Consider the following 458,635-nt stretch of genomic DNA (forward strand, 5'->3'; position numbering starts at 1 on the left):
GTGCCCTATTGGGCCTCGATAGAGTGGTCAGCAATAGGTGGAAAATGACGAAAATGTCTCGGACAGAAAGAAAAAGGGAATGTAAATGAGGCTAATCAAGGCTAACAAAGGTGCTGATAGTGGCGCCTCAAGAGATCAGAATGTGTTAATAGCAGAACAAAGTAAGCAGTGTGTCAGCGAACAATTGGCGACAGGGTTGCTCAAGTAGGATGGTATGGGCTGGGGGGAGGGGGGCAATGCTGAGGGTAAAACATACCAATGGAAGGAATGAAAATAACTTGATGGAAATAAACAGATGGTGGAGGGAGAAGAGAGATTACACAGTCTGATGTTGTTGAACTGAATAAAATGAAACATACAGAGGGCTGCCTGAATCAACTGGAATTAGTCAATAGAGGTAAGTGAATGTCATACCCCTAGACCAACGAGCCCCGGGAAAGTAACAGAAGCACGCTGTTATTGCCATCGAAAGTCGATCTAACATCTGCGGAAAATACTGGAACAACTCAGCGAGTCAGGCGGAATTTGTCGACAGGACAACAAAGCTTGTCTTTCACCATCAACTTTCATTAAAACCGGGACGGGTTAGAAATGTCGGACGTTTTAACCAAGTCAAATCCTGGTGGGAGCAAACAGAACAACAGGAAAGCGCTCTGACAGGGTGCAAGTCAGGAGAGATTAAATGAGAAAAGGCCTAGGGTTCCCTGGCCACAGAGTGAGGTGAGCATCGAATGAGAGAATAATTACACCACAGTATGAGGCCATTCCAGCCGCTGTGTCTGTGCCAGCTCTCAACAACTACCGCTCGGATACAAAGAAGAAGTGGAAACAAGATTCAAACCCAAATCTGCGATGGAAGGACACACAGAATGGGGGCAGCATTTACAGTGTGAGACTGTTGCACACACTATGAGTGTGAAAGCTGTATTGAGCCCAGTGGAAAGATGCGCTGCTGTTCCTCGAGTGTTTGTTGAGCTTCTTTGGAACATTTCAGGAGGCCGAGGTCCGGAAGGTCAGCGTTAAGATGCAACTCTCCAGTCAGTTCAATTCTCCACTTTGGCTCTGTGGATTAGATGGGTCACGTCCCTGTGAAGTTAACGCAGATCATGTTAAGTTCGACCTAATTTCTACATCTCGTGGTTTTATATGTTGAAACATCTGTTTTTGAAAGAAACAGCAGTCGTCTTGTAATAAGTGGCCTAGCCTCTCAGCCTCACCATGCGAATCTGCAGCAACACAGTGAGGTTGCACATTGTACACGTCCGTTGATTGCCAGCTGTTTCTGTAGTGTAGTGGTTATCACATTCGCCGAACTCACGAAAGGTCCCCGCTTCGAAACCGGGCAGAAACATCTCGTACTTCCAGTTTAGTCTGTTGCTGACTATTGCCGCAATCTCGTAACTGGTCTTCATCAACGAGCAATAGCAAAATGCATGCACCCGTCTGGTTGTGGTTATTTACGAAAGCCCTGCATTCTCAATTTGACTTCCACTTCAAGCAAAACATAACTTATCTTCAGGTCTGTAAAGTTCGATTCCTGATTGTTTTATAAGTTGAGACATCGGTTTTAAAGAAACGGCTGTCTTCTTGTAATAAGTGACATGGCCTCTCAGACGAACCATGAGAATCTGCAGGCACACAGTGAGGTTGAACATTGCACAAGTCCATTGATTACTGCACCGCCAGCGGTTTCTGTAGTGTAGTGGTTAGCACATTCCCCTAACATGCGAAAGGTCCCCGGGGCCATACCGGGTAGAAACATCAAGTGCTTCTCATGTTGTGTGAGGAATGTTTGCACAAAGTACTTGTGTTCCCCCATCTCGTATGTTCGAGGATTATGAGGATTAGTCTCTCATGAGCCACCAAAATAAATTCCACATTAAGTCACAAGCACTGAATTTTCGACAGGCAGTGAGAAGAAAAGGACCTTCTTATTTTGGATATGCGGAGCTAGTTCATCCACAACAGAATTTCATGCATTTACAAATGCAGATAAACCTACTTATTCACCATCTCAAACATGTCTAAATGAACGACAAATGCAACTTACTGCGGATGCTTCATTCTGAAACAAAAACAGAACATACTGGACAATCTCAGCAGGACTGACGGCCTCTCTGGAGCGAGATGGCAGCGGTCGTTCCGGGCCTGGGTGACTCTTTGTCAAAGCTGGAGAACTGGAAATGGGGTCAGATTCAGACAAATGTGGATGGGGCGGGGTTGGCGTGCCCTATTGGGCCTCGATAGAGTGGTCAGCAATAGGTGGAAAATGACGAAAATGTCTCGGACAGAAAGAAAAAGGGAATGTAAATGAGGCTAATCAAGGCTAACAAAGGTGCTGATAGTGGCGCCTCAAGAGATCAGAATGTGTTAATAGCAGAACAAAGTAAGCAGTGTGTCAGCGAACAATTGGCGACAGGGTTGCTCAAGTAGGATGGTATGGGCTGGGGGGAGGGGGCAATGCTGAGGGTAAAACATACCAATGGAAGGAATGAAAATAACTTGATGGAAATAAACAGATGGTGGAGGGAGAAGAGAGATTACACAGTCTGATGTTGTTGAACTGAATAAAATGAAACATACAGAGGGCTGCCTGAATCAACTGGAATTAGTCAATAGAGGTAAGTGAATGTCATACCCCTAGACCAACGAGCCCCGGGAAAGTAACAGAAGCACGCTGTTATTGCCATCGAAAGTCGATCTAACATCTGCGGAAAATACTGGAACAACTCAGCGAGTCAGGCGGAATTTGTCGACAGGACAACAAAGCTTGTCTTTCACCATCACCTTTCATTAAAACCGGGACGGGTTAGAAATGTCGGACGTTTTAACCAAGTCAAATCCTGGTGGGAGCAAACAGAACAACAGGAAAGCGCTCTGACAGGATGCAAGTCAGGAGAGATTAAATGAGAAAAGGCCTAGGGTTCCCTGGCCACAGAGTGAGGTGAGCATCGAATGAGAGAATAATTACACCACAGTATGAGGCCATTCCAGCCGCTGTGTCTGTGCCAGCTCTCAACAACTACCGCTCGGATACAAAGAAGAAGTGGAAACAAGATTCAAACCCAAATCTGCGATGGAAGGACACACAGAATGGGGGCAGCATTTACAGTGTGAGACTGTTGCACACACTATGAGTGTGAAAGCTGTATTGAGCCCAGTGGAAAGATGCGCTGCTGTTCCTCGAGTGTTTGTTGAGCTTCTTTGGAACATTTCAGGAGGCCGAGGTCCGGAAGGTCAGCGTTAAGATGCAACTCTCCAGTCAGTTCAATTCTCCACTTTGGCTCTGTGGATTAGATGGGTCACGTCCCTGTGAAGTTAACGCAGATCATGTTAAGTTCGACCTAATTTCTACATCTCGTGGTTTTATATGTTGAAACATCTGTTTTTGAAAGAAACAGCAGTCGTCTTGTAATAAGTGGCCTAGCCTCTCAGCCTCACCATGCGAATCTGCAGCAACACAGTGAGGTTGCACATTGTACACGTCCGTTGATTGCCAGCTGTTTCTGTAGTGTAGTGGTTATCACATTCGCCGAACTCACGAAAAGTCCCCGCTTCGAAACCGGGCAGAAACATCTCGTACTTCCAGTTTAGTCTGTTGCTGACTATTGCCGCAATCTCGTAACTGGTCTTCATTAACGAGCAATAGCAAAATGCATGCACCCGTCTGGTTGTGGTTATTTACGAAAGCCCTGCATTCTCAATTTAACTTCCACTTGAAGCAAAATATAACTTATCTTCAGGTCTGTAAAGTTCGATTTCTGATTGTTTTATAAGTTGAGACATCGGTTTTAAAGAAACGGCTGTCTTCTTGTAATAAGTGACATGGCCTCTCAGACGAACCATGAGAATCTGCAGGCACACAGTGAGGTTGAACATTGCACAAGTCCATTGATTACTGCACCGCCAGCGGTTTCTGTAGTGTAGTGGTTAGCACATTCCCCTAACACGCGAAAGGTCCCCGGGGCCATAGCGGGTAGAAACATCAAGTGCTTCTCATGTTGTGTGAGGAATGTTTGCACAAAGTACTTGTGTTCCCCCATCTCGTATGTTCGAGGATTATGAGGATTAGTCTCTCATGAGCCACCAAAATAAATTCCACATTAAGTCACAAGCACTGAATTTTCGACAGGCAGTGAGAAGAAAAGGACCTTCTTATTTTGGATATGCGGAGCTAGTTCATCCACAACAGAATTTCATGCATTTACAAATGCAGATAAACCTACTTATTCACCATCTCAAACATGTCTAAATGAACGACAAATGCAACTTACTGCGGATGCTTCATTCTGAAACAAAAACAGAACATACTGGACAATCTCAGCAGGACTGACGGCCTCTCTGGAGCGAGATGGCAGCGGTCGTTCCGGGCCTGGGTGACTCTTTGTCAAAGCTGGAGAACTGGAAATGGGGTCAGATTCAGACAAATGTGGATGGGGCGGGGTTGGCGTGCCCTATTGGGCCTCGATAGAGTGGTCAGCAATAGGTGGAAAATGACGAAAATGTCTCGGACAGAAAGAAAAAGGGAATGTAAATGAGGCTAATCAAGGCTAACAAAGGTGCTGATAGTGGCGCCTCAAGAGATCAGAATGTGTTAATAGCAGAACAAAGTAAGCAGTGTGTCAGCGAACAATTGGCGACAGGGTGGCTCAAGTAGGATGGTATGGGCTGGGGGGAGGGGGGCAATGCTGAGGGTAAAACATACCAATGGAAGGAATGAAAATAACTTGATGGAAATAAACAGATGGTGGAGGGAGAAGAGAGATTACACAGTCTGATGTTGTTGAACTGAATAAAATGAAACATACAGAGGGCTGCCTGAATCAACTGGAATTAGTCAATAGAGGTAAGTGAATGTCATACCCCTAGACCAACGAGCCCCGGGAAAGTAACAGAAGCACGCTGTTATTGCCATCGAAAGTCGATCTAACATCTGCGGAAAATACTGGAACAACTCAGCGAGTCAGGCGGAATTTGTCGACAGGACAACAAAGCTTGTCTTTCACCATCACCTTTCATTAAAACCGGGACGGGTTAGAAATGTCGGACGTTTTAACCAAGTCAAATCCTGGTGGGAGCAAACAGAACAACAGGAAAGCGCTCTGACAGGGTGCAAGTCAGGAGAGATTAAATGAGAAAAGGCCTAGGGTTCCCTGGCCACAGAGTGAGGTGAGCATCGAATGAGAGAATAATTACACCACAGTATGAGGCCATTCCAGCCGCTGTGTCTGTGCCAGCTCTCAACAACTACCGCTCGGATACAAAGAAGAAGTGGAAACAAGATTCAAACCCAAATCTGCGATGGAAGGACACACAGAATGGGGGCAGCATTTACAGTGTGAGACTGTTGCACACACTGTGAGTGTGAAAGCTGTATTGAGCCCAGTGGAAAGATGCGCTGCTGTTCCTCGAGTGTTTGTTGAGCTTCTTTGGAACATTTCAGGAGGCCGAGGTCCGGAAGGTCAGCGTTAAGATGCAACTCTCCAGTCAGTTCAATTCTCCACTTTGGCTCTGTGGATTAGATGGGTCACGTCCCTGTGAAGTTAACGCAGATCATGTTAAGTTCGACCTAATTTCTACATCTCGTGGTTTTATATGTTGAAACATCTGTTTTTGAAAGAAACAGCAGTCGTCTTGTAATAAGTGGCCTAGCCTCTCAGCCTCACCATGCGAATCTGCAGCAACACAGTGAGGTTGCACATTGTACACGTCCGTTGATTGCCAGCTGTTTCTGTAGTGTAGTGGTTATCACATTCGCCGAACTCACGAAAGGTCCCCGCTTCGAAACCGGGCAGAAACATCTCGTACTTCCAGTTTAGTCTGTTGCTGACTATTGCCGCAATCTCGTAACTGGTCTTCATCAACGAGCAATAGCAAAATGCATGCACCCGTCTGGTTGTGGTTATTTACGAAAGCCCTGCATTCTCAATTTAACTTCCACTTGAAGCAAAATATAACTTATCTTCAGGTCTGTAAAGTTCGATTTCTGATTGTTTTATAAGTTGAGACATCGGTTTTAAAGAAACGGCTGTCTTCTTGTAATAAGTGACATGGCCTCTCAGACGAACCATGAGAATCTGCAGGCACACAGTGAGGTTGAACATTGCACAAGTCCATTGATTGCTGCACCGCCAGCGGTTTCTGTAGTGTAGTGGTTAGCACATTCCCCTAACACGCGAAAGGTCCCCGGGGCCATAGCGGGTAGAAACATCAAGTGCTTCTCATGTTGTGTGAGGAATGTTTGCACAAAGTACTTGTGTTCCCCCATCTCGTATGTTCGAGGATTATGAGGATTAGTCTCTCATGAGCCACCAAAATAAATTCCACATTAAGTCACAAGCACTGAATTTTCGACAGGCAATGAGAAGAAAAGGACCTTCTTATTTTGGATATGCGGAGCTAGTTCATCCACAACAGAATTTCATGCATTTACAAATGCAGATAAACCTACTTATTCACCATCTCAAATATGTCTAAATGAACGACAAATGCAACTTACTGCGGATGCTTCATTCTGAAACAAAAACAGAACATACTGGACAATCTCAGCAGGACTGACGGCCTCTCTGGAGCGAGATGGCAGCGGTCGTTCCGGGCCTAGGTGACTCTTTGTCAAAGCTGCAGAACTGGAAATGGGGTCAGATTCAGACAAATGTGGATGGGGCGGGGTTGGCGTGCCCTATTGGGCCTCGATAGAGTGGTCAGCAATAGGTGGAAAATGACGAAAATGTCTCGGACAGAAAGAAAAAGGGAATGTATATGAGGCTAATCAAGGCTAACAAAGGTGCTGATAGTGGCGCCTCAAGAGATCAGAATGTGTTAATAGCAGAACAAAGTAAGCAGTGTGTCAGCGAACAATTGGCGACAGGGATCAGATTGCTCAAGTAGGATGGTATGGGCTGAGGGGAGGGGGGCAATGCTGAGGGTAAAACATGCCAATGGAAGGAATGAAAATAACTTGATGGAAATAAACAGATGGTGGAGGGAGAAGAGAGATTACACAGTCTGATGTTGTTGAACTGAATAAAATGAAACATACAGAGAGCTGCCTGAATCTACTGGAATAAGTCAATAAAGGTAAGCGAATGTCCACACATAGACAAGCTTTTAGACAATGTCCCGATTGTCTCGCGAACCTATTGGTTCCCTGCCGTGTGAGCTCAGCTTCTCAAAGCAAACCCAATGTGAATGAATCCCGCCGAATGAGCCGCAAAGAAATGAAGAAAACATATCGCCTGACCAACAGAAAACCTTATCAAAGGGCTCGTTCGGGATTTGAACCCGGGACCTCCCGCAAGTTTCGAAACCACGACACCCAAAGCGAGAATCATACCCCTAGACCAACGAGCCCAAAGATGTCATAGAAGCACGCTGTTATAGCCATCGAAATTTGATCCAACATCTGCGGAAGATACTGGAACAACTCAGCGAGTCAGGCGGAATTTGTCGACAGGACAACAAAGCTTGTCTTTCACCATCACCTTTCATTAAAACCGGGACGGGTTAGAAATGCCGGACGTTTTAACCAAGTCAAATCCTGGTGGGAGCAAACAGAACAACAGGAAAGCGCTCTGACAGGGTGCAAGTCAGGAGAGATTACATGAGAAAAGGCCTAGGGTTCCCTGGCCACAGAGTGAGGTGAGCATCGAATGAGAGAATAATTACACCACAGTATGAGGCCATTCCAGCCGCTGTGTCTGTGCCAGCTCTCAACAACTACCGCCCGGATACAAAGAAGAAGTGGAAACAAGATTCAAACCCAAATCTGCGATGGTAGTCCACACAGAATGGGGGCAGCATTTACAGTGTGAGACGGTTGCACACACTATGAGTGTGAAAGCTGTATTGAGCCCAGTGGAAAGATGCGCTGCTGTTCCTCGAGTGTTTGTTGAGCTTCTTTGGAACATTTCAGGAGGCCGAGGTCCGGAAGGTCAGCGTTAAGATGCAGCTCTCCAGTCAGTTCAATTCTCCACTTTGGCTCTGTGGATTAGATGGGTCACGTCCCTGTGAAGTTAACGCAGATCATGTTAAGTTCGATCTAATTTCTACATCTCGTGGTTTTATATGTTGAAACATCTGTTTTTGAAAGAAACAGCAGTCGTCTTGTAATAAGTGGCCTAGCCTCTCAGCCTCACCATGCGAATCTGCAGCAACACAGTGAGGTTGCACATTGTACACGTCCGTTGAATGCCAGCTGTTTCTGTAGTGTAGTGGTTATCACATTCGCCTAACACGCGAAAGGTCCCCGGTTCGAAACCGGGAAGTAACATCACGTACTTCCAGTTTAGTCTGTTGCTGACTATTGCCGCAGTCTCGTAACTGGTCTTCATCAACGAGGAATAGCAAAATGCATGCACCCGTCTGGTTGTGGTTATTTACGAAAGCCCTGCATTCTCAATTTGACTTCCACTTCAAGCAAAACATAACTTATCTTCAGGTCTGTAAAGTTCGATTCCTGATTGTTTTATAAGTTGAGACATCGGTTTTAAAGAAACGGCTGTCTTCTTGTAATAAGTGACATGGCCTCTCAGACGAACCATGAGAATCTGCAGGCACACAGTGAGGTTGAACATTGCACAAGTCCATTGATTACTGCACCGCCAGCGGTTTCTGTAGTGTAGTGGTTAGCACATTCCCCTAACATGCGAAAGGTCCCCGGGGCCATACCGGGTAGAAACATCAAGTGCTTCTCATGTTGTGTGAGGAATGTTTGCACAAAGTACTTGTGTTCCCCCATCTCGTATGTTCGAGGATTATGAGGATTAGTCTCTCATGAGCCACCAAAATAAATTCCACATTAAGTCACAAGCACTGAATTTTCGACAGGCAGTGAGAAGAAAAGGACCTTCTTATTTTGGATATGCGGAGCTAGTTCATCCACAACAGAATTTCATGCATTTACAAATGCAGATAAACCTACTTATTCACCATCTCAAACATGTCTAAATGAACGACAAATGCAACTTACTGCGGATGCTTCATTCTGAAACAAAAACAGAACATACTGGACAATCTCAGCAGGACTGACGGCCTCTCTGGAGCGAGATGGCAGCGGTCGTTCCGGGCCTGGGTGACTCTTTGTCAAAGCTGGAGAACTGGAAATGGGGTCAGATTCAGACAAATGTGGATGGGGCGGGGTTGGCGTGCCCTATTGGGCCTCGATAGAGTGGTCAGCAATAGGTGGAAAATGACGAAAATGTCTCGGACAGAAAGAAAAAGGGAATGTAAATGAGGCTAATCAAGGCTAACAAAGGTGCTGATAGTGGCGCCTCAAGAGATCAGAATGTGTTAATAGCAGAACAAAGTAAGCAGTGTGTCAGCGAACAATTGGCGACAGGGTTGCTCAAGTAGGATGGTATGGGCTGGGGGGAGGGGGCAATGCTGAGGGTAAAACATACCAATGGAAGGAATGAAAATAACTTGATGGAAATAAACAGATGGTGGAGGGAGAAGAGAGATTACACAGTCTGATGTTGTTGAACTGAATAAAATGAAACATACAGAGGGCTGCCTGAATCAACTGGAATTAGTCAATAGAGGTAAGTGAATGTCATACCCCTAGACCAACGAGCCCCGGGAAAGTAACAGAAGCACGCTGTTATTGCCATCGAAAGTCGATCTAACATCTGCGGAAAATACTGGAACAACTCAGCGAGTCAGGCGGAATTTGTCGACAGGACAACAAAGCTTGTCTTTCACCATCACCTTTCATTAAAACCGGGACGGGTTAGAAATGTCGGACGTTTTAACCAAGTCAAATCCTGGTGGGAGCAAACAGAACAACAGGAAAGCGCTCTGACAGGGTGCAAGTCAGGAGAGATTAAATGAGAAAAGGCCTAGGGTTCCCTGGCCACAGAGTGAGGTGAGCATCGAATGAGAGAATAATTACACCACAGTATGAGGCCATTCCAGCCGCTGTGTCTGTGCCAGCTCTCAACAACTACCGCTCGGATACAAAGAAGAAGTGGAAACAAGATTCAAACCCAAATCTGCGATGGAAGGACACACAGAATGGGGGCAGCATTGACAGTGTGAGACTGTTGCACACACTATGAGTGTGAAAGCTGTATTGAGCCCAGTGGAAAGATGCGCTGCTGTTCCTCGAGTGTTTGTTGAGCTTCTTTGGAACATTTCAGGAGGCCGAGGTCCGGAAGGTCAGCGTTAAGATGCAACTCTCCAGTCAGTTCAATTCTCCACTTTGGCTCTGTGGATTAGATGGGTCACGTCCCTGTGAAGTTAACGCAGATCATGTTAAGTTCGACCTAATTTCTACATCTCGTGGTTTTATATGTTGAAACATCTGTTTTTGAAAGAAACAGCAGTCGTCTTGTAATAAGTGGCCTAGCCTCTCAGCCTCACCATGCGAATCTGCAGCAACACAGTGAGGTTGCACATTGTACACGTCCGTTGATTGCCAGCTGTTTCTGTAGTGTAGTGGTTATCACATTCGCCGAACTCACGAAAGGTCCCCGCTTCGAAACCGGGCAGAAACATCTCGTACTTCCAGTTTAGTCTGTTGCTGACTATTGCCGCAATCTCGTAACTGGTCTTCATCAACGAGCAATAGCAAAATGCATGCACCCGTCTGGTTGTGGTTATTTACGAAAGCCCTGCATTCTCAATTTAACTTCCACTTGAAGCAAAATATAACTTATCTTCAGGTCTGTAAAGTTCGATTTCTGATTGTTTTATAAGTTGAGACATCGGTTTTAAAGAAACGGCTGTCTTCTTGTAATAAGTGACATGGCCTCTCAGACGAACCATGAGAATCTGCAGGCACACAGTGAGGTTGAACATTGCACAAGTCCATTGATTACTGCACCGCCAGCGGTTTCTGTAGTGTAGTGGTTAGCACATTCCCCTAACATGCGAAAGGTCCCCGGGGCCATACCGGGTAGAAACATCAAGTGCTTCTCATGTTGTGTGAGGAATGTTTGCACAAAGTACTTGTGTTCCCCCATCTCGTATGTTCGAGGATTATGAGGATTAGTCTCTCATGAGCCACCAAAATAAATTCCACATTAAGTCACAAGCACTGAATTTTCGACAGGCAATGAGAAGAAAAGGACCTTCTTATTTTGGATATGCGGAGCTAGTTCATCCACAACAGAATTTCATGCATTTACAAATGCAGATAAACCTACTTATTCACCATCTCAAATATGTCTAAATGAACGACAAATGCAACTTACTGCGGATGCTTCATTCTGAAACAAAAACAGAACATACTGGACAATCTCAGCAGGACTGACGGCCTCTGTGGAGCGAGATGGCAGCGGTCGTTCCGGGCCTAGGTGACTCTTTGTCAAAGCTGCAGAACTGGAAATGGGGTCAGATTCAGACAAATGTGGATGGGGCGGGGTTGGCGTGCCCTATTGGGCCTCGATAGAGTGGTCAGCAATAGGTGGAAAATGACGAAAATGTCTCGGACAGAAAGAAAAAGGGAATGTAAATGAGGCTAATCAAGGCTAACAAAGGTGCTGATAGTGGCGCCTCAAGAGATCAGAATGTGTTAATAGCAGAACAAAGTAAGCAGTGTGTCAGCGAACAATTGGCGACAGGGATCAGATTGCTCAAGTAGGATGGTATGGGCTGAGGGGAGGGGGGCAATGCTGAGGGTAAAACATGCCAATGGAAGGAATGAAAATAACTTGATGGAAATAAACAGATGGTGGAGGGAGAAGAGAGATTACACAGTCTGATGTTGTTGAACTGAATAAAATGAAACATACAGAGAGCTGCCTGAATCTACTGGAATAAGTCAATAAAGGTAAGCGAATGTCCACACATAGACAAGCTTTTAGACAATGTCCCGATTGTCTCGCGAACCTATTGGTTCCCTGCCGTGTGAGCTCAGCTTCTCAAAGCAAACCCAATGTGAATGAATCCCGCCGAATGAGCCGCAAAGAAATGAAGAAAACATATCGCCTGACCAACAGAAAACCTTATCAAAGGGCTCGTCCGGGATTTGAACCCGAGACCTCCCGCAAGTTTCGAAACCACGACACCCAAAGCGAGAATCATACCTCTAGACCAACGAACCCAAAGATGTCATCGAAGTACGCTGTTATAGCCATCGAAATTTGATCCAACATCTGCGGAAGATACTGGAACAACTCAGCGAGTCAGGCGGAATTTGTCGACAGGACAACAAAGCTTGTCTTTCACCATCACCTTTCATTAAAACCGGGACGGGTTAGAAATGTCGGACGTTTTAACCAAGTCAAATCCTGGTGGGAGCAAACAGAACAACAGGAAAGCGCTCTGACAGGGTGCAAGTCAGGAGAGATTACATGAGAAAAGGCCTAGGGTTCCCTGGCCACAGAGTGAGGTGAGCATCGAATGAGAGAATAATTACACCACAGTATGAGGCCATTCCAGCCGCTGTGTCTGTGCCAGCTCTCAACAACTACCGCCCCGAAAAAAAGAAGAAGTGGAAACAAGATTCAAACCCAAATCTGCGATGGTAGTCCACACAGAATGGGGGCAGCATTTACAGTGTGAGACGGTTGCACACACTATGAGTGTGAAAGCTGTATTGAGCCCAGTGGAAAGATGCGCTGCTGTTCCTCGAGTGTTTGTTGAGCTTCTTTGGAACATTTCAGGAGGCCGAGGTCCGGAAGGTCAGCGTTAAGATGCAGCTCTCCAGTCAGTTCAATTCTCCACTTTGGCTCTGTGGATTAGATGGGTCACGTCCCTGTGAAGTTAACGCAGATCATGTTAAGTTCGATCTAATTTCTACATCTCGTGGTTTTATATGTTGAAACATCTGTTTTTGAAAGAAACAGCAGTCGTCTTGTAATAAGTGGCCTAGCCTCTCAGCCTCACCATGCGAACCTGCAGCAACACAGTGAGGTTGCACATTGTACACGTCCGTTGATTGCCAGCTGTTTCTGTAGTGTAGTGGTTATCACATTCGCCTAACACGCGAAAAGTCCCCGGTTCGAAACCGGGCAGTAACATCTCGTACTTCCAGTTTAGTCTGTTGCTGACTATTGCCGCAGTCTCGTAACTGGTCTTCATCAACGAGGAATAGCAAAATGCATGCACCCGTCTGGTTGTGGTTATTTACGAAAGCCCTGCATTCTCAATTTAACTTCCACTTCAAGCAAAACATAACTTATCTTCAGGTCTGTAAAGTTCGATTCCTGATTGTTTTATAAGTTGAGACATCGGTTTTAAAGAAACGGCTGTCTTCTTGTAATAAGTGACATGGCCTCTCAGACGAACCATGAGAATCTGCAGGCACACAGTGAGGTTGAACATTGCACAAGTCCATTGATTACTGCACCGCCAGCGGTTTCTGTAGTGTAGTGGTTAGCACATTCCCCTAACATGCGAAAGGTCCCCGGGGCCATACCGGGTAGAAACATCAAGTGCTTCTCATGTTGTGTGAGGAATGTTTGCACAAAGTACTTGTGTTCCCCCATCTCGTATGTTCGAGGATTATGAGGATTAGTCTCTCATGAGCCACCAAAATAAATTCCACATTAAGTCACAAGCACTGAATTTTCGACAGGCAGTGAGAAGAAAAGGACCTTCTTATTTTGGATATGCGGAGCTAGTTCATCCACAACAGAATTTCATGCATTTACAAATGCAGATAAACCTACTTATTCACCATCTCAAACATGTCTAAATGAACGACAAATGCAACTTACTGCGGATGCTTCATTCTGAAACAAAAACAGAACATACTGGACAATCTCAGCAGGACTGACGGCCTCTGTGGAGCGAGATGGCAGCGGTCGTTCCGGGCCTGGGTGACTCTTTGTCAAAGCTGGAGAACTGGAAATGGGGTCAGATTCAGACAAATGTGGATGGGGCGGGGTTGGCGTGCCCTATTGGGCCTCGATAGAGTGGTCAGCAATAGATGGAAAATGACGAAAATGTCTCGGACAGAAAGAAAAAGGGAATGTAAATGAGGCTAATCAAGGCTAACAAAGGTGCTGATAGTGGCGCCTCAAGAGATCAGAATGTGATAATAGCAGAACAAAGTAAGCAGTGTGTCAGCGAACAATTGGCGACAGGGTTGCTCAAGTAGGATGGTATGGGCTGGGGGGAGGGGGGCAATGCTGAGGGTAAAACATACCAATGGAAGGAATGAAAATAACTTGATGGAAATAAACAGATGGTGGAGGGAGAAGAGAGATTACACAGTCTGATGTTGTTGAACTGAATAAAATGAAACATACAGAGGGCTGCCTGAATCAACTGGAATTAGTCAATAGAGGTAAGTGAATGTCATACCCCTAGACTAACGAGCCCCGGGAAAGTAACAGAAGCACGCTGTTATTGCCATCGAAAGTCGATCTAACATCTGCGGAAAATACTGGAACAACTCAGCGAGTCAGGCGGAATTTGACGACAGGACAACAAAGCTTGTCTTTCACCATCACCTTTCATTAAAACCGGGACGGGTTAGAAATGTCGGACGTTTTAACCAAGTCAAATCCTGGTGGGAGCAAACAGAACAACAGGAAAGCGCTCTGACAGGGTGCAAGTCAGGAGAGATTAAATGAGAAAAGGCCTAGGGTTCCCTGGCCACAGAGTGAGGTGAGCATCGAATGAGAGAATAATTACACCACAGTATGAGGCCATTCCAGCCGCTGTGTCTGTGCCAGCTCTCAACAACTACCGCTCGGATACAAAGAAGAAGTGGAAACAAGATTCAAACCCAAATCTGCGATGGAAGGACACACAGAATGGGGGCAGCATTTACAGTGTGAGACTGTTGCACACACTATGAGTGTGAAAGCTGTATTGAGCCCAGTTGAAAGATGCGCTGCTGTTCCTCGAGTGTTTGTTGAGCTTCTTTGGAACATTTCAGGAGGCCGAGGTCCGGAAGGTCAGCGTTAAGATGCAACTCTCCAGTCAGTTCAATTCTCCACTTTGGCTCTGTGGATTAGATGGGTCACGTCCCTGTGAAGTTAACGCAGATCATGTTAAGTTCGATCTAATTTCTACATCTCGTGGTTTTATATGTTGAAACATCTGTTTTTGAAAGAAACAGCAGTCGTCTTGTAATAAGTGGCCTAGCCTCTCAGCCTCACCATGCGAATCTGCAGCAACACAGTGAGGTTGCACATTGTACACGTCCGTTGATTGCCAGCTGTTTCTGTAGTGTAGTGGTTATCACATTCGCCGAAAACACGAAAGGTCTCCGCTTCGAAACCGGGCAGAAACATCTCGTACTTCCAGTTTAGTCTGTTGCTGACTATTCCCGCAATCTCGTAACTGGTCTTCATCAACGAGCAATAGCAAAATGCATGCACCCGTCTGGTTGTGGTTATTTACGAAAGCCCTGCATTCTCAATTTAACTTCCACTTGAAGCAAAATATAACTTATCTTCAGGTCTGTAAAGTTCGATTTCTGATTGTTTTATAAGTTGAGACATCGGTTTTAAAGAAACGGCTGTCTTCTTGTAATAAGTGACATGGCCTCTCAGACGAACCATGAGAATCTGCAGGCACACAGTGAGGTTGAACATTGCACAAGTCCATTGATTACTGCACCGCCAGCGGTTTCTGTAGTGTAGTGGTTAGCACATTCCCCTAACATGCGAAAGGTCCCCGGGGCCATACCGGGTAGAAACATCAAGTGCTTCTCATGTTGTGTGAGGAATGTTTGCACAAAGTACTTGTGTTCCCCCATCTCGTATGTTCGAGGATTATGAGGATTGGTCTCTCATGAGCCACCAAAATAAATTCCACATTAAGTCACAAGCACTGAATTTTCGACAGGCAATGAGAAGAAAAGGACCTTCTTATTTTGGATATGCGGAGCTAGTTCATCCACAACAGAATTTCATGCATTTACAAATGCAGATAAACCTACTTATTCACCATCTCAAACATGTCTAAATGAACGACAAATGCAACTTACTGCGGATGCTTCATTCTGAAACAAAAACAGAACATACTGGACAATCTCAGCAGGACTGACGGCCTCTGTGGAGCGAGATGGCAGCGGTCGTTCCGGGCCTGGGTGACTCTTTGTCAAAGCTGCAGAACTGGAAATGGGGTCAGATTCAGACAAATGTGGATGGGGCGGGGTTGGCGTGCCCTATTGGGCCTCGATAGAGTGGTCAGCAATCGGTGGAAAATGACGAAAATGTCTCGGACAGAAAGAAAAAGGGAATGTAAATGAGGCTAATCAAGGCTAACAAAGGTGCTGATAGTGGCGCCTCAAGAGATCAGAATGTGTTAATAGCAGAACAAAGTAAGCAGTGTGTCAGCGAACAATTGGCGACAGGGATCAGATTGCTCAAGTAGGATGGTATGGGCTGAGGGGAGGGGGGCAATGCTGAGGGTAAAACATGCCAATGGAAGGAATGAAAATAACTTGATGGAAATAAACAGATGGTGGAGGGAGAAGAGAGATTACACAGTCTGATGTTGTTGAACTGAATAAAATGAAACATACAGAGAGCTGCCTGAATCTACTGGAATAAGTCAATAAAGGTAAGCGAATGTCCACACATAGACAAGCTTTTAGACAATGTCCCGATTGTCTCGCGAACCTATTGGTTCCCTGCCGTGTGAGCTCAGCTTCTCAAAGCAAACCCAATGTGAATGAATCCCGCCGAATGAGCCGCAAAGAAATGAAGAAAACATATCGCCTGACCAACAGAAAACCTTATCAAAGGGCTCTTCCGGGATTTGAACCCGGGACCTCCCGCAAGTTTCGAAACCACGACACCCAAAGCGAGAATGATACCCCTAGACCAACGAGCCACAGAGATGTCATAGAAGCACGCTGTTATAGCCATCGAAATTTGATCCAACATCTGCGGAAGACACTGGAACAACTCAGCGAGTCAGGCGGAATTTGTCGAAAGGACAACAAAGCTTGTCTTTCACCATCACCTTTCATTAAAACCGGGACGGGTTAGAAATGTCGGACGTTTTAACCAAGTCAAATCCTGGTGGGAGCAAACAGAACAACAGGAAAGCGCTCTGACAGGGTGCAAGTCAGGAGAGATTAAATGAGAAAAGGCCTAGGGTTCCCTGGCCACAGAGTGAGGTGAGCATCGAATGAGAGAATAATTACACCACAGTATGAGGCCATTCCAGCCGCTGTGTCTGTGCCAGCTCTCAACAACTACCGCCCGGATACAAAGAAGAAGTGGAAACAAGATTCAAACCCAAATCTGCGATGGTAGTACACACAGAATGGGGGCAGCATTTACAGTGTGAGACGGTTGCACACACTATGAGTGTGAAAGCTGTATTGAGCCCAGTGGAAAGATGCGCTGCTGTTCCTCGAGTGTTTGTTGAGCTTCTTTGGAACATTTCAGGAGGCCGAGGTCCGGAAGGTCAGCGTTAAGATGCAGCTCTCCAGTCAGTTGAATTCTCCACTTTGGCTCTGTGGATTAGATGTGTCACGTCCCTGTGAAGTTAACGCAGATCATGTTAAGTTCGATCTAATTTCTACATCTCGTGGTTTTATATGTTGAAACATCTGTTTTTGAAAGAAACAGCAGTCGTCTTGTAATAAGTGGCCGAGCCTCTCAGCCTCACCATGCGAATCTGCAGCAACACAGCGAGGTTGCACATTGTACACGTCCGTTGATTGCCAGCTGTTTCTGTAGTGTAGTGGTTGTCACATTCGCCTAACACGCGAAAGGTCCCCGGTTCGAAACCGGGCAGAAACATCTCGTACTTCCAGTTTAGTCTGTTGCTGACTATTGCCGCAGTCTCGTAACTGGTCTTCATCAACGAGGAATAGCAAAAGGCATGCACCCGTCTGGTTGTGGTTATTTACGAAAGCCCTGCATTCTCAATTTAACTTCCACTTCAAGCAAAACATAACTTATCTTCAGGTCTGTAAAGTTCGATTCCTGATTGTTTTATAAGTTGAGACATCGGTTTTAAAGAAACGGCTGTCTTCTTGTAATAAGTGACATGGCCTCTCAGACGAACCATGAGAATCTGCAGGCACACAGTGAGGTTGAACATTGCACAAGTCCATTGATTACTGCACCGCCAGCGGTTTCTGTAGTGTAGTGGTTAGCACATTCCCCTAACATGCGAAAGGTCCCCGGGGCCATACCGGGTAGAAACATCAAGTGCTTCTCATGTTGTGTGAGGAATGTTTGCACAAAGTACTTGTGTTCCCCCATCTCGTATGTTCGAGGATTATGAGGATTAGTCTCTCATGAGCCACCAAAATAAATTCCACATTAAGTCACAAGCACTGAATTTTCGACAGGCAATGAGAAGAAAAGGACCTTCTTATTTTGGATATGCGGAGCTAGTTCATCCACAACAGAATTTCATGCATTTACAAATGCAGATAAACCTACTTATTCACCATCTCAAACATGTCTAAATGAACGACAAATGCAACTTACTGCGGATGCTTCATTCTGAAACAAAAACAGAACATACTGGACAATCTCAGCAGGACTGACGGCCTCTCTGGAGCGAGATGGCAGCGGTCGTTCCGGGCCTGGGTGACTCTTTGTCAAAGCTGGAGAACTGGAAATGGAGTCAGATTCAGACAAATGTGGATGGGGCGGGGTTGGCGTGCCCTATTGGGCCTCGATAGAGTGGTCAGCAATAGGTGGAAAATGACGAAAATGTCTCGGACAGAAAGGAAAAGGGAATGTAAATGAGGCAAATCAAGGCTAACAAAGGTGCTGATAGTGGCGCCTCAAGAGATCAGAATGTGTTAATAGCAGAACAAAGTAAGCAGTGTGTCAGCGAACAATTGGCGACAGGGTTGCTCAAGTAGGATGGTATGGGCTGGGGGGAGGGGGGCAATGCTGAGGGTAAAACATACCAATGGAAGGAATGAAAATAACTTGATGGAAATAAACAGATGGTGGAGGGAGAAGAGAGATTACACAGTCTGATGTTGTTGAACTGAATAAAATGAAACATACAGAGGGCTGCCTGAATCAACTGGAATTAGTCAATAGAGGTAAGTGAATGTCATACCCCTAGACTAACGAGCCCCGGGAAAGTAACAGAAGCACGCTGTTATTGCCATCGAAAGTCGATCTAACATGTGCGGAAAATACTGGAACAACTCAGCGAGTCAGGCGGAATTTGTCGACAGGACAACAAAGCTTGTCTTTCACCGTCACCTTTCATTAAAACCGGGACGGGTTAGAAATGTCGGACGTTTTAACCAAGTGAAATCCTGGTGGGAGCAAACAGAACAACAGGAAAGCGCTCTGACAGGGTGCAAATCAGGAGAGATTAAATGAGAAAAGGCCTAGGGTTCCCTGGCCACAGAGTGAGGTGAGCATCGAATGAGAGAATAATTACACCACAGTATGAGGCCATTCCAGCCGCTGTGTCTGTGCCAGCTCTCAACAACTACCGCTCGGATACAAAGAAGAAGTGGAAACAAGATTCAAACCCAAATCTGCGATGGAAGGACACACAGAATGGGGGCAGCATTTACAGTGTGAGACTGTTGCACACACTATGAGTGTGAAAGCTGTATTGAGCCCAGTGGAAAGATGCGCTGCTGTTCCTCGAGTGTTTGTTGAGCTTCTTTGGAACATTTCAGGAGGCCGAGGTCCGGAAGGTCAGCGTTAAGATGCAACTCTCCAGTCAGTTCAATTCTCCACTTTGGCTCTGTCGATTAGATGGGTCACGTCCCTGTGAAGTTAACGCAGATCATGTTAAGTTCGATCTAATTTCTACATCTCGTGGTTTTATATGTTGAAACATCTGTTTTTGAAAGAAACAGCAGTCGTCTTGTAATAAGTGGCCTAGCCTCTCAGCCTCACCATGCGAATCTGCAGCAACACAGTGAGGTTGCACATTGTACACGTCCGTTGAATGCCAGCTGTTTCTGTAGTGTAGTGGTTATCACATTCGCCTAACACACGAATGGTCCCCGGTTCGAAACCGGGCAGAAACATCTCGTACTTTCAGTTTAGTCTGTTGCTGACTATTGCCGCCATCTCGTAACTGGTCTTCATCAACGAGGAATAGCAAAATGCATGCACCCGTCTGGTTGTGGTTATTTACGAAAGCCCTGCATTCTCAATTTAACTTCCACTTGAAGCAAAATATAACTTATCTTCAGGTCTGTAAAGTTCGATTCCTGATTGTTTTATAAGTTGAGACATCGGTTTTAAAGAAACGGCTGTCTTCTTGTAATAAGTGACATGGCCTCTCAGACGAACCATGAGAATCTGCAGGCACACAGTGAGGTTGAACATTGCACAAGTCCATTGATTACTGCACCGCCAGCGGTTTCTGTAGTGTAGTGGTTAGCACATTCCCCTAACATGCGAAAGGTCCCCGGGGCCATACCGGGTAGAAACATCAAGTGCTTCTCATGTTGTGTGAGGAATGTTTGCACAAAGTACTTGTGTTCCCCCATCTCGTATGTTCGAGGATTATGAGGATTAGTCTCTCATGAGCCACCAAAATAAATTCCACATTAAGTCACAAGCACTGAATTTTCGACAGGCAATGAGAAGAAAAGGACCTTCTTATTTTGGATATGCGGAGCTAGTTCATCCACAACAGAATTTCATGCATTTACAAATGCAGATAAACCTACTTATTCACCATCTCAAACATGTCTAAATGAACGACAAATGCAACTTACTGCGGATGCTTCATTCTGAAACAAAAACAGAACATACTGGACAATCTCAGCAGGACTGACGGCCTCTCTGGAGCGAGATGGCAGCGGTCGTTCCGGGCCTGGGTGACTCTTTGTCAAAGCTGGAGAACTGGAAATGGGGTCAGATTCAGACAAATGTGGATGGGGCGGGGTTGGCGTGCCCTATTGGGCCTCGATAGAGTGGTCAGCAATAGGTGGAAAATGACGAAAATGTCTCGGACAGAAAGAAAAAGGGAATGTAAATGAGGCAAATCAAGGCTAACAAAGGTGCTGATAGTGGCGCCTCAAGAGATCAGAATGTGTTAATAGCAGAACAAAGTAAGCAGTGTGTCAGCGAACAATTGGCGACAGGGTTGCTCAAGTAGGATGGTATGGGCTGGGGGGAGGGGGGCAATGCTGAGGGTAAAACATACCAATGGAAGGAATGAAAATAACTTGATGGAAATAAACAGATGGTGGAGGGAGAAGAGAGATTACACAGTCTGATGTTGTTGAACTGAATAAAATGAAACATACAGAGGGCTGCCTGAATCAACTGGAATTAGTCAATAGAGGTAAGTGAATGTCATACCCCTAGACTAACGAGCCCCGGGAAAGTAACAGAAGCACGCTGTTATTGCCATCGAAAGTCGATCTAACATCTGCGGAAAATACTGGAACAACTCAGCGAGTCAGGCGGAATTTGTCGACAGGACAACAAAGCTTGTCTTTCACCGTCACCTTTCATTAAAACCGGGACGGGTTAGAAATGTCGGACGTTTTAACCAAGTGAAATCCTGGTGGGAGCAAACAGAACAACAGGAAAGCGCTCTGACAGGGTGCAAGTCAGGAGAGATTAAATGAGAAAAGGCCTAGGGTTCCCTGGCCACAGAGTGAGGTGAGCATCGAATGAGAGAATAATTACACCACAGTATGAGGCCATTCCAGCCGCTGTGTCTGTGCCAGCTCTCAACAACTACCGCTCGGATACAAAGAAGAAGTGGAAACAAGATTCAAACCCAAATCTGCGATGGAAGGACACACAGAATGGGGGCAGCATTTACAGTGTGAGACTGTTGCACACACTATGAGTGTGAAAGCTGTATTGAGCCCAGTGGAAAGATGCGCTGCTGTTCCTCGAGTGTTTGTTGAGCTTCTTTGGAACATTTCAGGAGGCCGAGGTCCGGAAGGTCAGCGTTAAGATGCAACTCTCCAGTCAGTTCAATTCTCCACTTTGGCTCTGTGGATTAGATGGGTCACGTCCCTGTGAAGTTAACGCAGATCATGTTAAGTTCGATCTAATTTCTACATCTCGTGGTTTTATATGTTGAAACATCTGTTTTTGAAAGAAACAGCAGTCGTCTTGTAATAAGTGGCCTAGCCTCTCAGCCTCACCATGCGAATCTGCAGCAACACAGTGAGGTTGCACATTGTACACGTCCGTTGATTGCCAGCTGTTTCTGTAGTGTAGTGGTTATCACATTCGCCTAACGCACGAAAGGTCCCCGGTTCGAAACCGGGCAGAAACATCTCGTACTTCCATTTTAGTCTGTTGCTGACTATTGCCGCAATCTCGTAACTGGTCTTCATCAACGAGAAATAGCAAAATGCATGCACCCGTCTGGTTGTGGTTATTTACGAAAGCCCTGCATTCTCAATTTAACTTCCACTTGAAGCAAAATATAACTTATCTTCAGGTCTGTAAAGTTCGATTCCTGATTGTTTTATAAGTTGAGACATCGGTTTTAAAGAAACGGCCTACTTCTTGTAATAAGTGACATGGCCTCTCAGACGAACCATGAGAATCTGCAGGCACACAGTGAGGTTGAACATTGCACAAGTCCATTGATTACTGCACCGCCAGCGGTTTCTGTAGTGTAGTGGTTAGCACATTCCCCTAACATGCGAAAGGTCCCCGGGGCCATACCGGGTAGAAACATCAAGTGCTTCTCATGTTGTGTGAGGAATGTTTGCACAAAGTACTTGTGTTCCCCCATCTCGTATGTTCGAGGATTATGAGGTTTAGTCTCTCATGAGCCACCAAAATAAATTCCACATTAAGTAACAAGCACTGAATTTTCGACAGGCAATGAGAAGAAAAGGACCTTCCTATTTTGGATATTCGGAGCTAGTTCATCCACAACAGAATTTCATGCATTTACAAATGCAGATAAACATACTTATTCACCATCTCAAACATGTCTAAATGAACGACAAATGCAACTTACTGCGGATGCTTCATTCTGAAACAAAAACGGAACATACTGGACAATCTCAGCAGGACTGACAGCCTCTGTGGAGCGAGATGGCAGCGGTCGTTCCGGGCCTGGGTGACTCTTTGTCAAAGCTGGAGAACTGGAAATGGGGTCAGATTCAGACTAATGTGGATGGGGCGGGGTTGGCGTGCCCTATTGGGCCTCGATAGAGTGGTCTGCAATAGGTGGAAAATGACGAAAATGTCTCGGACAGAAAGAAAAAGGGAATGTAAATGAGGCTAATCAAGGTGCTGATAGTGGCGCCTCAAGAGATCAGAATGTGTTAATCGCAGAAAGTAAGTAGTGTGTCAGCGAACAATTGGCGACAGGGATCAGATTGCTCAAGTAGGATGGTATGGGCTGGTGGAGGGGGGCAATGCTGAGGGTAAAACATATCAATGCAAGGATTTAAAATAAGATGATGGATACAGATGGTGGAGGGGGAAGAAGCAGATGGTGGAGGGGGAAGAGAGGTTACACAGTCTGATGTTGTTGAACTGAATAAAATGAAACATACAGAGAGCTGCCTGAATCTACTGGAATAAGTCAATAGAAGTAAGTGAATATCCACACATAGACAAGCTTTTAGAAAATGTCTTGATTGTCTCGGGAACGTATTGGTTCCCTGCTGTGTGAGCTCAGCTTCTCAAAGGAAACCCAATGTGAATGAATCCCGCCGAATGCGCCACAGAGGCTCAACAAGGAATAGCAAAATGCATTCACCCGGCTGGGCCAGTGGCGCAATGGATAACGCGTCTGACTACGAATCAGGAGATTCCAGGTTCGACTCCTGGCTGGCTCGAAATTCGAACTTTTGGCGTGCGCTTTAACTCACTGGGTGGGACAGCTGATTCTTGATGCAGAGCAAAGTGAGCAGAACGTCTTCAATTCTCGTATCGAAAGTTGATCCGACATCTGCGGAAGATACTGGAACAACTCAGCGAGTCAGGCGGCATTTGTCGACAGGACAACACAGCTCGTCTTTCACCATCACTTTTCATTAAAACCGGGACGGGTTAGAAATGTCGGACGTTTTAACCAAGTCAAATCCCGGTGGGAGCAAACAGAATAACAGGAAAGCGCTCTGACAGGGTGCAAGTCAGGAGAGATTAAATGAGAAAAGGCCTCGGGTTCCCTGGCCACAGAGTGAGGTGAGCATCGAATGAGAGAATAATTACACCACAGTATGAGGCCATTCCAGCCGCTGTGTCTGTGCCAGCTCTCAACAACTACCGCCCGGATACAAAGAAGAAGTGGAAACAAGATTCAAACCCAAATCTGCGATGGTAGTACACACAGAATGGGGGCAGCATTTACAGTGTGAGACGGTTGCACACACTATGAGTGTGAAAGCTGTATTGAGCCCAGTGGAAAGATGCGCTGCTGTTCCTCGAGTGTTTGTTGAGCTTCTTTGGAACATTTCAGGAGGCCGAGGTCCGGAAGGTCAGCGTTAAGATGCAGCTCTCCAGTCAGTTCAATTCTCCACTTTGGCTCTGTGGATTAGATGGGTCACGTCCCTGTGAAGGTAACGCAGATCATGTTAAGTTCGATCTAATTTCTACATCTCGTGGTTTTATATGTTGAAACATCTGTTTTTGAAAGAAACAGCAGTCGTCTTGTAATAAGTGGCCTAGCCTCTCAGCCTCACCATGCGAATCTTCAGCAACACAGCGAGGGTGCACATTGTACACGTCCGTTGTTTGCCAGCTGTTTCTGTAGTGTAGTGGTTATCACATTCGCCTAACACGCGAAAGGTACTTCCAGTTTAGTCTGTTGCTGACTATTGCCGCAGTCTCGTAACTGGTCTTCATCAACGAGGAATAGCAAAAGGCATGCACCCGTCTGGTTGTGGTTATTTACGAAAGCCCTGCATTCTCAATTTAACTTCCACTTCAAGCAAAACATAACTTATCTTCAGGTCTGTAAAGTTCGATTCCTGATTGTTTTATAAGTTGAGACATCGGTTTTAAAGAAACGGCTGTCTTCTTGTAATAAGTGACATGGCCTCTCAGACGAACCATGAGAATCTGCAGGCACACAGTGAGGTTGAACATTGCACAAGTCCATTGATTACTGCACCGCCAGCGGGTTCTGTAGTGTAGTGGTTAGCACATTCCCCTAACACGCGAAAGGTCCCCGGGGCCATACCGGGTAGAAACATCAAGTGCTTCTCATGTTGTGTGAGGAATGTTTGCACAAAGTACTTGTGTTCCCCCATCTCGTATGTTCGAGGATTATGAGGATTAGTCTCTCATGAGCCACCAAAATAAATTCCACATTAAGTCACAAGCACTGAATTTTCGACAGGCAATGAGAAGAAAAGGACCTTCTTATTTTGGATATGCGGAGCTAGTTCATCCACAACAGAATTTCATGCATTTACAAATGCAGATAAACCTACTTATTCACCATCTCAAACATGTCTAAATGAACGACAAATGCAACTCACTGCGGATGCTTCATTCTGAAACAAAAACAGAACATACTGGACAATCTCAGCAGGACTGACGGCCTCTCTGGAGCGAGATGGCAGCGGTCGTTCCGGGCCTGGGTGACTCTTTGTCAAAGCTGGAGAACTGGAAATGGGGTCAGATTCAGACAAATGTGGATGGGGCGGGGTTGGCGTGCCCTATTGGGCCTCGATAGAGTGGTCAGCAATAGGTGGAAAATGACGAAAATGTCTCGGACAGAAAGAAAAAGGGAATGTAAATGAGGCTAATCAAGGCTAACAAAGGTGCTGATAGTGGCGCCTCAAGAGATCAGAATGTGTTAATAGCAGAACAAAGTAAGCAGTGTGTCAGCGAACAATTGGCGACAGGGTTGCTCAAGTAGGATGGTATGGGCTGGGGGGAGGGGGGCAATGCTGAGGGTAAAACATGCCAATGGAAGGAATGAAAATAACTTGATGGAAATAAACAGATGGTGGAGGGAGAAGAGAGATTACACAGTCTGATGTTGTTGAACTGAATAAAATGAAACATACAGAGGGCTGCCTGAATCAACTGGAATTAGTTAATAGAGGTAAGTGAATGTCATACCCCTAGACCAACGAGCCCCGGGAAAGTAACAGAAGCACGCTGTTATTGCCATCGAAAGTCGATCTAACATCTGCGGAAAATACTGGAACAACTCAGCGAGTCAGGCGGAATTTGTCGACTGGACAACAAAGCTTGTCTTTCACCATCACCTTTCATTAAAACCGGGACGGGTTAGAAATGTCGGACGTTTTAACCAAGTCAAATCCTGGTGGGAGTAAACAGAACAACAGGAAAGCGCTCTGACAGAGTGCAAGTCAGGAGAGATTAAATGAGAAAAGGCCTAGGTTTCCAAGGCCACAGAGTGAGGTGAGCATCGAATGAGAGAATAATTACACCACAGTATGAGGCCATTCCAGCCGCTGTGTCTGTGCCAGCTCTCAACAACTACCGCTCGGATACAAAGAAGAAGTGGAAACAAGATTCAAACCCAAATCTGCGATGGAAGGACACACAGAATGGGGGCAGCATTTACAGTGTGAGACTGTTGCACACACTATGAGTGTGAAAGCTGTATTGAGCCCAGTGGAAAGATGCGCTGCTGTTCCTCGAGTGTTTGTTGAGCTTCTTTGGAACATTTCAGGAGGCCGAGGTCCGGAAGGTCAGCGTTAAGATGCAACTCTCCAGTCAGTTCAATTCTCCACTTTGGCTCTGTGGATTAGATGGGTCACGTCCCTGTGAAGTTAACGCAGATCATGTTAAGTTCGATCTAATTTCTACATCTCGTGGTTTTATATGTTGAAACATCTGTTTTTGAAAGAAACAGCAGTCGTCTTGCAATAAGTGGCCTAGCCTCTCAGCCTCACCATGCGAATCTGCAGCAACACAGTGAGGTTGCACATTGTACACGTCCGTTGATTGCTAGCTGTTTCTGTAGTGTAGTGGTTATCACATTCGCCTAACACACGAAAGGTCCCCGGTTCGAAACCGGGCAGAAACATCTCGTACTTCCATTTTAGTCTGTTGCTGACTATTGCCGCAATCTCGTAACTGGTCTTCATCAACGAGAAATAGCAAAATGCATGCACCCGTCTGGTTGTGGTTATTTACGAAAGCCCTGCATTCTCAATTTAACTTCCACTTGAAGCAAAATATAACTTATCTTCAGGTCTGTAAAGTTCGATTCCTGATTGTTTTATAAGTTGAGACATCGGTTTTAAAGAAACGGCCTACTTCTTGTAATAAGTGACATGGCCTCTCAGACGAACCATGAGAATCTGCAGGCACACAGTGAGGTTGAACATTGCACAAGTCCATTGATTACTGCACCGCCAGCGGTTTCTGTAGTGTAGTGGTTAGCACATTCCCCTAACATGCGAAAGGTCCCCGGGGCCATACCGGGTAGAAACATCAAGTGCTTCTCATGTTGTGTGAGGAATGTTTGCACAAAGTACTTGTGTTCCCCCATCTCGTATGTTCGAGGATTATGAGGTTTAGTCTCTCATGAGCCACTGAAATAAATTCCACATTAAGTAACAAGCACTGAATTTTCGACAGGCAATGAGAAGAAAAGGACCTTCCTATTTTGGATATTCGGAGCTAGTTCATCCACAACAGAATTTCATGCATTTACAAATGCAGATAAACATACTTATTCACCATCTCAAACATGTCTAAATGAACGACAAATGCAACTTACTGCGGATGCTTCATTCTGAAACAAAAACGGAACATACTGGACAATCTCAGCAGGACTGACAGCCTCTGTGGAGCGAGATGGCAGCGGTCGTTCCGGGCCTGGGTGACTCTTTGTCAAAGCTGGAGAACTGGAAATGGGGTCAGATTCAGACTAATGTGGATGGGGCGGGGTTGGCGTGCCCTATTGGGCCTCGATAGAGTGGTCAGCAATAGGTGGAAAATGACGAAAATGTCTCGGACAGAAAGAAAAAGGGAATGTAAATGAGGCTAATCAAGGTGCTGATAGTGGCGCCTCAAGAGATCAGAATGTGTTAATCGCAGAAAGTAAGCAGTGTGTCAGCGAACAATTGGCGACAGGGATCAGATTGCTCAAGTAGGATGGTATGGGCTGGGGGAGGGGGGCAATGCTGAGGGTAAAACATATCAATGCAAGGATTTAAAATAAGATGATGGATACAGATGGTGGAGGGGGAAGAAGCAGATGGTGGAGGGGGAAGAGAGGTTACACAGTCTGATGTTGTTGAACTGAATAAAATGAAACATACAGAGAGCTGCCTGAATCTACTGGAATAAGTCAATAGAAGTAAGTGAATATCCACACATAGACAAGCTTTTAGAAAATGTCTTGATTGTCTCGGGAACGTATTGGTTCCCTGCTGTGTGAGCTCAGCTTCTCAAAGGAAACCCAATGTGAATGAATCCCGCCGAATGCGCCACAGAGGCTCAACAAGGAATAGCAAAATGCATTCACCCGGCTGGGCCAGTGGCGCAATGGATAACGCGTCTGACTACGAATCAGGAGATTCCAGGTTCGACTCCTGGCTGGCTCGAAATTCGAACTTTTGGCGTGCGCTTTAACTCACTGGGTGGGACAGCTGATTCTTGATGCAGAGCAAAGTGAGCAGAACGTCTTCAATTCTCGTATCGAAAGTTGATCCGACATCTGCGGAAGATACTGGAACAACTCAGCGAGTCAGGCGGCATTTGTCGACAGGACAACACAGCTCGTCTTTCACCATCACTTTTCATTAAAACCGGGACGGGTTAGAAATGTCGGACGTTTTAACCAAGTCAAATCCCGGTGGGAGCAAACAGAATAACAGGAAAGCGCTCTGACAGGGTGCAAGTCAGGAGAGATTAAATGAGAAAAGGCCTAGGGTTCCCTGGCCACAGAGTGAGGTGAGCATCGAATGAGAGAATAATTACACCACAGTATGAGGCCATTCCAGCCGCTGTGTCTGGGCCAGCTCTCAGCAACTGCTGCCCGGATACAAAGACGAAGTGGAAACAAGATTCAAACCCAAATCTGCGATGGTAGTACACACAGAATGGGGGCAGCATTTACAGTGTGAGACGGTTGCACACACTATGAGTGTGAAAGCTGTATTGAGCCCAGTGGAAAGATGCGCTGCTGTTCCTCGAGTGTTTGTTGAGCTTCTTTGGAACATTTCAGGAGGCCGAGGTCCGGAAGGTCAGCGTTAAGATGCAGCTCTCCAGTCAGTTCAATTCTCCACTTTGGCTCTGTAGATTAGATGGGTCACGTCCCTGTGAAGTTAACGCAGATCATGTTAAGTTCGATCTAATTTCTACATCTCGTGGTTTTATATGTTGAAACATCTGTTTTTGAAAGAAACAGCAGTCGACTTGTAATAAGTGGCCTAGCCTCTCAGCCTCACCATGCGAATCTGCAGCAACACAGTGAGGTTGCACATTGTACACGTCCGTTGATTGCCAGCTGTTTCTGTAGTGTAGTGGTTATCACATTCGCCTAACACGCGAAAAGTCCCCGGTTCGAAACCGGGCAGAAACATCTCGTATTTCCAGTTTAGTCTGTTGCTGACTATTGCCGCAATCTCGTAACTGGTCTTCATCAACGAGAAATAGCAAAATGCATGCACCCGTCTGGTTGTGGTTATTTTCGAAAGCCCTGCCTTCTCAATTTAACTTCCACTTCAAGCAAAACATAACTTATCTTCAGTTCTGTAAAGTTCGATTCCTGATTGTTTTATAAGTTGAGACATCGGTTTTAAAGAAACGGCTGTCTTCTTGTAATAAGTGACATGGCCTCTCAGACGAACCATGAGAAGCTGCAGCAACACAGTGAGGTTGAACATTGCACAAGTCCATTGATTACTGCACCGCCAGCGGTTTCTGTAGTGTAGTGGTTGGCACATTCCCCTAACATGCGAAAGGTCCCCGGGGCCATACCGGGTAGAAACATCAAGTGCTTCTCATGTTGTGTGAGGAATGTTTGCACAAAGTACTTTTGTTCCCCCATCTCGTATGTTCGAGGATTATGAGGTTTAGTCTCTCATGAGCCACTGAAATAAATTCCACATTAAGTAACAAGCACTGAATTTTCGACAGGCAATGAGAAGAAAAGGACCTTCCTATTTTGGATATTCGGAGCTAGTTCATCCACAACAGAATTTCATGCATTTACAAATGCAGATAAACATACTTATTCACCATCTCAAACATGTCTAAATGAACGACAAATGCAACTTACTGCGGATGCTTCATTCTGAAACAAAAACAGAACATACTGGACAATCTCAGCAGGACTGACAGCCTCTGTGGAGCGAGATGGCAGCGGTCGTTCCGGGCCTGGGTGACTCTTTGTCAAAGCTGGAGAACTGGAAATGGGGTCAGATTCAGACAAATGTGGATGGGGCGGGGTTGGCGTGCCCTATTGGGCCCCGATAGAGTGGTCAGCAATAGGTGGAAAATGACGAAGATGTCTCGGACAGAAAGAAAAAGGGAATGTAAATGAGGCTAATCAAGGCTAACAAAGGTGCTGATAGTGGCGCCTCAAGAGATCAGAATGTGTTAATAGCAGAACAAAGTAAGCAGTGTGTCAGCGAACAATTGGCGACAGGGATCAGATTGCTCAAGTAGGATGGTATGGGCTGAGGGGAGGGGGGCAATGCTGAGGGTAAAACATGCCAATGGAAGGAATGAAAATAACTTGATGGAAATAAACAGATGGTGGAGGGAGAAGAGAGATTACACAGTCTGATGTTGTTGAACTGAATAAAATGAAACATACAGAGAGCTGCCTGAATCTACTGGAATAAGTCAATAAAGATAAGCGAATGTCCACACATAGACAAGCTTTTAGACAATGTCCCGATTGTCTCGCGAACCTATTGGTTCCCTGCCGTGTGAGCTCAGCTTCTCAAAGCAAATCCAATGTGAATGAATCCCGCCGAATGAGCCGCAAAGAAATGAAGAAAACATATCGCCTGACCAACAGAAAACCTTATCAAAGGGCTCGTCCGGGATTTGAACCCGGGACCTCCCGCAAGTTTCGAAACCACGACACCCAAAGCGAGAATCATACCCCTAGACCAACGAGCCCAAAGATGTCATAGAAGCACGCTGTTATAGCAATCGAAATTTGATCCAACATCTGCGGAAGATACTGGAACAACTCAGCGAGTCAGGCGGAATTTGTCGACAGGACAACAAAGCTTGTCTTTCACCATCACCTTTCATTAAAACCGGGACGGGTTAGAAATGTCGGACGTTTTAACCAAGTCAAATCCTGGTGGGAGCAAACAGAACAACAGGAAAGCGCTCTGACAGAGTGCAAGTCAGGAGAGATTAAATGAGAAAAGGCCTAGGGTTCCCTGGCCACAGAGTGAGGTGAGCATCGAATGAGAGAATAATTACACCACAGTATGAGGCCATTCCAGCCGCTGTGTCTGTGCCAGCTCTCAACAACTACCGCTCGGATACAAAGAAGAAGTGGAAACAAGATTCAAACCCAAATCTGCGATGGAAGGACACACAGAATGGGGGCAGCATTTACAGTGTGAGACTGTTGCACACACTATGAGTGTGAAAGCTGTATTGAGCCCAGTGGAAAGATGCGCTGCTGTTCCTCGAGTGTTTGTTGAGCTTCTTTGGAACATTTCAGGAGGCCGAGGTCCGGAAGGTCAGCGTTAAGATGCAACTCTCCAGTCAGTTCAATTCTCCACTTTGGCTCTGTGGATTAGATGGGTCACGTCCCTGTGAAGTTAACGCAGATCATGTTAAGTTCGATCTAATTTCTACATCTCGTGGTTTTATATGTTGAAACATCTGTTTTTGAAAGAAACAGCAGTCGTCTTGCAATAAGTGGCCTAGCCTCTCAGCCTCACCATGCGAATCTGCAGCAACACAGTGAGGTTGCACATTGTACACGTCCATTGATTGCTAGCTGTTTCTGTAGTGTAGTGGTTATCACATTCGCCTAACACACGAAAGGTCCCCGGTTCGAAACCGGGCAGAAACATCTCGTACTTCCAGTTTAGTCTGTTGCTGACTATTGCCGCAATCTCGTAACTGGTCTTCATCAACGAGGAATAGCAAAATGCATGCACCCGTCTGGTTGTGGTTATTTACGAAAGCCCTGCATTCTCAATTTAACTTCCACTTGAAGCAAAATATAACTTAACTTCAGGTCTGTAAAGTTCGATTCCTGATTGTTTTATAAGTTGAGACATCGGTTTTAAAGAAACGGCTGTCTTCTTGTAATAAGTGACATGGCCTCTCAGACGAACCATGAGAATCTGCAGGCACACAGTGAGGTTGAACATTGCACAAGTCCATTGATTACTGCACCGCCAGCGGTTTCTGTAGTGTAGTGGTTAGCACATTCCCCTAACACGCGAAAGGTCCCCGGGGCCATACCGGGTAGAAACATCAAGTGCTTCTCATGTTGTGTGAGGAATGTTTGCACAAAGTACTTGTGTTCCCCCATCTCGTATGTTCGAGGATTATGAGGATTAGTCTCTCATGAGCCACCAAAATAAATTCCACATTAAGTCACAAGCACTGAATTTTCGACAGGCAATGAGAAGAAAAGGACCTTCTTATTTTGGATATGCGGAGCTAGTTCATCCACAACAGAATTTCATGCATTTACAAATGCAGATAAACCTACTTACTCACCATCTCAAACATGTCTAAATGAACGACAAATGCAACTTACTGCGGATGCTTCATTCTGAAACAAAAACAGAACATACTGGACAATCTCAGCAGGACTGACGGCCTCTCTGGAGCGAGATGGCAGCGGTCGTTCCGGGCCTGGGTGACTCTTTGTCAAAGCTGCAGAACTGGAAATGGGGTCAGATTCAGACAAATGTGGATGGGGCGGGGTTGGCGTGCCCTATTGGGCCTCGATAGAGTGGTCAGCAATAGGTGGAAAATGACGAAAATGTCTCGGACAGAAAGAAAAAGGGAATGTAAATGAGGCTAATCAAGGCTAACAAAGGTGCTGATAGTGGCGCCTCAAGAGATCAGAATGTGTTAATAGCAGAACAAAGTAAGCAGTGTGTCAGCGAACAATTGGCGACAGGGATCAGATTGCTCAAGTAGGATGGTATGGGCTGAGGGGAGGGGGGCAATGCTGAGGGTAAAACATGCCAATGGAAGGAATGAAAATAACTTGATGGAAATAAACAGATGGTGGAGGGAGAAGAGAGATTACACAGTCTGATGTTGTTGAACTGAATAAAATGAAACATACAGAGAGCTGCCTGAATCTACTGGAATAAGTCAATAAAGATAAGCGAATGTCCACACATAGACAAGCTTTTAGACAATGTCCCGATTGTCTCGCGAACCTATTGGTTCCCTGCCGTGTGAGCTCAGCTTCTCAAAGCAAATCCAATGTGAATGAATCCCGCCGAATGAGCCGCAAAGAAATGAAGAAAACATATCGCCTGACCAACAGAAAACCTTATCAAAGGGCTCGTCCGGGATTTGAACCCGGGACCTCCCGCAAGTTTCGAAACCACGACACCCAAAGCGAGAATCATACCCCTAGACCAACGAGCCCAAAGATGTCATAGAAGCACGCTGTTATAGCAATCGAAATTTGATCCAACATCTGCGGAAGATACTGGAACAACTCAGCGAGTCAGGCGGAATTTGTCGACAGGACAACAAAGCTTGTCTTTCACCATCACCTTTCATTAAAACCGGGACGGGTTAGAAATGTCGGACGTTTTAACCAAGTCAAATCCTGGTGGGAGCAAACAGAACAACAGGAAAGCGCTCTGACAGGGTGCAAGTCAGGAGAGATTAAATGAGAAAAGGCCTAGGGTTCCCTGGCCACAGAGTGAGGTGAGCATCGAATGAGAGAATAATTACACCACAGTATGAGGCCATTCCAGCCGCTGTGTCTGTGCCAGCTCTCAACAACTACCGCCCGGATACAAAGAAGAAGTGGAAACAAGATTCAAACCCAAATCTGCGATGGTAGTACACACAGAATGGGGGCAGCATTTACAGTGTGAGACGGTTGCACACACTATGAGTGTGAAAGCTGTATTGAGCCCAGTGGAAAGATGCGCTGCTGTTCCTCGAGTGTTTGTTGAGCTTCTTTGGAACATTTCAGGAGGCCGAGGTCCGGAAGGTCAGCGTTAAGATGCAGCTCTCCAGTCAGTTCAATTCTCCACTTTGGCTCTGTGGATGAGATGGGTCACGTCCCTGTGAAGTTAACGCAGATCATGTTAAGTTCGATCTAATTTCTACATCTCGTGGTTTTATATGTTGAAACATCTGTTTTTGAAAGAAACAGCAGTCGTCTTGTAATAAGTGGCCTAGCCTCTCAGCCTCACCATGCGAATCTGCAGCAACACAGTGAGGTTGCACATTGTACACGTCCGTTGGTTGCCAGCTGTTTCTGTAGTGTAGTGGTTATCACATTCGCCTAACACGCGAAAGGTCCCCGGTTCGAAACCGGGCAGAAACATCTCGTACTTCCAGTTTAGTCTGTTGCTGACTATTGCCGCCGTCTCGTAACTGGTCTTCATCAACGAGGAATAGCAAAAGGCATGCACCCGTCTGGTTGTGGTTATTTACGAAAGCCCTGCAATCTCAATTTAACTTCCACTTCAAGCAAAACATAACTTATCTTCAGGTCTGTAAAGTTCGATTCCTGATTGTTTTATAAGTTGAGACATCGGTTTTAAAGAAACGGCTGTCTTCTTGTAATAAGTGACATGGCCTCTCAGACGAACCATGAGAATCTGCAGGCACACAGTGAGGTTGAACATTGCACAAGTCCATTGATTACTGCACCGCCAGCGGTTTCTGTAGTGTAGTGGTTAGCACATTCCCCTAACATGCGAAAGCTCCCCGGGGCCATACCGGGTAGAAACATCAAGTGCTTCTCATGTTGTGTGAGGAATGTTTGCACAAAGTACTTGTGTTCCCCCATCTCGTATGTTCGAGGATTATGAGGATTAGTCTCTCATGAGCCACCAAAATAAATTCCACATTAAGTCACAAGCACTGAATTTTCGACAGGCAATGAGAAGAAAAGGACCTTCTTATTTTGGATATGCGGAGCTAGTTCATCCACAACAGAATTTCATGCATTTACAAATGCAGATAAACCTACTTATTCACCATCTCAAACATGTCTAAATGAACGACAAATGCAACTTACTGCGGATGCTTCATTCTGAAACAAAAACAGAACATACTGGACAATCTCAGCAGGACTGACGGCCTCTGTGGAGCGAGATGGCAGCGGTCGTTCCGGGCCTGGGTGACTCTTTGTCAAAGCTGCAGAACTGGAAATGGGGTCAGATTCAGACAAATGTGGATGGGGCGGGGTTGGCGTGCCCTATTGGGCCTCGATAGAGTGGTCAGCAATAGGTGGAAAATGACGAAAATGTCTCGGACAGAAAGAAAAAGGGAATATAAATGAGGCTAATCAAGGCTAACAAAGGAGCTGACAGTGGCGCCTCAAGAGATCAGAATGTGTTAATAGCAGAAGAAAGTAAGCAGTGTGTCAGCGAACAATTGGCAACAGGGTTGCTCAAGTAGGATGGTATGGGCTGGGGGGAGGGGGGCAATGCTGAGGGTAAAACATACCAATGGAAGGAATGAAAATAACTTGATGGAAATAAACAGATGGTGGAGGGAGAAGAGAGATTACACAGTCTGATGTTGTTGAACTGAATAAAATGAAACATACAGAGGGCTGCCTGAATCAACTGGAATTAGTCAATAGCGGTAAGTGAATGTCATACCCCTAGACCAACGAGCCCCGGGAAAGTAACAGAAGCACGCTGTTATTGCCATCGAAAGTCGATCTGACATCTGCGGAAAATACTGGAACAACTCAGCGAGTCAGGCGGAATTTGTGGACAGGACAACAAAGCTTGTCCTTCACCATCACCTTTCATTAAAACCGGGACGGGTTAGAAATGTCGGACGTTTTAACCAAGTCAAATCCTGGTGGGAGCAAACAGAACAACAGGAAAGCGCTCTGACAGGGTGCAAGTCAGGAGAGATTAAATGAGAAAAGGCCTCGGGTTCCCTGGCCACAGAGTGAGGTGAGCATCGAATGAGAGAATAATTACACCACAGTATGAGGCCATTCCAGCCGCTGTGTCTGTGCCAGCTCTCAACAACTACCGCCCGGATACAAAGAAGAAGTGGAAACAAGATTCAAACCCAAATCTGCGATGGTAGTACACACAGAATGGGGGCAGCATTTACAGTGTGAGACGGTTGCACACACTATGAGTGTGAAAGCTGTATTGAGCCCAGTGGAAAGATGCGCTGCTGTTCCTCGAGTGTTTGTTGAGCTTCTTTGGAACATTTCAGGAGGCCGAGGTCCGGAAGGTCAGCGTTAAGATGCAGCTCTCCAGTCAGTTCAATTCTCCACTTTGGCTCTGTGGATTAGATGGGTCACGTCCCTGTGAAGTTAACGCAGATCATGTTAAGTTCGATCTAATTTCTACATCTCGTGGTTTTATATGTTGAAACATCTGTTTTTGAAAGAAACAGCAGTCGTCTTGTAATAAGTGGCCTAGCCTCTCAGCCTCACCATGCGAATCTGCAGCAACACAGTGAGGTTGCACATTGTACACGTCCGTTGTTTGCCAGCTGTTTCTGTAGTGTAGTGGTTATCACATTCTCCTAACACGCGAAAGGTCCCCGGTTCGAAACCGGGCAGAAACATCTCGTACTTCCAGTTTAGTCTGTTGCTGACTATTGCCGCAGTCTCGTAACTGGTCTTCATCAACGAGGAATAGCAAAATGCATGCACCCGTCTGGTTGTGGTTATTTACGAAAGCCCTGCATTCTCAATTTAACTTCCACTTCAAGCAAAACATAACTTATCTTCAGGTCTGTAAAGTTCGATTCCTGATTGTTTTATAAGTTGAGACATCGGTTTTAAAGAAACGGCTGTCTTCTTGTAATAAGTGACATGGCCTCTCAGACGAACCATGAGAATCTGCAGGCACACAGTGAGGTTGAACATTGCACAAGTCCATTGATTACTGCACCGCCAGCGGTTTCTGTAGTGTAGTGGTTAGCACATTCCCCTAACATGCGAAAGGTCCCCGGGGCCATACCGGGTAGAAACATCAAATGCTTCTCATGTTGTGTGAGGAATGTTTGCACAAAGTACTTGTGTTCCCCCATCTCGTATGTTCGAGGATTATGAGGATTAGTCTCTCATGAGCCACCAAAATAAATTCCACATTAAGTCACAAGCACTGAATTTTCGACAGGCAATGAGAAGAAAAGGACCTTCTTATTTTGGATATGCGGAGCTAGTTCATCCACAACAGAATTTCATGCATTTACAAATGCAGATAAACCTACTTATTCACCATCTCAAACATGTCTAAATGAACGACAAATGCAACTTACTGCGGATGCTTCATTCTGAAACAAAAACAGAACATACTGGACAATCTCAGCAGGACTGACGGCCTCTCTGGAGCGAGATGGCAGCGGTCGTTCCGGGCCTGGGTGACTCTTTGTCAAAGCTGCAGAACTGGAAATGGGGTCAGATTCAGACAAATGTGGATGGGGCGGGGTTGGCGTGCCCTATTGGGCCTCGATAGAGTGGTCAGCAATAGGTGGAAAATGACGAAAATGTCTCGGACAGAAAGAAAAAGGGAATGTAAATGAGGCTAATCAAGGCTAACAAAGGTGCTGATAGTGGCGCCTCAAGAGATCAGAATGTGTTAATAGCAGAACAAAGTAAGCAGTGTGTCAGCGAACAATTGGCGACAGGGTTGCTCAAGTAGGATGGTATGGGCTGGGGGGAGGGGGGCAATGCTGAGGGGAAAACATACCAATGGAAGGAATGAAAATAACTTGATGGAAATAAACAGATGGTGGAGGGAGAAGAGAGATTACACAGTCTGATGTTGTTGAACTGAATAAAATGAAACATACAGAGGGCTGCCTGAATCAACTGGAATTAGTCAATAGAGGTAAGTGAATGTCATACCCCTAGACTAACGAGCCCCCGGAAAGTAACAGAAGCACGCTGTTATTGCCATCGAAAGTCGATCTAACATCTGCGGAAAATACTGGAACAACTCAGCGAGTCAGGCGGAATTTGTCGACAGGACAACAAAGCTTGTCTTTCACCATCACCTTTCATTAAAACCGGGACGGGTTAGAAATGTCGGACGTTTTAACCAAGTCAAATCCTGGTGGGAGCAAACAGAACAACAGGAAAGCGCTCTGACAGGGTGCAAGTCAGGAGAGATTAAATGAGAAAAGGCCTAGGGTTCCCTGGCCACAGAGTGAGGTGAGCATCGAATGAGAGAATAATTACACCACAGTATGAGGCCATTCCAGCCGCTGTGTCTGTGCCAGCTCTCAACAACTACCGCTCGGATACAAAGAAGAAGTGGAAACAAGATTCAAACCCAAATCTGCGATGGAAGGACACACAGAATGGGGGCAGCATTTACAGTGTGAGACTGTTGCACACACTATGAGTGTGAAAGCTGTATTGAGCCCAGTGGAAAGATGCGCTGCTGTTCCTCGAGTGTTTGTTGAGCTTCTTTGGAACATTTCAGGAGGCCGAGGTCCGGAAGGTCAGCGTTAAGATGCAACTCTCCAGTCAGTTCAATTCTCCACTTTGGCTCTGTGGATTAGATGGGTCACGTCCCTGTGAAGTTAACGCAGATCATGTTAAGTTCGATCTAATTTCTACATCTCGTGGTTTTATATGTTGAAACATCTGTTTTTTAAAGAAACAGCAGTCGTCTTGTAATAAGTGGCCTAGCCTCTCAGCCTCACCATGCGAATCTGCAGCAACACAGTGAGGTTGCACATTGTACACGTCCGTTGATTGCCAGCTGTTTCTGTAGTGTAGTGGTTATCACATTCGCCTAACACACGAATGGTCCCCGGTTCGAAACCGGGCAGAGACATCTCGTACTTCCAGTTTAGTCTGTTGCTGACTATTGCCGCAATCTCGTAACTGGTCTTCATCAACGAGCAATAGCAAAATGCATGCACCCGTCTGGTTGTGGTTATTTACGAAAGCCCTGCATTCTCAATTTAACTTCCACTTCAAGCAAAACATAACTTATCTTCAGGTCTGTAAAGTTCGATTCCTGATTGTTTTATAAGTTGAGACATCGGTTTTAAAGAAACGGCTGTCTTCTTGTAATAAGTGACATGGCCTCTCAGACGAACCATGAGAATCTGCAGGCACACAGTGAGTTTGAACATTGCACAAGTCCATTGATTACTGCACCGCCAGCGGTTTCTGTAGTGTAGTGGTTAGCACATTCCCCTAACATGCGAAAGGTCCCCGGGTCCATACCGGGTAGAAACATCAAGTGCTTCTCATGTTGTGTGAGGAATGTTTGCACAAAGTACTTGTGTTCCCCCATCTCGTATGTTCGAGGATTATGAGGATTAGTCTCTCATGAGCCACCAAAATAAATTCCACATTAAGTCACAAGCACTGAATTTTTGACAGGCAATGAGAAGAAAAGGACCTTCTTATTTTGGATATGCGGAGCTAGTTCATCCACAACAGAATTTCATGCATTTACAAATGCAGATAAACCTACTCATTCACCATCTCAAACATGTCTAAATGAACGACAAATGCAACTTACTGCGGATGCTTCATTCTGAAACAAAAACAGAACATACTGGACAATCTCAGCAGGACTGACGGCCTCTCTGGAGCGAGATGGCAGCGGTCGTTCCGGGCCTGTGTGACTCTTTGTCAAAGCTGGAGAACTGGAAATGGGGTCAGATTCAGACAAATGTGGATGGGGCGGGGTTGGCGTGCCCTATTGGGCCTCGATAGAGTGGTCAGCAATAGGTGGAAAATGACGAAAATGTCTCGGACAGAAAGAAAAAGGGAATGTAAATGAGGCTAATCAAGGCTAACAAAGGTGCTGATAGTGGCGCCTCAAGAGATCAGAATGTGTTAATAGCAGAACAAAGTAAGCAGTGTGTCAGCGAACAATTGGCAACAGGGTTGCTCAAGTAGGATGGTATGGGCTGGGGGGAGGGGGGCAATGCTGAGGGTAAAACATACCAATGGAAGGAATGAAAATAACTTGATGGAAATAAACAGATGGTGGAGGGAGAAGAGAGATTACACAGTCTGATGTTGTTGAACTGAATAAAATGAAACATACAGAGGGCTGCCTGAATCAACTGGAATTAGTCAATAGAGGGAAGTGAATGTCATACCCCGAGACTAACGAGCCCCGGGAAAGTAACAGAAGCACGCTGTTATTGCCATCGAAAGTCGATCTAACATCTGCGGAAAATACTGGAACAACTCAGCGAGTCAGCCGGAATTTGTCGACAGGACAACAAAGCTTGTCTTTCACCATCACCTTTCATTAAAACCGGGACGGGTTAGAAATGTCGGACGTTTTAACCAAGTCAAATCCTGGTGGGAGCAAACAGAACAACAGGAAAGCGCTCTGACAGGGTGCAAGTCAGGAGAGATTAAATGAGAAAAGGCCTAGGGTTCCCTGGCCACAGAGTGAGGTGAGCATCGAATGAGAGAATAATTACACCACAGTATGAGGCCATTCCAGCCGCTGTGTCTGTGCCAGCTCTCAACAACTGCCGCTCGGATACAAAGAAGAAGTGGAAACAAGATTCAAACCCAAATCTGCGATGGAAGGACACACAGAATGGGGGCAGCATTTACAGTGTGAGACTGTTGCACACACTATGAGTGTGAAAGCTGTATTGAGCCCAGTGGAAAGATGCGCTGCTGTTCCTCGAGTGTTTGTTGAGCTTCTTTGGAACATTTCAGGAGGCCGAGGTCCGGAAGGTCAGCGTTAAGATGCAACTCTCCAGTCAGTTCAATTCTCCACTTTGGCTCTGTGGATTAGATGGGTCACGTCCCTGTGAAGTTAACGCAGATCATGTTAAGTTCGATCTAATTTCTACATCTCGTGGTTTTATATGTTGAAACATCTGTTTTTGAAAGAAACAGCAGTCGTCTTGTAATAAGTGGCCTAGCCTCTCAGCCTCACCATGCGAATCTGCAGCAACACAGTGAGGTTGCACATTGTACAAGTCCGTTCATTACCAGCTGTTTCTGTAGTGTAGTGGTTATCATATTCGCCTAACACACGAATGGTCCCCGGTTCGAAACCGGGCAGAAACATCTCGTACTTCCAGTTTAGTCTGTTGCTGACTATTGCCGCAATCTCGTAACTGGTCTTCATCAACGAGCAATAGCAAAATGCATGCACCCGTCTGGTTGTGGTTATTTACGAAAGCCCTGCATTCTCAATTTGACTTCCACTTGAAGCAAAACATAACTTATCTTCAGGTCTGTAAAGTTCGATTCCTGATTGTTTTATAAGTTGAGACATCGGTTTTAAAGAAACGGCTGTCTTCTTGTAATAAGTGACATGGCCTCTCAGACGAACCATGAGAATCTGCAGGCACACAGTGAGGTTGGACATTGCACAAGTCCATTGAATCCTTCACCGCCAGCGGTTTCTGTAGTGTAGTGGTTAGCACATTCCCCTAACATGCGAAAGGTCCCCGGGTCCATACCGGGTAGAAACATCAACTGCTTCTCATGTTGTGTGAGGAATGTTTGCACAAAGTACTTGTGTTCCCCCATCTCGTATGTTCGAGGATTATGAGGATTGGTCTCTCATGAGCCACCAAAATAAATTCCACATTAAGTCACAAGCACTGAATTTTCGACAGGCAATGAGAAGAAAAGGACCTTCTTATTTTGGATATGCGGAGCTAGTTCATCCACAACAGAATTTCATGCATTTACAAATGCAGATAAACCTACTTATTCACCATCTCAAACATGTCTAAATGAACGACAAATGCAACTTACTGCGGATGCTTCATTCTGAAACAAAAACAGAACATACTGGACAATCTCAGCAGGACTGACGGCCTCTGTGGAGCGAGATGGCAGCGGTCGTTCCGGGCCTGGGTGACTCTTTGTCAAAGCTGCAGAACTGGAAATGGGGTCAGATTCAGACAAATGTGGATGGGGCGGGGTTGGCGTGCCCTATTGGGCCTCGATAGAGTGGTCAGCAATAGGTGGAAAATGACGAAAATGTCTCGGACAGAAAGAAAAAGGGAATGTAAATGAGGCTAATCAAGGCTAACAAAGGTGCTGATAGTGGCGCCTCAAGAGATCAGAATGTGTTAATAGCAGAACAAAGTAAGCAGTGTGTCAGCGAACAATTGGCGACAGGGATCAGATTGCTCAAGTAGGATGGTATGGGCTGGGGGGAGGGGGGCAATGCTGAGGGTAAAACATGCCAATGGAAGGAATGAAAATAACTTGATGGAAATAAACAGATGGTGGAGGGAGAAGAGAGATTACACAGTCTGATGTTGTTGAACTGAATAAAATGAAACATACAGAGAGCTGCCTGAATCTACTGGAATAAGTCAATAGAGGTAAGTGAATGTCCACACATAGACAAGCTTTTAGACAGTGTCTCGATTGTCTCGCGAACCTATTGGTTCCCTGCCGTGTGAGCTCAGCTTCTCAAAGCAAACCCAATGTGAATGAATCCCGCCGAATGAGCCGCAAAGAAATGAAGAAAACATATCGCCTGACCAACAGAAAACCTTGTCAAAGGGCTCGTCCGGGATTTGAACCCGGGACCTCCCGCAAGTTTCGAAACCTCGACACCCAAATCGAGAATCATACCCCTAGACCAACGAGCCCCAGTGATGTCATAGAAGCACGCTGTTATAGCCATCGAAAGTTGATCCAACATCTGCGGAAGATACTGGAACAACTCAGCGAGTCAGGCGGGATTTGTCGACAGGACAACACAGCTCGTCTTTCACCATCACTTTTCATTAAAACCGGGACGGGTTAGAAATGTCGGACGTTTTAACCAAGTCAAATCCCGGTGGGAGCAAACAGAATAACAGGAAAGCGCTCTGACAGGGTGCAAGTCAGGAGAGATTAAATGAGAAAAGGCAGTAGTCTTGTAATCCGTGGCCGAGCCTCTCAGCCTCACCATGCGAATCTGCAGCAGCACAGTGAGGTTGCACATTGTACACGTCCGTTGCTTTCCAGTTGTTTCTGTAGTGTAGTGGTTATCACATCCGCCTCACACGCGAAAAGTCCGCGTTTCGAAACCGGGCAGAAACATCTCGTACTACCAGGTTAGTCTGTTGCTGACTATTGCCGCAATCTCATAACTGGTCTTCATCACCGAGGAATAGCAAGATGCATGCACCCGTATGGTTGTGGCTATTTTCGAAAGCCCTGCCTTCTCAATTTAACTTCCACTTAAAGCAAAACATAACTTATCTTCAGTTCTGTAAAGTTCGATTCCTGATTGTTTTATAAGTTGAGACATCGGTTTTAAAGAAACGGCTGTCTTCTTGTAATAAGTGACATGGCCTCTCAGACGAACCATGAAAATCTGCAGCAACACAGTGAGGTTGAACATTGCACAAGTCCATTGATTACTGCACCGCCAGCGGTTTCTGTAGTGTAGTAGTTAGCACATTCCCCTAACAGGCGAAAGGTCCCCGGGGCCATACCGGGTAGAAACATCAAGTGCTTCTCATGTTGTGTGAGGAATGTTTGCACAAAGTACTTGTGTTCCCCATCTCGTATGTTCGAGGATTATGAGGTTTAGTCTCTCATGAGCCACTAAAATAATTCCACATTAAGTCACAAGCACTGAATTTTCGACAGGCAATGAGAAGAAAAGGACCTTCTTATTTTGGATATGCGGAGCTAGTTCATCCACAACAGAATTTCATGCATTTACAAATGCAGATAAACCTACTTATTCACCATCTCAAACATGTCTAAATGAACGACAAATGCAACTTACTGCGGATGCTTCATTCTGAAACAAAAACAGAACATACTGGACAATCTCAGCAGGACTGACGGCCTCTGTGGAGCGAGATGGCAGCGGTCGTTCCGGGCCTGGGTGACTCTTTGTCAAAGCTGGAGAACTGGAAATGGGGTCAGATTCAGGCAAATGTGGATGGGGCGGGGTTGGCGTGCCCTATTGGGCCTCGATAGAGTGGTCAGCAATAGGTGGAAAATGACGAAAATGTCTCGGACAGAAAGAAAAAGGGAATGTAAATGAGGCTAATCAAGGCTAACAAAGTTGCTGATAGTGGTGCCTCAAGAGATCAGAATGTGTTAATAGCAGAACAAAGTAAGCAGTGTGTCAGCGAACAATTGGCGACAGGGTTGCTCAAGTAGGATGGTATGGGCTGGGGGGAGGGGGGCAATGCTGAGGGTAAAACATACCAATGGAAGGAATGAAAATAACTTGATGGAAATAAACAGATGGTGGAGGGAGAAGAGAGATTACACAGTCTGATGTTGTTGAACTGAATAAAATGAAACATACAGAGGGCTGCCTGAATCAACTGGAATTAGTCAATAGAGGTAAGTGAATGTCATACCCCTAGACCAACGAGCCCCGGGAAAGTAACAGAAGCACGCTGTTATTGCCATCGAAAGTCGATCTAACATCTGCGGAAAATACTGGAACAACTCAGCGAGTCAGGCGGAATTTGTCGACAGGACAAGAAAGCTTGTCTTTCACCATCACCTTTCATTAAAACCGGGACGGGTTAGAAATGTCGGACGTTTTAACCAAGTCAAATCCTGGTGGGAGCAAACAGAACAACAGGAAAGCGCTCTGACAGGGTGCAAGTCAGGAGAGATTAAATGAGAAAAGGCCTAGGGTTCCCTGGCCACAGAGTGAGGTGAGCATCGAATGAGAGAATAATTACACCACAGTATGAGGCCATTCCAGCCGCTGTGTCTGTGCCAGCTCTCAACAACTACCGCTCGGATACAAAGAAGAAGTGGAAACAAGATTCAAACCCAAATCTGCGATGGAAGGACACACAGAATGGGGGCAGCATTTACAGTGTGAGACGGTTGCACACACTATGAGTGTGAAAGCTGTATTGAGCCCAGTGGAATGATGCGCTGCTGTTCCTCGAGTGTTTGCTGAGCTTCTTTGGAACATTTCAGGAGGCCGAGGTCCGGAAGGTCAGCGTTAAGATGCAACTCTCCAGTCAGTTCAATTCTCCACTTTGGCTCTGTTGATTAGATGTGTCACGTCCCTGTGAAGTTAACGCAGATCATGTTAAGTTCGATCTAATTTCTACATCTCGTGGTTGTATATGTTGAAACATCTGTTTTTGAAAGAAACAGCAGTCGTCTTGTAATAAGTGGCCTAGCCTCTCAGCCTCACCATGCGAATCTGCAGCAACACAGTGAGGTTGCACATTGTACACGTCCGTTGATTCCCTGCTGTTTCTGTAGTGTAGTGGTTATCACATTCGCCTCACACGCGAAAGGTTCTCGGTTCGAAACGGGGCAGAAACATCTCGTACTACCGGGTTAGTCTGTTGCTGACTATTGCCGCAATCTAGTAACTGGTCTTCATCAACGAGGAAGAGCAAAATGCATGCACCTGTCTGGTTGTGGTTATTTACGAAAGCCCTGCCTTCTCAATTTGACTTCCACTTGAAGCAAAACATAACTTATCTTCAGGTCTGTAAAGTTCGATTCCTGATTGTTTTATAAGTTGAGACATCGGTTTTAAAGAAACGGCTGTCTTCTTGTAATAAGTGACATGGCCTCTCAGACGAACCATGAGAAGCTGCAGCAACACAGTGAGGTTGAACATTGCACAAGTCCATTGATTACTGCACCGCCAGCGGTTTCTGTAGTGTAGTGGTTAGCACATTCCCCTAACATGCGAAAGCTCCCCGGGGCCATACCGGGTAGAAACATCAAGTGCTTCTCATGTTGTGTGAGGAATGTTTGCACAAAGTACTTGTGTTCCCCCATCTCGTATGTTCGAGGATTATGAGGATTAGTCTCTCATGAGCCACCAAAATAAATTCCACATTAAGTCACAAGCACTGAATTTTCGACAGGCAATGAGAAGAAAAGGACCTTCTTATTTTGGATATGCGGAGCTAGTTCATCCACAACAGAATTTCATGCATTTACAAATGCAGATAAACCTACTTATTCACCATCTCAAACATGTCTAAATGAACGACAAATGCAACTTACTGCGGATGCTTCATTCTGAAACAAAAACAGAACATACTGGACAATCTCAGCAGGACTGACGGCCTCTGTGGAGCGAGATGGCAGCGGTCGTTCCGGGCCTGGGTGACTCTTTGTCAAAGCTGGAGAACTGGAAATGGGGTCAGATTCAGACAAATGTGGATGGGGCGGGGTTGGCCTGCCCTATTGGGCCTCGATAGAGTGGTCAGCAATAGGTGGAAAATGACGAAAATGTCTCGGACAGAAAGAAAAAGGGAATGTAAATGAGGCTAATCAAGGCTAACAAAGGTGCTGATAGTGGCGCCTCAAGAGATCAGAATGTGTTAATAGCAGAACAAAGTAAGCAGTGTGTCAGCGAACAATTGGCGACAGGGATCAGATTGCTCAAGTAGGATGGTATGGGCTGGGGGGAGGGGGGCAATGCTGAGGGTAAAACATGCCAATGGAAGGAATGAAAATAACTTGATGGAAATAAACAGATGGTGGAGGGAGAAGAGAGATTACACAGTCTGATGTTGTTGAACTGAATAAAATGAAACATACAGAGAGCTGCCTGAATCTACTGGAATAAGTCAATAGAGGTAAGTGAATGTCATACCCCGAGACCAACGAGCCCCGGGAAAGTAACAGAAGCACGCTGTTATTGCCATCGAAAGTCGATCTAACAGCTGCGGAAAATACTGCAACAACTCAGCGAGTCAGGCGGAATTTGTCGACAGGACAACAAAGCTTGTCTTTCACCATCACCTTTCATTAAAACCGGGACGGGTTAGAAATGTCGGACGTTTTAACCAAGTCAAATCCTGGTGGGAGCAAACAGAACAACAGGAAAGCGCTCTGACAGGGTGCAAGTCAGGAGAGATTAAATGAGAAAAGGCCTAGGGTTCCCTGGCCACAGAGTGAGGTGAGCATCGAATGAGAGAATAATTACACCACAGTATGAGGCCATTCCAGCCGCTGTGTCTGTGCCAGCTCTCAACAACTACCGCCCGGATACAAAGAAGAAGTGGAAACAAGATTCAAACCCAAATCTGCGATGGAAGGACACACAGAATGGGGGCAGCATTTACAGTGTGAGACTGTTGCACACACTATGAGTGTGAAAGCTGTATTGAGCCCAGTGGAAAGATGCGCTGCTGTTCCTCGAGTGTTTGTTGAGCTTCTTTGGAACATTTCAGGAGGCCGAGGTCCGGAAGGTCAGCGTTAAGATGCAACTCTCCAGTCAGTTCAATTCTCCACTTTGGCTCTGTGGATTAGATGGGTCACGTCCCTGTGAAGTTAACGCAGATCATGTTAAGTTCGATCTAATTTCTACATCTCGTGGTTTTATATGTTGAAACATCTGTTTTTGAAAGAAACAGCAGTCGTCTTGTAATAACTGGCCTAGCCTCTCAGCCTCACCATGCGAATCTGCAGCAACACAGTGAGGTTGCACATTGTACACGTCCGTTGATTGCCAGCTGTTTCTGTAGTGTAGTGGTTATCACATTCGCCTCACACGCGAAAGGTCCCCGGTTCGAAACCGGGCAGAAACATCTCGTACTTCCAGTTCAGTCTGTTGCTGACTATTGCCGCAATCTCGTAACTGCTCTTCATCAACGAGGAATAGCAAAATGCATGCACCCGTCTGGTTGTGGTTATTTACGAAAGCCCTGCATTCTCAATTTAACTTCCACTTCAAGCAAAACATAACTTATCTTCAGGTCGGTAAAGTTCGATTCCTGATTGTTTTATAAGTTGAGACATCGGTTTTAAAGAAACGGTAGTCATCTTGTAATAAGTGACATGGCCTCTTAGACGAACCATGAAAATCTGCAGCAACACAGTGAGGTTGAACATTGCACAAGTCCATTGATTACTGCACCGCCAGCGGTTTCTGTAGTGTAGTGGTTAGCACATTCCCCTAACATGCGAAAGGTCCCCGGGGCCATACCGGGTAGAAACATCAAGTGCTTCTCATGTTGTGTGAGGAATGTTTGCACAAAGTACTTGTGTTCCCCATCTCGTATGTTCGAGGATTATGAGGATTAGTCTCTCATGAGCCACTAAAATAAATTCCACATTAAGTCACAAGCACTGAATTTTCGACAGGCAATGAGAAGAAAAGGACCTTCTTATTTTGGATATGCGGAGCTAGTTCATCCACAACAGAATTTCATGCATTTACAAATGCAGATAAACCTATTTATTCACCATCTCAAACATGTCTAAATGAACGACAAATGCGGATGCTTCATTCTGAAACAAAAACAGAACATACTGGACAATCTCAGCAGGACTGACGGCCTCTGTGGAGCGAGATGGCAGCGGTCGTTCCGGGCCTGGGTGACTCTTTGTCAAAGCTGGAGAACTGGAAATGGGGTCAGATTCAGGCAAATGTGGATGGGGCGGGGTTGGCGTGCCCTATTGGGCCTCGATAGAGTGGTCAGCAATAGGTGGAAAATGACGAAAATGTCTCGGACAGAAAGAAAAAGGGAATGTAAATGGGGCTAATCAAGGCTAACAAAGGTGCTGATAGTGGCGCCTCAAGAGATCAGAATGTGTTAATAGCAGAACAAAGTAAGCAGTGTGTCAGCGAACAATTGGCGACAGGGATCAGATTGCTCAAGTAGGATGGTATGGGCTGGGGGGAGGGGGGCAATGCTGAGGGTAAAACATGCCAATGGAAGGAATGAAAATAACTTGATGGAAATAAACAGATGGTGGAGGGAGAAGAGAGATTACACAGTCTGATGTTGTTGAACTGAATAAAATGAAACATACAGAGAGCTGCCTGAATCTACTGGAATAAGTCAATAGAGGTAAGTGAATGTCATACCCCTAGACCAACGAGCCCCGGTAAAGTAACAGAAGCACGCTGTTATTGCCATCGAAAGTCGATCTAACAGCTGCGGAAAATACTGCAACAACTCAGCGAGTCAGGCGGAATTTGTCGACAGGACAACAAAGCTTGTCTTTCACCATCACCTTTCATTAAAACCGGGACGGGTTAGAAATGTCGGACGTTTTAACCAAGTCAAATCCTGGTGGGAGCAAACAGAACAACAGGAAAGCGCTCTGACAGGGTGCAAGTCAGGAGAGATTAAATGAGAAAAGGCCTAGGGTTCCCTGGCCACAGAGTGAGGTGAGCATCGAATGAGAGAATAATTACACCACAGTATGAGGCCATTCCAGCCGCTGTGTCTGTGCCAGCTCTCAACAACTACCGCCCGGATACAAAGAAGAAGTGGAAACAAGATTCAAACCCAAATCTGCGATGGAAGGACACACAGAATGGGGGCAGCATTTACAGTGTGAGACTGTTGCACACACTATGAGTGTGAAAGCTGTATTGAGCCCAGTGGAAAGATGCGCTGCTGTTCCTCGAGTGTTTGTTGAGCTTCTTTGGAACATTTCAGGAGGCCGAGGTCCGGAAGGTCAGCGTTAAGATGCAACTCTCCAGTCAGTTCAATTCTCCACTTTGGCTCTGTGGATTAGATGGGTCACGTCCCTGTGTAGTTAACGCAGATCATGTTAAGTTCGATCTAATTTCTACATCTCGTGGTTTTATATGTTGAAACATCTGTTTTTGAAAGAAACAGCAGTCGTCTTGTAATAAGTGGCCTAGCCTCTCAGCCTCACCATGCGAATCTGCAGCAACACAGTGAGGTTGCACATTGTACACGTCCGTTGATTGCCAGCTGTTTCTGTAGTGTAGTGGTTATCACATTCGCCTCACACGCGAAAGGTCCCCGGTTCGAAACCGGCAGAAACATCTCGTACTTCCAGTTTAGTCTGTTGCTGACTATTGCCGCAATCTCGTAACTGGTCTTCATCAACGAGGAATAGCAAAATGCATGCACCCGTCTGGTTGTGGTTATTTACCAAAGCCCTGCATTCTCAATTTAACTTCCACTTCAAGCAAAACATAACTTATCTTCAGGTCGGTAAAGTTCGATTCCTGATTGTTTTATAAGTTGAGACATCGGTTTTAAAGAAACGGTAGTCATCTTGTAATAAGTGACATGGCCTCTTAGACGAACCATGAAAATCTGCAGCAACACAGTGAGGTTGAACATTGCACAAGTCCATTGATTACTGCACCGCCAGCGGTTTCTGTAGTGTAGTGGTTAGCACATTCCCCTAACATGCGAAAGGTCCCCGGGGCCATACCGGGTAGAAACATCAAGTGCTTCTCATGTTGTGTGAGGAATGTTTGCACAAAGTACTTGTGTTCCCCATCTCGTATGTTCGAGGATTATGAGGATTAGTCTCTCATGAGCCACTAAAATAAATTCCACATTAAGTCACAAGCACTGAATTTTCGACAGGCAATGAGAAGAAAAGGACCTTCTTATTTTGGATATGCGGAGCTAGTTCATCCACAACAGAATTTCATGCATTTACAAATGCAGATAAACCTATTTATTCACCATCTCAAACATGTCTAAATGAACGACAAATGCAACTTACTGCGGATGCTTCATTCTGAAACAAAAACAGAACATACTGGACAATCTCAGCAGGACTGACGGCCTCTGTGGAGCGAGATGGCAGCGGTCGTTCCGGGCCTGGGTGACTCTTTGTCAAAGCTGCAGAACTGGAAATGGGGTCAGATTCAGACAAATGTGGATGGGGCGGGGTTGGCGTGCCCTATTGGGCCTCGATAGAGTGGTCAGCAATAGGTGGAAAATGACGAAAATGTCTCGGACAGAAAGAAAAAGGGAATGTAAATGAGGCTAATCAAGGCTAACAAAGGTGCTGATAGTGGCGCCTCAAGAGATCAGAATGTGTTAATAGCAGAACAAAGTAAGCAGTGTGTCAGCGAACAATTGGCGACAGGGTTGCTCAAGTAGGATGGTATGGGCTGGGGGGAGGGGGGCAATGCTGAGGGTAAAACATGCCAATGGAAGGAATGAAAATAACTTGATGGAAATAAACAGATGGTGGAGGGAGAAGAGAGATTACACAGTCTGATGTTGTTGAACTGAATAAAATGAAACATACAGAGAGCTGCCTGAATCTACTGGAATAAGTCAATAGAGGTAAGTGAATGTCATACCCCTAGACCAACGAGCCCCGGGAAAGTAACAGAAGCACGCTGTTATTGCCATCGAAAGTCGATCTAACAGCTGCGGAAAATACTGCAACAACTCAGCGAGTCAGGCGGAATTTGTCGACAGGACAACAAAGCTTGTCTTTCACCATCACCTTTCATTAAAACCGGGACGGGTTAGAAATGTCGGACGTTTTAACCAAGTCAAATCCTGGTGGGAGCAAACAGAACAACAGGAAAGCGCTCTGACAGGGTGCAAGTCAGGAGAGATTAAATGAGAAAAGGCCTAGGGTTCCCTGGCCACAGAGTGAGGTGAGCATCGAATGAGAGAATAATTACACCACAGTATGAGGCCATTCCAGCCGCTGTGTCTGTGCCAGCTCTCAACAACTACCGCCCGGATACAAAGAAGAAGTGGAAACAAGATTCAAACCCAAATCTGCGATGGAAGGACACACAGAATGGGGGCAGCATTTACAGTGTGAGACTGTTGCACACACTATGAGTGTGAAAGCTGTATTGAGCCCAGTGGAAAGATGCGCTGCTGTTCCTCGAGTGTTTGTTGAGCTTCTTTGGAACATTTCAGGAGGCCGAGGTCCGGAAGGTCAGCGTTAAGATGCAACTCTCCAGTCAGTTCAATTCTCCACTTTGGCTCTGTGGATTAGATGGGTCACGTCCCTGTGAAGTTAACGCAGATCATGTTAAGTTCGATCTAATTTCCACATCTCGTGGTTTTATATGTTGAAACATCTGTTTTTGAAAGAAACAGCAGTCGTCTTGTAATAACTGGCCTAGCCTCTCAGCCTCACCATGCGAATCTGCAGCAACACAGTGAGGTTGCACATTGTACACGTCCGTTGATTGCCAGCTGTTTCTGTAGTGTAGTGGTTATCATATACGCCTCATACGCGAAAGGTCCCCGGTTCGAAACCGGGCAGAAACATCTCGTACTTCCAGTTTAGTCTGTTGCTGACTATTGCCGCAATCTCGTAACTGCTCTTCATCAACGAGGAATAGCAAAATGCATGCACCCGTCTGGTTGTGGTTATTTACGAAAGCCCTGCATTCTCAATTTAACTTCCACTTCAAGCAAAACATAACTTATCTTCAGGTCGGTAAAGTTCGATTCCTGATTGTTTTATAAGTTGAGACATCGGTTTTAAAGAAACGGTAGTCATCTTGTAATAAGTGACATGGCCTCTTAGACGAACCATGAAAATCTGCAGCAACACAGTGAGGTTGAACATTGCACAAGTCCATTGATTACTGCACCGCCAGCGGTTTCTGTAGTGTAGTGGTTAGCACATTCCCCTAACATGCGAAAGGTCCCCGGGGCCATACCGGGTAGAAACATCAAGTGCTTCTCATGTTGTGTGAGGAATGTTTGCACAAAGTACTTGTGTTCCCCCCATCTCGTATGTTCGAGGATTATGAGGATTGGTCTCTCATGAGCCACTAAAATAAATTCCACATTAAGTCACAAGCACTGAATTTTCGACAGGCAATGAGAAGAAAAGGACCTTCTTATTTTGGATATGCGGAGCTAGTTCATCCACAACAGAATTTCATGCATTTACAAATGCAGATAAACCTACTTATTCACCATCTCAAACATGTCTAAATGAACGACAAATGCAACTTACTGCGGATGCTTCATTCTGAAACAAAAACAGAACATACTGGACAATCTCAGCAGGACTGACGGCCTCTGTGGAGCGAGATGGCAGCGGTCGTTCCGGGCCTGGGTGACTCTTTGTCAAAGCTGGAGAACTGGAAATGGGGTCAGATTCAGACAAATGTGGATGGGGCGGGGTTGGCCTGCCCTATTGGGCCTCGATAGAGTGGTCAGCAATAGGTGGAAAATGACGAAAATGTCTCGGACAGAAAGAAAAAGGGAATGTAAATGAGGCTAATCAAGGCTAACAAAGGTGCTGATAGTGGTGCCTCAAGAGATCAGAATGTGTTAATAGCAGAACAAAGTAAGCAGTGTGTCAGCGAACAATTGGCGACAGGGTTGCTCAAGTAGGATGGTATGGGCTGGGGGAGGGGGGCAATGCTGAGGGTAAAACATACCAATGGAAGGAATGAAAATAACTTGATGGAAATAAACAGATGGTGGAGGGAGAAGAGAGATTACACAGTCTGATGTTGTTGAACTGAATAAAATGAAACATACAGAGAGCTGCCTGAATCTACTGGAATAAGTCAATAGAGGTAAGTGAATGTCATACCCCTAGACCAACGAGCCCCGGGAAAGTAACAGAAGCACGCTGTTATTGCCATCGAAAGTCGATCTAACAGCTGCGGAAAATACTGGAACAACTCAGCGAGTCAGGCGGAATTTGTCGACAGGACAACAAAGCTTGTCTTTCACCATCACCTTTCATTAAAACCGGGACGGGTTAGAAATGTCGGACGTTTTAACCAAGTCAAATCCTGGTGGGAGCAAACAGAACAACAGGAAAGCGCTCTGACAGGGTGCAAGTCAGGAGAGATTAAATGAGAAAAGGCCTAGGGTTCCCTGGCCACAGAGTGAGGTGAGCATCGAATGAGAGAATAATTACACCACAGTATGAGGCCATTCCAGCCGCTGTGTCTGTGCCAGCTCTCAACAACTACCGCCCGGATACAAAGAAGAAGTGGAAACAAGATTCAAACCCAAATCTGCGATGGAAGGACACACAGAATGGGGGCAGCATTTACAGTGTGAGACTGTTGCACACACTATGAGTGTGAAAGCTGTATTGAGCCCAGTGGAAAGATGCGCTGCTGTTCCTCGAGTGTTTGTTGAGCTTCTTTGGAACATTTCAGGAGGCCGAGGTCCGGAAGGTCAGCGTTAAGATGCAACTCTCCAGACAGTTCAATTCTCCACTTTGGCTCTGTGGATTAGATGGGTCACGTCCCTGTGAAGTTAACGCAGATCATGTTAAGTTCGATCTAATTTCTACATCTCGTGGTTTTATATGTTGAAACATCTGTTTTTGAAAGAAACAGCAGTCGTCTTGTAATAACTGGCCGAGCCTCTCAGCCTCACCATGCGAATCTGCAGCAACACAGTGAGGTTGCACATTGTACACGGCCGTTGACTGCCAGCTGTTTCTGTAGTGTAGTGGTTATCACATTCGCCTAACACGCGAAAGGTCCCCGGTTCGAAACCGGGCAGAAACATCTCGTACTTCCAGTTTCGTCTGTTGCTGACTATTGCCGCAATCTCGTAACTGGTCTTCATCAACGAGGAATAGCAAAATGCATGCACCCGTCTGGTTGTAGTTATTTACGAAAGCCCTGCATTCTCCATTTGACTTCCACTTGAAGCAAAACATAACTTATCTTCAGGTCTGTAAAGTTCGATTCCTGATTGTTTTATAAGTTGAGACATCGCTTTTAAAGAAACGGCTGTCTTCTTGTAATAAGTGACATGGCCTCTCAGACGAACCATGAGAAGCTGCAGCAACACAGTGAGGTTGAACATTGCACAAGTCCATTGATTACTGCACCGCCAGCGGTTTCTGTAGTGTAGTAGTTAGCACATTCCCCTAACAGGCGAAAGGTCCCCGGGGCCATACCGGGTAGAAACATCAAGTGCTTCTCATGTTGTGTGAGGAATGTTTGCACAAAGTACTTGTGTTCCCCATCTCGTATGTTCGAGGATTATGAGGTTTAGTCTCTCATGAGCCACTAAAATAATTCCACATTAAGTCACAAGCACTGAATTTTCGACAGGCAATGAGAAGAAAAGGACCTTCTTATTTTGGATATGCGGAGCTAGTTCATCCACAACAGAATTTCATGCATTTACAAATGCAGATAAACCTACTTATTCACCATCTCAAACATGTCTAAATGAACGACAAATGCAACTTACTGCGGATGCTTCATTCTGAAACAAAAACAGAACATACTGGACAATCTCAGCAGGACTGACGGCCTCTGTGGAGCGAGATGGCAGCGGTCGTTCCGGGCCTGGGTGACTCTTTGTCAAAGCTGGAGAACTGGAAATGGGGTCAGATTCAGACAAATGTGGATGGGGCGGGGTTGGCGTGCCCTATTGGGCCTCGATAGAGTGGTCAGCAATAGGTGGAAAATGACGAAAATGTCTCGGACAGAAAGAAAAAGGGAATGTAAATGAGGCTAATCAAGGCTAACAAAGGTGCTGATAGTGGCGCCTCAAGAGATCAGAATGTGTTAATAGCAGAACAAAGTAAGCAGTGTGTCAGCGAACAATTGGCGACAGGGTTGCTCAAGTAGGATGGTATGGGCTGGGGGGAGGGGGGCAATGCTGAGGGTAAAACATACCAATGGAAGGAATGAAAATAACTTGATGGAAATAAACAGATGGTGGAGGGAGAAGAGAGATTACACAGTCTGATGCTGTTGAACTGAATAAAATGAAACATACAGAGGGCTGCCTGAATCAACTGGAATTAGTCAATAGAGGTAAGTGACTGTCATACCCCTAGACCAACGAGCCCCGGGAAAGTAACAGAAGCACGCTGTTATTGCCATCGAAAGTCGATCTAACATCTGCGGAAAATACTGGAACAACTCAGCGAATCAGGCGGAATTTGTCGACAGGACAACAAAGCTTGTCTTTCACCATCACCTTTCATTAAAACCGGGACGGGTTAGAAATGTCGGACGTTTTAACCAAGTCAAATCCTGGTGGGAGCAAACAGAACAACAGGAAAGCGCTCTGACAGGGTGCAAGTCAGGAGAGATTAAATGAGAAAAGGCCTAGGGTTCCCTGGCCACAGAGTGAGGTGATCATCGAATGAGAGAATAATTACACCACAGTATGAGGCCATTCCAGCCGCTGTGTCTGTGCCAGCTCTCAGCAACTACCGCCCGGATACAAAGACGAAGTGGAAACAAGATTCAAACCCAAATCTGCGATGGTAGTCCACACAGAATGGGGGCAGCATTTACAGTGTGAGACTGTTGCACACACTATGAGTGTGAAAGCTGTATTGAGCCCAGTGGAAAGATGCGCTGCTGTTCCTCGAGTGTTTGTTGAGCTTCTTTGGAACATTTCAGGAGGGCGAGGTCCGGGAGGTCAGCGTTAAGATGCAGCTCTCCAGTCAGTTCAATTCTCCACTTTGGCTCTGTGGATTAGATGGGTCACGTCCCTGTGAAGTTAACGCAGGTCATGTTAAGTTCGATCTAATTTCTACATCTCGTGGTTTTATATGTTGAAACATCTGTTTTTGAAAGAAACAGCAGGCGTCTTGTAATAAGTGGCCTGGCCTCTCAGCCTCACCATGCGAATCTGCAGCAACACAGTGAGGTTGCACATTGTACACGTCCGTTGATTGCCAGCTGTTTCTGTAGTGTAGTGGTTATCACATTCGCCTAACACGCGAAAAGTTCGAAACCGGGCAGAAACATCTCGTACTGCCAGTTTAGTCTGTTGCTGACTATTGCCGCAATCTCGTAACTGGTCTTCATCAACGAGGAATAGCAAAATGCATGCACCCGTATGGTTGTCGTTATTTTCGAAAGCCCTGCCTTCTCAATTTAACTTCCACTTCAAGCATAACTTATCTTCAGGTCTGTAAAGTTCGATTCCTGATTGTTTTATAAGTTGAGACATCGGTTTTAAAGAAACGGCTGTCTTCTTGTAATAAGTGACATGGCCTCTCAGACGAACCATGAGAATCTGCAGCAACACAGTGAGGTTGAACATTGCACAAGTCCATTGATTACTGCACCGCCAGCGGTTTCTGTAGTGTAGTGGTTAGCACATTCCCCTAACATGCGAAAGGTCCCCGGGGCCATACCGGGTAGAAACATCAAGTGCTTCTCATGTTGTGTGAGGAATGTTTGCACAAAGTACTTGTGTTCCCCATCTCGTATGTTCGAGGATTATGAGGATTAGTCTCTCATGAGCCACTAAAATAAATTCCACATTAAGTCACAAGCACTGAATTTTCGACAGGCAATGAGAAGAAAAGGACCTTCTTATTTTGGATATGCGGAGCTAGTTCATCCACAACAGAATTTCATGCATTTACAAATGCAGATAAACCTACTTATTCACCATCTCAAACATGTCTAAATGAACGACAAATGCAACTTACTGCGGATGCTTCATTCTGAAACAAAAACAGAACATACTGGACAATCTCAGCAGGACTGACGGCCTCTGTGGAGCGAGATGGCAGCGGTCGTTCCGGGCCTGGGTGACTCTTTGTCAAAGCTGGGGAACTGGAAATGGGGTCAGATTCAGACAAATGTGGATGGGGCGGGGTTGGCGTGCCCTATTGGGCTCGATAGAGTGGTCAGCAATAGGTGGAAAATGACGAAAATGTCTCGGACAGAAAGAAAAAGGGAATGTAAATGAGGCTAATCAAGGTGCTGATAGTGGCGCCTCAAGAGATCAGAATGTGTTAATCGCAGAAAGTAAGCAGTGTGTCAGCGAACAATTGGCGACAGGGATCAGATTGCTCAAGTAGGATGGTATGGGCTGGGGGAGGGGGGCAATGCTGAGGGTAAAACATATCAATGCAAGGAATTAAAATAAGATGATGGATACAGATGGTGGAGGGGGAAGAAGCAGATGGTGGAGGGGGAAGAGAGGTTACACAGTCTGATGTTGTTGAACTGAATAAAATGAAACATACAGAGAGCTGCCTGAATCTACTGTAATAAGTCAATAGAAGTAAGTGAATATCCACACATAGACAAGCTTTTAGAAAATGTCTTGATTGTCTCGGGAACGTATTGGTTCCCTGCTGTGTGAGCTCAGCTTCTCAAAGGAAACCCAATGTGAATGAATCCCGCCGAATGCGCCACAGAGGCTCAACAAGGAATAGCAAAATGCATGCACCCGGCTGGGCCAGTGGCGCAATGGATAACGCGTCTGACTACGAATCAGGAGATTCCAGGTTCGACTCCTGGCTGGCTCGGATTTCGAACTTTTGCCGTGCGCTTTAACTCACTGGGTGGGACAGCTGATTCTTGATGCAGAGCAAAGTGAGCAGAACGTCTTCAATTCTCGTATCGAAAGTTGATCCGACATCTGCGGAAGATACTGGAACAACTCAGCGAGTCAGGCGGGATTTGTCGACAGGACAACACAGCTCGTCTTTCACCATCACTTTTCATTAAAACCGGGACGGGTTAGAAATGTCGGACGTTTTAACCAAGTCAAATCCCGGTGGGAGCAAACAGAATAACAGGAAAGCGCTCTGACAGGGTGCAAGTCAGGAGAGATTAAATGAGAAAAGGCCTAGGGTTCCCTGGCCACAGAGTGAGGTGAGCATCGAATGAGAGAATAATTACACCACAGTATGAGGCCATTCCAGCCGCTGTGTCTGTGCCAGCTCTCAGCAACTACCGCCCGGATACAAAGACGAAGTGGAAACAAGATTCAAACCCAAATCTGCGATGGTAGTCCACACAGAATGGGGGCAGCATTTACAGTGTGAGACGGTTGCACACACCATGAGTGTGAAAGCTGTATTGAGCCCAGTGGAAAGATGCGCTGCTGTTCCTCGAGTGTTTGTTGAGCTTCTTTGGAACATTTCAGGAGGCCGAGGTCCGGAATGTCAGCGTTAAGATGCAGCTCTCCAGTCAGTTCAATTCTCCACTTTGGCTCTGTGGATTAGATGGGTCACGTCCCTGTGAAGTTAACGCAGATCATGTTAAGTTCGATCTAATTTCTACATCTCGTGGTTTTATATGTTGAAACATCTGTTTTTGAAAGAAACAGCAGTCGTCTTGTAATAAGTGGCCTCGCCTCTCAGCCTCACCATGCGAATCTGCAGCAACACAGTGAGGTTGCACATTGTACACGTCCGTTGATTGCCAGCTGTTTCTGTAGTGTAGTGGTTATCACATTCGCCTAACACGCGAAAAGTTCGAAACCGGGCAGAAACATCTCGTATTTCCAGTTTAGTCTGTTGCTGACTATTGCCGCAATCTCGTAACTGGTCTTCATCAGCGAGGAATAGCAAAATGCATGCAACCGTCTGGTTGTGGTTATTTACGAAAGCCCTGCATTCTCAATTTAACTTCCACTTCAAGCAAAACATAACTTATCTTCAGGTCTGTAAAGTTCGATTCCTGATTGTTTTATAAGTTGAGACATCGGTTTTAAAGAAACGGCTGTCTTCTTGTAATAAGTGACATGGCCTCTCAGACGAACCATGAGAATCTGCAGCAACACAGTGAGGTTGAACATTGCACAAGTCCATTGATTACTGCACCGCCAGCGGTTTCTGTAGTGTAGTGGTTAGCACATTCCTCTAACATGCGAAAGGTCCCCGGGGCCATACCGGGTAGAAACATCAAGTGCTTCTCATGTTGTGTGAGGAATGTTTGCACAAAGTACTTGTGTTCCCCATCTCGTATGTTCGAGGATTATGAGGATTAGTCTCTCATGAGCCACTAAAATAAATTCCACATTAAGTCACAAGCACTGAATTTTCGACAGGCAATGAGAAGAAAAGGACCTTCTTATTTTGGATATGCGGAGCTAGTTCATCCACAACAGAATTTCATGCATTTACTAATGCAGATAAACCTACTTATTCAACAACTCAAACATGTCTAAATGAACGACAAATGCAACTTACTGCGGATGCTTCATTCTGAAACAAAAACAGAACATACTGGACAATCTCAGCAGGACTGACGGCCTCTGTGGAGCGAGATGGCAGCGGTCGTTCCGGGCCTGGGTGACTCATTGTCAAAGCTGGGGAACTGGAAATGGGGTCAGATTCAGACAAATGTGGATGGGGCGGGGTTGGCGTGCCCTATTGGGCCTCGATAGAGTGGTCAGCAATAGGTGGAAAATGACGAAAATGTCTCGGACAGAAAGAAAAAGGGAATGTAAATGAGGCTAATCAAGGCTAACAAAGTTGCTGATAGTGGCGCCTCAAGAGATCAGAATGTGTTAATAGCAGAACAAAGTAAGCAGTGTGTCAGCGAACAATTGGCGACAGGGTTGCTCAAGTAGGATGGTATGGGCTGGGGGGAGGGGGGCAATGCTGAGGGTAAAACATACCAATGGAAGGAATGAAAATAACTTGATGGAAATAAACAGATGGTGGAGGGAGAAGAGAGATTACACAGTCTGATGCTGTTGAACTGAATAAAATGAAACATACAGAGGGCTGCCTGAATCAACTGGAATTAGTCAATAGAGGTAAGTGACTGTCATACCCCTAGACCAACGAGCCCCGGGAAAGTAACAGAAGCACGCTGTTATTGCCATCGAAAGTCGATCTAACATCTGCGGAAAATACTGGAACAACTCAGCGAATCAGGCGGAATTTGTCGACAGGACAACAAAGCTTGTCTTTCACCATCACCTTTCATTAAAACCGGGACGGGTTAGAAATGTCGGACGTTTTAACCAAGTCAAATCCTGGTGGGAGCAAACAGAACAACAGGAAAGCGCTCTGACAGGGTGCAAGTCAGGAGAGATTAAATGAGAAAAGGCCTAGGGTTCCCTGGCCACAGAGTGAGGTGATCATCGAATGAGAGAATAATTACACCACAGTATGAGGCCATTCCAGCCGCTGTGTCTGTGCCAGCTCTCAGCAACTACCGCCCGGATACAAAGACGAAGTGGAAACAAGATTCAAACCCAAATCTGCGATGGTAGTCCACACAGAATGGGGGCAGCATTTACAGTGTGAGACTGTTGCACACACTATGAGTGTGAAAGCTGTATTGAGCCCAGTGGAAAGATGCGCTGCTGTTCCTCGAGTGTTTGTTGAGCTTCTTTGGAACATTTCAGGAGGGCGAGGTCCGGGAGGTCAGCGTTAAGATGCAGCTCTCCAGTCAGTTCAATTCTCCACTTTGGCTCTGTGGATTAGATGGGTCACGTCCCTGTGAAGTTAACGCAGGTCATGTTAAGTTCGATCTAATTTCTACATCTCGTGGTTTTATATGTTGAAACATCTGTTTTTGAAAGAAACAGCAGGCGTCTTGTAATAAGTGGCCTGGCCTCTCAGCCTCACCATGCGAATCTGCAGCAACACAGTGAGGTTGCACATTGTACACGTCCGTTGATTGCCAGCTGTTTCTGTAGTGTAGTGGTTATCACATTCGCCTAACACGCGAAAAGTTCGAAACCGGGCAGAAACATCTCGTACTGCCAGTTTAGTCTGTTGCTGACTATTGCCGCAATCTCGTAACTGGTCTTCATCAACGAGGAATAGCAAAATGCATGCACCCGTATGGTTGTCGTTATTTTCGAAAGCCCTGCCTTCTCAATTTAACTTCCACTTCAAGCATAACTTATCTTCAGGTCTGTAAAGTTCGATTCCTGATTGTTTTATAAGTTGAGACATCGGTTTTAAAGAAACGGCTGTCTTCTTGTAATAAGTGACATGGCCTCTCAGACGAACCATGAGAATCTGCAGGCACACAGTGAGGTTGAACATTGCACAAGTCCATTGATTACTGCACCGCCAGCGGTTTCTGTAGTGTAGTGGTTAGCACATTCCCCTAACATGCGAAAGGTCCCCGGGGCCATACCGGGTAGAAACATCAAGTGCTTCTCATGTTGTGTGAGGAATGTTTGCACAAAGTACTTGTGTTCCCCATCTCGTATGTTCGAGGATTATGAGGATTAGTCTCTCATGAGCCACTAAAATAAATTCCACATTAAGTCACAAGCACTGAATTTTCGACAGGCAATGAGAAGAAAAGGACCTTCTTATTTTGGATATGCGGAGCTAGTTCATCCACAACAGAATTTCATGCATTTACAAATGCAGATAAACCTACTTATTCACCATCTCAAACATGTCTAAATGAACGACAAATGCAACTTACTGCGGATGCTTCATTCTGAAACAAAAACAGAACATACTGGACAATCTCAGCAGGACTGACGGCCTCTGTGGAGCGAGATGGCAGCGGTCGTTCCGGGCCTGGGTGACTCTTTGTCAAAGCTGGGGAACTGGAAATGGGGTCAGATTCAGACAAATGTGGATGGGGCGGGGTTGGCGTGCCCTATTGGGCCTCGATAGAGTGGTCAGCAATAGGTGGAAAATGACGAAAATGTCTCGGACAGAAAGAAAAAGGGAATGTAAATGAGGCTAATCAAGGTGCTGATAGTGGCGCCTCAAGAGATCAGAATGTGTTAATCGCAGAAAGTAAGCAGTGTGTCAGCGAACAATTGGCGACAGGGATCAGATTGCTCAAGTAGGATGGTATGGGCTGGGGGAGGGGGGCAATGCTGAGGGTAAAACATATCAATGCAAGGAATTAAAATAAGATGATGGATACAGATGGTGGAGGGGGAAGAAGCAGATGGTGGAGGGGGAAGAGAGGTTACACAGTCTGATGTTGTTGAACTGAATAAAATGAAACATACAGAGAGCTGCCTGAATCTACTGGAATAAGTCAATAGAAGTAAGTGAATATCCACACATAGACAAGCTTTTAGAAAATGTCTTGATTGTCTCGGGAACGTATTGGTTCCCTGCTGTGTGAGCTCAGCTTCTCAAAGGAAACCCAATGTGAATGAATCCCGCCGAATGCGCCACAGAGGCTCAACAAGGAATAGCAAAATGCATGCACCCGGCTGGGCCAGTGGCGCAATGGAGAACGCGTCTGACTACGAATCAGGAGATTCCAGGTTCGACTCCTGGCTGGCTCGGATTTCGAACTTTTGCCGTGCGCTTTAACTCACTGGGTGGGACAGCTGATTCTTGATGCAGAGCAAAGTGAGCAGAACGTCTTCAATTCTCGTATCGAAAGTTGATCCGACATCTGCGGAAGATACTGGAACAACTCAGCGAGTCAGGCGGGATTTGTCGACAGGACAACACAGCTCGTCTTTCACCATCACTTTTCATTAAAACCGGGACGGGTTAGAAATGTCGGACGTTTTAACCAAGTCAAATCCCGGTGGGAGCAAACAGAATAACAGGAAAGCGCTCTGACAGGGTGCAAGTCAGGAGAGATTAAATGAGAAAAGGCCTAGGGTTCCCTGGCCACAGAGTGAGGTGAGCATCGAATGAGAGAATAATTACACCACAGTATGAGGCCATTCTAGCCGCTGTGTCTGTGCCAGCTCTCAACAACTACCGCCCGGATACAAAGAAGAAGTGGAAACAAGATTCAAACCCAAATCTGCGATGGAAGTACACACAGAATGGGGGCAGCATTTACAGTGTGAGACTGTTGCACACACTATGAGTGTGCAAGCTGTATTGAGCCCAGTGGAAAGATGCGCTGCTGTTCCTCGAGTGTTTGTTGAGCTTCTTTGGAACATTTCAGGAGGCCGAGGTCCGGGAGGTCAGCGTTAAGATGCAGCTCTCCAGTCAGTTCAATTCTCCACTTTGGCTCTGTGGATTAGATGGGTCACGTCCCTGTGAAGTTAACGCAGATCATGTTAAGTTCGATCTAATTTCTACATCTTGTGGTTTTATATGTTGAAACATCTGCTTTTGAAAGAAACAGCAGTCGTCTTGTAATAAGTGGCCTGGCCTCTCAGCCTCACCATGCGAATCTGCAGCAACACAGTGAGGTTGCACATTGTACACGTCCGTTGATTTCCAGCTGTTTCTATAGTGTAGTGGTTATCACATTCGGCTAACACGCGAAAAGTTCGACACCGAGCAGAAACTTCTCGTACTTCCAGTTTAGTCTGTTGCTGACTATTGCCGGAATCTCGTAACTGGTCTTCATCAACGAGGAATAGCAAAATGCATGCACCCGTATGGTTGTGGTTATTTTCGAAAGCCCTGCCTTCTCAATTTAACTTCCACTTCAAGCATAACTTATCTTCAGGTCTGTAAAGTTCGATTCCTGATTGTTTTATAAGTTGAGACATCGGTTTTAAAGAAACGGCTGTCTTCTTGTAATAAGTGACATGGCCTCTCAGACGAACCATGAGAATCTGCAGCAACACAGTGAGGTTGAACATTGCACAAGTCCATTGATTACTGCACCGCCAGCGGTTTCTGTAGTGTAGTAGTTAGCACATTCCCCTAACATGGGAAAGGTCCCCGAGGCCATACCGGGTAGAAACATCCAGTGCTTCTCATGTTGTGTGAGGAATGTTTGCACAAAGTACTTTTGTTCCCCCATCTCGTATGTTCGAGGATTATGAGGTTTATTCTCTCATGAGCCACTAAAATAAATTCCACATTAAGTCACAAGCACTGAATTTTCGACAGGCAATGAGAAGAAAAGGACCTTCTTATTTTGGACATTCGGAGCTAGTTCATCCACAACAGAATTTCATGCATTTACAAATGCAGATAAACATACTTATTCACCATCTCAAACATGTCTAAATGAACGACAAATGCAACTTATGCGGATGCTTCATTCTGAAACAAAAACAGAACATACTGGACAATCTCAGCAGGACTGACAGCCTCTGTGGAGCGAGATGGCAGCGGTCGTTCCGGGCCTGGGTGACTCTTTGTCAAAGCTGGAGAACTGGAAATGGGGTCAGATTCAGACTAATGTGGATGGGGCGGGGTTGGCGTGCCCGATTGGGCCTCGATAGAGTGGTCAGCAATAGGTGGAAAATGACGAAAATGTCTCGGACAGAAAGAAAAAGGGAATGTAAATGAGGCTAATCAAGGCTAACAAAGGTGCTGATAGTGGCGCCTCAAGAGATCAGAATGTGTTAATAGCAGAACAAAGTAAGCAGTGTGTCAGCGAACAATTGGCCACAGGGATCAGATTGCTCAAGTAGGATGGTATGGGCTGGGGGGAGGGGGGCAATGCTGAGGGTAAAACATACCAATGGAAGGAATGAAAATAACTTGATGGAAATAAACAGATGGTGGAGGGAGAAGAGAGATTACACAGTCTGATGTTGTTGAACTGAATAAAATGAAACATACAGAGAGCTGCCTGAATCTACTGGAATAAGTCAATAGAGGTAAGTGAATGTCCACACATAGACAAGCTTTTAGACAATGTCGCGATTGTCTCGCGAACCGATTGGTTCCCTGCTGTGTGAGCTCAGCTTCTCAAAGCAAACCCAATGTGAATGAATCCCGCCGAATGAGCCGCATAGAAATGAAGAAAACATATCGCCTGACCAACAGAAAACGTTATCAAAGGGCTCGTCCGGGATTTGAACCCGGGACCTCCCGCAAGTTTCGCAACCGAGACACCCAAAGCGAGAATCATACTCCTAGACCAACGAGCCGCGGAACTGGCACAGAAGCACGCTGTTATAGCCATCGAAAGTTGATCCAACATCTGCGGAAGATACAGGAACAACGCAGCGAGTCAGGCGGGATTTGTCGACAGGACAACAAAGCTCGTCTTTCACCATCACCTTTCATTAAAACCGGGACGGGTTAGAAATGTCGGACGTTTTAACCAAGTCAAATCCCGGTGGGAGCAAACAGAACAACAGGAAAGCGCTCTGACAGGGTGCAAGTCAGGAGAGATTAAATGAGAAAAGGCAGTCGTCTTGTAATAAGTGGCCTAGCCTCTCAGCCTCACCATGCGAATCTGCAGCAGCACAGTGAGGTTGCACATTGTACACGTCCGTGGATTGCCAGCTGTTTCTGTTGTGTAGTGGTTATCACATTCGCCTCACACGCGTAAGGTCCCCGGTTCGAAACCGGGCAGAAACATCTCGTACTACCAGGTTAGTCGGTTGCTGACTATTGCCGCAATCTCATAACTGGTCTTCATCACCGAGGAATAACAAAATGCATGCACCCGTATGGTTGTGGTTATTTTCGAAAGCCCTGCCTTCTCAATTTAACTTCCACTTCAAGCAAAACATAACTTATCTTCAAGTCTGTAAATTTCGATTCCTGATTGTTTTCTAAGTTGAGACATCGGTTTTAAAGAAACGGCTGTCTTCTTGTCATAAGTGACATGGCCTCTCAGACGAACCATGAGAAGCTGCAGCAACACAGTGAGGTTGAACATTGCATAAGTCCATTGATTACTGCACCGCCAGCGGTTTCTGTAGTGTAGTGGTTAGCACATTCCCCTAACATGCGAAAGGTCCCCGGAGCCATACCGGGTAGAAACATCAAGTGCTTCTCATGTTGTGTGAGGAATGTTTGCACAAAGTACTTTTGTTCCCCCATCTCGTATGTTCGAGGATTATGAGGATTAGTCTCTCATGAGCCACTAAAATAAATTCCACATTAAGTCACAAGCACTGAATTTTCGACAGGCAATGAGAAGAAAAGGACCTTCTTATTTTGGATATTCGGAGCTAGTTCATCCACAACAGAATTTCATGCATTTACAAATGCAGATAAACATACTTATTCACCATCTCAAACATGTCTAAATGAACGACAAATGCAACTTACTGCGGATGCTTCATTCTGAAACAAAAACAGAACATACTGGACAATCTCAGCAGGACTGACAGCCTCTGTGGAGCGAGATGGCAGCGGTCGTTCCGGGCCTGGGTGACTCTTTGTCAAAGCTGGAGAACTGGAAATGGGGTCAGATTCAGACTAATGTGGATGGGGCGGGGTTGGCGTGCCCGATTGGGCCTCGATAGAGTGGTCAGCAATAGGTGGAAAATGACGAAAATGTCTCGGACAGAAAGAAAAAGGGAATGTAAATGAGGCTAATCAAGGCTAACAAAGGTGCTGATAGTGGCGCCTCAAGAGATCAGAATGTGTTAATAGCAGAACAAAGTAAGCAGTGTGTCAGCGAACAATTGGCGACAGGGTTGCTCAAGTAGGATGGTATGGGCTGGGGGGAGGGGGGCAATGCTGAGGGTAAAACATACCAATGGAAGGAATGAAAATAACTTGATGGAAATAAACAGATGGTGGAGGTAGAAGAGAGATTACACAGTCTGATGTTGTTGAACTGAATAAAATGAAACATACAGAGAGCTGCCTGAATCAACTGGAATTAGTCAATAGAGGTAAGTGAATGTCATACCCCTAGACCAACGAGCCCCGGGAACGTAACAGAAGCACGCTGTTATTGCCATCGAAAGTCGATCTAACATCTGCGGAAAATACTGGAACAACTCAGCGAGTCAGGCGGGATTTGTCGACAGGACAACAAAGCTCGTCTTTCACCATCACCTTTCATTAAAACCGGGACGGGTTAGAAATGTCGGACGTTTTAACCAAGTCAAATCCTGGTGGGAGCAAACAGAACAACAGGAAAGCGGTCTGACAGGATGCAAGTCAGGAGAGGTTAAATGAGAAAAGGCCTAGGGTTCCCTGGCCACAGAGTGAGGTGAGCATCGAATGAGAGAATAATTACACCACAGTATGAGGCCATTCTAGCCGCTGTGTCTGTGCCAGCTCTCAACAACTACCGCCCGGATACAAAGAAGAAGTGGAAACAAGATTCAAACCCAAATCTGCGATGGAAGTACACACAGAATGGGGGCAGCATTTGCAGTGTGAGACTGTTGCACACACTATGAGTGTGCAAGCTGTATTGAGCCCAGTGGAAAGATGCGCTGCTCTTCCTCGAGTGTTTGTTGAGCTTCTTTGGAACATTTCAGGAGGCCGAGGTCCGGGAGGTCAGCGTTAAGATGCAGCTCTCCAGTCAGTTCAATTCTCCACTTTGGCTCTTTGGATTAGATGGGTCACGTCCCTGTGAAGTTAACGCAGATCATGTTAAGTTCGATCTAATTTCTACATCTTGTGGTTTTATATGTTGAAACATCTGTTTCTGAAAGAAACAGCAGTCGTCTTGTAATAAGTGGCCTGGCCTCTCAGCCTCACCATGCGAATCTGCAGCAACACAGTGAGGTTGCACATTGTACACGTCCGTTGATTGCCAGCTGTTTCTGTAGTGTAGTGGTTATCACATTCGCCTAACACGCGAAAAGTTCGAAACCGAGCAGAAACTTCTCGTACTTCCAGTTTAGTCTGTTGCTGACTATTGCCGCAATCTCATAACTGGTTTTCATCACCGAAGAATAGCGAAATGCATGCACCCGTATGGTTGTGGTTATTTTCGAAAGCCCTGCCTTCTCAATTTAACTTCCACTTCAAGCAAAACATAACTTATCTTCAAGTCTGTAAATTTCGATTCCTGATTGTTTTCTAAGTTGAGACATCGGTTTTAAAGAAACGGCTGTCTTCTTGTCATAAGTGACATGGCCTCTCAGACGAACCATGAGAAGCTGCAGCAACACAGTGAGGTTGAACATTGCATAAGTCCATTGATTACTGCACCGCCAGCGGTTTCTGTAGTGTAGTGGTTAGCACATTCCCCTAACATGCGAAAGGTCCCCGGAGCCATACCGGGTAGAAACATCAAGTGCTTCTCATGTTGTGTGAGGAATGTTTGCACAAAGTACTTTTGTTCCCCCATCTCGTATGTTCGAGGATTATGAGGATTAGTCTCTCATGAGCCACTAAAATAAATTCCACATTAAGTCACAAGCACTGAATTTTCGACAGGCAATGAGAAGAAAAGGACCTTCTTATTTTGGATATTCGGAGCTAGTTCATCCACAACAGAATTTCATGCATTTACAAATGCAGATAAACATACTTATTCACCATCTCAAACATGTCTAAATGAACGACAAATGCAACTTACTGCGGATGCTTCATTCTGAAACAAAAACAGAACATACTGGACAATCTCAGCAGGACTGACAGCCTCTGTGGAGCGAGATGGCAGCGGTCGTTCCGGGCCTGGGTGACTCTTTGTCAAAGCTGGAGAACTGGAAATGGGGTCAGATTCAGACTAATGTGGATGGGGCGGGGTTGGCGTGCCCGATTGGGCCTCGATAGAGTGGTCAGCAATAGGTGGAAAATGACGAAAATGTCTCGGACAGAAAGAAAAAGGGAATGTAAATGAGGCTAATCAAGGCTAACAAAGGTGCTGATAGTGGCGCCTCAAGAGATCAGAATGTGTTAATAGCAGAACAAAGTAAGCAGTGTGTCAGCGAACAATTGGCGACAGGGTTGCTCAAGTAGGATGGTATGGGCTGGGGGGAGGGGGGCAATGCTGAGGGTAAAACATACCAATGGAAGGAATGAAAATAACTTGATGGAAATAAACAGATGGTGGAGGTAGAAGAGAGATTACACAGTCTGATGTTGTTGAACTGAATAAAATGAAACATACAGAGAGCTGCCTGAATCAACTGGAATTAGTCAATAGAGGTAAGTGAATGTCATACCCCTAGACCAACGAGCCCCGGGAACGTAACAGAAGCACGCTGTTATTGCCATCGAAAGTCGATCTAACATCTGCGGAAAATACTGGAACAACTCAGCGAGTCAGGCGGGATTTGTCGACAGGACAACAAAGCTCGTCTTTCACCATCACCTTTCATTTAAACCGGGGCGGGTTAGAAATGTCGGACGTTTTAACCAAGTCAAATCCTGGTGGGAGCAAACAGAACAACAGGAAAGCGGTCTGACAGGATGCAAGTCAGGAGAGATTAAATGAGAAAAGGCCTAGGGTTCCCTGGCCACAGAGTGAGGTGAGCATCGAATGAGAGAATAATTACACCACAGTATGAGGCCATTCTAGCCGCTGTGTCTGTGCCAGCTCTCAACAACTACCGCCCGGATACAAAGAAGAAGTGGAAACAAGATTCAAACCCAAATCTGCGATGGAAGTACACACAGAATGGGGGCAGCATTTGCAGTGTGAGACTGTTGCACACACTATGAGTGTGCAAGCTGTATTGAGCCCAGTGGAAAGATGCGCTGCTCTTCCTCGAGTGTTTGTTGAGCTTCTTTGGAACATTTCAGGAGGCCGAGGTCCGGGAGGTCAGCGTTAAGATGCAGCTCTCCAGTCAGTTCAATTCTCCACTTTGGCTCTTTGGATTAGATGGGTCACGTCCCTGTGAAGTTAACGCAGATCATGTTAAGTTCGATCTAATTTCTACATCTTGTGGTTTTATATGTTGAAACATCTGTTTCTGAAAGAAACAGCAGTCGTCTTGTAATAAGTGGCCTGGCCTCTCAGCCTCACCATGCGAATCTGCAGCAACACAGTGAGGTTGCACATTGTACACGTCCGTTGATTGCCAGCTGTTTCTGTAGTGTAGTGGTTATCACATTCGCCTAACACGCGAAAAGTTCGAAACCGAGCAGAAACTTCTCGTACTTCCAGTTTAGTCTGTTGCTGACTATTGCCGCAATCTCATAACTGGTCTTCATCACCGAAGAATAGCGAAATGCATGCACCCGTATGGTTGTGGTTATTTTCGAAAGCCCTGCCTTCTCAATTTAACTTCCACTTCAAGCATAACTTATCTTCAGGTCTGTAAAGTTCGATTCCTGATTGTTTTATAAGTTGAGACATCGGTTTTAAAGAAACGGCTGTCTTCTTGTAATAAGTGACATGGCCTCTCAGACGAACCATGAGAATCTGCAGCAACACAGTGAGGTTGAACATTGCACAAGTCCATTGATTACTGCACCGCCAGCGGTTTCTGTAGTGTAGTAGTTAGCACATTCCCCTAACATGGGAAAGGTCCCCGAGGCCATACCGGGTAGAAACATCCAGTGCTTCTCATGTTGTGTGAGGAATGTTTGCACAAAGTACTTTTGTTCCCCCATCTCGTATGTTCGAGGATTATGAGGTTTATTCTCTCATGAGCCACTAAAATAAATTCCACATTAAGTCACAAGCACTGAATTTTCGACAGGCAATGAGAAGAAAAGGACCTTCTTATTTTGGACATTCGGAGCTAGTTCATCCACAACAGAATTTCATGCATTTACAAATGCAGATAAACATACTTATTCACCATCTCAAACATGTCTAAATGAACGACAAATGCAACTTATGCGGATGCTTCATTCTGAAACAAAAACAGAACATACTGGACAATCTCAGCAGGACTGACAGCCTCTGTGGAGCGAGATGGCAGCGGTCGTTCCGGGCCTGGGTGACTCTTTGTCAAAGCTGGAGAACTGGAAATGGGGTCAGATTCAGACTAATGTGGATGGGGCGGGGTTGGCGTGCCCGATTGGGCCTCGATAGAGTGGTCAGCAATTGGTGGAAAATGACGAAAATGTCTCGGACAGAAAGAAAAAGGGAATGTAAATGAGGCTAATCAAGGCTAACAAAGGTGCTGATAGTGGCGCCTCAAGAGATCAGAATGTGTTAATAGCCGAACAAAGTAAGCAGTGTGTCAGCGAACAATTGGCCACAGGGATCAGATTGCTCAAGTAGGATGGTATGGGCTGGGGGGAGGGGGGCAATGCTGAGGGTAAAACATACCAATGGAAGGAATGAAAATAACTTGATGGAAATAAACAGATGGTGGAGGTAGAAGAGAGATTACACAGTCTGATGTTGTTGAACTGAATAAAATGAAACATACAGAGAGCTGCCTGAATCTACTGGAATAAGTCAATAGAGGTAAGTGAATGTCCACACATAGACAAGCTTTTAGACAATGTCGCGATTGTCTCGCGAACCGATTGGTTCCCTGCTGTGTGAGCTCAGCTTCTCAAAGCAAACCCAATGTGAATGAATCCCGACGAATGAGCCGCATAGAAATGAAGAAAACATATCGCCTGACCAACAGAAAACGTTATCAAAGGGCTCGTCCGGGATTTGAACCCGGGACCTCCCGCAAGTTTCGCAATCGAGACACCCAAAGCGAGAATCATACTCCTAGACCAACGAGCCGCGGAACTGGCACAGAAGCACGCTGTTATAGCCATCGAAAGTTGATCCAACATCTGCGGAAGATACAGGAACAACGCAGCGAGTCAGGCGGGATTTGTCGACAGGACAACAAAGCTCGTCTTTCACCATCACCTTTCATTAAAACCGGGACGGGTTAGAAATGTCGGACGTTTTAACCAAGTCAAATCCCGGTGGGAGCAAACAGAACAACAGGAAAGCGCTCTGACAGGGTGCAAGTCAGGAGAGATTAAATGAGAAAAGGCAGTCGTCTTGTAATAAGTGGCCTAGCCTCTCAGCCTCACCATGCGAATCTGCAGCAGCACAGTGAGGTTGCACATTGTACACGTCCGTGGATTGCCAGCTGTTTCTGTAGTGTAGTGGTTATCACATTCGCCTCACACGCGAAAGGTCCCCGGTTCGAAACCGGGCAGAAACATCTCGTACTACCAGGTTAGTCTGTTGCTGACTATTGCCGCAATCTCATAACTGGTCTTCATCACCGAGAATTAGCAAAATGCATGCACCCGTATGGTTGTGGTTATTTTCGAAAGCCCTGCCTTCTCGATTTAACTTCCACTTCAAGCAAAACATAACTTATCTTCAGGTCTGTAAATTTCGATTCCTGATTGTTTTCTAAGTTGAGACATCGGTTTTAAAGAAACGGCTGTCTTCTTGTCATAAGTGACATGGCCTCTCAGACGAACCATGAGAAGCTGCAGCAACACAGTGAGGTTGAACATTGCATAAGTCCATTGATTACTGCACCGCCAGCGGTTTCTGTAGTTTAGTGGTTAGCACATTCCCCTAACATGCGAAAGGTCCCCGGGGCCATACCGGGTAGAAACATCAAGTGCTTCTCATGTTGTGTGAGGAATGTTTGCACAAAGTACTTTTGTTCCCCCATCTCGTATGTTCGAGGATTATGAGGTTTAGCCTCTCATGAGCCACTAAAATAAATTCCACATTAAGTCACAAGCACTGAATTATCGACAGGCAAAGAGAAGAAAAGGACCTTCCTATTTTGGATATTCGGAGCTAGTTCATCCACAACAGAATTTCATGCATTTACAAATGCAGATAAACATACTTATTCACCATCTCAAACATGTCTAAATAAACGACAAATGCAACTTACTGCGGATGCTTCATTCTGAAACAAAAACAGAACATACTGGACACTCTCAGCAGGACTGACAGCCTCTGTGGAGCGAGATGGCAGCGGTCGTTCCGGGCCTGGGTGACTCTTTGTCAAAGCTGGAGAACTGGAAATGGGGTCAGATTCAGACTAATGTGGATGGGGCGGGGTTGGCGTGCCCTATTGGGCCTCGATAGAGTGGTCAGCAATAGGTGGAAAATGACGAAAATGTCTCGGACAGAAAGAAAAAGGGAATGTAAATGAGGCTAATCAAGGCTAACAAAGGTGCTGATAGTGGCGCCTCAAGAGATCAGAATGTGTTAATAGCAGAACAAAGTAAGCAGTGTGTCAGCGAACAATTGGCGACAGGGTTGCTCAAGTAGGATGGTATGTGCTGGGGGGAGGGGGGCAATGCTGAGGGTAAAACATACCAATGGAAGGAATGAAAATAACTTGATGGAAATAAACAGATGGTGGAGGTAGAAGAGAGATTACACAGTCTGATGTTGTTGAACTGAATAAAATGAAACATACAGAGAGCTGCCTGAATCAACTGGAATTAGTCAATAGAGGTAAGTGAATGTCATACCCCTAGACCAACGAGCCCCGGGAACGTAACAGAAGCACGCTGTTATTGCCATCGAAAGTCGATCTAACATCTGCGGAAAATACTGGAACAACTCAGCGAGTCAGGCGGGATTTGTCGACAGGACAACAAAGCTCGTCTTTCACCATCACCTTTCATTTAAACCGGGGCGGGTTAGAAATGTCGGACGTTTTAACCAAGTCAAATCCTGGTGGGAGCAAACAGAACAACAGGAAAGCGCTCTGACAGGGTGCAAGTCAGGAGAGATTAAATGAGAAAAGGCCTAGGGTTCCCTGGCCACAGAGTGAGGTGAGCATCGAATGAGAGGATAATTACACCACAGTATGAGGCCATTCTAGCCGCTGTGTCTATGCCAGCTCTCAACAACTACCGCCCGGATACAAAGAAGAAGTGGAAACAAGATTCAAACCCAAATCTGCGATGGAAGTACACACAGAATGGGGGCAGCATTTGCAGTGTGAGACTGTTGCACACACTATGAGTGTGCAAGCTGTATTGAGCCCAGTGGAAAGATGCGCTGCTGTTCCTCGAGTGTTTGTTGAGCTTCTTTGGAACATTTCAGGAGGCCGAGGTCCGGGAGGTCAGCGTTAAGATGCAGCTCTCCAGTCAGTTCAATTCTCCACTTTGGCTCTGTGGATTAGATGGGTCACGTCCCTGTGAAGTTAACGCAGATCATGTTAAGTTCGATCTAATTTCTACATCTTGTGGTTTTATATGTTGAAACATCTGTTTTTGAAAGAAACAGCAGTCGTCTTGTAATAAGTGGCCTGGCCTCTCAGCCTCACCATGCGAATCTGCAGCAACACAGTGAGGTTGCACATTGTACACGTCCGTTGATTGCCAGCTGTTTCTGTAGTGTAGTGGTTATCACATTCGCCTAACACGCGAAAAGTTCGAAACCGAGCAGAAACGTCTCGTACTTCCAGTTTAGTCTGTTGCTGACTATTGCCGCAATCTCATAACTGGTCTTCATCACCGAAGAATAGCAAAATGCATGCACCCGTATGGTTGTGGTTATTTTCGAAAGCCCTGCCTTCTCAATTTAACTTCCACTTCAAGCAAAACATAACTTATCTTCAAGTCTGTAAATTTCGATTCCTGATTGTTTTCTAAGTTGAGACATCGGTTTTAAAGAAACGGCTGTCTTCTTGTCATAAGTGACATGGCCTCTCAGACGAACCATGAGAAGCTGCAGCAACACAGTGAGGTTGAACATTGCATAAGTCCATTGATTACTGCACCGCCAGCGGTTTCTGTAGTGTAGTGGTTAGCACATTCCCCTAACATGCGAAAGGTCCCCGGAGCCATACCGGGTAGAAACATCAAGTGCTTCTCATGTTGTGTGAGGAATGTTTGCTCAAAGTACTTTTGTTCCCCCATCTCGTATGTTCGAGGATTATGAGGATTAGTCTCTCATGAGCCACTAAAATAAATTCCACATTAAGTCACAAGCACTGAATTTTCGACAGGCAATGAGAAGAAAAGGACCTTCTTATTTTGCATATTCGGAGCTAGTTCATCCACAACAGAATTTCATGCATTTACAAATGCAGATAAACATACTTATTCACCATCTCAAACATGTCTAAATGAACGACAAATGCAACTTACTGCGGATGCTTCATTCTGAAACAAAAACAGAACATACTGGACAATCTCAGCAGGACTGACAGCCTCTGTGGAGCGAGATGGCAGCGGTCGTTCCGGGCCTGGGTGACTCTTTGTCAAAGCTGGAGAACTGGAAATGGGGTCAGATTCAGACTAATGTGGATGGGGCGTGGTTGGCGTGCCCGATTGGGCCTCGATAGAGTGGTCAGCAATAGGTGGAAAATGACGAAAATGTCTCGGACAGAAAGAAAAAGGGAATGTAAATGAGGCTAATCAAGGCTAACAAAGGTGCTGATAGTGGCGCCTCAAGAGATCAGAATGTGTTAATAGCAGAACAAAGTAAGCAGTGTGTCAGCGAACAATTGGCCACAGGGATCAGATTGCTCAAGTAGGATGGTATGGGCTGGGGGGAGGGGGGCAATGCTGAGGGTAAAACATACCAATGGAAGGAATGAAAATAACTTGATGGAAATAAACAGATAGTGGAGGGAGAAGAGAGATTACACAGTCTGATGTTGTTGAACTGAATAAAATGAAACATACAGAGAGCTGCCTGAATCTACTGGAATAAGTCAATAGAGGTAAGTGAATGTCCACACATAGACAAGCTTTTAGACAATGTCGCGATTGTCTCGCGAACCGATTGGTTCCCTGCTGTGTGAGCTCAGCTTCTCAAAGCAAACCCAATGTGAATGAATCCCGCCGAATGAGCCGCATAGAAATGAAGAAAACATATCGCCTGACCAACAGAAAACGTTATCAAAGGGCTCGTCCGGGATTTGAACCCGGGACCTCCCGCAAGTTTCGCAATCGAGACACCCAAAGCGAGAATCATACTCCTAGACCAACGAGCCGCGGAACTGGCACAGAAGCACGCTGTTATAGCCATCGAAAGTTGATCCAACATCTGCGGAAGATACTGGAACAACTCAGCGAGTCAGGCGGGATTTGTCGACAGGACAACAAAGCTCGTCTTTCACCATCACCTTTCATTAAAACCGGGACGGGTTAGAAATGTCGGACGTTTTAACCAAGTCAAATCCCGGTGGGAGCAAACAGAACAACAGGAAAGCGCTCTGACAGGGTGCAAGTCAGGAGAGATTAAATGAGAAAAGGCAGTCGTCTTGTAATAAGTGGCCTAGCCTCTCAGCCTCACCATGCGAATCTGCAGCAGCACAGTGAGGTTGCACATTGTACACTTCCGTGGATTGCCAGCTGTTTCTGTAGTGTAGTGGTTATCACATTCGCCTCACACGCGAAAGGTCCCCGGTTCGAAACCGGGCAGAAACATCTCGTACTACCAGGTTAGTCTGTTGCTGACTATTGCCGCAATCTCATAACTGGTCTTCATCACCGAGGAATAGCAAAATGCATGCACCCGTATGGTTGTGGTTATTTTCGAAAGCCCTGCCTTCTCAATTTAACTTCCACTTCAAGCAAAACATAACTCATCTTCAGGTCTGTAAATTTCGATTCCTGATTGTTTTCTAAGTTGAGACATCGGTTTTAAAGAAACGGCTGTCTTCTTGTCATAAGTGACATGGCCTCTCAGACGAACCATGAGAAGCTGCAGCAACACAGTGAGGTTGAACATTGCATAAGTCCATTGATTACTGCACCGCCAGCGGTTTCTGTAGTGTAGTGGTTAGCACATTCCCCTAACATGCGAAAGGTCCCCGGGGCCATACCGGGTAGAAACATCAAGTGCTTCTCATGTTGTGTGAGGAATGTTTGCACAAAGTACTTTTGTTCCCCCATCTCGTATGTTCGAGGATTATGAGTTTTAGTCTCTCATGAGCCACTAAAATAAATTCCACATTAAGTCACAAGCACTGAATTATCGACAGGCAAAGAGAAGAAAAGGACCTTCCTATTTTGGATATTCGGAGCTAGTTCATCCACAACAGAATTTCATGCATTTACAAATGCAGATAAACATACTTATTCACCATCTCAAACATGTCTAAATAAACGACAAATGCAACTTACTGCGGATGCTTCATTCTGAAACAAAAACAGAACATACTGGACACTCTCAGCAGGACTGACAGCCTCTGTGGAGCGAGATGGCAGCGGTCGTTCCGGGCCTGGGTGACTCTTTGTCAAAGCTGGAGAACTGGAAATGGGGTCAGATTCAGACTAATGTGGATGGGGCGGGGTTGGCGTGCCCTATTGGGCCTCGATAGAGTGGTCAGCAATAGGTGGAAAATGACGAAAATGTCTCGGACAGAAAGAAAAAGGGAATGTAAATGAGGCTAATCAAGGCTAACAAAGGTGCTGATAGTGGCGCCTCAAGAGATCAGAATGTGTTAATAGCAGAACAAAGTAAGCAGTGTGTCAGCGAACAATTGGCGACAGGGTTGCTCAAGTAGGATGGTATGGGCTGGGGGGAGGGGGGCAATGCTGAGGGTAAAACATACCAATGGAAGGAATGAAAATAACTTGATGGAAATAAACAGATGGTGGAGGTAGAAGAGAGATTACACAGTCTGATGTTGTTGAACTGAATAAAATGAAACATACAGAGAGCTGCCTGAATCAACTGGAATTAGTCAATAGAGGTAAGTGAATGTCATACCCCTAGACCAACGAGCCCCGGGAACGTAACAGAAGCACGCTGTTATTGCCATCGAAAGTCGATCTAACATCTGCGGAAAATACTGGAACAACTCAGCGAGTCAGGCGGGATTTGTCGACAGGACAACAAAGCTCGTCTTTCACCATCACCTTTCATTTAAACCGGGGCGGGTTAGAAATGTCGGACGTTTTAACCAAGTCAAATCCCGGTGGGAGCAAACAGAACAACAGGAAAGCGCTCTGACAGGGTGCAAGTCAGGAGAGATTAAATGAGAAAAGGCAGTCGTCTTGTAATAAGTGGCCTAGCCTCTCAGCCTCACCATGCGAATCTGCAGCAGCACAGTGAGGTTGCACATTGTACACGTCCGTGGATTGCCAGCTGTTTCTGTAGTGTAGTGGTTATCACATTCGCCTCACACGCGAAAGGTCCCCGGTTCGAAACCGGGCAGAAACATCTCGTACTACCAGGTTAGTCTGTTGCTGACTATTGCCGCAATCTCATAACTGGTCTTCATCACCGAGGAATAGCAAAATGCATGCACCCGTATGGTTGTGGTTATTTTCGAAAGCCCTGCCTTCTCAATTTAACTTCCACTTCAAGCAAAACATAACTCATCTTCAGGTCTGTAAATTTCGATTCCTGATTGTTTTCTAAGTTGAGACATCGGTTTTAAAGAAACGGCTGTCTTCTTGTCATAAGTGACATGGCCTCTCAGACGAACCATGAGAAGCTGCAGCAACACAGTGAGGTTGAACATTGCATAAGTCCATTGATTACTGCACCGCCAGCGGTTTCTGTAGTGTAGTGGTTAGCACATTCCCCTAACATGCGAAAGGTCCCCGGGGCCATACCGGGTAGAAACATCAAGTGCTTCTCATGTTGTGTGAGGAATGTTTGCACAAAGTACTTTTGTTCCCCCATCTCGTATGTTCGAGGATTATGAGGTTTAGTCTCTCATGAGCCACTAAAATAAATTCCACATTAAGTCACAAGCACTGAATTATCGACAGGCAAAGAGAAGAAAAGGACCTTCCTATTTTGGATATTCGGAGCTAGTTCATCCACAACAGAATTTCATGCATTTACAAATGCAGATAAACATACTTATTCACCATCTCAAACATGTCTAAATAAACGACAAATGCAACTTACTGCGGATGCTTCATTCTGAAACAAAAACAGAACATACTGGACACTCTCAGCAGGACTGACAGCCTCTGTGGAGCGAGATGGCAGCGGTCGTTCCGGGCCTGGGTGACTCTTTGTCAAAGCTGGAGAACTGGAAATGGGGTCAGATTCAGACTAATCTGGATGGGGCGGGGTTGGCGTGCCCTATTGGGCCTCGATAGAGTGGTCAGCAATAGGTGGAAAATGACGAAAATGTCTCGGACAGAAAGAAAAAGGGAATGTAAATGAGGCTAATCAAGGCTAACAAAGGTGCTGATAGTGGCGCCTCAAGAGATCAGAATGTGTTAATAGCAGAACAAAGTAAGCAGTGTGTCAGCGAACAATTGGCGACAGGGTTGCTCAAGTGGGATGGTATGGGCTGGGGGGAGGGGGGCAATGCTGAGGGTAAAACATACCAATGGAAGGAATGAAAATAACTTGATGGAAATAAACAGATGGTGGAGGTAGAAGAGAGATTACACAGTCTGATGTTGTTGAACTGAATAAAATGAAACATACAGAGAGCTGCCTGAATCAACTGGAATTAGTCAATAGAGGTAAGTGAATGTCATACCCCCAGACCAACGAGCCCCGGGAACGTAACAGAAGCACGCTGTTATTGCCATCGAAAGTCGATCTAACATCTGCGGAAAATACTGGAACAACTCAGCGAGTCAGGCGGGATTTGTCGACAGGACAACAAAGCTCGTCTTTCACGATCACCTTTCATTTAAACCGGGGCGGGTTAGAAATGTCGGACGTTTTAACCAAGTCAAATCCTGGTGGGAGCAAACAGAACAACAGGAAAGCGGTCTGACAGGGTGCAAGTCAGGAGAGATTAAATGAGAAAAGGCCTAGGGTTCCCTGGCCACAGAGTGAGGTGAGCATCGAATGAGAGGATAATTACACCACAGTATGAGGCCATTCTAGCCGCTGTGTCTGTGCCAGCTCTCAACAACTACCGCCCGGATACAAAGAAGAAGTGGAAACAAGATTCAAACCCAAATCTGCGATGGTAGTACACACAGACTGGGGGCAGCATTTACAGTGTCAGACTGTTGCACACACTATGAGTGTGCAAGCTGTATTGAGCCCAGTGGAAAGATGCGCTGCTGTTCCTCGAGTGTTTGTTGAGCTTCTTTGGAACATTTCAGGAGGCCGAGGTCCGGGAGGTCAGCGTTAAGATGCAGCTCTCCAGTCAGTTCAATTCTCCACTTTGGCTCTGTGGATTAGATGGGTCACGTCCCTGTGAAGTTAACGCAGATCATGTTAAGTTCGATCTAATTTCTACATCTTGTGGTTTTATATGTTGAAACATCTGTTTTTGAAAGAAACAGCAGTCGTCTTGTAATAAGTGGCCTGGCCTCTCAGCCTCACCATGCGAATCTGCAGCAACACAGTGAGGTTGCACATTGTACACGTCCGTTGATTGCCAGCTGTTTCTGTAGTGTAGTGGTTATCACATTCGCCTAACACGCGAAAAGTTCGAAACCGAGCAGAAACTTCTCGTACTTCCAGTTTAGTCTGTTGCTGACTATTGCCGCAATCTCGTAACTGGTCTTCATCAACGAGGAATAGCAAAATGCATGCACCCGTATGGTTGTGGTTATTTTCGAAAGCCCTGCCTTCTCAATTTAACTTCCACTTCAAGCATAACTTATCTTCAGGTCTGTAAAGTTCGATTCCTGATTGTTTTATAAGTTGAGACATCGGTTTTAAAGAAACGGCTGTCTTCTTGTAATAAGTGACATGCCCTCTCAGACGAACCATGAGAATCTGCAGCAACACAGTGAGGTTGAACACTGCACAAGTCCATTGATTACTGCACCGCCAGCGGTTTCTGTAGTGTAGTGGTTAGCACATTCCCCTAACATGCGAAAGGTCCCCGAGGCCATACCGGGTAGAAACATCAAGTGCTTCTCATGTTGTGTGAGGAATGTTTGCACAAAGTACTTTTGTTCCCCCATCTCGTATGTTCGAGGATTATGAGGATTAGTCTCTCATGAGCCACTAAAATAAATTCCACATTAAGTCACAAGCACTGAATTTTCGACAGGCAATGAGAAGAAAAGGACCTTCTTATTTTGGATATTCGGAGCTAGTTCATCCACAACAGAATTTCATGCATTTACAAATGCAGATAAACATACTTATTCACCATCTCAAACATGTCTAAATGAACGACAAATGCAACTTACTGCGGATGCTTCATTCTGAAACAAAAACAGAACATACTGGACAATCTCAGCAGGACTGACAGCCTCTGTGGAGCGAGATGGCAGCGGTCGTTCCGGGCCTGGGTGACTCTTTGTCAAAGCTGGAGAACTGGAAATGGGGTCAGATTCAGACTAATGTGGATGGGGCGGGGTTGGCGTGCCCGATTGGGCCTCGATAGAGTGGTCAGCAATAGGTGGAAAATGACGAAAATGTCTCGGACAGAAAGAAAAAGGGAATGTAAATGAGGCTAATCAAGGCTAACAAAGGTGCTGATAGTGGCGCCTCAAGAGATCAGAATGTGTTAATAGCAGAACAAAGTAAGCAGTGTGTCAGCGAACAATTGGCGACAGGGTTGCTCAAGTGGGATGGTATGGGCTGGGGGGAGGGGGGCAATGCTGAGGGTAAAACATACCAATGGAAGGAATGAAAATAACTTGATGGAAATAAACAGATGGTGGAGGTAGAAGAGAGATTACACAGTCTGATGTTGTTGAACTGAATAAAATGAAACATACAGAGAGCTGCCTGAATCAACTGGAATTAGTCAATAGAGGTAAGTGAATGTCATACCCCCAGACCAACGAGCCCCGGGAACGTAACAGAAGCACGCTGTTATTGCCATCGAAAGTCGATCTAACATCTGCGGAAAATACTGGAACAACTCAGCGAGTCAGGCGGGATTTGTCGACAGGACAACAAAGCTCGTCTTTCACGATCACCTTTCATTTAAACCGGGGCGGGTTAGAAATGTCGGACGTTTTAACCAAGTCAAATCCTGGTGGGAGCAAACAGAACAACAGGAAAGCGGTCTGACAGGGTGCAAGTCAGGAGAGATTAAATGAGAAAAGGCCTAGGGTTCCCTGGCCACAGAGTGAGGTGAGCATCGAATGAGAGGATAATTACACCACAGTATGAGGCCATTCTAGCCGCTGTGTCTGTGCCAGCTCTCAACAACTACCGCCCGGATACAAAGAAGAAGTGGAAACAAGATTCAAACCCAAATCTGCGATGGTAGTACACACAGACTGGGGGCAGCATTTACAGTGTCAGACTGTTGCACACACTATGAGTGTGCAAGCTGTATTGAGCCCAGTGGAAAGATGCGCTGCTGTTCCTCGAGTGTTTGTTGAGCTTCTTTGGAACATTTCAGGAGGCCGAGGTCCGGGAGGTCAGCGTTAAGATGCAGCTCTCCAGTCAGTTCAATTCTCCACTTTGGCTCTGTGGATTAGATGGGTCACGTCCCTGTGAAGTTAACGCAGATCATGTTAAGTTCGATCTAATTTCTACATCTTGTGGTTTTATATGTTGAAACATCTGTTTTTGAAAGAAACAGCAGTCGTCTTGTAATAAGTGGCCTGGCCTCTCAGCCTCACCATGCGAATCTGCAGCAACACAGTGAGGTTGCACATTGTACACGTCCGTTGATTGCCAGCTGTTTCTGTAGTGTAGTGGTTATCACATTCGCCTAACACGCGAAAAGTTCGAAACCGAGCAGAAACTTCTCGTACTTCCAGTTTAGTCTGTTGCTGACTATTGCCGCAATCTCGTAACTGGTCTTCATCAACGAGGAATAGCAAAATGCATGCACCCGTATGGTTGTGGTTATTTTCGAAAGCCCTGCCTTCTCAATTTAACTTCCACTTCAAGCATAACTTATCTTCAGGTCTGTAAAGTTCGATTCCTGATTGTTTTATAAGTTGAGACATCGGTTTTAAAGAAACGGCTGTCTTCTTGTAATAAGTGACATGGCCTCTCAGACGAACCATGAGAATCTGCAGCAACACAGTGAGGTTGAACACTGCACAAGTCCATTGATTACTGCACCGCCAGCGGTTTCTGTAGTGTAGTGGTTAGCACATTCCCCTAACATGCGAAAGGTCCCCGAGGCCATACCGGGTAGAAACATCAAGTGCTTCTCATGTTGTGTGAGGAATGTTTGCACAAAGTACTTTTGTTCCCCCATCTCGTATGTTCGAGGATTATGAGGATTAGTCTCTCATGAGCCACTAAAATAAATTCCACATTAAGTCACAAGCACTGAATTTTCGACAGGCAATGAGAAGAAAAGGACCTTCTTATTTTGGATATTCGGAGCTAGTTCATCCACAACAGAATTTCATGCATTTACAAATGCAGATAAACATACTTATTCACCATCTCAAACATGTCTAAATGAACGACAAATGCAACTTACTGCGGATGCTTCATTCTGAAACAAAAACAGAACATACTGGACAATCTCAGCAGGACTGACAGCCTCTGTGGAGCGAGATGGCAGCGGTCGTTCCGGGCCTGGGTGACTCTTTGTCAAAGCTGGAGAACTGGAAATGGGGTCAGATTCAGACTAATGTGGATGGGGCAAGGTTGGCGTGCCCGATTGGGCCTCGATAGAGTGGTCAGCAATAGGTGGAAAATGACGAAAATGTCTCGGACAGAAAGAAAAAGGGAATGTAAATGAGGCTAATCAAGGCTAACAAAGGTGCTGATAGTGGCGCCTCAAGAGATCAGAATGTGTTAATAGCAGAACAAAGTAAGCAGTGTGTCAGCGAACAATTGGCCACAGGGATCAGATTGCTCAAGTAGGATGGTATGGGCTGGGGGGAGGGGGGCAATGCTGAGGGTAAAACATACCAATGGAAGGAATGAAAATAACTTGATGGAAATAAACAGATGGTGGAGGGAGAAGAGAGATTACACAGTCTGATGTTGTTGAACTGAATAAAATGAAACATACAGAGAGCTGCCTGAATCTACTGGAATAAGTCAATAGAGGTAAGTGAATGTCCACACATAGACAAGCTTTTAGACAATGTCGCGATTGTCTCGCGAACCGATTGGTTCCCTGCTGTGTGAGCTCAGCTTCTCAAAGCAAACCCAATGTGAATGAATCCCGCCGAATGAGCCGCATAGAAATGAAGAAAACATATCGCCTGACCAACAGAAAAAGTTATCAAAGGGCTCGTCCGGGATTTGAACCCGGGACCTCCCGCAAGTTTCGCAATCGAGACACCCAAAGCGAGAATCATACTCCTAGACCAACGAGCCGCGGAACTGGCACAGAAGCACGCTGTTATAGCCATCGAAAGTTGATCCAACATCTGCGGAAGATACTGGAACAACTCAGCGAGTCAGGCGGGATTTGTCGACAGGACAACAAAGCTCGTCTTTCACCATCACGTTTCATTAAAACCGGGACGGGTTAGAAATGTCGGACCTTTTAACCAAGTCAAATCCCGGTGGGAGCAAACAGAACAACAGGAAAGCGCTCTGACAGGGTGCAAGTCAGGAGAGATTAAATGAGAAAAGGCAGTCGTCTTGTAATAAGTGGCCTAGCCTCTCAGCCTCACCATGCGAATCTGCAGCAGCACAGTGAGGTTGCACATTGTACACGTCCGTGGATTGCCAACTGTTTCTGTAGTGTAGTGGTTATCACATTCGCCTCACACGCGAAAGGTCCCCGGTTCGAAACCGGGCAGAAACATCTCGGGCTACCAGGTTGTTCTGTTGCTGACTTTTGCCGCAATATCATAACTGGTCTTCATCACTGAAAAATAGCAAAATGCATGCACCCGTAAGGTTGTGGTTATTTTCGAAAGCCCTGCCTTCTCAATTTAACTTCCACTTCAAGCAAAACATAACTTATCTTCAGGTCTGTAAATTTCGATTCCTGATTGTTTTCTAAGTTGAGACATCGGTTTTAAAGAAACGGCTGTCTTCTTGTCATAAGTGACATGGCCTCTCAGACGAACCATGAGAAGCTGCAGCAACACAGTGAGGTTGAACATTGCATAAGTCCATTGATTACTGCACCGCCAGCGGTTTCTGTAGTGTAGTGGTTAGCACATTCCCCTAACATGCGAAAGGTCCCCGGGGCCATACCGGGTAGAAACATCAAGTGCTTCTCATGTTGTGTGAGGAATGTTTGCACAAAGTACTTTTGTTCCCCCATCTCGTATGTTCGAGGATTATGAGGTTTAGTCTCTCATGAGCCACTAAAATAAATTCCACATTAAGTCACAAGCACTGAATTATCGACAGGCAAAGAGAAGGAAAGGACCTTCCTATTTTGGATATTCGGAGCTAGTTCATCCACAACAGAATTTCATGCATTTACAAATGCAGATAAACATACTTATTCACCATCTCAAACATGTCTAAATAAACGACAAATGCAACTTACTGCGGATGCTTCATTCTGAAACAAAAACAGAACATACTGGACAATCTCAGCAGGACTGACAGCCTCTGTGGAGCGAGATGGCAGCGGTCGTTCCGGGCCTGGGTGACTCTTTGTCAAAGCTGGAGAACTGGAAATGGGGTCAGATTCAGACTAATGTGGATGGGGCGGGGTTGGCGTGCCCTATTGGGCCTCGATAGAGTGGTCAGCAATAGGTGGAAAATGACGAAAATGTCTCGGACAGAAAGAAAAAGGGAATGTAAATGAGGCTAATCAAGGCTAACAAAGGTGCTGATAGTGGCGCCTCAAGAGATCAGAATGTGTTAATAGCAGAACAAAGTAAGCAGTGTGTCAGCGAACAATTGGCGACAGGGTTGCTCAAGTAGGATGGTATGGGCTGGGGGGAGGGGGGCAATGCTGAGGGTAAAACATACCAATGAAAGGAATGAAAATAACTTGATGGAAATAAACAGATGGTGGAGGTAGAAGAGAGATTACACAGTCTGATGTTGTTGAACTGAATAAAATGAAACATACAGAGAGCTGCCTGAATCAACTGGAATTAGTCAATAGAGGTAAGTGAATGTCATACCCCTAGACCAACGAGCCCCGGGAACGTAACAGAAGCACGCTGTTATAGCCATCGAAAGTCGATCTAACATCTGCGGAAAATACTGGAACAACTCAGCGAGTCAGGCGGGATTTGTCGACAGGACAACAAAGCTCGTCTTTCACCATCACCTTTCATTTAAACCGGGGCGGGTTAGAAATGTCGGACGTTTTAACCAAGTCAAATCCTGGTGGGAGCAAACAGAACAACAGGAAAGCGGTCTGACAGGGTGCAAGTCAGGAGAGATTAAATGAGAAAAGGCCTAGGGTTCCCTGGCCACAGAGTGAGGTGAGCATCGAATGAGAGGATAATTACACCACAGTATGAGGCCATTCTAGCCGCTGTGTCTGTGCCAGCTCTCAACAACTACCGCCCGGATACAAAGAAGAAGTGGAAACAAGATTCAAACCCAAATCTGCGATGGAAGTACACACAGAATGGGGGCAGCATTTGCAGTGTGAGACTGTTGCACACACTATGAGTGTGCAAGCTGTATTGAGCCCAGTGGAAAGATGCGCTGCTGTTCCTCGAGTGTTTGTTGAGCTTCTTTGGAACATTTCAGGAGGCCGAGGTCCGGGAGGTCAGCGTTAAGATGCAGCTCTCCAGTCAGTTCAATTCTCCACTTTGGCTCTGTGGATTAGATGGGTCACGTCCCTGTGAAGTTAACGCAGATCATGTTAAGTTCGATCTAATTTCTACATCTTGTGGTTTTATATGTTGAAACATCTGTTTTTGAAAGAAACAGCAGTCGTCTTGTAATAAGTGGCCTGGCCTCTCAGCCTCACCATGCGAATCTGCAGCAACACAGAGAGGTTGCACATTGTACACGTCCGTTGATTGCCAGCTGTTTCTGTAGTGTAGTGGTTATCACATTCGCCTAACACGCGAAAAGTTCGAAACCGAGCAGAAACTTCTCGTACTTCCAGTTTAGTCTGTTGCTGACTATTGCCGCAATCTCGTAACTGGTCTTCATCAACGAGGAATAGCAAAATGCATGCACCCGTATGGTTGTGGTTATTTTCGAAAGCCCTGCCTTCTCAATTTAACTTCCACTTCAAGCATAACTTATCTTCAGGTCTGTAAAGTTCGATTCCTGATTGTTTTATAAGTTGAGACATCGGTTTTAAAGAAACGGCTGTCTTCTTGTAATAAGTGACATGGCCTCTCAGACGAACCATGAGAAGCTGCAGCAACACAGTGAGGTTGAACACTGCACAAGTCCATTGATTACTGCACCGCCAGCGGTTTCTGTAGTGTAGTGGTTAGCACATTCCCCTAACATGCGAAAGTTCCCCGAGGCCATACCGGGTAGAAACATCAAGTGCTTCTCATGTTGTGTGAGGAATGTTTGCACAAAGTACTTTTGTTCCCCCATCTCGTATGTTCGAGGATTATGAGGTTTAGTCTCTCATGAGCCACTAAAATAAATTCCACATTAAGTCACAATTTTCGACAGGCAATGAGAAGAAAAGGACCTTCTTATTTTGGATATTCGGAGCTAGTTCATCCACAACAGAATTTAATGCATTTACAAATGCAGATAAACATACTTATTCACCATCTCAAACATGTCTAAATGAACGACAAATGCAACTTACTGCGGATGCTTCATTCTGAAACAAAAACAGAACATACTGGACAATCTCAGCAGCACTGACAGCCTCTGTGGAGCGAGATGGCAGCGGTCGTTCCGGGCCTGGGTGACTCTTTGTCAAAGCTGGAGAACTGGAAATGGGGTCAGATTCAGACTAATGTGGATGGGGCGGGGTTGGCGTGCCCGATTGGGCCTCGATAGAGTGGTCAGCAATAGGTGGAAAATGACGAAAATGTCTCGGACAGAAAGAAAAAGGGAATGTAAATGAGGCTAATCAAGGCTAACAAAGGTGCAGATAGTGGCGCCTCAAGAGATCAGAATGTGTTAATAGCAGAACAAAGTAAGCAGTGTGTCAGCGAACAATTGGCGACAGGGTTGCTCAAGTAGGATGGTATGGGCTGGGGGGAGGGGGGCAATGCTGAGGGTAAAACATACCAATGGAAGGAATGAAAATAACTTGATGGAAATAAACAGATGGTGGAGGTAGAAGAGAGATTACACAGTCTGATGTTGTTGAACTGAATAAAATGAAACATACAGAGAGCTGCCTGAATCAACTGGAATTAGTCAATAGAGGTAAGTGAATGTCATACCCCTAGACCAACGAGCCCCGGGAACGTAACAGAAGCACGCTGTTATTGCCATCGAAAGTCGATATAACATCTGCGGAAAATACTGGAACAACTCAGCGAGTCAGGCGGGATTTGTCGACAGGACAACAAAGCTCGTCTTTCACCATCACCTTTCATTAAAACCGGGGAAGGTTAGAAATGTCGGACGTTTTAACCAAGCCAAATTCTGGTGGGAGCAAACAGAACAACAGGAAAGCGGTCTGACAGGGTGCAAGTCAGGAGAGATTAAATGAGAAAAGGCCTAGGGTTCCCTGGCCACAGAGTGAGGTGAGCATCGAATGAGAGAATAATTACACCACAGTATGAGGCCATTCTAGCCGCTGTGTCTGTGCCAGCTCTCAACAACTACCGCCCGGATACAAAGAAGAAGTGGAAACAAGATTCAAACCCAAATCTGCGATGGAAGTACACACAGAATGGGGGCAGCATTTGCAGTCTGAGACTGTTGCACACACTATGAGTGTGCAAGCTGTATTGAGCCCAGTGGAAAGATGCGCTGCTGTTCCTCGAGTGTTTGTTGAGCTTCTTTGGAACATTTCAGGAGGCCGAGGTCCGGGAGGTCAGCGTTAAGATGCAGCTCTCCAGTCAGTTCAATTCTCCACTTTGGCTCTGTGGATTAGATGGGTCACGTCCCTGTGAAGTTAACGCAGATCATGTTAAGTTCGATCTAATTTCTACATCTTGTGGTTTTATATGCTGAAACATCTGCTTTTGAAAGAAACAGCAGTCGTCTTGTAATAAGTGGCCTGGCCTCTCAGCCTCACCATGCGAATCTGCAGCAACACAGTGAGGTTGCACATTGTACACGTCCGTTGATTTCCAGCTGTTTCTATAGTGTAGTGGTTATCACATTCGCCTAACACGCGAAAAGTTCGAAACCGAGCAGAAACTTCTCGTACTTCCAGTTTAGTCTGTTGCTGACTATTGCCGCAATCTCGTAACTGGTCTTCATCAACGAGGAATAGCAAAATGCATGCACCCGTATGGTTGTGGTTATTTTCGAAAGCCCTGCCTTCTCAATTTAACTTCCACTTCAAGCATAACTTATCTTCAGGTCTGTAAAGTTCGATTCCTGATTGTTTTATAAGTTGAGACATCGGTTTTAAAGAAACGGCTGTCTTCTTGTAATAAGTGACATGGCCTCTCAGACGAACCATGAGAATCTGCAGCAACACAGTGAGGTTGAACATTGCACAAGTCCATTGATTACTGCACCGCCAGCGGTTTCTGTAGTGTAGTGGTTAGCACATTCCCCTAACATGGGAAAGGTCCCCGAGGCCATACCGGGTAGAAACATCAAGTGCTTCTCATGTTGTGTGAGGAATGTTTGCACAAAGTACTTTTGTTCCCCCATCTCGTATGTTCGAGGATTATGAGGTTTAGTCTCTCATGAGCCACTAAAATAAATTCCACATTAACTCACAAGCACTGAATTTTCGACAGGCAATGAGAAGAAAAGGACCTTCTTATTTTGGATATTCGGAGCTAGTTCATCCACAACAGAATTTCATGCATTTACAAATGCAGATTAACATACTTATTCACCATCTCAAACATGTCTAAATAAACGACAAATGTAACTTACTGCGGATGCTTCATTCTGAAACAAAAACAGAACATACTGGACAATCTCAGCAGGACTGACAGCCTCTGTGGAGCGAGATGGCAGCGGTCGTTCCGGGCCTGGGTGACTCTTTGTCAAAGCTGGAGAACTGGAAATGGGGTCAGATTCAGACTAATGTGGATGGGGCGGGGTTGGCGTGCCCTATTGGGCCTCGATAGAGTGGTCAGCAATAGGTGGAAAATGACGAAAATGTCTCGGACAGAAAGAAAAAGGGAATGTAAATGAGGCTAATCAAGGCTAACAAAGGTGCTGATAGTGGCGCCTCAAGAGATCAGAATGTGTTAATAGCAGAACAAAGTAAGCAGTGTGTCAGCGAACAATTGGCGACAGGGTTGCTCAAGTAGGATGGTATGGGCTGGGGGGAGGGGGGCAATGTTGAGGGTAAAACATACCAATGAAAGGAATGAAAATAACTTGATGGAAATAAACAGATGGTGGAGGTAGAAGAGAGATTACACAGTCTGATGTTGTTGAACTGAATAAAATGAAACATACAGAGAGCTGCCTGAATCAACTGGAATTAGTCAATAGAGGTAAGTGAATGTCATACCCCTAGACCAACGAGCCCCGGGAACGTAACAGAAGCACGCTGTTATTGCCATCGAAAGTCGATCTAACATCTGCGGAAAATACTGGAACAACTCAGCGAGTCAGGCGGGATTTGTCGACAGGACAACAAAGCTTGTCTTTCACCATCACCTTTCATTTAAACCGGGGCGGGTGAGAAATGTCGGACGTTTTAACCAAGTCAAATCCTGGTGGGAGCAAACAGAACAACAGGAAAGCGGTCTGACAGGGTGCAAGTCAGGAGAGATTAAATGAGAAAAGGCCTAGGGTTCCCTGGCCACAGAGTGAGGTGAGCATCGAATGAGAGGATAATTACACCACAGTATGAGGCCATTCTAGCCGCTGTGTCTGTGCCAGCTCTCAACAACTACCGCCCGGATACAAAGAAGAAGTGGAAACAAGATTCAAACCCAAATCTGCGATGGAAGTACACACAGAATGGGGGCAGCATTTGCAGTGTGAGACTGTTGCACACACTATGAGTGTGCAAGCTGTATTGAGCCCAGTGGAAAGATGCGCTGCTGTTCCTCGAGTGTTTGTTGAGCTTCTTTGGAACATTTCAGGAGGCCGAGGTCCGGGAGGTCAGCGTTAAGATGCAGCTCTCCAGTCAGTTCAATTCTCCACTTTGGCTCTGTGGATTAGATGGGTCACGTCCCTGTGAAGTTAACGCAGATCATGTTAAGTTCGATCTAATTTCTACATCTTGTGGTTTTATATGTTGAAACATCTGTTTTTGAAAGAAACAGCAGTCGTCTTGTAATAAGTGGCCTGGCCTCTCAGCCTCACCATGCGAATCTGCAGCAACACAGAGAGGTTGCACATTGTACACGTCCGTTGATTGCCAGCTGTTTCTGTAGTGTAGTGGTTATCACATTCGCCTAACACGCGAAAAGTTCGAAACCGAGCAGAAACTTCTCGTACTTCCAGTTTAGTCTGTTGCTGACTATTGCCGCAATCTCGTAACTGGTCTTCATCAACGAGGAATAGCAAAATGCATGCACCCGTATGGTTGTGGTTATTTTCGAAAGCCCTGCCTTCTCAATTTAACTTCCACTTCAAGCATAACTTATCTTCAGGTCTGTAAAGTTCGATTCCTGATTGTTTTATAAGTTGAGACATCGGTTTTAAAGAAACGGCTGTCTTCTTGTAATAAGTGACATGGCCTCTCAGACGAACCATGAGAAGCTGCAGCAACACAGTGAGGTTGAACACTGCACAAGTCCATTGATTACTGCACCGCCAGCGGTTTCTGTAGTGTAGTGGTTAGCACATTCCCCTAACATGCGAAAGGTCCCCGAGGCCATACCGGTTAGAAACATCAAGTGCTTCTCATGTTGTGTGAGGAATGTTTGCACAAAGTACTTTTGTTCCCCCATCTCGTATGTTCGAGGATTATGAGGTTTAGTCTCTCATGAGCCACTAAAATAAATTCCACATTAAGTCACAAGCACTGAATTTTCGACAGGCAATGAGAAGAAAAGGACCTTCTTATTTTGGATATTCGGAGCTAGTTCATCCACAACAGAATTTCATGCATTTACAAATGCAGATAAACATACTTATTCACCATCTCAAACATGTCTAAATGAACGACAAATGCAACTTACTGCGGATGCTTCATTCTGAAACAAAAACAGAACATACTGGACAATCTCAGCAGGACTGACAGCCTCTGCGGAGCGAGATGGCAGCGGTCGTTCCGGGCCTGGGTGACTCTTTGTCAAAGCTGGAGAACTGGAAATGGGGTCAGATTCAGACTAATGTGGATGGGGCGGGGTTGGCGTGCCCGATTGGGCCTCGATAGAGTGGTCAGCAATAGGTGGAAAATGACGAAAATGTCTCGGACAGAAAGAAAAAGGGAATGTAAATGAGGCTAATCAAGGCTAACAAAGGTGCTGATAGTGGCGCCTCAAGAGATCAGAATGTGTTAATAGCAGAACAAAGTAAGCAGTGTGTCAGCGAACAATTGGCCACAGGGATCAGATTGCTCAAGTAGGATGGTATGGGCTGGGGGGAGGGGGGCAATGCTGAGGGTAAAACATACCAATGGAAGGAATGAAAATAACTTGATGGAAATAAACAGATGGTGGAGGGAGAAGAGAGATTACACAGTCTGATGTTGTTGAACTGAATAAAATGAAACATACAAAGAGCTGCCTGAATCTACTGGAATAAGTCAATAGAGGTAAGTGAATGTCCACACATAGACAAGCTTTTAGACAATGTCGCGATTGTCTCGCGAACCTATTGGTTCCCTGCTGTGTGAGCTCAGCTTCTCAAAGCAAACCCAATGTGAATGAATCCCGCCGAATGAGCCGCATAGAAATGAAGAAAACATATCGCCTGACCAACAGAAAACGTTATCAAAGGGCTCGTCCGAGATTTGAACCCGGGACCTCCCGCAAGTTTCGCAATCGAGACACCCAAAGCGAGAATCATACTCCTAGACCAACGAGCCGCGGAACTGGCACAGAAGCACGCTGTTATAGCCATCGAAAGTTGATCCAACATCTGCGGAAGATACTGGAACAACTCAGCGAGTCAGGCGGGATTTGTCGACAGGACAACAAAGCTCGTCTTTCACCATCACCTTTCATTAAAACCGGGACGGGTTAGAAATGTCGGACGTTTTAACCAAGTCAAATCCCGGTGGGAGCAAACAGAACAACAGGAAAGCGCTCTGACAGGGTGCAAGTCAGGAGAGATTAAATGAGAAAAGGCAGTCGTCTTGTAATAAGTGGCGTAGCCTCTCAGCCTCACCATGCGAATCTGCAGCAGCACAGTGAGGTTGCACATTGTACACGTCCGTGGATTGCCAGCTGTTTCTCTAGTGTAGTGATTATCACATTCGCCTCACACGCGAAAGGTCCCCGGTTCGAAACCGGGCAGAAACATCTCGGGCTACCAGGTTGTTCTGTTGCTGACTTTTGCCGCAATCTCATAACTGGTCTTCATCACCGAAAAATAGCAAAATGCATGCACCCGTATGGTTGTGGTTATTTTCGAAAGCCCTGCCTTCTCAATTTAACTTCCACTTCAAGCAAAACATAACTTATCTTCAGGTCTGTAAATTTCGATTCCTGATTGTTTTCTAAGTTGAGACATCGGTTTTAAAGAAACGGCTGTCTTCTTGTCATAAGTGACATGGCCTCTCAGACGAACCATGAGAAGCTGCAGCAACACAGTGAGGTTGAACATTGCATAAGTCCATTGATTACTGCACCGCCAGCGGTTTCTGTAGTGTAGTGGTTAGCACATTCCCCTAACATGCGAAAGGTCCCCGGGGCCATACCGGGTAGAAACATCAAGTGCTTCTCATGTTGTGTGAGGAATGTTTGCACAAAGTACTTTTGTTCCCCCATCTCGTATGTTCGAGGATTATGAGGTTTAGTCTCTCATGAGCCACTAAAATAAATTCCACATTAAGTCACAAGCACTGAATTATCGACAGGCAAAGAGAAGGAAAGGACCTTCCTATTTTGGATATTCGGAGCTAGTTCATCCACAACAGAATTTCATGCATTTACAAATGCAGATAAACATACTTATTCACCATCTCAAACATGTCTAAATAAACGACAAATGCAACTTACTACGGATGCTTCATTCTGAAACAAAAACAGAACATACTGGACAATCTCAGCAGGACTGACAGCCTCTGTGGAGCGAGATGGCAGCGGTCGTTCCGGGCCTGGGTGACTCTTTGTCAAAGCTGGAGAACTGGAAATGGGGTCAGATTCAGACTAATGTGGATGGGGCGGGGTTGGCGTGCCCTATTGGGCCTCGATAGAGTGGTCAGCAATAGGTGGAAAATGACGAAAATGTCTCGGACAGAAAGAAAAAGGGAATGTAAATGAGGCTAATCAAGGCTAACAAAGGTGCTGATAGTGGCGCCTCAAGAGATCAGAATGTGTTAATAGCAGAACAAAGTAAGCAGTGTGTCAGCGAACAATTGGCGACAGGGTTGCTCAAGTAGGATGGTATGGGCTGGGGGGAGGGGGGCAATGCTGAGGGTAAAACATACCAATGGAAGGAATGAAAATAACTTGATGGAAATAAACAGATGGTGGAGGTAGAAGAGAGATTACACAGTCTGATGTTGTTGAACTGAATAAAATGAAACATACAGAGAGCTGCCTGAATCAACTGGAATTAGTCAATAGAGGTAAGTGAATGTCATACCCCTAGACCAACGAGCCCCGGGAACGTAACAGAAGCACGCTGTTATTGCCATCGAAAGTCGATCTAACATCTGCGGAAAATACTGGAACAACTCAGCGAGTCAGGCGGGATTTGTCGACAGGACAACAAAGCTCGTCTTTCACCATCACCTTTCATTAAAACCGGGGAAGGTTAGAAATGTCGGACGTTTTAACCAAGCCAAATCCTGGTGGGAGCAAACAGAACAACAGGAAAGCGGTCTGACAGGGTGCAAGTCAGGAGAGATTAAATGAGAAAAGGCCTAGGGTTCCCTGGCCACAGAGTGAGGTGAGCATCGAATGAGAGAATAATTACACCACAGTATGAGGCCATTCTAGCCGCTGTGTCTGTGCCAGCTCTCAACAACTACCGCCCGGATACAAAGAAGAAGTGGAAACAAGATTCAAACCAAATCTGCGATGGAAGTACACACAGAATGGGGGCAGCATTTACAGTGTGAGACTGTTGCACACACTATGAGTGTGCAAGCTGTATTGAGCCCAGTGGAAAGATGCGCTGCTGTTCCTCGAGTGTTTGTTGAGCTTCTTTGGAACATTTCAGGAGGCCGAGGTCCGGGAGGTCAGCGTTAAGATGCAGCTCTCCAGTCAGTTCAATTCTCCACTTTGGCTCTGTGGATTAGATGGGTCACGTCCCTGTGAAGTTAACGCAGATCATGTTAAGTTCGATCTAATTTCTACATCTTGTGGTTTTATATGTTGAAACATCTGCTTTTGAAAGAAACAGCAGTCGTCTTGTAATAAGTGGCCTGGCCTCTCAGCCTCACCATGCGAATCTGCAGCAACACAGTGAGGTTGCACATTGTACACGTCCGTTGATTTCCAGCTGTTTCTATAGTGTAGTGGTTATCACATTCGCCTAACACGCGAAAAGTTCGAAACCGAGCAGAAACTTCTCGTACTTCCAGTTTAGTCTGTTGCTGACTATTGCCGCAATCTCGTAACTGGTCTTCATCAACGAGGAATAGCAAAATGCATGCACCCGTATGGTTGTGGTTATTTTCGAAAGCCCTGCCTTCTCAATTTAACTTCCACTTCAAGCATAACTTATCTTCAGGTCTGTAAAGTTCGATTCCTGATTGTTTTATAAGTTGAGACATCGGTTTTAAAGAAACGGCTGTCTTATTGTAATCAGTGACATGGCCTCTCAGACGAACCATGAGAAGCTGCAGCAACACAGTGAGGTTGAACACTGCACAAGTCCATTGATTACTGCACCGCCAGCGGTTTCTGTAGTGTAGTGGTTAGCACATTCCCCTAACATGCGAAAGGTCCCCGAGGCCATACCGGTTAGAAACATCAAGTGCTTCTCATGTTGTGTGAGGAATGTTTGCACAAAGTACTTTTGTTCCCCCATCTCGTATGTTCGAGGATTATGAGGTTTAGTCTCTCATGAGCCACTAAAATAAATTCCACATTAAGTCACAAGCACTGAATTTTCGACAGGCAATGAGAAGAAAAGGACCTTCTTATTTTGGATATTCGGAGCTAGTTCATCCACAACAGAATTTCATGCATTTACAAATGCAGATAAACATACTTATTCACCATCTCAAACATGTCTAAATGAACGACAAATGCAACTTACTGCGGATGCTTCATTCTGAAACAAAAACAGAACATACTGGACAATCTCAGCAGGACTGACAGCCTCTGCGGAGCGAGATGGCAGCGGTCGTTCCGGGCCTGGGTGACTCTTTGTCAAAGCTGGAGAACTGGAAATGGGGTCAGATTCAGACTAATGTGGATGGGGCGGGGTTGGCGTGCCCGATTGGACCTCGATAGAGTGGTCAGCAATAGGTGGAAAATGACGAAAATGTCTCGGACAGAAAGAAAAAGGGAATGTAAATGAGGCTAATCAAGGCTAACAAAGGTGCTGATAGTGGCGCCTCAAGAGATCAGAATGTGTTAATAGCAGAACAAAGTAAGCAGTGTGTCAGCGAACAATTGGCCACAGGGATCAGATTGCTCAAGTAGGATGGTATGGGCTGGGGGGAGGGGGGCAATGCTGAGGGTAAAACATACCAATGGAAGGAATGAAAATAACTTGATGGAAATAAACAGATGGTGGAGGGAGAAGAGAGATTACACAGTCTGATGTTGTTGAACTGAATAAAATGAAACATACAAAGAGCTGCCTGAATCTACTGGAATAAGTCAATAGAGGTAAGTGAATGTCCACACATAGACAAGCTTTTAGACAATGTCGCGATTGTCTCGCGAACCTATTGGTTCCCTGCTGTGTGAGCTCAGCTTCTCAAAGCAAACCCAATGTGAATGAATCCCGCCGAATGAGCCGCATAGAAATGAAGAAAACATATCGCCTGACCAACAGAAAACGTTATCAAAGGGCTCGTCCGAGATTTGAACCCGGGACCTCCCGCAAGTTTCGCAATCGAGACACCCAAAGCGAGAATCATACTCCTAGACCAACGAGCCGCGGAACTGGCACAGAAGCACGCTGTTATAGCCATCGAAAGTTGATCCAACATCTGCGGAAGATACTGGAACAACTCAGCGAGTCAGGCGGGATTTGTCGACAGGACAACAAAGCTCGTCTTTCACCATCACCTTTCATTAAAACCGGGACGGGTTAGAAATGTCGGACGTTTTAACCAAGTCAAATCCCGGTGGGAGCAAACAGAACAACAGGAAAGCGCTCTGACAGGGTGCAAGTCAGGAGAGATTAAATGAGAAAAGGCAGTCGTCTTGTAATAAGTGGCGTAGCCTCTCAGCCTCACCATGCGAATCTGCAGCAGCACAGTGAGGTTGCACATTGTACACGTCCGTGGATTGCCAGCTGTTTCTCTAGTGTAGTGATTATCACATTCGCCTCACACGCGAAAGGTCCCCGGTTCGAAACCGGGCAGAAACATCTCGGGCTACCAGGTTGTTCTGTTGCTGACTTTTGCCGCAATCTCATAACTGGTCTTCATCACCGAAAAATAGCAAAATGCATGCACCCGTATGGTTGTGGTTATTTTCGAAAGCCCTGCCTTCTCAATTTAACTTCCACTTCAAGCAAAACATAACTTATCTTCAGGTCTGTAAATTTCGATTCCTGATTGTTTTCTAAGTTGAGACATCGGTTTTAAAGAAACGGCTGTCTTCTTGTCATAAGTGACATGGCCTCTCAGACGAACCATGAGAAGCTGCAGCAACACAGTGAGGTTGAACATTGCATAAGTCCATTGATTACTGCACCGCCAGCGGTTTCTGTAGTGTAGTGGTTAGCACATTCCCCTAACATGCGAAAGGTCCCCGGGGCCATACCGGGTAGAAACATCAAGTGCTTCTCATGTTGTGTGAGGAATGTTTGCACAAAGTACTTTTGTTCCCCCATCTCGTATGTTCGAGGATTATGAGGTTTAGTCTCTCATGAGCCACTAAAATAAATTCCACATTAAGTCACAAGCACTGAATTATCGACAGGCAAAGAGAAGGAAAGGACCTTCCTATTTTGGATATTCGGAGCTAGTTCATCCACAACAGAATTTCATGCATTTACAAATGCAGATAAACATACTTATTCACCATCTCAAACATGTCTAAATAAACGACAAATGCAACTTACTACGGATGCTTCATTCTGAAACAAAAACAGAACATACTGGACAATCTCAGCAGGACTGACAGCCTCTGTGGAGCGAGATGGCAGCGGTCGTTCCGGGCCTGGGTGACTCTTTGTCAAAGCTGGAGAACTGGAAATGGGGTCAGATTCAGACTAATGTGGATGGGGCGGGGTTGGCGTGCCCTATTGGGCCTCGATAGAGTGGTCAGCAATAGGTGGAAAATGACGAAAATGTCTCGGACAGAAAGAAAAAGGGAATGTAAATGAGGCTAATCAAGGCTAACAAAGGTGCTGATAGTGGCGCCTCAAGAGATCAGAATGTGTTAATAGCAGAACAAAGTAAGCAGTGTGTCAGCGAACAATTGGCGACAGGGTTGCTCAAGTAGGATGGTATGGGCTGGGGGGAGGGGGGCAATGCTGAGGGTAAAACATACCAATGGAAGGAATGAAAATAACTTGATGGAAATAAACAGATGGTGGAGGTAGAAGAGAGATTACACAGTCTGATGTTGTTGAACTGAATAAAATGAAACATACAGAGAGCTGCCTGAATCAACTGGAATTAGTCAATAGAGGTAAGTGAATGTCATACCCCTAGACCAACGAGCCCCGGGAACGTAACAGAAGCACGCTGTTATTGCCATCGAAAGTCGATCTAACATCTGCGGAAAATACTGGAACAACTCAGCGAGTCAGGCGGGATTTGTCGACAGGACAACAAAGCTCGTCTTTCACCATCACCTTTCATTAAAACCGGGGAAGGTTAGAAATGTCGGACGTTTTAACCAAGCCAAATCCTGGTGGGAGCAAACAGAACAACAGGAAAGCGGTCTGACAGGGTGCAAGTCAGGAGAGATTAAATGAGAAAAGGCCTAGGGTTCCCTGGCCACAGAGTGAGGTGAGCATCGAATGAGAGAATAATTACACCACAGTATGAGGCCATTCTAGCCGCTGTGTCTGTGCCAGCTCTCAACAACTACCGCCCGGATACAAAGAAGAAGTGGAAACAAGATTCAAACCAAATCTGCGATGGAAGTACACACAGAATGGGGGCAGCATTTACAGTGTGAGACTGTTGCACACACTATGAGTGTGCAAGCTGTATTGAGCCCAGTGGAAAGATGCGCTGCTGTTCCTCGAGTGTTTGTTGAGCTTCTTTGGAACATTTCAGGAGGCCGAGGTCCGGGAGGTCAGCGTTAAGATGCAGCTCTCCAGTCAGTTCAATTCTCCACTTTGGCTCTGTGGATTAGATGGGTCACGTCCCTGTGAAGTTAACGCAGATCATGTTAAGTTCGATCTAATTTCTACATCTTGTGGTTTTATATGTTGAAACATCTGCTTTTGAAAGAAACAGCAGTCGTCTTGTAATAAGTGGCCTGGCCTCTCAGCCTCACCATGCGAATCTGCAGCAACACAGTGAGGTTGCACATTGTACACGTCCGTTGATTTCCAGCTGTTTCTATAGTGTAGTGGTTATCACATTCGCCTAACACGCGAAAAGTTCGAAACCGAGCAGAAACTTCTCGTACTTCCAGTTTAGTCTGTTGCTGACTATTGCCGCAATCTCGTAACTGGTCTTCATCAACGAGGAATAGCAAAATGCATGCACCCGTATGGTTGTGGTTATTTTCGAAAGCCCTGCCTTCTCAATTTAACTTCCACTTCAAGCATAACTTATCTTCAGGTCTGTAAAGTTCGATTCCTGATTGTTTTATAAGTTGAGACATCGGTTTTAAAGAAACGGCTGTCTTCTTGTAATAAGTGACATGGCCTCTCAGACGAACCATGAGAATCTGCAGCAACACAGTGAGGTTGAACACTGCACAAGTCCATTGATTACTGCACCGCCAGCGGTTTCTGTAGTGTAGTGCTGAGCACATTCCCCTAACATGCGAAAGGTCCCCGAGGCCATACCGGGTAGAAACATCAAGTGCTTCTCATGTTGTGTGAGGAATGTTTGCACAAAGTACTTTTGTTCCCCCATCTCGTATGTTCGAGGATTATGAGGTTTGGCTCTCATGAGCCACTAAAATAAATTCCACATTAAGTCACAAGCACTGAATTTTCGACAGGCAATGAGAAGAAAAGGACCTTCTTATTTTGGATATTCGGAGCTAGTTCATCCACAACAGAATTTCATGCATTTACAAATGCAGATAAACATACTTATTCACCATCTCAAACATGTCTAAATGAACGACAAATGCAACTTACTGCGGATGCTTCATTCTGAAACAAAAACAGAACATACTGGACAATCTCAGCAGGACTGACAGCCTCTGTGGAGCGAGATGGCAGCGGTCGTTCCGGGCCTGGGTGACTCTTTGTCAAAGCTGGAGAACTGGAAATGGGATCAGATTCAGACTAATGTGGATGGGGCGGGGTTGGCGTGCCCGATTGGGCCTCGATAGAGTGGTCAGCAATAGGTGGAAAATGACGAAAATGTCTCGGACAGAAAGAAAAAGGGAATGTAAATGAGGCTAATCAAGGCTAACAAAGGTGCTGATAGTGGCGCCTCAAGAGATCAGAATGTGTTAATAGCAGAACAAAGTAAGCAGTGTGTCAGCGAACAATTGGCCACAGGGATCAGATTGCTCAAGTAGGATGGTATGGGCTGGGGGGAGGGGGGCAATGCTGAGGGTAAAACATACCAATGGAAGGAATGAAAATAACTTGATGGAAATAAACAGATGATGGAGGGAGAAGAGAGATTACACAGTCTGATGTTGTTGAACTGAATAAAATGAAACATACAGAGAGCTGCCTGAATCTACTGGAATAAGTCAATAGAGGTAAGTGAATGTCCACACATAGACAAGCTTTTAGACAATGTCGCGATTGTCACGCGAACCTATTGGTTCCCTGCTGTGTGAGCTCAGCTTCTCAAAGCAAACCCAATGTGAATGAATCCCGCCGAATGAGCCGCATAGAAATGAAGAAAACATATCGCCTGACCAACAGAAAACGTTATCAAAGGGCTCGTCCGGGATTTGAACCCGGGACCTCCCGCAAGTTTCGCAATCGAGACACCCAAAGCGCGAATCATACTCCTAGACCAACGAGCCGCGGAACTGGCACAGAAGCACGCTGTTATAGCCATCGAAAGTTGATCCAACATCTGCGGAAGATACTGGAACAACTCAGCGAGTCAGGCGGGATTTGTCGACAGGACAACAAAGCTCGTCTTTCACCATCACCTTTCATTAAAACCGGGACGGGTTAGAAATGTCGGACGTTTTAACCAAGTCAAATCCCGGTGGGAGCAAACAGAACAACAGGAAAGCGCTCTGACAGGGTGCAAGTCAGGAGAGATTAAATGAGAAAAGGCAGTCGTCTTGTAATAAGTGGCCTAGCCTCTCAGCCTCACCATGCGAATCTGCAGCAGCACAGTGAGGTTGCACATTGTACACGTCCGTGGATTGCCAGCTGTTTCTGTAGTGTAGTGGTTATCACATTCGCCTCACACGCGAAAAGTCCCCGGTTCGAAACCGGGCAGAAACATCTCGTACTACCAGGTTAGTCTGTTGCTGACTATTGCCGCAATCTCATAACTGGTCTTCATCACCGAGGAATAGCAAAATGCATGCACCTGTATGGTTGTGGTTATTTTCGAAAGCCCTGCCTTCTCAATTTAACTTCCACTTCAAGCAAAACATAACTTATCTTCAGGTCTGTAAATTTCGATTCCTGATTGTTTTATAAGTTGAGACATCGGTTTTAAAGAAACGGCTGTCTTCTTGTCATAAGTGACATGGCCTCTCAGACGAACCATGAGAAGCTGCAGCAACACAGTGAGGTTGAACATTGCATAAGTCCATTGATTACTGCACCGCCAGCGGTTTCTGTAGTGTAGTGGTTAGCACATTCCCCTAACATGCGAAAGGTCCCCGGGGCCATACCGGGTAGAAACATCAAGTGCTTCTCATGTTGTGTGAGGAATGTTTGCACAAAGTACTTTTGTTCCCCCATCTCGTATGTTCGAGGATTATGAGGTTTAGTCTCTCATGAGCCACTAAAATAAATTCCACATTAAGTCACAAGCACTGAATTTTCGACAGGCAATGAGAAGAAAAGGACCTTCCTATTTTGGATATTCGGAGCTAGTTCATCCACAACAGAATTTCATGCATTTACAAATGCAGATAAACATACTTATTCACCATCTCAAACATGTCTAAATAAACGACAAATGCAACTTACTGCGGATGCGTCATTCTGAAACAAAAACAGAACATACTGGACAATCTCAGCAGGACTGACAGCCTCTGTGGAGCGAGATGGCAGCGGTCGTTCCGGGCCTGGGTGACTCTTTGTCAAAGCTGGAGAACTGGAAATGGGGTCAGATTCAGACTAATGTGGATGGGGCGGGGTTGGCGTGCCCTATTGGGCCTCGATAGAGTGGTCAGCAATAGGTGGAAAATGACGAAAATGTCTCGGACAGAAAGAAAAAGGGAATGTAAATGAGGCTAATCAAGGCTAACAAAGGTGCTGATAGTGGCGCCTCAAGAGATCAGAATGTGTTAATAGCAGAACAAAGTAAGCAGTGTGTCAGCGAACAATTGGCCACAGGGATCAGATTGCTCAAGTAGGATGGTATGGGCTGGGGGGAGGGGGGCAATGCTGAGGGTAAAACATACCAATGGAAGGAATGAAAATAACTTGATGGAAATAAACAGATGGTGGAGGGAGAAGAGAGATTACACAGTCTGATGTTGTTGAACTGAATAAAATGAAACATACAGAGAGCTGCCTGAATCTACTGGAATAAGTCAATAGAGGTAAGTGAATGTCCACACATAGACAAGCTTTTAGACAATGTCGCGATTGTCTCGCGAACCTATTGGTTCCCTGCTGTGTGAGCTCAGCTTCTCAAAGCAAACCCAATGTGAATGAATCTCGCCGAATGAGCCGCATAGAAATGAAGAAAACATATCGCCTGACCAACAGAAAACGTTATCAAAGGGCTCGTCCGGGATTTGAACCCGGGACCTCCCGCAAGTTTCGCAATCGAGACACCCAAAGCGAGAATCATACTCCTAGACCAACGAGCCGCGGAACTGGCACAGAAGCACGCTGTTATAGCCATCGAAAGTTGATCCAACATCTGCGGAAGATACTGGAACAACTCAGCGAGTCAGGCGGGATTTGTCGACAGGACAACAAAGCTCGTCTTTCACCATCACCTTTCATTAAAACCGGGACGGGTTAGAAATGTCGGACGTTTTAACCAAGTCAAATCCCGGTGGGAGCAAACAGAACAACAGGAAAGCGCTCTGACAGGGTGCAACTCAGGAGTGATTAAATGAGAAAAGGCAGTCGTCTTGTAATAAGTGGCCTAGCCTCTCAGCCTCACCATGCGAATCTGCAGCAGCACAGTGAGGTTGCACATTGTACACGTCCGTGGATTGCCAGCTGTTTCTGTAGTGTAGTGGCTATCACATTCGCCTCACACGCGAAAGGTCCCCGGTTCGAAACCGGGCAGAAACATCTCGGGTTACCAGATTGTTCTGTTGCTGACTTTTGCCGCAATCTCATAACTGGTCTTCATCACCGAAAAATAGCAAAATGCATGCACCCGTATGGTTGTGGTTATTTTCGAAAGCCCTGCCTTCTCAATTTAACTTCCACTTCAAGCAAAACATAACTTATCTTCAGGTCTGTAAATTTCGATTCCTGATTGTTTTCTAAGTTGAGACATCGGTTTTAAAGAAACGGCTGTCTTCTTGTCACAAGTGACATGGCCTCTCAGACGAACCATGAGAAGCTGCAGCAACACAGTGAGGTTGAACATTGCATAAGTCCATTGATTACTGCACCGCCAGCGGTTTCTGTAGTGTAGTGGTTAGCACATTCCCCTAACATGCGAAAGGTCCCCGGGACCATACCGGGTAGAAACATCAAGTGCTTCTCATGTTGTGTGAGGAATGTTTGCACAAAGTACTTTTGTTCCCCCATCTCGTATGTTCGAGGATTATGAGGTTTAGTCTCTCATGAGCCACTAAAATAAATTCCACATTAAGTCACAAGCACTGAATTATCGACAGGCAAAGAGAAGGAAAGGACCTTCCTATTTTGGATATTCGGAGCTAGTTCATCCACAACAGAATTTCATGCATTTACAAATGCAGATAAACATACTTATTCACCATCTCAAACATGTCTAAATAAACGACAAAAGTAACTTACTGCGGATGCTTCATTCTGAAACAAAAACAGAACATACTGGACAATCTCAGCAGGACTGACAGCCTCTGTGGAGCGAGATGGCAGCGGTCGTTCCGGGCCTGGGTGACTCTTTGTCAAAGCTGGAGAACTGGAAATGGGGTCAGATTCAGACTAATGTGGATGGGGCGGGGTTGGCGTGCCCTATTGGGCCTCGATAGAGTGGTCAGCAATAGGTGGAAAATGACGAAAATGTCTCGGACAGAAAGAAAAAGGGAATGTAAATGAGGCTAATCAAGGCTAACAAAGGTGCTGATAGTGGCGCCTCAAGAGATCAGAATGTGTTAATAGCAGAACAAAGTAAGCAGTGTGTCAGCGAACAATTGGCCACAGGGATCAGATTGCTCAAGTAGGATGGTATGGGCTGGGGGGAGGGGGGCAATGCTGAGGGTAAAACATACCAATGGAAGGAATGAAAATAACTTGATGGAAATAAACAGATGGTGGAGGGAGAAGAGAGATTACACAGTCTGATGTTGTTGAACTGAATAAAATGAAACATACAGAGAGCTGCCTGAATCTACTGGAATAAGTCAATAGAGGTAAGTGAATGTCCACACATAGACAAGCTTTTAGACAATGTCGCGATTGTCTCGCGAACCTATTGGTTCCCTGCTGTATGAGCTCAGCTTCTCAAAGCAAACCCAATGTGAATGAATCCCGCCGAATGAGCCGCATAGAAATGAAGTAAACATATCGCCTGACCAACAGAAAACGTTATCAAAGGGCTCGCCCGGGATTTGAACCCGGGACCTCCCGCAAGTTTCGCAATCGAGACACCCAAAGCGAGAATCATACTCCTAGACCAACGAGCCGCGAAACTGGCACAGAAGCACGCTGTTATAGCCATCGAAAGTTGATCCAACATCTGCGGAAGATACTGGAACAACTCAGCGAGTCAGGCGGGATTTGTCGACAGGACAACAAAGCTCGTCTTTCACCATCACCTTTCATTAAAACCGGGACGGGTTAGAAATGTCGGACGTTTTAACCAAGTCAAATCCCGGTGGGAGCAAACAGAACAACAGGAAAGCGCTCTGACAGGGTGCAAGTCAGGAGAGATTAAATGAGAAAAGGCAGTCGTCTTGTAATAAGTGGCCTAGCCTCTCAGCCTCACCATGCGAATCTGCAGCAGCACAGTGAGGTTGCACATTGTACACGTCCGTGGATTGCCAGCTGTTTCTGTAGTGTAGTGGTTATCACATTCGCCTCACACGCGAAAGGTCCCCGGTTCGAAACCGGGCAGAAACATCTCGTAGTACCAGGTTAGTCTGTTGCTGACTACAGCCGCAATCTCATAACTGGTCTTCATCACCGAGGAATAGCAAAATGCATGCACCCGTATGGTTGTGGTTATTTGCGAAAGCCCTGCCTTCTCAATTTAACTTCCACTTCAAGCAAAACATAACTTATCTTCAGGTCTGTAAATTTCGATTCCTGATTGTTTTCTAAGTTGAGACATCGGTTTTAAAGAAACGGCTGTCTTCTTGTCATAAGTGACATGGCCTCTCAGACGAACCATGAGAAGCTGCAGCAACACAGTGAGGTTGAACATTGCATAAGTCCATTGATTACTGCACCGCCAGCGGTTTCTGTAGTGTAGTGGTTAGCACATTCCCCTAACATGCGAAAGGTCCCCGGGGCCATACCGGGTAGAAACATCAAGTGCTTCTCATGTTGTGTGAGGAATGTTTGCACAAAGTACTTTTGTTCCCCCATCTCGTATGTTCGAGGATTATGAGGTTTAGTCTCTCATGAGCCACTAAAATAAATTCCACATTAAGCCACAAGCACTGAATTTTCGACAGGCAATGAGAAGAAAAGGACCTTACTATTTTGGATATTCGGAGCTAGTTCATCCACAACAGAATTTCATGCATTTACAAATGCAGATAAACATACTTATTCACCATCTCAAACATGTCTAAATAAACGACAAATGCAACTTACTGCGGATGCTTCATTCTGAAACAAAAACAGAACATACTGGACAATCTCAGCAGGACTGACAGCCTCTGTGGAGCGAGATGGCAGCGGTCGTTCCGGGCCTGGGTGACTCTTTGTCAAAGCTGGAGAACTGGAAATGGGGTCAGATTCAGACTAATGTGGATGGGGCGGGGTTGGCGTGCCCTATTGGGCCTCGATAGAGTGGTCAGCAATAGGTGGAAAATGACGAAAATGTCTCGGACAGAAAGAAAAAGGGAATGTAAATGAGGCTAATCAAGGCTAACAAAGGTGCTGATAGTGGCGCCTCAAGAGATCAGAATGTGTTAATAGCAGAACAAAGTAAGCAGTGTGTCAGCGAACAATTGGCGACAGGGTTGCTCAAGTAGGATGGTATGGGCTGGGGGGAGGGGGGCAATGCTGAGGGTAAAACATACCAATGGAAGGAATGAAAATAACTTGATGGAAATAAACAGATGGTGGAGGTAGAAGAGAGATTACACAGTCTGATGTTGGTGAACTGAATAAAATGAAACATACAGAGAGCTGCCTGAATCAACTGGAATTAGTCAATAGAGGTAAGTGAATGTCATACCCCTAGACCAACGAGCCCCGGGAACGTAACAGAAGCACGCTGTTATTGCCATCGAAAGTCGATCTAACATCTGCGGAAAATACTGGAACAACTCAGCGAGTCAGGCGGGATTTGTCGACAGGACAACAAAGCTCGTCTTTCACCATCACCTTTCATTAAAACCGGGGAAGGTTAGAAATGTCGGACGTTTTAACCAAGCCAAATCCTGGTGGGAGCAAACAGAACAACAGGAAAGCGCTCTGACAGGGTGCAAGTCAGGAGAGATTAAATGAGAAAAGGCCTAGGGTTCCCTGGCCACAGAGTGAGGTGAGCATCGAATGAGAGAATAATTACACCACAGTATGAGGCCATTCTAGCCGCTGTGTCTGTGCCAGCTCTCAACAACTACCGCCCGGATACAAAGAAGAAGTGGAAACAAGATTCAAACCCAAATCTGCGATGGAAGTACACACAGAATGGGGGCAGCATTTACAGTGTGAGACTGTTGCACACACTATGAGTGTGCAAGCTGTATTGAGCCCAGTGGAAAGATGCGCTGCTGTTCCTCGAGTGTTTGTTGAGCTTCTTTGGAACATTTCAGGAGGCCGAGGTCCGGGAGGTCAGCGTTAAGATGCAGCTCTCCAGTCAGTTCAATTCTCCACTTTGGCTCTGTGGATTAGATGGGTCACGTCCCTGTGAAGTTAACGCAGATCATGTTAAGTTCGATCTAATTTCTACATCTTGTGGTTTTATATGTTGAAACATCTGCTTTGAAAGAAACAGCAGTCGTCTTGTAATAAGTGGCCTGGCCTCTCAGCCTCACCATGCGAATCTGCAGCAACACAGTGAGGTTGCACATTGTACACGTCCGTTGATTTCCATCTGTTTCTATAGTGTAGTGGTTATCACATTCGCCTAACACGCGAAAAGTTCGAAACCGAGCAGAAAGTTCTCTTACTTCCAGTTTAGTCTGTTGCTGACTATTGCCGCAATCTCGTAACTGGTCTTCATCAACGAGGAATAGCAAAATGCATGCACCCGTATGGTTGTGGTTATTTTCGAAAGCCCTGCCTTCTCAATTTAACTTCCACTTCAAGCATAACTTATCTTCAGGTCTGTAAAGTTCGATTCCTGATTGTTTTATAAGTTGAGACATCGGTTTTAAAGAAACGGCTGTCTTCTTGTCATAAGTGACATGGCCTCTCAGACGAACCATGAGAATCTGCAGCAACACAGTGAGGTTGAACATTGCACAAGTCCATTGATTACTGCACCGCCAGCGGTTTCTGTCGTGTAGTGGTTAGCACATTCCCCTAACATGGGAAAGGTCCCCGAGGCCATACCGGGTAGAAACATCAAGTGCTTCTCATGTTGTGTGAGGAATGTTTGCACAAAGTACTTTTGTTCCCCCATCTCGTATGTTCGAGGATTATGAGGTTTAGTCTCTCATGAGCCACTAAAATAAATTCCACATTAAGTCACAAGCACTGAATTATCGACAGGCAATGAGAAGAAAAGGACCTTCTTATTTTGGACATTCGGAGCTAGTTCATCCACAACAGAATTTCATGCATTTACAAATGCAGATTAACATACTTATTCACCATCTCAAACATGTCTAAATAAACGACAAATGCAACTTACTGCGGATGCTTCATTCTGAAACAAAAACAGAACATACTGGACAATCTCAGCAGGACTGACAGCCTCTGTGGAGCGAGATGGCAGCGGTCGTTCCGGGCCTGGGTGACTCTTTGTCAAAGCTGGAGAACTGGAAATGGGGTCAGATTCAGACTAATGTGGATGGGGCGGGGTTGGCGTGCCCTATTGGGCCTCGATAGAGTGGTCAGCAATAGGTGGAAAATGACGAAAATGTCTCGGACAGAAAGAAAAAGGGAATGTAAATGAGGCTAATCAAGGCTAACAAAGGTGCTGATAGTGGCGCCTCAAGAGATCAGAATGTGTTAATAGCAGAACAAAGTAAGCAGTGTGTCAGCGAACAATTGGCGACAGGGTTGCTCAAGTAGGATGGTATGGGCTGGGGGGCAATGCTGAGGGTAAAACATACCAATGAAAGGAATGAAAATAACTTGATGGAAATAAACAGATGGTGGAGGTAGAAGAGAGATTACACAGTCTGATGTTGTTGAACTGAATAAAATGAAACATACAGAGAGCTGCCTGAATCAACAGGAATTAGTCAATAGAGGTAAGTGAATGTCATATCCCTAGACCAACGAGCCCCGGGAACGTAACAGAAGCACGCTGTTATTGCCATCGAAAGTCGATCTAACATCTGCGGAAAATACTGGAACAACTCAGCGAGTCAGGCGGGATTTGTCGACAGGACAACAAAGCTCGTCTTTCACCATCACCTTTCATTTAAACCGGGGCGGGTTAGAAATGTCGGACGTTTTAACCAAGTCAAATCCTGGTGGGAGCAAACAGAACAACAGGAAAGCGCTCTGACAGGGTGCAAGTCAGGAGAGATTAAATGAGAAAAGGCCTAGGGTTCCCTGGCCACAGAGTGAGGTGAGCATCGAATGAGAGAATAATTACACCACAGTATGAGGCCATTCCAGCCGCTGTGTCTGTGCCAGCTCTCAACAACTACCGCCCGGATACAAAGAAGAAGTGGAAACAAGATTCAAACCCAAATCTGCGATGGAAGTACACACAGAGTGGGGCAGCATTTACAGTGTCAGACTGTTGCACACACTATGAGTGTGCAAGCTGTATTGAGCCCAGTGGAAAGATGCGCTGCTGTTCCTCGAGTGTTTGTTGAGCTTCTTTGGAACATTTCAGGAGGCCGAGGTCCGGGAGGTCAGCGTTAAGATGCAGCTCTCCAGTCAGTTCAATTCTCCACTTTGGCTCTGTGGATTAGATGGGTCACGTCCCTGTGAAGTTAACGCAGATCATGTTAAGTTCGATCTAATTTCTACATCTTGTGGTTTTATATGTTGAAACATCTGTTTTTGAAAGAAACAGCAGTCGTCTTGTAATAAGTGGCCTGGCCTCTCAGCCTCACCATGCGAATCTGCAGCAACACAGAGAGGTTGCACATTGTACACGTCCGTTGATTGCCAGCTGTTTCTGTAGTGTAGTGGTTATCACATTCGCCTAACACGCGAAAAGTTCGAAACCGAGCAGAAACTTCTCGTACTTCCAGTTTAGTCTGTTGCTGACTATTGCCGCAATCTCGTAACTGGTCTTCATCAACGAGGAATAGCAAAATGCATGCACCCGTATGGTTGTGGTTATTTTCGAAAGCCCTGCCTTCTCAATTTAACTTCCACTTCAAGCATAACCTATCTTCAGGTCTGTAAAGTTCGATTCCTGATTGTTTTATAAGTTGAGACATCGGTTTTAAAGAAACGGCTGTCTTCTTGTAATAAGTGACATGGCCTCTCAGACGAACCATGAGAATCTGCAGCAACACAGTGAGGTTGAACACTGCACAAGTCCATTGATTACTGCACCGCCAGCGGTTTCTGTAGTGTAGTGGTTAGCACATTCCCCTAACATGCGAAAGGTCCCCGAGGCCATACCGGGTAGAAACATCAAGTGCTTCTCATGTTGTGTGAGGAATGTTTGCACAAAGTACTTTTGTTCCCCCATCTCGTATGTTCGAGGATTATGAGGTTTAGTCTCTCATGAGCCACTAAAATAAATTCCACATTAAGTCACAAGCACTGAATTTTCGACAGGCAATGAGAAGAAAAGGACCTTCTTATTTTGGATATTCGGAGCTAGTTCATCCACAACAGAATTTCATGCATTTACAAATGCAGATAAACATACTTATTCACCATCTCAAACATGTCTAAATAAACGACAAATGCAACTTACTGCGGATGCTTCATTCTGAAACAAAAACAGAACATACTGGACAATCTCAGCAGGACTGACAGCCTCTGTGGAGCGAGATGGCAGCGGTCGTTCCGGGCCTGGGTGACTCTTTGTCAAAGCTGGAGAACTGGAAATGGGGTCAGATTCAGACTAATGTGGATGGGGCGGGGTTGGCGTGCCCGATTGGGCCTCGATAGAGTGGTCAGCAATAGGTGGAAAATGACGAAAATGTCTCGGACAGAAAGAAAAAGGGAATGTAAATGAGGCTAATCAAGGCTAACAAAGGTGCTGATAGTGGCGCCTCAAGAGATCAGAATGTGTTAATAGCAGAACAAAGTAAGCAGTGTGTCAGCGAACAATTGGCCACAGGGATCAGATTGCTCAAGTAGGATGGTATGGGCTGGGGGGAGGGGGGCAATGCTGAGGGTAAAACATACCAATGGAAGGAATGCAAATAACTTGATGGAAATAAACAGATGGTGGAGGGAGAAGAGAGATTACACAGTCTGATGTTGTTGAACTGAATAAAATGAAACATACAGAGAGCTGCCTGAATCTACTGGAATAAGTCAATAGAGGTAAGTGAATGTCCACACATAGACAAGCTTTTAGACAATGTCGCGATTGTCTCGCGAACCTATTGGTTCCCTGCTGTGTGAGCTCAGCTTCTCAAAGCAAACCCAATGTGAATGAATCCCGCCGAATGAGCCGCATAGAAATGAAGAAAACATATCGCCTGACCAACAGAAAACGTTATCAAAGGGCTCGTCCGGGATTTGAACCCGGGACCTCCCGCAAGTTTCGCAATCGAGACACCCAAAGCGCGAATCATACTCCTAGACCAACGAGCCGCGGAACTGGCACAGAAGCACGCTGTTATAGCCATCGAAAGTTGATCCAACATCTGCGGAAGATACTGGAACAACTCAGCGAGTCAGGCGGGATTTGTCGACAGGACAACAAAGCTCGTCTTTCACCATCACCTTTCATTAAAACCGGGACGGGTTAGAAATGTCGGACGTTTTAACCAAGTCAAATCCCGGTGGGAGCAAACAGAACAACAGGAAAGCGCTCTGACAGGGTGCAAGTCAGGAGAGATTAAATGAGAAAAGGCAGTCGTCTTGTAATAAGTGGCCTAGCCTCTCAGCCTCACCATGCGAATCTGCAGCAGCACAGTGAGGTTGCACATTGTACACGTCCGTGGATTGCCAGCTGTTTCTGTAGTGTAGTGGTTATCACATTCGCCTCACACGCGAAAGGTCCCCGGTTCGAAACCGGGCAGAAACATCTCGTAGTACCAGGTTAGTCTGTTGCTGACTACAGCCGCAATCTCATAACTGGTCTTCATCACCGAGGAATAGCAAAATGCATGCACCCGTATGGTTGTGGTTATTTGCGAAAGCCCTGCCTTCTCAATTTAACTTCCACTTCAAGCAAAACATAACTTATCTTCAGGTCTGTAAATTTCGATTCCTGATTGTTTTCTAAGTTGAGACATCGGTTTTAAAGAAACGGCTGTCTTCTTGTCATAAGTGACATGGCCTCTCAGACGAACCATGAGAAGCTGCAGCAACACAGTGAGGTTGAACATTGCATAAGTCCATTGATTACTGCACCGCCAGCGGTTTCTGTAGTGTAGTGGTTAGCACATTCCCCTAACATGCGAAAGGTCCCCGGGGCCATACCGGGTAGAAACATCAAGTGCTTCTCATGTTGTGTGAGGAATGTTTGCACAAAGTACTTTTGTTCCCCCATCTCGTATGTTCGAGGATTATGAGGTTTAGTCTCTCATGAGCCACTAAAATAAATTCCACATTAAGCCACAAGCACTGAATTTTCGACAGGCAATGAGAAGAAAAGGACCTTACTATTTTGGATATTCGGAGCTAGTTCATCCACAACAGAATTTCATGCATTTACAAATGCAGATAAACATACTTATTCACCATCTCAAACATGTCTAAATAAACGACAAATGCAACTTACTGCGGATGCTTCATTCTGAAACAAAAACAGAACATACTGGACAATCTCAGCAGGACTGACAGCCTCTGTGGAGCGAGATGGCAGCGGTCGTTCCGGGCCTGGGTGACTCTTTGTCAAAGCTGGAGAACTGGAAATGGGGTCAGATTCAGACTAATGTGGATGGGGCGGGGTTGGCGTGCCCTATTGGGCCTCGATAGAGTGGTCAGCAATAGGTGGAAAATGACGAAAATGTCTCGGACAGAAAGAAAAAGGGAATGTAAATGAGGCTAATCAAGGCTAACAAAGGTGCTGATAGTGGCGCCTCAAGAGATCAGAATGTGTTAATAGCAGAACAAAGTAAGCAGTGTGTCAGCGAACAATTGGCGACAGGGTTGCTCAAGTAGGATGGTATGGGCTGGGGGGAGGGGGGCAATGCTGAGGGTAAAACATACCAATGGAAGGAATGAAAATAACTTGATGGAAATAAACAGATGGTGGAGGTAGAAGAGAGATTACACAGTCTGATGTTGGTGAACTGAATAAAATGAAACATACAGAGAGCTGCCTGAATCAACTGGAATTAGTCAATAGAGGTAAGTGAATGTCATACCCCTAGACCAACGAGCCCCGGGAACGTAACAGAAGCACGCTGTTATTGCCATCGAAAGTCGATCTAACATCTGCGGAAAATACTGGAACAACTCAGCGAGTCAGGCGGGATTTGTCGACAGGACAACAAAGCTCGTCTTTCACCATCACCTTTCATTAAAACCGGGGAAGGTTAGAAATGTCGGACGTTTTAACCAAGCCAAATCCTGGTGGGAGCAAACAGAACAACAGGAAAGCGCTCTGACAGGGTGCAAGTCAGGAGAGATTAAATGAGAAAAGGCCTAGGGTTCCCTGGCCACAGAGTGAGGTGAGCATCGAATGAGAGAATAATTACACCACAGTATGAGGCCATTCTAGCCGCTGTGTCTGTGCCAGCTCTCAACAACTACCGCCCGGATACAAAGAAGAAGTGGAAACAAGATTCAAACCCAAATCTGCGATGGAAGTACACACAGAATGGGGGCAGCATTTACAGTGTGAGACTGTTGCACACACTATGAGTGTGCAAGCTGTATTGAGCCCAGTGGAAAGATGCGCTGCTGTTCCTCGAGTGTTTGTTGAGCTTCTTTGGAACATTTCAGGAGGCCGAGGTCCGGGAGGTCAGCGTTAAGATGCAGCTCTCCAGTCAGTTCAATTCTCCACTTTGGCTCTGTGGATTAGATGGGTCACGTCCCTGTGAAGTTAACGCAGATCATGTTAAGTTCGATCTAATTTCTACATCTTGTGGTTTTATATGTTGAAACATCTGCTTTGAAAGAAACAGCAGTCGTCTTGTAATAAGTGGCCTGGCCTCTCAGCCTCACCATGCGAATCTGCAGCAACACAGTGAGGTTGCACATTGTACACGTCCGTTGATTTCCATCTGTTTCTATAGTGTAGTGGTTATCACATTCGCCTAACACGCGAAAAGTTCGAAACCGAGCAGAAACTTCTCGTACTTCCAGTTTAGTCTGTTGCTGACTATTGCCGCAATCTCGTAACTGGTCTTCATCAACGAGGAATAGCAAAATGCATGCACCCGTATGGTTGTGGTTATTTTCGAAAGCCCTGCCTTCTCAATTTAACTTCCACTTCAAGCATAACCTATCTTCAGGTCTGTAAAGTTCGATTCCTGATTGTTTTATAAGTTGAGACATCGGTTTTAAAGAAACGGCTGTCTTCTTGTAATAAGTGACATGGCCTCTCAGACGAACCATGAGAATCTGCAGCAACACAGTGAGGTTGAACACTGCACAAGTCCATTGATTACTGCACCGCCAGCGGTTTCTGTAGTGTAGTGGTTAGCACATTCCCCTAACATGCGAAAGGTCCCCGAGGCCATACCGGGTAGAAACATCAAGTGCTTCTCATGTTGTGTGAGGAATGTTTGCACAAAGTACTTTTGTTCCCCCATCTCGTATGTTCGAGGATTATGAGGTTTAGTCTCTCATGAGCCACTAAAATAAATTCCACATTAAGTCACAAGCACTGAATTTTCGACAGGCAATGAGAAGAAAAGGACCTTCTTATTTTGGATATTCGGAGCTAGTTCATCCACAACAGAATTTCATGCATTTACAAATGCAGATAAACATACTTATTCACCATCTCAAACATGTCTAAATAAACGACAAATGCAACTTACTGCGGATGCTTCATTCTGAAACAAAAACAGAACATACTGGACAATCTCAGCAGGACTGACAGCCTCTGTGGAGCGAGATGGCAGCGGTCGTTCCGGGCCTGGGTGACTCTTTGTCAAAGCTGGAGAACTGGAAATGGGGTCAGATTCAGACTAATGTGGATGGGGCGGGGTTGGCGTGCCCGATTGGGCCTCGATAGAGTGGTCAGCAATAGGTGGAAAATGACGAAAATGTCTCGGACAGAAAGAAAAAGGGAATGTAAATGAGGCTAATCAAGGCTAACAAAGGTGCTGATAGTGGCGCCTCAAGAGATCAGAATGTGTTAATAGCAGAACAAAGTAAGCAGTGTGTCAGCGAACAATTGGCCACAGGGATCAGATTGCTCAAGTAGGATGGTATGGGCTGGGGGGAGGGGGGCAATGCTGAGGGTAAAACATACCAATGGAAGGAATGCAAATAACTTGATGGAAATAAACAGATGGTGGAGGGAGAAGAGAGATTACACAGTCTGATGTTGTTGAACTGAATAAAATGAAACATACAGAGAGCTGCCTGAATCTACTGGAATAAGTCAATAGAGGTAAGTGAATGTCCACACATAGACAAGCTTTTAGACAATGTCGCGATTGTCTCGCGAACCTATTGGTTCCCTGCTGTGTGAGCTCAGCTTCTCAAAGCAAACCCAATGTGAATGAATCCCGCCGAATGAGCCGCATAGAAATGAAGAAAACATATCGCCTGACCAACAGAAAACGTTATCAAAGGGCTCGTCCGGGATTTGAACCCGGGACCTCCCGCAAGTTTCGCAATCGAGACACCCAAAGCGAGAATCATACTCCTAGACCAACGAGCCGCGGAACTGGCACAGAAGCACGCTGTTATAGCCATCGAAAGTTGATCCAACATCTGCGGAAGATACTGGAACAACTCAGCGAGTCAGGCGGGATTTGTCGACAGGACAACAAAGCTCGTCTTTCACCATCACCTTTCATTAAAACCGGGACGGGTTAGAAATGTCGGACGTTTTAACCAAGTCAAATCCCGGTGGGAGCAAACAGAACAACAGGAAAGCGCTCTGACAGGGTGCAAGTCAGGAGAGATTAAATGAGAAAAGGCAGTCGTCTTGTAATAAGTGGCCTAGCCTCTCAGCCTCACCATGCGAATCTGCAGCAGCACAGTGAGGTTGCACATTGTACACGTCCGTGGATTGCCAGCTGTTTCTGTAGTGTAGTGGTTATCACATTCGCCTCACACGCGAAAGGTCCCCGGTTCGAAACCGGGCAGAAACATCTCGTAGTACCAGGTTAGTCTGTTGCTGACTACAGCCGCAATCTCATAACTGGTCTTCATCACCGAGGAATAGCAAAATGCATGCACCCGTATGGTTGTGGTTATTTGCGAAAGCCCTGCCTTCTCAATTTAACTTCCACTTCAAGCAAAACATAACTTATCTTCAGGTCTGTAAATTTCGATTCCTGATTGTTTTCTAAGTTGAGACATCGGTTTTAAAGAAACGGCTGTCTTCTTGTCATAAGTGACATGGCCTCTCAGACGAACCATGAGAAGCTGCAGCAACACAGTGAGGTTGAACATTGCATAAGTCCATTGATTACTGCACCGCCAGCGGTTTCTGTAGTGTAGTGGTTAGCACATTCCCCTAACATGCGAAAGGTCCCCGGGGCCATACCGGGTAGAAACATCAAGTGCTTCTCATGTTGTGTGAGGAATGTTTGCACAAAGTACTTTTGTTCCCCCATCTCGTATGTTCGAGGATTATGAGGTTTAGTCTCTCATGAGCCACTAAAATAAATTCCACATTAAGCCACAAGCACTGAATTTTCGACAGGCAATGAGAAGAAAAGGACCTTACTATTTTGGATATTCGGAGCTAGTTCATCCACAACAGAATTTCATGCATTTACAAATGCAGATAAACATACTTATTCACCATCTCAAACATGTCTAAATAAACGACAAATGCAACTTACTGCGGATGCTTCATTCTGAAACAAAAACAGAACATACTGGACAATCTCAGCAGGACTGACAGCCTCTGTGGAGCGAGATGGCAGCGGTCGTTCCGGGCCTGGGTGACTCTTTGTCAAAGCTGGAGAACTGGAAATGGGGTCAGATTCAGACTAATGTGGATGGGGCGGGGTTGGCGTGCCCTATTGGGCCTCGATAGAGTGGTCAGCAATAGGTGGAAAATGACGAAAATGTCTCGGACAGAAAGAAAAAGGGAATGTAAATGAGGCTAATCAAGGCTAACAAAGGTGCTGATAGTGGCGCCTCAAGAGATCAGAATGTGTTAATAGCAGAACAAAGTAAGCAGTGTGTCAGCGAACAATTGGCGACAGGGTTGCTCAAGTAGGATGGTATGGGCTGGGGGGAGGGGGGCAATGCTGAGGGTAAAACATACCAATGGAAGGAATGAAAATAACTTGATGGAAATAAACAGATGGTGGAGGTAGAAGAGAGATTACACAGTCTGATGTTGGTGAACTGAATAAAATGAAACATACAGAGAGCTGCCTGAATCAACTGGAATTAGTCAATAGAGGTAAGTGAATGTCATACCCCTAGACCAACGAGCCCCGGGAACGTAACAGAAGCACGCTGTTATTGCCATCGAAAGTCGATCTAACATCTGCGGAAAATACTGGAACAACTCAGCGAGTCAGGCGGGATTTGTCGACAGGACAACAAAGCTCGTCTTTCACCATCACCTTTCATTAAAACCGGGGAAGGTTAGAAATGTCGGACGTTTTAACCAAGCCAAATCCTGGTGGGAGCAAACAGAACAACAGGAAAGCGCTCTGACAGGGTGCAAGTCAGGAGAGATTAAATGAGAAAAGGCCTAGGGTTCCCTGGCCACAGAGTGAGGTGAGCATCGAATGAGAGAATAATTACACCACAGTATGAGGCCATTCTAGCCGCTGTGTCTGTGCCAGCTCTCAACAACTACCGCCCGGATACAAAGAAGAAGTGGAAACAAGATTCAAACCCAAATCTGCGATGGAAGTACACACAGAATGGGGGCAGCATTTACAGTGTGAGACTGTTGCACACACTATGAGTGTGCAAGCTGTATTGAGCCCAGTGGAAAGATGCGCTGCTGTTCCTCGAGTGTTTGTTGAGCTTCTTTGGAACATTTCAGGAGGCCGAGGTCCGGGAGGTCAGCGTTAAGATGCAGCTCTCCAGTCAGTTCAATTCTCCACTTTGGCTCTGTGGATTAGATGGGTCACGTCCCTGTGAAGTTAACGCAGATCATGTTAAGTTCGATCTAATTTCTACATCTTGTGGTTTTATATGTTGAAACATCTGCTTTGAAAGAAACAGCAGTCGTCTTGTAATAAGTGGCCTGGCCTCTCAGCCTCACCATGCGAATCTGCAGCAACACAGTGAGGTTGCACATTGTACACGTCCGTTGATTTCCATCTGTTTCTATAGTGTAGTGGTTATCACATTCGCCTAACACGCGAAAAGTTCGAAACCGAGCAGAAAGTTCTCTTACTTCCAGTTTAGTCTGTTGCTGACTATTGCCGCAATCTCGTAACTGGTCTTCATCAACGAGGAATAGCAAAATGCATGCACCCGTATGGTTGTGGTTATTTTCGAAAGCCCTGCCTTCTCAATTTAACTTCCACTTCAAGCATAACTTATCTTCAGGTCTGTAAAGTTCGATTCCTGATTGTTTGATAAGTTGAGACATCGGTTTTAAAGAAACGGCTGTCTTCTTGTCATAAGTGACATGGCCTCTCAGACGAACCATGAGAATCTGCAGCAACACAGTGAGGTTGAACATTGCACAAGTCCATTGATTACTGCACCGCCAGCGGTTTCTGTAGTGTAGTGGTTAGCACATTCCCCTAACATGGGAAAGGTCCCCGAGGCCATACCGGGTAGAAACATCAAGTGCTTCTCATGTTGTGTGAGGAATGTTTGCACAAAGTACTTTTGTTCCCCCATCTCGTATGTTCGAGGATTATGAGGTTTAGTCTCTCATGAGCCACTAAAATAAATTCCACATTAAGTCACAAGCACTGAATTATCGACAGGCAATGAGAAGAAAAGGACCTTCTTATTTTGGACATTCGGAGCTAGTTCATCCACAACAGAATTTCATGCATTTACAAATGCAGATTAACATACTTATTCACCATCTCAAACATGTCTAAATAAACGACAAATGCAACTTACTGCGGATGCTTCATTCTGAAACAAAAACAGAACATACTGGACAATCTCAGCAGGACTGACAGCCTCTGTGGAGCGAGATGGCAGCGGTCGTTCCGGGCCTGGGTGACTCTTTGTCAAAGCTGGAGAACTGGAAATGGGGTCAGATTCAGACTAATGTGGATGGGGCGGGGTTGGCGTGCCCTATTGGGCCTCGATAGAGTGGTCAGCAATAGGTGGAAAATGACGAAAATGTCTCGGACAGAAAGAAAAAGGGAATGTAAATGAGGCTAATCAAGGCTAACAAAGGTGCTGATAGTGGCGCCTCAAGAGATCAGAATGTGTTAATAGCAGAACAAAGTAAGCAGTGTGTCAGCGAACAATTGGCGACAGGGTTGCTCAAGTAGGATGGTATGGGCTGGGGGGCAATGCTGAGGGTAAAACATACCAATGAAAGGAATGAAAATAACTTGATGGAAATAAACAGATGGTGGAGGTAGAAGAGAGATTACACAGTCTGATGTTGTTGAACTGAATAAAATGAAACATACAGAGAGCTGCCTGAATCAACAGGAATTAGTCAATAGAGGTAAGTGAATGTCATATCCCTAGACCAACGAGCCCCGGGAACGTAACAGAAGCACGCTGTTATTGCCATCGAAAGTCGATCTAACATCTGCGGAAAATACTGGAACAACTCAGCGAGTCAGGCGGGATTTGTCGACAGGACAACAAAGCTCGTCTTTCACCATCACCTTTCATTTAAACCGGGGCGGGTTAGAAATGTCGGACGTTTTAACCAAGTCAAATCCTGGTGGGAGCAAACAGAACAACAGGAAAGCGCTCTGACAGGGTGCAAGTCAGGAGAGATTAAATGAGAAAAGGCCTAGGGTTCCCTGGCCACAGAGTGAGGTGAGCATCGAATGAGAGAATAATTACACCACAGTATGAGGCCATTCCAGCCGCTGTGTCTGTGCCAGCTCTCAACAACTACCGCCCGGATACAAAGAAGAAGTGGAAACAAGATTCAAACCCAAATCTGCGATGGAAGTACACACAGAGTGGGGCAGCATTTACAGTGTCAGACTGTTGCACACACTATGAGTGTGCAAGCTGTATTGAGCCCAGTGGAAAGATGCGCTGCTGTTCCTCGAGTGTTTGTTGAGCTTCTTTGGAACATTTCAGGAGGCCGAGGTCCGGGAGGTCAGCGTTAAGATGCAGCTCTCCAGTCAGTTCAATTCTCCACTTTGGCTCTGTGGATTAGATGGGTCACGTCCCTGTGAAGTTAACGCAGATCATGTTAAGTTCGATCTAATTTCTACATCTTGTGGTTTTATATGTTGAAACATCTGTTTTTGAAAGAAACAGCAGTCGTCTTGTAATAAGTGGCCTGGCCTCTCAGCCTCACCATGCGAATCTGCAGCAACACAGAGAGGTTGCACATTGTACACGTCCGTTGATTGCCAGCTGTTTCTGTAGTGTAGTGGTTATCACATTCGCCTAACACGCGAAAAGTTCGAAACCGAGCAGAAACTTCTCGTACTTCCAGTTTAGTCTGTTGCTGACTATTGCCGCAATCTCGTAACTGGTCTTCATCAACGAGGAATAGCAAAATGCATGCACCCGTATGGTTGTGGTTATTTTCGAAAGCCCTGCCTTCTCAATTTAACTTCCACTTCAAGCATAACTTATCTTCAGGTCTGTAAAGTTCGATTCCTGATTGTTTTATAAGTTGAGACATCGGTTTTAAAGAAACGGCTGTCTTCTTGTCATAAGTGACATGGCCTCTCAGACGAACCATGAGAAGCTGCAGCAACACAGTGAGGTTGAACATTGCATAAGTCCATTGATTACTGCACCGCCAGCGGTTTCTGTAGTGTAGTGGTTAGCACATTCCCCTAACATGCGAAAGGTCCCCGGGGCCATACCGGGTAGAAACATCAAGTGCTTCTCATGTTGTGTGAGGAATGTTTGCACAAAGTACTTTTGTTCCCCCATCTCGTATGTTCGAGGATTATGAGGTTTAGTCTCTCATGAGCCACTAAAATAAATTCCACATTAAGTCACAAGCACTGAATTTTCGACAGGCAATGAGAAGAAAAGGACCTTCCTATTTTGGATATTCGGAGCTAGTTCATCCACAACAGAATTTCATGCATTTACAAATGCAGATAAACATACTTATTCACCATCTCAAACATGTCTAAATAAACGACAAATGCAACTTACTGCGGATGCTTCATTCTGAAACAAAAACAGAACATACTGGACAATCTCAGCAGGACTGACAGCCTCTGTGGAGCGAGATGGCAGCGGTCGTTCCGGGCCTGGGTGACTCTTTGTCAAAGCTGGAGAACTGGAAATGGGGTCAGATTCAGACTAATGTGGATGGGGCGGGGTTGGCGTACCCTATTGGGCCTCGATAGAGTGGTCAGCAATAGGTGGAAAATGACGAAAATGTCTCGGACAGAAAGAAAAAGGGAATGTAAATGAGGCTAATCAAGGCTAACAAAGGTGCTGATAGTGGCGCCTCAAGAGATCAGAATGTGTTAATAGCAGAACAAAGTAAGCAGTGTGTCAGCGAACAATTGGCCACAGGGATCAGATTGCTCAAGTAGGATGGTATGGGCTGGGGGGAGGGGGGCAATGCTGAGGGTAAAACATACCAATGGAAGGAATGAAAATAACTTGATGGAAATAAACAGATGGTGGAGGGAGAAGAGAGATTACACAGTCTGATGTTGTTGAACTGAATAAAATGAAACATACAGAGAGCTGCCTGAATCTACTGGAATAAGTCAATAGAGGTAAGTGAATGTCCACACATAGACAAGCTTTTAGACAATGTCGCGATTGTCTCGCGAACCTATTGGTTCCCTGCTGTGTGAGCTCAGCTTCTCAAAGCAAACCCAATGTGAATGAATCTCGCCGAATGAGCCGCATAGAAATGAAGAAAACATATCGCCTGACGAACAGAAAACGTTATCAAAGGGCTCGTCCGGGATTTGAACCCGGGACCTCCCGCAAGTTTCGCAATCGAGACACCCAAAGCGAGAATCATACTCCTAGACCAACGAGCCGCGGATCTGGCACAGAAGCACGCTGTTATAGCCATCGAAAGTTGATCCAACATCTGCGGAAGATACTGGAACAACTCAGCGAGTCAGGCGGGATTTGTCGACAGGACAACAAAGCTCGTCTTTCACCATCACCTTTCATTAAAACCGGGACGGGTTAGAAATGTCGGACGTTTTAACCAAGTCAAATCCCGGTGGGAGCAAACAGAACAACAGGAAAGCGCTCTGACAGGGTGCAAGTCAGGAGTGATTAAATGAGAAAAGGCAGTCGTCTTGTAATAAGTGGCCTAGCCTCTCAGCCTCACCATGCGAATCTGCAGCAGCACAGTGAGGTTGCACATTGTACACGTCCGTGGATTGCCAGCTGTTTCTGTAGTGTAGTGGTTATCACATTCGCCTCACACGCGAAAAGTCCCCGGTTCGAAACCGGGCAGAAACATCTCGGGCTACCAGGTTGTTCTGTTGCTGACTTTTGCCGCAATCTCATAACTGGTCTTCATCACCGAAAAATAGCAAAATGCATGCACCCGTATGGTTGTGGTTATTTTCGAAAGCCCTGCCTTCTCAATTTAACTTCCACTTCAAGCAAAACATAACTTATCTTCAGGTCTGTAAATTTCGATTCCTGATTGTTTTCTAAGTTGAGACATCGGTTTTAAAGAAACGGCTGTCTTCTTGTCATAAGTGACATGGCCTCTCAGACGAACCATGAGAAGCTGCAGCAACACAGTGAGGTTGAACATTGCATAAGTCCATTGATTACTGCACCGCCAGCGGTTTCTGTAGTGTAGTGGTTAGCACATTCCCCTAACATGCGAAAGGTCCCCGGGGCCATACCGGGTAGAAACATCAAGTGCTTCTCATGTTGTGTGAGGAATGTTTGCACAAAGTACTTTTGTTCCCCCATCTCGTATGTTCGAGGATTATGAGGTTTAGTCTCTCATGAGCCACTAAAATAAATTCCACATTAAGTCACAAGCACTGAATTATCGACAGGCAAAGAGAAGGAAAGGACCTTCCTATTTTGGATATTCGGAGCAAGTTCATCCACAACAGAATTTCATGCATTTACAAATGCAGATAAACATACTTATTCACCATCTCAAACATGTCTAAATAAACGACAAAAGTAACTTACTGCGGATGCTTCATTCTGAAACAAAAACAGAACATACTGGACAATCTCAGCAGGACTGACAGCCTCTGTGGAGCGAGATGGCAGCGGTCGTTCCGGGCCTGGGTGACTCTTTGTCAAAGCTGGAGAACTGGAAATGGGGTCAGATTCAGACTAATGTGGATGGGGCGGGGTTGGCGTGCCCTATTGGGCCTCGATAGAGTGGTCAGCAATAGGTGGAAAATGACGAAAATGTCTCGGACAGAAAGAAAAAGGGAATGTAAATGAGGCTAATCAAGGCTAACAAAGGTGCTGATAGTGGCGCCTCAAGAGATCAGAATGTGTTAATAGCAGAACAAAGTAAGCAGTGTGTCAGCGAACAATTGGCCACAGGGATCAGATTGCTCAAGTAGGATGGTATGGGCTGGGGGGAGGGGGGCAATGCTGAGGGTAAAACATACCAATGGAAGGAATGAAAATAACTTGATGGAAATAAACAGATGGTGGAGGGAGAAGAGAGATTACACAGTCTGATGTTGTTGAACTGAATAAAATGAAACATACAGAGAGCTGCCTGAATCTACTGGAATAAGTCAATAGAGGTAAGTGAATGTCCACACATAGACAAGCTTTTAGACAATGTCGCGATTGTCTCGCGAACCTATTGGTTCCCTGCTGTATGAGCTCAGCTTCTCAAAGCAAACCCAATGTGAATGAATCCCGGCGAATGAGCCGCATAGAAATGAAGTAAACATATCGCCTGACCAACAGAAAACGTTATCAAAGGGCTCGCCCGGGATTTGAACCCGGGACCTCCCGCAAGTTTCGCAATCGATACACCCAAAGCGAGAATCATACTCCTAGACCAACGAGCCGCGGAATTGGCACAGAAGCACGCTGTTATAGCCATCGAAAGTTGATCCAACATCTGCGGAAGATACTGGAACAACTCAGCGAGTCAGGCGGGATTTGTCGACAGGACAACAAAGCTCGTCTTTCACCATCACCTTTCATTAAAACCGGGACGGGTTAGAAATGTCGGACGTTTTAACCAAGTCAAATCCCGGTGGGAGCAAACAGAACAACAGGAAAGCGCTCTGACAGGGTGCAAGTCAGGAGAGATTAAATGAGAAAAGGCAGTCGTCTTGTAATAAGTGGCCTAGCCTCTCAGCCTCACCATGCGAATCTGCAGCAGCACAGTGAGGTTGCACATTGTACACGTCCGTGGATTGCCAGCTGTTTCTGTAGTGTAGTGGTTATCACATTCGCCTCACACGCGAAAGGTCCCCGGTTGGAAACCAGGCAGAAACATCTCGTAGTACCAGGTTAGTCTGTTGCTGACTACAGCCGCAATCTCATAACTGGTCTTCATCACCGAGGAATAGCAAAATGCATGCACCCGTATGGTTGTGGTTATTTGCGAAAGCCCTGCCTTCTCAATTTAACTTCCACTTCAAGCATAACTTATCTTCAGGTCTGTAAAGTTCGATTCCTGATTGTTTTCTAAGTTGAGACATCGGTTTTAAAGAAACGGCTGTCTTCTTGTCATAAGTGACATGGCCTCTCAGACGAACCATGAGAAGCTGCAGCAACACAGTGAGGTTGAACATTGCATAAGTCCATTGATTACTGCACCGCCAGCGGTTTCTGTAGTGTAGTGGTTAGCACATTCCCCTAACATGCGAAAGGTCCCCGGGGCCATACCGGGTAGAAACATCAAGTGCTTCTCATGTTGTGTGAGGAATGTTTGCACAAAGTACTTTTGTTCCCCCATCTCGTATGTTCGAGGATTATGAGGTTTAGTCTCTCATGAGCCACTAAAATAAATTCCACATTAAGCCACAAGCACTGAATTTTCGACAGGCAATGAGAAGAAAAGGACCTTCCTATTTTGGATATTCGGAGCTAGTTCATCCACAACAGAATTTCATGCATTTACAAATGCAGATAAACATACTTATTCACCATCTCAAACATGTCTAAATAAACGACAAATGCAACTTACTGCGGATGCTTCATTCTGAAACAAAAACAGAACATACTGGACAATCTCAGCAGGACTGACAGCCTCTGTGGAGCGAGATGGCAGCGGTCGTTCCGGGCCTGGGTGACTCTTTGTCAAAGCTGGAGAACTGGAAATGGGGTCAGATTCAGACTAATGTGGATGGGGCGGGGTTGGCGTGCCCTATTGGGCCTCGATAGAGTGGTCAGCAATAGGTGGAAAATGACGAAAATGTCTCGGACAGAAAGAAAAAGGGAATGTAAATGAGGCTAATCAAGGCTAACAAAGGTGCTGATAGTGGCGCCTCAAGAGATCAGAATGTGTTAATAGCAGAACAAAGTAAGCAGTGTGTCAGCGAACAATTGGCGACAGGGTTGCTCAAGTAGGATGGTATGGGCTGGGGGGAGGGGGGCAATGCTGAGGGTAAAACATACCAATGGAAGGAATGAAAATAACTTGATGGAAATAAACAGATGGTGGAGGTAGAAGAGAGATTACACAGTCTGATGTTGTTGAACTGAATAAAATGAAACATACAGAGAGCTGCCTGAATCAACTGGAATTAGTCAATAGAGGTAAGTGAATGTCATACCCCTAGACCAACGAGCCCCGGGAACGTAACAGAAGCACGCTGTTATTGCCATCGAAAGTCGATCTAACATCTGCGGAAAATACTGGAACAACTCAGCGAGTCAGGCGGGATTTGTCGACAGGACAACAAAGCTCGTCTTTCACCATCACCTTTCATTAAAACCGGGGAAGGTTAGAAATGTCGGACGTTTTAACCAAGCCAAATCCTGGTGGGAGCAAACAGAACAACAGGAAAGCGCTCTGACAGGGTGCAAGTCAGGAGAGATTAAATGAGAAAAGGCCTAGGGTTCCCTGGCCACAGAGTGAGGTGAGCATCGAATGAGAGAATAATTACACCACAGTATGAGGCCATTCTAGCCGCTGTGTCTGTGCCAGCTCTCAACAACTACCGCCCGGATACAAAGAAGAAGTGGAAACAAGATTCAAACCCAAATCTGCGATGGAAGTACACACAGAATGGGGGCAGCATTTACAGTGTGAGACTGTTGCACACACTATGAGTGTGCAAGCTGTATTGAGCCCAGTGGAAAGATGCGCTGCTGTTCCTCGAGTGTTTGTTGAGCTTCTTTGGAACATTTCAGGAGGCCGAGGTCCGGGAGGTCAGCGTTAAGATGCAGCTCTCCAGTCAGTTCAATTCTCCACTTTGGCTCTGTGCATTAGATGGGTCACGTCCCTGTGAAGTTAACGCAGATCATGTTAAGTTCGATCTAATTTCTACATCTTGTGGTTTTATATGTTGAAACATCTGCTTTGAAAGAAACAGCAGTCGTCTTGTAATAAGTGGCCTGGCCTCTCAGCCTCACCATGCGAATCTGCAGCAACACAGTGAGGTTGCACATTGTACACGTCCGTTGATTTCCATCTGTTTCTATAGTGTAGTGGTTATCACATTCGCCTAACACGCGAAAAGTTCGAAACCGAGCAGAAAGTTCTCTTACTTCCAGTTTAGTCTGTTGCTGACTATTGCCGCAATCTCGTAACTGGTCTTCATCAACGAGGAATAGCAAAATGCATGCACCCGTATGGTTGTGGTTATTTTCGAAAGCCCTGCCTTCTCAATTTAACTTCCACTTCAAGCATAACTTATCTTCAGGTCTGTAAAGTTCGATTCCTGATTGTTTTATAAGTTGAGACATCGGTTTTAAAGAAACGGCTGTCTTCTTGTCATAAGTGACATGGCCTCTCAGACGAACCATGAGAATCTGCAGCAACACAGCGAGGTTGAACATTGCACAAGTCCATTGATTACTGCACCGCCAGCGGTTTCTGTAGTGTAGTGGTTAGCACATTCCCCTAACATGGGAAAGGTCCCCGAGGCCATACCGGGTAGAAACATCAAGTGCTTCTCATGTTGTGTGAGGAATGTTTGCACAAAGTACTTTTGTTCCCCCATCTCGTATGTTCGAGGATTATGAGGTTTAGTCTCTCATGAGCCACTAAAATAAATTCCACATTAAGTCACAAGCACTGAATTATCGACAGGCAATGAGAAGAAAAGGACCTTCTTATTTTGGACATTCGGAGCTAGTTCATCCACAACAGAATTTCATGCATTTACAAATGCAGATTAACATACTTATTCACCATCTCAAACATGTCTAAATAAACGACAAATGCAACTTACTGCGGATGCTTCATTCTGAAACAAAAACAGAACATACTGGACAATCTCAGCAGGACTGACAGCCTCTGTGGAGCGAGATGGCAGCGGTCGTTCCGGGCCTGGGTGACTCTTTGTCAAAGCTGGAGAACTGGAAATGGGGTCAGATTCAGACTAATGTGGATGGGGCGGGGTTGGCGTGCCCTATTGGGCCTCGATAGAGTGGTCAGCAATAGGTGGAAAATGACGAAAATGTCTCGGACAGAAAGAAAAAGGGAATGTAAATGAGGCTAATCAAGGCTAACAAAGGTGCTGATAGTGGCGCCTCAAGAGATCAGAATGTGTTAATAGCAGAACAAAGTAAGCAGTGTGTCAGCGAACAATTGGCGACAGGGTTGCTCAAGTAGGATGGTATGGGCTGGGGGGCAATGCTGAGGGTAAAACATACCAATGAAAGGAATGAAAATAACTTGATGGAAATAAACAGATGGTGGAGGTAGAAGAGAGATTACACAGTCTGATGTTGTTGAACTGAATAAAATGAAACATACAGAGAGCTGCCTGAATCAACTGGAATTAGTCAATAGAGGTAAGTGAATGTCATATCCCTAGACCAACGAGCCCCGGGAACGTAACAGAAGCACGCTGTTATTGCCATCGAAAGTCGATCTAACATCTGCGGAAAATACTGGAACAACTCAGCGAGTCAGGCGGGATTTGTCGACAGGACAACAAAGCTCGTCTTTCACCATCACCTTTCATTTAAACCGGGGCGGGTTAGAAATGTCGGACGTTTTAACCAAGTCAAATCCTGGTGGGAGCAAACAGAACAACAGGAAAGCGCTCTGACAGGGTGCAAGTCAGGAGAGATTAAATGAGAAAAGGCCTAGGGTTCCCTGGCCACAGAGTGAGGTGAGCATCGAATGAGAGAATAATTACACCACAGTATGAGGCCATTCCAGCCGCTGTGTCTGTGCCAGCTCTCAACAACTACCGCCCGGATACAAAGAAGAAGTGGAAACAAGATTCAAACCCAAATCTGCGATGGAAGTACACACAGAATGGGGGCAGCATTTACAGTGTGAGACTGTTGCACACACTATGTGTGTGCAAGCTGTATTGAGCCCAGTGGAAAGATGCGCTGCTGTTCCTCGAGTGTTTGTTGAGCTTCTTTGGAACATTTCAGGAGGCCGAGGTCCGGGAGGTCAGCGTTAAGATGCAGCTCTCCAGTCAGTTCAATTCTCCACTTTGGCTCTGTGGATTAGATGGGTCACGTCCCTGTGAAGTTAACGCAGATCATGTTAAGTTCGATCTAATTTCTACATCTTGTGGTTTTATATGTTGAAACATCTGCTTTGAAAGAAACAGCAGTCGTCTTGTAATAAGTGGCCTGGCCTCTCAGCCTCACCATGCGAATCTGCAGCAACACAGTGAGGTTGCACATTGTACACGTCCGTTGATTTCCATCTGTTTCTATAGTGTAGTGGTTATCACATTCGCCTAACACGCGAAAAGTTCGAAACCGAGCAGAAAGTTCTCGTACTTCCAGTTTAGTCTGTTGCTGACTATTGCCGCAATCTCGTAACTGGTCTTCATCAACGAGGAATAGCAAAATGCATGCACCCGTATGGTTGTGGTTATTTTCGAAAGCCCTGCCTTCTCAATTTAACTTCCACTTCAAGCAAAACATAACTTATCTTCAGGTCTGTAAATTTCGATTCCTGATTGTTTTCTAAGTTGAGACATCGGTTTTAAAGAAACGGATGTCTTCTTGTCATAAGTGACATGGCCTCTCAGACGAACCATGAGACGCTGCAGCAACACAGTGAGGTTGAACATTGCATAAGTCCATTGATTACTGCACCGCCAGCGGTTTCTGTAGTGTAGTGGTTAGCACATTCCCCTAACATGCGAAAGGTCCCCGGGGCCTTCTCATGTTGTGTGAGGAATGTTTGCACAAAGTACTTTTGTTCCCCCATCTCGTATGTTCGAGGATTATGAGGTTTAGTCTCTCATGAGCCACTAAAATAAATTCCACATTAAGTCACAAGCACTGAATTATCGACAGGCAATGAGAAGAAAAGGACCTTCTTATTTTGGACATTCGGAGCTCGTTCATCCACAACAGAATTTCATGCATTTACAAATGCAGATTAACATACTTATTCACCATCTCAAACATGTCTAAATAAACGACAAATGCGGATGCTTCATTCTGAAACAAAAACAGAACATACTGGACAATCTCAGCAGGACTGACAGCCTCTGTGGAGCGAGATGGCAGCGGTCGTTCCGGGCCTGGGTGACTCTTTGTCAAAGCTGGAGAACTGGAAATGGGGTCAGATTCAGACTAATGTGGATGGGGCGGGGTTGGCGTGCCCTATTGGGCCTCGAGAGAGTGGTCAGCAATAGGTGGAAAATGACGAAAATGTCTCGGACAGAAAGAAAAAGGGAATGTAAATGAGGCTAATCAAGGCTAACAAAGGTGCTGATAGTGGCGCCTCAAGAGATCAGAATGTGTTAATAGCAGAACAAAGTAAGCAGTGTGTCAGCGAACAATTGGCGACAGGGTTGCTCAAGTAGGATGGTATGGGCTGGGGGGCAATGCTGAGGGTAAAACAGACCAATGAAAGGAATGAAAATAACTTGATGGAAATAAACAGATGGTGGAGGTAGAAGAGAGATTACACAGTCTGATGTTGTTGAACTGAATAAAATGAAACATACAGAGAGCTGCCTGAATCAACTGGAATTAGTCAATAGAGGTAAGTGAATGTCATACCCCTAGACCAACGAGCCCCGGGAACGTAACAGAAGCACGCTGTTATTGCCATCGAAAGTCGATCTAACATCTGCGGAAAATACTGGAACAACTCAGCGAGTCAGGCGGGATTTGTCGACAGGACAACAAAGCTCGTCTTTCACCATCACCTTTCATTTAAACCGGGGCGGGTTAGAAATGTCGGACGTTTTAACCAAGTCAAATCCTGGTGGGAGCAAACAGAACAACAGGAAAGCGGTCTGACAGGGTGCAAGTCAGGAGAGATTAAATGAGAAAAGGCCTAGGGTTCCCTGGCCACAGAGTGAGGTGAGCATCGAATGAGAGGATAATTACACCACAGTATGAGGCCATTCTAGCCGCTGTGTCTGTGCCAGCTCTCAACAACTACCGCCCGGATACAAAGAAGAAGTGGAAACAAGATTCAAACCCAAATCTGCGATGGAAGTACACACAGAATGGGGGCAGCATTTGCAGTGTGAGACTGTTGCACACACTATGAGTGTGCAAGCTGTATTGAGCCCAGTGGAAAGATGCGCTGCTGGTCCTCGAGTGTTTGTTGAGCTTCTTTGGAACATTTCAGGAGGCCGAGGTCCGGGAGGTCAGCGTTAAGATGCAGCTCTCCAGTCAGTTCAATTCTCCACTTTGGCTCTGTGGATTAGATGGGTCACGTCCCTGTGAAGTTAACGCAGATCATGTTAAGTTCGATCTAATTTCTACATCTTGTGGTTTTATATGTTGAAACATCTGCTTTGAAAGAAACAGCAGTCGTCTTGTAATAAGTGGCCTGGCCTCTCAGCCTCACCATGCGAATCTGCAGCAACACAGAGAGGTTGCACATTGTACACGTCCGTTGATTGCCAGCTGTTTCTGTAGTGTAGTGGTTATCACATTCGCCTAACACGCGAAAAGTTCGAAACCGAGCAGAAACTTCTCGTACTTCCAGTTTAGTCTGTTGCTGACTATTGCCGCAATCTCGTAACTGGTCTTCATCAACGAGGAATAGCAAAATGCATGCACCCGTATGGTTGTGGTTATTTTCGAAAGCCCTGCCTTCTCAATTTAACTTCCACTTCAAGTATAACTTATCTTCAGGTCTGTAAAGTTCGATTCCTGATTGTTTTATAAGTTGAGACATCGGTTTTAAAGAAACGGCTGTCTTCTTGTAATAAGTGACATGGCCTCTCAGACGAACCATGAGAATCTGCAGCAACACAGTGAGGTTGAACACTGCACAAGTCCATTGATTACTGCACCGCCAGCGGTTTCTGTAGTGTAGTGCTTAGCACATTCCCCTAACATGCGAAAGGTCCCCGAGGCCATACCGGGTAGAAACATCAAGTGCTTCTCATGTTGTGTGAGGAATGTTTGCACAAAGTACTTTTGTTCCCCCATCTCGTATGTTCGAGGATTATGAGGTTTAGTCTCTCATGAGCCACTAAAATAAATTCCACATTAAGTCACAAGCACTGAATTTTCGACAGGCAATGAGAAGAAAAGGACCTTCTTATTTTGGATATTCGGAGCTAGTTCATCCACAACAGAATTTCATGCATTTACAAATGCAGATAAACATACTTATTCACCATCTCAAACATGTCTAAATGAACGACAAATGCAACTTACTGCGGATGCTTCATTCTGAAACAAAAACAGAACATACTGGACAATCTCAGCAGGACTGACAGCCTCTGTGGAGCGAGATGGCAGCGGTCGTTCCGGGCCTGGGTGACTCTTTGTCAAAGCTGGAGAACTGGAAATGGGGTCAGATTCAGACTAATGTGGATGGGGCGGGGTTGGCGTGCCCTATTGGGCCTCGATAGAGTGGTCAGCAATAGGTGGAAAATGACGAAAATGTCTCGGACAGAAAGAAAAAGGGAATGTAAATGAGGCTAATCAAGGCTAACAAAGGTGCTGATAGTGGCGCCTCAAGAGATCAGAATGTGTTAATAGCAGAACAAAGTAAGCAGTGTGTCAGCGAACAATTGGCCACAGGGATCAGATTGCTCAAGTAGGATGGTATGGGCTGGGGGGAGGGGGGCAATGCTGAGGGTAAAACATACCAATGCAAGGAATGAAAATAACTTGATGGAAATAAACAGATGGTGGAGGGAGAAGAGAGATTACATAGTCTGATGTTGTTGAACTGAATAAAATGAAACATACAGAGAGCTGCCTGAATCTACTGGAATAAGTCAATAGAGGTAAGTGAATGTCCACACATAGACAAGCTTTTAGACAATGTCGCGATTGTCTCGCGAACCTATTGGTTCCCTGCTGTGTGAGCTCAGCTTCTCAAAGCAAACCCAATGTGAATGAATCCCGCCGAATGAGCCGCATAGAAATGAAGAAAACATATCGCCTGACCAACAGAAAACGTTATCAAAGGGCTCGTCCGGGATTTGAACCCGGGACCTCCCGCAAGTTTCGCAATCGAGACACCCAAAGCGCGAATCATACTCCTAGACCAACGAACCGCGGAACTGGCACAGAAGCACGCTGTTATAGCCATCGAAAGTTGATCCAACATCTGCGGAAGATACTGGAACAACTCAGCGAGTCAGGCGGGATTTGTCGAGAGGACAACAAAGCTCGTCTTTCACCATCACCTTTCATTAAAACCGGGACGGGTTAGAAATGTCGGACGTTTTAACCAAGTCAAATCCCGGTGGGAGCAAACAGAACAACAGGAAAGCGCTCTGACAGGGTGCAAGTCAGGAGAGATTAAATGAGAAAAGGCAGTCGTCTTGTAATAAGTGGCCTAGCCTCTCAGCCTCACCATGCGAATCTGCAGCAGCACAGTGAGGTTGCACATTGTACACGTCTGTGGTTGCCAGCTGTTTCTGTAGTGTAGTGGTTATCACATTCGCCTCACACGCGAAAGGTCCCCGGTTCGAAACCGGGCAGAAACATCTCGGGCTACCAGGTTGTTCGGTTGCTGACTTTTGCCGCAATCTCATAACTGGTCTTCATCACCGAAAAATAGCAAACTGCATGCACCCGTATGGTTGTGGTTATTTTCGAAAGCCCTGCCTTCTCAATTTAACTTCCACTTCAAGCAAAACATAACTTATCTTCAGGTCTGTAAATTTCGATTCCTGATTGTTTTCTAAGTTGAGACATCGGTTTTAAAGAAACGGCTGTCTTCTTGTCATAAGTGACATGGCCTCTCAGACGAACCATGAGACGCTGCAGCAACACAGTGATGTTGAACATTGCATAAGTCCATTGATTACTGCACCGCCAGCGGTTTCTGTAGTGTAGTGGTTAGCACATTCCCCTAACATGCGAAAGGTCCCCGGGGCCATACCGGGTAGAAACATCAAGTGCTTCTCATGTTGTGTGAGGAATGTTTGCACAAAGTACTTTTGTTCCCCCATCTCGTATGTTCGAGGATTATGAGGTTTAGTCTCTCATGAGCCACTAAAATAAATTCCACATTAAGTCACAAGCACTGAATTTTCGACAGGCAATGAGAAGAAAAGGACCTTCCTATTTTGGATATTCGGAGCTAGTTCATCCACAACAGAATTTCATGCATTTACAAATGCAGATCAACATACTTATTCACCATCTCAAACATGTCTAAATAAACGACAAATGCAACTTACTGCGGATGCTTCATTCTGAAACAAAAACAGAACATACTGGACAATCTCAGCAGGACTGACAGCCTCTGTGGAGCGAGATGGCAGCGGTCGTTCCGGGCCTGGGTGACTCTTTGTCAAAGCTGGAGAACTGGAAATGGGGTCAGATTCAGACTAATGTGGATGGGGCGGGGTTGGCGTGCCCTATTGGACCTCGATAGAGTGGTCAGCAATAGGTGGAAAATGACGAAAATGTCTCGGACAGAAAGAAAAAGGGAATGTAAATGAGGCTAATCAAGGCTAACAAAGGTGCTGATAGTGGCGCCTCAAGAGATCAGAATGTGTTAATAGCAGAACAAAGTAAGCAGTGTGTCAGCGAACAATTGGCGACAGGGTTGCTCAAGTAGGATGGTATGGGCTGGGGGGAGGGGGGCAATGCTGAGGGTAAAACATACCAATGGAAGGAATGAAAATAACTTGATGGAAATAAACAGATGGTGGAGGTAGAAGAGAGATTACACAGTCTGATGTTGTTGAACTGAATAAAATGAAACATACAGAGAGCTGCCTGAATCAACTGGAATTCGTCAATAGAGGTAAGTGAATGTCATACCCCTAGACCAACGAGTCCCGGGAACGTAACAGAAGCACGCTGTTATTGCCATCGAAAGTCGATCTAACATCTGCGGAAAATACTGGAACAACTCAGCGAGTCAGGCGGGATTTGTCGACAGGACAATAAAGCTCGTCTTTCACCATCACCTTTCATTAAAACCGTGGAAGGTTAGAAATGTCGGACGTTTTAACCAAGCCAAATCCTGGTGGGAGCAAACAGAACAACAGGAAAGCGCTCTGACAGGGTGCAAGTCAGGAGAGATTAAATGAGAAAAGGCCTAGGGTTCCCTGGCCACAGAGTGAGGTGAGCATCGAATGAGAGAATAATTACACCACAGTATGAGGCCATTCTAGCCGCTGTGTCTGTGCCAGCTCTCAACAACTACCGTCCGGATACAAAGAAGAAGTGGAAACAAGATTCAAACCCAAATCTGCGATGGAAGTACACACAGAATGGGAGCAGCATTTGCAGTGTGAGACTGTTGCACACACTATGAGTGTGCAAGCTGTATTGAGCCCAGTGGAAAGATGCGCTGCTGTTCCTCGAGTGTTTGTTGAGCTTCTTTGGAACATTTCAGGAGGCCGATGTCCGGGAGGTCAGCGTTAAGATGCAGCTCTCCAGTCAGTTCAATTCTCCACTTTGGCTCTGTGGATTAGATGGGTCACGTCCCTGTGAAGTTAACGCAGATCATGTTAAGTTCGATCTAATTTCTATATCTTGTGGTTTTATATGTTGAAACATCTGTTTTTGAAAGAAACAGCAGTCGTCTTGTAATAAGTGGCCTGGCCTCTCAGCCTCACCATGCGAATCTGCAGCAACACAGAGAGGTTGCACATTGTACACGTCCGTTGATTGCCAGCTGTTTCTGTAGTGTAGTGTATTGAACTTTTCGCCTAATACGCGAAAAGTTCGAAACCGAGCAGAAACTTCTCGTACTTCCAGTTTAGTCTGTTGCTGACTATTGCCGCAATCTCGTAACTGGTCTTCATCAACGAGGAATAGCAAAATGCATGCACCCGTATGGTTGTGGTTATTTTCGAAAGCCCTGCCTTCTCAATTTAACTTCCACTTCAAGCATAACTTATCTTCAGGTCTGTAAAGTTCGATTCCTGATTGTTTTCTAAGTTGAGACATCGGTTTTAAAGAAACGGCTGTCTTCTTGTAATAAGTGACATGGCCTCTCAGACGAACCATGAGAATCTGCAGCAACACAGTGAGGTTGAACACTGCACAAGTCCATTGATTACTGCACCGCCAGCGGTTTCTGTAGTGTAGTGGTTAGCACATTCCCCTAACATGCGAAAGGTCCCCGAGGCCATACCGGGTAGAAACATCAAGTGCTTCTCATGTTGTGTGAGGAATGTTTGCACAAAGTACTTTTGTTCCCCCATCTCGTATGTTCGAGGATTATGAGGTTTAGTCTCTCATGAGCCACTAAAATAAATTCCACATTAAGTCACAAGCACTGAATTTTCGACAGGCAATGAGAAGAAAAGGACCTTCTTATTTTGGATATTCGGAGCTAGTTCATCCACAACAGAATTTCATGCATTTACAAATGCAGATAAACATACTTATTCACCATCTCAAACATGTCTAAATGAACGACAAATGCAACTTACTGCGGATGCTTCATTCTGAAACAAAAACAGAACATACTGGACAATCTCAGCAGGACTGACAGCCTCTGTGGAGCGAGATGGCAGCGGTCGTTCCGGGCCTGGGTGACTCTTTGTCAAAGCTGGAGAACTGGAAATGGGGTCAGATTTAGACTAATGTGGATGGGGCGGGGTTGGCGTGCCCGATTGGGCCTCGATAGAGTGGTCAGCAATAGGTGGAAAATGACGAAAATGTCTCGGACAGAAAGAAAAAGGGAATGTAAATGAGGCTAATCAAGGCTAACAAAGGTGCTGATAGTGGCGCCTCAAGAGATCAGAATGTGTTAATAGCAGAACAAAGTAAGCAGTGTGTCAGCGAACAATTGGCCACAGGGATCAGATTGCTCAAGTAGGATGGTATGGGCTGGGGGGAGGGGGGCAATGCTGAGGGTAAAACATACCAATGGAAGGAATGAAAATAACTTGATGGAAATAAACAGATGGTGGAGGGAGAAGAGAGATTACACAGTCTGATGTTGTTGAACTGAATAAAATGAAACATACAGAGAGCTGCCTGAATCTACTGGAATAAGTCAATAGAGGTAAGTGAATGTCCACACATAGACAAGCTTTTAGACAATGTCGCGATTGTCTCGCGAACCTATTGGTTCCCTGCTGTATGAGCTCAGCTTCTCAAAGCAAACCCAATGTGAATGAATCCCGCCGAATGAGCCGCATAGAAATGAAGTAAACATATCGCCTGACCAACAGAAAACGTTATCAAAGGGCTCGCCCGGGATTTGAACCCGGGACCTCCCGCAAGTTTAGCAATCGAGACACCCAAAGCGAGAATCATACTCCTAGACCAACGAGCCGCGGAATTGGCACAGAAGCACGCTGTTATAGCCATCGAAAGTTGATCCAACATCTGCGGAAGATACTGGAACAACTCAGCGAGTCAGGCGGGATTTGTCGACAGGACAACAAAGCTCGTCTTTCACCATCACCTTTCATTAAAACCGGGACGGGTTAGAAATGTCGGACGTTTTAACAAAGTCAAATCCCGGTGGGAGCAAACAGAACAACAGGAAAGCGCTCTGACAGGGTGCAAGTCAGGAGAGATTAAATGAGAAAAGGCAGTCGTCTTGTAATAAGTGGCCTAGCCTCTCAGCCTCACCATGCGAATCTGCAGCAGCACAGTGAGGTTGCACATTGTACACGTCCGTGGATTGCCAGCTGTTTCTGTAGTCTAGTGGTTATCACATTCGCCTCACACGCGAAAGGTCCCCGGTTCGAAACCGGGCAGAAACATCTCGTACTACCAGGTTAGTCTGTTGCTGACTACAGCCGCAATCTCATAACTGGTCTTCATCACCGAGGAATAGCAAAATGCATGCACCCGTATGGTTGTGGTTATTTTCGAAAGCCCTGCCTTCTCAATTTAACTTCCACTTCAAGCAAAACACAACTTATCTTCAGGTCTGTAAATTTCGATTCCTGATTGTTTTCTAAGTTGAGACATCGGTTTTAAAGAAACGGCTGTCTTCTTGTCATAAGTGACATGGCCTCTCAGACGAACCATGAGAAGCTGCAGCAACACAGTGAGGTTGAACATTGCATAAGTCCATTGATTACTGCACCGCCAGCGGTTTCTGTAGTGTAGTGGTTAGCACATTCCCCTAACATGCGAAAGGTCCCCGGGGCCATACCGGGTAGAAACATCAAGTGCTTCTCATGTTGTGTGAGGAATGTTTGCACAAAGTACTTTTGTTCCCCCATCTCGTATGTTCGAGGATTATGAGGTTTAGTCTCTCATGAGCCACTAAAATAAATTCCACATTAAGTCACAAGCACTGAATTTTCGACAGGCAATGAGAAGAAAAGGACCTTCCTATTTTGGATATTCGGAGCTAGTTCATCCACAACAGAATTTCATGCATTTACAAATGCAGATAAACATACTTATTCACCATCTCAAACATGTCTAAATAAACGACAAATGCAACTTACTGCGGATGCTTCATTCTGAAACAAAAACAGAACATACTGGACAATCTCAGCAGGACTGACAGCCTCTGTGGAGCGAGATGGCAGCGGTCGTTCCGGGCCTGGGTGACTCTTTGACAAAGCTGGAGAACTGGAAATGGGGTCAGATTCAGACTAATGTGGATGGGGCGGGGTTGGCGTGCCCTATTGGGCCTCGATAGAGTGATCAGCAATAGGTGGAAAATGACGAAAATGTCTCGGACAGAAAGAAAAAGGGAATGTAAATGAGGCTAATCAAGGCTAACAAAGGTGCTGATAGTGGCGCCTCAAGAGATCAGAATGTGTTAATAGCAGAACAAAGTAAGCAGTGTGTCAGCGAACAATTGGCGACAGGGTTGCTCAAGTAGGATGGTATGGGCTGGGGGGAGGGGGGCAATGCTGAGGGTAAAACATACCAATGGAAGGAATGAAAATAACTTGATGGAAATAAACAGATGGTGGAGGTAGAAGAGAGATTACACAGTCTGATGTTGTTGAACTGAATAAAATGAAACATACAGAGAGCTGCCTGAATCAACTGGAATTCGTGAATAGAGGTAAGTGAATGTCATACCCCTAGACCAACGAGTCCCGGGAACGTAACAGAAGCACGCTGTTATTGCCATCGAAAGTCGATCTAACATCTGCGGAAAATACTGGAACAACTCAGCGAGTCAGGCGGGATTTGTCGACAGGACAATAAAGCTCGTCTTTCACCATCACCTTTCATTAAAACCGTGGAAGGTTAGAAATGTCGGACGTTTTAACCAAGCCAAATCCTGGTGGGAGCAAACAGAACAACAGGAAAGCGGTCTGACAGGGTGCAAGTTAGGAGAGATTAAATGAGAAAAGGCCTAGGGTTCCCTGGCCACAGAGTGAGGTGAGCATCGAATGAGAGAATAATTACACCACAGTATGAGGCCATTCTAGCCGCTGTGTCTGTGCCAGCTCTCAACAACTACCGCCCGGAAACAAAGAAGAAGTGGAAACAAGATTCAAACCCAAATCTGCGATGGAAGTACACACAGAATGGGAGCAGCATTTGCAGTGTGAGACTGTTGCACACACTATGAGTGTGCAAGCTGTATTGAGCCCAGTGGAAAGATGCGCTGCTGTTCCTCGAGTGTTTGTTGAGCTTCTTTGGAACATTTCAGGAGGCCGATGTCCGGGAGGTCAGCGTTAAGATGCAGCTCTCCAGTCAGTTCAATTCTCCACTTTGGCTCTGTGGATTAGATGGGTCACGTCCCTGTGAAGTTAACGCAGATCATGTTAAGTTCGATCTAATTTCTATATCTTGTGGTTTTATATGTTGAAACATCTGTTTTTGAAAGAAACAGCAGTCGTCTTGTAATAAGTGGCCTGGCCTCTCAGCCTCACCATGCGAATCTGCAGCAACACAGAGAGGTTGCACATTGTACACGTCCGTTGATTGCCAGCTGTTTCTGTAGTGTAGTGTAGTGAACTTTTCGCCTAATACGCGAAAAGTTCGAAACCGAGCAGAAACTTCTCGTACTTCCAGTTTAGTCTGTTGCTGACTATTGCCGCAATCTCGTAACTGGTCTTCATCAACGAGGAATAGCAAAATGCATGCACCCGTATGGTTGTGGTTATTTTCGAAAGCCCTGCCTTCTCAATTTAACTTCCACTTCAAGCATAACTTATCTTCAGGTCTGTAAAGTTCGATTCCTGATTGTTTTATAAGTTGAGACATCGGTTTTAAAGAAACGGCTGTCTTCTTGTAATAAGTGACATGGCCTCTCAGACGAACCATGAGAATCTGCAGCAACACAGTGAGGTTGAACACTGCACAAGTCCATTGATTACTGCACCGCCAGCGGTTTCTGTAGTGTAGTGGTTAGCACATTCCCCTAACATGCGAAAGGTCCCCGAGGCCATACCGGGTAGAAACATCAAGTGCTTCTCATGTTGTGTGAGGAATGTTTGCACAAAGTACTTTTGTTCCCCCATCTCGTATGTTCGAGGATTATGAGGTTTAGTCTCTCATGAGCCACTAAAATAAATTCCACATTAAGTCACAAGCACTGAATTTTCGACAGGCAATGAGAAGAAAAGGACCTTCTTATTTTGGATATTCGGAGCTAGTTCATCCACAACAGAATTTCATGCATTTACAAATGCAGATAAACATACTTATTCACCATCTCAAACATGTCTAAATGAACGACAAATGCAACTTACTGCGGATGCTTCATTCTGAAACAAAAACAGAACATACTGGACAATCTCAGCAGGACTGACAGCCTCTGTGGAGCGAGATGGCAGCGGTCGTTCCGGGCCTGGGTGACTCTTTGTCAAAGCTGGAGAACTGGAAATGGGGTCAGATTCAGACTAATGTGGATGGGGCGGGGTTGGCGTGCCCGATTGGGCCTCGATAGAGTGGTCAGCAATAGGTGGAAAATGACGAAAATGTCTCGGACAGAAAGAAAAAGGGAATGTAAATGAGGCTAATCAAGGCTAACAAAGGTGCTGATAGTGGCGCCTCAAGAGATCAGAATGTGTTAATAGCAGAACAAAGTAAGCAGTGTGTCAGCGAAGAATTGGCCACAGGGATCAGATTGCTCAAGTAGGATGGTATGGGCTGGGGGGAGGGGGGCAATGCTGAGGGTAAAACATACCAATGGAAGGAATGAAAATAACTTGATGGAAATAAACAGATGGTGGAGGGAGAAGAGAGATTACACAGTCTGATGTTGTTGAACTGAATAAAATGAAACATACAGAGAGCTGCCTGAACCTACTGGAATAAGTCAATAGAGGTAAGTGAATGTCCACACATAGACAAGCTTTTAGACAATGTCGCGATTGTCTCGCGAACCTATTGGTTCCCTGCTGTATGAGCTCAGCTTCTCAAAGCAAACCCAATGTGAATGAATCCCGCCGAATGAGCCGCATAGAAATGAAGTAAACATATCGCCTGACCAACAGAAAACGTTATCAAAGGGCTCGCCCGGGATTTGAACCCGGGACCTCCCGCAAGTTTCGCAATCGAGACACCCAAAGCGAGAATCATACTCCTAGACCAACGAGCCGCGGAATTGGCACAGAAGCACGCTGTTATAGCCATCGAAAGTTGATCCAACATCTGCGGAAGATACTGGAACAACTCAGCGAGTCAGGCGGGATTTGTCGACAGGACAACAAAGCTCGTCTTTCACCATCACCTTTCATTAAAACCTGGACGGGTTAGAAATGTCGGACGTTTTAACAAAGTCAAATCCCGGTGGGAGCAAACAGAACAACAGGAAAGCGCTCTGACAGGGTGCAAGTCAGGAGAGATTAAATGAGAAAAGGCAGTCGTCTTGTAATAAGTGGCCTAGCCTCTCAGCCTCACCATGCGAATCTGCAGCAGCACAGTGAGGTTGCACATTGTACACGTCCGTGGATTGCCAGCTGTTTCTGTAGTGTAGTGGTTATCACATTCGCCTCACACGCGAAAGGTCCCCGGTTCGAAACCGGGCAGAAACATCTCGTACTACCAGGTTAGTCTGTTGCTGACTACAGCCGCAATCTCATAACTGGTCTTCATCACCGAGGAATAGCAAAATGCATGCACCCGTATGGTTGTGGTTATTTTCGAAAGCCCTGCCTTCTCAATTTAACTTCCACTTCAAGCAAAACATAACTTATCTTCAGGTCTGTAAATTTCGATTCCTGATTGTTTTCTAAGTTGAGACATCGGTTTTAAAGAAACGGCTGTCTTCTTGTCATAAGTGACATGGCCTCTCAGACGAACCATGAGAAGCTGCAGCAACACAGTGAGGTTGAACATTGCATAAGTCCATTGATTACTGCACCGCCAGCGGTTTCTGTAGTGTAGTGGTTAGCACATTCCCCTAACATGCGAAAGGTCCCCGGGGCCATACCGGGTAGAAACATCAAGTGCTTCTCATGTTGTGTGAGGAATGTTTGCACAAAGTACTTTTGTTCCCCCATCTCGTATGTTCGAGGATTATGAGGTTTAGTCTCTCATGAGCCACTAAAATAAATTCCACATTAAGTCACAAGCACTGAATTTTCGACAGGCAATGAGAAGAAAAGGACCTTCCTATTTTGGATATTCGGAGCTAGTTCATCCACAACAGAATTTCATGCATTTGCAAATGCAGATAAACATACTTATTCACCATCTCAAACATGTCTAAATAAACGACAAATGCAACTTACTGCGGATGCTTCATTCTGAAACAAAAACAGAACATACTGGACAATCTCAGCAGGACTGACAGCCTCTGTGGAGCGAGATGGCAGCGGTCGTTCCGGGCCTGGGTGACTCTTTGACAAAGCTGGAGAACTGGAAATGGGGTCAGATTCAGACTAATGTGGATGGGGCGGGGTTGGCGTGCCCTATTGGGCCTCGATAGAGTGGTCAGCAATAGGTGGAAAATGACGAAAATGTCTCGGACAGAAAGAAAAAGGGAATGTAAATGAGGCTAATCAAGGCTAACAAAGGTGCTGATAGTGGCGCCTCAAGAGATCAGAATGTGTTAATAGCAGAACAAAGTAAGCAGTGTGTCAGCGAACAATTGGCGACAGGGTTGCTCAAGTAGGATGGTATGGGCTGGGGGGAGGGGGGCAATGCTGAGGGTAAAACATACCAATGGAAGGAATGAAAATAACTTGATGGAAATAAACAGATGGTGGAGGTAGAAGAGAGATTACACAGTCTGATGTTGTTGAACTGAATAAAATGAAACATACAGAGAGCTGCCTGAATCAACTGGAATTAGTCAATAGAGGTAAGTGAATGTCATACCCCTAGACCAACGAGCCCCGGGAACGTAACAGAAGCACGCTGTTATTGCCATCGAAAGTCGATCTAACATCTGCGGAAAATACTGGAACAACTCAGCGAGTCAGGCGGGATTTGTCGACAGGACAACAAAGCTCGTCTTTCACCATCACCTTTCATTAAAACCGGGGAAGGTTAGAAATGTCGGACGTTTTAACCAAGCCAAATCCTGGTGGGAGCAAACAGAACAACAGGAAAGCGCTCTGACAGGGTGCAAGTCAGGAGAGATTAAATGAGAAAAGGCCTAGGGTTCCCTGGCCACAGAGTGAGGTGAGCATCGAATGAGAGAATAATTACACCACAGTATGAGGCCATTCTAGCCGCTGTGTCTGTGCCAGCTCTCAACAACTACCGCCCGGATACAAAGAAGAAGTGGAAACAAGATTCAAACCCAAATCTGCGATGGAAGTACACACAGAATGGGGGCAGCATTTACAGTGTGAGACTGTTGCACACACTATGAGTGTGCAAGCTGTATTGAGCCCAGTGGAAAGATGCGCTGCTGTTCCTCGAGTGTTTGTTGAGCTTCTTTGGAACATTTCAGGAGGCCGAGGTCCGGGAGGTCAGCGTTAAGATGCAGCTCTCCAGTCAGTTCAATTCTCCACTTTGGCTCTGTGGATTAGATGGGTCACGTCCCTGTGAAGTTAACGCAGATCATGTTAAGTTCGATCTAATTTCTACATCTTGTGGTTTTATATGTTGAAACATCTGCTTTGAAAGAAACAGCAGTCGTCTTGTAATAAGTGGCCTGGCCTCTCAGCCTCACCATGCGAATCTGCAGCAACACAGTGAGGTTGCACATTGTACACGTCCGTTGATTTCCATCTGTTTCTATAGTGTAGTGGTTATCACATTCGCCTAACACGCGAAAAGTTCGAAACATAGCAGAAAGTTCTCTTACTTCCAGTTTAGTCTGTTGCTGACTATTGCCGCAATCTCGTAACTGGTCTTCATCAACGAGGAATAGCAAAATGCATGCACCCGTATGGTTGTGGTTATTTTCGAAAGCCCTGCCTTCTCAATTTAACTTCCACTTCAAGCATAACTTATCTTCAGGTCTGTAAAGTTCGATTCCTGATTGTTTTATAAGTTGAGACATCGGTTTTAAAGAAACGGCTGTCTTCTTGTCATAAGTGACATGGCCTCTCAGACGAACCATGAGAATCTGCAGCAACACAGTGAGGTTGAACATTGCACAAGTCCATTGATTACTGCACCGCCAGCGGTTTCTGTAGTGTAGTGGTTAGCACATTCCCCTAACATGGGAAAGGTCCCCGAGGCCATACCGGGTAGAAACATCAAGTGCTTCTCATGTTGTGTGAGGAATGTTTGCACAAAGTACTTTTGTTCCCCCATCTCGTATGTTCGAGGATTATGAGGTTTAGTCTCTCATGAGCCACTAAAATAAATTCCACATTAAGTCACAAGCACTGAATTATCGACAGGCAATGAGAAGAAAAGGACCTTCTTATTTGGGACATTCGGAGCTAGTTCATCCACAACAGAATTTCATGCATTTACAAATGCAGATAAACATACTTATTCACCATCTCAAACATGTCTAAATAAACGACAAATGCAACTTACTGCGGATGCTTCATTCTGAAACAAAAACAGAACATACTGGACAATCTCAGCAGGACTGACAGCCTCTGTGGAGCGAGATGGCAGCGGTCGTTCCGGGCCTGGATGACTCTTTGTCAAAGCTGGAGAACTGGAAATGGGGTCAGATTCAGACTAATGTGGATGGGGCGGGGTTGGCGTGCCCTATTGGGCCTCGATAGAGTGGTCAGCAATAGGTGGAAAATGACGAAAATGTCTCGGACAGAAAGAAAAAGGGAATGTAAATGAGGCTAATCAAGGCTAACAAAGGTGCTGATAGTGGCGCCTCAAGAGATCAGAATGTGTTAATAGCAGAACAAAGTAAGCAGTGTGTCAGCGAACAATTGGCGACAGGGTTGCTCAAGTAGGATGGTATGGGCTGGGGGGCAATGCTGAGGGTAAAACATACCAATGAAAGGAATGAAAATAACTTGATGGAAATAAACAGATGGTGGAGGTAGAAGAGAGATTACACAGTCTGATGTTGTTGAACTGAATAAAATGAAACATACAGAGAGCTGCCTGAATCAACTGGAATTAGTCAATAGAGGTAAGTGAATGTCATACCCCTAGACCAACGAGCCCCGGGAACGTAACAGAAGCACGCTGTTATTGCCATCGAAAGTCGATCTAACATCTGCGGAAAATACTGGAACAACTCAGCGAGTCAGGCGGGATTTGTCGACAGGACAACAAAGCTCGTCTTTCACCATCACCTTTCATTTAAACCGGGGCGGGTTAGAAATGTCGGACGTTTTAACCAAGTCAAATCCTGGTGGGAGCAAACAGAACAACACGAAAGCGCTCTGACAGGGTGCAAGTCAGGAGAGATTAAATGAGAAAAGGCCTAGGGTTCCCTGGCCACAGAGTGAGGTGAGCATCGAATGAGAGAATAATTACACCACAGTATGAGGCCATTCCAGCCGCTGTGTCTGTGCCAGCTCTCAACAACTACCGCCCGGATACAAAGAAGAAGTGGAAACAAGATTCAAACCCAAATCTGCGATGGAAGTACACACAGAGTGGGGCAGCATTTACAGTGTCAGACTGTTGCACACACTATGAGTGTGCAAGCTGTATTGAGCCCAGTGGAAAGATGCGCTGCTGTTCCTCGAGTGTTTGTTGAGCTTCTTTGGAACATTTCAGGAGGCCGAGGTCCGGGAGGTCAGCGTTAAGATGCAGCTCTCCAGTCAGTTCAATTCTCCACTTTGGCTCTGTGGATTAGATGGGTCACGTCCCTGTGAAGTTAACGCAGATCATGTTAAGTTCGATCTAATTTCTACATCTTGTGGTTTTATATGTTGAAACATCTGTTTTTGAAAGAAACAGCAGTCGTCTTGTAATAAGTGGCCTGGCCTCTCAGCCTCACCATGCGAATCTGCAGCAACACAGAGAGGTTGCACATTGTACACGTCCGTTGATTGCCAGCTGTTTCTGTAGTGTAGTGGTTATCACATTCGCCTAACACGCGAAAAGTTCGAAACCGAGCAGAAACTTCTCGTACTTCCAGTTTAGTCTGTTGCTGACTATTGCCGCAATCTCGTAACTGGTCTTCATCAACGAGGAATAGCAAAATGCATGCACCCGTATGGTTGTGGTTATTTTCGAAAGCCCTGCCTTCTCAATTTAACTTCCACTTCAAGCATAACCTATCTTCAGGTCTGTAAAGTTCGATTCCTGATTGTTTTATAAGTTGAGACATCGGTTTTAAAGAAACGGCTGTCTTCTTGTAATAAGTGACATGGCCTCTCAGACGAACCATGAGAATCTGCAGCAACACAGTGAGGTTGAACACTGCACAAGTCCATTGATTACTGCACCGCCAGCGGTTTCTGTAGTGTAGTGGTTAGCACATTCCCCTAACATGCGAAAGGTCCCCGAGGCCATACCGGGTAGAAACATCAAGTGCTTCTCATGTTGTGTGAGGAATGTTTGCACAAAGTACTTTTGTTCCCCCATCTCGTATGTTCGAGGATTATGAGGTTTAGTCTCTCATGAGCCACTAAAATAAATTCCACATTAAGTCACAAGCACTGAATTTTCGACAGGCAATGAGAAGAAAAGGACCTTCTTATTTTGGATATTCGGAGCTAGTTCATCCACAACAGAATTTCATGCATTTACAAATGCAGATAAACATACTTATTCACCATCTCAAACATGTCTAAATGAACGACAAATGCAACTTACTGCGGATGCTTCATTCTGAAACAAAAACAGAACATACTGGACAATCTCAGCAGGACTGACAGCCTCTGTGGAGCGAGATGGCAGCGGTCGTTCCGGGCCTGGGTGACTCTTTGTCAAAGCTGGAGAACTGGAAATGAGGTCAGATTCAGACTAATGTGGATGGGGCGGGGTTGGCGTGCCCGATTGGGCCTCGATAGAGTGGTCAGCAATAGGTGGAAAATGACGAAAATGTCTCGGACAGAAAGAAAAAGGGAATGTAAATGAGGCTAATCAAGGCTAACAAAGGTGCTGATAGTGGCGCCTCAAGAGATCAGAATGTGTTAATAGCAGAACAAAGTAAGCAGTGTGTCAGCGAACAATTGGCCACAGGGATCAGATTGCTCAAGTAGGATGGTATGGGCTGGGGGGAGGGGGGCAATGCTGAGGGTAAAACATACCAATGGAAGGAATGCAAATAACTTGATGGAAATAAACAGATGGTGGAGGGAGAAGAGAGATTACACAGTCTGATGTTGTTGAACTGAATAAAATGAAACATACAGAGAGCTGCCTGAATCTACTGGAATAAGTCAATAGAGGTAAGTGAATGTCCACACATAGACAAGCTTTTAGACAATGTCGCGATTGTCTCGCGAACCTATTGGTTCCCTGCTGTGTGAGCTCAGCTTCTCAAAGCAAACCCAATGTGAATGAATCCCGCCGAATGAGCCGCATAGAAATGAAGAAAACATATCGCCTGACCAACAGAAAACGTTATCAAAGGGCTCGTCCGGGATTTGAACCCGGGACCTCCCGCAAGTTTCGCAATCGAGACACCCAAAGCGAGAATCATACTCCTAGACCAACGTGCCGCGGAACTGGCACAGAAGCACGCTGTTATAGCCATCGAAAGTTGATCCAACATCTGCGGAAGATACTGGAACAACTCAGCGAGTCAGGCGGGATTTGTCGACAGGACAACAAAGCTCGTCTTTCACCATCACCTTTCATTAAAACCGGGACGGGTTAGAAATGTCGGACGTTTTAACCAAGTCAAATCCCGGTGGGAGCAAACAGAACAACAGGAAAGCGCTCTGACAGGGTGCAAGTCAGGAGAGATTAAATGAGAAAAGGCAGTCGTCTTGTAATAAGTGGCCTAGCCTCTCAGCCTCACCATGCGAATCTGCAGCAGCACAGTGAGGTTGCACATTGTACACGTCCGTGGATTGCTAGCTGTTTCTGTAGTGTAGTGGTTATCACATTCGCCTCACACGCGAAAGGTCCCCGGTTCGAAACCGGGCAGAAACATCTCGTACTACCAGGTTAGTCTGTTGCTGACTACAGCCGCAATCTCATAACTGGTCTTCATCACCGAGGAATAGCAAAATGCATGCACCCGTATGGTTGTGGTTATTTTCGAAAGCCCTGCCTTCTCAATTTAACTTCCACTTCAAGCAAAACATAACTTTTCTTCAGGTCTGTAAATTTCGATTCCTGATTGTTTTCTAAGTTGAGACAACGGTTTTAAAGAAACGGCTGTCTTCTTGTCATAAGTGACATGGCCTCTCAGACGAACCTTGAGAAGCTGCAGCAACACAGTGAGGTTGAACATTGCATAAGTCCATTGATTACTGCACCGCCAGCGGTTTCTGTAGTGTAGTGGTTAGCACATTCCCGTAACATGCGAAAGGTCCCCGGGGCCATACCGGGTAGAAACATCAAGTGCTTCTCATGTTGTGTGAGGAATGTTTGCACAAAGTACTTTTGTTCCCCCATCTCGTATGTTCGAGGATTATGAGGTTTAGTCTCTCATGAGCCACTAAAATAAATTCCACATTAAGTCACAAGCACTGAATTTTCGACAGGCAATGAGAAGAAAAGGACCTTCCTATTTTGGATATTCGGAGCTAGTTCATCCACAACAGAATTTCATGCATTTACAAATGCAGATAAACATACTTATTCACCATCTCAAACATGTCTAAATAAACGACAAATGCAACTTACTGCGGATGCTTCATTCTGAAACAAAAACAGAACATACTGGACAATCTCACCAGGACTGACAGCCTCTGTGGAGCGAGATGGCAGCGGTCGTTCCGGGCCTGGGTGACTCTTTGTCAAAGCTGGAGAACTGGAAATGGGGTCAGATTCAGACTAATGTGGATGGGGCGGGGTTGGCGTGCCCTATTGGGCCTCGATAGAGTGGTCAGCAATAGGTGGAAAATGACGAAAATGTCTCGGACAGAAAGAAAAAGGGAATGTAAATGAGGCTAATCAAGGCTAACAAAGGTGCTGATAGTGGCGCCTCAAGAGATCAGAATGTGTTAATAGCAGAACAAAGTAAGCAGTGTGTCAGCGAACAATTGGCGACAGGGTTGCTCAAGTAGGATGGTATGGGCTGGGGGGAGGGGGGCAATGCTGAGGGTAAAACATACCAATGGAAGGAATGAAAATAACTTGATGGAAATAAAGAGATGGTGGAGGTAGAAGAGAGATTACACAGTCTGATGTTGTTGAACTGAATAAAATGAAACATACAGAGAGCTGCCTGAATCAACTGGAATTAGTCAATAGAGGTAAGTGAATGTCATACCCCTAGACCAACGAGCCCCGGGAACGTAACAGAAGCACGCTGTTATTGCCATCGAAAGTCGATCTAACATCTGCGGAAAATACTGGAACAACTCAGCGAGTCAGGCGGGATTTGTCGACAGGACAACAAAGCTCGTCTTTCACCATCACCTTTCATTAAAACCGGGGAAGGTTAGAAATGTCGGACGTTTTAACCAAGCCAAATCCTGGTGGGAGCAAACAGAACAACAGGAAAGCGGTCTGACAGGGTGCAAGTCAGGAGAGATTAAATGAGAAAAGGCCTAGGGTTCCCTGGCCACAGAGTGAGGTGAGCATCGAATGAGAGAATAATTACACCACAGTATGAGGCCATTCTAGCCGCTGTGTCTGTGCCAGCTCTCAACAACTACCGCCCGGATACAAAGAAGAAGTGGAAACAAGATTCAAACCCAAATCTGCGATGGAAGGACACACAGAATGGGGGCAGCATTTACAGTGTGAGACTGTTGCACACACTATGAGTGTGAAAGCTGTATTGAGCCCAGTGGAAAGATGCGCTGCTGTTCCTCGAGTGTTTGTTGAGCTTCTTTGGAACATTTCAGGAGGCCGAGGTCCGGGAGGTCAGCGTTAAGATGCAGCTCTCCAGTCAGTTCAATTCTCCACTTTGGCTCTGTGGATTAGATGGGTCACGTCCCTGTGAAGTTAACGCAGATCATGTTAAGTTCGATCTAATTTCTACATCTCGTGGTTTTATATGTTGAAACATCTGTTTTTGAAAGAAACAGCAGTCGTCTTGTAATAAGTGGCCTGGCCTCTCAGCCTCACCATGCGAATCTGCAGCAACACAGTGAGGTTGCACATTGTACACGTCCGTTGATTGCCAGCTGTTTCTGTAGTGTAGTGGTTATCACATTCGCCTAACACGCGAAAAGTTCGAAACCGAGCAGAAACATCTCGTACTTCCAGTTTAGTCTGTTGCTGACTATTGCCGCAATCTCGTAACTGGTCTTCATCAACGAGGAATAGCAAAATGCATGCACCCGTATGGTTGTGGTTATTTTCGAAAGCCCTGCTTTCTCAATTTAACTTCCACTTCAAGCATAACTTATCTTCAGGTCTGTAAAGTTCGATTCCTGATTGTTTTATAAGTTGAGACATCGGTTTTAAAGAAACGGCTGTCTTCTTGTAATAAGTGACATGGCCTCTCAGGCGAACCATGAGAATCTGCAGCAACACAGTGAGGTTGAACATTGCACAAGTCCATTGATTACTGCACCGCCAGCGGTTTCTGTAGTGTAGTGGTTAGCACATTCCCCTAACATGCGAAAGGTCCCCGGGGCCATACCGGGTAGAAACATCAAGTGCTTCTCATGTTGTGTGAGTAATGTTTGCACAAAGTACTTTTGTTCCCCCATCTCGTATGTTCGAGGATTATGAGGATTAGTCTCTCATGAGCCACTAAAATAAATTCCACATTAAGTCACAAGCACTGAATTTTCGACAGGCAATGAGAAGAAAATGACCTTCTTATTTTGGATATTCGGAGCTAGTTCATCCACAACAGAATTTCATGCATTTACAAATGCAGATAAACATACTTATTCACCATCTCAAACATGTCTAAATGAACGACAAATGCAACTTACGGCGGATGCTTCATTCTGAAACAAAAACAGAACATACTGGACAATCTCAGCAGGACTGACAGCCTCTGTGGAGCGAGATGGCAGCGGTCGTTCCGGGCCTGGGTGACTCTTTGTCAAAGCTGGAGAACTGGAAATGGGGTCAGATTCAGACTAATGTGGATGGGGCGGGGTTGGCGTGCCCTATTGGGCCTCGATAGAGTGGTCAGCAATAGGTGGAAAATGACGAAAATGTCTCGGACAGAAAGAAAAAGGGAATGTAAATGAGGCTAATCAAGGTGCTGATAGTGGCGCCTCAAGAGATCAGAATGTGTTAATCGCAGAAAGTAAGCAGTGTGTCAGCGAACAATTGGCGACAGGGATCAGATTGCTCCAGTAGGATGGTATGGGCTGGGGGAGGGGGGCAATGCTGACGGTAAAACATATCAATGCAAGGAATTAAAATAAGATGATGGATACAGATGGTGGAGAGGGAAGAAGCAGATGGTGGAGGGGGAAGAGAGGTTACACAGTCTGATGTTGTTGAACTGAATAAAATGAAACATACAGAGAGCTGCCTGAATCTACTGGAATAAGTCAATAGAAGTAAGTGAATATCCACACATAGACAAGCTTTTAGAAAATGTCTTGATTGTCTCGGGAACGTATTGGTTCCCTGCTGTGTGAGCTCAGCTTCTCAAAGGAAACCCAATGTGAATGAATCCCGCCGAATGCGCCACAGAGGCTCAACAAGGAATAGCAAAATGCATGCACCCGGCTGGGCCAGTGGCGCAATGGATAACGAGTCTGATTACGAATCATGAGATTCCAGGTTCCACTCCTGGCTGGCTCGGAATTCGAACTTTTGGCGTGCGCTTTCACTCACTGGGTGGGACAGCTGATTCTTGATGCAGTGCAAAGTGAGCAGAACGTCTTCAATTCTCGTATCGAAAGTTGATCCGACATCTGCGGAAGATACTGGAACAACTCAGCGAGTCAGGCGGGATTTGTCGACAGGACAACACAGCTCGTCTTTCACCATCACTTTTCATTAAAACCGGGACGGGTTAGAAATGTCGGACGTTTTAACCAAGTCAAATCCCGGTGGGAGCAAACAGAATAACAGGAAAGCGCTCTGACAGGGTGCAAGTCAGGAGAGATTAAATGAGAAAAGGCCTAGGGTTCCCTGGCCACAGAGTGAGGTGAGCATCGAATGAGAGAATGATTACACCACAGTATGAGGCCATTCCAGCCGCTGTGTCTGTGCCAGCTCTCAGCAACTACCGGCCGGATACAAAGACGAAGTGGAAACAAGATTCAAACCCAAATCTGCGATGGTAGTACACACAGAATGGGGGCAGCATTTACAGTGTGAGACGGTTGCACACACTATGAGTGTGAAAGCTGTATTGAGCCCAGTGGAAAGATGCGCTGCTGTTCCTCGAGTGTTTGTTGAGCTTCTTTGGAACATTTCAGGAGGCCGAGGTCCGGGAGGTCAGCGTTAAGATGCAGCTCTCCAGTCAGTTCAATTCTCCACTTTGGCTCTGTGGATTAGATGGGTCACGTCCCTGTGAAGTTAACGCAGATCATGTTCGATCTAATTTCTACATCTCGTGGTTTTATATGTTGAAACATCTGTTTTTGAAAGAAACAGCAGTCGTCTTGTAATAAGTGGCCTGGCCTCTCAGCCTCACCATGCGAATCTGCAGCAACACAGTGAGGTTGCACATTGTACACGTCCGTTGGTTGCCAGCTGTTTCTGTAGTGTAGTGGTTATCACATTCGCCTTACACGCGAAAGGTCACCGGTTCGAAACCGGGCAGAAACATCTCGTACTTCCAGTTTCGTCTGTTGCTGACTATTGCCGCAATCTCGTAACTGGTCTTCATCACCGAGGAATAGCAAAATGCATGCACCAGTATGGTTGTGGTTATTTTCGAAAGCCCTGCCTTCTCAATTTAACTTCCCCTTGAAGCAAAACATAACTTTTCTTCAGGTCTGTAAAGTTCGATTCCTGATTGTTTTATAAGTTGAGACATCGGTTTTAAAGAAACGGCTGTCTTCTTGTAATAAGTGACATGGCCTCTCAGACGAACCATGAGAATCTGCAGCAACACAGTGAGGTTTAACATTGCACAAGTCCATTGATTACTGCACCGCCAGCGGTTTCTGTCGTGTAGTGGTTAGCACATTCCCCTAACATGCGAAAGGTCCCCGAGGCCATGCCGGGTAGAAACATCAAGTGCTTCTCATGTTGTGTGAGTAATGTTTGCACAAAGTACTTTTGTTCCCCCATCTCGTATGTTCGAGGATTATGAGGATAAGTCTCTCATGAGCCACTAAAATAAATTCCACATTAAGTCACAAGCACTGAATTTTCGACAGGCAATGAGAAGAAAATGACCTTCTTATTTTGGATATTCGGAGCTAGTTCATCCACAACAGAATTTCATGCATTTACAAATGCAGATAAACATACTTATTCACCATCTCAAACATGTCTAAATGAACGACAAATGCAACTTACTGCGGATGCTTCATTCTGAAACAAAAACAGAACATACTGGACAATCTCAGCAGGACTGACAGCCTCTGTGGAGCGAGATGGCAGCGGTCGTTCCGGGCCTGGGTGACTCTTTGTCAAAGCTGGAGAACTGGAAATGGGGTCAGATTCAGACTAATGTGGATGGGGCGGGGTTGGCGTGCCCTATTGGGCCTCGATAGAGTGGTCAGCAATAGGTGGAAAATGACGAATTGTCTCGGACAGAAAGAAAAAGGGAATGTAAATGAGGCTAATCAAGGTGCTGATAGTGGCGCCTCAAGAGATCAGAATGTGTTAATCGCAGAAAGTAAGCAGTGTGTCAGCGAACAATTGGCGACAGGGATCAGATTGCTCAAGTAGGATGGTATGGGCTGGGGGAGGGGGGCAATGCTGAGGGTAAAACATATCAATGCAAGGAATTAAAATAAGATGATGGATACAGATGGTGGAGGGGGAAGAAGCAGATGGTGGAGGGGGAAGAGAGGTTACACAGTCTGATGTTGTTGAACTGAATAAAATGAAACATACAGAGAGCTGCCTGAATCTACTGGAATAAGTCAATAGAAGTAAGTGAATATCCACACATAGACAAGCTTTTAGAAAATGTCTTGATTGTCTCGGGAACGTATTGGTTCCCTGCTGTGTGAGCTCAGCTTCTCAAAGGAAACCCAATGTGAATGAATCCCGCCGAATGCGCCACAGAGGCTCAACAAGGAATAGCAAAATGCATGCACCCAGCTGTGGCAGTGGCGCAATGGATAACGCGTCTGATTACTAATCAGGAGATTTCAGGTTGGACTCCTGGCTGGCTCGAAATATGAACTTTTGGCGTGCGCTTTAACTCACTGGGTGGGACAGCTGATTCTTGATGCAGAGCAAAGTGAGCAGAACGTCTTCAATTCTCGTATCGAAAGTTGATCCGACATCTGCGGAAGATACTGGAACAACTCAGCGAGTCAGGCGGGATTTGTCGACAGGACAACACAGCTCGTCTTTCACCATCACTTTTCATTAAAACCGGGACGGGTTAGAAATGTCGGACGTTTTAACCAAGCCAAATCCTGGTGGGAGCAAACAGAACAACAGGAAAGCGCTCTGACAGGGTGCAAGTCAGGAGAGATTAAATGAGAAAAGGCCTAGGGTTCCCTGGCCACAGAGTGAGGTGAGCATCGAATGAGAGAATAATTACACCACAGTATGAGGCCATTCCAGCCGCTGTGTCTGTGCCAGCTCTCAACAACTACCGCCCGGATACAAAGACGAAGTGGAAACAAGATTCAAACCCAAATCTGCGATGGTAGTACACACAGAATGGGGGCAGCATTTACAGTGTGAGACGGTTGCACACACTATGAGTGTGAAAGCTGTATTGAGCCCAGTGGAAAGATGCGCTGCTGTTCCTCGAGTGTTTGTTGAGCTTCTTTGGAACATTTCAGGAGGCCGAGGTCCGGAAGGTCAGCGTTAAGATGCAGCTCTCCAGTCAGTTCAATTCTCCACTTTGGCTCTGTGGATTAGATGGGTCACGTCCCTGTGAAGTTAACGCAGATCATGTTAAGTTCGATCTAATTTCTACATCTCGTGGTTTTATATGTTGAAACATCTGTTTTTGAAAGAAACAGCAGTCGTCTTGTAATAAGTGGCCTAGCCTCTCAGCCTCACCATGCGAATCTGCAGCAACACAGTGAGGTTGCACATTGTACACGTCCGTTGGTTGCCAGCTGTTTCTGTAGTGTAGTGGTTATCACATTCGCCTAGCACGCGAAAAGTCCCCGGTTCGAAACCGGGCAGAAACATCTCGTATTTCCAGTTTAGTCTGTTGCTGACTATTGCCGCAATCTCGTAACTGGTCTTCATCAACGAGGAATAGCAAAATGCATGCACCCGTCTGGCTGTGGTTATTTACGAAAGCCCTGCTTTCTCAATTTAACTTCCACTTCAAGCAAAACATAACTTATCTTCAGGTCTGAAAAGTTCGATTCCTGATTGTTTTATAAGTTGAGACATCGGTTTTAAAGAAACGGCTGTCTTCTTGTAATAAGTGACATGGCCTCTCAGACGAACCATGAGAATCTGCAGCAACACAGTGAGGTTGAACATTGCACAAGTCCATTGATTACTGCACCGCCAGCGGTTTCTGTAGTGTCGTGGTTAGCACATTCCCCTAACATGCGAAAGGTCCCCGGGGCCATACCGGGTAGAAACATCAAGTGCTTCTCATGTTGTGTGAGGAATGTTTGCACAAAGTACTTGTGTTCCCCATCTCGTATGTTCGAGGATTATGAGGATTAGTCTCTCATGAGCCACTAAAATAAATTCCACATTAAGTCACAAGCACTGAACTTTCGACAGGCAATGAGAAGAAAATGACCTTCTTATTTTGGATATTCGGAGCTAGTTCATCCACAACAGAATTTCATGCATTTACTAATGCAGATAAACATACTTATTCACCATCTCAAACATGTCTAAATGAACGACAAATGCAACTTACTGCGGATGCTTCATTCTGAAACAAAAACAGAACATACTGGACAATCTCAGCAGGACTGACAGCCTCTGTGGAGCGAGATGGCAGCGGTCGTTCCGGGCCTGGGTGACTCTTTGTCAAAGCTGGAGAACTGGAAATGGGGTCAGATTCAGACTAATGTGGATGGGGCGGGGTTGGCGTGCCCTATTGGGCCTCGATAGAGTGGTCAGCAATAGGTGGAAAATGACGAAAATGTCTCGGACAGAAAGAAAAAGGGAATGTAAATGAGGCTAATCAAGGCTAACAAAGTTGCTGATAGTGGCGCCTCAAGAGATCAGAATGTGTTAATAGCAGAACAAAGTAAGCAGTGTGTCAGCGAACAATTGGCGACAGGGTTGCTCAAGTAGGATGGTATGGGCTGGGGGGAGGGGCGCAATGCTGAGGGTAAAACATACCAATGGAAGGAATGAAAATAACTTGATGGAAATAAACAGATGGTGGAGGGAGAAGAGAGATTACACAGTCTGATGCTGTTGAACTGAATAAAATGAAACATACAGAGGGCTGCCTGAATCAACTGGAATTAGTCAATAGAGGTAAGTGAATGTCATACCCCTAGACCAACGAGCCCCGGGAAAGTAACAGAAGCACGCTGTTATTGCCATCGAAAGTCGATCTAACATCTGCGGAAAATACTGGAACAACTCAGCGAGTCAGGCGGAATTTGTCGACAGGACAACAAAGCTTGTCTTTCACCATCACCTTTCATTAAAACCGGGACGGGTTAGAAATGTCGGACGTTTTAACCAAGTCAAATCCTGGTGGGAGCAAACAGAACAACAGGAAAGCGCTCTGACAGGGTGCAAGTCAGGAGAGATTAAATGAGAAAAGGTCTAGGGTTTCCTGGCCACGGAGTGAGGTGAGCATCGAATGAGAGAATAATTACACCACAGTATGAGGCCATTCCAGCCGCTGTGTCTGTGCCAGCTCTCAACAACTACCGCCCGGATACAAAGAAGAAGTGGAAACAAGATTCAAACCCAAATCTGCGATGGAAGGACACACAGAATGGGGGCAGCATTTACAGTGTGAGACTGTTGCACACACTATGAGTGTGAAAGCTGTATTGAGCCCAGTGGAAAGATGCGCTGCTGTTCCTCGAGTGTTTGTTGAGCTTCTTTGGAACATTTCAGGAGGGCGAGGTCCGGGAGGTCAGCGTTAAGATGCAGCTCTCCAGTCAGTTCAATTCTCCACTTTGGCTCTGTGGATTAGATGGGTCACGTCCCTGTGAAGTTAACGCAGATCATGTTAAGTTCGATCTAATTTCTACATCTCGTGGTTTTATATGTTGAAACATCTGTTTTTGAAAGAAACAGCAGTCGTCTTGTAATAAGTGGCCTGGCCTCTCAGCTTCACCATGCGAATCTGCAGCAACACAGTGAGGTTGCACATTGTACACGTCCGTTGATTGCCAGCTGTTTCTGTAGTGTAGTGGGTATCACATTCGCCTAACACGCGAAAAGTTCGAAACCGGGCAGAAACATCTCGTACTTCCAGTTTAGTCTGTTGCTGACTATTGCCGCAATCTCGTAACTGGTCTTCATCAACGAGGAATAGCAAAATGCATGCACCCGTCTGATTGTGGTTATTTACGAAAGCCCTGCTTTCTCAATTTAACTTCCACTTCAAGCAAAACATAACTTATCTTCAGGTCTGTAAAGTTCGATTCCTGATTGTTTTATAAGTTGAGACATCGGTTTTAAAGAAACGGCTGTCTTCTTGTAATAAGTGACATGGCCTCTCAGACGAACCATGAGAATCTGCAGCAACACAGTGAGGTTGAACATTGCACAAGTCCATTGATTACTGCACCGCCAGCGGTTTCTGTCGTGTAGTGGTTAGCACATTCCCCTAACATGCGAAAGGTCCCCGAGGCCATACCGGGTAGATACATCAAGTGTTTCTCATGTTGTGTGAGTAATGTTTGCACAAAGTACTTTTGTTCCCCCATCTCGTATGTTCGAGGATCATGAGGATTAGTCTCCCATGAGCCACTAAAATAAATTCCACATTAAGTCACAAGCACTGAATTTTCGACAGGCAATGAGAAGAAAAGGACCTTCTTATTTTGGATATTCGGAGCTAGTTCATCCACAACAGAATTTCATGCATTTACAAATGCAGATAAACATACTTATTCACCATCTCAAACATGTCTAAATGAACGACAAATGCAACTTACTGCGGATGCTTCATTCTGAAACAAAAACAGAACATACTGGACAATCTCAGCAGGACTGACAGCCTTTGTGGAGCGAGATGGCAGCGGTCGTTCCGGGCCTGGGTGACTCTTTGTCAAAGCTGGAGAACTGGAAATGGGGTCAGATTCAGACTAATGTGGATGGGGCGGGGTTGGCGTGCCCTATTGGGCCTCGATAGAGTGGTCAGCAATAGGTGGAAAATGACGAAAATGTCTCGGACAGAAAGAAAAAGGGAATGTAAATGAGGCTAATCAAGGTGCTGATAGTGGCGCCTCAAGAGATCAGAATGTGTTAATCGCAGAAAGTAAGCAGTGTGTCAGCGAACAATTGGCGACAGGGATCAGATTGCTCAAGTAGGAAGGTATGGGCTGGGGGAGGGGGGCAATGCTGAGGGTAAAACATATCAATGCAAGGAATTAAAATAAGATGATGGATACAGATGGTGGAGGGGGAAGAAGCAGATGGTGGAGGGGGAAGAGAGGTTACACAGTCTGATGTTGTTGAACTGAATAAAATGAAACATACAGAGAGCTGCCTGAATCTACTGGAATAAGTCAATATAAGTAAGTGAATATCCACACATAGACAAGCTTTTAGAAAATGTCTTGATTGTCTCGGGAACGTATTGGTTCCCTGCTGTGTGAGCTCAGCTTCTCAAAGGAATCCCAATGTGAATGAATCCCGCCGAATGCGCCACAGAGGCTCAACAAGGAATAGCAAAATGCATGCACCCGGCTGGGCCAGTGGCGCAATGGATAACGCGTCTCACTACGAATCAGGAGATTCCAGGTTCGACTCCTGGCTGGCTCGGAATTCGAACTTCTGGCGTGCGCTTTAACTCACTGGGTGGGACAGCTGATTCTTGATGCAGAGCAAAGTGAGCAGAACGTCTTCAATTCTCGTATCGAAAGTTGATCCGACATCTGCGGAAGATACTGGAACAACTCAGCGAGTCAGGCGGGATTTGTCGACAGGACAACACAGCTCGTCTTTCACCATCACTTTTCATTAAAACCGGGACGGGTTAGAAATGTCGGACGTTTTAACCAAGTCAAATCCCGGTGGGAGCAAACAGAATAACAGGAAAGCGCTCTGACAGGGTGCAAGTCAGGAGAGATTAAATGAGAAAAGGCCGAGGGTTCCCTGGCCACAGAGTGAGGTGAGCATCGAATGAAAGAATGATTACACCACAGTATGAGGCCATTCCAGCCGCTGTGTCTGTGCCAGCTCTCAGCAACTACCGCCCGGATACAAAGACGAAGTGGAAACAAGATTCAAACCCAAATCTGCGATGGTAGTACACACAGAATGGGGGCAGCATTTACAGTGTGAGTCGGTTGCACACACTATGAGTGTGAAAGCTGTATTCAGCCCAGTGGAAAGATGCGCTGCTGTTCCTCGAGTGTTTGTTGAGCTTCTTTGGAACATTTCAGGAGGCCGAGGTCCGGGAGGTCAGCGTTAAGATGCAGCTCTCCAGTCAGTTCAATTCTCCCCTTTGGCTCTGTGGATTAGATGGGTCACGTCCCTGTGAAGTTAACGCAGATCATGTTAAGTTCGATCTAATTTCTACATCTCGTGGTTTTATATGTTGAAACATCTGTTTTTGAAAGAAACAGCAGTCGTCTTGTAATAAGTGGCCTGGCCTCTCAGCCTCACCATGCGAATCTGCAGCAACACAGTGAGGTTGCACATTGTACACGTCCGTTGATTGCCAGCTGTTTCTGTAGTGTAGTGGTTATCACATTCGCTTTACACGCGAAAAGTCACCGGTTCGAAACCGGGCAGAAACATCTCGTACTTCCAGTTTAGTCTGTTGCTGACTATTGCCGCAATCTCGTAACTGGTCTTCATCACCGAGGAATAGCAAAATGCATGCACCCGTCTGGTTGTGGTTATTTTCGAAAGCCCTGCCTTCTCAGTTTAACTTCCCCTTGAAGCAAAGCATAACTTTTCTTCAGGTCTGTAAAGTTCGATTCCTGATTGTTTTATAAGTTGAGACATCGGTTTTAAAGAAACGGCTGTCTTCTTGTAATAAGTGACATGGCCTCTCAGACGAACCATGAGAATCTGCAGCAACACAGTGAGGTTTAACATTGCACAAGTCCATTGATTACTGCACCGCCAGCGGTTTCTGTCGTGTAGTGGTTAGCACATTCCCCTAACATGCGAAAGGTCCCCGAGGCCATGCCGGGTAGAAACATCAAGTGCTTCTCATGTTGTGTGAGTAATGTTTGCACAAAGTACTTTTGTTCCCCCATCTCGTATGTTCGAGGATTATGAGGATAAGTCTCTCATGAGCCACTAAAATAAATTCCACATTAAGTCACAAGCACTGAATTTTCGACAGGCAATGAGAAGAAAATGACCTTCTTATTTTGGATATTCGGAGCTAGTTCATCCACAACAGAATTTCATGCATTTACTAATGCAGATAAACATACTTATTCACCATCTCAAACATGTCTAAATGAACGACAAATGCAACTTACTGCGGATGCTTCATTCTGAAACAAAAACAGAACATACTGGACAATCTCAGCAGGACTGACAGCCTCTGTGGAGCGAGATGGCAGCGGTCGTTCCGGGCCTGGGTGACTCTTTGTCAAAGCTGGAGAACTGGAAATGGGGTCAGATTCAGACTAATGTGGATGGGGCGGGGTTGGCGTGCCCTATTGGGCCTCGATAGAGTGGTCAGCAATAGGTGGAAAATGACGAAAATGTCTCGGACAGAAAGAAAAAGGGAATGTAAATGAGGCTAATCAAGGCTAACAAAGTTGCTGATAGTGGCGCCTCAAGAGATCAGAATGTGTTAATAGCAGAACAAAGTAAGCAGTGTGTCAGCGAACAATTGGCGACAGGGTTGCTCAAGTAGGATGGTATGGGCTGGGGGGAGGGGCGCAATGCTGAGGGTAAAACATACCAATGGAAGGAATGAAAATAACTTGATGGAAATAAACAGATGGTGGAGGGAGAAGAGAGATTACACAGTCTGATGCTGTTGAACTGAATAAAATGAAACATACAGAGGGCTGCCTGAATCAACTGGAATTAGTCAATAGAGGTAAGTGAATGTCATACCCCTAGACCAACGAGCCCCGGGAAAGTAACAGAAGCACGCTGTTATTGCCATCGAAAGTCGATCTAACATCTGCGGAAAATACTGGAACAACTCAGCGAGTCAGGCGGAATTTGTCGACAGGACAACAAAGCTTGTCTTTCACCATCACCTTTCATTAAAACCGGGACGGGTTAGAAATGTCGGACGTTTTAACCAAGTCAAATCCTGGTGGGAGCAAACAGAACAACAGGAAAGCGCTCTGACAGGGTGCAAGTCAGGAGAGATTAAATGAGAAAAGGTCTAGGGTTTCCTGGCCACGGAGTGAGGTGAGCATCGAATGAGAGAATAATTACACCACAGTATGAGGCCATTCCAGCCGCTGTGTCTGTGCCAGCTCTCAACAACTACCGCCCGGATACAAAGAAGAAGTGGAAACAAGATTCAAACCCAAATCTGCGATGGAAGGACACACAGAATGGGGGCAGCATTTACAGTGTGAGACTGTTGCACACACTATGAGTGTGAAAGCTGTATTGAGCCCAGTGGAAAGATGCGCTGCTGTTCCTCGAGTGTTTGTTGAGCTTCTTTGGAACATTTCAGGAGGGCGAGGTCCGGGAGGTCAGCGTTAAGATGCAGCTCTCCAGTCAGTTCAATTCTCCACTTTGGCTCTGTGGATTAGATGGGTCACGTCCCTGTGAAGTTAACGCAGATCATGTTAAGTTCGATCTAATTTCTACATCTCGTGGTTTTATATGTTGAAACATCTGTTTTTGAAAGAAACAGCAGTCGTCTTGTAATAAGTGGCCTGGCCTCTCAGCTTCACCATGCGAATCTGCAGCAACACAGTGAGGTTGCACATTGTACACGTCCGTTGATTGCCAGCTGTTTCTGTAGTGTAGTGGGTATCACATTCGCCTAACACGCGAAAAGTTCGAAACCGGGCAGAAACATCTCGTACTTCCAGTTTAGTCTGTTGCTGACTATTGCCGCAATCTCGTAACTGGTCTTCATCAACGAGGAATAGCAAAATGCATGCACCCGTCTGGTTGTGGTTATTTACGAAAGCCCTGCTTTCTCAATTTAACTTCCACTTCAAGCAAAACATAACTTATCTTCAGGTCTGTAAAGTTCGATTCCTGATTGTTTTATAAGTTGAGACATCGGTTTTAAAGAAACGGCTGTCTTCTTGTAATAAGTGACATGGCCTCTCAGACGAACCATGAGAATCTGCAGCAACACAGTGAGGTTGAACATTGCACAAGTCCATTGATTACTGCACCGCCAGCGGTTTCTGTCGTGTAGTGGTTAGCACATTCCCCTAACATGCGAAAGGTCCCCGAGGCCATACCGGGTAGATACATCAAGTGTTTCTCATGTTGTGTGAGTAATGTTTGCACAAAGTACTTTTGTTCCCCCATCTCGTATGTTCGAGGATCATGAGGATTAGTCTCCCATGAGCCACTAAAATAAATTCCACATTAAGTCACAAGCACTGAATTTTCGACAGGCAATGAGAAGAAAAGGACCTTCTTATTTTGGATATTCGGAGCTAGTTCATCCACAACAGAATTTCATGCATTTACAAATGCAGATAAACATACTTATTCACCATCTCAAACATGTCTAAATGAACGACAAATGCAACTTACTGCGGATGCTTCATTCTGAAACAAAAACAGAACATACTGGACAATCTCAGCAGGACTGACAGCCTCTGTGGAGCGAGGTGGCAGCGGTCGTTCCGGGCCTGGGTGACTCTTTGTCAAAGCTGGAGAACTGGAAATGGGGTCAGATTCAGACTAATGTGGATGGGGCGGGGTTGGCGTGCCCTATTGGGCCTCGATAGAGTGGTCAGCAATAGGTGGAAAATGACGAAAATGTCTCGGACAGAAAGAAAAAGGGAATGTAAATGAGGCTAATCAAGGTGCTGATAGTGGCGCCTCAAGAGATCAGAATGTGTTAATCGCAGAAAGTAAGCAGTGTGTCAGCGAACAATTGGCGACAGGGATCAGATTGCTCAAGTAGGAAGGTATGGGCTGGGGGAGGGGGGCAATGCTGAGGGTAAAACATATCAATGCAAGGAATTAAAATAAGATGATGGATACAGATGGTGGAGGGGGAAGAAGCAGATGGTGGAGGGGGAAGAGAGGTTACACAGTCTGATGTTGTTGAACTGAATAAAATGAAACATACAGAGAGCTGCCTGAATCTACTGGAATAAGTCAATATAAGTAAGTGAATATCCACACATAGACAAGCTTTTAGAAAATGTCTTGATTGTCTCGGGAACGTATTGGTTCCCTGCTGTGTGAGCTCAGCTTCTCAAAGGAAACCCAATGTGAATGAATCCCGCCGAATGCGCCACAGAGGCTCAACAAGGAATAGCAAAATGCATGCACCCAGCTGGGCCAGTGGCGCAATGGATAACGCGTCTCACTACGAATCAGGAGATTCCAGGTTCGACTCCTGGCTGGCTCGGAATTCGAACTTCTGGCGTGCGCTTTAACTCACTGGGTGGGACAGCTGATTCTTGATGCAGAGCAAAGTGAGCAGAACGTCTTCAATTCTCGTATCGAAAGTTGATCCGACATCTGCGGAAGATACTGGAACAACTCAGCGAGTCAGGCGGGATTTGTCGACAGGACAACACAGCTCGTCTTTCACCATCACTTTTCATTAAAACCGGGACGGGTTAGAAATGTCGGACGTTTTAACCAAGTCAAATCCCGGTGGGAGCAAACAGAATAACAGGAAAGCGCTCTGACAGGGTGCAAGTCAGGAGAGATTAAATGAGAAAAGGCCGAGGGTTCCCTGGCCACAGAGTGAGGTGAGCATCGAATGAAAGAATGATTACACCACAGTATGAGGCCATTCCAGCCGCTGTGTCTGTGCCAGCTCTCAGCAACTACCGCCCGGATACAAAGACGAAGTGGAAACAAGATTCAAACCCAAATCTGCGATGGTAGTACACACAGAATGGGGGCAGCATTTACAGTGTGAGTCGGTTGCACACACTATGAGTGTGAAAGCTGTATTCAGCCCAGTGGAAAGATGCGCTGCTGTTCCTCGAGTGTTTGTTGAGCTTCTTTGGAACATTTCAGGAGGCCGAGGTCCGGGAGGTCAGCGTTAAGATGCAGCTCTCCAGTCAGTTCAATTCTCCACTTTGGCTCTGTGGATTAGATGGGTCACGTCCCTGTGAAGTTAACGCAGATCATGTTAAGTTCGATCTAATTTCTACATCTCGTGGTTTTATATGTTGAAACATCTGTTTTTGAAAGAAACAGCAGTCGTCTTGTAATAAGTGGCCTGGCCTCTCAGCCTCACCATGCGAATCTGCAGCAACACAGTGAGGTTGCACATTGTACACGTCCGTTGATTGCCAGCTGTTTCTGTAGTGTAGTGGTTATCACATTCGCTTTACACGCGAAAAGTCACCGGTTCGAAACCGGGCAGAAACATCTCGTACTTCCAGTTTAGTCTGTTGCTGACTATTGCCGCAATCTCGTAACTGGTCTTCATCACCGAGGAATAGCAAAATGCATGCACCCGTCTGGTTGTGGTTATTTTCGAAAGCCCTGCCTTCTCAGTTTAACTTCCCCTTGAAGCAAAACATAACTTTTCTTCAGGTCTGTAAAGTTCGATTCCTGATTGTTTTATAAGTTGAGACATCGGTTTTAAAGAAACGGCTGTCTTCTTGTAATAAGTGACATGGCCTCTCAGACGAACCATGAGAATCTGCAGCAACACAGTGAGGTTTAACATTGCACAAGTCCATTGATTACTGCACCGCCAGCGGTTTCTGTCGTGTAGTGGTTAGCACATTCCCCTAACATGCGAAAGGTCCCCGAGGCCATGCCGGGTAGAAACATCAAGTGCTTCTCATGTTGTGTGAGTAATGTTTGCACGAAGTACTTTTGTTCCCCCATCTCGTATGTTCGAGGATTATGAGGATAAGTCTCTCATGAGCCACTAAAATAAATTCCACATTAAGTCACAAGCACTGAATTTTCGACAGGCAATGAGAAGAAAATGACCTTCTTATTTTGGATATTCGGAGCTAGTTCATCCACAACAGAATTTCATGCATTTACAAATGCAGATAAACATACTTATTCACCATCTCAAACATGTTTAAATGAACGACAAATGCAACTTACTGCGGATGCTTCATTCTGAAACAAAAACAGAACATACTGGACAATCTCAGCAGGACTGACAGCCTCTGTGGAGCGAGATGGCAGCGGTCGTTCCGGGCCTGGGTGACTCTTTGTCAAAGCTGGAGAACTGGAAATGGGGTCAGATTCAGACTAATGTGGATGGGGCGGGGTTGGCGTGCCCTATTGGGCCTCGATAGAGTGGTCAGCAATAGGTGGAAAATGACGAAAATGTCTCGGACAGAAAGAAAAAGGGAATGTAAATGAGGCTAATCAAGGTGCTGATAGTGGCGCCTCAAGAGATCAGAATGTGTTAATCGCAGAAAGTAAGCAGTGTGTCAGCGAACAGTTGGCGACAGGGATCAGATTGCTCAAGTCGGATGGTATGGGCTGGGGGAGGGGGGCAATGCTGAGGGTAAAACATATCAATGCAAGGAATTAAAATAAGATGATGGATACAGATGGTGGAGGGGGAAGAAGCAGATGGTGGAGGGGGAAGAGAGGTTACACAGTCTGATGTTGTTGAACTGTATAAAATGAAACATACAGAGAGCTGCCTGAATCTACTGGAATAAGTCAATAGAAGTAAGTGAATATCCACACATAGACAAGCTTTTAGAAAACGTCTTGATTGTCTCGGGAACGTATTGGTTCCCTGCTGTGTGAGCTCAGCTTCTCAAAGGAAACCCAATGTGAATGAATCCCGCCGAATGCGCCACAGAGGCTCAACAAGGAATAGCAAAATGCATGCACCCAGCTGTGGCAGTGGCGCAATGGATAACGCGTCTGATTACGAATCAGGAGATTTCAGGTTCGACTCCTGGCTGGCTCGAAATTCGAACTTTTGGCGTGCGCTTTAACTCACTGGGTGGGACAGCTGATTCTTGATGCAGAGCAAAGTGAGCAGAACGTCTTCAATTCTCGTATCGAAAATTGATCCGACATCTGCGGAAGATACTGGAACAACTCAGCGAGTCAGGCGGGATTTGTCGACAGGACAACACAGCTCGTCTTTCAACATCACTTTTCATTAAAACCGGGACGTTTTAACCAAGTCAGACGTTAACCATGTCGGACGTTTTAACCAAGTCAAATCCCGGTGGGAGCAAACAGAATAACAGGAAAGCGCTCTGACAGGGTGCAAGTCAGGAGAGATTAAATGAGAAAAGGCCTAGGGTTCCCTGGCCACAGAGTGAGGTGAGCATCGAATGAGAGAATAATTACACCACAGTATGAGGCCATTCCAGCCGCTGTGTCTGTGCCAGCTCTCAACAACTACCGCCCGGATACAAAGAAGAAGTGGAAACAAGATTCAAACCCAAATCTGCGATGGAAGGACACACAGAATGGGGGCAGCATTTACAGTGTGAGACTGTTGCACACACTATGAGTGTGAAAGCTGTATTGAGCCCAGTGGAAAGATGCGCTGCTGTTCCTCGAGTGTTTGTTGAGCTTCTTTGGAACATTTCAGGAGGGCGAGGTCCGGGAGGTCAGCGTTAAGATGCAGCTCTCCAGTCAGTTCAATTCTCCACTTTGGCTCTGTGGATTAGATGGGTCACGTCCCTGTGAAGTTAACGCAGATCATGTTAAGTTCGATCTAATTTCTACATCTCGTGGTTTTATATGTTGAAACATCTGTTTTTGAAAGAAACAGCAGTCGTCTTGTAATAAGTGGCCTGGCCTCTCAGCCTCACCATGCGAATCTGCAGCAACACAGTGAGGTTGCACATTGTACACGTCCGTTGATTGCCAGCTGTTTCTGTAGTGTAGTGGTTATCACATTCGCCTAACACGCGAAAAGTTCGAAACCGGGCAGAAACATCTCGTACTTCCAGTTTAGTCTGTTGCTGACTATTGCCGCAATCTCGTAACTGGTCTTCATCAACGAGGAATAGCAAAATGCATGCACCCGTATGGTTGTGGTTATTTTCGAAAGCCCTGCCTTCTCAATTTAACTTCCACTTCAAGCATAACTTATCTTCAGGTCTGTAAAGTTCGATTCCTGATTGTTTTCTAAGTTGAGACATCGGTTTTAAAGAAACGGCTGTCTTCTTGTAATAAGTGACATGGCCTCTCAGACGAACCATGAGAATCTGCAGCAACACAGTGAGGTTGCACATTGTACACGTCTGTGGTTGCCAGCTGTTTCTGTAGTGTAGTGGTTATCACATTCGCCTCACACGCGAAAAGTCCCCGGTTCGAAACCGGGCAGAAACATCTCGGGCTACCAGGTTGTTCGGTTGCTGACTTTTGCCGCAATCTCATAACTGGTCTTCATCACCGAAAAATAGCAAACTGCATGCACCCGTATGGTTGTGGTTATTTTCGAAAGCCCTGCCTTCTCAATTTAACTTCCACTTCAAGCAAAACATAACTTATCTTCAGGTCTGTAAATTTCGATTCCTGATTGTTTTCTAAGTTGAGACATCGGTTTTAAAGAAACGGATGTCTTCTTGTCATAAGTGACATGGCCTCTCAGACGAACCATGAGACGCTGCAGCAACACAGTGAGGTTGAACATTGCATAAGTCCATTGATTACTGCACCGCCAGCGGTTTCTGTAGTGTAGTGGTTAGCACATTCCCCTAACATGCGAAAGGTCCCCGGGGCCATACCGGGTAGAAACATCAAGTGCTTCTCATGTTGTGTGAGGAATGTTTGCACAAAGTACTTTTGTTCCCCCATCTCGTATGTTCGAGGATTATGAGGTTTAGTCTCTCATGAGCCACTAAAATAAATTCCACATTAAGTCACAAGCACTGAATTTTCGACAGGCAATGAGAAGAAAAGGACCTTCCTATTTTGGATATTCGGAGCTAGTTCATCCACAACAGAATTTCATGCATTTACAAATGCAGATCAACATACTTATTCACCATCTCAAACATGTCTAAATAAACGACAAATGCAACTTACTGCGGATGCTTCATTCTGAAACAAAAACAGAACATACTGGACAATCTCAGCAGGACTGACAGCCTCTGTGGAGCGAGATGGCAGCGGTCGTTCCGGGCCTGGGTGACTCTTTGTCAAAGCTGGAGAACTGGAAATGGGGTCAGATTCAGACTAATGTGGATGGGGCGGGGTTGGCGTCCCCTATTGGACCTCGATAGAGTGGTCAGCAATAGGTGGAAAATGACGAAAATGTCTCGGACAGAAAGAAAAAGGGAATGTAAATGAGGCTAATCAAGGCTAACAAAGGTGCTGATAGTGGCGCCTCAAGAGATCAGAATGTGTTAATAGCAGAACAAAGTAAGCAGTGTGTCAGCGAACAATTGGCGACAGGGTTGCTCAAGTAGGATGGTATGGGCTGGGGGGAGGGGGGCAATGCTGAGGGTAAAACATACCAATGGAAGGAATGAAAATAACTTGATGGAAATAAACAGATGGTGGAGGTAGAAGAGAGATTACACAGTCTGATGTTGTTGAACTGAATAAAATGAAACATACAGAGAGCTGCCTGAATCAACTGGAATTCGTCAATAGAGGTAAGTGAATGTCATACCCCTAGACCAACGAGTCCCGGGAACGTAACAGAAGCACGCTGTTATTGCCATCGAAAGTCGATCTAACATCTGCGGAAAATACTGGAACAACTCAGCGAGTCAGGCGGGATTTGTCGACAGGACAATAAAGCTCGTCTTTCACCATCACCTTTCATTAAAACCGTGGAAGGTTAGAAATGTCGGACGTTTTAACCAAGCCAAATCCTGGTGGGAGCAAACAGAACAACAGGAAAGCGGTCTGACAGGGTGCAAGTCAGGAGAGATTAAATGAGAAAAGGCCTAGGGTTCCCTGGCCACAGAGTGAGGTGAGCATCGAATGAGAGAATAATTACACCACAGTATGAGGCCATTCTAGCCGCTGTGTCTGTGCCAGCTCTCAACAACTACCGCCCGGATACAAAGAAGAAGTGGAAACAAGATTCAAACCCAAATCTGCGATGGAAGTACACACAGAATGGGGGCAGCATTTACAGTGTGAGACTATTGCACACACTATGTGTGTGCAAGCTGTATTGAGCCCAGTGGAAAGATGCGCTGCTGTTCCTCGAGTGTTTGTTGAGCTTCTTTGGAACATTTCAGGAGGCCGAGGTCCGGGAGGTCAGCGTTAAGATGCAGCTCTCCAGTCAGTTCAATTCTCCACTTTGGCTCTGTGGATTAGATGGGTCACGTCCCTGTGAAGTTAACGCAGATCATGTTAAGTTCGATCTAATTTCTACATCTTGTGGTTTTATATGTTGAAACATCTGCTTTTGAAAGAAACAGCAGTCGTCTTGTAATAAGTGGCCTGGCCTCTCAGCCTCACCATGCGAATCTGCAGCAACACAGTGAGGTTGCACATTGTACACGTCCGTTGATTTCCAGCTGTTTCTATAGTGTAATGGTTATCACATTCGCCTAACACGCGAAAAGATCGAAACCGAGCAGAAACTTCTCGTACTTCCAGTTTAGTCTGTTGCTGACTATTGCCGCAATCTCGTAACTGGTCTTCATCAACGAGGAATAGCAAAATGCATGCACCCGTATGGTTGTGGTTATTTTCGAAAGCCCTGCCTTCTCAATTTAACTTCCACTTCAAGCATAACTTATCTTCAGGTCTGTAAAGTTCGATTCCTGATTGTTTTATAAGTTGAGACATCGGTTTTAAAGAAACGGCTGTCTTCTTGTAATAAGTGACATGGCCTCTCAGACGAACCATGAGAATCTGCAGCAACACAGTGAGGTTGAACATTGCACAAGTCCATTGATTACTGCACCGCCAGCGGTTTCTGTAGTGTAGTGGTTAGCACATTCCCCTAACATGGGAAAGGTCCCCGAGGCCATACCGGGTAGAAACATCAAGTGCTTCTCATGTTGTGTGAGGAATGTTTGCACAAAGTACTTTTGTTCCCCCATCTCGTATGTTCGAGGATTATGAGGTTTAGTCTCTCATGAGCCACTAAAATAAATTCCACATTAAGTCACAAGCACTGAATTTTCGACAGGCAATGAGAAGAAAAGGACCTTCTTATTTTGGACATTCGGAGCTAGTTCATCCACAACAGAATTTCATGCATTTACAAATGCAGATAAACATACTTATTCACCATCTCAAACATGTCTAAATGAACGACAAATGCAACTTATGCGGATGCTTCATTCTGAAACAAAAACAGAACACACTGGACAATCTCAGCAGGACTGACAGCCTCTGTGGAGCGAGATGGCAGCGGTCGTTCCGGGCCTGGGTGACTCTTTGTCAAAGCTGGAGAACTGGAAATGGGGTCAGATTCAGACTAATGTGGATGGGGCGGGGTTGGCGTGCCCGATTGGGCCTCGATAGAGTGGTCAGCAATAGGTGGAAAATGACGAAAATGTCTCGGACAGAAAGAAAAAGGGAATGTAAATGAGGCTAATCAAGGCTAACAAAGGTGCTGATAGTGGCGCCTCAAGAGATCAGAATGTGTTAATAGCAGAACAAAGTAAGCAGTGTGTCAGCGAACAATTGGCCACAGGGATCAGATTGCTCAAGTAGGATGGTATGGGCTGGGGGGAGGGGGGCAATGCTGAGGGTAAAACATACCAATGGAAGGAATGAAAATAACTTGATGGAAATAAACAGATGGTGGAGGGAGAAGAGAGATTACACAGTCTGCTGTTGTTGAACTGAATAAAATGAAACATACAGAGAGCTGCCTGAATCTACTGGAATAAGTCAATAGAGGTAAGTGAATGTCCACACATAGACAAGCTTTTAGACAATGTCGCGATTGTCTCGCGAACCTATTGGTTCCCTGCTGTGTGAGCTCAGCTTCTCAAAGCAAACCCAATGTGAATGAATCCCGCCGAATGAGCCGCATAGAAATGAAGAAAACATATCGCCTGACCAACAGAAAACGTTATCAAAGGGCTCGTCCGGGATTTGAACCCGGGACCTCCCGCAAGTTTCGCAATCGAGACACCCAAAGCGCGAATCATACTCCTAGACCAACGAACCGCGGAACTGGCACAGAAGCACGCTGTTATAGCCATCGAAAGTTGATCCAACATCTGCGGAAGATACTGGAACAACTCAGCGAGTCAGGCGGGATTTGTCGAGAGGACAACAAAGCTCGTCTTTCACCATCACCTTTCATTAAAACCGGGACGGGTTAGAAATGTCGGACGTTTTAACCAAGTCAAATCCCGGTGGGAGCAAACAGAACAACAGGAAAGCGCTCTGACAGGGTGCAAGTCAGGAGAGATTAAATGAGAAAAGGCAGTCGTCTTGTAATAAGTGGCCTAGCCTCTCAGCCTCACCATGCGAATCTGCAGCAGCACAGTGAGGTTGCACATTGTACACGTCTGTGGTTGCCAGCTGTTTCTGTAGTGTAGTGGTTATCACATTCGCCTCACACGCGAAAGGTCCCCGGTTCGAAACCGGGCAGAAACATCTCGGGCTACCAGGTTGTTCGGTTGCTGACTTTTGCCGCAATCTCATAACTGGTCTTCATCACCGAAAAATAGCAAACTGCATGCACCCGTATGGTTGTGGTTATTTTCGAAAGCCCTGCATTCTCAATTTAACTTCCACTTCAAGCAAAACATAACTTATCTTCAGGTCTGTAAATTTCGATTCCTGATTGTTTTCTAAGTTGAGACATCGGTTTTAAAGAAACGGCTGTCTTCTTGTCATAAGTGACATGGCCTCTCAGACGAACCATGAGACGCTGCAGCAACACAGTGAGGTTGAACATTGCATAAGTCCATTGATTACTGCACCGCCAGCGGTTTCTGTAGTGTAGTGGTTAGCACATTCCCCTAACATGCGAAAGGTCCCCGGGGCCATACCGGGTAGAAACATCAAGTGCTTCTCATGTTGTGTGAGGAATGTTTGCACAAAGTACTTTTGTTCCCCCATCTCGTATGTTCGAGGATTATGAGGTTTAGTCTCTCATGAGCCACTAAAATAAATTCCACATTAAGTCACAAGCACTGAATTTTCGACAGGCAATGAGAAGAAAAGGACCTTCCTATTTTGGATATTCGGAGCTAGTTCATCCACAACAGAATTTCATGCATTTACAAATGCAGATCAACATACTTATTCACCATCTCAAACATGTCTAAATAAACGACAAATGCAACTTACTGCGGATGCTTCATTCTGAAACAAAAACAGAACATACTGGACAATCTCAGCAGGACTGACAGCCTCTGTGGAGCGAGATGGCAGCGGTCGTTCCGGGCCTGGGTGACTCTTTGTCAAAGCTGGAGAACTGGAAATGGGGTCAGATTCAGACTAATGTGGATGGGGCGGGGTTGGCGTGCCCTATTGGACCTCGATAGAGTGGTCAGCAATAGGTGGAAAATGACGAAAATGTCTCGGACAGAAAGAAAAAGGGAATGTAAATGAGGCTAATCAAGGCTAACAAAGGTGCTGATAGTGGCGCCTCAAGAGATCAGAATGTGTTAATAGCAGAACAAAGTAAGCAGTGTGTCAGCGAACAATTGGCGACAGGGTTGCTCAAGTAGGATGGTATGGGCTGGGGGGAGGGGGGCAATGCTGAGGGTAAAACATACCAATGGAAGGAATGAAAATAACTTGATGGAAATAAACAGATGGTGGAGGTAGAAGAGAGATTACACAGTCTGATGTTGTTGAACTGAATAAAATGAAACATACAGAGAGCTGCCTGAATCAACTGGAATTCGTCAATAGAGGTAAGTGAATGTCATACCCCTAGACCAACGAGTCCCGGGAACGTAACAGAAGCACGCTGTTATTGCCATCGAAAGTCGATCTAACATCTGCGGAAAATACTGGAACAACTCAGCGAGTCAGGCGGGATTTGTCGACAGGACAATAAAGCTCGTCTTTCACCATCACCTTTCATTAAAACCGTGGAAGGTTAGAAATGTCGGACGTTTTAACCAAGCCAAATCCTGGTGGGAGCAAACAGAACAACAGGAAAGCGCTCTGACAGGGTGCAAGTCAGGAGAGATTAAATGAGAAAAGGCCTAGGGTTCCCTGGCCACAGAGTGAGGTGAGCATCGAATGAGAGAATAATTACACCACAGTATGAGGCCATTCTAGCCGCTGTGTCTGTGCCAGCTCTCAACAACTACCGTCCGGATACAAAGAAGAAGTGGAAACAAGATTCAAACCCAAATCTGCGATGGAAGTACACACAGAATGGGAGCAGCATTTGCAGTGTGAGACTGTTGCACACACTATGAGTGTGCAAGCTGTATTGAGCCCAGTGGAAAGATGCGCTGCTGTTCCTCGAGTGTTTGTTGAGCTTCTTTGGAACATTTCAGGAGGCCGATGTCCGGGAGGTCAGCGTTAAGATGCAGCTCTCCAGTCAGTTCAATTCTCCACTTTGGCTCTGTGGATTAGATGGGTCACGTCCCTGTGAAGTTAACGCAGATCATGTTAAGTTCGATCTAATTTCTATATCTTGTGGTTTTATATGTTGAAACATCTGTTTTTGAAAGAAACAGCAGTCGTCTTGTAATAAGTGGCCTGGCCTCTCAGCCTCACCATGCGAATCTGCAGCAACACAGAGAGGTTGCACATTGTACACGTCCGTTGATTGCCAGCTGTTTCTGTAGTGTAGTGTATTGAACTTTTCGCCTAATACGCGAAAAGTTCGAAACCGAGCAGAAACTTCTCGTACTTCCAGTTTAGTCTGTTGCTGACTATTGCCGCAATCTCGTAACTGGTCTTCATCAACGAGGAATAGCAAAATGCATGCACCCGTATGGTTGTGGTTATTTTCGAAAGCCCTGCCTTCTCAATTTAACTTCCACTTCAAGCATAACTTATCTTCAGGTCTGTAAAGTTCGATTCCTGATTGTTTTCTAAGTTGAGACATCGGTTTTAAAGAAACGGCTGTCTTCTTGTAATAAGTGACATGGCCTCTCAGACGAACCATGAGAATCTGCAGCAACACAGTGAGGTTGAACACTGCACAAGTCCATTGATTACTGCACCGCCAGCGGTTTCTGTAGTGTAGTGGTTAGCACATTCCCCTAACATGCGAAAGGTCCCCGAGGCCATACCGGGTAGAAACATCAAGTGCTTCTCATGTTGTGTGAGGAATGTTTGCACAAAGTACTTTTGTTCCCCCATCTCGTATGTTCGAGGATTATGAGGTTTAGTCTCTCATGAGCCACTAAAATAAATTCCACATTAAGTCACAAGCACTGAATTTTCGACAGGCAATGAGAAGAAAAGGACCTTCTTATTTTGGATATTCGGAGCTAGTTCATCCACAACAGAATTTCATGCATTTACAAATGCAGATAAACATACTTATTCACCATCTCAAACATGTCTAAATGAACGACAAATGCAACTTACTGCGGATGCTTCATTCTGAAACAAAAACAGAACATACTGGACAATCTCAGCAGGACTGACAGCCTCTGTGGAGCGAGATGGCAGCGGTCGTTCCGGGCCTGGGTGACTCTTTGTCAAAGCTGGAGAACTGGAAATGGGGTCAGATTCAGACTAATGTGGATGGGGCGGGGTTGGCGTGCCCGATTGGGCCTCGATAGAGTGGTCAGCAATAGGTGGAAAATGACGAAAATGTCTCGGACAGAAAGAAAAAGGGAATGTAAATGAGGCTAATCAAGGCTAACAAAGGTGCTGATAGTGGCGCCTCAAGAGATCAGAATGTGTTAATAGCAGAACAAAGTAAGCAGTGTGTCAGCGAACAATTGGCCACAGGGATCAGATTGCTCAAGTAGGATGGTATGGGCTGGGGGGAGGGGGGCAATGCTGAGGGTAAAACATACCAATGGAAGGAATGAAAATAACTTGATGGAAATAAACAGATGGTGGAGGGAGAAGAGAGATTACACAGTCTGATGTTGTTGAACTGAATAAAATGAAACATACAGAGAGCTGCCTGAATCTACTGGAATAAGTCAATAGAGGTAAGTGAATGTCCACACATAGACAAGCTTTTAGACAATGTCGCGAACCTATTGGTTCCCTGCTGTATGAGCTCAGCTTCTCAAAGCAAACCCAATGTGAATGAATCCCGCCGAATGAGCCGCATAGAAATGAAGTAAACATATCGCCTGACCAACAGAAAACGTTATCAAAGGGCTCGCCCGGGATTTGAACCCGGGACCTCCCGCAAGTTTAGCAATCGAGACACCCAAAGCGAGAATCATACTCCTAGACCAACGAGCCGCGGAATTGGCACAGAAGCACGCTGTTATAGCCATCGAAAGTTGATCCAACATCTGCGGAAGATACTGGAACAACTCAGCGAGTCAGGCGGGATTTGTCGACAGGACAACAAAGCTCGTCTTTCACCATCACCTTTCATTAAAACCGGGACGGGTTAGAAATGTCGGACGTTTTAACAAAGTCAAATCCCGGTGGGAGCAAACAGAACAACAGGAAAGCGCTCTGACAGGGTGCAAGTCAGGAGAGATTAAATGAGAAAAGGCAGTCGTCTTGTAATAAGTGGCCTAGCCTCTCAGCCTCACCATGCGAATCTGCAGCAGCACAGTGAGGTTGCACATTGTACACGTCCGTGGATTGCCAGCTGTTTCTGTAGTCTAGTGGTTATCACATTCGCCTCACACGCGAAAGGTCCCCGGTTCGAAACCGGGCAGAAACATCTCGTACTACCAGGTTAGTCTGTTGCTGACTACAGCCGCAATCTCATAACTGGTCTTCATCACCGAGGAATAGCAAAATGCATGCACCCGTATGGTTGTGGTTATTTTCGAAAGCCCTGCCTTCTCAATTTAACTTCCACTTCAAGCAAAACACAACTTATCTTCAGGTCTGTAAATTTCGATTCCTGATTGTTTTCTAAGTTGAGACATCGGTTTTAAAGAAACGGCTGTCTTCTTGTCATAAGTGACATGGCCTCTCAGACGAACCATGAGAAGCTGCAGCAACACAGTGAGGTTGAACATTGCATAAGTCCATTGATTACTGCACCGCCAGCGGTTTCTGTAGTGTAGTGGTTAGCACATTCCCCTAACATGCGAAAGGTCCCCGGGGCCATACCGGGTAGAAACATCAAGTGCTTCTCATGTTGTGTGAGGAATGTTTGCACAAAGTACTTTTGTTCCCCCATCTCGTATGTTCGAGGATTATGAGGTTTAGTCTCTCATGAGCCACTAAAATAAATTCCACATTAAGTCACAAGCACTGAATTTTCGACAGGCAATGAGAAGAAAAGGACCTTCCTATTTTGGATATTCGGAGCTAGTTCATCCACAACAGAATTTCATGCATTTACAAATGCAGATAAACATACTTATTCACCATCTCAAACATGTCTAAATAAACGACAAATGCAACTTACTGCGGATGCTTCATTCTGAAACAAAAACAGAACATACTGGACAATCTCAGCAGGACTGACAGCCTCTGTGGAGCGAGATGGCAGCGGTCGTTCCGGGCCTGGGTGACTCTTTGACAAAGCTGGAGAACTGGAAATGGGGTCAGATTCAGACTAATGTGGATGGGGCGGGGTTGGCGTGCCCTATTGGGCCTCGATAGAGTGATCAGCAATAGGTGGAAAATGACGAAAATGTCTCGGACAGAAAGAAAAAGGGAATGTAAATGAGGCTAATCAAGGCTAACAAAGGTGCTGATAGTGGCGCCTCAAGAGATCAGAATGTGTTAATAGCAGAACAAAGTAAGCAGTGTGTCAGCGAACAATTGGCGACAGGGTTGCTCAAGTAGGATGGTATAGGCTGGGGGGAGGGGGGCAATGCTGAGGGTAAAACATACCAATGGAAGGAATGAAAATAACTTGATGGAAATAAACAGATGGTGGAGGTAGAAGAGAGATTACACAGTCTGATGTTGTTGAACTGAATAAAATGAAACATACAGAGAGCTGCCTGAATCAACTGGAATTCGTGAATAGAGGTAAGTGAATGTCATACCCCTAGACCAACGAGTCCCGGGAACGTAACAGAAGCACGCTGTTATTGCCATCGAAAGTCGATCTAACATCTGCGGAAAATACTGGAACAACTCAGCGAGTCAGGCGGGATTTGTCGACAGGACAATAAAGCTCGTCTTTCACCATCACCTTTCATTAAAACCGTGGAAGGTTAGAAATGTCGGACGTTTTAACCAAGCCAAATCCTGGTGGGAGCAAACAGAACAACAGGAAAGCGGTCTGACAGGGTGCAAGTCAGGAGAGATTAAATGAGAAAAGGCCTAGGGTTCCCTGGCCACAGAGTGAGGTGAGCATCGAATGAGAGAATAATTACACCACAGTATGAGGCCATTCTAGCCGCTGTGTCTGTGCCAGCTCTCAACAACTACCGCCCGGAAACAAAGAAGAAGTGGAAACAAGATTCAAACCCAAATCTGCGATGGAAGTACACACAGAATGGGAGCAGCATTTGCAGTGTGAGACTGTTGCACACACTATGAGTGTGCAAGCTGTATTGAGCCCAGTGGAAAGATGCGCTGCTGTTCCTCGAGTGTTTGTTGAGCTTCTTTGGAACATTTCAGGAGGCCGATGTCCGGGAGGTCAGCGTTAAGATGCAGCTCTCCAGTCAGTTCAATTCTCCACTTTGGCTCTGTGGATTAGATGGGTCACGTCCCTGTGAAGTTAACGCAGATCATGTTAAGTTCGATCTAATTTCTATATCTTGTGGTTTTATATGTTGAAACATCTGTTTTTGAAAGAAACAGCAGTCGTCTTGTAATAAGTGGCCTGGCCTCTCAGCCTCACCATGCGAATCTGCAGCAACACAGAGAGGTTGCACATTGTACACGTCCGTTGATTGCCAGCTGTTTCTGTAGTGTAGTGTAGTGAACTTTTCGCCTAATACGCGAAAAGTTCGAAACCGAGCAGAAACTTCTCGTACTTCCAGTTTAGTCTGTTGCTGACTATTGCCGCAATCTCGTAACTGGTCTTCATCAACGAGGAATAGCAAAATGCATGCACCCGTATGGTTGTGGTTATTTTCGAAAGCCCTGCCTTCTCAATTTAACTTCCACTTCAAGCATAACTTATCTTCAGGTCTGTAAAGTTCGATTCCTGATTGTTTTATAAGTTGAGACATCGGTTTTAAAGAAACGGCTGTCTTCTTGTAATAAGTGACATGGCCTCTCAGACGAACCATGAGAATCTGCAGCAACACAGTGAGGTTGAACACTGCACAAGTCCATTGATTACTGCACCGCCAGCGGTTTCTGTAGTGTAGTGGTTAGCACATTCCCCTAACATGCGAAAGGTCCCCGAGGCCATACCGGGTAGAAACATCAAGTGCTTCTCATGTTGTGTGAGGAATGTTTGCACAAAGTACTTTTGTTCCCCCATCTCGTATGTTCGAGGATTATGAGGTTTAGTCTCTCATGAGCCACTAAAATAAATTCCACATTAAGTCACAAGCACTGAATTTTCGACAGGCAATGAGAAGAAAAGGACCTTCTTATTTTGGATATTCGGAGCTAGTTCATCCACAACAGAATTTCATGCATTTACAAATGCAGATAAACATACTTATTCACCATCTCAAACATGTCTAAATGAACGACAAATGCAACTTACTGCGGATGCTTCATTCTGAAACAAAAACAGAACATACTGGACAATCTCAGCAGGACTGACAGCCTCTGTGGAGCGAGATGGCAGCGGTCGTTCCGGGCCTGGGTGACTCTTTGTCAAAGCTGGAGAACTGGAAATGGGGTCAGATTCAGACTAATGTGGATGGGGCGGGGTTGGCGTGCCCGATTGGGCCTCGATAGAGTGGTCAGCAATAGGTGGAAAATGACGAAAATGTCTCGGACAGAAAGAAAAAGGGAATGTAAATGAGGCTAATCAAGGCTAACAAAGGTGCTGATAGTGGCGCCTCAAGAGATCAGAATGTGTTAATAGCAGAACAAAGTAAGCAGTGTGTCAGCGAAGAATTGGCCACAGGGATCAGATTGCTCAAGTAGGATGGTATGGGCTGGGGGGAGGGGGGCAATGCTGAGGGTAAAACATACCAATGGAAGGAATGAAAATAACTTGATGGAAATAAACAGATGGTGGAGGGAGAAGAGAGATTACACAGTCTGATGTTGTTGAACTGAATAAAATGAAACATACAGAGAGCTGCCTGAACCTACTGGAATAAGTCAATAGAGGTAAGTGAATGTCCACACATAGACAAGCTTTTAGACAATGTCGCGATTGTCTCGCGAACCTATTGGTTCCCTGCTGTATGAGCTCAGCTTCTCAAAGCAAACCCAATGTGAATGAATCCCGCCGAATGAGCCGCATAGAAATGAAGTAAACATATCGCCTGACCAACAGAAAACGTTATCAAAGGGCTCGCCCGGGATTTGAACCCGGGACCTCCCGCAAGTTTCGCAATCGAGACACCCAAAGCGAGAATCATACTCCTAGACCAACGAGCCGCGGAACTGGCACAGAAGCACGCTGTTATAGCCATCGAAAGTTGATCCAACATCTGCGGAAGATACTGGAACAACTCAGCGAGTCAGGCGGGATTTGTCGACAGGACAACAAAGCTCGTCTTTCACCATCACCTTTCATTAAAACCTGGACGGGTTAGAAATGTCGGACGTTTTAACAAAGTCAAATCCCGGTGGGAGCAAACAGAACAACAGGAAAGCGCTCTGACAGGGTGCAAGTCAGGAGAGATTAAATGAGAAAAGGCAGTCGTCTTGTAATAAGTGGCCTAGCCTCTCAGCCTCACCATGCGAATCTGCAGCAGCACAGTGAGGTTGCACATTGTACACGTCCGTGGGTTGCCAGCTGTTTCTGTAGTGTAGTGGTTATCACATTCGCTTCACACGCGAAAGGTCCCCGGTTCGAAACCGGGCAGAAACATCTCGTACTACCAGGTTAGTCTGTTGCTGACTACAGCCGCAATCTCATAACTGGTCTTCATCACCGAGGAATAGCAAAATGCATGCACCCGTATGGTTGTGGTTATTTTCGAAAGCCCTGCCTTCTCAATTTAACTTCCACTTCAAGCAAAACATAACTTATCTTCAGGTCTGTAAATTTCGATTCCTGATTGTTTTCTAAGTTGAGACATCGGTTTTAAAGAAACGGCTGTCTTCTTGTCATAAGTGACATGGCCTCTCAGACGAACCATGAGAAGCTGCAGCAACACAGTGAGGTTGAACATTGCATAAGTCCATTGATTACTGCACCGCCAGCGGTTTCTGTAGTGTAGTGGTTAGCACATTCCCCTAACATGCGAAAGGTCCCCGGGGCCATACCGGGTAGAAACATCAAGTGCTTCTCATGTTGTGTGAGGAATGTTTGCACAAAGTACTTTTGTTCCCCCATCTCGTATGTTCGAGGATTATGAGGTTTAGTCTCTCATGAGCCACTAAAATAAATTCCACATTAAGTCACAAGCACTGAATTTTCGACAGGCAATGAGAAGAAAAGGACCTTCCTATTTTGGATATTCGGAGCTAGTTCATCCACAACAGAATTTCATGCATTTGCAAATGCAGATAAACATACTTATTCACCATCTCAAACATGTCTAAATAAACGACAAATGCAACTTACTGCGGATGCTTCATTCTGAAACAAAAACAGAACATACTGGACAATCTCAGCAGGACTGACAGCCTCTGTGGAGCGAGATGGCAGCGGTCGTTCCGGGCCTGGGTGACTCTTTGACAAAGCTGGAGAACTGGAAATGGGGTCAGATTCAGACTAATGTGGATGGGGCGGGGTTGGCGTGCCCTATTGGGCCTCGATAGAGTGGTCAGCAATAGGTGGAAAATGACGAAAATGTCTCGGACAGAAAGAAAAAGGGAATGTAAATGAGGCTAATCAAGGCTAACAAAGGTGCTGATAGTGGCGCCTCAAGAGATCAGAATGTGTTAATAGCAGAACAAAGTAAGCAGTGTGTCAGCGAACAATTGGCGACAGGGTTGCTCAAGTAGGATGGTATGGGCTGGGGGGAGGGGGGCAATGCTGAGGGTAAAACATACCAATGGAAGGAATGAAAATAACTTGATGGAAATAAACAGATGGTGGAGGTAGAAGAGAGATTACACAGTCTGATGTTGTTGAACTGAATAAAATGAAACATACAGAGAGCTGCCTGAATCAACTGGAATTAGTCAATAGAGGTAAGTGAATGTCATACCCCTAGACCAACGAGCCCCGGGAACGTAACAGAAGCACGCTGTTATTGCCATCGAAAGTCGATCTAACATCTGCGGAAAATACTGGAACAACTCAGCGAGTCAGGCGGGATTTGTCGACAGGACAACAAAGCTCGTCTTTCACCATCACCTTTCATTAAAACCGGGGAAGGTTAGAAATGTCGGACGTTTTAACCAAGCCAAATCCTGGTGGGAGCAAACAGAACAACAGGAAAGCGCTCTGACAGGGTGCAAGTCAGGAGAGATTAAATGAGAAAAGGCCTAGGGTTCCCTGGCCACAGAGTGAGGTGAGCATCGAATGAGAGAATAATTACACCACAGTATGAGGCCATTCTAGCCGCTGTGTCTGTGCCAGCTCTCAACAACTACCGCCCGGATACAAAGAAGAAGTGGAAACAAGATTCAAACCCAAATCTGCGATGGAAGTACACACAGAATGGGGGCAGCATTTACAGTGTGAGACTGTTGCACACACTATGAGTGTGCAAGCTGTATTGAGCCCAGTGGAAAGATGCGCTGCTGTTCCTCGAGTGTTTGTTGAGCTTCTTTGGAACATTTCAGGAGGCCGAGGTCCGGGAGGTCAGCGTTAAGATGCAGCTCTCCAGTCAGTTCAATTCTCCACTTTGGCTCTGTGGATTAGATGGGTCACGTCCCTGTGAAGTTAACGCAGATCATGTTAAGTTCGATCTAATTTCTACATCTTGTGGTTTTATATGTTGAAACATCTGCTTTGAAAGAAACAGCAGTCGTCTTGTAATAAGTGGCCTGGCCTCTCAGCCTCACCATGCGAATCTGCAGCAACACAGTGAGGTTGCACATTGTACACGTCCGTTGATTTCCATCTGTTTCTATAGTGTAGTGGTTATCACATTCGCCTAACACGCGAAAAGTTCGAAACATAGCAGAAAGTTCTCTTACTTCCAGTTTAGTCTGTTGCTGACTATTGCCGCAATCTCGTAACTGGTCTTCATCAACGAGGAATAGCAAAATGCATGCACCCGTATGGTTGTGGTTATTTTCGAAAGCCCTGCCTTCTCAATTTAACTTCCACTTCAAGCATAACTTATCTTCAGGTCTGTAAAGTTCGATTCCTGATTGTTTTATAAGTTGAGACATCGGTTTTAAAGAAACGGCTGTCTTCTTGTCATAAGTGACATGGCCTCTCAGACGAACCATGAGAATCTGCAGCAACACAGTGAGGTTGAACATTGCACAAGTCCATTGATTACTGCACCGCCAGCGGTTTCTGTAGTGTAGTGGTTAGCACATTCCCCTAACATGGGAAAGGTCCCCGAGGCCATACCGGGTAGAAACATCAAGTGCTTCTCATGTTGTGTGAGGAATGTTTGCACAAAGTACTTTTGTTCCCCCATCTCGTATGTTCGAGGATTATGAGGTTTAGTCTCTCATGAGCCACTAAAATAAATTCCACATTAAGTCACAAGCACTGAATTATCGACAGGCAATGAGAAGAAAAGGACCTTCTTATTTGGGACATTCGGAGCTAGTTCATCCACAACAGAATTTCATGCATTTACAAATGCAGATAAACATACTTATTCACCATCTCAAACATGTCTAAATAAACGACAAATGCAACTTACTGCGGATGCTTCATTCTGAAACAAAAACAGAACATACTGGACAATCTCAGCAGGACTGACAGCCTCTGTGGAGCGAGATGGCAGCGGTCGTTCCGGGCCTGGATGACTCTTTGTCAAAGCTGGAGAACTGGAAATGGGGTCAGATTCAGACTAATGTGGATGGGGCGGGGTTGGCGTGCCCTATTGGGCCTCGATAGAGTGGTCAGCAATAGGTGGAAAATGACGAAAATGTCTCGGACAGAAAGAAAAAGGGAATGTAAATGAGGCTAATCAAGGCTAACAAAGGTGCTGATAGTGGCGCCTCAAGAGATCAGAATGTGTTAATAGCAGAACAAAGTAAGCAGTGTGTCAGCGAACAATTGGCGACAGGGTTGCTCAAGTAGGATGGTATGGGCTGGGGGGCAATGCTGAGGGTAAAACATACCAATGAAAGGAATGAAAATAACTTGATGGAAATAAACAGATGGTGGAGGTAGAAGAGAGATTACACAGTCTGATGTTGTTGAACTGAATAAAATGAAACATACAGAGAGCTGCCTGAATCAACTGGAATTAGTCAATAGAGGTAAGTGAATGTCATACCCCTAGACCAACGAGCCCCGGGAACGTAACAGAAGCACGCTGTTATTGCCATCGAAAGTCGATCTAACATCTGCGGAAAATACTGGAACAACTCAGCGAGTCAGGCGGGATTTGTCGACAGGACAACAAAGCTCGTCTTTCACCATCACCTTTCATTTAAACCGGGGCGGGTTAGAAATGTCGGACGTTTTAACCAAGTCAAATCCTGGTGGGAGCAAACAGAACAACACGAAAGCGCTCTGACAGGGTGCAAGTCAGGAGAGATTAAATGAGAAAAGGCCTAGGGTTCCCTGGCCACAGAGTGAGGTGAGCATCGAATGAGAGAATAATTACACCACAGTATGAGGCCATTCCAGCCGCTGTGTCTGTGCCAGCTCTCAACAACTACCGCCCGGATACAAAGAAGAAGTGGAAACAAGATTCAAACCCAAATCTGCGATGGAAGTACACACAGAGTGGGGCAGCATTTACAGTGTCAGACTGTTGCACACACTATGAGTGTGCAAGCTGTATTGAGCCCAGTGGAAAGATGCGCTGCTGTTCCTCGAGTGTTTGTTGAGCTTCTTTGGAACATTTCAGGAGGCCGAGGTCCGGGAGGTCAGCGTTAAGATGCAGCTCTCCAGTCAGTTCAATTCTCCACTTTGGCTCTGTGGATTAGATGGGTCACGTCCCTGTGAAGTTAACGCAGATCATGTTAAGTTCGATCTAATTTCTACATCTTGTGGTTTTATATGTTGAAACATCTGTTTTTGAAAGAAACAGCAGTCGTCTTGTAATAAGTGGCCTGGCCTCTCAGCCTCACCATGCGAATCTGCAGCAACACAGAGAGGTTGCACATTGTACACGTCCGTTGATTGCCAGCTGTTTCTGTAGTGTAGTGGTTATCACATTCGCCTAACACGCGAAAAGTTCGAAACCGAGCAGAAACTTCTCGTACTTCCAGTTTAGTCTGTTGCTGACTATTGCCGCAATCTCGTAACTGGTCTTCATCAACGAGGAATAGCAAAATGCATGCACCCGTATGGTTGTGGTTATTTTCGAAAGCCCTGCCTTCTCAATTTAACTTCCACTTCAAGCATAACTTATCTTCAGGTCTGTAAAGTTCGATTCCTGATTGTTTTATAAGTTGAGACATCGGTTTTAAAGAAACGGCTGTCTTCTTGTAATAAGTGACATGGCCTCTCAGACGAACCATGAGAATCTGCAGCAACACAGTGAGGTTGAACACTGCACAAGTCCATTGATTACTGCACCGCCAGCGGTTTCTGTAGTGTAGTGGTTAGCACATTCCCCTAACATGCGAAAGGTCCCCGAGGCCATACCGGGTAGAAACATCAAGTGCTTCTCATGTTGTGTGAGGAATGTTTGCACAAAGTACTTTTGTTCCCCCATCTCGTATGTTCGAGGATTATGAGGTTTAGTCTCTCATGAGCCACTAAAATAAATTCCACATTAAGTCACAAGCACTGAATTATCGACAGGCAATGAGAAGAAAAGGACCTTCTTATTTGGGACATTCGGAGCTAGTTCATCCACAACAGAATTTCATGCATTTACAAATGCAGATAAACATACTTATTCACCATCTCAAACATGTCTAAATAAACGACAAATGCAACTTACTGCGGATGCTTCATTCTGAAACAAAAACAGAACATACTGGACAATCTCAGCAGGACTGACAGCCTCTGTGGAGCGAGATGGCAGCGGTCGTTCCGGGCCTGGATGACTCTTTGTCAAAGCTGGAGAACTGGAAATGGGGTCAGATTCAGACTAATGTGGATGGGGCGGGGTTGGCGTGCCCTATTGGGCCTCGATAGAGTGGTCAGCAATAGGTGGAAAATGACGAAAATGTCTCGGACAGAAAGAAAAAGGGAATGTAAATGAGGCTAATCAAGGCTAACAAAGGTGCTGATAGTGGCGCCTCAAGAGATCAGAATGTGTTAATAGCAGAACAAAGTAAGCAGTGTGTCAGCGAACAATTGGCGACAGGGTTGCTCAAGTAGGATGGTATGGGCTGGGGGGCAATGCTGAGGGTAAAACATACCAATGAAAGGAATGAAAATAACTTGATGGAAATAAACAGATGGTGGAGGTAGAAGAGAGATTACACAGTCTGATGTTGTTGAACTGAATAAAATGAAACATACAGAGAGCTGCCTGAATCAACTGGAATTAGTCAATAGAGGTAAGTGAATGTCATACCCCTAGACCAACGAGCCCCGGGAACGTAACAGAAGCACGCTGTTATTGCCATCGAAAGTCGATCTAACATCTGCGGAAAATACTGGAACAACTCAGCGAGTCAGGCGGGATTTGTCGACAGGACAACAAAGCTCGTCTTTCACCATCACCTTTCATTTAAACCGGGGCGGGTTAGAAATGTCGGACGTTTTAACCAAGTCAAATCCTGGTGGGAGCAAACAGAACAACACGAAAGCGCTCTGACAGGGTGCAAGTCAGGAGAGATTAAATGAGAAAAGGCCTAGGGTTCCCTGGCCACAGAGTGAGGTGAGCATCGAATGAGAGAATAATTACACCACAGTATGAGGCCATTCCAGCCGCTGTGTCTGTGCCAGCTCTCAACAACTACCGCCCGGATACAAAGAAGAAGTGGAAACAAGATTCAAACCCAAATCTGCGATGGAAGTACACACAGAGTGGGGCAGCATTTACAGTGTCAGACTGTTGCACACACTATGAGTGTGCAAGCTGTATTGAGCCCAGTGGAAAGATGCGCTGCTGTTCCTCGAGTGTTTGTTGAGCTTCTTTGGAACATTTCAGGAGGCCGAGGTCCGGGAGGTCAGCGTTAAGATGCAGCTCTCCAGTCAGTTCAATTCTCCACTTTGGCTCTGTGGATTAGATGGGTCACGTCCCTGTGAAGTTAACGCAGATCATGTTAAGTTCGATCTAATTTCTACATCTTGTGGTTTTATATGTTGAAACATCTGTTTTTGAAAGAAACAGCAGTCGTCTTGTAATAAGTGGCCTGGCCTCTCAGCCTCACCATGCGAATCTGCAGCAACACAGAGAGGTTGCACATTGTACACGTCCGTTGATTGCCAGCTGTTTCTGTAGTGTAGTGGTTATCACATTCGCCTAACACGCGAAAAGTTCGAAACCGAGCAGAAACTTCTCGTACTTCCAGTTTAGTCTGTTGCTGACTATTGCCGCAATCTCGTAACTGGTCTTCATCAACGAGGAATAGCAAAATGCATGCACCCGTATGGTTGTGGTTATTTTCGAAAGCCCTGCCTTCTCAATTTAACTTCCACTTCAAGCATAACCTATCTTCAGGTCTGTAAAGTTCGATTCCTGATTGTTTTATAAGTTGAGACATCGGTTTTAAAGAAACGGCTGTCTTCTTGTAATAAGTGACATGGCCTCTCAGACGAACCATGAGAATCTGCAGCAACACAGTGAGGTTGAACACTGCACAAGTCCATTGATTACTGCACCGCCAGCGGTTTCTGTAGTGTAGTGGTTAGCACATTCCCCTAACATGCGAAAGGTCCCCGAGGCCATACCGGGTAGAAACATCAAGTGCTTCTCATGTTGTGTGAGGAATGTTTGCACAAAGTACTTTTGTTCCCCCATCTCGTATGTTCGAGGATTATGAGGTTTAGTCTCTCATGAGCCACTAAAATAAATTCCACATTAAGTCACAAGCACTGAATTTTCGACAGGCAATGAGAAGAAAAGGACCTTCTTATTTTGGATATTCGGAGCTAGTTCATCCACAACAGAATTTCATGCATTTACAAATGCAGATAAACATACTTATTCACCATCTCAAACATGTCTAAATGAACGACAAATGCAACTTACTGCGGATGCTTCATTCTGAAACAAAAACAGAACATACTGGACAATCTCAGCAGGACTGACAGCCTCTGTGGAGCGAGATGGCAGCGGTCGTTCCGGGCCTGGGTGACTCTTTGTCAAAGCTGGAGAACTGGAAATGAGGTCAGATTCAGACTAATGTGGATGGGGCGGGGTTGGCGTGCCCGATTGGGCCTCGATAGAGTGGTCAGCAATAGGTGGAAAATGACGAAAATGTCTCGGACAGAAAGAAAAAGGGAATGTAAATGAGGCTAATCAAGGCTAACAAAGGTGCTGATAGTGGCGCCTCAAGAGATCAGAATGTGTTAATAGCAGAACAAAGTAAGCAGTGTGTCAGCGAACAATTGGCCACAGGGATCAGATTGCTCAAGTAGGATGGTATGGGCTGGGGGGAGGGGGGCAATGCTGAGGGTAAAACATACCAATGGAAGGAATGCAAATAACTTGATGGAAATAAACAGATGGTGGAGGGAGAAGAGAGATTACACAGTCTGATGTTGTTGAACTGAATAAAATGAAACATACAGAGAGCTGCCTGAATCTACTGGAATAAGTCAATAGAGGTAAGTGAATGTCCACACATAGACAAGCTTTTAGACAATGTCGCGATTGTCTCGCGAACCTATTGGTTCCCTGCTGTGTGAGCTCAGCTTCTCAAAGCAAACCCAATGTGAATGAATCCCGCCGAATGAGCCGCATAGAAATGAAGAAAACATATCGCCTGACCAACAGAAAACGTTATCAAAGGGCTCGTCCGGGATTTGAACCCGGGACCTCCCGCAAGTTTCGCAATCGAGACACCCAAAGCGAGAATCATACTCCTAGACCAACGTGCCGCGGAACTGGCACAGAAGCACGCTGTTATAGCCATCGAAAGTTGATCCAACATCTGCGGAAGATACTGGAACAACTCAGCGAGTCAGGCGGGATTTGTCGACAGGACAACAAAGCTCGTCTTTCACCATCACCTTTCATTAAAACCGGGACGGGTTAGAAATGTCGGACGTTTTAACCAAGTCAAATCCCGGTGGGAGCAAACAGAACAACAGGAAAGCGCTCTGACAGGGTGCAAGTCAGGAGAGATTAAATGAGAAAAGGCAGTCGTCTTGTAATAAGTGGCCTAGCCTCTCAGCCTCACCATGCGAATCTGCAGCAGCACAGTGAGGTTGCACATTGTACACGTCCGTGGATTGCTAGCTGTTTCTGTAGTGTAGTGGTTATCACATTCGCCTCACACGCGAAAGGTCCCCGGTTCGAAACCGGGCAGAAACATCTCGTACTACCAGGTTAGTCTGTTGCTGACTACAGCCGCAATCTCATAACTGGTCTTCATCACCGAGGAATAGCAAAATGCATGCACCCGTATGGTTGTGGTTATTTTCGAAAGCCCTGCCTTCTCAATTTAACTTCCACTTCAAGCAAAACATAACTTTTCTTCAGGTCTGTAAATTTCGATTCCTGATTGTTTTCTAAGTTGAGACATCGGTTTTAAAGAAACGGCTGTCTTCTTGTCATAAGTGACATGGCCTCTCAGACGAACCTTGAGAAGCTGCAGCAACACAGTGAGGTTGAACATTGCATAAGTCCATTGATTACTGCACCGCCAGCGGTTTCTGTAGTGTAGTGGTTAGCACATTCCCGTAACATGCGAAAGGTCCCCGGGGCCATACCGGGTAGAAACATCAAGTGCTTCTCATGTTGTGTGAGGAATGTTTGCACAAAGTACTTTTGTTCCCCCATCTCGTATGTTCGAGGATTATGAGGTTTAGTCTCTCATGAGCCACTAAAATAAATTCCACATTAAGTCACAAGCACTGAATTTTCGACAGGCAATGAGAAGAAAAGGACCTTCCTATTTTGGATATTCGGAGCTAGTTCATCCACAACAGAATTTCATGCATTTACAAATGCAGATAAACATACTTATTCACCATCTCAAACATGTCTAAATAAACGACAAATGCAACTTACTGCGGATGCTTCATTCTGAAACAAAAACAGAACATACTGGACAATCTCACCAGGACTGACAGCCTCTGTGGAGCGAGATGGCAGCGGTCGTTCCGGGCCTGGGTGACTCTTTGTCAAAGCTGGAGAACTGGAAATGGGGTCAGATTCAGACTAATGTGGATGGGGCGGGGTTGGCGTGCCCTATTGGGCCTCGATAGAGTGGTCAGCAATAGGTGGAAAATGACGAAAATGTCTCGGACAGAAAGAAAAAGGGAATGTAAATGAGGCTAATCAAGGCTAACAAAGGTGCTGATAGTGGCGCCTCAAGAGATCAGAATGTGTTAATAGCAGAACAAAGTAAGCAGTGTGTCAGCGAACAATTGGCGACAGGGTTGCTCAAGTAGGATGGTATGGGCTGGGGGGAGGGGGGCAATGCTGAGGGTAAAACATACCAATGGAAGGAATGAAAATAACTTGATGGAAATAAAGAGATGGTGGAGGTAGAAGAGAGATTACACAGTCTGATGTTGTTGAACTGAATAAAATGAAACATACAGAGAGCTGCCTGAATCAACTGGAATTAGTCAATAGAGGTAAGTGAATGTCATACCCCTAGACCAACGAGCCCCGGGAACGTAACAGAAGCACGCTGTTATTGCCATCGAAAGTCGATCTAACATCTGCGGAAAATACTGGAACAACTCAGCGAGTCAGGCGGGATTTGTCGACAGGACAACAAAGCTCGTCTTTCACCATCACCTTTCATTAAAACCGGGGAAGGTTAGAAATGTCGGACGTTTTAACCAAGCCAAATCCTGGTGGGAGCAAACAGAACAACAGGAAAGCGGTCTGACAGGGTGCAAGTCAGGAGAGATTAAATGAGAAAAGGCCTAGGGTTCCCTGGCCACAGAGTGAGGTGAGCATCGAATGAGAGAATAATTACACCACAGTATGAGGCCATTCTAGCCGCTGTGTCTGTGCCAGCTCTCAACAACTACCGCCCGGATACAAAGAAGAAGTGGAAACAAGATTCAAACCCAAATCTGCGATGGAAGGACACACAGAATGGGGGCAGCATTTACAGTGTGAGACTGTTGCACACACTATGAGTGTGAAAGCTGTATTGAGCCCAGTGGAAAGATGCGCTGCTGTTCCTCGAGTGTTTGTTGAGCTTCTTTGGAACATTTCAGGAGGCCGAGGTCCGGGAGGTCAGCGTTAAGATGCAGCTCTCCAGTCAGTTCAATTCTCCACTTTGGCTCTGTGGATTAGATGGGTCACGTCCCTGTGAAGTTAACGCAGATCATGTTAAGTTCGATCTAATTTCTACATCTCGTGGTTTTATATGTTGAAACATCTGTTTTTGAAAGAAACAGCAGTCGTCTTGTAATAAGTGGCCTGGCCTCTCAGCCTCACCATGCGAATCTGCAGCAACACAGTGAGGTTGCACATTGTACACGTCCGTTGATTGCCAGCTGTTTCTGTAGTGTAGTGGTTATCACATTCGCCTAACACGCGAAAAGTTCGAAACCGAGCAGAAACATCTCGTACTTCCAGTTTAGTCTGTTGCTGACTATTGCCGCAATCTCGTAACTGGTCTTCATCAACGAGGAATAGCAAAATGCATGCACCCGTATGGTTGTGGTTATTTTCGAAAGCCCTGCTTTCTCAATTTAACTTCCACTTCAAGCATAACTTATCTTCAGGTCTGTAAAGTTCGATTCCTGATTGTTTTATAAGTTGAGACATCGGTTTTAAAGAAACGGCTGTCTTCTTGTAATAAGTGACATGGCCTCTCAGGCGAACCATGAGAATCTGCAGCAACACAGTGAGGTTGAACATTGCACAAGTCCATTGATTACTGCACCGCCAGCGGTTTCTGTAGTGTAGTGGTTAGCACATTCCCCTAACATGCGAAAGGTCCCCGAGGCCATACCGGGTAGAAACATCAAGTGCTTCTCATGTTGTGTGAGTAATGTTTGCACAAAGTACTTTTGTTCCCCCATCTCGTATGTTCGAGGATTATGAGGATTAGTCTCTCATGAGCCACTAAAATAAATTCCACATTAAGTCACAAGCACTGAATTTTCGACAGGCAATGAGAAGAAAATGACCTTCTTATTTTGGATATTCGGAGCTAGTTCATCCACAACAGAATTTCATGCATTTACAAATGCAGATAAACATACTTATTCACCATCTCAAACATGTCTAAATGAACGACAAATGCAACTTACGGCGGATGCTTCATTCTGAAACAAAAACAGAACATACTGGACAATCTCAGCAGGACTGACAGCCTCTGTGGAGCGAGATGGCAGCGTTCGTTCCGGGCCTGGGTGACTCTTTGTCAAAGCTGGAGAACTGGAAATGGGGTCAGATTCAGACTAATGTGGATGGGGCGGGGTTGGCGTGCCCTATTGGGCCTCGATAGAGTGGTCAGCAATAGGTGGAAAATGACGAAAATGTCTCGGACAGAAAGAAAAAGGGAATGTAAATGAGGCTAATCAAGGTGCTGATAGTGGCGCCTCAAGAGATCAGAATGTGTTAATCGCAGAAAGTAAGCAGTGTGTCAGCGAACAATTGGCGACAGGGATCAGATTGCTCCAGTAGGATGGTATGGGCTGGGGGAGGGGGGCAATGCTGACGGTAAAACATATCAATGCAAGGAATTAAAATAAGATGATGGATACAGATGGTGGAGAGGGAAGAAGCAGATGGTGGAGGGGGAAGAGAGGTTACACAGTCTGATGTTGTTGAACTGAATAAAATGAAACATACAGAGAGCTGCCTGAATCTACTGGAATAAGTCAATAGAAGTAAGTGAATATCCACACATAGACAAGCTTTTAGAAAATGTCTTGATTGTCTCGGGAACGTATTGGTTCCCTGCTGTGTGAGCTCAGCTTCTCAAAGGAAACCCAATGTGAATGAATCCCGCCGAATGCGCCACAGAGGCTCAACAAGGAATAGCAAAATGCATGCACCCGGCTGGGCCAGTGGCGCAATGGATAACGAGTCTGATTACGAATCATGAGATTCCAGGTTCCACTCCTGGCTGGCTCGGAATTCGAACTTTTGGCGTGCGCTTTCACTCACTGGGTGGGACAGCTGATTCTTGATGCAGTGCAAAGTGAGCAGAACGTCTTCAATTCTCGTATCGAAAGTTGATCCGACATCTGCGGAAGATACTGGAACAACTCAGCGAGTCAGGCGGGATTTGTCGACAGGACAACACAGCTCGTCTTTCACCATCACTTTTCATTAAAACCGGGACGGGTTAGAAATGTCGGACGTTTTAACCAAGTCAAATCCCGGTGGGAGCAAACAGAATAACAGGAAAGCGCTCTGACAGGGTGCAAGTCAGGAGAGATTAAATGAGAAAAGGCCTAGGGTTCCCTGGCCACAGAGTGAGGTGAGCATCGAATGAGAGAATGATTACACCACAGTATGAGGCCATTCCAGCCGCTGTGTCTGTGCCAGCTCTCAGCAACTACCGCCCGGATACAAAGACGAAGTGGAAACAAGATTCAAACCCAAATCTGCGATGGTAGTACACACAGAATGGGGGCAGCATTTACAGTGTGAGACGGTTGCACACACTATGAGTGTGAAAGCTGTATTGAGCCCAGTGGAAAGATGCGCTGCTGTTCCTCGAGTGTTTGTTGAGCTTCTTTGGAACATTTCAGGAGGCCGAGGTCCGGGAGGTCAGCGTTAAGATGCAGCTCTCCAGTCAGTTCAATTCTCCACTTTGGCTCTGTGGATTAGATGGGTCACGTCCCTGTGAAGTTAACGCAGATCATGTTCGATCTAATTTCTACATCTCGTGGTTTTATATGTTGAAACATCTGTTTTTGAAAGAAACAGCAGTCGTCTTGTAATAAGTGGCCTGGCCTCTCAGCCTCACCATGCGAATCTGCAGCAACACAGTGAGGTTGCACATTGTACACGTCCGTTGGTTGCCAGCTGTTTCTGTAGTGTAGTGGTTATCACATTCGCCTTACACGCGAAAGGTCACCGGTTCGAAACCGGGCAGAAACATCTCGTACTTCCAGTTTCGTCTGTTGCTGACTATTGCCGCAATCTCGTAACTGGTCTTCATCACCGAGGAATAGCAAAATGCATGCACCAGTATGGTTGTGGTTATTTTCGAAAGCCCTGCCTTCTCAATTTAACTTCCCCTTGAAGCAAAACATAACTTTTCTTCAGGTCTGTAAAGTTCGATTCCTGATTGTTTTATAAGTTGAGACATCGGTTTTAAAGAAACGGCTGTCTTCTTGTAATAAGTGACATGGCCTCTCAGACGAACCATGAGAATCTGCAGCAACACAGTGAGGTTTAACATTGCACAAGTCCATTGATTACTGCACCGCCAGCGGTTTCTGTCGTGTAGTGGTTAGCACATTCCCCTAACATGCGAAAGGTCCCCGAGGCCATGCCGGGTAGAAACATCAAGTGCTTCTCATGTTGTGTGAGTAATGTTTGCACAAAGTACTTTTGTTCCCCCATCTCGTATGTTCGAGGATTATGAGGATAAGTCTCTCATGAGCCACTAAAATAAATTCCACATTAAGTCACAAGCACTGAATTTTCGACAGGCAATGAGAAGAAAATGACCTTCTTATTTTGGATATTCGGAGCTAGTTCATCCACAACAGAATTTCATGCATTTACAAATGCAGATAAACATACTTATTCACCATCTCAAACATGTCTAAATGAACGACAAATGCAACTTACTGCGGATGCTTCATTCTGAAACAAAAACAGAACATACTGGACAATCTCAGCAGGACTGACAGCCTCTGTGGAGCGAGATGGCAGCGGTCGTTCCGGGCCTGGGTGACTCTTTGTCAAAGCTGGAGAACTGGAAATGGGGTCAGATTCAGACTAATGTGGATGGGGCGGGGTTGGCGTGCCCTATTGGGCCTCGATAGAGTGGTCAGCAATAGGTGGAAAATGACGAATTGTCTCGGACAGAAAGAAAAAGGGAATGTAAATGAGGCTAATCAAGGTGCTGATAGTGGCGCCTCAAGAGATCAGAATGTGTTAATCGCAGAAAGTAAGCAGTGTGTCAGCGAACAATTGGCGACAGGGATCAGATTGCTCAAGTAGGATGGTATGGGCTGGGGGAGGGGGGCAATGCTGAGGGTAAAACATATCAATGCAAGGAATTAAAATAAGATGATGGATACAGATGGTGGAGGGGGAAGAAGCAGATGGTGGAGGGGGAAGAGAGGTTACACAGTCTGATGTTGTTGAACTGAATAAAATGAAACATACAGAGAGCTGCCTGAATCTACTGGAATAAGTCAATAGAAGTAAGTGAATATCCACACATAGACAAGCTTTTAGAAAATGTCTTGATTGTCTCGGGAACGTATTGGTTCCCTGCTGTGTGAGCTCAGCTTCTCAAAGGAAACCCAATGTGAATGAATCCCGCCGAATGCGCCACAGAGGCTCAACAAGGAATAGCAAAATGCATGCACCCAGCTGTGGCAGTGGCGCAATGGATAACGCGTCTGACTACGAATCAGGAGATTTCAGGTTGGACTCCTGGCTGGCTCGAAATATGAACTTTTGGCGTGCGCTTTAACTCACTGGGTGGGACAGCTGATTCTTGATGCAGAGCAAAGTGAGCAGAACGTCTTCAATTCTCGTATCGAAAGTTGATCCGACATCTGCGGAAGATACTGGAACAACTCAGCGAGTCAGGCGGGATTTGTCGACAGGACAACACAGCTCGTCTTTCACCATCACTTTTCATTAAAACCGGGACGGGTTAGAAATGTCGGACGTTTTAACCAAGCCAAATCCTGGTGGGAGCAAACAGAACAACAGGAAAGCGCTCTGACAGGGTGCAAGTCAGGAGAGATTAAATGAGAAAAGGCCTAGGGTTCCCTGGCCACAGAGTGAGGTGAGCATCGAATGAGAGAATAATTACACCACAGTATGAGGCCATTCCAGCCGCTGTGTCTGTGCCAGCTCTCAACAACTACCGCCCGGATACAAAGACGAAGTGGAAACAAGATTCAAACCCAAATCTGCGATGGTAGTACACACAGAATGGGGGCAGCATTTACAGTGTGAGACGGTTGCACACACTATGAGTGTGAAAGCTGTATTGAGCCCAGTGGAAAGATGCGCTGCTGTTCCTCGAGTGTTTGTTGAGCTTCTTTGGAACATTTCAGGAGGCCGAGGTCCGGAAGGTCAGCGTTAAGATGCAGCTCTCCAGTCAGTTCAATTCTCCACTTTGGCTCTGTGGATTAGATGGGTCACGTCCCTGTGAAGTTAACGCAGATCATGTTAAGTTCGATCTAATTTCTACATCTCGTGGTTTTATATGTTGAAACATCTGTTTTTGAAAGAAACAGCAGTCGTCTTGTAATAAGTGGCCTAGCCTCTCAGCCTCACCATGCGAATCTGCAGCAACACAGTGAGGTTGCACATTGTACACGTCCGTTGATTGCCAGCTGTTTCTGTAGTGTAGTGGTTATCACATTCGCCTAGCACGCGAAAAGTCCCCGGTTCGAAACCGGGCAGAAACATCTCGTATTTCCAGTTTAGTCTGTTGCTGACTATTGCCGCAATCTCGTAACTGGTCTTCATCAACGAGGAATAGCAAAATGCATGCACCCGTCTGGCTGTGGTTATTTACGAAAGCCCTGCTTTCTCAATTTAACTTCCACTTCAAGCAAAACATAACTTATCTTCAGGTCTGAAAAGTTCGATTCCTGATTGTTTTATAAGTTGAGACATCGGTTTTAAAGAAACGGCTGTCTTCTTGTAATAAGTGACATGGCCTCTCAGACGAACCATGAGAATCTGCAGCAACACAGTGAGGTTGAACATTGCACAAGTCCATTGATTACTGCACCGCCAGCGGTTTCTGTAGTGTAGTGGTTAGCACATTCCCCTAACATGCGAAAGGTCCCCGGGGCCATACCGGGTAGAAACATCAAGTGCTTCTCATGTTGTGTGAGGAATGTTTGCACAAAGTACTTGTGTTCCCCATCTCGTATGTTCGAGGATTATGAGGATTAGTCTCTCATGAGCCACTAAAATAAATTCCACATTAAGTCACAAGCACTGAACTTTCGACAGGCAATGAGAAGAAAATAACCTTCTTATTTTGGATATTCGGAGCTAGTTCATCCACAACAGAATTTCATGCATTTACAAATGCAGATAAACATACTTATTCACCATCTGAAACATGTCTAAATGAACGACAAATGCAACTTACTGCGGATGCTTCATTCTGAAACAAAAACAGAACATACTGGACAATCTCAGCAGGACTGACGGCCTCTGTGGAGCGAGATGGCAGCGGTCGTTCCTGGCCTGGGTGACTCTTTGTGAAAGCTGCAGAACTGGAAATGGGGTCAGATTCAGACAAATATGGATGGGGCGGGGTTGGCGTGCCCTATTGGGCCTCGATAGAGTGGTCAGCAATAGGTGGAAAATGACGAAAATGTCTCGGACAGAAAGAAAAAGGGAATGTAAATGAGGCTAATCAAGGCTAACAAAGTTGCTGATAGTGGCGCCTCAAGAGATCAGAATGTGTTAATAGCAGAACAAAGTAAGCAGTGTGTCAGCGAACAATTGGCGACAGGGTTGCTCAAGTAGGATGGTATGGGCTGGGGGGAGGGGCGCAATGCTGAGGGTAAAACATACCAATGGAAGGAATGAAAATAACTTGATGGAAATAAACAGATGGTGGAGGGAGAAGAGAGATTACACAGTCTGATGCTGTTGAACTGAATAAAATGAAACATACAGAGGGCTGCCTGAATCAACTGGAATTAGTCAATAGAGGTAAGTGAATGTCATACCCCTAGACCAACGAGCCCCGGGAAAGTAACAGAAGCACGCTGTTATTGCCATCGAAAGTCGATCTAACATCTGCGGAAAATACTGGAACAACTCAGCGAGTCAGGCGGAATTTGTCGACAGGACAACAAAGCTTGTCTTTCACCATCACCTTTCATTAAAACCGGGACGGGTTAGAAATGTCGGACGTTTTAACCAAGTCAAATCCTGGTGGGAGCAAACAGAACAACAGGAAAGCGCTCTGACAGGGTGCAAGTCAGGAGAGATTAAATGAGAAAAGGTCTAGCGTTTCCTGGCCACGGAGTGAGGTGAGCATCGAATGAGAGAATAATTACACCACAGTATGAGGCCATTCCAGCCGCTGTGTCTGTGCCAGCTCTCAACAACTACCGCCCGGATACAAAGAAGAAGTGGAAACAAGATTCAAACCCAAATCTGCGATGGAAGGACACACAGAATGGGGGCAGCATTTACAGTGTGAGACTGTTGCACACACTATGAGTGTGAAAGCTGTATTGAGCCCAGTGGAAAGATGCGCTGCTGTTCCTCGAGTGTTTGTTGAGCTTCTTTGGAACATTTCAGGAGGGCGAGGTCCGGGAGGTCAGCGTTAAGATGCAGCTCTCCAGTCAGTTCAATTCTCCACTTTGGCTCTGTGGATTAGATGGGTCACGTCCCTGTGAAGTTAACGCAGATCATGTTAAGTTCGATCTAATTTCTACATCTCGTGGTTTTATATGTTGAAACATCTGTTTTTGAAAGAAACAGCAGTCGTCTTGTAATAAGTGGCCTGGCCTCTCAGCTTCACCATGCGAATCTGCAGCAACACAGTGAGGTTGCACATTGTACACGTCCGTTGATTGCCAGCTGTTTCTGTAGTGGAGTGGGTATCACATTCGCCTAACACGCGAAAAGTTCGAAACCGGGCAGAAACATCTCGTACTTCCAGTTTAGTCTGTTGCTGACTATTGCCGCAATCTCGTAACTGGTCTTCATCAACGAGGAATAGCAAAATGCATGCACCCGTCTGATTGTGGTTATTTACGAAAGCCCTGCTTTCTCAATTTAACTTCCACTTCAAGCAAAACATAACTTATCTTCAGGTCTGTAAAGTTCGATTCCTGATTGTTTTATAAGTTGAGACATCGGTTTTAAAGAAACGGCTGTCTTCTTGTAATAAGTGACATGGCCTCTCAGACGAACCATGAGAATCTGCAGCAACACAGTGAGGTTGAACATTGCACAAGTCCATTGATTACTGCACCGCCAGCGGTTTCTGTCGTGTAGTGGTTAGCACATTCCCCTAACATGCGAAAGGTCCCCGAGGCCATACCGGGTAGATACATCAAGTGTTTCTCATGTTGTGTGAGTAATGTTTGCACAAAGTACTTTTGTTCCCCCATCTCGTATGTTCGAGGATTATGAGGTTTAGTCTCTCATGAGCCACTAAAATAAATTCCACATTAAGTCACAAGCACTGAATTTTCGACAGGCAATGAGAAGAAAAGGACCTTCCTATTTTGGATATTCGGAGCTAGTTCATCCACAACAGAATTTCATGCATTTGCAAATGCAGATAAACATACTTATTCACCATCTCAAACATGTCTAAATAAACGACAAATGCAACTTACTGCGGATGCTTCATTCTGAAACAAAAACAGAACATACTGGACAATCTCAGCAGGACTGACAGCCTCTGTGGAGCGAGATGGCAGCGGTCGTTCCGGGCCTGGGTGACTCTTTGACAAAGCTGGAGAACTGGAAATGGGGTCAGATTCAGACTAATGTGGATGGGGCGGGGTTGGCGTGCCCTATTGGGCCTCGATAGAGTGGTCAGCAATAGGTGGAAAATGACGAAAATGTCTCGGACAGAAAGAAAAAGGGAATGTAAATGAGGCTAATCAAGGCTAACAAAGGTGCTGATAGTGGCGCCTCAAGAGATCAGAATGTGTTAATAGCAGAACAAAGTAAGCAGTGTGTCAGCGAACAATTGGCGACAGGGTTGCTCAAGTAGGATGGTATGGGCTGGGGGGAGGGGGGCAATGCTGAGGGTAAAACATACCAATGGAAGGAATGAAAATAACTTGATGGAAATAAACAGATGGTGGAGGTAGAAGAGAGATTACACAGTCTGATGTTGTTGAACTGAATAAAATGAAACATACAGAGAGCTGCCTGAATCAACTGGAATTAGTCAATAGAGGTAAGTGAATGTCATACCCCTAGACCAACGAGCCCCGGGAACGTAACAGAAGCACGCTGTTATTGCCATCGAAAGTCGATCTAACATCTGCGGAAAATACTGGAACAACTCAGCGAGTCAGGCGGGATTTGTCGACAGGACAACAAAGCTCGTCTTTCACCATCACCTTTCATTAAAACCGGGGAAGGTTAGAAATGTCGGACGTTTTAACCAAGCCAAATCCTGGTGGGAGCAAACAGAACAACAGGAAAGCGCTCTGACAGGGTGCAAGTCAGGAGAGATTAAATGAGAAAAGGCCTAGGGTTCCCTGGCCACAGAGTGAGGTGAGCATCGAATGAGAGAATAATTACACCACAGTATGAGGCCATTCTAGCCGCTGTGTCTGTGCCAGCTCTCAACAACTACCGCCCGGATACAAAGAAGAAGTGGAAACAAGATTCAAACCCAAATCTGCGATGGAAGTACACACAGAATGGGGGCAGCATTTACAGTGTGAGACTGTTGCACACACTATGAGTGTGCAAGCTGTATTGAGCCCAGTGGAAAGATGCGCTGCTGTTCCTCGAGTGTTTGTTGAGCTTCTTTGGAACATTTCAGGAGGCCGAGGTCCGGGAGGTCAGCGTTAAGATGCAGCTCTCCAGTCAGTTCAATTCTCCACTTTGGCTCTGTGGATTAGATGGGTCACGTCCCTGTGAAGTTAACGCAGATCATGTTAAGTTCGATCTAATTTCTACATCTTGTGGTTTTATATGTTGAAACATCTGCTTTGAAAGAAACAGCAGTCGTCTTGTAATAAGTGGCCTGGCCTCTCAGCCTCACCATGCGAATCTGCAGCAACACAGTGAGGTTGCACATTGTACACGTCCGTTGATTTCCATCTGTTTCTATAGTGTAGTGGTTATCACATTCGCCTAACACGCGAAAAGTTCGAAACATAGCAGAAAGTTCTCTTACTTCCAGTTTAGTCTGTTGCTGACTATTGCCGCAATCTCGTAACTGGTCTTCATCAACGAGGAATAGCAAAATGCATGCACCCGTATGGTTGTGGTTATTTTCGAAAGCCCTGCCTTCTCAATTTAACTTCCACTTCAAGCATAACTTATCTTCAGGTCTGTAAAGTTCGATTCCTGATTGTTTTATAAGTTGAGACATCGGTTTTAAAGAAACGGCTGTCTTCTTGTCATAAGTGACATGGCCTCTCAGACGAACCATGAGAATCTGCAGCAACACAGTGAGGTTGAACATTGCACAAGTCCATTGATTACTGCACCGCCAGCGGTTTCTGTAGTGTAGTGGTTAGCACATTCCCCTAACATGGGAAAGGTTCCCGAGGCCATACCGGGTAGAAACATCAAGTGCTTCTCATGTTGTGTGAGGAATGTTTGCACAAAGTACTTTTGTTCCCCCATCTCGTATGTTCGAGGATTATGAGGTTTAGTCTCTCATGAGCCACTAAAATAAATTCCACATTAAGTCACAAGCACTGAATTATCGACAGGCAATGAGAAGAAAAGGACCTTCTTATTTGGGACATTCGGAGCTAGTTCATCCACAACAGAATTTCATGCATTTACAAATGCAGATAAACATACTTATTCACCATCTCAAACATGTCTAAATAAACGACAAATGCAACTTACTGCGGATGCTTCATTCTGAAACAAAAACAGAACATACTGGACAATCTCAGCAGGACTGACAGCCTCTGTGGAGCGAGATGGCAGCGGTCGTTCCGGGCCTGGATGACTCTTTGTCAAAGCTGGAGAACTGGAAATGGGGTCAGATTCAGACTAATGTGGATGGGGCGGGGTTGGCGTGCCCTATTGGGCCTCGATAGAGTGGTCAGCAATAGGTGGAAAATGACGAAAATGTCTCGGACAGAAAGAAAAAGGGAATGTAAATGAGGCTAATCAAGGCTAACAAAGGTGCTGATAGTGGCGCCTCAAGAGATCAGAATGTGTTAATAGCAGAACAAAGTAAGCAGTGTGTCAGCGAACAATTGGCCACAGGGATCAGATTGCTCAAGTAGGATGGTATGGGCTGGGGGGAGGGGGGCAATGCTGAGGGTAAAACATACCAATGGAAGGAATGCAAATAACTTGATGGAAATAAACAGATGGTGGAGGGAGAAGAGAGATTACACAGTCTGATGTTGTTGAACTGAATAAAATGAAACATACAGAGAGCTGCCTGAATCTACTGGAATAAGTCAATAGAGGTAAGTGAATGTCCACACATAGACAAGCTTTTAGACAATGTCGCGATTGTCTCGCGAACCTATTGGTTCCCTGCTGTGTGAGCTCAGCTTCTCAAAGCAAACCCAATGTGAATGAATCCCGCCGAATGAGCCGCATAGAAATGAAGAAAACATATCGCCTGACCAACAGAAAACGTTATCAAAGGGCTCGTCCGGGATTTGAACCCGGGACCTCCCGCAAGTTTCGCAATCGAGACACCCAAAGCGAGAATCATACTCCTAGACCAACGTGCCGCGGAACTGGCACAGAAGCACGCTGTTATAGCCATCGAAAGTTGATCCAACATCTGCGGAAGATACTGGAACAACTCAGCGAGTCAGGCGGGATTTGTCGACAGGACAACAAAGCTCGTCTTTCACCATCACCTTTCATTAAAACCGGGACGGGTTAGAAATGTCGGACGTTTTAACCAAGTCAAATCCCGGTGGGAGCAAACAGAACAACAGGAAAGCGCTCTGACAGGGTGCAAGTCAGGAGAGATTAAATGAGAAAAGGCAGTCGTCTTGTAATAAGTGGCCTAGCCTCTCAGCCTCACCATGCGAATCTGCAGCAGCACAGTGAGGTTGCACATTGTACACGTCCGTGGATTGCTAGCTGTTTCTGTAGTGTAGTGGTTATCACATTCGCCTCACACGCGAAAGGTCCCCGGTTCGAAACCGGGCAGAAACATCTCGTACTACCAGGTTAGTCTGTTGCTGACTACAGCCGCAATCTCATAACTGGTCTTCATCACCGAGGAATAGCAAAATGCATGCACCCGTATGGTTGTGGTTATTTTCGAAAGCCCTGCCTTCTCAATTTAACTTCCACTTCAAGCAAAACATAACTTTTCTTCAGGTCTGTAAATTTCGATTCCTGATTGTTTTCTAAGTTGAGACATCGGTTTTAAAGAAACGGCTGTCTTCTTGTCATAAGTGACATGGCCTCTCAGACGAACCTTGAGAAGCTGCAGCAACACAGTGAGGTTGAACATTGCATAAGTCCATTGATTACTGCACCGCCAGCGGTTTCTGTAGTGTAGTGGTTAGCACATTCCCGTAACATGCGAAAGGTCCCCGGGGCCATACCGGGTAGAAACATCAAGTGCTTCTCATGTTGTGTGAGGAATGTTTGCACAAAGTACTTTTGTTCCCCCATCTCGTATGTTCGAGGATTATGAGGTTTAGTCTCTCATGAGCCACTAAAATAAATTCCACATTAAGTCACAAGCACTGAATTTTCGACAGGCAATGAGAAGAAAAGGACCTTCCTATTTTGGATATTCGGAGCTAGTTCATCCACAACAGAATTTCATGCATTTACAAATGCAGATAAACATACTTATTCACCATCTCAAACATGTCTAAATAAACGACAAATGCAACTTACTGCGGATGCTTCATTCTGAAACAAAAACAGAACATACTGGACAATCTCACCAGGACTGACAGCCTCTGTGGAGCGAGATGGCAGCGGTCGTTCCGGGCCTGGGTGACTCTTTGTCAAAGCTGGAGAACTGGAAATGGGGTCAGATTCAGACTAATGTGGATGGGGCGGGGTTGGCGTGCCCTATTGGGCCTCGATAGAGTGGTCAGCAATAGGTGGAAAATGACGAAAATGTCTCGGACAGAAAGAAAAAGGGAATGTAAATGAGGCTAATCAAGGCTAACAAAGGTGCTGATAGTGGCGCCTCAAGAGATCAGAATGTGTTAATAGCAGAACAAAGTAAGCAGTGTGTCAGCGAACAATTGGCGACAGGGTTGCTCAAGTAGGATGGTATGGGCTGGGGGGAGGGGGGCAATGCTGAGGGTAAAACATACCAATGGAAGGAATGAAAATAACTTGATGGAAATAAAGAGATGGTGGAGGTAGAAGAGAGATTACACAGTCTGATGTTGTTGAACTGAATAAAATGAAACATACAGAGAGCTGCCTGAATCAACTGGAATTAGTCAATAGAGGTAAGTGAATGTCATACCCCTAGACCAACGAGCCCCGGGAACGTAACAGAAGCACGCTGTTATTGCCATCGAAAGTCGATCTAACATCTGCGGAAAATACTGGAACAACTCAGCGAGTCAGGCGGGATTTGTCGACAGGACAACAAAGCTCGTCTTTCACCATCACCTTTCATTAAAACCGGGGAAGGTTAGAAATGTCGGACGTTTTAACCAAGCCAAATCCTGGTGGGAGCAAACAGAACAACAGGAAAGCGGTCTGACAGGGTGCAAGTCAGGAGAGATTAAATGAGAAAAGGCCTAGGGTTCCCTGGCCACAGAGTGAGGTGAGCATCGAATGAGAGAATAATTACACCACAGTATGAGGCCATTCTAGCCGCTGTGTCTGTGCCAGCTCTCAACAACTACCGCCCGGATACAAAGAAGAAGTGGAAACAAGATTCAAACCCAAATCTGCGATGGAAGGACACACAGAATGGGGGCAGCATTTACAGTGTGAGACTGTTGCACACACTATGAGTGTGAAAGCTGTATTGAGCCCAGTGGAAAGATGCGCTGCTGTTCCTCGAGTGTTTGTTGAGCTTCTTTGGAACATTTCAGGAGGCCGAGGTCCGGGAGGTCAGCGTTAAGATGCAGCTCTCCAGTCAGTTCAATTCTCCACTTTGGCTCTGTGGATTAGATGGGTCACGTCCCTGTGAAGTTAACGCAGATCATGTTAAGTTCGATCTAATTTCTACACCTCGTGGTTTTATATGTTGAAACATCTGTTTTTGAAAGAAACAGCAGTCGTCTTGTAATAAGTGGCCTGGCCTCTCAGCCTCACCATGCGAATCTGCAGCAACACAGTGAGGTTGCACATTGTACACGTCCGTTGATTGCCAGCTGTTTCTGTAGTGTAGTGGTTATCACATTCGCCTAACACGCGAAAAGTTCGAAACCGAGCAGAAACATCTCGTACTTCCAGTTTAGTCTGTTGCTGACTATTGCCGCAATCTCGTAACTGGTCTTCATCAACGAGGAATAGCAAAATGCATGCACCCGTATGGTTGTGGTTATTTTCGAAAGCCCTGCTTTCTCAATTTAACTTCCACTTCAAGCATAACTTATCTTCAGGTCTGTAAAGTTCGATTCCTGATTGTTTTATAAGTTGAGACATCGGTTTTAAAGAAACGGCTGTCTTCTTGTAATAAGTGACATGGCCTCTCAGGCGAACCATGAGAATCTGCAGCAACACAGTGAGGTTGAACATTGCACAAGTCCATTGATTACTGCACCGCCAGCGGTTTCTGTAGTGTAGTGGTTAGCACATTCCCCTAACATGCGAAAGGTCCCCGAGGCCATACCGGGTAGAAACATCAAGTGCTTCTCATGTTGTGTGAGTAATGTTTGCACAAAGTACTTTTGTTCCCCCATCTCGTATGTTCGAGGATTATGAGGATTAGTCTCTCATGAGCCACTAAAATAAATTCCACATTAAGTCACAAGCACTGAATTTTCGACAGGCAATGAGAAGAAAATGACCTTCTTATTTTGGATATTCGGAGCTAGTTCATCCACAACAGAATTTCATGCATTTACAAATGCAGATAAACATACTTATTCACCATCTCAAACATGTCTAAATGAACGACAAATGCAACTTACGGCGGATGCTTCATTCTGAAACAAAAACAGAACATACTGGACAATCTCAGCAGGACTGACAGCCTCTGTGGAGCGAGATGGCAGCGTTCGTTCCGGGCCTGGGTGACTCTTTGTCAAAGCTGGAGAACTGGAAATGGGGTCAGATTCAGACTAATGTGGATGGGGCGGGGTTGGCGTGCCCTATTGGGCCTCGATAGAGTGGTCAGCAATAGGTGGAAAATGACGAAAATGTCTCGGACAGAAAGAAAAAGGGAATGTAAATGAGGCTAATCAAGGTGCTGATAGTGGCGCCTCAAGAGATCAGAATGTGTTAATCGCAGAAAGTAAGCAGTGTGTCAGCGAACAATTGGCGACAGGGATCAGATTGCTCCAGTAGGATGGTATGGGCTGGGGGAGGGGGGCAATGCTGACGGTAAAACATATCAATGCAAGGAATTAAAATAAGATGATGGATACAGATGGTGGAGAGGGAAGAAGCAGATGGTGGAGGGGGAAGAGAGGTTACACAGTCTGATGTTGTTGAACTGAATAAAATGAAACATACAGAGAGCTGCCTGAATCTACTGGAATAAGTCAATAGAAGTAAGTGAATATCCACACATAGACAAGCTTTTAGAAAATGTCTTGATTGTCTCGGGAACGTATTGGTTCCCTGCTGTGTGAGCTCAGCTTCTCAAAGGAAACCCAATGTGAATGAATCCCGCCGAATGCGCCACAGAGGCTCAACAAGGAATAGCAAAATGCATGCACCCGGCTGGGCCAGTGGCGCAATGGATAACGAGTCTGATTACGAATCATGAGATTCCAGGTTCCACTCCTGGCTGGCTCGGAATTCGAACTTTTGGCGTGCGCTTTCACTCACTGGGTGGGACAGCTGATTCTTGATGCAGTGCAAAGTGAGCAGAACGTCTTCAATTCTCGTATCGAAAGTTGATCCGACATCTGCGGAAGATACTGGAACAACTCAGCGAGTCAGGCGGGATTTGTCGACAGGACAACACAGCTCGTCTTTCACCATCACTTTTCATTAAAACCGGGACGGGTTAGAAATGTCGGACGTTTTAACCAAGTCAAATCCCGGTGGGAGCAAACAGAATAACAGGAAAGCGCTCTGACAGGGTGCAAGTCAGGAGAGATTAAATGAGAAAAGGCCTAGGGTTCCCTGGCCACAGAGTGAGGTGAGCATCGAATGAGAGAATGATTACACCACAGTATGAGGCCATTCCAGCCGCTGTGTCTGTGCCAGCTCTCAGCAACTACCGCCCGGATACAAAGACGAAGTGGAAACAAGATTCAAACCCAAATCTGCGATGGTAGTACACACAGAATGGGGGCAGCATTTACAGTGTGAGACGGTTGCACACACTATGAGTGTGAAAGCTGTATTGAGCCCAGTGGAAAGATGCGCTGCTGTTCCTCGAGTGTTTGTTGAGCTTCTTTGGAACATTTCAGGAGGCCGAGGTCCGGGAGGTCAGCGTTAAGATGCAGCTCTCCAGTCAGTTCAATTCTCCACTTTGGCTCTGTGGATTAGATGGGTCACGTCCCTGTGAAGTTAACGCAGATCATGTTCGATCTAATTTCTACATCTCGTGGTTTTATATGTTGAAACATCTGTTTTTGAAAGAAACAGCAGTCGTCTTGTAATAAGTGGCCTGGCCTCTCAGCCTCACCATGCGAATCTGCAGCAACACAGTGAGGTTGCACATTGTACACGTCCGTTGGTTGCCAGCTGTTTCTGTAGTGTAGTGGTTATCACATTCGCCTTACACGCGAAAGGTCACCGGTTCGAAACCGGGCAGAAACATCTCGTACTTCCAGTTTCGTCTGTTGCTGACTATTGCCGCAATCTCGTAACTGGTCTTCATCACCGAGGAATAGCAAAATGCATGCACCAGTATGGTTGTGGTTATTTTCGAAAGCCCTGCCTTCTCAATTTAACTTCCCCTTGAAGCAAAACATAACTTTTCTTCAGGTCTGTAAAGTTCGATTCCTGATTGTTTTATAAGTTGAGACATCGGTTTTAAAGAAACGGCTGTCTTCTTGTAATAAGTGACATGGCCTCTCAGACGAACCATGAGAATCTGCAGCAACACAGTGAGGTTTAACATTGCACAAGTCCATTGATTACTGCACCGCCAGCGGTTTCTGTCGTGTAGTGGTTAGCACATTCCCCTAACATGCGAAAGGTCCCCGAGGCCATGCCGGGTAGAAACATCAAGTGCTTCTCATGTTGTGTGAGTAATGTTTGCACAAAGTACTTTTGTTCCCCCATCTCGTATGTTCGAGGATTATGAGGATAAGTCTCTCATGAGCCACTAAAATAAATTCCACATTAAGTCACAAGCACTGAATTTTCGACAGGCAATGAGAAGAAAATGACCTTCTTATTTTGGATATTCGGAGCTAGTTCATCCACAACAGAATTTCATGCATTTACAAATGCAGATAAACATACTTATTCACCATCTCAAACATGTCTAAATGAACGACAAATGCAACTTACTGCGGATGCTTCATTCTGAAACAAAAACAGAACATACTGGACAATCTCAGCAGGACTGACAGCCTCTGTGGAGCGAGATGGCAGCGGTCGTTCCGGGCCTGGGTGACTCTTTGTCAAAGCTGGAGAACTGGAAATGGGGTCAGATTCAGACTAATGTGGATGGGGCGGGGTTGGCGTGCCCTATTGGGCCTCGATAGAGTGGTCAGCAATAGGTGGAAAATGACGAATTGTCTCGGACAGAAAGAAAAAGGGAATGTAAATGAGGCTAATCAAGGTGCTGATAGTGGCGCCTCAAGAGATCAGAATGTGTTAATCGCAGAAAGTAAGCAGTGTGTCAGCGAACAATTGGCGACAGGGATCAGATTGCTCAAGTAGGATGGTATGGGCTGGGGGAGGGGGGCAATGCTGAGGGTAAAACATATCAATGCAAGGAATTAAAATAAGATGATGGATACAGATGGTGGAGGGGGAAGAAGCAGATGGTGGAGGGGGAAGAGAGGTTACACAGTCTGATGTTGTTGAACTGAATAAAATGAAACATACAGAGAGCTGCCTGAATCTACTGGAATAAGTCAATAGAAGTAAGTGAATATCCACACATAGACAAGCTTTTAGAAAATGTCTTGATTGTCTCGGGAACGTATTGGTTCCCTGCTGTGTGAGCTCAGCTTCTCAAAGGAAACCCAATGTGAATGAATCCCGCCGAATGCGCCACAGAGGCTCAACAAGGAATAGCAAAATGCATGCACCCAGCTGTGGCAGTGGCGCAATGGATAACGCGTCTGACTACGAATCAGGAGATTTCAGGTTGGACTCCTGGCTGGCTCGAAATATGAACTTTTGGCGTGCGCTTTAACTCACTGGGTGGGACAGCTGATTCTTGATGCAGAGCAAAGTGAGCAGAACGTCTTCAATTCTCGTATCGAAAGTTGATCCGACATCTGCGGAAGATACTGGAACAACTCAGCGAGTCAGGCGGGATTTGTCGACAGGACAACACAGCTCGTCTTTCACCATCACTTTTCATTAAAACCGGGACGGGTTAGAAATGTCGGACGTTTTAACCAAGCCAAATCCTGGTGGGAGCAAACAGAACAACAGGAAAGCGCTCTGACAGGGTGCAAGTCAGGAGAGATTAAATGAGAAAAGGCCTAGGGTTCCCTGGCCACAGAGTGAGGTGAGCATCGAATGAGAGAATAATTACACCACAGTATGAGGCCATTCCAGCCGCTGTGTCTGTGCCAGCTCTCAACAACTACCGCCCGGATACAAAGACGAAGTGGAAACAAGATTCAAACCCAAATCTGCGATGGTAGTACACACAGAATGGGGGCAGCATTTACAGTGTGAGACGGTTGCACACACTATGAGTGTGAAAGCTGTATTGAGCCCAGTGGAAAGATGCGCTGCTGTTCCTCGAGTGTTTGTTGAGCTTCTTTGGAACATTTCAGGAGGCCGAGGTCCGGAAGGTCAGCGTTAAGATGCAGCTCTCCAGTCAGTTCAATTCTCCACTTTGGCTCTGTGGATTAGATGGGTCACGTCCCTGTGAAGTTAACGCAGATCATGTTAAGTTCGATCTAATTTCTACATCTCGTGGTTTTATATGTTGAAACATCTGTTTTTGAAAGAAACAGCAGTCGTCTTGTAATAAGTGGCCTAGCCTCTCAGCCTCACCATGCGAATCTGCAGCAACACAGTGAGGTTGCACATTGTACACGTCCGTTGATTGCCAGCTGTTTCTGTAGTGTAGTGGTTATCACATTCGCCTAGCACGCGAAAAGTCCCCGGTTCGAAACCGGGCAGAAACATCTCGTATTTCCAGTTTAGTCTGTTGCTGACTATTGCCGCAATCTCGTAACTGGTCTTCATCAACGAGGAATAGCAAAATGCATGCACCCGTCTGGCTGTGGTTATTTACGAAAGCCCTGCTTTCTCAATTTAACTTCCACTTCAAGCAAAACATAACTTATCTTCAGGTCTGAAAAGTTCGATTCCTGATTGTTTTATAAGTTGAGACATCGGTTTTAAAGAAACGGCTGTCTTCTTGTAATAAGTGACATGGCCTCTCAGACGAACCATGAGAATCTGCAGCAACACAGTGAGGTTGAACATTGCACAAGTCCATTGATTACTGCACCGCCAGCGGTTTCTGTAGTGTAGTGGTTAGCACATTCCCCTAACATGCGAAAGGTCCCCGGGGCCATACCGGGTAGAAACATCAAGTGCTTCTCATGTTGTGTGAGGAATGTTTGCACAAAGTACTTGTGTTCCCCATCTCGTATGTTCGAGGATTATGAGGATTAGTCTCTCATGAGCCACTAAAATAAATTCCACATTAAGTCACAAGCACTGAACTTTCGACAGGCAATGAGAAGAAAATAACCTTCTTATTTTGGATATTCGGAGCTAGTTCATCCACAACAGAATTTCATGCATTTACAAATGCAGATAAACATACTTATTCACCATCTGAAACATGTCTAAATGAACGACAAATGCAACTTACTGCGGATGCTTCATTCTGAAACAAAAACAGAACATACTGGACAATCTCAGCAGGACTGACGGCCTCTGTGGAGCGAGATGGCAGCGGTCGTTCCTGGCCTGGGTGACTCTTTGTGAAAGCTGCAGAACTGGAAATGGGGTCAGATTCAGACAAATATGGATGGGGCGGGGTTGGCGTGCCCTATTGGGCCTCGATAGAGTGGTCAGCAATAGGTGGAAAATGACGAAAATGTCTCGGACAGAAAGAAAAAGGGAATGTAAATGAGGCTAATCAAGGCTAACAAAGTTGCTGATAGTGGCGCCTCAAGAGATCAGAATGTGTTAATAGCAGAACAAAGTAAGCAGTGTGTCAGCGAACAATTGGCGACAGGGTTGCTCAAGTAGGATGGTATGGGCTGGGGGGAGGGGCGCAATGCTGAGGGTAAAACATACCAATGGAAGGAATGAAAATAACTTGATGGAAATAAACAGATGGTGGAGGGAGAAGAGAGATTACACAGTCTGATGCTGTTGAACTGAATAAAATGAAACATACAGAGGGCTGCCTGAATCAACTGGAATTAGTCAATAGAGGTAAGTGAATGTCATACCCCTAGACCAACGAGCCCCGGGAAAGTAACAGAAGCACGCTGTTATTGCCATCGAAAGTCGATCTAACATCTGCGGAAAATACTGGAACAACTCAGCGAGTCAGGCGGAATTTGTCGACAGGACAACAAAGCTTGTCTTTCACCATCACCTTTCATTAAAACCGGGACGGGTTAGAAATGTCGGACGTTTTAACCAAGTCAAATCCTGGTGGGAGCAAACAGAACAACAGGAAAGCGCTCTGACAGGGTGCAAGTCAGGAGAGATTAAATGAGAAAAGGTCTAGCGTTTCCTGGCCACGGAGTGAGGTGAGCATCGAATGAGAGAATAATTACACCACAGTATGAGGCCATTCCAGCCGCTGTGTCTGTGCCAGCTCTCAACAACTACCGCCCGGATACAAAGAAGAAGTGGAAACAAGATTCAAACCCAAATCTGCGATGGAAGGACACACAGAATGGGGGCAGCATTTACAGTGTGAGACTGTTGCACACACTATGAGTGTGAAAGCTGTATTGAGCCCAGTGGAAAGATGCGCTGCTGTTCCTCGAGTGTTTGTTGAGCTTCTTTGGAACATTTCAGGAGGGCGAGGTCCGGGAGGTCAGCGTTAAGATGCAGCTCTCCAGTCAGTTCAATTCTCCACTTTGGCTCTGTGGATTAGATGGGTCACGTCCCTGTGAAGTTAACGCAGATCATGTTAAGTTCGATCTAATTTCTACATCTCGTGGTTTTATATGTTGAAACATCTGTTTTTGAAAGAAACAGCAGTCGTCTTGTAATAAGTGGCCTGGCCTCTCAGCTTCACCATGCGAATCTGCAGCAACACAGTGAGGTTGCACATTGTACACGTCCGTTGATTGCCAGCTGTTTCTGTAGTGTAGTGGGTATCACATTCGCCTAACACGCGAAAAGTTCGAAACCGGGCAGAAACATCTCGTACTTCCAGTTTAGTCTGTTGCTGACTATTGCCGCAATCTCGTAACTGGTCTTCATCAACGAGGAATAGCAAAATGCATGCACCCGTCTGATTGTGGTTATTTACGAAAGCCCTGCTTTCTCAATTTAACTTCCACTTCAAGCAAAACATAACTTATCTTCAGGTCTGTAAAGTTCGATTCCTGATTGTTTTATAAGTTGAGACATCGGTTTTAAAGAAACGGCTGTCTTCTTGTAATAAGTGACATGGCCTCTCAGACGAACCATGAGAATCTGCAGCAACACAGTGAGGTTGAACATTGCACAAGTCCATTGATTACTGCACCGCCAGCGGTTTCTGTCGTGTAGTGGTTAGCACATTCCCCTAACATGCGAAAGGTCCCCGAGGCCATACCGGGTAGATACATCAAGTGTTTCTCATGTTGTGTGAGTAATGTTTGCACAAAGTACTTTTGTTCCCCCATCTCGTATGTTCGAGGATCATGAGGATTAGTCTCCCATGAGCCACTAAAATAAATTCCACATTAAGTCACAAGCACTGAATTTTCGACAGGCAATGAGAAGAAAAGGACCTTCTTATTTTGGATATTCGGAGCTAGTTCATCCACAACAGAATTTCATGCATTTACAAATGCAGATAAACATACTTATTCACCATCTCAAACATGTCTAAATGAACGACAAATGCAACTTACTGCGGATGCTTCATTCTGAAACAAAAACAGAACATACTGGACAATCTCAGCAGGACTGACAGCCTCTGTGGAGCGAGATGGCAGCGGTCGTTCCGGGCCTGGGTGACTCTTTGTCAAAGCTGGAGAACTGGAAATGGGGTCAGATTCAGACTAATGTGGATGGGGCGGGGTTGGCGTGCCCTATTGGGCCTCGATAGAGTGGTCAGCAATAGGTGGAAAATGACGAAAATGTCTCGGACAGAAAGAAAAAGGGAATGTAAATGAGGCTAATCAAGGTGCTGATAGTGGCGCCTCAAGAGATCAGAATGTGTTAATCGCAGAAAGTAAGCAGTGTGTCAGCGAACAATTGGCGACAGGGATCAGATTGCTCAAGTAGGAAGGTATGGGCTGGGGGAGGGGGGCAATGCTGAGGGTAAAACATATCAATGCAAGGAATTAAAATAAGATGATGGATACAGATGGTGGAGGGGGAAGAAGCAGATGGTGGAGGGGGAAGAGAGGTTACACAGTCTGATGTTGTTGAACTGAATAAAATGAAACATACAGAGAGCTGCCTGAATCTACTGGAATAAGTCAATATAAGTAAGTGAATATCCACACATAGACAAGCTTTTAGAAAATGTCTTGATTGTCTCGGGAACGTATTGGTTCCCTGCTGTGTGAGCTCAGCTTCTCAAAGGAATCCCAATGTGAATGAATCCCGCCGAATGCGCCACAGAGGCTCAACAAGGAATAGCAAAATGCATGCACCCGGCTGGGCCAGTGGCGCAATGGATAACGCGTCTCACTACGAATCAGGAGATTCCAGGTTCGACTCCTGGCTGGCTCGGAATTCGAACTTCTGGCGTGCGCTTTAACTCACTGGGTGGGACAGCTGATTCTTGATGCAGAGCAAAGTGAGCAGAACGTCTTCAATTCTCGTATCGAAAGTTGATCCGACATCTGCGGAAGATACTGGAACAACTCAGCGAGTCAGGCGGGATTTGTCGACAGGACAACACAGCTCGTCTTTCACCATCACTTTTCATTAAAACCGGGACGGGTTAGAAATGTCGGACGTTTTAACCAAGTCAAATCCCGGTGGGAGCAAACAGAATAACAGGAAAGCGCTCTGACAGGGTGCAAGTCAGGAGAGATTAAATGAGAAAAGGCCGAGGGTTCCCTGGCCACAGAGTGAGGTGAGCATCGAATGAAAGAATGATTACACCACAGTATGAGGCCATTCCAGCCGCTGTGTCTGTGCCAGCTCTCAGCAACTACCGCCCGGATACAAAGACGAAGTGGAAACAAGATTCAAACCCAAATCTGCGATGGTAGTACACACAGAATGGGGGCAGCATTTACAGTGTGAGTCGGTTGCACACACTATGAGTGTGAAAGCTGTATTCAGCCCAGTGGAAAGATGCGCTGCTGTTCCTCGAGTGTTTGTTGAGCTTCTTTGGAACATTTCAGGAGGCCGAGGTCCGGGAGGTCAGCGTTAAGATGCAGCTCTCCAGTCAGTTCAATTCTCCACTTTGGCTCTGTGGATTAGATGGGTCACGTCCCTGTGAAGTTAACGCAGATCATGTTAAGTTCGATCTAATTTCTACATCTCGTGGTTTTATATGTTGAAACATCTGTTTTTGAAAGAAACAGCAGTCGTCTTGTAATAAGTGGCCTGGCCTCTCAGCCTCACCATGCGAATCTGCAGCAACACAGTGAGGTTGCACATTGTACACGTCCGTTGATTGCCAGCTGTTTCTGTAGTGTAGTGGTTATCACATTCGCTTTACACGCGAAAAGTCACCGGTTCGAAACCGGGCAGAAACATCTCGTACTTCCAGTTTAGTCTGTTGCTGACTATTGCCGCAATCTCGTAACTGGTCTTCATCACCGAGGAATAGCAAAATGCATGCACCCGTCTGGTTGTGGTTATTTTCGAAAGCCCTGCCTTCTCAGTTTAACTTCCCCTTGAAGCAAAGCATAACTTTTCTTCAGGTCTGTAAAGTTCGATTCCTGATTGTTTTATAAGTTGAGACATCGGTTTTAAAGAAACGGCTGTCTTCTTGTAATAAGTGACATGGCCTCTCAGACGAACCATGAGAATCTGCAGCAACACAGTGAGGTTTAACATTGCACAAGTCCATTGATTACTGCACCGCCAGCGGTTTCTGTCGTGTAGTGGTTAGCACATTCCCCTAACATGCGAAAGGTCCCCGAGGCCATGCCGGGTAGAAACATCAAGTGCTTCTCATGTTGTGTGAGTAATGTTTGCACAAAGTACTTTTGTTCCCCCATCTCGTATGTTCGAGGATTATGAGGATAAGTCTCTCATGAGCCACTAAAATAAATTCCACATTAAGTCACAAGCACTGAATTTTCGACAGGCAATGAGAAGAAAATGACCTTCTTATTTTGGATATTCGGAGCTAGTTCATCCACAACAGAATTTCATGCATTTACTAATGCAGATAAACATACTTATTCACCATCTCAAACATGTCTAAATGAACGACAAATGCAACTTACTGCGGATGCTTCATTCTGAAACAAAAACAGAACATACTGGACAATCTCAGCAGGACTGACAGCCTCTGTGGAGCGAGATGGCAGCGGTCGTTCCGGGCCTGGGTGACTCTTTGTCAAAGCTGGAGAACTGGAAATGGGGTCAGATTCAGACTAATGTGGATGGGGCGGGGTTGGCGTGCCCTATTGGGCCTCGATAGAGTGGTCAGCAATAGGTGGAAAATGACGAAAATGTCTCGGACAGAAAGAAAAAGGGAATGTAAATGAGGCTAATCAAGGTGCTGATAGTGGCGCCTCAAGAGATCAGAATGTGTTAATCGCAGAAAGTAAGCAGTGTGTCAGCGAACAATTGGCGACAGGGATCAGATTGCTCAAGTAGGAAGGTATGGGCTGGGGGAGGGGGGCAATGCTGAGGGTAAAACATATCAATGCAAGGAATTAAAATAAGATGATGGATACAGATGGTGGAGGGGGAAGAAGCAGATGGTGGAGGGGGAAGAGAGGTTACACAGTCTGATGTTGTTGAACTGAATAAAATGAAACATACAGAGAGCTGCCTGAATCTACTGGAATAAGTCAATAGAAGTAAGTGAATATCCACACATAGACAAGCTTTTAGAAAATGTCTTGATTGTCTCGGGAACGTATTGGTTCCCTGCTGTGTGAGCTCAGCTTCTCAAAGGAAACCCAATGTGAATGAATCCCGCCGAATGCGCCACAGAGGCTCAACAAGGAATAGCAAAATGCATGCACCCGGCTGGGCCAGTGGCGCAATGGATAACGCGTCTCACTACGAATCAGGAGATTCCAGGTTCGACTCCTGGCTGGCTCGGAATTCGAACTTCTGGCGTGCGCTTTAACTCACTGGGTGGGACAGCTGATTCTTGATGCAGAGCAAAGTGAGCAGAACGTCTTCAATTCTCGTATCGAAAGTTGATCCGACATCTGCGGAAGATACTGGAACAACTCAGCGAGTCAGGCGGGATTTGTCGACAGGACAACACAGCTCGTCTTTCACCATCACTTTTCATTAAAACCGGGACGGGTTAGAAATGTCGGACGTTTTAACCAAGTCAAATCCCGGTGGGAGCAAACAGAATAACAGGAAAGCGCTCTGACAGGGTGCAAGTCAGGAGAGATTAAATGAGAAAAGGCCGAGGGTTCCCTGGCCACAGAGTGAGGTGAGCATCGAATGAAAGAATGATTACACCACAGTATGAGGCCATTCCAGCCGCTGTGTCTGTGCCAGCTCTCAGCAACTACCGCCCGGATACAAAGACGAAGTGGAAACAAGATTCAAACCCAAATCTGCGATGGTAGTACACACAGAATGGGGGCAGCATTTACAGTGTGAGTCGGTTGCACACACTATGAGTGTGAAAGCTGTATTCAGCCCAGTGGAAAGATGCGCTGCTGTTCCTCGAGTGTTTGTTGAGCTTCTTTGGAACATTTCAGGAGGCCGAGGTCCGGGAGGTCAGCGTTAAGATGCAGCTCTCCAGTCAGTTCAATTCTCCACTTTGGCTCTGTGGATTAGATGGGTCACGTCCCTGTGAAGTTAACGCAGATCATGTTAAGTTCGATCTAATTTCTACATCTCGTGGTTTTATATGTTGAAACATCTGTTTTTGAAAGAAACAGCAGTCGTCTTGTAATAAGTGGCCTGGCCTCTCAGCCTCACCATGCGAATCTGCAGCAACACAGTGAGGTTGCACATTGTACACGTCCGTTGATTGCCAGCTGTTTCTGTAGTGTAGTGGTTATCACATTCGCTTTACACGCGAAAAGTCACCGGTTCGAAACCGGGCAGAAACATCTCGTACTTCCAGTTTAGTCTGTTGCTGACTATTGCCGCAATCTCGTAACTGGTCTTCATCACCGAGGAATAGCAAAATGCATGCACCCGTCTGGTTGTGGTTATTTTCGAAAGCCCTGCCTTCTCAGTTTAACTTCCCCTTGAAGCAAAACATAACTTTTCTTCAGGTCTGTAAAGTTCGATTCCTGATTGTTTTATAAGTTGAGACATCGGTTTTAAAGAAACGGCTGTCTTCTTGTAATAAGTGACATGGCCTCTCAGACGAACCATGAGAATCTGCAGCAACACAGTGAGGTTTAACATTGCACAAGTCCATTGATTACTGCACCGCCAGCGGTTTCTGTCGTGTAGTGGTTAGCACATTCCCCTAACATGCGAAAGGTCCCCGAGGCCATGCCGGGTAGAAACATCAAGTGCTTCTCATGTTGTGTGAGTAATGTTTGCACGAAGTACTTTTGTTCCCCCATCTCGTATGTTCGAGGATTATGAGGATAAGTCTCTCATGAGCCACTAAAATAAATTCCACATTAAGTCACAAGCACTGAATTTTCGACAGGCAATGAGAAGAAAATGACCTTCTTATTTTGGATATTCGGAGCTAGTTCATCCACAACAGAATTTCATGCATTTACAAATGCAGATAAACATACTTATTCACCATCTCAAACATGTTTAAATGAACGACAAATGCAACTTACTGCGGATGCTTCATTCTGAAACAAAAACAGAACATACTGGACAATCTCAGCAGGACTGACAGCCTCTGTGGAGCGAGATGGCAGCGGTCGTTCCGGGCCTGGGTGACTCTTTGTCAAAGCTGGAGAACTGGAAATGGGGTCAGATTCAGACTAATGTGGATGGGGCGGGGTTGGCGTGCCCTATTGGGCCTCGATAGAGTGGTCAGCAATAGGTGGAAAATGACGAAAATGTCTCGGACAGAAAGAAAAAGGGAATGTAAATGAGGCTAATCAAGGTGCTGATAGTGGCGCCTCAAGAGATCAGAATGTGTTAATCGCAGAAAGTAAGCAGTGTGTCAGCGAACAGTTGGCGACAGGGATCAGATTGCTCAAGTAGGATGGTATGGGCTGGGGGAGGGGGGCAATGCTGAGGGTAAAACATATCAATGCAAGGAATTAAAATAAGATGATGGATACAGATGGTGGAGGGGGAAGAAGCAGATGGTGGAGGGGGAAGAGAGGTTACACAGTCTGATGTTGTTGAACTGTATAAAATGAAACATACAGAGAGCTGCCTGAATCTACTGGAATAAGTCAATAGAAGTAAGTGAATATCCACACATAGACAAGCTTTTAGAAAACGTCTTGATTGTCTCGGGAACGTATTGGTTCCCTGCTGTGTGAGCTCAGCTTCTCAAAGGAAACCCAATGTGAATGAATCCCGCCGAATGCGCCACAGAGGCTCAACAAGGAATAGCAAAATGCATGCACCCAGCTGTGGCAGTGGCGCAATGGATAACGCGTCTGATTACGAATCAGGAGATTTCAGGTTCGACTCCTGGCTGGCTCGAAATTCGAACTTTTGGCGTGCGCTTTAACTCACTGGGTGGGACAGCTGATTCTTGATGCAGAGCAAAGTGAGCAGAACGTCTTCAATTCTCGTATCGAAAATTGATCCGACATCTGCGGAAGATACTGGAACAACTCAGCGAGTCAGGCGGGATTTGTCGACAGGACAACACAGCTCGTCTTTCAACATCACTTTTCATTAAAACCGGGACGTTTTAACCAAGTCAGACGTTAACCATGTCGGACGTTTTAACCAAGTCAAATCCCGGTGGGAGCAAACAGAATAACAGGAAAGCGCTCTGACAGGGTGCAAGTCAGGAGAGATTAAATGAGAAAAGGCCTAGGGTTCCCTGGCCACAGAGTGAGGTGAGCATCGAATGAGAGAATGATTACACCACAGTATGAGGCCATTCCAGCCGCTGTGTCTGTGCCAGCTCTCAGCAACTACCGCCCGGATACAAAGACGAAGTGGAAACAAGATTCAAACCCAAATCTGCGATGGCAGTACACACAGAATGGGGGCAGCATTTACAGTGTGAGACGGTTGCACACACTATGAGTGTGAAAGCTGTATTGAGCCCAGTGGAAAGATGCGCTGCTGTTCCTCGAGTGTTTGTTGAGCTTCTTTGGAACATTTCAGGAGGCCGAGGTCCGGGAGGTCAGCGTTAAGATGCAGCTCTCCAGTCAGTTCAATTCTCCACTTTGGCTCTGTGGATTAGATGGGTCACGTCCCTGTGAAGTTAACGCAGATCATGTTAAGTTCGATCTAATTTCTACATCTCGTGGTTTTATATGTTGAAACATCTGTTTTTGAAAGAAACAGCAGTCGTCTTGTAATAAGTGGCCTGGCCTCTCAGCCTCACCATGCGAATCTGCAGCAACACAGTGAGGTTGCACATTGTACACGTCCGTTGATTGCCAGCTGTTTCTGTAGTGTAGTGGTTATCACATTCGCTTTACACGCGAAAGGTCACCGGTTCGAAACCGGGCAGAAACATCTCGTACTTCCAGTTTAGTCTGTTGCTGACTATTGCCGCAATCTCGTAACTGGTCTTCATCACCGAGGAAGAGCAAAATGCATGCACCCGTCTGGTTGTGGTTATTTTCGAAAGCCCTGCCTTCTCAGTTTAACTTCCCCTTGAAGCAAAACATAACTTTTCTTCAGGTCTGTAAAGTTCGATTCCTGATTGTTTTATAAGTTGAGACATCGGTTTTAAAGAAACGGCTGTCTTCTTGTAATAAGTGACATGGCCTCTCAGACGAACCATGAGAATCTTCAGCAACACAGTGAGGTTGAACATTGCACAAGTCCATTGATTACTGCACCGCCAGCGGTTTCTGTAGTGTCGTGGTTAGCACATTCCCCTAACATGCGAAAGGTCCCCGGGGCCATACCGGGTAGAAACATCAAGTGCTTCTCATGTTGTGTGAGGAATGTTTGCACAAAGTACTTGTGTTCCCCATCTCGTATGTTCGAGGATTATGAGGATTAGTCTCTCATGAGCCACTAAAATAAATTCCACATTAAGTCACAAGCACTGAATTTTCGACAGGCAATGAGAAGAAAAGGACCTTCTTATTTTGGATATGCGGAGCTAGTTCATCCACAACAGAATTTCATGCATTTACTAATGCAGATAAACCTACTTATTCACCATCTCAAACATGTCTAAATGAACGACAAATGCAACTTACTGCGGATGCTTCATTCTGAAACAAAAACAGAACATACTGGACAATCTCAGCAGGACTGACGGCCTCTGTGGAGCGAGATGGCAGCGGTCGTTCCGGGCCTGGGTGACTCTTTGTGAAAGCTGGAGAACTGGAAATGGGGTCAGATTCAGACAAATATGGATGGGGCGGGGTTGGCGTGCCCTATTGGGCCTCGATAGAGTGGTCAGCAATAGGTGGAAAATGACGAAAATGTCTCGGACAGAAAGAAAAAGGGAATGTAAATGAGGCTAATCAAGGCTAACAAAGTTGCTGATAGTGGCGCCTCAAGAGATCAGAATGTGTTAATAGCAGAACAAAGTAAGCAGTGTGTCAGCGAACAATTGGCGACAGGGTTGCTCAAGTAGGATGGTATGGGCTGGGGGGAGGGGCGCAATGCTGAGGGTAAAACATACCAATGGAAGGAATGAAAATAACTTGATGGAAATAAACAGATGGTGGAGGGAGAAGAGAGATTACACAGTCTGATGCTGTTGAACTGAATAAAATGAAACATACAGAGGGCTGCCTGAATCAACTGGAATTAGTCAATAGAGGTAAGTGAATGTCATACCCCTAGACCAACGAGCCCCGGGAAAGTAACAGAAGCACGCTGTTATTGCCATCGAAAGTCGATCTAACATCTGCGGAAAATACTGGAACAACTCAGCGAGTCAGGCGGAATTTGTCGACAGGACAACAAAGCTTGTCTTTCACCATCACCTTTCATTAAAACCGGGACGGGTTAGAAATGTCGGACGTTTTAACCAAGTCAAATCCCGGTGGGAGCAAACAGAATAACAGGAAAGCGCTCTGACAGGGTGCAAGTCAGGAGAGATGAAATGAGAAAAGGCCTAGGGTTCCCTGGCCACAGAGTGAGGTGAGCATCGAATGAGAGAATAATTACACCACAGTATGAGGCCATTCCAGCCGCTGTGTCTGTGCCAGCTCTCAACAACTACCGCCCGGATACAAAGAAGAAGTGGAAACAAGATTCAAACCCAAATCTGCGATGGAAGGACACACAGAATGGGGGCAGCATTTACAGTGTGAGACTGTTGCACACACTATGAGTGTGAAAGCTGTATTGAGCCCAGTGGAAAGATGCGCTGCTGTTCCTCGAGTGTTTGTTGAGCTTCTTTGGAACATTTCAGGAGGGCGAGGTCCGGGAGGTCAGCGTTAAGATGCAGCTCTCCAGTCAGTTCAATTCTCCACTTTGGCTCTGTGGATTAGATGGGTCACGTCCCTGTGAAGTTAACGCAGATCATGTTAAGTTCGATCTAATTTCTACATCTCGTGGTTTTATATGTTGAAACATCTGTTTTTGAAAGAAACAGCAGTCGTCTTGTAATAAGTGGCCTGGCCTCTCAGCTTCACCATGCGAATCTGCAGCAACACAGTGAGGTTGCACATTGTACACGTCCGTTGATTGCCAGCTGTTTCTGTAGTGTAGTGGGTATCACATTCGCCTAACACGCGAAAAGTTCGAAACCGGGCAGAAACATCTCGTACTTCCAGTTTAGTCTGTTGCTGACTATTGCCGCAATCTCGTAACTGGTCTTCATCAACGAGGAATAGCAAAATGCATGCACCCGTCTGGTTGTGGTTATTTTCGAAAGCCCTGCCTTCTCAATTTAACTTCCACTTCAAGCATAACTTATCTTCAGGTCTGTAAAGTTCGATTCCTGATTGTTTTATAAGTTGAGACATCGGTTTTAAAGAAACGGCTGTCTTCTTGTAATAAGTGACATGGCCTCTCAGACGAACCATGAGAATCTGCAGCAACACAGTGAGGTTGAACATTGCACAAGTCCATTGATTACTGCACCGCCAGCGGTTTCTGTAGTGTAGTGGTGAGCACATTCCCCTAACATGCGAAAGGTCCCCGGGGCCATACCGGGTAGAAACATCAAGTGCTTCTCATGTTGTGTGAGGAATGTTTGCACAAAGTACTTGTGTTCCCCATCTCGTATGTTCGAGGATTATGAGGATTAGTCTCTCATGAGCCACTAAAATAAATTCCACATTAAGTCACAAGCACTGAATTTTCGACAGGCAATGAGAAGAAAAGGACCTTCTTATTTTGGATATGCGGAGCTAGTTCATCCACAACAGAATTTCATGCATTTACTAATGCAGATAAACCTACTTATTCACCATGTCAAACATGTCTAAATGAACGACAAATGCAACTTACTGCGGATGCTTCATTCTGAAACAAAAACAGAACATACTGGACAATCTCAGCAGGACTGACGGCCTCTGTGGAGCGAGATGGCAGCGGTCGTTCCGGGCCTGGGTGACTCTTTGTCAAAGCTGGAGAACTGGAAATGGGGTCAGATTCAGACAAATGTGGATGGGGCGGGGTTGGCGTGCCCTATTGGGCCTCGATAGAGTGGTCAGCAATAGGTGGAAAATGACGAAAATGTCTCGGATAGAAAGAAAAAGGGAATGTAAATGAGGCTAATCAAGGCTAACAAAGTTGCTGATAGTGGCGCCTCAAGAGATCAGAATGTGTTAATAGCAGAACAAAGTAAGCAGTGTGTCAGCGAACAATTGGCGACAGGGTTGCTCAAGTAGTATTGTTTAGGCTGGGGGGAGGGGGGCAATGCTGAGGGTAAAACATACCAATGGAAGGAATGAAAATAACTTGATGGAAATAAACAGATGGTGGAGGGAGAAGAGAGATTACACAGTCTGATGCTGTTGAACTGAATAAAATGAAACATACAGAGGGCTGCCTGAATCAACTGGAATTAGTCAATAGAGGTCAGTGAATGTCATACCCCTAGACCAACGAGACCCGGGAAAGTAACAGAAGCACGCTGTTATTGCCATCGAAAGTCGATCTAACATCTGCGGAAAATACTGGAACAACTCAGCGAGTCAGGCGGAATTTGTCGACAGGACAACAAAGCTTGTCTTTCACCATCACCTTTCATTAAAACCGGGACGGGTTAGAAATGTCGGACGTTTTAACCAAGTCAAATCCTGGTGGGAGCAAACAGAACAACAGGAAAGCGCTCTGACAGGGTGCAAGTCAGGAGAGATTAAATGAGAAAAGGCCTAGGGTTCCCTGGCCACAGAGTGAGGTGAGCATCGAATGAGAGAATAATTACACCACAGTATGAGGCCATTCCAGCCGCTGTGTCTGTGCCAGCTCTCAACAACTACCGCCCGGATACAAAGAAGAAGTGGAAACAAGATTCAAACCCAAATCTGCGATGGAAGGACACACAGAATGGGGGCAGCATTTACAGTGTGAGACTGTTGCACACACTATGAGTGTGAAAGCTGTATTGAGCCCAGTGGAAAGATGCGCTGCTGTTCCTCGAGTGTTTGTTGAGCTTCTTTGGAACATTTCAGGAGGGCGAGGTCCGGGAGGTCAGCGTTAAGATGCAGCTCTCCAGTCAGTTCAATTCTCCACTTTGGCTCTGTGGATTAGATGGGTCACGTCCCTGTGAAGTTAACGCAGATCATGTTAAGTTCGATCTAATTTCTACATCTCGTGGTTTTATATGTTGAAACATCTGTTTTTGAAAGAAACAGCAGTCGTCTTGTAATAAGTGGCCTGGCCTCTCAGCCTCACCATGCGAATCTGCAGCAACACAGTGAGGTTGCACATTGTACACGTCCGTTGATTGCCAGCTGTTTCTGTAGTGTAGTGGTTATCACATTCGCCTAACACGCGAAAAGTTCGAAACCGGGCAGAAACATCTCGTACTTCCAGTTTAGTCTGTTGCTGACTATTGCCGCAATCTCGTAACTGGTCTTCATCAACGAGGAATAGCAAAATGCATGCACCCGTATGGTTGTGGTTATTTTCGAAAGCCCTGCCTTCTCAATTTAACTTCCACTTCAAGCATAACTTATCTTCAGGTCTGTAAAGTTCGATTCCTGATTGTTTTATAAGTTGAGACATCGGTTTTAAAGAAACGGCTGTCTTCTTGTAATAAGTGACATGGCCTCTCAGACGAACCATGAGAATCTGCAGCAACACAGTGAGGTTGAACATTGCACAAGTCCATTGATTACTGCACCGCCAGCGGTTTCTGTCGTGTAGTGGTTAGCACATTCCCCTAACATGCGAAAGGTCCCCGGGGCCATACCGGGTAGAAACATCAAGTGCTTCTCATGTTGTGTGAGGAATGTTTGCACAAAGTACTTGTGTTCCCCATCTCGTATGTTCTAGGATTATGAGGATTAGTCTCTCATGAGCCACTAAAATAAATTCCACATTAAGTCACAAGCACTGAATTTTCGACAGGCAATGAGAAGAAAAGGACCTTCTTATTTTGGATATGCGGAGCTAGTTCATCCACAACAGAATTTCATGCATTTACTAATGCAGATAAACCTACTTATTCACCATCTCAAACATGTCTAAATGAACGACAAATGCAACTTACTGCGGATGCTTCATTCTGAAACAAAAACAGAACATACTGGACAATCTCAGCAGGACTGACGGCCTCTGTGGAGCGAGATGGCAGCGGTCGTTCCGTCCTGGGTGACTCTTTGTGAAAGCTGGAGAACTGGAAATGGGGTCAGATTCAGACAAATATGGATGGGGCGGGGTTGGCGTGCCCTATTGGGCCTCGATAGAGTGGTCAGCAATAGGTGGAAAATGACGAAAATGTCTCGGACAGAAAGAAAAAGGGAATGTAAATGAGGCTAATCAAGGCTAACAAAGTTGCTGATAGTGGCGCCTCAAGAGATCAGAATGTGTTAATAGCAGAACAAAGTAAGCAGTGTGTCAGCGAACAATTGGCGACAGGGTTGCTCAAGTAGGATGGTATGGGCTGGGGGAAGGGGCGCAATGCTGAGGGTAAAACATACCAATGGAAGGAATGAAAATAACTTGATGGAAATAAACAGATGGTGGAGGGAGAAGAGAGATTACACAGTCTGATGCTGTTGAACTGAATAAAATGAAACATACAGAGGGCTGCCTGAATCAACTGGAATTAGTCAATAGAGGTAAGTGAATGTCATACCCCTAGACCAACGAGCCCCGGGAAAGTAACAGAAGCACGCTGTTATTGCCATCGAAAGTCGATCTAACATCTGCGGAAAATACTGGAACAACTCAGCGAGTCAGGCGGAATTTGTCGACAGGACAACAAAGCTTGTCTTTCACCATCACCTTTCATTAAAACCGGGACGGGTTAGAAATGTCGGACGTTTTAACCAAGTCAAATCCCGGTGGGAGCAAACAGAATAACAGGAAAGCGCTCTGACAGGGTGCAAGTCAGGAGAGATGAAATGAGAAAAGGCCTAGGGTTCCCTGGCCACAGAGTGAGGTGAGCATCGAATGAGAGAATAATTACACCACAGTATGAGGCCATTCCAGCCGCTGTGTCTGTGCCAGCTCTCAACAACTACCGCCCGGATACAAAGAAGAAGTGGAAACAAGATTCAAACCCAAATCTGCGATGGAAGGACACACAGAATGGGGGCAGCATTTACAGTGTGAGACTGTTGCACACACTATGAGTGTGAAAGCTGTATTGAGCCCAGTGGAAAGATGCGCTGCTGTTCCTCGAGTGTTTGTTGAGCTTCTTTGGAACATTTCAGGAGGGCGAGGTCCGGGAGGTCAGCGTTAAGATGCAGCTCTCCAGTCAGTTCAATTCTCCACTTTGGCTCTGTGGATTAGATGGGTCACGTCCCAGTGAAGTTAACGCAGATCATGTTAAGTTCGATCTAATTTCTACATCTCGTGGTTTTATATGTTGAAACATCTGTTTTTGAAAGAAACAGCAGTCGTCTTGTAATAAGTGGCCTGGCCTCTCAGCTTCACCATGCGAATCTGCAGCAACACAGTGAGGTTGCACATTGTACACGTCCGTTGATTGCCAGCTGTTTCTGTAGTGTAGTGGGTATCACATTCGCCTAACACGCGAAAAGTTCGAAACCGGGCAGAAACATCTCGTACTTCCAGTTTAGTCTGTTGCTGACTATTGCCGCAATCTCGTAACTGGTCTTCATCAACGAGGAATAGCAAAATGCATGCACCCGTCTGGTTGTGGTTATTTTCGAAAGCCCTGCCTTCTCAATTTAACTTCCACTTCAAGCATAACTTATCTTCAGGTCTGTAAAGTTCGATTCCTGATTGTTTTATAAGTTGAGACATCGGTTTTAAAGAAACGGCTGTCTTCTTGTAATAAGTGACATGGCCTCTCAGACGAACCATGAGAATCTGCAGCAACACAGTGAGGTTGAACATTGCACAAGTCCATTGATTACTGCACCGCCAGCGGTTTCTGTAGTGTAGTGGTGAGCACATTCCCCTAACATGCGAAAGGTCCCCGGGACCATACCGGGTAGAAACATCAAGTGCTTCTCATGTTGTGTGAGGAATGTTTGCACAAAGTACTTGTGTTCCCCATCTCGTATGTTCGAGGATTATGAGGATTAGTCTCTCATGAGCCACTAAAATAAATTCCACATTAAGTCACAAGCACTGAATTTTCGACAGGCAATGAGAAGAAAAGGACCTTCTTATTTTGGATATGCGGAGCTAGTTCATCCACAACAGAATTTCATGCATTTACTAATGCAGATAAACCTACTTATTCACCATGTCAAACATGTCTAAATGAACGACAAATGCAACTTACTGCGGATGCTTCATTCTGAAACAAAAACAGAACATACTGGACAATCTCAGCAGGACTGACGGCCTCTGTGGAGCGAGATGGCAGCGGTCGTTCCGGGCCTGGGTGACTCTTTGTCAAAGCTGGAGAACTGGAAATGGGGTCAGATTCAGACAAATGTGGATGGGGCGGGGTTGGCGTGCCCTATTGGGCCTCGATAGAGTGGTCAGCAATAGGTGGAAAATGACGAAAATGTCTCGGACAGAAAGAAAAAGGGAATGTAAATGAGGCTAATCAAGGCTAACAAAGTTGCTGATAGTGGCGCCTCAAGAGATCAGAATGTGTTAATAGCAGAACAAAGTAAGCAGTGTGTCAGCGAACAATTGGCGACAGGGTTGCTCAAGTAGTATTGTTTAGGCTGGGGGGAGGGGGGCAATGCTGAGGGTAAAACATACCAATGGAAGGAATGAAAATAACTTGATGGAAATAAACAGATGGTGGAGGGAGAAGAGAGATTACACAGTCTGATGCTGTTGAACTGAATAAAATGAAACATACAGAGGGCTGCCTGAATCAACTGGAATTAGTCAATAGAGGTAAGTGAATGTCATACCCCTAGACCAACGAGCCCCGGGAAAGTAACAGAAGCACGCTGTTATTGCCATCGAAAGTCGATCTAACATCTGCGGAAAATACTGGAACAACTCAGCGAGTCAGGCGGAATTTGTCGACAGGACAACAAAGCTTGTCTTTCACCATCACCTTTCATTAAAACCGGGACGGGTTAGAAATGTCGGACGTTTTAACCAAGTCAAATCCCGGTGGGAGCAAACAGAATAACAGGAAAGCGCTCTGACAGGGTGCAAGTCAGGAGAGATGAAATGAGAAAAGGCCTAGGGTTCCCTGGCCACAGAGTGAGGTGAGCATCGAATGAGAGAATAATTACACCACAGTATGAGGCCATTCCAGCCGCTGTGTCTGTGCCAGCTCTCAACAACTACCGCCCGGATACAAAGAAGAAGTGGAAACAAGATTCAAACCCAAATCTGCGATGGAAGGACACACAGAATGGGGGCAGCATTTACAGTGTGAGACTGTTGCACACACTATGAGTGTGAAAGCTGTATTGAGCCCAGTGGAAAGATGCGCTGCTGTTCCTCGAGTGTTTGTTGAGCTTCTTTGGAACATTTCAGGAGGGCGAGGTCCGGGAGGTCAGCGTTAAGATGCAGCTCTCCAGTCAGTTCAATTCTCCACTTTGGCTCTGTGGATTAGATGGGTCACGTCCCTGTGAAGTTAACGCAGATCATGTTAAGTTCGATCTAATTTCTACATCTCGTGGTTTTATATGTTGAAACATCTGTTTTTGAAAGAAACAGCAGTCGTCTTGTAATAAGTGGCCTGGCCTCTCAGCTTCACCATGCGAATCTGCAGCAACACAGTGAGGTTGCACATTGTACACGTCCGTTGATTGCCAGCTGTTTCTGTAGTGTAGTGGGTATCACATTCGCCTAACACGCGAAAAGTTCGAAACCGGGCAGAAACATCTCGTACTTCCAGTTTAGTCTGTTGCTGACTATTGCCGCAATCTCGTAACTGGTCTTCATCAACGAGGAATAGCAAAATGCATGCACCCGTCTGGTTGTGGTTATTTTCGAAAGCCCTGCCTTCTCAATTTAACTTCCACTTCAAGCATAACTTATCTTCAGGTCTGTAAAGTTCGATTCCTGATTGTTTTATAAGTTGAGACATCGGTTTTAAAGAAACGGCTGTCTTCTTGTAATAAGTGACATGGCCTCTCAGACGAACCATGAGAATCTGCAGCAACACAGTGAGGTTGAACATTGCACAAGTCCATTGATTACTGCACCGCCAGCGGTTTCTGTAGTGTAGTGGTGAGCACATTCCCCTAACATGCGAAAGGTCCCCGGGGCCATACCGGGTAGAAACATCAAGTGCTTCTCATGTTGTGTGAGGAATGTTTGCACAAAGTACTTGTGTTCCCCATCTCGTATGTTCGAGGATTATGAGGATTAGTCTCTCATGAGCCACTAAAATAAATTCCACATTAAGTCACAAGCACTGAATTTTCGACAGGCAATGAGAAGAAAAGGACCTTCTTATTTTGGATATGCGGAGCTAGTTCATCCACAACAGAATTTCATGCATTTACTAATGCAGATAAACCTACTTATTCACCATGTCAAACATGTCTAAATGAACGACAAATGCAACTTACTGCGGATGCTTCATTCTGAAACAAAAACAGAACATACTGGACAATCTCAGCAGGACTGACGGCCTCTGTGGAGCGAGATGGCAGCGGTCGTTCCGGGCCTGGGTGACTCTTTGTCAAAGCTGGAGAACTGGAAATGGGGTCAGATTCAGACAAATGTGGATGGGGCGGGGTTGGCGTGCCCTATTGGGCCTCGATAGAGTGGTCAGCAATAGGTGGAAAATGACGAAAATGTCTCGGACAGAAAGAAAAAGGGAATGTAAATGAGGCTAATCAAGGCTAACAAAGTTGCTGATAGTGGCGCCTCAAGAGATCAGAATGTGTTAATAGCAGAACAAAGTAAGCAGTGTGTCAGCGAACAATTGGCGACAGGGTTGCTCAAGTAGTATTGTTTAGGCTGGGGGGAGGGGGGCAATGCTGAGGGTAAAACATACCAATGGAAGGAATGAAAATAACTTGATGGAAATAAACAGATGGTGGAGGGAGAAGAGAGATTACACAGTCTGATGCTGTTGAACTGAATAAAATGAAACATACAGAGGGCTGCCTGAATCAACTGGAATTAGTCAATAGAGGTCAGTGAATGTCATACCCCTAGACCAACGAGCCCCGGGAAAGTAACAGAAGCACGCTGTTATTGCCATCGAAAGTCGATCTAACATCTGCGGAAAATACTGGAACAACTCAGCGAGTCAGGCGGAATTTGTCGACAGGACAACAAAGCTTGTCTTTCACCATCACCTTTCATTAAAACCGGGACGGGTTAGAAATGTCGGACGTTTTAACCAAGTCAAATCCTGGTGGGAGCAAACAGAACAACAGGAAAGCGCTCTGACAGGGTGCAAGTCAGGAGAGATTAAATGAGAAAAGGCCTAGGGTTCCCTGGCCACAGAGTGAGGTGAGCATCGAATGAGAGAATAATTACACCACAGTATGAGGCCATTCCAGCCGCTGTGTCTGTGCCAGCTCTCAACAACTACCGCCCGGATACAAAGAAGAAGTGGAAACAAGATTCAAACCCAAATCTGCGATGGAAGGACACACAGAATGGGGGCAGCATTTACAGTGTGAGACTGTTGCACACACTATGAGTGTGAAAGCTGTATTGAGCCCAGTGGAAAGATGCGCTGCTGTTCCTCGAGTGTTTGTTGAGCTTTTTTGGAACATTTCAGGAGGGCGAGGTCCGGGAGGTCAGCGTTAAGATGCAGCTCTCCAGTCAGTTCAATTCTCCACTTTGGCTCTGTGGATTAGATGGGTCACGTCCCTGTGAAGTTAACGCAGATCATGTTAAGTTCGATCTAATTTCTACATCTCGTGGTTTTATATGTTGAAACATCTGTTTTTGAAAGAAACAGCAGTCGTCTTGTAATAAGTGGCCTGGCCTCTCAGCCTCACCATGCGAATCTGCAGCAACACAGTGAGGTTGCACATTGTACACGTCCGTTGATTGCCAGCTGTTTCTGTAGTGTAGTGGTTATCACATTCGCCTAACACGCGAAAAGTTCGAAACCGGGCAGAAACATCTCGTACTTCCAGTTTAGTCTGTTGCTGACTATTGCCGCAATCTCGTAACTGGTCTTCATCAACGAGGAATAGCAAAATGCATGCACCCGTATGGTTGTGGTTATTTTCGAAAGCCCTGCCTTCTCAATTTAACTTCCACTTCAAGCATAACTTATCTTCAGGTCTGTAAAGTTCGATTCCTGATTGTTTTATAAGTTGAGACATCGGTTTTAAAGAAACGGCTGTCTTCTTGTAATAAGTGACATGGCCTCTCAGACGAACCATGAGAATCTGCAGCAACACAGTGAGGTTGAACATTGCACAAGTCCATTGATTACTGCACCGCCAGCGGTTTCTGTCGTGTAGTGGTTAGCACATTCCCCTAACATGCGAAAGGTCCCCGAGGCCATACCGGGTAGATACATCAAGTGTTTCTCATGTTGTGTGAGTAATGTTTGCACAAAGTACTTTTGTTCCCCCATCTCGTATGTTCGAGGATCATGAGGATTAGTCTCTCATGAGCCACTAAAATAAATTCCACATTAAGTCACAAGCACTGAATTTTCGACAGGCAATGAGAAGAAAAGGACCTTCTTATTTTGGATATTCGGAGCTAGTTCATCCACAACAGAATTTCATGCATTTACAAATGCAGATAAACATACTTATTCACCATCTCAAACATGTCTAAATGAACGACAAATGCAACTTACTGCGGATGCTTCATTCTGAAACAAAAACAGAACATACTGGACAATCTCAGCAGGACTGACAGCCTCTGTGGAGCGAGATGGCAGCGGTCGTTCCGGGCCTGGGTGACTCTTTGTCAAAGCTGGAGAACTGGAAATGGGGTCAGATTCAGACTAATGTGGATGGGGCGGGGTTGGCGTGCCCTATTGGGCCTCGATAGAGTGGTCAGCAATAGGTGGAAAATGACGAAAATGTCTCGGACAGAAAGAAAAAGGGAATGTAAATGAGGCTAATCAAGGTGCTGATAGTGGCGCCTCAAGAGATCAGAATGTGTTAATCGCAGAAAGTAAGCAGTGTGTCAGCGAACAATTGGCGACAGGGATCAGATTGCTCAAGTAGGATGGTATGGGCTGGGGGAGGGGGGCAATGCTGAGGGTAAAACATATCAATGCAAGGAATTAAAATAAGATGATGGATACAGATGGTGGAGGGGGAAGAAGCAGATGGTGGAGGGGGAAGAGAGGTTACGCAGTCTGATGTTGTTGAACTGAATAAAATGAAACATACAGAGAGCTGCCTGAATCTACTGGAATAAGTCAATATAAGTAAGTGAATATCCACACATAGACAAGCTTTTAGAAAATGTCTTGATTGTCTCGGGAACGTATTGGTTCCCTGCTGTGTGAGCTCAGCTTCTCAAAGGAAACCCAATGTGAATGAATCCCGCCGAATGCGCCACAGAGGCTCAACAAGGAATAGCAAAATGCATGTACCCGGCTGGGCCAGTGGCGCAATGGATAACGCGTCTGACTACGAATCAGGAGATTCCAGATTCGACTCCTGGCTGGCTCGGAATTCGAACTTTTGGCGTGCGCTTTAACTCACTGGGTGGGACAGCTGATTCTTGATGCAGAGCAAAGTGAGCAGAACGTCTTCAATTCTCGTATCGAAAGTTGATCCGACATCTGCGGAAGATACTGGAACAACTCAGCGAGTCAGGCGGGATTTGTCGACAGGACAACACAGCTCGTCTTTCACCATCACTTTTCATTAAAACCGGGACGGGTTAGAAATGTCGGACGTTTTAACCAAGTCAAATCCCGGTGGGAGCAAACAGAATAACAGGAAAGCGCTCTGACAGGGTGCAAGTCAGGAGAGATTAAATGAGAAAAGGCCTAGGGTTCCCTGGCCACAGAGTGAGGTGAGCATCGAATGAGAGAATGATTACACCACAGTATGAGGCCATTCCAGCCGCTGTGTCTGTGCCAGCTCTCAGCAACTACCGCCCGGATACAAAGACGAAGTGGAAACAAGATTCAAACCCAAATCTGCGATGGTAGTACACACAGAATGGGGGCAGCATTTACAGTGTGAGACGGTTGCACACACTATGAGTGTGAAAGCTGTATTGAGCCCAGTGGAAAGATGCGCTGCTGTTCCTCGAGTGTTTGTTGAGCTTCTTTGGAACATTTCAGGAGGCCGAGGTCCGGGAGGTCAGCGTTAAGATGCAGCTCTCCAGTCAGTTCAATTCTCCACTTTGGCTCTGTGGATTAGATGGGTCACGTCCCTGTGAAGTTAACGCAGATCATGTTAAGTTCGATCTAATTTCTACATCTCGTGGTTTTATATGTTGAAACATCTGTTTTTGAAAGAAACAGCAGTCGTCTTGTAATAAGTGGCCTGGCCTCTCAGCCTCACAATGCGAATCTGCAGCAACACAGTGAGGTTGCACATTGTACACGTCCGTTGATTGCCAGCTGTTTCTGTAGTGTAGTGGTTATCACATTCGCTTTACACGCGAATGGTCACCGGTTCGAAACCGGGCAGAAACATCTCGTACTTCCAGTTGAGTCTGTTGCTGACTATTGCCGCAATATCGTAACTGGTCTTCATCACCGAGGAATAGCAAAATGCATGCACCCGTATGGTTGTTGTTATTTTCGAAAGCCCTGCCTTCTCAATTTAACTTCCCCTTGAAGCAAAACATAACTTTTCTTCAGGTCTGTAAAGTTCGATTCCTGATTGTTTTATAAGTTGAGACATCGGTTTTAAAGAAACGGCTGTCTTCTTGTAATAAGTGACATGGCCTCTCAGACGAACCATGAGAATCTGCAGCAACACAGTGAGGTTTAACATTGCACAAGTCCATTGATTACTGCACCGCCAGCGGTTTCTGTCGTGTAGTGGTTAGCAAATTCCCCTAACATGCGAAAGGTCCCCGAGGCCATGCCGGGTAGAAACATCAAGTGCTTCTCATGTTGTGTGAGTAATGTTTGCACAAAGTACTTTTGTTCCCCCATCTCGTATGTTCGAGGATTATGAGGATAAGTCTCTCATGAGCCACTAAAATAAATTCCACATTAAGTCACAAGCACTGAATTTTCGACAGGCAATGAGAAGAAAATGACCTTCTTATTTTGGATATTCGGAGCTAGTTCATCCACAACAGAATTTCATGCATTTACAAATGCAGATAAACATACTTATTCACCATCTCAAACATGTCTAAATGAACGACAAATGCAACTTACTGCGGATGCTTCATTCTGAAACAAAAACAGAACATACTGGACAATCTCAGCAGGACTGACAGCCTCTGTGGAGCGAGATGGCAGCGGTCGTTCCGGGCCTGGGTGATTCTTTGTCAAAGCTGGAGATCTGGAAATGGGGTCAGATTCAGACTAATGTGGATGGGGCGGGGTTGGCGTGCCCTATTGGGCCTCGATAGAGTGGTCAGCAATAGGTGGAAAATGACGGAAATGTCTCGGACAGAAAGAAAAAGGGAATGTAAATGAGGCTAATCAAGGTGCTGATAGTGGCGCCTCAAGAGATCAGAATGTGTTAATCGCAGAAAGTAAGCAGTGTGTCAGCGAACAATTGGCGACAGGGATCGGATTGCTCAAGTAGGATGGTATGGGCTGGGGGAGGGGGGCAATGCTGAGGGTAAAACATATCAATGCAAGGAATTAAAATAAGATGATGGATACAGATGGTGGAGGGGGAAGAAGCAGATGGTGGAGGGGGAAGACAGGTTACACAGTCTGATGTTGTTGAACTGTATAAAATGAAACATACAGAGAGCTGCCTGAATCTACTGGAATAAGTCAATAGAAGTAAGTGAATATCCACACATAGACAAGCTTTTAGAAAATGTCTTGATTGTCTCGGGAACGTATTGGTTCCCTGCTGTGTGAGCTCAGCTTCTCAAAGGAAACCCAATGTGAATGAATCCCGCCGAATGCGCCACAGAGGCTCAACAAGGAATAGCAAAATGCATGCACCCAGCTGTGGCAGTGGCGCAATGGATAACGCGTCTGACTACGAATCAGGAGATTTCAGGTTCGACTCCTGGCTGGCTCGGAATTCGAACTTTTGGCGTGCGCTTTAACTCACTGGGTGGGACAGCTGATTCTTGATGCAGAGCAAAGTGAGCAGAACGTCTTCAATTCTCGTATCGAAAGTTGATCCGACATCTGCGGAAAATACTGGAACAACTCAGCGAGTCAGGCGGAATTTGTCGACAGGACAACAAAGCTTGTGTTTCACCATCACCTTTCATTAAAACCGGGACGGGTTAGAAATGTCGGACGTTTTAACCAAGTCAAATCCTGGTGGGAGCAAACAGAACAACAGGAAAGCGCTCTGACAGGGTGCAAGTCAGGAGAGATTAAATGAGAAAAGGCCTAGGGTTCCCTGGCCACAGAGTGAGGTGAGCATCGAATGAGAGAATAATTACACCACAGTATGAGGCCATTCCAGCCGCTGTGTCTGTGCCAGCTCTCAACAACTACCGCCCGGATACAAAGAAGAAGTGGAAACAAGATTCAAACCCAAATCTGCGATGGAAGGACACACAGAATGGGGGCAGCATTTACAGTGTGAGACTGTTGCACACACTATGAGTGTGAAAGCTGTATTGAGCCCAGTGGAAAGATGCGCTGCTGTTCCTCGAGTGTTTGTTGAGCTTCTTTGGAACATTTCAGGAGGGCGAGGTCCGGGAGGTCAGCGTTAAGATGCAGCTCTCCAGTCAGTTCAATTCTCCACTTTGGCTCTGTGGATTAGATGGGTCACGTCCCTGTGAAGTTAACGCAGATCATGTTAAGTTCGATCTAATTTCTACATCTCGTGGTTTTATATGTTGAGACATCTGTTTTTGAAAGAAACAGCAGTCGTCTTGTAATAAGTGGCCTGGCCTCTCAGCTTCACCATGCGAATCTGCAGCAACACAGTGAGGTTGCACATTGTACACGTCCGTTGATTGCCAGCTGTTTCTGTAGTGTAGTGGGTATCACATTCGCCTAACACGCGAAAAGTTCGAAACCGGGCAGAAACATCTCGTACTTCCAGTTTAGTCTGTTGCTGACTATTGCCGCAATCTCGTAACTGGTCTTCATCAACGAGGAATAGCAAAATGCATGCACCCGTCTGGTTGTGGTTATTTACGAAAGCCCTGCTTTCTCAATTTAACTTCCACTTCAAGCAAAACATAACTTATCTTCAGGTCTGTAAAGTTCGATTCCTGATTGTTTTATAAGTTGAGACATCGGTTTTAAAGAAACGGCTGTCTTCTTGTAATAAGTGACATGGCCTCTCAGACGAACCATGAGAATCTGCAGCAACACAGTGAGGTTGAACATTGCACAAGTCCATTGATTACTGCACCGCCAGCGGTTTCTGTCGTGTAGTGGTTAGCACATTCCCCTAACATGCGAAAGGTCCCCGAGGCCATACCGGGTAGATACATCAAGTGTTTCTCATGTTGTGTGAGTAATGTTTGCACAAAGTACTTTTGTTCCCCCATCTCGTATGTTCGAGGATCATGAGGATTAGTCTCTCATGAGCCACTAAAATAAATTCCACATTAAGTCACAAGCACTGAATTTTCGACAGGCAATGAGAAGAAAAGGACCTTCTTATTTTGGATATGCGGAGCTAGTTCATCCACAACAGAATTTCATGCATTTACAAATGCAGATCAACATACTTATTCACCATCTCAAACATGTCTAAATGAACGACAAATGCAACTTACTGCGGATGCTTCATTCTGAAACAAAAACAGAACATACTGGACAATCTCAGCAGGACTGACAGCCTCTGTGGAGCGAGATGGCAGCGGTCGTTCCGGGCCTGGGTGACTCTTTGTCAAAGCTGGAGAACTGGAAATGGGGTCAGATTCAGACTAATGTGGATGGGGCGGGGTTGGCGTGCCCTATTGGGCCTCGATAGAGTGGTCAGCAATAGGTGGAAAATGACGAAAATGTCTCGGACAGAAAGAAAAAGGGAATGTAAATGAGGCTAATCAAGGTGCTGATAGTGGCGCCTCAAGAGATCAGAATGTGTTAATCGCAGAAAGTAAGCAGTGTGTCAGCGAACAATTGGCGACAGGGATCAGATTGCTCAAGTAGGATGGTATGGGCTGGGGGAGGGGGGCAATGCTGAGGGTAAAACATATCAATGCAAGGAATTAAAATAAGATGATGGATACAGATGGTGGAGGGGGAAGAAGCAGATGGTGGAGGGGGAAGAGAGGTTACGCAGTCTGATGTTGTTGAACTGAATAAAATGAAACATACAGAGAGCTGCCTGTATCTACTGGAATAAGTCAATATAAGTAAGTGAATATCCACACATAGACAAGCTTTTAGAAAATGTCTTGATTGTCTCGGGAACGTATTGGTTCCCTGCTGTGTGAGCTCAGCTTCTCAAAGGAAACCCAATGTGAATGAATCCCGCCGAATGCGCCACAGAGGCTCAACAAGGAATAGCAAAACGCATGTACCCGGCTGGGCCAGTGGCGCAATGGATAACGCGTCTGACTACGAATCAGGAGATTCCAGGTTCGACTCCTGGCTGGCTCGGAATTCGAACTTTTGGCGTGCGCTTTAACTCACTGGGTGGGACAGCTGATTCTTGATGCAGAGCAAAGTGAGCAGAACGTCTTCAATTCTCGTATCGAAAGTTGATCCGACATCTGCGGAAGATACTGGAACAACTCAGCGAGTCAGGCGGGATTTGTCGACAGGACAACACAGCTCGTCTTTCACCATCACTTTTCATTAAAACCGGGACGGGTTAGAAATGTCGGACGTTTTAACCAAGTCAAATCCCAGTGGGAGCAAACAGAATAACAGGAAAGCGCTCTGACAGGGTGCAAGTCAGGAGAGATTAAATGAGAAAAGGCCTAGGGTTCCCTGGCCACAGAGTGAGGTGAGCATCGAATGAGAGAATGATTACACCACAGTATGAGGCCATTCCAGCCGCTGTGTCTGTGCCAGCTCTCAGCAACTACCGCCCGGATACAAAGACGAAGTGGAAACAAGATTCAAACCCAAATCTGCGATGGTAGTACACACAGAATGGGGGCAGCATTTACAGTGTGAGACGGTTGCACACACTATGAGTGTGAAAGCTGTATTGAGCCCAGTGGAAAGATGCGCTGCTGTTCCTCGAGTGTTTGTTGAGCTTCTTTGGAACATTTCAGGAGGCCGAGGTCCGGGAGGTCAGCGTTAAGATGCAGCTCTCCAGTCAGTTCAATTCTCCACTTTGTCTCTGTGGATTAGATGGGTCACGTCCCTGTGAAGTTAACGCAGATCATGTTAAGTTCGATCTAATTTCTACATCTCGTGGTTTTATATGTTGAAACATCTGTTTTTGAAAGAAACAGCAGTCGTCTTGTAATAAGTGGCCTGGCCTCTCAGCCTCACCATGCGAATCTGCAGCAACACAGTGAGGTTGCACATTGTACACGTCAGTTGATTGCCAGCTGTTTCTGTAGTGTAGTGGTTATCACATTCGCTTTACACGCGAAAAGTCACCGGTTCGAAACCGGGCAGAAACATCTCGTGCTTCCAGTTTAGTCTGTTGCTGACTATTGCCGCAATCTCGTAACTGGTCTTCATCACCGAGGAATAGCAAAATGCATGCACCCGTATGGTTTTGGTTATTTACCAAAGCCCTGCATTCTCAATTTAACTTCCACTTCAAGCAAAACATAACTTATCTTCAGGTCTGTAAAGTTCGATTCCTGATTGCTTTATAAGTTGAGACATCGGTTTTAAAGAAACGGCTGTCTTCTTGTAATAAGTGACATGGCCTCTCAGACGAACCATGAGAATCTGCAGCAACACAGTGAGGTTGAACATTGCACAAGTCCATTGATTACTGCACCGCCAGCGGTTTCTGTAGTGTAGTGGTTAGCGCATTCCCCTAACATGCGAAAGGTCCCCGGGGCCATACCGGGTAGAAACATCAAGTGCTTCTCATGTTGTGTGAGGAATGTTTGCACAAAGTACTTTTGTTCCCCCGTCTCGTATGTTCTAGGATTATGAGGATTAGTCTCTCATGAGCCACTAAAATAAATTCCACATTAAGTCACAAGCACTGAATTTTCGACAGGCAATGAGAAGAAAAGGACCTTCTTATTTTGGATATGCGGAGCTAGTTCATCCACAACAGAATTTCATGCATTTACTAATGCAGATAAACCTACTTATTCACCATGTCAAACATGTCTAAATGATCGACAAATGCAACTTACTGCGGATGCTTCATTCTGAAACAAAAACAGAACATACTGGACAATCTCAGCAGGACTGACGGCCTCTGTGGAGCGAGATGGCAGCGGTCGTTCCGGGCCTGGGTGACTCTTTGTCAAAGCTGGACAACTGGAAATGGGGTCAGATTCAGACAAATGTGGATGGGGCGGGGTTGGCGTGCCCTATTGGGCCTCGATAGAGTGGTCAGCAATAGGTGGAAAATGACGAAAATGTCTCGGACAGAAAGAAAAAGGGAATGTAAATGAGGCTAATCAAGGCTAACAAAGTTGCTGATAGTGGCGCCTCAAGAGATCAGAATGTGTTAATAGCAGAACAAAGTAAGCAGTGTGTCAGCGAACAATTGGCGACAGGGTTGCTCAAGTAGGATGGTATGGGCTGGGTGGAGGGGCGCAATGCTGAGGGTAAAACATACCAATGGAAGGAATGAAAATAACTTGATGGAAATAAACAGATGGTGGAGGGAGAAGAGAGATTACACAGTCTGATGCTGTTGAACTGAATAAAATGAAACATACAGAGGGCTGCCTGAATCAACTGGAATTAGTCAATAGAGGTAAGTGAATGTCATACCCCTCGACCAACGAGCCCCGGGAAAGTAACAGAAGCACGCTGTTATTGCCATCGAAAGTCGATCTAACATCTGCGGAAAATACTGGAACAACTCAGCGAGTCAGGCGGAATTTGTCGACAGGACAACAAAGCTTGTCTTTCACCATCACCTTTCATTAAAACCGGGACGGGTTAGAAATGTCGGACGTTTTAACCAAGTCAAATCCTGGTGGGAGCAAACAGAACAACAGGAAAGCGCTCTGACAGGGTGCAAGTCAGGAGAGATTAAATGAGAAAAGGCCTAGGGTTCCCTGGCCACAGAGTGAGGTGAGCATCGAATCAGAGAATAATTACACCACAGTATGAGGCCATTCCAGCCGCTGTGTCTGTGCCAGCTCTCAACAACTACCGCCCGGATACAAAGAAGAAGTGGAAACAAGATTCAAACCCAAATCTGCGATGGAAGGACACACAGAATGGGGGCAGCATTTACAGTGTGAGACTGTTGCACACACTATGAGTGTGAAAGCTGTATTGAGCCCAGTGGAAAGATGCGCTGCTGTTCCTCGAGTGTTTGTTGAGCTTCTTTGGAACATTTCAGGAGGGCGAGGTCCGGGAGGTCAGCGTTAAGATGCAGCTCTCCAGTCAGTTCAATTCTCCACTTTGGCTCTGTGGATTAGATGGGTCACGTCCCTGTGAAGTTAACGCAGATCATGTTAAGTTCGATCTAATTTCTACATCTCGTGGTTTTATATGTTGAAACATCTGTTTTTGAAAGAAACAGCAGTCGTCTTGTAATAAGTGGCCTGGCCTCTCAGCCTCACCATGCGAATCTGCAGCAACACAGTGAGGTTGCACATTGTACACGTCCGTTGATTGCCAGCTGTTTCTGTAGTGTAGTGGTTATCACATTCGCCTAACACGCGAAAAGTTCGAAACCGGGCAGAAACATCTCGTACTTCCAGTTTAGTCTGTTGCTGACTATTGCCGCAATCTCGTAACTGGTCTTCATCAACGAGGAATAGCAAAATGCATGCACCCGTATGGTTGTGGTTATTTTCGAAAGCCCTGCCTTCTCAATTGAACTTCCACTTCAAGCATAACTTATCTTCAGGTCTGTAAAGTTCGATTCCTGATTGTTTTATAAGTTGAGACATCGGTTTTAAAGAAACGGCTGTCTTCTTGTAATAAGTGACATGGCCTCTCAGACGAACCATGAGAATCTGCAGCCACACAGTGAGGTTGAACATTGCACAAGTCCATTGATTACTGCACCGCCAGCGGTTTCTGTCGTGTAGTGGTTAGCACATTCCCCTAACATGCGAAAGGTCCCCGAGGCCATACCGGGTAGAAACATCAAGTGCTTCTCATGTTGTGTGAGTAATGTTTGCACAAAGTACTTTTGTTCCCCCATCTCGTATGTTCGAGGATTATGAGGATTAGTCTCTCATGAGCCACTAAAATAAATTCCACATTAAGTCATAAGCACTGAATTTTCGACAGGCAATGAGAAGAAAATGACCTTCTTATTTTGGATATTCGGAGCTAGTTCATCCACAACAGAATTTCATGCATTTACAAATGCAGATAAACATACTTATTCACCATCTCAAACATGTCTAAATGAACGACAAATGCAACTTACTGCGGATGCTTCATTCTGAAACAAAACCAGAACATACTGGACAATCTCAGCAGGACTGACAGCCTCTGTGGAGCGAGATGGCAGCGGTCGTTCCGGGCCTGGGTGACTCTTTGTCAAAGCTGGAGAACTGGAAATGGGGTCAGGTTCAGACTAATGTGGATGGGGCGGGGTTGGCGTGCCCTATTGGGCCTCGATAGAGTGGTCAGCAATAGGTGGAAAATGACGAAAATGTCTCGGACAGAAAGAAAAAGGGAATGTAAATGAGGCTAATCAAGGTGCTGATAGTGGCGCCTCAAGAGATCAGAATGTGTTAATCGCAGAAAGTAAGCAGTGTGTCAGCGAACAATTGGCGACAGGGATCGGATTGCTCAAGTAGGATGGTATGGGCTGGGGGAGGGGGGCAATGCTGAGGGTAAAACATATCAATGCAAGGAATTAAAATAAGATGATGGATACAGATGGTGGAGGGGGAAGAAGCAGATGGTGGAGGGGGAAGAGAGGTTACACAGTCTGATGTTGTTGAACTGAATAAAATGAAACATACAGAGAGCTGCCTGAATCTACTGGAATAAGTCAATAGAAGTAAGTGAATATCCACACATAGACAAGCTTTTAGAAAATGTCTTGATTGTCTCGGGAACGTATTGGTTCCCTGCTGTGTGAGCTCAGCTTCTCAAAGGAAACCCAATGTGAATGAATCCCGCCGAATGCGCCACAGAGGCTCAACAAGGAATAGCAAAATGCATGCACCCGGCTGGGCCAGTGGCGCAATGGATAACGCGTCTGACTACGAATCAGGAGATTCCAGGTTCGATTTCTGGCTGGCTCGGAATTCGAACTTTTGGCGTGCGCTTTAACTCACTGGGTGGGACAGCTGATTCTTGATGCAGAGCAAAGTGAGCAGAACGTCTTCAATTCTCGTATCGAAAGTTGATCCGACATCTGCGGAACATACTGGAACAACTCAGCGAGTCAGGCGGGATTTGTCGACAGGACAACAAAGCTCGTCTTTCACCATCACTTTTCATTAAAACCGGGACGGGTTAGAAATGTCGGACGTTTTAACCAAGTCAAATCCCGGTGGGAGCAAACAGAATAACAGGAAAGCGCTCTGACAGGGTGCAAGTCAGGAGAGATGAAATGAGAAAAGGCCTAGGGTTCCCTGGCCACAGAGTGAGGTGAGCATCGAATGAGAGAATAATTACACCACAGTATGAGGCCATTCCAGCCGCTGTGTCTGTGCCAGCTCTCAGCAACTACCGCCCGGATACAAAGACGAAGTGGAAACAAGATTCAAACCCAAATCTGCGATGGTAGTACACAGAATGGGGGCAGCATTTACAGTGTGAGACGGTTGCACACACTATGAGTGTGAAAGCTGTATTGAGCCCAGTGGAAAGATGCGCTGCTGTTCCTCGAGTGTTTGTTGAGCTTCTTTGGAACATTTCAGGAGGCCGAGGTCCGGAAGGTCAGCGTTAAGATGCAGCTCTCCAGTCAGTTCAAATCTCCACTTTGGCTCTGTGGATTAGATGGGTCACGTCCCTGTGAAGTTAACGCAGATCATGTTAAGTTCGATCTAATTTCTACATCTCGTGGTTTTATATGTTGAAACATCTGTTTTTGAAAGAAACAGCAGTCGTCTTGTAATAAGTGGCCTAGCCTCTCAGCCTCACCATGCGAATCTGCAGCAACACAGTGAGGTTGCACATTGTACACGTCCGTTGATTGCCAGCTGTTTCTGTAGTGTAGTGGTTATCACATTCGCCGAACACGCGAAAGGTCCCCGGTTCGAAACCTGGCAGAAACATCTCGTATTTCCAGTTTAGTCTGTTGCTGACTATTGCCGCAATCTCGTAACTGGTCTTCATCAACGAGGAATAGCAAAATGCATGCACCCGTCTGGTTGTGGTTATTTACGAAAGCCCTGCATTCTCATTTTAACTTCCACTTCAAGCAAAACATAACTTATCTTCAGGTCTGTAAAGTTCGATTCCTGATTGTTTTATAAGTTGAGACATCGGTTTTAAAGAAACGGCTGTCTTCTTGTAATAAGTGACATGGCCTCTCAGACGAACCATGAGAATCTGCAGCAACACAGTGAGGTTGAACATTGCACAAGTCCATTGATTACTGCACCGCCAGCGGTTTCTGTAGTGTAGTGGTGAGCACATTCCCCTAACATGCGAAAGGTCCCCGGGGCCATACCGGGTAGAAACATCAAGTGCTTCTCATGTTGTGTGAGGAATGTTTGCACAAAGTACTTGTGTTCCCCATCTCGTATGTTCGAGGATTATGAGGATTAGTCTCTCATGAGCCACTAAAATAAATTCCACATTAAGTCACAAGCACTGAATTTTCGACAGGCAATGAGAAGAAAAGGACCTTCTTATTTTGGATATGCGGAGCTAGTTCATCCACAACAGAATTTCATGCATTTACTAATGCAGATAAACCTACTTATTCACCATCTCAAACATGTCTAAATGAACGACAAATGCAACTTACTGCGGATGCTTCATTCTGAAACAAAAACAGAACATACTGGACAATCTCAGCAGGACTGACGGCCTCTGTGGAGCGAGATGGCAGCGGTCGTTCCGGGCCTGGGTGACTCTTTGTCAAAGCTGGAGAACTGGAAATGGGGTCAGATTCAGACAAATGTGGATGGGGCGGGGTTGGCGTGCCCTATTGGGCCTCGATAGAGTGGTCAGCAATAGGTGGAAAATGACGAAAATGTCTCGGACAGAAAGAAAAAGGGAATGTAAATGAGGCTAATCAAGGCTACCAAAGTTGCTGATAGTGGCGCCTCAAGAGATCAGAATGTGTTAATAGCAGAACAAAGTAAGCAGTGTGTCAGCGAACAATTGGCGACAGGGTTGCTCAAGTAGGATGGTATGGCTGGGGGGAGGGGGGCAATGCTGAGGGTAAAACATACCAATGGAAGGAATGAAAATAAGTTGATGGAAATAAACAGATGGTGGAGGGAGAAGAGAGATTACACAGTCTGATGTTGTAGAACTGAATAAAATGAAACATACAGAGGGCTGCCTGAATCAACTGGAATTAGTCAATAGAGGTAAGTGAATGTCATACCCCTAGACCAACGAGCCCCGGGAAAGTAACAGAAGCACGCTGTTATTGCCATCGAAAGTCGATCTAACATCTGCGGAAAATACTGGAACAACTCAGCGAGTCAGGCGGAATTTGTCGACAGGACAACAAAGCTTGTCTTTCACCATCACCTTTCATTAAAACCGGGACGGGTTAGAAATGTCGGACGTTTTAACCAAGTCAAATCCTGGTGGGAGCAAACAGAACAACAGGAAAGCGCTCTGACAGGGTGCAAGTCAGGAGAGATTAAATGAGAAAAGGCCTAGGGTTCCCTGGCCACAGAGTGAGGTGAGCATCGAATGAGAGAATAATTACACCACAGTATGAGGCCATTCCAGCCGCTGTGTCTGTGCCAGCTCTCAACAACTACCGCCCGGATACAAAGAAGAAGTGGAAACAAGATTCAAACCCAAATCTGCGATGGAAGGACACACAGAATGGGGGCAGCATTTACAGTGTGAGACTGTTGCACACACTATGAGTGTGAAAGCTGTATTGAGCCCAGTGGAAAGATGCGCTGCTGTCCCTCGAGTGTTTGTTGAGCTTCTTTGGAACATTTCAGGAGGGCGAGGTCCGGGAGGTCAGCGTTAAGATGCAGCTCTCCAGTCAGTTCAATTCTCCACTTTGGCTCTGTGGATTAGATGGGTCACGTCCCTGTGAAGTTAACGCAGATCATGTTAAGTTCGATCTAATTTCTACATCTCGTGGTTTTATATGTTGAAACATCTGTTTTTGAAAGAAACAGCAGTCGTCTTGTAATAAGTGGCCTGGCCTCTCAGCCTCACCATGCGAATCTGCAGCAACACAGTGAGGTTGCACATTGTACACGTCCGTTGATTGCCAGCTGTTTCTGTAGTGTAGTGGTTATCACATTCGCCTAACACGCGAAAAGTTCGAAACCGGGCAGAAACATCTCGTACTTCCAGTTTAGTCTGTTGTTGACTATTGCCGCAATCTCGTAGCTGGTCTTCATCAACGAGGAATAGCAAAATGCATGCACCCGTATGGTTGTGGTTATTTTCGAAAGCCCTGCCTTCTCAATTTAACTTCCACTTCAAGCATAACTTATCTTCAGGTCTGTAAAGTTCGATTCCTGATTGTTTTATAAGTTGAGACATCGGTTTTAAAGAAACGGCTGTCTTCTTGTAATAAGTGACATGGCCTCTCAGACGAACCATGAGAATCTGCAGCAACACAGTGAGGTTGAACATTGCACAAGTCCATTGATTACTGCACCGCCAGCGGTTTCTGTCGTGTAGTGGTTAGCACATTCCCCTAACATGCGAAAGGTCCCCGAGGCCATACCGGGTAGAAACATCAAGTGCTTCTCATGTTGTGTGAGTAATGTTTGCACAAAGTACTTTTGTTCCCCCATCTCGTATGTTCGAGGATTATGAGGATTAGTCTCTCATGAGCCACTAAAATAAATTCCACATTAAGTCACAAGCACTGAATTTTCGACAGGCAATGAGAAGAAAATGACCTTCTTATTTTGGATATTCGGAGCTAGTTCGTCCACAACAGAATTTCATGCATTTACAAATGCAGATAAACATACTTATTCACCATCTCAAACATGTCTAAATGAACGACAAATGCAACTTACTGCGGATGCTTCATTCTGAAACAAAAACAGAACATACTGGACAATCTCAGCAGGACTGACAGCCTCTGTGGAGCGAGATGGCAGCGGTCGTTCCGGGCCTGGGTGACTCTTTGTCAAAGCTGGAGAACTGGAAATGGGGTCAGATTCAGACTAATGTGGATGGGGCGGGGTTGGCGTGCCCTATTGGGCCTCGATAGAGTGGTCAGCAATAGGTGGAAAATGACGAAAATGTCTCGGACAGAAAGAAAAAGGGAATGTAAATGAGGCTAATCAAGGTGCTGATAGTGGCGCCTCAAGAGATCAGAATGTGTTAATCGCAGAAAGTAAGCAGTGTGTCAGCGAACAATTGGCGACAGGGATCAGATTGCTCAAGTAGGATGGTATGGGCTGGGGGAGGGGGGCAATGCTGAGGGTAAAACATATCAATGCAAGGAATTAAAATAAGATGATGGATACAGATGGTGGAGGGGGAAGAAGCAGATGGTGGAGGGGGAAGAGAGGTTACACAGTCTGATGTTGTTGAACTGAATAAAATGAAACATACAGAGAGCTGCCTGAATCTACTGGAATAAGTCAATAGAAGTAAGTGAATATCCACACATAGACAAGCTTTTAGAAAATGTCTTGATTGTCTCGGGAACGTATTGGTTCCCTGCTGTGTGAGCTCAGCTTCTCAAAGGAAACCCAATGTGAATGAATCCCGCCGAATGCGCCACAGAGGCTCAACAAGGAATAGCAAAATGCATGCACCCGGCTGGGCCAGTGGCGCAATGGATCACGCGTCTGACTACGAATCAGGAGATTCCAGGTTCGACTCCTGGCTGGCTCGGAATTCGAACTTTTGGCGTGCGTTTTAACTCACTGGGTGGGACAGCTGATTCTTGATGCAGAGCAAAGTGAGCAGAACGTCTTCAATTCTCGTATCGAAAGTTGATCCGACATCTGCGGAAGATACTGGAACAACTCAGCGAGTCAGGCGGGATTTGTCGACAGGACAACACAGCTCGTCTTTCACCATCACTTTTCATTAAAACCGGGACGGGTTAGAAATGTCGGACGTTTTAACCAAGTCAAATCCCGGTGGGAGCAAACAGAATAACAGGAAAGCGCTCTGACAGGGTGCAAGTCAGGAGAGATGAAATGAGAAAAGGCCTAGGGTTCCCTGGCCACAGAGTGAGGTGAGCATCGAATGAGAGAATAATTACACCACAGTATGAGGCCATTCCAGCCGCTGTGTCTGTGCCAGCTCTCAGCAACTACCGCCCGGATACAAAGACGAAGTGGAAACAAGATTCAAACCCAAATCTGCGATGGTAGTACACACAGAATGGGGGCAGCATTTACAGTGTGAGACGGTTGCACACACTATGAGTGTGAAAGCTGTATTGAGCCCAGTGGAAAGATGCGCTGCTGTTCCTCGAGTGTTTGTTGAGCTTCTTTGGAACATTTCAGGAGGCCGAGGTCCGGAAGGTCAGCGTTAAGGTGCAGCTCTCCAGTCAGTTCAATTCTCCACTTTGGCTCTGTGGATTAGATGGGTCACGTCCCTGTGAAGTTAACGCAGATCATGTTAAGTTCGATCTAATTTCTACATCTCGTGGTTTTATATGTTGAAACATCTGTTTTTGAAAGAAACAGCAGTCGTCTTGTAATAAGTGGCCTAGCCTCTCAGCCTCACCATGCGAATCTGCAGCAACACAGTGAGGTTGCACATTGTACACGTCCGTTGATTGCCAGCTGTTTCTGTAGTGTAGTGGTTAGCACATTCCCCTAACATGCGAAAGGTCCCCGGGGCCATACCGGGTAGAAACATCAAGTGCTTCTCATGTTGTGTGAGGAATGTTTGCACAAAGTACTTGTGTTCCCCATCTCGTATGTTCGAGGATTATGAGGATTAGTCTCTCATGAGCCACTAAAATAAATTCCACATTAAGTCACAAGCACTGAATTTTCGACAGGCAATGAGAAGAAAAGGACCTTCTTATTTTGGATATGCGGAGCTAGTTCATCCACAACAGAATTTCATGCATTGACTAATGCAGATAAACCTACTTATTCACCATCTCAAACATGTCTAAATGAACGACAAATGCAACTTACTGCGGATGCTTCATTCTGAAACAAAAACAGAACATACTGGACAATCTCAGCAGGACTGACGGCCTCTGTGGAGCGAGATGGCAGCGGTCGTTCCGGGCCTGGGTGACTCTTTGTCAAAGCTGGAGAACTGGAAATGGGGTCAGATTCAGACAAATGTGGATGGGGCGGGGTTGGCGTGCCCTATTGGGCCTCGATAGAGTGGTCAGCAATAGGTGGAAAATGACGAAAATGTCTCGGACAGAAAGAAAAAGGGAATGTAAATGAGGCTAATCAAGGCTAACAAAGTTGCTGATAGTGGCGCCTCAAGACATCAGAATGTGTTAATAGCAGAACAAAGTAAGCAGTGTGTCAGCGAACAATTGGCGACAGGGTTGCTCAAGTAGTATTGTTTAGGCTGGGGGGAGGGGGGCAATGCTGAGGGTAAAACATACCAATGGAAGGAATGAAAATAACTTGATAGAAATAAACAGATGGTGGAGGGAGAAGAGAGATTACACAGTCTGATGCTGTTGAACTGAATAAAATGAAACATACAGAGGGCTGCCTGAATCAACTGGAATTAGTCAATAGAGGTAAGTGAATGTCATACCCCTAGACCAACGAGCCCCGGGAAAGTAACAGAAGCACGCTGTTATTGCCATCGAAAGTCGATCTAACATCTGCGGAAAATACTGGAACAACTCAGCGAGTCAGGCGGAATTTGTCGACAGGACAACAAAGCTTGTCTTTCACCATCACCTTTCATTAAAACCGGGACGGGTTAGAAATGTCGGACGTTTTAACCAAGTCAAATCCTGGTGGGAGCAAACAGAACAACAGGAAAGCGCTCTGACAGGGTGCAAGTCAGGAGAGAATAAATGAGAAAAGGCCTAGGGTTCCCTGGCCACAGAGTGAGGTGAGCATCGAATGAGAGAATAATTACACCACAGTATGAGGCCATTCCAGCCGCTGTGTCTGTGCCAGCTCTCAACAACTACCGCCCGGATACAAAGAAGAAGTGGAAACAAGATTCAAACCCAAATCTGCGATGGAAGGACACACAGAATGGGGGCAGCATTTACAGTGTGAGACTGTTGCACACACTATGAGTGTGAAAGCTGTATTGAGCCCAGTGGAAAGATGCGCTGCTGTTCCTCGAGTGTTTGTTGAGCTTCTTTGGAACATTTCAGGAGGGCGAGGTCCGGGAGGTCAGCGTTAAGATGCAGCTCTCCAGTCAGTTCAATTCTCCACTTTGGCTCTGTGGATTAGATGGGTCACGTCCCTGTGAAGTTAACGCAGATCATGTTAAGTTCGATCTAATTTCTACATCTCGTGGTTTTATATGTTGAAACATCTGTTTTTGAAAGAAACAGCAGTCGTCTTGTAATAAGTGGCCTGGCCTCTCAGCCTCACCATGCGAATCTGCAGCAACACAGTGAGGTTGCACATTGTACACGTCCGTTGATTGCCAGCTGTTTCTGTAGTGTAGTGGTTATCACATTCGCCTAACACGCGAAAAGTTCGAAACCGGGCAGAAACATCTCGTACTTCCAGTTTAGTCTGTTGCTGACTATTGCCGCAATCTCGTAACTGGTCTTCATCAACGAGGAATAGCAAAATGCATGCACCCGTATGGTTGTGGTTATTTTCGAAAGCCCTGCCTTCTCAATTTAACTTCCACTTCAAGCATAACTTATCTTCAGGTCTGTAAAGTTCGATTCCTGATTGTTTTATAAGTTGAGACATCGGTTTTAAAGAAACGGCTGTCTTCTTGTAATAAGTGACATGGCCTCTCAGACGAACCATGAGAATCTGCAGCAACACAGTGAGGTTGAACATTGCACAAGTCCATTGATTACTGCACCGCCAGCGGTTTCTGTCGTGTAGTGGTTAGCACATTCCCCTAACATGCGAAAGGTCCCCGAGGCCATACCGGGTAGAAACATCAAGTGCTTCTCATGTTGTGTGAGTAATGTTTGCACAAAGTACTTTTGTTCCCCAATCTCGTATGTTCGAGGATTATGAGGATTAGTCTCTCATGAGCCATTAAAATAAATTCCACATTAAGTCACAAGCACTGAATTTTCGACAGGCAATGAGAAGAAAATGACCTTCTTATTTTGGATATTCGGAGCTAGTTCATCCACAACAGAATTTCATGCATTTACAAATGCAGATAAACATACTTATTCACCATCTCAAACATTTCTAAATGAACGACAAATGCAACTTACTGCGGATGCTTCATTCTGAAACAAAACCAGAACATACTGGACAATCTCAGCAGGACTGACAGCCTCTGTGGAGCGAGATGGCAGCGGTCGTTCCGGGCCTGGGTGACTCTTTGTCAAAGCTGGAGAACTGGAAATGGGGTCAGATTCAGACTAATGTGGATGGGGCGGGGTTGGCGTGCCCTATTGGGCCTCGATAGAGTGGTCAGCAATAGGTGGAAAATGACGAAAATGTCTCGGACAGAAAGAAAAAGGGAATGTAAATGAGGCTAATCAAGGTGCTGATAGTGGCGCCTCAAGAGATCTGAATGTGTTAATCGCAGAAAGTAAGCAGTGTGTCAGCGAACAATTGGCGACAGGGATCAGATTGCTCAAGTAGGATGGTATGGGCTGGGGGAGGGGGGCAATGCTGAGGGTAAAACATATCAATGCAAGGAATTAAAATAAGATGATGGATACAGATGGTGGAGGGGGAAGAAGCAGATGGTGGAGGGGGAAGAGAGGTTACACAGTCTGATGTTGTTGAACTGAATAAAATGAAACATACAGAGAGCTGCCTGAATCTACTGGAATAAGTCAATAGAAGTAAGTGAATATCCACACATAGACAAGCTTTTAGAAAATGTCTTGATTGTCTCGGGAACGTATTGGTTCCCTGCTGTGTGAGCTCAGCTTCTCAAAGGAAACCCAATGTGAATGAATCCCGCCGAGTGCGCCACAGAGGCTCAACAAGGAATAGCAAAATGCCTGCACCCGGCTGGGCAATTGGCGCAATGGATAACGCGTCTGACTACGAATCAGGAGATTCCAGGTTCGACTCCTGGCTGGCTCGGAATTCGAACTTTTGGCGTGCGCTTTAACTCACTGGGTGGGACAGCTGATTCTTGATGCAGAGCAAGTGAGCAGAACGTCTTCAATTCTCGTATCGAAAGTTGATCCGACATCTGCGGAAGATACTGGAACAACTCAGCGAGTCAGGCGGGATTTGTCGACAGGACAACACAGCTCGTCTTTCACCATCACTTTTCGTTAAAACCGGGACGGGTTAGAAATGTCGGACGTTTTAACCAAGTCAAATCCCGGTGGGAGCAAACAGAATAACAGGAAAGCGCTCTGACAGGGTGCAAGTCAGGAGAGATGAAATGAGAAAAGGCCTAGGGTTCCCTGGCCACAGAGTGAGGTGAGCATCGAATGAGAGAATAATTACACCACAGTATGAGGCCATTCCAGCCGCTGTGTCTGTGCCAGCTCTCAGCAACTACCGCCCGGATACAAAGACGAAGTGGAAACAAGATTCAAACCCAAATCTGCGATGGTAGTACACACAGAATGGGGGCAGCATTTACAGTGTGAGACGGTTGCACACACTATGAGTGTGAAAGCTGTATTGAGCCCAGTGGAAAGATGCGCTGCTGTTCCTCGAGTGTTTGTTGAGCTTCTTTGGAACATTTCAGGAGGCCGAGGTCCGGAAGGTCAGCGTTAAGATGCAGCTCTCCAGTCAGTTCAATTCTCCACTTTGGCTCTGTGGATTAGATGGGTCACGTCCCTGTGAAGTTAACGCAGATCATGTTAAGTTCGATCTAATTTCTACATCTCGTGGTTTTATATGTTGAAACATCTGTTTTTGAAAGAAACAGCAGTCGTCTTGTAATAAGTGGCCTAGCCTCTCAGCCTCACCATGCGAATCTGCAGCAACACAGTGAGGTTGCACATTGTACACGTCCGTTGATTGCCAGCTGTTTCTGTAGTGTATTGGTTATCACATTCGCCTAACACGCGAAAGGTCCCCGGTTCGAAACCGGGCAGAAACATCTCGTATTTCCAGTTTAGTCTGTTGCTGACTATTGCCGCAATCTCGTAACTGGTCTTCATCAACGAGGAATAGCAAAATGCATGCACCCGTCTGGTTGTGGTTATTTACGAAAGCCCTGCATTCTCAATTTAACTTCCACTTCAAGCAAAACATAACTTATCTTCAGGTCTGTAAAGTTCGATTCCTGATTGTTTTATAAGTTGAGACATCGGTTTTAAAGAAACGGCTGTCTTCTTGTAATAAGTGACATGGCCTCTCAGACGAACCATGAGAATCTGCAGCAACACAGTGAGGTTGAACATTGCACAAGTCCATTGATTACTGCACCGCCAGCGGTTTCTGTAGTGTAGTGGTTAGCACATTCCCCTAACATGCGAAAGGTCCCCGGGGCCATACCGGGTAGAAACATCAAGTGCTTCTCATGTTGTGTGAGGAATGTTTGCACAAAGTACTTGTGTTCCCCATCTCGTATGTTCGAGGATTATGAGGATTAGTCTCTCATGAGCCACTAAAATAAATTCCACATTAAGTCACAAGCACTGAATTTTCGACAGGCAATGAGAAGGAAAGGACCTTCTTATTTTGGATATGCGGAGCTAGTTCATCCACAACAGAATTTCATGCATTTACTAATGCAGATAAACCTACTTATTCACCATCTCAAACATGTCTAAATGAACGACAAATGCAACTTACTGCGGATGCTTCATTCTGAAACAAAAACAGAACATACTGGACAATCTCAGCAGGACTGACGGCCTCTGTGGAGCGAGATGGCAGCGGTCGTTCCGGGCCTGGGTGACTCTTTGTCAAAGCTGGAGAACTGGAAATGGGGTCAGATTCAGACAAATGTGGATGGGGCGGGGTTGGCGTGCCCTATTGGGCCTCGATAGAGTGGTCAGCAATAGGTGGAAAATGACGAAAAAGTCTCGGACAGAAAGAAAAAGGGAATGTAAATGAGGCTAATCAAGGCTAACAAAGTTGCTGATAGTGGCGCCTCAAGAGATCAGAATGTGTTAATAGCAGAACAAAGTAAGCAGTGTGTCAGCGACCAATTGGCGACAGGGTTGCTCAAGTAGGATGGTATGGGCTGGGGGGAGGGGCGCAATGCTGAGGGTAAAACATACCAATGGAAGGAATGAAAATAACTTGATGGAAATAAACAGATGGTGGAGGGAGAAGAGAGATTACACAGTCTGATGCTGTTGAACTGAATAAAATGAAACATACAGAGGGCTGCCTGAATCAACTGGAATTAGTCAATAGAGGTAAGTGAATGTCATACCCCTAGACCAACGAGCCCCGGGAAAGTAACAGAAGCACGCTGTTATTGCCATCGAAAGTCGATCTAACATCTGCGGAAAACACTGGAACAACTCAGCGAGTCAGGCGGAATTTGTCGACAGGACAACAAAGCTTGTCTTTCACCATCACCTTTCATTAAAACCGGGACGGGTTAGAAATGTCGGACGTTTTAACCAAGTCAAATCCTGGTGGGAGCAAACAGAACAACAGGAAAGCGCTCTGACAGGGTGCAAGTCAGGAGAGATTAAATGAGAAAAGGCCTAGGGTTCCCTGGCCACAGAGTGAGGTGAGCATCGAATGAGAGAATAATTACACCACAGTATGAGGCCATTCCAGCCGCTGTGTCTGTGCCAGCTCTCAACAACTACCGCCCGGATACAAAGAAGAAGTGGAAACAAGATTCAAACCCAAATCTGCGATGGAAGGACACACAGAATGGGGGCAGCATTTACAGTGTGAGACTGTTGCACACACTATGAGTGTGAAAGCTGTATTGAGCCCAGTGGAAAGATGCGCTGCTGTTCCTCGAGTGTTTGTTGAGCTTCTTTGGAACATTTCAGGAGGGCGAGGTCCGGGAGGTCAGCGTTAAGATGCAGCTCTCCAGTCAGTTCAATTCTCCACTTTGGCTCTGTGGATTAGATGGGTCACGTCCCTGTGAAGTTAACGCAGATCATGTTAAGTTCGATCTAATTTCTACATCTCGTGGTTTTATATGTTGAAACATCTGTTTTTGAAAGAAACAGCAGTCGTCTTGTAATAAGTGGCCTAGCCTCTCAGCCTCACCATGCGAATCTGCAGCAACACAGTGAGGTTGCACATTGTACACGTCCGTTGATTGCCAGCTGTTTCTGTAGTGTAGTGGGTATCACATTCGCCTAACACGCGAAAAGTTCGAAACCGGGCAGAAACATCTCGTACTTCCAGTTTAGTCTGTTGCTGACTATTGCCGCAATCTCGTAACTGGTCTTCATCAACGAGGATTGGCAAAATGCATGCACCCGTATGGTTGTGGTTATTTTCGAAAGCCCTGCCTTCTCAATTTAACTTCCACTTCAAGCATAACTTATCTTCAGGTCTGTAAAGTTCGATTCCTAATTGTTTCATAAGTTGAGACATCGGTTTTAAAGAAACGGCTGTCTTCTTGTAATAAGTGACATGGCCTCTCAGACGAACCATGAGAATCTGCAGCAACACAGTGAGGTTGAACATTGCACAAGTGCATTGATTACTGCACCGCCAGCGGTTTCTGTCGTGTAGTGGTTAGCACATTCCCCTAACATGCGAAAGGTCCCCGAGGCCATACCGGGTAGAAACATCAAGTGCTTCTCATGTTGTGTGAGTAATGTTTGCACAAAGTACTTTTGTTCCCCCATCTCGTATGTTCGAGGATTATGAGGATTAGTCTCTCATGAGCCACTAAAATAAATTCCACATTAAGTCACAAGCACTGAACTTTCGACAGGCAATGAGAAGAAAATGACCTTCTTATTTTGGATATTCGGAGCTAGTTCATCCACAACAGAATTTCATGCATTTACAAATGCAAATAAACATAGTTATTCACCATCTCAAACATGTCTAAATGAACGACAAACGCAACTTACTGCGGATGCTTCATTCTGAAACAAAAACAGAACATACTGGACAATCTCAGCAGGACTGACAGCCTCTGTGGAGCGAGATGGCAGCGGTCGTTCCGGGCCTGGGTGACTCTTTGTCAAAGCTGGAGAACTGGAAATGGGGTCAGATTCAGACTAATGTGGATGGGGCGGGGTTGGCGTGCCCTATTGGGCCTCGATAGAGTGGTCAGCAATAGGTGGAAAATGACGAAAATGTCTCGGACAGAAAGAAAAAGGGAATGTAAATGAGGCTAATCAAGGTGCTGATAGTGGCGCCTCAAGAGATCAGAATGTGTTAATCGCAGAAAGTAAGCAGTGTGTCAGCGAACAATTGGCGACAGGGATCAGATTGCTCAAGTAGGATGGTATGGGCTGGGGGAGGGGGGCAATGCTGAGGGTAAAACATATCAATGCAAGGAATTAAAATAAGATGATGGATACAGATGGTGGAGGGGGAAGAAGCAGATGGTGGAGGGGGAAGAGAGGTTACACAGTCTGATGTTGTTGAACTGAATAAAATGAAACATACAGAGAGCTGCCTGAATCTACTGGAATAAGTCAATAGAAGTAAGTGAATATCCACACATAGACAAGCTTTTAGAAAATGTCTTGATTGTCTCGGGAACGTATTGGTTCCCTGCTGTGTGAGCTCAGCTTCTCAAAGGAAACCCAATGTGAATGAATCCCGCCGAATGCGCCACAGAGGCTCAATAAGGAATAGCAAAATGCATGCACCCGGCTGGGCCAGTGGCGCAATGGATAACGCGTCTGACTACGAATCAGGAGATTCCAGGTTCGACTCCTGGCTGGCTCGGAATTCGAACTTTTGGCGTGCGCTTTAACTCACTGGGTGGGACAGCTGATTCTTGATGCAGAGCAAAGTGAGCAGAACGTCTTCAATTCTCGTATCGAAAGTTGATCCGACATCTGCGGAAGATACTGGAACAACTCAGCGAGTCAGGCGGGATTTGTCGACAGGACAACACAGCTCGTCTTTCACCATCACTTTTCATTAAAACCGGGACGGGTTAGAAATGTCGGACGTTTTAACCAAGTCAAATCCCGGTGGGAGCAAACAGAATAACAGGAAAGCGCTCTGACAGGGTGCAAGTCAGGAGAGATGAAATGAGAAAAGGCCTAGGGTTCCCTGGCCACAGAGTGAGGTGAGCATCGAATGAGAGAATAATTACACCACAGTATGAGGCCATTCCAGCCGCTGTGTCTGTGCCAGCTCTCAGCAACTACCGCCCGGATACAAAGACGAAGTGGAAACAAGATTCAAACCCAAATCTGCGATGGTAGTACACACAGAATGGGGGCAGCATTTACAGTGTGAGACGGTTGCACACACTATGAGTGTGAAAGCTGTATTGAGCCCAGTGGAAAGATGCGCTGCTGTTCCTCGAGTGTTTGTTGAGCTTCTTTGGAACATTTCAGGAGGCCGAGGTCCGGAAGGTCAGCGTTAAGATGCAGCTCTCCAGTCAGTTCAATTCTCCACTTTGGCTCTGTGGATTAGATGGGTCACGACCCTGTGAAGTTAACGCAGATCATGTTAAGTTCGATCTAATTTCTACATCTCGTGGTTTTATATGTTGAAACATCTGTTTTTGAAAGAAACAGCAGTCGTCTTGTAATAAGTGGCCTAGCCTCTCAGCCTCACCATGCGAATCTGCAGCAACACAGTGAGGTTGCACATTGTACACGTCCGTTGATTGCCAGCTGTTTCTGTAGTGTAGTGGTTAGCACATTCCCCTAACATGCGAAAGGTCCCCGGGGCCATACCGGGTAGAAACATCAAGTGCTTCTCATGTTGTGTGAGGAATGTTTGCACAAAGTACTTGTGTTCCCCATCTCGTATGTTCGAGGATTATGAGGATTAGTCTCTCATGAGCCACTAAAATAAATTCCACATTAAGTCACAAGCACTGAATTTTCGACAGGCAATGAGAAGAAAAGGACCTTCTTATTTTGGATATGCGGAGCTAGTTCATCCACAACAGAATTTCATGCATTGACTAATGCAGATAAACATACTTATTCACCATCTCAAACATGTCTAAATGAACGACAAATGCAACTTACTGCGGATGCTTCATTCTGAAACAAAAACAGAACTTACTGGACAATCTCAGCAGGACTGACGGCCTCTGTGGAGCGAGATGGCAGCGGTCGTTCCGGGCCTGGGTGACTCTTTGTCAAAGCTGGAGAACTGGAAATGGGGTCAGATTCAGACAAATGTGGATGGGGCGGGGTTGGCGTGCCCTATTGGGCCTCGATAGAGTGGTCAGCAATAGGTGGAAAATGACGAAAAAGTCTCGGACAGAAAGAAAAAGGGAATGTAAATGAGGCTAATCAAGGCTAACAAAGTTGCTGATAGTGGCGCCTCAAGAGATCAGAATGTGTTAATAGCAGAACAAAGTAAGCAGTGTGTCAGCGAACAATTGGCGACAGGGTTGCTCAAGTAGGATGGTATGGGCTGGGGGGAGGGGCGCAATGCTGAGGGTAAAACATACCAATGGAAGGAATGAAAATAACTTGATGGAAATAAACAGATGGTGGAGGGAGAAGAGAGATTACACAGTCTGATGCTGTTGAACTGAATAAAATGAAACATACAGAGGGCTGCCTGAATCAACTGGAATTAGTCAATAGAGGTAAGTGAATGTCATACCCCTAGACCAACGAGCCCCGGGAAAGTAACAGAAGCACGCTGTTATTGCCATCGAAAGTCGATCTAACATCTGCGGAAAACACTGGAACAACTCAGCGAGTCAGGCGGAATTTGTCGACAGGACAACAAAGCTTGTCTTTCACCATCACCTTTCATTAAAACCGGGACGGGTTAGAAATGTCGGACGTTTTAACCAAGTCAAATCCTGGTGGGAGCAAACAGAACAACAGGAAAGCGCTCTGACAGGGTGCAAGTCAGGAGAGATTAAATGAGAAAAGGCCTAGGGTTCCCTGGCCACAGAGTGAGGTGAGCATCGAATGAGAGAATAATTACACCACAGTATGAGGCCATTCCAGCCGCTGTGTCTGTGCCAGCTCTCAACAACTACCGCCCGGATACAAAGAAGAAGTGGAAACAAGATTCAAACCCAAATCTGCGATGGAAGGACACACAGAATGGGGGCAGCATTTACAGTGTGAGACTGTTGCACACACTATGAGTGTGAAAGCTGTATTGAGCCCAGTGGAAAGATGCGCTGCTGTTCCTCGAGTGTTTGTTGAGCTTCTTTGGAACATTTCAGGAGGGCGAGGTCCGGGAGGTCAGCGTTAAGATGCAGCTCTCCAGTCAGTTCAATTCTCCACTTTGGCTCTGTGGATTAGATGGGTCACGTCCCTGTGAAGTTAACGCAGATCATGTTAAGTTCGATCTAATTTCTACATCTCGTGGTTTTATATGTTGAAACACCTGTTTTTGAAAGAAACAGCAGTCGTCTTGTAATAAGTGGCCTAGCCTCTCAGCCTCACCATGCGAATCTGCAGCAACACAGTGAGGTTGCACATTGTACACGTCCGTTGATTGCCAGCTGTTTCTGTAGTGTAGTGGGTATCACATTCGCCTAACACGCGAAAAGTTCGAAACCGGGCAGAAACATCTCGTACTTCCAGTTTAGTCTGTTGCTGACTATTGCCGCAATCTCGTAACTGGTCTTCATCAACGAGGATTGGCAAAATGCATGCACCCGTATGGTTGTGGTTATTTTCGAAAGCCCTGCCTTCTCAATTTAACTTCCACTTCAAGCATAACTTATCTTCAGGTCTGTAAAGTTCGATTCCTGATTGTTTTATAAGTTGAGACATCGGTTTTAAAGAAACGGCTGTCTTCTTGTAATAAGTGACATGGCCTCTCAGACGAACCATGAGAATCTGCAGCAACACAGTGAGGTTGAACATTGCACAAGTGCATTGATTACTGCACCGCCAGCGGTTTCTGTCGTGTAGTGGTTAGCACATTCCCCTAACATGCGAAAGGTCCCCGAGGCCATACCGGGTAGAAACATCAAGTGCTTCTCATGTTGTGTGAGTAATGTTTGCACAAAGTACTTTTGTTCCCCCATCTCGTATGTTCGAGGATTATGAGGATTAGTCTCTCATGAGCCACTAAAATAAATTCCACATTAAGTCACAAGCACTGAACTTTCGACAGGCAATGAGAAGAAAATGACCTTCTTATTTTGGATATTCGGAGCTAGTTCATCCACAACAGAATTTCATGCATTTACAAATGCAGATAAACATACTTATTCACCATCTCAAACATGTCTAAATGAACGACAAACGCAACTTACTGCGGATGCTTCATTCTGAAACAAAAACAGAACATACTGGACAATCTCAGCAGGACTGACAGCCTCTGTGGAGCGAGATGGCAGCGGTCGTTCCGGGCCTGGGTGACTCTTTGTCAAAGCTGGAGAACTGGAAATGGGGTCAGATTCAGACTAATGTGGATGGGGCGGGGTTGGCGTGCCCTATTGGGCCTCGATAGAGTGGTCAGCAATAGGTGGAAAATGACGAAAATGTCTCGGACAGAAAGAAAAAGGGAATGTAAATGAGGCTAATCAAGGTGCTGATAGTGGCGCCTCAAGAGATCAGAATGTGTTAATCGCAGAAAGTAAGCAGCGTGTCAGCGAACAATTGGCGACAGGGATCAGATTGCTCAAGTAGGATGGTATGGGCTGGGGGAGGGGGGCAATGCTGAGGGTAAAACATATCAATGCAAGGAATTAAAATAAGATGATGGATACAGATGGTGGAGGGGGAAGAAGCAGATGGTGGAGGGGGAAGAGAGGTTACACAGTCTGATGTTGTTGAACTGAATAAAATGAAACATACAGAGAGCTGCCTGAATCTACTGGAATAAGTCAATAGAAGTAAGTGAATATCCACACATAGACAAGCTTTTAGAAAATGTCTTGATTGTCTCGGGAACGTATTGGTTCCCTGCTGTGTGAGCTCAGCTTCTCAAAGGAAACCCAATGTGAATGAATCCCGCCGAATGCGCCACAGAGGCTCAATAAGGAATAGCAAAATGCATGCACCCGGCTGGGCCAGTGGCGCAATGGATAACGCGTCTGACTACGAATCAGGAGATTCCAGGTTCGACTCCTGGCTGGCTCGGAATTCGAACTTTTGGCGTGCGCTTTAACTCACTGGGTGGGACAGCTGATTCTTGATGCAGAGCAAAGTGAGCAGAACGTCTTCAATTCTCGTATCGAAAGTTGATCCGACATCTGCGGAAGATACTGGAACAACTCAGCGAGTCAGGCGGGATTTGTCGACAGGACAACACAGCTCGTCTTTCACCATCACTTTTCATTAAAACCGGGACGGGTTAGAAATGTCGGACGTTTTAACCAAGTCAAATCCCGGTGGGAGCAAACAGAATAACAGGAAAGCGCTCTGACAGGGTGCAAGTCAGGAGAGATGAAATGAGAAAAGGCCTAGGGTTCCCTGGCCACAGAGTGAGGTGAGCATCGAATGAGAGAATAATTACACCACAGTATGAGGCCATTCCAGCCGCTGTGTCTGTGCCAGCTCTCAGCAACTACCGCCCGGATACAAAGACGAAGTGGAAACAAGATTCAAACCCAAATCTGCGATGGTAGTACACACAGAATGGGGGCAGCATTTACAGTGTGAGACGGTTGCACACACTATGAGTGTGAAAGCTGTATTGAGCCCAGTGGAAAGATGCGCTGCTGTTCCTCGAGTGTTTGTTGAGCTTCTTTGGAACATTTCAGGAGGCCGAGGTCCGGAAGGTCAGCGTTAAGATGCAGCTCTCCAGTCAGTTCAATTCTCCACTTTGGCTCTGTGGATTAGATGGGTCACGTCCCTGTGAAGTTAACGCAGATCATGTTAAGTTCGATCTAATTTCTACATCTCGTGGTTTTATATGTTGAAACATCTGTTTTTGAAAGAAACAGCAGTCGTCTTGTAATAAGTGGCCTAGCCTCTCAGCCTCACCATGCGAATCTGCAGCAACACAGTGAGGTTGCACATTGTACACGTCCGTTGATTGCCAGCTGTTTCTGTAGTGTAGTGGTTAGCACATTCCCCTAACATGCGAAAGGTCCCCGGGGCCATACCGGGTAGAAACATCAAGTGCTTCTCATGTTGTGTGAGGAATGTTTGCACAAAGTACTTGTGTTCCCCATCTCGTATGTTCTAGGATTATGAGGATTAGTCTCTCATTAGCCACTAAAATAAATTCCACATTAAGTCACAAGCACTGAATTTTCGACAGGCAATGAGAAGAAAAGGACCTTCTTATTTTGGATATGCGGAGCTAGTTCATCCACAACAGAATTTCATGCATTTACTAATGCAGATAAACCTACTTATTCACCATGTCAAACATGTCTAAATGAACGACAAATGCAACTTACTGCGGATGCTTCATTCTGAAACAAAAACAGAACATACTGGACAATCTCAGCAGGACTGACGGCCTCTGTGGAGCGAGATGGCAGCGGTCGTTCCGGGCCTGGGTGACTCTTTGTCAAAGCTGGAGAACTGGAAATGGGGTCAGATTCAGACAAATGTGGACGGGGCGGGGTTGGCGTGCCCTATTGGGCCTCGATAGCGTGGTCAGCAATAGGTGGAAAATGACGAAAAGGTCTCGGACAGAAAGAAAAAGGGAATGTAAATGAGGCTAATCAAGGCTAACAAAGTTGCTGATAGTGGCGCCTCAAGAGATCAGAATGTGTTAATAGCAGAACAAAGTAAGCAGTGTGTCAGCGAACAATTGGCGACAGGGTTGCTCAAGTAGGATGGTATGTGCTGGGGGGAGGGGCGCAATGCTGAGGGTAAAACATACCAATGGAAGGAATGAAAATAACTTGATGGAAATAAACAGATGGTGGAGGGAGAAGAGAGATTACACAGTCTGATGCTGTTGAACTGAATAAAATGAAACATACAGAGGGCTGCCTGAATCAACTGGAATTAGTCAATAGAGGTAAGTGAATGTCATACCCCTAGACCAACGAGCCCCGGGAAAGTAACAGAAGCACGCTGTTATTGCCATCGAAAGTCGATCTAACATCTGCGGAAAACACTGGGACAACTCAGCGAGTCAGGCGGAATTTGTCGACAGGACAACAAAGCTTGTCTTTCACCATCACCTTTCATTAAAACCGGGACGGGTTAGAAATGTCGGACGTTTTAACCAAGTCAAATCCTGGTGGGAGCAAACAGAACAACAGGAAAGCGCTCTGACAGGGTGCAAGTCAGGAGAGATTAAATGAGAAAAGGCCTAGGGTTCCCTGGCCACAGAGTAAGGTGAGCATCGAATGAGAGAATAATTACACCACAGTATGAGGCCATTCCAGCCGCTGTGTCTGTGCCAGCTCTCAACAACTACCGCCCGGATACAAAGAAGAAGTGGAAACAAGATTCAAACCCAAATCTGCGATGGAAGGACACACAGAATGGGGGCAGCATTTACAGTGTGAGACTGTTGCACACACTATGAGTGTGAAAGCTGTATTGAGCCCAGTGGAAAGATGCGCTGCTGTTCCTCGAGTGTTTGTTGAGCTTCTTTGGAACATTTCAGGAGGGCGAGGTCCGGGAGGTCAGCGTTAAGATGCAGCTCTCCAGTCAGTTCAATTCTCCACTTTGGCTCTGTGGATTAGATGGGTCACGTCCCTGTGAAGTTAACGCAGATCATGTTAAGTTCGATCTAATTTCTACATCTCGTGGTTTTATATGTTGAAACATCTGTTTTTGAAAGAAACAGCAGTCGTCTTGTAATAAGTGGCCTAGCCTCTCAGCCTCACCATGCGAATCTGCAGCAACACAGTGAGGTTGCACATTGTACACGTCCGTTGATTGCCAGCTGTTTCTGTAGTGTAGTGGGTATCACATTCGCCTAACACGCGAAAAGTTCGAAACCGGGCAGAAACATCTCGTACTTCCAGTTTAGTCTGTTGCTGACTATTGCCGCAATCTCGTAACTGGTCTTCATCAACGAGGAATAGCAAAATGCATGCACCCGTCTGGTTGTGGTTATTTACGAAAGCCCTGCATTCTCAATTTAACTTCCACTTCAAGCAAAACATAACTTATCTTCAGGTCTGTAAAGTTCGATTCCTGATTGTTTTATAAGTTGAGACATCGGTTTTAAAGAAACGGCTGTCTTCTTGTAATAAGTGACATGGCCTCTCAGACGAACCATGAGAATCTGCAGCAACACAGTGAGGTTGAACATTGCACAAGTCCATTGATTACTGCACCGCCAGCGGTTTCTGTAGTGTAGTGGTTAGCACATTCCCCTAACATGCGAAAGGTCCCCGGGGCCATACCGGGTAGAAACATCAAGTGCTTCTCATGTTGTGTGAGGAATGTTTGCACAAAGTACTTGTGTTCCCCATCTCGTATGTTCTAGGATTATGAGGATTAGTCTCTCATTAGCCACTAAAATAAATTCCACATTAAGTCACAAGCACTGAATTTTCGACAGGCAATGAGAAGAAAAGGACCTTCTTATTTTGGATATGCGGAGCTAGTTCATCCACAACAGAATTTCATGCATTTACTAATGCAGATAAACCTACTTATTCACCATGTCAAACATGTCTAAATGAACGACAAATGCAACTTACTGCGGATGCTTCATTCTGAAACAAAAACAGAACATACTGGACAATCTCAGCAGGACTGACGGCCTCTGTGGAGCGAGATGGCAGCGGTCGTTCCGGGCCTGGGTGACTCTTTGTCAAAGCTGGAGAACTGGAAATGGGGTCAGATTCAGACAAATGTGGACGGGGCGGGGTTGGCGTGCCCTATTGGGCCTCGATAGCGTGGTCAGCAATAGGTGGAAAATGACGAAAAGGTCTCGGACAGAAAGAAAAAGGGAATGTAAATGAGGCTAATCAAGGCTAACAAAGTTGCTGATAGTGGCGCCTCAAGAGATCAGAATGTGTTAATAGCAGAACAAAGTAAGCAGTGTGTCAGCGAACAATTGGCGACAGGGTTGCTCAAGTAGGATGGTATGTGCTGGGGGGAGGGGCGCAATGCTGAGGGTAAAACATACCAATGGAAGGAATGAAAATAACTTGATGGAAATAAACAGATGGTGGAGGGAGAAGAGAGATTACACAGTCTGATGCTGTTGAACTGAATAAAATGAAACATACAGAGGGCTGCCTGAATCAACTGGAATTAGTCAATAGAGGTAAGTGAATGTCATACCCCTAGACCAACGAGCCCCGGGAAAGTAACAGAAGCACGCTGTTATTGCCATCGAAAGTCGATCTAACATCTGCGGAAAACACTGGGACAACTCAGCGAGTCAGGCGGAATTTGTCGACAGGACAACAAAGCTTGTCTTTCACCATCACCTTTCATTAAAACCGGGACGGGTTAGAAATGTCGGACGTTTTAACCAAGTCAAATCCTGGTGGGAGCAAACAGAACAACAGGAAAGCGCTCTGACAGGGTGCAAGTCAGGAGAGATTAAATGAGAAAAGGCCTAGGGTTCCCTGGCCACAGAGTAAGGTGAGCATCGAATGAGAGAATAATTACACCACAGTATGAGGCCATTCCAGCCGCTGTGTCTGTGCCAGCTCTCAACAACTACCGCCCGGATACAAAGAAGAAGTGGAAACAAGATTCAAACCCAAATCTGCGATGGAAGGACACACAGAATGGGGGCAGCATTTACAGTGTGAGACTGTTGCACACACTATGAGTGTGAAAGCTGTATTGAGCCCAGTGGAAAGATGCGCTGCTGTTCCTCGAGTGTTTGTTGAGCTTCTTTGGAACATTTCAGGAGGGCGAGGTCCGGGAGGTCAGCGTTAAGATGCAGCTCTCCAGTCAGTTCAATTCTCCACTTTGGCTCTGTGGATTAGATGGGTCACGTCCCTGTGAAGTTAACGCAGATCATGTTAAGTTCGATCTAATTTCTACATCTCGTGGTTTTATATGTTGAAACATCTGTTTTTGAAAGAAACAGCAGTCGTCTTGTAATAAGTGGCCTAGCCTCTCAGCCTCACCATGCGAATCTGCAGCAACACAGTGAGGTTGCACATTGTACACGTCCGTTGATTGCCAGCTGTTTCTGTAGTGTAGTGGGTATCACATTCGCCTAACACGCGAAAAGTTCGAAACCGGGCAGAAACATCTCGTACTTCCAGTTTAGTCTGTTGCTGACTATTGCCGCAATCTCGTAACTGGTCTTCATCAACGAGGAATAGCAAAATGCATGCACCCGTCTGGTTGTGGTTATTTACGAAAGCCCTGCATTCTCAATTTAACTTCCACTTCAAGCAAAACATAACTTATCTTCAGGTCTGTAAAGTTCGATTCCTGATTGTTTTATAAGTTGAGACATCGGTTTTAAAGAAACGGCTGTCTTCTTGTAATAAGTGACATGGCCTCTCAGACGAACCATGAGAATCTGCAGCAACACAGTGAGGTTGAACATTGCACAAGTCCATTGATTACTGCACCGCCAGCGGTTTCTGTAGTGTAGTGGTTAGCACATTCCCCTAACATGCGAAAGGTCCCCGGGGCCATACCGGGTAGAAACATCAAGTGCTTCTCATGTTGTGTGAGGAATGTTTGCACAAAGTACTTGTGTTCCCCATCTCGTATGTTCTAGGATTATGAGGATTAGTCTCTCATGAGCCACTAAAATAAATTCCACATTAAGTCACAAGCACTGAATTTTCGACAGGCAATGAGAAGAAAAGGACCTTCTTATTTTGGATATGCGGAGCTAGTTCATCCACAACAGAATTTCATGCATTTACTAATGCAGATAAACCTACTTATTCACCATGTCAAACATGTCTAAATGAACGACAAATGCAACTTACTGCGGATGCTTCATTCTGAAACAAAAACAGAACATACTGGACAATCTCAGCAGGACTGACGGCCTCTGTGGAGCGAGATGGCAGCGGTCGTTCCGGGCCTGGGTGACTCTTTGTCAAAGCTGGAGAACTGGAAATGGGGTCAGATTCAGACAAATGTGGACGGGGCGGGGTTGGCGTGCCCTATTGGGCCTCGATAGCGTGGTCAGCAATAGGTGGAAAATGACGAAAAGGTCTCGGACAGAAAGAAAAAGGGAATGTAAATGAGGCTAATCAAGGCTAACAAAGTTGCTGATAGTGGCGCCTCAAGAGATCAGAATGTGTTAATAGCAGAACAAAGTAAGCAGTGTGTCAGCGAACAATTGGCGACAGGGTTGCTCAAGTAGGATGGTATGGGCTGGGGGGAGGGGCGCAATGCTGAGGGTAAAACATACCAATGGAAGGAATGAAAATAACTTGATGGAAATAAACAGATGGTGGAGGGAGAAGAGAGATTACACAGTCTGATGCTGTTGAACTGAATAAAATGAAACATACAGAGGGCTGCCTGAATCAACTGGAATTAGTCAATAGAGGTAAGTGAATGTCATACCCCTAGACCAACGAGCCCCGGGAAAGTAACAGAAGCACGCTGTTATTGCCATCGAAAGTCGATCTAACATCTGCGGAAAACACTGGGACAACTCAGCGAGTCAGGCGGAATTTGTCGACAGGACAACAAAGCTTGTCTTTCACCATCACCTTTCATTAAAACCGGGACGGGTTAGAAATGTCGGACGTTTTAACCAAGTCAAATCCTGGTGGGAGCAAACAGAACAACAGGAAAGCGCTCTGACAGGGTGCAAGTCAGGAGAGATTAAATGAGAAAAGGCCTAGGGTTCCCTGGCCACAGAGTAAGGTGAGCATCGAATGAGAGAATAATTACACCACAGTATGAGGCCATTCCAGCCGCTGTGTCTGTGCCAGCTCTCAACAACTACCGCCCGGATACAAAGAAGAAGTGGAAACAAGATTCAAACCCAAATCTGCGATGGAAGGACACACAGAATGGGGGCAGCATTTACAGTGTGAGACTGTTGCACACACTATGAGTGTGAAAGCTGTATTGAGCCCAGTGGAAAGATGCGCTGCTGTTCCTCGAGTGTTTGTTGAGCTTCTTTGGAACATTTCAGGAGGGCGAGGTCCGGGAGGTCAGCGTTAAGATGCAGCTCTCCAGTCAGTTCAATTCTCCACTTTGGCTCTGTGGATTAGGTGGGTCACGTCCCTGTGAAGTTAACGCAGATCATGTTAAGTTCGATCTAATTTCTACATCTCGTGGTTTTATATGTTGAAACATCTGTTTTTGAAAGAAACAGCAGTCGTCTTGTAATAAGTGGCCTAGCCTCTCAGCCTCACCATGCGAATCTGCAGCAACACAGTGAGGTTGCACATTGTACACGTCCGTTGATTGCCAGCTGTTTCTGTAGTGTAGTGGGTATCACATTCGCCTAACACGCGAAAAGTTCGAAACCGGGCAGAAACATCTCGTACTTCCAGTTTAGTCTGTTGCTGACTATTGCCGCAATCTCGTAACTGGTCTTCATCAACGAGGAATAGCAAAATGCATGCACCCGTCTGGTTGTGGTTATTTACGAAAGCCCTGCATTCTCAATTTAACTTCCACTTCAAGCAAAACATAACTTATCTTCAGGTCTGTAAAGTTCGATTCCTGATTGTTTTATAAGTTGAGACATCGGTTTTAAAGAAACGGCTGTCTTCTTGTAATAAGTGACATGGCCTCTCAGACGAACCATGAGAATCTGCAGCAACACAGTGAGGTTGAACATTGCACAAGTCCATTGATTACTGCACCGCCAGCGGTTTCTGTAGTGTAGTGGTTAGCACATTCCCCTAACATGCGAAAGGTCCCCGGGGCCATACCGGGTAGAAACATCAAGTGCTTCTCATGTTGTGTGAGGAATGTTTGCACAAAGTACTTGTGTTCCCCATCTCGTATGTTCTAGGATTATGAGGATTAGTCTCTCATGAGCCACTAAAATAAATTCCACATTAAGTCACAAGCACTGAACTTTCGACAGGCAATGAGAAGAAAAGGACCTTCTTATTTTGGATATGCGGAGCTAGTTCATCCACAACAGAATTTCATGCATTTACTAATGCAGATAAACCTACTTATTCACCATGTCAAACATGTCTAAATGAACGACAAATGCAACTTACTGCGGATGCTTCATTCTGAAACAAAAACAGAACATACTGGACAATCTCAGCAGGACTGACGGCCTCTGTGGAGCGAGATGGCAGCGGTCGTTCCGGGCCTGGGTGACTCTTTGTCAAAGCTGGAGAACTGGAAATGGGGTCAGATTCAGACAAATGTGGATGGGGCGGGGTTGGCGTGCCCTATTGGGCCTCGATAGAGTGGTCAGCAATAGGTGGAAAATGACGAAAAGGTCTCGGACAGAAAGAAAAAGGGAATGTAAATGAGGCTAATCAAGGCTAACAAAGTTGCTGATAGTGGCGCCTCAAGAGATCAGAATGTGTTAATAGCAGAACAAAGTAAGCAGTGTGTCAGCGAACAATTGGCGACAGGGTTGCTCAAGTAGGATGGTATGGGCTGGGGGGAGGGGCGCAATGCTGAGGGTAAAACATACCAATGGAAGGAATGAAAATAACTTGATGGAAATAAACAGATGGTGGAGGGAGAAGAGAGATTACACAGTCTGATGCTGTTGAACTGAATAAAATGAAACATACAGAGGGCTGCCTGAATCAACTGGAATTAGTCAATAGAGGTAAGTGAATGTCATACCCCTAGACCAACGAGCCCCGGGAAAGTAACAGAAGCACGCTGTTATTGCCATCGAAAGTCGATCTAACATCTGCGGAAAACACTGGAACAACTCAGCGAGTCAGGCGGAATTTGTCGACAGGACAACAAAGCTTGTCTTTCACCATCACCTTTCATTAAAACCGGGACGGGTTAGAAATGTCGGACGTTTTAACCAAGTCAAATCCTGGTGGGAGCAAACAGAACAACAGGAAAGCGCTCTGACAGGGTGCAAGTCAGGAGAGATTAAATGAGAAAAGGCCTAGGGTTCCCTGGCCACAGAGTGAGGTGAGCATCGAATGAGAGAATAATTACACCACAGTATGAGGCCATTCCAGCCGCTGTGTCTGTGCCAGCTCTCAACAACTACCGCCCGGATACAAAGAAGAAGTGGAAACAAGATTCAAACCCAAATCTGCGATGGAAGGACACACAGAATGGGGGCAGCATTTACAGTGTGAGACTGTTGCACACACTATGAGTGTGAAAGCTGTATTGAGCCCAGTGGAAAGATGCGCTGCTGTTCCTCGAGTGTTTGTTGAGCTTCTTTGGAACATTTCAGGAGGGCGAGGTCCGGGAGGTCAGCGTTAAGATGCAGCTCTCCAGTCAGTTCAATTCTCCACTTTGGCTCTGTGGATTAGATGGGTCACGTCCCTGTGAAGTTAACGCAGATCTTGTTAAGTTCGATCTAATTTCTACATCTCGTGGTTTTATATGTTGAAACATCTGTTTTTGAAAGAAACAGCAGTCGTCTTGTAATAAGTGGCCTAGCCTCTCAGCCTCACCATGCGAATCTGCAGCAACACAGTGAGGTTGCACATTGTACACGTCCGTTGATTGCCAGCTGTTTCTGTAGTGTAGTGGGTATCACATTCGCCTAACACGCGAAAAGTTCGAAACCGGGCAGAAACATCTCGTACTTCCAGTTTAGTCTGTTGCTGACTATTGCCGCAATCTCGTAACTGGTCTTCATCAACGAGGAATAGCAAAATGCATGCACCCGTATGGTTGTGGTTATTTTCGAAAGCCCTGCCTTCTCAATTTAACTTCCACTTCAAGCATAACTTATCTTCAGGTCTGTAAAGTTCGATTCCTGATTGTTTTATAAGTTGAGACATCGGTTTTAAAGAAACGGCTGTCTTCTTGTAATAAGTGACATGGCCTCTCAGACGAACCATGAGAATCTGCAGCAACACAGTGAGGTTGAACATTGCACAAGTGCATTGTTTACTGCACCGCCAGCGGTTTCTGTCGTGTAGTGGTTAGCACATTCCCCTAACATGCGAAAGGTCCCCGAGGCCATACCGGGTAGAAACATCAAGTGCTTCTCATGTTGTGTGAGTAATGTTTGCACAAAGTACTTTTGTTCCCCCATCTCGTATGTTCGAGGATTATGAGGATTAGTCTCTCATGAGCCACTAAAATAAATTCCACATTAAGTCACAAGCACTGAACTTTCGACAGGCAATGAGAAGAAAATGACCTTCTTATTTTGGATATTCGGAGCTAGTTCATCCACAACAGAATTTCATGCATTTACAAATGCAGATAAACATACTTATTCACCATCTCAAACATGTCTAAATGAACGACAAACGCAACTTACTGCGGATGCTTCATTCTGAAACAAAAACAGAACATACTGGACAATCTCAGCAGGACTGACAGCCTCTGTGGAGCGAGATGGCAGCGGTCGTTCCGGGCCTGGGTGACTCTTTGTCAAAGCTGGAGAACTGGAAATGGGGTCAGATTCAGACTAATGTGGATGGGGCGGGGTTGGCGTGCCCTATTGGGCCTCGATAGAGTGGTCAGCAATAGGTGGAAAATGACGAAAATGTCTCGGACAGAAAGAAAAAGGGAATGTAAATGAGGCTAATCAAGGTGCTGATAGTGGCGCCTCAAGAGATCAGAATGTGTTAATCGCAGAAAGTAAGCAGTGTGTCAGCGAACAATTGGCGACAGGGATCAGATTGCTCAAGTAGGATGGTATGGGCTGGGGGAGGGGGGCAATGCTGAGGGTAAAACATATCAATGCAAGGAATTAAAATAAGATGATGGATACAGATGGTGGAGGGGGAAGAAGCAGATGGTGGAGGGGGAAGAGAGGTTACACAGTCTGATGTTGTTGAACTGAATAAAATGAAACATACAGAGAGCTGCCTGAATCTACTGGAATAAGTCAATAGAAGTAAGTGAATATCCACACATAGACAAGCTTTTAGAAAATGTCTTGATTGTCTCGGGAACGTATTGGTTCCCTGCTGTGTGAGCTCAGCTTCTCAAAGGAAACCCAATGTGAATGAATCCCGCCGAATGCGCCACAGAGGCTCAATAAGGAATAGCAAAATGCATGCACCCGGCTGGGCCAGTGGCGCAATGGATAACGCGTCTGACTACGAATCAGGAGATTCCAGGTTCGACTCCTGGCTGGCTCGGAATTCGAACTTTTGGCGTGCGCTTTAACTTACTGTGTGGGACAGCTGATTCTTGCTGCAGAGCAAAGTGAGCAGAACGTCTTCAATTCTCGTATCGAAAGTTGATCCGACATCTGCGGAAGATACTGGAACAACTCAGCGAGTCAGGCGGGATTTGTCGACAGGACAACACAGCTCGTCTTTCACCATCACTTTTCATTAAAACCGGGACGGGTTAGAAATGTCGGACGTTTTAACCAAGTCAAATCCCGGTGGGAGCAAACAGAATAACAGGAAAGCGCTCTGACAGGGTGCAAGTCAGGAGAGATGAAATGAGAAAAGGCCTAGGGTTCCCTGGCCACAGAGTGAGGTGAGCATCGAATGAGAGAATAATTACACCGCAGTATGAGGCCATTCCAGCCGCTGTGTCTGTGCCAGCTCTCAGCAACTACCGCCCGGATACAAAGACGAAGTGGAAACAAGATTCAAACCCAAATCTGCGATGGTACTACACACAGAATGGGGGCAGCATTTACAGTGTGAGACGGTTGCACACACTATGAGTGTGAAAGCTGTATTGAGCCCAGTGGAAAGATGCGCTGCTGTTCCTCGAGTGTTTGTTGAGCTTCTTTGGAACATTTCAGGAGGGCGAGGTCCGGAAGGTCAGCGTTAAGATGCAGCTCTCCAGTCAGTTCAATTCTCCACTTTGGCTCTGTGGATTAGATGGGTCACGTCCCTGTGAAGTTAACGCAGATCATGTTAAGTTCGATCTAATTTCTACATCTCGTGGTTTTATATGTTGAAACATCTGTTTTTGAAAGAAACAGCAGTCGTCTTGTAATAAGTGGCCTAGCCTCTCAGCCTCACCATGCGAATCTGCAGCAACACAGTGAGGTTGCACATTGTACACGTCCGTTGATTGCCAGCTGTTTTTGTAGTGTAGTGGTTATCACATTCGCCTAACGCGCGAAAAGTCCCCGGTTCGAAACCGGTCAGAAACATTTCGTATTTCCAGTTTAGTCTGTTGCTGACTATTGCCGCAATCTCGTAACTGGTCTTCATCAACGAGGAATAGCAAAATCCATGCACCCGTCTGGTTGTGGTTATTTACGAAAGCCCTGCGTTCTCAATTTAACTTCCACTTCAAGCAAAACATAACTTATCTTCAGGTCTGTAAAGTTCGATTCCTGATTGTTTTATAAGTTGAGACATCGGTTTTAAAGAAACGGCTGTCTTCTTGTAATAAGTGACATGGCCTCTCAGACGAACCATGAGAATCTGCAGCAACACAGTGAGGTTGAACATTGCACAAGTCCATTGATTACTGCACCGCCAGCGGTTTCTGTAGTGTAGTGGTTAGCACATTCCCCTAACATGCGAAAGGTCCCCGGGGCCATACCGGGTAGAAACATCAAGTGCTTCTCATGTTGTGTGAGGAATGTTTGCACAAAGTACTTGTGTTCCCCATCTCGTATGTTCTAGGATTATGAGGATTAGTCTCTCATGAGCCACTAAAATAAATTCCACATTAAGTCACAAGCACTGAATTTTCGACAGGCAATGAGAAGAAAAGGACCTTCTTATTTTGGATATGCGGAGCTAGTTCATCCACAACAGAATTTCATGCATTTACTAATGCAGATAAACCTACTTATTCACCATGTCAAACATGTCTAAATGAACGACAAATGCAACTTACTGCGGATGCTTCATTCTGAAACAAAAACAGAACATACTGGACAATCTCAGCAGGACTGACGGCCTCTGTGGAGCGAGATGGCAGCGGTCGTTCCGGGCCTGGGTGACTCTTTGTCAAAGCTGGAGAACTGGAAATGGGGTCAGATTCAGACAAATGTGGATGGGGCGGGGTTGGCGTGCCCTATTGGGCCTCGATAGAGTGGTCAGCAATAGGTGGAAAATGACGAAAAAGTCTCGGACAGAAAGAAAAAGGGAATGTAAATGAGGCTAATCAAGGCTAACAAAGTTGCTGATAGTGGCGCCTCAAGAGATCAGAATGTGTTAATAGCAGAACAAAGTAAGCAGTGTGTCAGCGAACAATTGGCGACAGGGTTGCTCAAGTAGGATGGTATGGGCTGGGGGGAGGGGCGCAATGCTGAGGGTAAAACATACCAATGGAAGGAATGAAAATAACTTGATGGAAATAAACAGATGGTGGAGGGAGAAGAGAGATTACACAGTCTGATGCTGTTGAACTGAATAAAATGAAACATACAGAGGGCTGCCTGAATCAACTGGAATTAGTCAATAGAGGTAAGTGAATGTCATACCCCTAGACCAACGAGCCCCGGGAAAGTAACAGAAGCACGCTGTTATTGCCATCGAAAGTCGATCTAACATCTGCGGAAAACACTGGAACAACTCAGCGAGTCAGGCGGAATTTGTCGACAGGACAACAAAGCTTGTCTTTCACCATCACCTTTCATTAAAACCGGGACGGGTTAGAAATGTCGGACGTTTTAACCAAGTCAAATCCTGGTGGGAGCAAACAGAACAACAGGAAAGCGCTCTGACAGGGTGCAAGTCAGGAGAGATTAAATGAGAAAAGGCCTAGGGTTCCCTGGCCACAGAGTGAGGTGAGCATCGAATGAGAGAATAATTACACCACAGTATGAGGCCATTCCAGCCGCTGTGTCTGTGCCAGCTCTCAACAACTACCGCCCGGATACAAAGAAGAAGTGGAAACAAGATTCAAACCCAAATCTGCGATGGAAGGACACACAGAATGGGGGCAGCATTTACAGTGTGAGACTGTTGCACACACTATGAGTGTGAAAGCTGTATTGAGCCCAGTGGAAAGATGCGCTGCTGTTCCTCGAGTGTTTGTTGAGCTTCTTTGGAACATTTCAGGAGGGCGAGGTCCGGGAGGTCAGCGTTATGATGGAGCTCTCCAGTCAGTTCAATTCTCCACTTTGGCTCTGTGGATTAGATGGGTCACGTCCCTGTGAAGTTAACGCAGATCATGTTAAGTTCGATCTAATTTCTACATCTCGTGGTTTTATATGTTGAAACATCTGTTTTTGAAAGAAACAGCAGTCGTCTTGTAATAAGTGGCCTAGCCTCTCAGCCTCACCATGCGAATCTGCAGCAACACAGTGAGGTTGCACATTGTACACGTCCGTTGATTGCCAGCTGTTTCTGTAGTGTAGTGGGTATCACATTCGCCTAACACGCGAAAAGTTCGAAACCGGGCAGAAACATCTCGTACTTCCAGTTTAGTCTGTTGCTGACTATTGCCGCAATCTCGTAACTGGTCTTCATCAACGAGGAATAGCAAAAATGCATGCACCCGTATGGTTGTGGTTATTTTCGAAAGCCCTGCCTTCTCAATTTAACTTCCACTTCAAGCATAACTTATCTTCAGGTCTGTAAAGTTCGATTCCTGATTGTTTTATAAGTTGAGACATCGGTTTTAAAGAAACGGCTGTCTTCTTGTAATAAGTGACATGGCCTCTCAGACGAACCATGAGAATCTGCAGCAACACAGTGAGGTTGAACATTGCACAAGTCCATTGATTACTGCACCGCCAGCGGTTTCTGTCGTGTAGTGGTTAGCACATTCCCCTAACATACGAAAGGTCCCCGAGGCCATACCGGGTAGAAACATCAAGTGCTTCTCATGTTGTGTGAGTAATGTTTGCACAAAGTACTTTTGTTCCCCCATCTCGTATGTTCGAGGATTATGAGGATTAGTCTCTCATGAGCCACTAAAATAAATTCCACATTAAGTCACAAGCACTGAACTTTCGACAGGCAATGAGAAGAAAATGACCTTCTTATTTTGGATATTCGGAGCTAGTTCATCCACAACAGAATTTCATGCATTTACAAATGCAGATAAACATACTTATTCACCATCTCAAACATGTCTAAATGAACGACAAACGCAACTTACTGCGGATGCTTCATTCTGAAACAAAAACAGAACATACTGGACAATCTCAGCAGGCCTGACAGCCTCTGTGGAGCGAGATGGCAGCGGTCGTTCCGGGCCTGGGTGACTCTTTGTCAAAGCTGGAGAACTGGAAATGGGGTCAGATTCAGACTAATGTGGATGGGGCGGGGTTGGCGTGCCCTATTGGGCCTCGATAGAGTGGTCAGCAATAGGTGGAAAATGACGAAAATGTCTCGGACAGAAAGAAAAAGGGAATGTAAATGAGGCTAATCAAGGTGCTGATAGTGGCGCCTCAAGAGATCAGAATGTGTTAATCGCAGAAAGTAAGCAGTGTGTCAGCGAACAATTGGCGACAGGGATCAGATTGCTCAAGTAGGATGGTATGGGCTGGGGGAGGGGGGCAATGCTGAGGGTAAAACATATCAATGCAAGGAATTAAAATAAGATGATGGATACAGATGATGGAGGGGGAAGAAGCAGATGGTGGAGGGGGAAGAGAGGTTACACAGTCTGATGTTGTTGAACTGAATAAAATGAAACATACAGAGAGCTGCCTGAATCTACTGGAATAAGTCAATAGAAGTAAGTGAATATCCACACATAGACAAGCTTTTAGAAAATGTCTTGATTGTCTCGGGAACGTATTGGTTCCCTGCTGTGTGAGCTCAGCTTCTCAAAGGAAACCCAATGTGAATGAATCCCGCCGAATGCGCCACAGAGGCTCAATAAGGAATAGCAAAATGCATGCACCCGGCTGGGCCAGTGGCGCAATGGATAACGCGTCTGACTACGAATCAGGAGATTCCAGGTTCGACTCCTGGCTGGCTCGGAATTCGAATTTTTGGCGTGCGCTTTAACTCACTGGGTGGGACGGCTGATTCTTGATGCAGAGCAAAGTGAGCAGAACGTCTTCAATTCTCGTATCGAAAGTTGATCCGACATCTGCGGAAGATACTGGAACAACTCAGCGAGTCAGGCGGGATTTGTCGACAGGACAACACAGCTCGTCTTTCACCATCGCTTTTCATTAAAACCGGGACGGGTTAGAAATGTCGGACGTTTTAACCAAGTCAAATCCCGGTGGGAGCAAACAGAATAACAGGAAAGCGCGCTGACAGGGTGCAAGTCAGGAGAGATGAAATGAGAAAAGGCCTTGGGTTCCCTGGCCACAGAGTGAGGTGAGCATCGAATGAGAGAATAATTACACCACAGAATGAAGCCATTCCAGCCGCTGTGTCTGTGCCAGCTCTCAGCAACTACCGCCCGGATACAAAGACGAAGTGGAAACAAGATTCAAACCCAAATCTGCGATGGTACTACACACAGAATGGGGGCAGCATTTACAGTGTGAGACGGTTGCACACACTATGAGTGTGAAAGCTGTATTGAGCCCAGTGGAAAGATGCGCTGCTGTTCCTCGAGTGTTTGTTGAGCTTCTTTGGAACATTTCAGGAGGCCGAGGTCCGGAAGGTCAGCGTTAAGATGCAGCTCTCCAGTCAGTTCAATTCTCCACTTTGGCTCTGTGGATTAGATGGGTCACGTTCCTGTGAAGTTAACGCAGATCATGTTAAGTTCGATCTAATTTCTACATCTCGTGGTTTTATATGTTGAAACATCTGTTTTTGAAAGAAACAGCAGTCGTCTTGTAATAAGTGGCCGAGCCTCTCAGCCTCACCATGCGAATCTGCAGCAACACAGTGAGGTTGCACATTGTACACGTCCGTTGATTGCCAGCTGTTTCTGTAGTGTAGTGGTTATCACATTCGCCTAACACGCGAAAGGTCCCCGGTTCGAAACCGGGCAGAAACATCTCGTATTTCCAGTTTAGTCTGTTGCTGACTCTTGCCGCAATCTCGTAACTGGTCTTCATCAACGAGGAATAGCAAAATGCATGCACCCGTATGGTTGTGGTTATTTACGAAAGCCCTGCATTCTCAATTTAACTTCCACTTCAAGGAAAACATAACTTATCTTCAGGTCTGTAAAGTTCGATTCCTGATTGTTTTATAAGTTGAGACATCGGTTTTAAAGAAACGGCTGTCTTCTTGTAATAAGTGACATGGCCTCTCAGACGAACCATGAGAATCTGCAGCAACACAGTGAGGTTGAACATTGCACAAGTCCATTGATTACTGCACCGCCAGCGGTTTCTGTAGTGTAGTGGTTAGCACATTCCCCTAACATGCGAAAGGTCCCCGGGGCCATACCGGGTAGAAACATCAAGTGCTTCTCATGTTGTGTGAGGAATGTTTGCACAAAGTACTTGTGTTCCCCATCTCGTATGTTCTAGGATTATGAGGATTAGTCTCTCATGAGCCACTAAAATAAATTCCACATTAAGTCACAAGCACTGAATTTTCGACAGGCAATGAGAAGAAAAGGACCTTCTTATTTTGGATATGCGGAGCTAGTTCATCCACAACAGAATTTCATGCATTTACTAATGCAGATAAACCTACTTATTCACCATCTCAAACATGTCTAAATGAACGACAAATGCAACTTACTGCGGATGCTTCATTCTGAAACAAAAACAGAACATACTGGACAATCTCAGCAGGACTGACGGCCTCTGTGGAGCGAGATGGCAGCGGTCGTTCCGGGCCTGGGTGACTCTTTGTCAAAGCTGGAGAACTGGAAATGGGGTCAGATTCAGACAAATGTGGATGGGGCGGGGTTGGCGTGCCCTATTGGGCCTCGATAGAGTGGTCAGCAATAGGTGGAAAATGACGAAAAAGTCTCGGACAGAAAGAAAAAGGGAATGTAAATGAGGCTAATCAAGGCGAACAATGGTGCTGATAGTGGCGCCGCAATAGATCAGAATGTGTTAATAGCAGAACAAAGTAAGCAGTGTGTCAGCGAACAATTGGCGACAGGGTTGCTCAAGTAGGATGGTATGGGCTGGGGGAGGGGCGCAATGCTGAGGGTAAAACATACCAATGGAAGGAATGAAAATAACTTGATGGAAATAAACAGATGGTGGAGGGAGAAGAGAGATTACACAGTCTGATGCTGTTGAACTGAATAAAATGAAACATACAGAGGGCTGCCTGAATCAACTGGAATTAGTCAATAGAGGTAAGTGAATGTCATACCCCTAGACCAACGAGCCCCGGGAAAGTAACAGAAGCACGCTGTTATTGCCATCGAAAGTCGATCTAACATCTGCGGAAAACACTGGAACAACTCAGCGAGTCAGGCGGAATTTGTCGACAGGACAACAAAGCTTGTCTTTCACCATCACCTTTCATTAAAACCGGGACGGGTTAGAAATGTCGGACGTTTTAACCAAGTCAAATCCTGGTGGGAGCAAACAGAACAACAGGAAAGCTCTCTGACAGGGTGCAAGTCAGGAGAGATTAAATGAGAAAAGGCCTAGGGTTCCCTGGCCACAGAGTGAGGTGAGCATCGAATGAGAGAATAATTACACCACAGTATGAGGCCATTCCAGCCGCTGTGTCTGTGCCAGCTCTCAACAACTACCGCCCGGATACAAAGAAGAAGTGGAAACAAGATTCAAACCCAAATCTGCGATGGAAGGACACACAGAATGGGGGCAGCATTTACAGTGTGAGACTGTTGCACACACTATGAGTGTGAAAGCTGTATTGAGCCCAGTGGAAAGATGCGCTGCTGTTCCTCGAGTGTTTGTTGAGCTTCTTTGGAACATTTCAGGAGGGCGAGGTCCGGGAGGTCAGCGTTAAGATGCAGCTCTCCAGTCAGTTCAATTCTCCACTTTGTTCTGTGGATTAGATGGGTCACGTCCCTATGAAGTTAACGCAGATCATGTTAAGTTCGATCTAATTTCTACATCTCGTGGTTTTATATGTTGAAACATCTGTTTTTGAAAGAAACAGCAGTCGTCTTGTAATAAGTGGCCTGGCCTCTCAGCCTCACCATGCGAATCTGCAGCAACACAGTGAGGTTGCACATTGTACACGTCCGTTGATTGCCAGCTGTTTCTGTAGTGTAGTGGTTATCACATTCGCCTAACACGCGAAAAGTTCGAAACCGAGCAGAAACATCTCGTACTTCCAGTTTAGGCTGTTGCTGACTATTGCCGCAATCTCGTAACTGGTCTTCATCAACGAGGAATAGCAAAATGCATGCACCCGTATGGTTGTGGTTATTTTCGAAAGCCCTGCCTTCTCAATTTAACTTCCACTTCAAGCATAACTTATCTTCAGGTCTGTAAAGTTCGATTCCTGATTGTTTTATAAGTTGAGACATCGGTTTTAAAGAAACGGCTGTCTTCTTGTAATAAGTGACATGGCCTCTCAGACGAACCATGAGAATCTGCAGCAACACAGTGAGGTTGAACATTGCACAAGTCCATTGATTACTGCACCGCCAGCGGTTTCTGTCGTGTAGTGGTTAGCACATTCCCCTAACATGCGAAAGGTCCCCGAGGCCATACCGGGTAGAAACATCAAGTGCTTCTCATGTTGTGTGAGTAATGTTTGCACAAAGTACTTTTGTTCCCCCATCTCGTATGTTCGAGGATTATGAGGATTAGTCTCTCATGAGCCACTAAAATAAATTCCACATTAAGTCACAAGCACTGAACTTTCGACAGGCAATGAGAAGAAAATGACCTTCTTATTTTGGATATTCGGAGCTAGTTCATCCACAACAGAATTTCATGCATTTACAAATGCAGATAAACATACTTATTCACCATCTCAAACATGTCTAAATGAACGACAAACGCAACTTACTGCGGATGCTTCATTCTGAAACAAAAACAGAACATACTGGACAATCTCAGCAGGACTGACAGCCTCTGTGGAGCGAGATGGCAGCGGTCGTTCCGGGCCTGGGTGACTCTTTGTCAAAGCTGGAGAACTGGAAATGGGGTCAGATTCTGACTAATGTGGATGGGGCGGGGTTGGCGTGCCCTATTGGGCCTCGATAGAGTGGTCAGCAATAGGTGGAAAATGACGAAAATGTCTCGGACAGAAAGAAAAAGGGAATGTAAATGAGGCTAATCAAGGTGCTGATAGTGGCGCCTCAAGAGATCAGAATGTGTTAATCGCAGAAAGTAAGCAGTGTGTCAGCGAACAATTGGCGACAGGGATCAGATTGCTCAAGTAGGATGGTATGGGCTGGGGGAGGGGGGCAATGCTGAGGGTAAAACATATCAATGCAAGGAATTAAAATAAGATGATGGATACAGATGGTGGAGGGGGAAGAAGCAGATGGTGGAGGGGGAAGAGAGGTTACACAGTCTGATGTTGTTGAACTGAATAAAATGAAACATACAGAGAGCTGCCTGAATCTACTGGAATAAGTCAATAGAAGTAAGTGAATATCCACACATAGACAAGCTTTTAGAAAATGTCTTGATTGTCTCGGGAACGTATTGGTTCCCTGCTGTGTGAGCTCAGCTTCTCAAAGGAAACCCAATGTGAATGAATCCCGCCGAATGCGCCACAGAGGCTCAATAAGGAATAGCAAAATGCATGCACCCGGCTGGGCCAGTGGCGCAATGGATAACGCGTCTGACTACGAATCAGGAGATTCCAGGTTCGACTCCTGGCTGGCTCGGAATTCGAACTTTTGGCGTGCGCTTTAACTCACTGGGTGGGACAGCTGATTCTTGATGCAGAGCAAAGTGAGCAGAACGTCTTCAATTCTCGTATCGAAAGTTGATCCGACATCTGCGGAAGATACTGGAACAACTCAGCGAGTCAGGCGGGATTTGTCGACAGGACAACACAGCTCGTCTTTCACCATCACTTTTCATTAAAACCGGGACGGGTTACAAATGTCGGACGTTTTAACCAAGTCAAATCCCGGTGGGAGCAAACAGAATAACAGGAAAGCGCTCTGACAGGGTGCAAGTCAGGAGAGATGAAATGAGAAAAGGCCTAGGGTTCCCTGGCCACAGAGTGAGGTGAGCATCGAATGAGAGAATAATTACACCACAGTATGAGGCCATTCCAGCCGCTGTGTCTGTGCCAGCTCTCAGCAACTACCGCCCGGATACAAAGACGAAGTGGAAACAAGATTCAAACCCAAATCTGCGATGGTAGTACACACAGAATGGGGGCAGCATTTACAGTGTGAGACGGTTGCAAACACTATGAGTGTGAAAGCTGTATTGAGCCCAGTGGAAAGATGCGCTGCTGTTCCTCGAGTGTTTGTTGAGCTTCTTTGGAACATTTCAGGAGGCCGAGGTCCGGAAGGTCAGCGTTAAGATGCAGCTCTCCAGTCAGTTCAATTCTCCACTTTGGCTCTGTGGATTAGATGGGTCACGTCCCTGTGAAGTTAACGCAGATCATGTTAAGTTCGATCTAATTTCTACATCTCGTGGTTTTATATGTTGAAACATCTGTTTTTGAAAGAAACAGCAGTCGTCTTGTAATAAGTGGCCTAGCCTCTCAGCCTCACCATGCGAATCTGCAGCAACACAGTGAGGTTGCACATTGTACACGTCCGTTGATTGCCAGCTGTTTCTGTAGTGTAGTGGTTATCACATTCGCCTAACACGCGAAAGGTCCCCGGTTCGAAACCGGGCAGAAACATCTCGTATTTCCAGTTTAGTCTGTTGCTGACTATTGCCGCAATCTCGTAACTGGTCTTCATCAACGAGGAATAACAAAATGCATGTACCCGTCTGGTTGTGGTTATTTACGAAAGCCCTGCATTCTCAATTTAACTTCCACTTCAAGCAAAACATAACTTATCTTCAGGTCTGTAAAGTTCGATTCCTGATTGTTTTATAAGTTGAGACATCGGTTTTAAAGAAACGGCTGTCTTCTTGTAATAAGTGACATGGCCTCTCAGACGAACCATGAGAATCTGCAGCAACACAGTGAGGTTGAACATTGCACAAGTCCATTGATTACTGCACCGCCAGCGGTTTCTGTAGTGTAGTGGTTAGCACATTCCCCTAACATGCGAAAGGTCCCCGGGGCCATACCGGGTAGAAACATCAAGTGCTTCTCATGTTGTGTGAGGAATGTTTGCACAAAGTACTTGTGTTCCCCATCTCGTATGTTCTAGGATTATGAGGATTAGTCTCTCATGAGCCACCAAAATAAATTCCACATTAAGTCACAAGCACTGAATTTTCGACAGGCAATGAGAAGAAAAGGACCTTCTTATTTTGGATATGCGGAGCTAGTTCATCCACAACAGAATTGCATGCATTTACTAATGCAGATAAACCTACTTATGCACCATGTCAAACATGTCTAAATGAACGACAAATGCAACTTACTGCGGATGCTTCATTCTGAAACAAAAACAGAACATACTGGACAATCTCAGCAGGACTGACGGCCTCTGTGGAGCGAGATGGCAGCGGTCGTTCCGGGCCTGGGTGACTCTTTGTCAAAGCTGGAGAACTGGAAATGGGGTCAGATTCAGACAAATGTGGATGGGGCGGGGTTGGCGTGCCCTATTGGGCCTCGATAGAGTGGTCAGCAATAGGTGGAAAATGACGAAAAAGTCTCGGACAGAAAGAAAAAGGGAATGTAAATGAGGCTAATCAAGGCTAACAAAGTTGCTGATAGTGGCGCCTCAAGAGATCAGAATGTGTTAATAGCAGAACAAAGTAAGCAGTGTGTCAGCGAACAATTGGCGACAGGGTTGCTCAAGTAGGATGGTATGGGCTGGGGGGAGGGGCGCAATGCTGAGCGTAAAACATACCAATGGAAGGAATGAAAATAACTTGATGGAAATAAACAGATGGTGGAGGGAGAAGAGAGATTACACAGTCTGATGCTGTTGAACTGAATAAAATGAAACATACAGAGGGCTGCCTGAATCAACTGGAATTAGTCAATAGAGGTAAGTGAATGTCATACCCCTAGACCAACGAGCCCCGGGAAAGTAACAGAAGCACGCTGTTATTGCCATCGAAAGTCGATCTAACATCTGCGGAAAACACTGGAACAACTCAGCGAGTCAGGCGGAATTTGTCGACAGGACAACAAAGCTTGTCTTTCACCATCACCTTTCATTAAAACCGGGACGGGTTAGAAATGTCGGACGTTTTAACCAAGTGAAATCCTGGTGGGAGCAAACAGAACAACAGGAAAGCGCTCTGACAGGGTGCAAGTCAGGAGAGATTAAATGAGAAAAGGCCTAGGGTTCCCTGGCCACAGAGTGAGGTGAGCATCGAATGAGAGAATAATTACACCACAGTATGAGGCCATTCCAGCCGCTGTGTCTGTGCCAGCTCTCAACAACTACCGCCCGGATACAAAGAAGAAGTGGAAACAAGATTCAAACCCAAATCTGCGATGGAAGGACACACAGAATGGGGGCAGCATTTACAGTGTGAGACTGTTGCACACACTATGAGTGTGAAAGCTGTATTGAGCCCAGTGGAAAGATGCGCTGCTGTTCCTCGAGTGTTTGTTGAGCTTCTTTGGAACATTTCAGGAGGGCGAGGTCCGGGAGGTCAGCGTTAAGATGCAGCTCTCCAGTCAGTTCAATTCTCCACTTTGGCTCTGTGGATTAGATGGGTCACGTCCCTGTGAAGTTAACGCAGATCATGTTAAGTTCCATCTAATTTCTACATCTCGTGGTTTTATATGTTGAAACATCTGTTTTTGAAAGAAACAGCAGTCGTCTTGTAATAAGTGGCCTAGCCTCTCAGCCTCACCATGCGAATCTGCAGCAACACAGTGAGGTTGCACATTGTACACGTCCGTTGATTGCCAGCTGTTTCTGTAGTGTAGTGGGTATCACATTCGCCTAACACGCGAAAAGTTCGAAACCGGGCAGAAACATCTCGTACTTCCAGTTTAGTCTGTTGCTGACTATTGCCGCAATCTCGTAACTGGTCTTCATCAACGAGGAATAGCAAAATGCATGCACCCGTATGGTTGTGGTTATTTTCGAAAGCCCTGTCTTCTCAATTTAACTTCCACTTCAAGCATAACTTATCTTCAGGTCTGTAAAGTTCGATTCCTGATTGTTTCATAAGTTGAGACATCGGTTTTAAAGAAACGGCTGTCTTCTTGTAATAAGTGACATGGCCTCTCAGACGAACCATGAGAATCTGCAGCAACACAGTGAGGTTGAACATTGCACAAGTGCATTGTTTACTGCACCGCCAGCGGTTTCTGTCGTGTAGTGGTTAGCACATTCCCCTAACATGCGAAAGGTCCCCGAGGCCATACCGGGTAGAAACATCAAGTGCTTCTCATGTTGTGTGAGTAATGTTTGCACAAAGTACTTTTGTTCCCCCATCTCGTATGTTCGAGGATTATGAGGATTAGTCTCTCATGAGCCACTAAAATAAATTCCACATTAAGTCACAAGCACTGAACTTTCGACAGGCAATGAGAAGAAAATGACCTTCTTATTTTGGATATTCGGAGCTAGTTCATCCACAACAGAATTTCATGCATTTACAAATGCAGATAAACATACTTATTCACCATCTCAAACATGTCTAAATGAACGACAAACGCAACTTACTGCGGATGCTTCATTCTGAAACAAAAACAGAACATACTGGACAATCTCAGCAGGACTGACAGCCTCTGTGGAGCGAGATGGCAGCGGTCGTTCCGGGCCTGGGTGACTCTTTGTCAAAGCTGGAGAACTGGAAATGGGGTCAGATTCTGACTAATGTGGATGGGGCGGGGTTGGCGTGCCCTATTGGGCCTCGATAGAGTGGTCAGCAATAGGTGGAAAATGACGAAAATGTCTCGGACAGAAAGAAAAAGGGAATGTAAATGAGGCTAATCAAGGTGCTGATAGTGGCGCCTCAAGAGATCAGAATGTGTTAATCGCAGAAAGTAAGCAGTGTGTCAGCGAACAATTGGCGACAGGGATCAGATTGCTCAAGTAGGATGGTATGGGCTGGGGGAGGGGGGCAATGCTGAGGGTAAAACATATCAATGCAAGGAATTAAAATAAGATGATGGATACAGATGGTGGAGGGGGAAGAAGCAGATGGTGGAGGGGGAAGAGAGGTTACACAGTCTGATGTTGTTGAACTGAATAAAATGAAACATACAGAGAGCTGCCTGAATCTACTGGAATAAGTCAATAGAAGTAAGTGAATATCCACACATAGACAAGCTTTTAGAAAATGTCTTGATTGTCTCGGGAGCGTATTGCTTCCCTGCTGTGTGAGCTCAGCTTCTCAAAGGAAACCCAATGTGAATGAATCCCGCCGAATGCGCCACAGAGGCTCAATAAGGAATAGCAAAATGCATGCACCCGGCTGGGCCAGTGGCGCAATGGATAACGCGTCTGACTACGAATCAGGAGATTCCAGGTTCGACTCCTGGCTGGCTCGGGATTCGAACTTTTGGCGTGCACTTTAACTCACTGGGTGGGACAGCTGATTCTTGATGCAGAGCAAAGTGAGCAGAACGTCTTCAATTCTCGTATCGAAAGTTGATCCGACATCTGCGAAAGATACTGGAACAACTCAGCGAGTCAGGCGGGATTTGTCGACAGGACAACACAGCTCGTCTTTCACCATCACTTTTCGTTAAAACCGGGACGGGTTAGAAATGTCGGACGTTTTAACCAAGTCAAATCCCGGTGGGAGCAAACAGAATAACAGGAAAGCGCTCTGACAGGGTGCAAGTCAGGAGAGATGAAATGAGAAAAGGCCTAGGGTTCCCTGGCCACAGAGTGAGGTGAGCATCGAATGAGAGAATAATTACACCACAGTATGAGGCCATTCCAGCCGCTGTGTCTGTGCCAGCTCTCAGCAACTACCGCCCGGATACAAAGACGAAGTGGAAACAAGATTCAAACCCAAATCTGCGATGGCAGTACACACAGAATGGGGGCAGCATTTACAGTGTGAGACGGTTGCACACACTATGAGTGTGAAAGCTGTATTGAGCCCAGTGGAAAGATACGCTGCTGTTCCTCGAGTGTTTGTTGAGCTTCTTTGGAACATTTCAGGAGGCCGAGGTCCGGAAGGTCAGCGTTAAGATGCAGCTCTCCAGTCAGTTCAATTCTCCACTTTGGCTCTGTGGATTAGATGGGTCACGTCCCTGTGAAGTTAACGCAGATCATGTTAAGTTCGATCTAATTTCTACATCTCGTGGTTTTATATGTTGAAACATCTGTTTTTGAAAGAAACAGCAGTCGTCTTGTAATAAGTGGCCTAGCCTCTCAGCCTCACCATGCGAATCTGCAGCAACACAGTGAGGTTGCACATTGTACACGTCCGTTGATTGCTAGCTGTTTCTGTAGTGTAGTGGTTATCACATTCGCCTAACACGCGAAAGGTCCCCGGTTCGAAACCGGGCAGAAACGTCTCGTATTTCCAGTTTAGTCTGTTGCTGACTATTGCCGCAATCTCGTAACTAGTCTTCATCAACGAGGAATAGCAAAATGCATGCACCCGTCTGGTTGTGGTTATTTACGAAAGCCCTGCATTCTCAATTTAACTTCCACTTCAAGCAAAACATAACTTATCTTCAGGTCTGTAAAGTTCGATTCCTGATTGTTTTATAAGTTGAGACATCGGGTTTAAAGAAACGGCTGTCTTCTTGTAATAAGTGACATGGCCTCTCAGACGAACCATGAGAATCTGCAGCAACACAGTGAGGTTGAACATTGCACAAGTCCATTGATTACTGCACCGCCAGCGGTTTCTGTAGTGTAGTGGTTAGCACATTCCCCTAACATGCGAAAGGTCCCCGGGGCCATACCGGGTAGAAACATCAAGTGCTTCTCATGTTGTGTGAGGAATGTTTGCACAAAGTACTTGTGTTCCCCATCTCGTATGTTCTAGGATTATGAGGATTAGTCTCTCATGAGCCACTAAAATAAATTCCACATTAAGTCACAAGCACTGAATTTTCGACAGGCAATGAGAAGAAAAGGACCTTCTTATTTTGGATATGCGGAGCTAGTTCATCCACAACAGAATTTCATGCATTTACTAATGCAGATACACCTACTTATTCACCATGTCAAACATGTCTAAATGAACGACAAATGCAACTTACTGCGGATGCTTCATTCTGAAACAAAAACAGAACATACTGGACAATCTCAGCAGGACTGACGGCCTCTGTGAGGCGAGATGGCAGCGGTCGTTCCGGGCCTGGGTGACTCTTTGTCAAAGCTGGAGAACTGGAAATGGGGTCAGATTCAGACAAATGTGGATGGGGCGGGGTTGGCGTGCCCTATTGGGCCTCGATAGAGTGGTCAGCAATAGGTGGAAAATGACGAAAAAGTCTCGGACAGAAAGAAAAAGGGAATGTAAATGAGGCTAATCAAGGCTAACAAAGTTGCTGATAGTGGCGCCTCAAGAGATCAGAATGTGTTAATAGCAGAACAAAGTAAGCAGTGTGTCAGCGAACAATTGGCGACAGGGTTGCTCAAGTAGGATGGTATGGGCTGGGGGGAGGGGCGCAATGCTGAGGGTAAAACATACCAATGGAAGGAATGAAAATAACTTGATGGAAATAAACAGATGGTGGAGGGAGAAGAGAGATTACACAGTCTGATGCTGTTGAACTGAATAAAATGAAACATACAGAGGGCTGCCTGAATCAACTGGAATTAGTAAATAGAGGTAAGTGAATGTCATACCCCTAGACCAACGAGCCCCGGGAAAGTAACAGAAGCACGCTGTTATTGCCATCGAAAGTCGATCTAACATCTGCGGAAAACACTGGAACAACTCAGCGAGTCAGGCGGAATTTGTCGACAGGACAACAAAGCTTGTCTTTCACCATCACCTTTCATTAAAACCGGGACGGGTTAGAAATGTCGGACGTTTTAACCAAGTCAAATCCTGGTGGGAGCAAACAGAACAACAGGAAAGCGCTCTGACAGGGTGCAAGTCAGGAGAGATTAAATGAGAAAAGGCCTAGGGTTCCCTGGCCACAGAGTAAGGTGAGCATCGAATGAGAGAATAATTACACCACAGTATGAGGCCATTCCAGCCGCTGTGTCTGTGCCAGCTCTCAACAACTACCGCCCGGATACAAAGAAGAAGTGGAAACAAGATTCAAACCCAAATCTGCGATGGAAGGACACACAGAATGGGGGCAGCATTTACAGTGTGAGACTGTTGCACACACTATGAGTGTGAAAGCTGTATTGAGCCCAGTGGAAAGATGCGCTGCTGTTCCTCGAGTGTTTGTTGAGCTTCTTTGGAACATTTCAGGAGGGCGAGGTCCGGGAGGTCAGCGTTAAGATGCAGCTCTCCAGTCAGTTCAATTCTCCACTTTGGCTCTGTGGATTAGATGGGTCACGTCCCTGTGAAGTTAACGCAGATCATGTTAAGTTCGATCTAATTTCTACATCTCGTGGTTTTATATGTTGAAACATCTGTTTTTGAAAGAAACAGCAGTCGTCTTGTAATAAGTGGCCTAGCCTCTCAGCCTCACCATGCGAATCTGCAGCAACACAGTGAGGTTGCACATTGTACACGTCCGTTGATTGCCAGCTGTTTCTGTAGTGTAGTGGTTATCACATTCGCCTAACACGCGAAAAGTTCGAAACCGGGCAGAAACATCTCGTACTTCCAGTTTAGTCTGTTGCTGACTATTGCCGCAATCTCGTAACTGGTCTTCATCAACGAGGAATAGCAAAATGCATGCACCCGTATGGTTGTGGTTATTTTCGAAAGCCCTGCCTTCTCAATTTAACTTCCACTTCAAGCATAACTTATCTTCAGGTCTGTAAAGTTCGATTCCTGATTGTTTTATAAGTTGAGACATCGGTTTTAAAGAAACGGCTGTCTTCTTGTAATAAGTGACATGGCCTCTCAGACGAACCATGAGAATCTGCAGCAACACAGTGAGGTTGAACATTGCACAAGTGCATTGTTTACTGCACCGCCAGCGGTTTCTGTCGTGTAGTGGTTAGCACATTCCCCTAACATGCGAAAGGTCCCCGAGGCCATACCGGGTAGAAACATCAAGTGCTTCTCATGTTGTGTGAGTAATGTTTGCACAAAGTACTTTTGTTCCCCCATCTCGTATGTTCGAGGATTATGAGGATTAGTCTCTCATGAGCCACTAAAATAAATTCCACATTAAGTCACAAGCACTGAACTTTCGACAGGCAATGAGAAGAAAATGACCTTCTTATTTTGGATATTCGGAGCTAGTTCATCCACAACAGAATTTCATGCATTTACAAATGCAGATAAACATACTTATTCACCATCTCAAACATGTCTAAATGAACGACAAACGCAACTTACTGCGGATGCTTCATTCTGAAACAAAAACAGAACATACTGGACAATCTCAGCAGGACTGACAGCCTCTGTGGAGCGAGATGGCAGCGGTCGTTCCGGGCCTGGGTGACTCTTTGTCAAAGCTGGAGAACTGGAAATGGGGTCAGATTCAGACTAATGTGGATGGGGCGGGGTTGGCGTGCCCTATTGGGCCTCGATAGAGTGGTCAGCAATAGGTGGAAAATGACGAAAATGTCTCGGACAGAAAGAAAAAGGGAATGTAAATGAGGCTAATCAAGGTGCTGATAGTGGCGCCTCAAGAGATCAGAATGTGTTAATCGCAGAAAGTAAGCAGTGTGTCAGCGAACAATTGGCGACAGGGATCAGATTGCTCAAGTAGGATGGTATGGGCTGGGGGAGGGGGGCAATGCTGAGGGTAAAACATATCAATGCAAGGAATTAAAATAAGATGATGGATACAGATGGTGGAGGGGGAAGAAGCAGATGGTGGAGGGGGAAGAGAGGTTACACAGTCTGATGTTGTTGAACTGAATAAAATGAAACATACAGAGAGCTGCCTGAATCTACTGGAATAAGTCAATAGAAGTAAGTGAATATCCACACATAGACAAGCTTTTAGAAAATGTCTTGATTGTCTCGGGAACGTATTGGTTCCCTGCTGTGTGAGCTCAGCTTCTCAAAGGAAACCCAATGTGAATGAATCCCGCCGAATGCGCCACAGAGGCTCAATAAGGAATAGCAAAATGCATGCACCCGGCTGGGCCAGTGGCGCAATGGATAACGCGTCTGACTACGAATCAGGAGATTCCAGGTTCGACTCCTGGCTGGCTCGGAATTCGAACTTTTGGCGTGCGCTTTAACTCACTGGGTGGGACAGCTGATTCTTGATGCAGAGCAAAGTGAGCAGAACGTCTTCAATTCTCGTATCGAAAGTTGATCCGACATCTGCGGAAGATACTGGAACAACTCAGCGAGTCAGGCGGGATTTGTCGACAGGACAACACAGCTCGTCTTTCACCATCACTTTTCATTAAAACCGGGACGGGTTAGAAATGTCGGACGTTTTAACCAAGTCAAATCCCGGTGGGAGCAAACAGAATAACAGGAAAGCGCTCTGACAGGGTGCAAGTCAGGAGAGATGAAATGAGAAAAGGCCGAGGGTTCCCTGGCCACAGAGTGAGGTGAGCATCGAATGAGAGAATAATTACACCACAGTATGAGGCCATTCCAGCCGCTGTGTCTGTGCCAGCTCTCAGCAACTACCGCCCGGATACAAAGACGAAGTGGAAACAAGATTCAAACCCAAATCTGCGATGGCAGTACACACAGAATGGGGGCAGCATTTACAGTGTGAGACGGTTGCACACACTATGAGTGTGAAAGCTGTATTGAGCCCAGTGGAAAGATGCGCTGCTGTTCCTCGAGTGTTTGTTGAGCTTCTTTGGAGCATTTCAGGAGGCCGAGGTCCGGAAGGTCAGCGTTAAGATGCAGCTCTCCAGTCAGTTCAATTCTCCACTTTGGCTCTGTGGATTAGATGGGTCACGTCCCTGTGAAGTTAACGCAGATCATGTTAAGTTCGATCTAATTTCTACATCTCGTGGTTTTATATGTTGAAACATCTGTTTTTGAAAGAAACAGCAGTCGTCTTGTAATAAGTGGCCTAGCCTCTCAGCCTCACCATGCGAATCTGCAGCAACACAGTGAGGTTGCACATTGTACACGCCCGTTGATTGCCAGCTGTTTCTGTAGTGTAGTGGTTATCACATTCGCCTAACACGCGAAAGGTCCCCGGTTCGAAACCGGGCAGAAACATCTCGTATTTCCAGTTTAGTCTGTTGCTGACTATTGCCGCAATCTCGTAACTGGTCTTCATCAACGAGGAATAGCAAAATGCATGCACCCGTCTGGTTGTGGTTATTTACGAAAGCCCTGCATTCTCAATTTAACTTCCACTTCAAGCAAAACATAACTTATCTTCAGGTCTGTAAAGTTCAATTCCTGATTGTTTTATAAGTTGAGACATCGGGTTTAAAGAAACGGCTGTCTTCTTGTAATAAGTGACATGGCCTCTCAGACGAACCATGAGAATCTGCAGCAACACAGTGAGGTTGAACATTGCACAAGTCCATTGATTACTGCACCGCCAGCGGTTTCTGTAGTGTAGTGGTTAGCACATTCCCCTAACATGCGAAAGGTCCCCGGGGCCATACCGGGTAGAAACATCAAGTGCTTCTCATGTTGTGTGAGGAATGTTTGCACAAAGTACTTGTGTTCCCCATCTCGTATGTTCTAGGATTATGAGGATTAGTCTCTCATGAGCCACTAAAATAAATTCCACATTAAGTCACAAGCACTGAATTTTCGACAGGCAATGAGAAGAAAAGGACCTTCTTATTTTGGATATGCGGAGCTAGTTCATCCACAACAGAATTTCATGCATTTACTAATGCAGATAAACCTACTTATTCACCATGTCAAACATGTCTAAATGAACGACAAATGCAACTTACTGCGGATGCTTCATTCTGAAACAAAAACAGAACATACTGGACAATCTCAGCAGGACTGACGGCCTCTGTGGAGCGAGATGGCAGCGGTCGTTCCGGGCCTGGGTGACTCTTTGTCAAAGCTGGAGAACTGGAAATGGGGTCAGATTCAGACAAATGTGGATGGGGCGGGGTTGGCGTGCCCTATTGGGCCTCGATAGAGTGGTCAGCAATAGGTGGAAAATGACGAAAAAGTCTCGGACAGAAAGAAAAAGGGAATGTAAATGAGGCTAATCAAGGCTAACAAAGTTGCTGAGAGTGGCGCCTCAAGAGATCAGAATGTGTTAATAGCAGAACAAAGTAAGCAGTGTGTCAGCGAACAATTGGCGACAGGGTTGCTCAAGTAGGATGGTATGGGCTGGGGGGAGGGGCGCAATGCTGAGGGTAAAACATACCAATGGAAGGAATGAAAATAACTTGATGGAAATAAACAGATGGTGGAGGGAGAAGAGAGATTACACAGTCTGATGCTGTTGAACTGAATAAAATGAAACATACAGAGGGCTGCCTGAATCAACTGGAATTAGTCAATAGAGGTAAGTGAATGTCATACCCCTAGACCAACGAGCCCCGGGAAAGTAACAGAAGCACGCTGTTATTGCCATCGAAAGTCGATCTAACATCTGCGGAAAACACTGGAACAACTCAGCGAGTCAGGCGGAATTTGTCGACAGGACAACAAAGCTTGTCTTTCACCATCACCTTTCATTAAAACCGGGACGGGTTAGAAATGGCGGACGTTTTAACCAAGTCAAATCCTGCTGGGAGCAAACAGAACAACAGGAAAGCGCTCTGACAGGGTGCAAGTCAGGAGAGATTAAATGAGAAAAGGCCTAGGGTTCCCTGGCCACAGAGTGAGGTGAGCATCGAATGAGAGAATAATTACACCACAGTATGAGGCCATTCCAGCCGCTGTGTCTGTGCCAGCTCTCAACAACTACCGCCCGGATACAAAGAAGAAGTGGAAACAAGATTCAAACCCAAATCTGCGATGGAAGGACACACAGAATGGGGGCAGCATTTACAGTGTGAGACTGTTGCACACACTATGAGTGTGAAAGCTGTATTGAGCCCAGTGGAAAGATGCGCTGCTGTTCCTCGAGTGTTTGTTGAGCTTCTTTGGAACATTTCAGGAGGGCGAGGTCCGGGAGGTCAGCGTTAAGATGCAGCTCTCCAGTCAGTTCAATTCTCCACTTTGGCTCTGTGGATTAGATGGGTCACGTCCCTGTGAAGTTAACGCAGATCATGTTAAGTTCGATCTAATTTCTACATCTCGTGGTTTTATATGTTGAAACATCTGTTTTTGAAAGAAACAGCAGTCGTCTTGTAATAAGTGGCCTAGCCTCTCAGCCTCACCATGCGAATCTGCAGCAACACAGTGAGGTTGCACATTGTACACGTCCGTTGATTGCCAGCTGTTTCTGTAGTGTAGTGGGTATCACATTCGCCTAACACGCGAAAAGTTCGAAACCGGGCAGAAACATCTCGTACTTCCAGTTTAGTCTGTTGCTGACTATTGTCGCAATCTCGTAACTGGTCTTCATCAACGAGGAATAGCAAAATGCATGCACCCGTATGGTTGTGGTTATTTTCGAAAGCCCTGCCTTCTCAATTTAACTTCCACTTCAAGCATAACTTATCTTCAGGTCTGTAAAGTTCGATTCCTGATTGTTTTATAAGTTGAGACATCGGTTTTAAAGAAACTGCTGTCTTCTTGTAATAAGTGACATGGCCTCTCAGACGAACCATGAGAATCTGCAGCAACACAGTGAGGTTGAACATTGCACAAGTGCATTGATTACTGCACCGCCAGCGGTTTCTGTCGTGTAGTGGTTAGCACATTCCCCTAACATGCGAAAGGTCCCCGAGGCCATACCGGGTAGAAACATCAAGTGCTTCTCATGTTGTGTGAGTAATGTTTGCACAAAGTACTTTTGTTCCCCCATCTCGTATGTTCGAGGATTATGAGGATTAGTCTCTCATGAGCCACTAAAATAAATTCCACATTAAGTCACAAGCACTGAACTTTCGACAGGCAAAGAGAAGAAAATGACCTTCTTATTTTGGATATTCGGAGCTAGTTCATCCACAACAGAATTTCATGCATTTACAAATGCAGATAAACATACTTATTCACCATCTCAAACATGTCTAAATGAACGACAAACGCAACTTACTGCGGATGCTTCATTCTGAAACAAAAACAGAACATACTGGACAATCTCAGCAGGACTGACAGCCTCTGTGGAGCGAGATGGCAGCGGTCGTTCCGGGCCTGGGTGACTCTTTGTCAAAGCTGGAGAACTGGAAATGGGGTCAGATTCAGACTAATGTGGATGGGGCGGGGTTGGCGTGCCCTATTGGGCCTCGATAGAGTGGTCAGCAATAGGTGGAAAATGACGAAAATGTCTCGGACAGAAAGAAAAAGGGAATGTAAATGAGGCTAATCAAGGTGCTGATAGTGGCGCCTCAAGAGATCAGAATGTGTTAATCGCAGAAAGTAAGCAGTGTGTCAGCGAACAATTGGCGACAGGGATCAGATTGCTCAAGTAGGATGGTATGGGCTGGGGGAGGGGGGCAATGCTGAGGGTAAAACATATCAATGCAAGGAATTAAAATAAGATGATGGATACAGATGGTGGAGGGGGAAGAAGCAGATGGTGGAGGGGGAAGAGAGGTTACACAGTCTGATGTTGTTGAACTGAATAAAATGAAACATACAGAGAGCTGCCTGAATCTACTGGAATAAGTCAATAGAAGTAAGTGAATATCCACACATAGACAAGCTTTTAGAAAATGTCTTGATTGTCTCGGGAACGTATTGGTTCCCTGCTGTGTGAGCTCAGCTTCTCAAAGGAAACCCAATGTGAATGAATCCCGCCGAATGCGCCACAGAGGCTCAATAAGGAATAGCAAAATGCATGCACCCGGCTGGGCCAGTGGCGCAATGGATAACGCGTCTGACTACGAATCAGGAGATTCCAGGTTCGACTCCTGGCTGGCTCGGAATTCGAACTTTTGGCGTGCGCTTTAACTCACTGGGTGGGACAGCTGATTCTTGATGCAGAGCAAAGTGAGCAGAACGTCTTCAATTCTCGTGTCGAAAGTTGATCCGACATCTGCGGAAGATACTGGAACAACTCAGCGAGTCAGGCGGCATTTGTCGACAGGACAACACAGCTCGTCTTTCACCATCACTTTTCATTAAAACCGGGACGGGTTAGAAATGTCGGACGTTTTAACCAAGTCAAATCCCGGTGGGAGCAAACAGAATAACAGGAAAGCGCTCTGACAGGGTGCAAGTCAGGAGAGATGAAATGAGAAAAGGCCTAGGGTTCCCTGGCCACAGAGTGAGGTGAGCATCGAATGAGAGAATAATTACACCACAGTATGAGGCCATTCCAGCCGCTGTGTCTGTGCCAGCTCTCAGCAACTACCGCCCGGATACAAAGACGAAGTGGAAACAAGATTCAAACCCAAATCTGCGATGGTAGTACACACAGAATGGGGGCAGCATTTACAGTGTGAGACGGTTGCACACACTATGAGTGTGAAAGCTGTATTGAACCCAGTGGAAAGATGCGCTGCTGTTCCTCGAGTGTTTGTTGAGCTTCTTTGGAACATTTCAGGAGGCCGAGGTCCGGAAGGTCAGCGTTAAGATGCAGCTCTCCAGTCAGTTCAATTCTCCACTTTGGCTCTGTGGATTAGATGGGTCACGTCCCTGTGAAGTTAACGCAGATCATGTTAAGTTCGATCTAATTTCTACATCTCGTGGTTTTATATGTTGAAACATCTGTTTTTGAAAGAAACAGCAGTCGTCTTGTAATAAGTGGCTTAGCCTCTCAGCCTCACCATGCGAATCTGCAGCAACACAGTGAGGTTGCACATTGTACACGTCCGTTGATTGCCAGCTGTTTCTGTAGTGTAGTGGTTATCACATTCGCCTAACATGCGAAAAGTCCCCGGTTCGAAACCGGGCAGAAACATCTCGTATTTCCAGTTTAGTCTGTTGCTGACTATTGCCGCAATCTCGTAACTGGTCTTCATCAACGAGGAATAGCAAAATGCATGCACCCGTCTGGTTGTGGTTATTTACGAAAGCCCTGCATTCTCAATTTAAATTCCACTTCAAGCAAAACATAACTTATCTTCAGGTCTGTAAAGTTCGATTCCTGATTGTTTTATAAGTTGAGACATCGGTTTTAAAGAAACGGCTGTCTTCTTGTAATAAGTGACATGGCCTCTCAGACGAACCATGAGAATCTGCAGCAACACAGTGAGGTTGAACATTGCACAAGTCCATTGATTACTGCACCGCCAGCGGTTTCTGTAGTGTAGTGGTTAGCACATTCCCCTAACATGCGAAAGGTCCCCGGGGCCATACCGGGTAGAAACATCAAGTGCTTCTCATTTTGTGTGAGGAATGTTTGCACAAAGTACTTGTGTTCCCCATCTCGTATGTTCTAGGATTATGAGGATTAGTCTCTCATGAGCCACTAAAATAAATTCCACATTAAGTCACAAGCACTGAATTTTCGACAGGCAATGAGAAGAAAAGGACCTTCTTATTTTGGATATGCGGAGCTAGTTCATCCACAACAGAATTTCATGCATTTACTAATGCAGATAAACCTACTTATTCACCATGTCAAACATGTCTAAATGAACGACAAATGCAACTTACTGCGGATGCTTCATTCTGAAACAAAAACAGAACATACTGGACAATCTCAGCAGGACTGACGGCCTCTGTGGAGCGAGATGGCAGCGGTCGTTCCGGGCCTGGGTGACTCTTTGTCAAAGCTGGAGAACTGGAAATGGGGTCAGATTCAGACAAATGTGGATGGGGCGGGGTTGGAGTGCCCTATTGGGCCTCGATAGAGTGGTCAGCAATAGGTGGAAAATGACGAAAAAGTCTCGGACAGAAAGAAAAAGGGAATGTAAATGAGGCTAATCAAGGCTAACAAAGTTGCTGATAGTGGCGCCTCAAGAGATCAGAATGTGTTAGTAGCAGAACAAAGTAAGCAGTGTGTCAGCGAACAATTGGCGACAGGGTTGCTCAAGTAGGATGGTATGGGCTGGGGGGAGGGGCGCAATGCTGAGGGTAAAACATACCAATGGAAGGAATGAAAATAACTTGATGGAAATAAACAGATGGTGGAGGGAGAAGAGAGATTACACAGTCTGATGCTGTTGAACTGAATAAAATGAAACATACAGAGGGCTGCCTGAATCAACTGGAATTAGTCAATAGAGGTAAGTGAATGTCATACCCCTAGACCAACGAGCCCCGGGAAAGTAACAGAAGCACGCTGTTATTGCCATCGAAAGTCGATCTAACATCTGCGGAAAACACTGGAACAACTCAGCGAGTCAGGCGGAATTTGTCGACAGGACAACAAAGCTTGTCTTTCACCATCACCTTTCATTAAAACCGGGACGGGTTAGAAATGTCGGACGTTTTAACCAAGTCAAATCCTGGTGGGAGCAAACAGAACAACAGGAAAGCGCTCTGACAGGGTGCAAGTCAGGAGAGATTAAATGAGAAAAGGCCTAGGGTTCCCTGGCCACAGAGTAAGGTGAGCATCGAATGAGAGAATAATTACACCAGAGTATGAGGCCATTCCAGCCGCTGTGTCTGTGCCAGCTCTCAACAACTACCGCCCGGATACAAAGAAGAAGTGGAAACAAGATTCAAACCCAAATCTGCGATGGAAGGACACACAGAATGAGGGCAGCATTTACAGTGTGAGACTGTTGCACACACTATGAATGTGAAAGCTGTATTGAGCCCAGTGGAAAGATGCGCTGCTGTTCCTCGAGTGTTTGTTGAGCTTCTTTGGAACATTTCAGGAGGGCGAGGTCCGGGAGGTCAGCGTTAAGATGCAGCTCTCCAGTCAGTTCAATTCTCCACTTTGGCTCTGTGGATTAGATGGGTCACGTCCCTGTGAAGTTAACGCAGATCATGTTAAGTTCGATCTAATTTCTACATCTCATGGTTTTATATGTTGAAACATCTGTTTTTGAAAGAAACAGCAGTCGTCTTGTAATAAGTGGCCTAGCCTCTCAGCCTCACCATGCGAATCTGCAGCAACACAGTGAGGTTGCACATTGTACACGTCCGTTGATTGCCAGCTGTTTCTGTAGTGTAGTGGGTATCACATTCGCCTAACACGCGAAAAGTTCGAAACCGGGCAGAAACATCTCGTACTTCCAGTTTAGTCTGTTGCTGACTATTGCCGCAATCTCGTAACTGGTCTTCATCAACGAGGAATAGCAAAATGCATGCACCCGTATGGTTGTGGTTATTTTCGAAAGCCCTGCCTTCTCAATTTAACTTCCACTTCAAGCATAACTTATCTTCCGGTCTGTAAAGTTCGATTCCTGATTGTTTTATAAGTTGAGACATCGGTTTTAAAGAAACGGCTGTCTTCTTGTAATAAGTGACATGGCCTCTCAGACGAACCATGAGAATCTGCAGCAACACAGTGAGGTTGAACATTGCACAAGTGCATTGTTTACTGCACCGCCAGCGGTTTCTGTCGTGTAGTGGTTAGCACATTCCCCTAACATGCGAAAGGTCCCCGAGGCCATACCGGGTAGAAACAGCAAGTGCTTCTCATGTTGTGTGAGTAATGTTTGCACAAAGTACTTTTGTTCCCCCATCTCGTATGTTCGAGGATTATGAGGATTAGTCTCTCATGAGCCACTAAAATAAATTCCACATTAAGTCACAAGCACTGAACTTTCGACAGGCAATGAGAAGAAAAGGACCTTCTTATTTTGGATATGCGGAGCTAGTTCATCCACAACAGAATTTCATGCATTTACTAATGCAGATAAACCTACTTATTCACCATGTCAAACATGTCTAAATGAACGACAAATGCAACTTACTGCGGATGCTTCATTCTGAAACAAAAACAGAACATACTGGACAATCTCAGCAGGACTGACGGCCTCTGTGGAGCGAGATGGCAGCGGTCGTTCCGGGCCTGGGTGACTCTTTGTCAAAGCTGGAGAACTGGAAATGGGGTCAGATTCAGACAAATGTGGATGGGGCGGGGTTGGCGTGCCCTATTGGGCCTCGATAGAGTGGTCAGCAATAGGTGGAAAATGACGAAAAAGTCTCGGACAGAAAGAAAAAGGTAATGTAAATGAGGCTAATCAAGGCTAACAAAGTTGCTGATAGTGGCGCCTCAAGAGATCAGAATGTGTTAATAGCAGAACAAAGTAAGCAGTGTGTCAGCGAACAATTGGCGACAGGGTTGCTCAAGTAGGATGGTATGGGCTGGGGGGAGGGGCGCAATGCTGAGGGTAAAACATACCAATGGAAGGAATGAAAATAACTTGATGGAAATAAACAGATGGTGGAGGGAGAAGAGAGATTACACAGTCTGATGCTGTTGAACTGAATAAAATGAAACATACAGAGGGCTGCCTGAATCAACTGGAATTAGTCAATAGAGGTAAGTGAATGTCATACCCCTAGACCAACGAGCCCCGGGAAAGTAACAGAAGCACGCTGTTATTGCCATCGAAAGTCGATCTAACATCTGCGGAAAACACTGGAACAACTCAGCGAGTCAGGCGGAATTTGTCGACAGGACAACAAAGCTTGTCTTTCACCATCACCTTTCATTAAAACCGGGACGGGTTAGAAATGTCGGACGTTTTAACCAAGTCAAATCCTGGTGGGAGCAAACAGAACAACAGGAAAGCGCTCTGACAGGGTGCAAGTCAGGAGAGATTAAATGAGAAAAGGCCTAGGGTTCCCTGGCCACAGAGTAAGGTGAGCATCGAATGAGAGAATAATTACACCAGAGTATGAGGCCATTCCAGCCGCTGTGTCTGTGCCAGCTCTCAACAACTACCGCCCGGATACAAAGAAGAAGTGGAAACAAGATTCAAACCCAAATCTGCGATGGAAGGACACACAGAATGAGGGCAGCATTTACAGTGTGAGACTGTTGCACACACTATGAATGTGAAAGCTGTATTGAGCCCAGTGGAAAGATGCGCTGCTGTTCCTCGAGTGTTTGTTGAGCTTCTTTGGAACATTTCAGGAGGGCGAGGTCCGGGAGGTCAGCGTTAAGATGCAGCTCTCCAGTCAGTTCAATTCTCCACTTTGGCTCTGTGGATTAGATGGGTCACGTCCCTGTGAAGTTAACGCAGATCATGTTAAGTTCGATCTAATTTCTACATCTCATGGTTTTATATGTTGAAACATCTGTTTTTGAAAGAAACAGCAGTCGTCTTGTAATAAGTGGCCTAGCCTCTCAGCCTCACCATGCGAATCTGCAGCAACACAGTGAGGTTGCACATTGTACACGTCCGTTGATTGCCAGCTGTTTCTGTAGTGTAGTGGGTATCACATTCGCCTAACACGCGAAAAGTTCGAAACCGGGCAGAAACATCTCGTACTTCCAGTTTAGTCTGTTGCTGACTATTGCCGCAATCTCGTAACTGGTCTTCATCAACGAGGAATAGCAAAATGCATGCACCCGTATGGTTGTGGTTATTTTCGAAAGCCCTGCCTTCTCAATTTAACTTCCACTTCAAGCATAACTTATCTTCCGGTCTGTAAAGTTCGATTCCTGATTGTTTTATAAGTTGAGACATCGGTTTTAAAGAAACGGCTGTCTTCTTGTAATAAGTGACATGGCCTCTCAGACGAACCATGAGAATCTGCAGCAACACAGTGAGGTTGAACATTGCACAAGTGCATTGTTTACTGCACCGCCAGCGGTTTCTGTCGTGTAGTGGTTAGCACATTCCCCTAACATGCGAAAGGTCCCCGAGGCCATACCGGGTAGAAACAGCAAGTGCTTCTCATGTTGTGTGAGTAATGTTTGCACAAAGTACTTTTGTTCCCCCATCTCGTATGTTCGAGGATTATGAGGATTAGTCTCTCATGAGCCACTAAAATAAATTCCACATTAAGTCACAAGCACTGAACTTTCGACAGGCAATGAGAAGAAAAGGACCTTCTTATTTTGGATATGCGGAGCTAGTTCATCCACAACAGAATTTCATGCATTTACTAATGCAGATAAACCTACTTATTCACCATGTCAAACATGTCTAAATGAACGACAAATGCAACTTACTGCGGATGCTTCATTCTGAAACAAAAACAGAACATACTGGACAATCTCAGCAGGACTGACGGCCTCTGTGGAGCGAGATGGCAGCGGTCGTTCCGGGCCTGGGTGACTCTTTGTCAAAGCTGGAGAACTGGAAATGGGGTCAGATTCAGACAAATGTGGATGGGGCGGGGTTGGCGTGCCCTATTGGGCCTCGATAGAGTGGTCAGCAATAGGTGGAAAATGACGAAAAAGTCTCGGACAGAAAGAAAAAGGTAATGTAAATGAGGCTAATCAAGGCTAACAAAGTTGCTGATAGTGGCGCCTCAAGAGATCAGAATGTGTTAATAGCAGAACAAAGTAAGCAGTGTGTCAGCGAACAATTGGCGACAGGGTTGCTCAAGTAGGATGGTATGGGCTGGGGGGAGGGGCGCAATGCTGAGGGTAAAACATACCAATGGAAGGAATGAAAATAACTTGATGGAAATAAACAGATGGTGGAGGGAGAAGAGAGATTACACAGTCTGATGCTGTTGAACTGAATAAAATGAAACATACAGAGGGCTGCCTGAATCAACTGGAATTAGTCAATAGAGGTAAGTGAATGTCATACCCCTAGACCAACGAGCCCCGGGAAAGTAACAGAAGCACGCTGTTATTGCCATCGAAAGTCGATCTAACATCTGCGGAAAACACTGGAACAACTCAGCGAGTCAGGCGGAATTTGTCGACAGGACAACAAAGCTTGTCTTTCACCATCACCTTTCATTAAAACCGGGACGGGTTAGAAATGTCGGACGTTTTAACCAAGTCAAATCCTGGTGGGAGCAAACAGAACAACAGGAAAGCGCTCTGACAGGGTGCAAGTCAGGAGAGATTAAATGAGAAAAGGCCTAGGGTTCCCTGGCCACAGAGTGAGGTGAGCATCGAATGAGAGAATAATTACACCACAGTATGAGGCCATTCCAGCCGCTGTGTCTGTGCCAGCTCTCAACAACTACCGCCCGGATACAAAGAAGAAGTGGAAACAAGATTCAAACCCAAATCTGCGATGGAAGGACACACAGAATGGGGGCAGCATTTACAGTGTGAGACTGTTGCACACACTATGAGTGTGAAAGCTGTATTGAGCCCAGTGGAAAGATGCGCTGCTGTTCCTCGAGTGTTTGTTGAGCTTCTTTGGAACATTTCAGGAGGGCGAGGTCCGGGAGGTCAGCGTTAAGATGCAGCTCTCCAGTCAGTTCAATTCTCCACTTTGGCTCTGTGGATTAGATGGGTCACGTCCCTGTGAAGTTAACGCAGATCATGTTAAGTTCGATCTAATTTCTACATCTCGTGGTTTTATATGTTGAAACATCTGTTTTTGAAAGAAACAGCAGTCGTCTTGTAATAAGTGGCCTAGCCTCTCAGCCTCACCATGCGAATCTGCAGCAACACAGTGAGGTTGCACATTGTACACGTCCGTTGATTGCCAGCTGTTTCTGTAGTGTAGTGGGTATCACATTCGCCTAACACGCGAAAAGTTCGAAACCGGGCAGAAACATCTCGTACTTCCAGTTTAGTCTGTTGCTGACTATTGCCGCAATCTCGTAACTGGTCTTCATCAACGAGGAATAGCAAAATGCATGCACCCGTATGGTTGTGGTTATTTTCGAAAGCCCTGCCTTCTCAATTTAACTTCCACTTCAAGCATAACTTATCTTCAGGTCTGTAAAGTTCGATTCCTGATTGTTTTATAAGTTGAGACATCGGTTTTAAAGAAACGGCTGTCTTCTTGTAATAAGTGACATGGCCTCTCAGACGAACCATGAGAATCTGCAGCAACACAGTGAGGTTGAACATTGCACAAGTCCATTGATTACTGCACCGCCAGCGGTTTCTGTCGTGTAGTGGTTAGCACATTCCCCTAACATGCGAAAGGTCCCCGAGGCCATACCGGGTAGAAACATCAAGTGCTTCTCATGTTGTGTGAGTAATGTTTGCACAAAGTACTTTTGTTCCCCCATCTCGTATGTTCGAGGATTATGAGGATTAGTCTCTCATGAGCCATTAAAATAAATTCCACATTAAGTCACAAGCACTGAATTTTCGACAGGCAATGAGAAGAAAATGACCTTCTTATTTTGGATATTCGGAGCTAGTTCATCCACAACAGAATTTCATGCATTTACAAATGCAGATAAACATACTTATTCACCATCTCAAACATGTCTAAATGAATGCCAAATGCAACTTACTGCGGATGCTTCATTCTGAAACAAAACCAGAACATACTGGACAATCTCAGCAGGACTGACAGCCTCTGTGGAGCGAGATGGCAGCGGTCGTTCCGGGCCTGGGTGACTCTTTGTCAAAGCTGGAGAACTGGAAATGGGGTCAGATTCAGACTAATGTGGATGGGGCGGGGTTGGCGTGCCCTATTGGGCCTCGATAGAGTGGTCAGCAATAGGTGGAAAATGACGAAAATGTCACGGACAGAAAGAAAAAGGGAATGTAAATGAGGCTAATCAAGGTGCTGATAGTGGCGCCTCAAGAGATCAGAATGTGTTAATCGCAGAAAGTAAGCAGTGTGTCAGCGAACAATTGGCGACAGGGATCAGATTGCTCAAGTAGGATGGTATGGGCTGGGGGAGGGGGGCAATGCTGAGGGTAAAACATATCAATGCAAGGAATTAAAATAAGATGATGGATACAGATGGTGGAGGGGGAAGAAGCAGATGGTGGAGGGGGAAGAGAGGTTACACAGTCTGATGTTGTTGAACTGAATAAAATGAAACATACAGAGAGCTGCCTGAATCTACTGGAATAAGTCAATAGAAGTAAGTGAATATCCACACATAGACAAGCTTTTAGAAAATGTCTTGATTGTCTCGGGAACGTATTGGTTCCCTGCTGTGTGAGCTCAGCTTCTCAAAGGAAACCCAATGTGAATGAATCCCGCCGAATGCGCCACAGAGGCTCAACAAGGAATAGCAAAATGCATGCACCCGGCTGGGCAAGTGGCGCAATGGATAACGCGTCTGACTACGAATCAGGACATTCCAGGTTCGACTCCTGGCTGGCTCGGAATTCGAACTTTTGGCGTGCGCTTTAACTCACTGGGTGGGACAGCTGATTCTTGATGCAGAGCAAGTGAGCAGAACGTCTTCAATTCTCGTATCGAAAGTTGATCCGACATCTGCGGAAGATACTGGAACAACTCAGCGAGTCAGGCGGGATTTGTCGACAGGACAACACAGCTCGCCTTTCACCATCACTTTTCGTTAAAACCGGGACGGGTTAGAAATGTCGGACGTTTTAACCAAGTCAAATCCCGGTGGGAGCAAACAGAATAACAGGAAAGCGCTCTGACAGGGTGCAAGTCAGGAGAGATGAAATGAGAAAAGGCCTAGGGTTCCCTGGCCACAGAGTGAGGTGAGCATCGAATGAGAGAATAATTACACCACAGTATGAGGCCATTCCAGCCGCTGTGTCTGTGCCAGCTCTCAGCAACTACCGCCCGGATACAAAGACGAAGTGGAAACAAGATTCAAACCCAAATCTGCGATGGTAGTACACACAGAATGGGGGCAGCATTTACAGTGTGAGACGGTTGCACACACTATGAGTGTGAAAGCTGTATTGAGCCCAGTGGAAAGATGCGCTGCTGTTCCTCGAGTGTTTGTTGAGCTTCTTTGGAACATTTCAGGAGGCCGAGGTCCGGAAGGTCAGCGTTAAGATGCAGCTCTCCAGTCAGTTCAATTCTCCACTTTGGCTCTGTGGATTAGATGGGTCACGTCCCTGTGAAGTTAACGCAGATCATGTTAAGTTCGATCTAATTTCTACATCTCGTGGTTTTATATGTTGAAACATCTGTTTTTGAAAGAAACAGCAGTCGTCTTGTAATAAGTGGCCTAGCCTCTCAGCCTCACCATGCGAATCTGCAGCAACACAGTGAGGTTGCACATTGTACACGTCCGTTGATTGCCAGCTGTTTCTGTAGTGTAGTGGTTATCACATTCGCCTAACACACGAAAAGTCCCCGGTTCGAAACCGGGCAGAAACATCTCGTATTTCCAGTTTAGTCTGTTGCTGACTATTGCCGCAATCTCGTAACTGGTCTTCATCAACGAGGAATAGCAAAATGCATGCACCCATCTGGTTGTGGTTATTTACGAAAGCCCTGCATTCTCAATTTAAATTCCACTTCAAGCAAAACATAACTTATCTTCAGGTCTGTAAAGTTCGATTCCTGATTGTTTTATAAGTTGAGACATCGGTTTTAAAGAAACGGCTGTCTTCTTGTAATAAGTGACATGGCCTCTCAGACGAACCATGAGAATCTGCAGCAACACAGTGAGGTTGAACATTGCACAAGTCCATTGATTACTGCACCGCCAGCGGTTTCTGTAGTGTAGTGGTTAGCACATTCCCCTAACATGCGAAAGGTCCCCGGGGCCATACCGGGTAGAAACATCAAGTGCTTCTCATGTTGTGTGAGGAATGTTTGCACAAAGTACTTGTGTTCCCCATCTCGTATGTTCTAGGATTATGAGGATTAGTCTCTCATGAGCCACTAAAATAAATTCCACATTAAGTCACAAGCACTGAATTTTCGACAGGCAATGAGAAGAAAAGGACCTTCTTATTTTGGATATGCGGAGCTAGTTCATCCACAACAGAATTTCATGCATTTACTAATGCAGATAAACCTACTTATTCACCATGTCAAACATGTCTAAATGAACGACAAATGCAACTTACTGCGGATGCTTCATTCTGAAACAAAAACAGAACATACTGGACAATCTCAGCAGGACTGACGGCCTCTGTGGAGCGAGATGGCAGCGGTCGTTCCGGGCCTGGGTGACTCTTTGTCAAAGCTGGAGAACTGGAAATGGGGTCAGATTCAGACAAATGTGGATGGGGCGGGGTTGGAGTGCCCTATTGGGCCTCGATAGAGTGGTCAGCAATAGGTGGAAAATGACGAAAAAGTCTCGGACAGAAAGAAAAAGGGAATGTAAATGAGGCTAATCAAGGCTAACAAAGTTGCTGATAGTGGCGCCTCAAGAGATCAGAATGTGTTAATAGCAGAACAAAGTAAGCAGTGTGTCAGCGAACAATTGGCGACAGGGTTGCTCAAGTAGGATGGTATGGGCTGGGGGGAGGGGCGCAATGCTGAGGGTAAAACATACCAATGGAAGGAATGAAAATAACTTGATGGAAATAAACAGATGGTGGAGGGAGAAGAGAGATTACACAGTCTGATGCTGTTGAACTGAATAAAATGAAACATACAGAGGGCTGCCTGAATCAACTGGAATTAGTCAATAGAGGTAAGTGAATGTCATACCCCTAGACCAACGAGCCCCGGGAAAGTAACAGAAGCACGCTGTTATTGCCATCGAAAGTCGATCTAACATCTGCGGAAAACACTGGAACAACTCAGCGAGTCAGGCGGAATTTGTCGACAGGACAACAAAGCTTGTCTTTCACCATCACCTTTCATTAAAACCGGGACGGGTTAGAAATGTCGGACGTTTTAACCAAGTCAAATCCTGGTGGGAGCAAACAGAACAACAGGAAAGCGCTCTGACAGGGTGCAAGTCAGGAGAGATTAAATGAGAAAAGGCCTAGGGTTCCCTGGCCACAGAGTAAGGTGAGCATCGAATGAGAGAATAATTACACCACAGTATGAGGCCATTCCAGCCGCTGTGTCTGTGCCAGCTCTCAACAACTACCGCCCGGATACAAAGAAGAAGTGGAAACAAGATTCAAACCCAAATCTGCGATGGAAGGACACACAGAATGGGGGCAGCATTTACAGTGTGAGACTGTTGCACACACTATGAGTGTGAAAGCTGTATTGAGCCCAGTGGAAAGATGCGCTGCTGTTCCTCGAGTGTTTGTTGAGCTTCTTTGGAACATTTCAGGAGGGCGAGGTCCGGGAGGTCAGCGTTAAGATGCAGCTCTCCAGTCAGTTCAATTCTCCACTTTGGCTCTGTGGATTAGATGGGTCACGTCCCTGTGAAGTTAACGCAGATCATGTTAAGTTCGATCTAATTTCTACATCTCGTGGTTTTATATGTTGAAACATCTGTTTTTGAAAGAAACAGCAGTCGTCTTGTAATAAGTGGCCTAGCCTCTCAGCCTCACCATGCGAATCTGCAGCAACACAGTGAGGTTGCACATTGTACACGTCCGTTGATTGCCAGCTGTTTCTGTAGTGTAGTGGGTATCACATTCGCCTAACACGCGAAAAGTTCGAAACCGGGCAGAAACATCTCGTACTTCCAGTTTAGTCTGTTGCTGACTATTGCCGCAATCTCGTAACTGGTCTTCATCAACGAGGAATAGCAAAATGCATGCACCCGTATGGTTGTGGTTATTTTCGAAAGCCCTGCCTTCTCAATTTAACTTCCACTTCAAGCATAACTTATCTTCAGGTCTGTAAAGTTCGATTCCTGATTGTTTTATAAGTTGAGACATCGGTTTTAAAGAAACGGCTGTCTTCTTGTAATAAGTGACATGGCCTCTCAGACGAACCATGAGAATCTGCAGCAACACAGTGAGGTTGAACATTGCACAAGTGCATTGTTTACTGCACCGCCAGCGGTTTCTGTCGTGTAGTGGTTAGCACATTCCCCTAACATGCGAAAGGTCCCCGAGGCCATACCGGGTAGAAACATCAAGTGCTTCTCATGTTGTGTGAGTAATGTTTGCACAAAGTACTTTTGTTCCCCCATCTCGTATGTTCGAGGATTATGAGGATTAGTCTCTCATGAGCCACTAAAATAAATTCCACATTAAGTCACAAGCACTGAACTTTCGACAGGCAATGAGAAGAAAATGACCTTCTTATTTTGGATATTCGGAGCTAGTTCATCCACAACAGAATTTCATGCATTTACAAATGCAGATAAACATACTTATTCACCATCTCAAACATGTCTAAATGAACGACAAACGCAACTTACTGCGGATGCTTCATTCTGAAACAAAAACAGAACATACTGGACAATCTCAGCAGGACTGACAGCCTCTGTGGAGCGAGATGGCAGCGGTCGTTCCGGGCCTGGGTGACTCTTTGTCAAAGCTGGAGAACTGGAAATGGGGTCAGATTCAGACTAATGTGGATGGGGCGGGGTTGGCGTGCCCTATTGGGCCTCGATAGAGTGGTCAGCAATAGGTGGAAAATGACGAAAATGTCTCGGACAGAAAGAAAAAGGGAATGTAAATGAGGCTAATCAAGGTGCTGATAGTGGCGCCTCAAGAGATCAGAATGTGTTAATCGCAGAAAGTAAGCAGTGTGTCAGCGAACAATTGGCGACAGGGATCAGATTGCTCAAGTAGGATGGTATGGGCTGGGGGAGGGGGGCAATGCTGAGGGTAAAACATATCAATGCAAGGAATTAAAATAAGATGATGGATACAGATGGTGGAGGGGGAAGAAGCAGATGGTGGAGGGGGAAGAGAGGTTACACAGTCTGATGTTGTTGAACTGAATAAAATGAAACATACAGAGAGCTGCCTGAATCTACTGGAATAAGTCAATAGAAGTAAGTGAATATCCACACATAGACAAGCTTTTAGAAAATGTCTTGATTGTCTCGGGAACGTATTGCTTCCCTGCTGTGTGAGCTCAGCTTCTCAAAGGAAACCCAATGTGAATGAATCCCGCCGAATGCGCCACAGAGGCTCAATAAGGAATAGCAAAATGCATTCACCCGGCTGGGCCAGTGGCGCAATGGATAACGCGTCTGACTACGAATCAGGAGATTCCAGGTTCGACTCCTGGCTGGCTCGGAATTCCAACTTTTGGCGTGCGCTTTAATTCACTGGGTGGGACAGCTGATTCTTGATGCAGAGCAAAGTGAGCAGAACGTCTTCAATTCTCGTATCGAAAGTTGATCCGACATCTGCGGAAGATACTGGAACAACTCAGCGAGTCAGGCGGGATTTGTCGACAGGACAACACAGCTCGTCTTTCACCATCACTTTTCGTTAAAACCGGGACGGGTTAGAAATGTCGGACGTTTTAACCAAGTCAAATCCCGGTGGGAGCAAACAGAATAACAGGAAAGCGCTCTGACAGGGTGCAAGTCAGGAGAGATGAAATGAGAAAAGGCCTAGGGTTCCCTGGCAACAGAGTGAGGTGAGCATCGAATGAGAGAATAATTACACCACAGTATGAGGCCATTCCAGCCGCTGTGTCTGTGCCAGCTCTCAGCAACTACCGCCCGGATACAAAGACGAAGTGGAAACAAGATTCAAACCCAAATCTGCGATGGCAGTACACACAGAATGGGGGCAGCATTTACAGTGTGAGACGGTTGCACACACTATGAGTGTGAAAGCTGTATTGAGCCCAGTGGAAAGATACGCTGCTGTTCCTCGAGTGTTTGTTGAGCTTCTTTGGAACATTTCAGGAGGCCGAGGTCCGGAAGGTCAGCGTTAAGATGCAGCTCTCCAGTCAGTTCAATTCTCCACTTTGGCTCTGTGGATTAGATGGGTCACGTCCCTGTGAAGTTAACGCAGATCATGTTAAGTTAGATCTAATTTCTACATCTCGTGGTTTTATATGTTGAAACATCTGTTTTTGAAAGAAACAGCAGTCGTCTTGTAATAAGTGGCCTAGCCTCTCAGCCTCACCATGCGAATCTGCAGCAACACAGTGAGGTTGCACATTGTACACGTCCGTTGATTGCCAGCTGTTTCTGTAGTGTAGTGGTTATCACATTCGCCTAACACACGAAAGGTCCCCGGTTCGAAACCGGGCAGAAACGTCTCGTATTTCCAGTTTAGTCTGTTGCTGACTATTGCCGCAATCTCGTAACTAGTCTTCATCAACGAGGAATAGCAAAATGCATGCACCCGTCTGGTTGTGGTTATTTACGAAAGCCCTGCATCCTCAATTTAACTTCCACTTCAAGCAAAACATAACTTATCTTCAGGTCTGTAAAGTTCGATTCCTGATTGTTTTATAAGTTGAGACATCGGGTTTAAAGAAACGGCTGTCTTCTTGTAATAAGTGACATGGCCTCTCAGACGAACCATGAGAATCTGCAGCAACACAGTGAGGTTGAACATTGCACAAGTCCATTGATTACTGCACCGCCAGCGGTTTCTGTAGTGTAGTGGTTAGCACATTCCCCTAACATGCGAAAGGTCCCCGGGGCCATACCGGGTAGAAACATCAAGTGCTTCTCATGTTGTGTGAGGAATGTTTGCACAAAGTACTTGTGTTCCCCATCTCGTATGTTCTAGGATTATGAGGATTAGTCTCTCATGAGCCACTAAAATAAATTCCACATTAAGTCACAAGCACTGAATTTTCGACAGGCAATGAGAAGAAAAGGACCTTCTTATTTTGGATATGCGGAGCTAGTTCATCCACAACAGAATTTCATGCATTTACTAATGCAGATAAACCTACTTATTCACCATGTCAAACATGTCTAAATGAACGACAAATGCAACTTACTGCGGATGCTTCATTCTGAAACAAAAACAGAACATACTGGACAATCTCAGCAGGACTGACGGCCTCTGTGGAGCGAGATGGCAGCGGTCGTTCCGGGCCTGGGTGACTCTTTGTCAAAGCTGGAGAACTGGAAATGGGGTCAGTTTCAGACAAATGTGGATGGGGCGGGGTTGGCGTGCCCTATTGGGCCTCGATAGAGTGGTCAGCAATAGGTGGAAAATGACGAAAAAGTCTCGGACAGAAAGAAAAAGGGAATGTAAATGAGGCTAATCAAGGCTAACAAAGTTGCTGATAGTGGCGCCTCAAGAGATCAGAATGTGTTAATAGCAGAACAAAGTAAGCAGTGTGTCAGCGAACAATTGGCGACAGGGTTGCTCAAGTAGGATGGTATGGGCTGGGGGGAGGGGCGCAATGCTGAGGGTAAAACATACCAATGGAAGGAATGAAAATAACTTGATGGAAATAAACAGATGGTGGAGGGAGAAGAGAGATTACACAGTCTGATGCTGTTGAACTGAATAAAATGAAACATACAGAGGGCTGCCTGAATCAACTGGAATTAGTCAATAGAGGTAAGTGAATGTCATACCCCTAGACCAACGAGCCCCGGGAAAGTAACAGAAGCACGCTGTTATTGCCATCGAAAGTCGATCTAACATCTGCGGAAAACACTGGAACAACTCAGCGAGTCAGGCGGAATTTGTCGACAGGACAACAAAGCTTGTCTTTCACCATCACCTTTCATTAAAACCGGGACGGGTTAGAAATGTCGGACGTTTTAACCAAGTCAAATCCTGGTGGGAGCAAACAGAACAACAGGAAAGCGCTCTGACAGGGTGCAAGTCAGGAGAGATTAAATGAGAAAAGGCCTAGGGTTCCCTGGCCACAGAGTAAGGTGAGCATCGAATGAGAGAATAATTACACCACAGTATGAGGCCATTCCAGCCGCTGTGTCTGTGCCAGCTCTCAACAACTACCGCCCGGATACAAAGAAGAAGTGGAAACAAGATTCAAACCCAAATCTGCGATGGAAGGACACACAGAATGGGGGCAGCATTTACAGTGTGAGACTGTTGCACACACTATGAGTGTGAAAGCTGTATTGAGCCCAGTGGAAAGATGCGCTGCTGTTCCTCGAGTGTTTGTTGAGCTTCTTTGGAACATTTCAGGAGGGCGAGGTCCGGGAGGTCAGCGTTAAGATGCAGCTCTCCAGTCAGTTCAATTCTCCACTTTGGCTCTGTGGATTAGATGGGTCACGTCCCTGTGAAGTTAACGCAGATCATGTTAAGTTCGATCTAATTTCTACATCTCGTGGTTTTATATGTTGAAACATCTGTTTTTGAAAGAAACAGCAGTCGTCTTGTAATAAGTGGCCTAGCCTCTCAGCCTCACCATGCGAATCTGCAGCAACACAGTGAGGTTGCACATTGTACACGTCCGTTGATTGCCAGCTGTTTCTGTAGTGTAGTGGTTATCACATTCGCCTAACACGCGAAAAGTTCGAAACCGGGCAGAAACATCTCGTACTTCCAGTTTAGTCTGTTGCTGACTATTGCCGCAATCTCGTAACTGGTCTTCATCAACGAGGAATAGCAAAATGCATGCACCCGTATGGTTGTGGTTATTTTCGAAAGCCCTGCCTTCTCAATTTAACTTCCACTTCAAGCATAACTTATCTTCAGGTCTGTAAAGTTCGATTCCTGATTGTTTTATAAGTTGAGACATCGGTTTTAAAGAAACGGCTGTCTTCTTGTAATAAGTGACATGGCCTCTCAGACGAACCATGAGAATCTGCAGCAACACAGTGAGGTTGAACATTGCACAAGTGCATTGTTTACTGCACCGCCAGCGGTTTCTGTCGTGTAGTGGTTAGCACATTCCCCTAACATGCGAAAGGTCCCCGAGGCCATACCGGGTAGAAACATCAAGTGCTTCTCATGTTGTGTGAGTAATGTTTGCACAAAGTACTTTTGTTCCCCCATCTCGTATGTTCGAGGATTATGAGGATTAGTCTCTCATGAGCCACTAAAATAAATTCCACATTAAGTCACAAGCACTGAACTTTCGACAGGCAATGAGAAGAAAATGACCTTCTTATTTTGGATATTCGGAGCTAGTTCATCCACAACAGAATTTCATGCATTTACAAATGCAGATAAACATACTTATTCACCATCTCAAACATGTCTAAATGAACGACAAACGCAACTTACTGCGGATGCTTCATTCTGAAACAAAAACAGAACATACTGGACAATCTCAGCAGGACTGACAGCCTCTGTGGAGCGAGATGGCAGCGGTCGTTCCGGGCCTGGGTGACTCTTTGTCAAAGCTGGAGAACTGGAAATGGGGTCAGATTCAGACTAATGTGGATGGGGCGGGGTTGGCGTGCCCTATTGGGCCTCGATAGAGTGGTCAGCAATAGGTGGAAAATGACGAAAATGTCTCGGACAGAAAGAAAAAGGGAATGTAAATGAGGCTAATCAAGGTGCTGATAGTGGCGCCTCAAGAGATCAGAATGTGTTAATCGCAGAAAGTAAGCAGTGTGTCAGCGAACAATTGGCGACAGGGATCAGATTGCTCAAGTAGGATGGTATGGGCTGGGGGAGGGGGGCAATGCTGAGGGTAAAACATATCAATGCAAGGAATTAAAATAAGATGATGGATACAGATGGTGGAGGGGGAAGAAGCAGATGGTGGAGGGGGAAGAGAGGTTACACAGTCTGATGTTGTTGAACTGAATAAAATGAAACATACAGAGAGCTGCCTGAATCTACTGGAATAAGTCAATAGAAGTAAGTGAATAACCACACATAGACAAGCTTTTAGAAAATGTCTTGATTGTCTCAGGAACGTATTGCTTCCCTGCTGTGTGAGCTCAGCTTCTCAAAGGAAACCCAATGTGAATGAATCCCGCCGAATGCGCCACAGAGGCTCAATAAGGAATAGCAAAATGCATGCACCCGGCTGGGCCAGTGGCGCAATGGATAACGCGTCTGACTACGAATCAGGAGATTCCAGGTTCGACTCCTGGCTGGCTCGGAATTCGAACTTTTGGCGTGCGCTTTAACTCACTGGGTGGGACAGCTGATTCTTGATGCAGAGCAAAGTGAGCAGAACGTCTTCAATTCTCGTATCGAAAGTTGATCCGACATCTGCGGAAGATACTGGAACAACTCAGCGAGTCAGGCGGGATTTGTCGACAGGACAACACAGCTCGTCTTTCACCATCACTTTTCATTAAAACCGGGACGGGTTAGAAATGTCGGACGTTTTAACCAAGTCAAATCCCGGTGGGAGCAAACAGAATAACAGGAAAGCGCTCTGACAGGGTGCAAGTCAGGAGAGATGAAATGAGAAAAGGCCGAGGGTTCCCTGGCCACAGAGTGAGGTGAGCATCGAATGAGAGAATAATTACACCACAGTATGAGGCCATTCCAGCCGCTGTGTCTGTGCCAGCTCTCAGCAACTACCGCCCGGATACAAAGACGAAGTGGAAACAAGATTCAAACCCAAATCTGCGATGGCAGTACACACAGAATGGGGGCAGCATTTACAGTGTGAGACGGTTGCACACACTATGAGTGTGAAAGCTGTATTGAGCCCAGTGGAAAGATGCGCTGCTGTTCCTCGAGTGTTTGTTGAGCTTCTTTGGAACATTTCAGGAGGCCGAGGTCCGGAAGGTCAGCGTTAAGATGCAGCTCTCCAGTCAGTTCAATTCTCCACTTTGGCTCTGTGGATTAGATGGGTCACGTCCCTGTGAAGTTAACGCAGATCATGTTAAGTTCGATCTAATTTCTACATCTCGTGGTTTTATATGTTGAAACATCTGTTTTTGAAAGAAACAGCAGTCGTCTTGTAATAAGTGGCTTAGCCTCTCAGCCTCACCATGCGAATCTGCAGCAACACAGTGAGGTTGCACATTGTACACGTCCGTTGATTGCCAGCTGTTTCTGTAGTGTAGTGGTTATCACATTCGCCTAACGCGCGAAAAGTCCCCGGTTCGAAACAGGTCAGAAACATCTCGTATTTCCAGTTTAGTCTGTTGCAGACTATTGCAGCAATCTCGTAACTGGTCTTCATCAACGAGGAATAGCAAAATCCATGGACCCGTCTGGTTGTGGTTATTTACGAAAGCCCTGCGTTCTCAATTTAACTTCCACTTCAAGCAAAACATAACTTATCTTCAGGTCTGTAAATTTCGATTCTTGATTGTTTTATAAGTTGAGACATCGGTTTTAAAGAAACGGCTGTCTTCTTGTAATAAGTGACATGGCCTCTCAGACGAACCATGAGAATCTGCAGCAACACAGTGAGGTTGAACATTGCACAAGTCCATTGATTACTGCACCGCCAGCGGTTTCTGTAGTGTAGTGGTTAGCACATTCCCCTAACATGCGAAAGGTCCCCGGGGCCATACCGGGTAGAAACATCAAGTGCTTCTCATGTTGTGTGAGGGATGTTTGCACAAAGTACTTGTGTTCCCCATCTCGTATGTTCTAGGATTATGAGGATTAGTCTCTCATGAGCCACTAAAATAAATTCCACATTAAGTCACAAGCACTGAATTTTCGACAGGCAATGAGAAGAAAAGGACCTTCTTATTTTGGATATGCGGAGCTAGTTCATCCACAACAGAATTTCATGCATTTACTAATGCAGATAAACCTACTTATTCACCATGTCAAACATGTCTAAATGAACGACAAATGCAACTTACTGCGGATGCTTCATTCTGAAACAAAAACAGAACATACTGGACAATCTCAGCAGGACTGACGGCCTCTGTGGAGCGAGATGGCAGCGGTCGTTCCGGGCCTGGGTGACTCTTTGTCAAAGCTGCAGAACTGGAAATGGGGTCAGATTCAGACAAATGTGGATGGGGCGGGGTTGGCGTGCCCTATTGGGCCTCGATAGAGTGGTCAGCAATAGGTGGAAAATGACGAAAAAGTCTCGGACAGAAAGAAAAAGGGAATGTAAATGAGGCTAATCAAGGCTAACAAAGTTGCTGATAGTGGCGCCTCAAGAGATCAGAATGTGTTAATAGCAGAACAAAGTAAGCAGTGTGTCAGCGAACAATTGGCGACAGGGTTGCTCAAGTAGGATGGTATGGGCTGGGGGGAGGGGCGCAATGCTGAGGGTAAAACATACCAATGGAAGGAATGAAAATAACTTGATGGAAATAAACAGATGGTGGAGGGAGAAGAGAGATTACACAGTCTGATGCTGTTGAACTGAATAAAATGAAACATACAGAGGGCTGCCTGAATCAACTGGAATTAGTCAATAGAGGTAAGTGAATGTCATACCCCGAGACCAACGAGCCACGGGAAAGTAACAGAAGCACGCTGTTATTGCCATCGAAAGTCGATCTAACATCTGCGGAAAACACTGGAACAACTCAGCGAGTCAGGCGGAATTTGTCGACAGGACAACAAAGCTTGTCTTTCACCATCACCTTTCATTAAAACCGGGACGGGTTAGAAATGTCGGACGTTTTAACCAAGTCAAATCCTGGTGGGAGCAAACAGAACAACAGGAAAGCGCTCTGACAGGGTGCAAGTCAGGAGAGATTAAATGAGAAAAGGCCTAGGGTTCCCTGGCCACAGAGTGAGGTGAGCATCGAATGAGAGAATAATTACACCACAGTATGAGGCCATTCCAGCCGCTGTGTCTGTGCCAGCTCTCAACAACTACCGCCCGGATACAAAGAAGAAGTGGAAACAAGATTCAAACCCAAATCTGCGATGGAAGGACACACAGAATGGGGGCAGCATTTACAGTGTGAGACTGTTGCACACACTATGAGTGTGAAAGCTGTATTGAGCCCAGTGGAAAGATGCGCTGCTGTTCCTCGAGTGTTTGTTGAGCTTCTTTGGAACATTTCAGGAGGGCGAGGTCCGGGAGGTCAGCGTTAAGATGCAGCTCTCCAGTCAGTTCAATTCTCCACTTTGGCTCTGTGGATTAGATGGGTCACGTCCCAGTGAAGTTAACGCAGATCATGTTAAGTTCGATCTAATTTCTACATCTCGTGGTTTTATATGTTGAAACATCTGTTTTTGAAAGAAACAGCAGTCGTCTTGTAATAAGTGGCCTAGCCTCTCAGCCTCACCATGCGAATCTGCAGCAACACAGTGAGGTTGCACATTGTACACGTCCGTTGATTGCCAGCTGTTTCTGTAGTGTAGTGGTTATCACATTCGCCTAACACGCGAAAAGTTCGAAACCGGGCAGAAACATCTCGTACTTCCAGTTTAGTCTGTTGCTGACTATTGCCGCAATCTCGTAACTGGTCTTCATCAACGAGGAATAGCAAAAATGCATGCACCCGTATGGTTGTGGTTATTTTCGAAAGCCCTGCCTTCTCAATTTAACTTCCACTTCAAGCATAACTTATCTTCAGGTCTGTAAAGTTCGATTCCTGATTGTTTTATAAGTTGAGACATCGGTTTTAAAGAAACGGCTGTCTTCTTGTAATAAGTGACATGGCCTCTCAGACGAACCATGAGAATCTGCAGCAACACAGTGAGGTTGAACATTGCACAAGTCCATTGATTACTGCACCGCCAGCGGTTTCTGTCGTGTAGTGGTTAGCACATTCCCCTAACATGCGAAAGGTCCCCGAGGCCATACCGGGTAGAAACATCAAGTGCTTCTCATGTTGTGTGAGTAATGTTTGCACAAAGTACTTTTGTTCCCCCATCTCGTATGTTCGAGGATTATGAGGATTAGTCTCTCATGAGCCACTAAAATAAATTCCACATTAAGTCACAAGCACTGAACTTTCGACAGGCAATGAGAAGAAAATGACCTTCTTATTTTGGATATTCGGAGCTAGTTCATCCACAACAGAATTTCATGCATTTTGAAATGCAGATAAACATACTTATTCACCATCTCAAACATGTCTAAATGAACGACAAACGCAACTTGCTGCGGATGCTTCATTCTGAAACAAAAACAGAACATACTGGACAATCTCAGCAGGCCTGACAGCCTCTGTGGAGCGAGATGGCAGCGGTCGTTCCGGGCCTGGGTGACTCTTTGTCAAAGCTGGAGAACTGGAAATGGGGTCAGATTCAGACTAATGTGGATGGGGCGGGGTTGGCGTGCCCTATTGGGCCTCGATAGAGTGGTCAGCAATAGGTGGAAAGTGACGAAAATGTCTCGGACAGAAAGAAAAAGGGAATGTAAATGAGGCTAATCAAGGTGCTGATAGTGGCGCCTCAAGAGATCAGAATGTGTTAATCGCAGAAAGTAAGCAGTGTGTCAGCGAACAATTGGCGACAGGGATCAGATTGCTCAAGTAGGATGGTATGGGCTGGGGGAGGGGGGCAATGCTGAGGGTAAAACATATCAATGCAAGGAATTAAAATAAGATGATGGATACAGATGATGGAGGGGGAAGAAGCAGATGGTGGAGGGGGAAGAGAGGTTACACAGTCTGATGTTGTTGAACTGAATAAAATGAAACATACAGAGAGCTGCCTGAATCTACTGGAATAAGTCAATAGAAGTAAGTGAATATCCACACATAGACAAGCTTTTAGAAAATGTCTTGATTGTCTCGGGAACGTATTGCTTCCCTGCTGTGTGAGCTCAGCTTCTCAAAGGAAACCCAATGTGAATGAATCCCGCCGAATGCGCCACAGAGGCTCAATAAGGAATAGCAAAATGCATGCTTCCGGCTGGGCCAGTGGCGCAATGGATAACGCGTCTGACTACGAATCAGGAGATTCTAGGTTCGACTCCTGGCTGGCTCGGAATTCGAACTTTTGGCGTGCGCTTTAACTCACTGGGTGGGACGGCTGATTCTTGATGCAGAGCAAAGTGAGCAGAACGTCTTCAATTCTCGTATCGAAAGTTGATCCGACATCTGCGGAAGATACTGGAACAACTCAGCGAGTCAGGCGGGATTTGTCGACAGGACAACACAGCTCGTCTTTCACCATCACTTTTCATTAAAACCGGGACGGGTTAGGAATGTCGGACGTTTTAACCAAGTCAAATCCCGGTGGGAGCAAACAGAATAACAGGAAAGCACTCTGACAGGGTGCAAGTCAGGAGAGATTAAATGAGAAAAGGCCTTGGGTTCCCTGGCCACAGAGTGAGGTGAGCATCGAATGAGAGAATAATTACACCACAGTATGAGGCCATTCCAGCCGCTGTGTCTGTGCCAGCTCTCAGCAACTACCGCCCGGATACAAAGACGAAGTGGAAACAAGATTCAAACCCAAATCTGCGATGGTAATACACACAGAATGGGGGCAGCATTTACAGTGTGAGACGGTTGCACACACTATGAGTGTGAAAGCTGTATTGAGCCCAGTGGAAAGATGCGCTGCTGTTCCTCGAGTGTTTGTTGAGCTTCTTTGGAACATTTCAGGAGGCCGAGGTCCGGAAGGTCAGCGTTAAGATGCAGCTCTCCAGTCAGTTCAATTCTCCACTTTGGCTCTGTGGATTAGATGGGTCACGTCCCTGTGAAGTTAACGCAGATCATGTTAAGTTCGATCTAATTTCTACATCTCGTGGTTTTATATGTTGAAACATCTGTTTTTGAAAGAAACAGCAGTCGTCTTGTAATAAGTGGCCTAGCCTCTCAGCCTCACCATGCGAATCTGCAGCAACACAGTGAGGTTGCACATTGTACACGTCCGTTGATTGCCAGCTGTTTCTGTAGTGTAGTGGTTATCACATTCGCCTAACACGCGAAAGGTCCCCGGTTCGAAACCGGGCAGAAACATCTCGTATTTCCAGTTTAGTCTGTTGCTGACTATTGCCGCAATCTCGTAACTGGTCTTCATCAACGAGGAATAGCAAAATGCATGCACCCGTCTGGTTGTGGTTATTTACGAAAGCCCTGCATTCTCAATTTAACTTCCACTTCAAGCAAAACATAACTTATCTTCAGGTCTGTAAAGTTCGATTCCTGATTGTTTTATAAGTTGAGACATCGGTTTTAAAGAAACGGCTGTCTTCTTGTAATAAGTGACATGGCCTCTCAGACGAACCATGAGAATCTGCAGCAACACAGTGAGGTTGAACATTGCACAAGTCCATTGATTACTGCACCGCCAGCGGTTTCTGTAGTGTAGTGGTTAGCACATTCCCCTAACATGCGAAAGGTCCCCGGGGCCATACCGGGTAGAAACATCAAGTGCTTCTCATGTTGTGTGAGGAATGTTTGCACAAAGTACTTGTGTTCCCCATCTCGTATGTTCTAGGATTATGAGGATTAGTCTCTCATGAGCCACTAAAATAAATTCCACATTAAGTCACAAGCACTGAATTTTCGACAGGCAATGAGAAGAAAAGGACCTTCTTATTTTGGATATGCGGAGCTAGTTCATCCACAACAGAATTGCATGCATTTACTAATGCAGATAAACCTACTTATTCACCATGTCAAACATGTCTAAATGAACGACAAATGCAACTTACTGCGGATGCTTCATTCTGAAACAAAAACAGAACATACTGGACAATCTCAGCAGGACTGACGGCCTCTGTGGAGCGAGATGGCAGCGGTCGTTCCGGGCCTGGGTGACTCTTTGTCAAAGCTGGAGAACTGGAAATGGGGTCAGATTCAGACAAATGTGGATGGGGCGGGGTTGGCGTGCCCTATTGGGCCTCGATAGAGTGGTCAGCAATAGGTGGAAAATGACGAAAATGTCTCGGACAGAAAGAAAAAGGGAATGTAAATGAGGCTAATCAAGGTGCTGATAGTGGCGCCTCAAGAGATCAGAATGTGTTAATCGCAGAAAGTAAGCAGTGTGTCAGCGAACAATTGGCGACAGGGATCAGATTGCTCAAGTAGGATGGTATGGGCTGGGGGAGGGGGGCAATGCTGAGGGTAAAACATATCAATGCAAGGAATTAAAATAAGATGATGGATACAGATGGTGGAGGGGGAAGAAGCAGATGGTGGAAGGGGAAGAGAGGTTACACAGTCTGATGTTGTTGAACTGAATAAAATGAAACATACAGAGAGCTGCCTGAATCTACTGGAATAAGTCAATAGAAGTAAGTGAATATCCACACATAGACAAGCTTTTAGAAAATGTCTTGATTGTCTCGGGAACGTATTGGTTCCCTGCTGTGTGAGCTCAGCTTCTCAAAGGAAACACAATGTGAATGAATCCCGCCGAATGCGCCACAGAGGCTCAATAAGGAATAGCAAAATGCATGCTCCTGGCTGGGCCAGTGGCGCAATGGATAACGCGTCTGACTACGAATCAGGAGATTCCAGGTTCGACTCCTGGCTGGCTCGGAATTCGAACTTTTGGCGTGCGCTTTAACTCACTGGGTGGGACGGCTGATTCTTGATGCAGAGCAAAGTGAGCAGAACGTCTTCAATTCTCGTATCGAAAGTTGATCCGACATCTGCGGAAGATACTGGAACAACTCAGCGAGTCAGGCGGGATTTGTCGACAGGACAACACAGCTCGTCTTTCACCATCACTTTTCATTAAAACCGGGACGGGTTAGAAATGTCGGACGTTTTAACCAAGTCAAATCCCGGTGGGAGCAAACAGAATAACAGGAAAGCGCTCTGACAGGGTGCAAGTCAGGAGAGATTAAATGAGAAAAGGCCTAGGGTTCCCTGGCCACAGAGTGAGGTGAGCATCGAATGAGAGAATAATTACACCACAGTATGAGGCCATTCCAGCCGCTGTGTCTGTGCCAGCTCTCAACAACTACCGCCCGGATACAAAGAAGAAGTGGAAACAAGATTCAAACCCAAATCTGCGATGGAAGGACACACAGAATGGGGGCAGCATTTACAGTGTGAGACGGTTGCACACACTATGAGTGTGAAAGCTGTATTGAGCCCAGTGGAAAGATGCGCTGCTGTTCCTCGAGTGTTTGTTGAGCTTCTTTGGAACATTTCAGGAGGCCGAGGTCCGGAAGGTCAGCGTTAAGATGCAGCTCTCCAGTCAGTTCAATTCTCCACTTTGGCTCTGTGGATTAGATGGGTCACGTCCCTGTGAAGTTAACGCAGATCATGTTAAGTTCGATCTAATTTCTACATCTCGTGGTTTTATATGTTGAAACATCTGTTTTTGAAAGAAACAGCAGTCGTCTTGTAATAAGTGGCCTAGCCTCTCAGCCTCACCATGCGAATCTGCAGCAACACAGTGAGGTTGCACATTGTACACGTCCGTTGATTGCCAGCTGTTTCTGTAGTGTAGTGGTTATCACATTCGCCTAACACGCGAAAGGTCCCCGGTTCGAAACCGGGCAGAAACATCTCGTATTTCCAGTTTAGTCTGTTGCTGACTATTGCCGCACTCTCGTAACTGGTCTTCATCAACGAGGAATAGCAAAATGCATGCACCCGTCTGGTTGTGGTTATTTACGAAAGCCCTGCATTCTCAATTTAACTTCCACTTCAAGCAAAACATAACTTATCTTCAGGTCTGTAAAGTTCGATTCCTGATTGTTTTATAAGTTGAGACATCGGTTTTAAAGAAACGGCTGTCTTCTTGTAATAAGTGACATGGCCTCTCAGACGAACCATGAGAATCTGCAGCAACACAGTGAGGTTGAACATTGCACAAGTCCATTGATTACTGCACCGCCAGCGGTTTCTGTAGTGTAGTGGTTAGCACATTCCCCTAACATGCGAAAGGTCCCCGGGGCCATACCGGGTAGAAACATCAAGTGCTTCTCATGTTGTGTGAGGAATGTTTGCACAAAGTACTTGTGTTCCCCATCTCGTATGTTCTAGGATTATGAGGATTAGTCTCTCATGAGCCACTAAAATAAGTTCCACATTAAGTCACAAGCACTGAATTTTCGACAGGCAATGAGAAGAAAAGGACCTTCTTATTTTGGATATGCGGAGCTAGTTCATCCACAACAGAATTTCATGCATTTACTAATGCAGATAAACATACTTATTCACCATCTCAAACATGTCTAAATGAACGACAAATGCAACTTACTGCGGATGCTTCATTCTGAAACAAAAACAGAACATACTGGACAATCTCAGCAGGACTGACGGCCTCTGTGGAGCGAGATGGCAGCGGTCGTTCCGGGCCTGGGTGACTCTTTGTCAAAGCTGGAGAACTGGAAATGGGGTCAGATTCAGACAAATGTGGATGGGGCGGGGTTGGCGTGCCCTATTGGGCCTCGATAGAGTGGTCAGCAATAGGTGGAAAATGACGAAAAAGTCTCGGACAGAAAGAAAAAGGGAATGTAAATGAGGCTAATCAAGGCTAACAAAGTTGCTGATAGTGGCGCCTCAAGAGATCAGAATGTGTTAATAGCAGAACAAAGTAAGCAGTGTGTCAGCGAACAATTGGCGACAGGGTTGCTCAAGTAGGATGGTATGGGCTGGGGGGAGGGGCGCAATGCTGAGGGTAAAACATACCAATGGAAGGAATGAAAATAACTTGATGGAAATAAACAGATGGTGGAGGGAGAAGAGAGATTACACAGTCTGATGCTGTTGAACTGAATAAAATGAAACATACAGAGGGCTGCCTGAATCAACTGGAATTAGTCAATAGAGGTAAGTGAATGTCATACCCCTAGACCAACGAGCCCCGGGAAAGTAACAGAAGCACGCTGTTATTGCCATCGAAAGTCGATCTAACATCTGCGGAAAACACTGGAACAACTCAGCGAGTCAGGCGGAATTTGTCGACAGGACAACAAAGCTTGTCTTTCACCATCACCTTTCATTAAAACCGGGACGGGTTAGAAATGGCGGACGTTTTAACCAAGTCAAATCCTGGTGGGAGCAAACAGAACAACAGGAAAGCGCTCTGACAGGGTGCAAGTCAGGAGAGATTAAATGAGAAAAGGCCTAGGGTTCCCTGGCCACAGAGTGAGGTGAGCATCGAATGAGAGAATAATTACACCACAGTATGAGGCCATTCCAGCCGCTGTGTCTGTGCCAGCTCTCAACAACTACCGCCCGGATACAAAGAAGAAGTGGAAACAAGATTCAAACCCAAATCTGCGATGGAAGGACACACAGAATGGGGGCAGCATTTACAGTGTGAGACTGTTGCACACACTATGAGTGTGAAAGCTGTATTGAGCCCAGTGGAAAGATGCGCTGCTGTTCCTCGAGTGTTTGTTGAGCTTCTTTGGAACATTTCAGGAGGGCGAGGTCCGGGAGGTCAGCGTTAAGATGCAGCTCTCCAGTCAGTTCAATTCTCCACTTTGGCTCTGTGGATTAGATGGGTCACGTCCCTGTGAAGTTAACGCAGATCATGTTAAGTTCGATCTAATTTCTACATCTCGTGGTTTTATATGTTGAAACATCTGTTTTTGAAAGAAACAGCAGTCGTCTTGTAATAAGTGGCCTAGCCTCTCAGCCTCACCATGCGAATCTGCAGCAACACAGTGAGGTTGCACATTGTACACGTCCGTTGATTGCCAGCTGTTTCTGTAGTGTAGTGGTTATCACATTCGCCTAACACGCGAAAGGTCCCCGGTTCGAAACCGGGCAGAAACATCTCGTATTTCCAGTTTACTCTGTTGCTGACTATTGCCGCAATCTCGTAACTGGTCTTCATCAACGAGGAATAGCAAAATGCATGCACCCGTCTGGTTGTGGTTATTTACGAAAGCCCTGCATTCTCAATTTAACTTCCACTTCAAGCAAAACATAACTTATCTTCAGGTCTGTAAAGTTCGATTCCTGATTGTTTTATAAGTTGAGACATCGGTTTTAAAGAAACGGCTGTCTTCTTGTAATAAGTGACATGGCCTCTCAGACGAACCATGAGAATCTGCAGCAACACAGTGAGGTTGAACATTGCACAAGTCCATTGATTACTGCACCGCCAGCGGTTTCTGTAGTGTAGTGGTTAGCACATTCCCCTAACATGCGAAAGGTCCCCGGGGCCATACCGGGTAGAAACATCAAGTGCTTCTCATGTTGTGTGAGGAATGTTTGCACAAAGTACTTGTGTTCCCCATCTCGTATGTTCTAGGATTATGAGGATTAGTCTCTCATGAGCCACTAAAATAAATTCCACATTAAGTCACAAGCACTGAACTTTCGACAGGCAATGAGAAGAAAATGACCTTCTTATTTTGGATATTCGGAGCTAGTTCATCCACAACAGAATTTCATGCATTTACAAAAGCAGATAAACATACTTATTCACCATCTCAAACATGTCTAAATGAACGACAAACGCAACTTACTGCGGATGCTTCATTCTGAAACAAAAACAGAACATACTGGACAATCTCAGCAGGACTGACAGCCTCTGTGGAGCGAGATGGCAGCGGTCGTTCCGGGCCTGGGTGACTCTTTGTCAAAGCTGGAGAACTGGAAATGGGGTCAGATTCTGACTAATGTGGATGGGGCGGGGTTGGCGTGCCCTATTGGGCCTCGATAGAGTGGTCAGCAATAGGTGGAAAATGACGAAAATGTCTCGGACAGAAAGAAAAAGGGAATGTAAATGAGGCTAATCAAGGTGCTGATAGTGGCGCCTCAAGAGATCAGAATGTGTTAATCGCAGAAAGTAAGCAGTGTGTCAGCGAACAATTGGCGACAGGGATCAGATTGCTCAAGGAGGATGGTATGGGCTGGGGGAGGGGGGCAATGCTGAGGGTAAAACATATCAATGCAAGGAATTAAAATAAGATGATGGATACAGATGGTGGAGGGGGAAGAAGCAGATGGTGGAGGGGGAAGAGAGGTTACACAGTCTGATGTTGTTGAACTGAATAAAATGAAACATACAGAGAGCTGCCTGAATCTACTGGAATAAGTCAATAGAAGTAAGTGAATATCCACACATAGACAAGCTTTTAGAAAATGTCTTGATTGTCTCGGGAACGTATTGGTTCCCTGCTGTGTGAGCTCAGCTTCTCAAAGGAAACACAATGTGAATGAATCCCGCCGAATGCGCCACAGAGGCTCAATAAGGAATAGCAAAATGCATGCTCCTGGCTGGGCCAGTGGCGCAATGGATAACGCGTCTGACTACGAATCAGGAGATTCCAGGTTCGACTCCTGGCTGGCTCGGAATTCGAACTTTTGGCGTGCGCTTTAACTCACTGGGTGGGACGGCTGATTCTTGATGCAGAGCAAAATGAGCAGAACGTCTTCAATTCTCGTATCGAAAGTTGATCCGACATCTGCGGAAGATACTGGAACAACTCAGCGAGTCAGGCGGGATTTGTCGACAGGACAACACAGCTCGTCTTTCACCATCACTTTTCATTAAAACCGGGACGGGTTAGAAATGTCGGACGTTTTAACCAAGTCAAATCCCGGTGGGAGCAAACAGAATAACAGGAAAGCGCTCTGACAGGGTGCAAGTCAGGAGAGATTAAATGAGAAAAGGCCTAGGGTTCCCTGGCCACAGAGTGAGGTGAGCATCGAATGAGAGAATAATTACACCACAGTATGAGGCCATTCCAGCCGCTGTGTCTGTGCCAGCTCTCAGCAACTACCGCCCGGATACAAAGACGAAGTGGAAACAAGATTCAAACCCAAATCTGCGATGGTAATACACACAGAATGGGGGCAGCATTTACAGTGTGAGACGGTTGCACACACTATGAGTGTGAAAGCTGTATTGAGCCCAGTGGAAAGATGCGCTGCTGTTCCTCGAGTGTTTGTTGAGCTTCTTTGGAACATTTCAGGAGGCCGAGGTCCGGAAGGTCAGCGTTAAGATGCAGCTCTCCAGTCAGTTCAATTCTCCACTTTGGCTCTGTGGATTAGATGGGTCACGTCCCTGTGAAGTTAACGCAGATCATGTTAAGTTCGATCTAATTTCTACATCTCGTGGTTTTATATGTTGAAACATCTGTTTTTGAAAGAAACAGCAGTCGTCTTGTAATAAGTGGCCTAGCCTCTCAGCCTCACCATGCGAATCTGCAGCAACACAGTGAGGTAGCACATTGTACACGTCCGTAGATTGCCAGCTGTTTATGTAGTGTAGTGGTTATCACATTCGCCTAACACGCGAAAGGTCCCCGCTTCGAAACCGGGCAGAAACATCTCGTATTTCCAGTTTAGTCTGTTGCTGACTATTGCCGCAATCTCGTAACTGGTCTTCATCAACGAGGAATAGCAAAATGCATGCACCCGTCTGGTTGTGGTTATTTACGAAAGCCCTGCATTCTCAATTTAACTTCCACTTCAAGCAAAACATAACTTATCTTCAGGTCTGTAAAGTTCGATTCCTGATTGTTTTATAAGTTGAGACATCGGTTTTAAAGAAACGGCTGTCTTCTTGTAATAAGTGACATGGCCTCTCAGACGAACCATGAGAATCTGCAGCAACACAGTGAGGTTGAACATTGCACAAGTCCATTGATTACTGCACCGCCAGCGGTTTCTGTAGTGTAGTGGTTAGCACATTCCCCTAACATGCGAAAGGTCCCCGGGGCCATACCGGGTAGAAACATCAAGTGCTTCTCATGTTGTGTGAGGAATGTTTGCACAAAGTACTTGTGTTCCCCATCTCGTATGTTCTAGGATTATGAGGATTAGTCTCTCATGAGCCACTAAAATAAGTTCCACATTAAGTCACAAGCACTGAATTTTCGACAGGCAATGAGAAGAAAAGGACCTTCTTATTTTGGATATGCGGAGCTAGTTCATCCACAACAGAATTTCATGCATTTACTAATGCAGATAAACCTACTTATTCACCATGTCAAACATGTCTAAATGAACGACAAATGCAACTTACTGCGGATGCTTCATTCTGAAACAAAAACAGAACATACTGGACAATCTCAGCAGGACTGACGGCCTCTGTGGAGCGAGATGGCAGCGGTCGTTCCGGGCCTGGGTGACTCTTTGTCAAAGCTGGAGAACTGGAAATGGGGTCAGATTCAGACAAATGTGGATGGGGCGGGGTTGGCGTGCCCTATTGGGCCTCGATAGAGTGGTCAGCAATAGGTGGAAAATGACGAAAATGTCTCGGACAGAAAGAAAAAGGGAATGTAAATGAGGCTAATCAAGGCTAACAAAGTTGCTGATAGTGGCGCCTCAAGAGATCAGAATGTGTTAATAGCAGAACAAAGTAAGCAGTGTGTCAGCGAACAATTGGCGACAGGGTTGCTCAAGTAGGATGGTATGGGCTGGGGGGAGGGGCGCAATGCTGAGGGTAAAACATACCAATGGAAGGAATGAAAATAACTTGATGGAAATAAACAGATGGTGGAGGGAGAAGAGAGATTACACAGTCTGATGCTGTTGAACTGAATAAAATGAAACATACAGAGGGCTGCCTGAATCAACTGGAATTAGTCAATAGAGGTAAGTGAATGTCATACCCCTAGACCAACGAGCCCCGGGAAAGTAACAGAAGCACGCTGTTATTGCCATCGAAAGTCGATCTAACATCTGCGGAAAACACTGGAACAACTCAGCGAGTCAGGCGGAATTTGTCGACAGGACAACAAAGCTTGTCTTTCACCATCACCTTTCATTAAAACCGGGACGGGTTAGAAATGTCGGACGTTTTAACCAAGTGAAATCCTGGTGGGAGCAAACAGAACAACAGGAAAGCGCTCTGACAGGGTGCAAGTCAGGAGAGATTAAATGAGAAAAGGCCTAGGGTTCCCTGGCCACAGAGTGAGGTCAGCATCGAATGAGAGAATAATTACACCACAGTATGAGGCCATTCCAGCCGCTGTGTCTGTGCCAGCTCTCAACAACTACCGCCCGGATACAAAGAAGAAGTGGAAACAAGATTCAAACCCAAATCTGCGATGGAAGGACACACAGAATGGGGGCAGCATTTACAGTGTGAGACTGTTGCACACACTATGAGTGTGAAAGCTGTATTGAGCCCAGTGGAAAGATGCGCTGCTGTTCCTCGAGTGTTTGTTGAGCTTCTTTGGAACATTTCAGGAGGGCGAGGTCCGGGAGGTCAGCGTTAAGATGCAGCTCTCCAGTCAGTTCAATTCTCCACTTTGGCTCTGTGGATTAGATGGGTCACGTCCCTGTGAAGTTAACGCAGATCATGTTAAGTTCGATCTAATTTCTACATCTCGTGGTTTTATATGTTGAAACATCTGTTTTTGAAAGAAACAGCAGTCGTCTTGTAATAAGTGGCCTAGCCTCTCAGCCTCACCATGCGAATCTGCAGCAACACAGTGAGGTTGCACATTGTACACGTCCGTTGATTGCCAGCTGTTTCTGTAGTGTAGTGGGTATCACATTCGCCTAACACGCGAAAAGTTCGAAACCGGGCAGAAACATCTCGTACTTCCAGTTTAGTCTGTTGCTGACTATTGTCGCAATCTCGTAACTGGTCTTCATCAACGAGGAATAGCAAAATGCATGCACCCGTATGGTTGTGGTTATTTTCGAAAGCCCTGCCTTCTCAATTTAACTTCCACTTCAAGCATAACTTATCTTCAGGTCTGTAAAGTTCGATTCCTGATTGTTTTATAAGTTGAGACATCGGTTTTAAAGAAACGGCTGTCTTCTTGTAATAAGTGACATGGCCTCTCAGACGAACCATGAGAATCTGCAGCAACACAGTGAGGTTGAACATTGCACAAGTGCATTGATTACTGCACCGCCAGCGGTTTCTGTCGTGTAGTGGTTAGCACATTCCCCTAACATGCGAAAGGTCCCCGAGGCCATACCGGGTAGAAACATCAAGTGCTTCTCATGTTGTGTGAGTAATGTTTGCACAAAGTACTTTTGTTCCCCCATCTCGTATGTTCGAGGATTATGAGGATTAGTCTCTCATGAGCCACTAAAATAAATTCCACATTAAGTCACAAGCACTGAACTTTCGACAGGCAATGAGAAGAAAATGACCTTCTTATTTTGGATATTCGGAGCTAGTTCATCCACAACAGAATTTCATGCATTTACAAATGCAGATAAACATACTTATTCACCATCTCAAACATGTCTAAATGAACGACAAACGCAACTTACTGCGGATGCTTCATTCTGAAACAAAAACAGAACATACTGGACAATCTCAGCAGGACTGACAGCCTCTGTGGAGCGAGATGGCAGCGGTCGTTCCGGGCCTGGGTGACTCTTTGTCAAAGCTGGAGAACTGGAAATGGGGTCAGATTCAGACTAATGTGGATGGGGCGGGGTTGGCGTGCCCTATTGGGCCTCGATAGAGTGGTCAGCAATAGGTGGAAAATGACGAAAATGTCTCGGACAGAAAGAAAAAGGGAATGTAAATGAGGCTAATCAAGGTGCTGATAGTGGCGCCTCAAGAGATCAGAACGTGTTAATCGCAGAAAGTAAGCAGTGTGTCAGCGAACAATTGGCGACAGGGATCAGATTGCTCAAGTAGGATGGTATGGGCTGGGGGAGGGGGGCAATGCTGAGGGTAAAACATATCAATGCAAGGAATTAAAATAAGATGATGGATACAGATGGTGGAGGGGGAAGAAGCAGATGGTGGAGGGGGAAGAGAGGTTACACAGTCTGATGTTGTTGAACTGAATAAAATGAAACATACAGAGAGCTGCCTGAATCTACTGGAATAAGTCAATAGAAGTAAGTGAATATCCACACATAGACAAGCTTTTAGAAAATGTCTTGATTGTCTCGGGAACGTATTGGTTCCCTGCTGTGTGAGCTCAGCTTCTCAAAGGAAACACAATGTGAATGAATCCCGCCGAATGCGCCACAGAGGCTCAATAAGGAATAGCAAAATGCATGCACCCGGCTGGGCCAGTGGCGCAATGGATAACGCGTCTGACTACGAATCAGGAGATTCCAGGTTCGACTCCTGGCTGGCTCGGAATTCGAACTTTTGGCGTGCGCTTTAACTCACTGGGTGGGACAGCTGATTCTTGATGCAGAGCAAAGTGAGCAGAACGTCTTCAATTCTCGTATCGAAAGTTGATCCGACATCTGCGGAAGATACTGGAACAACTCAGCGAGTCAGGCGGGATTTGTCGACAGGACAACACAGCTCGTCTTTCACCATCACTTTTCATTAAAACCGGGACGGGTTAGAAATGTCGGACGTTTTAACCAAGTCAAATCCCGGTGGGAGCAAACAGAATAACAGGAAAGCGCTCTGACAGGGTGCAAGTCAGGAGAGATGAAATGAGAAAAGGCCGAGGGTTCCTGGCCACAGAGTGAGGTGAGCATCGAATGAGAGAATAATTACACCACAGTATGAGGCCATTCCAGCCGCTGTGTCTGTGCCAGCTCTCAGCAACTACCGCCCGGATACAAAGACGAAGTGGAAACAAGATTCAAACCCAAATCTGCGATGGTAGTACACACAGAATGGGGGCAGCATTTACAGTGTGAGACGGTTGCACACACTATGAGTGTGAAAGCTGTATTGAGCCCAGTGGAAAGATGCGCTGCTGTTCCTCGAGTGTTTGTTGAGCTTCTTTGGAACATTTCAGGAGGCCGAGGTCCGGAAGGTCAGCGTTAAGATGCAGCTCTCCAGTCAGTTCAATTCTCCACTTTGGCTCTGTGGATTAGATGGGGCACGTCCCTGTGAAGTTAATGCAGATCATGTTAAGTTCGATCTAATTTCTACATCTCGTGGTTTTATATGTTGAAACATCTGTTTTTGAAAGAAACAGCAGTCGTCTTGTAATAAGTGGCCTAGCCTCTCAGCCTCACCATGCGAATCTGCAGCAACACAGTGAGGTTGCACATTGTACACGTCCGTTGATTGCCAGCTGTTTCTGTAGTGTAGTGGTTATCACATTCGCCTAACACGCGAAAGGTCCCCGGTTCGAAACCGGGCAGAAACATCTCGTATTTCCAGTTTAGTCTGTTGCTGACTATTGCCGCAATCTCGTAACTGGTCTTTATCAACGAGGAATAGCAAAATGCATGCACCCGTCTGGTTGTGGTTATTTACGAAAGCCCTGCATTCTCAATTTAACTTCCACTTCAAGCAAAACATAACTTATCTTCAGGTCTGTAAAGTTCGATTCCTGATTGTTTTATAAGTTCAGACATCGGGTTTAAAGAAACGGCTGTCTTCTTGTAATAAGTGACATGGCCTCTCAGACGAACCATGAGAATCTGCAGCAACACAGTGAGGTTGAACATTGCACAAGTCCATTGATTACTGCACCGCCAGCGGTTTCTGTAGTGTAGTGGTTAGCACATTCCCCTAACATGCGAAAGGTCCCCGGGGCCATACCGGGTAGAAACATCAAGTGCTTCTCATGTTGTGTGAGGAATGTTTGCACAAAGTACTTGTGTTCCCCATCTCGTATGTTCTAGGATTATGAGGATTAGTCTCTCATGAGCCACTAAAATAAATTCCACATTAAGTCACAAGCACTGAATTTTCGACAGGCAATGAGAAGAAAAGGACCTTCTTATTTTGGATATGCGGAGCTAGTTCATCCACAACAGAATTTCATGCATTTACAAATGCAGATAAACATACTTATTCACCATCTCAAACATGTCTAAATGAACGACAAACGCAACTTACTGCGGATGCTTCATTCTGAAACAAAAACAGAACATACTGGACAATCTCAGCAGGACTGACAGCCTCTGTGGAGCGAGATGGCAGCGGTCGTTCCGGGCCTGGGTGACTCTTTGTCAAAGCTGGAGAACTGGAAATGGGGTCAGATTCAGACTAATGTGGATGGGGCGGGGTTGGCGTGCCCTATTGGGCCTCGATAGAGTGGTCAGCAATAGGTGGAAAATGACGAAAATGTCTCGGACAGAAAGAAAAAGGGAATGTAAATGAGGCTAATCAAGGTGCTGATAGTGGCGCCTCAAGAGATCAGAATGTGTTAATCGCAGAAAGTAAGCAGTGTGTCAGCGAACAATTGGCGACAGGGATCAGATTGCTCAAGTAGGATGGTATGGGCTGGGGGAGGGGGGCAATGCTGAGGGTAAAACATATCAATGCAAGGAATTAAAATAAGATGATGGATACAGATGGTGGAGGGGGAAGAAGCAGATGGTGGAGGGGGAAGAGAGGTTACACAGTCTGATGTTGTTGAACTGAATAAAATGAAACATACAGAGAGCTGCCTGAATCTACTGGAATAAGTCAATAGAAGTAAGTGAATATCCACACATAGACAAGCTTTTAGAAAATGTCTTGATTGTCTCGGGAACGTATTGGTTCCCTGCTGTGTGAGCTCAGCTTCTCAAAGGAAACCCAATGTGAATGAATCCCGCCGAATGCGCCACAGAGGCTCAATAAGGAATAGCAAAATGCATGCACCCGGCTGGGCCAGTGGCGCAATGGATAACGCGTCTGACTACGAATCAGGAGATTCCAGGTTCGACTCCTGGCTGGCTCGGAATTCGAACTTTTGGCGTGCGCTTTAACTCACTGGGTGGGACAGCTGATTCTTGATGCAGAGCAAAGTGAGCAGAACGTCTTCAATTCTCGTATCGAAAGTTGATCCGACATCTGCGGAAGATACTGGAACAACTCAGCGAGTCAGGCGGGATTTGTCGACAGGACAACACAGCTCGTCTTTCACCATCACTTTTCATTAAAACCGGGACGGGTTAGAAATGTCGGACGTTTTAACCAAGTCAAATCCCGGTGGGAGCAAACAGAATAACAGGAAAGCGCTCTGACAGGGTGCAAGTCAGGAGAGATGAAATGAGAAAAGGCCGAGGGTTCCCTTGCCACAGAGTGAGGTGAGCATCGAATGAGAGAATAATTACACCACAGTATGAGGCCATTCCAGCCGCTGTGTCTGTGCCAGCTCTCAACAACTACCGCCCGGATACAAAGAAGAAGTGGAAACAAGATTCAAACCCAAATCTGCGATGGAAGGACACACAGAATGGGGGCAGCATTTACAGTGTGAGACTGTTGCACACACTATGAGTGTGAAAGCTGTATTGAGCCCAGTGGAAAGATGCGCTGCTGTTCCTCGAGTGTTTGTTGAGCTTCTTTGGAACATTTCAGGAGGCCGAGGTCCGGAAGGTCAGCGTTAAGATGCAGCTCTCCAGTCAGTTCAATTCTCCACTTTGGCTCTGTGGATTAGATGGGTCACGTCCCTGTGAAGTTAATGCAGATCATGTTAAGTTCGATCTAATTTCTACATCTCGTGGTTTTATATGTTGAAACATCTGTTTTTGAAAGAAACAGCAGTCGTCTTGTAATAAGTGGCCTAGCCTCTCAGCCTCACCATGCGAATCTGCAGCAACACAGTGAGGTTGCACATTGTACACGTCCGTTGATTGCCAGCTGTTTCTGTAGTGTAGTGGTTATCACATTCGCCTAACACGCGAAAGGTCCCCGGTTCGAAACCGGGCAGAAACATCTCGTATTTCCAGTTTAGTCTGTTGCTGACTATTGCCGCAATCTCGTAACTGGTCTTCATCAACGAGGAATAGCAAAATGCATGCACCCGTCTGGTTGTGGTTATTTACGAAAGCCCTGCATTCTCAATTTAACTTCCACTTCAAGCAAAACATAACTTATCTTCAGGTCTGTAAAGTTCGATTCCTGATTGTTTTATAAGTTGAGACATCGGTTTTAAAGAAACGGCTGTCTTCTTGTAATAAGTGACATGGCCTCTCAGACGAACCATGAGAATCTGCAGCAACACAGTGAGGTTGAACATTGCACAAGTCCATTGATTACTGCACCGCCAGCGGTTTCTGTAGTGTAGTGGTTAGCACATTCCCCGAACATGCGAAAGGTCCCCGGGGCCATACCGGGTAGAAACATCAAGTGCTTCTCATGTTGTGTGAGGAATGTTTGCACAAAGTACTTGTGTTCCCCATCTCGTATGTTCTATGATTATGAGGATTAGTCTCTCATGAGCCACTAAAATAAATTCCACATTAAGTCACAAGCACTGAATTTTCGACAGGCAATGAGAAGAAAAGGACCTTCTTATTTTGGATATGCGGAGCTAGTTCATCCACAACAGAATTTCATGCATTTACTAATGCAGATAAACCTACTTATTCACCATGTCAAACATGTCTAAATGAACGACAAATGCAACTTACTGCGGATGCTTCATTCTGAAACAAAAACAGAACATACTGGACAATCTCAGCAGGACTGACGGCCTCTGTGGAGCGAGATGGCAGCGGTCGTTCCGGGCCTGGGTGACTCTTTGTCAAAGCTGGAGAACTGGAAATGGGGTCAGATTCAGACAAATGTGGATGGGGCGGGGTTGGCGTGCCCTATTGGGCCTCGATAGAGTGGTCAGCAATAGGTGGAAAATGACGAAAAAGTCTCGGACAGAAAGAAAAAGGGAATGTAAATGAGGCTAATCAAGGCTAACAAAGTTGCTGATAGTGGCGCCTCAAGAGATCAGAATGTGTTAATAGCAGAACAAAGTAAGCAGTGTGTCAGCGAACAATTGGCGACAGGGTTGCTCAAGTAGGATGGTATGGGCTGGGGGGAGGGGCGCAATGCTGAGGGTAAAACATACCAATGGAAGGAATGAAAATAACTTGATGGAAATAAACAGATGGTGGAGGGAGAAGAGAGATTACACAGTCTGATGCTGTTGAACTGAATAAAATGAAACATACAGAGGGCTGCCTGAATCAACTGGAATTAGTCAATAGAGGTAAGTGAATGTCATACCCCTAGACCAACGAGCCCCGGGAAAGTAACAGAAGCACGCTGTTATTGCCATCGAAAGTCGATCTAACATCTGCGGAAAACACTGGAACAACTCAGCGAGTCAGGCGGAATTTGTCGACAGGACAACAAAGCTTGTCTTTCACCATCACCTTTCATTAAAACCGGGACGGGTTAGAAATGTCGGACGTTTTAACCAAGTGAAATCCTGGTGGGAGCAAACAGAACAACAGGAAAGCGCTCTGACAGGGTGCAAGTCAGGAGAGATTAAATGAGAAAAGGCCTAGGGTTCCCTGGCCACAGAGTAAGGTGAGCATCGAATGAGAGAATAATTACACCACAGTATGAGGCCATTCCAGCCGCTGTGTCTGTGCCAGCTCTCAACAACTACCGCCCGGATACAAAGAAGAAGTGGAAACAAGATTCAAACCCAAATCTGCGATGGAAGGACACACAGAATGGGGGCAGCATTTACAGTGTGAGACTGTTGCACACACTATGAGTGTGAAAGCTGTATTGAGCCCAGTGGAAAGATGCGCTGCTGTTCCTCGAGTGTTTGTTGAGCTTCTTTGGAACATTTCAGGAGGGCGAGGTCCGGGAGGTCAGCGTTAAGATGCAGCTCTCCAGTCAGTTCAATTCTCCACTTTGGCTCTGTGGATTAGATGGGTCACGTCCCTGTGAAGTTAACGCAGATCATGTTAAGTTCGATCTAATTTCTACATCTCGTGGTTTTATATGTTGAAACATCTGTTTTTGAAAGAAACAGCAGTCGTCTTGTAATAAGTGGCCTAGCCTCTCAGCCTCACCATGCGAATCTGCAGCAACACAGTGAGGTTGCACATTGTACACGTCCGTTGATTGCCAGCTGTTTCTGTAGTGTAGTGGTTATCACATTCGCCTAACACGCGAAAGGTCCCCGGTTCGAAACCGGGCAGAAACATCTCCTATTTCCAGTTTAGTCTGTTGCTGACCATTGCCGCAATCTCGTAACTGGTCTTTATCAACGAGGAATAGCAAAATGCATGCACCCGTCTGGTTGTGGTTATTTACGAAAGCCCTGCATTCTCAATTTAACTTCCACTTCAAGCAAAACATAACTTATCTTCAGGTCTGTAAAGTTCGATTCCTGATTGTTTTATAAGTTCAGACATCGGGTTTAAAGAAACGGCTGTCTTCTTGTAATAAGTGACATGGCCTCTCAGACGAACCATGAGAATCTGCAGCAACACAGTGAGGTTGAACATTGCACAAGTCCATTGATTACTGCACCGCCAGCGGTTTCTGTAGTGTAGTGGTTAGCACATTCCCCTAACATGCGAAAGGTCCCCGGGGCCATACCGGGTAGAAACATCAAGTGCTTCTCATGTTGTGTGAGGAATGTTTGCACAAAGTACTTGTGTTCCCCATCTCGTATGTTCTAGGATTATGAGGATTAGTCTCTCATGAGCCACTAAAATAAATTCCACATTAAGTCACAAGCACTGAATTTTCGACAGGCAATGAGAAGAAAAGGACCTTCTTATTTTGGATATGCGGAGCTAGTTCATCCACAACAGAATTTCATGCATTTACAAATGCAGATAAACATACTTATTCACCATCTCAAACATGTCTAAATGAACGACAAACGCAACTTACTGCGGATGCTTCATTCTGAAACAAAAACAGAACATACTGGACAATCTCAGCAGGACTGACAGCCTCTGTGGAGCGAGATGGCAGCGGTCGTTCCGGGCCTGGGTGACTCTTTGTCAAAGCTGGAGAACTGGAAATGGGGTCAGATTCAGACTAATGTGGATGGGGCGGGGTTGGCGTGCCCTATTGGGCCTCGATAGAGTGGTCAGCAATAGGTGGAAAATGACGAAAATGTCTCGGACAGAAAGAAAAAGGGAATGTAAATGAGGCTAATCAAGGTGCTGATAGTGGCGCCTCAAGAGATCAGAATGTGTTAATCGCAGAAAGTAAGCAGTGTGTCAGCGAACAATTGGCGACAGGGATCAGATTGCTCAAGTAGGATGGTATGGGCTGGGGGAGGGGGGCAATGCTGAGGGTAAAACATATCAATGCAAGGAATTAAAATAAGATGATGGATACAGATGGTGGAGGGGGAAGAAGCAGATGGTGGAGGGGGAAGAGAGGTTACACAGTCTGATGTTGTTGAACTGAATAAAATGAAACATACAGAGAGCTGCCTGAATCTACTGGAATAAGTCAATAGAAGTAAGTGAATATCCACACATAGACAAGCTTTTAGAAAATGTCTTGATTGTCTCGGGAACGTATTGGTTCCCTGCTGTGTGAGCTCAGCTTCTCAAAGGAAACACAATGTGAATGAATCCCGCCGAATGCGCCACAGAGGCTCAATAAGGAATAGCAAAATGCATGCACCCGGCTGGGCCAGTGGCGCAATGGATAACGCGTCTGACTACGAATCAGGAGATTCCAGGTTCGACTCCTGGCTGGCTCGGAATTCGAACTTTTGGCGTGCGCTTTAACTCACTGGGTGGGACAGCTGATTCTTGATGCAGAGCAAAGTGAGCAGAACGTCTTCAATTCTCGTATCGAAAGTTGATCCGACATCTGCGGAAGATACTGGAACAACTCAGCGAGTCAGGCGGGATTTGTCGACAGGACAACACAGCTCGTCTTTCACCATCACTTTTCATTAAAACCGGGACGGGTTAGAAATGTCGGACGTTTTAACCAAGTCAAATCCCGGTGGGAGCAAACAGAATAACAGGAAAGCGCTCTGACAGGGTGCAAGTCAGGAGAGATGAAATGAGAAAAGGCCGAGGGTTCCCTTGCCACAGAGTGAGGTGAGCATCGAATGAGAGAATAATTACACCACAGTATGAGGCCATTCCAGCCGCTGTGTCTGTGCCAGCTCTCAACAACTACCGCCCGGATACAAAGAAGAAGTGGAAACAAGATTCAAACCCAAATCTGCGATGGAAGGACACACAGAATGGGGGCAGCATTTACAGTGTGAGACTGTTGCACACACTATGAGTGTGAAAGCTGTATTGAGCCCAGTGGAAAGATGCGCTGCTGTTCCTCGAGTGTTTGTTGAGCTTCTTTGGAACATTTCAGGAGGCCGAGGTCCGGAAGGTCAGCGTTAAGATGCAGCTCTCCAGTCAGTTCAATTCTCCACTTTGGCTCTGTGGATTAGATGGGTCACGTCCCTGTGAAGTTAATGCAGATCATGTTAAGTTCGATCTAATTTCTACATCTCGTGGTTTTATATGTTGAAACATCTGTTTTTGAAAGAAACAGCAGTCGTCTTGTAATAAGTGGCCTAGCCTCTCAGCCTCACCATGCGAATCTGCAGCAGCACAGTGAGGTTGCACATCGTACACGTCCGTGAATTGCCAGCTGTTTCTGTAGTGTAGTGGTTATCACATTCGCCTAACACGCGAAAGGTCCCCGGTTCGAAACCGGGCAGAAACATCTCGTATTTCTAGTTTAGTCTGTTGCTGACTATTGCCGCAATCTCGTAACTGGTCTTCATCAACGAGGAATAGCAAAATGCATGCACCCGTCTGGTTGTGGTTATTTACGAAAGCCCTGCATTCTCAATTTAACTTCCACTTCAAGCAAAACATAACTTATCTTCAGGTCTGTAAAGTTCGATTCCTGATTGTTTTATAAGTTGAGACATCGGTTTTAAAGAAACGGCTGTCTTCTTGTAATAAGTGACATGGCCTCTCAGACGAACCATGAGAATCTGCAGCAACACAGTGAGGTTGAACATTGCACAAGTCCATTGATTACTGCACCGCCAGCGGTTTCTGTAGTGTAGTGGTTAGCACATTCCCCGAACATGCGAAAGGTCCCCGGGGCCATACCGGGTAGAAACATCAAGTGCTTCTCATGTTGTGTGAGGAATGTTTGCACAAAGTACTTGTGTTCCCCATCTTGTATGTTCTATGATTATGAGGATTAGTCTCTCATGAGCCACTAAAATAAATTCCACATTAAGTCACAAGCACTGAATTTTCGACAGGCAATGAGAAGAAAAGGACCTTCTTATTTTGGATATGCGGAGCTAGTTCATCCACAACAGAATTTCATGCATTTACTAATGCAGATAAACCTACTTATTCACCATGTCAAACATGTCTAAATGAACGACAAATGCAACTTACTGCGGATGCTTCATTCTGAAACAAAAACAGAACATACTGGACAATCTCAGCAGGACTGACGGCCTCTGTGGAGCGAGATGGCAGCGGTCGTTCCGGGCCTGGGTGACTCTTTGTCAAAGCTGGAGAACTGGAAATGGGGTCAGATTCAGACAAATGTGGATGGGGCGGGGTTGGCGTGCCCTATTGGGCCTCGATAGAGTGGTCAGCAATAGGTGGAAAATGACGAAAAAGTCTCGGACAGAAAGAAAAAGGGAATGTAAATGAGGCTAATCAAGGCTAACAAAGTTGCTGATAGTGGCGCCTCAAGAGATCAGAATGTGTTAATAGCAGAACAAAGTAAGCAGTGTGTCAGCGAACAATTGGCGACAGGGTTGCTCAAGTAGGATGGTATGGGCTGGGGGGAGGGGCGCAATGCTGAGGGTAAAACATACCAATGGAAGGAATGAAAATAACTTGATGGAAATAAACAGATGGTGGAGGGAGAAGAGAGATTACACAGTCTGATGCTGTTGAACTGAATAAAATGAAACATACAGAGGGCTGCCTGAATCAACTGGAATTAGTCAATAGAGGTAAGTGAATGTCATACCCCTAGACCAACGAGCCCCGGGAAAGTAACAGAAGCACGCTGTTATTGCCATCGAAAGTCGATCTAACATCTGCGGAAAACACTGGAACAACTCAGCGAGTCAGGCGGAATTTGTCGACAGGACAACAAAGCTTGTCTTTCACCATCACCTTTCATTAAAACCGGGACGGGTTAGAAATGTCGGACGTTTTAACCAAGTGAAATCCTGGTGGGAGCAAACAGAACAACAGGAAAGCGCTCTGACAGGGTGCAAGTCAGGAGAGATTAAATGAGAAAAGGCCTAGGGTTCCCTGGCCACAGAGTAAGGTGAGCATCGAATGAGAGAATAATTACACCACAGTATGAGGCCATTCCAGCCGCTGTGTCTGTGCCAGCTCTCAACAACTACCGCCCGGATACAAAGAAGAAGTGGAAACAAGATTCAAACCCAAATCTGCGATGGAAGGACACACAGAATGGGGGCAGCATTTACAGTGTGAGACTGTTGCACACACTATGAGTGTGAAAGCTGTATTGAGCCCAGTGGAAAGATGCGCTGCTGTTCCTCGAGTGTTTGTTGAGCTTCTTTGGAACATTTCAGGAGGGCGAGGTCCGGGAGGTCAGCGTTAAGATGCAGCTCTCCAGTCAGTTCAATTCTCCACTTTGGCTCTGTGGATTAGATGGGTCACGTCCCTGTGAAGTTAACGCAGATCATGTTAAGTTCGATCTAATTTCTACATCTCGTGGTTTTATATGTTGAAACATCTGTTTTTGAAAGAAACAGCAGTCGTCTTGTAATAAGTGGCCTAGCCTCTCAGCCTCACCATGCGAATCTGCAGCAACACAGTGAGGTTGCACATTGTACACGTCCGTTGATTGCCAGCTGTTTCTGTAGTGTAGTGGGTATCACATTCGCCTAACACGCGAAAAGTTCGAAACCGGGCAGAAACATCTCGTACTTCCAGTTAAGTCTGTTGCTGACTATTGCCGCAATCTCGTAACTGGTCTTCATCAACGAGGAATAGCAAAATGCATGCACCCGTATGGTTGTGGTTATTTTCGAAAGCCCTGCCTTCTCAATTTAACTTCCACTTCAAGCATAACTTATCTTCAGGTCTGTAAAGTTCGATTCCTGATTGTTTTATAAGTTGAGACATCGGTTTTAAAGAAACGGCTGTCTTCTTGTAATAAGTGACATGGCCTCTCAGACGAACCATGAGAATCTGCAGCAACACAGTGAGGTTGAACATTGCACAAGTGCATTGTTTACTGCACCGCCAGCGGTTTCTGTCGTGTAGTGGTTAGCACATTCCCCTAACATGCGAAAGGTCCCCGAGGCCATACCGGGTAGAAACATCAAGTGCTTCTCATGTTGTGTGAGTAATGTTTGCACAAAGTACTTTTGTTCCCCCATCTCGTATGTTCGAGGATTATGAGGATTAGTCTCTCATGAGCCACTAAAATAAATTCCACATTAAGTCACAAGCACTGAACTTTCGACAGGCAATGAGAAGAAAATGACCTTCTTATTTTGGATATTCGGAGCTAGTTCATCCACAACAGAATTTCATGCATTTACAAATGCAGATAAACATACTTATTCACCATCTCAAACATGTCTAAATGAACGACAAACGCAACTTACTGCGGATGCTTCATTCTGAAACAAAAACAGAACATACTGGACAATCTCAGCAGGACTGACAGCCTCTGTGGAGCGAGATGGCAGCGGTCGTTCCGGGCCTGGGTGACTCTTTGTCAAAGCTGGAGAACTGGAAATGGGGTCAGATTCAGACTAATGTGGATGGGGCGGGGTTGGCGTGCCCTATTGGGCCTCGATAGAGTGGTCAGCAATAGGTGGAAAATGACGAAAATGTCTCGGACAGAAAGAAAAAGGGAATGTAAATGAGGCTAATCAAGGTGCTGATAGTGGCGCCTCAAGAGATCAGAATGTGTTAATCGCAGAAAGTAAGCAGTGTGTCAGCGAACAATTGGCGACAGGGATCAGATTGCTCAAGTAGGATGGTATGGGCTGGGGGAGGGGGGCAATGCTGAGGGTAAAACATATCAATGCAAGGAATTAAAATAAGATGATGGATACAGATGGTGGAGGGGGAAGAAGCAGATGGTGGAGGGGGAAGAGAGGTTACACAGTCTGATGTTGTTGAACTGAATAAAATGAAACATACAGAGAGCTGCCTGAATCTACTGGAATAAGTCAATAGAAGTAAGTGAATATCCACACATAGACAAGCTTTTAGAAAATGTCTTGATTGTCTCGGGAACGTATTGCTTCCCTGCTGTGTGAGCTCAGCTTCTCAAAGGAAACCCAATGTGAATGAATCCCGCCGAATGCGCCACAGAGGCTCAATAAGGAATAGCAAAATGCATGCTCTCGGCTGGGCCAGTGGCGCAATGGATAACGCGTCTGACTACGAATCAGGAGATTTCAGGTTCGACTCCTGGCTGGCTCGGAATTCGAACTTTTGGCGTGCGCTTTAACTCACTGGGTGGGACGGCTGATTCTTGATGCAGAGCAAAGTGAGCAGAACGTCTTCAATTCTCGTATCGAAAGTTGATCCGACATCTGCGGAAGATACTGGAACAACTCAGCGAGTCAGGCGGGATTTGTCGACAGGACAACACAGCTCGTCTTTCACCATCACTTTTCATTAAAACCGGGACGGGTTAGAAATGTCGGACGTTTTAACCAAGTCAAATCCCGGTGGGAGCAAACAGAATAACAGGAAAGCGCTCTGACAGGGTGCAAGTCAGGAGAGATTAAATGAGAAAAGGCCTTGGGTTCCCTGGCCACAGAGTGAGGTGAGCATCGAATGAGAGAATAATTACACCACAGTATGAGGCCATTCCAGCCGCTGTGTCTGTGCCAGCTCTCAGCAACTACCGCCCGGATACAAAGACGAAGTGGAAACAAGATTCAAACCCAAATCTGCGATGGTAATACACACAGAATGGGGGCAGCATTTGCAGTGTGAGACTGTTGCACACACTATGAGTGTGCAAGCTGTATTGAGCCCAGTGGAAAGATGCGCTGCTGTTCCTCGAGTGTTTGTTGAGCTTCTTTGGAACATTTCAGGAGGCCGAGGTCCGGGAGGTCAGCGTTAAGATGCAGCTCTCCAGTCAGTTCAATTCTCCACTTTGGCTCTGTGGATTAGATGGGTCACGTCCCTGTGAAGTTAACGCAGATCATGTTAAGTTCGATCTAATTTCTACATCTCGTGGTTTTATATGTTGAAACATCTGTTTTTGAAAGAAACAGCAGTCGTCTTGTAATAAGTGGCCTAGCCTCTCAGCCTCACCATGCGAATCTGCAGCAACACAGTGAGGTTGCACATTGTACACGTCCGTTGATTGCCAGCTGTTTCTGTAGTGTAGTGGTTATCACATTCGCCTAACACGCGAAAGGTCCCCGGTTCGAAACCGGGCAGAAACATCTCGTATTTCCAGTTTAGTCTGTTGCTGACTATTGCCGCAATCTCGTAACTGGTCTTCATCAACGAGGAATAGCAAAATGCATGCACCCGTCTGGTTGTGGTTATTTACGAAAGCCCTGCATTCTCAATTTAACTTCCACTTCAAGCAAAACATAACTTATCTTCAGGTCTGTAAAGTTCGATTCCTGATTGTTTTATAAGTTGAGACATCGGTTTTAAAGAAACGGCTGTCTTCTTGTAATAAGTGACATGGCCTCTCAGACGAACCATGAGAATTTGCAGCAACACAGTGAGGTTGAACATTGCACAAGTCCATTGATTACTGCACCGCCAGCGGTTTCTGTAGTGTAGTGGTTAGCACATTCCCCTAACATGCGAAAGGTCCCCGGGGCCATACCGGGTAGAAACATCAAGTGCTTCTCATGTTGTGTGAGGAATGTTTGCACAAAGTACTTGTGTTCCCCATCTCGTATGTTCTAGGATTATGAGGATTAGTCTCTCATGAGCCACTAAAATAAATTCCACATTAAGTCACAAGCACTGAATTTTCGACAGGCAATGAGAAGAAAAGGACCTTCTTATTTTGGATATGCGGAGCTAGTTCATCCACAACAGAATTTCATGCATTTACTAATGCAGATAAACCTACTTATTCACCATGTCAAACATGTCTAAATGAACGACAAATGCAACTTACTGCGGATGCTTCATTCTGAAACAAAAACAGAACATACTGGACAATCTCAGCAGGACTGACGGCCTCTGTGGAGCGAGATGGCAGCGGTCGTTCCGGGCCTGGGTGACTCTTTGTCAAAGCTGGAGAACTGGAAATGGGGTCAGATTCAGACAAATGTGGATGGGGCGGGGTTGGCGTGCCCTATTGGGCCTCGATAGAGTGGTCAGCAATAGGTGGAAAATGACGAAAAAGTCTCGGTCAGAAAGAAAAAGGGAATGTAAATGAGGCTAATCAAGGCTAACAAAGTTGCTGATAGTGGCGCCTCAAGAGATCAGAATGTGTTAATAGCAGAACAAAGTAAGCAGTGTGTCAGCGAACAATTGGCGACAGGGTTGCTCAAGTAGGATGGTATGGGCTGGGGGGAGGGGCGCAATGCTGAGGGTAAAACATACCAATGGAAGGAATGAAAATAACTTGATGGAAATAAACAGATGGTGGAGGGAGAAGAGAGATTACACAGTCTGATGCTGTTGAACTGAATAAAATGAAACATACAGAGGGCTGCCTGAATCAACTGGAATTAGTCAATAGAGGTAAGTGAATGTCATACCCCTAGACCAACGAGCTCCGGGAAAGTAACAGAAGCACGCTGTTATTGCCATCGAAAGTCGATCTAACATCTGCGGAAAACACTGGAACAACTCAGCGAGTCAGGCGGAATTTGTCGACAGGACAACAAAGCTTGTCTTTCACCATCACCTTTCATTAAAACCGGGACGGGTTAGAAATGTCGGACGTTTTAACCAAGTCAAATCCTGGTGGGAGCAAACAGAACAACAGGAAAGCGCTCTGACAGGGTGCAAGTCAGGAGAGATTAAATGAGAAAAGGCCTAGGGTTCCCTGGCCACAGAGTGAGGTGAGCATCGAATGAGAGAATAATTACACCACAGTATGAGGCCATTCCAGCCGCTGTGTCTGTGCCAGCTCTCAACAACTACCGCCCGGATACAAAGAAGAAGTGGAAACAAGATTCAAACCCAAATCTGCGATGGAAGGACACACAGAATGAGGGCAGCATTTACAGTGTGAGACTGTTGCACACACTATGAATGTGAAAGCTGTATTGAGCCCAGTGGAAAGATGCGCTGCTGTTCCTCGAGTGTTTGTTGAGCTTCTTTGGAACATTTCAGGAGGGCGAGGTCCGGGAGGTCAGCGTTAAGATGCAGCTCTCCAGTCAGTTCAATTCTCCACTTTGGCTCTGTGGATTAGATGGGTCACGTCCCTGTGAAGTTAACGCAGATCATGTTAAGTTCGATCTAATTTCTACATCTCGTGGTTTTATATGTTGAAACATCTGTTTTTGAAAGAAACAGCAGTCGTCTTGTAATAAGTGGCCTAGCCTCTCAGCCTCACCATGCGAATCTGCAGCAACACAGTGAGGTTGCACATTGTACACGTCCGTTGATTGCCAGCTGTTTCTGTAGTGTAGTGGGTATCACATTCGCCTAACACGCGAAAAGTTCGAAACCGGGCAGAAACATCTCGTACTTCCAGTTTAGTCTGTTGCTGACTATTGCCGCAATCTCGTAACTGGTCTTCATCAACGAGGAATAGCAAAATGCATGCACCCGTATGGTTGTGGTTATTTTCGAAAGCCCTGCCTTCTCAATTTAACTTCCACTTCAAGCATAACTTATCTTCAGGTCTGTAAAGTTCGATTCCTGATTGTTTTATAAGTTGAGACATCGGTTTTAAAGAAACGGCTGTCTTCTTGTAATAAGTGACATGGCCTCTCAGACGAACCATGAGAATCTGCAGCAACACAGTGAGGTTGAACATTGCACAAGTGCATTGATTACTGCACCGCCAGCGGTTTCTGTCGTGTAGTGGTTAGCACATTCCCCTAACATGCGAAAGGTCCCCGAGGCCATACCGGGTAGAAACATCAAGTGCTTCTCATGTTGTGTGAGTAATGTTTGCACAAAGTACTTTTGTTCCCCCATCTCGTATGTTCGAGGATTATGAGGATTAGTCTCTCATGAGCCACTAAAATAAATTCCACATTAAGTCACAAGCACTGAACTTTCGACAGGCAATGAGAAGAAAATGACCTTCTTATTTTGGATATTCGGAGCTAGTTCATCCACAACAGAATTTCATGCATTTACAAATGCAGATAAACATACTTATTCACCATCTCAAACATGTCTAAATGAACGACAAACGCAACTTACTGCGGATGCTTCATTCTGAAACAAAAACAGAACATACTGGACAATCTCAGCAGGACTGACAGCCTCTGTGGAGCGAGATGGCAGCGGTCGTTCCGGGCCTGGGTGACTCTTTGTCAAAGCTGGAGAACTGGAAATGGGGTCAGATTCAGACTAATGTGGATGGGGCGGGGTTGGCGTGCCCTATTGGGCCTCGATAGAGTGGTCAGCAATAGGTGGAAAATGACGAAAATGTCTCGGACAGAAAGAAAAAGGGAATGTAAATGAGGCTAATCAAGGCTAACAAAGGTGCTGATAGTGGCGCCTCAAGAGATCAGAATGTGTTAATAGCAGAACAAAGTAAGCAGTGTGTCAGCGCACAATTGGCGACAGGGTTGCTCAAGTAGGATGGTATGGGCTGGGGGGAGGGGGGCAATGCTGAGGGTAAAACATACCAATGGAAGGAATGAAAATAACTTGATGGAAATAAACAGATGGTGGAGGTAGAAGAGAGATTACACAGTCTGATGTTGTTGAACTGAATAAAATGAAACATACAGAGAGCTGCCTGAATCTACTGGAATAAGTCAATAGAGGTAAGTGAATGTCCACACATAGACAAGCTTTTAGACAATGTCGCGATTGTCACGCGAACCTATTGGTTCCCTGCTGTGTGAGCTCAGCTTCTCAAAGCAAACCCAATGTGAATGAATCCCGCCGAATGAGCCGCATAGAAATGAAGAAAACATATCGCCTGACCAACAGAAAACGTTATCAAAGGGCTCGTCCGGGATTTGAACCCGGGACCTCCCGCAAGTTTAGCAATCGAGACACCCAAAGCGAGAATCATACTCCTAGACCAACGAGCCGCGGAACTGGCACAGAAGCACGCTGTTATAGCCATCGAAAGTTGATCCAACATCTGCGGAAGATACTGGAACAACTCAGCGAGTCAGGCGGGATTTGTCGACAGGACAACAAAGCTCGTCTTTCACCATCACCTTTCATTAAAACCGGGACGGGTTAGAAATGTCGGACGTTTTAACCAAGTCAAATCCCGGTGGGAGCAAACAGAACAACAGGAAAGCGCTCTGACAGGGTGCAAGTCAGGAGAGATTAAATGAGAAAAGGCAGTCGTCTTGTAATAAGTGGCCGAGCCTCTCAGCCTCACCATGCGAATCTGCAGCAGCACAGTGAGGTTGCACATTGTACACGTCCGTGGATTGCCAGCTGTTTCTGTAGTGCAGTGGTTATCACATTCGCCTCACACGCGAAAGGTCCCCGGTTCGAAACCGGGCAGAAACATCTCGTACTACCAGGTTAGTCTGTTGCTGACTATTGCCGCAATCTCATAACTGGTCTTCATCACCGAGGAATAGCAAAATGCATGCACCCGTATGGTTGTGTTTGTTTCCGAAAGACCTGCCTTCTCAATTTAACTTCCACTTCAAGCAACACATAACTTATCTCCAGGTCTGTAAATTTCGATTCCTGGTTGTTATCTAAGTTGAGACATCGGTTTTAAAGAAACGGCTGTCTTCTTGTCATAAGTGACATGGCCTCTCAGACGAACCATGAGAAGCTGCAGCAACACAGTGAGGTTGAACATTGCATAAGTCCATTGATTACTGCACCGCAAGCGGTTTCTGCAGTGTAGTGGTTAGCACATTCCCCTAACATGCGAAAGGTCCCCGGGGCCATACCGGGTAGAAACATCAAGTGCTTCTCATGTTGTGTGAGGAATGTTTGCACAAAGTACTTTTGTTCCCCCATCTCGTATGTTCGAGGATTATGAGGTTTAGTCTCTCATGAGCCACTAAAATAAATTCCACATTAAGTCACAAGCACTGAATTATCGACAGGCAAAGAGAAGAAAAGGACCTTCCTATTTTGGATATTCGGAGCTAGTTCATCCACAACAGAATTTCATGCATTTACAAATGCAGATAAACATACTTATTCACCATCTCAAACATGTCTAAATAAACGACAAATGCAACTTACTGCGGATGCTTCATTCTGAAACAAAAACAGAACATACTGGACAATCTCAGCAGGACTGACAGCCTCTGTGGAGCGAGATGGCAGCGGTCGTTCCGGGCCTGGGTGACTCTTTGTCAAAGCTAGAGAACTGGAAATGGGGTCAGATTCAGACTAATGTGGATGGGGCGGGGTTGGCGTGCCCTATTGGGCCTCGATAGAGTGGTCAGCAATAGGTGGAAAATGACGAAAATGTCTCGGACAGAAAGAAAAAGGGAATGTAAATGAGGCTAATCAAGGCTAACAAAGGTGCTGATAGTGGCGCCTCAAGAGATCAGAATGTGTGAATAGCAGAACAAAGTAAGCAGTGTGTCAGCGCACAATTGGCGACAGGGTTGCTCAAGTAGGATGGTATGGGCTGGGGGGAGGGGGGCAATGCTGAGGGTAAAACATACCAATGGAAGGAATGAAAATAACTTGATGGAAATAAACAGATGGTGGAGGTAGAAGAGAGATTACACAGTCTGATGTTGTTGAACTGAATAAAATGAAACATACAGAGAGCTGCCTGAATCAACTGGAATTAGTCAATAGAGGTAAGTGAATGTCATACCCCTAGACCAACGAGCCCCGGGAACGTAACAGAAGCACGCTGTTATTGCCATCGAAAGTCGATCTAACATCTGCGGAAAATACTGGAACAACTCAGCGAGTAGGCGGGATTTGTCGACAGGACAACAAAGCTCGTCTTTCACCATCACCTTTCATTTAAACCGGGGCGGGTTAGAAATGTCGGACGTTTTAACCAAGTCAAATCCTGGTGGGAGCAAACAGAACAACAGGAAAGCGCTCTGACAGGGTGCAAGTCAGGAGAGATTAAATGAGAAAAGGCCTAGGGTTCCCTGGCCACAGAGTGAGGTGAGCATCGAATGAGAGGATAATTACACCACAGTATGAGGCCATTCTAGCCGCTGTGTCTGTGCCAGCTCTCAACAACTACCGCCCGGATACAAAGAAGAAGTGGAAACAAGATTCAAACCCAAATCTGCGATGGAAGTACACACAGAATGGGGGCAGCATTTACAGTGTGAGACTGTTGCACACACTATGAGTGTGCAAGCTGTATTGAGCCCAGTGGAAAGATGCGCTGCTGTTCCTCGAGTGTTTGTTGAGCTTCTTTGGAACATTTCAGGAGGCCGAGGTCCGCGAGGTCAGCGTTAAGATGCAGCTCTCCAGTCAGTTCAATTCTCCACTTTGGCTCTTTGGATTAGATGGGTCACGTCCCTGTGAAGTTAACGCAGATCATGTTAAGTTCGATCTAATTTCTACATCTTGTGGTTTTATATGTTGAAACATCTGTTTTTGAAAGAAACAGCAGTCGTCTTGTAATAAGTGGCCTGGCCTCTCAGCCTCACCATGCGAATCTGCAGCAACACAGTGAGGTTGCACATTGTACACGTCCGTTGATTGCCAGCTGTTTCTGTAGTGTAGTGGTTATCACATTCGCCTAACACGCGAAAAGTTCGAAACCGAGCAGAAACTTCTCGTACTTCCAGTTTAGTCTGTTGCTGACTATTGCCGCAATCTCGTAACTGGTCTTCATCAACGAGGAATAGCAAAATGCATGCACCCGTATGGTTGTGGTTATTTTCGAAAGCCCTGCCTTCTCAATTTAACTTCCACTTCAAGCATAACTTATCTTCAGGTCTGTAAAGTTCGATTCCTGATTGTTTTATAAGTTGAGACATCGGTTTTAAAGAAACGGCTGTCTTCTTGTAATAAGTGACATGGCCTCTCAGACGAACCATGAGAATCTGCAGCAACACAGTGAGGTTGAACACTGCACAAGTCCATTGATTACTGCACCGCCAGCGGTTTCTGTAGTGTAGTGGTTAGCACATTCCCCTAACATGCGAAAGGTCCCCGAGGCCATACCGGGTAGAAACATCAAGTGCTTCTCATGTTGTGTGAGGAATGTTTGCACAAAGTACTTTTGTTCCCCCATCTCGTATGTTCGAGGATTATGAGGTTTAGTCGCTCATGAGCCACTAAAATAAATTCCACATTAAGTCACAAGCACTGAATTTTCGACAGGCAATGAGAAGAAAAGGACCTTCTTATTTTGGATATTCGGAGCTAGTTCATCCACAACAGAATTTCATGCATTTACAAATGCAGATAAACATACTTATTCACCATCTCAAACATGTCTAAATGAACGACAAATGCAACTTACTGCGGATGCTTCATTCTGAAACAAAAACAGAACATACTGGACAATCTCAGCAGGACTGACAGCCTCTGTGGAGCGAGATGGCAGCGGTCGTTCCGGGCCTGGGTGACTCTTTGTCAAAGCTGGAGAACTGGAAATGGGGTCAGATTCAGACTAATGTGGATGGGGCGGGGTTGGCGTGCCCGATTGGGCCTCGATAGAGTGGTCAGCAATAGGTGGAAAATGACGAAAATGTCTCGGACAGAAAGAAAAACGGAATGTAAATGAGGCTAATCAAGGCTAACAAAGGTGCTGATAGTGGCGCCTCAAGAGATCAGAATGTGTTAATAGCAGAACAAAGTAAGCAGTGTGTCAGCGAACAATTGGCGACAGGGTTGCTCAAGTAGGATGGTATGGGCTGGGGGGAGGGGGGCAATGCTGAGGGTAAAACATACCAATGCAAGGAATGAAAATAACTTGATGGAAATAAACAGATGGTGGAGGGAGAAGAGAGATTACACAGTCTGATGTTGTTGAACTGAATAAAATGAAACATACAGAGAGCTGCCTGAATCTACTGGAATAAGTCAATAGAGGTAAGTGAATGTCCACACATAGACAAGCTTTTAGACAATGTCGCGATTGTCTCGCGAACCTATTGGTTCCCTGCTGTGTGAGCTCAGCTTCTCAAAGCAAACCCAATGTGAATGAATCCCGCCGAATGAACCGCATAGAAATGAAGAAAACATATCGCCTGACCAACAGAAAACGTTATCAAAGGGCTCGTCGGGGATTTGAACCCGGGACCTCCCGCAAGTTTAGCAATCGAGACACCCAAAGCGAGAATCATACTCCTAGACCAACGAGCCGCGGAACTGGCACAGAAGCACGCTGTTATAGCCATCGAAAGTTGATCCAACATCTGCGGAAGATACTGGAACAACTCAGCGAGTCAGGCGGGATTTGTCGACAGGACAACAAAGCTCGTCTTTCAGCATCACCTTTCATTAAAACCGGGACGGGTTAGAAATGTCGGACGTTTTAACCAAGTCAAATCCCGGTGGGAGCAAACAGAACAACAGGAAAGCGCTCTGACAGGGTGCAAGTCAGGAGAGATTAAATGAGAAAAGGCAGTCGTCTTGTAATAAGTGGCCTAGCCTCTCAGCCTCACCATGCGAATCTGCAGCAGCGCAGTGAGGTTGCACATTGTACACGTCCGTGGATTGCCAGCTGTTTCTGTAGTGTAGTGGTTATCACATTCGCCTCACACGCGAAAGGTCCCCGGTTCGAAACCGGGCAGAAACATCTCGTACTACCAGGTTAGTATGTTGCTGACTGTTGCCGCAATCTCATAACTGGTCTTCATCACCGAGGAATAGCAAAATGCATGCACCCGTATGGTTGTGGTTATTTTCGAAAGCCCTGCCTTCTCAATTTAACTTCCACTTCAAGCAAAACATAACTTATCTTCAGGTCTGTAAATTTCGATTCCTGATTGTTTTCTAAGTTGAGACATCGGTTTTAAAGAAACGGCTGTCTTCTTGTCATAAGTGACATGGCCTCTCAGACGAACCATGAGAAGCTGCAGCAACACAGTGAGGTTGAACATTGCATAAGTCCATTGATTACTGCACCGCCAGCGGTTTCTGTAGTGTAGTGGTTCGCACATTCCCCTAACATGCGAAAGGTCCCCGGGGCCATACCGGGTAGAAACATCAAGTGCTTCTCATGTTGTGTGAGGAATGTTTGCACAAAGTACTTTTGTTCCCCCATCTCGTATGTTCGAGGATTATGAGGTTTAGTCTCTCATGAGCCACTAAAATAAATTCCACATTAAGTCACAAGCACTGAATTATCGACAGGCAATGAGAAGAAAAGGACCTTCCTATTTTGGATATTCGGAGCTAGTTCATCCACAACAGAATTTCATGCATTTACAAATGCAGATAAACATACTTATTCACCATCTCAAACATGTCTAAATAAACGACAAATGCAACTTACTGCGGATGCTTCATTCTGAAACAAAAACAGAACATACTGGACAATCTCAGCAGGACTGACAGCCTCTGTGGAGCGAGATGGCAGCGGTCGTTCCGGGCCTGGGTGACTCTTTGTCAAAGCTGGAGAACTGGAAATGGGGTCAGATTCAGACTAATGTGGATGGGGCGGGGTTGGCGTGCCCTATTGGGCCTCGATAGAGTGGTCAGCAATAGGTGGAAAATGACGAAAATGTCTCGGACAGAAAGAAAAAGGGAATGTAAATGAGGCTAATCAAGGCTAACAAAGGTGCTGATAGTGGCGCCTCAAGAGATCAGAATGTGTTAATAGCAGAACAAAGTAAGGAGTGTGTCAGCGAACAATTGGCGACAGGGTTGCTCAAGTAGGATGGTATGGGCTGGGGGGAGGGGGGCAATGCTGAGGGTAAAACATACCAATGGAAGGAATGAAAATAACTTGATGGAAATAAACAGATGGTGGAGGTAGAAGAGAGATTGCACAGTCTGATGTTGTTGAACTGAATAAAATGAAACATACAGAGAGCTGCCTGAATCAACTGGAATTAGTCAATAGAGGTAAGTGAATGTCATATCCCTAGACCAACGAGCCCCGGGAACGTAACAGAAGCACGCTGTTATTGCCATCGAAAGTCGATCTAACATCTGCGGAAAATACTGGAACAACTCAGCGAGTCAGGCGGGATTTGTCGACAGGACAACAAAGCTCGTCTTTCACCATCACCTTTCATTAAAACCGGGGAAGGTTAGAAATGTCGGACGTTTTAACCAAGCCAAATCCTGGTGGGAGCAAACAGAACAACAGGAAAGCGGTCTGACAGGGTGCAAGTCAGGAGAGATTAAATGAGAAAAGGCCTAGGGTTCCCTGGCCACAGAGTGAGGTGAGCATCGAATGAGAGAATAATTACACCACAGTATGAGGCCATTCTAGCCGCTGTGTCTGTGCCAGCTCTCAACAACTACCGCCCGGATACAAAGAAGAAGTGGAAACAAGATTCAAACCCAAATCTGCGATGGAAGTACACACAGAATGGGGGCAGCATTTACAGTGTGAGACTGTTGCACACACTATGAGTGTGCAAGCTGTATTGAGCCCAGTGGAAAGATGCGCTGCTGTTCCTCGAGTGTTTGTTGAGCTTCTTTGGAACATTTCAGGAGGCCGAGGTCCGGGAGGTCAGCGTTAAGATGCAGCTCTCCAGTCAGTTCAATTCTCCACTTTGGCTCTGTGGATTAGATGGGTCACGTCCCTGTGAAGTTAACGCAGATCATGTTAAGTTCGATCTAATTTCTACATCTTGTGGTTTTATATGTTGAAACATCTGCTTTTGAAAGAAACAGCAGTCGTCTTGTAATAAGTGGCCTGGCCTCTCAGCCTCACCATGCGAATCTGCAGCAACACAGTGAGGTTGCACATTGTACACGTCCGTTGATTTCCAGCTGTTTCTATAGTGTAGTGGTTATCACATTCGCCTAACACGCGAAAAGTTCGAAACCGAGCAGAAACATCTCGTACTTCCAGTTTAGTCTGTTGCTGACTATTGCCGCAATCTCGTAACTGGTCTTCATCAACGAGGAATAGCAAAATGCATACACCCGTATGGTTGTGGTTATTTTCGAAAGCCCTGCCTTCTCAATTTAATTTCCACTTCAAGCATAACTTATCTTCAGGTCTGTAAAGTTCGATTCCTGATTGTTTTATAAGTTGAGACATCGGTTTTAAAGAAACGGCTGTCTTCTTGTAATAAGTGACATGGCCTCTCAGACGAACCATGAGAATCTGCAGCAACACAGTGAGGTTGAACATTGCACAAGTCCATTGATTACTGCACCGCCAGCGGTTTCTGTAGTGTAGTGGTTAGCACATTCCCCTAACATGGGACAGGTCCCCGAGGCCATACCGGGTAGAAACATCAAGTGCTTCTCATGTTGTGTGAGGAATGTTTGCACAAAGTACTTTTGTTCCCCCATCTCGTATGTTCGAGGATTATGAGGTTTAGTCTCTCATGAGCCACTAAAATAAATTCCACATTAAGTCACAAGCACTGAATTTTCGACAGGCAATGAGAAGAAAAGGACCTTCTTATTTTGGACATTCGGAGCTAGTTCATCCACAACAGAATTTCATGCATTTACAAATGCAGATAAACATACTTATTCACCATCTCAAACATGTCTAAATGAACGACAAATGCAACTTATGCGGATGCTTCATTCTGAAACAAAAACAGAACATACTGGACAATCTCAGCAGGACTGACAGCCTCTGTGGAGCGAGATGGCAGCGGTCGTTCCGGGCCTGGGTGACTCTTTGTCAAAGCTGGAGAACTGGAAATGGGGTCAGATTCAGACTAATGTGGATGGGGCGGGGTTGGCGTGCCCTATTGGGCCTCGATAGAGTGGTCAGCAATAGGTGGAAAATGACGAAAATGTCTCGGACAGAAAGAAAAAGGGAATGTAAATGAGGCTAATCAAGGCTAACAAAGGTGCTGATAGTGGCGCCTCAAGAGATCAGAATGTGTTAATAGCAGAACAAAGTAAGCAGTGTGTCAGCGAACAATTGGCCACAGCGATCAGATTGCTCAAGTAGGATGGTATGGGCTGGGGGGAGGGGGGCAATGCTGAGGGTAAAACATACCAATGGAAGGAATGAAAATAACTTGATGGAAATAAACAGATGGTGGAGGGAGAAGAGAGATTACACAGTCTGATGTTGTTGATCTGAATAAAATGAAACATACAGAGAGCTGCCTGAATCTACTGGAATAAGTCAATAGAGGTAAGTGAATGTCCACACATAGACAAGCTTTTAGACAATGTCGCGATTGTCTCGCGAACCTATTGGTTCCCTGCTGTGTGAGCTCAGCTTCTCAAAGCAAACCCAATGTGAATGAATCCCGCCGAATGAGCCGCATAGAAATGAAGAAAACATATCGCCTGACCAACAGAAAACGTTATCAAAGGGCTCGTCCGGGATTTGAACCCGGGACCTCCCGCAAGTTTCGCAATCGAGACACCCAAAGCGAGAATCATACTCCTCGACCAACGAGCCGCGGAACTGGCACAGAAGCACGCTGTTATAGCCATCGAAAGTTGATCCAACATCTGCGGAAGATACTGGAACAACTCAGCGAGTCAGGCGGGATTTGTCGACAGGACAACAAAGCTCGTCTTTCACCATCACCTTTCATTAAAACCGGGACGGGTTAGAAATGTCGGACGTTTTAACCAAGTCAAATCCCGGTGGGAGCAAACAGAACAACAGGAAAGCGCTCTGACAGGGTGCAAGTCAGGAGAGATTAAATGAGAAAAGGCAGTCATTACATTACATAGATTACATAGAACATACAGTGCAGAAGGAGGCCATTCGGCCCATCGAGTCTGCACCGACCCACATTAATCCCTCACTTCCACCTTATCCCCGCAACCCAATAACCCCTCCCAACCCTTATGGACACTACGGGTAATTTAGCATGGCCAATCCACCTAACCTGCACGTCTTTGGACTGTGGGAGGAAACCGGAGCACCCGGAGGAAACCCACGCAGACACGGGGAGAACGTGCAAACTCCGCACAGACAGTGACCCAGCGGGGAATCGAACCTGGGACCCTGGCGCTGTGAAGCCACAGTGCTAATCACTTGTGCTACCGTGCTGCCCACAAATCACAGTCGTCTTGTAATAAGTGGCCTAGCCTTTCAGCCTCACCATGCGAATCTGCAGCAGCACAGTGAGGTTGCACATTGTACACGTCCGTGGATTGCCAGTTGTTTCTGTAGTGTAGTGGTTATCATATTCGCCTCACACGCGAAAGGTCCCCGGTTCGAAACCGCGCAGAAACATCTCGTACTATCAGGTTAGTCTGTTGCTGACTATTGCCGCAATCTCATAACTGGTCTTCATCACCGAGGAATAGCAAAATGCATGCACCCGTATGGTTGTGGTTATTTTCGAAAGCCCTGCCTTCTCAATTTAACTTCCACTTCAAGCAAAACATAACTTATCTTCAGGTCTGTAAATTTCGATTCCTGATTGTTTTCTAAGTTGAGACATCGGTTTTAAAGAAACGGCTGTCTTCTTGTCATAAGTGACATGGCCTCTCAGACGAACCATGAGAAGCTGCAGCAACACAGTGAGGTTGAACATTGCATAAGTCCATTGATTACTGCACCGCCAGCGGTTTCTGTAGTGTAGTGGTTAGCACATTCCCCTAACATGCGAAAGGTCCCCGGGGCCATACCGGGGAGAAACATCAAGTGCTTCTCATGTTGTGTGAGGAATGTTTGCACAAAGTACTTTTGTTCCCCCATCTCGTATGTTCGAGGATTATGAGGTTTAGTCTCTCATGAGCCACGAAAATAAATTCCACATTAAGTCACAAGCACTGAATTTTCGACAGGCAATGAGAAGAAAAGGACCTTCTTATTTTGGATATTCGGAGCTAGTTCATCCACAACAGAATTTCATGCATTTACAAATGCAGATAAACATACTTATTCACCATCTCAAACATGTCTAAATAAACGACAAATGCAACTTACTGCGGATGCTTCATTCTGAAACAAAAACAGAACATACTGGACAATCTCAGCAGGACTGACAGCCTCTGTGGAGCGAGATGGCAGCGGTCGTTCCGGGCCTGGGTGACTCTTTGTCAAAGCTGGAGAACTGGAAATGGGGTCAGATTCAGACTAATGTGGATGGGGCGGGGTTGTCGTGCCCTATTGGGCCTCGATAGAGTGGTTAGCAATAGGTGGAAAATGACGAAAATGTCTCGGACAGAAAGAAAAAGGGAATGTAAATGAGGCTAATCAAGGCTAACAAAGGTGCTGATAGTGGCGCCTCAAGAGATCAGAATGTGTTAATAGCAGAACAAAGTAAGCAGTGTGTCAGCGAACAATTGGCGACAGGGTTGCTCAAGTAGGATGGTATGGGCTGGGGGGAGGGGGGCAATGCTGAGGGTAAAACATACCAATGGAAGGAATGAAAGTAACTTGATGGAAATAAACAGATGGTGGAGGTAGAAGAGAGATTACACAGTCTGATGTTGTTGAACTGAATAAAATGAAACATACAGAGAGCTGCCTGAATCTACTGGAATAAGTCAATAGAGGTAAGTGAATGTCCACACATAGACAAGCTTTTAGACAATGTCGCGATTGTCTCGCGAACCTATTGGTTCCCTGCTGTGTGAGCTCAGCTTCTCAAAGCAAACCCAATGTGAATGAATCCCGCCGAATGAACCGCAGAGAAATGAAGAAAACATATCGCCTGACCAACAGAAAACGTTATCAAAGGGCTCGTCCGGGATTTGAACCCGGGACCTCCCGCAAGTTTAGCAATCGAGACACCCAAAGCGAGAATCATACTCCTAGACCAACGAGCCGCGGAACTAGCACAGAAGCACGCTGTTATAGCCATCGAAAGTTGATCCAACATCTGCGGAAGATACTGGAACAACTCAGCGAGTCAGGCGGGATTTGTCGACAGGACAACAAAGCTCGTCTTTCAGCATCACCTTTCATTAAAACCGGGACGGGTTAGAAATGTCGGACGTTTTAACCAAGTCAAATCCCGGTGGGAGCAAACAGAACAACAGGAAAGCGCTCTGACAGGGTGCAAGTCAGGAGAGATTAAATGAGAAAAGGCAGTCGTCTTGTAATAAGTGGCCTAGCCTCTCAGCCTCACCATGCGAATCTGCAGCAGCACAGTGAGGTTGCACATTGTACACGTCCGTGGATTGCCAGCTGTTTCTGTAGTGTAGTGGTTATCACATTCGCCTCACACGCGAAAGGTCCCCGTTTCGAAACCGGGCAGAAACATCTCGTCCTACCAGGTTAGTCTGTTGCTGACTATTGCCGCAATCTCATAACTGGTCTTCATCACCGAGGAATAGCAAAATGCATGCACCCGTATGGTTGTGGTTATTTTCGAAAGCCCTGCCTTCTCAATTTAACTTCCACTTCAAGCAAAACATAACTTATCTTCAGGTCTGTAAATTTCGATTCCTGATTGTTTTCTAAGTTGAGACATCGGTTTTAAAGAAACGGCTGTCTTCTTGTCGTAAGTGACATGGCCTCTCAGACGAACCATGAGAAGCTGCAGCAACACAGTGAGGTTGAACATTGCATAAGTCCATTGATTACTGCACCGCCAGCGGTTTCTGTAGTGTAGTGGTTAGCACATTCCCCTAACATGCGAAAGGTCCCCGGGGCCATACCGGGTAGAAACATCAAGTGCTTCTCATGTTGTGTGAGGAATGTTTGCACAAAGTACTTTTGTTCCCCCATCTCGTATGTTCGAGGATTATGAGGTTTAGTCTCTCATGAGCCACTAAAATAAATTCCACATTAAGTCACAAGCACTGAATTTTCGACAGGCAATGAGAAGAAAAGGACCTTCCTATTTTGGATATTCGGAGCTAGTTCATCCACAACAGAATTTCATGCATTTACAAATGCAGATAAACATACTTATTCACCATCTCAAACATGTCTAAATAAACGACAAATGCAACTTACTGCGGATGCTTCATTCTGAAACAAAAACAGAACATACTGGACAATCTCAGCAGGACTGACAGCCTCTGTGGAGCGAGATGGCAGCGGTCGTTCCGGGCCTGGGTGACTCTTTGTCAAAGCTGGAGAACTGGAAATGGGGTCAGATTCAGACTAATGTGGATGGGGCGGGGTTGGCGTGCCCTATTGGGCCTCGATAGAGTAGTCAGCAACAGGTGGAAAATGACGAAAATGTCTCGGACAGAAAGAAAAAGGGAATGTAAATGAGGCTAATCAAGGCTAACAAAGGTGCTGATAGTGGCGCCTCAAGAGATCAGAATGTGTTAATAGCAGAACAAAGTAAGCAGTGTGTCAGCGAAAATTGGCGACAGGGTTGCTCAAGTAGGATGGTATGGGCTGGGGGGAGGGGGGCAATGCTGAGGGTAAAACATACCAATGGAAGGAATGAAAATAACTTGATGGAAATAAACAGATGGTTGAGGTAGAAGAGAGATTACACAGTCTGATGTTGTTGAACTGAATAAAATGAAACATACAGAGAGCTGCCTGAATCAACTGGAATTAGTCAATAGAGGTAAGTGAATGTCATACCCCTAGACCAACGAGCCCCGGGAACGTAACAGAAGCACGCTGTTATTGCCATCGAAAGTCGATCTAACATCTGCGGAAAATACTGGAACAACTCAGCGAGTCAGGCGGGATTTGTCGACAGGACAACAAAGCTCGTCTTTCACCATCACCTTTCATTTAAACCGGGGCGGGGTAGAAATGTCGGACGTTTTAACCAAGTCAAATCCTGGTGGGAGCAAACAGAACAACAGGAAAGCGGTCTGACAGGGTGCAAGTCAGGAGAGATTAAATGAGAAAAGGCCTAGGGTTCCCTGGCCACAGAGTGAGGTGAGCATCGAATGAGAGGATAATTACACCACAGTATGAGGCCATTCTAGCCGCTGTGGCTGTGCCAGCTCTCAACAACTACCGCCCGGATACAAAGAAGAAGTGGAAACAAGATTCAAACCCAAATCTGCGATGGAAGTACACACAGAATGGGGGCAGCATTTGCAGTGTGAGACTGTTGCACACACTATGAGTGTGCAAGCTGTATTGAGCCCAGTGGAAAGATGCGCTGCTGTTCCTCGAGTGTTTGTTGAGCTTCTTTGGAACATTTCAGGAGGCCGAGGTCCGGGAGGTCAGCGTTAAGATGCAGCTCTCCAGTCAGTTCAATTCTCCACTTTGGCTCTGTGGATTAGATGGGTCACGTCCCTGTGAAGTTAACGCAGATCATGTTAAGTTCGATCTAATTTCTACATCTTGTGGTTTTATATGTTGAAACATCTGTTTTTGAAAGAAACAGCAGTCGTCTTGTAATAAGTGGCCTGGCCTCTCAGCCTCACCATGCGAATCTGCAGCAACACAGTGAGGTTGCACATTGTACACGTCCGTTGATTGCCAGCTGTTTCTGTAGTGTAGTGGTTATCACATTCAGCTAACACGCGAAAAGTTCGAAACCGAGCAGAAACTTCTCGTACTTCCAGTTTAGTCTGTTGCTGACTATTGCCGCAATCTCGTAACTGGTCTTCATCAACGAGGAATAGCAAAATGCATGCACCCGTATGGTTGTGGTTATTTTCGAAAGCCCTGCCTTCTCAATTTAACTTCCACTTCAAGCATAACTTAACTTCAGGTCTGTAAAGTTCGATTCCTGATTGTTTTAAAAGTTGAGACATCGGTTTTAAAGAAACGGCTGTCTTCTTGTAATAAGTGACATGGCCTCTCAGACGAACCATGAGAATCTGCAGCAACACAGTGAGGTTGAACACTGCACAAGTCCATTGATTACTGCACCGCCAGCGGTTTCTGTAGTGTAGTGGTTAGCACATTCCCCTAACATGCGAAAGGTCCCCGAGGCCATACCGGGTAGAAACATCAAGTGCTTCTCATGTTGTGTGAGGAATGTTTGCACAAAGTACTTTTGTTCCCCCATCTCGTATGTTCGAGGATTATGAGGTTTAGTCTCTCATGAGCCACTAAAATAAATTCCACATTAAGTCACAAGCACTGAATTTTCGACAGGCAATGAGAAGAAAAGGACCTTCTTATTTTGGATATTCGGAGCTAGTTCATCCACAACAGAATTTCATGCATTTACAAATGCAGATAAACATACTTATTCACCATCTCAAACATGTCTAAATGAACGACAAATGCAACTTACTGCGGATGCTTCATTCTGAAACAAAAACAGAACATACTGGACAATCTCAGCAGGACTGACAGCCTCTGTGGAGCGAGATGGCAGCGGTCGTTCCGGGCTTGGGTGACTCTTTGTCAAAGCTGGAGAACTGGAAATGGGGTCAGATTCAGACTAATGTGGATGGGGCGGGGTTGGCGTGCCCGATTGGGCCTCGATAGAGTGGTCAGCAATAGGTGGAAAATGACGAAAATGTCTCGGACAGAAAGAAAAAGGGAATGTAAATGAGGCTAATCAAGGCTAACAAAGGTGCTGATAGTGGCGCCTCAAGAGATCAGAATGTGTTAATAGCAGAACAAAGTAAGCAGTGTGTCAGCGAACAATTGGCCACAGGGATCAGATTGCTCAAGTAGGATGGTATGGGCTGGGGGGAGGGGGGCAATGCTGAGGGTAAAACATACCAATGGAAGGAATGAAAATAACTTGATGGAAATAAACAGATGGTGGAGGGAGAAGAGAGATTACACAGTCTGATGTTGTTGAACTGAATAAAATGAAACATACAGAGAGCTGCCTGAATCTACTGGAATAAGTCAATAGAGGTAAGTGAATGTCCACACATAGACAAGCTTTTAGACAATGTCGCGATTGTCTCGCGAACCGATTGGTTCCCTGCTGTGTGAGCTCAGCTTCTCAAAGCAAACCCAATGTGAATGAATCCCGCCGAATGAGCCGCATAGAAATGAAGAAAACATATCGCCTGACCATCAGAAAACGTTATCAAAGGGCTCGTCCGGGATTTGAACCCGGGACCTCCCGCAAGTTTCGCAATCGAGACACCCAAAGCGAGAATCATACTCCTAGACCAACGAGCCGCGGAACTGGCACAGAAGCACGCTGTTATAGCCATCGAAAGTTGATCCAACATCTGCGGAAGATACTGGAACAACTCAGCGAGTCAGGCGGGATTTGTCGACAGGACAACAAAGCTCGTCTTTCACCATCACCTTTCATTAAAACCGGGACGGGTTAGAAATGTCGGACGTTTTAACCAAGTCAAATCCCGGTGGGAGCAAACAGAACAACAGGAAAGCGCTCTGACAGGGTGCAAGTCAGGAGAGATTAAATGAGAAAAGGCAGTCGTCTTGTAATAAGTGGCCTAGCCTCTCAGCCTCACCATGCGAATCTGCAGCAGCACAGTGAGGTTGCACATTGTACACGTCCGTGGGTTGCCAGCTGTTTCTGTAGTGTAGTGGTTATCACATTCGCCTCACACGCGAAAGGTCCCCGGTTCGAAACCGGGCAGAAACATCTCGTGCTACCAGGTTAGTCTGTTGCTGACTATTGCCGCAATCTCATAACTGGTCTTCATCACCGAGGAATAGCAAAATGCATGCACCCGTATGGTTGTGGTTATTTTCGAAAGCCCTGCCTTCTCAATTTAACTTCCACTTCAAGCAAAACATAACTTATCTTCAGGTCTGTAAATTTCGATTCCTGATTGTTTTCTAAGTTGAGACATCGGTTTTAAAGAAACGGCTGTCTTCTTGTCATAAGTGACATGGCCTCTCAGACGAACCATGAGAAGCTGCAGCAACACAGTGAGGTTGAACATTGCATAAGTCCATTGATTACTGCACCGCCAGCGGTTTCTGTAGTGTAGTGGTTAGCACATTCCCCTAACATGCGAAAGGTCCCCGGGGCCATACCGGGTAGAAACATCAAGTGCTTCTCATGTTGTGTGAGGAATGTTTGCACAAAGTACTTTTGTTCCCCCATCTCGTATGTTCGAGGATTATGAGGTTTAGTCTCTCATGAGCCACGAAAATAAATTCCACATTAAGTCACAAGCACTGAATTATCGACAGGCAAAGAGAAGAAAAGGACCTTCCTATTTTGGATATTCGGAGCTAGTTCATCCACAACAGAATTTCATGCATTTACAAATGCAGATAAACATACTTATTCACCATCTCAAACATGTCTAAATAAACGACAAATGCAACTTACTGCGGATGCTTCATTCTGAAACAAAAACAGAACATACTGGACACTCTCAGCAGGACTGACAGCCTCTGTGGAGCGAGATGGCAGCGGTCGTTCCGGGCCTGGGTGACTCTTTGTCAAAGCTGGAGAACTGGAAATGGGGTCAGATTCAGACTAATGTGGATGGGGCGGGGTTGGCGTGCCCTATTGGGCCTCGATAGAGTGGTCAGCAATAGGTGGAAAATGACGAAAATGTCTCGGACAGAAAGAAAAAGGGAATGTAAATGAGGCTAATCAAGGCTAACAAAGGTGCTGATAGTGGCGCCTCAAGAGATCAGAATGTGTTAATAGCAGAACAAAGTAAGCAGTGTGTCAGCGAACAATTGGCGACAGGGTTGCTCAAGTAGGATGGTATGGGCTGGGGGGAGGGGGGCAATGCTGAGGGTAAAACATACCAATGGAAGGAATGAAAATAACTTGATGGAAATAAACAGATGGTGGAGGTAGAAGAGAGATTACACAGTCTGATGTTGTTGAACTGAATAAAATGAAACATACAGAGAGCTGCCTGAATCAACTGGAATTAGTCAATAGAGGTAAGTGAATGTCATACCCCTAGACCAACGAGCCCCGGGAACGTAACAGAAGCACGCTGTTATTGCCATCGAAAGTCGATCTAACATCTGCGGAAAATACTGGAACAACTCAGCGAGTCAGGCGGGATTTGTCGACAGGACAACAAAGCTCGTCTTTCACCATCACCTTTCATTTAAACCGGGGCGGGTTAGAAATGTCGGACGTTTTAACCAAGTCAAATCCTGGTGGGAGCAAACAGAACAACAGGAAAGCGGTCTGACAGGGTGCAAGTCAGGAGAGATTAAATGAGAAAAGGCCTAGGGTTCCCAGGCCACAGAGTGAGGTGAGCATCGAATGAGAGAATAATTACACCACAGTATGAGGCCATTCTAGCCGCTGTGTCTGTGCCAGCTCTCAACAACTACCGCCCGGATACAAAGAAGTGGAAACAAGATTCAAACCCAAATCTGCGATGGAAGTACACACAGAATGGGGGCAGCATTTGCAGTGTGAGACTGTTGCACACACTATGAGTGTGCAAGCTGTATTGAGCCCAGTGGAAAGATGCGCTGCTGTTCCTCGAGTGTTTGTTGAGCTTCTTTGGAACATTTCAGGAGGCCGAGGTCCGGGAGGTCAGCGTTAAGATGCAGCTCTCCAGTCAGTTCAATTCTCCACTTTGGCTCTGTGGATTAGATGGGTCACGTCCCTGTGAAGTTAACGCAGATCATGTTAAGTTCGATCTAATTTCTACATCTTGTGGTTTTATATGTTGAAACGTCTGTTTTTGAAAGAAACAGCAGTCGTCTTGTAATAAGTGGCCTGGCCTCTCAGCCTCACCATGCGAATCTGCAGCAACACAGTGAGGTTGCACATTGTACACGTCCGTTGATTGCCAGCTGTTTCTGTAGTGTAGTGGTTATCACATTCGCCTAACACGCGAAAAGTTCGAAACCGAGCAGAAACTTCTCGTACTTCCAGTTTAGTCTGTTGCTGACTATTGCCGCAATCTCATAACTGGTCTTTATCACCGAAGAATAGCAAAATGCATGCACCCGTATGGTTGTGGTTATTTTCGAAAGCCCTGCCTTCTCAATTTAACTTCCACTTCAAGCAAAACATAACTTATCTACAAGTCTGTAAATTTCGATTCCTGATTGTTTTCTAAGTTGAGACATCGGTTTTAAAGAAACGGCTGTCTTCTTGTCATAAGTGACATGGCCTCTCAGACGAACCATGAGAAGCTGCAGCAACACAGTGAGGTTGAACATTGCATAAGTCCATTGATTACTGCACCGCCAGCGGTTTCTGTAGTGTAGTGGTTAGCACATTCCCCTAACATGCGAAAGGTCCCCGGAGCCATACCGGGTAGAAACATCAAGTGCTTCTCATGTTGTGTGAGGAATGTTTGCTCAAAGTACTTTTGTTCCCCCATCTCGTATGTTCGAGGATTATGAGGATTAGTCTCTCATGAGCCACTAAAATAAATTCCACATTAAGTCACAAGCACTGAATTTTCGACAGGCAATGAGAAGAAAAGGACCTTCTTATTTTGGATATTCGGAGCTAGTTCATCCACAACAGAATTTCATGCATTTACAAATGCAGATAAACATACTTATTCACCATCTCAAACATGTCTAAATGAACGACAAATGCAACTTACTGCGGATGCTTCATTCTGAAACAAAAACAGAACATACTGGACAATCTCAGCAGGACTGACAGCCTCTGTGGAGCGAGATGGCAGCGGTCGTTCCGGGCCTGGGTGACTCTTTGTCAAAGCTGGAGAACTGGAAATGGGGTCAGATTCAGACTAATGTGGATGGGGCGGGGTTGGCGTGCCCGATTGGGCCTCGATAGAGTGGTCAGCAATAGGTGGAAAATGACGGAAATGTCTCGGACAGAAAGAAAAAGGGAATGTAAATGAGGCTAATCAAGGCTAACAAAGGTGCTGATAGTGGCGCCTCAAGAGATCAGAATGTGTTAATAGCAGAACAAAGTAAGCAGTGTGTCAGCGAACAATTGGCGACAGGGTTGCTCAAGTAGGATGGTATGGGCTGGGGGGAGGGGGGCAATGCTGAGGGTAAAACATACCAATGGAAGGAATGAAAATAACTTGATGGAAATAAACAGATGGTGGATGTAGAAGAGAGATTACACAGTCTGATGTTGTTGAACTGAATAAAATGAAACATACAGAGAGCTGCCTGAATCAACTGGAATTAGTCAATAGAGGTCAGTGAATGTCATACCCCTAGACCAACGAGCCCCGGGAACGTAACAGAAGCACGCTGTTATTGCCATCGAAAGTCGATCTGCGGAAAATACTGGAACAACTCAGCGAGTCAGGCGGGATTTGTCGACAGGACAACAAAGCTCGTCTTTCACCATCACCTTTCATTAAAACCGGGGAAGGTTAGAAATGTCGGACGTTTTAACCAAGCCAAATCCTGGTGGGAGCAAACAGAACAACAGGAAAGCGGTCTGACAGGGTGCAAGTCAGGAGAGATTAAATGAGAAAAGGCCTAGGGTTCCCTGGCCACAGAGTGAGGTGAGCATCGAATGAGAGGATAATTACACCACAGTATGAGGCCATTCTAGCCGCTGTGTCTGTGCCAGCTCTCAACAACTACCGCCCGGATACAAAGAAGAAGTGGAAACAAGATTCAAACCCAAATCTGCGATGGAAGTACACACAGAATGGGGGCAGCATTTACAGTGTGAGACTGTTGCACACACTATGAGTGTACAAGCTGTATTGAGCCCAGTGGAAAGATGCGCTGCTGTTCCTCGAGTGTTTGTTGAGCTTCTTTGGAACATTTCAGGAGGCCGAGGTCCGGGAGGTCAGCGTTAAGATGCAGCTCTCCAGTCAGTTCAATTCTCCACTTTGGCTCTGTGGATTAGATGGGTCACGTCCCTGTGAAGTTAACGCAGATCATGTTAAGTTCGATCTAATTTCTACATCTTGTGGTTTTATATGTTGAAACATCTGCTTTTGAAAGAAACAGCAGTCGTCTTGTAATAAGTGGCCTGGCCTCTCAGCCTCACCATGCGAATCTGCAGCAACACAGTGAGGTTGCACATTGTACACGTCCGTTGATTTCCAGCTGTTTCTATAGTGTAGTGGTTATCACATTCGCCTAACACGCGAAAAGTTCGAAACCGAGCAGAAACTTCTCGTACTTCCAGTTTAGTCTGTTGCTGACTATTGCCGCAAACTCGTAACTGGTCATCATCAACGAGGAATAGCAAAATGCATGCACCCGTATGGTTGTGGTTATTTTCGAAAGCCCTGCCTTCTCAATTTAACTTCCACTTCAAGCATAACTTATCTTCAGGTCTGTAAAGTTCGATTCCTGATTGTTTTATAAGTTGGGACATCGGTTTTAAAGAAACGGCTGTCTTCTTGTAATAAGTGACATGGCCTCTCAGACGAACCATGAGAATCTGCAGCAACACAGTGAGGTTGAACATTGCACAAGTCCATTGATTACTGCACCGCCAGCGGTTTCTGTAGTGTAGTGGTTAGCACATTCCCCTAACATGGGAAAGGTCCCCGAGGCCATACCGGGTAGAAACATCAAGTGCTTCTCATGTTGTGTGAGGAATGTTTGCACAAAGTACTTTTGTTCCCCCATCTCGTATGTTCGAGGATTATGAGGTTTAGTCTCTCATGAGCCACTAAAATAAATTCCACATTAAGTCACAAGCACTGAATTTTCGACAGGCAATGAGAAGAAAAGGACCTTCTTATTTTGGATATTCGGAGCTAGTTCATCCACAACAGAATTTCATGCATTTACAAATGCAGATAAACATACTTATTCACCATCTCAAACATGTCTAAATGAACGACAAATGCAACTTACTGCGGATGCTTCATTCTGAAACAAAAACAGAACATACTGGACAATCTCAGCAGGACTGACAGCCTCTGTGGAGCGAGATGGCAGCGGTCGTTCCGGGCCTGGGTGACTCTTTGTCAAAGCTGGAGAACTGGAAATGGGGTCAGATTCAGACTAATGTGGATGGGGCGGGGTTGGCGTGCCCGATTGGGCCTCGATAGAGTGGTCAGCAATAGGTGGAAAATGACGAAAATGTCTCGGACAGAAAGAAAAAGGGAATGTAAATGAGGCTAATCAAGGCTAACAAAGGTGCTGATAGTGGCGCCTCAAGAGATCAGAATGTGTTAATAGCAGAACAAAGTAAGCAGTGTGTCAGCGAACAATTGGCCACAGGGATCAGATTGCTCAAGTAGGATGGTATGGGCTGGGGGGAGGGGGGCAATGCTGAGGGTAAAACATACCAATGGAAGGAATGAAAATAACTTGATGGAAATAAACAGATGGTGGAGGGAGAAGAGAGATTACACAGTCTGATGTTGTTGAACTGAATAAAATGAAACATACAGAGAGCTGCCTGAATCTACTGGAATAAGTCAATAGAGGTAAGTGAATGTCCACACATAGACAAGCTTTTAGACAATGTCGCGATTGTCTCGCGAACCTATTGGTTCCCTGCTGTGTGAGCTCAGCTTCTCAAAGCAAACCCAATGTGAATGAATCCCGCCGAATGAGCCGCATAGAAATGAAGAAAACATATCGCCTGACCAACAGAAAACGTTATCAAAGGGCTCGTCCGGGATTTGAACCCGGGACCTCTCGCAAGTTTCGCAATCGAGACACCCAAAGCGAGAATCATACTCCTAGACCAACGAGCCGCGGAACTGGCACAGAAGCACGCTGTTATAGCCATCGAAAGTTGATCCAACATCTGCGGAAGATACTGGAACAACTCAGCGAGTCAGGCGGGATTTGTCGACAGGACAACAAAGCTCGTCTTTCACCATCACCTTTCATTAAAACCGGGACGGGTTAGAAATGTCGGACGTTTTAACCAAGTCAAATCCCGGTGGGAGCAAACAGAACAACAGGAAAGCGCTCTGACAGGGTGCAAGTCAGGAGAGATTAAATGAGAAAAGGCAGTCGTCTTGTAATAAGTGGCCTAGCCTCTCAGCCTCACCATGCGAATCTGCAGCAGCACAGTGAGGTTGCACATTGTACACGTCCGTGGATTGCCAGCTGTTTCTGTAGTGTAGTGGTTATCACATTCGCCTCACACGCGAAAGGTCCCCGGTTCGAAACCGGGCAGAAACATCTCGTACTACCAGGTTAGTCTGTTGCTGACTATTGCCGCAATGTCATAACTGGTCTTCATCACCGAGGAATAGCAAAATGCATGCACCCGTATGGTTGTGGTTATTTTCGAAAGCCCTGCCTTCTCAATTTAACTTCCACTTCAAGCAAAACATAACTTATCTTCAGGTTTGTAAATTTCGATTCCTGATTGTTTTCTAAGTTGAGACATCGGTTTTAAAGAAACGGCTGTCTTCTTGTCATAAGTGACATGGCCTCTCAGACGAACCATGAGAAGCTGCAGCAACACAGTGAGGTTGAACATTGCATAAGTCCATTGATTACTGCACCGCCAGCGGTTTCTGTAGTGTAGTGGTTAGCACATTCCCCTAACATGCGAAAGGTCCCCGGGGCCATACCGGGTAGAAACATCAAGTGCTTCTCATGTTGTGTGAGGAATGTTTGCACAAAGTACTTTTGTTCCCCCATCTCGTATGTTCGAGGATTATGAGGTTTAGTCTCTCATGAGCCACTAAAATAAATTCCACATTAAGTCACAAGCACTGAATTATCGACAGGCAAAGAGAAGAAAAGGACCTTCCTATTTAGGATATTCGGAGCTAGTTCATCCACAACAGAATTTCATGCATTTACAAATGCAGATAAACATACTTATTCACCATCTCAAACATGTCTAAATAAACGACAAATGCAACTTACTGCGGATGCTTCATTCTGAAACAAAAACAGAACATACTGGACACTCTCAGCAGGACTGACAGCCTCTGTGGAGCGAGATGGCAGCGGTCGTTCCGGGCCTGGGTGACTCTTTGTCAAAGCTGGAGAACTGGAAATGGGGTCAGATTCAGACTAATGTGGATGGGGCGGGGTTGGCGTGCCCTATTGGGCCTCGATAGAGTGGTCAGCAATAGGTGGAAAATGACGAAAATGTCTCGGACAGAAAGAAAAAGGGAATGTAAATGAGGCTAATCAAGGCTAACAAAGGTGCTGATAGTGGCGCCTCAAGAGATCAGAATGTGTTAATAGCAGAACAAAGTAAGCAGTGTGTCAGCGAACAATTGGCGACAGGGTTGCTCAAGTAGGATGGTATGGGCTGGGGGGAGGGGGGCAATGCTGAGGGTAAAACATACCAATGGAAGGAATGAAAATAACTTGATGGAAATAAACAGATGGTGGAGGTAGAAGAGAGATTACACAGTCTGATGTTGTTGAACTGAATAAAATGAAACATACAGAGAGCTGCCTGAATCAACTGGAATTAGTCAATAGAGGTAAGTGAATGTCATACCCCTAGACCAACGAGCCCCGGGAACGTAACAGAAGCACGCTGTTATTGCCATCGAAAGTCGATCTAACATCTGCGGAAAATACTGGAACAACTCAGCGAGTCAGGCGGGATTTGTCGACAGGACAACAAAGCTCGTCTTTCACCATCACCTTTCATTTAAACCGGGGCGGGTTAGAAATGTCGGACGTTTTAACCAAGTCAAATCCTGGTGGGAGCAAACAGAACAACAGGAAAGCGCTCTGACAGGGTGCAAGTCAGGAGAGATTAAATGAGAAAAGGCCTAGGGTTCCCTGGCCACAGAGAGAGGTGAGCATCGAATGAGAGGATAATTACACCACAGTATGAGGCCATTCTAGCCGCTGTGTCTGTGCCAGCTCTCAACATCTACCGCCCGGATACAAAGAAGAAGTGGAAACAAGATTCAAACCCAAATCTGCGATGGAAGTACACACAGAATGGGGGCAGCATTTGCAGTGTGAGACTGTTGCACACACTATGAGTGTGCAAGCTGTATTGAGCCCAGTGGAAAGATGCGCTGCTGTTCCTCGAGTGTTTGTTGAGCTTCTTTGGAACATTTCAGGAGGCCGAGGTCCGGGAGGTCAGCGTTAAGATGCAGCTCTCCAGTCAGTTCAATTCTCCACTTTGGCTCTGTGGATTAGATGGGTCACGTCCCTGTGAAGGTAACGCAGATCATGTTAAGTTCGATCTAATTTCTACATCTTGTGGTTTTATATGTTGAAACATCTGTTTTTGAAAGAAACAGCAGTCGTCTTGTAATAAGTGGCCTGGCCTCTCAGCCTCACCATGCGAATCTGCAGCAACACAGTGAGGTTGCACATTGTACACGTCCGTTGATTGCCAGCTGTTTCTGTAGTGTAGTGGTTATCACATTCGCCTAACACGCGAAAAGTTCGAAAACGAGCAGAAACTTCTCGTACTTCCAGTTTAGTCTGTTGCTGACTATTGCCGCAATCTCGTAACTGGTCTTCATCAACGAGGAATAGCAAAATGCATGCACCCGTATGGTTGTGGTTATTTTCGAAAGCCCTGCCTTCTCATTTTAACTTCCACTTCAAGCATAACTTATCTTCAGGTCTGTAAAGTTCGATTCCTGATTGTTTTATAAGTTGAGACATCGGTTTTAAAGAAACGGCTGTCTTCTTGTAATAAGTGACATGGCCTCTCAGACGAACCATGAGAATCTGCAGCAACACAGTGAGGTTGAACACTGCACAAGTCCATTGATTACTGCACCGCCAGCGGTTTCTGTAGTGTAGTGGTTAGCACATTCCCCTAACATGCGAAAGGTCCCCGAGGCCATACCGGGTAGAAACATCAAGTGCTTCTCATGTTGTGTGAGGAATGTTTGCACAAAGTACTTTTGTTCCCCCATCTCGTATGTTCGAGGATTATGAGGTTTAGTCTTTCATGAGCCACTAAAATAAATTCCACATGAAGTCACAAGCACTGAATTTTCGACAGGCAATGAGAAGAAAAGGACCTTCTTATTTTGGATATGCGGAGCTAGTTCATCCACAACAGAATTTCATGCATTTACTAATGCAGATAAACCTACTTATTCACCATGTCAAACATGTCTAAATGAACGACAAATGCAACTTACTGCGGATGCTTCATTCTGAAACAAAAACAGAACATACTGGACAATCTCAGCAGGACTGACGGCCTCTGTGGAGCGAGATGGCAGCGGTCGTTCCGGGCCTGGGTGACTCTTTGTCAAAGCTGGAGAACTGGAAATGGGGTCAGATTCAGACAAATGTGGATGGGGCGGGGTTGGCGTGCCCTATTGGGCCTCGATAGAGTGGTCAGCAATAGGTGGAAAATGACGAAAAAGTCTCGGACAGAAAGAAAAAGGGAATGTAAATGAGGCTAATCAAGGCTAACAAAGGTGCTGATAGTGGCGCCTCAAGAGATCAGAATGTGTTAATAGCAGAACAAAGTAAGCAGTGTGTCAGCGAACAATTGGCGACAGGGTTGCTCAAGTAGGATGGTATGGGCTGGGGGGAGGGGGGCAATGCTGAGGGTAAAACATACCAATGGAAGGAATGAAAATAACTTGATGGAAATAAACAGATGGTGGAGGTAGAAGAGAGATTACACAGTCTGATGTTGTTGAACTGAATAAAATGAAACATACAGAGAGCTGCCTGAATCAACTGGAATTAGTCAATAGAGGTCAGTGAATGTCATACCCCTAGACCAACGAGCCCCGGGAACGTAACAGAAGCACGCTGTTATTGCCATCGAAAGTCGATCTAACATCTGCGGAAAATACTGGAACAACTCAGCGAGTCAGGCGGGATTTGTCGACAGGACAACAAAGCTCGTCTTTCACCATCACCTTTCATTAAAACCGGGGCGGGTTAGAAATGTCGGACGTTTTAACCAAGTCAAATCCCGGTGGGAGCAAACAGAACAACAGGAAAGCGGTCTGACAGGGTGCAAGTCAGGAGAGATTAAATGAGAAAAGGCAGTCGTCTTGTAATAAGTGGCCTAGCCTCTCAGCCTCACCATGCGAATCTGCAGCAGCACAGTGAGGTTGCACATTGTACACGTCCGTGGATTGCCAGCTGTTTCTGTAGTGTAGTGGTTATCACATTCGCCTCACACGCGAAAGGTCCCCGGTTCGAAACCGGGCAGAAACATCTCGTACTACCAGGTTAGTCTGTTGCTGACTATTGCCGCAATCTCATAACTGGTCTTCATCACCGAGGAATAGCAAAATGCATGCACCCGTATGGTTGTGGTTATTTTCGAAAGCCCTGCCTTCTCAATTTAACTTCCACTTCAAGCAAAACATAACTCATCTTCAGGTCTGTAAATTTCGATTCCTGATTGTTTTCTAAGTTGAGACATCGGTTTTAAAGAAACGGCTGTCTTCTTGTCATAAGTGACATGGCCTCTCAGACGAACCATGAGAAGCTGCAGCAACACAGTGAGGTTGAACATTGCATAAGTCCATTGATTACTGCACCGCCAGCGGTTTCTGTAGTGTAGTGGTTAGCACATTCCCCTAACATGCGAAAGGTCCCCGGGGCCATACCGGGTAGAAACATCAAGTGCTTCTCATGTTGTGTGAGGAATGTTTGCACAAAGTACTTTTGTTCCCCCATCTCGTATGTTCGAGGATTATGAGGTTTAGTCTCTCATGAGCCACTAAAATAAATTCCACATTAAGTCACAAGCACTGAATTATCGACAGGCAAAGAGAAGAAAAGGACCTTCCTATTTTGGATATTCGGAGCTAGTTCATCCACAACAGAATTTCATGCATTTACAAATGCAGATAAACATACTTATTCACCATCTCAAACATGTCTAAATAAACGACAAATGCAACTTACTGCGGATGCTTCATTCTGAAACAAAAACAGAACATACTGGACACTCTCAGCAGGACTGACAGCCTCTGTGGAGCGAGATGGCAGCGGTCGTTCCGGGCCTGGGTGACTCTTTGTCAAAGCTGGAGAACTGGAAATGGGGTCAGATTCAGACTAATCTGGATGGGGCGGGGTTGGCGTGCCCTATTGGGCCTCGATAGAGTGGTCAGCAATAGGTGGAAAATGACGAAAATGTCTCGGACAGAAAGAAAAAGGGAATGTAAATGAGGCTAATCAAGGCTAACAAAGGTGCTGATAGTGGCGCCTCAAGAGATCAGAATGTGTTAATAGCAGAACAAAGTAAGCAGTGTGTCAGCGAACAATTGGCGACAGGGTTGCTCAAGTAGGATGGTATGGGCTGGGGGGAGGGGGGCAATGCTGAGGGTAAAACATACCAATGGAAGGAATGAAAATAACTTGATGGAAATAAACAGATGGTGGAGGTAGAAGAGAGATTACACAGTCTGATGTTGTTGAACTGAATAAAATGAAACATACAGAGAGCTGCCTGAATCAACTGGAATTAGTCAATAGAGGTAAGTGAATGTCATACCCCTAGACCAACGAGCCCCGGGAACGTAACAGAAGCACGCTGTTATTGCCATCGAAAGTCGATCTAACATCTGCGGAAAATACTGGAACAACTCAGCGAGTCAGGCGGGATTTGTCGACAGGACAACAAAGCTCGTCTTTCACCATCACCTTTCATTTAAACCGGGGCGGGTTAGAAATGTCGGACGTTTTAACCAAGTCAAATCCTGGTGGGAGCAAACAGAACAACAGGAAAGCGCTCTGACAGGGTGCAAGTCAGGAGAGATTAAATGAGAAAAGGCCTAGGGTTCCCTGGCCACAGAGAGAGGTGAGCATCGAATGAGAGGATAATCACACCACAGTATGAGGCCATTCTAGCCGCTGTGTCTGTGCCAGCTCTCAACATCTACCGCCCGGATACAAAGAAGAAGTGGAAACAAGATTCAAACCCAAATCTGCGATGGAAGTACACACAGAATGGGGGCAGCATTTGCAGTGTGAGACTGTTGCACACACTATGAGTGTGCAAGCTGTATTGAGCCCAGTGGAAAGATGCGCTGCTGTTCCTCGAGTGTTTGTTGAGCTTCTTTGGAACATTTCAGGAGGCCGAGGTCCGGGAGGTCAGCGTTAAGATGCAGCTCTCCAGTCAGTTCAATTCTCCACTTTGGCTCTGTGGATTAGATGGGTCACGTCCCTGTGAAGGTAACGCAGATCATGTTAAGTTCGATCTAATTTCTACATCTTGTGGTTTTATATGTTGAAACATCTGTTTTTGAAAGAAACAGCAGTCGTCTTGTAATAAGTGGCCTGGCCTCTCAGCCTCACCATGCGAATCTGCAGCAACACAGTGAGGTTGCACATTGTACACGTCCGTTGATTGCCAGCTGTTTCTGTAGTGTAGTGGTTATCACATTCGCCTAACACGCGAAAAGTTCGAAACCGAGCAGAAACTTCTCGTACTTCCAGTTTAGTCTGTTGCTGACTATTGCCGCAATCTCGTAACTGGTCTTCATCAACGAGGAATAGCAAAATGCATGCACCCGTATGGTTGTGGTTATTTTCGAAAGCCCTGCCTTCTCATTTTAACTTCCACTTCAAGCATAACTTATCTTCAGGTCTGTAAAGTTCGATTCCTGATTGTTTTATAAGTTGAGACATCGGTTTTAAAGAAACGGCTGTCTTCTTGTAATAAGTGACATGGCCTCTCAGACGAACCATGAGAATCTGCAGCAACACAGTGAGGTTGAACACTGCACAAGTCCATTGATTACTGCACCGCCAGCGGTTTCTGTAGTGTAGTGGTTAGCACATTCCCCTAACATGCGAAAGGTCCCCGAGGCCATACCGGGTAGAAACATCAAGTGCTTCTCATGTTGTGTGAGGAATGTTTGCACAAAGTACTTTTGTTCCCCCATCTCGTATGTTCGAGGATTATGAGGTTTAGTCTCTCATGAGCCACTAAAATAAATTCCACATTAAGTCACAAGCACTGAATTTTCGACAGGCAATGAGAAGAAAAGGACCTTCTTATTTTGGATATTCGGAGCTAGTTCATCCACAACAGAATTTCATGCATTTACAAATGCAGATAAACATACTTATTCACCATCTCAAACATGTCTAAATGAACGACAAATGCAACTTACTGCGGATGCTTCATTCTGAAACAAAATCGGAACATACTGGACAATCTCAGCAGGACTGACAGCCTCTGTGGAGCGAGTTGGCAGCGGTCGTTCCGGGCCTGGGTGACTCTTTGTCAAAGCTGGAGAACTGGAAATGGGGTCAGATTCAGACTAATGTGGATGGGGCGGGGTTGGCGTGCCCGATTGGGCCTCGATAGAGTGGTCAGCAATAGGTGGAAAATGACGAAAATGTCTCGGACAGAAAGAAAAAGGGAATGTAAATGAGGCTAATCAAGGCTAACAAAGGTGCTGATAGTGGCGCCTCAAGAGATCAGAATGTGTTAATAGCAGAACAAAGTAAGCAGTGTGTCAGCGAACAATTGGCCACAGGGATCAGATTGCTCAAGTAGGATGGTATGGGCTGGGGGGAGGGGGGCAATGCTGAGGGTAAAACATACCAATGGAAGGAATGAAAATAACTTGATGGAAATAAACAGGTGGTGGAGGGAGAAGAGAGATTACACAGTCTGATGTTGTTGAACTGAATAAAATGAAACATACAGAGAGCTGCCTGAATCTACTGGAATAAGTCAATAGAGGTAAGTGAATGTCCACACATAGACAAGCTTTTAGACAATGTCGCGATTGTCTCGCGAACCTATTGGTTCCCTGCTGTGTGAGCTCAGCTTCTCAAAGCAAACCCAATGTGAATGAATCCCGCCGAATGAGCCGCATAGAAATGAAGAAAACATATCGCCAGACCAACAGAAAACGTTATCAAAGGGCTCGTCCGGGATTTGAACCCGGGACCTCCCGCAAGTTTCGCAATCGAGACACCCAAAGCGAGAATCATACTCCTAGACCAACGAGCCGCGGAACTGGCACAGAAGCACGCTGTTATAGCCATCGAAAGTTGATCCAACATCTGCGGAAGATACTGGAACAACTCAGCGAGTCAGGCGGGATTTGTCGACAGGACAACAAAGCTCGTCTTTCACCATCACCTTTCATTAAAACCGGGACGGGTTAGAAATGTCGGACGTTTTAACCAAGTCAAATCCCGGTGGGAGCAAACAGAACAACAGGAAAGCGCTCTGACAGGGTGCAAGTCAGGAGAGATTAAATGAGAAAAGGCAGTCGTCTTGTAATAAGTGGCCTAGCCTCTCAGCCTCACCATGCGAATCTGCAGCAGCACAGTGAGGTTGCACATTGTACACGTCCGTGGATTGCCAGCTGTTTCTGTAGTGTAGTGGTTATCACATTCGCCTCACACGCGAAAGGTCCCCGGTTCGAAACCGGGCAGAAACATCTCGTACTACCAGGTTAGTCTGTTGCTGACTATTGCCGCAATGTCATAACTGGTCTTCATCACCGAGGAATAGCAAAATGCATGCACCCGTATGGTTGTGGTTATTTTCGAAAGCCCTGCCTTCTCAATTTAACTTCCACTTCAAGCAAAACATAACTTATCTTCAGGTCTGTAAATTTCGATTCCTGATTGTTTTCTAAGTTGAGACATCGGTTTTAAAGAAACGGCTGTCTTCTTGTCATAAGTGACATGGCCTCTCAGACGAACCATGAGAAGCTGCAGCAACACAGTGAGGTTGAACATTGCATAAGTCCATTGATTACTGCACCGCCAGCGGTTTCTGTAGTGTAGTGGTTAGCACATTCCCCTAACATGCGAAAGGTCCCCGGGGCCATACCGGGTAGAAACATCAAGTGCTTCTCATGTTGTGTGAGGAATGTTTGCACAAAGTACTTTTGTTCCCCCATCTCGTATGTTCGAGGATTATGAGGTTTAGTCTCTCATGAGCCACTAAAATAAATTCCACATTAAGTCACAAGCACTGAATTATCGACAGGCAAAGAGAAGAAAAGGACCTTCCTATTTTGGATATTCGGAGCTAGTTCATCCACAACAGAATTTCATGAATTTACAAATGCAGATAAACATACTTATTCACCATCTCAAACATGTCTAAATAAACGACAAATGCAACTTACTGCGGATGCTTCATTCTGAAACAAAAACAGAACATACTGGACACTCTCAGCAGGACTGACAGCCTCTGTGGAGCGAGATGGCAGCGGTCGTTCCGGGCCTGGGTGACTCTTTGTCAAAGCTGGAGAACTGGAAATGGGGTCAGATTCAGACTAATGTGGATGGGGCGGGGTTGGCGTGCCCTATTGGGCCTCGATAGAGTGGTCAGCAATAGGTGGAAAATGACGAAAATGTCTCGGACAGAAAGAAAAAGGGAATGTAAATGAGGCTAATCAAGGCTAACAAAGGTGCTGATAGTGGCGCCTCAAGAGATCAGAATGTGTTAATAGCAGAACAAAGTAAGCAGTGTGTCAGCGAACAATTGGCGACAGTGTTGCTCAAGTAGGATGGTATGGGCTGGGGGGAGGGGGGCAATGCTGAGGGTAAAACATACCAATGGAAGGAATGAAAATAACTTGATGGAAATAAACAGATGGTGGAGGTAGAAGAGAGATTACACAGTCTGATGTTGTTGAACTGAATAAAATGAAACATACAGAGAGCTGCCTGAATCAACTGGAATTAGTCAATAGAGGTAAGTGAATGTCATACCCCCAGACCAACGAGCCCCGGGAACGTAACAGAAGCACGCTGTTATTGCCATCGAAAGTCGATCTAACATCTGCGGAAAATACTGGAACAACTCAGCGAGTCAGGCGGGATTTGTCGACAGGACAACAAAGCTCGTCTTTCACCATCACCTTTCATTTAAACCGGGGCGGGTTAGAAATGTCGGACGTTTTAACCAAGTCAAATCCTGGTGGGAGCAAACAGAACAACAGGAAAGCGGTCTGACAGGGTGCAAGTCAGGAGAGATTAAATGAGAAAAGGCCTAGGGTTCCCTGGCCACAGAGTGAGGTGAGCATCGAATGAGAGGATAATTACACCACAGTATGAGGCCATTCTAGCCGCTGTGTCTGTGCCAGCTCTCAACAACTACCGCCCGGATACAAAGAAGAAGTGGAAACAAGATTCAAACCCAAATCTGCGATGGAAGTACACACAGAATGGGGGCAGCATTTGCAGTGTGAGACTGTTGCACACACTATGAGTGTGCAAGCTGTATTGAGCCCAGTGGAAAGATGCGCTGCTGTTCCTCGAGTGTTTGTTGAGCTTCTTTGGAACATTTCAGGAGGCCGAGGTCCGGGAGGTCAGCGTTAAGATGCAGCTCTCCAGTCAGTTCAATTCTCCACTTTGGCTCTGTGGATTAGATGGGTCACGTCCCTGTGAAGTTAACGCAGATCATGTTAAGTTCGATCTAATTTCTACATCTTGTGGTTTTATATGTTGAAACATCTGTTTTTGAAAGAAACAGCAGTCGTCTTGTAATAAGTGGCCTGGCCTCTCAGCCTCACCATGCGAATCTGCAGCAACACAGTGAGGTTGCACATTGTACACGTCCGTTGATTGCCAGCTGTTTCTGTAGTGTAGTGGTTATCACATTCGCCTAACACGCGAAAAGTATGAAACCGAGCAGAAACTTCTCGTACTTCCAGTTTAGTCTGTTGCTGACTATTGCCGCAATCTCGTAACTGGTCTTCATCAACGAGGAATAGCAAAATGCATGCACCCGTATGGTTGTGGTTATTTTCGAAAGCCCTGCCTTCTCAATTTAACTTCCACTTCAAGCATAACTTATCTTCAGGTCTGTAAAGTTCGATTCCTGATTGTTTTATAAGTTGAGACATCGGTTTTAAAGAAACGGCTGTCTTCTTGTAATAAGTGACATGGCCTCTCAGACGAACCATGAGAATCTGCAGCAACACAGTGAGGTTGAACACTGCACAAGTCCATTGATTACTGCACCGCCAGCGGTTTCTGTAGTGTAGTAGTTAGCACATTCCCCTAACATGCGAAAGGTCCCCGAGGCCATACCGGGTAGAAACATCAAGTGCTTCTCATGTTGTGTGAGGAATGTTTGCACAAAGTACTTTTGTTCCCCCATCTCGTATGTTCGAGGATTATGAGGATTAGTCTCTCATGAGCCACTAAAATAAATTCCACATTAAGTCACAAGCACTGAATTTTCGACAGGCAATGAGAAGAAAAGGACCTTCTTATTTTGGATATTCGGAGCTAGTTCATCCACAACAGAATTTCATGCATTTACAAATGCAGATAAACATACTTTTTCACCATCTCAAACATGTCTAAATGAACGACAAATGCAACTTACTGCGGATGCTTCATTCTGAAACAAAAACAGAACATACTGGACAATCTCAGCAGGACTGACAGCCTCTGTGGAGCGAGATGGCAGCGGTCGTTCCGGGCCTGGGTGACTCTTTGTCAAAGCTGGAGAACTGGAAATGGGGTCAGATTCAGACTAATGTGGATGGGGCGGGGTTGGCGTGCCCGATTGGGCCTCGATAGAGTGGTCAGCAATAGGTGGAAAATGACGAAAATGTCTCGGACAGAAAGAAAAAGGGAATGTAAATGAGGCTAATCAAGGCTAACAAAGGTGCTGATAGTGGCGCCTCAAGAGATCAGAATGTGTTAATAGCAGAACAAAGTAAGCAGTGTGTCAGCGAACAATTGGCCACAGGGATCAGATTGCTCAAGTAGGATGGTATGGGCTGGGGGGAGGGGGGCAATGCTGAGGGTAAAACATACCAATGGAAGGAATGAAAATAACTTGATGGAAATAAACAGATGGTGGAGGGAGAAGAGAGATTACACAGTCTGATGTTGTTGAACTGAATAAAATGAAACATACAGAGAGCTGCCTGAATCTACTGGAATAAGTCAATAGAGGTAAGTGAATGTCCACACATAGACACGCTTTTAGACAATGTCGCGATTGTCTCGCGAACCGATTGGTTCCCTGCTGTGTGAGCTCAGCTTCTCAAAGCAAACCCAATGTGAATGAATCCCGCCGAATGAGCCGCATAGAAATGAAGAAAACATATCGCCTGACCAACAGAAAACGTTATCAAAGGGCTCGTCCGGGATTTGAACCCGGGACCTCCCGCAAGTTTCGCAATCGAGACACCCAAAGCGAGAATCATACTCCTAGACCAACGAGCAGCGGAACTGGCACAGAAGCACGCTGTTATAGCCATCGAAAGTTGATCCAACATCTGCGGAAGATACTGGAACAACTCAGCGAGTCAGGCGGGATTTGTCGACAGGACAACAAAGCTCGTCTTTCACCATCACCTTTCATTAAAACCGGGACGGGTTAGAAATGTCGGACGTTTTAACCAAGTCAAATCCCGGTGGGAGCAAACAGAACAACAGGAAAGCGCTCTGACAGGGTGCAAGTCAGGAGAGATTAAATGAGAAAAGGCAGTCGTCTTGTAATAAGTGGCCTAGCCTCTCAGCCTCACCATGCGAATCTGCAGCAGCACAGTGAGGTTGCACATTGTACACGTCCGTGGATTGCCAGCTGTTTCTGTAGTGTAGTGGTTATCACATTCGCCTCACACGCGAAAGGTCCCCGGTTCGAAACCGGGCAGAAACATCTCGTACTACCAGGTTAGTTTGTTGCTGACTATTGCCGCAATCTCATAACTGGTCTTCATCACCGAGGAATAGCAAAATGCATGCACCCGTATGGTTGTGGTTATTTTCGAAAGCCCTGCCTTCTCAATTTAACTTCCACTACAAGCAAAACATAACTTATCTTCAGGTCTGTAAATTTCGATTCCTGATTGTTTTCTAAGTTGAGACATCGGTTTTAAAGAAACGGCTGTCTTCTTGTCATAAGTGACATGGCCTCTCAGACGAACCATGAGAAGCTGCAGCAACACAGTGAGGTTGAACATTGCATAAGTCCATTGATTACTGCACCGCCAGCGGTTTCTGTAGTGTAGTGGTTAGCACATTCCCCTAAAATGCGAAAGGTCCCCGGGGCCATACCGGGTAGAAACATCAAGTGCTTCTCATGTTGTGTGAGGAATGTTTGCACAAAGTACTTTTGTTCCCCCATCTCGTATGTTCGAGGATTATGAGGTTTAGTCTCTCATGAGCCACTAAAATAAATTCCACATTAAGTCACAAGCACTGAATTATCGACAGGCAAAGAGAAGAAAAGGACCTTCCTATTTTGGATATTCGGAGCTAGTTCATCCACAACAGACTTTCATGCATTTACAAATGCAGATAAACATACTTATTCACCATCTCAAACATGTCTAAATAAACGACAAATGCAACTTACTGCGGATGCTTCATTCTGAAACAAAAACAGAACATACTGGACACTCTCAGCAGGACTGACAGCCTCTGTGGAGCGAGATGGCAGCGGTCGTTCCGGGCCTGGGTGACTCTTTGTCAAAGCTGGAGAACTGGAAATGGGGTCAGATTCAGACTAATCTGGATGGGGCGGGGTTGGCGTGCCCTATTGGGCCTCGATAGAGTGGTCAGCAATAGGTGGAAAATGACGAAAATGTCTCGGACAGAAAGAAAAAGGGAATGTAAATGAGGCTAATCAAGGCTAACAAAGGTGCTGATAGTGGCGCCTCAAGAGATCAGAATGTGTTAATAGCAGAACAAAGTAAGCAGTGTGTCAGCGAACAATTGGCGACAGGGTTGCTCAAGTAGGATGGTATGGGCTGGGGGGAGGGGGGCAATGCTGAGGGTAAAACATACCAATGGAAGGAATGAAAATAACTTGATGGAAATAAACAGATGGTGGAGGTAGAAGAGAGATTACACAGTCTGATGTTGTTGAACTGAATAAAATGAAACATACAGAGAGCTGCCTGAATCAACTGGAATTAGTCAATAGAGGTAAGTGAATGTCATATCCCTAGACCAACGAGCCCCGGGAACGTAACAGAAGCACGCTGTTATTGCCATCGAAAGTCGATCTAACATCTGCGGAAAATACTGGAACAACTCAGCGAGTCAGGCGGGATTTGTCGACAGGACAACAAAGCTCGTCTTTCACCATCACCTTTCATTAAAACCGTGGAAGGTTAGAAATGTCGGACGTTTTAACCAAGCCAAATCCTGGTGGGAGCAAACAGAACAACAGGAAAGCGGTCTGACAGGGTGCAAGTCAGGAGAGATTAAATGAGAAAAGGCCTAGGGTTCCCTGGCCACAGAGTGAGGTGAGCATCGAATGAGAGAATAATTACACCACAGTATGAGGCCATTCTAGCCGCTGTGTCTGTGCCAGCTCTCAACAACTACCGCCCGGATACAAAGAAGAAGTGGAAACAAGATTCAAACCCAAATCTGCGATTGAAGTACACACAGAATGGGGGCAGCATTTACAGTGTGAGACTGTTGCACACACTATGTGTGTGCAAGCTGTATTGAGCCCAGTGGAAAGATGCGCTGCTGTTCCTCGAGTGTTTGTTGAGCTTCTTTGGAACATTTCAGGAGGCCGAGGTCCGGGAGGTCAGCGTTAAGATGCAGCTCTCCAGTCAGTTCAATTCTCCACTTTGGCTCTGTGGATTAGATGGGTCACGTCCCTGTGAAGTTAACGCAGATCATGTTAAGTTCGATCTAATTTCTACATCTTGTGGTTTTATATATTGAAACATCTGCTTTTGAAAGAAACAGCAGTCGTCTTGTAATAAGTGGCCTGGCCTCTCAGCCTCACCATGCGAATCTGCAGCAACACAGTGAGGTTGCACATTGTACACGTCCGTTGATTTCCAGCTGTTTCTGTAGTGTAGTGGTTATCACATTCGCCTAACACGCGAAAAGTTCGAAACCGAGCAGAAACTTCTCGTACTTCCAGTTTAGTCTGTTGCTGACTATTGCCGCAATCTCGTAACTGGTCTTCATCAACGAGGAATAGCAAAATGCATGCACCCGTATGGTTGTGGTTATTTTCGAAAGCCCTGCCTTCTCAATTTAACTTCCACTTCAAGCATAACTTATCTTCAGGTCTGTAAAGTTCGATTCCTGATTGTTTTATAAGTTGAGACATCGGTTTTAAAGAAACGGCTGTCTTCTTGTAATAAGTGACATGGCCTCTCAGACGAACCATGAGAATCTGCAGCAACACAGTGAGGTTGAACACTGCACAAGTCCATTGATTACTGCACCGCCAGCGGTTTCTGTAGTGTAGTAGTTAGCACATTCCCCTAACATGCGAAAGGTCCCCGAGGCCATACCGGGTAGAAACATCAAGTGCTTCTCATGTTGTGTGAGGAATGTTTGCACAAAGTACTTTTGTTCCCCCATCTCGTATGTTCGAGGATTATGAGGATTAGTCTCTCATGAGCCACTAAAATAAATTCCACATTAAGTCACAAGCACTGAATTTTCGACAGGCAATGAGAAGAAAAGGACCTTCTTATTTTGGATATTCGGAGCTAGTTCATCCACAACAGAATTTCATGCATTTACAAATGCAGATAAACATACTTATTCACCATCTCAAACATGTCTAAATGAACGACAAATGCAACTTACTGCGGATGCTTCATTCTGAAACAAAAACAGAACATACTGGACAATCTCAGCAGGACTGACAGCCTCTGTGGAGCGAGATGGCAACGGTCGTTCCGGGCCTGGGCGACTCTTTGTCAAAGCTGGAGAACTGGAAATGGGGTCAGATTCAGACTAATGTGGATGGGGCGGGGTTGGCGTGCCCGATTGGGCCTCGATAGAGTGGTCAGCAATAGGTGGAAAATGACGAAAATGTCTCGGACAGAAAGAAAAAGGGAATGTAAATGAGGCTAATCAAGGCTAACAAAGGTGCTGATAGTGGCGCCTCAAGAGATCAGAATGTGTTAATAGCAGAACAAAGTAAGCAGTGTGTCAGCGAACAATTGGCCACAGGGATCAGATTGCTCAAGTAGGATGGTATGGGCTGGGGGGAGGGGGGCAATGCTGAGGGTAAAACATACCAATGGAAGGAATGAAAATAACTTGATGGAAATAAACAGATGGTGGAGGGAGAAGAGAGATTACACAGTCTGATGTTGTTGAACTGAATAAAATGAAACATACAGAGAGCTGCCTGAATCTACTGGAATAAGTCAATAGAGGTAAGTGAATGTCCACACATAGACACGCTTTTAGACAATGTCGCGATTGTCTCGCGAACCGATTGGTTCCCTGCTGTGTGAGCTCAGCTTCTCAAAGCAAACCCAATGTGAATGAATCCCGCCGAATGAGCCGCATAGAAATGAAGAAAACATATCGCCTGACCAACAGAAAACGTTATCAAAGGGCTCGTCCGGGATTTGAACCCGGGACCTCCCGCAAGTTTCGCAATCGAGACACCCAAAGCGAGAATCATACTCCTAGACCAACGAGCAGCGGAACTGGCACAGAAGCACGCTGTTATAGCCATCGAAAGTTGATCCAACATCTGCGGAAGATACTGGAACAACTCAGCGAGTCAGGCGGGATTTGTCGACAGGACAACAAAGCTCGTCTTTCACCATCACCTTTCATTAAAACCGGGACGGGTTAGAAATGTCGGACGTTTTAACCAAGTCAAATCCCGGTGGGAGCAAACAGAACAACAGGAAAGCGCTCTGACAGGGTGCAAGTCAGGAGAGATTAAATGAGAAAAGGCAGTCGTCTTGTAATAAGTGGCCTAGCCTCTCAGCCTCACCATGCGAATCTGCAGCAGCACAGTGAGGTTGCACATTGTACACGTCCGTGGATTGCCAGCTGTTTCTGTAGTGTAGTGGTTATCACATTCGCCTCACACGCGAAAGGTCCCCGGTTCGAAACCGGGCAGAAACATCTCGTACTACCAGGTTAGTTTGTTGCTGACTATTGCCGCAATCTCATAACTGGTCTTCATCACCGAGGAATAGCAAAATGCATGCACCCGTATGGTTGTGGTTATTTTCGAAAGCCCTGCCTTCTCAATTTAACTTCCACTTCAAGCAAAACATAACTTATCTTCAGGTCTGTAAATTTCGATTCCTGATTGTTTTCTAAGTTGAGACATCGGTTTTAAAGAAACGGCTGTCTTCTTGTCATAAGTGACATGGCCTCTCAGACGAACCATGAGAAGCTGCAGCAACACAGTGAGGTTGAACATTGCATAAGTCCATTGATTACTGCACCGCCAGCGGTTTCTGTAGTGTAGTGGTTAGCACATTCCCCTAACATGCGAAAGGTCCCCGGGGCCATACCGGGTAGAAACATCAAGTGCTTCTCATGTTGTGTGAGGAATGTTTGCACAAAGTACTTTTGTTCCCCCATCTCGTATGTTCGAGGATTATGAGGTTTAGTCTCTCATGAGCCACTAAAATAAATTCCACATTAAGTCACAAGCACTGAATTATCGACAGGCAAAGAGAAGAAAAGGACCTTCCTATTTTGGATATTCGGAGCTAGTTCATCCACAACAGAATTTCATGCATTTACAAATGCAGATAAACATACTTATTCACCATCTCAAACATGTCTAAATAGACGACAAATGCAACTTACTGCGGATGCTTCATTCTGAAACAAAAACAGAACATACTGGACACTCTCAGCAGGACTGACAGCCTCTGTGGAGCGAGATGGCAGCGGTCGTTCCGGGCCTGGGTGTCTCTTTGTCAAAGCTGGAGAACTGGAAATGGGGTCAGATTCAGACTAATCTGGATGGGGCGGGGTTGGCGTGCCCTATTGGGCCTCGATAGAGTGGTCAGCAATAGGTGGAAAATGACGAAAATGTCTCGGACAGAAAGAAAAAGGGAATGTAAATGAGGCTAATCAAGGCTAACAAAGGTGCTGATAGTGGCGCCTCAAGAGATCAGAATGTGTTAATAGCAGAACAAAGTAAGCAGTGTGTCAGCGAACAATTGGCGACAGGGTTGCTCAAGTAGGATGGTATGGGCTGGGGGGAGGGGGGCAATGCTGAGGGTAAAACATACCAATGGAAGGAATGAAAATAACTTGATGGAAATAAACAGATGGTGGAGGTAGAAGAGAGATTACACAGTCTGATGTTGTTGAACTGAATAAAATGAAACATACAGAGAGCTGCCTGAATCAACTGGAATTAGTCAATAGAGGTAAGTGAATGTCATATCCCTAGACCAACGAGCCCCGGGAACGTAACAGAAGCACGCTGTTATTGCCATCGAAAGTCGATCTAACATCTGCGGAAAATACTGGAACAACTCAGCGAGTCAGGCGGGATTTGTCGACAGGACAACAAAGCTCGTCTTTCACCATCACCTTTCATTAAAACCATGGAAGGTTAGAAATGTCGGACGTTTTAACCAAGCCAAATCCTGGTGGGAGCAAACAGAACAACAGGAAAGCGGTCTGACAGGGTGCAAGTCAGGAGAGATTAAATGAGAAAAGGCCTAGGGTTCCCTGGCCACAGAGTGAGGTGAGCATCGAATGAGAGAATAATTACACCACAGTATGAGGCCATTCTAGCCGCTGTGTCTGTGCCAGCTCTCAACAACTACCGCCCGGATACAAAGAAGAAGTGGAAACAAGATTCAAACCCAAATCTGCGATTGAAGTACACACAGAATGGGGGCAGCATTTACAGTGTGAGACTGTTGCACACACTATGTGTGTGCAAGCTGTATTGAGCCCAGTGGAAAGATGCGCTGCTGTTCCTCGAGTGTTTGTTGAGCTTCTTTGGAACATTTCAGGAGGCCGAGGTCCGGGAGGTCAGCGTTAAGATGCAGCTCTCCAGTCAGTTCAATTCTCCACTTTGGCTCTGTGGATTAGATGGGTCACGTCCCTGTGAAGTTAACGCAGATCATGTTAAGTTCGATCTAATTTCTACATCTTGTGGTTTTATATGTTGAAACATCTGCTTTTGAAAGAAACAGCAGTCGTCTTGTAATAAGTGGCCTGGCCTCTCAGCCTCACCATGCGAATCTGCAGCAACACAGTGAGGTTGCACATTGTACACGTCCGTTGATTTCCAGCTGTTTCTGTAGTGTAGTGGTTATCACATTCGCCTAACACGCGAAAAGTTCGAAACCGAGCAGAAACTTCTCGTACTTCCAGTTTAGTCTGTTGCTGACTATTGCCGCAATCTCGTAACTGGTCTTCATCAACGAGGAATAGCAAAATGCATGCACCCGTATGGTTGTGGTTATTTTCGAAAGCCCTGCCTTCTCAATTTAACTTCCACTTCAAGCATAACTTATCTTCAGGTCTGTAAAGTTCGATTCCTGACTGTTTTATAAGTTGAGACATCGGTTTTAAAGAAACGGCTGTCTTCTTGTAATAAGTGACATGGCCTCTCAAACGAACCATGAGAATCTGCAGCAACACAGTGAGGTTGAACACTGCACAAGTCCATTGATTACTGCACCGCCAGCGGTTTCTGTAGTGTAGTGGTTAGCACATTCCCCTAACATGGGAAAGGTCCCCGAGGCCATACCGGGTAGAAACATCAAGTGCTTCTCATGTTGTGTGAGGAATGTTTGCACAAAGTACTTTTGTTCCCCCATCTCGTATGTTCGAGGATTATGAGGTTTAGTCTCTCATGAGCCACTAAAATAAATTCCACATTAAGTCACAAGCACTGAATTTTCGACAGGCAATGAGAAGAAAAGGACCTTCTTATTTTGGATATTCGGAGCTAGTTCATCCACAACAGAATTTCATGCATTTACAAATGCAGATAAACATACTTATTCACCATCTCAAACATGTCTAAATGAACGACAAATGCAACTTACTGCGGATGCTTCATTCTGAAACAAAAACAGAACATACTGGACAATCTCAGCAGGACTGACAGCCTCTGTGGAGCGAGATGGCAGCGGTCGTTCCGGGCCTGGGTGACTCTTTGTCAAAGCTGGAGAACTGGAAATGGGGTCAGATTCAGACTAATGTGGATGGGGCGGGGTTGGCGTGCCCGATTGGGCCTCGATAGAGTGGTCAGCAATAGGTGGAAAATGACGAAAATGTCTCGGACAGAAAGAAAAAGGGAATGTAAATGAGGCTAATCAAGGCTAACAAAGGTGCTGATAGTGGCGCCTCAAGAGATCAGAATGTGTTAATAGCAGAACAAAGTAAGCAGTGTGTCAGCGAACAATTGGCCACAGGGATCAGATTGCTCAAGTAGGATGGTATGGGCTGGGGGGAGGGGGGCAATGCTGAGGGTAAAACATACCAATGGAAGGAATGAAAATAACTTGATGGAAATAAACAGATGGTGGAGGGAGAAGAGAGATTACACAGTCTGATGTTGTTGAACTGAATAAAATGAAACATACAGAGAGCTGCCTGAATCTACTGGAATAAGTCAATAGAGGTAAGTGAATGTCCACACATCGACAAGCTTTTAGACAATGTCGCGATTGTCTCGCGAACCTATTGGTTCCCTGCTGTGTGAGCTCAGCTTCTCAAAGCAAACCCAATGTGAATGAATCCCGCCGAATGAGCCGCATAGAAATGAAGAAAACATATCGCCTGACCAACAGAAAACGTTATCAAAGGGCTCGCCCGGGATTTGAACCCGGGACCTCCCGCAAGTCTCGCAATCGAGACACCCAAAGCGAGAATCATACTCCTAGACCAACGAGCCGCGGAACTGGCACAGAAGCACGCTGTTATAGCCATCGAAAGTTGATCCAACATCTGCGGAACATACTGGAACAACTCAGCGAGTCAGGCGGGTTTTGTCGACAGGACAACAAAGCTCGTCTTTCACCATCACCTTTCATTAAAACCGGGACGGGTTAGAAATGTCGGACGTTTTAACCAAGTCAAATCCCGGTGGGAGCAAACAGAACAACAGGAAAGCGCTCTGACAGGGTGCAAGTCAGGAGAGATTAAATGAGAAAAGGCAGTCGTCTTGTAATAAGTGGCCTAGCCTCTCAGCCTCACCATGCGAATCTGCAGCAGCACAGTGAGGTTGCACATCGTACACGTCCGTGAATTGCCAGCTGTTTCTGTAGTGTAGTGGTTATCACATTCGCCTCATCGCGAAAGGTCCCCGGTTCGAAACCGGGCAGAAACATCTCGTACTACCAGGTTAGTCTGTTGCTGACTACTGCCGCAATCTCATAACTGGTCTTCATCACCGAGGAATAGCAAAATGCATGCACCCGTATGGTTGTGGTTATTTTCGAAAGCCCTGCCTTCTCAATTTAACTTCCACTTCAAGCAAAACATAACTTATCTTCAGGTCTGTAAATTTCGATTCCTGATTGTTTTCTAAGTTGAGACATCGGTTTTAAAGAAACGGCTGTCTTCTTGTCATAAGTGACATGGCCTCTCAGACGAACCATGAGAAGCTGCAGCAACACAGTGAGGTTGAACATTGCATAAGTCCATTGATTACTGCACCGCCAGCGGTTTCTGTAGTGTAGTGGTTAGCACATTCCCCTAACATGCGAAAGGTCCCCGGGGCCATACCGGGTAGAAACATCAAGTGCTTCTCATGTTGTGTGAGGAATGTTTGCACAAAGTACTTTTGTTCCCCCATCTCGTATGTTCGAGGATTATGAGGTTTAGTCTCTCATGAGCCACTAAAATAAATTCCACATTAAGTCACAAGCACTGAATTTTCGACAGGCAATGAGAAGAAAAGGACCTTCCTATTTTGGATATTCGGAGCTAGTTCATCCACAACAGAATTTCATGCATTTACAAATGCAGATAAACATACTTATTCACCATCTCAAACATGTCTAAATAAACGACAAATGCAACTTACTGCGGATGCTTCATTCTGAAACAAAAACAGAACATACTGGACAATCTCAGCAGGACTGACAGCCTCTGTGGAGCGAGATGGCAGCGGTCGTTCCGGGCCTGGGTGACTCTTTGTCAAAGCTGGAGAACTGGAAATGGGGTCAGATTCAGACTAATGTGGATGGGGCGGGGTTGGCGTGCCCTATTGGGCCTCGATAGAGTGGTCAGCAATAGGTGGAAAATGACGAAAATGTCTCGGACAGAAAGAAAAAGGGAATGTAAATGAGGCTAATCAAGGCTAACAAAGGTGCTGATAGTGGCGCCTCAAGAGATCAGAATGTGTTAATAGCAGAACAAAGTAAGCAGTGTGTCAGCAAACAATAGGCGACAGGGTTGCTCAAGTAGGATGGTATGGGCTGGGGGGAGGGGGGCAATGCTGAGGGTAAAACATACCAATGGAAGGAATGAAAATAACTTGATGGAAATAAACAGATGGTGGAGGGAGAAGAGAGATTACACAGTCTGATGTTGTTGAACTGAATAAAATGAAACATACAGAGAGCTGCCTGAATCTACTGGAATAAGTCAATAGAGGTAAGTGAATGTCCACACATAGACAAGCTTTTAGACAATGTCGCGATTGTCTCGCAAACCTATTGGTTCCCTGCTGTGTGAGCTCAGCTTCTCAAAGCAAACCCAATGTGAATGAATCCCGCCGAATGAGCCGCATAGAAATGAAGAAAACATATCGCCTGACCAACAGAAAACGTTATCAAAGGGCTCGTCCGGGATTTGAACCCGGGACCTCCCGCAAGTTTAGCAATCGAGACACCCAAAGCGAGAATCATACTCCTAGACCAACGAGCCGCGGAACTGGCACAGAAGCACGCTGTTATAGCCATCGAAAGTTGATCCAACATCTGCGGAAGATACTGGAACAACTCAGCGAGTCAGGCGGGATTTGTCGACAGGACAACAAAGCTCGTCTTTCACCATCACCTTTCATTAAAACCGGGACGGGTTAGAAATGTCGGACGTTTTAACCAAGTCAAATCCCGGTGGGAGCAAACAGAACAACAGGAAAGCGCTCTGACAGGGTGCAAGTCAGGAGAGATTAAATGAGAAAAGGCAGTCGTCTTGTAATAAGTGGCCTAGCCTCTCAGCCTCACCATGCGAATCTGCAGCAGCACAGTGAGGTTGCACATTGTACACGTCCGTGGATTGCCAGCTGTTTCTGTAGTGTAGTGGTTATCACATTCGCCTCACACGCGAAAGGTCCCCGGTTCGAAACCGGGCAGAAACATCTCGGGCTACCAGGTTGTTCTGTTGCTGACTTTTGCCGCAATATCATAACTGGTCTTCATCACTGAAAAATAGCAAAATGCATGCACCCGTATGGTTGTGGTTATTTTCGAAAGCCCTGCCTTCTCAATTTAACTTCCACTTCAAGCAAAACATAACTTATCTTCAGGTCTGTAAATTTCGATTCCTGATTGTTTTCTAAGTTGAGACATCGGTTTTAAAGAAACGGCTGTCTTCTTGTCATAAGTGACATGGCCTCTCAGACGAACCATGAGAAGCTGCAGCAACACAGTGAGGTTGAACATTGCATAAGTCCATTGATTACTGCACCGCCAGCGGTTTCTGTAGTGTAGTGGTTAGCACATTCCCCTAACATGCGAAAGGTCCCCGGGGCCATACCGGGTAGAAACATCAAGTGCTTCTCATGTTGTGTGAGGAATGTTTGCACAAAGTACTTTTGTTCCCCCATCTCGTATGTTCGAGGATTATGAGGTTTAGTCTCTCATGAGCCACTAAAATAAATTCCACATTAAGTCACAAGCACTGAATTATCGACAGGCAAAGAGAAGGAAAGGACCTTCCTATTTTGGATATTCGAAGCTAGTTCATCCACAACAGAATTTCATGCATTTACAAATGCAGATAAACATACTTATTCACCATCTCAAACATGTCTAAATAAACGACAAATGCAACTTACTGCGGATGCTTCATTCTGAAACAAAAACAGAACATACTGGACAATCTCAGCAGGACTGACAGCCTCTGTGGAGCGAGATGGCAGCGGTCGTTCCGGGCCTGGGTGACTCTTTGTCAAAGCTGGAGAACTGGAAATGGGGTCAGATTCAGACTAATCTGGATGGGGCGGGGTTGGCGTGCCCTATTGGGCCTCGATAGAGTGGTCAGCAATAGGTGGAAAATGACGAAAATGTCTCGGACAGAAAGAAAAAGGGAATGTAAATGAGGCTAATCAAGGCTAACAAAGGTGCTGATAGTGGCGCCTCAAGAGATCAGAATGTGTTAATAGCAGAACAAAGTAAGCAGTGTGTCAGCGAACAATTGGCGACAGGGTTGCTCAAGTAGGATGGTATGGGCTGGGGGGAGGGGGGCAATGCTGAGGGCAAAACATACCAATGAAAGGAATGAAAATAACTTGATGGAAATAAACAGATGGTGGAGGTAGAAGAGAGATTACACAGTCTGATGTTGTTGAACTGAATAAAATGAAACATACAGAGAGCTGCCTGAATCAACTGGAATTAGTCAATAGAGGTAAGTGAATGTCATACCCCTAGACCAACGAGCCCCGGGAACGTAACAGAAGCACGCTGTTATTGCCATCGAAAGTCGATCTAACATCTGCGGAAAATACTGGAACAACTCAGCGAGTCAGGCGGGATTTGTCGACAGGACAACAAAGCTCGTCTTTCACCATCACCTTTCATTTAAACCGGGGCGGGTTAGAAATGTCGGACGTTTTAACCAAGTCAAATCCTGGTGGGAGCAAACAGAACAACAGGAAAGCGGTCTGACAGGGTGCAAGTCAGGAGAGATTAAATGAGAAAAGGCCTAGGGTTCCCTGGCCACAGAGTGAGGTGAGCATCGAATGAGAGGATAATTACACCACAGTATGAGGCCATTCTAGCCGCTGTGTCTGTGCCAGCTCTCAACAACTACCGCCCGGATACAAAGAAGAAGTGGAAACAAGATTCAAACCCAAATCTGCGATGGAAGTACACACAGAATGGGGGCAGCATTTGCAGTGTGAGACTGTTGCACACACTATGAGTGTGCAAGCTGTATTGAGCCCAGTGGAAAGATGCGCTGCTGTTCCTCGAGTGTTTGTTGAGCTTCTTTGGAACATTTCAGGAGGCCGAGGTCCGGGAGGTCAGCGTTAAGATGCAGCTCTCCAGTCAGTTCAATTCTCCACTTTGGCTCTGTGGATTAGATGGGTCACGTCCCTGTGAAGTTAACGCAGATCATGTTAAGTTCGATCTAATTTCTACATCTTGTGGTTTTATATGTTGAAACATCTGTTTTTGAAAGAAACAGCAGTCGTCTTGTAATAAGTGGCCTGGCCTCTCAGCCTCACCATGCGAATCTGCAGCAACACAGAGAGGTTGCACATTGTACACGTCCGTTGATTGCCAGCTGTTTCTGTAGTGTAGTGGTTATCACATTCGCCTAACACGCGAAAAGTTCGAAACCGAGCAGAAACTTCTCGTACTTCCAGTTTAGTCTGTTGCTGACTATTGCCGCAATCTCGTAACTGGTCTTCATCAACGAGGAATAGCAAAATGCATGCACCCGTATGGTTGTGGTTATTTTCGAAAGCCCTGCCTTCTCAATTTAACTTCCACTTCAAGCATAACTTATCTTCAGGTCTGTAAAGTTCGATTCCTGATTGTTTTATAAATTGAGACATCGGTTTTAAAGAAACGGCTGTCTTCTTGTAATAAGTGACATGGCCTCTCAGACGAACCATGAGAAGCTGCAGCAACACAGTGAGGTTCAACACTGCACAAGTCCATTGATTACTGCACCGCCAGCGGTTTCTGTAGTGTAGTGGTTAGCACATTCCCCTAACATGCGAAAGGTCCCCGGGGCCATACCGGGTAGAAACATCAAGTGCTTCTCATGTTGTGTGAGGAATGTTTGCACAAAGTACTTTTGTTCCCCCATCTCGTATGTTCGAGGATTATGAGGTTTAGTCTCTCATGAGCCACTAAAATAAATTCCACATTAAGTCACAATTTTCGACAGGCAATGAGAAGAAAAGGACCTTCTTATTTTGGATATTCGGAGCTAGTTCATCCACAACAGAATTTCATGCATTTACAAATGCAGATAAACATACTTATTCACCATCTCAAACATGTCTAAATGAACGACAAATGCAACTTACTGCGGATGCTTCATTCTGAAACAAAAACAGAACATACTGGACAATCTCAGCAGCACTGACAGCCTCTGTGGAACGAGATGGCAGCGGTCGTTCCGGGCCTGGGTGACTCTTTGTCAAAGCTGGAGAACTGGAAATGGGGTCAGATTCAGACTAATGTGGATGGGTCGGGGTTGGCGTGCCCGATTGGGCCTCGATAGAGTGGTCAGCAATAGGTGGAAAATGACGAAAATGTCTCGGACAGAAAGAAAAAGGGAATGTAAATGAGGCTAATCAAGGCTAACAAAGGTGCTGATAGTGGCGCCTCAAGAGATCAGAATGTGTTAATAGCAGAACAAAGTAAGCAGTGTGTCAGCGAACAATTGGCGACAGGGTTGCTCAAGTAGGATGGTATGGGCTGGGGGGAGGGAGGCAATGCTGAGGGTAAAACATACCAATGGAAGGAATGAAAATAACTTGATGGAAATAAACAGATGGTGGAGGTAGAAGAGAGATTACACAGTCTGATGTTGTTGAACTGAATAAAATGAAACATACAGAGAGCTGCCTGAATCAACTGGAATTAGTCAATAGAGGTAAGTGAATGTCATACCCCTAGACCAAGGAGCCCCGGGAACGTAACAGAAGCACGCTGTTATTGCCATCGAAAGTCGATATAACATCTGCGGAAAATACTGGAACAACTCAGCGAGTCAGGCGGGATTTGTCGACAGGACAACAAAGCTCGTCTTTCACCATCACCTTTCATTAAAACCGGGGAAGGTTAGAAATGTCGGACGTTTTAACCAAGCCAAATTCTGGTGGGAGCAAACAGAACAACAGGAAAGCGGTCTGACAGGGTGCAAGTCAGGAGAGATTAAATGAGAAAAGGCCTAGGGTTCCCTGGCCACAGAGTGAGGTGAGCATCGAATGAGAGAATAATTACACCACAGTATGAGGCCATTCTAGCCGCTGTGTCTGTGCCAGCTCTCAACAACTACCGCCCGGATACAAAGAAGAAGTGGAAACAAGATTCAAACCCAAATCTGCGATGGAAGTACACACAGAATGGGGGCAGCATTTGCAGTGTGAGACTGTTGCACACACTATGAGTGTGCAAGCTGTATTGAGCCCAGTGGAAAGATGCGCTGCTGTTCCTCGAGTGTTTGTTGAGCTTCTTTGGAACATTTCAGGAGGCCGAGGTCCGGGAGGTCAGCGTTAAGATGCAGCTCTCCAGTCAGTTCAATTCTCCACTTTGGCTCTGTGGATTAGATGGGTCACGTCCCTGTGAAGTTAACGCAGATCATGTTAAGTTCGATCTAATTTCTACATCTTGTGGTTTTATATGCTGAAACATCTGCTTTTGAAAGAAACAGCAGTCGTCTTGTAATAAGTGGCCTGGCCTCTCAGCCTCACCATGCGAATCTGCAGCAACACAGTGAGGTTGCACATTGTACACGTCCGTTGATTTCCAGCTGTTTCTATAGTGTAGTGGTTATCACATTCGCCTAACACGCGAAAAGTTCGAAACCGAGCAGAAACTTCTCGTACTTCCAGTTTAGTCTGTTGCTGACTATTGCCGCAATCTCGTAACTGGTCTTCATCAACGAGGAATAGCAAAATGCATGCACCCGTATGGTTGTGGTTATTTTCGAAAGCCCTGCCTTCTCAATTTAACTTCCACTTCAAGCATAACTTATCTTCAGGTCTGTAAAGTTCGATTCCTGATTGTTTTATAAGTTGAGACATCGGTTTTAAAGAAACGGCTGTCTTCTTGTAATAAGTGACATGGCCTCTCAGACGAACCATGAGAATCTGCAGCAACACAGTGAGGTTGAACATTGCACAAGTCCATTGATTACTGCACCGCCAGCGGTTTCTGTAGTGTAGTGGTTAGCACATTCCCCTAACATGGTAAAGGTCCCCGAGGCCATACCGGGTAGAAACATCAAGTGCTTCTCATGTTGTGTGAGGAATGTTTGCACAAAGTACTTTTGTTCCCCCATCTCGTATGTTCGAGGATTATGAGGTTTAGTCTCTCATGAGCCACTCAACTAAATTCCACATTAACTCACAAGCACTGAATTTTCGACAGGCAATGAGAAGAAAAGGACCTTCTTATTTTGGATATTCGGAGCTAGTTCATCCACAACAGAATTTCATGCATTTACAAATGCAGATTAACATACTTATTCACCATCTCAAACATGTCTAAATAAACGACAAATGTAACTTACTGCGGATGCTTCATTCTGAAACAAAAACAGAACATACTGGACAATCTCAGCAGGACTGACAGCCTCTGTGGAGCGAGATGGCAGCGGTCGTTCCGGGCCTGGGTGACTCTTTGTCAAAGCTGGAGAACTGGAAATGGGGTCAGATTCAGACTAATGTGGATGGGGCGGGGTTGGCGTGCCCTATTGGGCCTCGATAGAGTGGTCAGCAATAGGTGGAAAATGACGAAAATGTCTCGGACAGAAAGAAAAAGGGAATGTAAATGAGGCTAATCAAGGCTAACAAAGGTGCTGATAGTGGCGCCTCAAGAGATCAGAATGTGTTAATAGCAGAACAAAGTAAGCAGTGTGTCAGCGAACAATTGGCGACAGGGTTGCTCAAGTAGGATGGTATGGGCTGGGGGGAGGGGGGCAATGCTGAGGGTAAAACATACCAATGAAAGGAATGAAAATAACTTGATGGAAATAAACAGATGGTGGAGGTAGAAGAGAGATTACACAGTCTGATGTTGTTGAACTGAATAAAATGAAACATACAGAGAGCTGCCTGAATCAACTGGAATTAGTCAATAGAGGTAAGTGAATGTCATACCCCTAGACCAACGAGCCCCGGGAACGTAACAGGAGCACGCTGTTATTGCCATCGAAAGTCGATCTAACATCTGCGGAAAATACTGGAACAACTCAGCGAGTCAGGCGGGATTTGTCGACAGGACAACAAAGCTTGTCTTTCACCATCACCTTTCATTTAAACCGGGGCGGGTGAGAAATGTCGGACGTTTTAACCAAGTCAAATCCTGGTGGGAGCAAACAGAACAACAGGAAAGCGGTCTGACAGGGTGCAAGTCAGGAGAGATTAAATGAGAAAAGGCCTAGGGTTCCCTGGCCACAGAGTGAGGTGAGCATCGAATGAGAGGATAATTACACCACAGTATGAGGCCATTCTAGCCGCTGTGTCTGTGCCAGCTCTCAACAACTACCGCCCGGATACAAAGAAGAAGTGGAAACAAGATTCAAACCCAAATCTGCGATGGAAGTACACACAGAATGGGGGCAGCATTTGCAGTGTGAGACTGTTGCACACACTATGAGTGTGCAAGCTGCATTGAGCCCAGTGGAAAGATGCGCTGCTGTTCCTCGAGTGTTTGTTGAGCTTCTTTGGAACATTTCAGGAGGCCGAGGTCCGGGAGGTCAGCGTTAAGATGCAGCTCTCCAGTCAGTTCAATTCTCCACTTTGGCTCTGTGGATTAGATGGGTCACGTCCCTGTGAAGTTAACGCAGATCATGTTAAGTTCGATCTAATTTCTACATCTTGTGGTTTTATATGTTGAAACATCTGTTTTTGAAAGAAACAGCAGTCGTCTTGTAATAAGTGGCCTGGCCTCTCAGCCTCACCATGCGAATCTGCAGCAACACAGAGAGGTTGCACATTGTACACGTCCGTTGATTGCCAGCTGTTTCTGTAGTGTAGTGGTTATCACATTCGCCTAACACGCGAAAAGTTCGAAACCGAGCAGAAACTTCTCGTACTTCCAGTTTAGTCTGTTGCTGACTATTGCCGCAATCTCGTAACTGGTCTTCATCAACGAGGAATAGCAAAATGCATGCACCCGTATGGTTGTGGTTATTTTCGAAAGCCCTGCCTTCTCAATTTAACTTCCACTTCAAGCATAACTTATCTTCAGGTCTGTAAAGTTCGATTCCTGATTGTTTTATAAGTTGAGACATCGGTTTTAAAGAAACGGCTGTCTTCTTGTAATAAGTGACATGGCCTCTCAGACGAACCATGAGAATCTGCAGCAACACAGTGAGGTTGAACATTGCACAAGTCCATTGATTACTGCACCGCCAGCGGTTTCTGTAGTGTAGTGGTTAGCACATTCCCCTAACATGGGAAAGGTCCCCGAGGCCATACCGGGTAGAAACATCAAGTGCTTCTCATGTTGTGTGAGGAATGTTTGCACAAAGTACTTTTGTTCCCCCATCTCGTATGTTCCAGGATTATGAGGTTTAGTCTCTCATGAGCCACTAAAATAAATTCCACATTAAGTCACAAGCACTGAATTTTCGACAGGCAATGAGAAGAAAAGGACCTTCTTATTTTGGATATTCGGAGCTAGTTCATCCACAACAGAATTTCATGCATTTACAAATGCAGATAAACATACTTATTCACCATCTCAAACATGTCTAAATGAACGACAAATGCAACTTACTGCGGATGCTTCATTCTGAAACAAAAACAGAACATACTGGACAATCTCAGCAGGACTGACAGCCTCTGTGGAGCGAGATGGCAGCGGTCGTTCCGGGCCTGGGTGACTCTTTGTCAAAGCTGGAGAACTGGAAATGGGGTCAGATTCAGACTAATGTGGATGGGGCGGGGTTGGCGTGCCCGATTGGGCCTCGATAGAGTGGTCAGCAATAGGTGGAAAATGACGAAAATGTCTCGGACAGAAAGAAAAAGGGAATGTAAATGAGGCTAATCAAGGCTAACAAAGGTGCTGATAGTGGCGCCTCAAGAGATCAGAATGTGTTAATAGCAGAACAAAGTAAGCAGTGTGTCAGCGAACAATTGGCCACAGGGATCAGATTGCTCAAGTAGGATGGTATGGGCTGGGGGGAGGGGGGCAATGCTGAGGGTAAAACATACCAATGAAAGGAATGAAAATAACTTGATGGAAATAAACAGATGGTGGAGGGAGAAGAGAGATTACACAGTCTGATGTTGTTGAACTGAATAAAATGAAACATACAGAGAGCTGCCTGAATCAACTGGAATTAGTCAATAGAGGTAAGTGAATGTCATACCCCTAGACCAACGAGCCCCGGGAACGTAACAGAAGCACGCTGTTATTGCCATCGAAAGTCGATCTAACATCTGCGGAAAATACTGGAACAACTCAGCGAGTCAGGCGGGATTTGTCGACAGGACAACAAAGCTCGTCTTTCACCATCACCTTTCATTTAAACCGGGGCGGGTTAGAAATGTCGGACGTTTTAACCAAGTCAAATCCTGGTGGGAGCAAACAGAACAACAGGAAAGCGGTCTGACAGGGTGCAAGTCAGGAGAGATTAAATGAGAAAAGGCCTAGGGTTCCCTGGCCACAGAGTGAGGTGAGCATCGAATGAGAGGATAATTACACCACAGTATGAGGCCATTCTAGCCGCTGTGTCTGTGCCAGCTCTCAACAACTACCGCCCGGATACAAAGAAGAAGTGGAAACAAGATTCAAACCCAAATCTGCGATGGAAGTACACACAGAATGGGGGCAGCATTTGCAGTGTGAGACTGTTGCACACACTATGAGTGTGCAAGCTGTATTGAGCCCAGTGGAAAGATGCGCTGCTGGTCCTCGAGTGTTTGTTGAGCTTCTTTGGAACATTTCAGGAGGCCGAGGTCCGGGAGGTCAGCGTTAAGATGCAGCTCTCCAGTCAGTTCAATTCTCCACTTTGGCTCTGTGGATTAGATGGGTCACGTCCCTGTGAAGTTAACGCAGATCATGTTAAGTTCGATCTAATTTCGACATCTTGTGGTTTTATATGTTGAAACATCTGTTTTTGAAAGAAACAGCAGTCGTCTTGTAATAAGTGGCCTGGCCTCTCAGCCTCACCATGCGAATCTGCAGCAACACAGAGAGGTTGCACATTGTACACGTCCGTTGATTGCCAGCTGTTTCTGTAGTGTAGTGGTTATCACATTCGCCTAACACGCGAAAAGTTCGAAACCGAGCAGAAACTTCTCGTACTTCCAGTTTAGTCTGTTGCTGATTATTGCCGCAATCTCGTAACTGGTCTTCATCAACGAGGAATAGCAAAATGCATGCACCCGTATGGTTGTGGTTATTTTCGAAAGCCCTGCCTTCTCAATTTAACTTCCACTTCAAGCATAACTTAACTTCAGGTCTGTAAAGTTCGATTCCTGATTGTTTTATAAGTTGAGACATCGGTTTTAAAGAAACGGCTGTCTTCTTGTAATAAGTGACATGGCCTCTCAGACGAACCATGAGAATCTGCAGCAACACAGTGAGGTTGAACACTGCACAAGTCCATTGATTACTGCACCGCCAGCGGTTTCTGTAGTGTAGTGCTTAGCACATTCCCCTAACATGCGAAAGGTCCCCGAGGCCATACCGGGTAGAAACATCAAGTGCTTCTCATGTTGTGTGAGGAATGTTTGCACAAAGTACTTTTGTTCCCCCATCTCGTATGTTCGAGGATTATGAGGTTTAGTCTCTCATGAGCCACTAAAATAAATTCCACATTAAGTCACAAGCACTGAATTTTCGACAGGCAATGAGAAGAAAAGGACCTTCTTATTTTGGATATTCGGAGCTAGTTCATCCACAACAGAATTTCATGCATTTACAAATGCAGATAAACATACTTATTCACCATCTCAAACATGTCTAAATGAACGACAAATGCAACTTACTGCGGATGCTTCATTCTGAAACAAAAACAGAACATACTGGACAATCTCAGCAGGACTGACAGCCTCTGTGGAGCGAGATGGCAGCGGTCGTTCCGGGCCTGGGTGACTCTTTGTCAAAGCTGGAGAACTGGAAATGGGGTCAGATTCAGACTAATGTGGATGGGGCGGGGTTGGCGTGCCCGATTGGGCCTCGATAGAGTGGTCAGCAATAGGTGGAAAATGACGAAAATGTCTCGGACAGAAAGAAAAAGGGAATGTAAATGAGGCTAATCAAGGCTAACAAAGGTGCTGATAGTGGCGCCTCAAGAGATCAGAATGTGTTAATAGCAGAACAAAGTAAGCAGTGTGTCAGCGAACAATTGGCCACAGGGATCAGATTGCTCAAGTAGGATGGTATGGGCTGGGGGGAGGGGGGCAATGCTGAGGGTAAAACATACCAATGGAAGGAATGAAAATAACTTGATGGAAATAAACAGATGGTGGATGGAGAAGAGAGATTACACAGTCTGATGTTGTTGAACTGAATAAAATGAAACATACAGAGAGCTGCCTGAATCTACTGGAATAAGTCAATAGAGGTAAGTGAATGTCCACACATAGACAAGCTTTTAGACAATGTCGCGATTGTCTCGCGAACCTATTGGTTCCCTGCTGTGTGAGCTCAGCTTCTCAAAGCAAACTCAATGTGAATGAATCCCGCCGAATGAGCCGCATAGAAATGAAGAAAACATATCGCCTGACCAACAGAAAACGTTATCAAAGGGCTCGTCCGGGATTTGAACCCGGGACCTCCCGCAAGTTTCGCAATCGAGACACCCAAAGCGAGAATCATTCTCCTAGACCAACGAGCCGCGGAACTGGCACAGAAGCACGCTGTTATAGCCATCGAAAGTTGATCCAACATCTGCGGAAGATACTGGAACAACTCAGCGAGTCAGGCGGGATTTGTCGACAGGACAACAAAGCTCGTCTTTCACCATCACCTTTCATTAAAACCGGGACGGGTTAGAAATGTCGGACGTTTTAACCAAGTCAAATCCCGGTGGGAGCAAACAGAACAACAGGAAAGCGCTCTGACAGGGTGCAAGTCAGGAGAGATTAAATGAGAAAAGGCAGTCGTCTTGTAATAAGTGGCCTAGCCTCTCAGCCTCACCATGCGAATCTGCAGCAGCACAGTGAGGTTGCAGATTGTACACGTCTGTGGATTGCCAGCTGTTTCTGTAGTGTAGTGATTATCACATTCGCCTCACACGCGAAAGGTCCCCGGTTCGAAACCGGGCAGAAACATCTCGTACTACCAGGTTAGTCTGTTGCTGACTATTGCCGCAATCTCATAACTGGTCTTCATCACCGAGAAATAGCAAAATGCATGCACCTGTATGGTTGTGGTTATTTTCGAAAGCCCTGCCTTCTCAATTTAACTTCCACTTCAAGCAAAACATAACTTATCTTCAGGTCTGTAAATTTCGATTCCTGATTGTTTTCTAAGTTGAGACATCGGTTTTAAAGAAACGGCTGTCTTCTTGTCATAAGTGACATGGCCTCTCAGACGAACCATGAGAAGCTGCAGCAACACAGTGAGGTTGAACATTGCATAAGTCCATTGATTACTGCACCGCCAGCGGTTTCTGTAGTGTAGTGGTTAGCACATTCCCCTAACATGCGAAAGGTCCCCGGGGCCATACCGGGTAGAAACATCAAGTGCTTCTCATGTTGTGTGAGGAATGTTTGCGCGAAGTACTTTTGTTCCCCCATCTCGTATGTTCGAGGATTATGAGGTTTAGTCTCTCATGAGCCACTAAAATAAATTCCACATTAAGTCACAAGCACTGAATTTTCGACAGGCAATGAGAAGAAAAGGACCTTCCTATTTTGGATATTCGGAGCTAGTTCATCCACAACAGAATTTCATGCATTTACAAATGCAGATAAACATACTTATTCACCATCTCAAACATGTCTAAATAAACGACAAATGCAACTTACTGCGGATGCTTCATTCTGAAACAAAAACAGAACATACTGGACAATCTCAGCAGGACTGACAGCCTCTGTGGAGCGAGATGGCAGCGGTCGTTCCGGGCCTGGGTGACTCTTTGTCAAAGCTGGAGAACTGGAAATGGGGTCAGATTCAGTCTAATGTGGATGGGGCGGGGATGGCGTGCCCGATTGGGCCTCGATAGAGTGGTCAGCAATAGGTGGAAAATGACGAAAATGTCTCGGACAGAAAGAAAAAGGGAATGTAAATGAGGCTAATCAAGGCTAACAAAGGTGCTGATAGTGGCGCCTCAAGAGATCAGAATGTGTTAATAGCAGAACAAAGTAAGCAGTGTGTCAGCGAACAATTGGCGACAGGGTTGCTCAAGTAGGATGGTATGGGCTGGGGGGAGGGGGGCAATGCTGAGGGTAAAACATACCAATGGAAGGAATGAAAATAACTTGATGGAAATAAACAGATGGTGGAGGTAGAAGAGAGATTACACAGTCTGATGTTGTTGAACTGAATAAAATGAAACATACAGAGAGCTGCCTGAATCAACTGGAATTAGTCAATAGAGGTAAGTGAATGTCATACCCCTAGACCAACGAGCCCCGGGAACGTAACAGAAGCACGCTGTTATTGCCATCGAAAGTCGATCTAACATCTGCGGAAAATACTGGAACAACTCAGCGAGTCAGGCGGGATTTGTCGACAGGACAACAAAGCTCGTCTTTCACCATCACCTTTCATTAAAACCGGGGAAGGTTAGAAATGTCGGACGTTTTAACCAAGCCAAATCCTGGTGGGAGCAAACAGAACAACAGGAAAGCGCTCTGACAGGGTGCAAGTCAGGAGAGATTAAATGAGAAAAGGCCTAGGGTTCCCTGGCCACAGAGTGAGGTGAGCATCGAATGAGAGAATAATTACACCACAGTATGAGGCCATTCTAGCCGCTGTGTCTGTGCCAGCTCTCAACAACTACCGCCCGGATACAAAGAAGAAGTGGAAACAAGATTCAAACCCAAATCTGCGATGGAAGTACACACAGAATGGGGGCAGCATTTACAGTGTGAGACTGTTGCACACACTATGAGTGTGAAAGCTGTATTGAGCCCAGTGGAAAGATGCGCTGCTGTTCCTCGAGTGTTTGTTGAGCTTCTTTGGAACATTTCAGGAGGCCGAGGTCCGGGAGGTCAGCGTTAAGATGCAGCTCTCCAGTCAGTTCAATTCTCCACTTTGGCTCTGTGGATTAGATGGGTCACGTCCCTGTGAAGTTAACGCAGATCATGTTAAGTTCGATCTAATTTCTACATCTTGTGGTTTTATATGTTGAAACATCTGCTTTGAAAGAAACAGCAGTCGTCTTGTAATAAGTGGCCTGGCCTCTCAGCCTCACCATGCGAATCTGCAGCAACACAGTGAGGTTGCACATTGTACACGTCCGTTGATTTCCAGCTGTTTCTATAGTGTAGTGGTTATCACATTCGCCTAACACGCGAAAAGTTCGAAACCGAGCAGAAACTTCTCGTACTTCCAGTTTAGTCTGTTGCTGACTATTGCCGCAATCTCGTAACTGGTCTTCATCAACGAGGAATAGCAAAATGCATGCACCCGTATGGTTGTGGTTATTTTCGAAAGCCCTGCCTTCTCAATTTAACTTCCACTTCAAGCATAACTTATCTTCAGGTCTGTAAAGTTCGATTCCTGATTGTTTTATAAGTTGAGACATCGGTTTTAAAGAAACGGCTGTCTTCTTGTCATAAGTGACATGGCCTCTCAGACGAACCATGAGAATCTGCAGCAACACAGTGAGGTTGAACATTGCACAAGTCCATTGATTACTGCACCGCCAGCGGTTTCTGTAGTGTAGTGGTTAGCACATTCCCCTAACATGGGAAAGGTCCCCGAGGCCATACCGGGTAGAAACATCAAGTGCTTCTCATGTTGTGTGAGGAATGTTTGCACAAAGTACTTTTGTTCCCCCATCTCGTATGTTCGAGGATTATGAGGTTTAGTCTCTCATGAGCCACTAAAATAAATTCCACATTAAGTCACAAGCACTGAATTATCGACAGGCAATGAGAAGAAAAGGACCTTCTTATTTTGGACATTCGGAGCTAGTTCATCCACAACAGAATTTCATGCATTTACAAATGCAGATTAACATACTTATTCACCATCTCAAACATGTCTAAATAAACGACAAATGCAACTTACTGCGGATGCTTCATTCTGAAACAAAAACAGAACATACTGGACAATCTCAGCAGGACTGACAGCCTCTGTGGAGCGAGATGGCAGCGGTCGTTCCGGGCCTGGGTGACTCTTTGTCAAAGCTGGAGAACTGGAAATGGGGTCAGATTCAGACTAATGTGGATGGGGCGGGGTTGGCGTGCCCTATTGGGCCTCGATAGAGTGGTCAGCAATAGGTGGAAAATGACGAAAATGTCTCGGACAGAAAGAAAAAGGGAATGTAAATGAGGCTAATCAAGGCTAACAAAGGTGCTGATAGTGGCGCCTCAAGAGATCAGAATGTGTTAATAGCAGAACAAAGTAAGCAGTGTGTCAGCGAACAATTGGCCACAGGGATCAGATTGCTCAAGTAGGATGGTATGGGCTGGGGGGAGGGGGGCAATGCTGAGGGTAAAACAAAGCAATGCAAGGAATGAAAATAACTTGATGGAAATAAACAGATGGTGGAGGGAGAAGAGAGATTACATAGTCTGATGTTGTTGAACTGAATAAAATGAAACATACAGAGAGCTGCCTGAATCTACTGGAATAAGTCAATAGAGGTAAGTGAATGTCCACACATAGACAAGCTTTTAGACAATGTCGCGATTGTCTCGCGAACCTATTGGTTCCCTGCTGTGTGAGCTCAGCTTCTCAAAGCAAACCCAATGTGAATAAATCCCGCCGAATGAGCCGCATAGAAATGAAGAAAACATATCGCCTGACCAACAGAAAACGTTATCAAAGGGCTCGTCCGGGATTTGAACCCGGGACCTCCCGCAAGTTTCGCAATCGAGACACCCAAAGCGAGAATCATACTCCTAGACCAACGAGCCGCGGAACTGGCACAGAAGCACGCTGTTATAGCCATCGAAAGTTGATCCAACATCTGCGGAAGATACTGGAACAACTCAGCGAGTCAGGCGGGATTTGTCGACAGGACAACAAAGCTCGTCTTTCACCATCACCTTTCATTAAAACCGGGACGGGTTAGAAATGTCGGACGTTTTAACCAAGTCAAATCCCGGTGGGAGCAAACAGAACAACAGGAAAGCGCTCTGACAGGGTGCAAGTCAGGAGAGATTAAATGAGAAAAGGCAGTCGTCTTGTAATAAGTGGCCTAGCCTCTCAGCCTCACCATGCGAATCTGCAGCAGCACAGTGAGGTTGCACATTGTACACGTCTGTGGATTGCCAGCTGTTTCTGTAGTGTAGTGGTTATCACATTCGCCTCACACGCGAAAGGTCCCCGGTTCGAAACCGGGCAGAAACATCTCGGGCTACCAGGTTGTTCGGTTGCTGACTTTTGCCGCAATCTCATAACTGGTCTTCATCACCGAAAAATAGCAAACTGCATGCACCCGTATGGTTGTGGTTATTTTCGAAAGCCCTGCCTTCTCAATTTAACTTCCACTTCAAGCAAAACATAACTTATCTTCAGGTCTGTAAATTTCGATTCCTGATTGTTTTCTAAGTTGAGACATCGGTTTTAAAGAAACGGCTGTCTTCTTGTCATAAGTGACATGGCCTCTCAGACGAACCATGAGACGCTGCAGCAACACAGTGAGGTTGAACATTGCATAAGTCCATTGATTACTGCACCGCCAGCGGTTTCTGTAGTGTAGTGGTTAGCACATTCCCCTAACATGCGAAAGGTCCCCGGGGCCATACCGGGTAGAAACATCAAGTGCTTCTCATGTTGTGTGAGGAATGTTTGCACAAAGTACTTTTGTTCCCCCATCTCGTATGTTCGAGGATTATGAGGTTTAGTCTCTCATGAGCCACTAAAATAAATTCCACATTAAGTCACAAGCACTGAATTTTCGACAGGCAATGAGAAGAAAAGGACCTTCCTATTTTGGATATTCGGAGCTAGTTCATCCACAACAGAATTTCATGCATTTACAAATGCAGATCAACATACTTATTCACCATCTCAAACATGTCTAAATAAACGACAAATGCAACTTACTGCGGATGCTTCATTCTGAAACAAAAACAGAACATACTGGACAATCTCAGCAGGACTGACAGCCTCTGTGGAGCGAGATGGCAGCGGTCGTTCCGGGCCTGGGTGACTCTTTGTCAAAGCTGGAGAACTGGAAATGGGGTCAGATTCAGACTAATGTGGATGGGGCGGGGTTGGCGTGCCCTATTGGACCTCGATAGAGTGGTCAGCAATAGGTGGAAAATGACGAAAATGTCTCGGACAGAAAGAAAAAGGGAATGTAAATGAGGCTAATCAAGGCTAACAAAGGTGCTGATAGTGGCGCCTCAAGAGATCAGAATGTGTTAATAGCAGAACAAAGTAAGCAGTGTGTCAGCGAACAATTGGCGACAGGGTTGCTCAAGTAGGATGGTATGGGCTGGGGGGAGGGGGGCAATGCTGAGGGTAAAACATACCAATGGAAGGAATGAAAATAACTTGATGGAAATAAACAGATGGTGGAGGTAGAAGAGAGATTACACAGTCTGATGTTGTTGAACTGAATAAAATGAAACATACAGAGAGCTGCCTGAATCAACTGGAATTCGTCAATAGAGGTAAGTGAATGTCATACCCCTAGACCAACGAGTCCCGGGAACGTAACAGAAGCACGCTGTTATTGCCATCGAAAGTCGATCTAACATCTGCGGAAAATACTGGAACAACTCAGCGAGTCAGGCGGGATTTGTCGACAGGACAATAAAGCTCGTCTTTCACCATCACCTTTCATTAAAACCGTGGAAGGTTAGAAATGTCGGACGTTTTAACCAAGCCAAATCCTGGTGGGAGCAAACAGAACAACAGGAAAGCGGTCTGACAGGGTGCAAGTCAGGAGAGATTAAATGAGAAAAGGCCTAGGGTTCCCTGGCCACAGAGTGAGGTGAGCATCGAATGAGAGAATAATTACACCACAGTATGAGGCCATTCTAGCCGCTGTGCCTGTGCCAGCTCTCAACAACTACCGCCCGGATACAAAGAAGAAGTGGAAACAAGATTCAAACCCAAATCTGCGATGGAAGTACACACAGAATGGGGGCAGCATTTACAGTGTGAGACTGTTGCACACACTATGTGTGTGCAAGCTGTATTGAGCCCAGTGGAAAGATGCGCTGCTGTTCCTCGAGTGTTTGTTGAGCTTCTTTGGAACATTTCAGGAGGCCGAGGTCCGGGAGGTCAGCGTTAAGATGCAGCTCTCCAGTCAGTTCAATTCTCCACTTTGGCTCTGTGGATTAGATGGGTCACGTCCCTGTGAAGTTAACGCAGATCATGTTAAGTTCGATCTAATTTCTACATCTTGTGGTTTTATATGTTGAAACATCTGCTTTTGAAAGAAACAGCAGTCGTCTTGTAATAAGTGGCCTGGCCTCTCAGCCTCACCATGCGAATCTGCAGCAACACAGTGAGGTTGCACATTGTACACGTCCGTTGATTTCCAGCTGTTTCTATAGTGTAATGGTTATCACATTCGCCTAACACGCGAAAAGTTCGAAACCGAGCAGAAACTTCTCGTACTTCCAGTTTAGTCTGTTGCTGACTATTGCCGCAATCTCGTAACTGGTCTTCATCAACGAGGAATAGCAAAATGCATGCACCCGTATGGTTGTGGTTATTTTCGAAAGCCCTGCCTTCTCAATTTAACTTCCACTTCAAGCATAACTTATCTTCAGGTCTGTAAAGTTCGATTCCTGATTGTTTTATAAGTTGAGACATCGGTTTTAAAGAAACGGCTGTCTTCTTGTAATAAGTGACATGGCCTCTCAGACGAACCATGAGAATCTGCAGCAACACAGTGAGGTTGAACATTGCACAAGTCCATTGATTACTGCACCGCCAGCGGTTTCTGTAGTGTAGTGGTTAGCACATTCCCCTAACATGGGAAAGGTCCCCGAGGCCATACCGGGTAGAAACATCAAGTGCTTCTCATGTTGTGTGAGGAATGTTTGCACAAAGTACTTTTGTTCCCCCATCTCGTATGTTCGAGGATTATGAGGTTTAGTCTCTCATGAGCCACTAAAATAAATTCCACATTAAGTCACAAGCACTGAATTTTCGACAGGCAATGAGAAGAAAAGGACCTTCTTATTTTGGACATTCGGAGCTAGTTCATCCACAACAGAATTTCATGCATTTACAAATGCAGATAAACATACTTATTCACCATCTCAAACATGTCTAAATGAACGACAAATGCAACTTATGCGGATGCTTCATTCTGAAACAAAAACAGAACATACTGGACAATCTCAGCAGGACTGACAGCCTCTGTGGAGCGAGATGGCAGCGGTCGTTCCGGGCCTGGGTGACTCTTTGTCAAAGCTGGAGAACTGGAAATGGGGTCAGATTCAGACTAATGTGGATGGGGCGGGGTTGGCGTGCCCGATTGGGCCTCGATAGAGTGGTCAGCAATAGGTGGAAAATGACGAAAATGTCTCGGACAGAAAGAAAAAGGGAATGTAAATGAGGCTAATCAAGGCTAACAAAGGTGCTGATAGTGGCGCCTCAAGAGATCAGAATGTGTTAATAGCAGAACAAAGTAAGCAGTGTGTCAGCGAACAATTGGCCACAGGGATCAGATTGCTCAAGTAGGATGGTATGGGCTGGGGGGAGGGGGGCAATGCTGAGGGTAAAACATACCAATGGAAGGAATGAAAATAACTTGATGGAAATAAACAGATGGTGGAGGGAGAAGAGAGATTACACAGTCTGCTGTTGTTGAACTGAATAAAATGAAACATACAGAGAGCTGCCTGAATCTACTGGAATAAGTCAATAGAGGTAAGTGAATGTCCACACATAGACAAGCTTTTAGACAATGTCGCGATTGTCTCGCGAACCTATTGGTTCCCTGCTGTGTGAGCTCAGCTTCTCAAAGCAAACCCAATGTGAATGAATCCCGCCGAATGAGCCGCATAGAAATGAAGAAAACATATCGCCTGACCAACAGAAAACGTTATCAAAGGGCTCGTCCGGGATTTGAACCCGGGACCTCCCGCAAGTTTCGCAATCGAAACACCCAAAGCGCGAATCATACTCCTAGACCAACGAGCCGCGGAACTGGCACAGAAGCACGCTGTTATAGCCATCGAAAGTTGATCCAACATCTGCGGAAGATACTGGAACAACTCAGCGAGTCAGGCGGGATTTGTCGACAGGACAACAAAGCTCGTCTTTCACCATCACCTTTCATTAAAACCGGGACGGGTTAGAAATGTCGGACGTTTTAACCAAGTCAAATCCCGGTGGGAGCAAACAGAACAACAGGAAAGCGCTCTGACAGGGTGCAAGTCAGGAGAGATTAAATGAGAAAAGGCAGTCGTCTTGTAATAAGTGGCCTAGCCTCTCAGCCTCACCATGCGAATCTGCAGCAGCACAGTGAGGTTGCACATTGTACACGTCCGTGGATTGCCAGCTGTTTCTGTAGTGTAGTGGTTATCACTTTCGCCTCACACGCGAAAGGTCCCCGGTTCGAAACCGGGCAGAAACATCTCGGGCTACCAGGTTGTTCGGTTGCTGACTTTTGCCGCAATCTCATAACTGGTCTTCATCACCGAAAAATAGCAAACTGCATGCACCCGTATGGTTGTGGTTATTTTCGAAAGCCCTGCCTTCTCAATTTAACTTCCACTTCAAGCAAAACATAACTTATCTTCAGGTTTGTAAATTTCGATTCCTGATTGTTTTCTAAGTTGAGACATCGGTTTTAAAGAAACGGCTGTCTTCTTGTCATAAGTGACATGGCCTCTCAGACGAACCATGAGACGCTGCAGCAACACAGTGAGGTTGAACATTGCATAAGTCCATTGATTACTGCACCGCCAGCGGTTTCTGTAGCGTAGTGGTTAGCACATTCCCCTAACATGCGAAAGGTCCCCGGGGCCATACCGGGTAGAAACATCAAGTGCTTCTCATGTTGTGTGAGGAATGTTTGCACAAAGTACTTTTGTTCCCCCATCTCGTATGTTCGAGGATTATGAGGTTTAGTCTCTCATGAGCCACTAAAATAAATTCCACATTAAGTCACAAGCACTGAATTATCGACAGGCAAAGAGAAGGAAAGGACCTTCCTATTTTGGATATTCGGAGCTAGTTCATCCACAACAGAATTTCATGCATTTACAAATGCAGATAAACATACTTATTCACCATCTCAAACATGTCTAAATAAACGACAAAAGTAACTTACTGCGGATGCTTCATTCTGAAACAAAAACAGAACATACTGGACAATCTCAGCAGGACTGACAGCCTCTGTGGAGCGAGATGGCAGCGGTCGTTCCGGGCCTGGGTGACTCTTTGTCCAAGCTGGAGAACTGGAAATGGGGTCAGATTCAGACTAATGTGGATGGGGCGGGGTTGGCGTGCCCTATTGGGCCTCGATAGAGTGGTCAGCAATAGGTGGAAAATGACGAAAATGTCTCGGACAGAAAGAAAAAGGGAATGTAAATGAGGCTAATCAAGGCTAACAAAGGTGCTGATAGTGGCGCCTCAAGAGATCAGAATGTGTTAATAGCAGAACAAAGTAAGCAGTGTGTCAGCGAACAATTGGCGACAGGGTTGCTCAAGTAGGATGGTATGGGCTGGGGGGAGGGGGGCAATGCTGAGGGTAAAACATACCAATGAAAGGAATGAAAATAACTTGATGGAAATAAACAGATGGTGGAGGTAGAAGAGAGATTACACAGTCTGATGTTGTTGAACTGAATAAAATGAAACATACAGAGAGCTGCCTGAATCAACTGGAATTAGTCAATAGAGGTAAGTGAATGTCATACCCCTAGACTAACGAGCCCCGGGAACGTAACAGAAGCACGCTGTTATTGCCATCGAAAGTCGATCTAACATCTGCGGAAAATACTGGAACAACTCAGCGAGTCAGGCGGAATTTGTCGACAGGACAACAAAGCTCGTCTTTCACCATCACCTTTCATTTAAACCGGGGCGGGTTAGAAATGTCGGACGTTTTAACCAAGTCAAATCCTGGTGGGAGCAAACAGAACAACAGGAAAGCGCTCTGACAGGGTGCAAGTCAGGAGAGATTAAATGAGAAAAGGCCTAGGGTTCCCTGGCCACAGAGTGAGGTGAGCATCGAATGAGAGGATAATTACACCACAGTATGAGGCCATTCTAGCCGCTGTGTCTGTGCCAGCTCTCAACAACTACCGCCCGGATACAAAGAAGAAGTGGAAACAAGATTCAAACCCAAATCTGCGATGGAAGTACACACAGAATGGGAGCAGCATTTGCAGTGTGAGACTGTTGCACACACTATGAGTGTGCAAGCTGTATTGAGCCCAGTGGAAAGATGCGCTGCTGTTCCTCGAGTGTTCGTTGAGCTTCTTTGGAACATTTCAGGAGGCCGATGTCCGGGAGGTCAGCGTTAAGAAGCAGCTCTCCAGTCAGTTCAATTCTCCACTTTGGCTCTGTGGATTAGATGGGTCACGTCCCTGTGAAGTTAACGCAGATCATGTTAAGTTCGATCTAATTTCTATATCTTGTGGTTTTATATGTTGAAACATCTGTTTTTGAAAGAAACAGCAGTCGTCTTGTAATAAGTGGCCTGGCCTCTCAGCCTCACCATGCGAATCTGCAGCAACACAGAGAGGTTGCACATTGTACACGTCCGTTGATTGCCAGCTGTTTCTGTAGTGTAGTGTAGTGAACTTTTCGCCTAATACGCGAAAAGTTCGAAACCGAGCAGAAACTTCTCGTACTTCCAGTTTAGTCTGTTGCTGACTATTGCCGCAATCTCGTAACTGGTCTTCATCAACGAGGAATAGCAAAATGCATGCACCCGTATGGTTGTGGTTATTTTCGAAAGCCCTGCCTTCTCAATTTAACTTCCACTTCAAGCATAACTTATCTTCAGGTCTGTAAAGTTCGATTCCTGATTGTTTTATAAGTTGAGACATCGGTTTTAAAGAAACGGCTGTCTTCTTGTAATAAGTGACATGGCCTCTCAGACGAACCATGAGAATCTGCAGCAACACAGTGAGGTTGAACACTGCACAAGTCCATTGATTACTGCACCGCCAGCGGTTTCTGTAGTGTAGTGGTTAGCACATTCCCCTAACATGCGAAAGGTCCCCGAGGCCATACCGGGTAGAAACATCAAGTGCTTCTCATGTTGTGTGAGGAATGTTTGCACAAAGTACTTTTGTTCCCCCATCTCGTATGTTCGAGGATTATGAGGTTTAGTCTCTCATGAGCCACTAAAATAAATTCCACATTAAGTCACAAGCACTGAATTTTCGACAGGCAATGAGAAGAAAAGGACCTTCTTATTTTGGATATTCGGAGCTAGTTCATCCACAACAGAATTTCATGCATTTACAAATGCAGATAAACATACTTATTCACCATCTCAAACATGTCTAAATGAACGACAAATGCAACTTACTGCGGATGCTTCATTCTGAAACAAAAACAGAACATACTGGACAATCTCAGCAGGACTGACAGCCTCTGTGGAGCGAGATGGCAGCGGTCGTTCCGGGCCTGGGTGACTCTTTGTCAAAGCTGGAGAACTGGAAATGGGGTCAGATTCAGACTAATGTGGATGGGGCGGGGTTGGCGTGCCCGATTGGGCCTCGATAGAGTGGTCAGCAATAGGTGGAAAATGACGAAAATGTCTCGGACAGAAAGAAAAAGGGAATGTAAATGAGGCTAATCAAGGCTAACAAAGGTGCTGATAGTGGCGCCTCAAGAGATCAGAATGTGTTAATAGCAGAACAAAGTAAGCAGTGTGTCAGCGAACAATTGGCCACAGGGATCAGATTGCTCAAGTAGGATGGTATGGGCTGGGGGGAGGGGGGCAATGCTGAGGGTAAAACATACCAATGGAAGGAATGAAAATAACTTGATGGAAATAAACAGATGGTGGAGGGAGAAGAGAGATTACACAGTCTGATGTTGTTGAACTGAATAAAATGAAACATACAGAGAGCTGCCTGAATCTACTGGAATAAGTCAATAGAGGTAAGTGAATGTCCACACATAGACAAGCTTTTAGACAATGTCGCGATTGTCTCGCGAACCTATTGGTTCCCTGCTGTATGAGCTCAGCTTCTCAAAGCAAACCCAATGTGAATGAATCCCGCCGAATGAGCCGCATAGAAATGAAGTAAACATATCGCCTGACCAACAGAAAACGTTATCAAAGGGCTCGCCCGGGATTTGAACCCGGGACCTCCCGCAAGTTTCGCAATCGAGACACCCAAAGCGAGAATCATACTCCTAGACCAACGAGCCGCGGAATTGGCACAGAAGCACGCTGTTATAGCCATCGAAAGTTGATCCAACATCTGCGGAAGATACTGGAACAACTCAGCGAGTCAGGCGGGATTTGTCGACAGGACAACAAAGCTCGTCTTTCACCATCACCTTTCATTAAAACCGGGACGGGTTAGAAATGTCGGACGTTTTAACCAAGTCAAATCCCGGTGGGAGCAAACAGAACAACAGGAAAGCGCTCTGACAGGGTGCAAGTCAGGAGAGATTAAATGAGAAAAGGCAGTCGTCTTGTAATAAGTGGCCTAGCCTCTCAGCCTCACCATGCGAATCTGCAGCAGCACAGTGAGGTTGCACATTGTACACGTCCGTGGATTGCCAGCTGTTTCTGTAGTGTAGTGGTTATCACATTCGCCTCACACGCGAAAGGTCCCCGGTTCGAAACCGGGCAGAAACATCTAGTACTACCAGGTTAGTCTGTTGCTGACTACAGCCGCAATCTCATAACTGGTCTTCATCACCGAGGAATAGCAAAATGCATGCACCCGTATGGTTGTGGTTATTTTCGAAAGCCCTGCCATCTCAATTTAACTTCCACTTCAAGCAAAACATAACTTATCTTCAGGTCTGTAAATTTCGATTCCTGATTGTTTTCTAAGTTGAGACATCGGTTTTAAAGAAACGGCTGTCTTCTTGTCATAAGTGACATGGCCTCTCAGACGAACCATGAGAAGCTGCAGCAACACAGTGAGGTTGAACATTGCACAAGTCCATTGATTACTGCACCGCCAGCGGTTTCTGTAGTGTAGTGGTTAGCACATTCCCCTAACATGCGAAAGGTCCCCGGGGCCATACCGGGTAGAAACATCAAGTGCTTCTCATGTTGTGTGAGGAATGTTTGCACAAAGTACTTTTGTTCCCCCATCTCGTATGTTCGAGGATTATGAGGTTTAGTCTCTCATGAGCCACTAAAATAAATTCCACATTAAGTCACAAGCACTGAATTTTCGACAGGCAATGAGAAGAAAAGGACCTTCCTATTTTGGATATTCGGAGCTAGTTCATCCACAACAGAATTTCATGCATTTACAAATGCAGATAAACATACTTATTCACCATCTCAAACATGTCTAAATAAACGACAAATGCAACTTACTGCGGATGCTTCATTCTGAAACAAAAACAGAACATACTGGACAATCTCAGCAGGACTGACAGCCTCTGTGGAGCGAGATGGCAGCGGTCGTTCCGGGCCTGGGTGACTCTTTGTCAAAGCTGGAGAACTGGAAATGGGGTCAGATTCAGACTAATGTGGATGGGGCGGGGTTGGCGTGCCCTATTGGGCCTCGATAGAGTGGTCAGCAATAGGTGGAAAATGACGAAAATGTCTCGGACAGAAAGAAAAAGGGAATGTAAATGAGGCTAATCAAGGCTAACAAAGGTGCTGATAGTGGCGCCTCAAGAGATCAGAATGTGTTAATAGCAGAACAAAGTAAGCAGTGTGTCAGCGAACAATTGGCGACAGGGTTGCTCAAGTAGGATGGTATGGGCTGGGGGGAGGGGGGCAATGCTGAGGGTAAAACATACCAATGGAAGGAATGAAAATAACTTGATGGAAATAAACAGATGGTGGAGGTAGAAGAGAGATTACACAGTCTGATGTTGTTGAACTGAATAAAATGAAACATACAGAGAGCTGCCTGAATCAACTGGAATTAGTCAATAGAGGTAAGTGAATGTCATACCCCTAGACCAACGAGCCCCGGGAACGTAACAGAAGCACGCTGTTATTGCCATCGAAAATCGATCTAACATCTGCGGAAAATACTGGAACAACTCAGCGAGTCAGGCGGGATTTGTCGACAGGACAACAAAGCTCGTCTTTCACCATCACCTTTCATTAAAACCGGGGAAGGTTAGAAATGTCGGACGTTTTAACCAAGCCAAATCCTGGTGGGAGCAAACTGAACAACAGGAAAGCGCTCTGACAGGGTGCAAGTCAGGAGAGATTAAATGAGAAAAGGCCTAGGGTTCCCTGGCCACAGAGTGAGGTGAGCATCGAATGAGAGAATAATTACACCACAGTATGAGGCCATTCTAGCCGCTGTGTCTGTGCCAGCTCTCAACAACTACCGCCCGGATACAAAGAAGAAGTGGAAACAAGATTCAAACCCAAATCTGCGATGGAAGTACACACAGAATGGGGGCAGCATTTACAGTGTGAGACTGTTGCACACACTATGAGTGTGCAAGCTGTATTGAGCCCAGTGGAAAGATGCGCTGCTGTTCCTCGAGTGTTTGTTGAGCTTCTTTGGAACATTTCAGGAGGCCGAGGTCCGGGAGGTCAGCGTTAAGATGCAGCTCTCCAGTCAGTTCAATTCTCCACTTTGGCTCTGTGGATTAGATGGGTCACGTCCCTGTGAAGTTAACGCAGATCATGTTAAGTTCGATCTAATTTCTACATCTTGTGGTTTTATATGTTGAAACATCTGCTTTGAAAGAAACAGCAGTCGTCTTGTAATAAGTGGCCTGGCCTCTCAGCCTCACCATGCGAATCTGCAGCAACACAGTGAGGTTGCACATTGTACACGTCCGTTGATTTCCATCTGTTTCTATAGTGTAGTGGTTATCACATTCGCCTAACACGCGAAAAGTTCGAAACCGAGCAGAAAGTTCTCTTACTTCCAGTTTAGTCTGTTGCTGACTATTGCCGCAATCTCGTAACTGGTCTTCATCAACGAGGAATAGCAAAATGCATGCACCCGTATGGTTGTGGTTATTTTCGAAAGCCCTGCCTTCTCAATTTAACTTCCACTTCAAGCATAACTTATCTTCAGGTCTGTAAAGTTCGATTCCTGATTGTTTTATAAGTTGAGACATCGGTTTTAAAGAAACGGCTGTCTTCTTGTCATAAGTGACATGGCCTCTCAGACGAACCATGAGAATCTGCAGCAACACAGTGAGGTTGAACATTGCACAAGTCCATTGATTACTGCACCGCCAGCGGTTTCTGTAGTGTAGTGGTTAGCACATTCCCCTAACATGGGAAAGGTCCCCGAGGCCATACCGGGTAGAAACATCAAGTGCTTCTCATGTTGTGTGAGGAATGTTTGCACAAAGTACTTTTGTTCCCCCATCTCGTATGTTCGAGGATTATGAGGTTTAGTCTCTCATGAGCCACTAAAATAAATTCCACATTAAGTCACAAGCACTGAATTATCGACAGGCAATGAGAAGAAAAGGACCTTCTTATTTGGGACATTCGGAGCTAGTTCATCCACAACAGAATTTCATGCATTTACAAATGCAGATTAACATACTTATTCACCATCTCAAACATGTCTAAATAAACGACAAATGCAACTTACTGCGGATGCTTCATTCTGAAACAAAAACAGAACATACTGGACAATCTCAGCAGGACTGACAGCCTCTGTGGAGCGAGATGGCAGCGGTCGTTCCGGGCCTGGGTGACTCTTTGTCAAAGCTGGAGAACTGGAAATGGGGTCAGATTCAGACTAATGTGAATGGGGCGGGGTTGGCGTGCCCTATTGGGCCTCGATAGAGTGGTCAGCAATAGGTGGAAAATGACGAAAATGTCTCGGACAGAAAGAAAAAGGGAATGTAAATGAGGCTAATCAAGGCTAACAAAGGTGCTGATAGTGGCGCCTCAAGAGATCAGAATGTGTTAATAGCAGAACAAAGTAAGCAGTGTGTCAGCGAACAATTGGCGACAGGGTTGCTCAAGTAGGATGGTATGGGCTGGGGGGCAATGCTGAGGGTAAAACATACCAATGAAAGGAATGAAAATAACTTGATGGAAATAAACAGATGGTGGAGGTAGAAGAGAGATTACACAGTCTGATGTTGTTGAACTGAATAAAATGAAACATACAGAGAGCTGCCTGAATCAACTGGAATTAGTCAATAGAGGTAAGTGAATGTCATACCCCTAGACCAACGAGCCCCGGGAACGTAACAGAAGCACGCTGTTATTGCCATCGAAAGTCGATCTAACATCTGCGGAAAATACTGGAACAACTCAGCGAGTCAGGCGGGATTTGTCGACAGGACAACAAAGCTCGTCTTTCACCATCACCTTTCATTTAAACCGGGGCGGGTTAGAAATGTCGGACGTTTTAACCAAGTCAAATCCTGGTGGGAGCAAACAGAACAACAGGAAAGCGGTCTGACAGGGTGCAAGTCAGGAGAGATTAAATGAGAAAAGGCCTAGGGTTCCCTGGCCACAGAGTGAGGTGAGCATCGAATGAGAGGATAATTACACCACAGTATGAGGCCATTCTAGCCGCTGTGTCTGTGCCAGCTCTCAACAACTACCGCCCGGATACAAAGAAGAAGTGGAAACAAGATTCAAACCCAAATCTGCGATGGAAGTACACACAGAATGGGGGCAGCATTTGCAGTGTGAGACTGTTGCACACACTATGAGTGTGCAAGCTGTATTGAGCCCAGTGGAAAGATGCGCTGCTGTTCCTCGAGTGTTTGTTGAGCTTCTTTGGAACATTTCAGGAGGCCGAGGTCCGGGAGGTCAGCGTTAAGATGCAGCTCTCCAGTCAGTTCAATTCTCCACTTTGGCTCTGTGGATTAGATGGGTCACGTCCCTGTGAAGTTAACGCAGATCATGTTAAGTTCGATCTAATTTCTACATCTTGTGGTTTTATATGTTGAAACATCTGTTTTTGAAAGAAACAGCAGTCGTCTTGTAATAAGTGGCCTGGCCTCTCAGCCTCACCATGCGAATCTGCAGCAACACAGAGAGGTTGCACATTGTACACGTCCGTTGATTGCCAGCTGTTTCTGTAGTGTAGTGGTTATCACATTCGCCTAACACGCGAAAAGTTCGAAACCGAGCAGAAACTTCTCGTACTTCCAGTTTAGTCTGTTGCTGACTATTGCCGCAATCTCGTAACTGGTCTTCATCAACGAGGAATAGCAAAATGCATGCACCCGTATGGTTGTGGTTATTTTCGAAAGCCCTGCCTTCTCAATTTAACTTCCACTTCAAGCATAACTTATCTTCAGGTCTGTAAAGTTCGATTCCTGATTGTTTTATAAGTTGAGACATCGGTTTTAAAGAAACGGCTGTCTTCTTGTAATAAGTGACATGGCCTCTCAGACGAACCATGAGAATCTGCAGCAACACAGTGAGGTTCAACACTGCACAAGTCCATTGATTACTGCACCGCCAGCGGTTTCTGTAGTGTAGTGGTTAGCACATTCCCCTAACATGCGAAAGGTCCCCGAGGCCATACCGGGTAGAAACATCAAGTGCTTCTCATGTTGTGTGAGGAATGTTTGCACAAAGTACTTTTGTTCCCCCATCTCGTATGTTCGAGGATTATGAGGTTTAGTCTCTCATGAGCCACTAAAATAAATTCCACATTAAGTCACAAGCACTGAATTTTCGACAGGCAATGAGAAGAAAAGGACCTTCTTATTTTGGATATTCGGAGCTAGTTCATCCACAACAGAATTTCATGCATTTACAAATGCAGATAAACATACTTATTCACCATCTCAAACATGTCTAAATGAACGACAAATGCAACTTACTGCGGATGCTTCATTCTGAAACAAAAACAGAACATACTGGACAATCTCAGCAGGACTGACAGCCTCTGTGGAGCGAGATGGCAGCGGTCGTTCCGGGCCTGGGTGACTCTTTGTCAAAGCTGGAGAACTGGAAATGGGGTCAGATTCAGACTAATGTGGATGGGGCGGGGTTGGCGTGCCCGATTGGGCCTCGATAGAGTGGTCAGCAATAGGTGGAAAATGACGAAAATGTCTCGGACAGAAAGAAAAAGGGAATGTAAATGAGGCTGATCAAGGCTAACAAAGGTGCTGATAGTGGCGCCTCAAGAGATCAGAATGTGTTAATAGCAGAACAAAGTAAGCAGTGTGTCAGCGAACAATTGGCCACAGGGATCAGATTGCTCAAGTAGGATGGTATGGGCTGGGGGGAGGGGGGCAATGCTGAGGGTAAAACATACCAATAGAAGGAATGAAAATAACTTGATGGAAATAAACAGATGGTGGATGGAGAAGAGAGATTACACAGTCTGATGTTGTTGAACTGAATAAAATGAAACATACAGAGAGCTGCCTGAATCTACTGGAATAAGTCAATAGAGGTAAGTGAATGTCCACACATAGACAAGCTTTTAGACAATGTCGCGGTTGTCTCGCGAACCTATTGGTTCCCTGCTGTGTGAGCTCAGCTTCTCAAAGCAAACTCAATGTGAATGAATCCCGCCGAATGAGCCGCATAGAAATGAAGAAAACATATCGCCTGACCAACAGAAAACGTTAGCAAAGGGCTCGTCCGGGATTTGAACCCGGGACCTCCCGCAAGTTTCGCAATCGAGACACCCAAAGCGAGAATCATACTCCTAGACCAACGAGCCGCGGAACTGGCACAGAAGCACGCTGTTATAGCCATCGAAAGTTGATCCAACATCTGCGGAAGATACTGGAACAACTCAGCGAGTCAGGCGGGATTTGTCGACAGGACAACAAAGCTCGTCTTTCACCATCACCTTTCATTAAAACCGGGACGGGTTAGAAATGTCGGACGTTTTAACCAAGTCAAATCCCGGTGGGAGCAAACAGAACAACAGGAAAGCGCTCTGACAGGGTGCAAGTCAGGAGAGATTAAATGAGAAAAGGCAGTCGTCTTGTAATAAGTGGCCTAGCCTCTCAGCCTCACCATGCGAATCTGCAGCAGCACAGTGAGGTTGCACATTGTACACGTCTGTGGATTGCCAGCTGTTTCTGTAGTGTAGAGGTTATCACATTCGCCTCACACGCGAAAGGTCCCCGGTTCGAAACCGGGCAGAAACATCTCGTACTACCAGGTTAGTCTGTTGCTGACTATTGCCGCAATCTCATAACTGGTCTTCATCACCGAGAAATGGCAAAATGCATGCCACTGTATGGTTGTGGTTATTTTCGAAAGCCCTGCCTTCTCAATTTAACTTCCACTTCAAACAAAACATAACTTATCTTCAGGTCTGTAAATTTCGATTCCTGATTGTTTTCTAAGTTGAGACATCGGTTTTAAAGAAACGGCTGTCTTCTTGTCATAAGTGACATGGCCTCTCAGACGAACCATGAGAAGCTGCAGCAACACAGTGAGGTTGAACATTGCATAAGTCCATTGATTACTGCACCGCCAGCGGTTTCTGTAGTGTAGTGGTTAGCACATTCCCCTAACATGCGAAAGGTCCCCGGGGCCATACCGGGTAGAAACATCAAGTGCTTCTCATGTTGTGTGAGGAATGTTTGCGCGAAGTACTTTTGTTCCCCCATCTCGTATGTTCGAGGATTATGAGGTTTAGTCTCTCACGAGCCACTAAAATAAATTCCACATTAAGTCACAAGCACTGAATTTTCGACAGGCAATGAGAAGAAAAGGACCTTCCTATTTTGGATATTCGGAGCTAGTTCATCCACAACAGAATTTCATGCATTTACAAATGCAGATAAACATACTTATTCACCATCTCAAACATGTCTAAATAAACGACAAATGCAACTTACTGCGGATGCTTCATTCTGAAACAAAAACAGAACATACTGGACAATCTCAGCAGGACTGACAGCCTCTGTGGAGCGAGATGGCAGCGGTCGTTCCGGGCCTGGGTGACTCTTTGTCAAAGCTGGAGAACTGGAAATGGGGTCAGATTCAGACTAATGTGGATGGGGCGGGGTTGGCGTGCCCGATTGGGCCTCGATAGAGTGGTCAGCAATAGGTGGAAAATGACGAAAATGTCTCGGACAGAAAGAAAAAGGGAATGTAAATGAGGCTAATCAAGGCTAACAAAGGTGCTGATAGTGGCGCCTCAAGAGATCAGAATGTGTTAATAGCAGAACAAAGTAAGCAGTGTGTCAGCGAACAATTGGCGACAGGGTTGCTCAAGTAGGATGGTATGGGCTGGGGGGAGGGGGGCAATGCTGAGGGTAAAACATACCAATGGAAGGAATGAAAATAACTTGATGGAAATAAACAGATGGTGGAGGTAGAAGAGAGATTACACAGTCTGATGTTGTTGAACTGAATAAAATGAAACATACAGAGAGCTGCCTGAATCAACTGGAATTAGTCAATAGAGGTAAGTGAATGTCATACCCCTAGACCAACGAGCCCCGGGAACGTAACAGAAGCACGCTGTTATTGCCATCGAAAGTCGATCTAACATCTGCGGAAAATACTGGAACAACTCAGCGAGTCAGGCGGGATTTGTCGACAGGACAACAAAGCTCGTCTTTCACCATCACCTTTCATTAAAACCGGGGAAGGTTAGAAATGTCGGACGTTTTAACCAAGCCAAATCCTGGTGGGAGCAAACAGAACAACAGGAAAGCGCTCTGACAGGGTGCAAGTCAGGAGAGATTAAATGAGAAAAGGCCTAGGGTTCCCTGGCCACAGAGTGAGGTGAGCATCGAATGAGAGAATAATTACACCACAGTATGAGGCCATTCTAGCCGCTGTGTCTGTGCCAGCTCTCAACAACTACCGCCCGGATACAAAGAAGAAGTGGAAACAAGATTCAAACCCAAATCTGCGATGGAAGTACACACAGAATGGGGGCAGCATTTACAGTGTGAGACTGTTGCACACACTATGAGTGTGAAAGCTGTATTGAGCCCAGTGGAAAGATGCGCTGCTGTTCCTCGAGTGTTTGTTGAGCTTCTTTGGAACATTTCAGGAGGCCGAGGTCCGGGAGGTCAGCGTTAAGATGCAGCTCTCCAGTCAGTTCAATTCTCCACTTTGGCTCTGTGGATTAGATGGGTCACGTCCCTGTGAAGTTAACGCAGATCATGTTAAGTTCGATCTAATTTCTACATCTTGTGGTTTTATATGTTGAAACATCTGCTTTGAAAGAAACAGCAGTCGTCTTGTAATAAGTGGCCTGGCCTCTCAGCCTCACCATGCGAATCTGCAGCAACACAGTGAGGTTGCACATTGTACACGTCCGTTGATTTCCAGCTGTTTCTATAGTGTAGTGGTTATCACATTCGCCTAACACGCGAAAAGTTCGAAACCGAGCAGAAACTTCTCGTACTTCCAGTTTAGTCTGTTGCTGACTATTGCCGCAATCTCGTAACTGGTCTTCATCAACGAGGAATAGCAAAATGCATGCACCCGTATGGTTGTGGTTATTTTCGAAAGCCCTGCCTTCTCAATTTAACTTCCACTTCAAGCAAAACATAACTTATCTTCAGGTCTGTAAAGTTCGATTCCTGATTGTTTTATAAGTTGAGACATCGGTTTTAAAGAAACGGCTGTCTTCTTGTCATAAGTGACATGGCCTCTCAGACGAACCATGAGACGCTGCAGCAACACAGTGAGGTTGAACATTGCATAAGTCCATTGATTACTGCACCGCCAGCGGTTTCTGTAGTGTAGTGGTTAGCACATTCCCCTAACATGCGAAAGGTCCCCGGGGCCATACCGGGTAGAAACATCAAGTGCTTCTCATGTTGTGTGAGGAATGTTTGCACAAAGTACTTTTGTTCCCCCATCTCGTATGTTCGAGGATTATGAGGTTTAGTCTCTCATGAGCCACTAAAATAAATTCCACATTAAGTCACAAGCACTGAATTTTCGACAGGCAATGAGAAGAAAAGGACCTTCCTATTTTGGATATTCGGAGCTAGTTCATCCACAACAGAATTTCATGCATTTACAAATGCAGATCAACATACTTATTCACCATCTCAAACATGTCTAAATAAACGACAAATGCAACTTACTGCGGATGCTTCATTCTGAAACAAAAACAGAACATACTGGACAATCTCAGCAGGACTGACAGCCTCTGTGGAGCGAGATGGCAGCGGTCGTTCCGGGCCTGGGTGACTCTTTGTCAAAGCTGGAGAACTGGAAATGGGGTCAGATTCAGACTAATGTGGATGGGGCGGGGTTGGCGTGCCCTATTGGACCTCGATAGAGTGGTCAGCAATAGGTGGAAAATGACGAAAATGTCTCGGACAGAAAGAAAAAGGGAATGTAAATGAGGCTAATCAAGGCTAACAAAGGTGCTGATAGTGGCGCCTCAAGAGATCAGAATGTGTTAATAGCAGAACAAAGTAAGCAGTGTGTCAGCGAACAATTGGCGACAGGGTTGCTCAAGTAGGATGGTATGGGCTGGGGGGAGGGGGGCAATGCTGAGGGTAAAACATACCAATGGAAGGAATGAAAATAACTTGATGGAAATAAACAGATGGTGGAGGTAGAAGAGAGATTACACAGTCTGATGTTGTTGAACTGAATAAAATGAAACATACAGAGAGCTGCCTGAATCAACTGGAATTCGTCAATAGAGGTAAGTGAATGTCATACCCCTAGACCAACGAGTCCCGGGAACGTAACAGAAGCACGCTGTTATTGCCATCGAAAGTCGATCTAACATCTGCGGAAAACACTGGAACAACTCAGCGAGTCAGGCGGGATTTGTCGACAGGACAATAAAGCTCGTCTTTCACCATCACCTTTCATTAAAACCGTGGAAGGTTAGAAATGTCGGACGTTTTAACCAAGCCAAATCCTGGTGGGAGCAAACAGAACAACAGGAAAGCGGTCTGACAGGGTGCAAGTCAGGAGAGATTAAATGAGAAAAGGCCTAGGGTTCCCTGGCCACAGAGTGAGGTGAGCATCGAATGAGAGAATAATTACACCACAGTATGAGGCCATTCTAGCCGCTGTGTCTGTGCCAGCTCTCAACAACTACCGACCGGATACAAAGAAGAAGTGGAAACAAGATTCAAACCCAAATCTGCGATGGAAGTACACACAGAATGGGGGCAGCATTTACAGTGTGAGACTGTTGCACACACTATGTGTGTGCAAGCTGTATTGAGCCCAGTGGAAAGATGCGCTGCTGTTCCTCGAGTGTTTGTTGAGCTTCTTTGGAACATTTCAGGAGGCCGAGGTCCGGGAGGTCAGCGTTAAGATGCAGCTCTCCAGTCAGTTCAATTCTCCACTTTGGCTCTGTGGATTAGATGGGTCACGTCCCTGTGAAGTTAACGCAGATCATGTTAAGTTCGATCTAATTTCTACATCTTGTGGTTTTATATGTTGAAACATCTGCTTTTGAAAGAAACAGCAGTCGTCTTGTAATAAGTGGCCTGGCCTCTCAGCCTCACCATGCGAATCTGCAGCAACACAGTGAGGTTGCACATTGTACACGTCCGTTGATTTCCAGCTGTTTCTATAGTGTAATGGTTATCACATTCGCCTAACACGCGAAAAGTTCGAAACCGAGCAGAAACTTCTCGTACTTCCAGTTTAGTCTGTTGCTGACTATTGCCGCAATCTCGTAACTGGTCTTCATCAACGAGGAATAGCAAAATGCATGCACCCGTATGGTTGTGGTTATTTTCGAAAGCCCTGCCTTCTCAATTTAACTTCCACTTCAAGCATAACTTATCTTCAGGTCTGTAAAGTTCGATTCCTGATTGTTTTATAAGTTGAGACATCGGTTTTAAAGAAACGGCTGTCTTCTTGTAATAAGTGACATGGCCTCTCAGACGAACCATGAGAATCTGCAGCAACACAGTGAGGTTGAACACTGCACAAGTCCATTGATTACTGCACCGCCAGCGGTTTCTGTAGTGTAGTGGTTAGCACATTCCCCTAACATGCGAAAGGCCCCCGAGGCCATACCGGGTAGAAACATCAAGTGCTTCTCATGTTGTGTGAGGAATGTTTGCACAAAGTACTTTTGTTCCCCCATCTCGTATGTTCGAGGATTATGAGGTTTAGTCTCTCATGAGCCACTAAAATAAATTCCACATTAAGTCACAAGCACTGAATTTTCGACAGGCAATGAGAAGAAAAGGACCTTCTTATTTTGGACATTCGGAGCTAGTTCATCCACAACAGAATTTCATGCATTTACAAATGCAGATAAACATACTTATTCACCATCTCAAACATGTCTAAATGAACGACAAATGCAACTTATGCGGATGCTTCATTCTGAAACAAAAACAGAACATACTGGACAATCTCAGCAGGACTGACAGCCTCTGTGGAGCGAGATGGCAGCGGTCGTTCCGGGCCTGGGTGACTCTTTGTCAAAGCTGGAGAACTGGAAATGGGGTCAGATTCAGACTAATGTGGATGGGGCGGGGTTGGCGTGCCCGATTGGGCCTCGATAGAGTGGTCAGCAATAGGTGGAAAATGACGAAAATGTCTCGGACAGAAAGAAAAAGGGAATGTAAATGAGGCTAATCAAGGCTAACAAAGGTGCTGATAGTGGCGCCTCAAGAGATCAGAATGTGTTAATAGCAGAACAAAGTAAGCAGTGTGTCAGCGAACAATTGGCCACAGGGATCAGATTGCTCAAGTAGGATGGTATGGGCTGGGGGGAGGGGGGCAATGCTGAGGGTAAAACATACCAATGGAAGGAATGAAAATAACTTGATGGAAATAAACAGATGGTGGAGGGAGAAGAGAGATTACACAGTCTGCTGTTGTTGAACTGAATAAAATGAAACATACAGAGAGCTGCCTGAATCTACTGGAATAAGTCAATAGAGGTAAGTGAATGTCCACACATAGACAAGCTTTTAGACAATGTCGCGATTGTCTCGCGAACCTATTGGTTCCCTGCTGTGTGAGCTCAGCTTCTCAAAGCAAACCCAATGTGAATGAATCCCGCCGAATGAGCGGCATAGAAATGAAGAAAACATATCGCCTGACCAACAGAAAACGTTATCAAAGGGCTCGTCCGGGATTTGAACCCGGGACCTCCCGCAAGTTTCGCAATCGAGACACCCAAAGCGCGAATCATACTCCTAGACCAACGAGCCGCGTAACTGGCACAGAAGCACGCTGTTATAGCCATCGAAAGTTGATCCAACATCTGCGGAAGATACTGGAACAACTCAGCGAGTCAGGCGGGATTTGTCGACAGGACAACAAAGCTCGTCTTTCACCATCACCTTTCATTAAAACCGGGACGGGTTAGAAATGTCGGACGTTTTAACCAAGTCAAATCCCGGTGGGAGCAAACAGAACAACAGGAAAGCGCTCTGACAGGGTGCAAGTCAGGAGAGATTAAATGAGAAAAGGCAGTCGTCTTGTAATAAGTGGCCTAGCCTCTCAGCCTCACCATGCGAATCTGCAGCAGCACAGTGAGGTTGCACATTGTACATGTCCGTGGATTGCCAGCTGTTTCTGTAGTGTAGTGGTTATCACATTCGCCTCACACGCGAAAGGTCCCCGGTTCGAAACCGGGCAGAAACATCTCGGGCTACCAGGTTGTTCGGTTGCTGACTTTTGCCGCAATCTCATAACTGGTCTTCATCACCGAAAAATAGCAAACTGCATGCACCCGTATGGTTGTGGTTATTTTCGAAAGCCCTGCCTTCTCAATTTAACTTCCACTTCAAGCAAAACATAACTTATCTTCAGGTCTGTAAATTTCGATTCCTGATTGTTTTCTAAGTTGAGACATCGGTTTTAAAGAAACGGCTGTCTTCTTGTCATAAGTGACATGGCCTCTCAGACGAACCATGAGACGCTGCAGCAACACAGTGAGGTTGAACATTGCATAAGTCCATTGATTACTGCACCGCCAGCGGTTTCTGTAGTGTAGTGGTTAGCACATTCCCCTAACATGCGAAAGGTCCCCGGGGCCATACCGGGTAGAAACATCAAGTGCTTCTCATGTTGTGTGAGGAATGTTTGCACAAAGTACTTTTGTTCCCCCATCTCGTATGTTCGAGGATTATGAGGTTTAGTCTCTCATGAGCCACTAAAATAAATTCCACATTAAGTCACAAGCACTGAATTATCGACAGGCAAAGAGAAGGAAAGGACCTTCCTATTTTGGATATTCGGAGCTAGTTCATCCACAACAGAATTTCATGCATTTACAAATGCAGATAAACATACTTATTCACCATCTCAAACATGTCTAAATAAACGACAAAAGTAACTTACTGCGGATGCTTCATTCTGAAACAAAAACAGAACATACTGGACAATCTCAGCAGGACTGACAGCCTCTGTGGAGCGAGATGGCAGCGGTCGTTCCGGGCCTGGGTGACTCTTTGTCAAAGCTGGAGAACTGGAAATGGGGTCAGATTCAGACTAATGTGGATGGGGCGGGGTTGGCGTGCCCTATTGGGCCTCGATAGAGTGGTCAGCAATAGGTGGAAAATGACGAAAATGTCTCGGACAGAAAGAAAAAGGGAATGTAAATGAGGCTAATCAAGGCTAACAAAGGTGCTGATAGTGGCGCCTCAAGAGATCAGAATGTGTTAATAGCAGAACAAAGTAAGCAGTGTGTCACCGAACAATTGGCGACAGGGTTGCTCAAGTAGGATGGTATGGGCTGGGGGGAGGGGGGCAATGCTGAGGGTAAAACATACCAATGAAAGGAATGAAAATAACTTGATGGAAATAAACAGATGGTGGAGGTAGAAGAGAGATTACACAGTCTGATGTTGTTGAACTGAATAAAATGAAACATACAGAGAGCTGCCTGAATCAACTGGAATTAGTCAATAGAGGTAAGTGAATGTCATACCCCTAGACTAACGAGCCCCGGGAACGTAACAGAAGCACGCTGTTATTGCCATCGAAAGTCGATCTAACATCTGCGGAAAATACTGGAACAACTCAGCGAGTCAGGCGGAATTTGTCGACAGGACAACAAAGCTCGTCTTTCACCATCACCTTTCATTTAAACCGGGGCGGGTTAGAAATGTCGGACGTTTTAACCAAGTCAAATCCTGGTGGGAGCAAACAGAACAACAGGAAAGCGGTCTGACAGGGTGCAAGTCAGGAGAGATTAAATGAGAAAAGGCCTAGGGTTCCCTGGCCACAGAGTGAGGTGAGCATCGAATGAGAGGATAATTACACCACAGTATGAGGCCATTCTAGCCGCTGTGTCTGTGCCAGCTCTCAACAACTACCGCCCGGATACAAAGAAGAAGTGGAAACAAGATTCAAACCCAAATCTGCGATGGAAGTACACACAGAATGGGAGCAGCATTTGCAGTGTGAGACTGTTGCACACACTATGAGTGTGCAAGCTGTATTGAGCCCAGTGGAAAGATGCGCTGCTGTTCCTCGAGTGTTTGTTGAGCTTCTTTGGAACATTTCAGGAGGCCGATGTCCGGGAGGTCAGCGTTAAGATGCAGCTCTCCAGTCAGTTCAATTCTCCACTTTGGCTCTGTGGATTAGATGGGTCACGTCCCTGTGAAGTTAACGCAGATCATGTTAAGTTCGATCTAATTTCTATATCTTGTGGTTTTATATGTTGAAACATCTGTTTTTGAAAGAAACAGCAGTCGTCTTGTAATAAGTGGCCTGGCCTCTCAGCCTCACCATGCGAATCTGCAGCAACACAGAGAGGTTGCACATTGTACACGTCCGTTGATTGCCAGCTGTTTCTGTAGTGTAGTGTAGTGAACTTTTCGCCTAATACGCGAAAAGTTCGAAACCGAGCAGAAACTTCTCGTACTTCCAGTTTAGTCTGTTGCTGACTATTGCCGCAATCTCGTAACTGGTCTTCATCAACGAGGAATAGCAAAATGCATGCACCCGTATGGTTGTGGTTATTTTCGAAAGCCCTGCCTTCTCAATTTAACTTCCACTTCAAGCATAACTTATCTTCAGGTCTGTAAAGTTCGATTCCTGATTGTTTTATAAGTTGAGACATCGGTTTTAAAGAAACGGCTGTCTTCTTGTAATAAGTGACATGGCCTCTCAGACGAACCATGAGAATCTGCAGCAACACAGTGAGGTTGAACACTGCACAAGTCCATTGATTACTGCACCGCCAGCGGTTTCTGTAGTGTAGTGGTTAGCACATTCCCCTAACATGCGAAAGGCCCCCGAGGCCATACCGGGTAGAAACATCAAGTGCTTCTCATGTTGTGTGAGGAATGTTTGCACAAAGTACTTTTGTTCCCCCATCTCGTATGTTCGAGGATTATGAGGTTTAGTCTCTCATGAGCCACTAAAATAAATTCCACATTAAGTCACAAGCACTGAATTTTCGACAGGCAATGAGAAGAAAAGGACCTTCTTATTTTGGATATTCGGAGCTAGTTCATCCACAACAGAATTTCATGCATTTACAAATGCTGATAAACATACTTATTCACCATCTCAAACATGTCTAAATGAACGACAAATGCAACTTACTGCGGATGCTTCATTCTGAAACAAAAACAGAACATACTGGACAATCTCAGCAGGACTGACAGCCTCTGTGGAGCGAGATGGCAGCGGTCGTTCCGGGCCTGGGTGACTCTTTGTCAAAGCTGGAGAACTGGAAATGGGGTCAGATTCAGACTAATGTGGATGGGGCGGGGTTGGCGTGCCCGATTGGGCCTCGATAGAGTGGTCAGCAATAGGTGGAAAATGACGAAAATGTCTCGGACAGAAAGAAAAAGGGAATGTAAATGAGGCTAATCAAGGCTAACAAAGGTGCTGATAGTGGCGCCTCAAGAGATCAAAATGTGTTAATAGCAGAACAAAGTAAGCAGTGTGTCAGCGAACAATTGGCCACAGGGATCAGATTGCTCAAGTAGGATGGTATGGGCTGGGGGGAGGGGGGCAATGCTGAGGGTAAAACATACCAATGGAAGGAATGAAAATAACTTGATGGAAATAAACAGATGGTGGAGGGAGAAGAGAGATTACACAGTCTGATGTTGTTGAACTGAATAAAATGAAACATACAGAGAGCTGCCTGAATCTACTGGAATAAGTCAATAGAGGTAAGTGAATGTCCACACATAGACAAGCTTTTAGACAATGTCGCGATTGTCTCGCGAACCTATTGGTTCCCTGCTGTATGAGCTCAGCTTCTCAAAGCAAACCCAATGTGAATGAATCCCGCCGAATGAGCCGCATAGAAATGAAGTAAACATATCGCCTGACCAACAGAAAACGTTATCAAAGGGCTCGCCCGGGATTTGAACCCGGGACCTCCCGCAAGTTTCGCAATCGAGACACCCAAAGCGAGAATCATACTCCTAGACCAACGAGCCGCGGAATTGGCACAGAAGCACGCTGTTATAGCCATCGAAAGTTGATCCAACATCTGCGGAAGATACTGGAACAACTCAGCGAGTCAGGCGGGATTTGTCGACAGGACAACAAAGCTCGTCTTTCACCATCACCTTTCATTAAAACCGGGACGGGTTAGAAATGTCGGACGTTTTAACAAAGTCAAATCCCGGTGGGAGCAAACAGAACAACAGGAAAGCGCTCTGACAGGGTGCAAGTCAGGAGAGATTAAATGAGAAAAGGCAGTCGTCTTGTAATAAGTGGCCTAGCCTCTCAGCCTCACCATGCGAATCTGCAGCAGCACAGTGAGGTTGCACATTGTACACGTCCGTGGATTGCCAGCTGTTTATGTAGTGTAGTGGTTATCACATTCGCCTCACACGCGAAAAGTCCCCGGTTCGAAACCGGGCAGAAACATCTCGTACTACCAGGTTAGTCTGTTGCTGACTACAGCCGCAATCTCATAACTGGTCTTCATCACCGAGGAATAGCAAAATGCATGCACCCGTATGGTTGTGGTTATTTTCGAAAGCCCTGCCTTCTCAATTTAACTTCCACTTCAAGCAAAACATAACTTATCTTCAGGTCTGTAAATTTCGATTCCTGATTGTTTTCTAAGTTGAGACATCGGTTTTAAAGAAACGGCTGTCTTCTTGTCAGAAGTGACATGGCCTCTCAGACGAACCATGAGAAGCTGCAGCAACACAGTGAGGTTGAACATTGCATAAGTCCATTGATTACTGCACCGCCAGCGGTTTCTGTAGTGTAGTGGTTAGCACATTCCCCTAACATGCGAAAGGTCCCCGGGGCCATACCGGGTAGAAACATCAAGTGCTTCTCATGTTGTGTGAGGAATGTTTGCACAAAGTACTTTTGTTCCCCCATCTCGTATGTTCGAGGATTATGAGGTTTAGTCTCTCATGAGCCACTAAAATAAATTCCACATTAAGTCACAAGCACTGAATTTTCGACAGGCAATGAGAAGAAAAGGACCTTCCTATTTTGGATATTCGGAGCTAGTTCATCCACAACAGAATTTCATGCATTTACAAATGCAGATAAACATACTTATTCACCATCTCAAACATGTCTAAATAAACGACAAATGCAACTTACTGCGGATGCTTCATTCTGAAACAAAAACAGAACATACTGGACAATCTCAGCAGGACTGACAGCCTCTGTGGAGCGAGATGGCAGCGGTCGTTCCGGGCCTGGGTGACTCTTTGACAAAGCTGGAGAACTGGAAATGGGGTCAGATTCAGACTAATGTGGATGGGGCGGGGTTGGCGTGCCCTATTGGGCCTCGATAGAGTGGTCAGCAATAGGTAGAAAATGACGAAAATGTCTCGGACAGAAAGAAAAAGGGAATGTAAATGAGGCTAATCAAGGCTAACAAAGGTGCTGATAGTGGCGCCTCAAGAGATCAGAATGTGTTAATAGCAGAACAAAGTAAGCAGTGTGTCAGCGAACAATTGGCGACAGGGTTGCTCAAGTAGGATGGTATGGGCTGGGGGGAGGGGGGCAATGCTGAGGGTAAAACATACCAATGGAAGGAATGAAAATAACTTGATGGAAATAAACAGATGGTGGAGGTAGAAGAGAGATTACACAGTCTGATGTTGTTGAACTGAATAAAATGAAACATACAGAGAGCTGCCTGAATCAACTGGAATTCGTCAATAGAGGTAAGTGAATGTCATACCCCTAGACCAACGAGTCCCGGGAACGTAACAGAAGCACGCTGTTATTGCCATCGAAAGTCGATCTAACATCTGCGGAAAATACTGGAACAACTCAGCGAGTCAGGCGGGATTTGTCGACAGGACAATAAAGCTCGTCTTTCACCATCACCTTTCATTAAAACCGTGGAAGGTTAGAAATGTCGGACGTTTTAACCAAGCCAAATCCTGGTGGGAGCAAACAGAACAACAGGAAAGCGGTCTGACAGGGTGCAAGTCAGGAGAGATTAAATGAGAAAAGGCCTAGGGTTCCCTGGCCACAGAGTGAGGTGAGCATCGAATGAGAGAATAATTACACCACAGTATGAGGCCATTCTAGCCGCTGTGTCTGTGCCAGCTCTCAACAACTACCGCCCGGATACAAAGAAGAAGTGGAAACAAGATTCAAACCCAAATCTGCGATGGAAGTACACACAGAATGGGGGCAGCATTTACAGTGTGAGACTGTTGCACACACTATGTGTGTGCAAGCTGTATTGAGCCCAGTGGAAAGATGCGCTGCTGTTCCTCGAGTGTTTGTTGAGCTTCTTTGGAACATTTCAGGAGGCCGAGGTCCGGGAGGTCAGCGTTAAGATGCAGCTCTCCAGTCAGTTCAATTCTCCACTTTGGCTCTGTGGATTAGATGGGTCACGTCCCTGTGAAGTTAACGCAGATCATGTTAAGTTCGATCTAATTTCTACATCTTGTGGTTTTATATGTTGAAACATCTGCTTTTGAAAGAAACAGCAGTCGTCTTGTAATAAGTGGCCTGGCCTCTCAGCCTCACCATGCGAATCTGCAGCAACACAGTGAGGTTGCACATTGTACACGTCCGTTGATTTCCAGCTGTTTCTATAGTGTAATGGTTATCACATTCGCCTAACACGCGAAAAGTTCGAAACCGAGCAGAAACTTCTCGTACTTCCAGTTTAGTCTGTTGCTGACTATTGCCGCAATCTCGTAACTGGTCTTCATCAACGAGGAATAGCAAAATGCATGCACCCGTATGGTTGTGGTTATTTTCGAAAGCCCTGCCTTCTCAATTTAACTTCCACTTCAAGCATAACTTATCTTCAGGTCTGTAAAGTTCGATTCCTGATTGTTTTATAAGTTGAGACATCGGTTTTAAAGAAACGGCTGTCTTCTTGTAATAAGTGACATGGCCTCTCAGACGAACCATGAGAATCTGCAGCAACACAGTGAGGTTGAACATTGCACAAGTCCATTGATTACTGCACCGCCAGCGGTTTCTGTAGTGTAGTGGTTAGCACATTCCCCTAACATGGGAAAGGTCCCCGAGGCCATACCGGGTAGAAACATCAAGTGCTTCTCATGTTGTGTGAGGAATGTTTGCACAAAGTACTTTTGTTCCCCCATCTCGTATGTTCGAGGATTATGAGGTTTAGTCTCTCATGAGCCACTAAAATAAATTCCACATTAAGTCACAAGCACTGAATTTTCGACAGGCAATGAGAAGAAAAGGACCTTCTTATTTTGGACATTCGGAGCTAGTTCATCCACAACAGAATTTCATGCATTTACAAATGCAGATAAACATACTTATTCACCATCTCAAACATGTCTAAATGAACGACAAATGCAACTTATGCGGATGCTTCATTCTGAAACAAAAACAGAACATACTGGACAATCTCAGCAGGACTGACAGCCTCTGTGGAGCGAGATGGCAGCGGTCGTTCCGGGCCTGGGTGACTCTTTGTCAAAGCTGGAGAACTGGAAATGGGGTCAGATTCAGACTAATGTGGATGGGGCGGGGTTGGCGTGCCCGATTGGGCCTCGATAGAGTGGTCAGCAATAGGTGGAAAATGACGAAAATGTCTCGGACAGAAAGAAAAAGGGAATGTAAATGAGGCTAATCAAGGCTAACAAAGGTGCTGATAGTGGCGCCTCAAGAGATCAGAATGTGTTAATAGCAGAACAAAGTAAGCAGTGTGTCAGCGAACAATTGGCCACAGGGATCAGATTGCTCAAGTAGGATGGTATGGGCTGGGGGGAGGGGGGCAATGCTGAGGGTAAAACATACCAATGGAAGGAATGAAAATAACTTGATGGAAATAAACAGATGGTGGAGGGAGAAGAGAGATTACATAGTCTGATGTTGTTGAACTGAATAAAATGAAACATACAGAGAGCTGCCTGAATCTACTGGAATAAGTCAATAGAGGTAAGTGAATGTCCACACATAGACAAGCTTTTAGACAATGTCGCGACTGTCTCGCGAACCTATTGGTTCCCTGCTGTGTGAGCTCAGCTTCTCAAAGCAAACCCAATGTGAATGAATCCCGCCGAATGAGCCGCATAGAAATGAAGAAAACATATCGCCTGACCAACAGAAAACGTTATCAAAGGGCTCGTCCGGGATTTGAACCCGGGACCTCCCGCAAGTTTCGCAATCGAGACACCCAAAGCGCGAATCATACTCCTAGACCAACGAGCCGCGGAACTGGCACAGAAGCACGCTGTTATAGCCATCGAAAGTTGATCCAACATCTGCGGAAGATACTGGAACAACTCAGCGAGTCAGGCGGGATTTGTCGACAGGACAACAAAGCTCGTCTTTCACCATCACCTTTCATTAAAACCGGGACGGGTTAGAAATGTCGGACGTTTTAACCAAGTCAAATCCCGGTGGGAGCAAACAGAACAACAGGAAAGCGCTCTGACAGGGTGCAAGTCAGGAGAGATTAAATGAGAAAAGGCAGTCGTCTTGTAATAAGTGGCCTAGCCTCTCAGCCTCACCATGCGAATCTGCAGCAGCACAGTGAGGTTGCACATTGTACACGTCCGTGGATTGCCAGCTGTTTCTGTAGTGTAGTGGTTATCACTTTCGCCTCACACGCGAAAGGTCCCCGGTTCGAAACCGGGCAGAAACATCTCGGGCTACCAGGTTGTTCGGTTGCTGACTTTTGCCGCAATCTCATAACTGGTCTTCATCACCGAAAAATAGCAAACTGCATGCACCCGTATGGTTGTGGTTATTTTCGAAAGCCCTGCCTTCTCAATTTAACTTCCACTTCAAGCAAAACATAACTTATCTTCAGGTCTGTAAATTTCGATTCCTGATTGTTTTCTAAGTTGAGACATCGGTTTTAAAGAAACGGCTGTCTTCTTGTCATAAGTGACATGGCCTCTCAGACGAACCATGAGAAGCTGCAGCAACACAGTGAGGTTGAACATTGCATAAGTCCATTGATTACTGCACCGCCAGCGGTTTCTGTAGTGTAGTGGTTAGCACATTCCCCTAACATGCGAAAGGTCCCCGGGGCCATACCGGGTAGAAACATCAAGTGCTTCTCATGTTGTGTGAGGAATGTTTGCACAAAGTACTTTTGTTCCCCCATCTCGTATGTTCGAGGATTATGAGGTTTAGTCTCTCATGAGCCACTAAAATAAATTCCACATTAAGTCACAAGCACTGAATTATCGACAGGCAAAGAGAAGGAAAGGACCTTCCTATTTTGGATATTCGGAGCTAGTTCATCCACAACAGAATTTCATGCATTTACAAATGCAGATAAACATACTTATTCACCATCTCAAACATGTCTAAATAAACGACAAAAGTAACTTACTGCGGATGCTTCATTCTGAAACAAAAACAGAACATACTGGACAATCTCAGCAGGACTGACAGCCTCTGTGGAGCGAGATGGCAGCGGTCGTTCCGGGCCTGGGTGACTCTTTGTCAAAGCTGGAGAACTGGAAATGGGGTCAGATTCAGACTAATGTGGATGGGGCGGGGTTGGCGTGCCCTATTGGGCCTCGATAGAGTGGTCAGCAATAGGTGGAAATGACGAAAATGTCTCGGACAGAAAGAAAAAGGGAATGTAAATGAGGCTAATCAAGGCTAACAAAGGTGCTGATAGTGGCGCCTCAAGAGATCAGAATGTGTTAATAGCAGAACAAAGTAAGCAGTGTGTCAGCGAACAATTGGCGACAGGGTTGCTCAAGTAGGATGGTATGGGCTGGGGGGAGGGGGGCAATGCTGAGGGTAAAACATACCAATGAAATGAATGAAAATAACTTGATGGAAATAAACAGATGGTGGAGGTAGAAGAGAGATTACACAGTCTGATGTTGTTGAACTGAATAAAATGAAACATACAGAGAGCTGCCTGAATCAACTGGAATTAGTCAATAGAGGTAAGTGAATGTCATACCCCTAGACTAACGAGCCCCGGGAACGTAACAGAAGCACGCTGTTATTGCCATCGAAAGTCGATCTAACATCTGCGGAAAATACTGGAACAACTCAGCGAGTCAGGCGGAATTTGTCGACAGGACAACAAAGCTCGTCTTTCACCATCACCTTTCATTTAAACCGGGGCGGGTTAGAAATGTCGGACGTTTTAACCAAGTCAAATCCTGGTGGGAGCAAACAGAACAACAGGAAAGCGCTCTGACAGGGTGCAAGTCAGGAGAGATTAAATGAGAAAAGGCCTAGGGTTCCCTGGCCACAGAGTGAGGTGAGCATCGAATGAGAGGATAATTACACCACAGTATGAGGCCATTCTAGCCGCTGTGTCTGTGCCAGCTCTCAACAACTACCGCCCGGATACAAAGAAGAAGTGGAAACAAGATTCAAACCCAAATCTGCGATGGAAGTACACACAGAATGGGAGCAGCATTTGCAGTGTGAGACTGTTGCACACACTATGAGTGTGCAAGCTGTATTGAGCCCAGTGGAAAGATGCGCTGCTGTTCCTCGAGTGTTCGTTGAGCTTCTTTGGAACATTTCAGGAGGCCGATGTCCGGGAGGTCAGCGTTAAGATGCAGCTCTCCAGTCAGTTCAATTCTCCACTTTGGCTCTGTGGATTAGATGGGTCACGTCCCTGTGAAGTTAACGCAGATCATGTTAAGTTCGATCTAATTTCTATATCTTGTGGTTTTATATGTTGAAACATCTGTTTTTGAAAGAAACAGCAGTCGTCTTGTAATAAGTGGCCTGGCCTCTCAGCCTCACCATGCGAATCTGCAGCAACACAGAGAGGTTGCACATTGTACACGTCCGTTGATTGCCAGCTGTTTCTGTAGTGTAGTGTAGTGAACTTTTCGCCTAATACGCGAAAAGTTCGAAACCGAGCAGAAACTTCTCGTACTTCCAGTTTAGTCTGTTGCTGACTATTGCCGCAATCTCGTAACTGGTCTTCATCAACGAGGAATAGCAAAATGCATGCACCCGTATGGTTGTGGTTATTTTCGAAAGCCCTGCCTTCTCAATTTAACTTCCACTTCAAGCATAACTTATCTTCAGGTCTGTAAAGTTCGATTCCTGATTGTTTTATAAGTTGAGACATCGGTTTTAAAGAAACGGCTGTCTTCTTGTAATAAGTGACATGGCCTCTCAGACGAACCATGAGAATCTGCAGCAACACAGTGAGGTTGAACACTGCACAAGTCCATTGATTACTGCACCGCCAGCGGTTTCTGTAGTGTAGTGGTTAGCACATTCCCCTAACATGCGAAAGGTCCCCGAGGCCATACCGGGTAGAAACATCAAGTGCTTCTCATGTTGTGTGAGGAATGTTTGCACAAAGTACTTTTGTTCCCCCATCTCGTATGTTCGAGGATTATGAGGTTTAGTCTCTCATGAGCCACTAAAATAAATTCCACATTAAGTCACAAGCACTGAATTTTCGACAGGCAATGAGAAGAAAAGGACCTTCTTATTTTGGATATTCGGAGCTCGTTCATCCACAACAGAATTTCATGCATTTACAAATGCAGATAAACATACTTATTCACCATCTCAAACATGTCTAAATGAACGACAAATGCAACTTACTGCGGATGCTTCATTCTGAAACAAAAACAGAACATACTGGACAATCTCAGCAGGACTGACAGCCTCTGTGGAGCGAGATGGCAGCGGTCGTTCCGGGCCTGGGTGACTCTTTGTCAAAGCTGGAGAACTGGAAATGGGGTCAGATTCAGACTAATGTGGATGGGGCGGGGTTGGCGTGCCCGATTGGGCCTCGATAGAGTGGTCAGCAATAGGTGGAAAATGACGAAAATGTCTCGGACAGAAAGAAAAAGGGAATGTAAATGAGGCTAATCAAGGCTAACAAAGGTGCTGATAGTGGCGCCTCAAGAGATCAGAATGTGTTAATAGCAGAACAAAGTAAGCAGTGTGTCAGCGAACAATTGGCCACAGGGATCAGATTGCTCAAGTAGGATGGTATGGGCTGGGGGGAGGGGGGCAATGCTGAGGGTAAAACATACCAATGGAAGGAATGAAAATAACTTGATGGAAATAAACAGATGGTGGAGGGAGAAGAGAGATTACACAGTCTGATGTTGTTGAACTGAATAAAATGAAACATACAGAGAGCTGCCTGAATCTACTGGAATAAGTCAATAGAGGTAAGTGAATGTCCACACATAGACAAGCTTTTAGACAATGTCGCGATTGTCTCGCGAACCTATTGGTTCCCTGCTGTATCAGCTCAGCTTCTCAAAGCAAACCCAATGTGAATGAATCCCGCCGAATGAGCCGCATAGAAATGAAGTAAACATATCGCCTGACCAACAGAAAACGTTATCAAAGGGCTCGCCCGGGATTTGAACCCGGGACCTCCCGCAAGTTTCGCAATCGAGACACCCAAAGCGAGAATCATACTCCTAGACCAACGAGCCGCGGAATTGGCACAGAAGCACGCTGTTATAGCCATCGAAAGTTGATCCAACATCTGCGGAAGATACTGGAACAACTCAGCGAGTCAGGCGGGATTTGTCGACAGGACAACAAAGCTCGTCTTTCACCATCACCTTTCATTAAAACCGGGACGGGTTAGAAATGTCGGACGTTTTAACCAAGTCAAATCCCGGAGGGGGGGGAAACAGAACAACAGGAAAGCGCTCTGACAGGGTGCAAGTCAGGAGAGATTAAATGAGAAAAGGCAGTCGTCTTGTAATAAGTGGCCTAGCCTCTCAGCCTCACCATGCGAATCTGCAGCAGCACAGTGAGGTTGCACATTGTACACGTCCGTGGATTGCCAGCTGTTTCTGTAGTGTAGTGGTTATCACATTCGCCTCACACGCGAAAGGTACCCGGTTCGAAACCGGGCAGAAACATATCGTACTACCAGGTTAGTCTGTTGCTGACTACAGCCGCAATCTCATAACTGGTCTTCATCACCGAGGAATAGCAAAATGCATGCACCCGTATGGTTGTGGTTATTTTCGAAAGCCCTGCCTTCTCAATTTAACTTCCACTTCAAGCAAAACATAACTTATCTTCAGGTCTGTAAATTTCGATTCCTGATTGTTTTCTAAGTTGAGACATCGGTTTTAAAGAAACGGCTGTCTTCTTGTCATAAGTGACATGGCCTCTCAGACGAACCATGAGAAGCTGCAGCAACACAGTGAGGTTGAACATTGCATAAGTCCATTGATTACTGCACCGCCAGCGGTTTCTGTAGTGTAGTGGTTAGCACATTCCCCTAACATGCGAAAGGTCCCCGGGGCCATACCGGGTAGAAACATCAAGTGCTTCTCATGTTGTGTGAGGAATGTTTGCACAAAGTACTTTTGTTCCCCCATCTCGTATGTTCGAGGATTATGAGGTTTAGTCTCTCATGAGCCACTAAAATAAATTCCACATTAAGTCACAAGCACTGAATTTTCGACAGGCAATGAGAAGAAAAGGACCTTCCTATTTTGGATATTCGGAGCTAGTTCATCCACAACAGAATTTCATGCATTTACAAATGCAGATAAACATACTTATTCACCATCTCAAACATGTCTAAATAAACGACAAATGCAACTTACTGCGGATGCTTCATTCTGAAACAAAAACAGAACATACTGGACAATCTCAGCAGGACTGACAGCCTCTGTGGAGCGAGATGGCAGCGGTCGTTCCGGGCCTGGGTGACTCTTTGTCAAAGCTGGAGAACTGGAAATGGGGTCAGATTCAGACTAATGTGGATGGGGCGGGGTTGGCGTGCCCTATTGGGCCTCGATAGAGTGGTCAGCAATAGGTGGAAAATGACGAAAATGTCTCGGACAGAAAGAAAAAGGGAATGTAAATGAGGCTAATCAAGGCTAACAAAGGTGCTGATAGTGGCGCCTCAAGAGATCAGAATGTGTTAATAGCAGAACAAAGTAAGCAGTGTGTCAGCGAACAATTGGCGACAGGGTTGCTCAAGTAGGATGGTATGGGCTGGGGGGAGGGGGGCAATGCTGAGGGTAAAACATACCAATGGAAGGAATGAAAATAACTTGATGGAAATAAACAGATGGTGGAGGTAGAAGAGAGATTACACAGTCTGATGTTGTTGAACTGAATAAAATGAAACATACAGAGAGCTGCCTGAATCAACTGGAATTAGTCAATAGAGGTAAGTGAATGTCATACCCCTAGACCAACGAGCCCCGGGAACGTAACAGAAGCACGCTGTTATTGCCATCGAAAATCGATCTAACATCTGCGGAAAATACTGGAACAACTCAGCGAGTCAGGCGGGATTTGTCGACAGGACAACAAAGCTCGTCTTTCACCATCACCTTTCATTAAAACCGGGGAAGGTTAGAAATGTCGGACGTTTTAACCAAGCCAAATCCTGGTGGGAGCAAACAGAACAACAGGAAAGCGCTCTGACAGGGTGCAAGTCAGGAGAGATTAAATGAGAAAAGGCCTAGGGTTCCCTGGCCACAGAGTGAGGTGAGCATCGAATGAGAGAATAATTACACCACAGTATGAGGCCATTCTAGCCGCTGTGTCTGTGCCAGCTCTCAACAACTACCGCCCGGATACAAAGAAGAAGTGGAAACAAGATTCAAACCCAAATCTGCGATGGAAGTACACACAGAATGGGGGCAGCATTTACAGTGTGAGACTGTTGCACACACTATGAGTGTGCAAGCTGTATTGAGCCCAGTGGAAAGATGCGCTGCTGTTCCTCGAGTGTTTGTTGAGCTTCTTTGGAACATTTCAGGAGGCCGAGGTCCGGGAGGTCAGCGTTAAGATGCAGCTCTCCAGTCAGTTCAATTCTCCACTTTGGCTCTGTGGATTAGATGGGTCACGTCCCTGTGAAGTTAACGCAGATCATGTTAAGTTCGATCTAATTTCTACATCTTGTGGTTTTATATGTTGAAACATCTGCTTTGAAAGAAACAGCAGTCGTCTTGTAATAAGTGGCCTGGCCTCTCAGCCTCACCATGCGAATCTGCAGCAACACAGTGAGGTTGCACATTGTACACGTCCGTTGATTTCCATCTGTTTCTATAGTGTAGTGGTTATCACATTCGCCTAACACGCGAAAAGTTCGAAACCGAGCAGAAAGTTCTCTTACTTCCAGTTTAGTCTGTTGCTGACTATTGCCGCAATCTCGTAACTGGTCTTCATCAACGAGGAATAGCAAAATGCATGCACCCGTATGGTTGTGGTTATTTTCGAAAGCCCTGCCTTCTCAATTTAACTTCCACTTCAAGCATAACTTATCTTCAGGTCTGTAAAGTTCGATTCCTGATTATTTTATAAGTTGAGACATCGGTTTTAAAGAAACGGCTGTCTTCTTGTCATAAGTGACATGGCCTCTCAGACGAACCATGAGAATCTGCAGCAACACAGTGAGGTTGAACATTGCACAAGTCCATTGATTACTGCACCGCCAGCGGTTTCTGTAGTGTAGTGGTTAGCACATTCCCCTAACATGGGAAAGGTCCCCGAGGCCATACCGGGTAGAAACATCAAGTGCTTCTCATGTTGTGTGAGGAATGTTTGCACAAAGTACTTTTGTTCCCCCATCTCGTATGTTCGAGGATTATGAGGTTTAGTCTCTCATGAGCCACTAAAATAAATTCCACATTAAGTCACAAGCACTGAATTATCGACAGGCAATGAGAAGAAAAGGACCTTCTTATTTTGGACATTCGGAGCTAGTTCATCCACAACAGAATTTCATGCATTTACAAATGCAGATTAACATACTTATTCACCATCTCAAACATGTCTAAATAAACGACAAATGCAACTTACTGCGGATGCTTCATTCTGAAACAAAAACAGAACATACTGGACAATCTCAGCAGGACTGACAGCCTCTGTGGAGCGAGATGGCAGCGGTCGTTCCGGGCCTGGGTGACTCTTTGTCAAAGCTGGAGAACTGGAAATGGGGTCAGATTCAGACTAATGTGAATGGGGCGGGGTTGGCGTGCCCTATTGGGCCTCGATAGAGTGGTCAGCAATAGGTGGAAAATGACGAAAATGTCTCGGACAGAAAGAAAAAGGGAATGTAAATGAGGCTAATCAAGGCTAACAAAGGTGCTGATAGTGGCGCCTCAAGAGATCAGAATGTGTTAATAGCAGAACAAAGTAAGCAGTGTGTCAGCGAACAATTGGCGACAGGGTTGCTCAAGTAGGATGGTATGGGCTGGGGGGCAATGCTGAGGGTAAAACATACCAATGAAAGGAATGAAAATAACTTGATGGAAATAAACAGATGGTGGAGGTAGAAGAGAGATTACACAGTCTGATGTTGTTGAACTGAATAAAATGAAACATACAGAGAGCTGCCTGAATCAACTGGAATTAGTCAATAGAGGTAAGTGAATGTCATACCCCTAGACCAACGAGCCCCGGGAACGTAACAGAAGCACGCTGTTATTGCCATCGAAAGTCGATCTAACATCTGCGGAAAATACTGGAACAACTCAGCGAGTCAGGCGGGATTTGTCGACAGGACAACAAAGCTCGTCTTTCACCATCACCTTTCATTTAAACCGGGGCGGGTTAGAAATGTCGGACGTTTTAACCAAGTCAAATCCTGGTGGGAGCAAACAGAACAACAGGAAAGCGCTCTGACAGGGTGCAAGTCAGGAGAGATTAAATGAGAAAAGGCCTAGGGTTCCCTGGCCACAGAGTGAGGTGAGCATCGAATGAGAGGATAATTACACCACAGTATGAGGCCATTCTAGCCGCTGTGTCTGTGCCAGCTCTCAACAACTACCGCCCGGATACAAAGAAGAAGTGGAAACAAGATTCAAACCCAAATCTGCGATGGAAGTACACACAGAATGGGGGCAGCATTTGCAGTGTGAGACTGTTGCACACACTATGAGTGTGCAAGCTGTATTGAGCCCAGTGGAAAGATGCGCTGCTGGTCCTCGAGTGTTTGTTGAGCTTCTTTGGAACATTTCAGGAGGCCGAGGTCCGGGAGGTCAGCGTTAAGATGCAGCTCTCCAGTCAGTTCAATTCTCCACTTTGGCTCTGTGGATTAGATGGGTCACGTCCCTGTGAAGTTAACGCAGATCATGTTAAGTTCGATCTAATTTCTACATCTTGTGGTTTTATATGTTGAAACATCTGTTTTTGAAAGAAACAGCAGTCGTCTTGTAATAAGTGGCCTGGCCTCTCAGCCTCACCATGCGAATCTGCAGCAACACAGAGAGGTTGCACATTGTACACGTCCGTTGATTGCCAGCTGTTTCTGTAGTGTAGTGGTTATCACATTCGCCTAACACGCGAAAAGTTCGAAACCGAGCAGAAACTTCTCGTACTTCCAGTTTAGTCTGTTGCTGACTATTGCCGCAATCTCGTAACTGGTCTTCATCAACGAGGAATAGCAAAATGCATGCACCCGTATGGTTGTGGTTATTTTCGAAAGCCCTGCCTTCTCAATTTAACTTCCACTTCAAGCATAACTTATCTTCAGGTCTGTAAAGTTCGATTCCTGATTGTTTTATAAGTTGAGACATCGGTTTTAAAGAAACGGCTGTCTTCTTGTAATAAGTGACATGGCCTCTCAGACGAACCATGAGAATCTGCAGCAACACAGTGAGGTTCAACACTGCACAAGTCCATTGATTACTGCACCGCCAGCGGTTTCTGTAGTGTAGTGCTTAGCACATTCCCCTAACATGCGAAAGGTCCCCGAGGCCATACCGGGTAGAAACATCAAGTGCTTCTCATGTTGTGTGAGGAATGTTTGCACAAAGTACTTTTGTTCCCCCATCTCGTATGTTCGAGGATTATGAGGTTTAGTCTCTCATGAGCCACTAAAATAAATTCCACATTAAGTCACAAGCACTGAATTTTCGACAGGCAATGAGAAGAAAAGGACCTTCTTATTTTGGATATTCGGAGCTAGTTCATCCACAACAGAATTTCATGCATTTACAAATGCAGATAAACATACTTATTCACCATCTCAAACATGTCTAAATGAACGACAAATGCAACTTACTGCGGATGCTTCATTCTGAAACAAAAACAGAACATACTGGACAATCTCAGCAGGACTGACAGCCTCTGTGGAGCGAGATGGCAGCGGTCGTTCCGGGCCTGGGTGACTCTTTGTCAAAGCTGGAGAACTGGAAATGGGGTCAGATTCAGACTAATGTGGATGGGGCGGGGTTGGCGTGCCCGATTGGGCCTCGATAGAGTGGTCAGCAATAGGTGGAAAATGTCGAAAATGTCTCGGACAGAAAGAAAAAGGGAATGTAAATGAGGCTGATCAAGGCTAACAAAGGTGCTGATAGTGGCGCCTCAAGAGATCAGAATGTGTTAATAGCAGAACAAAGTAAGCAGTGTGTCAGCGAACAATTGGCCACAGGGATCAGATTGCTCAAGTAGGATGGTATGGGCTGGGGGGAGGGGGGCAATGCTGAGGGTAAAACATACCAATGGAAGGAATGAAAATAACTTGATGGAAATAAACAGATGGTGGAGGTAGAAGAGAGATTACACAGTCTGATGTTGTTGAACTGAATAAAATGAAACATACAGAGAGCTGCCTGAATCAACTGGAATTAGTCAATAGAGGTAAGTGAATGTCATACCCCTAGACCAACGAGCCCCGGGAACGTAACAGAAGCACGCTGTTATTGCCATCGAAAGTCGATCTAACATCTGCGGAAAATACTGGAACAACTCAGCGAGTCAGGCGGGATTTGTCGACAGGACAACAAAGCTCGTCTTTCACCATCACCTTTCATTAAAACCGGGGAAGGTTAGAAATGTCGGACGTTTTAACCAAGCCAAATCCTGGTGGGAGCAAACAGAACAACAGGAAAGCGCTCTGACAGGGTGCAAGTCAGGAGAGATTAAATGAGAAAAGGCCTAGGGTTCCCTGGCCACAGAGTGAGGTGAGCATCGAATGAGAGAATAATTACACCACAGTATGAGGCCATTCTAGCCGCTGTGTCTGTGCCAGCTCTCAACAACTACCGCCCGGATACAAAGAAGAAGTGGAAACAAGATTCAAACCCAAATCTGCGATGGAAGTACACACAGAATGGGGGCAGCATTTACAGTGTGAGACTGTTGCACACACTATGAGTGTGAAAGCTGTATTGAGCCCAGTGGAAAGATGCGCTGCTGTTCCTCGAGTGTTTGTTGAGCTTCTTTGGAACATTTCAGGAGGCCGAGGTCCGGGAGGTCAGCGTTAAGATGCAGCTCTCCAGTCAGTTCAATTCTCCACTTTGGCTCTGTGGATTAGATGGGTCACGTCCCTGTGAAGTTAACGCAGATCATGTTAAGTTCGATCTAATTTCTACATCTTGTGGTTTTATATGTTGAAACATCTGCTTTGAAAGAAACAGCAGTCGTCTTGTAATAAGTGGCCTGGCCTCTCAGCCTCACCATGCGAATCTGCAGCAACACAGTGAGGTTGCACATTGTACACGTCCGTTGATTTCCAGCTGTTTCTATAGTGTAGTGGTTATCACATTCGCCTAACACGCGAAAAGTTCGAAACCGAGCAGAAACTTCTCGTACTTCCAGTTTAGTCTGTTGCTGACTATTGCCGCAATCTCGTAACTGGTCTTCATCAACGAGGAATAGCAAAATGCATGCACCCGTATGGTTGTGGTTATTTTCGAAAGCCCTGCCTTCTCAATTTAACTTCCACTTCAAGCATAACTTATCTTCAGGTCTGTAAAGTTCGATTCCTGATTGTTTTATAAGTTGAGACATCGGTTTTAAAGAAACGGCTGTCTTCTTGTCATAAGTGACATGGCCTCTCAGACGAACCATGAGAATCTGCAGCAACACAGTGAGGTTGAACATTGCACAAGTCCATTGATTACTGCACCTCCAGCGGTTTCTGTAGTGTAGTGGTTAGCACATTCCCCTAACATGGGAAAGGTCCCCGAGGCCATACCGGGTAGAAACATCAAGTGCTTCTCATGTTGTGTGAGGAATGTTTGCACAAAGTACTTTTGTTCCCCCATCTCGTATGTTCGAGGATTATGAGGTTTAGTCTCTCATGAGCCACTAAAATAAATTCCACATTAAGTCACAAGCACTGAATTATCGACAGGCAATGAGAAGAAAAGGACCTTCTTATTTTGGACATTCGGAGCTAGTTCATCCACAACAGAATTTCATGCATTTACAAATGCAGATTAACATACTTATTCACCATCTCAAACATGTCTAAATAAACGACAAATGCAACTTACTGCGGATGCTTCATTCTGAAACAAAAACAGAACATACTGGACAATCTCAGCAGGACTGACAGCCTCTGTGGAGCGAGATGGCAGCGGTCGTTCCGGGCCTGGGTGACTCTTTGTCAAAGCTGGAGAACTGGAAATGGGGTCAGATTCAGACTAATGTGGATGGGGCGGGGTTGGCGTGCCCTATTGGGCCTCGATAGAGTGGTCAGCAATAGGTGGAAAATGACGAAAATGTCTCGGACAGAAAGAAAAAGGGAATGTAAATGAGGCTAATCAAGGCTAACAAAGGTGCTGATAGTGGCGCCTCAAGAGATCAGAATGTGTTAATAGCAGAACAAAGTAAGCAGTGTGTCAGCGAACAATTGGCCACAGGGATCAGATTGCTCAAGTAGGATGGTATGGGCTGGGGGGAGGGGGGCAATGCTGAGGGTAAAACATACCAATGCAAGGAATGAAAATAACTTGATGGAAATAAACAGATGGTGGAGGGAGAAGAGAGATTACATAGTCTGATGTTGTTGAACTGAATAAAATGAAACATACAGAGAGCTGCCTGAATCTACTGGAATAAGTCAATAGAGGTAAGTGAATGTCCACACATAGACAAGCTTTTAGACAATGTCGCGATTGTCTGGCGAACCTATTGGTTCCCTGCTGTGTGAGCTCAGCTTCTCAAAGCAAACCCAATGTGAATAAATCCCGCCGAATGAGCCGCATAGAAATGAAGAAAACATATCGCCTGACCAACAGAAAACGTTATCAAAGGGCTCGTCCGGGATTTGAACCCGGGACCTCCCGCAAGTTTCGCAATCGAGACACCCAAAGCGAGAATCATACTCCTAGACCAACGAGCCGCGGAACTGGCACAGAAGCACGCTGTTATAGCCATCGAAAGTTGATCCAACATCTGCGGAAGATACTGGAACAACTCAGCGAGTCAGGCGGGATTTGTCGACAGGACAACAAAGCTCGTCTTTCACCATCACCTTTCATTAAAACCGGGACGGGTTAGAAATGTCGGACGTTTTAACCAAGTCAAATCCCGGTGGGAGCAAACAGAACAACAGGAAAGCGCTCTGACAGGGTGCAAGTCAGGAGAGATTAAATGAGAAAAGGCAGTCGTCTTGTAATAAGTGGCCTAGCCTCTCAGCCTCACCATGCGAATCTGCAGCAGCACAGTGAGGTTGCACATTGTACAGGTCTGTGGTTGCCAGTTGTTTCTGTAGTGTAGTGGTTATCACATTCGCCTCACACGCGAAAAGTCCCCGGTTCGAAACCGGGCAGAAACATCTCGGGCTACCAGGTTGTTCGGTTGCTGACTTTTGCCGCAATCTCATAACTGGTCTTCATCACCGAAAAATAGCAAACTGCATGCACCCGTATGGTTGTGGTTATTTTCGAAAGCCCTGCCTTCTCAATTTAACTTCCACTTCAAGCAAAACATAACTTATCTTCAGGTCTGTAAATTTCGATTCCTGATTGTTTTCTAAGTTGAGACATCGGTTTTAAAGAAACGGCTGTCTTCTTGTCATAAGTGACATGGCCTCTCAGACGAACCATGAGACGCTGCAGCAACACAGTGAGGTTGAACATTGCATAAGTCCATTGATTACTGCACCGCCAGCGGTTTCTGTAGTGTAGTGGTTAGCACATTCCCCTAACATGCGAAAGGTCCCCGGGGCCATACCGGGTAGAAACATCAAGTGCTTCTCATGTTGTGTGAGGAATGTTTGCACAAAGTACTTTTGTTCCCCCATCTCGTATGTTCGAGGATTATGAGGTTTAGTCTCTCATGAGCCACTAAAATAAATTCCACATTAAGTCACAAGCACTGAATTTTCGACAGGCAATGAGAAGAAAAGGACCTTCCTATTTTGGATATTCGGAGCTAGTTCATCCACAACAGAATTTCATGCATTTACAAATGCAGATCAACATACTTATTCACCATCTCAAACATGTCTAAATAAACGACAAATGCAACTTACTGCGGATGCTTCATTCTGAAACAAAAACAGAACATACTGGACAATCTCAGCAGGACTGACAGCCTCTGTGGAGCGAGATGGCAGCGGTCGTTCCGGGCCTGGGTGACTCTTTGTCAAAGCTGGAGAACTGGAAATGGGGTCAGATTCAGACTAATGTGGATGGGGCGGGGTTGGCGTGCCCTATTGGACCTCGATAGAGTGGTCAGCAATAGGTGGAAAATGACGAAAATGTCTCGGACAGAAAGAAAAAGGGAATGTAAATGAGGCTAATCAAGGCTAACAAAGGTGCTGATAGTGGCGCCTCAAGAGATCAGAATGTGTTAATAGCAGAACAAAGTAAGCAGTGTGTCAGCGAACAATTGGCGACAGGGTTGCTCAAGTAGGATGGTATGGGCTGGGGGGAGGGGGGCAATGCTGAGGGTAAAACATACCAATGGAAGGAATGAAAATAACTTGATGGAAATAAACAGATGGTGGAGGTAGAAGAGAGATTACACAGTCTGATGTTGTTGAACTGAATAAAATGAAACATACAGAGAGCTGCCTGAATCAACTGGAATTCGTCAATAGAGGTAAGTGAATGTCATACCCCTAGACCAACGAGTCCCGGGAACGTAACAGAAGCACGCTGTTATTGCCATCGAAAGTCGATCTAACATCTGCGGAAAATACTGGAACAACTCAGCGAGTCAGGCGGGATTTGTCGACAGGACAATAAAGCTCGTCTTTCACCATCACCTTTCATTAAAACCGTGGAAGGTTAGAAATGTCGGACGTTTTAACCAAGCCAAATCCTGGTGGGAGCAAACAGAACAACAGGAAAGCGGTCTGACAGGGTGCAAGTCAGGAGAGATTAAATGAGAAAAGGCCTAGGGTTCCCTGGCCACAGAGTGAGGTGAGCATCGAATGAGAGAATAATTACACCACAGTATGAGGCCATTCTAGCCGCTGTGCCTGTGCCAGCTCTCAACAACTACCGACCGGATACAAAGAAGAAGTGGAAACAAGATTCAAACCCAAATCTGCGATGGAAGTACACACAGAATGGGGGCAGCATTTACAGTGTGAGACTGTTGCACACACTATGTGTGTGCAAGCTGTATTGAGCCCAGTGGAAAGATGCGCTGCTGTTCCTCGAGTGTTTGTTGAGCTTCTTTGGAACATTTCAGGAGGCCGAGGTCCGGGAGGTCAGCGTTAAGATGCAGCTCTCCAGTCAGTTCAATTCTCCACTTTGGCTCTGTGGATTAGATGGGTCACGTCCCTGTGAAGTTAACGCAGATCATGTTAAGTTCGATCTAATTTCTACATCTTGTGGTTTTATATGTTGAAACATCTGCTTTTGAAAGAAACAGCAGTCGTCTTGTAATAAGTGGCCTGGCCTCTCAGCCTCACCATGCGAATCTGCAGCAACACAGTGAGGTTGCACATTGTACACGTCCGTTGATTTCCAGCTGTTTCTATAGTGTAATGGTTATCACATTCGCCTAACACGCGAAAAGTTCGAAACAGAGCAGAAACTTCTCGTACTTCCAGTTTAGTCTGTTGCTGACTATTGCCGCAATCTCGTAACTGGTCTTCATCAACGAGGAATAGCAAAATGCATGCACCCGTATGGTTGTGGTTATTTTCGAAAGCCCTGCCTTCTCAATTTAACTTCCACTTCAAGCATAACTTATCTTCAGGTCTGTAAAGTTCGATTCCTGATTGTTTTATAAGTTGAGACATCGGTTTTAAAGAAACGGCTGTCTTCTTGCAATAAGTGACATGGCCTCTCAGACGAACCATGAGAATCTGCAGCAACACGGTGAGGTTGAACATTGCACAAGTCCATTGATTACTGCACCGCCAGCGGTTTCTGTAGTGTAGTGGTTAGCACATTCCCCTAACATGGGAAAGGTCCCCGAGGCCATACCGGGTAGAAACATCAAGTGCTTCTCATGTTGTGTGAGGAATGTTTGCACAAAGTACTTTTGTTCCCCCATCTCGTATGTTCGAGGATTATGAGGTTTAGTCTCTCATGAGCCACTAAAATAAATTGCACATTAAGTCACAAGCACTGAATTTTCGACAGGCAATGAGAAGAAAAGGACCTTCTTATTTTGGACATTCGGAGCTAGTTCATCCACAACAGAATTTCATGCATTTACAAATGCAGATAAACATACTTATTCACCATCTCAAACATGTCTAAATGAACGACAAATGCAACTTATGCGGATGCTTCATTCTGAAACAAAAACAGAACATACTGGACAATCTCAGCAGGACTGACAGCCTCTGTGGAGCGAGATGGCAGCGGTCGTTCCGGGCCTGGGTGACTCTTTGACAAAGCTGGAGAACTGGAAATGGGGTCAGATTCAGACTAATGTGGATGGGGCGGGGTTGGCGTGCCCGATTGGGCCTCGATAGAGTGGTCAGCAATAGGTGGAAAATGACGAAAATGTCTCGGACAGAAAGAAAAAGGGAATGTAAATGAGGCTAATCAAGGCTAACAAAGGTGCTGATAGTGGCGCCTCAAGAGATCAGAATGTGTTAATAGCAGAACAAAGTAAGCAGTGTGTCAGCGAACAATTGGCCACAGGGATCAGATTGCTCAAGTAGGATGGTATGGGCTGGGGGGAGGGGGGCAATGCTGAGGGTAAAACATACCAATGGAAGGAATGAAAATAACTTGATGGAAATAAACAGATGGTGGAGGGAGAAGAGAGATTACACAGTCTGCTGTTGTTGAACTGAATAAAATGAAACATACAGAGAGCTGCCTGAATCTACTGGAATAAGTCAATAGAGGTAAGTGAATGTCCACACATAGACAAGCTTTTAGACAATGTCGCGATTGTCTCGCGAACCTATTGGTTCCCTGCTGTGTGAGCTCAGCTTCTCAAAGCAAACCCAATGTGAATGAATCCCGCCGAATGAGCCGCATAGAAATGAAGAAAACATATCGCCTGACCAACAGAAAACGTTATCAAAGGGCTCGTCCGGGATTTGAACCCGGGACCTCCCGCAAGTTTCGCAATCGAGACACCCAAAGCGCGAATCATACTCCTAGACCAACGAGCCGCGGAACTGGCACAGAAGCACGCTGTTATAGCCATCGAAAGTTGATCCAACATCTGCGGAAGATACTGGAACAACTCAGCGAGTCAGGCGGGATTTGTCGACAGGACAACAAAGCTCGTCTTTCACCATCACCTTTCATTAAAACCGGGACGGGTTAGAAATGTCGGACGTTTTAACCAAGTCAAATCCCGGTGGGAGCAAACAGAACAACAGGAAAGCGCTCTGACAGGGTGCAAGTCAGGAGAGATTAAATGAGAAAAGGCAGTCGTCTTGTAATAAGTGGCCTAGCCTCTCAGCCTCACCATGCGAATCTGCAGCAGCACAGTGAGGTTGCACATTGTACACGTCCGTGGATTGCCAGCTGTTTCTGTAGTGTAGTGGTTATCACATTCGCCTCACACGCGAAAGGTCCCCGGTTCGAAACCGGGCAGAAACATCTCGGGCTACCAGGTTGTTCGGTTGCTGACTTTTGCCGCAATCTCATAACTGGTCTTCATCACCGAAAAATAGCAAACTGCATGCACCCGTATGGTTGTGGTTATTTTCGAAAGCCCTGCCTTCTCAATTTAACTTCCACTTCAAGCAAAACATAACTTATCTTCAGGTCTGTAAATTTCGATTCCTGATTGTTTTCTAAGTTGAGACATCGGTTTTAAAGAAACGGCTGTCTTCTTGTCATAAGTGACATGGCCTCTCAGACGAACCATGAGACGCTGCAGCAACACAGTGAGGTTGAACATTGCATAAGTCCATTGATTACTGCACCGCCAGCGGTTTCTGTAGTGTAGTGGTTAGCACATTCCCCTAACATGCGAAAGGTCCCCGGGGCCATACCGGGTAGAAACATCAAGTGCTTCTCATGTTGTGTGAGGAATGTTTGCACAAAGTACTTTTGTTCCCCCATCTCGTATGTTCGAGGATTATGAGGTTTAGTCTCTCATGAGCCACTAAAATAAATTCCACATTAAGTCACAAGCACTGAATTATCGACAGGCAAAGAGAAGGAAAGGACCTTCCTATTTTGGATATTCGGAGCTAGTTCATCCACAACAGAATTTCATGCATTTACAAATGCAGATAAACATACTTATTCACCATCTCAAACATGTCTAAATAAACGACAAAAGTAACTTACTGCGGATGCTTCATTCTGAAACAAAAACAGAACATACTGGACAATCTCAGCAGGACTGACAGCCTCTGTGGAGCGAGATGGCAGCGGTCGTTCCGGGCCTGGGTGACTCTTTGTCAAAGCTGGAGAACTGGAAATGGGGTCAGATTCAGACTAATGTGGATGGGGCGGGGTTGGCGTGCCCTATTGGGCCTCGATAGAGTGGTCAGCAATAGGTGGAAAATGACGAAAATGTCTCGGACAGAAAGAAAAAGGGAATGTAAATGAGGCTAATCAAGGCTAACAAAGGTGCTGATAGTGGCGCCTCAAGAGATCAGAATGTGTTAATAGCAGAACAAAGTAAGCAGTGTGTCACCGAACAATTGGCGACAGGGTTGCTCAAGTAGGATGGTATGGGCTGGGGGGAGGGGGGCAATGCTGAGGGTAAAACATACCAATGAAAGGAATGAAAATAACTTGATGGAAATAAACAGATGGTGGAGGTAGAAGAGAGATTACACAGTCTGATGTTGTTGAACTGAATAAAATGAAACATACAGAGAGCTGCTTGAATCAACTGGAATTAGTCAATAGAGGTAAGTGAATGTCATACCCCTAGACTAACGAGCCCCGGGAACGTAACAGAAGCACGCTGTTATTGCCATCGAAAGTCGATCTAACATCTGCGGAAAATACTGGAACAACTCAGCGAGTCAGGCGGAATTTGTCGACAGGACAACAAAGCTCGTCTTTCACCATCACCTTTCATTTAAACCGGGGCGGGTTAGAAATGTCGGACGTTTTAACCAAGTCAAATCCTGGTGGGAGCAAACAGAACAACAGGAAAGCGGTCTGACAGGGTGCAAGTCAGGAGAGATTAAATGAGAAAAGGCCTAGGGTTCCCTGGCCACAGAGTGAGGTGAGCATCGAATGAGAGGATAATTACACCACAGTATGAGGCCATTCTAGCCGCTGTGTCTGTGCCAGCTCTCAACAACTACCGCCCGGATACAAAGAAGAAGTGGAAACAAGATTCAAACCCAAATCTGCGATGGAAGTACACACAGAATGGGAGCAGCATTTGCAGTGTGAGACTGTTGCACACACTATGAGTGTGCAAGCTGTATTGAGCCCAGTGGAAAGATGCGCTGCTGTTCCTCGAGTGTTTGTTGAGCTTCTTTGGAACATTTCAGGAGGCCGATGTCCGGGAGGTCAGCGTTAAGATGCAGCTCTCCAGTCAGTTCAATTCTCCACTTTGGCTCTGTGGATTAGATGGGTCACGGCCCTGTGAAGTTAACGCAGATCATGTTAAGTTCGATCTAATTTCTATATCTTGTGGTTTTATATGTTGAAACATCTGTTTTTGAAAGAAACAGCAGTCGTCTTGTAATAAGTGGCCTGGCCTCTCAGCCTCACCATGCGAATCTGCAGCAACACAGAGAGGTTGCACATTGTACACGTCCGTTGATTGCCAGCTGTTTCTGTAGTGTAGTGTAGTGAACTTTTCGCCTAATACGCGAAAAGTTCGAAACCGAGCAGAAACTTCTCGTACTTCCAGTTTAGTCTGTTGCTGACTATTGCCGCAATCTCGTAACTGGTCTTCATCAACGAGGAATAGCAAAATGCATGCACCCGTATGGTTGTGGTTATTTTCGAAAGCCCTGCCTTCTCAATTTAACTTCCACTTCAAGCATAACTTATCTTCAGGTCTGTAAAGTTCGATTCCTGATTGTTTTATAAGTTGAGACATCGGTTTTAAAGAAACGGCTGTCTTCTTGTAATAAGTGACATGGCCTCTCAGACGAACCATGAGAATCTGCAGCAACACAGTGAGGTTGAACACTGCACAAGTCCATTGATTACTGCACCGCCAGCGGTTTCTGTAGTGTAGTGGTTAGCACATTCCCCTAACATGCGAAAGGTCCCCGAGGCCATACCGGGTAGAAACATCAAGTGCTTCTCATGTTGTGTGAGGAATGTTTGCACAAAGTACTTTTGTTCCCCCATCTCGTATGTTCGAGGATTATGAGGTTTAGTCTCTCATGAGCCACTAAAATAAATTCCACATTAAGTCACAAGCACTGAATTTTCGACAGGCAATGAGAAGAAAAGGACCTTCTTATTTTGGATATTCGGAGCTAGTTCATCCACAACAGAATTTCATGCATTTACAAATGCAGATAAACATACTTATTCAGCATCTCAAACATGTCTAAATGAACGACAAATGCAACTTACTGCGGATGCTTCATTCTGAAACAAAAACAGAACATACTGGACAATCTCAGCAGGACTGACAGCCTCTGTGGAGCGAGATGGCAGCGGTCGTTCCGGGCCTGGGTGACTCTTTGTCAAAGCTGGAGAACTGGAAATGGGGTCAGATTCAGACTAATGTGGATGGGGCGGGGTTGGCGTGCCCGATTGGGCCTCGATAGAGTGGTCAGCAATAGGTGGAAAATGACGAAAATGTCTCGGACAGAAAGAAAAAGGGAATGTAAATGAGGCTAATCAAGGCTAACAAAGGTGCTGATAGTGGCGCCTCAAGAGATCAAAATGTGTTAATAGCAGAACAAAGTAAGCAGTGTGTCAGCGAACAATTGGCCACAGGGATCAGATTGCTCAAGTAGGATGGTATGGGCTGGGGGGAGGGGGGCAATGCTGAGGGTAAAACATACCAATGGAAGGAATGAAAATAACTTGATGGAAATAAACAGATGGTGGAGGGAGAAGAGAGATTACACAGTCTGATGTTGTTGAACTGAATAAAATGAAACATACAGAGAGCTGCCTGAATCTACTGGAATAAGTCAATAGAGGTAAGTGAATGTCCACACATAGACAAGCTTTTAGACAATGTCGCGATTGTCTCGCGAACCTATTGGTTCCCTGCTGTATGAGCTCAGCTTCTCAAAGCAAACCCAATGTGAATGAATCCCGCCGAATGAGCCGCATAGAAATGAAGTAAACATATCGCCTGACCAACAGAAAACGTTATCAAAGGGCTCGCCCGGGATTTGAACCCGGGACCTCCCGCAAGTTTCGCAATCGAGACACCCAAAGCGAGAATCATACTCCTAGACCAACGAGCCGCGAAATTGGCACAGAAGCACGCTGTTATAGCCATCGAAAGTTGATCCAACATCTGCGGAAGATACTGGAACAACTCAGCGAGTCAGGCGGGATTTGTCGACAGGACAACAAAGCTCGTCTTTCACCATCACCTTTCATTAAAACCGGGACGGGTTAGAAATGTCGGACGTTTTAACCAAGTCAAATCCCGGTGGGAGCAAACAGAACAACAGGAAAGCGCTCTGACAGGGTGCAAGTCAGGAGAGATTAAATGAGAAAAGGCAGTCGTCTTGTAATAAGTGGCCTAGCCTCTCAGCCTCACCATGCGAATCTGCAGCAGCACAGTGAGGTTGCACATTGTACACGTCCGTGGATTGCCAGCTGTTTATGTAGTGTAGTGGTTATCACATTCGCCTCACACGCGAAAGGTCCCCGGTTCGAAACCGGGCAGAAACATCTCGTACTACCAGGTTAGTCTGTTGCTGACTACAGCCGCAATCTCATAACTGGTCTTCATCACCGAGGAATAGCAAAATGCATGCACCCGTATGGTTGTGGTTATTTTCGAAAGCCCTGCCTTCTCAATTTAACTTCCACTTCAAGCAAAACATAACTTATCTTCAGGTCTGTAAATTTCGATTCCTGATTGTTTTCTAAGTTGAGACATCGGTTTTAAAGAAACGGCTGTCTTCTTGTCATAAGTGACATGGCCTCTCAGACGAACCATGAGAAGCTGCAGCAACACAGTGAGGTTGAACATTGCATAAGTCCATTGATTACTGCACCGCCAGCGGTTTCTGTAGTGTAGTGGTTAGCACATTCCCCTAACATGCGAAAGGTCCCCGGGGCCATACCGGGTAGAAACATCAAGTGCTTCTCATGTTGTGTGAGGAATGTTTGCACAAAGTACTTTTGTTCCCCCATCTCGTATGTTCGAGGATTATGAGGTTTAGTCTCTCATGAGCCACTAAAATAAATTCCACATTAAGTCACAAGCACTGAATTTTCGACAGGCAATGAGAAGAAAAGGACCTTCCTATTTTGGATATTCGGAGCTAGTTCATCCACAACAGAATTTCATGCATTTACAAATGCAGATAAACATACTTATTCACCATCTCAAACATGTCTAAATAAACGACAAATGCAACTTACTGCGGATGCTTCATTCTGAAACAAAAACAGAACATACTGGACAATCTCAGCAGGACTGACAGCCTCTGTGGAGCGAGATGGCAGCGGTCGTTCCGGGCCTGGGTGACTCTTTGACAAAGCTGGAGAACTGGAAATGGGGTCAGATTCAGACTAATGTGGATGGGGCGGGGTTGGCGTGCCCTATTGGGCCTCGATAGAGTGGTCAGCAATAGGTAGAAAATGACGAAAATGTCACGGACAGAAAGAAAAAGGGAATGTAAATGAGGCTAATCAAGGCTAACAAAGGTGCTGATAGTGGCGCCTCAAGAGATCAGAATGTGTTAATAGCAGAACAAAGTAAGCAGTGTGTCAGCGAACAATTGGCGACAGGGTTGCTCAAGTAGGATGGTATGGGCTGGGGGGAGGGGGGCAATGCTGAGGGTAAAACATACCAATGGAAGGAATGAAAATAACTTGATGGAAATAAACAGATGGTGGAGGTCGAAGAGAGATTACACAGTCTGATGTTGTTGAACTGAATAAAATGAAACATACAGAGAGCTGCCTGAATCAACTGGAATTAGTCAATAGAGGTAAGTGAATGTCATACCCCTAGACCAACGAGCCCCGGGAACGTAACAGAAGCACGCTGTTATTGCCATCGAAAGTCGATCTAACATCTGCGGAAAATACTGGAACAACTCAGCGAGTCAGGCGGGATTTGTCGACAGGACAACAAAGCTCGTCTTTCACCATCACCTTTCATTAAAACCGGGGAAGGTTAGAAATGTCGGACGTTTTAACCAAGCCAAATCCTGGTGGGAGCAAACAGAACAACAGGAAAGCGCTCTGACAGGATGCAAGTCAGGAGAGATTAAATGAGAAAAGGCCTAGGGTTCCCTGGCCACAGAGTGAGGTGAGCATCGAATGAGAGAATAATTACACCACAGTATGAGGCCATTCTAGCCGCTGTGTCTGTGCCAGCTCTCAACAACTACCGCCCGGATACAAAGAAGAAGTGGAAACAAGATTCAAACCCAAATCTGCGATGGAAGTACACACAGAATGGGGGCAGCATTTACAGTGTGAGACTGTTGCACACACTATGAGTGTGCAAGCTGTATTGAGCCCAGTGGAAAGATGCGCTGCTGTTCCTCGAGTGTTTGTTGAGCTTCTTTGGAACATTTCAGGAGGCCGAGGTCCGGGAGGTCAGCGTTAAGATGCAGCTCTCCAGTCAGTTCAATTCTCCACTTTGGCTCTGTGGATTAGATGGGTCACGTCCCTGTGAAGTTAACGCAGATCATGTTAAGTTCGATCTAATTTCTACATCTTGTGGTTTTATATGTTGAAACATCTGCTTTGAAAGAAACAGCAGTCGTCTTGTAATAAGTGGCCTGGCCTCTCAGCCTCACCATGCGAATCTGCAGCAACACAGTGAGGTTGCACATTGTACACGTCCGTTGATTTCCATCTGTTTCTATAGTGTAGTGGTTATCACATTCGCCTAACACGCGAAAAGTTCGAAACCGAGCAGAAAGTTCTCTTACTTCCAGTTTAGTCTGTTGCTGACTATTGCCGCAATCTCGTAACTGGTCTTCATCAACGAGGAATAGCAAAATGCATGCACCCGTATGGTTGTGGTTATTTTCGAAAGCCCTGCCTTCTCAATTTAACTTCCACTTCAAGCATAACTTATCTTCAGGTCTGTAAAGTTCGATTCCTGATTGTTTTATAAGTTGAGACA

The 458,635-nt window shown here is 45.7% G+C and overlaps 128 non-coding genes across 128 annotated transcripts; 125 read left to right on the forward strand and 3 right to left on the reverse strand.

The window, feature by feature from the left end:
- The first annotated feature begins 8,196 nt into the window (after positions 1-8,196).
- Positions 8,197-8,269, forward strand: trnav-aac (transfer RNA valine (anticodon AAC)). Its single transcript has one exon. It is a non-coding gene; the product is annotated as a tRNA-Val (tRNA).
- Positions 8,270-12,889: 4,620 nt separating this feature from the next.
- On the forward strand, positions 12,890-12,962 carry trnav-aac (transfer RNA valine (anticodon AAC)). Its single transcript has one exon. It is a non-coding gene; the product is annotated as a tRNA-Val (tRNA).
- Positions 12,963-17,584: 4,622 nt separating this feature from the next.
- Positions 17,585-17,657, forward strand: trnav-aac (transfer RNA valine (anticodon AAC)). Its single transcript has one exon. It is a non-coding gene; the product is annotated as a tRNA-Val (tRNA).
- A 2,152-nt stretch (positions 17,658-19,809) lies between these two features.
- trnav-aac (transfer RNA valine (anticodon AAC)) lies at positions 19,810-19,882 on the forward strand. The gene has a single exon. It is a non-coding gene; the product is annotated as a tRNA-Val (tRNA).
- A 2,152-nt stretch (positions 19,883-22,034) lies between these two features.
- Positions 22,035-22,107, forward strand: trnav-aac (transfer RNA valine (anticodon AAC)). The gene has a single exon. It is a non-coding gene; the product is annotated as a tRNA-Val (tRNA).
- Positions 22,108-23,562: 1,455 nt separating this feature from the next.
- Positions 23,563-23,635, forward strand: trnar-acg (transfer RNA arginine (anticodon ACG)). The gene has a single exon. It is a non-coding gene; the product is annotated as a tRNA-Arg (tRNA).
- A 3,100-nt stretch (positions 23,636-26,735) lies between these two features.
- trnav-aac (transfer RNA valine (anticodon AAC)) lies at positions 26,736-26,808 on the forward strand. The gene has a single exon. It is a non-coding gene; the product is annotated as a tRNA-Val (tRNA).
- A 1,455-nt stretch (positions 26,809-28,263) lies between these two features.
- trnar-acg (transfer RNA arginine (anticodon ACG)) lies at positions 28,264-28,336 on the forward strand. The gene has a single exon. It is a non-coding gene; the product is annotated as a tRNA-Arg (tRNA).
- A 907-nt stretch (positions 28,337-29,243) lies between these two features.
- On the forward strand, positions 29,244-29,316 carry trnav-aac (transfer RNA valine (anticodon AAC)). The gene has a single exon. It is a non-coding gene; the product is annotated as a tRNA-Val (tRNA).
- Positions 29,317-30,776: 1,460 nt separating this feature from the next.
- Positions 30,777-30,866, reverse strand: trnap-ugg (transfer RNA proline (anticodon UGG)). Its single transcript is given in 2 exon segments — positions 30,777-30,812; positions 30,831-30,866. It is a non-coding gene; the product is annotated as a tRNA-Pro (tRNA).
- Positions 30,867-31,712: 846 nt separating this feature from the next.
- On the forward strand, positions 31,713-31,785 carry trnav-aac (transfer RNA valine (anticodon AAC)). The gene has a single exon. It is a non-coding gene; the product is annotated as a tRNA-Val (tRNA).
- A 1,460-nt stretch (positions 31,786-33,245) lies between these two features.
- trnap-ugg (transfer RNA proline (anticodon UGG)) lies at positions 33,246-33,335 on the reverse strand. The gene is given in 2 exon segments: positions 33,246-33,281; positions 33,300-33,335. It is a non-coding gene; the product is annotated as a tRNA-Pro (tRNA).
- Positions 33,336-34,181: 846 nt separating this feature from the next.
- Positions 34,182-34,254, forward strand: trnav-aac (transfer RNA valine (anticodon AAC)). Its single transcript has one exon. It is a non-coding gene; the product is annotated as a tRNA-Val (tRNA).
- A 2,152-nt stretch (positions 34,255-36,406) lies between these two features.
- On the forward strand, positions 36,407-36,479 carry trnav-aac (transfer RNA valine (anticodon AAC)). Its single transcript has one exon. It is a non-coding gene; the product is annotated as a tRNA-Val (tRNA).
- Positions 36,480-38,631: 2,152 nt separating this feature from the next.
- trnav-aac (transfer RNA valine (anticodon AAC)) lies at positions 38,632-38,704 on the forward strand. The gene has a single exon. It is a non-coding gene; the product is annotated as a tRNA-Val (tRNA).
- Positions 38,705-40,856: 2,152 nt separating this feature from the next.
- trnav-aac (transfer RNA valine (anticodon AAC)) lies at positions 40,857-40,929 on the forward strand. The gene has a single exon. It is a non-coding gene; the product is annotated as a tRNA-Val (tRNA).
- Positions 40,930-45,065: 4,136 nt separating this feature from the next.
- Positions 45,066-45,138, forward strand: trnav-cac (transfer RNA valine (anticodon CAC)). Its single transcript has one exon. It is a non-coding gene; the product is annotated as a tRNA-Val (tRNA).
- A 2,158-nt stretch (positions 45,139-47,296) lies between these two features.
- Positions 47,297-47,369, forward strand: trnav-cac (transfer RNA valine (anticodon CAC)). Its single transcript has one exon. It is a non-coding gene; the product is annotated as a tRNA-Val (tRNA).
- Positions 47,370-49,516: 2,147 nt separating this feature from the next.
- trnav-cac (transfer RNA valine (anticodon CAC)) lies at positions 49,517-49,588 on the forward strand. Its single transcript has one exon. It is a non-coding gene; the product is annotated as a tRNA-Val (tRNA).
- A 2,151-nt stretch (positions 49,589-51,739) lies between these two features.
- trnam-cau (transfer RNA methionine (anticodon CAU)) lies at positions 51,740-51,812 on the forward strand. Its single transcript has one exon. It is a non-coding gene; the product is annotated as a tRNA-Met (tRNA).
- Positions 51,813-53,964: 2,152 nt separating this feature from the next.
- Positions 53,965-54,037, forward strand: trnav-aac (transfer RNA valine (anticodon AAC)). The gene has a single exon. It is a non-coding gene; the product is annotated as a tRNA-Val (tRNA).
- A 3,664-nt stretch (positions 54,038-57,701) lies between these two features.
- On the forward strand, positions 57,702-57,774 carry trnar-acg (transfer RNA arginine (anticodon ACG)). Its single transcript has one exon. It is a non-coding gene; the product is annotated as a tRNA-Arg (tRNA).
- A 4,639-nt stretch (positions 57,775-62,413) lies between these two features.
- Positions 62,414-62,486, forward strand: trnar-acg (transfer RNA arginine (anticodon ACG)). Its single transcript has one exon. It is a non-coding gene; the product is annotated as a tRNA-Arg (tRNA).
- Positions 62,487-65,366: 2,880 nt separating this feature from the next.
- trnav-cac (transfer RNA valine (anticodon CAC)) lies at positions 65,367-65,439 on the forward strand. Its single transcript has one exon. It is a non-coding gene; the product is annotated as a tRNA-Val (tRNA).
- Positions 65,440-71,782: 6,343 nt separating this feature from the next.
- On the forward strand, positions 71,783-71,855 carry trnav-cac (transfer RNA valine (anticodon CAC)). The gene has a single exon. It is a non-coding gene; the product is annotated as a tRNA-Val (tRNA).
- A 4,131-nt stretch (positions 71,856-75,986) lies between these two features.
- Positions 75,987-76,059, forward strand: trnav-cac (transfer RNA valine (anticodon CAC)). Its single transcript has one exon. It is a non-coding gene; the product is annotated as a tRNA-Val (tRNA).
- Positions 76,060-77,727: 1,668 nt separating this feature from the next.
- trnav-cac (transfer RNA valine (anticodon CAC)) lies at positions 77,728-77,800 on the forward strand. Its single transcript has one exon. It is a non-coding gene; the product is annotated as a tRNA-Val (tRNA).
- Positions 77,801-84,139: 6,339 nt separating this feature from the next.
- Positions 84,140-84,212, forward strand: trnav-cac (transfer RNA valine (anticodon CAC)). Its single transcript has one exon. It is a non-coding gene; the product is annotated as a tRNA-Val (tRNA).
- An 8,544-nt stretch (positions 84,213-92,756) lies between these two features.
- On the forward strand, positions 92,757-92,829 carry trnav-cac (transfer RNA valine (anticodon CAC)). Its single transcript has one exon. It is a non-coding gene; the product is annotated as a tRNA-Val (tRNA).
- Positions 92,830-96,954: 4,125 nt separating this feature from the next.
- trnav-cac (transfer RNA valine (anticodon CAC)) lies at positions 96,955-97,027 on the forward strand. The gene has a single exon. It is a non-coding gene; the product is annotated as a tRNA-Val (tRNA).
- A 4,124-nt stretch (positions 97,028-101,151) lies between these two features.
- trnav-cac (transfer RNA valine (anticodon CAC)) lies at positions 101,152-101,224 on the forward strand. The gene has a single exon. It is a non-coding gene; the product is annotated as a tRNA-Val (tRNA).
- A 1,913-nt stretch (positions 101,225-103,137) lies between these two features.
- trnav-cac (transfer RNA valine (anticodon CAC)) lies at positions 103,138-103,210 on the forward strand. Its single transcript has one exon. It is a non-coding gene; the product is annotated as a tRNA-Val (tRNA).
- Positions 103,211-105,123: 1,913 nt separating this feature from the next.
- On the forward strand, positions 105,124-105,196 carry trnav-cac (transfer RNA valine (anticodon CAC)). The gene has a single exon. It is a non-coding gene; the product is annotated as a tRNA-Val (tRNA).
- Positions 105,197-111,526: 6,330 nt separating this feature from the next.
- Positions 111,527-111,599, forward strand: trnav-cac (transfer RNA valine (anticodon CAC)). Its single transcript has one exon. It is a non-coding gene; the product is annotated as a tRNA-Val (tRNA).
- A 4,125-nt stretch (positions 111,600-115,724) lies between these two features.
- trnav-cac (transfer RNA valine (anticodon CAC)) lies at positions 115,725-115,797 on the forward strand. The gene has a single exon. It is a non-coding gene; the product is annotated as a tRNA-Val (tRNA).
- Positions 115,798-122,127: 6,330 nt separating this feature from the next.
- Positions 122,128-122,200, forward strand: trnav-cac (transfer RNA valine (anticodon CAC)). The gene has a single exon. It is a non-coding gene; the product is annotated as a tRNA-Val (tRNA).
- Positions 122,201-124,113: 1,913 nt separating this feature from the next.
- Positions 124,114-124,186, forward strand: trnav-cac (transfer RNA valine (anticodon CAC)). Its single transcript has one exon. It is a non-coding gene; the product is annotated as a tRNA-Val (tRNA).
- Positions 124,187-132,686: 8,500 nt separating this feature from the next.
- trnav-cac (transfer RNA valine (anticodon CAC)) lies at positions 132,687-132,759 on the forward strand. The gene has a single exon. It is a non-coding gene; the product is annotated as a tRNA-Val (tRNA).
- A 4,127-nt stretch (positions 132,760-136,886) lies between these two features.
- Positions 136,887-136,959, forward strand: trnav-cac (transfer RNA valine (anticodon CAC)). The gene has a single exon. It is a non-coding gene; the product is annotated as a tRNA-Val (tRNA).
- Positions 136,960-141,086: 4,127 nt separating this feature from the next.
- trnav-cac (transfer RNA valine (anticodon CAC)) lies at positions 141,087-141,159 on the forward strand. Its single transcript has one exon. It is a non-coding gene; the product is annotated as a tRNA-Val (tRNA).
- A 6,330-nt stretch (positions 141,160-147,489) lies between these two features.
- On the forward strand, positions 147,490-147,562 carry trnav-cac (transfer RNA valine (anticodon CAC)). Its single transcript has one exon. It is a non-coding gene; the product is annotated as a tRNA-Val (tRNA).
- A 4,643-nt stretch (positions 147,563-152,205) lies between these two features.
- trnav-uac (transfer RNA valine (anticodon UAC)) lies at positions 152,206-152,278 on the forward strand. The gene has a single exon. It is a non-coding gene; the product is annotated as a tRNA-Val (tRNA).
- Positions 152,279-154,712: 2,434 nt separating this feature from the next.
- On the forward strand, positions 154,713-154,785 carry trnaa-agc (transfer RNA alanine (anticodon AGC)). The gene has a single exon. It is a non-coding gene; the product is annotated as a tRNA-Ala (tRNA).
- Positions 154,786-158,457: 3,672 nt separating this feature from the next.
- Positions 158,458-158,530, forward strand: trnar-acg (transfer RNA arginine (anticodon ACG)). The gene has a single exon. It is a non-coding gene; the product is annotated as a tRNA-Arg (tRNA).
- Positions 158,531-159,437: 907 nt separating this feature from the next.
- trnav-uac (transfer RNA valine (anticodon UAC)) lies at positions 159,438-159,510 on the forward strand. The gene has a single exon. It is a non-coding gene; the product is annotated as a tRNA-Val (tRNA).
- A 3,673-nt stretch (positions 159,511-163,183) lies between these two features.
- trnar-acg (transfer RNA arginine (anticodon ACG)) lies at positions 163,184-163,256 on the forward strand. Its single transcript has one exon. It is a non-coding gene; the product is annotated as a tRNA-Arg (tRNA).
- A 907-nt stretch (positions 163,257-164,163) lies between these two features.
- On the forward strand, positions 164,164-164,236 carry trnav-uac (transfer RNA valine (anticodon UAC)). Its single transcript has one exon. It is a non-coding gene; the product is annotated as a tRNA-Val (tRNA).
- Positions 164,237-167,076: 2,840 nt separating this feature from the next.
- On the forward strand, positions 167,077-167,149 carry trnav-cac (transfer RNA valine (anticodon CAC)). The gene has a single exon. It is a non-coding gene; the product is annotated as a tRNA-Val (tRNA).
- Positions 167,150-171,273: 4,124 nt separating this feature from the next.
- Positions 171,274-171,346, forward strand: trnav-cac (transfer RNA valine (anticodon CAC)). Its single transcript has one exon. It is a non-coding gene; the product is annotated as a tRNA-Val (tRNA).
- Positions 171,347-175,462: 4,116 nt separating this feature from the next.
- Positions 175,463-175,535, forward strand: trnav-cac (transfer RNA valine (anticodon CAC)). The gene has a single exon. It is a non-coding gene; the product is annotated as a tRNA-Val (tRNA).
- A 4,127-nt stretch (positions 175,536-179,662) lies between these two features.
- Positions 179,663-179,735, forward strand: trnav-cac (transfer RNA valine (anticodon CAC)). The gene has a single exon. It is a non-coding gene; the product is annotated as a tRNA-Val (tRNA).
- An 8,535-nt stretch (positions 179,736-188,270) lies between these two features.
- On the forward strand, positions 188,271-188,343 carry trnav-cac (transfer RNA valine (anticodon CAC)). Its single transcript has one exon. It is a non-coding gene; the product is annotated as a tRNA-Val (tRNA).
- A 4,643-nt stretch (positions 188,344-192,986) lies between these two features.
- On the forward strand, positions 192,987-193,059 carry trnav-uac (transfer RNA valine (anticodon UAC)). Its single transcript has one exon. It is a non-coding gene; the product is annotated as a tRNA-Val (tRNA).
- Positions 193,060-195,493: 2,434 nt separating this feature from the next.
- On the forward strand, positions 195,494-195,566 carry trnaa-agc (transfer RNA alanine (anticodon AGC)). The gene has a single exon. It is a non-coding gene; the product is annotated as a tRNA-Ala (tRNA).
- A 6,342-nt stretch (positions 195,567-201,908) lies between these two features.
- trnav-cac (transfer RNA valine (anticodon CAC)) lies at positions 201,909-201,981 on the forward strand. The gene has a single exon. It is a non-coding gene; the product is annotated as a tRNA-Val (tRNA).
- Positions 201,982-206,624: 4,643 nt separating this feature from the next.
- Positions 206,625-206,697, forward strand: trnav-uac (transfer RNA valine (anticodon UAC)). The gene has a single exon. It is a non-coding gene; the product is annotated as a tRNA-Val (tRNA).
- Positions 206,698-209,131: 2,434 nt separating this feature from the next.
- On the forward strand, positions 209,132-209,204 carry trnaa-agc (transfer RNA alanine (anticodon AGC)). The gene has a single exon. It is a non-coding gene; the product is annotated as a tRNA-Ala (tRNA).
- A 3,672-nt stretch (positions 209,205-212,876) lies between these two features.
- On the forward strand, positions 212,877-212,949 carry trnar-acg (transfer RNA arginine (anticodon ACG)). Its single transcript has one exon. It is a non-coding gene; the product is annotated as a tRNA-Arg (tRNA).
- A 907-nt stretch (positions 212,950-213,856) lies between these two features.
- Positions 213,857-213,929, forward strand: trnav-uac (transfer RNA valine (anticodon UAC)). Its single transcript has one exon. It is a non-coding gene; the product is annotated as a tRNA-Val (tRNA).
- Positions 213,930-215,384: 1,455 nt separating this feature from the next.
- trnar-acg (transfer RNA arginine (anticodon ACG)) lies at positions 215,385-215,457 on the forward strand. The gene has a single exon. It is a non-coding gene; the product is annotated as a tRNA-Arg (tRNA).
- Positions 215,458-216,364: 907 nt separating this feature from the next.
- On the forward strand, positions 216,365-216,437 carry trnav-uac (transfer RNA valine (anticodon UAC)). The gene has a single exon. It is a non-coding gene; the product is annotated as a tRNA-Val (tRNA).
- Positions 216,438-218,888: 2,451 nt separating this feature from the next.
- trnav-uac (transfer RNA valine (anticodon UAC)) lies at positions 218,889-218,961 on the forward strand. The gene has a single exon. It is a non-coding gene; the product is annotated as a tRNA-Val (tRNA).
- A 12,514-nt stretch (positions 218,962-231,475) lies between these two features.
- Positions 231,476-231,548, forward strand: trnar-acg (transfer RNA arginine (anticodon ACG)). Its single transcript has one exon. It is a non-coding gene; the product is annotated as a tRNA-Arg (tRNA).
- Positions 231,549-232,455: 907 nt separating this feature from the next.
- Positions 232,456-232,528, forward strand: trnav-uac (transfer RNA valine (anticodon UAC)). Its single transcript has one exon. It is a non-coding gene; the product is annotated as a tRNA-Val (tRNA).
- Positions 232,529-236,484: 3,956 nt separating this feature from the next.
- Positions 236,485-236,557, forward strand: trnar-acg (transfer RNA arginine (anticodon ACG)). Its single transcript has one exon. It is a non-coding gene; the product is annotated as a tRNA-Arg (tRNA).
- A 907-nt stretch (positions 236,558-237,464) lies between these two features.
- Positions 237,465-237,537, forward strand: trnav-uac (transfer RNA valine (anticodon UAC)). The gene has a single exon. It is a non-coding gene; the product is annotated as a tRNA-Val (tRNA).
- A 3,668-nt stretch (positions 237,538-241,205) lies between these two features.
- trnar-acg (transfer RNA arginine (anticodon ACG)) lies at positions 241,206-241,278 on the forward strand. The gene has a single exon. It is a non-coding gene; the product is annotated as a tRNA-Arg (tRNA).
- Positions 241,279-242,183: 905 nt separating this feature from the next.
- Positions 242,184-242,256, forward strand: trnav-aac (transfer RNA valine (anticodon AAC)). Its single transcript has one exon. It is a non-coding gene; the product is annotated as a tRNA-Val (tRNA).
- Positions 242,257-245,922: 3,666 nt separating this feature from the next.
- On the forward strand, positions 245,923-245,995 carry trnar-acg (transfer RNA arginine (anticodon ACG)). Its single transcript has one exon. It is a non-coding gene; the product is annotated as a tRNA-Arg (tRNA).
- A 5,216-nt stretch (positions 245,996-251,211) lies between these two features.
- On the forward strand, positions 251,212-251,284 carry trnav-aac (transfer RNA valine (anticodon AAC)). The gene has a single exon. It is a non-coding gene; the product is annotated as a tRNA-Val (tRNA).
- Positions 251,285-254,951: 3,667 nt separating this feature from the next.
- Positions 254,952-255,024, forward strand: trnar-acg (transfer RNA arginine (anticodon ACG)). Its single transcript has one exon. It is a non-coding gene; the product is annotated as a tRNA-Arg (tRNA).
- A 4,237-nt stretch (positions 255,025-259,261) lies between these two features.
- Positions 259,262-259,334, forward strand: trnar-acg (transfer RNA arginine (anticodon ACG)). Its single transcript has one exon. It is a non-coding gene; the product is annotated as a tRNA-Arg (tRNA).
- A 10,888-nt stretch (positions 259,335-270,222) lies between these two features.
- Positions 270,223-270,295, forward strand: trnar-acg (transfer RNA arginine (anticodon ACG)). The gene has a single exon. It is a non-coding gene; the product is annotated as a tRNA-Arg (tRNA).
- Positions 270,296-271,202: 907 nt separating this feature from the next.
- trnav-aac (transfer RNA valine (anticodon AAC)) lies at positions 271,203-271,275 on the forward strand. Its single transcript has one exon. It is a non-coding gene; the product is annotated as a tRNA-Val (tRNA).
- Positions 271,276-274,943: 3,668 nt separating this feature from the next.
- trnar-acg (transfer RNA arginine (anticodon ACG)) lies at positions 274,944-275,016 on the forward strand. Its single transcript has one exon. It is a non-coding gene; the product is annotated as a tRNA-Arg (tRNA).
- A 907-nt stretch (positions 275,017-275,923) lies between these two features.
- trnav-aac (transfer RNA valine (anticodon AAC)) lies at positions 275,924-275,996 on the forward strand. The gene has a single exon. It is a non-coding gene; the product is annotated as a tRNA-Val (tRNA).
- Positions 275,997-279,661: 3,665 nt separating this feature from the next.
- Positions 279,662-279,734, forward strand: trnar-acg (transfer RNA arginine (anticodon ACG)). The gene has a single exon. It is a non-coding gene; the product is annotated as a tRNA-Arg (tRNA).
- Positions 279,735-280,641: 907 nt separating this feature from the next.
- trnav-aac (transfer RNA valine (anticodon AAC)) lies at positions 280,642-280,714 on the forward strand. The gene has a single exon. It is a non-coding gene; the product is annotated as a tRNA-Val (tRNA).
- A 3,667-nt stretch (positions 280,715-284,381) lies between these two features.
- On the forward strand, positions 284,382-284,454 carry trnar-acg (transfer RNA arginine (anticodon ACG)). Its single transcript has one exon. It is a non-coding gene; the product is annotated as a tRNA-Arg (tRNA).
- A 907-nt stretch (positions 284,455-285,361) lies between these two features.
- On the forward strand, positions 285,362-285,434 carry trnav-aac (transfer RNA valine (anticodon AAC)). The gene has a single exon. It is a non-coding gene; the product is annotated as a tRNA-Val (tRNA).
- Positions 285,435-289,101: 3,667 nt separating this feature from the next.
- Positions 289,102-289,174, forward strand: trnar-acg (transfer RNA arginine (anticodon ACG)). The gene has a single exon. It is a non-coding gene; the product is annotated as a tRNA-Arg (tRNA).
- A 907-nt stretch (positions 289,175-290,081) lies between these two features.
- trnav-aac (transfer RNA valine (anticodon AAC)) lies at positions 290,082-290,154 on the forward strand. The gene has a single exon. It is a non-coding gene; the product is annotated as a tRNA-Val (tRNA).
- Positions 290,155-293,821: 3,667 nt separating this feature from the next.
- On the forward strand, positions 293,822-293,894 carry trnar-acg (transfer RNA arginine (anticodon ACG)). The gene has a single exon. It is a non-coding gene; the product is annotated as a tRNA-Arg (tRNA).
- A 907-nt stretch (positions 293,895-294,801) lies between these two features.
- On the forward strand, positions 294,802-294,874 carry trnav-aac (transfer RNA valine (anticodon AAC)). The gene has a single exon. It is a non-coding gene; the product is annotated as a tRNA-Val (tRNA).
- A 9,072-nt stretch (positions 294,875-303,946) lies between these two features.
- trnav-aac (transfer RNA valine (anticodon AAC)) lies at positions 303,947-304,019 on the forward strand. Its single transcript has one exon. It is a non-coding gene; the product is annotated as a tRNA-Val (tRNA).
- Positions 304,020-307,686: 3,667 nt separating this feature from the next.
- Positions 307,687-307,759, forward strand: trnar-acg (transfer RNA arginine (anticodon ACG)). Its single transcript has one exon. It is a non-coding gene; the product is annotated as a tRNA-Arg (tRNA).
- Positions 307,760-308,666: 907 nt separating this feature from the next.
- trnav-aac (transfer RNA valine (anticodon AAC)) lies at positions 308,667-308,739 on the forward strand. The gene has a single exon. It is a non-coding gene; the product is annotated as a tRNA-Val (tRNA).
- A 3,667-nt stretch (positions 308,740-312,406) lies between these two features.
- trnar-acg (transfer RNA arginine (anticodon ACG)) lies at positions 312,407-312,479 on the forward strand. Its single transcript has one exon. It is a non-coding gene; the product is annotated as a tRNA-Arg (tRNA).
- A 4,648-nt stretch (positions 312,480-317,127) lies between these two features.
- trnar-acg (transfer RNA arginine (anticodon ACG)) lies at positions 317,128-317,200 on the forward strand. The gene has a single exon. It is a non-coding gene; the product is annotated as a tRNA-Arg (tRNA).
- A 907-nt stretch (positions 317,201-318,107) lies between these two features.
- trnav-aac (transfer RNA valine (anticodon AAC)) lies at positions 318,108-318,180 on the forward strand. The gene has a single exon. It is a non-coding gene; the product is annotated as a tRNA-Val (tRNA).
- Positions 318,181-319,634: 1,454 nt separating this feature from the next.
- Positions 319,635-319,707, forward strand: trnar-acg (transfer RNA arginine (anticodon ACG)). Its single transcript has one exon. It is a non-coding gene; the product is annotated as a tRNA-Arg (tRNA).
- Positions 319,708-320,614: 907 nt separating this feature from the next.
- trnav-aac (transfer RNA valine (anticodon AAC)) lies at positions 320,615-320,687 on the forward strand. Its single transcript has one exon. It is a non-coding gene; the product is annotated as a tRNA-Val (tRNA).
- A 2,151-nt stretch (positions 320,688-322,838) lies between these two features.
- trnav-aac (transfer RNA valine (anticodon AAC)) lies at positions 322,839-322,911 on the forward strand. The gene has a single exon. It is a non-coding gene; the product is annotated as a tRNA-Val (tRNA).
- A 1,454-nt stretch (positions 322,912-324,365) lies between these two features.
- trnar-acg (transfer RNA arginine (anticodon ACG)) lies at positions 324,366-324,438 on the forward strand. The gene has a single exon. It is a non-coding gene; the product is annotated as a tRNA-Arg (tRNA).
- Positions 324,439-325,345: 907 nt separating this feature from the next.
- Positions 325,346-325,418, forward strand: trnav-aac (transfer RNA valine (anticodon AAC)). Its single transcript has one exon. It is a non-coding gene; the product is annotated as a tRNA-Val (tRNA).
- A 3,667-nt stretch (positions 325,419-329,085) lies between these two features.
- trnar-acg (transfer RNA arginine (anticodon ACG)) lies at positions 329,086-329,158 on the forward strand. Its single transcript has one exon. It is a non-coding gene; the product is annotated as a tRNA-Arg (tRNA).
- A 906-nt stretch (positions 329,159-330,064) lies between these two features.
- On the forward strand, positions 330,065-330,137 carry trnav-aac (transfer RNA valine (anticodon AAC)). Its single transcript has one exon. It is a non-coding gene; the product is annotated as a tRNA-Val (tRNA).
- A 1,454-nt stretch (positions 330,138-331,591) lies between these two features.
- On the forward strand, positions 331,592-331,664 carry trnar-acg (transfer RNA arginine (anticodon ACG)). Its single transcript has one exon. It is a non-coding gene; the product is annotated as a tRNA-Arg (tRNA).
- A 907-nt stretch (positions 331,665-332,571) lies between these two features.
- Positions 332,572-332,644, forward strand: trnav-aac (transfer RNA valine (anticodon AAC)). Its single transcript has one exon. It is a non-coding gene; the product is annotated as a tRNA-Val (tRNA).
- Positions 332,645-334,795: 2,151 nt separating this feature from the next.
- trnav-aac (transfer RNA valine (anticodon AAC)) lies at positions 334,796-334,868 on the forward strand. The gene has a single exon. It is a non-coding gene; the product is annotated as a tRNA-Val (tRNA).
- A 1,454-nt stretch (positions 334,869-336,322) lies between these two features.
- Positions 336,323-336,395, forward strand: trnar-acg (transfer RNA arginine (anticodon ACG)). Its single transcript has one exon. It is a non-coding gene; the product is annotated as a tRNA-Arg (tRNA).
- A 907-nt stretch (positions 336,396-337,302) lies between these two features.
- On the forward strand, positions 337,303-337,375 carry trnav-aac (transfer RNA valine (anticodon AAC)). The gene has a single exon. It is a non-coding gene; the product is annotated as a tRNA-Val (tRNA).
- A 3,667-nt stretch (positions 337,376-341,042) lies between these two features.
- On the forward strand, positions 341,043-341,115 carry trnar-acg (transfer RNA arginine (anticodon ACG)). The gene has a single exon. It is a non-coding gene; the product is annotated as a tRNA-Arg (tRNA).
- Positions 341,116-342,022: 907 nt separating this feature from the next.
- trnav-aac (transfer RNA valine (anticodon AAC)) lies at positions 342,023-342,095 on the forward strand. Its single transcript has one exon. It is a non-coding gene; the product is annotated as a tRNA-Val (tRNA).
- Positions 342,096-346,214: 4,119 nt separating this feature from the next.
- On the forward strand, positions 346,215-346,287 carry trnav-cac (transfer RNA valine (anticodon CAC)). Its single transcript has one exon. It is a non-coding gene; the product is annotated as a tRNA-Val (tRNA).
- Positions 346,288-350,406: 4,119 nt separating this feature from the next.
- trnav-cac (transfer RNA valine (anticodon CAC)) lies at positions 350,407-350,479 on the forward strand. Its single transcript has one exon. It is a non-coding gene; the product is annotated as a tRNA-Val (tRNA).
- A 4,478-nt stretch (positions 350,480-354,957) lies between these two features.
- On the forward strand, positions 354,958-355,030 carry trnav-cac (transfer RNA valine (anticodon CAC)). The gene has a single exon. It is a non-coding gene; the product is annotated as a tRNA-Val (tRNA).
- A 1,907-nt stretch (positions 355,031-356,937) lies between these two features.
- trnav-cac (transfer RNA valine (anticodon CAC)) lies at positions 356,938-357,010 on the forward strand. The gene has a single exon. It is a non-coding gene; the product is annotated as a tRNA-Val (tRNA).
- A 4,125-nt stretch (positions 357,011-361,135) lies between these two features.
- trnav-cac (transfer RNA valine (anticodon CAC)) lies at positions 361,136-361,208 on the forward strand. Its single transcript has one exon. It is a non-coding gene; the product is annotated as a tRNA-Val (tRNA).
- Positions 361,209-367,089: 5,881 nt separating this feature from the next.
- On the reverse strand, positions 367,090-367,179 carry trnap-ugg (transfer RNA proline (anticodon UGG)). The gene is given in 2 exon segments: positions 367,090-367,125; positions 367,144-367,179. It is a non-coding gene; the product is annotated as a tRNA-Pro (tRNA).
- Positions 367,180-367,542: 363 nt separating this feature from the next.
- Positions 367,543-367,615, forward strand: trnav-cac (transfer RNA valine (anticodon CAC)). The gene has a single exon. It is a non-coding gene; the product is annotated as a tRNA-Val (tRNA).
- A 3,881-nt stretch (positions 367,616-371,496) lies between these two features.
- Positions 371,497-371,569, forward strand: trnav-cac (transfer RNA valine (anticodon CAC)). Its single transcript has one exon. It is a non-coding gene; the product is annotated as a tRNA-Val (tRNA).
- Positions 371,570-375,695: 4,126 nt separating this feature from the next.
- On the forward strand, positions 375,696-375,768 carry trnav-cac (transfer RNA valine (anticodon CAC)). The gene has a single exon. It is a non-coding gene; the product is annotated as a tRNA-Val (tRNA).
- A 4,126-nt stretch (positions 375,769-379,894) lies between these two features.
- trnav-cac (transfer RNA valine (anticodon CAC)) lies at positions 379,895-379,967 on the forward strand. Its single transcript has one exon. It is a non-coding gene; the product is annotated as a tRNA-Val (tRNA).
- A 4,126-nt stretch (positions 379,968-384,093) lies between these two features.
- trnav-cac (transfer RNA valine (anticodon CAC)) lies at positions 384,094-384,166 on the forward strand. Its single transcript has one exon. It is a non-coding gene; the product is annotated as a tRNA-Val (tRNA).
- A 6,105-nt stretch (positions 384,167-390,271) lies between these two features.
- On the forward strand, positions 390,272-390,344 carry trnav-cac (transfer RNA valine (anticodon CAC)). Its single transcript has one exon. It is a non-coding gene; the product is annotated as a tRNA-Val (tRNA).
- Positions 390,345-401,107: 10,763 nt separating this feature from the next.
- trnav-cac (transfer RNA valine (anticodon CAC)) lies at positions 401,108-401,180 on the forward strand. The gene has a single exon. It is a non-coding gene; the product is annotated as a tRNA-Val (tRNA).
- Positions 401,181-405,305: 4,125 nt separating this feature from the next.
- trnav-cac (transfer RNA valine (anticodon CAC)) lies at positions 405,306-405,378 on the forward strand. Its single transcript has one exon. It is a non-coding gene; the product is annotated as a tRNA-Val (tRNA).
- A 4,125-nt stretch (positions 405,379-409,503) lies between these two features.
- On the forward strand, positions 409,504-409,576 carry trnav-cac (transfer RNA valine (anticodon CAC)). The gene has a single exon. It is a non-coding gene; the product is annotated as a tRNA-Val (tRNA).
- Positions 409,577-413,703: 4,127 nt separating this feature from the next.
- On the forward strand, positions 413,704-413,776 carry trnav-cac (transfer RNA valine (anticodon CAC)). Its single transcript has one exon. It is a non-coding gene; the product is annotated as a tRNA-Val (tRNA).
- Positions 413,777-420,107: 6,331 nt separating this feature from the next.
- Positions 420,108-420,180, forward strand: trnav-cac (transfer RNA valine (anticodon CAC)). The gene has a single exon. It is a non-coding gene; the product is annotated as a tRNA-Val (tRNA).
- Positions 420,181-426,522: 6,342 nt separating this feature from the next.
- On the forward strand, positions 426,523-426,595 carry trnav-cac (transfer RNA valine (anticodon CAC)). The gene has a single exon. It is a non-coding gene; the product is annotated as a tRNA-Val (tRNA).
- A 4,127-nt stretch (positions 426,596-430,722) lies between these two features.
- On the forward strand, positions 430,723-430,795 carry trnav-cac (transfer RNA valine (anticodon CAC)). Its single transcript has one exon. It is a non-coding gene; the product is annotated as a tRNA-Val (tRNA).
- Positions 430,796-434,920: 4,125 nt separating this feature from the next.
- Positions 434,921-434,993, forward strand: trnav-cac (transfer RNA valine (anticodon CAC)). The gene has a single exon. It is a non-coding gene; the product is annotated as a tRNA-Val (tRNA).
- Positions 434,994-439,121: 4,128 nt separating this feature from the next.
- On the forward strand, positions 439,122-439,194 carry trnav-cac (transfer RNA valine (anticodon CAC)). The gene has a single exon. It is a non-coding gene; the product is annotated as a tRNA-Val (tRNA).
- Positions 439,195-447,742: 8,548 nt separating this feature from the next.
- trnav-cac (transfer RNA valine (anticodon CAC)) lies at positions 447,743-447,815 on the forward strand. Its single transcript has one exon. It is a non-coding gene; the product is annotated as a tRNA-Val (tRNA).
- Positions 447,816-451,940: 4,125 nt separating this feature from the next.
- Positions 451,941-452,013, forward strand: trnav-cac (transfer RNA valine (anticodon CAC)). Its single transcript has one exon. It is a non-coding gene; the product is annotated as a tRNA-Val (tRNA).
- Positions 452,014-456,140: 4,127 nt separating this feature from the next.
- Positions 456,141-456,213, forward strand: trnav-cac (transfer RNA valine (anticodon CAC)). Its single transcript has one exon. It is a non-coding gene; the product is annotated as a tRNA-Val (tRNA).
- Positions 456,214-458,635: the final 2,422 nt, after the last annotated feature.

Source organism: Scyliorhinus torazame, chromosome 5, assembly GCF_047496885.1.
Source record: "Scyliorhinus torazame isolate Kashiwa2021f chromosome 5, sScyTor2.1, whole genome shotgun sequence".
NCBI classification, from domain to species: Eukaryota; Metazoa; Chordata; class Chondrichthyes; order Carcharhiniformes; family Scyliorhinidae; genus Scyliorhinus; species Scyliorhinus torazame.